The sequence below is a fragment of the Drosophila simulans genome, chromosome 3R, assembly GCF_016746395.2.
Source record: "Drosophila simulans strain w501 chromosome 3R, Prin_Dsim_3.1, whole genome shotgun sequence".
NCBI classification, from domain to species: domain Eukaryota; kingdom Metazoa; phylum Arthropoda; class Insecta; order Diptera; family Drosophilidae; genus Drosophila; species Drosophila simulans.
Window position 1 is genome coordinate 928,899 of NC_052523.2, and position 467,172 is coordinate 1,396,070.

Genomic DNA, 467,172 nt, shown 5'->3' on the forward strand with positions numbered 1-467,172 from the left:
CCGACTTTTTGTTTTGCCTAGTGCACAACCTGTTAAAGAAGGAAAGAAGCAGTTATTTGTCATACACGATATTTGAAATTTACCCTAACATAGTATGTACGTATATGTAAGTATGTACATGCTTTGGGGGTACTATACCTAAATAACGGATTCTTTTATGCCGGAACGATCCCGCTGGCAATTTAAAACTTTTGGAAAACCAAATGTTATAACATTATAAAAAGTTTAAAATATTTGAATTAATTGATTTTTCTTTACCACAATTCCAATTATTCCATTTCAATTGCACCCTAGAAATGTCGACTATGGGATGTATCATTATTTTCACGTTGTGACATTGTGCATAGACAAGCACTATAAAAACACAAAAAAAACCAATTATCAGTTCCAAAGATTTTCCCAAAACAAGATTTTTGAATAACTGTTTTTTTTTAATTTGCATAATCAAAACCATACGCCTACTTTAATAATTTAGCATACAGCAATTTAAAGTTATAACAAAAAAGCCCGATGATTTTGTGGCAAAGAACTTCATTGACTTAGAGCAACCAAAAAGAGCAGCAACAAAGGATTCTTCTCCGGTATGCGTCATAGATGCATGGATGCTATTCCAGTTCGTTATTCTCGTTTTGCCGCCTCAGCGTCGTGTCATGATCCTCCGCATCATCTTCCTCAAAGCCCGACATAAGACGATTGAATATGTCACCAAACATTCCGCCCAACCCGGGCGGACCAGAATGAGCAGCCTCCGGCTGCTCATCGAAATACAGCACCCCAATCTTGGCTATGTACTTCAGAAAAGACGTGTCGCGCTTTAGGGATGGATCGTACAGCTTACGTAAGGCCCGAAACCCAGCCACACGCTTCGCGTCAATAAGGCGAAAGAGGAAGTACAAGAAGTTGACCAGCGGTTCCTTATAGGGGAACTCATGCTTGAGCAGCTTGGCGTGGTAGCGTGTGTACTCGGTGAACGTGTCCTCTGCAGTTTTCCGATCCTTAAGGGATAGCTGCTGCAGCACCGCTTGTACCAGGAACAAGTCCACCTCGCCCTGGAAGCCCCTGCTCTGGCTGATTTCAATTAGCACTCGCCCGCATAGGCTGCCATCCTGACAGAGTAGATAGTGGTGACGAGCCGACTCAATGTTGCCCTCGGTCCAAAACACGTGTGCAATTAACTTATGCAGCACTGGGTGGCCATACTGGCCATGCAGGGCCGTGCTCCACTTAATGGTCCGTTGCTAAAGGGAAAAATATCTCATTACCGGGATAAGTCGCGTTTAATAACGTCAGAGACTCACAATAAGGGTTTCGCGCTCCACAGTCGCGGCATTAAGTCCGCGGATCAAAGCCCCTAGGCGTGGAACCCACAGGAAGTTGTCGGTATCCTCCGCCTGTGGTCCTCGCTTCTCTAACGTGTCCAGCAGAAGGAGACATAGGTCCGCGGCGCTGCTTTCCTGCTCCTTGGCAATAAGTTGCTGTGCTCCATCAAAGAGCAGGTCCAGGCAGTCCTGATAGCGTTTCTGCGCCGTGTACCTAAGGAATCGAATTTCATATTGGATTGCATTTCCTTGCGCGGATTATACAAATAGTCTACCGAAAATACAGCGTCCTATACATCATGTGCGCTTCATAGAATTCTCCTCCTGCCAGAGACTGGGACAACTTGGCAAGTACTCGGCTGACACCGCGCTGTCCAGTGGACACCGCACTGCCGCTGGCTATTGGACCTGTCTCGGCGGCAGACATTTGATTGTTTGCTGTGTTAATTCGTACGCTTTAAGCGACCTTCCCAATTATGTGGAAGCCGATTTTTATAATTTATTTTGTATTTACATATACCAGCTTCCCGATGACGAACTATCGGTGTCGATTGCCAAATATAACACTCTTTGCACAGGCGTCCAGTGTCAAAAGAAAAGTGGAGGGTTTACACTTCTAACCAATCAATTGATAATTTAAGATGCATTCGTAAAACACGTTTTCAGGTTTTAATAGTTCTCTGCTTGGCTATTGCATACAAATATTGATATTTTCTTATGCTTACCCACATCAGAAAATTTGTTCTTTATAATTCATTTTGCTTTTTGTATACCAATGTGGTCGTTATATGAATATTACATTACAAATATAAATTTGTTTTGCAGCTAATAGGCAGTAATAAGATAAGACATGTCCAGTTTTCTGATATTTGTTGATTTGAGCTATTTCTTCACTTCGTTTAAGTTAACTAACAATTATTAGCTAAATTGACCAAATGCTCATGGTTCACACAACTACTAAATATAACGCTGCTGCTGTTGCGACCCTGTGTGAACAGCCCTAATCGACGACTTCAATGGAATGACGGGGGAAGAACGGGAAGATAAAGCAGCTGAGAATTGCCAGGCATTGTGGAATTTTTTTAAACTTTCAAATCAAATGAATAGTGATCTGAAGGAGAGTGGTTCCGGAGCCAGAAAAGACGTGGCCGCACCGGCAGCCGGCGATTTCGTCGCCGCTAGCGGATTCGCTCCCAATCGTTGGGTCAAACTGAATGTGGGTGGACAAATCTACGCCACCACCATCGACACTCTGGTGGGCAGAGAACCGGATTCAATGCTTGCTAGGATGTTCCTGCAAGATGGAAGCATGATGCCCAGCGAGCGTGACGAGCAAGGAGCATACCTGATTGATCGAAGTCCTCGCTATTTTGAGCCGATCATCAACTACCTTCGCCACGGACAGTTCGTCTGCGATTCGAACATCAGTGTGATGGGCGTTTTGGAGGAGGCGCGGTTCTTCGGAATCTTTTCGCTTGTCACCCATTTGGAGGAACGCCTGGGACAGCAGGAGACGCCGCTGGGGGACAGGCCATTGACGCGCAACGACGTCATCAAGGCCATCATTCAGACCTCTGTGATAACGGAGTTGCGCTTTCAGGGCGTTAATCTGTCTGGGGCCGATCTACGAAAGCTAGATTTTCGCAACATTAACTTTAAGGTGTGCGCAAAAGAATTTCATTTTAAGGCACTGCAAGAAGTGTATTTTCTAAATTGTGTCAAACGAAATTTTAAGTCTTTCCAACGCCGTATCACGACTGCATATCATTGTAGTTTGCTACACACTAAAGAAAATATTTTTGTCCACAAAAAAAAAATAAATAGGAAAATGATTGGTGGAGATCTATCAAGTTGAAGCCATTAATTATACTAAAGACTATCCTTTTTGCTCCACAGTATGCCAACATGTCTCACTGCAATTTGTCCCACACCAATCTTAACTACTGCTGCCTTGAACGCGCGGATCTTCAGTACGCGAACTTGGAATGCGCCCAACTAGTGTCAGTGCGGGGACTTTGTGCCAATATGGTAAGCTATTAAATAATCACATCATTTGTGAAACTAGTAGTAACAGATTTACGCCATCCAACTAAGCTAGGAAACTAATCTGCCTAATCTTTCAGGAAGGTGCCAACTTGCGAGGGTGTAATTTTGAAGACCCAACAGGAGTTCGAACTAATCTAGAGGGCGTTAACCTCAAAGGAGCATGTTTGGAAAGCAGCAACATGGCCGGTGTTAACTTACGTGTGGCAAATTTGAAGAACGCAAATATGAAGAACTGTAATTTGCGAGCTGCGGTCTTAGCAGGTGCCGACTTGGAAAAATGCAATCTTTCAGGAAGCGACTTGCAGGAGGCAAATTTGCGGGGGGCAAATTTAAAGGACGCGGAGCTTACCCTAATGGTGACCCCCTTGCACATGTCACAGGCCATACGATGATTTCTGGGTTGGCACCTATCACTAATATTAATATTATGGACTGTACATACTTAAAAGTTTAATCGTAGGTTTTAAAATAAACAGTATTAGGATTGTATTTCTAATGTCGTTTTTATTATTCTTGTTTTTATACCCGCTACTCGTAGAGTAAAAGGGTATACTAGATTCGTTGAAAAGTATGTAAATGACCGATGGAAGCGTTTCAACTTCCGACAAAATATAAATCAATCGACTTTGTATGTCCGTTTGTCCGTATGAACTTCGATATCTCAGGAACTATAAAATCTAGAAGGTTGAGTTTAAGCATACGGATTCTAGAGACGAAGACGCAGCTCACGGTTGTTGACTGATTTTGCCATGCCTATGGTTCTAACGCCAACAAACCGCACAAAACTGTGACGTCCACACTTTTGAAAAATGTGTTGATATTTTTTTACTTTTTTATTAATTTTGTAAGTTTCTATCGATTTGCAAAAAAAACTTTCTCCACGCCCACACTAACGCCCTAAAACCGGCCAAAACTGCCATGCACACATTTTTAAACAGTTTTTGGATATTTTTTATAAGTTTATATTTATTATTATTATTAATATTATTTATTTTGATATTTTATAAGTCTTGTAAATTTCCATCGATTTGCTAAAAAAATTTTTGCCACGCCCACTCTAACGCCCTTAAGCCGGCAAACCGGTCTTGCCACACTTTTAGGAAATTTTAAAATATGTTTTCATTATATTTCCCAATTTTTATCGATATCCCAGAAAAATTATGAAATTTCGCGTTCGCATTCACATTAGCTGAGTAACAGGTATCTGATAGTCGGGGAACTCCGACTATATCATTCCCTTTTGCTTTTTTTTGATATATAGCCTTAGTGATGCGACAACCTTAAATATTATTTTATATTTTTCTATAAAACATTCCTTGACCTTCTTGATTTCACCAGGGTCTGTATTAAATTTGTGAAGAGTCAGAAGAGTTATAGTTAGAAAACCCTAAGCCAGGACAGGAGCCTGTGGTAATTTTAGTTTATCGTTCGATTCATTTATTTACAAGAAACATAAATAAATAAGAAATATATAAAATCAATCTATTTTTAGTTTTTAATACCTTACCTTCATAGAACATATCTGGGTGGTACTCGATTTTTATTAAAATAATATATAACAATTGAAGCGGAAAAAGATGATGGACTTGCATGTAGATCCAATGTAGATTGTCGGTAGCGTGTATAAACTCAGATGTATAACTTGTATTTTATTTTTAGCTAGAACCATCGCAAGCAACCCTATACGAAATGTATCGATGTATCGCCTCGGCGATGTTTTTTTACGTCACCAGAGAAACGTCAATTTTCAAACGTGGTTTGTTGGAAGCCAGCGGAGAACGGTAGACGTTGCTTGTGAACTGTGAACTGTGTAGCCGTAGCCTGAGCCGGTAAAAAATTGTGAGCAGAACTAAAACACAATTGGCGAGCGATTCGATGGAGGACCAAAGCAACGCAGCTCCCGCTGTCGCCGCGGAGAACGGCGCAAACACCGCGCAGGAGGTGTCTTCGACAAGTAAGTGGCCTGCCCTGCTACCCCGCCCGCCCGGTCGACAAAAATTGCATGTAATTCTCGCGAGTGCTGGTGATTCCATAAATGTTTTGCGCGGCGCCGCGCCTCGCTAGCCTTTGTGCTGGGCATCCAAGGTGAATACTCATGTTCCAGCGGGACAGGTGCCCGATTCGGCCATTTTCTAGGTTCGAGTGTAGAAGCAGATTGTCAAATTCCGCCATATTTATTTCTATGAGGCCCTAGCTGTAAATAAGAGTTGCCGAAACACCGAAGTTGCTTGTTGTTGACACTAATTACGTCATCTTTGCGCGCATTCTGCCCACAATTACAAAAAGTGAAATGAATCATTTTCGGTGCTCTTGGCCGATTTCGATTTCGAGATTCTGTGCTCGCAGTGTCAATTCACCCGCCCGCTTGTGCCCCCCGCTGCCCGACACCACTACACGCGCGCGGCACTTCTCATACGCATACATATTAATTGAGAAATTCGCGACTCGATGCGCTCATCGCCGAGAAATGTGTGCGTGCGAGTGTGTGCGTGTCGAAGCGTTGCCAACTTATTGGTCATGCGTTAATATCGGGATATGGGTTCTCAATTTGTATTTTTCGTCGAAGCCGCCAAGGAAGACGGCCGAAATAGTTTTAGAGGCCAATTCATACTTCAATTTATATTCGACAAGCGCACACACATGCATGTTGACGTGTGTTCTTTAACTAGCACAGGTGGCAACCCTGCCGACTAAATTTTGCATGCAGATTTTTGTTTTCAATGATACGGGCCGGCGTTTGCTGGTGTATGTTTGGGCCAATTTCACATCTGATTGCTGGGCGTGGAAACCGGTATATCAGCCGCGGTATCACCTTTAGTCCAGCGCCAACTGGCGTGATAACACGCGTTCATTACAGACGATAAGGGCAGCGGCTGTGTGCGATTCAGCACATTTGATTTGCACTTTTACAGTCAACCTCCCCTAAGAAGAACCAACATGTGCGAGAAGTTGGGGAATCGCTTGGGTCCGCGCGTTTTCTTACCTACAGACCAGCTCTGGAATGGAGCATGGAATGCTTGAAGATTGGGGCATGATTTAATGAAGGCTAGCTATCACTCACACAAATGCAGCACATCTTGTCATCGTATTGTGAGCTCACCGCTGCAATAAACTAAACTATGTTTCTTTTAGTCATCTGTTTATTTTATGTTCGCTAAAGATATTATTGTAACAACCATGTCGTTACAGCTCAGCCCATAGAGCCCACAAAGCGCTCGCTGCGCGTGCAGACCTGGAAAAAGATCCAAGAGGGCAAGGTTGGCATTGGATTCAACAACATATTTAACCGAATTCCCTCGTTCGTGGGTGCCGATAAGGCTGCTGCCTTGTTTGCCAATGAAGAGGAGTTCAAGAAAGCACGTAAGGGAGGACCACAGCCCCGTTTTTAGTGCACCAATTATCACTCTTTCCCGTATTGCAGAGCACATCAAGGTGAACATCGATCGTGTCTTGCATGAGTTCAAGGAACTGGCGTTGCTGGCCGGCAAGTCCGTATACTTGCCCAGCACCCGTGAATCTTCTGCACTGTGCCTAAAGGTAGATGTGCCGGCCGATGCCACCGAGGAGCAGAAAAAGGAGGCTCTGCGCGTTCAAGACATCCAGAAGTTTCGCTCGGAAATTGGATTGGACAGCGGTTTGAAGCTGGACATCGTGGTTATTGGCTCTGTTGTAGTGTCACGCGAGGGTTACCGCATTGGACGCGGAAATGGGTTCGCTGATCTGGACATCGGCCTTCTTATTGAATTGGGAGCCATTACACCGGAGACAGTTATTGTCACAATCGTGCACGACATGCAGGTGGTGGACTCACTGCCCTCGAATCTATTCCAGAAGTACGATTCGCCAGTTGATATCATTGCAACACCCACAGAAATAATCAGGGTGCCAAAGCGCCTGTCCTTCCCCAATGGCGTTTACTGGGAGCTGCTGTCCGAGCGCCGTCTAAAAATATTGCCCGTGCTGCAGCAGCTTAAGGAAAGGGAGGAGAAGGCGGGAAAATCGATATCCCTCAAGGAGGAAGACACCGATGTGGAGCAGCATCAAAACAACAGACGCCGCCGTGGGCCTGTGCGCCGTCGCCTCCAACGAGGCAACCCAGGACGCACTACTTCGCAGACTGACAACGAACAGCCGCAGGGCGTAAGTTGAATCCGCCACACTGTTTGTAACTATTGAGTAACGTTTAACTCATAATTTTTAGGAGACTACTCAGAAACGCGCTCCACGGCGCAAAGGTCGTTTCGTCAATCGCCGCAGACGTACAACTAAGGTCAGTAGCTTAAATATGGTAGTTAGCCGAAGCCTAATCTTCGTAATTTTAGTCTGAGGGCGATCAGTCTGGTGTTGAAGGAGGTGCTAAAACTGATGATCGCAAGTTACCAGAGGCTGGCACTGATGAGCGTCGTTCAAAGAAGAACAAGAACAGTGATTTTTGCATTAAGTTGACAAATCTGTCTCGTGATATTCGCGTCAAGGACTTAAAGTCGGAGCTCCGCAAACGCGAATGCACTCCGATGTCAATTTCTTGGAAGGGTATGTCACTTATATTTGGTTTAAAAGCTCTACGCTAACTATACCAACTCGTTAGGACACTTTGGAAAGTGTTTCCTGCACTTTGGGAACCGCAAGGGGGTTCCCAGTACCCAGGACGACATGGACAAGGTGTTGAAGTCCCTCAACGATCTCTCGCTCACCATTACCACTGGCGGCGAGACAGCCCCAGCTGCCGCCGCAGGGGAGGGCGATGAGAAAGCGGAGTCAGCTGAGACTGCAACGCCTGTGCAGACCAAGACTATTCTCGTCAACGTAGAACTGATTCAATTTGGCGAGAAGAAAAGTGCCAGCTCCACTGGTGCCAATGCCGGTGCAGGCGAGGACGGAAAAGCAGACGCGAAAAACGGAGGGGAGGCCGTGACTTTGGCAGGAGGCGACGTGGGTGGTGCGCGCATCGAAGCTGTCGACACCACCACAGTATAGTATGACTTTGCGCTAGGCGCAGCCAATGAACGGTCGCGGCGGACTTCCGCCGGCAGCGCAATGTTTGGAGTTCAACGAAAAAAAGTAACATTTTGTTTAAAAAAAATCGGGAAATACCAAACAAAAAACAAATAGAAATCGAACTCCAAACACCGAACAAACACAAAGTACACTCAACATACACACTCACTAAATACACGCAGGCAGTTACACTTGTGCATACACTGAATACCATGTTTTGCAGCTTGTAGTTTCTTCTTCTCCGTCATTATTCTAACAAACAAGAAGATCAAACGCAACTTTTTCTAACGAGAACACAAATCATTGACGCTTTTTTTAAACAATTGCATTTGTTTTTTGCCTAAGAAAATTAAAACGATTGCAGAAATACTCGTTCCACAAATGCAAAGTGGAACACCATTTCTTCTAAATAATCCTTTTACTAACTTCTTGTGACTCGTTACAATTCTGAGTTAGAGCTCTTCTGAATATTTGTTAATTTGATTTCACACCTCAGCAATAAGATCGTTAAGCAGTTGAGCTGCTAGTAATAGGGCTTGAAGTTGAGTGCGAAGTTGTTCTAAAATGTAATACTAATAGGAATGCCCAATAAATGAGAAATCCCGCGAGTAAGAAAAAATGAATTAACAAACTATTTACACGTTGCATTTGGTTAGTCTTTCCCAACTTTCACCGCAAACATCAATAAATTTAATAATATTTTTAACAAGAGAACAAGAAATGTGTGAAAGCAAGAATTATACAATGCAGAACATAATTATACAAGGCAGAACATAATTATACAATGCAGAACATAATTATTTACTCTTTTTTTATACACAAAAGGCATTACAAAAAAAATATGAAACATGAATGAAATATAACTTGAAATAAAAATTAAAAAAATCGTAAAAATAAACTTGAACGGAAATTACCCGTTTATTTTGCTTTTGGACTTACATCTAACAATATGTACAAAGTAGCTTAGACCTATTTGATTTAAAAGCTATACCCTAAAAGATATAAAATGTCATAGTTCTGTATATAATATGAGCATGTACAAAAATGAAGTTCAGACGAGTTCGAAAAATAGGTTCTGGTCTTTATGGATGGATGGCTGACAAGTCATCGTTGCGCAAGTGGGTCTGGTTCTTGTGCAGTTTGAAACCTGTTGCTTATCAACCGCGTCCTAGGTTTTATTTTTGAAACGGACTCGGCGGCATGTCAAGCGTGCTGCCAGCCGATTCTTTAATCTGCGGTGAAGGAGTGCGATCAATGAACTCAATACTGTCACCCTTTAGCTGGGCGGCTGCGGATGATGCGTTCGCACAGTCGCCGTCGTGCGCAATGGCGGCGGCGGGCTTCTCTTGGATGGGGGCCAAGCTGTTCACGATGGAGTTGGCCATGGCCAGTTCCAGTTCGCGCTGCCAGTCGTTTTCCTTTTGTTCCATGGCTTTGCGCTTCAACTCCTTGTAGCGGTTGTAAACGATGAACTCTTTGACCAGCGCAGTCTCTGGATCGCTGTCCCGTTGTGCTGACCTCTGCTTGGCCAGGCGCTTCTTCTTTTTATGCAAGGGCCGCGATTCCACAATCATTTCCTCCAGCTCTAGGCAGGGATCACAGTTGAGGTGGTCTTCGGGAGGTTTATAGATGGGTTTGATCTTCTTCTCGAGCACCCTCTGGAAGTCAATGTTGCGCAGCATCGGCGTTTGATGCAGCTCCTGCCTTGTACTGATCCTGGCACCCGGATAGGTGGAGAGTAACTGCAATAGTCATAAAGTGTGTATTAGCCAAAGCCTCTTAAAATAGTGTGATCCAACCCACCTTCTGCAGCAGATCGACAAAGTTGCTGCTCCAGTAGCGGGGATAGTGCACTGGCGTGTTCAATATATTCTTGATCTCCGCCAGAGGGGTGTTCGAGTGCACCACGAAGGGTCGGATGTTTCCCCGCATTTCGTAGGCGACGACGCCAAGTGACCACCAGTCTACCGGATAGCTATAGCCAGCTGAAATTAGATGGAGACAAAAGAGTACTCTATAGACGAGGGCAGCCTTGGGTTTTCGCTAGGCGATGGTCACTGATGTTGTCATATTGTCGTAATGAAGTATTTTATGGAATGAAATTAATGGGAGTGCATTTACCCACGTAAACTAAATGTTCATTACATCGGTACGATTATAATACTCGCCGATCAAATATACGTAATGTATAGTTATAGACCAATTTACTCACCCACTTCGTCCAGGGCACACAGGAACACCTCGGGTGCCATGTAGGGCTTGGTCCCCGACATACTGCAGGCCAAGGCATTTTTTTGCAAACGCGTGGCAATATTAAAATCAGTCAAATGAGCATGTCCTAGAAATAATGTGCATATCAATATACATATCTCGGTCGAAAGAGTTTTGTATATTTTGAACGAATACGTATATTTCGAAAGGGATTAAGTAGCTAGGACAGAATGATGATCTAATTAGTTTCCAAAGGTTAATAATTAATCCAAAATTAGCTTGTAAATACTAAAATTTGCCAAAACTTGTGGTCCTTCTTCTCCTTAAGATTTCAATTTCCACTATCATATCAGCTGTTCCAGCGCTTCCAGTTGCCTGGTTTTTCCACTGTGCACAGACTTACCCGCATCATCCAATAAAATGTTGTCAGGCTTGATGTCCCTGTGAACCACTCGATGCGCCTGCAGGTACTCCAATGCACTGCCGAGCTCGCACACTAATAAGGCCACACTCTGCTCGGAGAATTCCACCTGGGAATGGAATGGGGAGTACGTACACAAGGATGAACAGGTGGGGGAGTTGTCATGGGGTAACTCACTCGGTTCTGTAAATGATATCTTAAGTCCCCGCCAGTCAACAGGTCGCAGACCATAAACAAATCCTCCTCATCTGTAAAAGGGCAGGAGAATTGGGGGATATGAGTGCTCTGTGGCCCGGCTTCAAAAGAAATGCTGTAAGTTAATTTGCATTTTGATTGGCAATCAGCAAAAGACAGATAGCAGAATCAGGCGAGAGCGGTGCCTTCAAAAAACGCTAGGAGCCGCTAAGCTGGACCAGCCTTGGCGAAGGTAGCAGCACCTACCTACTTTCATATGCTTGTTCTTGGCTTGAATATGGAAATAAGTACATACGTTGCGGGGCAAGAAGTAGAACAAAGTTGGCTCGCTAGGAACAGTTATTTTGTTATTTCCTTCTTGGGGCTTCGCAGGAACACAACAATGTTCGCGTTGCTGTACCCCTTACACATAGAGTATAACGGTATTTTAGTTTCGTTTACAGGTGAAACATTGAAGCTCTTACAGTTTCAAAAACTATGTCAATAAGATATTTACAAGAATCTATCTATCTAAGAAAACAAGAGAGAATGTTATAGTGGAGTTTCCCGACTGTCAGATACCCGTTACTCAGTTACTCAGTTGGAAGTGTGAACGAGAAATTTCAATATTTTTTGGAATATATGTGGTAGTTTTGGGCGGTTTAAGGCAACTCGATGGAAATTCGAAATACTAATAGAAAAATTAACAAATTTCAAAATAACTTTTAAAAATGTGGGCGTGGCAACATGGGTCAACAATTCTATGTCTCTAGAATCTGTAAGCTTATTCTAAATCTGCTGGCTTTTATAGTTACTGAGATCTAGAGGTTTATACGGACGGACAGACAAACGGACAGGGCCAGATCGACTCGGCTATTGATCCTTATCAAGAATAGGGTATATACTTTATATGGTCGGAAACGCTTCCTTCTGCCTCTTACTTATTTTTCAACGAATATAGTATACCCTTTTACTCTACGAGCAACAACTAAGTTGGAATCCTCGGATTACATGTTTCCTCGTTTGGATACTCGATTGTGTTCATATGCTCGAGAATTGTGCCTGTGAAGACTTACCCTGAAAAGAGAACCATAAATTGACGAGAAACGGGTGCTCCAACGACGATAGCAGTTCCACCTCCTTGATGACGCCACCAAGAGCTCCGCGCATTTCGCAAGCGGAGCGACTAACATATTTCATTGCGTACAGGATGCCGCTATCCCGCTTTTGGACAATGCACACCTGCGAAAATTCTTGTGAAGGCGAGGGTTTTTCCTTAAAATGACCAAAAAGTGCTCATACCTTTCCGAAACTGCCCTTGCCAATGGCGCGGAGTATTTGGAAATGGTCAAAATTGACTGAAACGTAAGATAGGGGAAGTGAGTATGAGTATTTAGGTAACAATGAGTGAGGACTGCCTATTGGTCCACAGAGCATAAATATCCTTAACGAATCTATATATGAACTTTTATTTGCACACACCCGATGGCTTCTAACTCGGAATTTGGCTCTGGCAGTCTACGCACAGCATGTGGCCCATTGCGAGCGAGTGATCCTCGGGATCGAATTTCGGGATAATCTGAATCAACTGAAGTCTTTGCCGTGGGCACAGGAAAAACGGGGGTAGAACATCCACTTGGAGAAGCCACAAATTGGGAAAACAGTGCATGATGAGCGCCTGGAAGTGCTCCCTGCCTAAATAGCTGATCCTCAGCTCAAGCAGCTGCTGGCAGGCGCTAGCCAAGAGGAACCTGAAGTCATCTCCCAGAAGGGGTATCTCGAGCAGGTTTAGAGAGATCCTGGTCAGCCGGTGACGCCATATACTTCCCAGCAGGGGACGACAGCGCTCGTAGCTCTGCATCATAGCAATCTGATCGGGCAGTTCCAGGAGTCCTAATATCCTCTCCAGGCACAGGTCGTCTACAAACTCCATTGCCTCCGGTTCGCCCCGGGTGTAGGTGCTCCACAAACTTGGCAGTAGATGTTAAAGCCCTAAGCCCACTGCGTTATTCGATCACATTGTGAAAAACTATTAGACGATTTTTGCGCACATTTTCAGAAAATTTATTTAATTTGTGGGCCATTTCAATTTGACAGCACTTGTTTAAACTATTCAGTTAGAATAAAAAGCGGAGAGCTTTAATAAAAAAATCAAAGTTATGATTTTGTAGCTTCATTAAGCTCTTATTGCTCGACGCGTAGTAGGTATATTGTTATATATATAATATATATATTATATTAATTGGCAAGGGTCAAGAGACCTCCTTTCAGTACTTACCATCGTCATCGGCGAGCAGACTCGCGTCGGATCTGCTCGATGTATTGGCGCCCATGGTGCTACATCAATGGGTTGAATCGAAGTCGATAATGGGCTCCTCCCTAAGCTCGCTCTTGCTTAAATAGGATCAAATTGGTTTCTGATTTTGTTGCCGGGTAGGTCCTCCAGTTATTTACTTTGGAGTCGAATTCGCAGTGTTCCTAATTGACTAGATGAGAGGAAGTATGGTTAGAAAACACTTGATACTAAATTCAATAGGTATGCTTAGATTTCATTGGTGATAAGATTCAAAGCAAACAAAAATTTATCACGGCTTTTATTATTGTGGTATTTGGTAACGTCAACGCTAGTACAGAAATTAAGCTTAGTAATTGGTTAATAGTAATTCATTTCATACTATTGTAAGCTTATACCTATTATACATATATCTGAAAGTAACAGAAATATCCGTCATGAGGGTCTAATGTGTAACAAGGTGAAGAGCGAATGAAGTAGGCTCCTTTCCTCAGTTGTTGTTTAGCTCTTGTTGTTTCCGAGATCTCGACCCTTATACGGACAGATAGACGAACGGACAGATCTGCAGCTAGTGAAGATGGAGTGTGCAACATATAACAGATCTAACAGATACGCTTTAGTGACACAAAATTACTTTATATAATTTGGCTATTGGCCATTGCCCACCTACTACAAACCATATTTTATTATTTGCTTTGTTAAATGTCCGAGATCTCAAAGGTTCTACTCCCAGCCGGACAGACATACGGACATGGTTACATCATCGTAGAATGGCGTCCACACTGATACACTTTTAGTATTCAAAAGCGAATCTGACATTTCACACAGAATATGTTAAATTCTGACTAGCTGTCGACGTATACAAATACTCTCGGTGCGAATGTCATTTTTATTTTATACAAGTCTTTAGAAAACTATAGAAAACACTCTTGGCTCTGGACCTATTTACAAATCGTGCACAGCGCTAAAGGATGGGCCCCGAAGGGTCCATAGACATCTGCGCGAAGGGCAGCGGTCGGGTGGAAACCGTCACCCTGCGCCAGAACGAACAGATCCGGAACCTGCGCGTCCTGGTGGCAGTGCGCTTTGAGCAGGCTATTTCTCGGATCATCCTGGTCTTCGCGGGCCAGGTGCTGAGTGACGAGGGGACCATCGACAGTAGGGGGATCGTCTCCGGCGTCACTGTGCACGTGGTTTGCCGGGCGGAAGTAACAAGCTCTCCATCGCCGACGCCGATCACGGCCACAAAGCGTTCCAAGCCGAGCGAGCGCCTCATGAGATCCTGGCAGTCGGCCCACATAGCCTATCTGCAACAAGCGCCCGATGTGCTGAGAAGCCTGCTACAGGCTGATCCGCGAATCCGGAGTCTGCTCGATGAGAATGCGGCCATGCGCCACTACTTGAACAGCGACCAGAACCTACGGGAGATGCTTTCGTTGGCCTTCAGCCCGGCCAAGCAAGAGCTGGGACGCCGCCGCGACCTCCACATATCACGCATGGAGTTTGTGCCTGGCGGGTACAAGGTCTTGAGCCGACTGAACTACTGCATGCTACAGGCCTACGAAGACAACGTGGCCATGTCCTTTCAGCAGGCGTCACAAGGCGCTAAGACGTCCTCGAACCCCCAGCGAGGTCTCGAGGTGAAGGACCCGCTCCCAAACCCATGGCTTCGCATGCCGCGCAGCCGAAACCCGAGGACATGTGCTCTGCCAAGACGTGTCAACAAGGGACGATCTTCTGTTAAGCAGAGCGACCCTGATGCCGATTGCAGGCAGAAGAGCTCATCGAAGGTGACGACTTCTACTGCAACACAGACCATGTGCAAGGGCCGTCGATCCGGTGGTGAGGGACACTGCCAGCACTGCTACCAGACCCAGGTGGAGCAGTTGGCTCAGATGGGCTACAGCAACCGCAGTCGAAACAAACGCGCTCTGCTCATATCTCTGGGCAATGTTGATTGCGCTGTAAGACTACTGGACCACTGGAATCGGTTTTTGGAGGACTGAACTCCATTTGTACTGCTTTTGATTTGTTTCGTTTTTGGCTGAGGTTATCTGACGCCTATTGATATGCACAATAAATATGCACAAAAAAATGAAACCAATCGGTGCGTGATGTAATACCCGTTATTCGTATCTGTCAGTATGCACTGGAACTATAAAAGCTAGAAAGCTGAGAGTAAGCTCGCAGATTCTAAAAACGTAATGTTGCCACTCTAACGCCCACAAACTGGCACGTCCACACTTTCGAAAAATTGTTTTTAAATCTTTTCCTACACGTTTGAAAAATATTCTAATCTTTTACTTATGTTTATTGGTCTTGTAAATTTCTATCGAGCTGATAAAACCACAAACCTCCCATTTTTTCATTATATTCTCCAATATAAAAAAATATAACATTTCGGGTTGGCGTTTAGATGAGAAACAACGGGTATCAGATAGTCGGAGAAGTCGACTATAGCATTCCCTCTTGTTTAATATGCAAGTTAAATAAAGTAAAGTTCGTTGAAATAAGTTACAATAAGTTAATTAATATCACAAAATAAGTGGCTAGTTCGGGAATTAAAGCAATTAATGCAAATTTTTACTACCCCTATGATACATATACAGCTGCGGTTAAAATAATAGCACTACTGCAGGTGAAAAGTTGATTTCCTAAAAAAAGGTATTGAATGTTTATTTTTTTTAAAGTCCGATTGCATGAATAATAAGTACCATATGTTGTACATAAGTAAATATCCACACTAATTCTGAGTTTATTATGGCACAAGAAGGAACACGATAGTAGAGTGCGGATGCGGATTTTCCCTGGATCCGTTGGTGCTAAAATTTTGTAGCAGTTCCTGTTCACGGTATTGAGGTGGTAAATATGGCGTGTTTTTACAATTCACATCGAATTTTCCATCTTTTTGACCTTATCGATAAATGAATGAATTCTTTTTACAGGACAACGTTTTTATCAACATTAATCGAAGAAATCGAACAAAAGTGTAGTAAGCACCATGCGGAACTTGAAAATAATTTCATTTTTATTATTAGACTATATCCTGGCACATAGCAACGCTCCTATTGAATAAATTTTGGGAAGAAACCTCCTTCGACCGTTACTGGCTTAAATATGTTATGCATTGCAGACATGGAATTGCAAGCTCTTTGTTTTCAACATTCTCCCGATTCTCCGCCCAATCAGTTTCTAAAAAAAACGGATGACATCATATTACGCTCTGGCGCGGAGAAAAAATCTATAAATTGAAGCGACTTGATGGAGCCGCGATTCATATTGCCGGGGTGTGTGCGGCACCACTGAATTTGTGTATATCCAGAGATTGCAAGTAAAGGCCGGTGATGTCTCAATATGCCCAACTGCTTTGCATAATCCAAATCAAAATGTCAGTTGGTGTCGCATTAGCATAGATAAGTCATTGTTGAAGTAGCTTGTAGCTTGTAACCGCAAAAGGGACGGCAGAAGACACCCCAAAACCCTTGGAAATCAAGTTGACGGCCAATCCAATGCGACGAGAGTGAAATGGGCTTCTAGGGTTCATCGACATTCCCCGTCCGTTCTTTCAATCCAGCTGCTCGATGGGACACCAAAATAATAGTGGACAGACACATACATATCTACAGGCATGTGTATGTACATACATACACACCACGACCGAGTAGCCCCGAAATACCTGCTTCTCTGTTGGCAGAATCCTCGCAACGCTTATCTGGAGGACGTCAGAGGTTACCACTTCGCTTCCTTTGAATTTATCGATTGGCTTGGCTCGCGTCGAGATGTTGGTTTTGCTCATACCTGCATGCACGGCTCATTTGAATTGGACTCGCTTTCAGTGGTCCAAAGTGCTGGCACGAACATGCCCCACTCGCCCCACCAAGGCGAAGGTGGCTTACTCCGCACAGGTACGTGTGTGTGCCTGTTCTGAGCCTGTGTTGGTGCAGTGAGCTGTTGCTGTTGCTCCCTTGATTCCTGGCAGTATGTACGCACACGTACACGGACACGGAGCTGGCGATGGCGAAAAGTCACGCCATTGTCACAACACCCACACAGCGAAATGCAATGGACACTGTAGCCGTTACCACCGCCGTCGGCAATTATTCACGTTTTCGGCCCAGCGAGTCCTTCTTATCCTGCTTGGCCGTCGAGCCACCGCGTTCAGCCGCCGCGTAGTTGGGACTGAAACTGTTTTGTTTATAAAGCGGCGCTCTGCTCTGTCATGCTGCAAACATCTCTCTTCCTTGCTCTCCCTCTCTTTCCGGAGATCCTGCGCAGGTGCGAGTCGTGCGGAGAGCGAAGAGGGCACAGGAGACACAAAAGGCAAATCGCCGAGCCTTATGAATGAACGCCAATTAGCCAAGTTGGCTAGGTGCACTGCCTATATTAATGTGCTTACTTTTGCTCCGATTATGACTGGTAAGACCCTATTTACAATGCCCTCCTTTTCGAGGCGCCAAAAGGCGCATCACTTGAGCGTAAAATGATTGCGCACATGTTTCACAATTACCGGGTCCATCCATCTGACTGATGGATGAGCCGACATCCGGTCGGGTGTCCGGATCAGACTGGCATTACGACGACTTCCCATTCCCTTAAAGCCTCCACTTTTATCCCTTTCGCCTCAGAGGCACCGAAATTATGTGGATGAAGTGGATTGATGTGTACGTATAAAGCTCTTTACCTGTCTTATTAATAATATAAATATGTAAATAAGTTCAAACTAAGCACAAAGAAATTAAAATGAATAAGAATAGTTGGGAAAAATGATAATTTGGCAAAAAGAAATTGATTATTTAATTTAAGTAAAGTTAAGTAAAGAATTATACATTTTCTTTTTTCAAATTTAACTTTATACAGAAATTTGCGCAACTGATGAGATAGAATGATCAACAAGTAAAAGAAATTTAAAACAAGAGGAAACGCTATAGTGGAGTTTCTCGACTATCAGATACCCGTTATTTAGCAAATAAAAGTGTATCCTGCAAAGAGTTTAAAAAACTATTAACTAAACGGATAAAGCACAGCCACACTGTTTCTTGAATCAGTTCAGAAGCAGAACAAAAACATCTTCTTTAGGGTCACAATAATTGGGGATATTAACAACCGTTTGTGCCTGGTACAAGGTGCCGAAGCTTATCATAACTTAAGCAATAATAATCCTCCGCCATTTTGGCACGGCATTAAGATTTATAATAAAGCCGAAATGTGAAATGTGTTGTTTTGCCGCCTTGTTTCGCTTGTTTCCTTCAAACGCTTGTTGTTTTTCCCAGTTTAATTGCCAGTATATCCACATGCATGTTGGCTCATTTTCCTTTTGAGAGGGGAGGATTCTTGTGGATTAGGTCACATGCCTTCCAAGGAGTCGTTTAAGGTGAACTAATAAATGTAGCAACCAAAATAAGTGGAACGAATATATATGCATATACTTTGTATAGTCGTAAATGTTTCCTTTGCCGCCTTGCAAATACGACTATACTACTATATAGACTGAATTAAATCAACCCTTTAAAAAGTTATACAAACAAATCAAAACATGTGCGAACATGACAGTCTTTAAGAATTTGAACTGGCTGGAGAGTTAGATGCTTACAAGGCCTTAAGAGTTTGATGGTTGGTAAAACGATTTGAAATGGAGCTTAAGCTTATGTGCGAAATTGTGATTATTTCTGATGCGATTTGACGGTCGATCTGAACCCAACTCCGGTCGAAAATAACTATTGAAAATACGTTTTTATACGTATGTATGTGTACTATATTTTTCTGAATGTACCAGTAACTTGTTAAACGGGCTCAAAGTGCTTAACTAACCGCCACAATCAAGTGTTGAAAAGCGGACAGCGATTTGCTTGCATGACCAGACTTCAAGAGGCCACGCTAGTCAGCCTTGAACCGCTGAGTAAATCCGTTTAAAATGCTAATTTCCCTTTGCGAGGTATTTCAATAACAATATCCTGCTTTTGGATCCGCAAACGACAAATCGCAGTCAAGCCAAAAATATTTAATTTGACGACGGGAAATGAGTTTTTCATTCTTCTTCGCCCTTTAGGCAAAACAATAGTCACGAATCATTACACCAGAACGAGCACAGACTTTGCCGAAACACGCTTGGTTCAGGGTATAAGCTCGTTTATCAGTCTCTTATATTATTATTATTTTAGTATCACTATGAGGTAGTCCACGTAGTGACGAAGCGCTCTTGGAAAATGTGTGAAGGAGACTAGCATACAACATGTGTACGTGTTCATGACGACTTGTAAATCTGCTGTCGTAATCCTAGCATCGGATTACAACTGAGATGCAACAAGTGCAACAACTAAGATGGTTTAGAAGAAAGAGAGTTTAAGTAAAAGTATTAAAAAAAATGCGGATCAAAATGCGGATTGATAGCCAACTTAGACTTTTCAAAAAGCACATTTTTTCAGTCGGTTCGGCTTATGGACAATAAGTTTAGTTTACACAATCATAGCCTAACCTGGCGAAGCTTATTAAAAAAAATGCTTTTTTGAACTTATTTGTATATGGGATTTATGCATTCCGGGATATTTTATGAATTTTTCCTCCCAATTTTAAGGACGCTTATAAATTTTTTAATTTAATCACATCCAGACTTGAAATGGACTGCACAAAACGATAGCCGTGAAATAGGCAAATACCTCATTAACAGGCAAACAGGTCGAGTATTAATTACTCCTCAAATGGCAAAACTTTTTATTTTAAAAAGGCAAGACAAATTTTGTAAAATACTGATTGGAGTAAAATGTATCTGATCGATACTCTGGAGGATTTCGTAGAGTCTTGGCTTGCCAGAGTACTTACATTACATCATCTTACTTTATCTTTCAATTAATAAACAATGTTTCACTTCATTTCGGTTTGTTTTCGAACTAAAAATCATTTATTAAATTATCCAAGAGTACAAAAGTATATAAAAAACAAGAGATGGCTGTTCCTAAAAACACAACGTTTCGGCCATAGTTTTTTAACTATTAATTTTCGAAGTCTTGTTTGGCAAATTGTTTCCAAAAACTAAATATATTATTTTAATTGCATAATTTTAATTTAATAATCCAATGAAATCGTAACAGTGATACACATGCTGCTTTCAAAGTCAGTGCTCGGATTTACAATTGTTAGAATTTACGGAATAAAATTTGAAAAGAGAAACAAGCCTAACTAATAATTTCAAAGCTATATTTTGATGTATTTATAATAGCTTTAGTGGAGCTTCTGTATTTGATGTAATTGCTATTCAAAAATTACGGAGTAAATTAAAAGTACGTACAAAATATGCTCTTTACAAACTAATATCAAAGTTTAGTTATCAACAGTTTAATTCGTGGCCGACGCATGCTGCATGCGCGTTCCTTGCTCTTTCTCAAAATACATAGTTCTTATACACATTTTATAGTTTTAATGAATTTGAGTTGTTATTATTGTTGTGGCGGCTGGTTGTTTTAGGTTCCAGTGGTTTGGTTGTTACATAGATTATTACAAAGCTTTTATGAGTGGATTTATTTCTATTGATCTTCTTTTAACCTACGTGCTTTAAATGACTTTGTATGCATTACGCGGTTATCACAATTTCATTTTCTTTTCAATTCTTGTTGTTAGGTTTCCTTCACGGTAATTACAATTATCCTAATGTACATTGCAATAATTTTATTGCTTGCATTGTATAGCTCTGTCAACTATTTTAAGATAAATTAAGAATTGTAATCAGGCTTTTCAGGTTTATAGATAGAAACTTCGGAAATTGGTCTACACATGTGCAGGGATAGTGGTAGAATGCTCGTAACATACTTCAAATTCTCAAAAAATTAAAAATTAAAAATACGAAATTAAGCCGGTTTCTGCCAAAATGTCACATCTGACTGTGGCCCTGTGGTACAGCATCTGTAGCTGCTGGTGCCTCCACCGTAGACTTGCCCGCGTTTAACTTTGCTTTTACCTTAAGCAACAAAGCTTCGAAAGAGTCATCGGCTACTTTCGGTGCTGGTGCTTCATTGGGAAACACATACGAGTTGTAATTATTAATGCCAGCATTATCTATAACAGACACATTAGATAAAATTAGATCGTACATAAAAACGTGTAAAAAGTATTAAACTCACCCAAGTCAGCGTAAGATGAACGACAGAAGGCACGTCTCCCTCCAAAACTTATGTCATACATGTTTATTTGCGAGTCTCTATGACTCGTGTCAATGGCCGTGAATGCGTCCTGCGCTCTTTCGTACGTAACGAACCCGTACTTCATTCTAAAATAAAATAAAAAAATGTTAAGTGCCTATTTTAAATAGCTTTACAGCCTTTCTTTTCCTACCCATTTTCCTTGTAGTGTATTGTTATTTGTTTAATGCTTCCATAGGGCAGAAATTTACGACGCAGAATTTCCTTGGTGGTTTCTTGCTCAATGCGCCCGACGTAGACGATTCGCCGCTCCTCAACAGCCGGTTGCGACACGTTACGATCAAAGAATCCTCGCCGGTTGTTGTTATTGGAGGAGGAGTTGTTGTTAGGGTAGCGTGTATCAGACTTTGAGCGCGACCGGGACCGCGAGTGGCGCAATTTTCTGTGTGGGCTGCGGCTACGTTCGCGATCGCTTTTTTCGGAGCCCGAGCATGACGAGGAAGTACTGCCCCGCTTTTGGTTTCTAGATCTACGCTTGTTGTAACTCGTGCGGCGCTGCCTGCGCCTGTACTGACCATTCTCTGAGTAAGATGAAGAGCTCACCGAGCTGCGATGGCGTTGAGTGCTACGAGAAGAATAACCGCCGTTTCCAATACTGCCTCCTCCACACGTTGCTGCTACATCTGAGTTACGCAGCTGATCAGTCGAATCGTATCGTGAGCGAGATCTGTGCGACACCACGCTGCTGCAGTCGGAGGAAAAGTCACTCGAAGAAGTGGACATATTTGAGCCCGAGCCTTGCGTCCGTCGCTTGCGATAATTTCGTCGCGTACGCTCTCGAGACTGTCGCTTTGGGGGCAGCGTCAATAGGGGAAATTCGGGTTGCAGATCAGTTTGGGTAGCAATGCTCACTAGAGTTTTGCGCACCCGATCCTTGGGTAAGTGCATGATGACCATGTCCTCGCCATGCTGACAATTCTTATCAGCCGAAGACATATCTTTTGTTGCGTTGGACTGTATCGCCGAGAGAGTAGTGTTACTCGTTTGCCTGACGACCTCGCTTTGGATGCTGGCTATTAGGGAGTTGCTCATGTTCTTATTGGCATCCTGACCGTTTGAGATGTTGTACAGCAAAACGGATGACTTTAGGAGGGAGCGAGGGGAGGCCTTGCTTAATTGATTGGGCGGTATTGTTATGTCTGTATTGCAACTAGCTGAAACTATTATAATCTCCTCATAGTCCGGGTGGAGTTTGTTGCTGAGTGGCGCTATCTCTTTGCTGGGGTCCTCAGTTTCCATGCAGTAGGTGTCCTTTACAATATCCTTAAGTGGCGGCAGCTTGGTTACGCGTGGAACCTTGGCTGATACTCGGGAATCGATTATTTTTAGCTGTTGGGCACGCTTCATCTCTAACATACGCAGCACCTTGTTCTTGGCCATGGTAATGGGATCCATGGGCAAAGCAGATTGTTCTGCCTGAGGGCATTTGAGGCTGTTTACAATATTGACTATTTCCGCTTTTTTGGGTGATGGTGTTGGCTTTGAAACCGGGGCAGGAGCAATGCGTTTGGTGGCAACCTCTACTTTCGCCTGCTTGGGCGGAGTTGGTTTATAATTCACAGCGCCCACACCGCCACAACGACGCTGTTTGTATTCCTCTAGATTTAGCTTTCGCTTTGCTGGCGGTGCCAATGTCGGCGTTGTTGTCGGATGGGCTGGAGGTGCTACAGGTTTGGGCGCACACGCCGATACTGCACACGCCGGTACTGCACACGCCGATACTGCGGCGTCTCTCTCCTGCTTCAGAAGCGAAAGATTTTTTCCACCCAAACCGAGACCCGTGCATTGAGTATTTTTTACTGACGGCTGCTTGTTGCTCATAGACTCAGTCACTTTTTTTGTTGTCGCCTTAGTTGGCTTGGAGGAAGCTCCAACCTTACGTTTAAGGAAATCGCACTGTTTCTTATTAGGCACCAGGCAAATATTCGTATGCTTCGGTTTGCTTAAGGCTGGGACCGCGAGCTGATGGGTTCCCAGTTGTTCCGGCTTATTCTGTTTTGAGTATGATAGTTACTATTATAAACAATTTCTAAACTAGTATGTGGTCATAGGACTTACCTCTTTGATAGTAGATGTGGCCTTTTTCGCGGACCTCGGACTCCAGGAGGGATCGGCCTTTACATTGTCCACATAGCGTAATTCATCGGGAGTTTGGCCCACTTTTGCCTTCTTATCTATTGGCCAGATATTGGCCATATTCATATCCATCATATCGACAGTTTCAACGTCGATAATCGAGTCAGAGTCATAATCAGAATCCCCAGGTTTAGAGGATGGGACCACGTGTTTTCCCACAATTGTGGCAACGGGTGGATTAAGAAGTATGGGAACTTCTGCTAAAGTATTAGACTTAATTTGCGCCTGTGCTTGCAGAGATTCCTTTATGCGACAGGCGTTTAAATTCTCAGCAAAATCGTCTTTGGTAATAAAATCAGCTAGGTCAAAGTTATTAACATCAATATTTAGCCCCAATGCGTCTACTTCGGAGATAATAGTGTTAGTACTGAGCGTCCGTCCCTTGCGCAGGAGCTCACAGGAGCTCTGCGAGTTGGCGATATTGTTATGGACAACGGGCAGCCTTGGACTTTTTTCTTCGTTGACAATGTCATATTCATCATCGTAGTCGCTAGAGTGCGATTCATAATCACCAATCGAAGAGCTGTCTGTGCGGGTGCGAAATGTGGACTGGCTTTGTATGTCCTCCTCCTCCGTAAGGCCATCGAGTTTAATATCTTCTTGGTCGTACTCCATAATGGCGCTGATCTGGCGTTGCTGCTCATAGGCAACCTCGACCTCGCTCTCGGCGATGACCCGATAGACCTGGGCATTTAGCTCATTGGCGTCATGGTCGCTGAGGTCGTGTTTCACAAAGTCATTGTAGATCATCTATTCAAAGAGTTAATCGAATTAATACTGAAATGTTATTCACTTTTATGCCACTCGAGCCAAAACCTACCAGATTCTTTCTGTTTTGCAGATCTTCCTCCCGGTCATGGTTGAGCAGTGACTCGTCTGTGGGCGCGATGGGTAGGATGCCGCTAAGTGTATCTGTCAGTTGCAGTCTGAAAGTGTTTGCATTAGTTTTTAGTACATTTTTCTGATGACAATCACTCACTCATCATTAGATGACCAGAAATTCGGCTCTGACTCGTATTTGGTATAATTTCCCTCAAAGGTATCTTCTTGGAATACATTTAGCATTTGTGAATCCATTTTGCGTCAATTGTAAAGTAACTGCAAAAAAATAAACTCCGATTAAATAGGGAACTCGAGCAATCATAGTTGCCTTTCAATGCCTATCAATCCACAATCGACAGGGAACAATCATATCGAAAAATCAAGTTTACAAAATCATTTCCCGTAAACCAGATAATAAAAGAAAACGAAATGCCAAAAAAGGTGATCACAAGGCGTCAACGCAAAGCTGCAGAGTCCCGGCTAAAGGCCACAAAGGAAGCAAGTCAGGAGGATGGTCTCATAATCTTAGAGAACATACTGGTTCCCCCAATGTCGACTAATTTAATTAGCTCAGAAGAAACATACTTAAAGAAGAAAGATATAGATATGATGTCTCAGACGACTTTGGATGGAAAGAACGAGAAGGCCAAATCTCCGTCTTCGGAACAGTCAACCAAAGAATCCGAAAAGAACATTCAGCTGTGTGATGCTCTGCAAAAAATTCGATTAACTAGTCACAAGAAAACCTTCTTGTCGGAGGTAAGAAAGAAGGCTTTTGAGGCGGAACAATTCCGAAATACCACTTCATCCGGATATGATAAGGACAATAAATTCATTGCACTGCTTCCAAGGAACACCAATAAGGGGGCCAATAAAACTCCAAGCTCCGGCGTGCCATTGATGTCCAAATTTTGCGAACAAATTAAGTCGCATTTCAACTCCGTCTTGCCGACACGAAACCCAGTCGGTTCAAAATCCCAAATTCCGATTAAAATTGAACCTGAGCACGGTGCAGATGGCAACAGCACGCCACGAAAAGTTTTCAGTAGCTCGCAGAATGAAGTTAAAACTGATGGAGACAACTACCCCAAAATCAATAGCTTCAAGCCTTCTGAGCTAGCTAGGCATCCAAGACCACCTATTAGGATTTTTGGCTTGACAGGCTTCTTTTCCCTAACTGGCAACAATGCTCAGTTGTCTTTTCACATCGGCCAACTTGCGATCAGAGGCGTTTATGTCCAATCATGTATACATCTGCCACCCGAATTGATGGATACGGTGGAGGAACAGCTCGCTAAACTCGCTATGGACCGCAAAATAATCCTCAACAAAATGAAGAACAAGCATGCAACACTTGCACAACGACGAGCTCGGCAAGAGACACGGCAGGGTAAAAATTAAACATAACATAAGCATTAACATAAAACAAATACAGAAACCTGAATAAAGATGAAGCTTCTGCAAACCTAAAACACGTGTCATAAATTATTTAAATTAATCATTTAAACTAGATTTCTCCAAAACTAGTTCACAAAATGTTATGGTAAATGCTGCACAAGTATCCTTTAATTTAACTACATCTTTTGCATTACATATATTTCTAAAAAATTCAAAAAGTTTTGGACAGATAGTTGTTGCTTAAAACTATATTGATGTGAATACTGTGGCCGCAATATTGAAAGTTTGCTTCGGTGGTTTGATCACGCCGTTTTTATGTTGATCGAAAGGTGCTCTTTCAAACTAGAGACAAAGTTTTCCGAAAGACGAGTGGGGAAGTGAAATGTTAAAATTAACATTTCGAATATTGGAGCTGTTGGGGCTTCCCATACAGCTTAACGCCATCGACGACACTTCTCTACGATTAATAATACAATTTTCTTAAAATCTGTAGTTACCAATCTTACAAGAGCAGAAATCTAAACAACGAAAACTAATGAATATATATTTTGTAAATATTTATAAATAGTCGTCTCAATATCTGACCTCAAAAATGTTGGTTGGATTTATGAATTGGTATACTTATAGGAATTAAATTTGGGATAAATCAAACAGGAAACCCACTTTTACGTGGGCATGCCTAAACTGACACATTAACATTTATCCTCAAACAGTGAAAAACAAATGATCGAAATATATTTTAGAAGTGTGGCCGCGATGTTTTGTCAGTATAGTTCGCATTCTAGACGGACATTCGGCTGGAGATTCCGATCACAAATTTATACACATACTTCATAGGATCGGAAACGCTTCATTTTACCTGTCACATACCCTCTACTGTATAATTTTAATCAATCTTCAGGGCGTCTGCATCAGCTACACCTGGACCTGGGACTCAAAACACAATAGTTTTATCCAACGACAACAATAACAAACATGACCACACAACTACGATGGTGGAAAGAAGAAGAAGAAGCAGCAGCAGCAGCAGCACATGTTTGCCCCAACCACGTGTGTGTGTATGTGAGCCGCGATGGGCGCGTGTGCGTGTAAATGCCGCCACGCCATGTGCTTTTGATACTGCACTCCTCGGCGAAAAGCAGTCGAATTGAATGAATACGTTTTGCAGGTCTTGCCTATCACCTTTCACATCTTAGCACTTTGGTTTGGAAAGCCTTTCTCCTCAAAGCTCAGCGGATTCGCTATCGCCTTCGCGATGCCCAATCTGCGGCAGGCGTCGAGCAATGTTACCTTCTGAGCTTCCGTTGTGGTTCCGGATCACCTATTCCACTCGAAAAAGGGCTTCCCCAGCCGAACGCTTGTTCGGATTGTTGCCGCCGTCTGTTTGTCCGTCTGCTTTAACCTCACATGTTGAGCGCCGCGTCTGCAGCACTAACACACAAGCACAAGTCCGGTGCCCAAGAGGGCCTTATTCCTGCGACAGTCCAACTGCGTCTTTCTGTTCCGCCCGAAGATCACGATCACCCGCGGTTCAAGGTGGGCCAACGTCAGTGCACTCCAAAGCAACCCGCAATCACTTTATCTCATGAGTACCGAATAGCACATTGCCCAAAATTTGTTCACGTGGACCGAGATTCGCGGCAGCGGCACAGACAGTGTGACCAGGGTCGCGCACCGCGGAGGAACCGCGAGGCCATGGCATTAGTGCCAAGCGTTCGCAAGAAAATACTAGTTGAGTGTGCAAAGAAGGCGCGGGTTCAAATTATCGCGGCTAATTTTCAAAGCCACAATATTTTTGTTTTGCATTTTTTGCTTTTGTTTATTTACTCGAATTTATTCCCAACGAATATGGTTTTACCTATTTTTATTTTTTTTTTAAAATAAAGTCAAACGTATGATATTATACAATTTACAATAATTTTGAATGCGTTTTTTATTTATGGGCACTTGATGAAGAAAGAATTTCGATTTTTGAATTAAATCAGTAATAACCACTTTGCAAACCAATTTTAGTTAATTTCTTTGATTCCCAAGGTTCTCGTTCGGAAAATTGCACTAAAAAAGCATGATATTAGGAAAAAGAAGTTTGATTTGTTGGAACATAGTTATTTTATTCGAAAGTACTTCAATCAGTATCGGTCCTACAACCATCTCAATTTTAACTATCTGGCACAAGCTTTGGATAGATATAATGTACCGGCCGACTGAGCTCTATACCAATAAAGTACAAGTCGGATAAAATAAAAACTTATTAAGAATATTATGCTGGGTATATACGATGATGAAAATAATAATTAACGACGCTTAACGCTGGTCCACTCGCCATCATCGCCAGCTTTGTTCTCTGAAAGATGTAACGCATTGATAAGAATGACAATTAGGTTTGCTGCTGAGATTACTTACCCTTTTCCTGGGCTTGATCGCGCTTAGCTGCTGGCTTTTCCTCACGGGTCGCAGGCGCATTACGCCAGTTGCCGCCTCCTCCGCCACTGGCTGCCTCCTTAGGAGCAGAGCCGCGCTGATCGCCACGAGTCTCGCGCACATCTCGGTCGCGCCTCTCACCAGCTGGGCGACGGTTTTCCCGATCAGCGTGGCGTGGAGCGTCGCGCCAGTTTCCTCCAGTTTCCCGCTGAGGCTCGTCGGTACGACGAGGCCCGTCGTTGCGACGGAATCCACCGCGCTCATCGTCTCGATCCCGGCGAGGACCATCGTCACGGTCACGGCGAGGCCCATCATCCCTGTCGCGGCGAGCCCCATCATTGCGGAAATCGCGGTCACGTTCTCCGCCACGCCGCCACTTGTCATCGCGCGATTGCGGAGCGCCACTGTCTTTGGGAGCAGCAGCACGCTGTGTATCTGGTTCTCGGCGCACACGCCAAGAGGAGTCCGCTCCCTCGTTGTCCTTGCGGTCGCGGTCACCGCCTCGTTCAATGCGTTCTCCACCACGCTCGATCCGTTCTCCTCCACGTTCGACACGGTCTCCTCCGCGATCAACACGTTCTCCTCCGCGCTCCATACGGTCGCCTCCGCGCTCGATACGCTCGCCACCACGGTCGTTGCGTTCACTGACCGCAGGTGCAGCACGACGCCACTCGCTGGATCCGCCGGCAGATGCGCTTGGACGGTCACCGCCTCGAGGACGCCATGTGTCACGCTCCTTTTCAGTGCGTTCGCGCTCCGAGGCCAACTCCCTGGACAGGCGGTCTCGATCTTCCTTGATTTTGCGCTCAGCTTCCTCCTCCTTGGCACGCTGCTTTTCGTATTGGGCACGACGCTTTTCGTCCTCAGCCTCACGCTCCAAGCGGCGGGCTTCTGCTGCGGCGCGCTCTTCGGCAGCCTGCGCCAAGCGAATCTCTTCCTCCTTGCGAAGACGCTCCTCCTCCTTCTCGCGAAGGAAGGCCTGTCGACGCTCCTCGCGGCGTCGAACAATGCGGTCGGCCAAGCGCTTTTTGCGCTCTGCCTCCAGAGCAGCCTCAAACTTTTTGAGCTTTTCGACGTAGAGGGAGGCACGTTCTTTTTTAAGGGCCTCAAGGAATTCATCCCGGTCCGGATACATGCGCTTGAGACGCTCCTGCTGGGCGACGGCATCCTTCCGTTCGGCAATGGCATTCTCGATGCGTGTCTTCTCGGTTGCTTCCCAGAACTCCTTGTCCTTAACCTGCTTTTCGGCCAAGTATTTTTCGAATAGCGGAATCTCCTCCAGGCGCTTGGCGCGTTCGAAGTAGTCGATTTTCTTCTCCTGCGATTTGAGTTTTGACTGCAGTTCCTTGGCCTCGCGCTGAAGTTCCTCGCTTTCCCGCTTGGCGATCTGCTCGGCGTCCAACTTCTTAATGCCTTCCTCATCCAGCTTGGAAAGCATCTTCTTACCATGAGCCGTCTGCGAGATTTGCTGAACCTTCTCCTTGAGACTCTTCTCCCGGATAGCTTGAATTTCGTTCTGATGACGCTTGCGCTCTCGTTCTTCTTGCTCCTGCTCGAGGCGCTTCTGTTCGGCCAGTTTGGCCTTCCGCGATTCCTCCTCCTGACGCCGCGCCTCTTCCTCTTCACGAGCATTATTCTGCTTCTCGATGTACTCCTTTCTGTCCTCGATGATCTTCTGTCGCTGAAGAATACGCTGGTGCTCGCGATCCTTGATCTCATGGTATTGGCTTACCATCTGGTTGCGGAGCTTGGCACGCTGGTCACGTTCACGGTTCGGGTAGACGATGGAAACTGCCCGTGTCAGAACAGTAGACATATTAACCAACTGAGAGCGGATCTGTTCCGAGGGCATCGATTGCAAAGCGGGTCCGTCGGGGCGGTACTCGCGTTGACTCTCGGTCAGATCAGTGCCGAAATAGATACTGTTCTTCTGGTGGTCGATACGAATCTGCATGTCATTGTGACGCACGGACTCGACCAGCAGTTTTTCCAATTCAAAAATGTTGCAAAAGCTGGCCAGCTGCAAAAGACGCTGGAACTTAATACTCTCATAAACCTGAGAGATCTGACGAATCAGACGCATTATAGTCACGTCCTTCAGCGATTGAATGTAAGGAGTGAGCAAAGCGTTTTCGGGCCCGTTCTCAATGAAGTCCACGATAGACTGAATGCGCTTGCACAGATTCAGTGGGTTGAAATCCACCTCCAACCAGTTGTATAGATTGCGAAAGTCCTCAGATACGAGTTGAGGAACATTCAAGCGCACCTGTGATGATGTTTATTAATTAGTCGTAAGCCATTACTATATTGAGTGATACTTACCACTTCACGAATAAGCGAAACGCGAGTAGGCGGCTGGGGCAGGCCCAAAAGCACGGCCAACTTCTGGGCCTTTTCCAGGGGGCTTTTGTCCGCCTCGATAAACCTGTCGAACTCTGGATGGGCCGAAGGCAACGGAATAGAAAGGGTGGCCAGGAGAACGTGGGCAGCCATACGTTGCAGGTCGTCCTTTGTCAGGTTCTTCTTCAGCTCGCGCGTCAGCTGGAAGAGCTTCAGCAGCGCTGCAGCGTGAAACAACTGGTTGCCGGCCTTGCTGAAAACCATGGCTAATTTTTGGTAGTAGTTGGCCATGGTTTTGGGCACAGGTGTCTTCTTGGACAGAGCCATCAGGCCATGGATATCCTCGATTGCCTTGTAGGCCTCTTGCCACAGCTCCATCTGGATAGCCGAGTCAAGAAGGTACAACCTGGTGTCCAAGCAGAGCTGCTGCGTTTCCACCTTGTTGATCGAGACACCGGTGGTCTGGTTGCTGCTCTTGCAAATGTCCTCCAAGTGTTTGCGCAGCTTGTCGCACAAGCGGCGAAACTCACTCTTGCGGTTGTACTTAAGGCAGAACTGGAAGGCCATGCGAGCGATATCGTGGTACAGCGCCTCGCAATGGGTGTTTACGCGCAGCAGCTCTAGACACTGGCAGTAGGACTCCCACAGAAACTTGACCCACGGGAGCAGGATAGTGCGGTCGGAGCGGTCCTGAGCGTCCTCGCCACACACTGCGCTCATTAGGATGCTCTCTGGCGTGGCAATGTTGTCCAGGTCATCCAGCTCCAGAACAGCAACGGCCGCCGAGGACTGGGCTTGGGCGGCCTCCGTGTGCTCTTCGGCCATCTTCAGATAGCCGCGGATTACATTTTCCAGAGAGTTCACGTTCACCAGCTGGAACATGTTCCGGTACTGGAAGAGTCCCTCCTTGGCGATGTGCGACTTCTTGAGTTCCACGCAAAGGTACAGGTACTTGAACATGAGCGGTTCGATGACCGTCTCCGAGTAGGCGTAGTTCCATCGCTTGTTGCGGAAAACTTCCTGCAGCGTGTCCAGCGCCCTTAGCGGCTTTCCCACCTCGATGAACTCTGTGACGAAGAGAGCGGTGTCGAGTTAAGAGAGCGCATGATTCGCGAAGCCGAAAGTTTCTCTTCAGACACCGCATGGAAAATTTTCAGCACACTCACCATTGGCCCTTTTGAGGGCGTTTTCCGGACGTTGCGTGTAGCGGGCCATTTCCGATCGCTTTACTTACTTGCGGCAGCACTTTAAGTTGATTTTGATAGCAGGTCTGGAGCGTTCTGAGACCTGGGGCTGCTGAAAATTGTAAAAATCTTCGGCTCGCCTACGTGTGGCTGCAAGATTTATGCAAAATGGCCGAGTCGACGGCACTCAGGGCTGCACCAGGCTGTGTTATCGATAGTTCAGGCCGATAGTTGCCGATGGTCAGCTAATCGCAGTGCAACTCCGCTAGCTCACAGCAATAACACGAGGAGTAATGAAGTCGCCCTAAAATATAAATAAACAATTCTTTAATTAAAATTGCGACATGGGCAACTGGAGAAAGTTTATCTTGTGGTTCGCCCAGGAGCATGTCGATTTTCGAGTTCAAGAGTTTGAGTCTCTGATCAAAATGTTTGGACTTCAGGCCCGCCGGCTTACAGAACAGACCAGGGTAAAGTGATTAAGTACCAGAATTTTGAAAGTACATTTTCATATATACTTATAATATTAATATTAAAAAAAAAACACAAAAACACAAGATTAACAAATTCCACCGTCCCTTTAAAATCATAAGCCTGTGTCTTATAAGTCTTTCTAAACTTGGCGTTTTATTAACAATGTTTAATATTTTGAACGTAAATAAAATTGTATATGTACTTGTAAGAGGAAGAAAAAGGGTAAACTAGATTTTCAAAAATGTATTCAACAGGTAAAAAATGTGCGTTACTGGCTATAAATTATATACGATTATAAAGCCTATACGATCGTCGAGATCTCAGGAACTACAAAACCTAAAAGGTTTCGATAGGATACCTGATACCTGGCATATGTATATATATATATAGGATATATATAAATTCTATATAAATTCTTTTGTATAAAAGCACCAGCATAAATAGTTATATTTATATCTAATTTCGTTATTACAGAAACCATTTTGGGTGGTCGAATTTCGGGACACGGATTCTGCGTTGCTATACGCATCCAGGTCCATTTCTTTGCGTGCCATGATCGAGCTCTACGCCCACTCCCACAAATTACCCGAGTTTCACCAGAGGCTACGGAATCATGTTACCACGAACTGGAACTCGCTTGCGGAATACTTTCGGGTGGAGGCCAGTTTTAAAATCGTTGTGGAGACCTACAACAAGCACTTCAGCCAAAGGGAAAAGGTCGAGAAAATCGAGTCCATGGATTACCTGCCAATAGAGGGAGCGGTCAACCTGAAGAAACCCGAGGTGGAGTGGTGGTACATCGAGTTTTGGGGCTTGGATCCAACGGCCGTGCCTCCTGAGCCGGAGGACATTCTGTTTGGTCGGCTGGTGGCCCATGGTCAGCGGCATTTGATCAAGGAGCTTTCGCTGAAGCATCGAAAGTTCATCGGCAACACCAGCATGGACGCCCAGCTTAGCCTGCTAATGGCCAACCAGGCGATGGTACGCGAAGGGGATCTGGTCTTCGATCCGTTTGTGGGGACGGGCTCGCTTCTGGTAAGCGCCGCCAAGTGGGGCGGGTATGTCCTGGGAGCGGACATAGACTACATGATGGTGCATGCCCGCTGCCGGCCGAGCCGGATAACCCAAAAAGTGCGTGAGAAGGACGAGAGCATCCGGGCCAATTTGAAGCAGTACGGCTGCGCTGATCGCTACATGGATGTGGTGGTGGCCGACTTCTCAAACCCGGTGTGGCACCCTCGCATCTCGTTCGACTGCATAATTACAGATCGTAAGTGTATTCATTTTTATACCCGACTTAAATTGTTCATCTGGCCGGTTTCTTTGGTTATTTAAGCTCCGTATGGAATAAGAGAGGCTACGGAAAAAGTGGAGAAAAAGGCTAGCGTAAAGGCTAACACTAGAAGTGAGAGCATGGTGCATTACCCATCAACGTCGCACTATTCCTTGCAGAGTCTCTATGGGGACCTTCTCGAGTTCTCTGCGAAGCACCTAAGACTGGGAGGACGTCTTGTCTGCTGGATACCCTTTCACAGCGAGGACTACGACCCCAAGATGCTGCCACAGCATAAGCATCTGAACCTGGTAGCTAACTCTGAGCAGCAATTGACTGGAAATACTGCTAGGCGGCTACTCACATATGAAAAGTGCTTCGAGTATAGTCCAACAGAACCCTTATTGGGCGGCATAACACAGGTGCCAACGCCCTCGCAGGACTTCAGGGATCGGTACTTTAACAATGCTCTGGAGTCACGCAAAGAGCGTCGAATGCGGAAGGCAGAGTTGCGGGAACAGGCTCGTGTGGAGATGAATGCACGGGGAAAGATTCCCACGGATGGGCGCTCCAAAAAGTGTGACCTGAATAAGGCTCGATTTGTGTGATCTCCGTTGAAGTGTAATTTATAGTCTTATCTTTGATTCCGATTTGGAAAAAAAGAAAATAGATAAATACGATTGACAATGGGACCTTATATGTATATAGTAATATTATTATTTTAATATTTTATGCAATAATTGAATCTAGTTTACACATTTCCATTTCGTTAAGGTTGAGGTAACACAAGGCCAGGAAATATGTATTTATGCGTTCTTAATTTATAAATGTTGAAATTACCTTGGCGGTGCTTTATACATAATATGTATCAAAATAACCATATTAACCGATTTCAGCAGCACTTGCTGGAATTGTGGCCTGTTCCTGAAGTCGGCATTCGAAAACTTTAGCGAAACTATTGAGGAGTGCGCCACTGGCCTCCTCGACAGGGAAATGTCTGCCCAGCTCTTTGCTGAGCGAGGTGACCCCCTTGCCTTCGATTCCGCAGGGCACAATGTGCTCGAACCACTGCAGATCCGTGCAGCAATTGAGGCCGATTCCATGCGTGGTGACGTAACGCGAGCCGTGGATACCGATGGCACAGATCTTGTTGTCACCCACCCAGATACCGGTGTCCTTGGTCGCCTTGGCACTGGGAATGCCCATCTGGTGGCAGGCCTCGACAACCATCCGCTCCAACGTCGCCACGTACCAGCGGATGCTCGGCATGAACTGGCCCAGGTGCAGAATGGGATAAGCCACCAACTGGCCGGGGCCGTGAAATGTGATTAAGCCACCGCGATCTGTGCGATGGAAGTCTGCTCCTAGCCGGCGAAGTCGGTCTTCATCCTGCGCCGTATAGTCCTTTGTCCTCAGTCCGACTGTGTAGACCGGGTCGTGCTCCTGAAGCACCAGGTAGTTTCGGAACTCCGCTGGCGGATGCAGGATCTGGTTGGACCTAGCCAGACGTTGCTGTAGCTGTAGTCCTGCTGAATAGCTATGCCGCCCGGCCCGCACCACAGTCACCAGCGGTCGGACAGAAGGCATTTTTTGATTGTTTAAAAATCATTTGACTGCAATGTTTAAAACAACAAATATAAACCAGGGTTGCATGATCAGCGGATTCATCGATATATGTATCTCCAAAAATGGTTAATGGGTGGCAATGGACAAGTTTGAAGAATTTTGTTTTTTGATTTGAGAAAATGTCGATTAATAATCCAACAGTTTGAAAACAATTCGGAAATAACGTTGGTAAGAAATCTTTCGATAGCTTACTACCAGGGCTGGTCGAGGGCAGTTAGGAAAATGGAATTCCACCCATCTGGCAACACTACATTTGACGTTTGCAATAAAAAGATATAAAACACTTACACACGGACGCTCCGCGAATTATTTGGAGTTTGGAGTGAAAAAGTGGGCTAGAGCCACAGATAACCGACTACCTGTCAGCTGCGATTGCAGCACATCCGTGACAGACTCGCTGCGGTGAACACATGGAGCACGCTTGAAATTCCAATAGGCGAGCGGAGCTGGTGCGCAAAAAGCATAGGCCCCATCGCAGGACATGGCGACTCGTCAGGACGACGAGATTGGAGGGGGCGGCTCTGAGTCGGCACCCTTTCGCGTCCTGCCCCACACTGACGACGTGGGCAACTACCTGGCCCACCAACAGCAGCAGCAGCATCAGCATCAAACCCAAAACTATCTGATCCACCAGCAGCAGCATGGACAAGCACCTGTCCCACTGATGTGGCCACCTCCGCCACCGCACCTAGCCGGCCCCAATTTTGCGCCCCATCTTCAGCAGCAGCAGCCACAACCGCACATGTACAATGAGTATCTCTTCAATCTGTCCTACTCCGGTCAGCCTGGCCAGCCAGAGACCTACTCCGTGCTGCCTGTGGGACCCGGAAACTTCCTTAAAGTGTACCACTGCCCGGACAACCAGGTCAGCGAAGCCGGCGCCCCGCTCTTCACGCATATCAACATGGCCTCGATTAATCACCATCAGCTGCAGCACCAACACCAGGCCGCTCCGCCGACACCTCCGCAGCCGACTCCACTGTATGAACTGTTTGCCACGAATCCTTTGACTTTACCGCATGCACAGCAGCAAGACGCCCAGCATCGACAGCCCCAACAGACGCAGACTCAGGCCCCAACAGTGCCCCAAGTCAATCACTCGTCGAGCAGTGCTAACCTGCTCATTAACAACCTGGTAAACAACTGGTCGCCCAATTTGACTGGTGGAAGCTACATTCAATTTGATGGCGAGGCCAACGAGAACGACGTCCACCATGGCGAGCCTTCGGTAGCCCAACATCCACAGGTTCCTAATCAGATCCTGCAGCAGCCTGAGCCACTGTCGCAAACCGTCAATACACTGCCAGCGGCTTCCAAGCCAGCCAAGCCTCTGAAAATGCCTTTGGCCACTGCCACCGTTTCACCAACTGCCATCAACAAGTCGAGCGTCGCCGTGCCTGGCCAACCCGAGGGCAAGAAGCGAATCGTGGCCGAGGTAAAGCCCATGCCCATGTCGTACTCCGATGTGCTCAGCAAAGGCACAAAACCGAGTGGTGCAGGGGGAGATATGCGCGCAGACAACGGTGGGGACTACAGTACACAACCGCAGAGGCGTCCGGAGAAGGAGGATGGATATGGAAATCGCGAGATGCGCACGTCAAAACGTTCACCGCTGCATGATGCCAAGGAGACGGGTTCGTTTGTGGCCGGTGTTGGTCATGCGCATGCCAGCCGAGGCAAGAAGCGAAGTCAAGTCAACCAGACCGCGCCGCTCAAGGTGCAACAGTCTCAGTCTCTGGCACAGCCAACTCTACAGCCGCAGACTAAATCAAACAAACAGAATAATCCGGAAAAGAAGCGGCCACTGCAACCGAAGAACGTAAATAGCAACGCCGCCAAAGTTTCGGAGCAAAAGACCACTCCGGCATCGGTGCCCGCCAACAGCAGCTTGCAGAACCACGGCAATGGTATCAATTTTACTCCGGCAACTAATTCTAGCACTTCATCACGCAAATCAGGGAGTAACAAAATCAACTCCAACGCGAGTCACTCGAATCACACTGGCGCAAACACAAATGCGGGAAGCAGCAGTAGCAGTAGCAGCGTAAATTACTCCAGCAATAACAATGTTAGTTCCTCTTCGGCCAAGCGGTATTCCTCCTCGAATCTTAACCCGAATAACAGTTCCGGCTACTCCTACTCATCGAAGCGCAATCGAAGCAATGCCTACTCGTCGACAAACTCGCCCACCCATGGGAATAGCTTTTCCAGCAACCGCAACTACGAGTTGGCCAAACGTATTCTGCACACCTGGTGGATTTACACCCTGAAACTTTTAACGTGGCTGTTTTATTTGGTGTACGATATCGTGGTTCTGGGCTTCAGCATGGGGTACGAGCGGATGACGTTGGCCTACGTGGCTGCATTGGCTTATGCGCGGCAGCTGCAAAAGGAACTGAAGCAGAACTCTGGCAAGCCAAGCATATGGTGGCGAAGTTATTGGCGGCGATTCGACGCTCGCTTTGCGAAGAACTCGCGCCTGGCCGTATGGCGACGTTTCTACAAACGCAAGCCGCCAGAAACCACTTCCGAGCAATTCAAAACTGGTCGTCTGCCACAAACGGGTGAAGAAGCAATGTACTCTCTGCTTAATTGCAAGGGAAAGGATGCATACAGGTGAGCTCTGCTCAACTACCATTGAACGTGTGCAACAGTTCTTACTCCTCCTTCTAGCATACTTGGGGTCCCGCCAGACAGCTCCCAGGAGCAGATCCGTAAGCACTACAAAAAGATTGCCGTGCTCGTGCATCCCGATAAAAACAAACAAGCCGGTGCTGAGGAGGCTTTTAAGGTGCTGCAGCGCGCCTTTGAGTTAATCGGAGAACCGGTAGAGCATTGTCACTTATGATGAATGATCAATGGCTATCTCAAAAGTTTCTTTTTGCAGGAGAATCGTCTCATTTACGACCAAAGCATTGCCGAGACTCTGCACACCGAGAAGGCGTGGACGGAGTTGCACGACCTGCTTTCCCAACTTCAAACCAAAATGGCTGAGGCGGCCAATACCATTAGGTGCGTATTTACCCCACGCGTCTCCATAGATAGCGAATCACTAACCGTTCTGGTTGCCGCTTCAAACAGGTGCAGCACTTGTGCCCAGCGTCATCCTCGCAAGCTTACCGAACGCCCTCACTATGCGGCGCGTGAGTGCGCCTCCTGCAAAATACGGCACTCCGCCAAAGATGTAAGGGTGCAGAGATCCACAGTTGGCCATACTCATGTCTGTAAAATGTGTTTTTGTTTTCGCAATAGGGTGACATTTGGGCCGAGACGAGCATGATGGGCTTGCGGTGGAAATACTTGGCGCTAATGGACGGCAAGGTCTATGACATAACCGAGTGGGCCAACTGCCAAAAAGGAGCTCTGTCACATTTGGAACCAAACTCGCACATGGTGCAGTACCGCATCGTGCGCGGTGCTCAGCAGCAGCAGCAGCAACAACAGCAGCAGCAGCAGCAGCAACAACAACACCACCACCAGCACCCGCAGCAGCCACATCACGATCGGGGTGCACATCATCCTGGTGGAGGAGTGAGCGGCGTTAGGTAAGGCCGAACTCCCTCGAGCATTATGCAAAACACGAAATGAAACAATCTCACTTTGCAGCGAGGCTACATTGCATGAGTTCTTGGACAACTTGTACAGCGGCCAGCATCCGGGGGCGCACAACGCCTTTGCAGGAAATGCTCGTCGGCGAACGCGACGTAACTAAGCGGTCCTCGCGGTCATAGTCTTAAGTGTTTTAAAATCTCTAATATACAGTTATAATCTATCCAATGTGTCGCCGTCGGCTGATTGGCCTTTACTCACTTCCAAACAGCACCTGTCCATCCACATTTCCTACTCTAACCGCAAGGACCTACAAGCGCCCGAGGTCTAATGTTGCTTAGTTCAAAAGCCATATCAACTCTCGAAGCTGGTTTGATAACATTTTGATTTTGGAAAGGTCGCGACGATTTTTTTGACTTGACACATTGAATTGTAAAATTGCCTCCCACTTAGACTACATCTATGTTTTAATATTTTGTTTTCGCTCCCTCTTCGACGGCCAGCTTGTCACACGTAGTTCTTAGCAAAAGCTTTAGTTCTAAGTTCTAACTTTACTATTTCCGTCAATTTTTAAGCGAATGCGACGGCACACGTGTATAATTTAACACATTCAAATTAAACCAACAATAATGTTAATAAAATAATAATTAACGCAACGTATTAAATGATTTGAAAATGCGGTTTCTCCGAAATCGAAATGGTTGGCTGGCTAAATGAATTAAGGATGTAGTAGTTAATTTTAGTGATTTTATTGAAAAAATGCTCCACTCCATTTTCACCTAATTTTCTACATATTTTTGTTTTGTTTGCTTTTGTATTTGTATAATATTAATTACATAGGTAATGTTTGCACAAAAATGGCTATTACGCATACAAAACGTATTGCAATTGCATACCTAGAGTGTGGGACTTACAGTCTATTTTGTTTTTTGATTCCAACAATTTACTAATTAATGCTCGCTTTGAAGTGGATCGATCTTATGGTTAGTCCCTCGTGTGTTTTCAATCTGCATTTGATATTGTTGCTGTGTGGTTGTTGTTAAAGACCAAAAGATGCGCGAGTTCATCTCGCGTTTCGGATTTATGTAGCTTAGCGGCATAATTGATTCGTAATAAATTAATGAAACTTTTTATGGGTAATTAGATAGGCTGTGATTTCTTAATGGTTTCGTACATTACTTTTTATTTTGTATACTGTTAGAAGTTTCACAATCGTAATTGTCGAATACTCGCGTTTGCTTGTTTCTCTGATTAACGTAAATAGTCGGCTATTTTTGAATGACTTTTATTTTTAACAATTATTGTGCCTAATTTTAAATTACACTTGCTTTTGCTCTATACATTTACAAAACTTGCCGTAGGCTGCTGCTGCTGATTTCATATACTTCGATAATATATATGTATGCATATATACACATATATAAATTAAATTCTAGGCTTAAATAGTTGAATGCTCTGCTCACACACAAACATACAATCCAAGTGCGTTGGCATTAGTTTTAGTTTTAAATTGATTTTGCTGGGCTTCCGTTAGCGTTTTCGATTAGTTGAAATCTTGGTTTGCGACATTTGTTCTTGTATTATACAATCCGCTGGGATACTTATGATAAGTAAGCTTTGTACAACTAAAAAAGAAAAAGAAGCAACAAAACGTATTTAAAAAGTAGGCTAGAGAATGGGTGCATATGCATTCGCAATGCCTATACATTTGCATACGCCTCAATGGGTGTGGTGCACCCATGGGGTGGTGGTATGCTAGCGACCATTCGCATATTTCTATGTTCAGGTGTATGGATTTGGGTCTGTGGGGGAAGCCGCCTCGCAATGCCCTCGACAGTAGTCGGGATTAACAGTGTGTTCCCGCGCTTACTTAGCATATTTCCCCGGCTGCCCAAGGACGTGGGACCCGGCTTGGAATTTCGAAAGTGGATGGTCTGCGATGTGGAGTAGTAGTTGTGAGTTAAATGAAGTGTGTGTGTGTGCCTATGGAAATGACTCTGGGAGCTCCGCTCCTCTCCAGGAAGCTCCTGGCGCTACTGGCCCTCGCCGTGTCCTAAGCTCTGTGCTGGCGCCGCCCCTCCTTGCCCCGATATTATTTCGGCGTCTTCCGCTGTTTCAGCTCGTGGGAGGCGTCGTCCAGCAGCTTGGTGGCATACCCGTTGCTCAGTCCTCCGTTGGCCCCCTTGTGCGCGCTGCCGTTGGCCACCTGCTTGTAGACGTTCTCCACCCCATTGGCATGTCCATTGCTCAGCGGGGTGCTGCTCCCGTTGGCCTTGGAAGCGGGCGTCGCTGTCGCTGTCGCCTCCGTGGTCTGCGGCATGGCCAGATCGTCATGGGCGTTGATGCTCTTGCAGTAGCCATTGGGCTTGGCGTGTCCGTTGGCCAGGGCTCCGTTCTTTTTCTGAAAGGAGAACACAAGTAAAGCACATTAATTCGATTTCTCAGTAAAATGGAGTTCTCTAAAGCCATAGAAGTGACAAAATCCTAATTTAGTAATAATCTTCTAAAGTAAAAGAGAGAATCAGGAGACTAGCTTAACACTAAACACTGCTCCCTTTGGCTGACTAATGGGTATTTTGATGGTCATGGAATTCGACAATTGCATTCTCTACAGTTTTATAGTTCCATCGGAGATTTTCTTATGGCAGATTTCTTCGAGCCACGGCTTGAAAACACCGCAATGATGCAACACTCGAAGTCGTAGGTCCGTAAGTCTGGCTTTGTCTCCCTTTCGCTGCCGCTGAATGCGAAGCTGTGGATGTGGCCTTTCCGCCAAACTTTCACTCGTGCGACGAGTCTCAGCGAATGCTGGGTGCCGAAACGAAGCCGGTTAACGATATGTACCACCGCCCAGTGCTGGAGTCGCTAGAGACCTACTTGACGAAATCTCGTTAATGAATTTGGACCACATCATCTTGCGCATTTGTAATCGGCAGGCCGCAAGGTGCAGTGCAGCCATGATGATATAATCACGTTTGCCTCACAGCTCCGAATCGCGTCGCGTCGTTTCGGTTAGGTATTCGTTTTTCATTTTCATTAACACAGACCGGAATCTGGAAACCTCCGGGGCAACGTGGGAATCTCAGATTGATAATAATCGAGCGGTCACATCGACGCTATTTGCTGATCTCGGTCAGCGATTTAAGGACTGACTGTGGCTTAGAGGAGCACTAGGGCCCATTTCCGGGGCGAACTCACCATCATGCGGCTCCTGTAGGCTGCCTTGTAGAACTCGTTGAACAGGAAGAAGAACATGACCGCATGCATGCCGATCCACCAGACGAACGCCTTCGGGTAGTTGCAGTCGATGAAGAGCAGCTGGAAGGCGTGCACCATGATCAAGATGAACTGGACCTGTGGGAGCAGAGGATTAGGCTAGGAACACGGCTCACTTCCATGCAGCTTACCATCTGCAGAGTGGTCAGGTACTTCTTCCACCAGAGGTACTTCTGGTACTGCGGACCCATGGCGGAGAACATGTAGTAGGTGTACATCACGATGTGGACGAAGGTGTTGAGCAGGCCGAAGAAGGTGCTGTGACCACCTGTAGGGGTGTAGGGAGAATCCGGATGGTCAGAGGATGGGCTCGTCTTGCACATACCCCCACAGCAACTCACCCGGTGTGAACTTGACGCCGAACCAGACCGACATGGGCATGCAGCCGTGATGGATGACGTGCAGTGTGGTAACTTGGCTCGACTTCTTGCGCAACACGAAGAAAATCTGTGGCAAGGCGCATCAGGTTGATAAATGAAACAATTACCCAATTACCGAGCGCGGGCTCTTTGATCCCTTGATCTGTCACTCACCGTATCCATGAACTCTGTGAACTTCGAGAAGTAGTACCACCAGCAGGCATGAACCATCTGATTCAGGGACAAGGGAGAGAGAGGTGTTTGTATTAGAACTACTATATGTAGGTGTGGTGGGACGTGTTTTTAACATTCGCTTGGACTTGGTGCTGCGCATCCCTATTCAATCCAGTGAATGAGCACAGCTAGGTGCCAGCAAGGATTTGAGTCTCGCAGTCTTCACAGATGGAATAGGGAGTGCAGTCGTGTCGATTCAACCGGCAACAGGTCTCATCATTGACTCTTTCATGAGTACTATTGAAAAATAATAAATTGATTTAAACACATATGCACAGGCATTCGAGATTCAGTCGGGTTAATATGGCTTTCCAAGAAGGGTCAACATTCAATTAGGAGTAACGTAATTTAGATGGAATGCGAATAGATTGATCGTTAGGGAACAGATAGTCTTAACTCTGAATCTCGAGAGTTAAGTTTGGGGATAGTGGAAGAGAAGGCAGTTATGTACGGCTTATACATGCTAAATCTGTGATAACATCCCATGGGCTCAGAGCTCCCAAGGAGTAGTTTGGTTCAGGACGCAAGCAATGCTCCCCAACCCACAACACCGTAGACTAGAGTTTGTGTCATAATGGCCCATCTCCTTAGGTACTACCATGTGTATGTGTGTGTGTGAGTAAATGTGCGTGTATGATTATCTATAACTATTCGTGCACTCACACCAAAACGGAAATAAAACGTAACCAAAATGCTTATCGTTATTCGTTATCTAGATCGTTATCTTACTGCGTGTGGCGGTTAACACATACCCTTAACGTTCTAGGATTATTACTATAGTCGACTGGCTGACATCGGAAGCTATAATGTCCAGTTAGCCAACCGGAAATGCCTATCTGGAAATGTAGAGCACAAAAGGTAACTTATATATCTTCGCTTGGCTCTCGATTTCTTGGATGATTCGTGAGAGATATACTGGTACAGGTGTTGGCATCGTCACCGGATATGGCAGAAAGACGTCGCTTTCAGGTGGTCGCTTACTCAGCCGTCGGCTATTTGTTTGGCGGTGTGCAAGTTTGGCGGTGCGGGGGTTAGTGTGAGTATACAGCACTTAGATGGTATCAACTTAGGCTTAAACGCGATAATTCCATTAATTGAAGCAAATTATCCACCGGTCTTATCTGTAGCTGTAGCACTGGTGCTTCTTTCACTAGCATTTATATACAAAACAGAGCAGCAGCGGGTCAGAACAGGACAAGTGCGTCCTGCACATGAGGTGCGTTAGGGTACACTAGGAGGTCGGTATTAGTCAAAGCCGGGCGCCCGAAGCTGGCGCTGGCGTCTCTGGTAGTCGGGGTTTATTTGGGTACAATACGCAGTTAATACAATGAAACGACTACAAGGCGAGGCGTGGCTGGTTAGCACTCCAAAAAGCGTTGGCTAGGTCAGTGGCCAGTGGATCAATAACAATATACTAGGATTAGATTAAGCAGAAGCCGCGCCGGATTGCCTGAACTGCAGATATAGAATGGGGCGCGAATAACTGCGGTATTAGCTATTTATCTGAAGTGGTCGGGGCAAAATCGGATCGGATCAGCACACACTTATAGGTACGCTAGCGCAAGGCCGCTTGCCAGGGACACTTACTCTCCGGGATGTGGGACTATCTGTGTAGTCCACCGGCTGGCACCGGAAGCTGTACGAGCCCCACCAGCCGCCCATCAAGCACTAGAACAGAGACATTAGCAGCAAAAATAGGTTAAATTCGGTTGGAAAGCACGGTCCTCCGCGGTCCGCAGAAGCGTGGACTGGTCCAGCGACGATGCCACGCGATGAAGAGCTGCTGGGATGATGGGGAAGTGGTGGTGGGGTGGGGGTGTGGGTGGGATGGGATGGGTGGTTCGGGAATACCTACCTCATAAAACAGCCATGCGCTAAATACAACCTGTATGGCATTGTACATGACTAGAGTGTTTTGCAGATTCAGAGGCTTTCGGTTCTCCATTAATCGGGGTCCCAGCACCTGTGGACGGTAGTTGGTATCAACTCTATGTTATAGCCGGCCGAGGAAGTGGTATTTAATTTTACCCCGTTTTATTATCACGCAGTTGATAAGTTTATTGTGTGAAACACTACACAGAAGTCATAAACCGACCTACAATCGATCTAGTCAGACCACCTTCCTTCTTATCACTCAACTACTACCAAGAAGCCCAAATTGGGTAGGCAGCCACTTGGAATTTCGTGCTCGGTACACTCACCTTGACCAGATAGACATATGTGAGGCAAACGGCCAGTGTGGGGAATGGGGACGACATCATGGGCCAGCCCTTTGTCCTCGAGTCTGTGCGAAAGGAAACCACATAATTATTGGAGTCGTTGTTGATTCGCGGATGCACTCTACCACTACTACGAACTACTATATATTGTCAAGATCGGAAGTTACAAGCATCTTCGAGATAAGCGAATGGCGTGTTCTTATCACCGCCGCACACTGCCATTGACCCTGATCTTGGCAAACATTTAGATAGATATAGATAGCAACCACATGCACGCATAGTGATCTCTGTACTGCACTTCAATTCGCATTCCCATCACAGATTGATTTATTTTTTATTTTTTTATCTTTATTTTTGAAAGGCATACATTCCCATTTCCGATCAGTCAGCGCACGTCATTATAATCTCAAATATATAAAATATATGTACCCATATTACCTGATAAAAAGTTATAATTAACAATTTCGAATTTTCAATGCAAATGAAAAGGAATGCGAAACACAAATATGAGTAACTGCACATAACTCTCTCTCGGATTTGGATCTGAATAATTAGATGGTATGTAAGCATCTGAAACTTTATGCAGTAGATTTACCTATGTAGTCATAGTTATCTTATGAGCTTTATATATATTTGGGTACACTCTTGACAAACAAACACGATTGACAAAACCTGAATGAATACTCGTTTAGGCAAATAAACAGTGTCGAAACATAATTTTAGCATGTTTTTCGTAGTCAGTTTGACGCGGCCTAGCATGTATAAAAACATTATGCTTTAAATATAATAAATATATTATATTATAAATATATTTGCTCGGATATATGCATTTGTATCCGGTCTCAGTGTGTCAATAAAATAATATCAGTTCTCGAGAGAAATTGAGGCGGAGAGCTTGGCGACTGGAGCAGTCATTTTTACCAGTTCTACCAACCTCTCTTGCCAATTAGAGAACTGGTGTCAAAAATGATTTATCCCCCGTTTTTCGGAGAGGAACGTGAGGAAGGGCAGCGACATTGAGTTGTTCCCCATGCTGCGGTAGCTGGTTACACCGAAAGCCACCCAAATCAAGGTTGGCCAAATTAGCGAATACTCCGGCGGCACCCGATGGGTCTGGTACTTACCACTATGTGAGTCCATGTATCTGCTTATGCTGTCGATGTATTTCATAATTAAGGCCATTGTGTTGTTGAGTAGTGGTTGGTGTTTGTCGCCGACTGCGGAGTCCTGCTATCCGTTTGGTTTGTAGTTCGTGTTCCTTGTGGATTGTTGATTGTACAATTGGTGGAGGTGGTTCAAGTCTTGGTTTCGAGGAATGGCGGTCTGCTTCTGGTCTGGTTAATTTTAGTGCTCGGGACTTAGTGCATTTGATGCGGTGCCAAGCGGGTTTTCGAACTGCAAGTATAGATGGTATAATTCGCTATTACAATATGCTAGTTTGTTTGTATCTCGCAAAAGTCTCGCGCACAATCGCAAAAGTCAACCCACATCAGACGGCCCTTATCAGACCCATTTAACACCCTGCACCTTTCGTATCGCAGCCCATATGCCCACCCAAAAAGAGCGGCCGTCGAAATGAGGTCAATAAACTAAATCCAAAAACAGCTCGGTCAGCACTCGATCGGCACATTTACATCTCGTTTATAATTGAACATTCTCGTTTTGAGCCGCGCCTTTTGTTCTATTTTTCATTTTCGTTTTATGCACAGCGCGGAATTTGTACATACACCTTATCTGTATCTGTATCTGTTGCGACCAGTTATCGCAAATCGATAAACTAAGCGAAAGCAACGGCCAAAAACAGGGAGCATCAGCACTGGAGAACGTGGCGGAGTACAGTGCTCCTCTATATGTATGCTGGATCAGCATCAGGATCTGGCCATCGGAAACTATTGAAGCTATTGCAGTATATTTCGAATATTCGAATATTTCGAATATATTTCCCATAATGAGTTCTCAAGGGTTAAGTGCTTAAGATGAAGATTATCATCGCCTCGATCTGCGTTGTGGGTCTGAACGAGTAGCTTTTCATATACAATGTTTCTAACATATCGAGTGTTTAACTCGCTGGGTGCATTACTCATTCGCCGCGTTGTACGTCACGCAAGAGTTTCGTAAATGATTAATAATAAAGCTTTTTGGAATGCGATAACTGGAAATGGGGGCTGTAGGCAGGAGATTGGCAAGCATGAGAAATGCCAATAGTGTTCTTTTCCATCTGGAAGCGCCACTTGTATCTAGGTGTAGAGCAATTAACTTCCCAATTTAATGTTATATATGTATCTATATCTATCTACGATATGAATTTCAAACTTCGAACTGCTATGAGGGTGGGGTCATCCAAGCAACAAGCGGAGCAAACAAACACCTGTGGCAAAAAAAGGCGACAAGAAAGCAAATTAAGCCACTGCCACCGAAAAGCCAAATTGATACTTATTCAAAGTCAAAACAAGGCAATGCAAAGAGCACACGGCTACGGGCGAAAAGTGCTGTCAGCACAGAAAACAGAAGAAACTGAAGAAACGGGCTTAGTGGGCGGTGGGTGCTGGGTGGTGGGTGGTGTGCAAGGTCTTGCCTTCGCCTGATTTAAAAGGGTTGAGAGTGGTCGCCCACCTCTGGAAACCTGCTGAAGAAGCGGCAAGTGAAAAGCGATGCCAGCAGCAGCAGCAGCAGCAGCAGTGCCGACTTAAAGCCATGCCAAATATTGCTATTTCATTGACCTGGTTTTGGTGCTTTCAGCTGCTTCTGCTCGACACAAGCCCACACCAGACCAGAGCCGTTCCGGAAAGCATGGGCATGGAGCAACACCGCACACATGGGCATCCAAGGCGACACCCCATGCCCACTCCGCCCGCCGCAGCTGGCCCATTCAACAGCAACACGCCGCTAAACCGGCGACAGCCAAGGCGCCACGTTGTTCCAATCTCATCACGTGATGCCACTAGGGTTTCTCTTTGCTCTGGCTTTGCCCTTCGCTCGTGCGCAGTGGCTCGCAGCGCGTTTCTTGAATGAAAAAGGGGGCACGAGAGCAGGCCACCCGATGCCAGGTGGGTGGTGGGAATGGTGCGGGGTGCCTGGTGCCTGGTGTCTGGTGTCGCGTGACTCACCCGACGCACCTCCGACTTCTCGGCCTGGCCAAGAAAGCCGCCACAAATAAGTCGCCGAGTAAAAGGCGCTTAATGCCTGCCAAACACGCCATGAGTGACGCCGAAAAGGCGCGTGGCGCTCGCTACTCGCTGCTTGCCGCTTGCCACAGTTGTTGACACAAAATATTTGGCCGTACTTGGGCGGTGGAAGGGTGGATAGGTGCCCCATCATATCTACCCGCTCGAGCTGCGAAGGTGTCGCGAGGCTCGGAGGACATCCTCCGGCCCGCTCCCGCATTCATTGACTATTGATTTTCGTGCTTTGCGCACAGCTCAGTCTCCTGACTTGGCTGAAGTGCTGCAAGACGGGCCCGATTGATTGGCCAATTGGCCAAGAGAGGGATGGCAAATGGGCACATAAGTAATTGATACCATCGGTCAAGTGATTTTGACCCCAGGCTGTTTGTTGCCAGCAATAACAAGCTTTGACATTTGTTTATCGTTCTTCGGCAGGCACGAGTACTGCTCCTTCAAGCAGTCGCGTGTGAGGCACTGCATCGATGCAGACGGTACTGCAAAGCCAGTACATGGCACTGCGTCGAATCTTCGAAAGACTCATTTGTATGCGCCTTCAACAGCCGCCAAAAATTCCATTCCGTTAAGAGGTTCAATCACTTTGGCGCAAACGAATCGAAACACGTCGCATATGTGCATATAATCAAAAAGATATAACTGATACTTATGTTCACAATTCGCTCGATGAGACCACCAGGAGTGGCCAAAGGATAAGGATACTCTGGCGGGGATTGGATGACGCTTAGTCAATCCATTCCAAATGGCACACAATCGACAGATCATTAGGCTGAATCGATCCGTGAATTTACCTTTTTTTATGCTGCACTGATGGGCAGGCCTACCAAAAAGTCAGCGAGTAAACTATAGGTGATTACCGGGCGATAGTCCGGTAGTTCGGTTTCTAAGTAGACCGTATAGGCTGGCGCTCAACAATTATTGCTCTAATTGTTGCAGACCCGCGCCCACTGCTACTACTCGACCTATTGGGCCTGGCATGCCGTGCTCGAATTAGTGTTTAAAAGGGAGTCCTTGGAAACGCGGCCGTAGATCGGATTGGACTTGTTTTCGAGACTCGGTATTCGAGACTTCGATACGCGGCGGGAGAGGCGGGAACGGGCGGCGAGCAACACAGAAAACAGCGAACCGTCGACATCGACTAGCGGAGCACGACTAACTGGCTGCCACACTGACTGACGAACTAAGGCCGCTGCAGCTCAGCCGCAGTCGCGGTCGCAGTCGAACCCTACGCCGCAGCCGCAGTCGCTGCCTCGGTTGGAGTTGTTGGAGTCCAAGCCGCCGGAGTCCAAGTCCAAGTCGCAGACACCACTCGGCGGCCGGAGCTTGCAAGCGGGCAGAGGCGATGGCGTTGGCGTTGACGCTGGTGGGCCATAACGAATTAATTCACATTTCTTCGCATAGATTGCCTTTGTGAACGGGACAGAGGGATGGCTCTTGATTGCGCTGTGTGCACATGCACATGTTTGTGCATGTATGTTTAGATTCCGTCACTGGAATTCGCAGTGCGTAGACCCAAACTCCGACTCCCAGTCCAACGCCCGGTTGTGGAATTGGGATGTGCCGTGGGACTGGGATTGGGAAAGCCAGCCAGCCTTCCGATCGAAAAGCAGCCAACAGGTGCGCTGTCGCAAGAACGGAGCGGATTTGGATGAGGCAAGGGCCGCCGCTTGATCATGATCGATTTCAGTGGCAGGTGATGGCTTGCATACAAATCAAAGCTCCGCACTCGTCGATCAATTAATTATTACGGCATTTCACACATACTCGCAGCGGGACGGACTGGGTTTTTTATGGCTTTCGGGTTTTCATTTCACGTTTCGCTTTTTTGTTGGCTCTTAGCTCTTAGCTTTTGCCTTTTGGCTTTTGGTTTTTGTTTTTGGGACTTTTGCGCTCAAAATCGAATTCATGGTCAAACTGTTTACGAATGTGTGTCGCCAAAAAGAAGCCACAGCAGCGAGCAGCGAGCAGCGCGGTAACGAAAGGCGGCGAACAACAACAGGTTGACCTGATGAAATGGAAATTGAAACGCGTTTTGCGTCTTGACGCAATAATCTATTTCGGCCTTTGTTGTTTATTGGGTCACCCAACGGAGAAAAATGCCATTTCGTAATCGGAGCCCTCTGCTTTCTAAGGGCGGCCCACACAGCCCGCGCAAATATTCAAACGGACAGTGGGACCTCCGTAACCGAATCTTTTCCTACTTTCCACCTCCAACCAGAGAAGGTTGCCGCCACAGTTAGCCAAGCTTCCAAGCTCAATTCAAAAGCACTCGCCTGAGCCAGATGAATGCAACCTATTGTGACTAATTGGACTGATTCGATGAGTGAATGTTTGGAACCCGAAAGATCCATCTCAATAGAAGCAACTTGGGCAAGCACATACATTATTTTTGTTGGATTTCGGTTGTCGGACGACAGCAGCAAGGGCAATAAAGTGGCAAAACAAACAATACAAAATATAGCAAATGCAAAGCGGCGAAATATAAACAAATAAAACTTGGCATCGCGCAAATCCGTGCTACCTATGTAAGTACATATCATATCATTTACGATCATATTTGTGTACCTTTCGCTGTTTTCTTATTGCTAACGCGCTACAAAAATTCCCTATCGAAACGCCCTTAAAACAAATTTCAAAACAATATGGCTCATCAATTCGAAATGCCTCGAATCCAGTGGGCGTTATGTTAGTTAGTTATGACGGTTCCAACATAGATCGCTTGCACTGCAGATGCTCGTGGGCGCGCATTTCACGAGGGAGGCGGTGGGAGGTGGGCGGCGCTGGCAGTGGGCGGGACGCGTGTTTCCGCTTAACTAATGGATTAGAAGGCGGGTGGACGCAGCGGCGGTGACTTGTTGAGGGGTCACTTTCTCTGCTGCTCTCTGCACTTTTGCAACCGCTCTCTTCCGATGCCTCTCCGACTAAGAGAGAGTGGGAGAGTGGGAGAGACGGCTGTTGGATGCGAGTGCGAGCGGAACGTCTCGGAATTATGTCATATCTTTACACACATGCGTTACAACAACGTGACGAACTCGGCGGCTCGGACTTTCCGTATGTGGTATCTGATAGTTTCTGGTTTCGGTTCTGGCCGGGTGCTTCCTAATCTGGGATGGTCTCTTATCGCACTTGATTAGTTGATTAGATGGCCGTGCCTGCGGAAAATGCAGACGGGTTCGCAGGTAAAGGTAACTGATAACCGGAAGAGGGGGCAACACGTTGGTTTTTTTATTTTCCAGTGGAGGCACTCGGCACAGTGTGGCCCATAGCATTTGAAAGTCCGGTCGGCGGACTTATTGGGAGCACGGAAAGCGGGGAGGGAGGCTTTAACTAACTCCGCCTGATTCCACGGCTGATTTATCAAGGCGGGCGGGAACAGGCACGGCCAGCTTTTCGGGGTGGAAGACGATACTCGGCGACGTTACGTGGGTCCCACAGCGCGATACCGACGCGACAGGCAAGGACACAAGGAACTGGGCGCACCAAAAAACACTTCACTAGAAAACCAAAGACAGGCACTCCAAATCGAATCGATTCGAATCACAATCTATATCGGAATAACACTTTACTTTGAGTTCGTTTTGCAGTGGTAGTATCTCGGCAGCAGACTAGGAATTTTGTGTGGAAATCGCTCTGGCCTGACCCAAAAAGCGAACCAGACGAGGAGGCACAACCCAAAGCGAAATGCGAACTGAGGCCCGCTACTCTGGCGAAGAGCGAGAGAACCCCCAAACGGCACGGCAGCCGTGCGAAGAGAGCCAAAGAGAGCGGCACTGGGCAGTGAGCACTGAGCGCTGTGTATCTGTATCTGGTGGATGCGGTGTGGCTGGCAAGCGGCAAGAAGCAGACCGCCGGGGAATGGCAAGGCGGGCAAGAAGAAGCACCAGCTGTCGCAGGGGTACTCACTCTCGATGTTGCGTCACGCGCTGTTCGCCAGAAGCTAAAAAGCACTGCTATCCCGCAACCGCTCTCTTTTGTTATGTGCGCCAGATACATTGTACTTAATTGCTTGGCGCAAAATACCGGCTGCTTTTGCCACACACTTTTCTCTTAAACAACTGATAACGGAGGCGCGAGCCTCTCTTCGGCGTCGGCCAGGGTTGCCACGGCTTGCTCACGCGAAAGCCAGCTGCCGCCAAATAAGCAAATGCCGTGAATGAGGCACGGCTTGAAAAGAACAACACACAACATACGTTGTGTATGTGTGTAGGTGACGGCATTATGTCATCGCGAGCGGGAGAGCTCAACCACCACCCCCCTCATCAAACACAGCGTTGTTGTCATTGCCTCGGTCTCGCAGTTTGTTTTAGTTTTCGGGCTTCGCTAGGTCTCGATTTGTTTCGAGCCACCCCTTAACTACGCAACACATTCGCAGAGGACCACCAACACAGCGAAGCGAAGGGAACGCGGGTCAAGGTGTTCAGTTCGGTTGGGTCCTTTTATGCAAGGAAATGAACCGGAAATGATGTTGCCCCTTCAGCACATGTCCTCCGAACGGGCGAACCAAAACAACAGTTTTTTGAACTTGGCTCATCGAGCGACCGACAATCCATTCGATGCGAGTTGGCTAGGTGTGAATCGGTCTGCAAAATAATTATAACTTTCATTTATTTTTGACAGAACAAATAAAGATATTTTTTGAATCAAAAATAAACCTGGAAACCCATGTACATAACTAGCGGATGTTAAGCTAGATTAACTTACATTTGTAGTGGTCTTTTAACTCTAAGAAAATCATATACATATCTGACAAGAACTATAAAAATATCTGCTCGTTTTAGATCTCTTCTTAGATCTTAAATCAGCACAATTTCATTTATTTCCCCCTTAATAATCCTTGTTTGAGGATAGTTTTCATGTTTCTCATTTGTAAATGGATTTGCAGTTAAGAGCGTTGTTGGAAATATTGTACTTTCACTTATAAAGGTTTTGGGGAATGTAAGCTTTGTTATTGTTATGTAAGATCATCTGATTCTTATTTTTACCAATTTTCCAATGTGTTGTTTGGTTTAGCAGCCTGGAGTTTTCTTTAATCATGGTGCTTATGCTCCTGATCGCAATGAAAGTACTTTTATGTATGCAAATACAAGTTTCTCTAAAGTATTTATGTTATTATAGTTAAACAGTTTCTGTTCATCATCTAACATTGTATAAAATGTTTTGGAAACGAAGATTAAGGAATGCGTCATTGGGCGCTTTTTAAGATGGAATTGGTCTGATAAAGCTGCTGGTAAGGCCTACTTCACATCTTGAACATTAGCTAATAAATTCGTTCGTATACTTGTTGTTAACTTTTTCCTGCTTAAAAATATTAATTGGGTTAGTTATAGTGTCTTCCTACTTTTGTAACTCCACAAACTTGATGTTGGCGCATTACGCATCCTAATATCGCTATTTCCATTTCTTATTTCAAAAATAGTCTGCAGGGTTTTGGGATTTGCTTTTACGAGAATTTCAGTTTCCATTCCACGTTCGCATAGAACCCAAGAATCGAATTATGGTTCAAATCATTAATCGAGCTAATTTATGGAAGGGGTAATTGCGGGCATTTGCATATCGAAAGCATATCTCGAATTCTTGGTAAGGATGCGATCCCTCTGCTCCCTGGCAGTTGGAAGATGTATGTTGTGGGCACGTGCAAATCATAGCTGCCCGCCCAAAGAAGTCCAAAAAGCTTCTCTACGTGATGGGCCTGCTCAAAACTCACAATGGCCAGCGACGCCTGCGCCCTTGACTCACTTGTGCTGGCCTGGCCAAAACCATGAGCGGAATACATATGGCCATTGAGCAGTCGGTGGCCATTGGAGCTGCGCCATCGCCCACAGATCGCTGGTTCAATTCGACATCTAACGGGTCATAGATAGTTTTAATGGCCGTCTTTGTGCCCCGGATGATGGAGATGATGATGATGGCGATGATGGTGATGACGATGCTGGAGCAACCGACGGAGTTGTGCAGGCGGCAGCGCAATATCTGGCTGCGATTTCGCCGTCGAAGTTACTACAGTTGCTCTGCTGTGGCAACGCAGTAGCCACCACTGGCATTTCATTTACGAAACTTATTAATCGATTTATATGCGCCAGAGTGCCAGTAGGCGAAGCGACCCAGGCCAGGCAACGCCAACGGATTGGAATTGGAATTGGGATGGCGATGGCGATTGGGATTCGGTGGTGGATGCGGGCGCCATGTGAGGTGTGGACTTGTCGTCTTGTAGCTTAACTATCGGTCTTGCCCTGGCGGCGTCCCAAGTAGGGATCTAAATGTATGACAGCACCTCAAAGATTCAAAAGGTTATTCAAATCAAGATCATATATGTATGTATATGTCCCATTGTTTTATTTTGATCGGGGTATTACGTCTGATATGACTGGTTCGGTTTGATTTGGAAAAGGATAATTGACCACCCACAATGAAATCTCTGAGAATTTACCTGTGCCATTTCATTTTATTTAATTCGTAATTTGATCAGCAGTTTTGAAATACTAGGGAGATCTTCAATAGACCCAAATGGGCAGGGTTAGTGGGCGTGAGCTTGACCCATTTTCATTTGACATTGCCAAACCGAAGCCCAAAGAATCGTGGCCCAGCGATCAAATTGAGCCCATTTAAGCGTGCAAAAGCTTTTGCATTCGTAGATTCGGCGATAGGCGTCTTCTGCCGCCTCTATTTTTGAAGCTTTTCTTCGGTCGGTTATGACCGACTATTTGTTTATATCTACTGGCTATTTTATTAGCACAAAAATGCAATAATAATTGGGGTTCATATGGCTTGGTTTGCACTACATCTAGATTCAGAGTGTAAGCTATCCGCTTAAAATAATGACTAAGCCAAGTCAGTAATGTTCGTAAATTATACTTAAGTTAATCTAATAACTTGCATTTTTATCTACACTGTGACACCAATCTGACCCAGCAAATTTGCTTGATTACGATGCACACATCAAAGCAAGCATTCCGAGATATGAGATATCCAATCTAAGGGCAAGATTTTCATTAGCGTTCTTTAATGATAGTGGAATGTGCTTAATTATATGCTGTAGTTGCAGACACAACGACGTGCAGGGGTGCATCAATTTAAAAGTTCTAATGACTAAGTGCGCTAGCATTGACTTTATGTATAAAACATTGGAAATGGCTTTTTGCAAGTGTTAACCTTTTTAGATCTAACTGAAATCCACTCAACACTCGAGCCACTTAAATGTCGCATTTTAAAAAGCTGTGCTCGAGTTCTCAGCCAAAAGCAATAATACGTCGCAGTATCAAGCAGAAAATGATTAAAAATGATGCAGAGATACCAAAGTTACGAGCTCAAAGACAATGGCAGCGGCAGCCGGGGAAAAAAGAAATCTATTTAAATTGGACTTAAGTTCGGGCCGAATTTTTGGGGAATGTTGGCGAGGGGAGCGTTGGGCACTTTGCCCATTGCACAATGGAAACGTCACCGCAACACTCAAAGCACAAAGCCACCTTTCAAATTGAAGGCTTAGTTAGCTAATGTGTGGTAATGATAATGATTATGGTTGGCAAATACCCCAAACGCCAAATATGAATCGTCAACGGCCTCGTCGGATCCCAGACCGAAACGCAGACTCTTGGCTTCGCCATCGCCTCCGAAAGTGACAGTTGGGGACGGAGATGGCCCTTACAATGACTTTCTCGACGTTCCACGTCGCTGGCGGTTCTACTGGCCATAAAATCTGCGGCTGCACTGAACGATGAGCCATTTTGGACCCTGAGAATCCCATGAAATCGGCCTGAAATCGCGTCGACTGATAATGGTCCGTTCATATAGCCACCGCCGACTTCCGCGACCACGCCCACCACATTGGGGATCGGTGGTGCTGTCTGGCTAATGGCGGATGAGGCAGCTAGTACGATCTGGCTGGAAATAAAACTCAGTCAGGCGTTACGCTCTCGCAATCGGCGTGCAAACACAAAAGGCGTATGGAAATCGTCGAAAGAGTACTACAGTACCACGGTACGGCGAGGTGACAGCCATGTCGGAGGTGGCTTCTTGGCCCTTTTCTCAGGTCCATTGCTGCACACACCCAGGTGGGGGCTCGCACGGGAATCGTGCGACTCGGCTTGGCTGACATGATCTTCTGCTGTTTGCCCAGATCGGGAGCTGTACACCTGTGCCATCACGGCTCCCAAGCCCCATTATTTGCCTCAAACACACCCAGCAAAGCCAATAAAGCCCAACCAGCGTTTCGAGAGGCTGTTGAGGGCATTCGCCGCCTGATCGGGATGAAGTACTTATCTCTGGTTTTGGCCTCTAACTCTGGGAGTGTAAGAATGTAATCGAAAGTTGTTTTCGCCGGAGGCCGCGCTTGGCGCAATTTGTAGCTTGTTTGCCTCTGGAAGCCCATAGCGCGCAAGCAAAGTTTACCCTGCTCCAAAGTTCAACGGTCCACGTTGGCCGGACCACTCGAGCCTTCCAAACAAAATATTGGATCAGCGTCCAACATCCGACTTCGAGCGCAAGCCTCCGTAAGTCAAATATTCGATGCTCCACCTGGGGGCGGGGCAAAGGGTCGGGCTGAAGTGCACTCTGGCCCCACTGCGACTGCGGCAGGGGGGGGGGGGGGGGGATGGGCGAGCTGTGGATAATCAGCAGTTAAACCTGGGGGCGGGGGCTTTAATTATTCGAGTAGCCGTAAAATGCAGTTTCATGATGGCACTCACCAGGCAATTACCCGATGATGGGCGTGAATTAGGAAGGAACCGCCTGACACCTGCACTCCGCAGGCATATCATCACCATTCACCATTCACCAACGGCGACTTTGTCGCCTACGGAGCCTGAGAAGCTACTGCTTTAGTGGCAATAAAACGGTTTAACATTCGCCACCCCAAGGTCTCCTCTTGGGATCGCATCTAACTTCGTAATTCCCTAGTAGCATTCCGCAGCTAATTACCGAGTGCTATTATCGGCATTACTGGGCGGGAATCACCCCATGACACCTGTAAGGCCAACCAATCTCGTCCAGCTTCGATCGATCGATAGAACCCACTTCCGATGTCCCATGAAACGCGACTAGGCCGTCGCGAGCTCAAGGCCTCCTCTTGGACACATTTCCCAGCTCGTCCAGCCCAAGGTAACTCTGCTAATAGCCACTAATCTCTGTTCAAACTCACACTAGTTTCGGCCCATGTAGCCACTTCCACGCTTCCACATGTGCGTGTGCTCATCTCGCGGCGCATAAACCGCAAATGAGCGATTACAGGCTCTCGAGATTGGCCGGAATGGAGCAGGCCCTCGGCCAAGACAATGGTCCGAACTGGGAGTGGCGGGATGGGGTGGTGTCTCACCATTTCGGAACTGCTCAAGCTCGACAGCTCAATCAGCGCCGCTTGGCGGGGTCTTCAACGCCATCGCCATCGCCATCGCCATCGGCGTCGGCGTCTTCATCTTCAATGTCAAAATCCTCAAGTGAAAAGTCAGTGCTTTGTTGACAGATTTATTGCGAGTAAAGTCTCCGCGCCAGTGCGCAAAATGTTCATTAAAACGAGCAGCGCAAATGCGTCGTATCCGAGTACAATTGCCTTTTGTTTTGGACATATTAGTCAGTAATTTGGGCAGGTCTGATCACTCATATTTTCGCCATGTCAAGGCAAAGCCCGATCTCAATGCTAACCGCTGGCTGGATCGGCCTTTTCCGCCCTATTGGCTGCTTGCTTCCGGGACAACTTGGATTTCGCCTAATTAATGCATTCCGAATTATTTGCATGCAACGCGACTGCAATTCCACGCGGAAATAATTACCATGTGAAAAGCTGTCGACTCTACTAAGGTAGCCACGGAAAGCCTGAAATCAATCGAACAATTCTAGCATTAAGTGCCCAACCTGTTTGCTGAGTGTAACGAGGTGTTAGCATATTCTAAACATTTTCTATTGATCTGGCTTGAATTGCATTTACACGAAGTGTATTAACTAACTTGTTTCTATTAAACCATATTGACTGATATTCATTTCCCTCAATTTGGTAAAAAAACAATGCTTTCAGCAATTTATATACACATCGAGTTCCTGACTATCAGATACCTATTACCCAGCTAAAGGAAGTGCAGATGAACATGTGATGGTTAGAATATATGTACACACGTACAAAACTTTTGCAAAAAAGCTACACATTTTTGAAAAGTTATTGGACGTTTTATAGTTTCTGAAATCTGATACAAGAACAGATTATTTGTAGGGTCGAGGAGTCTTCCTGCTTTCTGTTACATACATTTCAAAAAGACGTATACCAATCTACTCTACAAGCATCGTGTATAATAAATAATATAAATGATTTATTCGGAATATACTCTAGTCTTGCAAACTATGGGAATACTGTACGTGGTTTATATTTCCGAAACGGAAGTTTTTTGTAACCATCTTATTATTCTTTTCGTTATTTTCCCGGGGACTCAAAGACTGCTACTGTTTCTAGACCGTGGTAAACTGACTGTGCATTAAGTACTCTAGTTACTCCAGTTACTCCAGTTGGTCGCATCGAATCGGGGAAGTTGGAGCTCGAAGCAGAACTAAGGTAATGCAAAACGAAGTGCAAGCTAGCTGATTTCTCAACCCGTTTTAGTGTCATGAACAAGTTGTCAGTATCTTCCGTCTAAAGTGCGGAGATGTGGCTGATAGTGTTGTTGCTTCTGGAATATTTTTAATGCCGTACACGTCGCAGACATAGGCGGACGAAATTCTGTTAATTGTTTTCATTAGTCACTGCAAAGCGCTGTCTTCCAATTGACATTATAAGTAGCTACGTGTGCTTATCCCAAGTAAAGTCCCCTAACATCACCGTGGATGGCAGTTTACGTAGTGACGAAGAGCACCGAGAGTCTGATCAGAGCCAATTACATATATCTTGATCGAAAGGGCTTTTGCTGCTTTAAATCTCTTATGATGCATAGCTCAGAAGAAGGGGCAGTAATTCTAATTATAATTCTTATATTTAAAAAACAAGATTTGAATATCATTTTCCGAAAGAATCTGTGTTACAGTTGTTTGTGTGTTTGCCTGGAAATTTAACTAATTTATATTTCTGGACTTAAAGGTGTGTGCCATCGTCACTTTAAACCCAAATATTTCGAGGTGTTTTTTTATAATGCTTGTGTTTGGAATACCTATTGTACAATCAGTTTCGAAGAAGTTGTACTCTGGGATTGCTACCAGAAATTAGATCTGAAATCTTGCCTTAATCCGGGAATAATACGATTTTACGTGAAATCGGATATTGTTATTTTCGTTTAACTGTAATGTTGTCATTGTTTAAAATATTCTACAACTACGCCAGACATTTTGGTATTCAAGCGGCGGCCTATCTATTGCTTAGTGGCTTTTATGATCGGTTGAATCTCTAGACAATCTCTGTAAGCAACTCTTTAAACTAATAAATCTATAAAAAGTGCATGCCCTTCTATTTTGTATCAATATATTCAGACAGTTTGTAATCCATTCAACAGCATCTTTTCATGTATGTATACCTTCACGTAAATGTAAACGTTTACGGCTTTTTTCCTAACACTTGGCTTCCGCAAATCGCAGTTGTTAGCACGCCCCATTGGCTATAGCCATTCGACGTGGAAGCGAGATCCTGTTCTGGACAAACAGACTGTTGTGTTTGAATTATTTATATGTGGATAGTAAGCGGTGTGAGCCACGCCGGCGAGCGTTAAGCGATTTAATGTTTGGGTAAGTTTTAGCTGGCAAGCCAGGCTTCTTGAGGCTTCTGGAGAGTCGGGCCTCAGATCTCGGATCTGCGATCTGAGGGGATTGGCGTGTAGCCTGTAAATTCGCTGGAAACGCGGCTACGTGCGTGGCATTCGAAGAACGGCGAGCGCGAAGAAACCCAGATGGTTTGCATATGTAAATACGGAAAGCGAAAACCCAGCTTACGGTTTGGAAGTATTTGTCACCTCAGTGGCATCTGCCGAGGAGCGACTGAGTGGCTCCGGTCCGGGTCAGAACAATGAGCAGCCCTTCTGGGCGATTCCATTTATGATGTCCAATTACAGCCAACGCGGAAGCGATCGTCGACCTAGAGGCATTCACTACCATTATCCCATTATCGATCTCAGTCAGTCACAAGACCTCGAAAGTCGCTCCCAAAAGCGGTTTTCGACCACCTCGCCTGACGGGGAAACACTCAAGGGAACTTTTTGCCCCGATCAGGATGCCCTGCGACAAGTCCAAGGCCAGAATCGGGTCATCGCAGATCCGGTTTGGCGCGAATCGTTTCCGCACTTGTTTCGAATCGTTTTGGATTACCATTTATATGTATTTTTAGCACAAGAAAAACTCTGCCAATTATTCGCCAAGGGCACGCTAATTGCGCTTCTGCTACTTTGGACCCAATGTCAACGGTGAAAAACTTTACGATGCTGGCTAATTCTTATGCATTATCTCGAGGGGCACAACAAAACCTATCGGTATATTGGGAGCCAGAACAGCTGCTCAAACGGCATGCAAATCCCATCAGCTGATCGGGATCTCAAGCTGCGCTGCCCATCAAGCCTGGGCTTAATCCCGCCTGCGACCACACTTCGAGGATTCACCAAAGGTCTTCGGGATCAATTCCTCGCTGGGAATAAATAGAACCCCCCCTCCCCCCCCCCCCACTAAGCTGAGCTTGTGCAAGCGCCAAATGGCAGGGTTGCCACACCGGATCGAACGGACCGATCGGCCAGTCAAATCGATTAGCCGGGCAGAGTGGCCAGAGCGGGGAGGTGTTTTGGCGTGGAGAGCGCCGTCCCGTCCGTCCAGTCCACCAAAATGGTTATTGTGAACGGACACCAAGCGGCGCGCAGTTGCAAAAGAGCGAAAAACGAAAATCACATGTGCGAACAACTTACAGCTTACCACTTGCAAACAGCTAGAAATCCGCAACCGAAGGCGGCCAGCAGCAGCTCGGTTGGTAAATCGCTGGCAGCCGAAATCTGAAAACTGTAAACTGAAAACTGCAAAAACCACAACACACAAATTGCGCGGCCCGAACTATTTCACAAAGTGTTGCCAAAGAACTTTGTAAAATGATTACTTTCGCAATGGCTGTTGGCTCTTGGCTCTTGGCTTTCGGCGTTCGCACACGAGAGCGTTGACTGCGTCTGCGATTAGCGCGCGCTTGACTTCTGAATGAAAACTGAGCCGCGATCGCGCCGCGCGGCTGATTAAACGCGGATCGCGCGACGCCGCCGAAGCGGAGGCGCAGGCGCAGGCGCAGGCGCAACCGCGAGCGCCGGCGCAGGGAAGAACGCCAGTGGCAGCGCAGCGACTGCGGTGGAAACTTTACGGTCAGCGGCAAGCTCCGACCGAGTGCAGTGCGAAAACTTTCCGCCGCCGAGCGTCGAGTGCAGTGCACGAAGATGGCAAATAGCCTGATTGGCCCTTGGCTATTCCCGGCCACCGGGAATGATGCGACTCGATTCCGATCCGGAGATCCCGACCCAAGACCCAAATCTGAACCCGAACCTGGTTTTTTTTTGGTCTGATGTCAGCGGCGCAGGCAAGGTTCAAGTGCGGCTGCCGTCGCAATAGCAATCGCACATTGCCAGCGAGTAAATATTACATGGAGTGAACTTCCGAACAGCCCCGATACCTGGCCTTTCACAACCTTAAATCATCCGTGTTAATTACGCGGCTACGATTCCTGCCCGTGTAGGTGATCTGGCTCACAAACATGCATTCCCACAGATATACGGATTTATTCGAACCTCTGGCCTGTGGAACTTTTCACAAATAACCGTATGACCAACAATTAAGAATTGCTTGGAATAGCCCACACGCCTTTTAATGGAAATGTTTCGCAAAATATGGGGTGACTTAAGATCTATTGTCTAATTATCCTACAATTATATGTTCCAAATCAATAGTATTTAAGACAATATGGGTTTTATTTTTATAGCGGTGGTCCCTCGCAGCTTTAGCCGGAATTACTAGTTTTTGCCAACAGTTTATTTGTAAATTCTCCAAAGTTCATTCCTTGTAAACGAAATTCGAATAGTTGGTAGTATTAATACAATAGATAGTTGATCAGGGTTCAGTGCTTGACCACATCACATCAAAGGGCGCGTGCCAAAGTGAGCTGGGAAATACATAGTTGTTATTATCTAACGCTAGCACTAGCCCAAAGTGCCGGTAATCTCCGTTGCAGCTCCAGCTCCAAATACCCAGGTGCATTACGATGCATTAAGTTATGTCAACTTGGCTAACATCGCGCCCTGTCCGGCTGATGCGGCAAGGGTCGAGAGCCGACAAGGTCAAGAGGGGCTTAAATATTAGCCTGTACAGCCCAGCTGTCGCCGCCTGTTAGCGGATTTGTTTGCCCAAAATTAGTACGCGTCTATTAAGTAGTGGCCCATTTCTGTGTTAAGTCAGTGGCAACTGCATTGTTTTTTTGATCTTTTCGAGTGTTTGGTACGCCGCTTCTGCACTTTTGCACCATCGAAAAACAAACAAAATAATAATATAACTCTTGATTTCAATGTTTTGGCTCCGCAGCAGTTATTGTTTCTAATAAGTGTCCGTAAAAGAAATTAACAAATCTCCTCTTGACCAAGTAAATACAAGTGCATTCGCATCCTAACAATCAAAAATCATATATTGACTGTATAGTCTTGAATCTTTTGCTACGCTTTAAAAAATATTTACTTACTTTCGCCTACATTTTATTAGGGCCAAAAGTAGTCACAATAGATGAGAATATATAATTCTATCGTTTTCGAAAAATCCACAACACAGTTAAAAAACAAGCGCCGTCTTGTGAGCGCTAGAAATTTCGAATACAAGTACTAAAACGAACAAAATATCATAACAGGGCAAAAAGTTGTTTGGCAAATATAATAAAGAAATTCACAAAATCAAAACAGTTTTCATAAGTGTGTGCCTTGAAGTTGTGGGAGTTAGAGTGGGCGTGGCCTAATTGTTGGCATACCTATTGATCCTTTTACTCTACAGGTAAACAATTGTGAAAAGCTAAAAATAATTTGGAAATGCGTTTTCAACGACATGTAGCACCCTATAATTTGTGCTATTTACCCGCTAAAAGTATTTCAAAAGGGGTAGAAGCACCAAAAAATGTTTTAAGGGACAAATAAGACTTCAAAAATGTTCAATTTGAAGAAATCCCAAATATATCGTTTTGGAAATATCTTTTGAATTTTTAAATATATCTGGTCACTCATATTTTTTACCTCTCTCAAAGTCTTGGTATGTAATCCTCTGAGCTCTTACGCCAAGATCGGACAACCATAACCGATATATATACCCTATAATCTATATACCCTTTAATTCTAAAAATTAAGTCTTAGTACTGCAAACGTATACAAGGTTCGGGTTGCAAGGCTAACTTCCTTTCTTGTTGCGGTTTAAGCTATAAAGCAAGGGGTTCTTAAATTAAAGTTAGCCCCTAAACATATCCTATTATATAGTTTTATTTGTATAATAAATATAATATAGTTTTATTTGGAATGTTCATGTAAGTCATAAAATATTCATGATTTGGTTCACTAGTCGAGTTGATTGCATCAAGTGGGAAAATGTGAAAGGTGATTCCTGCTCAGCGTAATTCGTAATCCGATTATTTCAATATTTCTTTTTTGTAAGAAGTTGAAAAGGTACATCATGTGTTAAATCGTTAGAATTTGTAAATTAATATGGGACTTGTAAATAAAATATTACCGGTAACCCATTCTCGGAAATTTTGTTAAGTAAGCAACAGGCATGTGATAGTAAAGGCATTATATTCAAGCCTTTATTATTTCTTGATTTTCGTGGCTGACAAGATGCCTTGTAAATCTCTGAAACAATGTCCAATCTCATTAGGGGATAGGCCACATGGGTCAATTGCCACACCCCCAGAGGCTCTAAGGCCACTAATTATCAGTTATAAGTGGGAATACACTTAATGTGTTCGTTTATTAACAATTACCGTGTACACCGTGTAAATAAAGTTAAGTATAAATTGGGAATTTTAACGACAATGGCCCCAGGGAATCACTACCCGCCATGTAAGTTATACACACGTACAAAATATGCGTTAATACAATCGAAATAGTTTCTTGAACAGTTTTAATATAAATTAATAAGCTTTATTTAGGTTTACTATAGTTTTTGAACTTGTCAGCTTAAGCCACATAACCTAACAACGAAACCATACGCACGGGTTAACAGACAGAATTACACTTACAAATAATTTGTCACCAATACTTCTCACTTCGCTGAAAAACCGTTTAACAACTTCAAACCAAAAATGGAAACAAGCGGATATTGAATAGGTAGGTAGTAATAAAGTAATATATACGAGCCACACCAAAAAGAGGTTCAATGCAATGTGAAAATAGTTGAAAACGTTCGTTAAGATTCATCTACATTGGTCGGCAACCAACGAATAAACTGATTGTCTTCGTCCTTAAGCCGGTTTGCACTTACAGTATAAAAGCTTTAACTCCATGATCTGTGTCACCCTTTCTTGTCTGACTATAGTGACTATAGTTCTTCGGTCCGGTCGTCCGTTTAGTTGTCACATTGCCCAGGAGGGCGAAGGGGAGGTCTGGGTCGTGTTGCATTTTGCAATTGGCTAGCTAGCTACAATGTATAAATAAGTTTAACTATTGGACCTTTACAAAGTATTGCAACAAACTGCCGTTCTCTCAATATACAAAACAAGCTACAAATAGTATAACGTGTTCTTTAAGTTTAGAGCAGACTTAAGAGAGCATGTATAGCTTTCATCTATCATAGGGTCGCCCGCCGCAACATCTCAATTTGTTATCAAAAATGTTCATACAAAATTGTACACCTAGTGAGTATGTATGTATGTCTTAGTAGGTGTTTGTATGCGGTGAGCTACACTAATATTGGTAATTGGTATCTGCAGCTGGCTTAAACAGGCTTTATGGCTCTATAAATATCGTTCAAAAAATAACTTTTCTCTGCGCACCAGAGGTGTATCTGTGCTTCAAGCGGGACGTTCATACTGGTGCCGTGGGACATGTTTGTAAAAATGGTTGGATTATATCTTAGTTAGTTTGTGCTGCCGCTTCTCTTCCTACTTAGCTTTAGTTAATGACGGTTCGGGTGGGTGGGCATAGGTGGCGTTTGTTCGGTAAGTTTCGGCTCATCCGAATGACGTTTGCCATAACTGATTTTATGTATTGTACGTATTTAAAATATAAATTATCAAAAACAATCCATAAACCGAGCTCTCTTAATTTTGCGCTGCTGTGGTGCCAGTCGTCTTCTGCTACTTCTGCCAAGTTTCTTGTTTGTCTTGTTCTTCAATCTGGTTCAGTTACACGCTAATCACTTAACATAAACATAATGAATATCATCGTAGTACACCTAATCAGCAGTTATTTGACTTTGCGCTGGTGCAGACTAGAACTACTGCTGTCCGGGTTGAAGATGGCATCGTTGTTGGATAACACGCCCTCCTTGAAAAAGCCGTCCTTGTAGGCACCATTGGATTGCCCCTTGCTCTTGACGTACTCGTCCTCCATCACCGGCTGAAAAGAAAACACAGAGTGCTCAATGAGTTCAATGGGTTCAGACTCCACTGGACGGAGGCACGATGGCACGTGTGCCGCCAGCGAATGCTCAATTGTGTGCTTTTCTAATGGGCGGCAGATTGGGGCTGGGACTGGGCTTGGGCCTTCGCATCCGGCTTCACATGTGAGCGCTAATTGAAACGTCCCCCGCCTGTGCTGAGAGTTCGCAAGTGCTGTTTGCCTAACTCAGCTAGTTAGAATTTTAAGTTGATCAACAAAATTATGATGATATAACTGCCCACGCCGGCTCGCCCCTCCCGCACCAGACTCTCACCTTGGTGGGGTCGGGGCGTCAGGGCCTTGGGTATGTAAAGAAAATATGTGTGCTCAGTCCCCACTTTTATCGCTCAGGGGCCGACCTTGTGTCCCCCCCCCCCCCCCCCCCCCAATTAGCCACAGATTAGGTGAGCGGTGGCACTAAGACCTACCATGCAAGCCCCAGTATTGCTGCCGTTTGCAACCAGGGCGTCACCCTCTCCAAGATGCTTGCTGTGCCCATTCGAAGCCGAGCCGTTGGCATAGCCATTGGCCTTGACCGCCTGCCGGCGACGTCGGGCTGCGTTGAGATATTTCGCTTTGTAAAAGTCGGAGAACAGGAACAGGAACATAACGCCGTGCAATCCGATCCAGACCATGAAGCCCTTGGGGTAATCACATTCGCGGAACAGAAGCTGGAACTGGTGGGTGAAAATGGCCACGAATTGAACCTGCAATCAGAGGAAATCCTTTAGAAATCTCGCCAACGAAGGTGACCTTTTTTACTACCATTTGGAAGGTGGTCAGGTACTTCTTCCACCAGATGTACTTCTGGTACTTTGGACCCATGGCGGCGATCATGTAGTAGAAGTACATCACAATGTGCACAAACGAGTTGAGAAGGGCAAAGAAGGTGCTATGACCGCCTGTGAACGGGAGAATTAACGAGCTGTAAATTTTCGATCCTTAAAATCGCGATTACTAAATATATGTACGTACCTGGTGCAAACTTGAGACCCATCCAGACGGAGAACGGCATGCAGCCGTGATGGATGACGTGGAGTGTGGAGACGTGCTCGTTCTTTTTTCGCAGAATGAAGAAGAGTGTGTCGAAGAACTCGGTGAACTTAGATATGTAGTACCACCAGCAAATGTTGACCATCTAGACGGTGGAATAGAGTTTTAGTTTACGTTCGCAGGAGTAGCCCTGGGCCAATTTACCCGCATGGCCAAGCCAGTGGTGCTATAGTCAACGGGCTGACACTTGAAGCTGTAGTGGCCCCACCATCCGCTCATTAAGTACTGCAATGGGAAAAGGGGAATACAGATTAAGTTGATGGGCAGATAAGGATGGCCAGGAGTCACTCACCTCATAAAAGATCCACGCGCTAAATATTGTTTGTATCGCGTTATATACAACTAAAACCGATCGCAGCTCCATCGGTTTCCGTTTGGCCATCAGCCTGGGCCCCAGGGATTTGCTGAAGTAGGCATAGAATATGCACATGCAAAGTGTGGGCAGTGGCGAGGATAGCAGAAAGAAGTCGTTAACGCGAGGATCTGCAAATTAAAGACGCATTCAGGGAATGACCAACAAGTGACTTCTGGTTCAGACATACCGCTCTTATTGTCCATTAGGTCCCGATACCACTCCTGGGCTTCTTGCAGTATGATTGCCATTTTGCTGTCGCGTCTGTTTGTGGTTTCTGTGTTGCAAGTAATGGGATCGGTCCTGTATTTGGTGTGTAAGCCGAGCTGCAATGGAACGGAAGGTGTTGTTGACTATAGTGTGTACATATTTTAATGGGAATGTAGGGAACTGCCAGCCAGAGCTGTATTTAAATCAGAGCCAACTTATGACCCCGCCAGGGGGTTTGGAATTGATATTGACGTGAATCGCCAAACGGCAGACTCTGCGCATCGGTTTTCATGTGCATGCCTATATCTTAGTACGCTTAGCACAGACACTGTAATTGGCAATGCATTAGAGGCAAAACACATTCAAAAGCAAGATTCATGCAATTAACAATTCGCCCGTGTATCAACACTTTAGATCAGGAAATTATAGACAGTCCCAGTTGAAGCGGTAATGAGGGGCGTGACTTGGCCACTTGCACAATGCGAGCTGCTATTTCTGGCCAGAGCAATTAAGATGCCGCTAACTGGACAAAGACTGCACTTTGTACCGGCCGAGCGGAATCCAGGTTCCACATTCCAGCACAGTGGGCTCGGGCCATTCCAATTCTGATCTGATCGCGGGTTCAGAAAGTTCAAGCGATACGCCGCCGCGGGTAATACAGGTTCTCGCCACACGGTCTTATGAATATCAATTGATAGCCGGACGGGGCATCGAACGAAATCCAGCGAAAGCAGATACACTCGCGCCGTCTTGCTTTTTTCATTCAGAGTCGAGCTCATTAATGGAAAAGGATAAGGTTTCTCATTGAATACGTTATGTGCGAGCTTAGAAACGTGGTGGAAAAAGGTTAATACGAAATTCGTGGGTATTGAGGAAGAAGGGTAAGCTCTAAAGTATCTTAAATATATGTACATATATCTGTTTAACTCGTAGAAAACCGGCTGTAAATACAATGATTTCTATTGTAGATTGAAAGATTACGATCGGTTGAAGAATTCACCCTTTCGTTGGCTGTTCCTTTCTCTAAAGAATTTGCGCTTATAAAGAGCGAAGAAAGTTCGGGGGAAATGTTGCACATTGCTAACCCATGAAACATTGAAGAGTTCCGATCTATGTTACATGCATCGAATACATAAACAACTTTCCAGATACTTCCCAGCACTAACCAAAGCCATCTGAACAGGTGAGTTACGGCAGTTCAGGTTGCTTTTTGAATGTCATGGGCAATAAACTGGCCATGGCGATGGTGATGGCGATGGCGATGCCGATGGACACGTAAGACTTGGGCAACTGGCTCAATAAGCGTTGACAAAAATGTGCCGCTTTATGGTCGCTGCCATTGCCTCAGCCAGCGTGAAATTCGCTGCTGTCGCAACCGGTGAGTGGTGCTCGTAGTTCGCTGTGTGGGTCAGTGGCACGCTTTCCGCGTTGGCCTCGCCCGGAGGCACAGCATCCGCGAGGTGTGGCGGCCGCACCGGGCGGTTGACTTGCGATTTCGCTGTTTGATTTGCATAATATACAAAACGCTTGCGATGACGCTTCCGCAGGGGATGGCCACCAGCCAACACCACCACCTAGCTCGGCATAGGAGATCCACTTATGTAAGCGGCTCGACGGGGCAGAGTGGTCGGAAGAAGATGCAAGATACGGGAAACACAAGCCGGCAAGCAAACGAGGTGACAACTCGTGCTCGAGCAGACGTCCTACCGGAGTGTCGACCAGGTTTGGTGCTGAGCCAACACCGATGCTCTCGTTGCTCTTCCGGTCCCCTGCTCCTGCGCTGGGGCCGTTCTATCAGATTGGGTTCATAATCGCCTCCGTAAGGGGCTCGGGGTGCCTGCACGCTATTGTTTACACGGCTGGGTTCTGCAGCGGCTTGCATTTTTGAAATCAATTAGAGCGGCTACGCCCGCAAGCCAGGGCACAAGCGTTCTAGCCAGAGCAGAACCGAATAGCAAAAACGGCGTAAATAGTTTGATGAGCTTGCTGATTTTATCGCACTCACCCCAGGGGCGGGTGTGTATGTAGATTACACGGCGGTGACCGGGTTTTCCGTGGCAATCGCTCGCTTAGAAAACCTAATTAAGTGGAAAATCGATGACAGCGGACCAAGAGCTCCACGGCGGAAGCGCGGATGACGCATTCTTGGGTGATAAGCGCGTGCCCATGATGATCCAAATATTGAAAGCGACAAGTGAGTCACGGACTTGGGATTTAATCTACAGCAATATGGGGCCAATTTTTTTAAAAATATGCCCCTTGCGATAGCCAGCAATCAGAGGTTGGTTGCGTTGGCCAGCTGTCCCCTTATCAGCGAACCCCATTGGACGCATCCGACGGGGCAATCGGCTAATTGGATTCGACGATAAGCCGGCTATCCACCTGTGTCTTCAAACCGGTGGAAGTCCCGTCACGTTTCGGGGCGATTATACAATGCGCTTGGCCAAGAGCTGAGTGCGTTAGCTTGGACCACGCACCTGCCTACTTTTTGTTCAATATTTAACCGTCTGCCCCACTCGTATATTTACGTATTTTGGTTTTGGTTCGAGTTTCGCCCATGGGGCAGTACTTGCTGTTTGGGTTTCTAATTAGGAGGGTGTTTGTTATCTAATCACAGTCACTCGGCAAGGCCACGCACACACTCGGACACTCACTTGGTCAATCAGCACGGGTCTCGCCTTCTTGGCCCGTCGGAATCACTCGAATCGGAATTGAAGTCGAATTTGCAGTCGGCTAATCGGTCATTTGGCAACTGCGGCGGACGATCGGTTGTTCCGTTTACGCGATGCTCCACCTCGCACGCTTTTAAGCCAACTGACGACTGGTCGGATGTGCGTCTGAACCTTATCAGGCAGCGGTGGCGACAACCGTCAACATCGAAACCTCAACCTCGGCGACTCGACTCGACGAAGTTGAATCGATCAGTGCGCTCACGAGTACAACGATTATACGGCTTAACTGTGAATCACGCCAAGTACCTACTGGGCGGTTATGGTATCTGGTATCTGGTATCGGGTATTGTGTATTGGGTGTTGGGTATCGGGTATCCACCATTCACAGGGCTTATCACAGGCAAAAAGTCAAAAGCGGCGCGAGAGTGGTCGAGAGCCCAGAGGCAGACACAAGCCGCTACGTGAACCGTTGTCCAGCGAGCCAGAAATGCAACTGACGCGGCGCTCCACTCCGGCGATCAAAGATGGCCTGGTCCGTCTTCGTACGGCTCATGTTTGTGGCCGAGCCGCGCTTACATTGCAAATTATGTATTTATGCACAGCGCCGGCGAAGAAACTAGCACCACGCTGCACCGACATTCAAAGGGAGATGGTATTCATGTAGGAGCTTAACGGAGCAAGAGGCGCAGTATGGCTCAATATAGTTATTGCGGCATAGCTCGGAAATCTTGAGCCCCTAACTATGGAAAATCTGAAAGTCGAGAGTTCTCGTACCTTGTATAAGCCGAAGTCAGAATTAATATATATACTTATTCGAGACTATACACTAACTAAGGTGTTTCCTAAATGAATTCAAAGAAAGATATATTTTGACTTTAGATTTTAGAAAGGGTTAAATAAATATGTGTATAATAAAAAACTATTTAAAGCCACGAAACCAACTAAACTCAAGTAGTACACTTCACAGAATAAAATGTATATTTATCGGCATTGTCATGTCAAAATCTCGTTGCATGTATGTAGCAAAATATTTGAAATATGAAAAAATCAGCACGAATTGGGAATTAGAGTGAGCTGAATAAAAATAGAAACGTACATACATGTCTGTTGGAAACCCCTTTACTTTTTCTTGCTTAAAATCTTAAAAGCCATGCTAATTTCGTTATTATACTAAATGGGAGGATCCTATTATTTTTCATTCCAGTTAACTTTAATATAACCTATAAATGAAACCGCATTTGGAATGCCATGGTTTCTTGACCGCTGGTGTATGCCAGTGGAGCCGAGCGAGAGAAAACCACGCAGGGAGATTAAAGCGGCGGTTTCTGTGCCTGCTTTTCTGCTCTCCGTGGCAAGTCGCCATCTTCTGCGGCACAGTTGGCTTTCTGATGTAACAGCGGTTGACGCGTCAGCTCGTTGACCAGTTGGCAATTTCCATTTCCATCCATGGCTGCGATTTGGCTAGCTGGCTAGCTGGCCAGTTGGCTGTGGGCCACTAGAGCGCCGTCGAAACCACTTTCGCTTTCGGAGCCTCTCTATGCTGGCGGTTGCGTCGATGGCTTCGCTGGCCGTGATGGCCACCCTTGTTTACGGGGTTGCAGACGCCTGGCAGACGATTGGCGGCAGACACCTTGCCGACCGACGGGTGCATTTGCCGCTTGCGAAATGGGACCGCATGCAACAAGTGCGCGGAAATCCCCGGCCAACCGAACGGAAACGAGAAAAACCCCGATCGGTGCACAGATAGAGATAGATAGATAGAGAGAGAGAGAGAGAGAGAGGGAGAGTGAGAAAGAACGGCTCGGAGTCGGTAAACCGTTACCTGCATGCTCGAGGCCTAATTTCTGGACTGGTCAGTCAACCAGCCAGTCTGCCCCAAAACTTGGCCAACTGGAAATACGATTTTATATTCTCCGCGCTCGCTACTTTCTTTTCGTTCGATTTCTGTTCTACACAGCCAAATGCAAATCTGACCCCTTGTCGGCCATCAGTGTCTCATCAGCCCCCTTTGGGGGCGTGGTGTGGGCGGCGCTGGGTGTTTGCTCTTTCCCGATTCTCGGTTTTCGATGGGTTCAATGTCCGGCACGTGTCGGTCGAATGAACCTCTGTTTGAGCAGAGTAATTAGTGACAAAGTCCGTTACAAGGGTCAGGTTTGCTTCACAGTTTGATGCTTCTAAAACTGAAAACATCATTTCGAAAATGCCATTTATACAATAATCCTTATCTTATAAATAGCTCCTTTCATGTAAACTAAAGGGCACAATAAATACCTCGAAAGAAAGAAGGGCCGATCCTGTCTCAAGTTTGGTTCAACTCGTTGTCACACCTTATACGTGTTTACAAAAATGGTCAGTATCTAAAAATATTCCATTCGTGCAATGAGAAACCCTTTGAAACTTAAGTAAATGCACATATATGGTAAGGAGCCAATTGCATACTGCATTCTAAATAATTAGATTGCTGCTTGGGCTGAGTAAGGGGTATCAAATAGTTGTTGACCCCTCTTCTCTTCAATTTCTATCCCCGCTGTTTCTTTGTTTCAAATGCCTCATCGGACCATTACGAGCGATCGAAGTCTCTAGAATGCACAAACATGTAACTTAAACCTGAATATTTCGGCGCGAAACCGCGTATGCAAATACGCAAATAAAGAGCGGACCGAAAAGCAAACATATTACCTACTAATCGGGTCAAAGTCAGATACTGGTATCGAGGGTCTTGAAGATTACTTGTATTTGTTACAGCAATCATCGTTCAAAAACAACGCAAATTAACCCGCTTACAAAACGGAAATAGCAACACGTAATCCGAAATGGAATTCATGGTCAAGTTGCGTAGTACCGAAGACCCATATCGTTGATAGATCGGCGGCAGACGCAGTGCAGCTCCACAGGTCCCGCAAGTCGAGGGTATTATATGCACCAAACGATGATCCATGTCCAGAAGTACGGATCCCTCGAGTTCATTCTACATTTTGAATTTATGAATGAGTGTGCACACACCTGTATACTTTCGTGCATGTACACGAATATGAACACACTTGTGCTCATCTATTTGGGCGAGATAGTAACGCTCCATGAATTAACAATGTCGTTACTATTACATAAATAATGGCAAAAGAAATTACAAGTTAATTATTCAACGACTGTTGTACCTTTGACTTAATAATAAGTAACTTATGATTGTACATCGCCACTTAAATCGCTATATCTTGGATATCTAAAATCAAGTCAAGTCATCATCAACTAAGTCCACTTGATGATAAAACGCATCAAAAAATCCGACTACTAGAACAAATTAAAATTTTATTGGCTGTTCGATCATGACAACACCATAATTGAAAAAACTTTTGACTTTCGAACGTTGAACATAAAATATTTCTGATTTTAACTTCTGTGATTATTTTACCACTCGACATTACTTAAAAAACTAAATTAATAATCTTTGTAAAGAGCTTAGAAAAGGTAAAATTTGTATAATATACTTATTTTGTCAAATGTAAAATCTTCCTTTTGACAAATACTTTCTTCGTAACATTCGTTTAGCACTTCTTCGTGGAGTAAAAGTGCATACGAGATTTGTTTAATAAAAAATAGAACATAGAACGGATTTCTATCGACATGCCAAAAACTTTTTAAAACTGAATCATCGAGATTTGTGAATGGATTTGAAATTGTTTGATATTTGTCTTCCCAATTGCTTACTAATATCTAAATAAAACCTAATCAAAATTATGGGGTTAAAGGGAGAAATGAAGAAAGTCGTAACACTATTAGTGAGCTGCCTTAAAAGCGGTCGGCTGAAGCCAAAGAGTGCTATCGGCATTAATTGATTAGGGGTTAAAGTCCTTCCAGATTGTGCGGAGATAGATTAGGATATCTGTTTCGTATTGCGAATTTGTTGAGGTCTTTTCTTAGATATTTGCCTGGGTTTCGTTGTTTTGTATGTAATATTGTATTTCGTAATATTGTATTTGCGAAGGTGTTATTATCTGCCGTCCTCGTTGTTAAAAAATAAATATTAATTTATTTAAATGACGAAATTTCGAAAATCGCGGCGATACTTTTCGTTTTGTGTGAGTGCCCGTTTTGAAAATATCGAGCCGAGCCACACAAGATACTTGGAATTCCGATCTCCTCGCAAGCAAATAAAGGCGGCGGCCCTCGATCACGGCTTGGATCGCCAGAAGCGTGGTCGGATATATTGAAACGAAAGCGCAAGTGAATCGCGCGGACCGCTCCCACCTGACGACTTCAGGTCGGCCGGCCGATTTGTGTATGTATGCACATGTAATTTGTTTGGCTGCTCGGGAAGGTCAGACCCCACGGAAAACCGACCGAGCTGCTGAAACACACGATGAAAGTTTCCATCGCAGGCCCGCGCTGCGTTAATCGTATTTAAATGCATCGATGTGTAATTATGCACATGCATAGTTCCCGATGCACAGGTTACTGGTGTCAGGAATGGAGGCTTTGTTTATTGTTTTATTGCGACTCTGCTGCGGGCATTCTAAATTGCGGAGAAGCCGCTGGGACCGAGGGCTCGACTTACATAACACTGGCGTGGTAAGTTTGCCAAAAATACATAAAACCCGTCCGGATTACGACAAAAACAATGAAAGTAAGAAACCCAAAAACGCACAAAGAAAGGCTGGGGAAAAATGAGAGAGAGAGAGAGGGACAACAGCAAGCGACAGAGAACAACAGTACGAGTCTTTGGGGGAAAATGATATTAATGTGCGAAATTTATATGAGTAGGTCCCGTCAATGTCAAAAAAAGAAACGGGAAAGAAAGCTGGCTTCGACTAGCCGAAGTTTGTGTACCCTGCAGACGGTCAATGGGAGACCAAGCAGATCAATCGATAATATGAAATATTAATCATTAATTATGATATTTATAGTTTTATAATTCCTTATAGCGCGTAAAAAGGAACATATACAATGGTTACATTTACCTAAAGATAGCAGAGTGCTCTTATATTTAGAAAAATCGTATGCATTGCATCTCTTCTATTTTGTTTACCTATAACTAAGGGGTTTAACCATTTTGAGGTAAACATTCCATATTGGTTGCTTAGTGTACATTTATGTGAACGGAAGTGCCATTATACCCATTACTCGTAGAGTATACCCTACTAAATTCGTTAAGAAGTATGTAACACTGTCTTGCCAACTTCTATCGATATGCCAAGATAATGTTGAAGTTTCTCGCATACTTCCACTAACTGACTAATAGGCCTCTGATAGTCGAGGAACTCGACCATACAGTTCTCTTTTGTTATTTTAATATAATTCATAAGAGACCATTATTAGGCGAAAGCTGTATAAGCTAATAACTGTAAAAGTAATACTTTTAATATTAAGTACTGGTTGGATTGGATGTGAAGTCTCAGTCACTAAAGTCAACTTCTCTCGTTGGAATTATTATCCTTATATGGGCGTATTATGATCACGATATACATATTTCAAGATATGTTATATCGACCGCTTTATCAAATATATTGGTACTCCAGTGTTCTGGAGCATAAGTATGCCAAAAAAAAAAATTTAATATTCGAAACTTTTACCATAGACTTGTCTACTAATCGAACTATAGCTGTATACCGACACTAGCTCCTTTCGACGGAGAAGTCGCTGGATTCGCATTACCATCATGAATTGGATCTGTTCATCTCACCGCAGATAACGGCATATTTGTCTTTATAGCACCGCAACAGGTGGTGAGGCTAGTTCTCTTGACTCTGACGATGCTGTCACTGTCCATCGCATGTGGAAACCCCGAATGGTGCTGGGATCGTGGCCAAGCATCTCAGTCTCAGACGAGGCCAGAGAACCCGTACGATATCATTGTTCTTTTCTTTCCCCATAGGACAAACCGGTTAAAGAACTTTCAGCATAATAGCAGTGCCCAAAAGTGCTTATTAAGCATGCGCTGCCGAAAGACATATTAGCGAGCACCTACATATAAACCAGAGGACTAACAACACATGCGATCTCTATAGCCAAGTTCTCTTGGACTTTGGCCGAATTTTTGTGTTGGCCCGAATAATTTGAGAGTGCTTGTGGGTGTGACCCATACAGCCAGCCGATTGTGTATCTCCTCTCCTCTCTTCTGAGAAAATCGGAGCCCGGCAATGAGACGCAATCTTGAGATCTGCCGTGTAAACGCGGATGAATATTTGGATTCGATGTGTTTTCTGAGCAATCTAAGCAGATAATGTGTTTGCTGAGCTCTAGCCAGTCGCGCCAGCCAAATACCTCGCGAGGGCCAAAGTGCAAAGCGATCAATTAGCACTTTAGCACTGCATTGTTGCAATCTATTTGCGAAAGCCCTTGACTCTTTACGTAGCTCCAGGTTCGCTTTTCTGACCACCGGCCAGCGGTAATTGATGTCACACCACATTCTCCAGGTGGTACATACACACACATGTGTACATGTCTGATCGAAGTATTTAGCGCACTCGTTGGCTGACCCTAAAAACCTGAAAAAATGCGAATGCAACTACATTTCTCGACGTTTCCGCATTCGCCGGACAGGTGAAACTTTTTGATTGACTGACATAGGCGACACACCACTGCACTCCTAACCCAACAAAGGTACACAGTAGGCGCAAGGAAGACGGCTACTTAATACTATTAAATACTATTAACACTTTTAAAAGGGAACCAGCTGCTTTAGGAATTGCCTAAGCTGCTGATAAGAAAACGAGTAAGATCGATGATAAAATACTTCTTATACGGTAGATGGTGTACCACTAAAAATAGGAAATATTCTATATATTCGAAGTAGCATAGATGTTCTTACTGCTAATACCCGCATTACTCAAATAATCCTTGTTTTCTCAATCGAGAATCAATGGTCGAAAATATAATTTCCATTGTTATTAACAAAATTTCTTGAATAAGTGATTCATGAATTACAGTTGTAGACCAAAAGGGTCAATTGTTTGTTACACTTCATGGAACCAGATTAAGCCAATAAATAATATTTAATTCATTTAAGTACGAACAATAGGTTACCATAGAATCTATAAAAACAAGTCTGGAATAATTGCTTTAGAGTATTCATCCCTCTCACGAAGGGCACCCACGTCCCTGTGCGCTCTCTCTTAGGCGCCGACACGTGTGAGCTCTTCTGCTCTCTTAGTTGGCTGTTGCTTCGCGGCGGCTCTCTTCGGCACCGCCTGCTGACGCTGCCGCTGCGAATGGGCGCGGCGGGAAGCAGAGCAAGAAACAGTGGACTACCGCCACTTTTTTAATTAAACCATGAACCCACAGGCAATGGCGGTGATGACTAATATCGCCGAATCGCAGGGCGAGGGTGGGGAGCAGCAGGAAAATGCCTCCGCGGCTGTGGCGATACTCACCTGCGAGGTAGGGTGCGGAAGGCGGGGGCGAGCGCAATTGGAATGGAAGAGGAATTCCGAGTGCACACACACGAATGCACTCGTGCACGGTCACAAATACGCACTCGCGAAGGAGAACGAACGCAAGTGTAAAGGGCCCGCGCTTTTGGGAATTGAACAATCGACTAGTTTCGGCTTGGGCTGGCTGCCGATACTTTCGATACTGAAACTTCGATACCGCGGGCTGGGATGCCGATGGCTATGGCGATGGCAACAAACAACAGCAACGCCAACAAAAGGCACTTTTTCACTCTAAATTAGCTCGACACACACACGCACCGCGTCGGATCTCACCGCACATAAAATATATCCGACAACATATCGTAACGGATTCACCATGCAGAAAATGCGATCTAGCCCAAAAAAAACTATTTGCGCTTCCTAAAAAAATATATTAATATCGAATTACTTCTTAGTCAACTAGCCATATCTTTCGGATTTTTTGGAAACGACAACGCGAGTGAAATCGTTCAGCAACAAAGAGCGCGTTTTGCCAGTCGCTTAAATATATTTTTGTACAAACGTTCTCGCCACTTCGAACATGTTCGATTGGGTTGGCAGCAGCTAAGCAGCGTGTTGGCACGAGTGTTGCCGTTTTAGCATTTTTAAAGCTCGACTCAGGATATTTGGTAACGGAAAATTGTGTTAGAGATTACAGATTAAATAGGTATTCTTAGTTAATAGGTCTGTTCTATGGTGCGTAAAATCTTTGTCATTTGATAACTTGAAAATTGACAATACCCGTTACTCAGCCAAATGAAGTGCAAAAGTATAAAAGACTAATATATATATAAATATATAAAGACTAATCAAAGAGATTGCTAACGAGGGGATTACCTTTCACTAGTTTCTAGTGGCAGGATTTTAATATTTGGCACGAATACTTCTACACTAAATTAAGTATTTGATTCATTTAATTTATTTACCAAATAATTTAAGCAAGACATAATATAGTCCTAGCCGTTCCGCTTTAATAAATTTAAAATCTAGCTATGGAAAATCCAAAATGGCTGCTCTGAACTGAGGCGAGGCAAAATGTTCTTTGTGGATTCTGTTCCGGAAAGAGTGACCGACTTTCGAGAATTCGGTACTGATCGATATTAAATGGCGGAACTCAATATTTAGAATTATTATCATAAAAACGATATTTAAGAATGTGAAACATATTAAAAAAATGGTAGAATGTAATTGTTATTAAAACAAGAGCGAGCGTTACAGTCAAATTTCCCTACTATAAAGTACCCGTTACTTAGGTAGACTAAAATAAACTATTTAACTATTTAAACTGATATTTTAAACAGTATACCCGTTACTGAGGCTGAGCGAGATGTTGTAAAATGGTATATCTATAGAAATTCGCCAGGCAAATAGAAAAAATAAATCATAACAAAATCAAAATACTTTTTAATTGTGGCCGTGGAAGTCTCGTGCGGATTTAGGGCGTTAAAGAGGGCGTGGAGAAAATGTTTGGAATTAGGATCAAAAAGTATGGTCGTCGTTGTTTTGGGCGGCTGGTCGGCCTGTTCAATAATATTATATTTTATAGGGTCGCAAAAGCCTTTTTTATCTGTTCAACCTGTTTATTGAATCTAGTAAACCTTTTATCACAATTACCCCTCTATTCTGATAAAAGTGACTTGATTAATAAAATATGAAAAACCAACAAAAGAAGCTTGAAATTGAAATTAAAGATTGTTCCAAAACTACGTTTTCGAACTCTAGTTATTTCTAGTTATGAAAAAATAATGACGCTAGGATTTATTTTCCACTAATAAGTTAGTCAAATGAAATTTTGTCAAAATTTAAACAATGTAGAATGTAGAATAATTCGGTATATTAAAGGACCAATTTTTACATTATATTGATATATTACAATACAATATTCTATTGTTATTCTATTGCTATATCGACTCGGCAGTTTATACTAATCCAGAATGTATAAAAGTTTATATGGTCGCAAATGCGATGCAAACACCTTACTGAAGTCAATTTATTAATTTTATGAATTTTATAAAATCGATTTGTTTGGTTTAATTTGACTAAACAGCAATAATTAATGATTGGGCTTTGTAAGAATCAACAAATACACTGCTTTGAAAGGAACGCCACTTTCTCATTTAAATCCACCTTCACAATATATTTCATATGGATCCGGAGAACTTAGAGGTGGGACAAAATTATGATGGTTCCCAGGAATCCGATGAGAGCAGCACCAGCTCACTTAGCAACAAGGGTCCCGATGGCACTCAATTCAAGCGTGAGGCTGAGAAAGCCATTTGCATCATGCCGCCCCGACCGGGAACTACTATGATGAACTACCAGGAGCTATATATTCCGCGGAATCAGCTTACGGATGTATATTACCCCATTCAGGAGGCCCAACGATGGCTCACTCTGATGGACAAGATGGGCAAGGCACACCGTTTTCCGTTGCCCACGATCCTGCCGAAGGTGATCCAGACCCGCTACGTGCCAAAGCGGCATCTTCCAAAGGACGTCGAAGTGGATCGGAGGCGTCGTCAGTACCAGAAGATTAACTTGGTGAACGAGCTGGCCAAGGCGGGCCTCACTGACGACGTGCTGCAGCCCACCGAGGAGCAGTACAATGTGATGTCCGAGTTCGCCTTCCCACACAAGTTTCCCCTGAGCTACTTCGACGACAGCAACTTTGACATCAACTCTCCGGCGGCCTGGTTTGAGCTGGGAGTGGTCGGAGATGCGCACTACCCGCTGCCGGCGAAGGCGTACCTGCCCTACAACCAAAGCCTGCTGAACTGCCAGTGGGGCATGGCAGCTGTTACCGCGCACCACGAGGACTCCGACCTCTGGACGCTTCTGTCGCTGGAGGACGGATGCACCTACACGGTACCCAAGCTTCAGTTCATGTTCATGGCAGAGGACCCACACAAGTACATCAAGCGACTGCAGGCTGCTGTTCACGAGCGGCACAAGGGGGAGCAGCTTATGTTGATGGAGCTGATCGTGGATTGCGTCCTGCACGAGGACATTGAGTCCACCGTGTTTTATAGCTTTAAGCCCATCGAATTGGTCCTGCAGGCGGCTAAGGTGTCCGAGCAGTGCAAGAGACGACTACGCTCCGAGGTGAACTTGGTGTTCGAGCGCCTGATGGCCCTATACGAGCTGGAGCAGTTTATCCTTAAGATGCCCAAGGAATTTCCCCAGTTTCGGAACATCAACCTCAAGGAATTTCTGCCCCGGTCTTTCGCGGTGGAAGTCTCCGGGAAGGAGCGTCTGGAACTGCAGGCCCTTGGCATAACCATGCAGGAGAAGCGGTACGACTTCCTGAAGGCCAGTCTGTTTTATTGCGGCGGCGGCATCGAGGCCATGGCCGGAGTGGCCATCGAGTGCCAGTACATCGAAACACTTTCGATCTTCATCTGCAACTTTAGCAAGCCCCTGGCACTGGTGGACTTCCTGCAGGCGCAGGAGGCGCATAGCGACAACGTGGCCACGTTCCTTAAGGTCTATTGGCCGCAACAGCTGACAACGGTCATCACCGTGGTCCTCCGAGCCCTGGGCAAGGGCTGGCTGGACATCTCCCTCAACACCTGGACGGTCTATCTCATGTGCAAGATCTCGCGGTTTATACTGCAGGTCAAGTTCCGTATGCAAGAGTCAATGGAGGTGCTGCTCGAGACGTCGCTGATGAACTTCTCGCACTTCGTTTGCGACCCCTGCCTGCAATTCCTTGAGCTGAAGTCCAACTACAAGTGGACCAATAACTACATCGACACCGAGTTCCCCTTTCAGAAACCTGTGTTCGCCATGACCCTTGGCATCAGCGAGGATCGCAGGGTGTTTTACTCCACTGACCCGGATGAGTTCCAGCCGGGGCTGGTCGAGATCTTTAAGAAGTGCCTGGAGAAATCGTCTGGAGTAAGATGCATCGATGGGTCCGTCATGAGTTTTTTGAAGTTCGCCCCTAACCTGTATATCCTGACGGTGGAGCTCATCGAGGACAGGTTCCTGCGGGAGAACGAGCTTCTGAAGAACTGCTACGCCAAGGCGGTGCTGCCCCTCAGGGCGTACGCCCGACTCTACGAGAGATTCATCGACTTCTACCTTCTCAATGTGAACACCTATATGCAGGCATATGCGCAGGCCCACAAGCCGTCCTCGGAGGTAAAGCGGGACATTCTGGAGAACAAGCGATTGAAGGAGGAACTGCGCGAGATCCTGCCTGCCTATATTACCATTGGACCGTTTTACATAAACGTGGATACACTGAAGCAGTTCATGATAAAGAAGCGCATCGAAGTCGTGAGACGCATATTCGAGTACTACGTTGACCGGATGTATGAGACGAATGAGCTATTGCTGGACCGTTGCCTGGAGATGTTCCGCAGAATCGCGGAGCGTCCGATTAGCATTGAACACCTGTACGAGATTCGCGACTTTGCGCAGACTGTTCCGGACTTAGTGGATGAGCTAAAGGCTGACATTCAGGTCATGTGGCTGGAGTACGACCTGCTGGACAGCTTCTTTTACAACCTGAGTGACCACCAGTTCGCCATGAAGTGGAACGTGTATGCCTGGCCGCACCAGATAATGGTGCGGTTATCCACCTTGAAAGACGAGCAGAAGGTGGACATCGAGGACTTTCTCCGCCTGCACGCCAGCGAGTGCCAAGCGTTCGAGGAGCGACTGGAGTCCCTCAACGACGAGGTGCAGGCCTACTCACTGGCGTTTAATACGAACCGCGCCCAGGAGACGTCCGTGGACATTAAGAAGACGTGGGCTCTGATAAAGGAGCTCGAGAAGGTCAGCCAAACTCTGCAATTCCGGCAGGAGCTATTCGAGCTGGAGCCACTCTCTGTTGAGTTCCTGGAGAGCATAATCGCGAGCTTCACTCCCTACAAGAACCTGTGGTACGGCTGCGCCAACTTCCTGAAGCTCGAGGACGCTACCCTGGGCAACCCGATAGCGCAGCTGGACTTGGAGGATGTGTGGAATAACCTGATGAGGCTGCGCGACGAACTCACCGAGTCAATGCAAATATTTCATGAAAAAATCGAGATTATGGATGTGGCCAAAACGTTCATTGCAAAGATCGACGATTTCGTTCCGGTTTACAACAGCATTAGGGATATCCGAAATGAGAACTGGATGTACATTCACTGGCAGGAACTAAGCGCGATAACTGGCCAGGAGATTAAGTACTCAGTGGCGATGAACTACCAGTACCTCATGCGTAAGGGCATCTTGGACTTCCTGCCCGAAGTCCACATCATCTCAGAGAAGGCCAACAACGAGGCGGAGGAAATTCGGCGCGCCATCGAGGAGGAAGAGAGGCGAAAGCAGGCCGAATTGGATGCTCTGCTGCTGCGCAAACAGCTCCGCAAGTGTCGCCGGGATATACTGTAGCTTGTTGTTGAAATCGTTCCAATGCACTACAAGTTAGTTCCTGCCTGGAACATTTCTGGGCAGGCTCAGGGCGTGGCTCGCCGCGGTCTTGGATAGTGATCTGTGTTGCCCTTCTTACATATGTATACCCGTTACTCGGAGAGTAAAATGTTATACTAGAGTTGTTGTAACAGACGGAAGGAAGCGTTGCCTACCATAAAAAGTATATGTACTCCTTATCAGAATCAATCGATCTATCCCTGTCCGTATGGACGCCTCGAACTCAGGACATAAAAAACATAAAACATGAAGTGTGCAGCTTCCAGAGAGCGCAAGCTTGTTTACAAATGCTGCCACGCCCATAAAACGCCCAAAACTGCCACACCCACACTTTTGAGAAATGTTTTGATATTTTTTGTTACATTTTTATTAGTCTTGTAAATTTCTATTAATTTGCATAAAAACCTTTGCCACGCCTACTCTAACTTCCGAAATTGCCACACCCACACTTAAAAAATGTTTTGATATTTCTTCATATTTTTTTTAGTCTTCACTTCACTTCACACTCCCACACTTATGAAAAATGTTTTAATATTTCTTCGCTATATTGTTGGTCTTGCCATTTCTATCCCGCTCATCGACTGAGGCGCGCTGACGATACGCGATAAATTTTGTTAAATGTTAATAAAGTCAGTATGGATTGGTTTAAGGGCGGCAGAGAGTCAAGATTAGAGATAATAGGATTATGTTTATTATAGTCACAGCAAAATATTCTGCAGGTGTAATGCAATTCATGGTTAGATGTACAATGATTTAAGATTAGGGGTATGTAGTTTCAAGTGAATCTGCTTGGAACACAGAAATAATGTATATTATAGTGAGGAAAAACATTCCTAGCACACGTTGGAACATTGATCATGGGCATTCGATTTTTCCCACATGAATTAAAAAACGACCATTTCCGCACAAAAATAATTTGAACACGTCTTGTTGAAACAAGAAATTATTCGGTTTCCGCCCAAGTTTTGAAACACTGGTAATCAAGTTTAATCAATACATATCCATAGACTTATTCATTTACATTTCTATTAAGAACACTTCCAACTTCACGCACACCGTTACAAAATGAAAATCTTCTTTAAATCTATGTATATCTGCAAAGCATGATGGTGGGAAAAGAAGCCACAAATAAGTAAGTTATACGGCGACGTTTACTCCATTTGGCGAGTATCTAAAACGTAAGTTTCAAACAAAAGTTTTAATATTTAATTCCTCTGAAAACTTCTATATGTTCTATCGTACATATCTTTAAACACTTCATTAAAATTTTCGACTCTCGGATTTTGAACTATAAAATCTAAAAAAAAACGATATGCATTTTTTAATTTTCAAGTTTTTTTCGGCCTTAATTAGAAATATTTGTTTCCGTATAGGGGGCATCAAAAATTAATTTAAAAGAATTGTATTTTTATTGAAACAGTATTATAGTATTTACTTACTGGGCGACTGGTATTTTTTTTATGTATCGGAATGGTTACACTGCCGCGTTGTGTTTCTTGTAAAAATTTTGTCCATCGCAATAGCTGCTGCTTATTCCTGCATTTTTAAGAAACTACAATGGCAGATGACACAAATGAGGACAGCTGGCTGTATGGCACCTCGAATCCTGACTCGACGACCGGCGAGTTGGGCAACGGCGGGGATTCTCTCACGGCGGAGCACGAGTCGGCGGCGGCTGAGGCTCAGGCATTGGCCGAATTGGTGGCCGGCGAAAAGCCGGGCGCTTCGGCCGGAACTAATTCCGCTGAAGACTGGCCGTGCTGTCCAAAGGAAGAGGTGCCCGAGTACTCGGAGTTCGACGATCCCGCGCAGGAAATGGAGGAGGACGAGGATGCATTGCCCAACACGGACAGCAGGAGCAGAAGGGAGCGCGACCGAGAACGGGATCGTGGTCGGTGCGCGGACAGGGTCGACGCCCGATCATCGCCAGACCCAGAGGACGACGAGATGAGCGATGGTCCTGCCGCGAGGAGAGAAAGGAACGGCTCAGGGTCCGATGATGATGAAGACGACGACTCGGACGACGATATCAACGTGGTTATTGGAGACATTAAACAGGCCCCTAGCACCTACAACATCAAGCAGCGACCCAACCTGCTGGCTGGAGGCACTGGTGCTGCCGGAGACAAAGCCAAGCCGGCTGGTCAGGCGGGGAAGTTTAGCATCGAGGACTTTGAAGGTGCCGGTACCATCAACGGAGTGGCCGTGCACGAGTTCAGTATCGATTCGCTGGAGGAGAAGCCGTGGCGGAAGCCGGGAGCGGATATTACCGACTACTTCAACTACGGCTTTAACGAAGAGACGTGGCGCGCCTATTGCGAGCGCCAGAAACGCTTTCGGGTGGCGGAGAGCGGTGTCGGACTGGCCAGCCTCACTCAGAATGTGAATCAGAATGCCCCCATTGGAATCCTCACAGATGGCGGCATGGGCATGGGCCCTCCAGGAATGCACAGTATCCAGTCGATGGTGGGAATGGGCGGTGAAAGCGGCATGCAAATGCCCCCGCCGGGAATGCCGCCGCCTATGATGCAACACCAGTCGCGATCGGGGATGGGATTGATGCAGCGCCCGCCAAGACCCATCTCAACCACAGGCGGCGATAGGGGAGGTGACAGGGAGAGAGCCGTTAAGGAGAACGCCATTCAGGTGATGACCGCCGAGTGCCGGGAGTATTCTCGGGGTGGATTGGGACCCATGGCGCCAAACTTTCCGCTACCCGGCGCCTCTGAGGAACCCTTCTTTCACGAGCCAGAACCCTTTGACTACGGCTATGAGCCCACCCAGGAGTCGCAGTGGAATAATGACAATGCCGGATGGGTACCCAGCGGGATTAAAGAGCTAACTCCAGGTCATGCTCATATGCAACAGCCTCCACCTGGCATGCCGCCTCCTGGGATGAATGTGCCTCCGCCGCAGATGGGCGGTCCACCACCCAATTTGCGCGGCATTATGCCACCCAATATGCGCATGCCGCCAAATATGAGTACGTTCAGCATATTTTGATTTATCGTGTCCTAGACCCGGCTTACCTATGTTTATCTTGTAGACATGGGACCGCCACCAGGAATGATGATGGGAGGAAATGCCCCGCCACAGATGCGAATGGGTATGGCACCGCCACAGAGATTGGCGATGGGCGGTAAGAACGCAACTAAAATATTTAAGCTACTCTTACGCTTGACTCTAGCAATTAGTTTGTTAAGCTAAATGGTAATCTTACAATCCCAACGCAGTCCTTTATAATGAAAATGCCTTTTTCCCCATGCGTTTCAGATCGTGGCGCCTACGACGACGATCGTGAGCGCAGGAGGCGCGAGAAGGAAAAACTGTTAAAGAAGGATCAGGTATGTGTTATACGTAAATATCAAGTCATGGAGTTGTAATCTCCTTTTTTACAGCTAAGAAAGGACTTCCTTGACATGCTGCGGGAGCGACATGACATCGAGAGGCACACCAGGTGGTACGATATTAAGAAAAAGTTTGAGGCGGATCCAAGGTACCGAGCCCTGGACTCGTCCTATCGTGAGGAGTACTTCGAAGACTATTTGCACCTGCTGAAGGAAGAAAAGCGCAAGGAACGTGACCTAAAGGAACGTGAACGACATCGCGACAAAGAGCGGTCTCGTGACAAGGACAAGGATAAAGATAAAGATAAGGAGAAGGACAAAGATAAGGATAAGGATAAGGACAAGGACAAAGACAAGGAGAAGGAAAAGGAAAAGGATAAAGAGAGCTCGCGTCGGGAACGCTCTCGATCTCGTGAAAAGTCCAGCCGTCGCAAGTCCAAGTCCAGGGAGAAAGATCGAAGCGAACGAAGCAGCAAGAGTAGCAGCAGCAATACCGGAGGATCCTCCAGTCGTAGCGAAAAGAAAAAATCGCATCGCAAGGACAAAGAAGAGGACGACTAGCATTTGTTTAGGTACTTTATGAAAGTGAAGCAAGAAGAAACCCACTAAGTTGTAGAACATATTAATAAAAAACAAAAAAAAATCAAACTAAGTTGTTGTTGTGGAGGTAGAATATACTTTTGGTTTTTAATAATTCAATGTGAATAAGCCCTTAATTTTAGTAAAGGTGACATTTGGGATCATAACGTATATGCATATGTATATTCTTGATCCGTGTCATCAGGCAAATCGAAAGATGTTTGTTTTCATTAAATCAAATTCAAACTTTCCAACCCTCTTCTATTTCTATCGGGTTGAATGGGTCAACTATATAATAAAGTTGCCACAGAAATAATTGAAAAACAAGACCTCGGCTATCACATACCATTCCCGAGATATCGACGTTTGTACGGACAGAGAAAGGGACGTGGCTAGATTGACTCTTATTTGCATTTTAAATACTGAAATTGGGTCATTAACATAAATAAAGAAATTACGAAATAACATCTTTATAAATTCAATGGTATATTAAGAGAATTAGAAATTCAAAGCAACTATTAATAAAAAATAGTACGCGTGATGAGGAAATTTTTATTTTTGTAAATTTAAAGATATGTATATGGGGATACTCTACATTAATCTTTCCTTTTTAATACCCGTGCAGAGTGTATGTATGTATGTATAGGTAATGTTTAAAGTTTAAACTAAGAGCGACTGAGCAGGTTCATCGTCTCCATCTACTTTATTGTCGTGCAAACCGTGTGTATCGTCAATTCGAAATTCCTCAGTAATGGTCAAATTTCAACTTCTGCATAGTATATGCACCTATGTCCGCCAAAACAAAATGACCGTTGATAATGCTGGATAAGAATTCTCTGGCACTGGAAATTAGGAAATATAACAGATGTAGAAATTGTACTTACCATGTCGTTCAAACTATAATAACCATTTATGTTAAAGAAAACACAGTAATTGTTTACAGGCTTCTGACTAATAATATAAGTTCCATTCAAACAGGCAACTATTCTTGGCAGTTGATATCTTTGACGGAAGTAATCGGAAGATCTCTTCATTTGTTGCCTAGAAATTTGGACGGATATAGTATAGTAGTAAGAACGGAATAAATATATTCAGAGCCAGGAGATGATGATCTCATAATGGTTAAGTAGTTAATTATTATTTATATCAGTGTTATTTAATTGTATTTTATATCATTGTTATTGTTATAGCTAACCTTTTATTAATTAATATTTTTTATTAATTAATAGAGACAGAGACAGGTCACAAAGGAGATCTCAGCTAGCCCGTATGCCTTAATAAAATTAAAAAAAAGATTTACATGAAGATCCCTGGCCATTGAAAGCTGATTATAGCAGCCAGTAGCAACAGAAAATTGGAATGAGTGTGTAGTTACTTGCAAAAGGGGCTTGACTGCATCCACAACCTTTTTGAAGGTATGTTAATCAATCCTATAGAAATTATCAAAGCTGCAAAATGTGATTTACCACCTTTCGTCAGTTCTATCCGAAACCCATGTATTGCATTTTAGATGCCTAGATTTTCTCAAGTCCAGCAATTTCTGCCTTCTCCTGGCTTAAAAACAAGCAATTGCAAATATATGTTTATGTGTGTATTTATTTTTTTGGATATCCATTAATGTGTTGATTTCGGCGAAGACTACAAATCAGACTACATTTACAGTTACATAAACGGTAAAAGTCTCAATTAACTTGAAATGTTTGTTGTTTTAATGATAAACAAGAGAGTATGCTATAGTCGATTCCTCGACTATCAGTTATCTGTTACTCAGCTAATCAGAGGGCTAGGAAAATTTGAAAAGATTTATTCCCATACAAAAACAATGACAAAATGAAAAAAAATTAACAAAAACTCAATAAACTTTACAAAAGTGTGACCGTAACAGTTTTAGACGGTTTGTGGGCAAAACGGTGGGCGTGGCAATGTCTTAATAAATAATAAAATAAAAAATTAATTTCTAATCTGAACTTTTTATCTTCTATAGTTCCGGAGATTACGACGTTCACACGGACGGACAGACGGACAGAGAGATGGACATGGCTAGATCGTCTCGGCATGTGGTCCTGACCAAGAATATATATACTGTACAGGATCGGATGCGCTTCCTTCTATCTGTTGCATTCTTATCAACGAATACTCTACGGGTTCCGACTTTAAAAATTTTTCAAGGCAGTATGCACTTAATTATGTTTCAGAGCACTTAATTCCCATTTCTCGCAGAGACAACGGGTATACTAGATTTGTTGAAAAGTAAGTAAAATATAGGAAAGCGTTCCGATCATATAAAGTCGTGTATTCTTGATTAAAATTACCTGTGGAGCCAGCATTTTGGGAACTATGAAGCTAGCACTTAGAGATAAAGCACTCCGATTCTGTGACTACGCTCTTATAAAATATTGTTTTATGTTCTAACTCATTATTTGCAAGTTTATATCGATATTTTTTATTATACGTCCATTCTAGAATCAAGGATACCGTTTCTTTCCGAATGGCATAGCTCCATCTCCCAAGTTCACTCATTATCTGAATAAACGGTATCTGGAAGTCGATGATGAACTGGGTACCATAGTCTCTTCGTTATATATTATCTGCCTTAATTGACATAGGAATTGTTGTAAATTTGATCAGCCATTTATGACAAAACCAAAATGTTCTGGGAAAATTATATATTTGTTTAAAGCAGTCTGTGTGAACTGTTTTAGTTGGCTTTTAATTACACTCTGTTAAAATAACATAGAGACTACAGACCAGGGCTGTGATCCAGTAACCAAGCCCTGATGTTTTTCGGGAATGAACTGGATCTGAACCGAATCGCGTTCGGTTCCAGAAAGAATAAAACTTATTTTGCAGTGTTGAAAAATGTCAATATTTTGGGTGCTGTATAATTTGTAATAACATTGAGATAGATAGTTTTTGCCAGGCATTTAGGAAACCACGTCACGGATTGACGAACCGCTTTGCCAACTGCAACCATATCAGTCGTTCAGCCTCCAACCCCTAACCGAACCAATGTCAAAAGGAAGGATATGGGATCACAGCCCTGATATAGACTATATGTACGTAGAATAGAAGTGTTAGGATGAGGTCAATTTTTCTATGCGAATTCTATTATTTATTTTCGACACATACGCATGGGATAGATGGAGATTACAATACATCTAGGTTACAAAATATAAAATATATTATGACACGGAGACAAACCCTTCTCGATCACATGGGGACTAATAATATTTTTCTACCTTTTGTTTTTCTTTAAAGTAACAACGATTGTCTTTAGAAAACTAAATTCACGTATGCGACGCTTATTTCATAGATATTTTTTAATGTCCACTATATTCATTAATATTCCCAATTAATCTAATTTGTTATTTGTTATTATAAAAGGAACTTCATGTACCCATAGTTATAAGTAGGTATACATATGTATATATTTGAACATGCACACGAGTGAAACAAAAGAACAGCCAGCATTTTTAGATCCGATATTTAGTATGCAGACATTTTGATTACAAGTTTATTTGTTAGTTTGGTTTGAATTTATGTAGAAAAGTTTACAATGGTTCCTTTTTCTGTTACCTGTCACGCTTCAAATCATATATGAAGTTTTCAAATGATTACTAAGTTCACATAATTGGGTTACGTGTAGGTTACGTAAATTGGAAAGAATTAATCGAATACATTTAATTTGCCATTCAGTTATTGCATTTTCATCATCAAACTAGTAAATAATAATATTTTACTAAGATCAGCAACCTCGTAATGTCGTCAGCCATCTAATATGAACACGAACACTGGGTAAAACTAAATGCTCAAGGACCTGTTTTCCTAGAAGTAAACAGATTCCGGAAAGTCTACGTTCTATATTTGAGAAACGCAGATCTTTGCTAATGACAATGGACTGCGGACTAGGTTGCTAGTCACACCTTGAACTAAATTGTACTTTCAATTGCAGCTGGATCAAGCTGCCCTGGATCGAGGTACTTTGCTTTCACATCACAACATTTTCAAATTGATATCATTCACATACTCACACTCTGGGACTGGGAGGAATCGTTGGGGAAATGTTGTCCGAGGATGAGTTTTCACCAAATTGGGCTGGACTTTTCCAAGTTTGGAATACATACTTGGAAGTATTCATTCATTTGTGCTTAAATAGTACATTTATAGGCTATCCCCATTTTGAATGCCACTAAGTATGCTAAGTGTTGCAAAAAACCAAAATATCTGGAGCTTTAAGAATCAATTATTACTTAAGAACGTTTAAACGTAGAGGCCAAGGGTTATTTTACTTTTTAAAAATAAAGGATATAGTTGGACAGAAAGCTTCATTTTAGCTTGTACTGGTTTATTGATTAGTTCCACTGGCACATTCAACTCCACACGAGCCGAAACCCAATTTTCAAGGCATCTTTTATGAAAATATATAAAAAGTGTGCGTCGGTGAAACATGGGTGTTGGACAACATTTCTCCAGCTTGACCTCCCCCCCATCACACACTCGCACACTCAAACTCGGTTCGGATGAGACCTAAAGCTTTGTTCGGCGCCCTGTCTGGGGGCCTTAGATTGTGCCCTATCTGCTCAGCAGCTGCTCTGCATTAAGGGTCAGCTCTGGGCCGGGATGGGTGCCATTATTGTTGTTGGCCGCTCCATTGGAGCTGGCACTATTGCTGTTGTGGGCATAGATCCCGTTCAAAGTCCTGGACGGGGCCGGCGATGTGGGGGCGGAAAGCTGGGGCGGACTCATGGGCGGCAGCGGCGGCGACTGCGCCTCCAGCGTTGATGGCGGACTGCGGTTTAGGTTGCTGTCCAGGCTACTGTGGTGCTGCGAGGAGGCCGGCGACAGCGGGATCTCCTCGATCTTCTCCAGATCCTGGGTGATCGAGGCGGAGTTCTGCTTGTGGGACCGCGTTAGCGTTCCCTTGGGACTGCGAGTAGTGTCGTGCAAGAGAGGTATGTCCAGCATGGAGCTCTTGACACCCCCACCACAACCGCCCACCAGGCCCGAGTAGGTGTTTGCCTGCAGGGAGTGCTGGTGGTGCTGCTGCTCTCCCTTCGCCTGCTGGTCGTCGCGATCCAAGCTGAACTGCCGACGCAGGAGGCGACTGGAGCCGGGCTTGCTGTCGAACCGAGAGGCTCCTCCCCCACACCCACTGCCGCTCAAGGCTATCGAGGGGCAGGCGCCTCCGCCCGCTTGTCCACCACCCGCTCCGCCCGCCGCACTGCCGTAGAGGTATTTCCCGTCGTAGAACTGAGTGAGGTTGCTCTCGCTGGGACTGAGGCATTTGTAGTGGTTGTACGGCGAGCTGAGGTCCATCATCTCCTCGATCTTTTTGTACAGCCTGGAGCTGGATCCTCCTGTGGAGCTCGGCAGCCGGTTGAAGCTGTTTGGGTTGAGTAGATTATCTGGAGTCAGTTCGGAGAGCTTCCGCGACTGTGGGCTGGTACTGCTGGGGGTTGTCTTGCCCGGAAACTCCGGACAAAGGGTGGCGTTGGGGCTAATTGTGTTGGTGGAATTGGAGTCCAGGGAGTATGAGTTGGGGAGATTGGCCCCGGAAGCCAAGTCTGCGTTGGTCGGCGGTGTTATCTCGACCTTCACCTCGACGGATTCCCCAGCCAGCGAGGAGCTCTGCGAAGAGGAGGGATTTGTGCTCGTCCGAGACTTGTTGGCCTGCGCCTTCAGCGTAATTGAGTTGCGTATAAGGGACTCATCCAAGCTGCGGAATACCAATAAATAGTGTTACTAAAAGCAGTCGAGATAAGCGATCTTCAACATACCCGTGAGATTCTCTAGTGGAATTTTAGGAATGCATATGTCCGAAGGTAAATATTTCATTAATCATACATTATATTGTTTAGTTCGAAATGTAATGTCATAAAAAGGGTTTTGTTTGGCCAAATTATGATGTGGGTAAAACAAATTAATTAAAAAAAAATAATAAACCTGTTTATTACTGTGATAATAAACGAAAGGGGATTCTTCGAATTCCGTTTGATTGTCCAACTGTTATTTGTATTGACATATTCTCACCCAATAGGCGGCGGTGCAGGCAGCGGCTTGTCGAATCCTTTTTTTCCCAGCAGCCAGAAGGTGTTCATCATGCCCTTTCCCTTGATGTCGATGAGACCCCTTGGCTCGATGGCATAGCCACCCCGAGCATCCAGGCGATCCCGCGTCTCCTGGGACATATGGATGCGCCAGGAGGATCCTTAAATGCACATATCGTTAGTTAAATGTGTGGCGACTTAAAAAGCTGCATCTGCGATTACCGGTCGACTCCATTCTCGATGCCGTGTTCACTGTGTCCCCAAAAAGACAGTACCTGGGCATCGTGAGCCCCACCACTCCGGCGCAACACGGACCCGTGTGGAGGCCGATTCTCAGTTGGAGTGGAACTCCGGGAAGATGCTTCACATTGAAACGACCACTTTGATGCAGAAGATCCAAGGCCATGGTAGCTATCTGCTCAGCATGGTCGGGTATTTTCACAGGTAGTCCGCTAACCACCATATACGCATCGCCGATTGTCTCCACCTGACCAAAGAAGTGGAAGATTATTCAAAAAACTAACAATATCGTTCTACTTTTAACTTGCAAAGCAAAAGAAAGTAATTCAGTGAACTATAAGAATCGTGATATTCGGACTACCATAAGTGAGCAGTCACTTTAATTGAAAGTAACTGGTGATCAAGAATTGTTATCGAAAATGTATCATGTCATTCTCAAGCATTATTCAATTTCGATTTCATATCTTTACATTATATAAGTATTATTAGTATTATTATACTAAAGTAACGAAAATAGTTGAAATCGACCATAAAGGTAATTGATACCTTACCTTGTACACGTTGTAGGCGTTAATTGTGGCATCGAAGATCGTATAGAGATCGTTGAGCAAGTCCACAACTTGAACAGGACTGCAATGGGCGGCGATTGTTGTAAAACCAACAATGTCACTGAAGTATATGGTTACGTCAGAAAATTCTTCCGGGTCGACGGCCAAGCCCATCTTTAGTTTTTCAGCAACCGAGCTTTAACAAGGGTATAACAGGGTATATAACATATATATCGTTGGACCTATATATTGATTGATGGTGTCCTACCTTGGTAACATGCGATTCAGCAGCTGTTCAGTCTTCTTTCGTTCAATGTCCAGTTGTTCAGTGCGCTCCCGAATCAACTCCTCCAAGTTATTCGAGTACTTCTCGAGCATTTGGAACATCGTGTCCACAAAGTTTACCTTGCGTCCATGGTTAAGCATCTTGAAGCGCTCATACACCCTAAGATATGCAAATAAAGAAGATACAGCCATGACACATATAGGAAATAAAAGGAAACAACTGAGGCTTATATACCCTTGCAATGGTATTATATAATCAAGAAGAACAAAGTTCAAGCTATATTTTATAGTGTTGGAAACGCTTCCTGCTACCTTCTAAATTCTTTTCAACTTATCTAGTATCTTTTGTGATTCCTTCTATTTGGACACGCTGTTAAAGGAAATGCCCTCGTAAGGAAACAATCCAACATTATCTACATTTCCTGTAGAACTAATATTAGATTAGGATTGCGAAACGTGTGCCTTTCGAACTGTCCACTACTGTCCCACTTCTGTGGGTGGTACTTACGAGTTGAAGTCGGGACGCATGTCAGGCTGTTCGGCCCAGCACTGACGCATGATATTGATGGCCTCCGGGGGAGCGGCTCCCTTGGAAACGGACGGCCGTATCAGAGGCGGGGGCTTTTTAATTTTGACTATTATTTCCTCCGGCGAGAGGGAGAGCATGCAGTAGGGCTCTCCCCTGACCACCACCTCCTGCATAATGATTCCGAAGGAATATACGTCTCCGAGTTGCGTTCCCAACTGAATCCGGCCGTGCTGATGGTGATGGTGGTGCTGATGCTGGTGGAGCTTCATGTTTCGAAGGAGCTCTGGAGCTGTCCACAACAGCTCTTTGGCACTCCTGGGTCTTGGCGGAAGGCCCTGCGATTCATAAAAGGAATTCAACCCATAATCGGTGATTTTCAGGACCCATCGGGCATCCACTACGCAGTTTCTCGAGGTCAATGCCCCGTGGACTCTCAAAGGCGAGGTGTGAAGGTATCGCATGCCCCTGACCAGATCCGTAAGCAAGCTCAGCCGAAACGACCAGTCTAGCTTGATCTCATCCATGATAAGCACATCTTGCAGCGATCCTCTGGAGCAGTAATCAAAGACCATGGCCGTGCGGTTGGGATCAGATAGCCAGCCAATTAAGGGGTTTATATTTTCGTGCCTCAGCCCATGGGCCATTACGAGTAGATCCATTGCCTTGGTGCGCAGCTCCGCAGATCCGTTTATATTCACCTCCTTGAGCTGCACGAGATCTCCATTATACCGAGCTCTCATGTCCAGATGGGCGGGGTTGTGCCTGGCTAAGCTGCCAGTGGCGGAGGAGCCGCTTTTCCCGTTCACCGTGGCTGTGATGGCTCCAGCCGAACCCGGCGCGGCTGCACCGGGAATCACGAAACCTAGATTCTTCAGGGAGCCAATGGAACCCTTAAGAAGATCCGGCTTGTCTACTTCGGGGCCTCCAAACTCCTGCAACTGCTGCAGCCAACAGCATAGCATGGCCTCTATGCCCTCATCGACCTGAAATCGAAAAATATGGACATGTTATAAAAAAAGTGGGGCGATGATATAGAAATTGGGATCGGGTGCTTACCCTTCGGGAATCCACTGGGAAAACAAAATCGCTGGCAGAAAGGACTATTTTGTTGGGCCCCTTGGAGAGACGCTTACGTAAGAAGTAGTTCCTGTGCGGGATTGAATGATGAATTTTAAAATTCTTAAGACATCTTATATTTGCTTATTTAAGTATGTAGCCTATTTTCTCCAGGTTCTGTACAATAGATAATAACGGTAGAAATAGGGACTAATAATGATAAAATATAATAATAATAATAATTTAAATGTTTTCTCACATATGAATAGAAATTAGAAAGACATCAAATTAATAAAAATAAAACAGCGTAGAGAATATTAGAATCTAAATCTTAAATTTGTTAACGATATCACAATTTAAATACAGACAAACGGATATGGCCAGATCAACTCTGCTAGTGATGCTGATCAAGAATATATATATCCCCATCGTTTTACCTGTTAGATAATTTTCTAGGAATCGGAAATCTAGGTATCTTTTCTGTACAAGTGGGTATGAAATCTAATGTATAGCAGCTAAGGACACCTTATTATTCCACGGTATACGGCCCTTCTTGAACGGTTAAATTTTTATTGAATATAAACGAACCTATAATCATTTTTACTATTTTTAAATATTTCGCACCAAATGATACCCATTTTTTAAATATGGTTCAAAAGCTGAGGAACCAGTTTTCATAAAAACCTATATATCGCTATATCGACTCGGCTGTTGAAACTGATGAATATATATATATAAAATGGTCGAAGCAAAGTTGCGAACTTCTTACGTCAAATTGAAGTTGCTTTGGCCGGTAAAGCATAATAGTTTACCCTCATATTCCTGAAAATTCGCATTCAGTAGTTGTTTTCAGTGTTATTTTAAATTTGTGTATGATTTTGCTAAAATTTGGGCTAATTTGTAATCAATTTATTTCTTAAACCTTCCATATCAATAAATAAAATTTTAAAAATATCTAACACACATTTTTTATTGAATTGAAGAGTGTTAAGTATAAAAAAAGAATAAAGTAAAGGAGTTTCTTAAACATAAGAATATGTAATGCAGAATATCTAATTGCACTTAAAACAAATTCGGTCCCTCACGCTAAGTAAATAAAGTAAATAAATTTGAATAAAGATCTTTAAGCATAAGCTCCTTTTAAATTAGTTACGATAAGCTTAAACAAATTATATCTTAATAATAATCAATAGTCAAATTATGACATTATTAATTGGCAGGAAACTTACCTCATGGCGATTCCCCCGGCTACTATGCCCGCTATCATGATGACCAACAGGCCCACACAGATCGCCGCGATGGTCCAGCAGATGGCACCGCATTGCCACAGGAGGACACTGCTGACCAGCAACCACTCGTCGTATCCAGGGTGTATGGAGTGGGAGATGTAAGAGCCACTCCCTTCCACCTCCGACCCACCTCCTCGACTTCCTGGGTCGCTCTCCAGAATGAGCAGTGGTCGCCACTTGTAGGTGGCGACCGGGGCGTCCCTAACGATGTCCAGCACCACAAAATCATATTGGGCACTGGTTTCTGAAGTGTCCGATTGGGTAGTGGTGGTCACAATCGTATCGTAGAGCGGGAGGAGATTGCGGTACGGGTACAGCTTGTGCAGGCTGGCATTGCGATGGCCGGAGGGTGGTGGATCCTTGTGGTTGCCGTTGAGGGGCGCGCGAAAGTTCTGCATTGTTGCCATCAGTCCGGCCGCATTCAGAAAGAGTCGATGTCTGTCGTTTAGCAGAGTCAGCACCAACAGATTGCTGCTGACCATTTCAGCCGGAGAACCCGTGTTGCGTGCGGAGGCGTCACTCTGTGACCCACCCATTCGAGCCAAATATTTGTAGAACCCATGCTGGGTGTCCAATGAGCTGGCCGCCATGTCGATGAGCAGGATTTTGGTGTGCTGCCTCCTGGGCCTCGACCCCTGGCCGTCCTTCCTCGCCTGCTCCGTCCAGTCCAACTCGATGGTGGACAACAGGAGGGTGGTGCTCGCATCGCTCAGCGGGGCTGTGATAATAATTGCTGAAAACCGAAACCGAATGCAATGAGTTTTCAGCACGGGAACAAAACAAGTATAAATAACTGCAATTTTACAAGGTTAATGCAATTAAGATCAAAGATTGCTCTTTCAAAGATATATAACTCGTGTTATATTATCATTATCATTATAATTTGGTATCTTTTCAAGTCTATATTAATACATCTAGGAATTCAAGACTAGGACTTCTTAAAATGCATTACTATCTTTTATTTGATAAACTTTATCAAGAACATGAAATATGGATGTAATTATAGTAGATAACAATAGTAGATTTCAATCTTAAACTCCACTTTTAAGAGTTGCTTGTGGCTCAGTGCAGCAGGCCCAGTGACCAGCAGATGCGATACTCACCTTTGCCCGGCTTATCCTGCGAATGCAGGTCACGTATTGTCCTGCCAATTTCGATGCGATACGGCACATGCAAGTTGGCGGCGATGGCCAGTCCTAGGCCCCAATTGTCGTCTGAAAAACACGGAGTGATAGACAGAGGGTGTGAGACGAATAAGGCAGTGATGTAGAAATTAAATTGCGTTTTTGTGGCACGTAAAGTACTGGTGTCATGTGTGTCCTGGCTGTTGCACGATGCACCCCCTTCGAGCACCCACACCCACCCACCGTTGCGTTTATAATGAGCGCTTTCATTGGGGTCTTGCATGCGGTTGGGGGTCCATGCAGTGCTATCCAATAGTCACAGAAAGTGGATTTGAAACCAGCTATAGTCCAAATATATAGTATGACAGCTCTTGGCAATGTAAGTCTGTAATATCATGGGTTTATGTAATGGTTGCAAGTACGCGTATATCGTAGTAACTTGCAGTTACTGAAACTATTTACTATTTGAAAACTAAAATATATACTTCATATCTTAATTTATTGAAGGACGATTCCCTAGCAACTAGTTGTAGTTGAGAGTATAGGAGAAAAAATAACACATTAAATGTTTAGTATTTGATGTCTAAAACCGACTATCAGATACCCGTTACTCAGCTACTGGAAATGCTATCGCGAAATTTTATACTTTCAGACAAAATTAAACATTTTTCAAAAGTGTGGACAAGGCAGTTTTTGCCGGTTTGTGATTGATAGAAATTTACAAGACGAATAAAAATATGAAAAAAATATTTAAACTTTTTTCAAAAGTATGGGCGCGGCAGTTTTGGGCGGCTTGTGGGCGTTCATATGGACATTCAAACGGACGTTCAGACTTACAGGGTCAGATCGACTCGGCTTTTGATCCTGATCAAGAATATATATACTTTATATGGTCGGAAACGCTTCCTTCTACCTGTTACATACTTTTCGACGATCTAGTATACCCTTTTAACCTATGAGTAACGGGTATTAAAATCGAGCGGTAAAATATATTTATTTAACTGAATTATAATTTATTTTAAGTTGCTTGTAAAACAATACCATCAAAACAAAAACTAATAGAATTTACAGCGGCAATTTCGAAAGGCGGATTTCTGTGGCTTTTGGGCCGTGTCAATCGTGGCTGCTTCCACACGGTTCTTGGCTCCCTCGGGAGGTACATCCTGGTTACCCAGACTAGCCATGAAGCCGCAATGCTTTCTGGCTTCTCTTGGGCAAGGACATTTGTCCACACTGGCACCGGCAACTCTGGCATTGAAATCTTGCTCGGTGGCCGGAGGTCTGGGGATGTACTTGTTGGGATTACAGGCCATAACCCGCCAGTTTGGATGCGGGGCGAGGTAATCAATACCATTTTCCAAGATCTCCTTAGCTAGTCTTTTGCAAAGGACGGGGTCATCGACAGCGGCCATAAGGCGACTATCAAATCTTTGCTCTTCCTCCGCTTGGATACGCTTCATCTCCTTTATTTGTGCATCCAGGTCTGCTTTGTGCTGGATCTGGCGGCACACAATCATTTCATGAGTGACCTCCGGATGAACGAATCGATTCTCCATCATTTTGTTCTCCCGGAGTTCAGCATCAGAACGGATTTTGCGTTCGTAGTCCTCGCACATCTGCTTCCGGAGGATCACGTGGCACTTCTCTGCAGCCTCCCGCTTCACCCGTACCCTTTCTGTGATGTTGACCTTGGTGCACATGTCCAGCTGGTAGAGATCGGCGATGCGCTCGTCCATCATCTTCTCGATTCCCAATTCAAGAGATTGCATGCGGCGAAGGTAGGCCAGGTATTCCAGAGTAGCTCGGTTAAGGTCCTTCTTAGACTGAGCGATCTTGGCCAGAGCTTCGGCTTCTAACCGTTGCGTTTCCCGGCAGAAGGCCATGTGGTCCGCCTTCTCCGCCTCCCACTCCGCCAGGCGGGCGCATCTCTTGCGCTCGATCTCCTTCAGTAGCTCGGCCTGGTAGGCTAGTTGGTCCACTGGCGCAGCTTGGTGCTCTTTCTCAAACTCCTCCAAACGAATCTCCTCCAGAAGAGAATTAATTAACCGCTCGTCTTCCATCCTTTCTGCTAGTTCCTCCTTGCGCTTCTCCTCGTGCTCAGCTACTTGGACGGCCAGGACATGATTCACTTGCTGTTGCATCTGGTGGCGCCTCTGGTTTTCCTCAGCTTGGTTGCAGTCGAACTGGGCCCACCGACGGCGATTCAGCTCCAGCCAATAGTTATCCTGCTGGCACTCGCGCCGCTTCTTCCGTTGGTTCTCCAGAATTTGCTCCTCCTGGACTATCTTCGTCTCCACAAGGTCCTGATGCCGAAGAGCCTCGCGGATCTCGTAGCAGTCGAGCATGACCTGCTGTATGTGCTTCTCCTCGAGGAACTTCTTCTGCTGCTTGGCAACCTGCTCCTTGATGGCGTGGAGGTGCTCCTTTCGTTCCTTGATGTCCTGGTCGATCCGGTTCTTCACCGTGTTCGAAAACTCCTCCTCGTACCGCTTGTCCTCCTCATCCAGCATGTTCTTCAGCCTTCTGCTCCGTTCGTGCAGCTCCGCTGCGGTCACTTCCTTCGCCTTGGTCACCAGCAAACCGATTTGGGTGTGCAGACTTTTGCGGTCCGTCCGCGTGATGAAGTTGAAGTGGTCTGCACCTCGTCCGGAGTTCTGCATTTTGTCGGGATTAATAAAATATACTAACCAAAAATGTGTACAAGTCGGGTAGTGAAAATCTAATAATTTGAAAGGCGTACTTAGGTTCCGCTTGAGGGAATTTCGTGACGGGAAAGTCAATCGTTGAATTTATTAAAATGAAGTTTGATTTAATTTAAAGTGTATAGATACGAGCGTGTGCGAAAACAAAGAAGTGAGAATACATAGTCGACATAATAACAATTTATACATGTAAAGTATATATATTCTTGATCAGGATCAGTAGCCGAGTCGAACTGGCCATGTCCGCCTGTCCGCGTCGAGATCTCAGGAACTAAAAACTAGAAATTTTAGATTAGGCATACAGATTCTAGAGACGCAGCACAAGTTTGTTGTTCCGTTTTTCCACGCCCACTCTAACGCCCACTGCCACGCACAGAATTTTGAAAAATATGTTGAATATTTTTCATTTTATCATTTGTCTTTACAATTTCTTAATATGACTATTAATTAATATGCCAAAAAATTTTGAAAGTTCTACTTCACACTGTCTCTAGCTGAGTAAAGGGTATGTTCCTTGGGGAACAGGACTCTCTCTTGTTCTTCTTTTAATTTTTTAATTTTTCTGGCCAATTTGTATCGGTCTTTGGCCACGCCCACTTTAACCTCCACCAGGTTGCACTGGTGAGCATTCTCGAAATCAGAGTTTTCATTTTCGCATATTAGCATCACCCTCGCAGTCCCACTAACTGAGTTAAGGGTATCTGATAGTCGAGAAACTTGTTTTTATTTTGTTGTTATGGATTTCCTAAGACTTTAATATCTTCTGCCAGTGTTGTAAGCAACTTTAGTGCTGAGATGGGAGCCCGGCGCGAAGGTCCTTCTCCTGCGATTGGCAAGTTCATGTTTGCCCAAGTGCAAAATTGTGCAATTACGCGGCGCAGCAGAAACTGGCAGGACCAAGATATTGCCGGGGTTGGAGGCGGAGGGACGATTCAGGCTGGAGTGAAGCCTTAGCCGTATGCACTCCTACTGAGATTTGCTTGTTGTTTCCATTCCGACAAAGTTATGTGGTTAAATTTGCAGGCAATTTGCGTAGTTCCCCTAGAACAATAACAAATGTCATAACTGCGTGATAAGCAGCTGCAGCTGTTCGGTTGTTAAACTTTGAAACCCTAGGGAAACCCGTCTTGCTGATATGTGTAATTTTCTTTGAACGCAATGGTAGACACGCTGAGTTAAAATAAAATTAGTATTAACTGGCGACTGCTTAATTTCTGCCCATTTTTCCTGAAGGCCAAGCAATAAAACCCACACGCTGTTTGGAAAAAGCGCCCACTTACGCCAACTGTCTGCTGCATTCACGTGCACATTCAGTAGCAAAAGGCACTCTCTTGCGCAGATGAGTGCTCTTCTTGCTCGGGAATTTGCATTTGTGCATTTTCATTTTATGTATCTTAATATTCATGCGCTTGACTCAAAATTTAAATTGCGCGGCGTTCACTCGTATCTGCATGCTGCTCTATATATATGCATCTGCGCTCTTCCACTCACATTCCTTCCGAGTAATGACGATCAAGCTAATCGGCTAGTTACTATCTAAAAATGTGATTTCCGTATAAAAAAGATTTACAAAAATAAGCCTCGATGAAAATTCTTAGAAACAGTAGATACCAATACATAGAAAAGCAACGGAGATAGCTATATCGGATACCTGTTACTGCGCATGGAAGGAAATTGAAAATACGTTTTTTCAATTCATTTTCGAACTGTCCCTATGGCAGCTCGATTATATAATAGCCCATTTTCTATTAAATTAAAAACGAAATTTTATATTGCTGGATACCTAGAATTATAACCTTTAAAGCTCAAAAGAAAACTTTCTTGTATATCCGTTACTCGTAGAGTAAAAGGGTATACTAGATTAGTTGAAAAGTATGTAACAGGCAGAAGGAAGCGTTTCCGCACATTTTAGGTATATATATTCTTGTTCAGGATCAATAGCCGAGTCGATCTGGCCCTGTCCGTTTGTCCATATGAACGTCGAGGTCTCAGAAACTATGAAAAATATAATGTTGCGATCAGGCATGCAGATTTCAGATGCTGCCTCGCCTTTTTTTTTTAGGAAACTACTAAAATTAGAAAAATTAAGGCTAGAGTTTTAATGAGTATAGGGACACAAAAATCCAGCGCGATGCTAAAAATCAAGTTTTTGGCAGACCATCAAAATGAATGTGGTTTAATGAGTTTTAGTTTTAAGTAGGTTAGAAAAGTATTTCATTTACTTGTTTTCCCGTTGTTTCCGGTAAAAGAGGAAAATAAAAACCGAAACTTATGGCTGAAATGTAAATAAATTGACGAGCTATATGGAGTGGGAGAATTAATTGTAGGAGATTATGGATGCTTTCTGCAGCCGCATCCATTTATCTAAGTTTCGCAAGGGGCGTTGCTCCCCTGAAATACAATTAACACATGATACACGTGGCGTAAACTACATATATCATTTGCATAGACCTACGCCTGAGGATGATGTCAACGGTTCCAGAGCTCAAGTTACTGCAAACCACGAGCTGGATGGGGGAATGTTTAGAGTCCAGTGAAAATGAGGGAAAGTGAGATAGGCAGGAGCACTGGTCGTTTAATGATCCTCATAAACTTGTTCGTCCATCCAAAACAAATTTGGGTTCACACATGGCCATCAAGCGGTCCTCAAAGTCAGACCGGCGTGACCAAACCTTTTGGCTTAAATAACTCGAAACATTTCCACATTTACTCGCAGAAGGGATGTTAAATATTAAACCATAATTACTCTGTGAACCTGCTCATGTTTAAATGGGAAGTACTGTGTGCTATCAGCACAGAGTCAGCTCCCATGAAACACTTCCTGCTTCAGAATTAAGATTTCATTCGTGCGCAGATTTGAGGAAAAACCATGGGGTATACTTTGTAGCTGCACTGTCGGCAATTTTCATTGTTGATGGAGGTGGCGTGGTAATTAGTAATTCGTTGCTAATTACAATCATTACCATCTTTGAGAAGAAATATATTCGAATATTCGGCCAGTTCCTTCGACCATGAGTCACGGTCTTCAGCACCAGTTTATTTCGCACCAGGAGCACAAAGATCCAAACAAGGATAACTCGAATTGGCAAAAATGAAAGTCTGGCCGAAGTTACAGTGAGAGTGAGGCCAATCAGCGCAGAAGCCGGGCCAATAAATCGCCGGCATATGGCCGCGACTCGGTCCACCTTTCATGGTCTTCGACTCCATTATCTTTTATTCGGGCAAGATAAATCATAAAAAGCCAGCTCCCACTAATTAGCTTTCATAAAACCAAATGCTGATGGACAGTGCACTAAAATACATCAAGTTAATTGGTTAACGCTTGATATTTATGTCCTTTCAAGTCCAGCAGCATCCGGCCTTTATGGGCCATTTAAAGACAAAGACGTTACAGCGTTGTTAATGAAAATGTTTCTGTGCTAGTAGGACACCTATTGGAATAAGTGGTCAAGTGCGTGGATATCTTGGATATCCCGTCGCTTTCCCCGTCACTTCCTCACCGAAGATCGTCCCTTAATGCGGCCAAATTATGTGCGTGTTCTCCTAATAAATCTGCATTTCTGCGAGCGTGAGTTACAGATTCATTAAAGTATTAATTTAATTAAAGTAATTTGTTAGTGTCTTCCTATAGTATAGCACTCTCAGATTATAAAAGCAATGCTAACGATTTTCTCGTCCTGCCTCCAAGCTCTCTTGGATTTGTATTCAAAAGCCAGAGAGAAAGCTCACGAGACAGCCAGAGTTTATATTGGTCATTGGCATCACTGCACACGACAGTCCGCGTAGTGAAGAAACGCACCTGGAGAATGCGAATGAAAATTTGCTTCAGAAATCGAAAGGTAGCGCAAAAACTAAATATGCTTCATCCCAAGACATTAAAGAAATATACGCTTCAGGAACAACGGTGTGAAAGCGAAAATTTAAGAAAGTTGTTCATATGGAACTTTTTTTGAGTGGTTTGGTTAATGATCCGTAAGTGTCGTGGAACTATTAGGCAACCCTCGTATACGTGGAAATTGACAAGGACTTAAAGCTGGAAAGATGTGTAGGTTAATTTTAATTTCATTTAGAAAATCTTTGATGTGTTGGCAAGCGTTTATGTTTTCGTGTTTTAAGAAATGATAGATGTAGATTGTAGATGTTGCTGAAAAGTGTTGCCTTACATTGTTGTACTTGGGACAGCAAAATAAGATGTGGGATGTGAGCTATCGAAAACGTCACATTGGTCACATATGTTATTGTTTGCAACGTGTATTTCTTTTTAAGTGTAATTGTCTAATGCGTTATTGCTAAGAAGTCTGTTTATTATTTTGATATCTGCAGGTTCAAGATTACAATTGGTTTTTAACCAAGACTTTTTAACGTTCGTGGGAAAAGTGTGGAGTAGCCCCGCTGTTTCTTTGCAGCTAATTCTGCAAACTCCTTTTCCAAGTCCTGTTTTATGATTCTGTGTATTCTAGACTTGTATGCTCCAAAATTCTACGGTAGAAATTTCTTACATTTTTGGCTCCCAGGTCCAGGAGATCATTTAGTGGAATACCGGATGTACTAGGTATGTGATTAATTTCTATGTGCTAAGCGAGGATTATTAATTATTTAATTATTTCTTCTGTATGATTTTAGCTAGAAAGAATGTGCTGGATTGATGGACGGAAACTGAGCCATCACTTACGATTATCTCGAATCCCCTGCTTCTGAGATAGGGGACACTTTTTATATAGGTTTTTAGAATGCTACTTTGGTCTAAAGCAACTTTGTTTTCGGCAGTTCCTAGACGGCAGGTAAAAGAAATTCGAGTCTACCTTAATTTTGCCACTTAAGTCGTCTTAGAACTTGGAATACCTAGTGTTGATATCATTACTGTCTATTAATATTTCGTTGGCTGGTACTGCATGGGCAAACCCTTTCCTTTGCCGTATGCATTTGATAAGAGTTATACTTAATTAGCATAACTCTGACGCTTTGATTAATGTTACTTTTATTTTATTTATGGCTGTTTTGGATAGACCATTGAGGAGGAACATGCATATTCTAGCTTACTTCTTAGAAATGTCTTGTGAAAATGCACTCCTTTCGTGGGATTTGCCGTCAATCCCAGGTGCAACCACTTAATAATCTTAGGAATGCGCACGTTTTGTTGGCTGACGAGATCGCTCGATCGATATGGGCACTTGGGGGGTTATTCGCGGCTATAATTCTTCCTAGATATTTTATTTTTCCACTACGGTAATTGTAGTGTCATTGTGAGTAGTTTGTAGCGTTGCCCTAGCAGATTGAAGTGAATTACGCTCGATTTGGCAGGGTTAAAGGAGAGGCTTAGTTCTCCACGTTCGATTTCAAATTCTACGATTTTTGCCAAAAGCTTTCCCGTGCGCCGGAAAAGGTTGAGCTAATTAGGGAAAAATCTTCTATATTTTGGAATGCAGCTTCGCAGTTATCATCCTTCAGATTACTGCCGTATATGCACAAGCGGACATAAACACTTACACTCCAACAGTTGACACTCCGTGTCAACTATCTTTTTGCTGATAAGAAAGTATTTAGACATCATATTTAAATAAGTCGCATTGATCTGTTCGACGATTCAAGTTTGTGACAAACTTTGGAATAATTGAACATTTGTTCTTGATTACTACCTACTTGTTACTATCTGCTTGTATTTCATTCATAAATGTATGAAAACTAAATATAAATCTGGTATTTCGGTTTAAAATATCATTGATTTGTACAAAATTCCCCTGTGGTAATAAATTGTTTGCAAGTCCTGCATACTCCAGTATAAGACCAAACGGATTACGCAGTTTCTGAAAGATGTTTGCCTAAACACATTGTATTGGCAACTGGTCATATATGTAGGAATCGGAAATAAGCCCGAAGAGATGCCGAGAGACGCGAAGTGGTCTTCGGTTCTCATAACGCCACAAGAGAGCGTGAGAGAATCGAAAGAAGAGAGATGAATCAAATTGACGAGCAGTCGGTGCCGAGATCTCAAGCGTAATGCATTGTACCGGCCATTTTTGTAAACCCATTAATGTTTAACATCACACACACATGTTTTGCTAAATATTAGTAAAATAATAAATAACAATTGTAATAATACAACGTCGTCTTAGGAGGTTTTGGTCATTAAACAGAACCCTGAGCTCACATTAATATACCAAAACAAAAAAAAAATTGGTTATCTATAATAACTTCTCCCGTATTATAGCAGAAGCTTTGAAATTTCATCACATTTATGGGGAATAGACACGATATGCATATATAAATAATTCTTAAGTTTTTTATTAATGTGAGATCAATACCAGTAACTTCCGCGAAAATCGTTGGTGCATTAAATGCTTCACGAACCGAATTGCTATCAATCGTGCTCCCGAATACCCCGGTTTTTGGCTTGTCTAATTCTAATGAATTTATCAAAAAATAATTTTGAAATATTTGTTTCCTTTCCTTAATTTTTTTTAATCTTCATCATTAGTTATGCTCCATTTCTTAAAAATGATTTTATAGATTGCCTTAACAATGAGTTCAAAGAAACGAATCCAACAATAAAGTGGACTCAAGCCATACTTCAAATGATCCTGAAGTGGTAAAAATTATTCACTCTTGAAAAGAAAGTCGAACGATTTCGCGTTCGTACTATCCGGTACCAATCCTTTTTAGTATTCCGGAAGCTTGGACCACGCTTTCGCGGCCTTTAAAATTAATTCTTGCGGCTTCAAGCCACAGTGCTTTTTGCGGTAAGAACGCACGAAATTGAAATAGCCATCATTCGTTACCGGTCCTTGATTGGTGCCCTTTTTATTGGTGTCACACCGACCCCTGACCTTGGACAGGTGAGTGCCCTTTTGGCAGTTACCTTAAGTATACCTGCAGGTATAAGATATATGCTTTGTTTTTACCATTTAACTTTTTAAGAAAATTAGCCGAGTTCCCGTTGTCCTCGGCCCAAATATATGCTTTAATGGACTAATCTTATTATTTGCCTTTCCAATTTCTATTAATGTTAGGAATCGGAAACAAGCCAGAACAGCAAATAGGCGGAAACGCGAAGTGGTCGTCAGTTCTAATAACGCCACAAGAGAGCGTGAAAATAGAAAGAAGTGAGTTCAATCAAAGACACTAGAATAACAAGATGCGTAACGGCCATACAAATTTTTGGCACGCGATTTTTTGGCCGTGGCTCTAGAGGTGGCTCCAGGCTCTCTTGAGTTTTTGTTCGAGAGAGAAAGAGCGGAGAGCGCTACAGCAAACAGCTCTTTTCTACGCATACAGTGATAGCATACAACTGTATGTGTGCATACGTGTGCTCATGCATTGTAAATTTGACCAAATATGCCCTTCACCTTAGAAGTTCGTTGACTTTAAATCTATATTATTTTTGATTAATTGGCTCCATGCGAAAAATTCTTGTTTTGTCTTGCCTTAACGTTATTATTATTTAAATAAAGCTTAGAAATAGTAATAGCCGAATCTATGTACATCACAAAATAAATTTCGAAAATGACTTTATATTAGAATACTTGTCATTAGGGTATTCAGCTTGCGGCGTGAGAAAAATTAATATGGCATTGATTGTTGAGTGCTTGTGTCCGCACTTCGTGCCTGACGATATGACTTTTGCAACGAACTGTTTTCATATTTTTATTTATTTTATTAATTTTTAGTTTCTACTACGTATTATTATTTTTTATGAATTATTATTATGAAATATTATTTTTATTATTTATGAATAAAATTATTATTTTTTTATGAAATTAAAAAATAATTATTATTTTTATGAAATATTTATTTCATATTTATTTATTTATAATATAAATAAAATAAAAATAAAATATAAATATGTAAACGGTAGCTAATTCGAGCGGCGATTTTAACAAACGAATTTAAAAAAATTTTAAAATTATAATAGTCAGGGAATTTTTATTTTATTTCATCATATGACTACGAAATTGGCCACAACTCCAAATATGTAAATTCGTTTCTTCGATCAGAATTGATTTCGGCCCGAAAATCGTCTTCTAGCACAACACGCAACATATACGCATTCTCGTCTCTTGTTTTTACTCACACAAGCAAGCTAATTCTATTATTAGATTTCTTACGCTCTCAGCGTGAGCGAGCGGAAAGAGAGCAAATTTGGCCTTCACCAAAAAAGTGGCTGCATAGTGCCAAACGAATGTATGGCCGTTACGCATCTTGTTATTCTAGTGTCTTTGGTTCAATCAAATTGACGAGCAGTCGGTGCCGAGATCTCAAGCGTAACACATTGATGTGCACATTTTTGTAAACTCATTAATGTTTAACAGCACACACCAGGGAGGATATATTTTTTATAAATTTGTTATAGTTTTTTAGGTTAGTTTTAGTTTTACCCGTTACTCGTAGAGTAAAAAGGGTATACTAGATTCGTTGAAATGTGTGTAAAAGGCAGAAGGAAGATTTTCCGACTATTCCACTATTCCACTATTCGAGAACTTTTTGTTTTTCCCTTTTCGTCCATTCACTTTTGATGTACGCTAAATTTTGGCGGGCTCACGATTCCGAGAAAGTGCAGCTTCTTTTCCTCCGCTTTTTCAACAGTCTAATATATATAATATAGTATATATATATAGTATAATATATATATAATTATGCCTGTAATTGAGTGAATGACCCATCAACGGAACTTCCTTACGTCTGTGGCCTCTTGCCAATAAGGAAATCGAAAACTATCAAAAGAATCTTCACTAAATTTTGAATTAGAATATCGGTTTGAAGCTGTGGCTTCTTGGGAACTGGTTCAATCCCTTCCAATGGTTTGGAGAACACAACCTGCTCCTATGAATGCTTATTGATTTGCTTTATGGGACTGTTGAAAGATAACTTTCTCTAAAAAAAATATATAAAATTGGTTTGTTAATAAATATTAAACATAATTTTGGGGACCCTTCTTATTTAACATGTCGTGTTGTTTGTCTGTAGAATCGATCAGCTTATTTTAAATTCCTTAAATTCTTTCTTTAAAGAATTTTAATTCTTTTGGAAATTTAGTAATACTATTTTTAGGAAAAACATGGTGGCTATCAGCATTTTGTATAGATACAACAGATTAAACACTATGTCCAATTTGTTTAAACGCATCTAACAATTTCATTTAAAAAACAATATTCGATAAATAACGCACTTCTGTAAAACTTCACCTTTAAAAACTAAAATCAAAACAGCCACTTTGAGCATGACTCTTGTATGATCCGAATGATTTGTATACCTGAATATGAAATCCCCTGACTTGTTCAATAGTGCTATCGAGCACTATATCGATAGGAAACTTAAGTTATACTACTTTTGAGAAATATCAAGAATAAGAATATCAAATTGTTAGGATCTGTATTTATCAAGTCAAGATAAAATTTATATTTAAAGTATAGTGGAACATGCAAAATTTGGTATAATATGTAAAAGGTGCGTCATCTGTTATTACTTGACCAAAATAAGAAATAGTAAAACAAGATTAAAATTTTGTCAATAACAGGACCAAGAATCGGATTAAACTAATAAATGGGTATATAATAGTCGAGGAACTCGACTATAGCGTTATCTCGTGTTTTTTCTTTGTTTCTGAATTGCGCCTTAGAAATTTAATGGCTGTCTGCCCGATTTTATTAGCTGGCATTTGATTTTCCTGCTCCATTTTCTTTGGTCGGAATGTCCTTTGTTTTTTTAGCAGCGATGACATCTTAATTTGAGTAAGGTTTCGGAATTTTTTCTCGTTGAACTTACAACTTGTCTCATGCCATAAGCTCTGTGGCATGCGTTGGTTTTTATTTTATAACTTTGTTTTTATGCCATTTCTCAGTTGCTTAGCTGCCGTCACATAATTTGCACTTTTTACTTTCTTTTTATTTCTTCTACTACTGCTAAGTAAAGGAAATAGATAGGTCAACAAACTTGGCAAGCTGAGAACATCTCGGCACTTGAAGTGCAAGTTTTATAAAACTGCTTAGAAAAACGACTCAACAAATCTTATGTAGAATTTTGTTTGGCTTTAATTTAAAAGATATATTGCCTTTGTATGTTTGACTCAGCTACTCAACAATGAATAGTGTAATTAAACAAATATTTTATTTATGTTATATGTTCCTATTTTAAATGGGTAGAACAAATATTTTTCATAATTATCGATTTTTACTGTAAACGGTATATTTAGCAAGGTAGTGTTTGAATTCTTACAAGAATAATTTACTTTAATCATTACATTTGTCAAGGAAACTTAAAAACGTTTGCTTTGCGGCTGGTTCGGCTTTCGATTAATCCGAAATTGATGTCCATCGGCTTCGTTTAATTGCCACTTTTGCTAATTAGGTAATATGACGTCACTGACTGGCGGTTCGCCTGATTAGCGCAGCCACCTAATTAAATTTCATATGCAGATGTGTCAACTTAATGGTGCTCTGTTTGCTCTTCCCCGGCCCCTACATACATATATGTATACCCCCTCATTCCGTGGACTTCGCTATCTTTCTGCGCCTGTCAGCGTTTGTGCAAACACTCAGCGAGCAGCGTTAATCATAATAATGTCGCCACTAATTGCATTGCGTATACGCACACGTGTACTAAGAGTTGGCTACAAGCTGCCACTTCCTCCACCCCCTTCTAACTCCATAATTTGGCATTACGTGGGCGCGCCTCCTGCCACAGCCACGCCCACCTACTGCCCACAACCATCGCTCTTTGAGCTCTCGGCAAATGTGTTTATTTAACATTTAGGCAACCAGCATTCGCCCCCAGCCATAAAATGAGGTTACGGATTAATCAACCTTAGTCTAGAATCACATATGATGATATGGGATATAAATAGGTAGGGTAGACAGGTCCTCTGTTCAAAGTGGACCTGAGACATTATTTATAGCAGTGGACGCATATCGAGGTATTATATATTTTTCAGTTATTATTGATTATCCCTACGGCAGCTGTAGGCTATAGTGGTCCGATTCAGGATGTTTCCCCATATATACTACCTACAATAGAAGGAGGTGGCAGCTTCAACTGTCGATACTGGTAAAGAATACCTTCTCTTTATGCGGTAGCAAATATCTCCTTTAGTGAGTTGCCTACTTTTGACTGAAATCATTTCAACCATTGCAGCGAGGGTGCAAAAACGAAAGGTACTTACCGCCAATATAGATATCAACTTGCGACCAGTTCAACTTGGTGGAAATGCTTTGTACAGCTAGGGAAATTGCTTCGAATGACGGCAGAAAATTGCTGGAGATCTGTGAAAACGAAATGGTTTAAAGTTAGACCAAAGATTTTCTGCCCAGTGGTATATGTGGTGGTATTAACTAGGGGCCCACACCCTGGTCCCATTAACATAACTCTTCACCGCCTTCAACCCAGATTCCCGTAGCTTTTACTCTTTTTTCGGCTCCCTTGCCTCTCTTTTTCCTTTCTCCACCCCCAATCCACGCAATCACCTTTTGTCTCTGTGTGCTGCAAATAGAAAACCTAAACACGAACTCCAGTGCTCAGCTGACTTGTTTGTAAAAGTGAAACAAATTGAAAGCTCAAGCAATTAAAGAAAGGCTGGGAAAGCGTTGAACACGTAGGGGTGTTTCAACTTGGCAGTCGACAATGGGAAATTGCGTGTGGATTGAGTATGTTAAAGTTAGGCATACTCGTGTAATCGAGGATATATAAAAATGTGTGTAGTGCAATATTATACGATTATATAACAATCTAGAGGTCTTATCACTCTGCATTACCCTTAAGTGAATCACAAAATACGATTACGAATTAACAAATAAATTTATTTTGTTACATTTTTTTCACTCTTCCGATCAATAATACAAGAGATTATTATTAACAATTAACAATTTGAATATTGAAGAAGTTTAATTGAATTGAATATCATTGAATGACACCATATCCTATACTCCCATAAAAAGATATTCGAAAAACAATGTTTACAAGACCTTTGGGAAATGAAAGCGTTTGTTCTTTTTTGTGTTTGGCTGTAACATTACATTTTCTTGGCATAATTTGTATAGATTTATATCATTTTGCATTTTATTTTTCATTTTCAATTTGTCTTCTGACTTCAAAGCGAACGGTCTGGTATTTTTACACGCTCCTAATTATATTTGTCGAAGCCAGCGGTGGTTTATAATAAATTCTTTAATACTTATATTGGTATATGTATGTACATATTTATTAAAACCTCGTACGTTTTGCGAGTTAAACAAATTTAAGTAATCTTTAAAGTTTCTTGGTTTTTTGCTTTGTCTTTTGTTCACATCAAGTGCATTGTGTGGTGTTTGTGTGCACACTAACTGCACTGTGCACACGCTCTCTCGCTCTCCCACACAAAATGGAAAGTTCTAAGCGTGCAGACTGCGCTCTTGCGGTATTTTGATTCTGAACAGTGAGTGGTCCGAAATAAAAACATTATGGAAACAAATGTTGTCTCCTTCCAAAAAACCAAAAGCACCCAAAAATGACTTGTTGGCTGGTGGACAAAATGGTGTACGTACACAAGTTGCGCTGGTTTCAGCGGCAAAACAAGTAATGTTGCCCAGGATTTACGATCGAGATGAAATCGCTCTTGCGCCAAACTAAGGTGACTTACGGGACTGATCTAGCTATATATAGTTTTCTCGTTTCCGCGCTAGATCCGCAGCTTAATAACCGTAAGCAATTAGAGGAGTCTCCAAGGTCACTGGTAATTCTTTGGCTCATTAGGTTTGTGAATTTTAAAAAATCGGAAACATGAATTCTAGGGGTCAGACAATTCAATCACGTCTAATCAGGGCATTTCAGTGAAGCATTCACAACAACAGACTTTAATCAATACTCGTGGCCGAATCCCACATTGCCCCCGTCTCCTTTGTGACCCCTCCATCATCGTAATCGTCGAGCACAAAAGGTCCTTACTCGTTGGGGGTTGGACAAAAAATTCGATTTTCGATTGGCATTGATAAGGGGCACTTCTGCTGGTTTGGGGGTTGTCGATTGAGGCAGGGGCTGCCTCGGACTTAACTTTAAGTTGTACCTTTTTCTCGGCCGGCGTCTTGTAAGCTTGTTATACCCTAGCAGAGGGTATATCAATTTCAATGTGAAGTGTGTTTGGCGTTGGAGTTTGCAAATGTCTCGATCATACATGGAAAAGAAATCCTAGCTTCTTCTTTGCACCGATCATTATGCCTTCTTGTTAGGCGTATAGCAATAAAATAATAGTTTCGCATCATTCTGTTTTTTGTTTAATATAATATTAATTCAAGGGTATACTAGATACGGATTGCCAGAGCTAGCTACCTTTTTTTGTTTATACATATATTGCAGGACAGCTGCCTTTTCGATGGTCGTTTGACTACTTCATTATTTTGGCAGACGCAATAAATGAAAAAATCGTTTCAGAAAATACGTGTCGTGTAGGCAGCTTGAGCACATAATCTTATTATTATTTTTAGAAAATATTAACACACATTTTTACAAAAAAAAAAAATAATAACAAAAGAGAAATATCATTATGATTATTGGGAATGATATTAAATTGAAAGGAATACATATGCCTTTCAGTTCTTAAAATTTTTTACCGTCGTAATAATTCAAAAGGTGATTTTTTATTGATTTTTAGGGTATTTAGACCAAATTGTTTTATAATCTTATAATTATTAAAACCAACAAGTCGAAAAAAGTTTATTTGCTGAGGCAACATGATCATTTAAATTGTGGAGGTGTCACGTTTCATTTAGTGTACGCTGTATTGGGACCACGTTTTCGACCAGTTCTATTTATGTAAAATGGTACCCTAGATTCGTTGAAATGTATTTACCAGTTAGAAGAAGGCGTTTCCGACCATATAAAGCAAAGTGTATAAGGCCATGTGCGTCTGTCCGTATGAACTGTAGGAACTATACATTAAAGCTAGAGAATTGAGCTTGGACATGAAGACTCCAGATACCACAAAAAACGCATTGTCTCTTGTTTAAATTTATAAAATGCCTTAGCTTTTAAACTTCACTTTACACAGTTTCGCGATGTTTTGTATAACTAATTTGTTCGTTTGTTTTGCCATTTCACAAATTAAAGTGCTTAATTTTCCTTTTTACTAAGCTGTGAACAGTTAGCTTAAGCTCTAATTTACAGATACAATACAATGTATTTTCATTGTGCAAACAATTTCTAGACAAACTGTACATGTAAGCTAGATTCTCTCTTTCTTATAACAGATAAAAGACTAACCTTGAATTTGCACTGTGTAAGTTATTATGGCGGTAAATATGTTTATTTATTTATGTTTTATTCTTCTCTTTCTAACGCTGTTCAGGCGCCCATAATTTCTTATTTCTCTTTTCATTGGTGTGAATCGATGAAAAAGCACCTCTGAACATTTCGGATCTGATGACCTGAAGGACAGTATGCAACGAGATCTAGATCGAAAAGGATTTTGGTTTGAAATGGTTTCGGAAATAATAATTTCGAGGGCTGCAAGTCCTAAGTTGTTTATATTATCACCAAATAAAACCTAATTTGACCTTTTTATAAATTTTTATCGATTTTCCAAAAAAGTTTTTGCCGCATTCCTCATTATATTCTCCAAAAAAATTATGAAATTTCGGGTTCTCACTTCCACTAGCTGAGTATCGGGTATCTGAAAGTTGGGGATTCATTCTCTCTTACTCTTGTTAGTTTCTAATGTAATTCAAATTATATCAAGGAACCTTTATTCGCACTTGATTACCAGTTTTACTTTCTATACACATATAGAAATGTGGGCGTGAGAAATCATCATCATTTCAGTCTTTTCCCCCTCCAAAAAATCGAAGAACAAAGATTGTTTAGCTTGAGCTGGTTAAAAAATTAGAGTTGTTTCAGAAATCTAAAGCGAAGATTTCATATAGAACGACAGACAGACTTTCAAACAATTGGAATGCGTTCTTTTTTAACAGAAAGTTAAAATCTTGCCTTTTAAATAATCTTTGAAGGGACTATGAGAGTAGTATAATGAAGGTGTTAGTCGCGTATTCTAGCTGGGCAAGCACAATACATTTATAAATTGCTTTTTCCTAACTTTCACTCGAATTTCTCAGGAACTAATGAAATGTAGTACAAGTGCGCATCACACCCTCGGTATTATCGTCACTATTTGGACTGCCGTTCACAGAGTTGATTGAGTAATCTACAGCTTCTCCTAATAAAAGATTTAAAATTCTTACTTATTCATAGTCCGCCAGTGAAAATAAACATTAGTTTGCCAAAGATTACTTCCGTGTTTGAGAGCATTGACTGCATTCGTTAATAGAGGATTATATTGTTTATACGTAAAATGAAAAATTTTTCATGTTTAAAATTGAGTACTTTGTGAATGTTCTTGATAATAATAATGTTCATACCAATATTGATATTAATTATTTTAAATGGGATTATTCCCTGTAGGATAATTGAATAGTGCCTAAATGAGCAGAAAAGTGCTTGCCCTTAAATGGCATTGTTTACAAGTGTTGGTTTTGGCCAACCTGCTCTCTTGGCCAACAATAAGCAGTGCCAAAGTTCAAAAACTTTCTCATTCGGGTCCATGGGTAGTTGACGGTCGAAGGGGCTCTTGGGGGGATGGGCAATGCACCGAAGTGCTTAAACAATTGCAACAATTTGGCTTCGAATTGCATTTCGTACTTCTATTGACACAACGTGACCAGCCATCGCACACGTAGCATTGTCTGGAAGTACACCCTTTTGTATGGCCCCCGTTGGCATGACCCTGGTGCTACTCCCTCGCAACTTTCCACCCTAAGCCCCTGGCAGCTCAGTGTAGTTGAGAAATTAAAGGGAACTGGGGAGAAGTGGGACTTCATTATAGTTTCAATGCTCAGGCTTTGTTTTATGGCCTGTGCAAATTGTTAAACAACAAATTGTTGTCCAATCAATTAAATTCATTTTCCAAGCAGAGGGAAATACACCTGCCTTATATATTACTTTTGTCAAGGAGGCGGAAAATTGTTTTTTTTTTGTTGAGCTTTTCCCTTTCCGTTTCCTTGATTTATTTTGTTCATGGCATTTACTCACAGGTGAATTGCTGTTAGCCCTCAGCCAAAATGTTATGCAAAGGAGCCAAGAGCCAAAAAAGAATCAACATTAATCACAGCTCAGCAAATATTTGACATTTACCAGCCTCTTTTGCAGATTTTGGAGCAAGAAGAAGGGGTGGCACCTCCACCTCGCCGATGCTTGGCTTATCCCCATTCAACTCAAGCGCCGTCTTTTGTTGTCGTATTTTATATTTTTCAATGCACACATCTTGCTGCTTTAAAATTCGCTACCTAACACTACGTTGAAACGTATTCACATGTTAATAATTTAGTTAGGGGCGTGTGCATATCAATTGGACTTTTGTGGTGACCTCTACTTGTGCGTGGCGCGCCTTTGTGATTATTTATGTGGGCTTATTTAAAGTGGCCCTGTTTAAGGGTTGATAATGCGATAGCAACGATAAGAGGACATAAGAACCGTCTTATAGGAAAGTAAAGTAGTAAAGTTTTCCATGCTCCCCAGCCAAATTTCATAAATACTTCTCGCCGTAAGTGAAAAGGAGAAACTTCCTCAATACAAATTTGTACAGAAAGGTTTTTTGGCTGTTTTTCAGCGACAGCTGGCAAGCTTCGGATGTTTATTCATTTTCAATAAGAAATAGCCGACAGCTGGCCTTGCGAGATAAAAATTAATGGGGGAAATTACATCTTTTTGTAGCCGTCATTATTATCAATATACAATAAAAGAAAGGCCAAACTTTGGAGACCGGCACTTAATTTGCTGTCATTTAACCGAGGATAAATGGGCAGGACATGCGGCTGCACCAAACCCATTAAGACGCAGAAGGAGAAGACCAACGATGAAGTTTTGGCCTACATGGGAAAGCTCTCTTTCAGCCCAGAGTGGTTGCCCCATCGGGTGGCGAAGGGGCAACAAGCATGAAGGTGCTATAGAGTTACACAACCAAAGTAGCGACGGTATCCCTGACAGACTGTTCAAAGTGGCTGCCATCTTGGCAGACACACACACTTGCACTGGCACGCACACAGATGCAAATCACACGCGAACGTGATGCCATTGCCAAATTGTTTTCAGCCTCGCCTAAGCACACGCCAAATTTCTGCAGTTTGCCAGTTTTGATCCCTTCAGCTGTCTTGGGACAAATTGAATGCGATTTGAATTGCGGATGCCTGATGGATTTTTTGTCTCGTGATATTTTTGTATACTTTATTTCCCCCGAAGAAGGAAATTGCCTTTTAATGCCGTCAACTATATTCTCCATAATTACCATATGTGCATATCTACAGCCTTGCTCACAAAAAAATTATAGTTTCCCTGCTCAGGCTTTGTTGTATGGCCAGGACCAGGACAAGTAGCTCAACAACAAGTTGTTGTCCAATCCGTTTAATTCATTTTCCAAGCAGAAGGCACTACACCTATATAATTTATAATTTTTTCCGTCTGCACGCCTGCTTGTCCTTAACTAAAAACTAAAAAGGCTAGAAAGTTCAGATGACGTATGCAGATTCCAGTTTCACACGGTGTGCACGGGGATTTCAGAATTGCCGAGCACACACTTTTGAGAAATATTTCCTAGGATAAAACAAAAACGTGTTAACCACGCTTAAAATTTTTTGATTAATTGTGTTCTTACTTCTATAGATAATTGAAAATAATTTTAATATTTATTTTACTGCACTACCCGAGTAACGGGTATCTGAAAGTCCAGGAAATCGATTGGATTTTGAGTTTTTGGTGTATTTTCTTATTAAGTGGAACTCTGGCTTTCAAAAATTAAATTATTGCGGCTGCTGAAGACAGTTCATAATATTTTACGACCATGATGACAGCAAAGACGGATGGGTGGCAGATTCTGGAGGGTATTGCTCTACCTGATGGAGTCATATAAAGTGATTTGACTGCTTGCAAAACGATTTAATTTCTGATGGTCCTCTGCCCCCTGGAGCTCTCTTCCTGACCATTAAGCCCTCGCTTTTCGGCTTTTGGGGCACGTGTGTGCAGTGCTTTGTTGGGCCAACTTTATGAATAATTGAGCGGTGCCTAAGTGGCAACCTCTTTGGGCCGCCAGCCTTTTTATGGGCGGCTCTTCCGGCAAAATAAAGGCTGAAAATGTCGGAGAAAACGTGTGAAGAAAACGAGAGGGTTTCTTGCAAAATAAGCATCATTGAATTTATTATGATTTTTATGCAAATTGCTGCATCCCCAAAGGACGGACGATGAAAGCAATTAATGTGGAAAGCGACGCAAAAACGTTTTATGTCCCTGCCACTTAGCCTAACGAAGGGCTGTTACCAGATTGTCTGAAAGGTCACCTTCAGGTTTCCCCGATTTCCCCCTATATAATTCTTACCCACTAACTGCGACCTCCCTTCCGAAAGATAGTCCACGGATATAATTTAGTCAGCTGCCAAAAGCTGTGGCTTAATGAAATCAGCAGCGATTTAAATAAAGGAAATTTAAAAAAAATCAGAATCAGGCATTAAATAATAAATTGCAAATAACGCAGAGGGCAAAATAATTATTTATTAAATAATCCATACTATGCTCGAACTTTGGTCTCTGACAAAGCTAAAAAGGCTCAACAATTAAATTGTTTTAAAAAATGTGATTAAGAATGTGAGTAAGTGGCAACGCAGGGATGAAACCATTGTTACTAAAGCAATAACAAAATGGACGTGAACTACTATAATTAATAACTTATCAATTTAAAAGTACTCCTCTAGCTATTCTGATCAAGAAAATATATCGCAAGTATTTGACTAAATGATCGGATGAGCTTCCTTCTAAATGTTACATGCAGTCCAAGGAATCCAGTACACCCTTCCAGTCTACGAGTAACGGGTATTAAAAGTGCGACCCCCGTAAGAAATGGTGCTAAAAATAGGTTATTTTTGTAAGGTCCTGCAGCAGAATTAATCATTTTTATAATTTTTAATATTAATATATTGCAGAATGTAAGCTTTATTACAAGCAAGATATATATACTAAATGAATCAAATTTATTCAAAAAATACGGCATAAATTAAATCTATATTTGAAAAAATAAAGTATACAATTAATAACATTTTCTCTAACTTCTCTTGGTCTTGATACGTATTTTTATATATTTTTTTTACTGAATTTTATTATTTTACTGCGGACAAATTGCAAATACGTAAAGACATTTGTTGCACCTTTTTATTTAATTTTAAGAAGTTCCATGGAAATAACTAAACAAACTACAGTTCTTCGAATCAATTGTACAGAAAACAAGTTTCAAAGAAAAACTCCAAATATTGTGTTTGGTCTATATACCACCACTGTGAATTGCGTTTTTGCCACATGTGAAAAGACTAGAGTTAGAGTATGTTGTTGAAAAGGTATTCAGAAATGATATGAACCCCATCATAACTTTTTCTTGTAAACTAACATTACTTAAAAATGATCACAATATTGGGGTACACTTAAACAGACTACGAGGAATTAGTTTTCTATTATCTGTTATCAAACACAAAACTCAACTGTACGGGATAAAAAACTAGTAACGATCGATCCTTCAGCATAGAGTAGTTTTAATTTTTTGTAACTTTAAATGATTCTGCAATTGAGTAATAATATAATATAACTGAGTGAACTAATACATATAAGTATATAATATAACATGCCATACAAGAAATTTCGTTATCCCTGCTCCTTTCGATTCGTCAGTTGGGGAATGTTGATGTTTGATTTATGTTTTTAGGCAAAAACTATATCGAGGGAAGTGCTAAAATTTTGTGTTGGCACTTGGATAAATCCGGCTTTCGCTTGGGAAATTTTGGAATTTGATTTCTCATAGTTTGCATGGAGCGAATCATAGATTTCAAAGTAAAGTAATTTATTGAAAACAGAAAATCTTGAAGATCGGAAAAGCTCACACTCTCCTATAGTCAGCTAATAAAATGTTAAGCTGTTTTCCACGATGGCGCTTTCCATTTCACAGTCCTGCGAACGGAAACTCCGTCGTGAGTCAACAGTTACAAGCACAATAATTTGCTCCGTCCTGTATCCTTTTTCTTTGTTTGATGTTTTCATGTTCAGCAAAGCTTGCAGAACATCTGTCAGCATGTCCCGAAAAACTCTCCCTCCTGCAACTTGCCAACTCATTGCAGTTTTCTAAAAGCTTCGCTTTTCCATTACGACGTATACGTAATATTTCGCTGTAAATTATAACGAAAATTGAGCTTTGTTTGCCTGCATCATCATCAACAGCAGCTTCATAAGCTCGCTAGATGGCGGACGAGCAGAATTGGCTTTTTTATTATGATGTTGCCATGATAAGGTCAATGCTCCGGCTGATGTGGCACGTCCCCTTGTAATTCGCCACATGTGGAGGATAAGAAAAGTGTAACAACAGGATGGGAAATATGGGGATAATTGATATATTCCCTACACTTTAAATTGGAATATATCTTACAAATAAAACCGCTTTTTAGTATTTTTTGAAATGACTTCTACTACTTACTTTATTTTTATTAACCAATCTGCCTCCAATTGGATATTCTCATATTTATTTATTTTTCACAATCATAGACACCCACTCATCGTTCTCAATCCCAGTGGTAGTCAGAACGGATGTCATCGTTATCAGTGATGCAGCTTTCAGTTGGCTTTGCTATTGTTGTCAATTGTCAAGCTGATTGAGTGAAAGGCAAATGCTTTGTGGGACAGCAGAAGGATAGGGTTTGGGTGAATAGCATTCAGAGTACTGGAATCCACACTTCGGCCTTGATAAACAGCTGACGGTCTGAATGAGTGGAGTGACTCACTGCATGAATGAGTGACTGACTGACGGACTGGGTCGACTGACTGAGATAAATGGTAAAGTCGTCCCAGATTGGCAATGCATCGATGCCGAGAAGGGCTTCTTTTAACGATTAGAGTTGTCTCTCTGGGATTTCACCCGCCAAGAACCGCATTCAATTGAAATGCAGCATTAATCTTCATTAACTTGTTTTCTAGCTATGCATGCGGGTTTGGAGAATTGGTAAGCTATAACAATGATGCGCAGTGTCAAAGTAGAGATTCTACCATAGTGCAAAGATAACCGATTGAAATGGACAAGAAAAATAATGAAGTGAACAAATATTAAAACGTGTTTCAAAAGTGTGGGCGTGGCAGTTTTGGGCGGCTTCTCATTGGCAAACAAACTTTCCCTGCGACTATGACTCTGGAATCTGTGTGCTTAATATCAACTATCTTGTACTTAAAGATCCTGATAGCATTTGGAAAAGCTTTTTTAGCTGGTTTTTCCAAAAGTGTTAGAACTAAAGTTTCTCCAGTGTTACATAGATCCTAAAGAATGGATAAAATGGAGTTTTTAAATATTTTTAAGCTATTACAATCCATTTCTCCAGAAAAAAACCAAATCGAATATAATAATACAAACGCTTTTGAATTTTAAATCGCCATTTAACTTTAATGGGTACCCAAAGCGCATCAATGGCAACTCATTGTGCGACAATTGTGTCGCTTATTTAAGGGCGACTCCACCGGCGGCAACGTTGGTGGCATTATTTTGTTGCAGTTGCTGCGCATAAATATTGCACACTTAATTGCACGTTTTGAAACTTTGTCGCTATTTTCTTGTCCCTGTTGGATGCTGAGTATGGAGCTGGTCTCCTATCGTGTTGGCGCTATCCCTTATTGCACAGAGAAAGAAACTATTGGGATTGTTTATTCGATTCTCCTAAAACCATCAAGAATGGGATCGCGAAATGTTTTTGGGTAAAAATGTTACACAAGGATATATTCATATTTAATTACCATAGACCAATCTTTGATTACTTAAGGGAAAGGAAGATGGAGAATCCAAACAATGTAGGTGGACTCTTTTAAAATGTTTCAAAAAGGGGTTTGTTGAACTCCCTTGAATGGTGACCAATGGGATTTGGACTGACAAAAATTTGAGGTCAATATAATTTCTGAAAAATGGGAGTGACAGTTTAGGTGGTTTTTAGACGTTAGTGCCGAATTCAAAACGACTACATTATACAGCTGTCCTAGGTACAGAACGTGAAGTAATAATTCATTGTGTTTGATTCTTAGTCGGTAAACACCTTCTCGTTAATATATACTTACGTCAAATGCCTACATCCTTTCCAGCCTTTTTTCAACATAACGATTTGTTAACATTTATATTCCTTTTAGATTACTCGTGTTCTAGATTTGTTAAAAAGTAAATAATATAATGTATGTATATATATTCTTAATTAGGTTAATACGCCGATTTCTATTTGTTGGTCTGACCATTCATCTACGAAAGTTAAGAAGGTGTTTACCGACTAAGAATCAAACACAATGAATTATTACTTCACGTTCTGTACCTAGGACAGCTGTATAATGTAGTCGTATTTTGACCAAAAAAAAAAAAACGAAATTATTAATTGCCAAAAGACTATTGTACGTCAGGTTAAAACACTATGTTTAAAAATATGGAAATACATTTTATAAGCGGGCAAGGCTATATCGACTGATAGTGATAATGAATATGTGTATATACATTGCAAACTTGTGACTGAAAGCAGTTAATCTTCCCAAAATCCATGGAAGTCAAATGCAAAAAATTCGAATAACCAAATAAATTAGTTTTGTATGAAAATTATGCTTTAATTGAATGTGTTTATGATTGTCCGGTGATGGATCCTCCGAAAGTACAGGACGAAAAAGGCCGAGGAGGCTTAATTAGGCAGCAACATTCGTTGAGTGGTTTTTATGCCTGTCAGCAGAACCCAGGATGTTGGCCACCAAGAGTATGGAACTATGAATACTGAGACCCGTCATTAACACTAATTATTTGCATAACACTTCGCAGATGCTATTTCTCAGTCCAGTATACTGCTATTCGGCCACTGCCCTGTGACAGAGAGGAACCACGCCCTTCCATTTGTCCATCATTTTGGCTCAGTTTGTCAGGGCTTTTGGGGCACACAGATTTTCATTAATAACTTTGCTGACAATCTCAACAAGTTACCAAACTTTCGGAAGCACTTCGCTCAGCACTTGTCAATCAATTGTCAACAAAAAAATCGTCCGGCACGCTGGCGGGCTCATAAAAATATGCAAAAGTAACGGGCAGAACTTTACGTTGCACGATTTGTGTGACAGTTGGCCAAGTAGAAGAATGCGAGGGCTCCCAGCCGATTAGGCCGGATATTCTTCAGGGCACTTGTTGTGCATCTAAGCCGGCAGGTGAAGGTGTGCTGGAGTTGGGCGGAGGGTGAGCCAAGGGCAACACTTGCCACTAAAAGTAATTTCATGCCAGCGTCGACTTTCATCAGGCAATTTCGCAGCATATTTTGGATAGTTCCCGCCACACCGCCGCACCTAACCACCTCCGAAAAGCATCTTCCCTTAGCCTTTGGCTCGGTATTCCATTTCCTGTTTGCTGCATCCCCGAGCACACAGCACGGACTTGACTTGGTGCACGTTTGCGGTGCGAGGAGGAGCTGTCTCCTTTTTCTGTTTGGAGATTGTTTTGCAAATTGCAAATTGCTACTGCAAAATACCTGTGGCTCTTTCGGGCCAGGATCGTAGTTATTTTGCCTAAATTTCTCCTTAATTAACACTCCAAATTTTGCTGGCAGGGTTGCATTCATATTAGTGTGGCCGACGGCAACTTAGTGACGAAAGGCACAGTGGTCTATGTACATCACACATTAAAGAAATATGTACGATTAACCTTTCAGATTTTAATTCTTAGGTACTGTAATACGGTACTTAAGTATTTGTTTTTCAAAATAAGAAAGCCTATTAAAAATTTAATTTCCGTTGTACTAAGAACGGATACCCATACCCCAGTGACCCTTTAAAGCAAAGCTAAGAATGGAGCTTAAGCTATCCATTTTCGATTATTTCTCCCATTTAAAGTGCGTCCATTGAAGCTTTCGCCGTACATAGTTCCCCTTTCATGATTCCATCAAAGATATTCCTTTGTGAGTCAGCAATCTTAAACTAAGGACGTACTCACTTTCATTCGCGGGCAGGGCCACAGGACGACGGTCTTATTGAAATCGAGGGCCAGTTGCTCAGCCAGCTGATGACAGTGACCCGAGAAGCTGCGGGCGTCGTTCCAATGATTTTCCCCGGTCTCGCCGGATGAATGGGATTCCTCCTCGCCCGCTGGAAACTGTTTTGCTTTGGAGTCCTGATGATGATGACGATGTGGCTCCTGCTCCTGCTTTGAATGCAGCCGATGTTGCTGACGTGGCTGGCTGGGCGTGCCAATGTCCATATTGGAATTTTGGTCCACGTCCACGTGGCTGTCTACCATAATGCCCGCATTTAAAGTCTTTATAACGCTCGTGTACTTGGGCAGCTCGAGTAATTTAATGAAGCCGCTTAAGTCTGGGCGCCGTCGTCGACATCGTTGTTTTCATCATCGGACAGGAAAAAGAAAGAGAAACATTTTATGTGGCGTATAAAAAGGCTGTGAATTATTTAGCTTTTCTGCCAGTGTATATGAGTATGTGCTTAAGCAGTGTAGTTACTGTAACTGCTGATGCTGGCATCCAAGCAAAATCTGTTTGCAACGGCAGCAGTTATAGCTTCTCGCCGCTAGCCAGTGATGCCAGTATCAGATCCATTTAAAATAAAACGAGTGAGAAGAAACAATACTCATGGCAAATAAGAACTGGAATATTTTAAACAAATATATTTATTTAAGCCTTAAGTATCAATACCGACATGTTATTTGCTTTGTGGGCGGACAGACATGCAGATGCCATGGAAAATGTGGAAAAGAGAAAGTACCATTGCTCTTTTTGCTTATTAAGAGGTCTAGTTCGGTATATGTACACCAGTTTATTGGCAATAAAATGCTGGTTTTAATTTGATCGAAATCGGACTAATACACCAACCAGCAGTTGATATATTAAATTCGTTGTATTCCATGAGTGTTATAAGCCGGTATACCGCAATTCCTTCTATATGTGTATATAATTAATGCAAGGCTATATAAACTTCAACTCGTCGAAGCCATTTGGCTTTCTTGTTAAAAAGCGTCTACAAAATAGCTAAAACAACATCGCATCCTGCTGTGTGCCGAGCTCTTCAAGTGGTCTTCTGTGGATTCTCAGCATGGTCTGCTTGCCAAGTATCCAGAAAGTGGACAGGGTTATGAACGCCAGTGATTTACATGCCTTTGAACCTGAGATTCTGCACTGGGAACAAACTTCGGGAGTTTCTACTAACGCAACTGATTTCTTTTTTCGATCCTGTGGCGTATGAAGAGGTATAGGAATATGATATAGGGGTCCGATCCGAATCCAACTAAACACCACCTCAAATACAAAGAAGAATTTTAGGTGGCGATGAAGTGATGAATAAATAAATAAGGGTCGCTTTACTGCTGTACTTCGTTGGACACTTCTGATACAATGTTATAACAAGAGAGAACGAGTTCCCCGACTATCAGGTACTCGTTACTCGCTAGTGAAAGTGCTAGCGAGAATATCCATATTGGCATATATGTAGATAGAAATTGGGAAATCATAAGGACGGACAAAAGGACAAATCGACTTCTACATTGATTCTGATTACTTTATATGGTCCAAAACGCTTTTTTCTACCTGCTACATCATTTTATAGAAATTTAATAGATTAATAGAAAAGGAATATCTTATACCTCTTTAATAGCAACTACACCCATTTAAATGCGTTTGTACAAAGATCGCTTTAAGCTGAAAGTGAATCCAGACCCTCGACGGCACTTCCATTGAAAAGTTTGCTGCGTCCGGCTATTGGCCCAATTATATAAGTTTTTATTCCTTTTCAGTTATTTTCAGAGTAAACACGAGCGTCGACACATGGCCAACTTTGTCGCTCACTTATTTGGCGCCAAAGTTTTTGCCGACTTCAGCAATTTCGCTGTTGTTCAGAGGGCGAGCAGATCAAGATTGATATATTTAATTTGGGGGGTGCCTCGAAGGTGTCATAAATAACAGGTTAAACTTGGTTGCTCCCACAGCCGTCTAAATTTATTTAAGTGCCCGACAACGAAATTCAATTTGCAAACCAAACTGACGTAACGATTCCATTCCGTACAAATAAATTCCATTTGCCGCAATTTAACCTGACTGTCTTGCTGCGCTGCAGGTTTTTATGTTTTGCAAAATATTGAAATGGATTCTAGTTGCATGCGGCTCCCTTCTGCCCCAGTTGCAATTTATGTCCGAAGAAATGTCTGCGAGTTTATTTGCTGACCATCGTTGGCAACGGCACAAAAGCGGCCGCAGAGATCCATATACTGCTCTTTACCTCCGGACGAAATGAAAAGGGGAGTTTTCCCAGGAAAATAGTTGCGTAACCCACTACATATATGTATATTATATAAAGAGCTCACAAAAGGTGTGGATTGATTGGTTACTTCACATGTTGCTGTTGTGCAACGCAAGCAAATGGACAGACATCCTGCTGCATTTGCCGTTCGCCATGTTGTCCACTTATTCTGCAATTTATATCCCTGCAGAGACAGCTGCTAATCCTAGCTGCTTCTTTATGGTTTCGAAACTAACACAAGTCTTAACATGGTCTTAAAAAATGAATAGCTCTGGACCGGAAATTGTAAGCTGTCAGCAGCAGGGAAAACATCCCTCTGATGCGAGTGACCGACCAGAAAAACTTAGAGTAGGGAAAAAGGACGCATAATTAAAGTTATAACTTCTGCTGGAAAATGTCGGGAAGCTGGATGGGGACCTTCGTTCAAACTAAAGAAAAGTCAAAGGCAGGACGTGCTTGAATTAGTTTAAATTTGCTTGCGAAATGAGGGTTATTTATGTGGGCGGAAAAGGCAGAGTAAGAGCGAAAAGAAATCAAGGCGTAATGCATGCAAATTGAGTTCTCAGAGGTCGGAGCCCCTCGTCTTCTAAAAAAGACTGCTAATGCTAAGGCATCCCGCCTGCAGAGACTTCAATCTGAAGATTAGGCTGGAGAGTCAGATAACTTTAACTTCAATTAATGCGCTTGATTTGAACCGCCCCATCCGTTGGCACTATGTTTCCTGCCAGCAAACATTTAGCCCCAGCAAACAGACGGCCAATTCATCTTCATAAAGTGCCACCTTCAGCCTACGACTCGTGTGGAAATCTTCGAGCAGGAGCGGAAAACAGAGGGAAACTTGAGCATCGGGCGCACACAAATCATCGATAAAACACGATGTCTAAATGCATGTCGGCAAGGATTTTCAGGGCTGGGGCAACAAACAAGGCAAACAAGGATGCTTGGCCTGGTCCTGATGGGTTTGTTTTTCGGCTTGTGTGTACTCACCCACATCACGTAGAAAATCGACGGTGACATTAAATAAATGCAGTTGGAAAAAGTCGAGGAAATTCTGAAAGCCCTGTTGCACATGCGTCAAATCAACGTGCAGCGAAGCAGGTATCAAAACGCCCACTCGTTGAGTCTGATGTTGCACTTGCTGCTGCTGTCGCTTTTGCTGCGGGGGATTAATGCGCTGTTGCTGCTGCTGCTGCTGCAGTGGTTGCTGCTGGATTGCGGGCTGTTGCATTTGACGTTTGTGACGTCCAGCTTCACGCGCATTACGCGGACTTTTTGTTTGTATAGCTGTCGGCCAAATTGACTTGCTGCCAAGTGTTGTTGCTGCCGCTGTCGCTGGCACGGGCCGCGTAGCCGCATCTGCGTTTGTTGCAAAGGCTCTGGCTGGCTTGGCCGCTCGCAGGACGAGTACATCCGAGCGGAGGGGTCTTTCTGACTGGAAGTGGGAGGACGAGGACGGGGACGAGGACAAGGAGCTGGAGGCGGAGGCGGAGGCGAAGGTGGGACTCAAACCGAAGGATAATGAGGCTGCGCTGGGAGAATTGAGGAAGAAGAAGGCTGTCAACAGCGGAAATAATTTAGCAATTTGACAGGTTGTTAACTTCATTTATGTTGCGTATTTTGTTTGGTGTCCTGATGCTGCTGCTGTTGTGATTGCTCTTGCTGTCGATTGTTGCGGTTCAGTGGTATTGCTGTTGCTGTTGCCGTTGCCGTTCACCGTTGCCCACTGCCAAGCTGAGTGGGCCCTTTTCAGTTCCACGCCCTGGCCCAATTACATTTTGTGGGGCCTGCGGATGCCGTTGTTGCAGCAGCATTTGTTGTTATTACAACATTGATTGTTGATGTTAACGAACTTTGACACAGCCTTTTTCGAATTTGGCATAATTGTGTTTCTAATGCTTGCCATTTACAGTGCCTTCCTGCAAGAAAAGAGACAAAAGAATGTAATTTATCATTTAAAATTTGTTGAGCAAAGTTTGCAAACGGCTGAATGTAGTAATAAGAAAAGTAATACGCCTGTTTATCACGAAGACATTTATCAATTTTGGAAAATTACCCAACACTTTTGGGGTCTTAATTTTTGGCACTGTTGCAGAGAGTTTATTAATATGCCAGATGTTGGCAACGCAGTAAAATAGATATTTACATAGCCGAGACAATTATAGTATTTCTATCTCTACGCCAACAAACTGTTCAAATTCTCCCGTGATCCCACTAGAGTATTATAAGGTATCAGATAGTCGGGGATATCGACTATAGCATTCTCTGTTTCTTAAACAAGGATTTACTGATAACCTACGGTAGCAGAGAAACTGTAGCCTCGGGAAATCTAGATTTCTTAGCCTGACTGCCCAGAAAGTTGTGGTACAACTACGAAATCGATGATACACAGTCAAAGCTTATAACTTAATCGAGCAATCAAGAAACTATAAAAAATGGTAGTATCCAGTTTCCAAAAGCATCAAATTCCACAAAGGCTCTGCACGGACTGAGCGTAGCAGATTTCCATATAACGGTTACACTTTGGGTGCCCATCGTCACTACGTGGACTGCCGTCCAAAGTTACAAGGAGAAATCGGAAATGACAACCTGGGCATACCTAAGGGCTGAATTTTTTGCTTTGCCAGCCGTTATAAAAATGGAAGAGTCAACGAATTGATTTGCCAAAATAAACATTTCGTAGGCTTACATATCGAATTTCCCGTACTCCCTCCCCTAGTTGGGCTTTCTTTGCATTGTTTACTTTATTTGATAAGGCATTCCACCCACATAAATATAACCTCCACCTTGGAGCAATTTAAAGCATAAAGTTCAGGCCATGCTCTATTTATTCCTTCCGGCTCAGCCCCCGCAAATTTGACGGTTGATTACCTGCGTGACGCATTGGTGCGGTAATATTTTCATTCATCAACATGACATTGTAAACTTTCACTTATGTATGTATGTATTAAAATCTGCTTTGTGGCCGCGTCCTTTAGGCTCTAAGCATTGTCATCCGATTGCCCGGAAATGATTGATTCGCCTGTTTTGTTGTCGTTAGGCGTAATTAAATAATCTACCCGGAAATCTGTAAGAGTGCGATTCAACTCAAAAAGCCTCAAAATGACAGTGTAAATAATACGATTGGTGTTGGATTATTCCAATGGAGCCTCAAAACGGCACCGATGCACACATGTTGGTCACTGAAAGCTTTTCCTAATGATGGATGGTGTTTGTATATTAAATGTATTCTATATTGAATGTATTTTACATGTGCAGATAGAGAGAGTAAACTATATACTCAGACATACAAACACCGAGTCCGAGCGCATTAGTGCAAGTCCGACCGCAAAATTCAACATATTAAAATAAATTAAAAATATAATAAAATAAGCCCAATACTTTTTAAACTCCAGTACGAGTAATAGATGCGACCACTATGGCATGTGCTGTGCTTTTCTATGGTATGTGACATCTTGTCGTAGTTTTACGAAGATACTGATTTCTTTCAACGCTGCTCATCAAGGGCTCGTAGCGTGGGCTCTTCTTTTCACAGTCATGGGACTTCTTGGGGATGTTGAACGAAGACTTAAATACCGTATATTTCACGAATTGGCTGTTCACGCTCATAACAAAAGTGTACATCCTGTTTCGGTTTCCCAATTGGCGGAGGCAAAAAAGCGGATTATTGCTGCCGAGAAAGAACCTGAATTGAAGACCATGGAACACATTCAAAAGAACCTCTTGGATATCTGTGACTTGATCAAAGAAAACCCTTGCGATCTCAGGAGGGCCGAGACCTGTCCCTCTTGGAGGCCAGGGTGTTACAACCGTCCGACGTCACATTGTCCCCCTTGGATACCGGGATGCAATGTTCCCATCCCGCCAAAAAAGTGTTGGTTCAAGCCAGGCCAGCGTTGTCCACACCCTTTAGGAGCTTATTGCCATGGAGGTGGTTGGTGTAAGCCAGGCAGCAAGTGCCCCGGTGACCCATTACCAGAGGAAAAACCAGAGTCACCACAAACGGAGGGAAATTCAGATCAATTAGCAGAGAGTCTAAAAACAACTTATCCGATAACAACGTCTCCCAGAACAACTACAACAACAACAACAACTACTACAACAACACCAACTACAACAACACCAACCACAACGACACCAACTACAACAACAACAACTACAACAACGCCAACTACAACGACACCAACTACAACAACAATAACAACTACTACAACAACACCAACTACAACAACACCAACCACAACGACACCAACTACAACTACAACAACGCCAACTACAACGACATCAACTACGACAACACCAACTACAACAACTACAACTACAACAACACCAACAACAACAACTACAACAACACCAACACCAACTACAACAACGACAACTACAACAACGACAGCTACAACAACACCAACTACAACAACGCCAACTACAACAACACCAACTACAACGACACCAACTACAACAACACCAACAACTACAACAACACCAACTACAACAACCACAACTTATACAATAACAACGTTTTCTAGAACATCAACAATTCCGACTTCGATAGGCCTAAGTACAACTTTACCATCAGCAAAAACATTTACTACATCTTCAATAAGTCTAACATCTTCAATCACAACATCTTCCCCGAAAAAAGATATACCAAGCACATCAATGTCAACTCTGAGTTCACATTTTTCTTCGCCAATTCATGCAAGTTCTTCAACTTCTTCTGGGCTAGGCGTATGCGGAAGGCCGGGGGCTCCAGGTGGACCAAATGGTCCAGGAGGTCCCATGGGTCCAGGTGGCCCTGGTGGTCCAGGTGGCCCTGGTGGTCCAGATGGACCTGGTGGTCCAGGGGGACCCGGCATGCCTTGGGGTCCCGGAGGACCTGGAGGACCCGGTGGTCCAAATGGACCTGGAGGCCCTGGTGGTCCCGGAGGACCTGGAGGTCCTGGTGGTCCAGGAGGACCTTGCGGTCCGGGATGTGAAAAGTCGAGAAGGACAACTCGGAAGCGAAAATGTTGCTCAAGAGCTAAGCATTGGACCCCAAACCATACACATCAACCCAATGGAGACCCCATCACCTTACCAATTGGTCCACCTGAAATAAAACAGTTTAGAATGCGGCCAATAGAGGCGGATAAATTAATTCCAAATGATAAATTTAAAATATCGATTATAAGCCCAAGTAATTTTCCAATGTTCAGAAGTCAATCCAAAAAAAATTGCATTGTCGCACATATTCTGAACTCTTTCAATGAGGAAGAAAATAAAAAGAGTGGATAGCATTCGTAAAAGACTATTATATTGTAGTTAGATTGATTGCATTGGCGGTAAGCTGATTATTTTTTGGTCACGTCTCCGATTTTTGATATTCGGGGAGTATAAACATAAGAACGGAACAGAATGGTGTGCACCACTATATCATATAGTTGCCAAATGAATATTTGATAAAAAGCTTCCTCATCGCTTTTGACCATATAGGAACATTTTATTGCTGTACATAATTTCGATGTACATAATTAAATGTATATCATGGAGTAGAATTGGGCTTGCCTTTCTTGTTAAGCCTGATTTCTTAAGCCAATCTTATAATCTTTTAAAAGTTGCCTGGCCTGCTTAACTAACTAACTAACCTCTTTAGTGAATAAACAACAACTTCAATAAAGTGTGTCCTTAAACTTGCATAAAGCATTAAAATATACATTTATCCCAGGCGCTTACAAGCAAATTGATTTGTTGACCTTTCAAACTATCTTAAAGGAAACTTCAGTGGAATTCAACTGTAGTGGAACCCTTTTAACGAAACGAGCGCCGGACGAAAGTTAAAAATTGTATTTAATTTTAAAGATTGTATAAGTAATAAAGCTGCAAGCTTGTATAGGACAACCCCCCGTACTGAAAGTGGGTGGGAAAGCTTTGAGGGACAAGAATGGGAGAAAAGCGTAAATAATAAACAACAACAGCAGCAGTAATAAACAACATTTATGGCACAACGGTGGTTCTGCGTTTATATAAATAAATATATTAAGAACTTTTAAGGATGCATGTTATAAAGCGGACCGATGAGTTGGGTGTGTAAAACGAGCTTTAATTCTGAATCGAAGTGGATAGATCTTCTGTGACGGCGATTTTTTTCTCCATCGCACGCTTCATTAGTTCCAGATACTCTCATCTCATCTTTCCGATGTTTACGTTTATGTGTGTTATTATGCCTGTGCGGTGGGCATATTGATTTCAGTTAGATGTTTGCAAAGCAGTGAAAAAGACATATATATGCCGCCATAAAAAGTGTTTATATTCCTAACCAGTATCAACAGCTGCGTCAATCCGTTTCTATGGTCTTAGTTTAGATATCAGTATCTCAAAAGTTGTATTTCTATTGAAGGTTGTGAATGTCGGAACGGCTCGGATTGGATTACTATATTATGCAGCTGCCACTAAAACCAATGTAAAAATATGAAATAGAACTGTGTCCTCTATGTTTTTGATCATAAGGGAATGGCTAAGTTAACGCTAATGCTTCCCTTCTTCCGCGACTCGAGATATATATAATTAGGGTAGACCCACATACAGACTTCTTGAGCATGGGTTTGCGTATGGGTTATTTTTGGTTGGCGGCTTTTGTCGTCGATGGTGCAGACAGATACTCAATGTTGTATACTTCCCGCTTATTTACATACATATAAGCACAGACCAAACGACAGTTAGAGCTGTATCTGTGTGTGGCTGCCTGTGTACATATCTGGAGCATCCTTAATACGCATATATATACATATGTATGGATATGCATAGGGTCGTGACTTGGGGTCGTAGTTCAGCGCTAGAGTCGTCGATGTCGTCTCCGCCAAACTAACAATGTGCGGAGTGTATTGGGGGAGGAGAAGTGTAGCAGGGAGGTGGCACTTAGGACCAACACTCGGAGGCACACACGCATTCATCAAAAGGACCTTTGGTGTCTGGGCTGTGTGTTTCACTTACTTATCATATTCTCAGGGATATGAACATACATATTCTGTTTGGTCTACACTGAGAATCGACAAATAACCGACAGGGTTATTTGAAAGAAAATGTATTCTGCAGCCCTTAAAAGGTAATGGAATTCCCTTGGTAATCATATTGCCTTTTATACCCGTTACCCAAATAGTACAAGGGTATACTAGATTCGTTGAAAGGTATGTAACGGGTCTTGTTCGCTATCACTGGCCATATTCGCCCGTCTGTCTGCCCGACCATATTAACTCAGAGATCTCAGGAGCTATGAAAGCTGGAACATTCAAACTAGGCCAGCATTCGATAGACATAGACGCCAGCTTTAACGCCCAAAACTGACGCCCAGACTTTAGGAAACTTTTAAAGTTTTCTGTTTGCTTATTTCTATCGATATGATAAAAGAATTTTAAAATTTCTCTTTCGCACTTTTCGGTATCTGATAGTCGGGGAACTCGACTATAGCGTTCTCTCTTGTTAATTTAGCTTTAATTTTTTTAGCACTTGGCACGTGTTTTTTGGTCATTAAAAACTAGTTTGTTTTAAAAATTAAAAGATTGACGTCTTGTAAATGTATATATATTTAATTTGCTTTAAATGTTAACACAACAAATTTTAAATACTGTGTACTTAAAACGAAAACGAAAAAGAAAGCTAGCTTCGGCAAGTCGAAGCTTATATACCCTTGAAGTAATTGTATATTATATATAATTAATCCGAACAAAAACTATTTTTTAGCAAATACTATAAACGTTTTTTTTTGGGACAGACATACATACATATCCTTTAGCAGTCTCGTTTTTTAGGTTGCAAAATTCTGCAATCAATATACCGTCCGCCGGATATAAGAAAAGTGAGCACTTTCAGGTTGCGCTATTAAACAGTCTCGAAGAGCATTTTCTCCTATATTTAATCTCCTTTGCACCTTCACCTCCGAGGTAACGGGTATCTGTTAGTCGAGATACGAACTACAGAGTTCCCCCTCTCGTTTTTAAGTTCCATGCGGCGCAACTTACATAAGAGTCCACCCGGAGGGATCCGCGGATCCAACTTCTGTGCGCCGCTCACGAATCCTGATTTAGCTGTCGCATGGGCTCGCTTTTTCGTTGGTTCTCTATTTTTTCTGTACCGCCGGCAGTCATTCAAGTCTGCCTTCACGGACAACGGGTTGCGGGAAAGGGGGCGGCTTGAGCTGGGCGTGTGACACATGTAACGCTTGCAGCGTCGCGCAAAAATGTGCGACATTAGGGCTCTTTTACCTCCCACCAGGCGATTTTGCAATTCATTTTTTTTCGTGTGTATTCCTTTGTGGTCTTTTTCACTTGGTTAGAGAAGAATACTTTGCTTTATTTGAAAAAGGAGATACAAAAAATGTTACCAAAATGCTGTTTTTCCTTTTTTCGATTGTTTTGAACACTTTCCTAAGCGTATTCTTTTTAGATAAAATGCGTGTATTCTGAAATGATAATATTTTCTTCAGCAGCTCAACAATGCGTTTTTCTGTATCATTCCATTTCAATACGAAATATATATTCCCCTATTAAGCCCTAGTATGTCTGCTATACCATATGCATCATACCATACCAAATATTTTAGATATTTTTTCCCGCGCAGACTCTTTGTCTGTCTAAGGAAGAAAAGTGTAGTCTTTGAGTTTCTTTTAAGTAAGACATCGTAATTAACGAACATTTAATGACTTTAGTTACGTAATTCTTCATTTCATTGAGTTAACTAATAGTCACAGCTCTTCATTACACTACATTTTTAGGATAGATATCGTGCGCGAGAGAGTTGGAAGGCAATCGTAATAATTGAAGTAATATAATTTATAAAATAATTAATATTTCTCGTTTCAGCTGTTGGTCGTGTGTGTGAGTGGGAAATCCTTTGTGTGGGCCATTTTCCTTCTCTGTCGCTTGTTTGTGCAAAAATTAGTCGCGGCGCAAAGCAAAAACAACCTTGGGGGCGTCTGCAGAAAATTCGCTACACGAACGAATGTCGCTTCGCATTTGAGCCGGAAAAGTTGATTTCCCTGCGTTCTATCGTTGTTATTTTTGTTGTTATCTTTGAGTGCCATAATTGTAGGCAACAGGAAAAGTTTTCATGTTGGTCGGTTAGTGCTTTCTTTTTGCCAATATCGTAGCTTTTGTGGTTGATTGCCTAAATGTCAATTGACATTAATGAGTATTGTTCGCATAACCTTGGCCTAAATCAATTGCCAGCACGTGGATAGTGTTGTCAAGTTATAATATTATTTTGACAGCTCGTGAACATATATGTGTGGCGGAAGGAGGAGCCTCCCTGGCCAACTCTGAAGGAAGGGAGTGCGATCTGCCTTAACACCTTGCTCATCGAAGTCATACGTAAGGGTAAGGTCCAAGGGTAACTGCATGAAGTCAAATCTCCGCCAGCTACGATCTCCAGGGACATGGAACAGGTCAAAGGTGAGAGAACTTTTAACGAAACTTTGGCGATCGAGCGGTAGTATTACTACTCCAGGTGGCACCTACTCAAGTGAAAATCGACCCATCCTGGCGAGGTGTTGGAAGGCTTGGCTGTCTCGGCACAGAATGCAATAAGCAAAAACGAGAAAGCAACAAACAACTTGGGAGCTTTCCTAAGCAAGGACTCCTGTGCCACAACACCTAGGCTTGCCCAGACTTGCCGAGCTGATTGAGGGATAGGACACGCCAAAGCGGAAAGGGGACGCATTCGGCGGAAAACATAACCAGAGGAGACGAATGCCGATAACGCAGCTTTTATGCGCTGATAAGCTGGTGAAAATCGGCCTGGTCCTGGATCAGCGAATACTCCAAACCAACGTCGAGGAGGTGCTGAACATTAACGTCCAGATGAAAGCAATGGTCTCAAAGTTTAAATTCCAGAGAATTTGTTGACTGTTGTCGCCTCCCCATATCATTCACGCCCACACATTTAAAAAGTGTTCATATATTTTTTATTTTTTTAGTGTTGTAAAAAAAGTACCGTCTACTTGGTTTAGTAAGGGGCATCTAATAGTCGGGAAACTCTACTATAGCGTTCTCTCTTGTTAAATTTAATAACGGAATTTTATAGTTTAAGGGTGCTGTATGGTAAACCTGATATTTACATCCTTCCTTCACTTCACTTACCCTCCAAAATGTCCTATATATTTTTATCATGGTTAAGCACAAACAAAAAAAGAAAACAAGGGAGAGCGCTATAGTCGAGTTTCCCGACTATCAGACACCCGTTACTCAGCTAGTATGAATGCGAAATCAAAATTTCATAATTTTTTTGGGATATCGATAAATAGGAAATAAAATGAGAAATAAAAAAAGAAAAAAGCAAGTCGATAGAAATTTACAAGACTTATAAAAATGTGAAAAAATATCAACACATTTATTAAAAGTGTGGGCGTGGCAGTTCTGTGCAGTTTGTTGGCGTGGCAAAATGGGTCAACAAACTTGTCTGCGTCTTATCTCTAGAATCTGTACGCTGAATCTCAACCTTCTAGCTTTTATAGTTCCTGAGATCTCGATGTTCTTACGGACAGACGGACATGGCTAAATCGATTCGGCTATTGATCCCGATCAAGAATTTATATATATAGTCGATACCGCTTCCTTCTGCCTGTTACATACTTTTCAGCGAATTTAGTTACCCTTTTACTCGCGGAGTAAAGGATATAAAAAGTCTTTTACTCGCTACCACTGAACGGTTTGATTGCAATTCATTCTTACCCACATTCGTATGTATGTGTGTATATACTAAGTGTGTTTCTAAAAATTTCCCCGAGGGGCTTCACGTATTAGAATTAAAGAGAATCAACGTTAAAAGCTATTTGTATTTTGACGAAAATGGCAAAAACGCTTCTCGCTTCCAAACATTTTTATTCGCTTTTTTATTTGGTTTTGGTGCTTCTCGCTGATTTTGCTCCTTCTATATTGAGTATATTTCACATCCCCTTTTGCTGGCTTATCTAAGTCACCAACTTGTGGAAACAGACAACAGAGAGTCCTGCACTTAAGGTGAGCAAAGGCAATAAAAGAGGAAAATCAGTTGGATTCGTTATTCGAGTCGCTTTTACATTTCCACGAATCGACATGTTCATGCCATAATAAATTAAATGAAACTTCGTTTCGAGACCTTGTCCAATTAAACCACATCAAATAAATGTAATCTTCTAGCAAAAGTGTAGCTCTAAAGAATAATGTGATTATATTAGTCTTTGGTATAAGGGTTACTGAATAAGTTTAAACGTAGGTAAAAGGCTTAAACATCCCCCTGCCTCAATTCTTACAATGCTAATTGCTTTAATAGACTTCAAAAAAAGATTCTTAGCAATCCGATAAATCTCCAGTAGAGAAAGTGCAGCTTGGATCCGCTGGAAATTCTGATTTTTAAAGGGTAAAGAAAGGGACAATTTCATTAAGGTATGAAAATTTTTACTAAATAAACATTCTTCTTTTAAGATATTGTTCGAAACAGGCTATTTTCAAGCTTCTGATCAGCTAAAAAGGAGTTCAGATCTGATATTATGGTGGTAAAGGAGTTTGAAGCTCTTGGTCCGAAGCTTATATGTTATGGTTATACGTGGACCAAAGATATTAAATCTGATAACCTTCTTACTACACAACAACACGACTCTATTAGCGTTTTGCTTGTGATATCGTCGTCGCATATCATCCTGAAAATGCGTTCCTCTCTACGGTAACACCACTTGCTCAACTCAAAGAATGTTACCATCCTATTTTCAAGATGACTATCGACACAGTTACAGTGATAGGAGAAAACCCTGAGAAGTCAACTAAACGAGTACTGGTAAACTTATAAGTTGGGCAACGACTAGAACACAAAATATTGGACGAGTGCCTGATAATTTATGCAGCCAAAATTGTTTGTTTGTCTGTGGAGCGTGGCCTGTGCATAAATTTCCAGTGGATAGAGCCGAGGCCCCCTTTTCCTTCCTTCGAAAACAGTTTGCTATTTCATTTGGGCTCCGCAAAATGTTCTCGCATTCCCACTAGCTGTCGGAAAATGTAATTATGCGCACGCAACAAATTGTTTTTCCTTCTTCAGCTGTTTCCCAATTTCTTCGTTTTTTTTTGCGCTTCTTGTCTCTTTTCCATCTGCTAAAATGTTTCCCTTTTTTCCGTTTTTCCGTTGTTTTATTGCAATTTTGCGTTTTTCCGCCGATCTAATCATCATTTTTTGTGTGAGAACGCAACCCTTTTCGGTAGGGTTTCCTAAGCCGTTTTAAATGCATTGTGCTCTGCGTTGAATTCCTCTTTTTTTTAGATATGACGGTTATGTATGACGCGGAAGTTTCTTTGCCTTCGCCCTCCGTCAATTGGGCTAATTGAATTTTCATTTGAGCTGAACACTGGATTACTTTCCCTCTGGCTCCTTATTTCTTCATCACTCCGTTCGCTTTTCTCAATTTACTGGCCAGGAACTTCTCCGGTTTTCTTCAGAAATGGCTTACTGCGACAATCTGGCTGTCAACTAATTTCATTTAGCTGGCTTGCGTGTGCGTTTGAGTCCTGGCTGTGGGCCATTACATGCGGATAATGCCACTAGGACATATGGGACAGTTCTCGGTCATGTTTTGAGGTCTTCTGGGCGTGTGCAAATGTTCAAGGATTTTATAAAATAGAGAAAGTATCTTGGTGCCAGAATAATTGGCGTACATTGCATAACGTTTTGCAGTTTTGAAGCTGACCTCAAGAAATTGTTATCTTTGAGAGAATTTGATGCCAAGAACTTTTAAAAACTAAAACTAAAAACGCATAGCCCCATATAAACACAAATATGTTCATACTTTTCGTTGAAATGCTCCGATTTTCAAATTGTTTGCTGTATTTAACAACAATTCATTATGAGTAAAAAAGTAGAGAAATATGCTGATATTTTCTTTAAGTTGTTAGGTCAGTTGCTGTTGCCATGAATCACCCGCCTCGTCGTCTAATTGAAATAGCACCAAACTTTTCGAAAAACTCGTTAAGTAATGTTTGTTGAGAACCTGCTAAAAGAAAACAGCGCCGGGTAAACCCGAAATGTTTGCCTCTGTAGTTTGCAGTCGCCGCTGCCAACTCATTTAGGCCACGTCCAGCTGGCTCATTTGCATCCTGAATGGAAATGGGAAAACTGTCGCACATTTCCGGGCTACGTGTGAAAACTTTAATTCCGGTGCAAGGCATAATCACGTGAAATGCGATTTAATGAATTAATTTGAGGGCGACATTGACAAATTACAGGCGATTATAAATGGTCAAGAGCGTGTGGTTTATGTGTCTGAGGGATAAGATTGCGGCCGGATAACAAGGCCAAGTGTTTTCCCAGTGGCGGGTTTCAATTTGGCAAATGCTTTTTTGGGGGAAATCAGCTCGCTCTTGCATGGCAACTGGCCAAGTGAAAGGGCTGGGAAATGAGAAGATACTAACGGATACACAGGGACTAGGCGGATTCCGAGATACTCCACCGACCAAGTGTGTGACACGTTTATGACTTTAAGTCCACGACATCACAAGGAGCAGGAGATCAGGAGGACCCCCCTCGCTTCCAACTCGTATATCATAAGCCGACGCCCTGTTAATATTCCTCTACTCAACATGTCCAATATTTTTAATGAGTTCATTGAACCCGCGTGCGTGACTTTAATTGTGCGGCGAATGGTTTATGGTTGTGATATGGTTGGCCTAATTTAAGCAAAGTTGGTAACTAGTTCGGTTTGTGATTATCAGTGTGCCAGCTGTATACTTTATAAGAGCGTATTGTTTAGAGGGTTCAAAGTGATAAGTGAAGTAAGAGTGTAGGACCCCTTGTTCCCAAGCCCATCGGTTGTTCTTATTTTGCCGTTAAATAACTTTAGTCAGTGATGACCTCGCCTTTCCCATTCGCATCCCCCACATATCACTTTCAAGTTGGCCCGCCTAAGCCAACCCGACTAGGAAATCCCTTTTCGGCACTTCGCAGGCCAAAGTGCTACGGTCTCTAGCCAGACAAGTTTCCCATTTAACCCTCTCACTCTCGGCTAGCAGGCATTCTGGGTCTGCCCTTGTCAGCCAAAAATGAATTTTCGCCAGCTAGAAAGGGGGCGAAAAACAAACAAAGGAAAAGTGATTTTGGGAAAGGGCCTAGCCGGTGGTGGGATGTTATAAAGACTGATTCTGGTTCTAGCCCACGGCTTGGGGAAAGTAAACACTTTGGCTTCGTGCTTTCCCTGATCCTAGCCAGCTCCTTTGCATCGCTCCCCGATCAACCCAATGTTGGCAACTGCAATTTTGATTTGGTGAAAGTTTGGAATTACAACCAACGACAAGTATTGTTTATTTGCTTTGATTTGCAGAGCAGCAGCGTAAGCATGACAACTGGGGCCATCTGCTAATTAGGCGCATTTAATGTCATTGTCGGCAGCACGTCATATTTGATTTATAAATACACCTTTTGCATAACAAGTTCTATTGCAATTTCCCCAGCTGTATATACTTATGTACAATTAGATGGCAGCTGGATGCCAGGCACCTGGCGAGACTGCATAATTCACAGACGGGACTCCATTAATTTATTCTTTGCTTTTACACTAATTTCGCTGAAGGTTGGGAATTGCTCCAGGTTGGAACGAGAAAATTACAGGACGGCGCCTTCTGGCCATTGGCAGTCATAATAATTATCAGTGCTCATTTAATCAAAGCATGGTCACAGCTAATATTCTGGAATTGAAGTTATTAGTCGGCTGGTGCATAGTATATTTAAGCCATGATTTTATAGATTTTTTAAATGTATGGAAAATTAAATTGGACTGTTTCCAGAGCAAACAGAAGGTTTTATTAAAGAGACCAAATATTTTCGTTTAATTTGAAAACATAACCATCCATCAAGGCCAGACCAATGCATTTTCAATGAAAGCGGTTCCCGGACATAATTAACATTTGAATGCATATTTGACTTAATTACGGCAATTGAATTCAGTGAAATTTAAATGCATAATGGATTAACTTTTCGCTCATCAATTGTGCACAACTATACACACATACTATATTCATATATACATGCACATGCCACCGGCAGTGAGGTTCAGTGCAGTTCCGTTCATTTATTTTCATCAGTGAATCATCACTCAGTATTCATCTCGAGCGTTTAATCACTGTTTACTTTATATGAAAACTAGCGATGATTTTAACATTGGCATATCCTAAGACAAGCCATCACAAAAACAACACTAAACAAGATAGAATGATATAGTCCAGTTTCCCGACTATCAGATAGCCGTTACTCAGCCAGTGTGAATTGATATCGATAGATATTGGGAAATAAAAAAAAATTAAAAATTTTTTACAAGTGTAGGCGAGAATGTTTTGAGCGTTTTATAGATGAAAGGAGGGGAGTGGTCACACTGTTTTTGGTATACAGATAAAAGAAAACCAAGAAAAATCTAAACATTTTTCAAGTGTGGGCGAGGCAGTTTTGGGCGTAGCAAATGGTTTCTTGGAAAATCGATAGAAATTTACAAGACTAATATAATAATATAAAAATAACTAAATATTGTTTAAAAATCTATGTCTCTGGAAACTGTATGCTTAATCTCTAGCTTTCATAGTTCCTGAGATCTCGACGTTCATGCGGACAGACGGACATGGCTAGGCTATTGATAATGATCAAGAATATATATGCTTTATATGGTCGGAAACGCTTTCTTCTTCCTGTTACATACTTTTCAATGAATCTAGTATACCCTTTAACGCTACGAGTAACGGGTATAAAGAGCGCAAAACGTCAATTATTATCACCGCTGTTAATGCACTTTTTAACTGGCAAAAACTCGCTCAATTTATCAAAGCAATTCAATCACTAAGCTCCCGCTAATTTTGTAGGAGATAAAAGTTTCCTTTACGGTTTCATAGCCTTTCAATAATCAATCAATAATAAACGTATTTCATCAATATTTTATCATTAAGAGTTTATTTTTGTTTAATTTGACTAAATTTGCATAATACTTAAATTCAAGCTTACAAAGCTTCGAAGTCTCTGGGGTCTTGTCCTACGGACTTAGGGCTAGCTCTTTTCAGACCACTTGTCCAACTATCCTTAAAATAAAAAAAAAGTATAACAAAGAAAAACGAAGAAAAATTTAGCAATTAGCGAAATAAAAAAAGCTTTTTTCCGAAGCTACTATTAGCGGATTAAGCTGTATTTATTTGTGGCATAAATGGCATATGCCATTTACTAAGTAAATGGGAATATCGGATGAGGAAGTGGCTGAGCTGCAGCCACAGACACTAGTCTTTTGACTGTTGCTGTGGAAATTTCGCATACTTTTCAGTTCGCCCTAAAGGGTTCTGTGCAAGTGGGCGTGGCAAGGCATTAAATCATATTTGACATGATAAATTAGCACTGGTACCGAGGAGAAACAACGAGTGCCGACAAACAAGTTTGCCTCCCGAAATGAAAGCACAAAGAAACAGAGATGGCTCTGTCCTCGAATTTATATCTTTTCTGCAACCCTACGCATTTCCGATTTCCAGTTTTAAAAATTACTCCATTTGAATTTGAAGCTTATTTTGATTTGTTCTGTCTGCTTACAGTTATCTCAGTTTTCCGCTCTTCTTCTGCTGATGCTTTCACATCCACATCCCTCTTTTCCCGTTTTCCCATTTCAATCCCATAGTATGCCTTTACCAACCAAAATAATGTGCCTGGCAATACAGTGCGTGCCAGCGAATTAGATGCAGTTTGGTGTTGAATATGAAACGTATATGTTATAGGTTATAGGTCAAAATCAGCAAACTGTTTTCGATTTTTTCCCGCTCTGTGACTGGAAAAGTCAACATTTTAGTAAAACGAAACGAGGATCCAAAGCCCATACAAAACCCTTAGCAGCAGATGGGTTAAAATATGAAAGTTGAAGAAAATATCCCATGCAGTAGATGGACTTCTAAAAGAAATACAATAAAATATCTACATTTATGTACGTGCGTGTAGGCTAATCAACGGGTTATCAATTCATTTATTGTTGGTTCATAACGCCCACAAACCGCTCGAAACTTGTTGGAATATAATACAATTCTAATAAGGCACCCAAATGGTAAATGACGTATAAAGTATACATATACAGCATACAATATGCTTTACAAAATCTAAAAACAAACATGGCGACCGATTGTTGTGCGTGACACTCAGTTCCTCTTTGACAGTTTTTCCTTATTCTTCCGCCACAAATAGGTGAGTTTGTTAACCTTTTCGTAGTACCGTTGCAATGATGATGATCCATCGTTGTGTATAATAATTACAATAGCGTGTTTAAATAAAACTAGTTCCTCACATCATGCCAAGGCATTAATCGTTAATAATATATTTTAAACTAACTTACTAAAACTATTAATAATCGATTTAAAAATCCACCAAAATATGTCAATTTTTGTCACTGTTTTTAACTGTAGCATCTCGGGATCTTGTTGCATACTTTGGGAAGCAAATATGCGAAATTTGTAATCCAAGCCACAAGGCGGAAGTTGTAAGGACTGTGAGCACAAACGTCGCACTTGGCTTTTTAACAGCCTCTCGTAAAACGCTCAAACTTTAGGACCCCACAGAAATTCCTCAAAACAAACTGTCCTTCCCAAGAACTTTTTGTCTCGGATAGGCCTTGTGTACATACTTATAGCTAAGTATTTGTGTATATGCTCGGATTTATGTCGCGTATGCGACAACTTGCTAAGTTTGAAAACAAGTAGACAGCACGCAGGCGGCACTACATTCAACGGCAGCTTAAGTTTTCCTAAGAACTTGGGCGAACTTGAGAAGAGCCACAGGGCGAAATTAGAATGAATTTGCACCAAGTTGTTGTCCTTGCGAAATGTTGCCGGGCTAATAGATAATGCTTAACTGATTTGTGAAACGAATTCCTCCAAGGCATTATTTCAAAGGAAATGTGGTTCGCGGTTTCTTAAAGGTTATTAAATAGCTAGAAACAATTCAAGCATATGTAAGCATAGTTTATGATGTCCTGTCCAGGTTTTAATTTCATTTTAGGACTTTCCCATTCACAGACATTAGCATTCTTTACTAACTGCCAAGTGACATGGAAATTTCAGACATTTTGTCCTCAGAAAGATTACACTCTGTTGTCACAAGTCTCTGGCCAAGGTTTGTCCTTTTGGAAAAAAGTTTATCGAACTAATCAGGCCCGAGGAAATCACATTTGTTATTTCTAACAAATGTGTCTGCCTGACTTTTGTGTGACTTTGACGCTTCAATTTGCGCTCGTAGCCTGGCTTTATCGATTTTTTATTTTTTCATATTTGTCACAGAGCAGCAATCGCTTCACGAACGCGAGTACATGGACATCGAGGATGCCGAAGAACATCACCACAGTCAGATGCCTTTGAAGTGTAGGTGAGTTTTGTCTGCTAATGAATATTTAAATAATAAATATTTCGTTGTTATATGCACGATCATCTTTTACTTAAACTTTAAATTTTACACATAAAATATCTGGTGTATACCGAACTAAACAACAACAAATTTTTACAAATTGTACAAAAAAACTCTCTAATGGAGTTCCTCGACTATCAGATACCGATTACTCAGCAAGTGGAGTTGCGAACAAGAAATTTCACATTTGTTTTTTGCCAAATCGATAGAAATGGGGGGAAAAAAAAATTAAAAATGAATTTAAAAATGTTCTAAAGAGTGGACTTTGCCATTTTGTGGGGCTTGTGGGCGTTAGAATGGGAGTGGTCAAATACAAAATACAGTGTTTGTATTGTGATAGAAATTGGAAGGACTAATAATGAAACAAACGAATATCAGAACGCTTCTCTGGAGCCGCGACCATGTCTGTTGAATCGGTGTGCGTAATATCAACTTTCTAGCTTTAGAGTTCCTGGGATATCGACGTTCATACGGACAAACGGACATACGGACATGGCCAGATCGACTCGGCATTTGATCTTGATAAAGAATATACATTTTATGTGGTCGGTAACGTTTCCTTCTATCTGCTACATACTTTTCGACAGATCTTGTTTACTTTACGAGTTTCGGGAATAAAAACAAGTGACAATGTTATGACAAAAAATTCGGTTTTTAAGAAGTCCTAGAATTAATGTTTCTTAAATTAATTTGATTTAATTAATTAAAATGGCACCACGAGCCTAAAATAATGGAGCTGATACAAATTCATTGCTAATATCTCTTATTAATTGGGAAGTGATAGTTTCTGTTTATAAACAAATTAAAAGCGCGCAGTTTTACCGAATCGGGTTTTTGAGAGCCGTCAGAAATTGAGCTATTTATAACGGTTTTGCCGCCAAAAACGATTTTACCAATAATTGTTAGAAACCTAAAAAATTTAAATGACGTTTGTGTGTTTTGGTATATACTACATTTCATTCCATTCTTTATGAGTTTTATTCCTTTGTGTAAATTTAGAAGTGACCTTGGCACAGTCTTCTGATACGTTTCGTCACTACCTGGACTGCCGTCCACAGAGATTTGTAAACGCAATGAACCCTTGACTCTGGATATAAGATAAAAGTCAAACAAGAACCCTTTCTGCGGCGTTAGGCATATATGTAAGTATGTACGTAAGCTAGAAGCCTACAATTTCAAAGTATACTCACCAACATTGCCCAAATGTACGGAAGTGCCTATGCTTGGCCTAGACGCCTCGTTCGTCTTACTGTAACTCTAAGCCGCTTTGATGACTGTCGACAACCGAAAAGCCTTGTCTGGCCGGAGATTGTTCTGTTTCAGGTCCTTAGCCCGACTGCGAGAAAAGCGCACTTCGCCCGAACGCACACACACGCACTTTAAGAGAGCGGAAAATGACTTCAACCGGGGGCAATTAAAGCGCTTCGACCACTTGACTTCCTGCGCTTTGGTAATTTTAAGCTACTAGGCTCGTATATCCCTGGCTGTCGCGAGGTTCACTGAAAAATTTAAGCGATTTTTCACTTTTCCGGCAAATTTAATGAACGCCTTCACTGCGCCGAACACAAATATTCGGCAATTAAGCCCAGCGGGTGGAACAGCGCTTGGTCGGCGCACGGTGCGTATGAGCGATGGCGAGCGAGGGGAATTGATACCGGAATGCCTACAGAGTACTCGTAATATAAGCAGGCGTCAGCCGGCTGGCATGTGTCATCTTGGATGGCGGCCATGGCGACGATAATGTTTAAAAGGCATGGAAAGGTATTTCCCTCCTTTTTAAGATTCTGGTTGCTGACGGAGTTGCGGTTTGTTGTGTGATCAGATCACGTAGGGACACATTCTCAAATAAATATTTCGCTTTTGGGTCTGGAGAGCTTTTATAATCTTTTGTAGTTACTATTAAGCTGATTCAAACAAGTCCAGCACGTGAGTTGAATACAAGCATCCTGTGATAGGTATTGTGAGCTGAAACAAGAGGTGTTTTCTTTCTTTAAATTCCACTGAACTAGCTTATCATTTAAAATTGGCGCGGAATGTAATGGTCGTCATCTGCCCTGAGCTATCAGCTAAATTCTCTATATTTTTCTTGAGTGTTCTAAAACAACTGCTTTAGTGAAATTTGCTTGTAAACAAGAATAAATTTTATTCCATTGAGATAGCAGAGTGGTTAGTCCTCCAAGCTTTCCCTCCGCGTATATACATATTATATCTGTATTCCCTATCCATTGCCAAGCAGCCATTGGGATGCGTTATTCCTGAAGCGCGCTGTGCATTTATTTCGCTGGGTGTGCTCATTAATTCCAATCGAAGGACCATTCTAAGGCCTGGCACGCCCAAACTTCCACATCGCGCGCTCATCGCCCAAAATTAACACAACCCGCTGCCGACCGAGCGATTCATTCATAAAAAACTTTCGGCCCAGCAATTTAAAGCTTTAACACTGATACCCACGACTTGAGTGGGAACTTCTTGCACAGACCACGTTGCCTGCTTTTCGGGGCAGCAGCAGCCGTAACACAAATCGAAGTCAGCGCGGAATTTTGGATGAACTTCCTGCGGACACACAACCTGACGCCTCTAGATTTGCACGGGGACTGAAACCGAATACGAAAAGGAACGAGTCTGATTGGGTCGCAGCAGCCGCCAAATGGAAGAAGCTGAGCAACTTCGTCGGCAGCGAAAGTGAAACGTAACGCATACGCAGCGTTGACCCGCTTCCCCACATGGCCAGCCGAAAGCTTTAGCCCTCGCGAGCTTTCAGAGAGCAAGGACACCGAACAGCTGACTTGTGTTATTAAATCCGCCGCCTTGCCGGGCGGCCTCCATAATTGTTGTTGTCATGGGTCCGCCTTTTCTATCGCCAAGCAGTTTTGTTTATGCAAAGTTTTGCTGAGGGGTTATTAAGTAATTGATTGCATTCGCCAGCGATTTTAACTGCTCTTGACACCGAAGGTCACGCTAATCCTATTCGGCGAATACATGAAAAACTTATCCGGCAGACATTTGATGTCCGATGTGTTTACTAGCATCTTAACTTATATTATACACAATTAACGAATGGGCTCTTGAAAGGGAATAAGATAATTACATTCTATAAGAACATCAAATTATAGTTCAATTTGGAAAGTAGAATGGAATGTTATATATGAAGTAATTCATATCAAGAAGGATTACATCTTATCACTAAACTATTGAAAGTATTTAAAAATGATTCAAACCTGAAACCGGAATGTTCTTTAGACTCCCAAGCAATAAGTCCTCTAAAAGCTTTTTTGGACTCCCTCGTATCAAAACCTAGTTATATACATATGAACAATCCGTATATGAACGCCTGAATATGGCTATAAAGCCTTACTGTCTTCCTTCCCGTTCGGTTCCTGTCATTACGTTGATAATTTGATTTTCATTGTCACGCTCACATCGCATTGTGCGTTTCATTAGCAGCAGCCCTAAAATGCCTGTATACTCAACTTCGTCTTGTCGGGCCCTTTAGTTAATGGGAAAATTAAATATGTGTATGTGGCACGAAAATATTTCTTTTTTCTTGTTTGTGTATATTGTAATTGTGATTGTTAGTGTGATATTTTATGAACGACTTGTCAGATTAGGATAGCGTACAATAAAGTATGCAGTTGGGCTATTATGCTCCACTGGTTCAAACGACAAATAATAATAGTTTTTGAATTTCCCCTTTAAAAAATACAAAAGCGCATTTCGATCAAAACATAAATCAAATCAATCAGACTGTCGTAGCAGATTTTCGATTTTACGCCTCTTCCTAGCAAAATCCCTTAACACATTTTCGGTGCGCATCGTCACTAGTTGAACTGCTCTTCATTGAGATATCCAAAAGCTAAGCTTACTACAAAAGCTTATGAATAGTTATCCTAAATTAGAAAGTTCCGCACATAACTTAAACTTTGTAAGGGATAGTGGTTAAGTTTTTAGTGGAGACCGAAACCTTTAAAAGGTAAAATGTAAACGAATTTTGGCACAAAGCGACAAAACTTTTTTAGTCTTAGAGAAGCTTTTACAACTGCATAGCCAAATGTATAATTTGTTTTCCTTTTTTATTATCTTCATAATCTGTAATCGCATTATGCAGATTTGATATATTTCTTGTTTCCTTTTTATTCAGAGCAAAATGTACTTATATACAAACAGTTTCGAAAATTTATCTAAGATGATTTTTTATGAGGAAACCGCAATAGAACGCTATAGACTGCTTTCTCGCATATCAGATATCAGTTACTCATTCGTTACTCATTCATTGATGTGAAAACCCAAAATGGAAGAATTATGTGAAAAGCGTTTAAATACCTGAAATAACTTAATAGCAGTAAAGTAGTGAAGCAATATCATAAACAAATATCCAAAAATATTGTGTTCGCTGAAATAGCAGTGCTATGAAAAAATAGTAACAATATTCAACATTCCTAAGATCGCACGAGGGTGGTTGAGAATACAAGAGTTTGATGTGGAGGCTATTCATCGAGCTGGAACGCGCTAAGTTAAGGTCCACGCGAAACATATACAGCATGCCTTAAAGTATCCAAAGCCATCATAGACGAGGCTGATTGGTTATTTTGCAGCAGCAACTGCAGGATGAGAAAATCCAGACGATTGTCGCTGACATGAATTATCCTAAGATACCATTTCGAATACATCAATCCGATATACACATTGGGACAATGTTATTACATTTAAACGCGAATAAAAAGCGTTGGGATGAACAAATACTCTCGATTCAGTGGAATATAACCACAATGATAAATAGTACCACTAAATGTGGTAAATGTGGTAACCACTAACAGAACTTAATAATATCCTAAAGATGCTAACGGATGTTGATCTGACTAAACTGAGAACAGATTCCGCCAACGATCATCGAACTGTTGCCAAGCTGTTGCTGTTGTTATTGCGAGTGTGATGCCAAGCGATAGATATCTAGTAGAAGATGACCCCGATGGAGATACCCGGAGTCTCGCGAGGAGGCAGAAATTTGTCACTAGAGGACGACTGTAACCTAATACTGTAGCAGTGCTGGAGAAACCACTGTGATTAATCGTCAATCAGAATCTATGAAAAACCCCGATAGTTCTGGACACTCAAGCATCAGAAAAAGACCAAAGGAGCAAGAAGACAAGATGTATCAGAACAAATGAGTGGTTTCTTAAGTTATCTTATCTTGCTTATTAAAGGGAACTCTTTTAGCAGATAGTTTCTTGTTCTAATTTAGTATTAGTAAAATATTGAATAAAAATATTTGAAACTTTATCGAAATAGCCAGTCAAAATATTAGTAGTGCCAGATAAATCAGCAATAATAATCAAATTTATGCACTTTTAAGCAAGGTTTTGTGGTTGTGTTCATAGACAGTTCCTAGCATTTTTAAAATCTTTCTTGACATTTAGTCCTGACTAAATGGGGCGTCGCATATTACCGGGAGGCTGAGGCTAGATCTGATAAATAACAGATTTCTGCTATAAGAAGACTTATGTTGAAGTGCAAAATAGTGCACTTCTACTACGGTTAAAAACGCGACTAAACATGAGCCAGCAAAACCAACTCGTCGTTGGCCAATATTTTTGTCAAAAGTTGCTGCATCGCAGAAATATCCAAGCATCTAACCTCGCATTTCTTTTTTGTCTAAGCGTTTTGCTGTTCGTTCTGCAATGAAGTCTTTCCCTTTCAAAAGTCTTTCCCTTCATATTCTTTCCCTTTCATATGCGCATCGATGCCAAATTCCGTTCTAACAAACTAAAAAAAAATATATCCATTCGAAATCGCTACATAAATCGTCGTCTCATCTTTTAAAAATAGCTAATAACCAGAGAGAATACTGTAGTCGAATACTATAGTAGTTCCCCGACCATCAGATACCCGTTACTCAGCTAGTGTCAATTCGAAAGCGAAATTTTATCGTTTTTCTGGGATATCGCATTAATTGGGAATTAAATGAGAAAAAGTTTCAAAATTGTTCAAAAGTGTGGGGGTGACCGGTTTGACGGCTTTAGGGCGTTAGAGTGGGAGTGGCAAAAAGTAGAAAAAGCCTGTGAGATTTGTTTTTGTTTTTGAACACTCGCGAGGAAAATTCCTGGCAAGTAATCATGGCCCTTGGCTTGAGGGCTGTTTTTTTTTGTAAACGATTTTCTAAAATGCAGAACATTTGTTCAATGAGTTAAGAATTACAGTTCCTTGTTTCAATATTCAACAGAATTCTTGATTTTGGATACTTTCCGGCGAGCATACTATACTATAATGATCCCAAAGCCCGAGAAACTACCAACAGACATTGACTCTTACATGCACATCAGTCTACTCCCACCCCTGGGAAAAATTATGGAGAGGCTTGCCAGGATGTTACCAAAGCGATCTCGAAATTCCAGTTTGGCTTCCGCTTGCAACACGGTAACCTTGAGTAACTAGCAAAGTTTACTACTCTACTTTGCTCCAGAGGCAGAGATTTCTGTTAAAATGCAATGAAGAATGTTTTGCCGAACATTTGTCAAAAATTGGCAGGTGCAAAACGACGACTATGGATATAAAGGTATCCACTACGGTTGCCATCTTGGGGCGGAGGTATCAAATGCCGTTTGCCCAAAGGGAGATGATGAACACTATAATTGGCGACTTACTGTAGTACGGGATAATTGAAAGAAGCACGTCAACAATTTTGGTGCCAAAGGCAAACGGAGAAACAAAGTCTATGCGTGGACTATCGGGCTTTAAACGCAGATACCATAAAGAAGCGCTATCCGATGCTAATCGTAGAGGAGCAATTGGCAAAGCCATCCAGAAACATACTTCACGACGCTGCATATGACCTCTGGTTACTACCAGCTACCGATGGACGAGAAAAGTAAGCATTTAACGGCGGAGATCATACGAGAACTGAAACACCAACGGAGTATTCTCAATTATGTGGAAGAGGTAATAATTGCATCTAAGACTAATTACATAACAGGAATTATTTTGATACTGTAAGGTTGGCGGGGCCCATCCAAATGCTATGTTATGAAAACGAATTTGACTTTTTTTGGGCACGTTATCACGGGCAAAGGGATTCAGCCAGGCAACGAGAAGACTGAATGCATCAACGAATATCAAAGGCCATGTAAAGAAACAGAAGCACGCAGATTTCTGTGAATTTCAGGATTCTTCCGAAAATTGGTCAAGGAGTACAGTATAATTATCCATTAAGCAAATTATTGAAAAAGGATGTGGAGCTTGTATAGGGGGGGAGGATAAGGAACAGGCGTTTTATTGACTAAAAGCAGCCCGATTGAACTTGGAATAGCATTAATTATGTTCCAACGAGACGAAGACGGAACGAAGCCTGTTATTTATTATAGTCGGCTATCAAGCACTTCGCTAGAAATATTAGCAATAGATAGATGGATAGATTCCGTATATATTTACTGGTGATCTCCATTTCTGGTGGCGCCAATAGCAAGATGGAGGCTCGAACTACAAGAGTTTGATTTTACTTGTAAACATCGACCAGGAGCGGATATGCCACACGTAGATGGCATGAGAAATATCTCACACAGTAGTAGACAATGTATTAGCGATTGTACCAACTGATGAAGATTGGGTGTATGCGCTATGTGAAGTCGTACATTTCTTCGAGTCCAGAGTGCTGTAAATACAAAGTAAGAGGAGGCAAGCCTGAAGGGTCACTGCATGTAAACGACACGGTACCTATACCATTCCGTACAATAAAAATGTATCACATAGGCCCGTTCCCAAAGATCAAAAGTGGAAATATTCACATTTAAAATGTCTCAAGAAATCGAGTCCCACATCTCTTACTACTTACTTTTTATGCAGAAATGTTTATTTGTGGCTCATTTCAAAGCTTTCTTTTCATTAGCCATAAAATATTTTCCATGGGGCTTAGATCTCGACTATTTGATGGCCAATCTTATATTGCAGCCAATTTTTGGTCCTGTTGGCTCTGTGCGAAGATGCTCCGTCCTTCTGAAGAGTTCATTTACCACAAGTGACACGCTTTTGAAAATTTTTTAAACATTTTCTCATTTTATTCACCCATGTCTATCGAGAAAAATTAGATAGTGGCTAATCAGAATGAATTTTCAAAACTGTTTACAATTTATTCTTATTTGCATCTAAACATTATAAAAACAACAGTATGCTTAGATATATTATTAAAGAGTCCTATATACGGATTATAAAATAAAATCGATAGGACAAAGTTGGATGTACTGCTACAGGAAGAGAGCAGCTAAATCGAACGGTTAAGAGGATGTAAAAAGAATCCGCTTTAATATTTTCCGCAAACATTTTCTCCTTATGTAGACATTTCTAACACCGCAATAAAGCAATAAGGAAATAAAATAAAGGTTTCACCACGTTACATTTAATTAAAAATTCCCAAAACCGAAAATTCAAAAAATTAGCCAAGCGTCTAGCCTAAGGAATATACCTTACATGTTTTTTGGCTTTTAACCTTAAATGGATTTTTGAGATCGTCGATCGCCTATCTTTAAGTACTCGTCTTGGCTTTCGATAATTCGGCATACTGCTTGGCGAATACGAATCGGTGATACTGTCTGGCCAAGTTAGAGCACTGAAGGGGTTCGTTTGGAAACCGTTGATAGCAGTAAACCAGCTCTTCCTCGAATTTTTCGATCTCGCCCTCGCAGTCCTTGGCCCATTTTACAGGCGTACCGAATAGTTCTTGAACCAATTTCAAGGATTTTCCGAACTCTTTTTCCTCGACTTCCAGAGAACGCTTCTTCCAGGACTTGGCCACCGGAACAGGATGCAAGGCGCGCTCATTATGCTGCTTATGTTCCATCGTAGTAGGCATATCGGAACACGGTTCTTTTACTGTTTTTTGCTTACACGCTTCACAGGTGGTAGATACGAGTTCAGTACTTATGACGGTGGCATGCTTTATTCTATCTACCACATCCCGAGTAATCTCAAATGCCGTTGGATTCTCAATCTGCACCGTTTGCGGCTTACTGTTCCTGGCTCCCATGTCTGAGAGTATTGCCTTATTTATTTTAGTTTGTTCTTCGTTTTGGAGTGACGGATAATTTAAAATATTTGACCACAAAAGCAAAGATAGCTAACAAATTACTTTGTAGAAGAAAAGGGTATACAAGATTAGTCATAAAGGAAGTGGTTCGGTGTCCTTCTGAGCTATAAAACTATAAAAGAAATTCTACATTGGGCATGCAGATTCTATGACGCCTACGTTACCACTTCTATTCATTTCGAACATGTTTTGACATTTTTTCAATTTGTGTTTGGATTGCTAGTCTCTATAGGTATGCATAAGCCGCAAAAAGCAGTCACGCCCACAATTTTGAAAACGTTCTGTTATTTTTTTGATTTCACTATTTTCCCTGCCAGTGCCAACAACAAATTTGAAATAACTTCCAAGAAGAAACTTTGGTTTCAACACTTTTTGGAAAATCCCTCTAAACTAACGGCAAATCAGTTATAAATAGATAGATTTATTTCTTCCATAAACTTTCACTTGAGTCTTTGGCGGCTACTCGCTCGGCACGTATGTATCATTTATTTATATGTTTATTTAAATAGCGTGATAAAAATCGTATATAAAAATTAGTCAGATCGGACTACTCTTTCATATAGCTGCCAAAGAGCGATCGGTCATGAATGTTTTGTATGGAAATGTTATAATATTTCGTTTACTTATACAAATAAAATTATAAAAGAATACAAATAAAAGTAGTAGGAATGTAGGAAAAATGTATGCCCACATCAGACCAATGTATTGCAACAGCAAGAAACGTTCCAAGAAAAAATCATATTTAATGTTCCTTATAGGTTATATCAAGCACAAAAGTTAAATAACGTAATTAATAATAATAATAATATTATAAATTCAAATGAGTATAGATATGGTGAATTATTCTAGTAGGCTTATAGTTGATTTTAAGAGTTTTGACTTTTGCTAACATGGGAGTTGTCTGTTGGGGGCGGAGCTTAAAAATATACTATGTTTGTTAAAAAAAATTTTCGTATGCTTCAGCCTAAACATTTTTATGTCTTTATCTCTGTATTCTGCAGCTTCTTCAAAAAGTTATCCGATTGACACTAAACAATTTCTAATAATTGAAGGAGCGTGAATTAATATTGCACAGAAGGGGAAAGGCATGGATATTTTTGAACAAGTCCTTTGGCAGTTTCCTAATTTTTCTGGTTTTTAAAATGTGCTGTTGATCCTGAAAATTAATTCTTTGTCAAGGCAGACAAATCCAGGAAGAAAAAGCAGACAAATCTGGATTACTAAACAATTTTCCTGCCTGGTTCCCGTCGTTAGATTTTTCACTATAAGCCCCTTTTTACGACGAAACTCAGACTGAATAAATTTTAATTATGCTTATTAAAAACTGTTTTTTTTTTTTGCTTCCTCAGAACAAATTTGGCAAATTTTAAGATCCTCATATATATGCATTTAACGGTGAGAGCCAAAACTCAAATCGTTCTTTTATACTTTTCTAAAAGAGCATTTCTTCAAATTATTCATCTGAGTTGGGATTGCTTCGCATATGTAAAACCTTGCTGATGATGTTTCGGTTAGTTAGTTCCTGAGATCTAGAGGTTCATACGGACAGACGGACATCCTGATCAAGAATATATATACTTTAAATAGGAAACGCTCCTTCCTCCTGCCTGTTACATACTTTTCAGCGAATCTAGTACACACTTTTACTATGCGAGTAACTGGTATAAAAAGGTAATACATAATTGAATAATTCTTTCTGAAATATATGTGTATGAGTAAAATGTCCTATAGAGCAAAATGGTTTATATTTATTTTTTAACGTATCTCAATACCTACAAAAACTTTTTTAACTATCGTTTGAATAGGGCGTAGTGTGGCAACTCTGCCCTGAACTCAAGCGCCACATTTTACGTATCATATGTAATTATATCACAACGTAACAAAATATCGCATAACGTAAGACCAGGGCTGCAGCTACGAAATGAATAACGAGAGGCAATAAGTTGGACAAATCAAATAATAAATTAATGTTTATTTAAAAAAGTAAGTTCGTATCATCCAGTACTAATCCTTTTTTGTATTCCGGAAGCAAGGACATCGCTTTCACGGCCTTTAAAATTAATTCTTGCGGCTTCAAGCCACAGTGCAATTTCCGGCACGAAATTTAAATAGCCATTATTCGTGACCGGTCCATGATTGGTGAACTTCTTATTGGAGGCACACCGACCCTCGAAGCGGGACGCAGTATTAACTTGGGTCTATCGCTAGTCCTCACAGCCGCTCGTCTTGGTACACCATCTTCTCCGCTGAACACTTCCTCGGCGATGCCTCTTTTCCAGTCCCTGCGTGGTGTGGGTGGCTCGCAGATGTATACTAGATCTCCGCGACACATTTGCTGGTCACGCTGACACCTCTTCTCCCTGCGAACGATTGTGGGCAGGTACTCATGCGCCCATCGTTTCCAGAACCGAGCCCTCATCATTCGAGCAATCCGCCATTGCTTTCTTGTGGCACATGCCCTGGAAGCCGGTCAGTCGTCTCCTGGAAGACTTGGTACATCGGATACACCTTTCAGTAGATCTTTAGGTGTCAAAGTGGCCTCCTGGTCTGCTGATATTGGCAAGTCTGTGAGAGGTCGAGAATTCACTATGATCTCTTCCTCGGTCAGCATGTTCTCCAGCACGTGCTCCTTGTGCGCGAGCTTCTTCATTGTGTGCGCTTACACCTTCTTTACACACTGGACCATTCGTTCCCTTGCTCCACCCTCAGCTGGCTTCGCTGGACAGTTGAATATCCACTCTATTCCTTTAGACGACAGCTCGCCTGGATCTTTACTGACGAAGTTCTTTCCATTGTCGCTTCTTATTCTGACCACCGGTCCATGGCGGCATATGAAATTTCTCATAGAGATAATGCATGAATCTGTTGACAAATCATGGGCCATCTCCCAATGGATTGCTTTGGTTGTTAGGCATGTGAATAACCCCCATCTCTTCTTTGTACGTCGCCCAATTGTCACATGCAATGGTCCGAAGTAATCGAGGCCAGTATACTTAATGGGCCATCCATTTGCCTCAAGTCGATTCTCCGGCAGGGCTTATCTCAGGCTGCGTCAATCGCGCCATCCGCAACTTGCAGACGTTGCATTTAGTCACCAACTTCTGTAGCAGTCTCCTTATGTTCGTTATCTAGTAATTGCGACGAATCTCGCGCATTCATTCGATGTGAGTCCGACACCGTCGAATAAACCGTACGACCCATGCTGTCGTCCTTACCAGTCGGTTGAATCCCGAAAATCCACGAAAACGGTCAGCTGCAATGTCCGCACACGTCCAGCGCACTATGGGGCATTTGGCCTGTTTTTTTTACAATAATGTGTTTTTCACAAGTATGCAAATTTGAAGTATTTTAGTATTAATAGATTGGAAATACGTTAAACTGTTTTGTTATAGCCCGCAAAAGTTAATTTAACAGTGCACCGTTATTATAACAGCTGTTAAAGTCGGCTGTTGCGAGCTTATACCACGTGGCTGCATTGAGTCAAAATTTAGCTTAACTTTCAAAGTGTTAAAATATAAAAAGAAGAAGAAGATGTGTATAATTTGAAATGGATAATCAATCTTTAGGTTTTTATTATGTGTTGCTATTAATATATTGTTTATTGTGTGCGTCTCTTTTTAATATTTTGTACATTTAGCAAGTGGTGTCAACATGTAGTTGTTTGAAACAAATTTCAACTTTGAATAGAGCTACAATAATTTGTTCAAATTTGTTCAGTAAGTGTTTATATACATGTTGTAGTGTGTTCAACTCCGAACTCATATCAGGTAGTCCCTATGTGCGTTTTTTTCGGGTTTTTGACAAATTTCATTTTTTAGGGAACAACATCTCGATTGCCAATGGTGCCCTGCTGGAAGTGTGGCGAAAGCAAAAGGGTGTTCGTCAAAAGGAAAATGCTATTTTCACTTTTATCAGTGGTCATTTTTCTGATAGCAAGCTAGACTTTAATGAACGATTAACGAATAATAGTAATAACGAATGTTTTCAGTCAATCTTTTGCGAAATTGGAGAAAATGCGATCGAAAAATAAATGAATTTTCGAAAGTTTATTCAAAGTGGTTAAAAGAACATCCAATCCTTATCCTGAAGGAAAAAAAAATAATAAAAAGGAAAGGAAATTAGCTGGACGCCCGAAAACGTCATATTATTTAAAAAGTTTGAGTGGCCGAAGACAGCAAGCAGATGATCATCAATAAATTTAAAGAGGCGCGTTCGAAAACATAAGCGGCTCTCTTCCACTAGAAGTCATTCTAATTTTAGCTTGCGAATTAGAACCTGACACTGATTCTTCATTGTAAAGAGGAAGACGATTATGAATTTTTAAACAATATGGAAATTAAAAATGAACTTTAAAAATATATTAAAAAAAAAAAAAATTGGGCCGGAGTTGGGACACGCCCACTTTTCCAAAATATTCCTGGGGGCATGTGCAACACATAAAAAAAATGCATCCAAATATCTCCCATAGTTTAGGAGTTATAATTTTTTTATATAAAAAAACAGGCCAAACGCCCCACAGTGCACTGTCGTATATGGTTGTTTCGTAGCCGCATGCCTTGCCCAATCCAGAGATTGACTGCACAGTCAATTCTACAGTCCGCTATTGCTTGTCGTAAGAGGCGACTAATATAGCGATAGGTTCCTCTAACCATGCTTGTCGGGGCAAAAGGAGGAGGCCCACCGAGCCTCTCTTTCGGTACCACGGGTTGTGCAGCTATCCAAGACTGCACATTGAGGTAGGCCCCCTGGTGGGAGTATCGTGGTGGCTGTGGTTGGTACCCATATCGCGGGCAGAGCCTTCGTGTTCGACGTTTGAGTTACGGTGCTGGTGGCGCAAAACTCGGGTGCTGTGACCCAGGGATCAGTAGAGATTTTAGGTAGATCTCGCTCCTCAGCAAGGGGGAGTGCTTGCCCGGCAAGCAAGTACTCAAATTGCTACCGGGGTGGTCGCTATGTACACAGCTATAGCTTCTAGTCCGGGACGCTTGTCTGGCGTATCCAGACACATGCACCATATGCTCACTTGTGGGTGTATAGGGTGTCGTGGTTGTAATCCCTTCAGTGTGGAACACGCCACGTAAAACAAGTTCGGAGGGATCCGAAAAGTCGTCATTGCACATCTCGCACGCTCTCCAGTTCGCTGCGGATCAGTTGCTCGGCGCAACTGTTGATCCATAACTGCTTGCACGTTGTTCGGGTGGATGAGCAGCGCCTTCAGTGCTTCTCGGGCCTCATCCTTTAAGGCCTTTATTATCCGTTGTTTATTCTCCAGCTGTACACTAATAAGCTGGCGTTGTTTCCACAAACGCGCACTGAAATATTGGCCATTCCTCGAGCTGACCTCCGAACTCTGAGGATCAGGCAGTTTACGTGGTGTCCATCAATTTACCATACTCGCCGGTGCCGTTCCGTAAGTCACGGCTGCGGGCGCAGTTACCATAAGGCTGCTTTGTTGATATATGTATATACCCTAGTTCTGGTTGCGTTGTGGCCGTAACGTAACAAGGCGGCGTTAGGTTTACGTTGCATAGTTGCTGTTCCGTGTGACAAATACAAAATGGCTGTCTTGCGCTGGCGCCAAATTTGCACTTAATTCTGGCGGCACAATTCTACTCAGTTGTGAGGGCAATGGTTCATTTAATGATGGCGTCACTTCAGGTTGCCGGTGGGAACATTCTCACTCAATGTCTGTGTCGTTGCTCCGCTTACTGCTGGCAGCAATTCATTTAAATTGCTCACGCTCGGGTTTCCTTGCGGCCTCTGCTTCCCTTTCATTTGCCCTTGACTTGGTTAGTTCCTTTTCAAAGGTTGCGATCCTTTCCATTAGTGTCGCCACCTCTCCAGTCGTGGAATTGGTAGTCTGATCTAGGTTTTGTTCTATAAGTAAATCGGTTTACAATCGTTTAAATGTTCTTATTTTACGTACCGCAATATACTCTCCCTCTCTCTTGGATAGTGCAAGTCATATTCACTTTGCCCACCAAGCTTAATATTTCTAAAGGTAAGACCAGACACGACATACATTAGAATACATACAATAAATACTAAGTGTGACTTCCTTATGATATCGATCCAAATTATCGGCAATATCGATGGAGGGTTAATTCGTTCCGCGACAAACATCTAATATTATTTTTTTCTAGACAACTTTGTAAGCAGCGGCTCAATTATACAATTGTATACAATTATATACAATGGCGATGGAAAGAAAGTTGATATGCAAAAACATTTCTTATCTAAGGATAGGAGTAAGAGTAAGAGTTAAAACATTCACACCATTATTCCCCCTTCTCGGCTATGGTGGCGATATAAATATGTAGCTCATCATTCTGCAAATCGTAATAATAATATTGAAATCCATCAGGGCCATCTAAATTGAAACGTAAATTAAAGTAAAGATAACTGAACGCCAATCATTTAGTCGAGTGAATATGTGTTTTGTCCTGGGTTAGTGTATTTCTTATATGATACCAAAAATTGTGGTCGTGGCACCTTCCCTTATATTTAATTAACCAATTTTGTATAGGGATTTCTCTAATTTCGTCTGCTTTTCGTGGTTCGTGGTAGTGTTTGCATATTAAATTAGTTTACAAATAATTTCCCATTTTTTCATCAAATGCTGCTGAAAAACAATTTGTTTTTTTTTTTCAATAAACAAAAGTTTACACTTGTGCACGCAATAAGAAGACATTTAAGATGCGTCCAATTCAATGACCATAATTAAAATTTAACGCCCTTTTCTTTGGGCGGTCGACCCTTAGGTTGTCAGCTCATAAACCGCGATGTATGGAGTCTTCAGCTCATCATATGGGAGTTCGACAGCTCATCTCATTCGGAATGGCTAGACAATCATATTTATTCGTCATTAGCTAGGAACCACTTACTATGCCCGAATGGGAGCACAATATTACCGGGTGCCTTCGTCACCGCCAGCGATTAAAATCTGCAAATTTAAATGTAAATGGAAATATATGTACATAAGAATTTGAAGAAATACTTCTCCTCCTCCTCCTCCTCAGCCACCAACTGAGTTCTTGGCCAAACTGGGATCCGCAGTCTTGGCCACACTTCTGGCATTGGAGCAGGCTCTTCCTAAGCCGCCATGCGTTGTTCAGCGACTGCTTTTGACGGTGCCTTCGTCATCGTGCTCGTCCTGGTTTCGTTGGTGTCTGGTGGCGGGGGTGGACACAGGTAGCTGCTGCTCCTGGCGGCGGGACGCAACGTTAAATTTTCTCTCCTCATTCTGCACTCACGCCAAGATTTGACTGGCTATCGCTTTAAAGCGGGAAGATGAAGGAAAACTTCTTGGTGCCACATGTAATTTTACGGCCTAAATTCCATTAGTTGGATAAATGGCTAACAAACATTTTAACGTTTTCAAGAATAGCCAATTTCTGTGCCTACTTTTGGGCAGAGATCATGGTAAGAAACAAGTGACTCGCACCTTAACGTGCTTAATAATACTTTATAAACGATTAAGTGAATGCACTAAGTAAAGTTTACATATTATGAACACACACTTTCAAATTATGCTGAAGACAGAAGATTCAATTAATTGTGCACAACCTTCACTAAATTCAATCAATTCAATTAAGACAGGCCATTAAGCCCTCAGGAGAGCCCTTTGTCAACCAAAGTAATTGTGTGTCATAATTCCTAACAAACGCCACCCACAGAAATTCTGGCTTTGTTACAGACAGGGTGAGGAATTACCTGGACTGAGGTCAATGTGTTCGTCATATCAAACCGAAAACACTTGAAATTGTAGTGTTTAAGGAACATTATGTAAGGCTGGGAGACCGCTCCCAACTTCCTTCTGACTGGCCAAGTGTGAAAATATGCAATTCAAATAAAAATCAATGTTAAATGCCTTAAATTAAATGAAGGTAACAAGCGCTTTCGCAGCAGTTAAAGGAAGTCAGGTCAAAAGAATCTCAGTTTTCCTTCATAATTAGGCCAGAGACAATTAGCTGGCTTTCAGAGCACCTACAAACATAATTAAAAATCTTGCCAGTCCAGCGGTGGTTGGCACCAACCAACCGAAGTTACAGATCGCTGTGCATGATAAACAGGATTCGGTTTCCGATCCAATCTCCGGGCCTCGGGGGAACAAGTAGACGCCATAATTGCGGACCATACCATTGAAAGCGATTCAATTACTTGCCGAATTGCAATGTCTTGTGTGTGACGGGGCTTTACTTAATTGCGTTGGTGGACAGACGTTTCACGTTGCGTATGCGTAATAAACCGAATTATCGGATCGTAATAGGTCTGTTACGGAGAGGTGGCCGCAGGGCCACCAGTTATTACGTATCCGCAATGTATTGCAAGTAGAGATGCGCTCAAAGCATTTGCTTGTCAGTTTGTATTTACAATAATCTCCTTTTCCACCGGTAACCTGTAAATTATGGAAGTCATTATTGTATCGACACGGTTTCCAGCCAGACGCTTTTATTATTTCTGGCAATATTTATTTTCAGATTACAATATTATGCAAAATGATTTTTAAATTTACAACAAATGAAGATTCGGGAATTCAAAGCCATTACACCCCAGCAGTAATTACGAATTACTCTTCAAAGACATCGAAACTGATTTTTTTCTATTATTGTAAAGTAAAACACAGTAAAGGAGACATTGCGACAATAGAGAATATAGGACAGTATTTTGCATATATGTACTTTTTAAATTTACATATACTTCATGAGTAAAAAACATTGTCCTCCTAATTCCTGTTCCATTATCTAACGGCAATTCGATGTGCTGTTTTCGACCTTTCAAGTAACGAATGCCAACACTCTCGTCGTTGTGATTTTTCCTTTCAGAGATTGCTAAGTGAGTTTGCGAAAACGTTAATTGTCAAATAAACTAAAATGCCAAATAAAAATAAACATTTGTCCCTTAGGAACAAATATTTTCGTCCTCCGACTTAAGACAGGGAAGAACGTTTTAGTAGAGATACTCGACTATCTGATACCCATTAGTCAGTAAGTGTGAGTGTGAGTGTGAGGGCGCGGAAACGGCCAGGCTAGTGAGAGAATAATTATACCTCCAAAAACACTTCGTTCAACCTGTTACGTACTCTTTAACGAGTCTAGTGTACCCTTTTAGTCAACGAGTATTAGTCCCGACAGCAAAAATATGTCCATGCCACAAAAAGGGTTTCGGGTAATTGGTCAACAATAAATATTTACATACTCATTAAACTTTTCACATTAAAGTAATACGGTGACAGCGGAGTGGACTCGGGAAAATCTGGACCTCGTACTAAACAGCAAAACTACACCCAAAACAAACAAGAACTGCAGTAGCACGCTTAAAACTTTTTCTCATCACAAAAGTTTGCACAGCTGCCTATCTCATAACTTTTTAATGAATGTACGTACCAATTCGTAAAATTGTCGGTAGGTGGATTATGAAAATTGTATTTGCACTTTTAGCAAGAGAGAACACTATAGTGAAGTTTTTCGACTATCTGATACCCGTTACTCAATTAGTACGATCCAAACAAGAAATTTCAATAATTTTGTTGGCGAATTGCATAAAACATGAAACGAAAAAATGCGGTCGTTTGGCTGTTAGAGTGGGCGTAAAAAAGTTTTTAAGCAATTTGATAAAAATGTACAAGACTAATAAGATAATAAAAAAAATTCAAATAATTTTTTAAAAGTGTGGGTTTGTTGAATATTTTTTCAACATTTTTTTAGTCAAAGTTCTATCGATATGCCAAAAAACCAAAACTACTTTGTAACAATTTTTCCTCATTTTATTCCTCAATATCTATCGATATTCCAGAAAAATTATGATGAAAAATGAATTTTGTGTTCGCTTTCACAATAGCTGAGTAACGGGTATCCGATAGTCGGGGAACTGGAATATAGCATTCTCTCTTGTTTTATTTTAATTGAACTTGATAGTTTCAAAGTAAACGGAGTGGCATGGACTTTTTTTTTAATTTGATAGGTGTATTCTGTGGTGTGTTCTGTTATCTGTATTCTGATAAGCATATGGGAGTCGGAAAAGGTTTTTTTATTTTTATTTATTGGATGCAACCAATTTATTGGAATACAACCATACTAAAGCTAGAGATATTCTAATGTCTATTGATCGTCTATGATTTGCATTTAAATAAATGTCAGTAAAAACTTGCCAATAGATTCGCATTAAGGGTGGCCAAAGCGAGGTATACTGGGACCTTGTCCCAGTAATTGCTATTAATTGCAATTAATTTCGTTTAATGTTGTTTTCAAATGTTTAATATTGCTTATCCACAGTTCATCTTTACTAAAGCTTTATATTTGTGCTGTTCTTTATCTTAGATTCGCAAAAATTGGTAGAAGGAAGCCTTTCCGACCCTGTAGAGTATATGTCTATATATTTTTGAATGGTATTACTAGCTGAGTGGACCTGGCCCTCCACATTCTGTAATTGTTAAGCTTTCGCTACCTCAACACAAGCGACTTAATCTGATCCATTGCAATCATTTGCCATCATGTGATGACAAATTAATCTGTAAGTTGGTATAGGCAACTAAGGTAACAGGAAAATGTAAGTGCAGTATTTTAACTACAAAAATCGACATAGTTTATAAACAGAAACAATTTCTTGAATAAAAGAAAGGAACAAACATATTACAAAAACCAAATGTGCAGGCTTTTTTCATGCGGCAGCTTATTTCGTGCAGTTTTTATACCCGTTACTAGTAGAGTAACAGGGTATACTAGATTCGCTCCTCCTTAAAAGCAAGATCGGCTCTTCTCGACACCGAGATCGGCGCGACTCGATAGCAAGAATATTATTATTATTAATATTATCCGAATATTATTATTATTAATATTATCCGAATATTATTATTATTATTATTACAAAAATCAATATTCATTAGCCAACTGAGAATGATTCAATTTTGATCTGAATATGCTGAGATAGATTTTGAGATCGATACTTCTTAAATCGAGATTGTTGAATTTAGAAGCGAATGATAGGCGTAAATACGGTTTAAGCTAATTTCTAATTGTACATTATTGTGAGCTTTATTGGTTTGTCGCGTTTATTTGGATAGGTTGTGCGCCTTTTCTTCATCTAAAATGTTAGAAATGTTAATAAATTCTATATTCAAGAAATGCTTTAGTGTAAATTTGTTCAGATAAATAGGGTTTTATGTGGCGAATTTCATTAAACAAAGTAGAAGGAAACAAGATCGCCAGACGAGTCAATCTGGCCTTGTGCGTCTGTCCGTATGAGCGCCTCGAGACTAAGCAATTTCCATTGATAAGCCAAAAAATGTGGAACTTTCTCCTTCAAGCTCAAACAGGTATCTGATAGTCGAGAGGCTCAATGTGGCGTTTACAATGCAAAAACTGAGAATAAAATTCATCACCTTTTCCCACCGTAAGTCAAAAGCCTTACACGCTGGTTCCCTAAAATGGTGCTTTCACACAGCAGGCGATGTCAACTACAAATTTCTCAGGCTCTTTTAGCAGCACTTTTCTTTATTTTGGAATGCTTTTAGAGGTTTTTATTGGGTACTTTCTGGACCGCTGGCAACTATGTGGGGTGCGACATGTTTTCCTTTTTGCGGCTTCCCCTTTTGCTGTTTATACCTTATTCATTGTTCCAAGAACAACAATGTGGCAGTGGGACGAAAAACGTTTTCATGTTTGCGTGATTTTTGTGTACCGCTGCGCCACATGACGTATGAGTGATTGATGTCCCAGCGGCCGTACTGAAAATGAAAATGGTCATTTAATTGCTCGAGCATATCCTTGCGGACTTTAGAGAGGGAATTGGATACGATGTTCCGATCAAAATTCTCTATTCTGTTCCGATTTTAATTCTCTTTTAAACTGAATCATGTGTACTCCACTAAAAAGATATAAAAAGATAAGATTTTTAACCTTTCCCTTTATTCTACTTAATAGTAAAAATATAAACAAAAATGGAAACTAGATTCGGGAAAGATTTAATAGCCCGTTACTCGTAAAAGGGAATACTTGATTCGTTGAAAAGTATGTAACAGGCGTTTCCGACTATATAAAGTATATATATTCTTGATCAGGATCAATAGCCTAGTCGATCTAGCCGTGTCCGTCCGTCCGTATGAACGTCGAGATCTCAGGAACCATAAAAGCTGAAAGGTTCAGATTCAGCATACAGATTCAAGAGACAAATACGCAGCGCAAGTTTGTTGACCCATGTTTCCACGACCACTCTAACGCCCACAGGCCACACAAAACTGTCTTTGCAAGACTTTTAAAAACGGTGTTGATAATTTTTCACATTTTTATAAGTCTCGCTAATTTATAAAGAAAACTGCCACGCCCACATTTTTGAAAAAAAGTTTGATATATTTTCATAATTTTATTAGTGTAGTTTAAGTTCTATTGATATAGCGACTATAGCATTCTCTCTTGTATTTTATATTAATTTTATTTCTGTGACCGAATAAAAAATTAAGTTTTTAGTGAGTGCCCATGAATAAATTATTATTATTATTTATTTCAACGAGTCAGAAAATGTAAACGGGAAAAGAAGCATAAGCAAGAACCATAGCACATGCAAAATTGTATGGGAGAGAGAGCTTTTCAAACCCTGCTTTATAGGGTTATTTTGTATCGAAATCTGCATATTTATTGGCTAGTTCAGTATCTAAATGGATAAATACCTGAGGGTGTTATTGCTCTGGGCGCACCCAAAAAGAAGAATTTCTTTTAAAACTCACTGGAATTTAAAGGAATTAACCTGTGTTAAGTATCTCGAGTCGAAACGTTAGGCTAGATGCTTTAACAATTTTTAATCTCCTAGTCCAAACGACTGAAAGCCAATTTTTGTTCCACCTTTGTCAGCCAGGTCATGGCGTTGCGGATTTCCGTCAAAATGGCTGTCAGTCAGCAGTCGCAACCGCAACACAAATACCCTTTTCCACATTTCCTCCCCACCTCGACGAGTAAATGATTTATGTAAATTTCATAGCAATGCACCTCGCCAGCCATAATGGTGATGACATTGTTAAATGATTGAACAAATTTTAAATGGTGCGGCGCACATTTATATATAATTAATTTGGTACATGCACGACACCCTCTACCACTAAGACTTAAACATTCCGTTTGAAACATTCGGATTTTCCCCGAATGCTGGATGGCAGTGTGTCGCCTTCCCACGTCATTCTTTGTTTTCCCTTTGATGGCACAATGATGTGTGTTGCAGAAGAATGCTAACGGCTGCGTCCCCAAACAGCGGTTTGTTGTGCCGACACTACTCTACTTTAATCAGTGTAAGAACTATAATCCAATAGTCGAGTCGCTCGTCTATCGGTTACCCGTTACGAAGCTTATGGTAGTCCGAGATTCTTTCCCATGTTTGCCACTTGCCCCACATATCATCACATTGCTCACTACTCTCGACAGCCATTACCATAACACGCACTTATGAAAGTCGTAATTTAGCCAATTCCACTGGTAATGAGTTTTCTCCAGATGTTGAATATATAATTATTTTCCAGCAAGAAGAATTCTGTACCGTCCGTCCGTCTAGTATACCCTTTTACCAAAGACACTAAGATTATTCTAATGTCTTTGGTTTTACTCTACGAATAACGGGTATAAAATCATTGAGAAATCTCAATGTTCAAACTCGGCACTTGATCCTGATCAAGTTCTTCATTGATTCCTTCTGCATTCTTTTCAGCGAATAAAAATTTTTTAAGCATAAGCAAAAAGCTCTTCCGAAACATTGCTGTAGTGTTTTGTACCGAGTTAGTGCTGGACTCTAATGTAATATTCTAAGGTATTGACTTCAGTACTAAGCATCTTAGATTCGATTTAATTGTAAATATGAGCAAATTAAATTATAGAAAATGGTTTTGTCGGAAACTTTTACAGTCCCCAGTCCCCTCTGCTTCCCAGCGGAAGGTGGCAATCAAAGCGGCGGTCCCAGCTCCTCACCCCCTCGACTACCACTGCAATAAATTGTAGCAATACATAAAATATATACATATGTTTCCAAACATTTCGAGTGTGTTTGTGTTGGTTACCGTTGTCCTTCGACCCGTATGAGGATGCCACGTTTGCGGATTTCGTGCCTCATATCAGCTTTTAATTTTACGCGCAACTGCTGAGCTGCAGTGTCAGCGGCTTTCGTGGAGTCATGGGACAGCGGAATTATCCTGCCAGGCTGCATGGTTTTTGCGATTATGCAAATAAACGTATATCTTTACATTTTGCCGATTTAAAAACGAGCAGATGCTGATATTAATTCATTCAGGACGCAAGGTGGCCTTATTTGCTTAGAGCCTTGTCCCAGTAAATCTACTTTAGCGCCACGGGAAATCAGAACGAATGCCGCACAACAATGAGCGACATGGCATGAACTGCCGCCGGTTAATTTTATTACCTGGCAAGTATCTGGCAAGTACACAATCAACCAATATGACTCTTCCTCACAGGTATACATGTATGTATGTATGTTTGTATGTATGTATGTATGTATAAAGCGTTTTAAGCTGGAAATAACGCACAGTGATTCAATTTGTGGCATTTTACTTTCATTATCGTTCCTGACAAGCAAATTACTCAACTGTGTTATAAAGTATTAAGCTAATAGTTAGCTATTAATTTTTCGAAACTTTTATTTTATCTTCTGCCTTTCAACAATAGGTTTACTTACATAAGACTTGATAAACAAGAATGTTTGGCTGCGATAGTAGCCTTGCGAAAATACGTAAAAGACCATGAATTCAAGATTGTAACTCGTGTAATCACGGAACTTAAGGAAAAATACCATAGCAAGCTTTACACGCACCCCAACCACCTAGCGCGAGGTCTAATCCAGCTCAGCAGCCGTTCCCGTCTCCGGCGAAAGGACCTACCAACCCAGCGAATAAATTATTAGGGCCGTTTAATCATAGAACAGTTGGAAAAATAATACAACTGTTCAAAAAATACTTGTTATAGTTAAGATTTTTAAACTTATTGTTAGTTCTTATACAAGAAGATTCAATAAATAAAAAAAACCATTTAAAAAAAAAAAAAAAAAAAAAAATTGTAACTGATAATGTCTCTTTGATATGGCTCATGTCCAATCATGATCTCTGCTCACGATTATATCGATGGTCGTTGGCTCGTCAAAGGTATCGTTTTAAAGTCGAACATCGTAAGGGCATTCTAAACGTTGTTCCGGATATCGAAGATGAAATAGCAGCTGTAGATCTGCAAGAAGGTTTGCTCGTTGATTTCCATTCTCAGGAACTTAAGTCCGCGGTTTACCAGGATTTTGTAGCAAAGGTTATTGCGAATACAAAAAACTTTCCGGATCTTAGAACTGAAGATGGTTTTGTGTATAGAAAAGCAGAATATCTATCTGGAGAGGAAAAGCATGAAAGCTTTGGATACCCAACGAATTAGTATCTAAATTGATATTTCAAGGGCACAATAGTCCGTTAGCTTCCCACGGTGGAATACATAAGACTATAGAGTGAGTGCGAAGATACTATTTTTGTCCTTGACTAGTAACTGACATGAAAGCTTGCATTAATCATGTTCATAGGCCACCATAAAGAAGAGCACCAGAAACTGTGTGACTTTTCACCGAATTTTCATTGATTTTCGTAAACCTTATCCATGTTCTAGAAGTGGCCATATAGGAATATTTATTGTTCTCGACTACTTTTAAAAGTTTGTCTTCTTAAAACCATTTAAAAAGATAAATGCTCCTACCGTGGTGTCAGATAACGGGTCCCAATTTCGTTTTGAAGCGTTATAAAAATTAATGCGGCAATACGAAAATCGCATACTTTAATTGCTGTCTATTCAGCTGAAGCCAAAGCTTCCAAGCGAGTGAATCGTTCGGTTATCGCTGGTATAAGGGTGTATCTTCGTCCAGATCAAAAGGACTGGAACGAATACCTCAATAAAATATGTTGTGCCTTAAGGAGAAGAACATATGGCCTTATACATAAATATGTATATGGCTATGTTACGAACTGCTTTCTTTTCTTAGTGGCAGTGCCGCTATCTCATGCTTTTCTCAGGGGAGAGTTTTCCCTGTGCCACACAGCTCGCGACATAAACATCGGTAACTATCGACGTCTCACGACTTTATCTCTAACGAACGAATTAATTTTACAAAAACGACATAATTTTAAAGTTCTTGTGGTCGCAGATGTTATGACCATGCGCACTCTCCCTACCTTGATGCCCGAAGATTTTTGCGGACATCACCCATGATCCATACTTCGGCTCCAGACGACTAGGATTCTTACATCCTTGCATTCTTTCCTTACATTCTTTCATTATCTCTTAGTCCCTCATCAGGCAGCGATCCTCTTGATCGTCGACTAATTTTGAAATGGTCAAGAAAATGTTCGGGATTCCTTAAATTCCTACAAACCACCACGGAAACTTGCCCCGCAATTGGCGGTGATTGAAAGGGCACTTATTGAGGTATTCACATGTAGGATCACCTAACCCTGTGGAACTCCGCGGGATCAGATGGGACGAGCAACTAAACGTAGATGTGTGTTGTTTCCCCTGTCAGGCTAACCAACTTTTCGCGACCCAAAGTTGAACGGCACGACGACGACTCGCGATTGACTACGGATTGAGTGACAAATTCAGGTAAGCGTTACAAAATAATTTACACAATAACTAAGCCTAACTGAATATGATATGCTAGCACCAGAGGTTGACCGCCTTTATAAACAATGGTGGCGATCGACGTCTTCGGACTGTCCAAGAAATCTACTGGAGTCAATGGAGGTTGCCATGAAGACTCCTACTCCGAGGAACGCGGCGCTCTCTGCGCTCGGCTATTCGAAGGTTTGGAACTGACTCACCGGCGGCATCGGATTCGCCTCGGGGCAGATGGGGACTCCGTAGTGTAGTGGACAAGCAAGTTTCCAAAAAATATAGGTGAATTTTAATAATTTCACACGCAGATATTTAATTTAAAATTGCCTTGGCGGTTATCTGGCGCATCGGTATGGCTGCGATTGAGCAATCCTCTCCCGCCTTGGGCCATCGGACCATTTAAGAGTAGCGAACCGGGATAATTCAAACGGCCAGATCGCCCGACAGGAGGGTGCACCCAAAATCTTTGCCCTATCGCGTCAAGGCCCTATCATCGACTCCAACTGCAACAGCTATATGGCCTTTGGTCAACATATGGTAACAGGTTTTACCTATTCCTTGCGGTATCGCTCCATGCGGTATCGTATCAGACTAGGGTACTAAGTATAAATACCCTAGTCTGATTGTGGCAGGGAGTTTTGTAGCATCGCCTGTAGCGACTGCAAAGCTATTATATTGGTTAAAATGCCTAACTCAGCTTAAGATTAGAATGAGTATTTACCACGTTAGTTCGGTCAGATTTTGTCTGTTTGTATTTTATCTAGACCTACACCGATATTGATCAACATATGAAATTTAAACACTGAGAATGGCGTTGTCAGATATACCACGGACTAGTGTGGCCATATCGAGATGCCACCATTAAGGAGCTTAAAAGCGTTGTCGTACCGATAAGAATATCGATAGCTTTGACAGCAGTCATGTACGAACGCTTTGCCATCGCTGTTGTACAGTTGTGCACAAGCAAAGTTTAAAAAGTAGACCTGGAAAACCATCGATGGTTGGCACTATCGATGGTTTTCTAAGAAAATGTCGATAGTATCGATAATTTAAAAAAAAAATGAACTATAATTTAACGTGAACCGAAGTTTATATACCCTTGCAGAATAAAAAAAATATATTACGTAGCAAAGGAATTAAAATTCATTTTTTAAACAAAGACAAAAACGTTTTATTTGCTTCAATGCAAACTATTATTTAAATTAACACAGTATTCAAAATATTTAGTAATAACAAAATAATGTTTTTTTATATTCATAATAAGACAACAAGAGATCATTGTTTCTGGTGTTTGTTCACAAAAAGTAGCATGTCTACTACTTTTGGTCTAAGCGATGCTCTGCGGTCAAGGTCTGCGGAAGGTTCTTTCAGATTCGGTTGAACTGGCCGGAATGCACAGGTACTTTTACAAAGTTTGGTTATTGGCTTCAGACTCTCACTGTTTGCCTGAAAAGGGATAAATTCGTGAATATTTAATTTAAAAAGTAAAAATGATATTCTTACCATTTAATAAGCAAGGGGATCCTTATCCTCCGGCTCATTAGGTCTCACAAAATACGTCCTCAAGGGCATTATTGAGACTGCTCTGTTCGTTAAAAAAAGTAAAGAAACTCGTTTTTTTCCTTGTGGAGTGTCTGGTGGTGTTGAAATATCAGGTGTGGAAGGAACTCGGGACAAACTTTAAAATACCTCCAAGTCCAACTGAGTTCGATGTAAACAAAAAACCCTCCTCTTTAAATCTGGGATCCAGTAATGTAGCAATTCTATTAACAGTCCGAGTTTTGTAATGCGAGAAACGCAATAGTTTTTTTACGGCCTCGCAAATATCAAGCGCAGGCTGTGATTTTACTTGGCTGTATACTTTGCCTGATCTTTGGTGCAACTCATAGATAAGAGGTATTATTAAGGAAATCGAAACCGTTTTGTTTGTCGATATATGCACTGTGAAACGGAGCTAGAACTTGACATATCTCATCCAGAACGAACATTTCGTCCGCTGATAATGGTCTTGGAGCTTTGGTTGAGTTTAGAAGCACTGCAGAAATCGAGTCATTTACTAAAATAATCCGTTGAATCATATAGTACGCGCTATTCCAACGCATTGGAACTTCTTATATAAGTCCATTGCGTGATTCAGAAGTTTGTGCAATTTTAAGTTTCTCTGTTGCGATTGAACTCGATTTGAAAAACGATACGATTCTCTTACACTTTGCTAGTAAGGGCACTATAGAATCTATTTTCAGGAGATCTTGCACTAATAGATTAATAGTATGCGAGACACATGGTAAATGTTTCATTTTCAATAATTCGCACGCTTTTTCCATAGACGCGTCGTTGTCTGTTACAATCGTTACCACCTTATTTAATAGGTTCCACTCATTCAAAACGGCGCTGAGTGAGTTCGCAATATTACTAGCGCAGTGGTTAGTTGCATCTACAAGTTTTTGCATTGACAAAACTGCTGATATAAGTTCATAGCATTCGTTAATGAAGTGGCACGTTATAGTGAGATACGCCTCATTAGCACGCGAGGTCCACGCCATTGTCAACGTAACTTAAATCCCCCTGCAACTTCAATTTTAAACCTTCATATTCACGTGGAAGAACAACATTCCTGAGATGGGTTTTACTGGGTAGCTTGTACCTCGGGTCTAGTTTTCGAATCAAATCGCAGAATCCCCTATCTTCAACAATAGAAAAGGGTTGGACATCCAGCGCGATCATACGCATTACTGCCTTGTCCAACTCCGTCTTTTTTGCACACCCATTTTTATAAGTGAGGTCTGTTTTTAGGAACCGTTCCAAACTAGTGGAAGGAGCCACCTTTTCAGCCTCCAGATATTCAATATGTGCACGTTTTTAATGATCCAATAAATTGGATGTGTTCCCAGAAGTTTTATAGAGCTTACCACATCTGTTGCAAACCGCTCCCTGAGCATCCTTAGTTTTATAGTTGCATCCTTTATTCGTCTCCAACCTCTTCTAACACCACCAATCTTCTCAAAATATTTCTTTTCTATAATCTGAAAAAGAAAACTATAATTTCCATTCCGTATAAAATTTACCAAATTACATGTCTCTCTCGCTGTATCAAAGTGTGCCAGTGCGGAAAAAACAATCGATTGTTTTCGAGAGGCATCTATGGTTTGAAAAAACTTAACTTAATCGAAAGTATCGATAGTGCCATCGAAGGTTTTCCAGCTCTATGTTGTACAGTTGTGAACAAAGTGTGAAAAGCGGTATATGTGCTATAAATTTATTCACGTGTTAGAATCGGTCTTTATTTGGTGGGGAGCAACTGCCAAAGCTTGTTTTCACACGGTGAGTGTTCGTGTACGCAGTTTTCGGGTTTTTATTTAACTTTACACAACCTGCAGATCGCAAAACTCGTGATTGGTCGACCTTGCCGCAGTCCAAACGGGACTTATCATTGCCGTTGCTGACGCCAAAGATTGAACAGCAACCAGTGATTTGGATCAGTGGAGAATCCAATAGGAAACTCGCAGTATTTCGAATATCGAGGCACAGGTACACCAGAGTTGCTACTAACGCGACGCGGCTATTAATTAGTTCGTTTTCACAGATTGCGCCCTACGTAGTCGACTCGTGAGGATTTAAAGATTCTCAGCAAGAAGAATAAGAAAAGTAAAATGTAATATATCATATCGGCCATAACCCCACTTTTGCATTTCCGTGCTTTGCCATGATCGACCAACTATAACCTTAGTTCTGTTCCATTTCACGGTGATCAATTCCAACCTCATCTATCGAAGAAATTGAGATTCGAGTGAATTAATTATCTAAAGAAAAATAATTTGTTTTAGGCCAAGAAGAGAAATTTAATGGAGAATTAGTTTTATTGTGAATAAAATGCGTTCGCTTTAATCTAGATTATTATTTCGGCTGAACTCTTACCAATGCTCTAATGACTCGAAATGAAACCTGGTGAATCTTAAAATGTCAAACTGTTCGTTATCCCTATGAAGTCTGTCTTGATTGTATGATTTGCAAACAATTATTATTTGGTAACCGAATTATTATTTGGATAAGCCCTAAAAAAAACCCAACAATGCAATGCATTGCACCATTGCAATGGTACGTGCTTTATGTTTGCAACAGCTGACATTACAGCTGTTAATTTTTAACATTTCTTTCTCTTAAGAGATTTTTCCGAAAGCCACCAACACAAATCTTACAACAAATTTATAGAAAGATTGTTGAGGATGGTGGAATTCGAGAGGACAATGATCCTGTAAAGTTCGAAGTTAGTGTTTTGAAGTTGAAGGGATGTGCGCTTTGGATTAAAGGCCAGATTGAAGTAGATTTTTTTGAAGGGGAAACAGAAGGAATTTTTATTTTAGGTAGGAGAATTTTAGATATTCGTAGCTTTTTTAATGCGCCTGTATCCTCTTTAGCTCGAGGTATTTGACTAGAATATAGCACTCGATTTAAAAAGATTTAAAGTTACTAATATCGTTAGGAAAGCGGTAGCAATGCCATAAAGGCTAAATAGTGTTAGTTCCTTATATACATTTTTCGTAGGATCCACAATCTCCCATAGTTTATTTTATTTTATTATTTTTGGAGGTGTTTAGCCCGTAGGCGTATTTTTCAATATGAATCGGCGTTTTATGTATCCTTAGAAGATTCTGCCTCGGCTCAATGACCGAAAAAAATCGTATTTTATTGAAGTTTGACTAGAAAAACAGATATATAATATCATTTTTTACAGCTATTTTTAAAAACGTCTAAGGAGCCTACAACTAGCACAAAGCTCAGCCAAGTAGTTTTCTCCCTTGAGGGTAAATGAATTTAAATTGTTTTCATTTTTAAATAAATACCCTTTTTATTTAATAGAATAAGAATATATTATGGAAAACAGTGAACTGGAAAAAGCGAGTGCAGTGAACGACCAATTGGCCGAGTTAAGGCAACAGGTTCAGGCTCTTGAAAACAGAGTGAAGAAGTATGCGAGGCAGCTGGCGGATATTTCGGACCAGGTTGAACAGATTGCGGCCTTGTTACGTTCGCATCGGAGAGGACCTTCTAGCTTTAGAGCTCAAAATAAGCTTAGGCCCTAGAGAACGCTACGTAAGTAAAATATTTATAGTTTAAGTAATCGTGAAATTGATTTTGTGCTTTTACTTTTTTCTTGCAGTGCGCCTACAACATAGACGGCCGTAACGGGAAAAAGTCCTTAAAATCATTTCCCAATATCTTTTCCGTTATGATTGTATGTATTATTATTATTATTATTTTATAATAATACCGATATTGTTAACCGCAAGAAGGCTTTTTTTATTTCCTTGAATACATGTCATGTCATATTGTTGGCACCAACTGGACAGCTACTTTCCTCGTCTGTTTGCCAACACATTTCCTCTCTTGGCATATAGTGATATTCGGTGTAAAAAAGAATACCCAAAACAACTTTTGCTCAACTACAATGGGTTATTTTGCATCTAAATCTTTAATCATTTCCTTTTTGTTTTCCAAGTGAGAGCTAGTGGTGTATTTTTTTAAACTATTTATTTTCTCCTTTACAAACGCTACTGTAAAATAATTATATCTCACCTGGCATAGATAGATAGAGAGTAAGCATACAGATTCTAGAGACATAGACCAAATACATTAGAATAACTCTCTGGCTTTTGAACAAAAATTCGAGAGAGCCAGCTCTAGAGCCCATATCCAAAAATCGTGCCCAAAAAATTGAATGGCGTTCCGCATCTTGTTGTTATAATGTCCCTCGCCCACTTTAACGTCCACAATTTTGAACATTTTTTGGTTTTTCTTCGTTATATTGTTTGCCTCGCCCATTTCAATCGGTATGGTTTACCGACATTTTGGCCCGCCCCTCATTACACCAACACAACGCCAAAAACGGTCACGCCCACACTTTTTAACAATATCTAACTTTGATCTCATTGTATTCCCCAACATCTATTAATATCCCAAAAAAGTAGTAGTCGGGGATCTCGACTAAAGCATTCTCTCTTGTTTTTGTATAAATTTATGTTCAGCTATGTGTTTAAAGTGATCAGTTTCGGTGTTAAGTTGTTTTCAAGAAGAATGATTACTTTTCTTAAATTTTTGGTCGTTAAACATTTTTCTTTCTTAATTTTCCCTTAGCTAAAGTACAAGCCACAATATAGAGAAAATAAAGTCGAACGGATTCGCGTTGCAGCTTTTTACGTAAATTCGTTGAGATATTTTTCCCATTTCTTTACGACACGCAAGATTTTATGCTTAAATCAAAATCGACTTCTTACTCTTAAATGTTGGTTATCTTTTATCAAATTTTATTACATTTTATAAGTATTGAAATACTAAAATATTATGTATGTTAATTTGGCAACAACTATATACTGAAAGTTGGTCACACTGATCTGAATAAGTTCTTTTTTTCTGGAAACTTCATTCTTCTTGTGTTAACTTCCATACGACTCACAACGATGTCACGCTTATGTCAAATAAAACAGTTATTAAACTTTAACTAAATCGCCTCGCGTTTTACTCCACCATTTCCAAATAGGTTATGGGCCCAGGAGTAGTAAAGACTTTAATAATTGTGTGTGATCAAGAGGAAAATAATGTGTTGTGAAAGATCGTGGTTCGCGGACATTAAAGAGCATAAAGAGATAATATTACTTGAAGGAGAAAACTATATATTTTCGGATGGCGTCGGTACGGTGTCCGTTAAAACAAAGAATGGTTCCGTTAATTTGAAAAATGTGCTTTACGTAAAAAGCTTGCAAAGTAATTTCATATCGGTAGCGAAAGCCATTGAAAAAGGGTATAAAGTTATTTTTCACAAGCAAAGTGCGTATATAAAGGACGGTCGAAATGAAGAAGTGTTACAGGCAAGAAAAGCTGGAAATCTTTTTGTTGTTGATACTTCGAACAATCGGTGCGTGTACTTGTGTGCAAATGATGAATGAAACCTGTGCTAAAGGTAAAATCTGTGTGAATCCATTCCCAAAAATGGCAGAAAATCGTGCGGACAAAGTGCTACGGCTAGTGCATTCGGACTGCATTCGGGCCAATGAACAAAGTATCTGCCGGTGGAGCAAGATATTTCGTAACATTTATTGATGACTATTCGCGTTATATGTTCGTATATTTTTTGAAGACCCGTGATGAATTGCTTCCCACGTTTAAAAACTTTGTCACGTTTGCAGAAAAACAGACCGGTGAAAAACTTAAAGCGATTCGCAGTGATAACGGTCGCGAATATATAAGCCACGAGTTTCAGAAGTTCCTATCTGAAAACGGTATCAAGCGGCAATTGCGATAATCAGAGTGCTTTATGTTTAGCTTAGAATCCAGTATTACATAATAGAAGTAAGCATATCGACATAAAGTACCACTATGTTAGGGAACTTTATTCCAAAAAGGAAATTGATGTAAAATATATATGTACAAACGACATGTTATCAGATATTTTAACAAAAAAAACCTACAGAAAAACAAGCACTTAAAATGTATAACTGAAATGAATTGTTTCTGAATATGTTGTTGAGAAGGAGTATTGAAATACTAAAATATTATGTATGTTAATTTGAATAGAATAAAGAATAATATTTATAATCGAATCCACTTATACTCTCTAAATATGTGTTTAGACATGATAAGTTGGCAAACTATAAATATGTTCTATTTATGGGCTGCAGTAAACATGTCACAGGACAGCATAAGTGGCAACTACAGATAAGTACGCTGGCAGCGACCTATTGCCGAAGTGTCAAGAGGTGAAGAGGTGATTATCGCGGTCACAGGCCTCAAACATAGATTTAAGAACAAAACTCAGCTGCATTTACCAACGCAGACTGCGGCGTCTTACAAGCGCTGCATTATATAATTAGATGATAAGAACCTATGTAAGAATGAATAAAAGGCGAAGCCCTCGCAGCAGCGAGTCAGTTAGATTCAAACACCCGAATTGAACTCATCAACATATACAAAAATGTACCCTTTACCACAATTCAAATCCATTTCAACTTTTTGTAACGTATGTATTTTCCATCTCAGCGGCTTTGTTTCCATTTACACATGTTCTGCGATGCGCTTTGTTGTTTATAGTTACAAAGAAGAGGAAATGTATCTTTAACAGTCATATAAGGTTCCAGCTTCAGTCACGTGCCCATTCCAGTTTCCCCTTCGGCTCCACCTCACGTAACATTGATTGCTGCTGTCAATAACTAAAAATATTTTAAATAAAATAAAATTAAATAAATAATTTGCGATGGTCAGACGGAAGTACGGAAAATCGTAATGGGAAATGAGTAAGCTAAGTGAGCACAATGAGGATGACAAATCATGCAAAGTTGCTAAGAGGTCGTACTAACGGAATAATATTTATTGATTGTTGATACTGATTGCTCGTGAGCAATTTGTACAGCGGCCAATTAAATGATATGTCGATTAGAGGGAGGGAGGGAGTTTTCAAACGCCCGTTTGGCATAAGAATGTTTCAGCAATTGCTCAAAGTCAACGGGCTAAACAATTAATTACAGGCGTCAGCACATCGATCGAATGGATGGATGAGGCCCAGTGAACTTATTGTTTTCGGAATCTCTGCCTTAACAAAATATTTACTTTAAACCACTTTCAAGATGGAGCACTTTTACAGGAGGCCCAATTTAGAGATATTTTTGTATTCGATAGCTTGGCTCTTTTTTAATTAAAATAGCGAAGCTTTGTTACTTTCATCGCACCATATATTTTTCCTTATTCACTATCCTTCCAATAGCTTAATTTTAAATTAATTAGGTAAACTGGTTAACAAATGGCACGACACTAGATCTTTAACAACGTATTCTGCAGTTAAAGTAAACGAATGCCAAAATAAATTGAAAGCTAATTGAATTCAGAAATTTAAAATTGTTTGTGCATGAGGAAATCTATTAATCTATAAATCTGTAGGAGGACATAAATTGAGAATAGTATTAGGTATGCGGGGGTAAATGATATAGCTTTTTCTGTTTATTTTTATTACTTGCCGCACGCTAGACAAAGATCGAGAGGTCAAAATATTCTAATATTCTAGCCTTTTGATGCCCAAACAATATATAGATTGTGATGACTGAGTATTTTAATGTATATAGATGCAGATCAATTGCTAGATCTCATATTCAGAAAAAAATCCATCAATATTAAATTTTGCACATATGTTTCTGTTTTCTCATCGAACTAGAAATAAGCTTTATTCATTTAATCTTCGTACACCAATAACCAAAAATATGCGAATTGAGAGAAGAAAAAGTGTTGTAAATATTACAGATTTATGTATAGTGAGACCCTACCATAAATTAACTAAAGCTAAAGTGACAATAGAGTTTTCCCATTTGTGGTTCGTCACAGGCACTGGCAATGTCCTTGAAATGGATGTCGAAACACCTTACAGTTTCCTAGCTATGTTTATGGCTAACACTCTTGTCGAAAGTGTCACAACTTCACCGCCTGTTGCTGACAGACAGACCCTCGATTTTGGCTTAAACCAACCAGGAGGCGTTTAATACCTCGAGGTAATCAGCGTTTGTGTTTGTGTTTCCTCGGTCCACTTAACTTTTACAGTCTGTCCACTTCACTTTCGTGAAAGTGTATGTCTACGCACCGCACAGAAAACGACAGAAATTACTTCATCTTAATGACAGCTGGTCTGACAGCAGGATTCGGCCTAAGGCTGGCATAATGCCGATTTCACCTTAATGTCTCATTAAAACTTGGAAATCAAGTTTAGTGTTGCCAAAAAAGCTAAATTGTTTACTTCCTTGGTCAGGAGCCCAACCCTAAAAAGGAACCAAGGCAAACAAAAACATTTCCTTTTGTGTTGGTTGGTAATAAATTTTATTTTTCTGCCGAAATGTGAGTAATCGGGTTGAGGTTTGGCAAAATCCCAGACTCAAAGGCGAGAAACCGGAAAAAATGGGTTGATTTAAGTTTATTTTTTGCTGTTTCCCAGATTCAAGAGAATTTGATTTTCTTGTTATACATACCTTTGCAGTGGATTTCAGAAAATTTTCCAAAATTACCAGATCATGCAGGATGTGTCAATTTTAAAATTAACGTGACAAAAGAAAAGAAAAGATTTTTCGAAAGTGTGGACGTTATAGTATATGTCGTTCTGCTTCTACGTCCCTTAAATATGCACGCTATTCTTTGTCTAGAATTTGTAGTTTAATAGTTAGTTTAATTGCTCCAAACTATGTGTTTTAATAACATGTTTGTACCTCTTTTGATTCTCTAGTCGGTGCCGTACAAAACGTAATTAGTTTCCTTCCTGATATTTAAATTTTTTTATTGGGATGACTCAATATTTCAGACTTTAAATTTCCAATGAGCTGGAACTGCATAAATATAGAACTTCACTTCAATTGCTGCCATACCTTTAACACTTTGCACTCGTTTGAAAAAGGCAGAGGTATTTTTTAATTTTTTAAATTTTTTTTTACGCTTTTCCCTTTTTATTTATTAGCTTTAATGTCGGTATTGCACTTGACATCTGTTGTTCCGAAGTCAACATCACCAAACCAGTCCTTTCCGCAGTATATTTTAATTTATTTCTGACCTAGTGAAGAGAACGCATCGCGGCGAAATTTCAAAACAAACTGATTGACTCGGAAAAGCAGCAGTCGGCAAATCATAGGTTCTCTCCCTGAGTTTCACTCTCCGCGATGTAAAACGCTCTCTTGTGCGAAATAGTGGGAAATTTTCTGCCTTTTGTTTAGGAAATTTTCGTAGAAATGCAGGGTAAGAGAAGTTTTTCCACGTGCTTTGCCATTTTTACGAATAAATGAGTCATTTGACTGCAGAAATCTGGAGTTGAGGCTTCCACCGATCACTGTAGTATCACCTCTATGCTATGCTTCCCAGTTTTCCATTAATCAAAAAGACATTAAAAAAAAACTATTGTAAAATCGATCTACTGACTTGGGTCTTTAAAATTTGTTTGAATATATGGAAAGCGCCTTATTAATTTAATTTATCTTCAGTTGTAATTTGTATTCCTGAATTCCATTTCCGTTTTTTTTTTAATGCTGTTCTTAATTAAAACCGACTTCTCACTTTGACACTTAATTACCAGAACATAATTAAGAATTTCAAAGGTTCAAACACACAAGTACATACAACTATTAATTTATTCTTTAAAATATTAAAAAATGTTGTGGTACCTTAGTTCAGCTTAACAAAATATTTATTAAATAATAACAATTTCATATTAAAAAAAATTCATTGTCTTCGTAATTCATGCCATTAAACATATAATAAAATACTGCAAGAAGAAAATTGTATGGCAAATTTTAGTGATGTCGATTTTGATGGTGTACTTAATTAATATTCTTAAGTTACATTATAGCACAAGATACATTAAGTAACAATGGCACCAACAACTTCAAAAATTTCCTATATCAAATTGCTTATATCCGTTACTAGTATAAAGTATTTTTTTTTTGAGTTGGATCAATTTAGTATTAAAATTCTGGTATTTAAAATAGGTATACTATATTCGATGAAAATTACCTCAATATAAATATTCTTCATCAGCATCACTAAAAATACTACACAAGATCCGACAAAATGGATTTGGGTAGATATATGTACAACTTTTTATATATTGTATGCCTTTTCTATTTAGACATTAGCTTTTAATTAAACCGGTGTCTGTATTATATTGAACCATTTAACTTCTGATATAAATTTGGATACCTAATGGTTTATCATTTAAATTAATTATTCATACCGCGCATCCGTGTGTCCTGAACGTGTGTAATTAATCTCATACGTGGATAATGTATTTCGTTTTGTTGTCATTGCAAATTAAATTTCAAAAATGAGATAATTGGCACAGAAGCGAGTGCCGCTTACTCTGCGATTGTATTCGCTTTTCATTAAGAGCTTAAGCGGAATTGTGCTGAAATACAGTCTGAGAAAGTCTCGGTTTACAAATCAGAATTTATAAAGTCATTTCAAATTGTATGTCAAGCCTTAAGTAAACCTATTGTTGAAAGGAAGAATATAAAATAAAAGTTTTGAAAAATAAAAAGTACTGTTAATTTGCTTGTCAGGAACGATAATGAAAGTAACATGCCACAAATTGAATCACTGTGCGTTATTTCCGGCTTAAAACGCTTTATACATACATGCATACATACATGTATACCTGTGAGGAAGAGTCATGTTGGTTGATTGTGTAAGTATCTGCCAGGTAATAAAATTAACCGGCGGCAGTTCATGTCATGTCGCTCATTGTTGTGCGGCATTCGTTCTGATTTCCCGTGGCGCTAAAGTAGATTTACTGGGACAAGGCTCTAAGCAAATAAGGCCACCTTGCGTCCTGAATGAATTAATATCAGCATCTGCTCGTTTTTAAATCGGCAAAATGTAAAGATATGCGTTTATTTGCATAATCGCAAAAACCATGCAGCCTGGCAGGATAATTCCGCTGTCCCATGACTCCACGAAAGCCGCTGACACTGCAGCTCAGCAGTTGCGCGTAAAATTAAAAGCTGATACGAGGCACGAAATCCGCAAACGTGGCATCCTCATACGGGTCAAAGGACAACGGTAACCAACACTCACTCGAAATGTTTGGAAACATATATATTGTGTCGCTACAATGTATTGCAGGGGAAGTCGAGGGGGTGAGGAGCTGGAAACAAGAGCCGCTTTTGATTGCCGCCCGCCACTTGATATCAACGTATGTCGGATGATTCGACAGAGAAGTACCCTGTGCTCTGAAATCGAATATTTGATTTTGCTACGATTTTTATTCAAAACATACTCGTAGATGTATCGTCCACATAACGTATATGTAGATATTATTTCACTAACCGAGTTTATCTGGTCATGGGCGTGTCTCGGGAGCTATAAACGCTAGAAATGCTTGTGATGAAGCACTCAGATCTTAGTGGTACCAACGTCATATCTTCCCGGAGCCGACCAGGTAGGTAGGTATGTATCGAGTATCGATAAAGTTATTTATAAGACCCGCGTTCACCGTGAACACCCGACCAGTAAGGGGTATGGACTCAACGGAGGTAGGGGAATGCTCTCGCGTGCTGCTGTGTGCTATTATTCCCACGGGTCCTTAGACAATATTTGCCTAGCACACACACCTGGCTTCCTCTGCTGCTCCTGGGACGAGTCTCACAGCAGAGGTAAGGCACATGGCTTCGTATTAAGTATCGGCATGCCGCCCCAGCTCTGCGCGGGAAGTCGAGTTATTTAGTTACGGGATTGCAAATGAATGTTCTTTTTGTGTTCATATCGATATATCATATATGTATATGAACTCGCGCGTGTGTGATGACATCTCACTCACTTATTAAATGGGTATTGACATTGACATTTTCCCGCGATGAAATGAATTCAATTCGATTGTGGTGCAGGAAACAAGAAAAGGTCAACCGTAAAATTTCCGAAAATATTCATAGCAATCTGGTAAGGCTAGACGACTGTGTGTACGTACATGTAAGAGATCTGGTTTAAATTGAAAAGAGAAATAAAAAAGATATGCATGTTTCGGATTATTTGACAATTTTGCAAAAGTTTTCGATACAAATGTTGAGATTTCCTGGAAATCTGTACAAATGAATTTATATCCACGTTTTTATGGAAAAAAAGTGAATGAATTCGATAGTCGATATATTACCATTTTATAAATGAAATAAATTTGTTATCACTCATATAAAATTATATTATAAACACTCTTTGATATTTATGCCCATTACTCGTAGAGTAATAGGGTGTACTAGATTCGTTAAAACTATGTAACAGGTACAGGGAAACGGTTTCGACCATATAAAGTATATCCTTAATCGGGATCAATTCCCGAGCTGGTACTAACGCCAAAAAGTGAGATTAAGCATGCTGATTCCAGATACATGGACGCAGCGCGAGTATATGAAACTGCACTTATTTTGTATCTGAAGGATTTATCTTCTTTATGTGTACGATTTAAAACTGCCAATGAAGCCGAAACTAATGGGTGCTACGCACGATTAATGACTCGCACCTTTCTCTGCTAATATAATTACACTCTTCACCTGTCCCATCGCGATGGCATCTGTGACTAAAATCTTGCCACAGCTCTGTGTTGGCTTCAACTCAATCTCTGTAAATAAGTTGCTAAGGGCTGATGATTGGGGTGCACATGTTGCCGCTGGAGGCAACTGGCTGACAGGCTGAAATTTATTACATGGGTTTGCTGCCTAACTCTAATAGCCCAGGGCTTTGTTATTGTTTGAGATGCTTAGGATAATGCCGGGAAATCCAAGGCGAGTCCTGAGAGGGCAGCAGCTGCTCATCGGAATTTATTCTGCAGAACAATGTGCCGGCGCACTTGGCCACTTAGCGGTACTGTTCCTAGCTGGGTATTAATTAAATTTGCATTGACTTTAAGACGCCCTTGAGGGTGACGATAAGAGTCGATAAGGAAGGAAGCCTCAACTCGCAATTAGGAAAAGGATCCTTTTGCTTGACTGACAACCGGTTTTGTTCATCATCTTCGCATCATCCTGCTATTGTCTGGCTGGCTTTGTCAAAGTTGTTCCCTTCTGGCCGAAATCCAATCACGTTTTGTGTGAGCCGCGAATCGAATTCCATTAACGAAATTTCGTCAAACATTTAAGAACGCATACCAACAGTACCCCGCTCAAATGCTCCGTATGCTGTGTCTGCATCTTTATTTTCATAATTTTGCATGTTGCCACATGTGACGATGGATTCGCACTCGCACTCGTATTGCTGAAAGTTCAATCTATGCAAATTTCTGTAGCTGAAGATGTGGCGCCGACATCACAACTGAAATATAAAAATCCAGAGAGAACGATAAAGTCTCTAAAAATCACTTGAAATATCGATTCATATTGGCGAAAATAAAAACCAAACATATTCGAATTGGAAATTCTGGGATAGACTGCGTGTGGAGTATCTGATGTATCTGAGTAACGGGTATCTGATAGTCGATGAAATCGTTCTATCTTGTTCTCTTCCGTTTCTGTGTCAGCTTTATAAAGTGGTTCGATTTTAATTAATTTTAACGTTTTGATTCGTTTTTGACCTCAAGTTTAATGTTACTATTGCTTGCCAAATCGTTAAATTTCTGCTTGCTCCTCCATGCCCATTGCATATCTGCACCTTTTAAAATTTCCATTACACGAGTGTATTTGCTTTAAACTAGGCTATACTATAGACTATAGTTTCCCATGGCAGGAGAAAACCTTATGAATTTAAAAGTCTTCAGAAATAGTGCAATCCGTGAATCAAATTGTATTGTTAATGTAAAAACCAAAGAGAACGCTATAGTAAAGTTCCAGACTATCAGATTCCCCTTACTCAGGTAGTGGAAGTGCGAAAAAGATCTTCAACATTTTTCTGGCCTGTTCATAGAAGTTTAAAAGAGAAATAAAAATATGAAAATATATCAAAACATATATCAAACATAAGCGTGGCAGTTTTGGGGGGTTGTTGGTCGTAGGACTGGGCGTGGCAAAAAATTTGTTGGCAAATCAATAAAAATTTACATATATGAAAAAATATCAAAAATTTTTAAAAAAGTGTGGGCGTGGCTACTTTTGGCGGTTTGTGGGCGTTAGAGGGCGTGGCGGCATCTATGTGTCCGGAAGCTGCATCTTAATTTCAAAATTCTAGACAGACAGGCAGACTCACAGGACAGATCGACTCGCTTATTGATTGTGATCAAGAAAATGTATAACTTCTATGGTCGGAAGAGCTTACATACTTTTCAACGAATCTAGTATACCCTTTAAATCTACTAGTAACGGATATAAAAAAAACTGATCTATATTAAACACTTTTTGTAAACATTTTAATAAATACGAACACTTATATGTACTTATGCTATCCTGCTATCCTGCTCACGAGTAAGTACATATACATATACTGTATGCGGTCCGAAAATGTTCATTTTCCCTATTGCACTCTTTTCAGCAAAACTTTGCTAGTTAAAGGTATAAAGAGTCTTCAGGCCGATTAGAGTTCCCAAATCACAGATAATAGAAATAAATGTTAGTCTTGTGGCCCACGGATCAATTTTTATTCATATTTGACAAAATCTTAATTAAACTTTTGAAAAATTTGCCAATACTTCTGCATTTAGGCCGCTTTCCAAACACATGCTTTCATATATAGCATATTTTAAACTCTGTATACTTTATTTAAAGCCGGTAAAGCTCAATTTGAACCTGCTATGAATTATTTTGACCAGTTTGTTTTGGTCTACGTTTGAAATAGAGAAATGCGGGTAACTGCGGTTTTCATTCGGAAATAGAAATGGAATCGGATCTGCATAATCAAATGCAATTACGCATCGATACTAAAACAAGAGGGACCATAATGGGGGTTGAAATAGTGGGAAATCATTGTTAAAATTTAAAATCAACAAATGCGTCGATTAAAATATTTTGCAAGTGCATTTTCAACGCTTGACTATATTTGGTGATATTTTTAAACTCATTGACTTAAAATATTTGCCTAAAGAATTTTGAATTTAATTTATAAGCAGACCAAGTGTGGTGTCAGTCCCTCGTTTTATCTTATTCAATATACATACTTTAAATTTACGCGCTATCGTGACTTAAATGTCCTCGTCCGAAGAATTTGCCAATGTCTTTAAGGGATTCAAGAAACTGGGTTTACAGAAAAAGAAGAGAGAACGCTTCGAGTTCCCCGACAATCAGATACCCGGTACTCAGCTAGTGGAATAAGAAATTGCAAACTTATTGTGGCTTATGTCGAATCATTGCCATAAAAATGTTTGAAATCTTCTCCCTTGCACTCCCGTCCCATTAATCATCTAGTAACGGGTAACTGATAGTCGAGGTACTCGACAATAGCGTTCTCTTTTGTTTTAACTCAGAGTATAGGCGGTTTAGCAACGCGTAGTTTGGAATTGGGGCCGCAGCCATTAGCATTCTTGGGCATCACACATAAAATGCACTTAATTGTCCTTGGCCATCAACGGGCTGTGTGGCACGTAAGAAGGGTGTGTGTCCTTCGTGGAGGGAAAACAATGAATGATGTGGGAAGGCGCCAGATAGCAACACAGCATTCGGGGCACAGCCGGCAGAGCTTTAAATGTTTCAAGCCCCCGGAATGGTTTAGCTTTAAAGGTGCAGTGCATCTAGCAAATTAAATGTTATATGATACTTACATTAAATACGTTCATACGGACGGACATAGTCATATCAAATCGTCTATTTATCATGATCAATTCCTTTTCCTTCTACCTGTCACACTTGTCTGCTAATGAAACTATTTAAGTGTAGCCAAAAAACTTATCTTTTTCAATTTTAAAAAGTCGTAGTTAATGCATAGCTGATTTGCTGCGAATAGATTCAAATTTGGACCGATGTAAAATTAGGTACCAGGATTAAGCGTTGCAGAACTCTAAACTTCTATCTCAAAAACAACAAATATTTGCTGCATTTACCGAGCTTCAGCATAAGGCCACTTTTTCTTGGAAAGAAATGTTAATAATGGTACTGGGTCAACTTTGGTGATCGGTAGATCGAAAACTTGTAAGTTTGCTTACTCGTTTTTACTGAAGACATATCCATTACTCTCTGTAATTGTGATTCAGTTAGTTTCGTGGCGTGTCTGAACTACGTTACGTGTGGTTCTTATGAGAAACTTTCAACCGACTGTCCAGAAACAAGACAAACAAGTGCAAACTTTCCGGTAAGTTGAACATAACACAATTTACTTACTCTTTCACGCTGTTAAAAGCCCAATCGCACACCCACATCTTGCCGCAATAAACATTGACATGCACTTAAAAACTTTGTCCACAAATGACTGTCTCTTGTTCCTTTGTAACTGAAATGCACAAGTAAGCCGCAGTGCTTACGACTATGTGTGTATGGTAATGCAACTAAAAAGTCTTTCGAAAAAGTGGTTGTCGATTACAAATTGCTACTGTTGGCATTGGCAGGGCGGAATTTGCAACGTCAAAAATGGATACTAAAATACTTAAAAGAAAGAAAGTGTAATTCTTGTATTTACTTGGAAATTGCACTTTATACAAAACACGAAACCTGTTCATCTTGCACAGCGAATTGAAACTTTGGTTAGTTGGTTGGTCTAACAAGATTTGTAATGACTTAAAAGTGCCCTGAAAGCCAACTAATCGACTACTATTGGTCTTTTCACGAAGAAAGACGAGTGAGCTTACATTCTTTAACTGTGAATTCGAAAGGCTATTTTTTGAACAAACATTTAAGATCCCTTAAGATATTCCATGCAATCCAAGTAACTTTACCTTCATGTTAAACGTTGATCTTATTTTAAAGGCTCGGTGAAATATATGTAAAATGTATAAGGAGGCCTTTTCGACCCAATGAAGCATATAAAATAATGAGCAGGTCGAGACAATCTGGCCTTGTCCGTCTGTCCATTTTAACGTCAAGATCTTTGGTACTATGAACGCTAGAATGTTCAGATTATGCCTGCAGGTAATAGTGACCTAAGCCGCGCAAGATTTTTTTGAACGTTGACATACCCTAACGTCCATCAGCCGCCCAAATCAGTTCTTATTTTAATATTTGTTTTGCCAACATCCCACAAACATACATTTTAAATTAAATTTTCTTGTTACTCGCCAATTTGAAAACAAAATGTTATGTATATGTTGTATTATGTTAGGTTCAGATAGAACCACATCGTGTCACTAACGGAACAGGAAGTTTGCAGATTTCTTAGGAATTATTGCACACTTTAGTTTTTGGTGTCAAAGGACTTCTCGGACTCCCAGATATCAGATAATTTAATTTTGGGTAAATTCTTTCAAGTAAGCGAACTTTTCTTACCATAGTTCATCACGTTCATGCGTTTGTGTTGCGTAGTATTCATCACAAGACTCTTCCTTCCAAAACTTTCACAGAAACAAATTCGATAATTAACTGGGATATTTATCGGGCATGAACAGTGACAGGCCCAGCTTGTTAGGATAATAAACCAGGATACGGACTTCAACGGCGTACCCGACTATGGCCACATATGCCATCACAACGATGTCACAACTGTCCCTTGGAAATCCGTTGAATAGTGCAAAAAATGCCTTTCCATTGAGGTACAATTACGAAAATTTTGAAGTGTGCGCAGGCAGGAGAATAGCTGGCAATGCACTGAATAATGCATGCGTGGGTGGTGCCTGTGCTTTCTCTTCCCCAATTTCTGCCACCCCACGTGAACACGCTTTTATGCACAAATTACCTGTCACTTGTGCTTACGTGGGTGTAGTTGTTAGTTGTGTATGCCACGCGAGTCCACACTATCACACACTCTCGCGCGCTTCTGCGAATGGGCCGAAATCCGGCTCGGAGGACCAAAGGGCTCATGGGCTGGAGGAACGGAAGTGGCAAAAGGGAGGACCAAGGACAGACTTTTGTGACAGCTGCTCGGCCATAAATCTGCACTCTCGAAGAGGGAAAAATGTATGTTCCGCATTTGCCTGCTGATGCTCTTTAACACCCTCTTCCTGCCACACGGCAACTCTCTCTTTTCCATTATAACGAATGTGCAACTGTGCGTGCAATCGTTTAATTAACACGCAATCATCGAACTGCCAGCATCGATGTGGCCAAGTGCACTTAGAAAAGTGCACCTACTAAAACAAGTAATAAGTTAAGTATTTAGGGAAGTTAGGTATTTTTCACAATATCTGGTGGACTGATGAAAAGAACATTACCTCATGAATTTTCTTACCCTAAAGAACGTCACCCAGACCTTTAGAGTATACATAGAAACAGGAGGTATGTATTTTAGTTTTGCCACATACATTTCCCCAGTGTGACATAGTTCGGAATGTACATAGGTGAAAATCCATATATATAATCCAATTTAGTTGACAGGAGTGTGCGGCAAATAGTTCACCAATCCGACCAATCAGTAATGAATGGCAATGACCCTGGGCCACATCTTAGGTATTTGTCGCAGTCGAAATATGGCTGTTCGTTTCTGCCACAAATATCACCGAATCAAGCGCCTGAAAGACCAATTAAAAGTGCTAAGTGCGGATCAATAAATAATTAATGTCCATAGCTGTTGACCGCTGAATGTGACCAAAGTCTATTAAATTGCTGTTTTATTAATCCGGCAAATACAAGTTCCTAGGTGGATAATGGTTGGGCATCACATATCCATCTTGTTTGGTTACGAGGAAAGGCCTTATTTAACATATGTATACATTATCTTGGTTGGGTTTTTAAACTTTAATGCATTTTTAACCGCACAGATGAAGGTCTTCACTCGGGCATTTCATCGTGCCCTACTTTTAAATCAATGAATATTCTTCTGCATTTTCCCTGAAACTTTGGCAGCGAGCAGTGCTGTAAGGTTGAGTTAAATGCAATTATAACTATAGTTAAATTAATAAGGTTGACAACATAATAGGGTTGCAAGAATCTGAAAAAGTCAATGAATGTTTTAATTAAACGTTACTCATAATAGGATGACTGAGCAAACAGCAAAGAGAAAAGTGCAGAAAAATAAAAAGTACGTAAACTATGAAGACTTTTGTTGTCCCGAATCGGAAACAATATTGATCGCAAATAGCCAGAAATTTCTGGGCCGCGGTGACGTGCATTTTGCACTATGGTCCACCCGAATGCGATTGTGTTGATGACAAATCTTTGCGAGCCTCGATTTGAATGCAAAACCTTTGTATAAATCACTGCCTGGAATCGATCCATAAACGTCAACAGTAAATCCGTTGACCTTTTAGGTTGGACCAAAAACAAGGTTGAGGCATGCTGTACGCCGTCATTGTCATCAGCGATTTCAATTCGCCTAAAAGCAAAGAAAATCCCTTGAGGAATCACAAGTAGAAGACCGTATCAACGTCTGCTCTTGAACTTTTCTATTTTGTTTCTAGATGACAAGACTTTTATCAAGTTTTTGCCTTCCACTCTTTCTTTGTGCCTGCGACTTGGAATTGGCGTAATGAAAGGGTTCTGAAAGGAAAATATGTCCGGCTATTGAAAATAAACCAAAGAAATTTTAATAGCAAAAAACGGGTCACGAATGCAATCAGCAAAGTGACTATGATAACTTGATGACCTGACCAAATGCTACCACCGCCACCAGAAGTCCTAGAGTTTAGCCTGCACACTCGGTGGCCTCCATTCCGACGTCTTCAGCAGAGTCCAGATGGTTTGGCAACACAGATAGAAACACACGGTGCATTCAAATACGATGCAGTGCATTTGTTGCGCATTTATTTCACGGTTTTTATAATCAAATCATGTCAAGCGGTATCGCTTGATACCTTGCGGCTTGGCTAGGACTCGACTATCAGATACCGTACCGATACTCACATTGTTCGAATCTGTTTTCGAACCTAAAGTAAGCGATCCAACTCTATTTACTCATGTTTATTATTGCGATGTTAGCTCAGGAAGAATCTATGTTCTGTTCAAAAGATGTCAATGTTAATAAATATCTACCTTTATTGTTACAGTAGTCACCACTAACTTGACATATTTCCTTAAAATGAAATTTCTTCTTCCTTCAATTCTTTTGTCTTCATACCACCGATTAAAAAAAAATTTTAAAAACGATGTCCCCAGCTCTTTGTATTCTGTGCCGCTCAACTGAATAGGTTCGAAAAACCTATTTTACATTTTTTCATCTCACATTGCATCAAATCACTTTTCTTTTGTTCTTAAAAAATGAAACGCAAAAAAGCATCGAAACGATAATTCAGCATTTTGCGTTTATAGTAATATTTTATAAAAGTGACCTCCATTCTAACTTTTCTGAATAGGTTTTCCTCTTATGACTTCACCTTTTTTTTTTGACCGTATGATTAAAAGAGTTAATGCGGCCGATTGCCAAAATGACGGAAAAAATATGCATCGCATGGACAACTTACGAACTAGGGAAGAAGGAAGTGTAAATTTAAATTTAAAAATTGTTTAAAAGTGTGGGCATGACCGTTTTTCGCGTTTTGTAGGTGTGAGAAGGGGCGTGACCAAAAGGTTATTATTATTCCGATAGAAATTGACAAGACAAACCATAAAACGAAATAAAATTTAAACATTTTTCAAAAATGTGGGCGTGGCAGTTCTCGGCGTTAGACTGGGCGAAGGACCATTACTAGTGGAGTAAAGATTATATTAGATTCGTTGAAAAGTATGAAACAGGCAGATGAAAGCGTTTCCGACCATATGAAGTATATATATATTCTTGATCAGTATCCATAGCCAAGTCGATCAGGCCATGACCGTCTGTCGAGATCTCAGAAAGAGAGAAACATTAAATTATCTGCCTACTGTTGCCACGCCCGCTCTAACACCCACAAAACGCCCAAAACTGCCACACCGACACTTGTAAATAATTAAACATTTTTATATATCTATTTTTTTCAAATTTCTCTCGATATGCCGACCAATTTTAAAGTTTCTTCGTTTAACTTTCACTAGCTGAGAAACGGGTATCTGATAGTCGACTATATTGTACGCTCTTGTTAAATTATTTTTCTGTTTTTTACTCACCTACATATATGCAAATACAATACAATCTCCCTTATCCTTTTTCTTTTATACGTAATTTTATTTTCCAAAGACTTATTATCATTAAGGTAGGCCGATTGGGTTATCAGCGTAAAATATAAAGGTTTTACATTGTTGCAATGAAGTTTCAGTTCCTAAATTAACTACAAGTCACGTAGCGAATGCTGAAGTGGGAAAACCTCTCACACAACAACAAACGCACACATAAAAAAAACAAAATAGAGGGGGCAAACAGAAGCTTTTCCACGACGAATTTTCAAAACAAAAGCAGGAAAATTTCCCACTATTTCGCGCAAGAGAGAGAAACTCAGAGAGAGAACTGTGTGATGCCGCTGCTGCTGTTTTCCACTTGCTTTTTCTGACTGAATGGACCAGTTTGGAAAATCGACACAATCAGTTTGTTTTGAAATTTCGCCGTGATGCGTTCGCTTTCAGAGCGCTCTCTCCACTCTTCCAGAAATAATTAAACACGATAAATACACTAAAAAAATATATATAGAAAATGGATACGAAAGTTAATAGTTAAAGATATTACGGAATGCATTAAAACGTTTTTAACAACTGAAATGGGTAAAAGGTACTGCAAAAAGTACTGGTTGAATACGCAAGAACAGTTGTCAGGTGCAGTAAAAGTGTGAAAAAAAAGGAAAAAAGTGTTAAAGGGAAACAATCAAATGTGCAAATAACTAAAATATACATATATGTGTATGTGTTGCCAAACGACTGCAAAATGTGGGTCTTAGGATAAAGTTTTTACAAAGTCAGTGACTTTGTATACGTACGCATTTAAAGCTTATTATAATTTTAAAATGTGTATTAATAAAGAAACAAATCGAAGAAGGGTAGCTAATTGGACAGCTAATTGCGTTTAGTACAAAAGGTAAGTAAAACAAACCTCTTTCTAAGGGAAAACAAAATTAAGAAACATTTTTAGAGGCATATATTTTTCCACCTATATTATCCTGTTTCTCGCCTTTGTATCTGGGATCCAACCAAACCCCCACATGATTACTCACATGTCAGCAGAAAAATAAGATTTATTACCAACGAACACAATCCCAAATGTGGCCATTTCTTTTTGTCTTGGTTACCTTTTGTTTTACCTTTCTACTGGATGCCTTACCCTTTTTTAGGGCTTAGGTTTCTGGCTGAGGAATTCAACTGTTTAGCTTTTTTGCCACCGCTGCAGTTGATGTCCGTAAAGTTTTAATGAGGCATAGAGGTGAAATCGGCATTATGCCAGCCTTAGGCCGAATCCTGCTGTCAGACCAGCTGTCATTAAGATGAAGTAATTTCTGTCGTTTTCTGTGCGGTGCGTAGACATACACTTTCACGAAAGTGAAGTGGACAGACTGTAAAAGTTAAGTGGACCGAGGAAACACAAACACAAACGCTGATTACCTCGAGGTATTAAACGCCTCCTGGTTGGTTTAAGCCAAAATCGAGGGTCTGTCTGTCAGCAACAGGCGGTGAAGTTGTGACACTTTCGACAAGAGTGTTAGCCATAAACATAGCTAGGAAACTGTAAGGTGTTTCGACATCCATTTCAAGGACATTGCCAGTGCCTGTGACGAACCACAAATGGGAAAACTCTATTGTCACTTTAGCTTTAGTTAATTTATGGTAGGGTCTCACTATACATAAATCTGTAATATTTACAACACTTTTTCTTCTCTCAATTCGCATATTTTTGGTTATTGGTGTACGAAGATTAAATGAATAAAGCTTATTTCTAGTTCGATGAGAAAACAGAAACATATGTGCAAAATTTAATATTGATGGATTTTTTTCTGAATTTGAGATATAGCAATTGATCTGCATCTATATACATTAAAATACTCAGTCATCACAATCTATATATTGTTTGGGCATCAAAAGGCTAGAATATTAGAATATTTTGACCTCTCGATCTTTGTCTAGCGTGCGGCAAGTAATAAAAATAAACAGAAAAAGCTATATCTTTTACCCCCGCATACCTAATACTATTTTCAATTTATGTGCTCCTACAGATTTATAGATTAATAGATTTCCTCATGCACAAACAATTTTAAATTTCTGAATTCAATTAGCTTTCAATTTATTTTGGCATTCGTTTACTTTAACTGCAGAATACGTTGTTAAAGATCTAGTGTCGTGCCATTTGTTAACCAGTTTACCTAATTAATTTAAAATTAAGCTATTGGAAGGATAGTGAATAAGGAAAAATATATGGTGCGATGAAAGTAACAAAGCTTCGCTATTTTAATTAAAAAAGAGCCAAGCTATCGAATACAAAAATATCTCTAAATTGGGCCTCCTGTAAAAGTGCTCCATCTTGAAAGTGGTTTAAAGTAAATATTTTGTTAAGGCAGAGATTCCGAAAACAATAAGTTCACTGGGCCTCATCCATCCATTCGATCGATGTGCTGACGCCTGTAATTAATTGTTTAGCCCGTTGACTTTGAGCAATTGCTGAAACATTCTTATGCCAAACGGGCATTTGAAAACTCCCTCCCTCCCTCTAATCGACATATCATTTAATTGGCCGCTGTACAAATTGCTCACGAGCAATCAGTATCAACAATCAATAAATATTATTCCGTTAGTACGACCTCTTAGCAACTTTGCATGATTTGTCATCCTCATTGTGCTCACTTAGCTTACTCATTTCCCAATACGATTTTCCGTACTTCCGTCTGACCATCGAAAATGATTTATTTTATTTGTTTTAAAGTATTTGAATTAAGTGTGTTGAATCAGTGTAAATATGCAAATTAATTGACAGTAGCAATCGTAACATTGATTGAGGTAAAGTGGAAGGGGATCCTGCAACATCATATTATTGCTATGTAACATAAAGCCATTTGGGAGATATGATTTCTAGATTGTGTTAATGGGTATTTAATTTTAATATACCCACCCCATTAACATATTTCATTCCCATTTCTCGTATCAAGAGCGATCGATAAAGTAATAAAATATAAAAATATAAAAGTGACAGTTTTGGACCGTTTGTGGATGTTAAAGGGGGCGTTGCGTAAATGTTTTTGGTATACCAAAGGAAATTGACAATTAATAAAATAAAAAAATATCAACATTTGGATACAAACTTGAATTGCATCTTTAATAGTTCTTGAGATCGAGGCATTCATACGGATATGGCCAGATCGGCTTGTCTGGTGATCATGATCAAGAATATATATACTTTATACAGTCGGAGAAGCTGCCTTCTACCTGTAACATACTTTCTAACGAAACCAGTATACCCCTATTCTTTCCAATTAAGGGGTATAATTAAATTAGAGATCAGAAATTAGTCAGGCAGATTCTGTGCTACTCCCCTTTTAAAATTTATATCAGGAAATTAAGTAAGTAGAAAGAAGAAATGGTTTTACACACCAAAAAATGGATATTATTAATAGTGTTATTATTATAAACGCACAAAATAAAACGATGTTTATAAGTTCCCAAGTTAATGGACTGTAAACCTCATTAGGATCCAATGCACAATTTCTTAAAGGTCGAGGAAAAGGAATTCGAAAAATGCATGCAAAGGTCTTAATAGGTATTCGGTAATTGCGAGATCTTAAAGTATCAAATAATTAAGATTAGCCAACCAGCAAATGGAAATAAATTAGTTGGCAAAACGCTGCTTTGTCTTGCTGTTTTACTAGAAAGGCTGATGGCCAGAGAACAAATGTCGCCAAACAAATGAACGACAAGTTGTATAACACGAAAGCCAGCAAGTAAAACATGAATAAATAAAAAACAAACACGCTTCAAATGTTTTCCCCATCGTGCACGTGCTCATCCTCCTCGATGTTTGTTTGTGGATAAATAAGTCTCTGCACAACGTGACGTATACGCGATGTGTTTCTCGCAGTCTTACATACATAAATACACTGGCCTGGCCCGCCTTCCATTATGAACGCATCGCAGGTGAAAATACTCTGCTAAGTGAGTAGCAAGGGTCGGTGTGAAATGCAGGGTGCTTGTGGGCTGCCAAATCTCTTAAGGTGGAGAAAACCAACACAACACTTACTAGGACCACCTACGACTGACTGCCTTGAACTACTTCGCACCGCAATGCCTATCTCAATGTGCATTAGTGGAACTTACACTTGCCGACCGAAAATGTCGCGGTTAAGGCAACATGAACCTTATAGCTTTTACGTGTTGCACACACATTGGGAAAAAATATAGCTGAGATAGAAAGATTTTTGTACTATACTCGTTTATTTTTGTACTCTACTCGTTTATTTTTTATCGGTATAACCAAGTTTTTAAGAACAGCAAGGGTATGCACGCTTCGGCTTGCCGAAACCAGCTTCCTTTCTGTTTTTTTTAGAGTGTGCAAGACTTTTAGGTGCAGGAGCATTCCATTAGTAAAAAACTACACATGCAATGGTACGTACTAAACAAAATAGATACGTAGAGTAAGGAGTGCAATAGATCCGTTGAAAAGTATATAACAGGTAGAAGGAAGCGTTTCCGACCATACAAGATACCCATACGGGTATCTGATAGTCGAGGAGCTCGGCTATAGCGTTCTCTCTTGATTTATTTTCAACTCGCTCATGCGGTAGTGCGGTCTCGCTTATTTAACCATAAATCTGCCCAGTACATTTTCCCACGGACCGAGCAAGGAAGATAACTTGCCAAATGGCAGAAGTAGTTGTTTTCATAGGAAATTGGATTTTGAAGATTGAGTTAGTCTCGCACCTAAAGTCACCAGAGAGTTTCCCAATTATTTATGCAAATTCAATTTAAACGAAGAGCAACAACTACAGATGGAAACATCCTCACATTTATGTTTGCTGCTGGTCAAGTGCAATAGTTATTACTTTTACAATGTTAAATGTGTTGGTAAGATCTGACGATAGTTGATTCGTAATTGATGTAGGCTACATATTCAATAAACAAACCGGCTAGTTAAGAGCTGTCAAAGACAATGCAATTCTCATGTACAGCACATTCGTACAATCGACTACGAGACGCACTAATACTCACTGTTTTTTTATCCGTGCAAACGATAGGTGATGCATCACCTACATCACCTATCGTTTGCACGGATATTCCCAAATAGACACCAAACCAGGCCAACAACCTGTATATCCCGAGATACCTATTAGTCCATTTGTCGATAACATAAGTCCACAGCCAAATATACAAGTTATTGAAATCAATATGACATAAACATTTCAACATTGAACCCAGTCGTGAGCATAAAAGCTTTGACCAATCCAAATTAATAAAGCAATGATTCAGCCTGCAAACCTATTCATCAAGCCAAAGTTTTGACCAATCGATATCTTGTGATCAATATAAATTATGCAATAATAAGAATAATGCATTTTTTAATTCAGTTTCACATTGAAATTCTCAATAAAAAAACCTTTCCCTTAAAAATCCGCTAAGCTACATTAAATACAAAAATCGTATTGTTTTTATTTTATATCCGAAGGAAAAAGAAAACTTATATATACATATATGTATGTATTCTTCACTTCTATAGTCAATTTAGCCATGTCCGTCGGTTTATACACAACAAATTTTTCAGTTTCGATGAAACTTTTTCCTTTCCTTCGTATTGCAGACAGTATACAATCCTCAAGGCGATTGGACCACTATATACTATAGGAATAATTGGAAAAACTATGTAACTTATGTAACTATATAACTTCGATGTTATGATTTCGTTTAATTTAATTTATCAAATAGAAGACTTACATGAAACGAAGGGAAAATTATTCTAAGATAAGAAAAAATAAATAATTTCGTTGGTTGATCAATAAGCACTATCACTGAAACTAGCAGCCATCGCAGTCAAAACAACATTTATGTATCTCAATTACCTCGATCTTGATTATATCTGATTTCCGCATGGGTATATTAGCTTCGCAATGCCTTTAAGAAAATCATGTTACATTATTTCTATGAGGACAATATGCAGTTTGGTAGAGACTTATTGGGAAAGACGAATTGAAATTATTTAATTTTTAAATTAAATTGAAAATATTTTCAAAAACCTGCTTAAATATTACTAATATTGCTGGATTTTTCTCTCTATTAGACAAATTCTAGAAAAGCCTTAGTTATCAGTAATCGCCACCCAAGCATGCGAAAAATGCAACGACAATTTGTCATGGGACAGTATCCCTGAATTGGACACCACACAGTTCAATGCACAGTGCACTTTTTAAATGTATATAAATATATATTCATATATATAATCCCCACGTTATTTGTCTCGGTTTCGCGTTCATTTGTTTCGGCGTGCAACGTGCTTAGAAAGTTTTCTATCTGAACTAAGGGAATGACGAATTTCTCGGAGCAAGTGGTCTCCTTCAGTTCGTTTACATTTTGGGACAGTCACTTTTATGACCAGGCATACATCTTCTCCCTATGTTTTTCGTGGAGGCCGAAAGGTCGTATTCTCCATTATTCCATGTCTAATGGCGGCCATTATTGGAAAAATGCGTGAGTGGCGGTGTGGTCACAAGTTATACCCCGAAATACGAGGAAATATAATAAACGAGTTAGCGCCAAAAACCGCCAAAAAGCGGTCAACAGCATCCACAAAGGGAGTCTTTTGGCTTTGAACGATTTAATGAACTGCCACGCCCTAATTTTAAGAAAGGGTTTCGCTATTTTTCAATTTAATATATTATTTGCCAATTCCCTCAACCTCTTTTTATATCGAGTTTAAAAATAACCGCAAATTACAGGTGATAGGGAATGGAAAGTCGGTCCCGACTTATGCAAATTCCAAACTGGCGAACAACAACGGTTTTTTCAACAGTGTTGCTCATGCAAGTAATATTCAAGGATCTTATTGTGTGCGCGGTATCAGGTTATCTGTTATAAAGTTGAATTGAAACCTATACGACACGGCTGCATGAATATGCCCGGCCAAGTTCGAGAACAACTGGTGTAATACGCATCAAATGTTGGCTATAAGCACGTGGAAATTGAAACATGGAAATAGCCAGAGGTATGGCGAATTGCAAAATGAATCGCCTCGCTTATAACCAATTGTACAATGAACCGCAAATTAAGCCACACCCGAGTGAAGACAGCAGCGACCACTGAAACTGACACTGGAAATAAAAAAAAAAGCATTGTTAACACAGTTGGTTTCCCGGAGAAATAAATAAGATACATCCATATATAACTTGAACAAGTTGGATCTCACTTTTGAGAGAGATCGACTTGCTCGCATGACTGATTGGACGCATAATCGAAGTATTGAATTTCAATCAAATAATATATTTCCTGATTTGTCTATCGCTTTTCTTTTATGCAATTATGCCACAAACATTACTGTAGAAATAAAAGAAAACTGGATCAATAATAATATCAGAACATTGTTATTCCTTAATTTTATTTTTTATTTTATTTTTTTTTTTTTTGTGTTGCCATTTTATTGATATACAAAAACATTATAAAAACATTATATGTTATATATATAACACCACTTATAAATTTATAATAAATTAAGATTTTAAGGCGTACCGAGTCGTAACCAATAAATGGGACTCGCTCTGAACAAATGTATCTCCTAGCCTCCCCACAGTACTCATTTCGAAACAAAGGCGTTGTGAGTGATTCAAGTGAGTCCCCTTCAGGCCTTGACTTTAAATTGCAGGCGCATCTAGCCTCTCGTTACGAGGACATACATACATACATATGTGGATGTTTTGGCCACGTCGCCACTCAAATTAAGTTGGCAAAGTGCACTGTCAAAGCGCATTTCATATGCATAAGGGACCCCCCTTGCATCTTCCGCCCATCACCTTGCCGTGTTTATCATAGTCCAAGTCCAGTGTGTGGTTAGCCCGCTTCTGGAAACTATGGGGGTTAGCTTCACCCAGGCCACCTGCATTTCAGGTTGCACACAACAAAGCTCGAGCCACAGAATAGTTTGTAATTTAATGAAAATTCCATAACTCGAACTTTCCCAGCAGTTAGTCTTTTTAAGTTAATAAATAGAGATTGTAAAGAATCTAATGAAAAAGATATTAAGTGAATGAAGCTGCACCAGCAAAATACCAGAAAAACTTTGTTGTTTGTATTTACTCGTTGAGTAAAGCGTATACTAGATTCGGTGGAAAGTAACGAATAGATGCGAAGATCCGAGGACAAGGATTACTAGCTGAGTCGATCTAGCCTGTCCATTCGTCTGTTCGTCAATCCGCTCTAAAATTTAGATTAGTCAGGCAGATTCTAGTGACGCTGGGATAGTTTTTTATTTAGAACGTTGTCACACCCACTCTACGTCCACAAAAGGCGAAAACTTTCACGCCCACCCTTCTGAAAAATGTCTTGCCTTTTTATTTTATTATTTGTCTTGTCAGTTTCTATGGACGTGGCAAAAATATTTGGCCACACCAAATCGAAAACCCAGATCCTAAGCCTATGATTTTTTCTATCAATTAGCTTATATTTTTCCATCTTTTCCCTTTGCAACTATGTGATGTAGTCATCGGAAATTTCCAATCCAAATTATATATGGTCAAAAAATGATTTATTTCACTATCTTCACTATGAAAAACAACGAAGATTCCTAGAAATTACATGGAGCGAAAACCTTTGCTATGCTGTAAAATTCCTAAATTGCAACTGTTACATAGAAGCACTTGCATAAATCTAATTGCTTGTGCGCCATTTTTAATTAACTGTGAATACCTAAATACATACATATGTTTGCACAAAGACTCGTTATCAGTGGCGACAATTTGTGCGAGTGCCTAATAATAACAGAAAGAATCCTAATCAAACAAGGGGATCGCTATAGTCCAATTTCTCGAATATCAGATACCCGTTACTCAGCTAGTGGGATTGCGAACAAAATATTTGTTTCAAATCGATAGAAGTTTGTAAGCGTTAAGTGGGCGTGGCACATCAGTATACAAACTCTTTCTTTGGAATCTGTATGCCTAATCTTAATCTTAATGTTAATCTTGACGTTCATGCAGACGGACAGACAGTTAGACGGACATGGCCAGGTCGACACGGCTAGTGATCCTGATTAAGAATTTATACTTTATATATAACTATATAAAAAGCTTTCTTTTGCCTATTACATACTTTTCAACAGATCGAGTATACCCTTTTACTCTACGAGTAACGGGTATAAAAAGATGAAAATACGAACCACATTTTAAATGCAATGGCTCACGACAGTGCTGCCGTTTTGGCTCTGTTTTGAATAAATCTTTTCTTTTCTAAACGTTAAAGTCGGAAAAAAATTAAAACTAAAGGCACTTTTAAGCAATACCTTACATTTTCATGGTTTCGTAATCAGTTTCGACTATCCACGGTGTTCATCATGCAAAACTTTGGATTTCTCAACGGCATCGTTCATATAATTCTAACTTTAGCTTATTCCTGTCCGATATTTTGTACATTTTGATCTGTTTTTTCGGCCGCTCTGTCCGTTCTTAACTGACTGCTGGCAGCACTGTCTGACAGCCTTATTTGGAACTGACGCAAGCACAAAAGCCGCATTCAAGGCTGTTAGAAGGGGAATGGATGGATGAATGTTTGGCAAAAGGTCAAAGGGAGCGTGGGATCCTTTGTTGGCCGCGTCATTTAATTCAAATCGAGTCGCCAGCTCTTGTTGACACTGCCATCGTCATCGCGTTATCGACATCAACATCATTATCATCTGATGCATCCCACCGGGCTCAACTCTTCAGCTGTCATTCTTTGAGAGGAGCACACAAACACATATCGGAAATATGGCAGCTATGTAGCAGCTATTTGCCATTGCCTTTAATGAACATAGAATGCGAAAAGGCCGCGTTATACCATAAATTCCATTAATTGGTCTAAAGCAATCTCCAGGTCTTAAAATATCTTTACTGTCATAGAAAATGTCAGTTCACGTAGTGACGAAGCAAACTGGGAATTTTTTGCTGGGAAAGTGTTTTTTACTGGGTGCGGCATCGAATAAACTTGAAGAGAAGAGCTGATTTCTGTGCATCAGTTATATTTATTGAATTTTGTATTTTATTTTTTAATATGCACTAAGTGCATAATAAATCAAATAAGGGGCTGCCTTAATTAATTGATTTTTTCGAATAAACTTGAAGAGAAGAGCTGATTTCTGTGCATCAGTTATATTTATTGAATTTTGTATTTTATTTTTTAATATGCACTAAGTGCATAATAAATCAAATAAGGGGCTGCCTTAATTAATTGATTTTTTCGGTTAAATCGCGTTCTGTCTGCTCATTTCATGATTTTTCTTTGATGGAAATATTAGTTATGTAAGGATATCTTAATATCTTAAGAATTATGGGTTTTGTTCCCGATTTAAGTGAGAAAAGATTCAGATGCAAAAATTATTTACCATTATTTGTATGCATTTTTTTTTTGGAATGTGAAGTGATTCCACAAAAAGAAGTATAGTTGGGGCTGCCTTTGCGGTTACTTGACATTCGTTGTAAAATGAATATCCTTCATTAATTAAATGGGCAGTAAATAAAATCGAAATGCATGCTTTTCTTTCAGCAAACCTTCTTTGTACTGCTCTGTACAACAGACACTTCTGCGAGAAGGAAGCCCCACAGCTTTAGAATGAAATGGAGATGCAAAGCTACTCTGGTCATGGACCATCGACAGGCACATCAGAAACAGCAACAGCAACAGCAGCAGTTGCATCTGCATCAGACACAGCAGCAACATTCACACGGCGACACTTCAATTGTCGGCTGGAAGAGGCGGATTGGCCTGGGGTTCGCCAGCCGTTTATTGACTGCGACAGCAGCCACACCAACAGCACATCCTACACCCCCAGCAGCAGCAACAACCACTTCCTGCCCACCGACAACATCCTCATCGAGGGACGCAACGACACATTCCAGTGTGCACGGCAAGCTATCGACGAAGCGGAGCACAGCGCATTCTATAGCTGCGATGGGGAAAGCCCATTGTCTGAAAACTGCACATTGAAGCTGCAAGCGCGACTGTTGCGATGGCCGTACGAGGCGTATGAGCACTTTCGACTGGCAATCAACGGGGCCCTCAGTGATTATGCTAGTGATACACTTAGTGATAGTTCGAGCTGCGATGCGGGAGGCATGGTGTTGCAATGTGAGCTGGGCCAGGCCCAGGAACTATTGCTTTGTCATTTGCAAGAGCTCGAGAGGGAGCCACTTCGGGAGGTGGAAAGCGCGGAGGAGAGCTTCTCCAACGACAGCCTTCTGCAGGCCTTTCAAATCGAGCTGGGCACAGAGCGCGATGGGCTCTGGTCCTTCCTTAATCTAAGCGAGCTAATGGAGCCCGATCACGACTTCCTGGGCATCATGAATGTCACCAACACCAGCTTAGATATGATTTTGCCGAACCTAACAGCCCTGAACACTACCACCTCCACTGCAGACTTGGCCACCGAGCTCGCGGTAACAAAGAGCTTTCTGGACTACAGTCCCCACGGCTACGATTGGCTATTCCTGTTCGTAGTGTTCTTTATCTTCGCCGGTGGCCTGGGTAATATCCTTGTGTGCCTAGCCGTGGCCTTGGACCGGAAGCTGCAGAATGTGACTAACTACTTCCTGTTTTCCCTGGCTATAGCCGATCTCCTGGTCAGTTTGTTTGTGATGCCCATGGGCGCGATACCAGCTTTTTTGGGTAAGTGCGTGCTCGCCTTTGAATACTTTGAATTGGCAACTAAAATATTGTACCTAAAATAATTTGCTTAGATCTGAGAAATAGTTTAAACTAGATGCGTATCATTAATGTATCAAAAAATGCGACTAATACGCATGAATTCTTTTGACGCCACTTTCTCTACACATAGTCTGCCGGCCTGGTCCATTGTAATGGACAAACTTGTTAGCCTTGTTGGCTAGCTGCTTCCCCTTGGGCTCAATTACACTCTTAGCGAAAAGAGAGTTGCACTGAGAAAAGTATACTTAAGCATAAATTATGGCAGTAAAAATAATATTTATTGTAAAATTTTTGTATTCGATAATCCATTCTTTGGTGTGCTTCTGTGCACCCATGCAGAGGGTATATTGATTTTAGTCAGCAGTCTGTCACACAAGTAAAAAGTGCCACGTGATCATAAAAAAAAGAAAACAAAAAGGTTTTCCCATTTGTAATAGGTTTACTAATGAGTGGTATATGTAGGTTTAATAATTGGGTGAATTAAGTTGGATAGACCAAAGACACTACAATATTCTATTGTCTAGACTTACTTGATCTAACTGGGCGAAACGTTTCCGACCCTATAGAGCAATAGTCGCCCACTCTCCCTATGACATGCTGTTGTTTTCCTGCCCAACACTGACCAAAAGCCTTTAAAAAAATTTAATTAGTTATATTTTTCTTATTAAGAATTTAAAATTGTGCGTTTCAATTTTCTTTTTTGTAAAGAAACTCACTCTTCATAAAAAATAATTTTTCTCAGTGCGCATATGAATAGTGCAGCATAATGGCAATTTTTTGCTAAATAGCATCTGACTCCAGCTTTCTGCTGCAGTGAAAAAAAAGAGCGCCAAAAACGAAATGAAGACGGATGCAAATGCAGCGAAACTTTAACGCTCTTCGTATTCCCGTAGAGAAGGGGCAGGGCAATTTTGTACGCCCTCTTGTTCAGTAGACTTTTTCGCAAAAGACACACTTCGTCCTCATTGGATTAAATAGGAAGTTCCAAACTTTCGCTTGCTTTTTATTTGTGGGGTAGCTTGTTATCTACGCATAAAGAGGTTTCCAACTATTGCCAAGGACCAACATAATCTCTCAGATGCATATCGGCAGTTACTCCAAGAGTAATAGATAAAAGGGATCGTTTTCAACCATATACATTACATATAGACATATACAGTTCGTTCATCCGTAACTCAAACATAAATATTTTTGATAGCCAAAATATCTAATCCAAACCGAGAAAAAATGCATAAGCCCAATACTGTGTCTATCAAATGTTGGTTAAGCTCACACCCAGCCTTGGATAAAGAGAGACCTTTGGCGTTGGATAGAGAATCTCGACAGCAACATGTGCCATGGCTTATGTCTAATGAAATATACTTACCTAACACTCTTATCTAAATCAATACCAAGATATTGCTCACATGATATGTTACGCCGTTCCTTGCTGAAATGCCTCAAAACGTTCGTGCGATCCTAACTATCTGGAAGGATAAGGATATTGGAGAACTTGCCAAGATTGCAGACGAGATGCTAGAAACCATGGATGCAGCCATCGCGCCATGAACCGCAATCTGGCGATCAACCAGTAGAGTGTTGCCCATATCATCACCGCATTGGAAATTAAGCTCCCAAGGGAAGGTCCCATGCTCCCTCGCGCACCTTTTAAACGTTTGCTGATCTTGCCTTCAGTGCTGGACAGTGAAAGAAAAACCAACTACAGCAAAGATCTTAAAAAAACGTTATCAGAAGACCACCTTCCCAGCATGGCTTTCGTATCGACTCTGGCTTTGTGGTCTCTGTTATTCCTCAAGCAATTCGATCTTAAATTGCAAGCGGAAAACTCACTTATACCGACGAAGACATGCTAGTTGACGTAAACTTTGGACTCCGATGTTGTCTTCTCTGGCCGTTCATCGTGACTGACACCAAGGTAACCATTATTGGAGCACAGTTTTTCCCATTATCATCTCCTTGTCGAGGTTAAAACGCAAAAAATTGATCGTTGCCACAATAGGTATATCGACACCAAACATCACCCTGTATCCACTATTGATTACAGATTCCAAAGCCTTTTACAAGAATTTGTGGTCGTTACTGTACCAACACCAAAGACAAATAATCGACACGATGTACAACACTACATCGAAACAACAGGAAGCCCAATCTCAAATCGCACGCTACGTTTCTCTGGTGACAAACTTTTAAAGAAAATTACTTTTTGCTCCAACAGGGCATTTCGAGTCCTTTAAAAAGGCAGGCCACATTTTTTGAAGCAGCTACACAGATATAAATGTCAGAATGTGATATTCCTAAAACCGCTGTTTAACACCACTTTCCCTTATGGGCTTCTCTACATTTTACAATATATTTCGAGGCATCACTTTCGTATTGATGATATCCTTATAATGTCAGACACGCCAGATGAACACGACTATCATCTTCGAACCGTTTTGGAGATTCTTCTCAAGAAATGTCGGCATTATTGACTATTATCGCAAATGCCGGCCCCGTTCGTCATATATCCAGCCACCCCTTTCAGAACTTTTTAAAAATGTAAGAGAAAACTAGCAACGCTAGATCGTATGGACACCAGATCGAATATCCTCCTACAATGCATGCAAGCGAAGTGTGGCAGCTGCGGCGCTACTGGCTGATCCATGACCTAAGGCACATCTGACTGATGCACAAGTGATTCTTCTGATGTGGCGATGGGAGCGGCATTAGAACAGTTGGTCTATGATCATTGGCAGCCACTTGGTTTTTCTTTGCATCAACACGGATCATGAACCGCACGGCCTGAACAAGCATCACCAAGGCAACTTGGTCAACTTAGATACATTTCGCAGTTTTCGTCCGCACTTTCCAGGCTATGTACAATCCCCAACGTCAACGTCAACAAAGCCAACGTCTGTCAGTCCAACGCAAATAAAGGAAACACAGGCAACTGACTACGAGCATTTAAACTTACTGCAAGGAACTACTACAAGTAAGCTTCAGCGAATCCGCTACCATGAGAATGCAACCCTATATTGTGACGTTTCAAGGATGATCTCAAATCTTGTGCAGCAGAGATATTCTACGGAACAATAATACGGTTACCAAACGAATTTGTTCAAGACATCAATACAAACGTAAATCGTAGAGTAAAAGGGTATACCACCAGAGGTGGAACGTCGGGATCGCCGGAACTATGAAAGATAGAATTTTAAGATTAGGCATGCAGATTCCAGATGCATAGGCCCAGCGCAAGTTTGTTAACTGATGCTAACCACGCCCACAATAACGTCCACAAACCGCCAAAAACTGCCACGCCCACACTTTTAATTTCCATTCGTATAACTATACCTATATACACATGAGCTCCACTTGGTGGCGGTTATATTATTACTAAAATTGAATGCCCGCTACTGAATTTTTTAAAAGCAAAGTGCAATATATTCGTTGATTATTTTGGTCTTTGGCAAAAGAGTACACTTGATTCGTTGAAATTATGTAACAGGTAGATTACACGGCTTCCAAGCCTATAAAGTAACTATTTTTTGCATCAGAGTCACTAGTCGAGCCGATTCGACTGTCATTAAGCACAATTTGTACTAATTAACTGAATTCGACTCGCGGCAGGAGTCATTTCGAGTCATTAGTGTTTTTTTCGATTAAGAGCGTTCGCTCGATGGAGTATCTTCTGTATATTGATGTCACTATTAACTGTCTTTTGTTAAGCAATTAATCCTAAAAAATATCAGTTCGAGTTAAAGCTGCATATGATAAAAACAACACACGTTTGGTAGATTAGAAAACTTTAGATCAATGTCGAAATTAGGGTATACCCAGTATATAACTTAGCAAATAAGATGAACTTTTATTGAGATTCACATATAACACTCATAAGTAGAAGTATCCGTATCTAAAGATCGAAATCATAATATCTATCTTACTTTTTATCGTCCTTTTCAGGCTATTGGCCACTTGGCTTTACCTGGTGCAACATTTATGTGACCTGTGACGTACTGGCCTGCTCATCCAGCATATTGCACATGTGCTTCATTAGCTTGGGACGTTATATGGGAATAAGAAATCCACTGGGCTCGAGGCATCGATCTACGAAACGATTGACTGGCATAAAGATAGCCATTGTCTGGGTGATGGCCATGATGGTATCCAGCTCAATAACAGTTCTTGGTAAGATACAGAAGGGAGGAATTGAAACGTTGCTACAAAAGCCTATTTCTTGTGCATTTAGGTCTGGTCAATGAGAAGAACATAATGCCCGAGCCTAACATATGCGTTATCAACAATCGCGCCTTTTTCGTGTTTGGATCTCTGGTGGCTTTTTATATTCCCATGCTGATGATGGTTACCACATACGCATTGACAATTCCCCTCCTCCGGAAGAAAGCGCGATTTGCCGCCGAGCATCCGGAAAGTGAACTTTTTCGCAGGTAAGAGTATAATGGCATACTCGTTATACGGCTTCCAGTTAATTCCTCAAAAAATCGTGATTGTAAACATACTGAAATAATATATAACGAGAATTGCGCGACTATCATATACCCATTACTTAGCCAAAAGTAAGCTGACTGTAGTTTACCGCTTGAAATTGGCAAGATAAAAATCTGCACACAATCGTTCTACTAAATTTCCGGTTAAGAACTCGCTCTTTCATCATCTCTCGCTTCCTTCTCTTTAAATACAGCAATTTGTCCCATTGATTGGCCAATCGAAACTCGACCAAGTGAACGAATTAGACGTTACTCAATCAAGCATTGAATTATCCCGTCATCCCTCTTGCTCTAAAAATCCCTACACTAAAGAATGTCACCAAAATTTCAAAAGCTATTAGCTATTAGTTTTTTCAGAAGGCGTTGTACACTTTTCTGAGTGCATCTTTGATGCTTTTACATTCATGTTTCCAGGTTGGGTGGACGCTTCACCCTAAGGCCGCAGCACAGCCAGCAGCAGTTGCAGATGTTCAGTAGCTTCTCTGGCGGCAACAACAAATTCCTATCAATGGGCGACAGCAATCGCAACTTCAACACTGCAGGAGAGATGGAGGCTGGAGTTCCTAGCAGAAGGAGGGGCGTAGAGCCCGCCGAACGACCTTTGATGCAACAGCGAACGGCGAGCAGCAGGAGCATGGGAACGGTTAGTTTCCGTAATGTCGTGAACGGGACTAGCGGAGCCGCAGGAAGTGGGCGCAGGACGACGGGCACTGCCCACAGCAGCTTCCGGTTCTCTGGCGGCGGCATCCTGCGGCACTCGTCGTCGTCTCCCGCCTCGAGCAGCCACTCCGCCAGCACTTCGCGTTCGAGCTCCTTCTGGCGCAAACACGGCGGCTATCCAAACCTAATGGACAGGTAATAGGAAAACACTTGAAAGCATAATTACGTGGTGGCGACTTACTGCAAATTATGATTGGATAATTCCCAAGGCGAGAGTCCACGATGGCACTGAGGGTGGCCGAAAGGTTTTTAACTCACGTAATATAATCCAAAAAATGCTTCAATATCATCTGTTGTGTAAGATTATGATTATGTAAGCTACCGAGAAATCCTGATTTCGGAAAATTAATCACAAAGGAATTCATAATCTTAATCACTCAATGTCACGTGAGATAGTAGTTCACAAGCCAGTACCAATTAGTTTCTGCCACATTGATGTGTTTGGGGCAAGAGGCACTCCACAAAATGGAAAGGAGGACCCACGACAGAGGAACACATGTCGCGTCCGTCATAGTTGCCTGCAGTCCAGAAATGGCGGAAAGTACCAAAAAAGCTTTCTTGGTTAGAGCAGAGTGCAATCAGAAATGCCTCAGAAGTTTGCAAACGACTGCCGTTTGCCAGCTGGTTGTCAGCAGCATTTTAGCATTAATAAAATAGAGCGATAAAATCACTCGACCCAAGGCAAGGACAAGGGGTAATGAACGAATAAAAGCTTCGCCGTTTTTTGACGTTTTTTGTATGTCGCACAAGTCTCCATAAAAGTGTATGAATTCCTAATGAGGAAGGAGTCCCCTGCAAAACCACCCATGGGAAATATGACAAGTTTTTCCCCAGTGCTACTCGTACAAAAAATAAAGGTGTTTTCTTTACAAATTATAAGTTGGACATTTCTCATACTTTGTTTCCTACCATTTCTCCAGGCGCCACTCAGAAATTGAAAAACTTTTGGCCATTGCGATTCGAGTATTACTTCTAAATAGTTTATCGCTGTTCCTGTTCCTAAGGGTCAGGTGTGGTCGCTTACTTGATGGTTTTTTAGAACCGGGCATTTGAAATATGCTTAACATACTTCACTGCAAAATAAACAATCATTTAGTAATTCAACTAACTAACGGCTTAAATAGTTGTATATAAAATTATACAAGTTATTGACTAAGCATGATTATTTTGGAACTTTTTACTATTTCTTCGCTTACGTTGGATACGTTACATATAGCCTCTTAGATAGGCGATCTTCCTTGTACTAATCAGGCCATTTCTCTCGCCATCCGCATTCAAAGCATTCGCTGAATTTCAGGCTCTGAGGTCCCCCATCCAAGAAATTTTATATCATTACATTTGGCTCCTGGAGGCACCGTACCCATCATTACATTAGAAATGTTATTAACTGACGTGTTTGTTACGTAATAGACACAGAAATCGAGTGCCTTAAGTTTAATATCTTACTTTCGCTCAGCAGTAAAAGCATCTACTTCTTAAACATAAGAAATAATTTAAAAGATTTGTTTATTTGTCTTTCATCGTAAAAATCTGTTGTTAGAATGGGAAGAGCTTTTCAAAAATATTTTTTTCAACAGAGAGGGAACACGAAATTTCATAATTTTTTTGGGATATCGATATATATTGGGGAACTGTTCAAAAGTGTGGCCGTTTTCGGCGTTTTGTAGGTGTAAGTAGGGCGTGGACAAAGTGTTTTTGATAGACCGATAGAAATTGGAAAGGCAACCAATAAAACGGAGAAAAATAAAAATTTTTTTCAATAGTATGGGCGTGTCTGTTTTGGCTGAGATCTCGGATCTATGGTCGAAAAAGCTTCCTTCTGCCTGTTACGTACTTTTCAACGAATCTAGTATACCCTTTTACCCTACGAGTAACGGGTATAAATAGTCACTGTTACAATCGTTCTAATCTTCTAACCAAATTATGATACCATCATTAAGTTGGAAAATTATTCGAAAGTGGTCTTTCTCAGCTTTGTAAATTACAATTTGAGTATCGATTTCAGACTGCCCATACATTTAACACTTTCTTTGGTACCACCCAACAGCCATCCAAATCGACGGGCCTCAGTGCGTGTCACCATCTCCCAGCCACAATTGGGTTACCCAACCAATGTAGGTGGAAATGGAGGTGGAGCTGCTGGAGCGACGGAGGTGGGGGCTGGTGGCAATGGCTCATCAGCCGGCAGAACGAGCAACTCATCTCCTGGAGGCACGGGCTTGATGAAAATCGCAACCATCCAGGGACCGACTCTGAACCAAAGTCAGGCGACTGGAGGCAATCACCTGGTGCAAAAGGTAAAGCCGACGGCTTTAAAACCGGAAGAACCACAGCGCAACAAAGTGAGGCCCTTTAAATTTGGCTTCAACCGCGTTGCCACGCCCACCCTCAATTTGCGGTAAGTAATGATGTCGACTGAGGATAACGTAGTAATAAGTTTTTACTCCAAGCGTAAATTGTTCTAGTGGTAAATCGCTTAACGGTTGAAGTGGTTTCGTTTGACCACTAATAAATAATACTTTCTATCTTATATTTTAATATTAAGTGGCGATCTATAAACAAGATCATATATTTATAATTGAATCGAATGAATCGAACACGATTTAACTAAGTATCATCATTTTTAACACATGTATTTATTCATTTAACCGATATCACTAGGTTACAAAATGATACATTGACGGGAAACAAAAATTAATGGATTATTAGCTCATATTACTCACCTACTAACAATAAACCCGAAGCAAGGATTCAGAAAACTAAAGATAGGCAAGCGGATAATGGGTTAATACATTTTCAAAAATTGTGGGCAAGTGTAACTTTTTATATTGTGTCTTTTTTTTTATTCGAAACAAAAACCCGTTTTAGGCCTTTTTTGACGTGCGACAGGCAAGCGGATCTTTTATTGGTCAATTTTTTAACATATTCCATTACCAAAGACACTAGAATTATTCTAGTGTCTTTGATCTAGCCATGTCCATCGAGCTTTTGGCATTATTTACATTAATAGTTTCATGGAACTAAACAGCGTTTGACTACTCCGAAGACAGTCGAGGAACTTTACTACAGCGTTCTCTCTTGTTCATTTTACTATAGGTATTCTCACTAGCTGAGTAAAGGGTATCTGATAGTGAAACAATAATCATCATGGCTTAACTTTATGGTTAATACTACCAATTTTCTTTTGGCTTACAGTTTTCTAAACAATCGCAGCAAACGAAACAGCTTGTCGGCCAATGCCGTTGCCACGGAGCAGAAGGCCACCAAGGTGCTCGGATTGGTGTTCTTCACCTTCGTTCTGTGCTGGTCGCCTTTCTTCATCTTGAACATTATATTCGCGGCCTGCCCCGAGTGCCAAGTGCCGGAGCACGTGGTGAACACCTGCCTTTGGCTTGGCTATGTCTCCTCGACGATCAATCCCATCATCTACACCATATTCAATCGCACGTTCCGGGCGGCCTTTATCCGCCTGCTCAAGTGCAACTGCGAACGGTGAGTAGTAGAGCACTTAAGTTAGGGAGAGTCACTGCAGCCCAGACGCGGACCCAGTGCCGCACTAAGAAGTCTCCTCCCCCAACCGACGAAGGCACCTCTAACTAAAATTCGTCGCTGCCGGGTGCAGTCAGACGGGGATGCAATTTATTGCTCTGGGAGTGCATTCTGCTGGGAATTAATGTGCAACGTGACGTATGATTGATTTTTGGGGATTTGTTTTACCAGAGGACTGCAGACAAGAGACGTTTGTGGCAGCGACTGAATAAGTAGCGATGGGAAATCCAGAGCTCTTCAAATATATTAAAGGAAGAATAAGTTCGATACTTTGAACTTAACAAGCAGAATGAATGGGAAACTTTGTAATACGACTGTTCTTTATTTTAAAGACTTACTAGAATTGCCACACATTGAAAGACATCAATTTCGTAAACATTAAAAGCAAACTATGTCGAATGGCAAATTTATTTCGAATTAAAAAAGTATTCAAAAGTATCGGACATTTACTGACTTCTTTCTGACTGAAACCCAATCGACTCGAAATGGCTTAAAATGGCACAGCCAATAACGCAGTTATTGCCATCCCATTGCAGTTCCGGCCGCCCGCTGCGCTATCGCTCTGTGACAGAAGGACGCGGCGCTCTCAGCCTGTGCGCCCCTTCCGCCCTCCCGCTGGCCATATCCTTCCAGGGGGCGCCTCTCATGACGCCATCCACGGCTAATGCGACGCCGATGAGCGAGTTCCGCGCCAGCTGCCGCACAGTCACAGACGACGAGTGCTGAGCCACGAGGAGCACCATCCTGCATCTGGGATGCATCGAATTTATGACGACGTAACTGTAATTAGCGGCTTTTCCTAGATAACTTCAGGGAGATCAATGCTAACCTTTCAATCACAATCAGTTTGATGAATTTTGTAGATGCTATAGAGAAAATACTTAACTTTAGTCTCATCGCATATCATTAGAAACAAAGGAAGGTTCAAAAATAGAGTGAGATAGTTGGCGGTACAACGCGGACAGTTTTTCACTTTCACGCCAACATTCTAGACTTAGTGATTGCTTTATTTCTAAGTCAAACACAAAATCATTAACAATAAGTACGATTAGTGCAAAATAAAATAAGAAAAAGTAAGTAAAAGTATTCGTTTTCTTACCCTTTAGTTTATACTGGGAGTAAGAGTCGTTCGTTGTATGTAAATTTATAAACAAATTTTAATCTTATCTTTTTGCAAATGAGCAAAATAAATAATTACAATAAGCGCTTTTTGCTAGCATCTGGATCTGCAAAAATTATACTTTCATACACTTTATCAGTAAAAACAGCCAGGTCGATATAGCCATCTTAGCCGTCTTAGTCCGGCTCTTAGTTTTAAAGCTATCTGCATGAAACTTTCAAATTGGTAGCACACTCGTAGAATCGGATGACTACATCATATATACAACTGCCATAGGAACGAATAACTGGAAAATAAATGTATCTTTGTAGTATAAAGCTGACATTTTTAACGCGCAAAAGGAAACTTTTGCGACCATACAAAGTATATATATTCTTGATCTTGATTATTTAAGGGCCCTATCAATTAGGAAACCCCGCTCCGGAATATCTCAATTCTAATCAAAACGTCCGTAAGTCATTTAGTAGGTAAACAGATGCTCTCAATGCGATTAGTGGCCAATCCGTCGCTCGTCACCATCCAAAAACACCCAACCACGTGGATACCTAGGCAATCCGCTAATTAACACAAAGTGGTCTTTATTTTGCCTGCCTCCTGCTCTTTCCAGGTGCTTTCCTCCTGGGATCCGCGTCATTAGCCCCTTGTCGCTTGTCAGCTGGGCGAAATCATTTAACAATTTATAAGCAATTAGAAGAGGTTGCTGTGTCGAAATAAATGCATGTGTCATCACAATGTGGCAAACTATTTGCGAGCAAACTGAATTGAGCTTCTCACCCCTTGGGTTTTCAAGGGCTGACCTATTTTTTTTTTGGATAGAACCATTTTTCGGTTAAAAAAACGTTTTATGACACACAAAGCTGATGTGGAAAAAAACGAAACCCCCACGAATAAAATTTAACGCCCAATACAGGATAGGGTAAAAACAGCCTTTGTGAATCCACTACCTCAATTTCGCAACAATCTAAGCCGAAAGTAAATTGGATCAAAATAAGAAAACTGGTGGCCTCCACAAGTTACAACAATGTGTCTATAAATGTTGACTACATTTTTCAGGAAGTAAATATGTAAATGGTGCCAGAAATGAAATGGTGGTTTACCACCAATAGCACCGCAAAGGAACTGAATCTCCTAGGAATAACACTTCTCTCGATATATAACAAAAACATATATATATTTAAAATCATTGCACAATACGCTAAACATAATTTGATGCCCATCAAACGGAAAGTACAATAGCCACACTCATACCAAGATTAAAATGGTTAAAAGCATTTTCAAATTAGATCCTACCTAAATGCGGAACTTCACCCAAATCACCATTAGAACCCATTAAATCCTAACTGAACTCAGCCCTACGGACAACATTAGGAGCATTTTCCTCGACACCCAAATACAACCTTTATCTATACGCCAATATTTAAACAATAGAAACCAGAAACACACCCTTCAGCTCGAAACATATACATCGCTTAACCGAATTATACAATGGATACCAATAGAAAAAGGAAGAACGATGTAGTTGAGTTTCTCGAATAGCTGATACCCGTTACTCAACTGTCACATAAGTTGTTTTTTCATATCGAATAAATTTAGAGAGAGAAAATGAAAACGAATTTTAAAAGTAATGGCGAGGCACTTTTTGCGTTTGCGACTCTTCCCTAATATCCCCAAAATTTATACTGAGTTGAGCATAGGTGACCGCACTTCGACCATACTAAGTTGAGTCCTTTTCAAAATCACCAGAATTCGCCTATAAAACACAAGATTGAAGTTTAAAGTCCGGTTCTCCCAACCAACAAAGAATCTATATCGATTATGCACCACCAAGTACATATACTCGTAGATTCCAAAATCCAAGCACAAAGATCAGAGAACCATGACCCATTAAGAAACCCCACATTTGAAACATTACAGCAAACTATTAGTTTTCATTTTACTGTCTTTCCTAATCTATAAGTTGAGTATTATCATGTGTTTAGTTAATTTTGTAATTTGGATAAATCCGTTTGACCGATTCATCCCTGTACCTTAAGTTTTAAACTAACGGCTACAGCGTATGAAAATATGATAATTAAATACAACATTTTAATCCACGTTAAGCAATTCAAACCAATAAACTCTATTTGGCCAATGCACTTTGTATGAGCGCAACTTAATGCTAAATATTTTTTACAATAACGAAATTAGAGTTACTGAAATCGGATATTTTTTGGAAATCAGACAAATTGTTCAAGCTTATGAAAGCCGATAAAGAAAAACGAGGAAAGAGACTATTTATGCATAGGCATAAATAGTTTCATTTCTTGAAAATCAAAAACATGTGTAGCAAACCTGATTTAAATTTTGTGACAAAGCTGCAGTTCAACAAATAAATTGTCATTGGTCGATTTTGAAGCACATCCAGAAATATAATAGCTTTATAACGAGAAAGACTTCAAGAGCTTGCAGAATATTTTTTTTTCTGGTCACGTCCATACTTAAAAACCCAAACTAACTGTACTAAACTAAGTATATTAGATGTTATGTTTAAAATAGAAAACCAAATTTAAAATCCACTTATGATTTTGAAGTCATTAGTTCCATTAGTGTTTCTCTATTTAAACCCGTTAGTCGTACAGTAAAAGATTCGTCTAAAAGTATGTAACAGGCAGAAGGAAGCGTTCCGACTATATAAAGTATATATGTATATTCTTGATTAGCCGAGTCGATCTAGCCATGTCCCTCTGTCCGTATGAACGGCCAGATCTTAGGAACTATGTATAAACTAGAAGGTTGAGATTCAGAATACAGATTCTAGAGACATAGACGCTGCGCAAGTTTGTTGACCCATGTAGCCACGCCCACTCTAACGACCACTAACCGTACAAAAGGGCCGCGCCCACACTTTTGAAAAACGTGTTAATATTTTCTCACATTTTTTTAGTCTTGTTAATTTCTATCGATTTGCCAAAAAACATTTTGCCATGCCTACTCTAACGCCCTAAAGCCGACCAACCGGTCACCCCATACTTACATACTTTTCAACGAATTCAGTATACCCTAGTATCTAGTATACTCTACACGGTCGAAAACTCTTCCTTCTGCGTGTTACATACTTTTGAAGGAATGACCAAGATTATGGAAATTTTTAATATTAGCTCGTCAGATATTACTGATGACGACATTTCTGATGCGATATTGCACAGTAATGATTCCCCTTAACCCCGGATTTGCAGGCCAATTGCAATTAGAAATATTGCAAAGCTTTTTGGAAGGATGGCTAGCAAAAAACTATCCTTCCTAATTCGTGCTTTTGTCGATCCCAATCAGTATGGATTTTTGCATGGACGCTCAAATACTAACAACCTAGCCATCTTCTCTAAACACTGACAAAGTTTTATTATTTCTTTGCGGTCCAAACTTTCCAGACTTGGCGAATGCCAATCTTCGAATGAGAAGAGTGAATACTCTTCCTTTTTAAATTGTATAACATCGTGAATCTCGAGATTAATGAAACTGTTTCACTGCTTTTCAATATTTTTATCAATTATATTTGTTCGTGCTTACAATTTTGTAATTACCTGCTTTACGCCGATGATCTCAAAATCTATATGACAGTTAACACTATTAGTGACAGTTTTTTACTTCACTAAAAATAATCAGCCCTTAAATATAAATAAATGCTTCTTTTTACTTCATAAATAAAGAATCGCTGTTATTGTTAAATAAGTTTTTGGAACTGGGAGTCCTTTTTGATAGGAAATTCCAGTATTCTGCGCCAGTGAATTATATTCCTCCAAAGGAGTATGCAATCATGATGCTTTTAAGGCGAAATAACATGTAGTTAGGATATCCGTACTCGCATACTCTGCATTCGTCCGTTCTAGGAATACGCTTCCATTATCTGGAGGCCATCTGACACCGTGCATATCAATAGACTCTAACGGCTTCAGTGGAGGATCGGCGTTTGATAGCTCTCTTTATTAATGATACATTGAAAGTTCTTCTCTTTTGGCATCGATTAATATTAATATTCCAGTAAGGAGTCTTCGCCCCATGGTCCCATTTAAAGAAGCCACTATCAGGACCAATCATGCCCGAAATGAACCGATCTTGAGGGCCTTGCGATTAGTTAACTCTCTTCCTGAAAGCATTCGCTTTAGTAAGGGAGCTGATAGGCTTAAGTTTAAAGAACTTTTAAATACGCCATTGCCGTAAATAAATAAATAAATTTCTGACGATGCTGACTGTTTCCCATCGCTTATTTTTCACCATTCATACCTGCGAACAGTCTCCTGATATTTTTATATTAAGTGCGCTTCAGCTCACAGTGGTAACTCGCATTCCATTAAATTAACTAACATCCATTAAAAACGAAATTCCTTGAGTTGAGCAATGAATAGTTTGTATTTCGGAAATGCGATTAACAATATCATTCATGAACTATACAAAACTCGACCATATTTACTTATATTAGAACTTGCCATATATACACGAGAACGTCTCTATGCCTAAGCGCTCTTTTTGGACGCTTTTAACATGGTTTAAAACTTAGAAATATTTTAGAACTAGGCGGTAACTTAGTGCAACGAGAGAAACATCTGACTTTAGCCGGTGGTTGTTACATTCTGTTCATTCAATTGTTCTTAATTCAATAGTTTGTGGTCCAATCTACTTGTGCTCACTTCAGCAAGTAGTCCATCTCCGACTTTGTGGTGGACATGTACTGATCCAGCTCCATGTCAAGATCCTCGCGTTTCACCTCAGGGCGCTGTGGTTTGCCTATTAAACAGAGAAAACATTTTAGGCAAGAGTCTAAGTAGGAATTAGAGACGAAAACACGTCAATTTTGAGTTTCAAGTGCCTATTTCCAGATCCAGTCCGGTTTGTCTCCTGGCCACTTGTCTCGCTTTTACCTGTTGGCTTACGACTACGACTGCGTCCCCGGCGAACCTGTTGCTGCGGGCCATTTTTGCCACCGTTCGTCGCCTTAACCTTCGCGTTTTTGTCGATTTTACCATTTCTGATGATGTTGCCCTTTGCAGCGCCTGCACTGCGTCCGCGTCTCTGGCGAGGATTAGCCCGGCCCTGAGCAGTAGCGGCGATAGCGGCAGCAGCGACGGCAGCAGCACGATTGCGCGAGCGTGAGCGTCGAGCAGGAGCAGGATTGTTAACTGCCCCACCGCTAGAAGCAGCGTTTCTTGCAACAGATCTGTAATAAAAATATGTATTCAGTATGCGGCAAATGATCATTGTTTTAATAATTATGCATTTTATACATATTGTATTTACTTAGAAACCCAAAGAAATGTAAGTCTTTTGGTTTAAGGCTGAGATCAGTTGAATTTGTAAGGCACGAAACATACCTTCTACGTGGTCGTCCTTGACGTCCGGCAATCGAGGCGGAAACTCCCTTCTTTTGGGAAATCTGAGCACTACGACGCTTCTCGACCCGTCCACCTGCCACACCTCGAATTTGGCTTGGTGCCCGGCGCTGCGGCGGGATCTTGGCTTGGTTGTTTCTCTGGCCGGTTCGCACGCCAAGGCGATGCTTGACCGAAAGCCGCTGTTTCACTGGAACACGGCCCTGGGCGGAGCGATCGCGATTGCGGCTCTGGGAACGCCCAATGCTGCGTCCACGGCTTTGGGAACGTGCCCTGTCCACACGCTGTGTTTGCGGGTGGCGCGAACGGGACCGAGAGCGGGAACGTCCTCGTGGGGCTTGCTGCTGCTGTCGCTGACGACGCTCAACGCGCTCGGCGGCACCGCCCACAGAAGGGCGGCGCTGTCCTAGCCGCTGCCGAAGTCCGCCTCCACCTCCGTTGGTGGCGGGGACATTGCGCATGCTGCTGCCGCTGCGGCGATTGCGTGCGGCATTGCCGCTTGCCACTAGATCGGCACGCATCCTGAGCGATTAACGAAGAAGTACAGAGATGTTGCAGTGGATTGATAGTTGAGCGCGATTATAGGCAAGATGCTTACGTTGCTACCCTGGTCACGTTGTTGGACCGTATGGGCTTCCCGTTGGGCGCCAGTCGCAGCGACTTGACGCCGGCGACGCGTTGTCCGCGTCCGCTGACGGCGGTGGTCCGTAAGCTTCTCTGTAAGGAGGCATAAGGTTGTGTGGAAGTTTTGGTGTCAGTACGCTGCTGCAGTGTTGGAGTTCAAGATCAAGGGATAGAGAGAGAGTCTGATAGTCTGAGAGTCTGTAGGGTTTTTGGGTAACACGCAGAAGGCGCACTTTTCTCGACAGCATAGTCCGACCCCTCTCCTCCGGGTAATCCAAGCCACTGCTGTCAGACATAAACCTGTCCTACGGATCAGGTCGCTTTCCGATGTCTGAGTGCATTATTCGGTTTTTGGGAAACACGTACGCGCTTCAGTTTGAGGGCCGTCTGAACGGTGTGGAGCCGCTTGAATTCCTTCAGCAGCCGGGAGTTGACCGCGGACATTCCTTGATTTCCGGCTCCGCTGTTCACAATGCGGCGACTCCTGCTCCTGGATCGGCTGCGACCACGTCCCTGTGGCGTCTGCTTCGGCTGCTTCGACTGCATCTGCGTGAAGCGCTCGTTTAAGGAGATTCCAGTGTTCATGATTGCTGCGGCTTTGCTTTTATAAATTGATCCTTATAATGTATGTTTTTTCACTGTTCTCTGCTTGACTCTTGGACCGTCGAGTGATTGTGTTTCTGCGCCGAAAACCGGTTTGCAACTGTAATGGAAAGGAAAAATGCATTGAGTTTTGTAGGCAGTCAGGTACGCCAGGGCGAAATGGTGACCCCCGGACAGGTAGTGCCAGCTGACACCCATAAACGCTAAGCTCACCCAGTTCTTTAAAATCCACCAATAAATCTGCAGCTGTTCGTATGTGGAAATGCCAACCGTTGGCCCTATTCCTTAAGCACCCACGTAAATACAACCGTGGCCATAGTTACAACACTAAGCATTTTAACAAATTTCCCATTTAAGAGCATTGATTCATTTCACATGCACATAGGGAATTATGGTTAGAAGAGTCGCGACTGTGAGATACCCAGTACTGAGCCAATACATTCATTTCATACGTTTCTGATAATCCTATTTGAACTATTATGACACTTGTATGAAACTTCGGTGTTATATGCCAATGTAGGCGTTGAATGAGGGCGTGGCAAGGTTTTGACGAAGGAGTAATCTAGAGGGACATGGTCAGATCGATCAATTCAGTGGTCCGGATCGAAGATACGTGTACATTGTAGGGTTGGAATTACTTTTTTCTACCAGTTACACACTGTACACTTTTTATTTTATAATACAGTTTTATTTAAAAATGATAACCCAAGGTAAAGCCCGATTTATTCTGAATTTAGCAGTACGAATTAGTGTGGCAAGCCAATCGATCAATTGAAATTGCGACTGTGGCTTGCGGACACAAGAGAGACTTACATTCGTAATTGCATTGAAATAATGAAGAAGCCTATCAAGAAACAATCTTTGGTTCTATTTGGACGGCAGCTGTGCTGTGCTGTATAGATAGATATGTACGTGTGTGTGTGTACATATGTATGCATCTGTATATATACATGTTGGGGTTGTATTCAAGCAGAGCACACTGTAATCTAATAATAGTTTCTTCGCCAACATGAACTTTTTGTGGATGATGATTAACCCGTCGAAATCGGGGCCATAATTGCATATATATTATGTTTCATATGCACTTAAATTACATAATTTTGTTAATACTTACATTTCTGACTTGTGCGTCGCTGCTTCGCTTGTAACTCAGCACAAAAATAGTTGCGGGGGCGTTCTGTCCACAGACAGAAATTGGTTTCACTCGTAGATTGCTCGTTTATTTAGCTTATTTAGCCGTAACTACGATGTTTTCAGTGGTTTGGTTCCGATTAGATATGTTTTCCAGACGAAATTCAAGTTTTTCCTCGCTGCTTTTCAGGCTGACAAAGAAATCAGGCATTGAGTGATTGTTCTCCACAGCGTTCGTCGTAGGTGTTTGAAAATACCGAATAAAATGCGCATCGCATTAGGGGTACTAAAAAAAATACTTAAGGCTACACACAATTGATGATAAATTATTATTATTATTATATCGGAAATTTTATATTTTTATATAAATTTTAATTGTTTTATTATGATTATTTATAGACACCATTCGTTCCATTCATGGTACATACACTCAGATTCGTTTAAACTTTCTCTGGTATTAAAGATTTTTTTGGTTAAAACACCCCAATTCAAATTTTTAACATCGAAACATTTTCAGGAATACGAAATAAAATATACTGAAAAGCAGTATTTTTACGAACAAAATTCGCGTTCTGGTGAGCTTGCAGCCCTGGCGGGGACAGAAGTAGGGTTGTCGCCGGCCATCAACAATCCAAATGAACTCCTACGGTTTGTAGACAATATTAAAAACTGAATTTAACTGCCTTCCCACAAGAAATCACCAACACAAAGGGAGCGACAACCCACCGCCTGCGCCCAGAAACCTGGTCGACTGTTTTCCCCAGTTTTCTTTTGACCCGCAACCTGCGTTTGCTCTGTGCAGCCATACATTTTATTTCATTAGCAAAGCGCATATTTTTATAATTTTACTTGTGTGTTTTGTTTGCCGCGACATTTCGTTTCCAATTCGATGGTGCACCAGAACACACAGCTCAGAACATCCACATAGCACACTGAAAGAAACCAAGAAACCAAGAACCCAACCCGACACCGAAACTGAATAGACGCAAGTACCGACCCAACGAGACCCTTTCCAAAGCCAAAGACCAGTCCAAAATGGCCAAAATGTACGGAAAGGGTAAGAGTAAGTACACGCCAATCCACACCCACTTTCGCATTGTAATCTAACACCTACTGACACCGCTTGGCATGCCGAATCCTCAGAGATCTAACGAAAGTGGTGCTGATTTGTCAGGGACTAATGCTCTCCAATCTATTCCGTAGCTGCTATCGAGTCGGAGGAGCTGCAGAAGCGACGCTGGCAGATCGAGCTGGAGTTCGTGCAGTGCCTGTCGAACCCGAACTATCTAAACTGTAAGAATAATATTACCTCGATAGGATAATTAACTAATTCACCATATGCGCGAACATATAAATAAACAATTACAATGCCTCCTGCCAGTCCTTGCACAGCGTGGATTTTTCAAGGACCAGTCGTTCATCAACTACCTGAAGTATCTGCAGTACTGGAAGGAGCCGGACTATGCGAAATACCTCATGTACCCAATGTGCCTCTACTTCCTCGATCTGCTGCAGTACGAACACTTCCGCCGGGAGATCGTCAACTCGCAGTGCTGCAAGTTCATAGACGACCAGGCCATTCTGCAGTGGCAGCACTACACTCGCAAGCGCATCAAACTGATCGAAAACGTTACGGCCGCCCAGCAGCAACAACAGCAGCTTCAGCAGCAACAGCAGCAGGCGAACGGCATGGAGGCAGCAACGGGAGGAGATTCAGCAGCACCTACCCCCAACGTGAACGGGTCAGCTTCCACGGCGGATGGCCAACAGACGTCTTCGGCCCTACAGCCTGTCCAAGCCCAGCCGGGAAATCCCCAGCAGCAGCAGCAGCAGCAAATCAATGGCCTGGCATCGGGTGCCAACATAAAACTAGAGTTAAACTAGCGCTGGCAACTGAAAGTTTACCAATAAAATAGTCTAAGAACCTGGAACAAGTTACTTTGCATTCCATTTACTATCTTCCTTTCCGGATAAGAAACTGCAACCGCTAAACACCTGCTGCGCATAAAAATAAGTGTTTAATTTAGCCAAACTAAAATTCTAAAATAATTTTATTTTTCATTTTATTTTAGAAAAGCTTGAAACCCTCATCTCATTACTTTGGTTAGGGTGTCGCCTCCTTTGTCGTTGGTTTTTGGTTGCAGACACAAAGCAAGTTGCATTAATCCATCTGTTGGTGAATTCACAGACCCACAGGACACAGGTTCTCAACAGGAGGAAACCGTCGCGCTAAAGGGCCACTTCTACGGCGTCTACTTGCTATGCAGCCAGAGCTTGGATCCTCGCTACCGGGGAAAGTGCTACGTGGGCTTCACCGTGAACCCCAAACGGCGGATACGCCAACACAATCTTGGTTGTGACTTCGGCGGCGCGAGGAAAACCAGCCGCAAGGGGCCGTGGCTGATGGTAATGATCGTGCACGGATTCCCGAATAATACAGTGGCACTCCAGTTTGAATGGGCTTGGCAACAGCCCTCGCTTTCAACCAGGCTTAAAATGTACCCTGAATTAAAACGAAAACTGCCCAGGGAGACGTTCTTTGACTACAACTTTAGGATCCTCAGTCATATGCTGGGGGTTGGCCCTTGGAATAGATTACCGCTCACCGTTCGCTGGCTAGAAACGGATTACGAGAGGCCATTTAGCAAGACACTGCCTAACCACATGGAAATTGTGAGTGGCAAGGTTTCCATTAGTGCCTCACAACGTAGGAGACCTGATGATGCAGTACCGCCTCCACCTGTGGCGTGGGCTTCCGAGTGCCACCTTTGTATGCAGCAAATCGAGCAGCCGGAGAAATCCCGCCTGGGATGCACAAATCAAATGTGTCGGCTGACATGCCATATGGTGTGCCTGGCCAATTACCTTCTGGGCGACGAGCCAGGTCATTACATCCCAGTTGGAGGAGAGTGTCCGCTGTGTGAGACCCGTCTCAGCTGGGCAGCCCTGCTGCAGCGCAAACGTCTGCTTATGGGCGTGCCTGAGGAACTGCAGGATCATGACGAGGATCTGAGCGACGACATTGATGTGGACAGCGATATTGAAGATGCCCAGGAGCTCAGCGATTAGTTGAAGACCCAATTGCTTTTATTTACAAATGCTAATGTATCGCATAAGCTAAAAGTATCTAATGCGATCTTAAAAGTAAACATTTTAACTAAATACTTAAGAAAATATAAAATAGAATAAATATTATTATTAAAAAGTCAATACTGAGTATAATTTCGATTTTTTTGATGTGTTTGAGGTTTAAACGAAAGAAGTTAAATGCAGCATTTTAAAATGTAACAAACTAATTAATATTTATCAGTTTTTATTCTCAAAGTATAATGAAATAAATTATTAGGGTTGTTTCCCATTCCGTTAGTTGCTTATTGCCTAAGAATACGTTCAGTAAATTGACAGAAGAACATGTATTACATTGATAAAGTTAAAGGTCGAGGTGGGAAACATGTGTCTTAATGCTTCTTAAAGCGTTTCTATAGTCTTGTAAAAGTTGAGCCATTTTCCGCTTTTCCTCCAAGTAATACTCCATGGACATTTGTACGTACTCCTGTCCCTTGAAGTTGAACACAGACACTTCAGTAGTATCTATATTGTCGGGTTCGGCTCTAACTCGGCCTGCATTCGATTTGGGTTCCGTTTTCACAGCTTCCTCTAGAGCAATGACAATGGAGGATTCCTTCGGGCGCTTCTGCGGTGGACTATCGTGGACTATGTCAACTGAAAACAAAGTTAAAGAAATTAATAAAGCATAAGTTGCAATACCAATGTGATGAATCCAGCCGGTTATATTTACTTACGATCCTTCTTAAGAGTTGTGGTAATTGAGGTGGTATCCACATTGTTGATGCTGAGCTCATCGTCGCTCAGGTTAATATAGTAGCTCTCATGCGAAGTGGAAGCCACTTGTTGGGGCTCCTCGTCCGGCTTGGTACTGCTTTCCTCATACGGATACGGCACTGCCTCGCCGACGAGGAGCGTTCTGTTCTTGGAGGAGGATATGAACTTGCGGTCAAAGTGAAGGGAGCACATAAAAAGCTGGCTATGGGGAATCTTTGGATGCACTTGGCCGTTTTCGTGCCAGATTCTCGCCCGGTGCGGTTGTTTGGGAAAGGCAAACAGGGTTCTTCCTTTGGTCAGCGCGTTTTCGTGGCCCACGTAATAGTATTCGCAGTCCTTGTACGCGCAAGACCTTGTCGTCATATTAATAAATTAAAATTTTTACACGAACTTAATAATTAAATAAACAGCGCAAATCGAGTACGATGCATTCGTTATCGATAACATATCGAGGCATATCGAGGATTTGGATTTTCAACTCGTTTCCACTTTTCTGCATTTTTATATATATTTATTTGCAGTTATAATTTTTAATAACACAGGTGAATGTGATAATAATTAATTGGGATAACGTGTCAACAAATACAATTTATAAAATTACAATCCAAACTTTTTTTGCAAGTTCACTCCAAATTTCCTATCAATATGGCAGGTCCGCCAAGAAACGGGAAAAATTCTTGTTTTGCCATTCGTCTTTCACGTTGATTTCGTATGCGATCCACATGGATTACTTGAAGCTATGCTTGTGCGCGTCAAGAATTGAATAGACACCATGACCATAACGGATTCCGAACTCGACAGCAGCAAGAGCATCGAATTGACATGCAGGAGGAGAAAGAAGGCAGGTTCCGTCGCCTGCGAAGGATTCATCACCACGTACCATGAATACTGCAGGAACACTTCCATACATGGTGTCCAATATCTTGGCGAGCAGGAGCGCCCCTTCCGCGAGCGCATCTTTTGGCTGTTCGTGTTCCTGATCTCGATCTACGGCTGCTCCACACTGATTCAAAGTGCCTACACCAAGTGGACCGAAACGGTGCGAGTCCCTAGTAAAAGCTACATACGTAGCATCAGTAAAAGCTATCTGAAATAATAGAATTTAAAGTACAGATCCTTCAAACTCGCAATGTTTCAATATATAATGCTTCCTAACTGTAATGTTTTCTAAATATAAAAACACTACAGTGTCTTTTGTAAAATGAAAACAGCTCTTGCTGCCTTCAGCTGACAAAGAACAATAATAATATTTTGTGTATTTTTAAAGCCTGTGATCGTTAGCTTCGCGGAAAAATCGACCCCCGTGTGGAACATCCCGTTTCCGGCGGTCACAGTTTGCTCTGAGACCAAAAGGGTGCTAAAGCAGAAAGGTTTGTTATTTGGGAAGCCTCTAGTTCTACTGACTATGAAGATTAACATGTAACATTTGCTTGATAGGAAAAGAGACCACTTATGCTGATCTTTACAGCCAGTTCAGGGAGGATATGCGAGCTTCGCGGGTGTTTAGGCCCGAAAACGTTAGCGCCCTTGAGATGGAGGAGTTCCGCACCCTGCTGCACGTATGCAGCACGCAGATCATTGAAGAGGACATTCCTTTGATTGCCGGCGACGACTTGGACTACTTTGATGTTCTGCAGCGGATGCTGCCCCAGTTTGATCGGTACTTCTTTTACTGCCGCTGGCTAAGTCGCTCCGGCGAGTGCGAGACCTTCTTCCGGAAGACTCTTACGGAGGAGGGCATCTGCTATACTTTCAATGGGCTGAGAGCCACTGAGATATATCGGGACGACACCTATCAGTACCAACACAGCGGGGAGCCCCTGGAAATGGAAAATATTAGCTCGCAGCACACGCCCTGGACTCTGGAAACAGGCTATGCGCTGGACAGCGATGTGGAGACCTTTCCGGCACGGGTTTTAAGTGCCGGAGCGCGATCTGGCATTTTCCTGGCCCTCCAAAGCTTTAAGCAGGAGGTGGACTACGCCTGTCGAGGACCAGTGCAGGGATTTAAGGTGGGAAAATTTGAAAAAGAGCTGTTTGCTTTTTTCTTGCTGCAATGTGTGTCTACAGTACTGCCAATCTACAGGTACTGCTCCATGCGCCCGATGACGTTCCGCAGGTTTCCAAACAGTTTGTGCGCATTCCCATGGGCAAGGAGGTGCTGATCGCAGTGAAGCCCAACATGATCACCATGTCGTCGGGCATAGCAGAGTACCATCCAGTTCGGAGGCAGTGCTTCCTCAGCCACGAGCGGTCGCTGCGATTTTTTAAGGTGTACACCGAATCCAATTGCCAACTGGAGTGCCTGGCCAACTTCACGCTGACCAAGTGCGGATGCGTTAAGTTCTCGATGCCCAGAAATATGGACATGCCCGTATGCGGAGAGGACAAGATCCACTGCTATAATCGGGCGGAAAGGGAGTTGTTAGTCAGGGAATTTAAAAGGGTAAATGCGCTAAACGCTGGACGAGAAAATTCGCGGGGCGTGGAATCTGCCTGTAACTGCATGCCAGCATGCACATCCCTCGTCTACAACACGGAGATTTCCCAGGCCAACTTCGATTTGGAAGAAATGCTAGTGGCTGAGGGCGACACTGAGTTCCTGAAGGAGTATCCCGGCTCCCAGATGTCCCGCTTGTCCATTTACTTCAAGCAGAGTCAGTTCATCACATCGAAGCGGTCGGAGCTTTACGGAATGACCGAGTTTCTGGCGAATTGCGGTGGCATTTTCGGTTTGTTCATGGGGTTCTCCATCTTGAGTCTTGTGGAGATGATCTACCACTTCACGTTGCGGCTCTTTACCAATCTGAAGCGCCTGGTTAAAGGATAACCCATTAGCACTATTTCGTAGGTGCGAACAATTCTTATTGTTCCAAAAATTGTTATTTGAACTAATTATATTCAATGGAAAATAGAATATTGTTTTAGGTTGTTATATTTAATTTATGCTTTATTTAATTTAATGCTAAGTCTAGCAGAAATTTGTCAATATATGAAATTGATCTATTATGAGCCATACTCCGCAATTTTAAAACATATCTGACATAAAAACCAAGGAGTCATTCTTCTCGAACAGATTCAACAGTGACTTCGATGTCAAATTGTCATATTTGATATAATATATCTTATAATCTACATCATAATCTCCAATTTCATTGGAGGTCCTTACTTTCGAATGATTGCCTTGAATCGAATTATAACAACCACATAGTGACCTCACAACTGCTCTTAAAAGCATTACTTCTCCGAAAAGTGTAAGGTTCGTAAATGATCGATTATTTAGAAGACCTGCACACAGATGACCTCAAAAGATATATTAGGCTATATATTATATTGACCTAGAAGAAATCGGTGAATGGTGCACTCGGAATAATCTGCCATTAGATTTAAATATTATATATATATAGATAATCGAAACAAAATGCAAACCATTTTAATCTAGACTGCAGGACTTTTTAATTTTAAATAGACACAATTCATTTAGTCATACGATCTTTAGAAATAGATTGTAATTTTCCGAAATACTTTGTATTTTCACACTTACATAGTTCTATTTCCGTTAAAAAAAGGTCATATTTAACTTTCAAACTTTAGCTAGAGTTTTGGACGGTTCTACAAACGCGCCAGCTATCGAGCATCACTAGTGCGTGCGGCCGCTTGCGCGCCAAAAGTAATCATGTGTTATCGATAACGGCGGAGCAGTATTGCCTTGGTGCTTTAGCGAGATTCCAGCGTGTCAACTAAATTGTGTAAAAAGTTGAATAAAAGAAAGTTGGATAGGCCGCACAGCAGCTGATTTAGCACCCACCAAAGACCAACCATCCCAAGATTCACGGCAACCGCGAAGAGTGACCAAGAGTGCAGTGCGCTAGTTTGCGACCATTGGCAACCCAGCCAGTTGTTCCGTTCTGCTCTTTTTAGGCGGCCGCCGTCGCGTGAGGACTGAAGTGAAGTGAAAATCGTGGTTTCCACGAGTTCCCGTGTTTCTATTCATTTGAACCAGACAGGATAAGATGGCAGCGGATCAGGCCCATTTCCAGCAGCTCCTGGCCTCCCTCTTGTCCACGGACAACGATGTGCGCCAGCAGGCGGAGGTGAGTCCCAATATTCTCGTTTACGGCGTGGCAGGGGATCTTGCAGAGCGTATTGCCGTCGCCTCGAAATTTCGATGCGCAATTCCCGCAATGGGTTGCAGATGAGCAAAAATATACGGCGGACTGCCATCTATAAGATCTTTTCCCGGCACATATATATGTATACACATGTGCAAACGTCGGTGTGCGAATCCTACAGCCGAAATTTCAGACGAATCTGATTCATCGTACAAAACGTGTTTTCGCCCTCCGCTTTGCCCCGACATTCGCATGTGTGCGAGGGAGAGGCCGACGGACAGACGGTGCGAAGCAGGCAAACAAAGCAAAATGGAAACGAATTGTGCAATTTGCATGGCCGCCACATGATTTTCCACTGGAATTCGTAGTAGACAATTCGGTTTACAGAGTGCCGCCGCAAACGGAAACAAAGAGCAGGTGCGAAATCCATGACACACGGTTCCAGCAATGCAATCTGTCGGTTGATAAGCCACTCGGATTCCGAAGTCTCGCTCCGGCGCCACATGGCACCGCCACGCCCACGCCACACCAGCCAGAAAACCCCACCCACTCTGCTGACCTTGGGCAGATGGCAAGCATGGTACCGCTTCCACCCAAAGTTCCACCTGGGTTGCTAAAAATACCTATTTAGTTTCCATGCCGGCTTCACTTATTTTTGAATTAGTTTAAGCAGATGATTTCAGAATTGGGACTGTGGTGTTCACCTGGGAGTTGGAAATAATCAAGATCCGTTTTAAATTGTTTCAGAGCCCAATGTTGTCAAAGTGCAATTTTATTACATATATTAAACATCGAATGCATATGCACATACAAAACCATTTCTAATTCCAGGAAACATACAACAATCTTTCACGAGAACTGAAGGTGACGCATCTCCTGGGCAACATCCAGAATGGGCAGCAGTCGGAGGAGGCTCGACAGATGGCCGCCGTGTTGCTGCGCCGCCTGTTTACCACCGAGTTCTTTGAGTTCTACAAAGGGGTAGGCAAAAAGCCGCACAGAGAATCCTCCTCTGAGCATCTTACTAATATTACCCAATTTTTAGCTTCCAGCTGAATCCCAAAACCAACTGCTTCAGCAGATCCTTTTGGCCGTGCAGCAGGAGGTGACGCCGCAGCTGCGGCGCAAGATTTGCGAGGTAGTTGCCGAGGTGGCCAGGAATCTGATCGACGAGGACGGCAACAACCAGTGGCCCGACATCTTGCAGTTTCTCTTCCAGTGCGCCAACTCGCCTACGCCGCAGCTGCAGGAGTCGGCACTGCGGATCTTCTCCAGTGTGCCTTCCATATTCGGAAACCAGGAAGCTCAGTACATTGATCTGATCAAGCAGATGCTGGCCAAAAGCATGGACGCTGGATCCGATCCGGAGGTCCGAGTACAGGCCGTGCGAGCCGTCGGAGCCTTCATCCTCTACCACGACAAGGAGAACGAGACGGCCATCCACAAGCACTTTGCTGATATGCTGCCCCGCATGATCCACATCACTGGCGAGACAATCGAGGCCCAGGATGATCAGAGTCTGCTGAAGCTCCTGATTGAGATGACCGAGAACTGCCCGAAGTTCCTGCGTCCCCAGCTGGAGTTCATTTTTGAGGTCTGCATGAAGGTTTTCAGCTCACAGGACTTTGAGGACAGCTGGCGTCACCTAGTGTTGGAAGTTATGGTGTCGCTCGCCGAGAACGCCCCGTCGATGATACGCAAGCGAGCGGACAAGTACATCGTGGCCCTGATCCCGCTGATTCTCCAGATGATGACCGATTTGGATGATGACGAGGACTGGTCCACCGCCGATGTGGTCGATGATGACGATCACAGCGACAACAACGTGATCGCCGAGTCCTCGCTGGATCGCCTCGCCTGTGGCTTGGGAGGCAAGGTTGTGCTTCCGCTCGTAATGAACGCTTTACCGGTTATGTTGGGTCATGCCGATTGGAAACATCGCTTCGCAGCCCTCATGGCCATCTCGGCCATCGGTGAGGGTTGTCACAAGCAGATGGAAGCAATCCTAGATGAGGTAATGTCCGGAGTCCTGAACTTCCTGAGCGATCCTCATCCCCGCGTTCGATACGCCGCTTGCAACGCCATTGGCCAAATGTCCACCGACTTTGCACAGACCTTTGAGAAGAAGTTCCACAGCCAGGTGAGTCTTGTCTTAATGATGCCAAAGTGAGTTCCTATGAACACACTATGCAATATACAGGGCTTTATCAACTAATAAGTAACTGAAATTAATTAAATGCTTAACCATTTTCCCTTCTTTCGCCAGGTGATTCCCGGTCTCTTGTCTCTTTTGGATGACGTGGAAAATCCGCGAGTGCAAGCACACGCAGGTGCCGCTCTGGTGAACTTCAGCGAGGACTGCCCGAAAAATATATTGACACGCTACCTGGACGGGATCATGGCCAAGCTGGAGACAATTCTGAACTCGAAGTTCAAGGAGCTTGTGGAGAAGGGAAACAAGCTGGTCCTGGAGCAGGTAGTGACTACAATTGCATCGGTTGCAGACACCTGCGAATCGGAATTTGTGGCCTACTACGATCGCCTAATGCCATGCCTTAAGTTCATCATCCAGAACGCAAACTCGGATGATCTCCGCATGCTTCGCGGCAAGACCATTGAGTGCGTGAGCTTGATAGGATTGGCGGTGGGGCGGGAGAAGTTTATTGGTGACGCCGGAGAAGTCATGGATATGCTGCTGGTCAATCACACCGAGGGAGGGGAACTAGCTGATGATGATCCGCAGACCTCCTATCTCATTACTGCCTGGGCACGCATGTGCAAAATCCTTGGCAAGCAATTTGAGCAATATCTGCCCCTCGTTATGGGACCAGTGATGCGAACGGCCACCATGAAGCCTGAGGTGGCGATGCTGGACAACGACGAGGTGGAGGACATCGACGGTGATGTGGACTGGTCTTTCATTAATCTTGGCGAGCAGCAGAACTTCGCCATTCGCACGGCTGGCATGGACGACAAGGCTTCGGCCTGTGAGATGCTGGTTTGTTATGCTAGGGAACTGAAGGAAGGATTTGCCGAATACGCTGAGGACGTGGTGCGTCAAATGCTGCCCATGCTTAAGTTCTACTTCCACGACGGTGTCCGCACAGCTGCTGCTGAGTCGCTGCCTTACCTTCTCGACTGCGCAAAGATTAAGGGTCCACAATATCTGGAGGGCATGTGGATGTTCATTTGTCCGGAGCTGCTCAAGGTAATCGTCACGGAACCGGAGCCAGACGTACAGTCGGAGCTGCTGAATTCGCTGGCCAAATGCATTGAGACATTGGGGCCGAATTGCCTTAACGATGATGCCATGAAACAAGTTCTGGAGATTATTAACAAGTATGTGCTAGAGCATTTCGAGCGTGCTGACAAGCGTTTGGCGGCTCGCAACGAGGAAGACTACGACGACGGTGTGGAGGAGGAGCTGGCCGAGCAGGACGATACGGATGTTTACATACTTTCCAAAATCGTGGACATTACACACGCCCTGTTCCAGACCAACAAGGCTCAGTTCTTACCCGCCTTTGAACAGGTGGCCCCGCACTTTGTCAAGCTATTGGAGCCCAGCCGACCTGTTGCTGATCGCCAGTGGGGCTTATGCGTGTTCGATGATCTGATCGGTGAGTTGGTTTTCTTAATTGAGTTGTGCAGTTCAATAGAACCGTCGATACCTTCAAACATAACTTTGTTGCATCAAATCATTTGTGCCTCCATTAAACTAACGACGTGTACCCTCATTTATCTACAGAATTTTGTGGCCCCGCTTGTGCTCCATACCAGCAGATCTTTACGCCAGCCCTCGTCCAGTACGTGTGCGATAAGGCCCCAGAAGTGCGTCAGGCGGCTGCCTACGGATGCGGAGTGCTCGGCCAGTTCGCTGGTGAGCAGTTTGCGCACACATGCGCCCAGATCATTCCACTGCTGGTGCAGGTCATCAACGATCCCAAAGCCCGCGAAATCGAGAACATCAATCCGACAGAGAATGCGATCTCGGCGTTTGCTAAGATCCTCAAGTACAACAACTCGGCGCTGACCAACGTGGACGAGCTGATCGGTGTTTGGTTCTCTTGGCTGCCGGTGTCCGAGGATTCGGAAGAAGCCGCCCACATCTATGGCTACCTATGCGATTTGATCGAAGGCAACCATCCGGTCATTCTGGGAGCAAACAACTGCAATCTGCCGCGCATTGTCTCCATCATCGCTGAATCCTTCTGCACCAAGGTGATTGAGGCGCAGAGCGCCACCGGCACACGTATGCTCACTATCGTCAAGCAAGTGGAATCGAATCCGGAGGTAATGGCCGCTTGTGCCAGCACCTTGAGCCCGGAACAGCAGCAGGCGCTGCAGGATGCCTACCGGGAGCTGGCAAACGTGGCTCCCGCCTAAGGAACTGCACCTCCAATCACTTCAGACCCAGTCCATTCATGGCGATCAAGCCAAGGAAGAAACGATGGACGCTTCAGCTACTCGTTATCATTATTTTTCATCTTACCGAAATTTTGAAGTATATGTTTAACACATAGATACCCATTTATACAGATATACATTTATGTGTACAATAGAGTTATCCGGGTATATAATTCTATACATATTGTGATTTTAATCAAAACTCTTCTCCCGAAGACAAAAGTCTGCCTCGTTAGAATTTGACATGTTGTATGGATGCGATCCAAATGCCATCCCAATCACACCCAAATTCCAATAGAATATTTTCGTTACTCAAATTTTCATATGTTTAATACATATGTGTGTATATACGGCCCGCACGGCCGCCTCTCCCTGCGGAAAACAGGATGTAAACGTTGTCCGAATCGAACGAAATATAATTTTGTGCATTCACACCAGGATCGACAAATATATTTAAAGGAATAACATTTATTGTATTTTAAACATGATAAAAACGAAATAAATAACAAGTAAATCGATATTTTAATTGCCACGAGCTTGTGTTTTAGTATTGCTTTTTATTATTAACCAGCCATGTGCATTCATTCATTCAATTTCAAATTCGATTCCCATCGAAAGATGTATTCCAAAAGTTGCAACTCTGTCTGTGGCCAACAAACGCTAGATGGCAGTGAGCGTGCAGAGGCCTCCTAAACAGCTGATTCAAATCGCAATGAAAATAAAACGAATCAAAACAAAGATGGAAAAACTCGGAACATTCCACAACTCGAATAGAAAACACGCATTCTAGCATGTTATTTACGAATTTAAGTGATATTAGACAAACGATATTATCAATTTAAAGATAACATGGTGTGCGACTAAACAGGAGCAGAAAATACTTCGTAGAATTAGTGAGAAAATAGCGAATAAGAGCGTTCCACTGTTTGTTTTCCAAATCACTTGGTGGGCAAAGTGCAGATTAAACGCTTCAGTTGCCGCAGCGAATCAGACCAAACCAAAACCCAAAGGTGAGTGCAACAGGTAGACGGTGAGTGCAGCGGAAGGGCGGAAGCGGTTTCGTTGGCCACAATTCAATTTAGAGAAGCTATCCCTCTCATTTTCTGGCAGGAGAAGATGAAAAAGCGCCTCATGCCCACTTTGGTGACGCATTTTGGCCACCCTTTTAGTTGGTATCGGTTGCCCGCCACGTCGGGATGAATCTCTGCCAGCAAGTGCGTTTTCAATATCTAAAACGTCTAGTTGTAATCTCTGTTTGCTTGTTAAGGTTAAGTCTCACGAATATCAACAAAATATGTAGTAATTTGCACTATAAGATTCACACAGAACTAAACTATAAAATAACCATAGTCATTGACTATAATAGATTTATAGTGGGCCTTCGTTTTTTGTATAGCATCTAATGTTTCTGTGCTGCTCCGTAGATATTCAAGGCCGTGATGGCGGAGGAGGAAAGCGAATTCCTGGAAGCCTATGCTGACATCAAAACAGCCTACAAAGCGGCCATGACTCAGGTGGACCTGGCCGTAAGTTACGAGGAGCAGGAATCCCCCGGCCAGGCCATTGAGGCCTACGAGCTGGCCATGCGTATGATAGAGGACACCTTTGGCATTCCAGTAGGTCTTCCCAACGAGATCGACACCGTGCAGGCGGAGTGGAACGACGCCTGTGCGCTGATCCAAAAGCTCAAGAGCGCTGAAACGGAATTGAGATATCGCCTCAAAGTTCTGCGATCCCAGAACCAATCCATTGATGATTCAGCCGTGGAGGCCACGGAGGAAAGTCGAGCAGAGGTGGATGCAAAGAGGCCGCCGTTGCTGGCGGAAAACCCCTCCACGCAATATGACATAGCCAATGCTAGCGGAGCACCAAAAACGTACAGAGAGCTCGCTGCCGGATTGCGGGAGCTCTTAGCCGTTCGGGACGCCCAAGTCCTGCTGGATGAGCTCTTCCGGGCACAGGTCAAAATGTACCGGATCGAAGCCAGTGGATCTGTTACCTCCATGAGCGGCTCGTCCACAATGTCATTGGTAATGTGCACCGTTGGTGGCAAATGGAAGTACCTCAGTGGCATCTACTTCATTCAGTGCTCCATGCCAAATGAGGGGGCTGCAGGGATTTGGCTTTACCCCCTGGTTCCCTCGATCACCAACTGCTACCGAACAGAGTACGGAGCCTTTATTTTTCCGGATATGGAGTGCCAGCAGCCGGGCAATGCGTTTGGTTTGATGCTAACGAAGGAGGGCCAGACTTCGCGCACGGAGGACGAACTAGAGGATCTTCAGCAGTTCTTTCTTGACCTATTGGAGGCCGTACTCGCTGGCACGGTGGAGCAGCTGAAATCTCCGACCTCCCAACGTGCTGGCCTCGCTTCAGATACCGTTTCCGGATCGGAACAGGTGTCCAGACACATTGTGAGTGCGGCTGATTTCATTGCTAGTAACCTGGTACGGGGTGCCGAGAAGACAGGAGGCTTTATGCTTAGGAGTACTCCGTATATTATTTCCAAGATGACGCCAGCCTCGGCGGATGCTCAGGTGCCCAGCTCCGTCCAAACTTCAGGTGAGTTAGTTCCAAGTAGGGAAGAGTTGTATTTATGGCGAAAGGATGGTAGCTTCCGAGGGAGCATGTAACGCTAAAATTAAAAGATTAGATTAGAAGTCAAAGATGCGATCGTCACTACATTTCCACCTCGATCGAAGGGGTTTGTGTTTGATAATCATGGTAATCAATGGCTTGGAACTATCTAGTAATTACTTATTCCGTAGTAACTACTTATTCTGCAGCAAACAGATAGATCTAATGCATCCAGTTCTACACTTGTGTTCTTTATAGTTGAGGTGGCCCAAAAGGTGACTCACGCCGCAGCCGGAGTGACAGGATGGATAGCTGGAAAGGTGGGCACGGCTTCAATGGCAGTCGGCCGCTACCTGGCTCCTCACATTCAGGAGCAAGGCTCTAAGCTGCTGCAGAAGGGATTCGGCTACGACACCAGCGAGGCTAATAGCACCATGGAGGGCGCCATGACCATCGCGGCAGGAGCCGTGGAAGGAGTGAGCACCGTGTTCGATGGCCTCGAGACTTCCGCCAAGATCCTGGGCTCCAGCCTCAGTGAAAACTCCGTCAAGATAATCGAACACAAGTGGGTTGGCTTTGGCTTCTTAATGCTTATTCAGTTTTGTAACATATTTCATTACGAATTTTCGTCCGAATTAAAAGTAATCACTAGGTTTCTTTCGCCTTCGAAAAAGAAAACTATATTTATATATTTATATATATTTTGAAACTACATTTCATATATTTACATACATTTATCTGCTATTTCAGATATGGCCAGCAGTCGGGGAATCTGGCTAGTGGCACCTTTGACACGGTGGGCAACGTTTTCGTGGTCAGTCAGAACGTGAACTACATAACTCCGAAGGGCATTGCCAAGAAAATGGTCAAACGAACCGGAGAAGCTGTGGTCAGCGACTACAAGCGAGACTTACGCAAATCGGAATCTCATTATATTAATGCCGGATCTCTCTATCCGGATCTTCGGGCTTTGAAGGAATAGCGGGAAAACCAAAGGAATTTATCACATATTATTATTATTATATTACATTGAAATATTGATATGACATTTATAGCTTCTAATCAAAAGAAAATATAAATAAATATTATGTTTCCTCTCAAACTCGGCAAACGAGCATTTAAAAAATATGTTTCGAAAGATTTTGCATCAAAACGTTATTTTAGTGTTCAAAAATGATTTACTTTTCAATAAGGCAGAGACTTGGCGTAAGTGTGGATAAACCGAAACTACAAAGTATTAAAAAGAAAAAGTTTAATTCAAGTTGTATATTTGTATAAACTAGATTCTAGCTACCTAGCACTCCAACCGCTATCTTTTGATTTTAAATTAAAATGTCCTGATTTTTGATACACAACTCAGTCCGCTTTTACTAATTTAAAAGGATTAACAATTTTAGCAAGGAATTTTGTATGAACGTACCATGTAAATTGTGAACAAATATTGATGTAGCATTAGTTTGACAATCAATAAAAAGCATTCTAATTAAACTTCTCGTAACTACTGAAATAGCTTCCGATCGCCTGAAGTTACAGACTCTATAGCTATCTGATTTCTTAATTTATTATTCATTAATAAATATTGCTGAAAAGGGCAAATAAACACTCTCATATGAGAGTTTGTTTTGAAATTAGGAATGGGTATAGCATACTTTTGGGACGCGCAATCAAAAATTAGTTTGAAATTGGTTTAGTTTTAAGCTTCGCCATATATTTTTATATAATATTATATATTATTTGATCCCAAAGCTTCAAAGATTGATCCTTTAGCATCTCGTTGATTTTTGTATGCAATACTTTACGTACTAAATACTTAACGTAACCGAATATGCAGATTAGTTGGCATATACTCTATGCCTTCTAAGAGCAAGGCAGCGGTGAAAAAATAATTGATTCTCATAAAAGGTTTTATCACTCACATCGTCCGATGGCTAAACTGGCTAAAACCGAGAAAGTTGTTAATCATTTTGAATCCTTTCCGCCGAACAACGTAACGAAAAACGTAAGAGCGATGCAGAGAGACCCTGCCTGCGGACAGATAAAAATACCGCACGTAGTCTGATTCGACCCACCTCAGCTGGCCACACTTCGCCCCATTTTTGAACCCACAAATTCCTACGCTCGGCAGTACGTTTTGAACTCGGCCAAAAGCAGGCGGCTAAGAGTTCAGCGCGGCGCGCAAGCACATAGTTCCCCGCTCGGACGTGATTTCGCCCCTTGGTACATGAATACATGTGAATGTGTACATATGTGCGCACGGTAAATAAGGCAGGAAAAGCCCAAAGCCACGGAGTTCGGATCCGAGAGTCTTGCGTTTTGTTTTGCGTAGCACTGCACCTGTGCAGTGGAAAATCGTGAATTCAGCCGCGGTGCAACTGCGGCGCTTGTGTGGGTGAGGGGAGTCTGCTTGCGGAAGTGTGTGCGTGTGTGTGGGTGTGGGTGGGTAGTGCCTTTTATTTCCGATTTTGACGGGAGTCGTCCAATCCACCAAGCTGAGTAGTTGCAATTACGGCGCGGCGGAAAACTGTTTTTCTCGCTCACAAATACATATGTACAACCTGTATAGGCAACTACCAGTGCAACAACAACAACGACTGCCGTAAACGGCCAACTGCGAACGCAGCAACAACAACAGTTCTAACAACAGTACACAGGCAAACACGTTTTCCGTTTTATTTTCTGGCCCGCGTTTGCTGGTGTGTGTGGGTGCGCCGCTGTGTGCGAGTGTGTGTGTGTGCGTGTGTACGTGTTGCTCGCTCGAGTATAGAAATTTCTAATGATTTTTGGCCTGATCCCGAAAAGCAGCTCCAAACAACAACAACAACTATTGGACTCTGCAGTGGCTGTTTCAATTGAATCGCCAGTCGCTTGAATTGTTTTTTTTTATATGTAATTGAATGCCGAAAAACAACTGTAGCCGCGGTCAAAACACAACTCTGTAAAAAAGCATCTGTGACAGCAACGAACAGAGCTTCGAATTTTGTTGGTGAGTGTTTTCAGTTTCTGCACAATAACTAAAGTAAATAATAAGTGAATTAGTGATTTCAAAATCTGCATTTCGAACCGTGAAAAGGGCTTGGTAGCCAATTTTCTTAGTAACGTGCTTTTTTATCCAAATCTGCAAGTAAACTACATTAGTTGGTTGTACCTGAAACCGAAGAAAATTTATTTGTAATTTGTTTATATTGAAATATTTATTCATTACTTTTTAACCGCAATAAATACGTTCATTAACAGCATCTAAGTGTGCTTCAAAAATAATTGTATCTAAAAAAGGTCCAAACGAAAAGTGATGACCAATATCTTTTCTAACGGGGCACACTGTTATGTCGCACTGTAATGGATATCAAAAAGTCGTATTTCCCTCGGAGATCTTTCTTCATTGAGCGGATCGGTTGGATCCATTCATCTGACGCAACAGTAGCAGCAAAATAATGTTGTGATGACCAGGACTAGGGATATGACCTCAAGCAGCATACTGGGACCTGGATCATGTTGGTCAGGCGGAACTTGTAGATGGAGGCTCGTGTTTTGGAGCAAGGCTTGTGAGCTTGCGTTGTACATTCTTGCGATCCATCCACCGATCTGCTGGCTTTCGCATCTCCAGTTCCCAGCTTTGATGTTCGACAAATGTGTCTCGAAAACATTTCGACACCCTCGACATGCGTTTCTGTGTTGGCTTTGATAGGTTTTTTCCCCAAAACATTTTCACTTTGCATGCCAATTTTCTCACCGCTCAAACTTGCAGCACTCGGGCGCCTAGTCATTTATTTGATATCATCATTATCGTCATCGCCCGAGCTACAGGCTACAGGTTTTTAGCTAATAAGGTAATGGCAAAAAGACGGGGAAAAACGGCTGAATTATAATCGAAAGAAAAAATCCATCATTGGAAAGTTGGTTTGATTGCATTTGCGGAATGCAGCTGCCAGGGTTGCCTAGTTGTGCGACAGGGCGACGCATTTTTCGCCAGCCGTGCACTTGGCTAATATTTCAGGCTTCATGCTTCATGCTTCATTTGCGTTTCGAGCAGCCCAAGTCGACTTTCGGAGCAAACCCGGCGGCAAGGGCGTTGGACTAGATTGGATCGGGTGAATTGAATGATAAAGGTGATGGGACAGGAGAAAGGCATTTGAAAGGGCTGGAGTGTGTTACACACTCGCCGGCGATATGGAGTTCATCGTCTTTCCGAACTTGGGTTTCAAAATCTGAAAAAATCTTCTAATAATGTATGTATGTACTTACACAACTCGAATTCCCAATTCCCAAGTTCTGGTGCCTGGAAAATGATTCTCAAAAAGGAAGAAAAGTTTTTTTTTGGTTTTCGAAGGTTTCCTTCACTCATAGCGTGCACTACCCACAAGAGGAGTAATAAATTCCTCCGGGTGACAGTGGTTGGCAATTTCTTGCCACGATTGGCAGGGCGATTGTGGGAGAGGGGCGTGCGGGTCGTTACACGTTACACAATTTTCCGGAGCACTTTCCCAAGCGAATGTGATTATTTCTGTGCCCTCACATGAAAATCAATTCAAAGCTGCGCCACCCACTCTCGTGCTTTTCAATATTTTCCTCTAAAATGCGATTGAATAGTATGATTAAGAAATCCTATTGTTTGCATACGGTTTTATAAATTGTTAGTTAAATATTTATTGGTTCAAACCATGTGCTATAAAAATGATAAATGTTTAAAAGTTGTTTTTACACAAAGTCCAAAATCGGATTACATTTTTGCTTCAAGTGTACTTTCCACTTCTCTCGACGGTGGGTATTTTCCTCACCGTCTGTTTTTCGACGAGCTTTTCCGCCGCTGCTGTTTTGTTTATGCTTTTCCCATCTTATTGTTTTTGCGCGCCTCGTGCGTCAATTTATGTGAGTTCAGTTTGCCTCAAAGACGGAAGCGGTCTTAATGGTACAAATAGGAGTAGCTGCAGCTAGGGAACCGAAGAAAAAGGGTGTCCCGCCAGCTTGTGCATTTTCCCCCGCCACTCCACTGAAAACTCGCCGTGGAAATTGGCGCCGCCGCAACTGCCCAAATGCCGCGGCTGCTCAAAACTTGTTTGCCGCATAATTTCCAAAGTTGCAATTTTCATTTTATGGCCATTTGTCTTCGAGTTGTTTTGTCTGCCCGTTGGGGCAGATTTGAAGCCCGGTTTTTCTTTTTTTTTTTCCTGGCTCATTTTGTTTGGTAATCAGAATTACATAGAGGGAAACATTTCATTTTCATTTGTTAACTAAGCTAGTCTCTCTTTCGGACTAATTTGCTCTACTTTAATCCAAACATACTCGCAATTGGTTAGTTAAAACGTAAACAAAGCGAGTATGAAACGTCTAGCAGTAAAAGCTAGAAAGATAGGATCAAATATAATGAGTATCTTTGAGTGTTGAAGAAAAGATCTAAATATTTGTCATGTAATTTCTTAAAACTAGAGTACCTTATCCAAATCAGAATGACTTGTTTTAAGCCATCTTGTGCTTGGCGCACACAGGCTCAACTCTTCCCTTCTGGGAGGTGCTATCTGGTATCCGATTTCGTAACCATTTCTGCTCGAGTCCGGCTCTTTCATAACAATAACCAAAAGCACTTGTCACTGCCATCTGCTGCCGTGGCCACCCATATGGGCCCAGTTTGGGCTCGTCGCCTACCTGTTTCACCGGGCAGTGCGAGTGACACTTGTGCAATTATTGTACAAACTGCTAGTGACCACTCTTGGAAGCCAGTGTGTGTGCGCAGAGTGGTAGAACCCCCGGACTCTCGGACAGGTTGTTCACAAAAATCGAATGGTTTTGTTCCACGCCGAACGCCTCTTGTCTGTCGTCGTCGGCGGAAATCTGAAACAATGGAGGTATTTAGAGAAAACGCTCTGAACGCATTGGTGGCACAGCCAGCTTATTAACTTACCTGCTATTTCAACCATTTCCATTTTCTCACGCACGCAGGCCTGGAAAATGGAAACTGCACTTGCCTGTGTCTGCCTCGCTCCTGGTTTTCTCAATGGGCAGAAATGCCGCGGCGGGTGATTTTAGGCGCACTGAAAGAAATTCTTCTATGTCTGAATAGAAATTTCTTTCTTGGAAAATTTATAATTATAAAGTTTATTAATTGCTGGTCTTTGAATAATTTATTGTGGCTAGATATAATTTTTTGAATTATAAATAAATTAGCACGCAATACCATTTTTTTCAGTGTTCTTTAGCCGGGGTTTTTGAACTAGGCATCTGAGACCCTACTGACTTTTGGGCGAAGTCTTTCCTATAAAATCCCAGTAAATTAATGGCGCCCGATGAGTATTTATTAGTTGGTATCCGTGATCTAGCCGTATAATTAAAATGCAACCGGATTGTTAAGTTGGGTCTACGTGGCCCGCTTATCATTAAAGAGCGATTAGTTTTCAAGTTCGTATTTTTAATTCGTTTTAAGGAGAAGATTTGATTTGCTCTTATTTATATACCCTTTGAACAACTTTGAAACGGAAACAAAGACCGATTTTGATGGCATCCGGATAATTTAATTGATTTTTAATGCTTACAACGGAGTGCAGTAATTGAAAACTTCAATTGCATAACCATACCTCATATCGGCGCCCCAATTCCCCAGGAATGAAAGTGAAACATGGGCGCTTTAGTTCCAGCAGCCACCCACTCAAAGGATACATTTCCATTTACATTGTATATAGCACATATAAATATGCGCGAGAACTGTATATAGCCATTTATGTACCAGCTTACATGGAATACTAACTGTTGACCTAGCTCCATGAGCACTGGCTGAATTCATTGCCACAGGCGTTTGTTGTGTGTACAACGCCCAGAAGTTGAAAGTTTGGTTTTGTTAACTTAAATATTTTGTATGGCAGCTGCTGATCGCGAAATGTTATGTTCGAAAATATAATACCCCGATGCACAATATTTTGTATTTCCTAAGACGTCTGCATGCCGCGAATCTTCAAAGTTGGTATGTTATGTTTTTCGGATGCGAAAAGCCACCCCTATTTCCAGCCAACCTATCCCAACCCCACCCCTGTTAGCCCCAACAGCTGCTGATAACTGTGCGATGGGGGTGGGGAAAAGCAGCTGTTCGCTGGTTTGGGGCCGTCGCTCCCGAACCGAAAAACGAGTGCAATGGAGTTATGTGCTCTCTTCGGCCCGCACACCCCTTACACCCTCACATCCGCACGGATTGCCATTGCAATGGAGTCGACAGCTTGTGACCTATATAGAATCGGATTCGTCGGTATTACAGTTAGGTAGAGCCGTGCATATATGTGTCTTTATGTATACCACAGATATGGCTCCTTTGGGGGCCCAACAAATGACCTAAGTTTGCATGGAAATTGCTTTCGATGTTCCCTTTCCCGTTCCTGTGCTCCGAACTTCAGCTCGGAAGTCTGTCGGCTGGTGCTCTTATCAGTTGGCCCGAATGTGGCTCACATCCTTTTGCGGACTTAACGCGTCAAGTTAACCTCAGGAATGAGTGTCGGTTGTGTTCGGGATAAATGGCGGAAAACGAGTGAATATTTAATACCTTAGGGTAGGCACCAAACCAGGTGGAAGCAAAAACAGGGCAAATAAATATGTGTGGATGTGGTACGTGAAGAAGCATAGGATAATGCGCCTTGATATCAAGTAAGCACTTGGATTTTCCTTGCCATTTCGTGTGTGGGCGAACATATACCTATCTTTACTCATCCTGCCTTTGGTTCTGCGATCCAATTTAAAAATGACACTATTCACACCTCGCAACCTTCAGGCGAGTCTTATCACCCGGCCGTTCTCCGCTTTGTCCAGCGACCCATTTATGCAAATAGCGAGCTCTGATTGCACCTAGAACTGCGCCGCAGTCGGATTATATTTGTATAAGCTAAGCGAGAGGGCGCTTGATTAGAGTCAACAGAGGGGACTCAGTCCATATATAATGCAGCGTCAACGTTTATCAGCAATTATCAGAGGAACGTCAAGTTGTCTATTTACTTAGCGGCACATCGCCCCACCAGCCCACCTCGCAGGTACAATAAAAGCAACTCTGTTTACATTCTTAAACCAATTAGGTTCCTATTTATTTTTTGACTTGGGCTTTTGTGTAGTAAGTCAATATGATGTGGAGAGCAGAGCGCAGAGAGCCAAAATTCAAAAGTATTTTAAAAAGTCTGTAATTTATTAAAAAACGTTTATTGGACTTGCTTAACGAGGTGAGATAAGAGTGACGATGACAAATAATTTAGTCATACATTTTTTCAACGACTACGGTAATATATTCCTAATGTTGTTGCAACTAAAAATATTGTTGTAGAAAGAGGTTTGTATATATAAAGTGCCAACGATAAGCTAACGCCATTCGTTTAACTATCTAAGAGTATATCGCCCAGTCATAACCAACAAAAATGTAGTTTATTGATAGGCCATTGCTGTGCTGTGTAGTGAAAAGTTCAGGAAAGGGGAACTACTTGAAATGTCCAGGAGTGCAATGAGAAAAGTGCCCAATTCGAGTAATCGATCAATTTGAACTCCATCCCCCTTGCCGCGCAATTAAAGCGTTGAATTGTGGCTTAAATGACCAGCCGTATGTACTACGCCTGCTGGTCTTTTCTTCTTTTCGGCTGTTGTGAAGGTCAAACTGGGGCGTGGGGTTGGGGGTCACATGTCAAAGTCGATTCGGGGGAACCGTAAAACCAGATCTTGCCAGAGACCTTCGCGTTCGGCTTTTTAGGGCGTCTTACTGGTATGGACTCCAGCTGCCATGATGATAATCGCATAACTTTAAGTTCTGTCGCATGCTTTTTGGTTTTACTTCGGTTGTTAATTTTTGATAAATGGTCTCGAATTACTTCACTGTTTCGACGAACAGTGACCGATCTGGAGGGTTCGGATTACCAACGTGGCATTGTTATTAAGTGCCTGACTAATTGTTTAACTATGTTCTTACGAGCGCAAACGAACACTTTCCTACTTAGCAGAGCTTCATTTCGCTTGAATGCAAAAATTTCTCTCGCTGGGAAAAGTTTCACTTTTATTTCTATAGAGCCAATTTACTATTAACTGTTGCAGTTGTTTTTGGCTCGGCTGTGGCACGAAGAGTCGAGCAACTCTAATAAATAAGAAAAAATAAAAGCCAGTTGAATTGTCTGCCACCAATGTGAATGTGCATGTTGCAGTTTCAACAGCAAAATTATCCGATGGGAGGTCATTTTGGATTGTTTTATGCATTAAACATCAAATTAAATGGTTTGTGTAGGTGAATCTTAAAAGGTTTAATTGTTTATAGCTTAAATTGCTGATTCTGTAATACATAAGATTACAAGATAGAACTAGAGTCGCGACTATCAGATACTCATTAATGTTAACACGGAAGGTATGCCGGCTGTAGCGAGTGAAAAGCAGTAAGGACCTGTTTTGTCACGTAGTTTGATATGCCAAATAGATTCCATCTGCTCAATTTCGAATACTTTAAGCATGTGTATTAAGTAACGTGTCAATTTTAAAAACAAACTTGTACGTGATACTTACTTACTTATACTTACTTACTTATACTTACTTACTAAGTAAGGTAGTACTTACTCTAGGAGTCAAAGGAATAACTATTTAAAGGATTTGATGTGCATTTCAGAAATCACAGAAATGCGCACTTTTTCGCCCAGCTGATGACCTAAAGCCATTTGCCAAAGATTCAGTACTTCGGGCTACGCAAATGCATTTCCTTCTTCCACGCGAAGGTGAGGCCCCCAAAGGGCAATGAAAATTTGCTTGGGGAAAATTTAAATGAAGTGTAGTTTAAGCGGAAAATGCACTCGGAGCTGAGTGGAGCCAAGGGCGATTGGGGCAGGGGGGAATGGTGCGGTTGCCTGGTTGGTCGGAGGGGTGGTGACGTGCTGGAAATGGGCATTATTGCAAATTCGTTATGGCCAAGAGCTGCGCTCTCGGTCGGCTCTTTGCTGAAAATTCCTCGCTGTGATGCGGGCCATGCAATTATGGTGACTTGACTTCGAGAAGCCCCAAAGAGTGGGGCTCGGATCGAGTTTTTTGCGGCCTTCACCTCGCGGGAAAACAGTGTTGCGAAGCGACAACTGCTCCAATGTGACGACAGATGTGCATGTGCTCCATAGTGGCTGCCAAGGAACTCGCGCAATTTGCTGCGGCAACATCAGCAGGCGCAGCAGCAGCAGCAGCAGCAGCAACATCACAGCATTAGCCGTCAACTGGGAGTGACTTACGCGAATGCTCGGCAACGAGTTTGTGGCGGTCGAAAATCGCTGGCTCCAATGTAAACAAACTTTTCTTTAACTCCCACTGCTCCTCCTTGCTTCTCCTTTCTCCCGCGGTACAGTCAAGACCCAATAAGTATATCAATAGTATTCGAGTACGCAAGTTCAGTTCGGAACAGTAATTTGCGTTTTTCCACACTATATATAGTCTATAGACCTTAAATATTCTAAATCCTGTGGTGTATTAATTATTATACCCGTTACTCGGAGAGAGAAGTATATATATCTTGTAGACTCCAGCTGTCCGTACGTCTGTTTGGGAATCTCTGAAAGTTCAGGAACTTGACTATAGCGTTCCTTCTTATTTTTAATAATACTTATAACCATTGACTGTTAATTAAGCGTTATCTCACCTCAAATACGGTATACAATTGTTTTTTAATTCTAAGAAATATTGTAAATTTATCTAATTTACGCTTCTAAGATTGGTGGTTCATAATGAATTCAACCATTTATTTTTCTTTCTGCACTTACACATTTCGATACGTGGAATTCGTGTGAGTTTTCACTGTACATTTTTCTCTGTTCGCGCCTCGCTGCGAAAGCCGGTTGTTTGTTATTAGTTGGCCCCCAGACAATCTTGGCCATGTGTGCGGGTCTTGGTATGCGTGCGTTTGTTGGCCTTTTGACGTCTCCCTTGCCTGCCTCCCTCCAGTTCTGCCTCATCCTGCTGCCGTTGTTGCAAGTTCAGTGACTGCAGCTGGCTGTCCGCTGAGGTTTTCACGGAGCTTGCAGCCTTCGATCACAATCAGTTTACGCTTTGCTTACAAAATTGAATGACCAGCCATTGATCAACATCGGCGTTCGGGAGCAAATGAAAGGGGGGAGGGGAGGGGAGGAGACCACACCACTCCCCAGCTTGCATTGGCCAACACTGTCAAAGGTCTTTGAGCCATGTTAACCAAATGGTCAATTTCCGCTAGTGCCCATCCGTAAACGCAACACTCATGGTTTATTTTTAGACCCTTAGGTGAAAGGGGAGGCCCCGTTTAGCTTATCAGTTGGTAGTCTTTGTGGAACTTGCCATAGTTTCCTACCAATCAGTCATTTCCGAGTGAATACTAAGTATTACTAACTGGTTGTCTTGACTGGTCACGAGTGCACTGAAATAGACGCTATTTAAGCGACAAATTCGCAGTGAACTGCGTTTTCATGGGTTTGCAATGCTAGTGAAATTATGTTATCTAAAGAACAAATATAGTGATTGTCCTAAAACTGATTATTTCCATTTTTATAGCACAAATAAGTACTAGAAGGCGATGAGATTAAATTGTAAGCCCCTTTTAAAAATGGAATCATACACGTAACTTGTGAACAAGGAGGGTATAGTGCTCTTTTGGTACATATAAATTCAATAAAGAACAATCACGTAGTTAGAAACATTACGTATAATTAATAAAACCGTTATTTTGCTTTCATTCTTGTGAAAAATTCAGCAAACTATATTTAGAGGTTGCTGGCTCAGAATGTGTATCATAAAATGGAAAAATCGACTATATAGCAGGTGTAACACCATTTCTTTTGTCTTTTCGTTGGCCTTGTGGCTCGTAAATACTCTAATGGCCAGGAACCATCTTATCGGCAGGGCAACTTTCAAAGCAAGCATTAATGGTGAAATGCAATTGTACAGCTGTAAATTATATCATGGAAAGCCACATCACACCGAAAAGAAAACATTTCCATCAAGTTAAAGCCAAAGCAATGGGCCAATGAGCCAAATGCACTTTACATGCAACGGTTCGCTGTTCTTGCAGCTTTTGTCTAGATGAGCTTGAAGTGTCTTAAATTTGTTTTGACTTAATGTTTTCTTTTTCTTGCAGGTCTATTAAGATCAAAAAATGCCACATAACAACTTTCTTTTTAACGTTTGGTCGCCTCTGTCGTCTAATTTACAAACAATTATAATTTTTGTCACGATGTTTTTCCCTGATTGTTGTAATTGCTTGCATTTTTATAAAGCCTACTTGGATGTATTTGTATGTCTGCCTTGGCACTCGGTTCATTGATTAGCTTTTTATAAAGACATTTGGGGGGATGGGGGATATAGCACGTACTATAGGTTTGTTCTGCCGCCATTCTTTTGGTGAAAATGTCTGGCTGGCTTTATGGATTTTTGATGAACGAAGAAAGTCTTTCGACGCCTGACCATATTGGCCAGGTTCCCCTGCCTCCTCCAGGTACGTGCTATTGAATTGGGGCTTAACTGGGTTTTTTGGCTAAAGAAAGTTCGTCGTTCTTCATTCTGTCAATTAACGAGGCGTAAAGTGTTCTAATAAACGAAGAGCACCATGTTTTACCATTTTAAATTTAACAGAACTTCGTAATACCAATATCGGATTGGACTTGTATTTATTTATTCCCTACTTACGAATATTTGCAGAGAACACTTTTGACAAAGTGCTAGTGCTAGTGTTTTTCCTAAGTTCTCACAAACGAATTCCTGAATGGGTTCATCTCTTAACCATCTGAAACAACAATTGAAAAATTTCGTACTTCGTAGGCACGCAATTGAATTTATATCCGCACGCCTCGTTTCCATTTTATGATCAATTTAGTAAATGATGTCAACCCTTTGGGCTCACGGCGTTTGATCTTCACCGAATGAATCTGCGAAATCATCGCCGTTTGGCTAACATTTTCTCAATTACTCTGCGTGCGTCGAGATGTTTCTTCTGTGCGTTTTAATTGCATATTTATTAGCAACTGGCACAAAGCACACGAATATTTGCCCGCTACTTGGTTCTTTCTTAATTTACACATCGGCGCTGCTCTTCCAGATACAAGATACATCTTTGCTTGGCGCCATGCGGGCAATAAAAATGTTTATTTTTGCACCCCGAAATGACGACAACCGAGTTCATTTTCGTTCATCTTAATTGAAAAGGCCTGGGAGAGTTGGCCCCAATAATCCAACGGAAACCGAAACCGCGAAGAACAATTTGTTTGCTGTACAAGTTGGAAGATTTGTCAAGAATATCACTATGACTGTGCTTAGCCTGCGGCATTTCTCGAATAAATGGGAATGATAGTCGTCAAATTTAATTGTTTGAGAATCAAGCAAACAACGCATTCAATCATTATTGATTCGCCGGTAGATGCCAATCTCGCCGATTCTTCGGTGTCTTCTCTCGCCTGCATAATTTTCTGTAATTCTTCACTTGATGTCGAGCTGTCAAATGAACAAAAAATCAACAAAAATAGCAACTATTTCGGTGCCTTTTCGCCCTGCCTGGCTGATCTTCAGGAATTTTGAGTTCTTGGCTGCGCAAAAATTAAAATATCGGCTGCCTAGCTGTCGAGGGTGTTACGCATTTTTGGTTGTGCAAATTATGCAGTCTGTAATAAATTTTTAGAATATTAAAAAGTATGATAAATGATATTATTCATTTGAGCGGAATGCTGAAATCGTACGATGCGCAAGCACCTATTAAATATATTAGTATTTCTTTTGCCTTTATAAACGCAGCCCAATTACTTCATCTTAATCTTAATCATTAATTTGTTCCATCTGTACTTTATTCCAATATAATTTATTCAATGTATCTCTCGATTGTATTATTTTCTTGCAGTTTTTAATTTAGACACCAGAGAATTCGAAGAAGGAAACCTAACTGCTTTGAAAGGTAAGTCATTCTTGTTTTGATTAAAATATGAAATGAAACATAAATAAATTGTAACATTTATAAATCAGTTTGCAATCGAAAGTTAACGAGCTCGGCCATAAAAATGTTCAACTTCTTCAATCAAGAAATAATTCAAATCTCCGTCTTTTATGTGATTATCATTCAAATAAGAGTTTCAACGATTTAGGTCTGTAGGTTTTTGATAATGCGGTGAAAAATCAGAAAACTTTGTAGAGCGTACAATTTAAAATAGTGAAATGGAAGAAGAGTAGAAGTTCAAGTTAAGGCTGCCCCCTAAACAATAAAATGGAAAAAGCTTTTATTTCGATTTTAATGTTTGCCAGACAAGCACAAACGAAAACAATGTACACAGAAATAGAGCAGGCCAAATAAAAAGCCATAAAAACTCGAAACCCGAAAAGAAGCCAAATAGATATATGTATGTAGGAGAAAAATGAAAATGCAATGAAAATTGAGTTATAGAAAGAAGAATACGACGACGAAAACAGCGCTAAAAATGCGCCTCACAAAAATAGAGCACGGCATGTGGATGGAAATGAAGGAAATTAGATGAAAATACGTTCCATATAAATATATCTGCGTATATGCAGCTATATATAAGCACAGGCATATCCGAGATATTTGTAGAGAGCTCCCTGTCTTAGCCAGACAGGAATTTTTCCCGTTTCTTCTGATTTTCGGTGTGAAAACGCCGAGAAAAGGCGTCTAAAAATCGAGAACTGCGTATTTGTATTCTGTTTTCGTATTTTCCTTTTGCTGCTGGGACAATTTGGGAAAACAGAATTTATGGGACAACAAAACTATCAGAATTTGCCAAAAACAAAAACTTCCAATTTACAATTTGAGCATTTGAGAAATCGGAAATATATGGCCATTATACCTGGAATATATTAGGGTATTTAACAAATCTCCAAATCTGTCTTTGGACTTTATTTTCTCGCCTTTGGTCGATGAGTCTTTTATGTCTTTTTCCAAAGTAAAATGCTCAGTAATTCAATAATTTCCCCGATTCCAGTCCCTTCGAGCAAACAAACTCAAAAGGCACTTTCTATTAAATTACGAGCTGAGCATTTATATGCTTTTTAAATTATTCATAAAATAAACGACAAGTTCACAGGTCCACTTTTATGTTACTTCGATGAATAATATGATATGCATAATAATAATTTTTAGATTTTGGTGACACGTGTTTTGAAAGTCAAATTTAAGTCAGGTATGAAAAAAAGTTTGATGGACGTGGGACTGATTTGAGAGGGCAACAAACGTATTGTTATCCATTTGTGTATATATCTTGATGTTTGAATAGACGCTCATCACAGTCATTTTGAAGTTCGTCTTTATTCGTTCAAATCTGTGGTTCTTAGCACTCTTTTATGATCCCTCTTTAGAATTAGTTTTTTGTATTTCAGACGTCGAAAGACTTGGAGTGTATTTTGTTTGCCGTCCAAAACAAATTTACTAAGTAAGCTTTGGTGAAAACAAAACAGATACTCTTTTCTTAGAACTTGTCGTTTGAAGTTGTCAAAGCCTTTCATATTTTAAGTTGGGCAAAACAAGCTGCGGAAGAGGTTATGCCCAAAAACAGGGTACTTCAAAACCCATTCGGAGATGGTCAGGACTTTGTTAAAGTTTGTAATGTAATGAAGGCAGACCTAAGACATTTATATTATATATTATATATAGATCTCTTTATTATCTTATATTATATTATAATTTTATTATCTCCCAGTAAGTGATGGTCCAGGAATCTCCTAATTGAAATATAAAAGATGCATGCCCGTGAAATACAATATTTCCAGGGCAAAATAATCGCAATGAGCCATGTGGCAACGGTAGTGATCAGTTGCAGGAATATTTGAGTGGGGTTATCTGGAGGTTTGTACCTCGGTGATGATGATGATGACGACCACAAACGCGCTGATGACTCCGCTACTCTCCAGTGGCCTGGCCTCTTCGGATCTTGGCTTTCTGGCAGAGCCACTTCAGGTGGTTCTTCACACTCACTTCGGGCCAAACAGTAGCAAAATGGTTAGACTTCATTTGTTTCCGCCAGAGATGGTTTTGTGTCTATTTTTCACCTTTCTCGTTATTATTATTATTATTATTGCCACTGCTTTTGCTTGCTTGTAAACAAGAAATTTTCTCAACTCAATTCCCACGCATATTTCTCGGCGTGGTTGAAATAAAAATAATAGTTTTTTTTTTGTGGTTGTACCAGTCATTTGTAGCGAGTTTGCTGGGGCTAGTGGATTATATAAGGAGATGTCGGAAAATCAAATGCGTTTTCTTGTAGATGTAATTGATAATTTGAAGTTTGGGAAAATGCTGCCCGATAAGTATCTCTGCAGGTAGGTGGCACTGTCTTGACAAGCGTTTTGGTCTCGTGATTCAGCCGATAGCAACGAAAGTTTCCCCTCATTACCACCGTCGCAGTTTTTGGTAGCATTAAATCGCTGTGAATTTGGTTTTCTTTCATTTAAATTAAGCCCCGTCGAATTGGGTCATTTTAAACCGCCATTCTTTCTGTACTCCAACTCCACTCTGGGTTTACGACTTTGGTTGAAAAGGTGACAAGACTCTGGTTTTTAAGAAAACATACAATATTTGCATAGCTTCACACAAAATCTTCCGAGATCTCGATGCTCATATGGCCAGAAGGACAGAAGGATGGACATGGCTAAGTCGACTCGTCGCCTCGCTACCTTTCAACGAATCTAGTATACAGACGAGTAACGGGTATAAACATGAGCGTGTAGTATCGATAAAATTTCATAAATTAGTGAATGCAAAAAAAAAGCGGCGAATGAACAGAGCAGTCAAAGAATATGGAAATGGACGTGCCGATTTCGCATGAATGATTTGCTTTAAATGAATGGACTGAACTGAATAATCTGCATGAAGGCGCATACGAAAGTCGGAACCAAACGTGCACCATTCTATAAATTCGGATTAAGGTACAGACGAAAAAACTTACACAAATTTGGGAACACTGGAATTCAAGATAATCATGTTAATTTTCAGTTTCAGATGTTTCATTGTTTGTGTTTGTTGGCATTTACCTTCTTTTTGGTTCTGATTCGTGAGCTTTTGTTTTTTGCTACGTCTCTTGCCATTTTCTTTCTGCCACTTTTCTGACTCGTTGTCGTTTTAATAAAATTATAAAAATAACCATTTGCTAATTTTTGGTATCGCTCTGCCAAATCTGTATCCGTATCTGATGATGACGCGAAGGTGACAATGATGTGTCGTTCTTGTGCGCTTGACGGCGACTGTGGGCTTCTTAACTTCTAGCTTGATTTCGCACTCCGCTTTCCGGACTTCCAACGAATTTCTCGAGATGATATATGATATCGTATATCGTATAGTTTTCATTGCGACGACCACGTAGCTCGCTTTCCTGTAGCCCAATTGTGTCTGTCCATCAAAGTGATGCTGGGTCGTCTCCCCTGTGCGCAAGTTCCGCATGCAAAGATCTTAGCGGCCATAACTCGAGCTGGCTGGTCGGATGAGTCACGAATCTCGGCTCATCATCCACATGCCGGACAAAACCAGTCTCCTTTTCTTTCCTTTAGGATGTGCTGATTAAAATTTACACACAAGGTCATTGCGGCTGTACGCCTTAAACTCCTTTAGACATGAAAATTAATGAATGACATAAATATTGCCCATCGAAAAAAAAGAGAAAGAGGAGAAGTTAGCGCGATCCTCAAGGCCCATTTTGCTAATCAACAACTGGTTGCTTCAGTTGCACGGAAAAAAAGATATTGGTTTTATATTTTAGCTATTGGAAACTAGTACTATGTATTCGAATATTCGAATGTCTTTGGTGGGCTTTGTAAATTTTAAAGTATATAAGATAGGAAGTTGCATCCTTTAAGTTTATGTGTTAATAAGTTTATAATTGCATATAGTTTTACGATTATTATATATATTCTTTTATTTGAATATCTTAAAATATATATTTTATATTATAAACAAAGAACTATTATTTTTTTCTAACTGAAATCAATTGAGAGGGTATTCACATATATGGATTAATTCTCCAACAACACTTATGTGGATACATAAAGAAAATGTTAGTTGTGATGAAAACACAAATCTTTAATAATCCTTAGGAATTAAACTATTTGTGCTTTCTGTGTGGTTCCTGGAAAGATGGTTCCTGGACAACCGGGGAACTTGAGCTGTGACTTTGACTCTGGATACGATCGGAGGTTCATGGCAAGAGAGCGAACGGCTTCAAATGTCTTTCTGGCACAGCTGCGCATAGAAAATGCTTTTCCAGCAACGACACATTTCTGTCATCATCAATAATGCCGCCATATAGACACTTCTTGTCGCTTGTCGGTCGTCGCTTTGTGGTTGCCTTTGCCCGCCGCAACAAAAGCAACAAGCAAATTGGCACAATTTCTCCTCCATATGCGTGTTATGTTGCAAGCACCGGGGCCTGGTCGTTGCTACCAACAGTCTCCCAGAGAAGTAAAGTAACCGCTGCAGCTGACACATCTTGCGGCCAAAACAGCATCCAGCATCCAGCATCCATGTGCAACTCTCTTTTCAGCTGCTTTGGCCGGCGCTGCTCTTGCAACATAAATTGTGCACAGCTGCCGCAAATCGCTTTGCATACCCTTTCCAAATAAATACGTACTTAGTTTAATACCCAAACGGACGCGGAAGAAGCACGATCGATCCTCTGTCCTCATCATCATATTCATTTTTTGCCAGAATTACTCCCAATTAACATAGCTTATCAGTAAGTAATAGAGTATGTTTCCCTGATATTTGGGATTGATAAATCATTGTTACTATAGAGTATTTGCAGTTCGTTGTCCTTTGAACTTTAAGAGGGAAGTGTTTGGCGACTGATCCCTAATCAAACAGTTAGCGGCGACGCTGGATTGACGCAGGCTTAATGGGCGATGCCGAACCTTTTCATCCCCATTACGCCCCCAGCGACTTCTTATCCCCAACTTCTGCTCCGCTTCTCTTGGCTTTTGGACGAATTGGAGCGCGTGGAGCGCGTGCTGCTCCATTTTTGCAATTGGCTTTGATCTTGCAAGGAGTTCAGGTTGCAATTTCTAATGCAGCTGTGTTGTGTTTTATGGCCATATGTGGTTGAGGGTGGGGCTAAAACGAGCACAGATTTCTAAAATGTCCCACACAATTGGAGAATGGCTAGATTCTTTTCCAGTGCGTTGGTGTAATGAATGAGTGTTTTGCGACGAAGATAAGTTTATTATATCTGAATAGCTCACGATCACATTTTCGAACTTCGGAAAATAAGTAGGAACTAATCTTGAGCTGGCCCAAAATTATTTTCGAGTTCTGTATTCATTCGTTGTTGCCTGGTGACCTGGGAAGCTACAGATCTTTTTACCTTCTACCGAAAATGAGTTTCCGAGTGTATGTGACTATTTCAGGCCAAGCTTCTGTCTTTTGTGGCTTTAATTAACGGTCAACGGAAACTTATGCGCTTTTGTCTACTACACGTCTTGGGTATTTTGCTGATTTTTTCTGCTTTCGCTTTACGTTGTCTAAGGTTACCGTCCAACCGAGTTCCGCTTTTGTGTGGAGAAAGGGTAAAAGGGGAGAAAGGGGCATTTTTAATGTGTGGTTTTTGCATATCGATATGCCTTTCCTTTCTGGCCCCGCCTCCATTTCCAACCATATGCATACTCGTATAGCTTTTTTCGCTGTGGCACGCTGCGATCTCACCCGATATGTCAATGTTCTATATGGCTGACTGATCTGCCTGAGCCAAGCTATAAAAACGAAAATTGCTGCTTTTGTGTATGCCATGGCTACCCAAACGAACCGTCAACTTTTGTAAACTTCCGGTTTTGGGTTCTGCTCGGCTCGTTGGTTTTTTGTACGTCTCCCAGTTTTTTGACGAGACAAAAACTGGACATTTAATAAGGGGGAGCTAGTTGAATACGGATTCTATAAAAATTAACTTTTAAAAGAAAAGGTTAGGATTAGCTACTGGTAGATACTAGATACGTTGAAGGGTTTGTAAAGGGTAGAAGGAATCGTTTCTGACCCTATAAACTTTGAGAACTACAAGAGCTAGAGGTAGTATGTATTTTAATTTGAGTATATGCTTTTGAGTAAATGCTTATGCTTATGAGTAAATATGTTTTTCTTACTACTTTTTGATTATGAGCTCCAATTTGCAAGTTTTTAATCAAATGCTTCAACATCATCGTTTTGCAAATTGACGCAAGTAAGACCAAGACTCGTAGCCAAAACCAAATGCGATCAGGATGAGCAAGCTAACAATGGAAACCATTAAGCTCCGGCTTCGCTTACGTTTCCCATCTGCTCCTCCCCTTCCCACTCCTCTCGCCGCTCTCAGTGATCATCTCGGCTTTAAACAATCACTTTTAGGAAAGGGTTCAATGCACCCGTCAGCATAATTCACTGGGTATCTCTGCGGAGGTTCGTGCTGCCACCGAACTGATGGGATGATGGTGATGATGATGATGGTCATAGTATAGCATTCAAAACAACCGAAAAGCAATGATGGCAGAAAATAAACAACCGACCATAATGACTGCGACTACAGAAACGACAATAACAATAACAACAGCAACTACAACAATGTTGCAGCACTCGACTTATCGGGCCTGTTGCCGCTTGCTGCAAAGTCATCGAAGAGCGGAGAGCGGAGAGCCGTAAACAAGGTTTGTTATGGTGACACTGGCCATATTTGTCTATTAGCCGATAGGGCCACACTCGTGTCTATCAAAACAGAACTCTATGGCTTCTAGCTGATCTCTTCCACTGAAAGTGCTAAGATGGCAACTTCCAGCTTATTTATACATTAATACCCTTAATAATTTCTTCGTGACCAAAGGGCCAAAGTGATAATAAACAAAAACTAAATGAATTCCAAGAAAACCAAATTTGATTACTTGATTTCGGCGAATACACAATCAAATCAAACTTCTCCAAAAGCAGAGATTGCGAACTTCAATGAATAGCTGGCTTATTGAATGCAGGAAACTAAACAACAAATAAAAAAGTGTAATTAAGAGAAAATTAGCAGCGAACCGAACAAAGCCAAAAATGCGCATAACCTGTGCGTGCGATTCGAGTGTTGCAATTGCAACCAACAATTGTTGCTTGCCTCCAATTATCATTTGTGCCGTGTGTGCGCGGATTTCACGGTTTTCTATTGTTTTGCATTTTGCAATATAATGCAGAAAATACATCAATAACGAAACAAGAATAGCGTTGTCTTCTTCTATTTGTGCCAGGGCCGCAGCAACAAGACATCGGTAGAGGCAGAGAACTAGAAAAATAAAATGAAATAAAATAAAACAAGCAGAAAAGTGTGGCCACATCTCGATTTGTTTTTAATCGAAAATCACCATTTAAATAGCTCGCTTATGTCATCGCCGGTTTATTGTTCCTGACTGCAAATGGTGCCTTGTGGCTAAAATTAAACAAACCATTGAAATGCTTAGAAGATGACAAAATACCGCAAATACTTTTGCTCATAATACACTGCAGCTGTTTACTGTCAGCCAAAACAATCCGCATTCATTGATTTCCCAGCTGAGCCAATGAAAAGAACAATCTGATTCATTGAGCACGAGAACATTGCCGAATTGCTAATGGCTTTTGCAGCGTATAGTTTACATGGGCTTTTGGAAATTTTGGGTAGCGAAATTGTCGACATTTGGCCTTTTATTATGCAATAAAGTTAATGTGCCCGAGCCGGTGCCTCAGCATAACCCGTTCTTTCCAGTCGGACAAATCCGAGCCCCTGCTATATTATACATATACATATAAAATGCTAATTGTGCTCAGTTCAGTAATCGGGTGAGTCTGCAGAGGAGACTATAGAATCACTATCCTGAAGAGACCTTGCCCTGGCTTATTATGCATGTGCATAAATTATCGAAACACGTAAATTAAATGGCCAAGTGGATGGATGGCAAGTTGTTAGCCTTTGAATTTGGCAAAATGAGTGTGAGCGTCAACTAGATTCATATTTTCCCCGAATAATTGTACTTTTATTTTTTGAACAACTTAAATTTTGTTGGCGAGATGTAAACAAAAGCTCGCACTTTTCAATTGGATAAAGTGTGCAATGTGCTCAACTTAATGTATGGATCGACGTATTAAGAATTGCGCCTCAGCATTTCGGAATGTAAACAATCCATGCGAAGGGAAAAACATAAACAAAATGTATTAATTAAACTCAAAAAGAAAACGAAAAGTGCGAAATTGTTTACTCAGACCAGAGAACGGAGACGAAAAAAGCCACGCCGAGGCCAGCTGCAAAAATACGAGCGGAATTATATTTACATTTTGGCCAATGAATGAAATACATTTTTCGTTGCCTCTCTTTTGGCGTGGCGTTTAGTTCACGGCCAAGGGGGCGTATGAGTAATAAAAGCAAATATAAACCGATAATGTGACACAAATCTGCCAAAAATAGGAAGAATTCAGAGAAAACACAATTTTAAATGGGGCACTTTTTAAAATCCAATAGTTTTGATATCACCTTGTGTAACAAAATGAAAAATGATTTAAAATTTAACTAATTAAGCACAGAATCTTAAATTTACTCATTCGATTCGAGTGCCGAGTGGGGGCGTGTAAAATAATTTGTCTTACTTTTATACCTTCCACGCATTTTTTATAATCCAGGCTAAACCAACCAACGCGTTGCAACGGTTGGTATGCAATCCTTTTAGTTTTTGCAATGTCATTTAATTTATGTAAGTTACTTTGTGTGATCTTTTTCATATTTTTTTATATATGTACAAATTATTTTGTACAAATACAAATGCAAATTCGAATTCTTCTGATGCGCTTGGTGTATATATACATATGTATATGCATACTTAATGGACAAAAGTCAACAAGAGTCCCAATGCCGCCTACATTTTCCACAAAAATATCGCTTTATTTCAAGGTCTAATCTGACAGAGTTCAAATATATAGAATGGCTTTTATATATATACAAAAATTTATTTAAAATATTTAAGTCAATTTTACAGTCGCAGAGACGTAATAATTAAAGACCACAAATTAGCATTATTTTCTATTATACAAAACATAAATTGTTTAAAGGTCTTAATGACCCATTCGCGCTGACAACGGTTTCGGTTTAGTCAATTTTAAGTTCAGACATAATCAATAATCATAATACATTGATTCCGATTTCATAATTTGTTGATTTTTCAGTATATATGTATGTAGGTTTGCATGGCGAATGATGATAAATGCCGATAATTTCAATGTTGTATAATCCATAATTATTAAAGTTTTTATTTTTTGAAAAAGTTTTTGAAACGTGCAAAGTGAAACTAATATAAATAGTGCACCTCTTAAATTGTGAACGTCAATTTAAGGCTGGGCATTTGGATTTAATTACACGTATTAGTAAAACTTTTAAATTCACGGCTAAGTGTGATTATTTTTACCGGTAATTTCTCAGCAAAGAACAAACACATTTTCTTTTTTTTTTTAGCAAACCAACGCTAAATTGTCATCATGTTGTGTGTTGGTCTGTTCTAAAGGGAACAGTTGTGTTAGCCCGGCTAATGACAATAAAGAAGAAGAGAATATCATTTAGGAACTTTGGAGAGGTTCTGTTTTTCAATAGATCTGCAAGTTGGAGTCTCACAAACAGAAGACCTTTAATAAAAATTTATATCAAATAAAAGATTATTAAAAAAAAGAAACTTTCTGGTGTCAATCAAAAAATGAATAAAATAAAACAAGAGAGAATGCTGTAGTCGAGTTCCCCGACTATCAGATACCCGTTACTCAGTTGAAGCGAAATTTTAAAATTGTTTTGGCATGTCAATGTAAGTTGGCAGAATAAATAATAAAAACAGAAATATTAAAACATTTTTACCCTTTACTCGAAGATTGAACGGCTATACTATACTGTGTAATTACAAGGAACAAATCTTTTCTGTGTAAAGGGTATTTTGAATTTTCTTAAAGAAAATGTTTTATGATTAACTATTTTCTTTTTCTTTTTGGTTGCATCTTTTTTATATTTTACCATTTTGCTTTGAAATTACTTTAAGCGATTAGAGCTTAATGGGTCGCTCATAGACATTTTTGGTGATCACTGACCCCATACGAAAGGGCGTCAAACTGCTGATCACGCCCATTAGCGCATAAAATTCTGGTCACAGTATCTTTTCAGGGAGAGTTATTATTTTGCAATAGTGTTTTCTATAATGTATGCTTTTATTTTTAGATACCAACGAGAAAAACATCGACCAATATCCCACTCAGTAAAGGAATTTCAAAGGGTAAGCTGCCCATATACCTACATACATAGATGTATTAGTGAATATCAAAATCACAATCCCCAAGCATCCACTCAATCGCACAAAATTGTTAGCCAAGGGTCGTTAATCAAAAGACATGAAAATAAAACGCACAGTTTGCCGTCTCACACGGCGCATTGCATCATTAACGTTGAATCAGCAGCTATGAGATACTCTGTGTACTATGCAGGCGCTGGGTTACCTGCCAGATACAGATACTTATAGATCAGAGCGTCGCTCGGCGAGTGCAGCGAGTAAAACAGCGTCAAATTGCATTTAAATTAAATAAAATTAATTTGACATGCAAGCTGTGTTGAGTCGCTGGCTGAACTCAACTCGAGACTTGTCTGCTTTCGACAAATCGTTATGCTTGCGAGTGCACACTAGGATGCAAAATATACCAGCTACGAGATACAAGATACAAACTGCAACTATATACAAGGCAGTGCACATGTCGGGCGAGATCAGAATGCCAGCCAGCCCATTTGAAGAGAAACTTATAAAGGGACAACAGTATAGAGTGCTGAGCTGCCAGGCGCGCAGAGATTCATAGGTGGATTCTGAACGCATTCGCCAGATACAATAGCTCAGGGCTTTGGTACCGTGTGTGGGTTTCATTTAAAAATAACTCTGTAAATGATCTATGTCTACCTGCCGGCTCCCCCTTTTCCCAAGCGAACTCCTGTTCCTGTACACAGAAAGAATAGCATTATAATAGAACACTTTAATTGTAAACTTCTAGGTTAATTGCCAGTTTATTCATACTATCTAGGTATTCTTAAGAGACTTCTTTGATTTGTATGTGTATGTGAAATTAGTTCTTTACAAATGTGAAGGAGCTTAAATTAATATACGAAAAGTGAAAATCTTTTGTTTTGTGTAGTCGGTATAAATCGGAATTTCCAGTTGCATTTTTTAGTGCCGGCTGAGATGATGGCGTGGGCGTTTCTCAGTTTTTGCATTTGGATTTCTTTTTTTGCAACACTTTGTTGCCAGCTTTTTCTTCCGTTAGCTTTTTGTAATTTCTCGCTCGGCTTTGCATTGCCCCGAGTCTTTGTCTTGGCGTCTTGTATGCAAGTAAGTTAGTGGCATCGATTCGATCGAGTTGTATGCAGCACTACGATATGTATCTGAGTGTTCAGCAATGAGTTCGGCAGGCAGCTAAATGAATAATTGCCTTATTCGATGTCATCTCTGGTCCCCGATCGCTTTGATCTCGACATTCGGTGTGGGATTGTCTGATAGAACGGTTTCGGGTGCCTGCAAGGTTAGTTCGCCAATAAAATATGGTTTGTTGTGTTTGGTTTGCTTGTTGGGGGTTTCGCACGATTTAATTGGGTGGATTGTGATCGATATGCTTCCATGCAGAGCGAAGATTGTTAATCGAAACTGAGATTATTTCTATTAATAAAACGGCGCATAAGTGGGCGGAATTGAAATGAGTGTTTTATTTAAGTTTTATGTATTCATTGCATACTTAACTAATAAATAATATGTATCGTAATATTTTGGCTGTTCACTGCCGTTCTTTTACAATAATTTAATTCAATTGCTTATCAATTTGCCGCCTACATATAACATTTTGCTCCTAAGTGGTCACATCAAGCAAACATTCCGTTGCATTTGCTTTGGACTGGCCAATTTTTCGGGTGCCCCTCGCCCCACCCAAATTCAACAGAAGTCATTATTTTGCAATTGGAATTTGCCGTTCTAGCATGGATTGTTTTCGCTCTTTGGAGCTTTGTGATTTGTTTAGTTTATGTGGATAATTTGCTGGGGCGCACAAATTGCAATCCTCGCAGCCCAATCATTATGCACGTTTAATTAACCATGAAGCTCGCAATTGAAGGCAAGGCGTAACCACAAAGGTGAATTTAGCTTAGAATCTAATACCAAAGTCTTAAGCCAGAGCCCGTCACCTGTCGGCTGTATAAGATTTATACTCGCCGCTGCAAACAAAAGCTCGGCCAACACGTGAGACGTGAGAGGGCGCGGCAGAGCCCCTGAGTCAACTGGGCATTCGCAAATTTGTGCGATGTATCTGCAGCTTTGTGTGCTAAGATATATGTGCGATTCTCCCCCGCCCCAGTATCGGCGCAATTCAAAACGCAAACGTAATTGTTACACCCTGATTACGCGACCGCAACGGACCGCAATTTAAAAAGCTAGATAAATACGCTACACAGAGAATGTATTTATGTATGTACTCGGATGGATTGACGAAGGTGTTGGAAAACCAACGATATGTTTCGAGATGTATATGGTAATTCCAATATTCGTTTTCGTAATCTTATGTAAGGCTAACAAATATTACTGATATATTTATTGCACTTACGAAGTTTGCTTTCTTTGGATAAGATCTACTGTAGCTCTAATATAATCAATAAAGTCACTGTCACACTATTCCTTCTCTGCAGAATTAAACGCTTACTGTATCTATGAGTTGTATCAGTTGAAGATGCGAAGATAAAGATACAATCCAACACATCTTGTTCACATGCACTGCGACTAACTTTGGCCGCCGACAGATGGCGCTCCCCGACAATTGTTGCCAAGTTCCCCCTTTTAGGGGCGTAGTGCGTGTGAATGAAGGGGATCGCGGCCAAGCTATAATTGAATGCTTCGTTGGGTCTCTCAAGGTATGAGAGCAAAGGTATTTTGCATGCCAACTGTGGGGGCAGCGGACGTGGGGAGTGAGCAGATACCTTTAGGTTGCAGTTAACTCATGTAATAATGGCACTGGTTGAGGATGAATGCAGTGCGAAGTTAAAGCAGTGTATTTCTCGGGTTACACGTTAACCACTTCTCTGTAAATCACTATCTACCAATCTTTTAATAATCTCAATTACTTACACGTCCTAGTATTATCAGCTTGGTTATCTTCACCAAATATATATATCTATAGCCAAATATAGCAACTAAATAGATAGAAACAACAGCCGAGACACCGTGTGGGATAAACATCTAATGTTTGTTATTTATTTGTTATTTTGCCTGTTAGTTAAACAACGATTTCATATAAACCGGCAAATATCGGTCGCACCACCAAACGCAAAAACGAAACAAAATTGTTCCACTTCAGTTGAAAAACACAGCAAGAAAAGCAACAACAGAAAGCCGAGAATGGAAGCTAGATTCTGCACGCCGAACTTTATATACTCTGCAGAAGTACATTTCATACAATGTATGTATATCTTAAATTAATTTTCCGACTGTTCTTATGTGAGCTCTGTGAGCAAAGTCCTCCGATTCTAATCAAAGTTAAATCGAAATTATATATTTTCAAAAACCTGTGCATATCAAACTAAAATGGCTTATGTTACGACCTTATAATAGAAAGAAGTTCCTTGGGACCGCTCCCTATATGGACTGTATGGTCTCAAACGTCTCATTTACACCGCTACAAGCTTCTGGCAGAAATCCATATACCCTGAGCAAGGGTATAACAAGAACTAGAGATCAACAACTGCACAAAAGTAGTTTAGAGGAAAATTAATTTTGCACGATCATTGTGCTGATTGTACTCATTGAATTGTACTTGTAATTGTGAAAAAAGGGGGAACACTAAACTATTCATTCGAACGAAATTGAAACTAAGTATTAATTGCAAACTGGAACAAGGGGAAGTGCGCGAGCAAATTTAGAAATTTACCTTAAATAATAACAAAAATCAATTCTACAATAGCCAGTGACTCTCAAACTGCGATGTGTTTTTATTTCCCTTAGTTAATCACACCTTTTTTGGCTATCCTGCGAACCAAATAATTTATCTGTATACATTGCCTGTGGAATGCTTAAATAAGAAAAGCCCATTTGTTTATCTGTTTATATTTCATTTTCGGATTTCGCTTTTTTTTGTTGCATTTCTTATTGTCTTGATGGATTGCCATGGGAAAATGATAATGATTTTTCCATAATTCTCAGCAGTGTGTGATTTAAGATTTCTGTGTAGATTCTGATTAGCCACTTGAATATTTATTTACTGTAAGTGGGCATTGCGAAAAAATCATCGCCACATTTTTCCACCTATGCCTCATGACTTTATAAAGTGCACATAATCTACACTTTGAGGCTTAAATTTGTTCTTAGTTTAAACTGAAAATTCAGGATTACCACATTTTTGCATTGATTCTTATTGGGGTTGTACAACGTGTTTGTTGTAATCACTCAAGTTAATGTATGTAAATTAGAGATGAGCTCGAGCTACGAATGGATTCGACCCAAACGGTAACCGAACCTACGACCAAGTTCAAGTGCGCCCCACACTCGGCGGTTTGGCAACGGCCATGACAACGTGGACATGACAACATCTGCTGGCAGATCAGCAATCAAGCTCAAGATGCGGTCACATTGAAGTTATGCCGGCCGGCCGAGAAGGGAGAACCTGAAATCAACTCTGCTTAGTCATCGAACTTGGCCTAATGCAAAACACAGGCAGTTGGCTGCCGACTTGGCGATGACTCAGCCCGGACTGGCAAAAAAACCAAACAAAACAAAGTGAAAGAAGGAAATGTGCTACCAGTTTAGCCCACAGAGCCAAGAGCCGAAGATCGCACACCGAACTGGCCCCATGCCTCTGCAGCTGCTGTCCTACTCCACTTCTTCATGGATCCGAGATTTCGAAGTGTAGTTGCTTGCTGGTAGCTAGTTGTTATGCCCAGTCATGGTTCTCGGCTCCGGCACAAAAGCCCGCCCTCATCAGGCTATAAGGTTTCTAATGAATTTGTTGCACTGCGAGAACGACACTGGTGCAGAGTGGAGAAATGCAGAATCATTTTGTAACCCTAACTGGAAATGGTATAGTATAGTTATTTCGCTAGTAGATCACCATCACTCGATTTAGTTAGACAAACGAATATAAACAGTCAGTAAATATAGCTATAATATATGAGCCGTAAGTTTCTCAGAGTGCATGGACACACATTCCTGCCTCGAATAGCTTTCGTACGTGTTGCGATGCACGGCCCTCAATTAGTTATTAATATAGCGTGCTGAGCAAAAATGTCAGAAATGTAAAATGATGACAAAATCCGCCCCCGCTCCGTGAGTTGATTAAGCCCGCATCCAGCCACACTGGCCACTTATGTCTGCGAGGGAAGCTCATCCTCAACCTTGCCTCCATCCGCATCCTCGGCAACCTCCAGCAACCCGAACAATGTTTGTCTGTCTGGGCTTTGACAAAACTTAGCATGTCATGTTGTCATTATGGTTCCTTGCCCTTTTTCCCTGCCTCGGAGGCCCGCTCCCCCATTACATGAGCGGATCCTTTGGCAGGCTTTGTTTGTCTACTACTTTGTGCTGTGGTTGCTCGTCGTGCCTGCCTGCAGCCGGATATTCATGGACGTTATAGACACTTATCATCGGTTAAGGCTTCACGCCTTTTGTCTCAGGCTCCGCCAAGATGGCTTCAGTCTCCTTTTTAGCACCTTATTCCTTTCGAGATCCGTCTCTGGTTATTCCAGCATATTAAAGTTGTCAAAAGCCCTTGGCCAACCTCCCTTCTACGCGTCTCAAAGTGTTGTACCACATTTGCGGAGAGCATACATAACCTTTTGGTTTATTTTACAACAACTAAAACTTCCCATAAGCTCCTATTATCGATTAGTTAGTGCTAATTATGCTTTAAGCCGCTATCTTAGAGGTGTTCTTAAATGCAAACGAAGCGTACATACTTTGACTTCATCAGGATCATTGCAGTATTATTGTCCATTTCATAGACTTACGCATATTTAGGTCGCGTTCAATCCTCGAGGTCTATATCAAGAGTTCAGACATTGTGCCCAATCACTGGCATATACGGGACTGGGAGCAATAAAACTTCATAAACTGCAAACTGTGTCAATGGAACACAAAGAGTCGTCTTTGTTTATGCCCAAGTTGGTAGTTCTCCCCCAACTCTTCAATAAAAATCGTAATAAACGTGAACAAAAATCGTTATTGATTTGAGTCTGCAATAATTTGATTTGATTTTCAGTTGATAATGCCAAGAGGCGGTAAAAACAGCTTGCGTAACCGTGGAACCCACAACACCTTGCAACATTTGACCACAACCAAACGTGTAATATCTCGACATTCGACAGAACTACAATAAGCTGTTTATTTACAAATCAGTTTGTGCTTAAACTTTGGCATTTCGCAGCTTTTATTGGATACGTATGGGCGAATTGGTTATGAAACGGTGTTGGCCAGTGCACACCCAAAAGTTCAAGTGTATGACGACACGTCGTTGGTTGCGCTCACTAGAACCGCCGTCTTGGATTGCCGCCTGCCTTGCCTAACTAGCGGAAAGCAAAAACATAACAGTAAAGTAAATTAAGTGAAGCCACACACCAGAAGCAGCCGCACCAGCAGCGGTCCGAATGCAATGCGGGCAGAATGAGAAACCGGACAGAGCCGGGTCTAAGACGAGAGTAAATGTTGGTCTGGACTCCAGAGAGTCAGAGAATGGAGAACACAGACATGGGGCTGGCTGACACATAGCCAAAGTGGCTGACCTCGAGAACTCCCGCTTACGCTAGAGGCCAAAGAGATCGCTCAAATGTATCTGTATCTAAATCTAATTCTGTGAGCGGTCGCTCGTCGGATTCTTGTTCCTTTTGCCATCGCTTTGGGCTTTTTTTTTACCTATGTCGAATCCATATGTCCAAAAGTGGTAGCTTGTCCACGAGTGGGCTCTTTTTGTTGGTGGCACGCAGTTGTTTTTGTTTATCTTTCTGCTGGCAGAATAGACTGACAATAGAATTTCCATGTATTATTAATCATTAAACTAATTATAGTATTGTTCTTTCTTTCAGACCTTATTTTTAAAAGTGACAATAACTTAACTATAACCAATCGGTAAGTTGCGTTCTTGAACAAATCTTTAAATCGCTCAATGCGTCTGTTATAATCGACTTAAAATCAAGTGTCGTGTAAACTTATTATATTGAAAATACCACAGACTATCTTATGTCATAGCGACTTTTTGATCGCATAAACAACAGCTTACTCTTTTTATTACAACAGTTAATTTACATCGATAAGAAGATTAAAATTTGCTGGGAGACATTTAATAAGATGAGAAGTTCTCCTCAAAGGCAAATCGTATGCCCGTCGATAGGAAAAGTGTCTTACCAATGTACCATTTTATCTGTATTAAGTATTCCCCAGTGGGGAGTGGCACCGGAATCTGTTCTCCTATGATGTGCAATCCCATTATATACACTGGACCCTGTAAAACAAATTCGTAATTAAATTTCCTGATATGCATTGTTCAAGAGTGCGCATACCATATAGGGACATGTGAAATTCAAATTAGAAAAGGATTTTAATAGATTAAAAACAATGATGACTGGCGGTTCATAGGGCTTTCGCAAAAATCGACAACCATCAAAGGAGATGTTGTAGAGCCACGGCTTAAAGCCATTGGCCCGCTTGAAAATTTGGCCATGGACTCGAAACTTTGAGACTTTTTTAAGCACCGTTCCATTAAAACTCAATGTCGTTGTGCCCCTTCGAATTGCCTTTAAACGACACTGATGCACGGCCAGCCAAGTTTCATTCACTGAATCACACACAAAGTTGGTAAACTTAAATCTGGAAGCATTCTAAACGAAACAAGTAATTTGGTAAACCAAATATTATTTTTATGAACCTACAATAGAACCAAGTTCGAGGGCAATACGGAAGAATAGGACTAAATATAAAACGTTTGAAACGGTCCCCATCTCGTCGACTACTAAACAAATCCAAATCATCGTTTTCCAATAACTCAATTTGTATACCCTTTAATTAAGAAGTATACTAAGTTCAATGAAAAGTGTGCAAGAGGTAGCAGAAAGCGTTTCCGACTCCATAAGTTATATATTCATGACCAGTCTGTTCGTATGAATGTTGAGATCTCGAAAACTGAATAAGTATGCCGATTGCAGAGCTGTAGATTCAGGACAAGTTTATTTCAGAAGATTGCTGCCCACCTTACGCCTACAAACCATTCCAAACTTTAACACCCACACTTCCGAAGATATTTTTTTTGACATTTATTTGACATTTGTTTTTATTTTATCATTGCTCTTCTTATTTTCTATCGATGGGACAAACAACTGTCGTTCTTTTTTCTAATATATTATTTTCCAAACGGATTTAAATATGTCCACCTTGCACTTCCACTAGCTAATTAACGGGTATCCAATAGTCGAGAATCTCGATTATAGTGTTCTCTCTTTTAATACGTGAATAATTATAACCATTACACATAGATTAAAATGCCTAATTATATTCATTTAATAATTAAAAACTGATTTAAGTGAGACCTATTAGCTCTAAAATCTAATCGAGTTCTCAATCGTTTCGGAAATGACCTCATACAGTTTGGAATATAGGCCAGGAATAATAATATCACTTTAATTTGGTTTGCTACAAACTAGTTTTCATTTTGCAGAGATAATTGCACCTAATGCATGCAAATGGTATTTCAGAGATAAATAATCCACATTATAGCCAAATGGGAACAACATCATAACATCAGTTTTAATTTAATAGCATAGAACTCCTTAGGAGGACTGGAAACTATTAATACATGCATTAGACCCTAAATTCGTTTGTACCAGTAGTTCGAGTAGTACAAATCGTGCTCCAAAAGATCCATTGGGATCTGTTGTATGTGCATTAAAATAAAATTTGATTTGGCTTTATGCAACACGTGCCTCGCACATGTGCAGCATAGCCATAGACAGATATTTTGGAGGCGAGGTTCCATAGTCTGAGTGGGGTGCGGATGTCCAACGAACTACCGGACATCCAAGCCTGAAACTACTGACAAAGCGTTAGTTTTGCTTTAAAGTAAATAAAATATAGGTTGGAATAATAGATAACGATATTTTATCAGGTTAGCGACTGTTATCGAAATTGCACATCTGTTGCTCACGACTCTCTGACGTCGTTAACCGTGGTACCCTTCGTCACTACGTGGACTGCTGTCCACAGTGATTAAGCATTCTGTCACGCCCTGGTACAAACTCAATTCTTAAAGCTGCTATCCATGTATGAAATTTTAATTTCAGCCAGAAAACGTTCTTGGCAACCTTTTTTCTGGGGCGTGTCCCATGGCTGCGGAGCTCCAACTTCGTGGGTGTGTACGAATGTAAATTTTTAACATGTAAGTAATTTTTAATGCAAAAAAGAATTTTAAACCTACTCTTGAGGCGAAACGCGAAATGGATCAGCCAGAAAAGTGACCGTGTTTCTGGTCGACGGATTAATTGAAACTGTATATCAACAAAGGTAGGGAGCCGTTCCAATCGAGCTTTAAAAATTGATTACTGTTTCTCGAAATGTTCGCCAAAGAAATTTCGTAAATTCGTCACAGATTGCAACATGACTTGCCTAAAAGGGAACGTATCTTACCGATGTACATACATTTTGTTTGGCTTTTCATTAATTTGCCTATTTCTCCACAGTTTTCAGAGAAGGACAGCAATAGTTGCCAATAGTAGTTGTCACAGTCGAGAAGATACAAATTGAATCTCGAAGCCAGAGGTATTTCTTCTTTGTACACGCTATCTTGCAGATACAGATGGCGATTGTTAGATGCAGATATAGCTATAATTTTACGATTTCAATTCACCGCTGATTTCATATCTGCGCAGCGAAAGTGCATGTCTGACTTATCGATACTAAAATTTTAATGAACTTATAATTTTGCGTGTCGAATTGTCAAACAGTTCGCGCTGGGCGTGCTTTCAAGATCTACGCTGAAATCACGGCAGCGTGATAATTGCCCGGTTATGTTCGATGTACTTGCATTCCGATATTGCCTTACTATGATTGGAAAGGCAACAACGAAAACCCATTCGAGACTTCAGTTCACACTTCACTTTCCATCTTATTGTTTTCTGACCACGCTTGAAAAATATTTCAATTAATGCAATCGAAAAACATGAGAGAACGCTGAAGTCGAGTTCTTGGGCTATCAGATACCCGTTACTGCGATAAAAGGCATGAAAATACATATCATTATAAGATCAGAAATGCTTTTTTCTTCCTCTTACATACTTTTCTTCTAATCTTGTTGATTGAAGAAAAGCAAATATTTATTTTTCAATTTTGAAAATTGCAAAAAAAAAAGAAAAAAGTAAATATTAGCATGAATATAAAAATCTACTTTTTCATTATTAAATTTTAATTTTTCATCGTTCCAGCTTAAAATATTTATTTTGATTCGAAATGCTTTTTTGTACCGTTTTTAGGTACATACATATAGTATGAATCTAAAATCTAGTATGAAGTGGGCCAAGTTAGTAATTGGTTTCGTGGCTATAAAAATAAATAAAAGAAAAAATGAGTTTCACTTTTTACCAATTCAATCAATGTTTCTTGAAATCTATAAAAATATTTTCAGTTTTTCATTTTGGCTTCAGATCTTGCGCCATAAATACATAAAGATTTGCACGCTATGCATTTGAAACGAGTTTATATATTAAATTGTAATTGCGGCTTGATCTTATTCCGAATTGTATTCTTTGTAAATAGTGTATTGAAGACGTTACGTTTTTGCCAAATGGATTACTGAACTGAACAACTTTATTCTTTACATTTTACTATAAAAGAGAATAAGATCGGACCTGATGATAGTCACTTTGTGCTAGCGATCAAATAATCTAGTTACCAATAGTTCAAATACCCTTGATTGGCTTCTATTAACCTCACACCGTTGCACAACTCCGGGCAAGTGAAATCGACAGTTGGAAGACGTGTACACGAAGTGCTTTGGCATGGCATGTCACATAGTGTGTTGGATATCTTGCGGATACATGTAACACGAAGAAAAAGCGTTCATTGGAGCGCATGGCGTGGCCATCGCCCCGATTTATGAGCCAACCCACGTCACAAGCTGCTGGGATGGGAGGCTGGTAGCTCGGGGATCCGGTGGATTGGACACGCTGAGCGATGGCTGCACATCAGCGCCCACAAAACAACCAGCGACACTTTCAATCGTGCCCCTCAAACTCGGATTCGGACTCAGATTCGTGCGCGGTCAGTAGATTAAAACGGGACAGGAAGATGCACAGTGGATAATACATAGATATTTGTCTAGTTTATTAAATGACACAACTTTATTTTACTGTGACTTACTTTAAAATTTGTTATTATTTTAAAAATAGGTTAAACGAGAAAGGAAGTTAACAGCGGCAATTCTTTATGATCAAATACAACGAAGATAAGTTTTTCGTTAACCAACACACATTTTCTTTTTGAAAAGTTTCCCAAAATCTTCTTTGGGGATTGGATAATGATTTTGACAAATGAGGTATCAATATATTATGTTTTGTTCTTTATGTCCACCAGTTCTATTAACACAAAATTCTTACATTTTTATTTTGACACTTTTACCAGTTTGTGTATCTGTATGATCGGAAAGCCTCAGCAGATTATGATTTTCAAGTGTCTTGCGCTTCGTCACTACTTGAGATAGTGTCTACATTGGTATTTTTCTGTTTAAGGTAAACTTTTTGACCAATCTACTCGTTGGACAAATTTTCTTGATTATAGAAGAAACTCGGTTGTATTTATTGAATTAAGACCGCAAACACTTCAATCATCTTATGTAAATATAAATCTCCCAGGGATGCATTTTAAGATTTTGTCTGCAATTGTCTTGTCAATTTCTATCAAACAGCATTTTGCCACGCCTACTCTAACGCCCACAAAAACGTTTTGAATTCAAAAGAATTTCGAAATGTCGCCGTAGCTGATTATTGGGTATAAAAGTATCCGAGTTCCTCGACTATCTCACTTTTGCGGATATTTCTTGATTCATTTGACACAACTTGACAATCTAAAAGTCATTAGTGTCAGTGAAAAGCGATTTTCGTACGGCGACTCACCCCACACACCATGTAATTTTATTTTTTTTTTTACAATTTTTAAAGTTGCCCACAATTTTAATTTAAAGTTTCGTTAAAGCGACTTTCTAGATGGTCAACCGCATCGCGGATAATCAAAAGTGTCGCCGGTTCCATTTAAGTGTGATTTTCCCTTCGTCATACCACAGATTTCTTTGGTAGCTTCTGGTATGTTGAGTACCACTGTTACTATTTGTTTTCTCCAGAGAAAAACACAAGCCTATCCATTGTTCTAAGGCAAAGAGCTGCGTAATCTTGATTTTACCGCCTGATAAGGGAATACGTTTGCCCCTCTCTAGATTGAAATCCCTGATAAATATTTAATTAGATATTTTGCTGTTACAATGGACCGGGCATTGTTTGTTTGATGTATTTTAAGTGAAAAGTAGACAACGATCGTCTTCTAAACCGCGCAGCTCTGTTTGCTTTTGCATTACTTGTTGGTAAACAAGAAGCAAAAAGCTTATAGCTATGATTGAGTGACTGGAATTATGGGGATTCAAATTAATCTGAAGGGAAGAGCTTATTCTTCTTAACATCGTTAATAAAATAGGTGAACTATCTATATTGGACTGAAAGACTTTTACTTTTCACTTTGTTATATAGTAAATAAAGTAAAATCCAGTTCTTACCTAAGCTGTGAATAATTTCTAGCAAAAGAAACATGCTCATTACTGTGCGGGTCTATTCGTTTCGTGACTAACGTGAAAATCGGGTTCGAATCAAGAAAAACTATAACTACCTTTTTCGTGTTGGTATAAAAGCACCAATTGGATACTCAAATTGACTTAAAACTTCTGTGCATTTGGTCAACATTTTTAATAAAAATGTAATTATTGTTTATTTAACAAAATTATATCTTTATTTTTAAAGCAGTGGATCGAACCGGAACCTGGTTTAAGTATGGCAACGAACCGGTTCGCAAACCGGAAAAAGCCCTGGTTCTAATCTTAAGCTAACATTTCTGCTTCCTAGTTCCTAAAAGCCTTCTCCTCGTTTGTCCCATACGCAAGTTCGTAAGGATCGGTGCTTTGAAGTATTCTTTGATGCAGCCAATCGCCACTTTGTAATACTGCGGTTAATTAGCTTTAATTGAGGCCCAAAGACAACAACAAGGACAATTGCGAGGAATTTACACTCCGTTCTTCGGAACAGAGAATATTCCCTCAATATAAAGACACTCTTTCATTTCACGACATCGCCTTTACTAATTAATTCTGCATTTCTAATCAAGAGGCGACTTAAAGGGGCCGCCTTGGCTTTGAGATGGGCGCCACTAAGATGGGATTTGATGCTGATCTTTCTTGAACCATATTTATCTAATTGCATTTTGTTCGCCTAATTATTATTGTTAATTCGTCGACACTGGCAAGCGAGGCAGCCTCGCGAGTGTTGGCGAGTCTCTTATGTAAAAGTTAAATTCCAGTCTTTTCCTCTCTGTTGAATTTTAATTATTGCAATTTGCTGCTGCCATCGTGGCCTGGTCATTAAAGTCACTGAAAATGTTGGCTGTTTGTGGCCGGTTTGTTGTGGTCGATAGACTATATTATCGACCGATCACCTTGCAGAAGTATATAGTTTAGATTTCCGAATATAAGGAGCATAGTCCAACTGCAAATTTCACAATTTTACGTTGCAAGCCGATATTTAAAAAAACTTGCATCCTTTATTTTCTACCCACAAGCGGAATTTTATTTTACATACTGCAATTCTGTTCTGTGTTTAAAGCTGCAGTTGCATTTGGTTAAAACCAACCAGCCGCTAATTATGAGTATTGTTTACATTTGCTTTAAGTTTGTTGTCTTCTTGTAGCAGTTACTCATTATATCAACCCGGGTTGATAGCCTCGTCAGTCTTTTCTTCTCCAGTATTCTGTGCGGAGAATTCTTGAAGCCGTGTCTTACGCTGAGTCTTCTAAATTGAGTGCTATAGCTCTGTCTGTCTGCAAGACTGGGGTGCTGAAGAAGTCCGCATATTGTACGTGCTGAACAGTTTCGATGAAAGTTCGCGACATAAAGAAAATTGGTAAACCAGATGATTCCAGATGATTGAAAAATATTTTTAACACATTTGACAAATGGGACATTACAAAGAACCCCTTGATTATCTGAGCGGCAGTTTTTATATGTTTGCTCTTCACGAAACGCGAAGCCTTGGGAGTTGAGTATTCAATACACCTGGCTAACAAGTAAGACAAATACAGACCCAGTAACTGTTCTTCCCGATGGCAAAAGCCCGCTCTTTTCGCAACCTTTTGAACCAAGTTTCTAAGAAAAACTCGAGGAATGCTGGGCTGCATTCATAAACAAGGTCGTTACACGACGGGAAAAGTAGAAGACCTAATAGTTATTAATTAGTAGGAGGGAATGAAAATCGTAGCAAAGCGATTTTCAAATACCGGGTCACATGGAGTTAATGGTGGGTAGAACTATGCGGATGACTACGTGGCTGGTGGGCTGGTGTATGTAAGATGTTAGCTGGGGCACGATGATTGCTGTGGCAGAAGTTTTTCAGATTGACCCGCATACCAGCGTGTGGGTCCCAGGCCAGAGCGGCATCCACTCAGAGAGACGGTCGGGGAATCAATTGCACTTTGATGACTGTTAATTAAACTTCGCAATGCACTTTTCGAGCATTGTTAGGCTATCGTCGTCCGTCGCTCGAGGAAATGCTTTCAAGTTTTTGTGCAGATCCATCACGGATGCCGTGCCAGGAATTAGCTCAGCTCACGATGACACCTGCCCACTTGAACAGCTCCTACCGGGGGTTAATGGTTCATAGATGAGGCCATCAATTCCCGACACCAGATTATCATGCTTTCATACTCAATATGGTTTTATTTGTCTTTCAGCTAATGAAATTGGACACATCCGAAGACCTCGCCCGATGTGCGTGGGAGCTGGCGCATCGCCTTTGAATCGAATTCAGAGACATGGTGAGTCATTGACCAGAGACCAAGAAACCCGCGTAGGAGTTCGCTGTCATGTGAGCAGAGATCAGTCAACAAACACAACATTCAACGGAGGGCGAAATTGCAGCATAGATCAGACGACACATATCCACAGACAGGTTGAACCATCGAGGAGCTCCAAATGGAGGCCACTGATCAGGAGGTCGTGCTGGAGGGCAGGGAAGACCTCATGTCCACATCGGCCACGTCGTCCACAAATGGCGGGGACACTAATGGTTGCGGCAAAAAATTGGTGAGTTTTCCCTTGCGCTTAAACCTGCCCACCATAACCATATGTATAACCATATGTATGTGCAGTTGTGGATGCTTTTCTTTCCCCTTTCATACATTTTTACTATCTAATAACTGAATATTAAGACATACACAGTTCGAAAATGTTTCAATTTTTAATGCGTTCGTTTGAGCAGAACTAAATGTATGAAAAAGTAGGGACTCGAGGTCTTACCCAGTATTACATAAGCTGCTGAATGCTTTTTGCAACTTAATACTAAAACACTCAAAATGATCAAGGACGGCAGCTTAATAAGCAATTCAATGGAATTTAATAATAATATGGAATAATATATGGAAGCAGTATCAATGACTCCACACCCTGGACATCTGTCCGCTGACATATGCATTTGACTCTCCCTTTTGATTTCCCGCCCCACACAACTCCGCTCAATTGAAGCAATTCATGCTAATTAGAAATTTTATTGCATTTACTGCACTTATTGTTAATTGTAGTCCGTAACCTCTCCGGATCCCACTCCGTACGTGACCAAGCAGCGAGTGACGCGGCCCACGCCTCCCGCTCCTTCGAAGAATCCGATGCAGTTCGTCCAGATCAAGCCCTGCAACCTCTACCAGACCGCGCAGGAGCAGCTGAAGAAGGCCGAGGAGGTCAAGAAGCTGAAGGAGGTGAAGAAGGAGGAGCCAGAGGAGTGGCAGAACGTAAGTCCATATCACATGTACAAATTAGCGGAATACGTCCGCTCGATAAATGGGCCGTGAATCGTAGCACTGATTAGTTGATAGGCCCTTAAAAAGGGCTAGACTAAGGCTAGACTGTTCAGACCTTTTACGAACATGCGATAGTGTGAATATTGTGAAAACAGTTAATTTATGCGTTAGTGTTTAAGGAAGTGCCTCATTAAGCTCATCAGGTCTACTAGAATTATTTATCTATCCTAATCGACAAAATTAATCGGGCCCTCTTGGTAAAAACGAATTCAAGAATCGGCTTCCGAAACTGGTCTTTCTCTTTTTTTATTGTTGGTTTTCGTTGGCTAGCCGTTGGAAACCTATCGCCCCGGATAAACTAAAGCGAAATCACTTGGGCATGGCACATAGCACATGGCTCGTTATGGTCGCTCCAGTTTCCAATGCACGTCGCCCGTTAGCGGACAAAAAGATATTGCATTGCATAATCACTATTACATTTTGTTGATAGTTTTTTCCTCGTCGCCTGCTTTTTGCCCACTTCTATTTTCCTTGCACAATGTTGTGTGTTACATGCAAATTTGCTGCTGCCATAACCCCGGCAAAGAGTTGCCTTTGACGTGACTGTACCTAACTAATTACCGAATCAGCCGTTTTGATGCAGCCGCTGCATTTAAAGTGCCTTTTGGCGCTTGATCAATGTTCCATGGGCATAAGGTTTTTCGAAATATCATAGGTTCCCAGGCGAAACTTTCAGTTACGGATGTGCGCCAAAAAGAAAAGGGGAAGAAATCCATTAAAATGCGTACGGCGTCTTGGAACTGGGCAACCAACTTTGTTTGCAAAGGAAGATCAAATGCCGCTTAGTCGCATTCGTGTATAAGTTGCTCTCTTTTCGCTTAATCGCCTAGTGTGAAAACCTTTTAAATTAAAATTTAGCAATCAGAATTGCAGATCTATCGAAATCATCGCGGTCGACCGGAAGCTTTTTAACTGTAAGTCAAACCAGGAAACCAGAGACAGCTTTTGTGATTAAAAATCTTTAATATAGTATCAAGAATATTTCCCAGATAAATTTAGCAAAAAAAAATCAGGTTTTTTAGACGTAGAATAAGATCTCTGTGTAATCTAAACAGTGGCACATCTCTCTGATTCATTAAAAATTGGATCGTAAATTCTTTACTGCGGTAACGACTGCCATGAAACTGAGCGAAGTTTACGCACGGTTCGGAAACATTTCACCTTTGTCACGTAGTTCCGCAGCCGCGTCAAAACTTTTTAATTGCCCTCAAAAGAAACTTACTCCGGCTCGTCCACTTCCCCAGTGCGAATAACACAATGGCAATTTACTCTTACACATTTCCCCTTTTCGTTTTCTATACAAACTTTCGCTGCCTTTCTGCCCAAAACAAAACATGGCCAACAAAACAACCCGGTGACAATCAACTAATAACAAATGGAAAATAAACAAACAGAACCTTGACAATTGGAAATCATCGAGACGAAAACGTGTCGAACACATCATCGATCGAGCGGTGGAGACCAAGAAACTCGAGCTGGAGGAGCATGATCGGTTGCGCCGAAAGTCGAAAACATTCACCGAAATGATGGAGGAGAGGCAAGTACAACTCCCAGTTTCCCACTAGCGTCCAACGTGTTGAAAGTGCCCCACAAAATCGAGTCCTGCCACGGACGACAAGTTCTTTTTAAATGCTTAAAAATATTATCCAAGTGAAAAAGACATTGCAGTGTTTCTTTGATGATTTTTATTGAGACAAATCACATAGTTCTTGCGAAAATCTCTATAAGATATCAGACTACAAGGTAGTCGTTACAAGGTTAGCCGCCCTAAACCACCCTAAACACAACTTTCAACACCTGTGATGCACCTCCTGAATGTATAACCATATTAAAACACTTAAATTCCCCCACAGGGCTGAGAGGGGCGGACCTCGGGGGCGTGCCAAGCTGGCTTCCCTGGCCGTATACAACGAGGATGAGACGAACGACCTGAGTGATTTGGGGATCGGAACCAGCAGTGCCAGCGGAAAGAGCAGCCTGTCCGGGGACTATGACAATAACAGTGTTATGGTGAGTTCCAACCAACGAAGCACATCGCCATAGTAGCATGGACCAATTTAGCACCAATTTCTAGTACCAGTTTCTCCGTCTTAATTTTATTGTCGTTATTAAGACTCATTTATGGTGTCACTGCGCTTAAAAGCTATTACAGTAAATGAACAATTAAATCTAATTTGTATTTTGCTGGCACTCAAGCTCAGACTTATTGGAAAGTGTTGCCAGCAAAGCGATGCGACACAAATAGGTTATTAATCAAATGCCCGCACATGTACCACCTTATTGTGGTTATCAAAACACCGATCATAAGTAATAATCAATGAACCACAAACAATCGAAAATGTGCAGACGGCAGATGCATATATTGCGCTTAAGATTGAAGCTGATCGAAATATGTAGCTTAGGATTGATTAGGATTAGGTGCGCTGGCCGCTGCACCACAATATGTTCAGTTCTGAACTGAAAAATTTATATTATTTTTTGGAAACGGGGATCCTTAAGATCTAAGGGGAAAATATTGGATAAGATCATTTTAGCAAAAATTTTTGTTTGTGAAAGGGAAAGAATTACAATCGATGGAGTGGCATGCAAAACACATTTACAGAACCTCCAAATATAGGATTATACTTAATCAATTATTCTTATCATCTCTTTTATATATTTTTAATGAAGAAGCTTTAAAGTGGTACACTACCCTATTTAAAAATCCCTTACAACTAGTGTGTTAGTGGGTCCTCTTATTTCTAATATCATTTAAGTATTTAACCGACATTTTAGATATCTAATTCTTCTTACTAATTCTATTACCTCCACAGAGCGACCATGCGGCGGAGCTGGATAAGGCGATTGGAGCAGCTAGCTCTGTAGCTGCTGGAGTAACAGCCCAAAACGTGGATGAGCAGCTGAATCACATAAACCGCAACGGTAGTAATGGGAACCACGGGAACGGAGTGGCCGTTGGCCAGTCGGGACCATCGAATTCCTCGAAGTCAGCAGGGCGGGAATACATCTCCTCGCCAGGATACGATACGTCCTCCAGTAACGCGCAAGCTAGTTCTCCGGATCTCTGTGAATACACCTACGAAGGAGCCATCCAGGACTACAAGCAAAGAGTTCAACGGGCCAGCAGCAATGGCAATGGAAATGCCAACGGCAAGGGGATCGGAGAACCTATTGCTTATCCCACGAGGCGAGGCTCTAAAATTGAGGATCGATTGAGTGGTTTTGAGGTGACATCGCCAAGCGACACGCAGGAGGGGGTAGAGAAGCAAAAGGTGGACGTGCCCAAGGTCGACATATCCAAACGCAAGGAGATCTTCGAGCAGGCCAAGGCGGAAGTCTCCAACGGTGGTGCTCCTGCTGCCCCAAAACTCGTACTTCGTGATGGTCTTACCAATGGAAATGCAGCTACCACTGCTCCCAAATCGGAGGTGAGGCGTCTTTCTGGTGACATCTCCAGCATTCGAGATCGCATGCAGAGTTTGGAACAACAGCGGAAAGCTTTCAGTTCCAGCAAGAGTGTGGATGTGCCGGTGCCGCCCCTTAAACAGCGGCTGAATAGTCTACAGCAGTCCGTTGCCAAAGAGGAGCAGAAGAAGCCACCGTTGGTGGCGCTCATCGATGCCAGACAACTGGAGATCATGAGGGGAGAAGAGGAACGTATGCGCCAGCAGCAGCAGCAACAGAAAGAGAAGCATCCACCAAGCCTAACCACTTTGTGTGCACCTACACCAGCTCCTCCTGCCCTTATTATTGAGGAACCGCCGGTGGCAGACACCAACGACGACAGCGGCATTCAGGAGGACACCACTGATGAACTGCAGCAGCAGCAGCAACTCAACGCAGCCATCGCCGCCTTGGCGCTCGAGGAGCGCCAGTTGGAGGAGGCAGCCAATGCGGTCAACCAAATTGAAGCGGAGTTCGATGAGCTGACTGATCTGTATCCCTCGCCATTGCCACCATCTCCAGCACTTCCGGCGGTTCAACAAAGCCTCCAACAACCAACAGTCGCTCAGGTTCCAGCACATGCGGTCAATCAGGCGGCTCCTCCTCCATTGCGGGACATGGAATTTAGTGTAAGTTGTACTAACAATTTTATCGAACCCGCTAAGATAAGTCCTTGTGATGTTGATGTAGTAGCTGCTTCAGCGGTGTCGGTGTCCAAATCTGGCCCCACTCCCAATCCCACATCCACTCCAAATACGGTATCCTCCTCTCCCAATTGTAACTTGCGTAGAAAGCCCTCCAATGAAATGGTCCATCATCGCAATTTGCTTAAAATGTTCAAGGAAACCTTTCAAAACGACGACGATCTGAAAGAGGTCTGCGAGGTAGTCACTTCGCCGGGTCAATTTACCCAGATCATTGACTTTACCAAGCGGCCAAGTAATCCCCCCATACCAATACCTACACCACCACCCTCTACTCCGATTCCCACCCAGATACCGCGACCACTGGGCAAGCCGCCCATGTCGCCCAAGGCTGTGAGGCTAGCGTCCAGTCCTAAGGGACATATAAGTCCTTTAAGTTCGCCCACGAACTCCGGGTTTTCACCACCCCAATTCAGTATCAATGGGCGTGTGGAGATTTTTAATTCACGGCAACTGGACAAGCCGCCCACGCCACCAGCTCCTCCCAAGAAAACTGTAAGGACTGAGCATCCTATTAAGGAAGCGGTTCCTTCGCCAGAAGTGGTGATGTGCGCTCCTCCTATGACCATCGTTGATCCCGACGAGCTGCCCAAGCCAAATACTGTGAAGGCCCTTTCAAATTGCTTCAGCCAGAGCGATTCCAATTCGCTTACATCACCCATAATGTCGCCGAAACCTTTGCCCAGGGGTCGCATTCCCCAGATCACACCACCTGCTTCTCCAAGGCCCCCGAAACGAGTTCAGCTTGACGAGGTGGATCGTAGCTCTGGGGACTATGCCCCAGTTGTTGGTCAAACCAAGGCAATTGTACACACGCCCCCTAGCAAAGTAAGCGCCCGGGCAAACCAAACTCTTGATCCCCTAGCACCCAACGACTCACTGTACCTGCACACATCTTCGCCCAGCGAGATACCTTCCTTGAAAGCCTGTTCCCCGAATGAATCCAGTTTGTTCAAGCTGGCTTCGTCACGACCCACCTCGCCTTCAGTAGATGTGGCTTTGTGTCAGCAATTTTTGGATAGAGAAGCACCAAGGGATATCCAACTGGCCGAAGAAGACCGCAGGAGAATGGATCAGTTTGCTGTGGAGGAGATGCCCTGTGATAAGATCGATGTGACCAAGTCACCCCAGCCCAATACTGGTTTCCAGATTGTGACCGAGGATCTGGTTAAGAAATGTGATGGCAAAAACAAATCCGAAGCGCCAAGGGAGCTAGACGTCCCACCCAGCCAGGAAGACATTGCCCTGTGTGCGGGACTGCTAGACTGCTTGGCTCCAGCTCAGGAGCCTATTTGTGACAGCATCGATGTGAGGAAAGGTCCAGTGCCGGCCACTGGATTTCAGGACATCAGTGAGGAGGAGGTGAAAAAGTGTGATAAGCATAATAAAAATGCTATTATCACAAACAGGCCAAGCTCACCCATTGGCAGTGTCAGGGCAGCTCACTCGAAGGCTTTGATGGACACTTGCGAGCAGATCATTGCAGAGGAGCGCAAAGCTAGCAGTCAGATGATGAAGACTTCGCTGCCTGAGTCGGTGGAGAAACCCTCGACACCCCTCCTAGGTCGCAAATCCAAGATTCCCATACCCAAACCTTGCTGTATTTCGGCATCTGGAACTGACTCTATAAGTAGAGCGGGCTACGCACCAACTGCACCCTCGCACCTCTCAGGAAGTGCTCAGCAGCCGTTAATAGCACGCACCCATGTGGTGGAAACAGAGATCAAGGTCAAGGAGATCTCCCCACCCAGTATCCCTAAGACACCGGAACAGACTCAGCACCATGCATCACCAACTAAGGAGAAGAAAGCCAAGAACATATTTGATTTCCTGCGCAGAAACTTTGGGCATCAGGAAGAGCCGCAGCATCATCCCACCCTGAATGAGACCCTTGAGAAAAAGGTGGTGCTCACCAGCACCAAGAGTGGAGTAGATGTGGTCAATGCCGATGAGTTTGTTCGGGTAGACAATTCAAAGTTCTATTTGGCAAGTGAGCTGGAGGACGAACCAGTGCCACCGCCTCTGCCCAAGACACCTGCTCCTGTCAACATTGAGATTCGAAAAAAGATCACTACAAATGAGATATTAGAGGAAAATACCACAGAACAGGCGCTAACCCAGGAAATAAGCGATATGCTAGACGACGAGATCATGAAACTGGAGAAATAACATCTCATAATCAATACGATTGGGTGTTTAGAATTCCTCAGATTTCGGAGTGGTATGTGATCTCTCCAGCGCTTTTGCGACACGAGAATAGCTCAGAAAATAACCGAGCTGTTCATCGACCTTAAATGGCTCTCTCAAATTAACATATTTATAGGTCGAATTGGTACTTGAACATTTTACAATGAAAATGATAATCAACGAATGATAATTTCATCGAATTTATTTTTACTATGGTGTCCGTACTTTTTTGACATTATTCAGTTTTTATTTACATTTCGTTATGGGCTCAAGCTACGTAAGCTACAGTTTTTCTTTATTTAATTACATACTAAACCCAAAAATGATGTACGAATAGAAAATTCGATTTTATATAAACAATTGTTAAACATATGTTTTATGGTTATATATTTTATACACAAACATACACACGAAAATAAAGGGAAAATCGAAAACTTTTCGCGCTAATACACAGAAAGGATTAATTTAAAATCGCAAAAGCATACCAAATAAATTAAAGTACTATACAAATTAATAATACAATCGAGATATAACTGTTGTTCTATTTTATTAATAAACTTCAACTAAAATCGAAATCAGTCTGAGAAAATTTCAGTATTGATAACTGAAAATTCATTTTTCTACATGCCGCTAATAAATTTACGTGTCGCATGAAATTCAACTGCTTTCACTGCTTGTCAGGTTAGTTTAGTCGCGGTGTAGAATGTAGATATCATTATGTAGATGCAAACGGTGTATCAAATACGCGTAGAAGTGAAATGATTATCTTGTGTAAAGTTAATTTTAGATGCTTATGCGTATATCATTAACGTCGGATCCGTCAAATGTTTTTAAATTTGCGCATGAGGTTTAAGCTTCAGAGAAAGTGAAAAAATTGGAAGTCGTCGACAGTCAACAATGGATGTGGACGAAGCAATGGATCCTGATTTTCCCCATGTCTACGTAATGCCGTCTCCCGATCCTATCCCTATGCCATAGGTTGAGGGTTCTTATTTAAGGCTTAATTCCAAATGCTATCTGATTCACCTTCTGACATAATTCGTGTGTACATATATTTCTCTTACATGCCTTGCGCTCATTTGTTGGCTAAATAATGTAAAATATGACCTATCTTTTAATGCAGTTACATAGTTTACATGCTTACTGCCAGCAAAAGTTGTTGCAAGTATACAATTTCCGAGGTAAGCGGTCTCTCAATCTCATATCCCCTGTTTTGTGCGTTTTGTGTTTTGCTGTTTGCACTCTTCCTTTTAATTTTCTACCTTTATTTCAGTCTGGTTGTCTCGCCTGTGTTCGTTCTAACGTTCTAAGTTGCATTGCATGTTGCGTTTTACCCACTTAGCACTTGTATAAAATGCCAAAAGTCACTCATCCGCCTAGTTGGGTTTCAGTTCAGCTTCAGTTCGGCGCTGCATACTTTGGGGGAACGCGCAGATGTATCCAACCCCCGCAGGCTTGCAGACCCATGTACCGCCTCCCTTGGTATCGAAACAAATAGTTGGGTCGATTTGACGCTGCAGCGCCTACGTTTAGTGTACCTTAAACCCTCGACGGTATTGGTTCTGGCGGGGCAGTTCCGTATATTCTCGGTCCCACACATGTGTCTGCAGCGCGTTATCTTTACGGCATACCGAACTAATAAAATCGCGAATTATTCGCATTGGACAGTATCTAAACTACGTCCCACAGATACCAACTAAACCGATTGCAGCGCTCCAGTTCGATGAATCGTGTCGATCATACACCAGGGGTAAGCGGCTGGTTTCCGTACTCAACGCACATATTTGCTCAAGTGCTTCCCCTGTTCATGTAATCGGTTCTTGGAATCTCAATTGGGCTTGTTAGGATCGGAAGGTGGTGATAAAATGTCAAGCATAAGTACACATACATATAAGACGGAAGAACAAAAGAATGTCCAAAATCTGTTCGTATTCTAGTTGCGAAAAAAGGAACGAGCCTCCTCCTTCTGAAATTGCGACTGCTTTGTAAAATTTTCAATAAATAACAGTAGTTATTCTATTTCAACTATTCAAAACCCGATAGTGCATCGTAAGGGATTAGCCATACTTATATGACTTTGCTGCAGTTCCAGATAATCGAGTTGGTAATCAATCAGGCAATATATATATAATTCCGGGAATTCCATCGGAATTGCGTTAAAATTGCATTGTTCTGTCTTCCCTTCGGCTTTTGTTTAATTAATTTCCGGTGCATAATTTAATTAAATTTGTTATCTTTATTTGTTTTTATTTTAATTAGCCAGCAGCCAATTTTTTAACTAACTTAAATTCATGCGATCCATGCGCATTTTTCTCTTTCTCTCTCTGTCATGCACGCTTTTGACGCTTTCTCGCTCGCTCGCTCGCTCGCCATGTCACGCCCACCTCATCCCACCCTACAGATCAACGAAGCTCTTGAATTGGCGCTGCAAGCTATTGATCGCGAGGCGACAACCAAGCCAATGGACAAGGCACAACATCCACAGAAGCGGGAAGAGAAGGAGGAGCTGGGAGGTCAGCCGGAGGAGAAAGAACCAATTTGCGAGGAGCAGCACGACGAGGAGTCCAACGAGCAGGGGGAATCACACAACGAGGGTGGGGAAATGCCAAATAAAACCGATAAGCAGATGCAGGGGGGACGAGAGCCCATCTATGAGAATGTCAGCTCGACTATATCTATGCATGAAGTAGATAATGAACAGATAGCAACGATGACGATAACCACACAGACCCAAGCGACGCGAATAAGTCACAGGAGAAGCATTCCAAACCAGCAAACCAGCAACAATAACGAGAATAATCAAAGCCCTAATCAAACCAACAACAGGAATCAAAAAGAGAGCAGCACAGCAGCAACATCGGCAGCGAACCCCGTGCCACCAACAACACCGGGGGAACAACCAGAGCCCTACTACCAAGTGCCGAAGGCCACGGAGCCCTACTACGATGCCCCCAAGCATTTGAGGCCGGTGCCGGTCTACGAAAATGTCGAGATCTTCTACTCGGGCCTGGAGATTAGTCAGGGATCTGTGGGAGCGCCAGTAGGACTGATGGAGCCACCGAAGGAGAAGCCGCCACCGCCGCCCACCGAGAGTCCGATTCCGCTGGACGAGGGCCATGACGACGAGCTGGATGGACTAGGCAGCAGTCTGGGCCACAACACAGACACCTGGTCATCGGACAACACCTACGAGACCATATCGAACGGCACTCGCCGGCACCTTCAAGGGCAACTGGAACCCGCCCAGCCCTCGCCGCCCATCAAGAGGATGAACTCGACCAAACGGATCAAGAAGGAGTTGCGCAACAAGCGCTCCAGTTTCCTGGGCATCGAAACCGACGGCGATCTCGACGACATGGAGACCTATCTCGAGCTAACAGTGGCCCCGCCTCCGGATATGGCGCAGCTCTTGCAGGAGGAGCGGCGACTGGAGAAGCAGCTGTACATCAAGGCGGGACTCTGCGACAGTTCCGATACAGGTGAGTCGATATAGGTTTTTGCATAGCCTGTAAGAGCAACGATGGGTGCTAAAGAAAACCGATACCAAAAGCCAACAATGCATAAAAACGAAAGACGAGAGTAATGAGCAAATCACCAGCGGGGAAAGACGGGGAAAGGGTGTCGACTGGGCCAGAGGGTATAGGGTGGCCCCCATCTGCCCCGCGAGGTTAAGTATAAATAATCCGTTTAGTGTGCGTGGCCCATGGAGCTGTCAAAGCTCTGACTGCAATGTTCTCCCAATTTTGTGTTGAAAGAACTAACGCAAACGAAACTGCTTGTTTTCGAACTCTTACCGATAAAATCGTAACAAAGGTATTTTATGAGATTATATGGCAAAATGAATACGTTTTATATACTCATAGATGGAAGTACATAAATTAATATTTTTCGAAGTATGAAAAGTTCAGTGGTATAAAAAACGTATAGTAGTATAGCTAACAAATGCGGGTACTAAACTTTACGTTTGTTAACCCAAATAAATATCTTTTTCATTGATTAGCCTCTTCCATTGCTCCTAAATATACATAGTTGACTTTTGGTGCCGATATCATAATTGAAACTAAAACCAATATTAACCACGCAATTTGTCTAATTCTATCGAAGGTGAAAGCCGCGATTCTGGAGTTTCTGAAAACCACTCGCGCCAGAGCAGTGAGCACTACACGAACTCCTCTGAGGAGAACGATACACAGTCAGAGGCCACACCGCCGCCATTGCCTCCACCACCGTCGACCGCCCAGGTGGGTGAAGTCATATACCAAAATGAGAGCCTCCTGGCTGCTCAGACGCCGCTTCTCCAGACGGTCAAGGGAAACTCCGCCGAGTCCTGGACCGAATCAGCGACGGCCGCAGCGGCGGCCACACAATCATTGAGCGAAGCCACAGCAACGGCCAATGCCAAAATGCAGTCCATCGAGGATAAGATCCGGGAGCAGGGAGAGATGTTGCGGGTGGAACGCGAGCTACTGCACTTCTCGGTAAGGAAGAGGTTCAAGTTTTAGGACCATAAAACTCAGTCATAAATCTGGTCACAAAAAACAATGATTAGCAAAGAAATAATAATCCATAACTCAAACTTTTCCTTCACAGCAAGAGGAACTGAAAAGGCAACGTGAAAATCTTGTGCTCCGAGAAAATATTGCTCGACGAGAGTTGCAACACGGAGCCAAGATGCTGATGTCGAACAACCGGCGCTCGCTGCAGGATCTGCACCACGGCCTAGGAATCGGAAACGGAATGCTGAGTGCCTTCCAGCCACCGCAACACCAACAGGTTCCAATGCCACCACAGCATCCGCAGCAGATTTACGCCAATGTGCCGCAGCAGCAGCAACAGGTGGCCCTGCATGCATATCACCAGATGGACACGGACTACCGCAAGTCCATGTCGGATCTAAACGAGTTCTCCAACTGCCTGATGCTGCCGCCAACGCCGCCCACAAAGCCATTGAGGGCTATGCAATTGAACGCCAATGGCCATGGCCTGGAGCCAGACTATGCTGTTAGCACGAGGCAGCGCCAACCACCGGCTCCTTACGGTGGCTCTCTGGTAAAGATTGCTGGAGCACCAATGCCGCCACGGCTCCCCGGTCAAGGATATCCCATTCAAGCGCCGACAGCGCCAGCATACCATCACCAGTCAGCCCAGAACTTAAGCAATATGTCCAGAAACACCTTGCTCGCTTTGAGTGCCACCCCCAAACCAAAATACGCGGACGGATGGGTGCAGGTGCAGCAGCGGAAGAGTTATGACAGCCAACAGACCAGCGATGCGGCTTGGCTGGCCGCCCAGCAGCAAAAGCGCAAATCCATGCCGGACTACGGCGGAGCACTCTACAATAACAACCACTGGCTGCTGCAGGAGGCGGAGCAGAGACGCATCGAGCAACTTAATCGCCGATCTATACCGGCCAGCAAATCGATGGGCAAACCGCTGCCCGATTCCATCATACAAACTCTGACGGAGCGCGTCCAGAGCAAAGGAATCGGCGATCGAAAGCGGTGAGTAGTAATATCTAGGTGACAAGGAAAACTCTACTTCACTATATACTACATCTTAGATAAATGATCTTTCTACATACCCCGTATTTAATGACATTTAATTCACCAACAGCTTCGATAGCAACGGAAACTATAGCCAGGTTAATGGCAACAACATCTACCAGCAGCAACAGCAGCAGAAGAATATGACGAATGGCAGCAGCATCAATGGCAACGCCAGCCAGGGACAGGAGAAGGTGCTCAGCGTCAGTGGCAAGAAGAAGTGCTCCCATTGCGGCGACGAATTAGGTAAACTTTGCTACTACGTTGGTTGTGAGTGTTGTGGTTGTTCTACTACTTTTAAACCCCATACCCCTCTACTCATCGTCCATTTTTGGGAGCATCTTCTAGGCTTGTTGTCACAGAGAGAGATCATGAGATCATGAATAGAACACACTTGGATTCACTAGTCTCATGGTTGGGTTTGGTCGATCATTTAATGCTTTATCCTTCCCATTGGTTTTGAACTCTTTATCAATAAGTTTCCATTCTCACTTACATGTCTGTGACAGATCTGGGCTGCACTCACGACAATTGTCGGCAGGTGCACAAAGCGCTCAAATATATTGTATGGGTGTAATTTTAAAAAGACTGCCTAACAGTTACAAATATTATAGGTATATTGATTAAATCCTGGAAGCGGAATATAATATCTAAGCCGTGGTGGTTATATTTGTATTCTACGTCACTTTTGTTGAAATTCTGTTGCAATTGTGCACTGATTATACAGAATTGAACAAGCTTATAATTTTAACTTTCGTTAACTTTGGATATTAGCCGCTTCAGTGACTCCTTTAATCCGGCAGCTAAGCTAAAAAATTCCTTAACTAATTCCACAGGTCGCGGCGCTGCCATGATCATCGAGTCGCTTCTGCTGTTCTACCACATCAACTGCTTCAAGTGTTGCGTCTGCCACGTCCAGCTGGGAGATGGCCTCAATGGAACCGATGTCCGGGTGCGAAACCACAAGCTGCATTGCCAAAACTGCTACTCCAGCGATGACGGCATTAAGTTCAGCTGCGTCTAACTGAGTCCTCGCCAAGGAAACGGAAGTGGATTATTGAATAGAACTGGGGTTGTTGTTGCTCTGTTGCTTTTGCAACATTGATTGTTGTTGTTGTACTAGTAATACATAGATATTAAATAGAGATGATAATTCGTACGTTCACATATATACAATACATATATCTACATATGTTGAGAACAAAGTCAAATCCAAAACGTTTCAGATTAGTGTTAATCGCTTCTATATGCAACCCTACGAAATTATGTAATGTTTTAACTCGGATTTAAAAATTTTATACAACGCATTCTACATGTTATAAATCAAACGCTATACATTTTACATGTTTAAATGCCAAGCTCTCTAAAATTTTACTCCATGTCTAAGTAAGATTGAAAATTCGATTGAAAAGTGTGTTGAAACTTAAAAGATAAAAAAAAGGAATAACTTCAAACGAACAGTGTTAAAATTTGGAATTGTTTTGTATTTATATTTACACCATATTCTACCATTTCTACCCGAGAATTCGCTTGTTTTTAAATCGAACTTTTTGTACACGCTACAGCCCACTTAAAATACCTAACGACGTATCCAATGTACCTAAAACTATATACAAACACCCATCCACACGCAACTCACTAACATAAGTGCATATTATTATATACATACCCTTAAACTTGCATGAGGTGAGCATATAACGCGAAAGATTTAATTTCTTATATCCGTTATTTTTATTTATTGTAATTACGCATAAAGTTGAAAATTTGTATATTCTATACACATCTTGGATTGTATGATTAATTTTTAAACATGATCGGTATATGAATAATTTTTCTGTATAAATACATCAAAGAAGATATATATACATTAGTTTCGTGTAGTTTTTTAATAAACTATTTCAATGAAGAACATTTTTTATTATTCTATGGTATTTTGGGGTTAATACGTCAATGACTAGGAGATACAGTCCTTCAATGTTGAAACAATCATTTTACGTTTCTGAACTTATCATTGTTAATTACATTTTCCTAAAATATATGACTTACCTTTCCTGTCGCATTTCCGAAAAATATGCTAACAAAATGGATGTCAGATAAGCATACGCAGTTCCACATGTTTAATAAAAACCTAAAACTGAGTTCATATATTTTTGGGAGGAACCAGTATCTGCTTATGCAACACAGTAACTAAAGTAAAAACTTCCGCATTCTGAGATTTAAATTTCGCCCAAAAGTATGCATTACGAATATATTTAAATATGTCGTACAAATTTTCGTATGAAAGTTTTATTCTTCACGAGGATCAAGGATCAGCCCAGACGATCTGGCCATGTCCGTCCGCATGAACGTCGAGGTCTCATGAACTATAAAAGCTTAAAGATTAAGCATGCAGATTGCACAGAAAAGTGTAGACGTAGCTCAAGTTTATCCTGGTAATACCAAACAATGATGCAAAGAAGTGCTGGTTATAAAATGTAGGAAACTAGTTTTCAATAGAGTGTGTAATCATATTTCGTCACAAAATTTGATATTACATTTGATATTATAATTTATTGTGTGCCGAAGTCACGATCATGAAGGTTTGAATTTTTAAGGAATATAAATATTTACTATTTTTACAGTAAAGGAAGGCCACCAAGGACTCTGAAACACAACATATTCTTTTACGCGCAGTTGGGTGCTATATTTTCAGTTCCGTATGTATTTATTTTGTTCCTGGGGATGAATACTGTTGTGTTTAAGAGTCTTCAGTAGAATCGAATGCTCCTACAAACGACACACGGTCGTTTAGTGTAGGTGTCACGGGATTCAATTCTTCAATTGAGTTATAAAGAAGATAATATAATTTTATAAATTTTTGTCTAGTATGGAATGTCATTCTGACCAGTTTAATCAATACAAGTTTTGGTTTTTTTTTGCGATCCGAGCACTTTATTACGTGGACCCATTCATAAAAAACACAATCCATTTACAATTCCACCCTTAGTAGATATCACCACTTCAACAACAGCCGTCGTTCTAGGCGGTGGGCAGGAAGGTGAGCTTCTCGTTAAGCTGCAGCTGTGTTTTGATGAGCTGGGAGAGCGTGATGACCAGCAGGAGGTTGCGCACGTTGGCGTTGAACATCTGGGTGAACTGCTCGTGGGTCATGTGCGGCACGGAGTGGATAAGGTCTAGCAGCTGGCGTCCGACGGCGTTGTCGGGGGTCACCTTGTGGGCGATCACGTCGTCAACGTACTTGAGAATAAGATCCAGCAGGGACTGCAGCTTCGTGGAGGCCTCCGAGATTTGGGCCAGGTCCAGCATTGGCGGCACGGTCTTGGGACGGTGGGCGGGCGAAACGCCGACGGTCTTCTGGAGCAGCTTGAGCCCAAATGTCTCCGGCTCGTAGCTGGTCAGCTCGACAGGAATGGGAGTAAACATGCAGCCGCTTTTGCCGCCGGGAACTCCCAGTTGAATGCAAACATAAGCACGCAGACCCATACGTCCGCCCTGCAGCGAAGTGTCCACGGTGAGGTGCACCGGGTTGTTGCATTCGCGGGCGTAATACTCGTGGATTACCGAACTGTGGTTGGTAACGTCGTTGCCGGTGGCCCACCAGCCTACCACGCTCTCGTTGGAGTTCACCTTGCGGTTGAGGTCGTACATGTCCAGGGCGTAGCTCAGCTCTGCCTCCACCTGGTCATCGTGCTCCTTGTGCGGCACACAGAAACAGTTGGTAACCTCCACCACACCTTTGTCCACAGAGCCGAGCAGGGTGCCGATGACGCGGTGCGAGTCCGCGTTCCGCCGCTCGAAGGCGTCCACCACCTGGAAGAGCACCACCGGGTGCACGCGCACGGTCAGATTGAGGGCCGACATGGTAATTTTCGCTGGCCAAGATTTGCAAGGAAAATTTCCGCAATAATTTCTATTCAGCCACGCTGCGCGTATGTTTTAGGGATGTAAGAAAAGGGCCTATCGATAGTGTGGGTGGGGGTTGGTGGCTTTTGGAGCTATCGGGGCAGTCGTGCGTGGGCCTATCGATATCTGCCATACGTCTTATCGATGTAAAATCGGTGGCCAGCGTTGGTTAATCGAATACTTTTCAAATTTGAATATATTTATTAACTACCTATAAACTATAAAGAACATTCGTAGGAGTACGCAGCTGAGTATATTTATTGTGGCCCACTATGTCATGAACCAAACTGTCTTGTGTTGTTTTTGCAGCCCCGTCAGTCCCCAAACTCTGCCAACAATAAATTTAATGTTCACTCATCTGAACGGTCATGGGCAAATCGACGCTAAAGTCGAGTTCCCCGATAAAATTGTGGCCGTTACAGTTTTAAGCATTATTACTATTGGATCTGTATCTTAACTTTCTAGCTTTTATAGTTTTTGAAAGACAGACCGACAGATAGACGAAAAGACATGGCCAAGACTATATATACTTTATATGGTCGGAAACGCTTCCTTCTACATGTTGCCTCTTCTTTAACGAATCTTTAAAACTCTTTTACGAGTAATGGGTATAATATATTTTAAGTTTACTATGAACACTCGAAACAACTTTTTAATAAAGAATGTTAGGTTTGTTAGAATGCCCTGGTCTGCAGCGGGCTGATTTAGCTCAACCATTTACTAAATATCGTTTTCTAATAACAATATTATTAAAAATTATCATTGTGTGCATTCCGCTCCAATGCGTTAGCTACACGGGGAATGAAAAAGTAACTAAAACACTGTTTAATATTTATTTTCAAAAATGGAAATAAAAATAATTCGAAATATGTATTCAATTATTATATATCAAGTTTGAACAAAAACTTACCATCAATTATACACAAATGCTTGGAATTCGAATTATGGCCTTGAAAATAAAATGTATCTTTAAAACTTTATGTCGATATTGTCGAAACGCGAGCGAAATACTTTCCACAATTGCTGATACTTTTATGACAGAAATAACCAAAGAATGTTAATGAAACCGCCCAGAAGTAAAGCTGTAATTATTTTAGGTGTGAAATACTCTAGACAAATCCAATTGATGACAAATATTACAAAAAGCGGTAAATATTGTCGAAATCCTTACATATAAACAAATTTTTATTTAATACGATTTTTGCTTAATGCGCACTTAGCATAAATTGTATGCGTATTCCCACTTGAGATTAGCAAATCGTGTCGCGGCGGACACAATACCCTGTAGTCACCGCCGGAGCAGGTCCTACCAAACCTCGCACTTTTGGACCGGATTCATGGGCGATCCCTCCGGACACTGGAAGTCCTTGGCGAAGTCCTTCATGTTGCTGAGCGACCCGAGGACTCGGAACTCGGATGGCGAATGCACGCCGGTAGTAATACGCATCTTGAGAGATTCTGAAAGAATAAATGCAGATTAGATTAGCATGGAGCTGATCAAAATAACACCGCAGCATAGTTGCTTCCCTGCGATAAATTCCCTGAGTAGGTAATACGTTTGCATAGCATGTTCTTACCTTTTCGGTACTTAGCACACCAAGTCTGTCCGGCTGCCACCCAGAACATCTGCTCCGGGGTGTAGTCCAATCCGGGCAGCTTTGCTTCCGGTCCGTGCTTCTCAGCCCATCTGCGGTAGGCGATGTATGACTCCTTGACGCCACCATTGTCGGCGATATTCTCCCCCTGGGTGTTGATGCCATTCAACTGCGGGAAAAGGAACACTGAGACCTGGTTCGCCCTACGGAGCAGAGTCACTTACGTTCAGTCCCGTGGCCCTTTCGGTGTAGTTGCCGTACTGCTCAATGATGCACTTCGCCTTGGCCAGATAGGCCTTCTGGGTGTCCGGGTGCCACCAGTCCCGCAGGTTGCCCTTCACGTCGAACTGGCGACCCTGGTCGTCGAAACCGTGGGTGATCTCGTGACCAATCACGTAGCCAATGGCGCCAAAGTTCATGTACTTCGGTCGTTGGGCGTTGAAGAAGTGTCCCTGCAGGATGCCGGCCGGGAATTCTATAAAAGGGAAAAATTAGTAGTGGGAAATTTTCGGTCTCGTTATTAGTTTTCAAAACTACAGAAACTTATTTGAAAAAGCGTTGCCGCATCGAAACTGGAGGTACACAAATCAAATATTTAAGTTGCGACTTTAAACATTTATATTTTAATTCAAAAACGCCTTGCTGTGGCGAATAAGAAGGTAGCTAGGCTAATTTTATCAGAATTCCTTCACCGAATTTATTTTAGAGTGGGACTTACGAATACTGTTCTCCAAGGAGGAGTAGAACGCGTTCACGATCGCCGGACGGGCGTGGCGAACCCAGTCCGTCTTGTTGACCGGCAAACGGAGCTTGTTGAAGGAGTAATCCGTGCCGAATATGTTCATGCCCAGGAACGACTCGAAGTACTTGTCGGGATCGATGTCGAGCTTGGCGTAGTAGGCGGCCAGCTTCTCGTTGTCGAGCATCTCGTCCGGATAGCCGATGTGGGTGGCCATGCTGTGCAGCTTGAGCTTGGCCTCCTTCTTCGTCTTGGCGTCCATCCAGTTGACCTCGTCCAGGATGTCGTTGAACACGCTGCGGATTTCGTTGACCATCTCGAGGGCGTTGGCCTTCGAATCCTTGTGGAAGTGCTTGCCCACGTAGAGCGATCCCACGGAAATGCCAAGACTGATAACCGATTGATTAGATGGCGCATGGTGGCGTTTCGATTCAATGTGATGTCGGATGTTGGAGATTGTTGATTCGAGGTGTGCAGTTTTTAAAATGGTGGATGTACACAACACAAATAACAATTAATATTAGGACAAAAGATCTGATTGGGTCTGATTGCATTTGGTTGCAATGCTGCGAGCACAGTGCACTTTTGAATAAAGTTAGGGACCTTGAGGGCAATTGAACCCAACGCGAAACAAAATGTGCACATTATTGCCTACGAAGCTCTACATATGAATCTAGGGTTTCGTCTTGTTATCACTTCTCTACCTGACTCTTTTATTAATTCTTTATATTCGCTAGATATCGCTTCCAAAAGCGCAACCAAAACAGGACAGTCGATAAATTACAATAAAATCAAATCATTTTTCCGAATCCTGGTGGGCTTTTTGTGATTAGAGTGGGCGTGGCGAAAATGTTTTAGGCATATCGACAGAAATTGGCAAGACAAATAATAAAACGAAAGAACTCGAACAGCTTTTAAAAGTGTGGGCGTGAAAGTTTTAGGCGGTTTGTGGGAGTGACCAAAATGGATAATGCATATCGATAGGAATTCGAGAGGCAAATAATAAAGTCAAAAAAAACCAATTTTCAAAAGTGTAGTCCTGTGGAAACGATCTAAAACAAACTTGCACAGCGTAGGCGTTACAAAATCCATGATCTTTCCTAATTTCTAGGCTTTTTTTGTTCTTGAAATACGTACGGACAGAAAAAAATGACATGTTTCCCACTAGTAATCCTTACGAAGAATACTTTTACCTTACTGGTTCAAAGCAGCATTCTTTTTATTTTTTTTGGGAATTTTAAAGGTTTTCAGTTTTAAGTTTAAGACTATGAGTTCTAAAAACCGATACCGATATACAGATCTAAAAAAAAAGGAAAGAGCAACCGGCTTTGGCATGCGAGTTCGGTTTAGAGTGTTCTTTGACAGTGCATGAAATGTGTGTTAATTGGTCTGTTTTTAAGAAAGCGATTAATGCAATTCTCTAAATAAGTACCTATCGAAATCATCTTCGCCTACTTCATCCATGCTGCAAATCACAAAGAAATCAAAAGAAGATACAGAAACAGGGCAGAGATTCGAGATTCGAAATACGAAATACGAAATAGAAGCACCCCCGACGACCTTGGCTCTGGGATGGGTGGTAAGAATACCCCACTCACCTGCTGGTGGCGATGTCGACGCACTCCTTCCATCTAGCCTCCTGTTCCTGGCGCCCCGAAAGGGCTGTGGCGTACTGCAGCTGCCGCTTGCGGAACTCCTCACTCAGGAATCCCACGGAGAAGCCGTGGATACGCCAGAACATATAGTTGGCGATGACACGCTTCGGCGTCTTGGCCAGCAGCTTGCCGAGGTCCTCGAAGAAGCTGGGCACCGACAGGTTGATCATCTCGTCCTCGGCCACGTTCAGTCCCTCCGGCAGCAGGGCGTTCATGTAGTCCACCCACTGCACGTAGGGATAGGCTGCCTGGAGTTGTGCTGGAGTCCTCAGATTGTACAGCTCAGAGGAGTTGCGACGCTTCTCGTTGGGCCAGGAGATCTGCGGAAGAAGGCTGCTGATACTGAACTCAATCTCTGCCAGGCACTTACATTGGCCAGCGCCATCTCGAACTCCAAAGAAGTCAGCAGCTCCGTCTTGGCCAAGTCCCTATTTGCTCCGAAAAGGACCGCGATGTCAACCATATACTCGTAGTAGGCCGTCACCAGCGTCTCATTGAATCCCTTCACGAGGTACTCGCGACTCAAGGCCAGGGAGGACTGGTCCAGCTAAAATGTAGGGAGATATCCTATTAAAATTCCTATTCCAATAAAGTTCCTATTACCTTCTACTTTTAAGCATATTAATAGAAATGATCAATACAAATGATTATGAAGAACATAAATTAAGCAAAAACATTTCTGTTTTCAGTTGTAGTCGATCCGTGGGCGTTAGAGTGGGCGTGGCCAGCAGAATGTTTTGGCATATCAGTAGCAATTTGCAAGACTTAGAAAAAGTTTACAAAAATCAAAACTCTGACCTCGGCAGTGTTCTAAAACAAACTTGCATGCATAATTTTCAGATTTTAAAATCTGGACATTCATACGGACAGGCAGACAGAAATGGCAAGATCTTTACTTTATAGGATCGAAACCGCATTTTTCAGATAGTATCAGTTGATATCAAAAACTTTTGGAGTTGAAACCCATTGTTACTTCTCGTTGCACCTCGTACGTTTTATTTTATTCTATACTCCAGACTGTAAAGCAATACACATAAACATACTCCAAATGAAGCACTCACATCTATAAGCCGCTTAGTGCTGTTCTGCAAATCCACTCCGATCGAAAAGTCGATGATGTAGTCCATGCTGAAACCGGCGGTGCGGAACTTCTTGACCTGCTCCTGCCAGGTCCAGCTGTCGTCCGCGTTCCAGGAGTCTCCCTTGATCAGCGGCCAGCCCCCCAGCCTCTCCGCCACGCGGGTTATGGGCTCGGGGCCCAGGGTCTCGATCAGAGCTGGGTAAAGAGGAAATATAGTATAGAAATAGCAGATGGTAGAGTAATCCCCATTCAGTGACTCACTTTTGTTCATGCAGGCCTTGTAGAGCAGGTTGGGCAGTCGGAAGTGCTTCGGCTCCGTTTCCGGTCGCTCCGCGGTGATGATGTCCTTCAACTGCTCCTGCAGTTTGTCGGAGATCACGGAGAAGGTGCTGATGGAGACCTTGTCGTCGGGGATGTTCTCCTCCTCGAGGTATGTGCCGCAGGCGAACTCATAGAAGTTGTCGCACGGCTCCACCTCGGGCTTCATCTTGCGCAAAACGGTGGAGGCCGTGTGGATGCACTCCTGGGTGAGGCACACGTCGCTCGAATCGCCCGACTTGCCCTTCGAGGCGGTGCCCGTTGGCACCTGGTTGATGGTGGTGCTGTCGCCGTGGAGGGCAGTGGCCTGGGGATTCGGCGGGGGACTCGCCCTCAGCACTTTGCCAATCCAGAGCCCGAACCCTGTGGCAAGCACCACGAACATGATGCCGAGCGCGACCAGCAGACTTTTTTCCAACTTGTTGCGGCGACGCCACCAGTTGGGGTTCCTGTGCGGTTCACAGAAATGATTCGGTTAATCAGGGCTAAGCACGAACGTTATATTAAATACAATATGCTGCTTTCCGCCCCACTGCACAGGTACTATCTACACTATGTAGCAGGGTTTTGGTGCAAATGTTAAATGTAGTCTTGAGGAATAAGGGATACGTTTAAGAGGATAGAGGATAGTGAGTTCACTTGAGACTCAAATGGAGTTCTTAGACCCAAAGCCTGCTACAAGGCAATTGTTGACCAACTTCCGATTCCCCCAGAGCCACCTGGCCGCTGCCAAATGGCAGTTGATTTGGCAATTTGAAGCTATGAATATTGTTGTTATTCCGCCGCTTAACTGGTTACATTTTGTACACACAAGTTTGAAAAGTCATTTTGGCCGTCGAACTCGTTACGACATTTCAGCGTTTGTGTTTGATGTGATTCGAGAGTGTTTCGCACACACGAAACCTCGGGCAGAATGATTTTCAAAGCCCACCCATTTCCGTGGTCAAAGAGGTAGCTCGGTGAAATCAGTAGCGAAGCGAAAAAAAGATACGCAAAAGCGATGAGTTTTTGCACGCTTCAATTATTGTGAAATGTTGTAACCTAGTACGCAACCCAAAAGGCGAGTACTTCGGATCAGGGCGAAGATGCGTTTAACAGGCGATTAAACCCGATCTCGCCGAGTATAGGTTTATGGATATACATATGTACATAGACCCCGCCCAGCGGAATCCGTCATAGCTGAGTATTCAGCCGAAACCCCGAAATACGCTCAAGTCACCGGCTTTAAATCAATCATCCGGTTTAATGTAGCTGAACGATTTGCCTAGCGCTAATGACAAAGAATCCCAAGCACCGAGCACCCAAAAAAGTTAATGACTGGACTCGTGATCAAAATGAGTGTTCTAGTGATTCTTCCGAGAACTCACATTTATTTGCACATGCACTTTGCCATCTTCCTACGTCGTATCTATGAGCATTTGTTGTACAGTAGTACATAAAGAGTTGTGTTTTGACCGCTGGCCATGTAATAAATTCACGCCGGCTGAAACTCGATCGAATTTCGAAATTCGACAAACCAGTTGCCTGAATGTTAGCCATTTTGGCCAGCGATTAATTGCTCGTAATGATACGGCGTTTACGGAGTTGAACGACACTGCAGACCGACCTCAAAGCGAAGTGCACTGTTCTGGGTTTCCTACCACAGATGCGAACAGTGCGATAAACTCGTAGAGATAATGATTCTACACTTATGTAACATGAACTGTTCCCAAAAACACAATTAAATATAACTTTTAAGACCTATCTCAGAATTGTAATTTATGTGCAAACTGAAGTGACAACAACCATAACTTATCGTAAGAATGCAGGCATACCTGACTCCATCGACTGTTCCTAGAAACTAAATTGAAATCTATGAAGTGAGGGAACACTTATTTGAAAATTAATTTGTGATGGTTCCAAAACAAGCCAGTCATGACTTCTGGAAATTGAGTTTCAAACAAAGACACATAATTGCAAAATGTATGTATAAGCTAATACTGCATCCTCTCTACTTTCCCCAGAAGCTCTTGTTAATAGTTCAATTATCTGAGAACATACTAATGCTAGGCTAAACTTTATATACTGCCAAACTTTTTAAATGAAATGGTAGAAAAAACTATATGGGGGAGAAACTACATCTGCCTGCTTCTTTACGTGGGAATAAACACGAATTCAACTTGATTGAATGCTGCTTACTAATTAGTAAGCTTGTAACTTTTCAGTCCGTTGCATAACCCTCTCGCAATCTCTGATCTGCCAAATATGAGATATGACTACTACTCAGCGCAATCCTGGTCAATTAGGTGAGCGTGGAGGCAGATCGTGCCCTTCCTTTGCCCGTTTTATCTTAGCCGGAGATCACGATCGCCGGATCACCGGAATCCCGGGTAGCTCCGCTCGTCGACTGACGCAATGTCGCACCACAGTCATCTCCCGGTTACCCTGTTCCGGTTCGAAATCGGAGTCCGACGGACGTGCTCAGCCCGTGCCGTCTTGGCTATCGCGGGGCACCCGCTTTCTCGGCCGTGAGTGCACAAGTGTTACCAACGTTATGTAATGGCCAAGTTGGCGGTGTGCGAAAGGCGTAGGGCTGGGCGCAGGGCGGTGAGCGGTGAGCGGAGGAGGGAGCGGGCGGGACTGTGGCCCGTGTCAATAGGGCGGCCAGTTTGAAGCCCGCCTTTGTCTGCGTTGCCCAATAAATGTGTCAAGTGCAGGCGGCGTGCCTCCGCCATTGACGTGGCCACCTATACGTCAGCCCCTCCTCGGAAAAGTGAATGAATAACATGAGAGGAACCCGGACCGGCAGACCGAAGTTAAGTTACCCTGGAAGTTAATAACAAACTAAAACTCAAAACTAAGAAAGCGAGTCATTTTCTTTCCATTTACTTCTCGATTATCCCTTTGGAAGCTGAACGATATAGTTGTCCGATCCGGTTCATTTTACCACCTACAATGGGAACAGCCGGACATGGAAAATATGATGGAATCAATATACTCTCTGCAAGGGTATGCAAGTAAAGCGCACACACCGGCGAAATATGCACACGTGAAGTCGCACATGTGTGCGTCGAGAGGTGTGAGTGACGTTTTGAAATTTTTAGGCTTCGGGTTTTATTGTTCAGCGTTTAATATGTTTTTGATAGTTTTGGGTGTCCCTCGGAGTTGTCTTCATTTAAATGCCAAGCCCTGATTGACAGCCACCCATTTAAAGTATCTTCAACCGCCTTCTTGGCCCAAAAAATGATATATATGGGCTCCCTTGAGCCCATTCGCCAATCGCCGAGCATTCACCTTGCCAGGGCTAATTGTCGATGATAGGGAGCATATGTACATTCCTCTGTCAAACTGGTTAAGGAATTGGGCTTGGGCTTGAAGCTAAGGAAGATAGCTAGTCGGGTAAACTACGTTTCAGATGAAAATACAGTTCGCAGAGGAACCCATTTTATTAACCCAGAAACCATAAGCCAGATGTTATGGCAAAAAAGTGGGAAACTAACCATCGAGTGGCCAATTTGGTCCAATCATTCTGGAAAACTGCTGTTCAAAGTGACTCAGATTAAAGTAAATCCGCGAAAACTCTATTCTATCAATTAGGAGACTGCTCCCTACACAGTGAAACCGCCTGGTTCGTAGTCACTACGACAAATTGCCTTTCATGTGTTAATTTGTGCCACAGACACAATTACCTAATACATTTTAATTTGAGCGAGCGATGCGATTGCGATGGCGGTGGCGACTAAGATTCAGGCGTCACTTACTTGCCCGAATTGTTGATGAGCGCTTTTAATTGCCCAAAGAAAATTTCAAACATCCACATAAGCGATTTCACTTAGCTGAGCCCCACTGTCCGCTTGTGTGTCTGTGTGCTCATTAGGCGGTCGCTGAGATATATTTAGTAAGTGGATCGATCTAAAGCTGTCAAGAACACTAGTTTCCTAATTTTGAATTCCAAAAGGAATCAGTTCCATACTAATGTCCATAATGATATAAATAGAAAGGAATCTGTCCTCCAATAGAACAGTCAGCATAACTTAGACTTAGGATCAAATAAAATCAAAAGATCTTGACTTAGAAACTCAGTCTCCACAAACCGCAGTGCAGTGGCAGCGCTCCAATAAATTTCAATAATCGCATTATCTCGCGGGCTTGAACTTGGCTGGCCTAAGTGGATTTGTTGCGGCACGGAGATGGATCTTGGCCAAGGCGACGGTGAGTCCCGGAACGGAGCAACAGCTGCAGCCTGCGACGACAAACCTTTGAAACCCACTTATTAGCAGGAAGAGGGCAATTTGCAGCAGGAAGAAAAAGCCAGCGACAATGCAATTTGCCCAGTGCCATGCCACTTAATTTTCTACCTTTAATGGGCTTGCGGGCAGGAAGGAAGGCGGAAGACCGGAAAAGCGGGAAAAGCGCCAGGCGCCACAGCCACAGACGAAGCCACATCCAAAGCCAAGGCAAACAAATCGCAGGACGCATATTGAGAGGAATGCGAGGAGCGCTGGGGTCACACTGGTGGGCGGACGGGTGCTTCAATTGGCCGCGTGCATACACTGGCAAGGCCGAATGCAGTGGTTTACTACGAACGGCGCCTTGCATGCCAAACAAAATGGAAATTTTCCAAGTCAGCATTGAATTGGCCCAAGTTCACTTACTTTATATGCGTCGACCGTTACGACCGTCGGCGAAATTTTCAACTCGCGATTTGACCTCAGGTATTGACTTATCAATAACAAAATTAAACACTTTTTAATGCAAATACGCAAGTAAGTGAAGAAAAGAATTTCGATTGCGCTCATTAACTGCATAATTATCAAGCGATGCCTCGTACTAACTGCCTGGCGGCACGTTCCCCCCGAATCCAAGCGGACAATTACGTCCCATTTCGTGAAGAACCGAAGTCGAAGTACTTTGGAGTCCCGGAGTTGCGACGATCAATCATCGGCGTGACAAGTACGCAAATTATTCTGATTTTATTATGTGCCAAATGACTAATAAGCCGCTTACAACATCAGCAACAATCAAAGCCAGAAGAACGAGAACGCCAAAGCGAAGAGAGCCGAATGAAATACCTGACCATTACGTGAGCTACACGCTCCACTGTCTTCCCGAATTACGGAGAACCTTTGCCTGAATTAAGACTGTCGTTGACCTGGTTTTCAGCGAGCAACGTACGTCTCATAAGGAAGCCAGAAGAATTACCCAGTACCAGGCAGACCCTCCCACTGGAGCGATAAATCACTGGCGATATGGCCAACAAACAACTGCTGGCGAAGAATACAACTGCGGAAGGAATCAGGATGAGTTGATTACCAAAACGTGCTAACGCACATAACAACAAAGGCTTTTCATTCTAAATCAAGTCTTTTAATCGGAATCTACAACAATCTAAAAATTTTATACACTGACTAAAGGCAATTCTTATTGAAATGCTAATCCTGAAAAGCAGAAACCGGGGGTCACATTCTCTTGTCAAGAAGATATTACCGCAATCTGAGTGGCAACTTCCCCAGAAGCTACTAAAGATAAACCTAAATATGTCTACAGATATCCACTCTCGAAAATTAGAATCAGCCTGCCAAATGAATTCCGCTTTCTCCAAAAGATTTTGATGGGCGTCGTTTTAAAATTCAAGCCCGAGAGAAAGTGCCCGCCAATCGTGTTTAGAATCAACTTGCTTCGATTTAAAGCCCATCCGGCTAGCTTGTGTCTAGAGAAGAACTGAGCTCGCGTAACCCACGGCTTTATTCGTCAGTTGAAGGGGGAAAGGTCAGTACATGCCGAAGGGGGATGGAGTATCTGTTAACCGCAGAAGTTACCTTCGGCGGAGAGCCAGCTAAACGAAACCGCAAGGCCAAGAAAACTGTGCTGACCAAAATTGGAGTTGCACTAAGGTCTGCGTGCAATTAATTATGCAATTTGAGCAAATAGCTGCCCAGCAGTAAAAAACATAAGCCCCAGACCGACAAGAGAATCAACAATTCTTGGCTCTTGCCAAAAACCCTGACCAAAAGTGAGGCATTCTGTATAAGTAAAATAATGGTAAAACCGGATAGGCACTTCCATCGGAGGTGCGATTTCGTTTAACTTTTCTATTTTTTAAGAGCATTACTTCTGCAACGCATTTCATAGACGTTTTGTCAATAATCCGACCGAAATTCATATGCGGGGGATCTGGCCATGGAGCATTTAAGGGCAGCAGCTTACAGCTTACAGCAGCAGGTTACGCAATGCTGACCTAGAAAGATTCGCATAAACAAAGAGAGCTAACTTTCGACTGCAGCTATTTGTTTACACTCGAAATAAAGATATGTACACAAGTAGAAAACGTGATCGGTCGAGAATCGGTGTGTTTATGTGTGTTATCTATTATCCAAAGTCTTCGGCCAGATCCGACATTTTAATTAACTTCTGAAAAAGGCTATCTTGGTTGCAATTTCCACTTGGAATTTCTTATCTATAGCAGATATTTGTGTTTGCTTCTTAAACAAAGCCATTGAACATGCTCGGTGCCATTAGCAATACAATGGCAATTTTTTAGGATTGTATCGTAAATGCCAAGAGTTTTCTACTCCACAGAGCAATGGGACGCGGGCAGTGGGAACCGGTAGTACATATGATGTGCCTAAACAGATTCCGGTTACACGTCCCTGCGCCAAAATACTAATGACAGGTAATTCACAGACATAATAAAATAGGAAGCGATTCGATTACGTTTTAATGACCGTGCGATTTAGTTCAACTGCAGAACACGCACCATCCCTTGCCACAAGCTTAGGTTTATCATTGCTTATCAAAATCATCGGGCTTCAAAACATTGTGTTGCCTAAATAACACTAATAATATCCCAGGCTCGTATGTGAAACTTCCGAAAGTCGTGGTTGACTGAACTCGCTTCACCCAAAAGTGAACAGTGAACCCCAGCCAACAGAAACCCGTTTTCAAATATTTATCGATGCACCCAAAGCCAAATGAAGATTTGCCGGGAGCTGGATTTAGTTTTATTTTTTTTTATTTTGTCATTGCCATTCCACAGTCGAAAGAAGATAGTTTTGGACCCGAGAGAGTAATGGAGCTCTCTGAATCTCTTAATTAAACTACATATTTATTTCAAGATGAGTAATCTTTAGTGAAAAATATTTTCCTATCACAGTAAATTTGAGTTTCAATTGTGGGGGAGCCAAAGACCCCGTACGATTAGATTTAGTATGGCATTTTCTCTCTGTGCTTTGTATTCGATTCGATGGGCCCAGTTCCAATGATAAGCCCCACAAAACGTGTTTTTAATAATCATGCGCAGCTTTCTTTTTACACATAACCACCTCGGATATGTGGCTGAATTCCAAATGGATGGGATGGACAGTAAAACCGCCTGTGCGACATTACTTTGGTTTTTGGTTTTGGATTCGGATTGGGAGTTCATGAGAGGCAGGAATCGAATTTTGGGCGAGGTGCCCATACTTACTGGATTACCGTCTGCATGTTGGCCAATTCGGCTTAGCTTCTGCCCGAACTTGGATTATATAATTTACTTGGTTTATTTGGAACCGTACTTTCAACGAGCGTTTGCCAAATAGTTAATATGATTTAAGTGCACTTAGCCAGCGGTCAATAGAAACTAAACGTTCGTTACAAGACAACAAGTGTCTTCAATTCAAAACTTTATGGTTTATTGACTTATGTTTGCCCCAGTATTTAGCGAGCTATTCATTTGCACAGCGCTCCAGCCTCCAGCAGCACGGAATTCGAATCAAACTGCCACACACCCGTTGCCTACTCCGCGGATCAGAGGTGGAATCGCGGTGAACTTAACACGGCAACGAACAAAAACAGACTGACGCTCCGGCGCTCCATCGCAATCCCTTATAAAAAAAAAAGAGATAAGCTCGCCGCCGGTTGGCTTAAGCTTGGATACTCTGCGGCGAGGCATTCGCACACGATTCTTTTCGTTTGAAACAATGATTGTACACAGGTGTAATGCGTTTAAATTGAATCGATTTTGGGATATCAAAAACTAGCGCACAACGGAATCCATTTAGGATGTATTTCAGGAAACGACGGTTCTGGTAACACTGTAAAAAAAAGAGAACGCTTTTGCATCGACTATCAGATGCCCGTTACTCTGTTAAATGTATTGAGATGGAGATGGAGATATTGCAGAAGCCGCCGTCGTTTTATACTCTCTCTCTCTTCGTTTCAACAAGATAGTTGTGGGCGACTTCTTCGCAGCCAAATACCGTTGTTGTTGTCGCCGCTATTGTAAGCGGAATTGCACAAGAACTTGTACTCTCACTCTTCGTTTCACCAATCATAGTTGTGGGCGACTTCGTCGCAGCCAAATACCGTTGTTGTTGTCGCCGCTATTCTAAGCGGTAATTCACAAGAAATAAAATCTATAACACTAAGGCTGAGTTTTAATTGGTGAGTATGGATAAGAGCGCACGCAAAATTATCCATTTAGGATGTATTACAGGAATTGATGGTTCTGGTAGAACTGTAAAAAAAGAGAACGCTTTTGCTTCGACTACCAGATGCCCGTTACTCTGTTAAACGTCTTGAGATGGAGATAGAGATATTGTAGAAGCGGCCCTCGTTATATACTCTCTTCGTTTCACCAATCATAGTTGTCGGCGACTTTTTCAGCAGAGATCACCCCGTACCGGGGTTCTAGAAAGCTGTAAGGCTGCGATAAGCAAGCAGTAATAATGATACTGACTTGGAAATTAATGTGAGTTTGGCACTGCAAGAGGGTGGTGTCTCTAGAATCATAAGAATCGGGAAACACGACAGACATTCATCGACATACATATGCCCCTTTAATATTTGTGCATATGTACGTATGAATGTATAAAACAGCAAACATTTACAAGCCCTAAAAAGAGAGAAACTATATCAATTTTATATTTGTAAGTTGAATGGAAGATTGCCGGGTGAACTTTGTCAATGAAATAGTTTATTTACTGAATGAATGCATCTCAATCAATCACCTTTACGTACACATACGTCACGTCACATGCTCAGCACATCGTAGTTCATATGTGCTGGGATGTTGTAATACTATTTGTGTTTTTACAGCGCATTGATATATAATCCATTCTTTTTCAAATGTCAAACTACAACAGTTATTCCGTTTTCTCGTCGAAAACTTTCCCTAAAAGCGCAAGTGTTTCTGGGTGTTTCATCTGAGGTTTCTACTTTAGAAAAATATATGTATGGTGTTATATATTATGAAGTAGCGTTTCTCAAATTACATGGACTGGGTACAAATTTGTATACAATTCTAGCTTGTTTTCTTCGCTTTCCACTTCGTGACAAACAAGTTTATGTTATTCTTAGATTACAATCATTTTCTTACTTGGAAGTACAATTTATAAAGACTTCTGTATGAGTTTACTGGGGTTGTGTTCTTACTATATGAAAAAAGCAAAGAATTTGTGTAGTTGGCTACCAGCTCCCATATTTAAATAGAAATTTTGACATTTCCGAATATCTTAGAATGTAAACTTTAGAAGCAATGAATTTGTCGAATAATCTAAAGGAGCACAACTCATGGATCATGTGGGGTCATAGCGCTTCGGTCTTATTTATTTGTTTGTAAACTTGTTGTTTTTGCTACGTAAGGCAACCTCTCACTATAATGCGCAAACTAATAATTACAAGTTGAACAAAGCAAACGAATGTGTTGTATTATGAATAAATTAATTTTTTTTCGTGTATTTAAAAGGATCCCTTTTTCTGTTTTTTACGCTTCCTTGTTTTAGTACTAGTATGTGTTACAGAGATATTTTTAGTACAACTATTACAAATTTTCAATTAAATAAACTAAGTGTAAACTTAAACATTTTATAAAAGCGCGCCTCAAGCTAACGCTGTTCCTTACAATTTGCAATTGACCGCTGGTTTAGCTTCCGCTGCACACTATCATTTTGCTTCTCTCGCAGATTGCTAAACCACAGTTTTCGGCACAGATCGCCGCCAAGTAATATCATAGAACATAAATCAGGATACAGATTCGATACGATAGAGAATTAGTAACATATGCCGGGCAACCAGACCCGTAAGGCGAGCGGGACTCAAACTCAATTGATCTGCCTGTGATTTGTGTAAGTGAGTGTTTTCGGGTCAACTAAAAATCTAGAAAAAGTATAATGTGTCGGAACGTTAGGTGTAAATCTTGAAATTCAACACAAGCGGATTTGGCAAATGATACAATTGTGCATATGCATTTTCTTAATCAGTAAAGAGCACGCAACCGAGCGGTTATTACACCATTACAGAAATGGAGATGACGACGATGGTGGCGCAGTTACAGATCTACGGACATGCTGCTTGCTAGAAAGGCTCCATATGCCAAATGAGTGTTGTGATGAGGGTGTGTGCGATTTTACAGCAACATATAAATTACATTCCGGACAATCCGCGAGTTGAGTTTAACTACTACCACCTTGTCCCTTGCCATAGATGAGCTCCTCGCAGATCTTGAGCAGATCAGCGTTTTCGCGTGACTTCTGTTGCAGCTGCTCAGTCATCGAGACCCGCGAGATCTCCTCCTTCTTAAGTAAAGCTTTAAGTTTTTTCGTCTCGTCAGCATGCTCCCTCGCGTAGGTGTCCAGCTTTTTGTTGGCACTAGGACAGGGAAAATAGTTGTCAGTTAGACACTTTAATTAGAAATCAATCGCTCACATTTCCAGCTGCTGCATGGCATGGTTCTTCATCTTGTCGTAGCGCTGTTCCTGCAACCGCAGATTGTCCATCATCTGCTTTCGCTCTGCCAGAAGCGATTCCTCGTTGCTTTTGAGCTGCGAGGTCATCTCTTTGCTTTTCTCGTATTTCCTACAACACAATACCACAACAGTAAGTTGGATGTCAAAACCAGTTTTAGTTACTATGTTCAGATATATCTTACACATGCAGATCGGAAAATGTCGTCTCCAACGACGTTAAGTGATGGTAATTTGCGTCCCGGTCTGCCTGGACTTCCTGCAACTGCCGTTCGTGAAGCTGTGCCTGCTGCTCCTTCTCACTGATAAGCTCTGCAATTGCTTTCTCATACGCCTCGATGACACCGCTGGAAAGAAGAAATGGGTTTTAAAATATTAATAAAGCTCTGTATGTGGAGTTTCTGAACACGTGCTATTTGTGTGCAAAAATTAAGAAAGAAATAATTAACATCAACCCAGTCTAAAATTCTCTGACGGTAAAAAAATTAAAAATTGCACAAAACTGTTTATTAAACATCGCAAAATTACAATTATCGTAATTGATCGCGTAATATTTTAAACAAATGCCCTTAATGCTTTTCTTAAGTGAGCAAAATATTGAACAACACAGAAAATGTCGGATTATTCTTCCCGTTACTCGTAGAGGGTACTAGAAGGATGCGTTTCCGACGTTCAGTCTGAACGTCGAGGTCTCAGGAACTATAAAAGCTAGAAGGTTCAGATTCAGTATAGAGATTCTAGACACAAAGACGCAGCGCAATTAAATTTCTATCGATTTGATTTCTATCGAAAGCCGCCGAACCGGTCACGGCCACACTTTTGAACAACATTTTTTTATATTATTCCCCAATATCTATGGATATCCCAGAAATTTCGCGTTCGCATTCATACTATCCAAGTAACGGGTATCTGATAGTCGGGGAACTCGACTATAGTATTCTCTCTTGTTTGCCATAAAATCGGTAATATTACGCCCCTATTTAAAAAGGCATACAAGGAAGGACCGCCATGTGGCGTGTGCCTTAACTATGGCATTTTCGTTTAAAAAATCAAAAAATTATAGCATCTGTTGTTATTACACCTGTTTAAATAGTAACCAGATATAAGATCTTTGCTATATTTGCAAATAAAATCAACTTAAGTTTTAAATTAAATTTAATTAAGTAAAAAATTAAAGCTTTCCTTTCTACTTGTTATATAGCCTACAAGCTATACCTCTAAGAGTTATAATACAGAGTTTGTTTCCTTGCTAATAAAACCGGTTACATCAGCGATCAACTAGTGGTGCTGATCCAGGTTACAGAAACTAAATACTACCCTGGCAGTAAAAACTAAAAGCAGTGAGGCTTACTTTAGTTTTGCATTTGTTTTGTCCTTTTCTGTAATACGCTTGATCAGAGCCTCCTCGCGCAGCTCTCCCTCTTTGAGCTTCTTTTCAATGTCTTCGGACCGCGTTCTAGAATGAAACACACTATTAGTTGGCACTAATTGGAAATGAGGCCTACTTACACTTCATTTTTGATTTTCTTCTCCAGCTCATCCATATCGTTGTAGTTGTGCGTCTTATCCTCCGTATTAGTGCTAAATGTAAAGATCGCATTAGTACCATGGCACAGACAATACTGATTCACTTTTTACTTACTTGGAATTATCGAAGGTTTTGTTGCAATCGTTATCAATGACGTCTACACTCATTTTAACATGCTTCTGTAAAAATAAATCGTAATTATTAGTCGTAATAATTGCATTTAACAATAAAGCTGCATTAATTTTGTGCCTGAAGAATTCACTGATAGCTTACTTTTGTTCTATCCACAGGTGGCTTAAAATCCCATTTCTTGGCTGTATCTTTGGCACTCGATATTAATCCAAAAGACTGGTTCCCGTCACTTGTTTCGTGCTCCTCCAATGTTGGGCTAAGGAGCCGGTTCTGGTGCTGGTTCGATCCCAGAATATTCTGCAGCGCCTGCTCCTGCTGATTCGGATGATTAACGGGAACAGGGGCTCCAAGGAGGGGATCAAACTTCAACAGCAGCGAACTGCGGTCGATAGGCGCACTATTGCTGCCTTTCGTGTACAAATAATCAAAATCTGATGAATTCAGTATCACTGTGGTTGGTGTTCGTTTTTTGTTGATGTTTATGGTAATGTTTAGGTGAGTGCATGCGCGTGCATTTGGTGTTTGGGTTTGATGAGAAAAGGAGAAAAAATAGAAAACATTTAGTAGTTAGTCACTTAATCGCCGGCTGTTTTTTTTTTTATTTATTATATTTAAATCAATGTCAACGTCAGGCGTCTTTTTGCTATATTCGGAAATCTACCATTATTAATCAAAGATTATGCCACATAAAAATATACAAAAAAAAGAGAGGTGGAGAAACGCCCTCTAAAACCGAGAAACTAAGCTAAATGATACAAAGGATTGGATATAACTTGATTTTTTCATCATCAAATTCACAACTTAAACTGAAATCGGTTCTATTTCTTCAATAGAATTGTTCTACAGTCATTAAAAGAGATTTGCCTCAACTCATATGCTAGGCTTAACTCAATAGCATCTTTTATCAATGATATATACTACTGTGAGCTTTTTTATATTAAAGAATCAAGTGTAATCATGATTCAGGCGATAGGTTAATGTTGACTTTTTAAGAAAATCAATGCATGAACCATTCATGAGGCTGTTCACTGCTTATCCATACACTTGTACAAAAAATTATACACTTCGACCTCTGCAGCCTTTAATAAAATTGTCTTTCGAAAATAATTTCTTTCTAACACTTTGAAAACACGAAAGGGTGAACGATGGCGAAACCAAAATAAGATATGGTATGACTCAAGTATCCGCCCCCATTCAACCCCCTGAGCACCAAACCCAGATTCTAAGGGGCACGAAATTGAGGTGTGTCTGTTTTGCATGGAAGCGGCATATCTACCTTAACGGTAGCCTCGAAGAAATTTTAATTTTCTAAGAAAGGTCCTTTATCGAAAAGTAAATCCCAACGTCCTGAAGTTAAGCCTTAAGCTTTCTTAGAGCCAACAAATCAACCAAACCTGAAAATGAACTGATTTCATTTTAAGTCACATCTTTAAATCCCAAATATAACAGTCACGAACCAAAATGAGACCCCTTTTCTCAGTGCATTTGGAAATGGAATGGGGGAACACATAAACAAATGCGAAGCACAGCGGTTTTAAGGCTTTAAATATAGAGAGAACCCCGGGCAGACCCAGATATAATGTTCAGGTCACCATATAGGCCGAATTGTGGATCGGGTTTGGACATTTCTCAGTTTTGAAAACACCGGACCAAAACAAAACAAAGGCAGCCGACGACTTGTGAGTCATTTTATGCAATCGACAATGGTTTCCGAAAGTGGGTTGAGTGAAGGAGAGCAGAAGCGGAAGCGCAGAGAGCGAAGAGAGAAAGAGCGGTTCCTCACTGCGCTGCATTTTAATTGCCTGTCTCTGACAAGGTTTGCACTTTTAAGATTCTACACAGTTTTCACATAATAATGTTAACGGTGACCACACAGCACCCGAAAAACACCCACACGTACATTTATGTACAACCGTACACGAATACGCTTAGCAAATCGCACAATGAAGTTTCACGCTCTCACTCTCACATACTATTTTTTTCTTAGCGATTTGGAGACCTGTCTTTTGGCTTTATTTATGCCTATTTGTTGTTTTTCTGCAGCCCAGCTGCTGATTACATTTCCGATTTCTAGTCATTCTTGCGGACAATTATCAAAATAGAACCTTGCGAGCCATGGTAAACAAACATAATTCTAGTTCTGCGCTTTTTAAAGATTAATTTTCGATTTAACAGCCTGGCAAGGACAAGATTTACAGCAGTACGGTACCGATGGATAAAGCGACGTCAGATGTTGGAAACTAACTGAAATGGAATTTCTTATTGCTTACATTTCTCTCCGCGAGTCCAATAAGAAAACCAGCGCACGCACGCGAGCGAACGAACGAGTCTGAATTCTGACTGGAGTGTGGGACAGTGGAACGTATTCAGCAGTCAGCAAGTGCGCAGAGAGAATAGGTGCGAGGGAGAGAGTGCTAGCGCTGTGTACACGTTGTCTGTTTGGAGTTGTGCTCATCCCCTCTACCCGTCACCATACATCGAACTGCCACCCACTGACTGTCTCTCTCGCTCTACTGCAACGTTTTGGGGCGGGAGCTGTGGTGCCCGGAGAGTTCTAAGCTGAATTCCTATGCGCTTGAGTGTTCGTCTGTGAGCAGTTTGAGATAGCAGATAACAGTAAGACGTCGATACTAAAAACTATTTCACGTGCTAACAGACATAATAGACTGGAATATTTGATTTCCTACTAATTGTTGCTTTTTAAATATAAAATTTTAAATTTTTATCCAACTTCACATTACAATAGAGAACGCCTTTATTTACATGTCGATAGAAATTGACAAAATGTGGGCATGAAAGTTTCAAGCGCACTATAATCCCAACACTAGATTACGGTAGAAAGGCCACGTAGTGACAAAGAGCATCAGGAGAGAATGCGGATAAGAATAGTGTCAGAGTACTAAAATTATAAACAGTTAATCTGATTACTAACAGTCTCTAAACACTTCCTATTATTTTCGCAAATATCCCAAAAAATATGCAGATATAGCAGTCATTGAAGCAAAATCCTCGAAATGTTTCTTTTAATTTTGCATTTGAATTCATAATTGTCTTTCAAATACATAGTATATTTAGCGAGTTAACACCGTACTGTGCTGCAGTTGCTGTGAATGACGAGAGCGAGAAAGAAAGTCTCTCGCCTAAGCTGTTGCTCATGTGTGGGGTTGTTTTAGCTTAGGAGATGGTTTTCCTAGTCAGCGATACCGATAAATATTTTAGGCGCCGTTGTTTTACCCATTTGAAATTGTAAACTGATCCAAAAACATTTTACTTAGAAAAATGAGGGAATCAGCTCTCGTGATTGACCAAAAATATCAACGCGCACAGACACATACATATGTATGTTTGGACTTTTGAGCTGATTAAAGACGATAATAAACTGGCAGTGGTTCTTCAATTAGAGAAAGTGACGTCACATATAAAGAAGTTCTTCTTCGTACATTCCGCTCTTGCAGATATGGGCGTCAGGAGAGACATAGATAGCCGCAGAAATAAGAGAGATGTCAAGAGAAAATAGAAAGTACCAATGGCGGTGAGCGGCGAAATAGGAAGAGAGAGCACACTGGGTTTTTTTTTTCATGAGAGAGCACCATAAAATGCATGTGCAGCAACAACAAACACAAAATAAAACAGGAAATGGGAACAAAACGTTAATACAAAAAAAGCAACAAATCAGTTTCTGAACTCCACCAAAAGCCATAAAAAAAAAAAAAATGATACCAACTGCATTGCATAGTTAACCCCTTTTGTTTGTTCCTTTCGCTCTTGCATTAACACCGAAACCCCAAAGGTTTTTTCTTTCACAAATCGAAGTTCAGGTTCATTGCCTTACATGTGTGGCTCCTTGGTTTATTTTTATACCCCCTATTCGTAGAAAAAAGGGTATACTAAACTAGAAGTAGAAAGAAGCAATTCCGTCTAAAAGCTAGAAAGTTAAGATTAGGCGTGCATGTTCCAGGGACGAGGACGCAGCGTTAAAAACTCGATAACAGTATAGACGATCAGATACCCCTTATTCAGCAAGCTGAAGAGCAAGGGATACAGTTTAAAATTAGTTTCACAAATAACATTTAACATGATTTAAACAAATAAAATCAAAGCATTTTCAAAATTTTGGAACTGATTTTGCCGTTTTAGGGCGTTGGAAAATGTGTTTAGCATTTTTATAGAAACTGACGGGAAAAATGTGAAATAAAAACAGGAGCCTTATTGCCTCGACTATCAAGTACCCTTCAATGAGAGTGCGGAGGAGAAATTTCGATATTCTTTTGGCAAATCGATAAATTGGGAAGACAAAAAATCGGTTATCCCGATATCCAAATATATCCAAATAATAACATATTATATAAAAAAAAAACAACGATACTATGCAAATGAAAGTAGACTTTTGGTAATGTTTCGTTCGAATAGCAATACAACTAAATTATTTAAACAAAAAAAGTTGTATTACCCACAAGGGTATAAACGTGTACATTTAATAACAGCCGGAAGAATCAACAACAGAATACCGCTTTGGTAAGAAAAGGGTGCTGGTACTAATTTTGACATTGACAACCAAATATATATGAATAAAAACTGCACGGCTTTAAAAGATTAAATAATGTTAAAAAACTTTTGAATGTAATTAAATGTAATGGAACATTCCTTACAAACGATGCTAGCGGTCATTGACTTACGGTTTTGGTTGTTGGCGCCATCATGGAATTCGGCATCGAAGATCGCTTCCTGCTCGCCAGCTGTACCACTTCTCTTCCTGATCATCGCAGAAGCGCCTTTGACTCCGGTTTCTTCATCAGCATTGACCCTAAACTTTGCTTGATTGTTCGAGCCGCTGCTGGTTTTGAACATGTCATCCGAAACTGGAGAAATGGCACCAAAGTGCTCCAAGAAAACATCGTCCTTCTCATCGCTGGCGCTCAGCGTGGCTTGCTCTTTAGCAGAGAGAGCCTGCTCCTCCAACACAACGGTGCCATTTCCCAATGGTGACACTGGAGAATTCGCCTCATGAATAGGGGGTCTTTTTAAATGTTGATGGGTAGGAATAGGTGGTGAATTTGAAATTGGTGCTTGGCGTTCCTTCCAAGTTTGCTGGGGCGACTTCATCACGGCTACTTCATCTGCCCTCATGGAGATATCTACATCCATGACTTCATCAGCCCCGGTATCTTCGGTGGCCTCCACCGCTGGAGAGGCATTCTGCTGCATGCAGAAGGTGCGGCGAGTGTTCTCCTTTTCCATACAGAAAGTCCGACGCGATTTGGCCTCCTCCTCTTCCTTCGTGGGCTGAACCAACGAGAAAGTGCGGCGCTGCTTATTATCGACCGATCCCAGACTTACGGCGAAGGTGGATGAAGGCTCAATATTCTCTGTACCCTTCTGAGATTTGTCCTCCGTAATGCTTCCGCTGTCAAAGGTCATATTTGACGGAGTGGGAGAAATTTCGCTCATGGGCAAGGTTTCGTTGAGGTGCTGCTTCTCAGGACTCGGTTGTGTTAACTGAAAGACTATTGGTGATTTCGCTATGACTCCGGCACCGAAATCGCTTTGCTTGCGATCTGAAGAACGTTCTACAACAGCCTCTTCCAAATAGGGCATGTCCTTTTGCTCGGGCTGAGCACGGGGTGAGCGTGGAAAGTGGGACTGTTTTTCAGCAGGTTCTTTGATGGGGAAACTGGGCGAAGTGGGTTCTGGAAGTCTTGCAGTGTTTGTATTTCCTTTCAGATCCAAGGAAAGTGGCGTTGGTGAGACTGCCACCACGGGTACGCGGCCGTGTGATAGCTGCTTAAATACCACCTTTTCCGCCGTGGGGTCATCATCGGGCAAGGGCAGCTCCCTCAGAGCCAGGAACTCTAGTTCCTCCGCTGTTTTTGGGCGATGTGTAGGTATGGGCGGAGAAAGGGGCAGTTCCATCATTTTTGCTTGAAGTGTGGGTATCGGCGGTGAGAGTGGTGCTGAAGGGACAGATTCCACAGGCAGCTCTATTTCAGTCATCTTCAATGGACTCTCTTTGCCTGCAGTTTTTTGATCCATTTTATTATTTTGAAAATCCGTATCATTTTCAACGCAGGGTTTTGAAAAAGATTTGCTTGAAACGGGAGAAAGAGCATGCATTTGCTCCTGCCGACATGAGTTAAGCACTGGGGCATCATCCACTCTCATGGATTCATCCACGTCCATGTGATCAAGCTCCTCCACAGTCCTGTCTTCAGTTGCCTCCATAGCTGGGGATGCACTTTGCTCAAGGCTGATGGCAGTACATGTTCTCTCCATTGATTCTACTGCCACCGAAAATTGCTTCTCTTGATTAGGGCATTCTAGATTATTTGCTAGTTTTGTGGACAGTTCTGAAGAAGCCTCTTTGAGATTTAAGGCCATTTTAGCTTCCTCAGGATTTTGTGCCTCCTTCATCTGCGCACTACTGACGGGATGGTGGTCCTCTTTCTGAAATACATCTTCTGTATCCGTTTGCTCTTCCTCATGATGCTTAGCTAAGTCTTTCGTAGAGTCCAAGGCAGATAAAGTGAGCTCCGGCTCAAGAAGTTGTGTACCAGACTCCTCAGACAATACTGATTCTACGAATGGTGGCTCCTTTGCATTACTATTGCGTTTAGAGTGTTTGGCTAACTGGTCTAGTTCAACCCCATTTTGTTCCTGATTTGGAAGGTGCACAGAATTATTCTCTGGTTTTGGCTGGGTTACGCTGAGAATATGCGTTTGCATAAAATGATGGTCTTCCGCATCCAAGGAGTCCTTTAACATTTCCATGGTTTCGTTTAGGTCATCATCCACATCCATGTCTTCATAGCTGACGTTGTTGTGCTGGCTAACCGCCAAAGGATCGTTGAATGCAGCTTCCAGTGTAGAAGCTGAGGTCATGGACAGCTGCTGCTCCAAAACATCATTGAGGGCACTTGAATAGGCCTCTAACTCCGATCGATCTCCGGTATAGCGCTCGCTATGAAGCGATAAACACTCGACAAAAACATCAGAATCCGAATGGTTGGTTTTCAGTTGAGCTAAGGGCGGAATGAAGGCGATGTATTAATTAATTAGTTATAGTAAAAATATCGGATACTTATATACATATAAGATAATTATTTATATAATTAATACAAAGAGATTTGTATGAAATGATTTCTTTTCCCCAGCTGGGAACTTTCCTTTGCATAAATGATGGTATTGAAATAGAAGAAATTACTTCGCTCTTCGGACGGGTTTCGTATGAAATTCTTTTGTGCATCAATATAAATTCTCCACCTTACGAGATTTCTGTGTTACACAAACTAGATTTACTCACTGTCCATATCGGTAGTTAAAGGAGCCAGTTCCGGTATTTGAGTCTCATCGAACTCGGGAAGACCTCCAAACTTTGGAACGAGGTCGTCGTCCAGCTTACGGCCACCGGGTACCGCCGTCTGATGGCCCAGCGCTGCCGCCATTGCCTTCTGTTGATCCATGCTCGTCGGCTTGGGACTGGGCTTCACCGCCAGCGGACTCAGCTGCCAAACAAGAGATGCAAAATTGTAAGAACATAGTTATCAAGATGTACATCGCGTTCGAATAGATTTAATTAAAAATAATTTTGGCGAGAAAACATAGGCATAATCCAAACAATTGGCAGATGAAAAGCGTAAACAACCGATGTTGGGAATGGGGTTTTAAATATGATCACGAGTAGCAGCTGGTTGGTCATTTAATTAGGAATTTTTGACACATTGCCTAAATGAAAAAAGGCAAGAGCCGCACCACAGTTGGCATAAATAAATCGCATTTGGGATGACTTTTCCCGCATTTAACCTTTGCCAAGAAATTAAACAAAGGCATACCATAGTAGGACCCCCATTTTTAGTTATTATCATATACAAAAGAATAAATTATTATGAAATTATTATCTCCATTTGAAAGACTTCAATCTCATCTAATTTAGCCCTTATTACAAAGCGAATATCTTAAATATCGAATGGCAAGCCAGATGCCTTCTATTCTCGCTTAAAAAAAACCATACATTTCAAATGTTTGTCGCAGTCGGTCAGTCAACAAAAGCAAATGTCACTAATTAAAAAGCCAGCCAAGACGTACAAATCGGGTATATGTGGCATATGTATGGGAGGGTGGCAACGAAACGGATTGAGGAGCAAAAGGTGGGGAGATGGACGTGGAACTGGGTCGGCGTCAGCTTTTGTGCAGTGCGAAATAAACATGCCGCGGATTCAATGCGGCCGTCCGCCATGTTTTATGTCTATTTAGGTTTGGGAGCATCGTTCTACACGCGGAATTTAATTAGAGCGCATTACAGTATAATGGGTGCTGCAAGGTTAAAGTCAGAAGAATAAGGCGGGTGGAGGCCGTCTTATGAGCGGGACACTAAAAATTGGGATAGTGTCAACAAATAAGTAGGACAGCAGCCCAATTTCTCCGTTTTGATTCCTTATAAGTAGTTTTAATTTTAATTTTTCGACAATGGGCTCAAATTTGAGGGGTCATGGCAATCAGATTCTAGCGGAATATTAGCCCAAGCTAATGTCTAGATACAACGCGATTTAAAATAATATTTTCTGCAACGCAATAAGTTGACGAACCAACCGCATAAATACTGGGAAAAATAAATGGGATATTAGAAAAATATTACAATTCATGCACTTTCCCTAATACTAGAATACCCCCCTCAGGGATGTACGTAAAAAGACAGTCCTAATCTTTGAGACATACCTCGCCACTCATGGCTTGCAAGTGCTCCATTTCGTTAGCACTAACTTGGTTCAGATTGAAGTTTATTTCGCTTAGAAATTTCTGTATTTCTTCTCTACTATCAGTGCTGTCCTCGGGGGCAGGGAGTGGTTTCGAGATGGATTCCATAAATAGATCACAGTGCTTTCCCTCCAGTCGCTGCAGCTCCTCAGAGGCGGACTCCAGTAACGTGTCCAGGTGCGCGGATACACGTGTAACTCCTCCCGTATCCCTCGGTGTAGAACATTCATCAGCGGGACTAGCAGCTTCTAGGGCTTCCATTGTCGTTGGCTGGTTGGTGCTGATGCCAGTGGTGGCGATGCTTTTGGGTCTTTTGATGATATTCGCGAGGAAATCCATGCCGCTCTACGCACGATTAACTCCTGAGACGCGATGCGGTTCACTTGGTTCCGAAAACCAATGGATCTATAGGGTTCCTTGGTTTGGTCTTCAGTATTTTTATTATTTGTTTTTTTTTGCCTTTTTCGGGGCTTCCGTTGTGACACAGATTTGGGCTCGCCTACTCGGTAAAATCTTTACTGTGATTTTCCGCTTCCATTTTAATGGGTAATACCGCCGGGTTTCTCACGGCCCGTTGTCGCGTGCAGTTCTCACTGCCTCCCGATCATGTCTGCCTTTAAAATCAATTTAAAAATATTTTCGTTTTCAATTTGCTCTGCTCTGTTCAGCGTCACACATGCACAAGTACTTTGAGCACGGCGAGAGTGCGGGGGATCGACGACCGAGTGAGAGAACGAATAGTTTGAATGGCATCCACATAACGATCCGGATGTGTTCGTATGTCTATATGTTTGGATCGTTTTGGCCCACATGGCGTTCTCCCCTTATCAGCACGGTCCTCTCTTCCTTTTATAATACTGCCTTATGTTTTTCAGATGTCAGACGGCGGCTACAGACACCTTTGTATATTCCAAATTATGGATTTCATTCCAAACTAAAACATTTATTAGGCACATCCCTAGTCTTGATATAGTTCCGATAAGCTATACTATGAATTTTGAAGCACTAATATTCCTAATGAAAATTTAATCAAAACAAGAGAGAACTCTAGTCGTTTTTCTCGACTACCCATTACTCAGCTATTGTAGCTACGAGGTATATACCTTTCAAAGATTTTATTAGCATATCAATAATATAAGTCTTCGTAGCCAGATAGACTTGGCTGGTGATTCTGAACATGAGGGGTTATCCTTTCTATGGTTGGAATAGTTACCCTTTTCTATTTCGAGTAAATATATTGGGTTTTAAGAAGCTAGAGGGCAACACACACTTGATCCATTCAAACACACTTCTCTTAGATATATGAAATAAATTTTGGAAACGGGTGAGGTCGTGGACAATATTTATAAAATGTTAATGCCAAAAGAGCGGGCGCAAGTTGACAACCTTTTTGACTGAACTGCAGTGAAAAACTGAAAAACTAGACAGACCTCAGACGAAATTCAGACTGAAAGGCAGCAGTGAAAATGGAAGACACCGCAAATAAGGCGAAACACTTAAAGAAGGGGGTAAATAAATGGGATACGAGAATAGGGCGACCGCCGACTGCTAATAAAGTCTTCTTTTACTGGAGGAACGCGGTGCAAATTCAACGCTTTGAAGACAGCATTAATTTGCACATTTTCCATACGATTTTTGAGAATAGTCTTATTTGAAAAATGATTTCGGTTAAAGATATACCAGTAGAGGCAGTGCTCCAAAATAATAAATCTGTTGGTTTGGCTCATCACATTGTTTCAAGTGTAGAGGCCTGGTGGGTGCCAGATGACATGCAATCCCACAGCCATTGTTGCGCATCATGGCGCACTATCTGCACGTCGAGACGATTCGAACCGAAGAAGTGCTCCACATTGCCCAACGGCTGACTTTGCATGTTTGGCGAGAAAATGTAAGCAATGAAACGGAATCCCACACGATGGGGCATGACGAGGTGGCAATAGTTAGATGTTGGCTCTAGCGTTATCCAAGCAGCGCGCGACAGGTGACAAGATATCACACGGTGCCCGGCTCAGGGAGAATTTAAAAACAATGTAGTTTGTTGAAGCATGTAAGCCTTGAGTGGAATTCAAGCAGTGGCCACAAAGTACACTGATTTCAGAAAACACAATAGATACAGTGTGGGTCCTAGGAACCTCACTGATATTATATTGATTAAATAAATCTGCAAGTTTGGTAAGAACAAGGGACTTCGTTAAGTGTATTTCAATACCTGCTGGCGCGAGTTCAGTTTACAATCCAGTTGTTGTTTATATTATCCGGAGCTTTATAGAAGTGGAATTTGAACCTTAAACTGAATTTCGAAAATAAAAGGAAACAAATATTGAGGAAGAGCCAACTATAAACTGATCTAAAATTAGGCAAATGTGGAAAAGGGTGGAAACCATCTGTAGATCCTCTCTAATGAGCATCTTCGGTGGCAAAAGGGGAGATGGAGTTGAATGACATTTAGTCGAACTCAAATCCTTAGATGGACGCTTTTTGCACTGTAAACTGCATTAGGCACTGCCATTTTGCAGCCGTTAGCCGCCAACAGATTTATTGGCATAATAGCGATCCACATTGGCATTTTTGATTGGAAAGTGCACCATCTGGAGAGTGGAAATTTCAAGAGGCAAAGGAAGAATAAGTAACTTTTGATTTTCCCTTGGCATACCCGATTCCCTCGTCCGTCGTCCGCCTGTATGGTAATTTTCCCGGACGAGGCCCTCGATTTCCGTGCCTTGCCCGGCTTATTGCCCATTCTCTCGATGGCTATGGCAGATCGGGGAATCTGGTCACCTGGGATGGACAATGTCCGGCGGACACCGATCAACTGGAGAGCTCTCGTCCGCGACAGCTGCCTCAGAGCTAATAGGAACAGCGAATAATGGCAATTCATATGTACATACATATGTTTTTACGATGAACAATTGCGAATAAAGAAAATAGCAGAACAGCCTGCGACGCAGCATACATACATATATGTACAAAGTACATAACCGAGCACACACATATGTACTTGTAGATGCGTGGGTTGTATTATGCCTCTGCCGAAAGTGGCTGCATTGGTACATCGCACATGGTCAGTAGGACGGAGCACGCCCCGAAGTCCAGCTATTGACTTACCTTAATGCCGCCATCGTTTTTGTTGATCTCCCGCAGAATGCCGCGACCGCCAAATTCCATTCCCAGGCCATTTTCTGCGCCGTCGAATTCCATGGCATATGTGTATCCCGGCAGGCAGCGCTCTTCTACAGGCCGATGACACAGTTTAGCTACACGGTTTGGGATAAAACTCTTATTTATCGCAATATGAAATGGGTGACGCGAATTTCCAACGTTGCTTTGGCGAAAATGCCGCTACAATTTGAAGAAGCATAAGTGACAGTGTGGCCGAACTGCCAGCGGAGAAAAATACCACTGGGCAAATGTCTAATAGCATGTAATTAATTACAATATTTAATTGCAATTACCAACATTTCGATCACGAGAAAACAATCTTATCATATACTAACAGTGCTCACATTATTTTTTATGGGTATCTATGCATGATTAAACAAAATCCAAGAAAATAATGTTAGTAATACTGCTCAAAAAGTACAAGTCAAAAATTAAAACAATGTATAAAACAGGTAGATCGCATATACATAAAAGTTCTCAAGTATTTTATTGTGACAAAAAATATTTTACATTTGACTTAGTTAATGCGCTCTTTTAAACATACATTTGACACACTGCAGTAAAATAATGATATTGGGCATGTTGGGCATGATGCCGAATGCTTAATTTTTTCATATAGTGAAATGTAAGTGGTTTGATATTATTTTTATAAAGAATAACTTATAATAACAATAACTTAAGAATAATTTTTTGAAAAGTGACCTTATAAAAGAACAATTTCGATGTATCGGATTGTACATATTTTCGGAGTCTGCCGTGTTATTAGCGCAGCAAGTCCAAATATTTAATATTAATATTAAATTATTAATATCGACGGCAAAAGTAAAAATCAAAGCCACTTCATTCTCTTAAATCCGTAAACGAGAGCACTTTTACTCGACGATTATGCCCCTCTTTATTAGCGCTGGCAACACCGTCACGCTTTTTTGTTACCTTCTAAGAATTGCAACGCACCCGCGTTGATTTTATTTATTTTCTTATTGGTTTTGTACATTTTTACCGATTTAACAACAAAAGCAACGCCCCTTCTAACGCCCACAATTGTACCAATTTTAAACTTCTTTTTGTTTTAATATTTTTTTTTTTCAATTTCTAGCGATATGCCAAAAAATGTTGAAATTTATTTTTTGCACTCCCATAGCTATGTAATAGATATCCCTCGTTTATTAAACAAAAAACGAGCAAGCCACGATAAAAAATAAGTCAATTCGTCTTTATGATGATGCTTTATTAGAAAAATATTGCTCTTTTGCCATGTATAACATTTCGTTTTATGTAGTAACCAATATCAGATAACATTCAACAAGTTGCTAAGCGTATTCACTAGGTGATGCAACTTTAAAAATATTATGTAATTTATGCCTTGTGTATTTATGTAGAGCCTGAAAACTACTAATTGATTTATATTAAATTAGCTTGGTAATTGATAATTACAATACGTAACGAAAGTAAATTATTCAAGGTGTAGGTTAATATTATTGTTGTTATAATCAATTAGTATTATAGATTAAGGTAATTAATAAAAGTTGTCCATAGTATATAATTATTGTGTAACTACTCGTATGTCTTTTCATGTAATTCTCTCCAGGTGTTTACAACACAATCACTTAATGTGGAACCACAGGCCTTTAGAAGGATCACCATTCAAGATGGCTTGTCTGTGCAGTGAGGTTCGATTCGGTACGTGTTTGATTTGGTTCAATAGTGACTGCTTAATACTGGGCTTATCCCCTTTTCTCAAGGTGTGCTCCACATCTGACTTACTTTCTTATGAGACTACTAATTATGGCTGCGCTGAAGCTTGTCCCAGACTCGAATGATTCACCGTCTGCTGGGGATAGGCTGAATGAACTAAGCCCTAAAATTAAAGGCAATGGAAAATATATGCATGGGTTTGGGTTTTGTCGGCGAGCTTATTTATCCATTTAAAATAATTTGCTCGAGGATTCTGTTCCACAGCTTTAGCTTAAGTGTTGCCTACTTAGAAATGTAATTTTGTTTTCAAGTGCGCGAGACTTTCTCACTTGAGCACTCCGATTTAGTTTAAAGTTGGTGTACGTACTACGTACTACTAAAGTGTGCGAAAATCCTAGGACTATATTGACTCTTCCTCCTAAAAAGGATAGCTAATGTGTCTTACAATAGGTGCGCCCATAAACTTATAAAGCGGGCCATAAGTACATATATACTGCTAACAAATTGTATAGACTATAGTTTACAAGTCACAGCACCACCAAAGTGAACCAGATCGCGGCGCTAGCTGTGAATCTAGCAATATCCTAACTTTTTGAACATCTGCTTCTTCCCCTTAGCATATGATTTACTATCATAGAGACTCCACTCCTGGGCTATAGAAATGCTTCTATATCTCAAGTCCAACCACACGGCTAATTTGTCAACGCTCGCTTTCTGAAAGCAGTTCACATGGGTGGGCCATCCTCGGTTATCTTGGTCGTCCAAATGCCGGGCATCAGTTGAGGAGGTAGATTCGATTGCGGCGTGCTTAGTTTCAAAATAGTGCTGTTCGAGTGGATGGTCTTCGCGGTGGGCGTGTAGCCCTTGTTGTCCATGCCGTCGATGATGGTGAACTGCGAGGCCATGTTCTGGGTTCCCTGTGCAGCAGGCGAGGAAGGTCTTGAGATGGGATGGGTCCTGGGACTGCTGATCAGGGAGGTGCACAGGCCACCGAGAATGGCCAGAGATGCGAAGGCCGTCTGGGGAATCAGCTGGCCGAAGACCACAGTGGATCCAATAAAGGGCGCTCCCAGCAGCCAGAAGCGGGCCCAGCAAATCGTGGAGAAGGAAGTGATCTTCTTCTTGTCATCTGAAACCAGCTCCACCGTGCAGGTAGTGAGTATACTGAGCGTAGTGGATATGGCCATCTTCGAGACCATGGCCGAGCACATCAGCAGGGCTACATTCGGATCCAGCCCAATCACGCTGGGCTTCGGAACCAGCCAGCCGCAGTAGGCAATGCATCCTGCCACGATGTTAAAGAGTCCCGTCCACAGCCACTTGCGGGTGGTCTTCAGAATCAGGAAGAGCCCGAAGAAAGTGCCCATCATCTCGCTGAAGCCCGCGATAAAGGTGTTAATGTACAGGTGGTCGCGACTGAAGGAGCGGATGTTGAGCAGCATGCCGTAGTAGACCACGATGTACAGCGACCAGGCCAGGTGCACACACACAATGTGTCGCACCGCTCGCTCTCCCTTCCACATCGACCACCAGCCACTCGGCGGAGGAGCGTCCATGGCGGTCTGCGCCTGCAGCTCCAGCTGCTGGTCGATGTCGTGCGGCAGGTTGTAGCCCGTCCCATTCACCTCCACGCACTCCAGCAAGATCTTCTTGGCCTCCTGAGTGCGTCCGCGGGCGATCAGCCATCGCGGCGAGTCGGGGATCCACCTGAAAAGGGGATGGAAGTGTCAGTATGGGCCACAAAATGTTGGTGCACATGAACGCTGCACAGCAGTTCCATTTTGGACTAGTAATCCTGATAATTAATGTACTGTTCTAAAACACTTCCATTGACCTAGTTACTTATAATACGGTGCTAATGCGAATCTAGATACGAATTTGCTATCAATATCTGTTTTTGATTACTCACTGCCACAGATAGATAAGTATCACAGTTGGCCACGAGATGGCCATGTAGAGGTGGGACCAGCTGGACCAGAAGCTGGCCACTCCGGGCAACATCATAACCCCAATAGACCAGAACTGCTCAAAGAGCGTGGAGACGCAAGTTCGGTACTTTCCCCCCGTTATGTCGGCCACTGCAAGGAGCAATCAATTGGGAATCCATTAGACATATCCATTTATATTTAAACTAAGTCTTGCCACTTACTGATTTGGCCTCCGGCCGTGTACATCTGGGCACAGCATACGGCGGAGAGGCAGCGGAAGAACACGTGGAGCTCGTAGGAGGCCACGTGCCCCGTGAGGTTGCCACAAAATATCTGCGTGATCATGCCGAAGAGCATCACATTTCGGGGACTGAAACTAAAAGTGGGAAACAGAGATATATGAACACAAATTATCTTTAATCTCTTCACCAAATTATTGTGGTTTAGATATTAACCAAGTGTACGCTAACTTACTATTTCAGCAGCTGATTAGCCAGGATGCCTCCGGTGAGCACGCCAAAGAGATGGAAGAACTGGGTGACGGATACGAGAATGTCCCGGGAGCAGACCAAGTCGTACTGCGTGACCACCGAGTGGTAGTCGGACTCGTGCTGGAACTCCGTGCAGGGAATCACGTTGGAGTTGCGGTGCAGAGGTTTCTCCCACACGCGCGGCTCCTGGTCACTGTTCTCGTAGTTGTAATAGTGATGGGCGTGCTCCTGGGCATCCTGGTAGACATTGCAGAAGTCGATGCTGAACTCCTGGTCGTCGCTCTCCTCCTTCTGCGGATGCGAGACCTTGATCCATTGCGTTTGGTTCTGGGCTCCGATTGTGTGGGGGGGCTTGCAGAAGAACTCGCCGTGCCTCGGTGCTGGGGCCGTGAAAATGATGCAGGCCATGAACCAGGACGATGGAATCTTGCACAGGAAGATCAGTAGCACCGTTCGCAGCTGCCACCTTCCCCACGGACCCGTGATCCGGCCCACCGCATCCACTTTGGTCTGCATCTTGGTGTTCGGCTTGGGGGCCCTGCCCTCCAGTTGAGCGAAGGTGTCGTTGGGATAGAGCTGATACTCGTGCTGGCGCCTATGGGTGCGAATGTCCTTGTAGAACGTACCCTCGTGGTTGGGCTTGTGATTGTGGTTGCTGCTGGTGCTGTTATTGTTGTTGGCCTCTCCTTCCGGACCCTCGCACTTGGCCTGCTCGTTGGACGGGGAGTTGTGTGGTGGCGTTGGGAGGTGCTTTGGCTCGAGGTCGCCAGCTGAGGTGCCGAAGTGGGGTGACCTACTGGCTGATATGTGCGAGGAACTGTGGACTTGAGGGGGCGATGGCTCGTCGTCCTTCAGGGGCAGCAAAGGGGACTCCGCCTGCGTGGGAATGAGGGGGAAATAAATATCAATTAGAATTTTAGAAGCTTAAATATGAATTAGGAAGTTAGGCGGGTGTAGGCTGCTGCTGTTGTTAGCTTTTTGGCTTAAGGTCTATTAACTCTGGCAAGGTTTTTTTTGTTTTGTAACATCATGAGTGATTTCCCCATTAAGTAGAAAGCTTTACAAATTACCATGGTTAAATTCATTTTAAATTGTATCTATTTGTGCCGCAGTTGCTATCAGTTCAAGATTTGTTATTCAGCTCAATAAGAAATGCCTTTAATGGCCCTGACACAGCTTGTGCCCTCATCCATTGAAATCCAGACCAATGATATCGAGAGCCGTCGTATCCGTGGCTAATAAGTCAATACAGCGGCATTCCCGGATAGAGCAGAGAGTGTCCTTCGGGAACTGGAGTGCAGCAATTGGTGGGCGTGAGTGTCTGGGTTCCACAGAATGCCCACACCCACTTTCTCACTCGACTGCAGTTGGGAATATAATGAACATAAATTGCAGCGCCAAGTGGATGTTCTCCACACAGTAATTTTATATGCCAAGAAAGGCACTGCGGCCTCCTGTGGGAATATATATATATAGGAGTACTCTTCCTAATCCATAAATTGTTCTAATTAAATTCCATGCTTTTTATTTATATTTATTTGATCGCAGCTGCCAGGCATTAATATCTCAGAGATGCGAACGCTTTTTCTCTTTTTGATTTTCAGTTAAAAAGGCTATAAATCAATTAACAGAAGACTGCTTAAATTGTCCTTAATCACGTAACTAGCATCTCCAAATCTCTAAAATGCCTTAAGAAACAACCAAAAGTTTTTTATTGAAACGTGAACTGAGCCTTTAAATTATCCAACTACATATTTTAGTGTAAATTTGTTTAAAAACATTATTCTTTTAAATTAGTATTCTCTCTAATTAAAAGTCGGCTTGTATCGTATTTTACCAGCAAGAAAAAATAAAGCACACCAAAGGAAAGTAAATGCTTGCTAACCATTTACTACATCCCATTTTGGGTTGACTTTTTAGGATGACAAATGTCGCCCAGACCAAAAAATGGCGCCCACGAATCCCAGCTAAACAACCCAAACCATCCAACTGGGTATGTTATTCAGATGTTTTTTCTGAACAATCCGTTGGGTTTTCGGCTTGTCTTCCCATTTTTTTGTACTAGCCGTCCGTTTTGTCGTCATTTAGTTTTGTTTTCGCGTTTTGTCATCCTTGAAAGGACCTTTTGTATTCATGGACTGTACCAAAGAAAGTATACAAATCGAAAGTCAGAAGGGTCCTCAAGCAATCATAAGATACTGTATCCTTCAGATGCTGAAATCCAGGCAGGTAAGGAAAGGATTTGGATTGCTGGAGGGTCGGATATTCGGATTATGCACTTTGCATATTTGTTTGAGTTTGTAAATCAACAGCCTTTTTAAGGAGTTCCTGAAAATCTGAAGAATTCGCTGAACCCACAAGTATGCAATCATTTATTAGTTTCAGGCTGCCAACGTCTGAGTCTAGTTTTAAGCTTCAATTTAATGAAGTCGTTTTGTATCTTTTCTTATTTTTTTCCTATTTTGGTTTATTTCTGTTTTTTGACTGCCAACAGCTGTGCAAATACCGCCAAGGTTAATGCCGATTTTTATCAGTATTCGAGGCAAGTTCAGTTTAATGCGTCACGTGACGAATGGTTCATCAGACTGCCAAGGTGATTCACTTATGTAATTGCCAAAATTGTTTACATTTGCAGCGCATCATTGGATGGAATTGGTCAAAGGATCCTTTCTTTAACACAGTACAAGTTCACTCATTCAAAAGATCATTCATATTGTAGAGTATCAGAGGGCGGTGCCCCAAAGCCGAATTTTCAATGAAGCACAAGGAACGAAATTCAGCAGACATACGGAGGGAATCTCCGCGGTTCGCGGTCCTTGCTAGATGACTAATGGAACACCCAAAGCTCGCCCAGATTGCCCACTCCCTCAGACATAATTAAGGAAATTTCCCGCAGCCATCATAAATCTGCCTCGTGCTGCACACACTTTGTTGCCCACACGATATCCCAATTATCTACTAGATGAGGAGCACTTAGATGCCCAACTAGTCGGCAAATTGTTTCCATTTCAGCCCAGAACCTGCACATATTAATACTTATTTTCAGTCCCACAGGGAGTTCCACCTCCTGAATGTTTCATTACTTATTTATTGCTCTTCCCCATTCAATTGACTACGCTGCCCTGCGAAATGGAGTTAGAATATGGGGGTATGAATATACTTGCATGAAATATGGATACATATGTATCTTTTGTTTGCCAGAAAGGAAATTTTGTAATTGAAACCGAAACGGCGAAGAGCTCGTTTGGCTTCGAGTCGGGAAACGTGAATTTCCATCAGTCGGTAATATAGGTAGAGGAATATTCAATAAAAACCAGAAAAAACAAAATTAGTTAAGTTAGCAAATGGGTAGAGCATTTGAACTTGAAGAGATGGTCAAGTTTGTTATGTTAGAATGGCATCTCTTCATCCTTTGTTCGTGTATCTTATACCCACTGGCCTTGACTAATGATTTCCTAATTGCTTGGCCTAAGAGTCTTCAGGAAACGAAAACAATCTGGCTGCCCCTCGCAACAATGCCCCACACACGTGGCCATTGTGTTGCAACTGTGCCCCTTTTTTCTGGCTGGCTGGCTGGTTGACAAGGAGGGGCGCCACAGTTAATTGGAGCACAGCCAGAGCAACAGTGTTTTCGCTGAGATTGCTGTTTTGTGCCTTCTGGCACTGGCAAACAGGTGGCACAATGACTAAGTGATGGATGGAGTGCCTGGGTGCCTGGGTGCCTTGGGAGATGTATTAATGCCTGCGATTCCTGTTAACAGAGAAATCAGTTGACATCCATCTGCTGCGTGATCCTGTTTCTGGCACTTCTTGTTTTCCAAATATTGTGTATGCATCGTTAGGTTCCCGCTGTGTCCGGGTAAGGATTAAAGTCTAATCAGGAATCAAGGCTGCTAAAGCAAAGAATATAACTACATCTTAGCTGAAAGCTTGACAGCTAATATTCGTTACATAACTAGCGGCTTGAAAATCCCAGCTCCGCGCCGTTGAAAACATGTAACTCAATGTCCCGAAAATAGATGCTCACTTAATAGAAGTGGCTAATCCAATTACCTTCTGGCTGTAGACATGCAACGGAGTTTCAGGGTTCCCGAACTTGTTGCTGCCATCGTGGTCATTAAAGTCAATATGAGCTGTTCGAGTTAGCGTCGTCACGATATCGTGACCAGACGCTCAGCCAGACGAAAGCTAGCATAAATATTTGATTAGTTTCACTGGCCTCGTCAACCGGCGAGTGTCCAGAATGGGCCATAACCTACAGAACCCAGAACCCAGGCCACATTACCAGGTTGGGGCTCTGTGTGGAGTATATTGATGGATTACGGCATCCCTTTCTGTCCCGTGCCGGGCACGTGTATGCTAATGTCTTCCATGGCGAGCTGTCGAAACAATTTGGCGCAACGTGGCGTATGCGTTATGTATTGCATATTGTTTTTATGCCCACATCCCAGGCGTGGGCACTGCTCGTAATGGCATATTGAAGGATTCGAGGAGCTCCCAAGGGCACTGGCCGCTGTGAGAGTGTGTATCCAACAAAGTTGTATCTGGGCTATAAATGGGAATATGCGTATATTTCAACACCACCCTTTGATTATCGGCTTAATTGCCTCGTTTATTGCCAGTCCATAAAGTGTTTTAATGTTATTTAAGTTGGCGTCGCCTTCTGTTTAGTCAAGTGCTTTGCAACTTCATTCATTGCCGAAGAATAGTGAGTCGCAAAGGTTGTGAGTGAGTAAATAAAAGGCGAAAACTTCAAGGCGACAAACCAAATTCGCGATTAAGCGATTGTATCTTATGGCACCTGAGAATATACTTCTTTCGGAAATGTATAACTCGAAGGATCAGCTCCTAACTTTAAAGAACATGAAAACCTTGATCCTGCTTCCTGCGAGACCACCAATTTCTGGCCACGATTTATGATTTGCTTCCTTTTCACTTTTGTCTCTGATTTATTGCCACCGGCAATTGAATCTGACAACTCTCTCCCACTGCCAACGCATGTGGGCCAGGTCGTCTTCCTTGAAAAGTCTGGCTTCCTCGGCACTGGGAGGAAAGTTGAATCCCATACATAAGAACCCTGAAATTATGGGCTTTGCCCCTGATTCACCCGAATTGCTCACATTCTTGGGGAGCTTAGATGAAGGATACGCATACATTTTGTGAGGCGCTGATTCCTTTTCCCACTTCCTCCTCCAATCCAGCAATGTTTCAATTGCTTTGAAAGCTTTCCACGGTTCGCCTCCGCATCTCTATGACTTGGTGACAGGGAAAATCAGATTTTGACAGACGAATAAACAGGATTCAGCTTTTAAAGTGTTCTTTTGAATGGACTTTTTAGGCATAAATAAATCGGGGTACTAAATTGTTTGCATGGGTAAGGTGTTTTGCCGGAATATTTTTTGATTGGATACAGAACTCATAAAAGGAAAATGACTACGGTGAAGGACAATATTGCAACTGTTACCCCTGCTTACTCCACTTATTTCCATTTTAGTTCGTAGTTTAATGTTAAATATATCTTACCAAATAACAAAAAAATCTAATAAATGCATTTTACGAGCTTGTATATAATATCTTACTCGTTTTTCCGACCAAGCAGGTAAATGAACCTATAGCTTTCACTTAAGGGCCACCACTAAGCTGCTTATGCTGGAAGGGAAAACTGTCATAAACGTAAATAGGCTTGGACCACTAAATTTAGTTGGCCTTGGCCAATGACTGGGCTGCCAGACAAGGCATCCAGAAAATCGAAATCGAAATCGGAAAAGGGAATCAGGCGGAGGTGGCTAAGGAAGAGATGAAAACCAACTTATGAGAGGATAGATGCGTTCTGATCCTGCGAAACAAGATGGCGTTGGCTGGGTCATTTGATTATAAAATTAAGTTATAAAGTAAGAAGAATCTAATAAACGAATACGTCACGGATGAGAACTCTGCATTCGCAATTAAAGTTAAACGATACCCTAAGGTTGGGATAACAAGCCTATATTGTGGGTTTTAAGGTATTTTTGTAGAATGCTATCTTTCTATTACTATATATAGTATCTACAGTAGATAATAGTGGAGTTGACATTTGCTCAACGCATCAGAAATGTATGCTACATAATTTATACATAGACATATCACTTTCCTTTTCCATTCAACTAAGAATTAGAGTTCTTTGCACACTCGGTCATTGCCGCCGTGAGGCACTTGCTCCTTCCGTTTCGGGACCCTAATATCCTAATTGTCTTGGGGAACGCCCCACTCATCAGGACAGCCCCCAATCAAACCCACTGGGCGGCTACTTCCTGGTTGTATTTACCCAACTGTCTTGTCTTTTGTTTTGTCTTGTTCCGGGTGCTCTTCTGGTTTCCGTTCCTGTGTTTTCCCGTAATGGTTGTAATTGCGTTGAATACTGTTCCGCAATTATTTGTTCTGTTCCGTCCACAAATAACACACAGGAAATCGTGCCGAAAGTAAAGGATTCTGAACCTCAGACGAACTCGGTTGTGAATCATTTTGTAATTGTTTTCATTTCAATCGCTTATGAATCCAGCTTCTGGGTCCCTGAAGCAGTTTATTGAGAATTTCAAATGGGAAAATAAATGTAAAAGTTCTCAAGATGAAATTGAAATTGAAAAGCAATTATCGCAACCTAGGCGACCGAAAAGTTGATGACCAGCCCTTGTTTACCTTGCCGGGAAGTTTTATGACACTTTTCAGCCAACTGCCCCTGGTTTAGAGGCGTTCAATGCCCTTGCCCAGGGAAATTGCCTTCCCAAGCCCACCCAGCCCCAATCTTTGGGTTTGCGCCGTACTTGGACACGAAGTTCAAGGCACCTTACCCGTGGAAATTGGGCGAGGTTAATAGGTCCTCGACTTTCGACTCCAAAGTCGCAGGCCAAACCCCAATTATAATCAGCTGAAGAAAAGCTCGTTTTAATAAATAATGAACTTTTTTGCAGATTTAAGAAGGCCGGCAGCCGAAAGTTTTTTGCGTACCCTTTGACCTTGGCGATTGCGGAACTCCCGGCATCCTAAGCGTGGAAAAAAAAGGTCCTGCAATTGCACCCAGACGTACCATAAACAGGATTCGAGTTTTTTATAACCAACCCCTTAAAGGGGTTTTCTTCCAATTTAAAAATGGACAGTCAAGTGGAATCAACACAACAGACCTCAACTAGCAAATGTGTCTAATATTAATGAATCATTTCAATCATATATAAAACCCTATATTAAAGCCAGGAATAAATCTTCATTTATATCCAGTTAAGTCGTTAATTTTACAAGCATCCTTGCATGCTGAGTGTCCTCTACATGAGGAGTTTTATTTGGGAAACCGGGAAACTAGAGAATGTGTACTTTTCTGGGACCCTTTGTGTAAAAGATGGCATATCGTATGTAAAATCACATTTCTAATTGATATGTAGAAAGTTCATTAGCTAGGAGGCCAGGCTATAAATGCAAATTAAGCATCTGGAAATTGGTTTGTTTACATGCGGCGGATTTCGAGCGATTGTTGAGTTGTATAAGCGATTGAGCAAGTTGAACCAGACGCAGCTGGGTTGGGAAAATGTGTCCAATCGAGACATGCGCCTTTGTGTTCGACCTTAAAAAACGAATTGTAAATTCAGCTAAACTTGCGTGTCTGTCTGGAGGAAATTACCTGGAGTATGGCTAATTGGAAAGGCTCGGAATCCCAAGTAAAACTGGGCAGGGGTGTCACAGAAATATTATCCAAGCAAAGAGAACCAGTTGGGCGAATAAGGATTTGCCATCTTACTAATGAACAGATGATCCTACAGCTTTATGCCATAGGATATAGACTTCTTTCTCTAAAGAAAAAATCAATTTGATTTCATGTCTTCGATGAGACAAAATGAAGCCTGCTAGGGCGAAATAAATAAATTTATCAACGTCTTTTCCTGTCCTGTAAGGACTAATTTGCATACGGCTAAGGAAAATAAACTTAGCCAGAGCAAATTTGCATAATCTGGCAGAATGTGGAATACACGGCTCTGACTTCCACGTTTATCGCATTCGCATGCTAAACAGCTTATCACACTTGCTTCCCGAACTCAATACGCACGTGTGGCAGAGTCACTAATGAGTGGAGCACCCCGGCGAAAGCCACCTGGAGGCCCATGATGAACCCGGTGGCAGGACTGAAAACTAGAGTTCCACCAGCCAGACTGTCTTATGTCACCGGTGGCTGATTTTAATTAAAGTCCTGCCACCGAAATCGCCGGGGAGCGACTCCCATAAATGTGAAATATCTGCTGATGGCGGCCCAAAGATATCTTATTCAGCGAAAACAAAGGAAACATTCGCAAGAAATTTATTAGCCAAAGAAAGGGCAGCCAAAATGGCCATTTGGTGCCTCATTTGGTTGGTGGTTTCGCAACCCTGATACCCTGGATACCCTGTATTTCTGTATTTCTCTTGAATATTTGAATGGATTTCGTCAATTGTTTGAATCGAGGCAGAAGAATGAGAAAGGATTGCTCCGACTTTCGAAAGAAGCTCAACTAATACATAGTATGCTTAATTATTTAATACGCAGACTGGGGTGTGTCATCTGCATGATTTGAGCAAATCGTGACCAGTCCCTTCACTGTGACCTATCCCAACTGGAGACCCTGCAAATTGCGCCCAGCTTATCGCTGTCACACGCATAATTTGCTCTTGGATTTGCGGCAGAGGGTTAATTATAAGCATAAAATTACGCATGCATATGCTGCCAAAACGCCCAGCGCAGCCCCAGTCGAGTGGGCTTCTCTATCTACCGTAGTTTCATCCTCATCCTCATCATCATCCTCATCGTCATCGTCATCATCCGCATCCTCGTCGGCATCCCCTTCGCCACTGCTCCGCCTTTGGGCATGGGCCTCGTCGCTGCGCGTTGCCAACTTCTCACTGCTCGCACTGCCAATTCCGCTGGAGGAGTCGCTCGAGTGGAGTCCGCTGACTAGGACATGACCATTGCCACTGTTGTGGCCACTGGGGCCATTTCCGTTACCGATTGCACTGCCTCCAATGTCTGTGAGCATAATGGGTCCGCGAAGCCGGTGAAATGTGCGAGGAGTTGCTCGCTGATTTTGGCCAGTCTTAGATCATTCCAGCATAGATTTGTTCACTTCTTTGCACACGATTTAGATTAAGTCTATATAATTTTGTTACTTCACTGCGATTTCGAATGAGTTCCGCTTTCAGTGACAATCAGCTTATAGAACAAGCAATTACAAGTGGGTTAAGGTTGGATAGTAAGCAAGAATATATATGTACATAATATTGTCGGGATGAGCAAAATTGTTTAAATCGGATTTAAAATAAGAAAAATAATAATCGTGTTGATTTGACTATCAATTTTAAATAATTAATATAATCCAAAGTAAAAGCTCCAATATTATCAGAAAATACATAAGTTTCAAGAAATCAGATGCAAATCTCGAGAAATGAAAATAGGCGAATAATTTTTTTTTCGAATACTAAAAACTGCGTCCGCGACACAAACGGAGTCGATTGGTGCTGGCGTTCGCCCAACGCGCAACTGATTTGCTGAAAAGCGGTGGAAAGCGGTGAAAAGCGGTGGAAAGCTCCCCGGGCTGGAGTTCGTTTTCGCGCGGCACGAAGTGAAAGTGAAAACGAAAGCGAAAGCTTTCTCCGATGCCGGCGCTCCGAACTTCAGGCGAAGCTCGTTCCCGAGCAGGACTCTAGTGGAGTCGGTCACGTGTGGGGCAATTTCACTTTCATTGTCCTGGAAACTGGAGCCAGGAGCTTACAGGGTGCCACTGGCCAATTTAGCCGAGCAGCTGTTGCTCCACTCCCCTGGCGGCTTACTCCCATCGCAAGGTTGAAAGCTGCCGCGGCAGGACTCGTGGACAGGACCCTCCTCAATGCGCCTATACCATACTATATTTGCACACACAGTCTAATTTCAGTTAGCTCAATGGGGAGGCAATAAACGCTCGACGAATTAAATATAAATATTCCACCAATTGACTCGATTAATTGGTGATTTCGGGGTCCTGTCAATGCGGGAATAAGCCCAACTGCTGACGCACGTGACACCGCGTGTCTGTCGCTATTGCCCCACAGTTGCCCCATAAAAGTGGCAATAAAAGCATTATATATGAAACTTGTTAGATGAGGATAAGGGAAATAGGCTGCCATATTGGGGCACATCTGATCGGATTAATGATGAAGCAGTTATGTCAACCATATAACCAAGTATATCCACTTCCAGCTGATGAGCGGAAGGAAGGGGCAGTGTATTATTAGGAGAGGTATATTCAGCAAGTTGCAAATTTCCTAGTTCTATTGATATTCTCCATTAGCAAGCTTTTGCTACCCAAGTACCCAGCTGCGAAATCGTTTACAGCCAGTACAATGGGACATGGAAGAGTAGCTATTGGTAGCAGTAACCCCATTGTACCGCTTTTGTTCTAACTTATTGGCCAAGTTAATAGCTGGTGTCATGCACTTGTGAGCTTTTACAGCGCTTGTTTGCTTACAAATTCAACGCGACAGAAGCCACCCCCTCGCCGCCCGCCTTGCGCTAATTTATTTTGCATAAACAATGGATTGTGGGGGGTGGAGGGGTGCACGCGTGCACCTTCGTTTTAAGGAAACTCTGCGAGTGGCACGAGCAGCCAACAAATTAGCCAGAAAGTTCGTTTCATTACGCATACGCCGTGTGGCACGAAAAACAGCGGCAATTCGAAAAGTTTTCGCTTTGCGCGCATGTGAACATTTTATTGAAAATATACGGAAAAATTAAGTGAGTTTGCAAGTTTGGGGGAGACGAGTTTTAAATAAAATTAGCAAGCTGCGGTTTTCTGACTATTACCTTGAAAGCGGCATATGCCTGAAAATTATATTATTAAACTGAAGTAGGTTGCTTCATTTTTATATATTGATATTCCCATACTAGCAATGGAAATTCTCAGAGATATATAATAATTTAAACAAATTAATATGCATTTAAGCTATTTAAATAGGGTATTGAGTGCTATTGCACTACTAGTAAATTAAAATCGAACTGAATTGGTTGAATCAGTTTGACTATCCCCTCAAATATTGCTTACATTTCATGTATTTTTAAGGGCACTTACTAACTTACTAGCTTACTAACTCACTAACTATTATGGTGAGATCGCTTATAAATCACCTGAACGTTAAGCATCACGATTTTAATCTCAAGCCGATCGATGAGAGGACTCCGGCGAGGCTCATCCTCCGGTTTCGATACAGAATCCTCCATGGAACTGGGTGGGTTCCCGTTGGATCCCATTAAACTAGCGTCGGGATGGATAAAGCTCATTTTAGCATTTTCTCGGCATCTGGTAATTCAGAAGGAACTATTCAGCTGCGATCTCATGCTGCTGCGTCGATTTAGTTGTGCAATTTCATTTTATATAATCACGGCACCGCCGAACAATGTCTGTCAATAAATCAAATCGACCGAGTACTCGACTTTTTTCGCGGGCAAACAATTGGGAATCGGAAAATCCCAAGTGCTGATTATTTATGGACTCTTATCCCAGCGGGTCGCAACCCGACGGGGCGACTCCGATCCGAATCGATAAGATCGGATGAGATCAGATCGAGCAGTGTTGTGTGTAGGTGGCAAGGGCCAAGTTGGAACTACGAAAGAATTCGCAGCGAAGAATCCGCTGGGTTGACTCGGATTCCGCTCAAACAGGAAGAAGAGCAGCGCGCGAGGGTATCTATTAATAGTCGGTGTGGTGTCCAAGTGGCACTACTCGCGCCGCTTCTCTGGCAACTGCACTGGTGTCCCCAACCCGTGAGATACGTTTCCTGGCTCTCACCAAAGTCAAGTTCAAGTTTAGCGGGGCGCCGAGAGTGCGGCCAGAATGAGTTCACTACACTCATTCATGTACTACAGCCCCATCCACAGCCACAGCCACATCCACATCCACGTCGTGCTACCAACGAAATCTTCGTACCATTGTACACTTGCCAAAAAGCAAGGCGGCCAAAAAGCACTCGTTCTACGCGTCACGCAGCAATTCATTTCGCCTCTGCTTTCGCCTTCGCTGGCTGCTCTATTTGCTTAAGTGTTTCTTTTCCCATTTCCTTTCCTTTCAATATCTCTGTCATATTATTTGCTTAATCGCTGTCTTACTTATTTTTGTTTTTAGCAGCCGAAACAGAAGTAGCGATATCATATATATCATATAAATGTATCTGATATGGATACAAATTACACAAGTAAGGTGCAGTTCACTTACTCACGTGACTGGTGACTGCTGTGCTATATGGTGTACCATTGTACAGCAATAGACATAAGTGTAAGTGTGGCACTTTTCTTGCACTGAAAACAAACACTTTTCATGTCCGCACTAATTTCCCACGAAAGCCTTTGCAACTACATAGTTGGAATTATCTTATTTGCATAGAAAAGAAGCATTATTATTAATATATGGGCATTATTATTATATATTCTACACAACGTGAGTGAAATGAGTTCTAAGCTCAGTACGGACTTGGCATTTATTGGATTGCATTTCAAATGCAGTGCAAATCTGTTGCACTTCAATGGGACTGACTGACTCATAATTTCAGTGACGTTGCGGGTTATTCTCATCTGTGATCCCACAAGTGGTCTCAATAATGTGCAATTAACTACAAGGTATTTATATTTGCTATTTTGGCTGCTTTCAAATACAATCTATAAATAGTTATATTGGTGAATTACCCCTCAAGAGATTATACTTTTCATACAACTTGCTATTTTCCTGGTAAAAGCGATCCCATTGTTCTGACAACCGATTGCATTAAGCTGATTTTTCCCAACGGCAGTCCACTGACCCCATGCATTGAAACACGTTTGAGCTCCAACTAATCGAGAGAATCTCACTTCCAGCTGCATTATGCATACTAAATCAAATTTCCAGGTCGGGCGACGTCGCCGATGATCGACTGCTTCACCTGAACTCCGTAATTTCCCACAGCAATTTCACGATTTTAATTACACGTGCCATCTATATGTGTATATATGAGGTCGAAAATGTTGAGTAGCGAAACAAAAACGATTTCCGAGGCGCCCACGAATCATTTATGACGTTTACGGATCACTCAATTATTTTGGAAACAGTTTGACTTGATATCATTTACTGATAAAATGATGTCCCTTGTTACTCATAAGAATAAAGATTATGTATCTAAATGGCACACTGACTGCTTTTAATGCATTAGTTTCTTCAAAATAATTTAGATTTATGGCTTATACTAAACCATAAACCATATCTTACTCAATTCACATTAATTTTCGTTGAACACGATGTGGGGATATTAAATAAAAATTTCCTTTGGCCAACACACGATGTTATCTTTTTAGCAGGACAGTAAAATATTTACAAGGCATAAAGACTTCATTTTCAGCCTTCACAAGCCTAATTATTTTACGATTGTGCTAAAATATTGAAATTGATCTTAAACTCACCTACGAGTATTGTAGATAAACGTCCAGTCAAAGGGGCTTCGCTATTCTGGTAATCATTATTCTCGAAGGATATTTGAGGATATCGCTGGATAACACCAATCTGGGGATCTCCTGGTCGCTGTGGCTCCCACTCGCTGTGAGTATTGAACGGATACTGAACTCATGGCAGATCCATCGCTCTCTTCACACTTCACTTAAAGTGCCAAAAACTCTAGTAGTTTCGACTCACACTCGCACAGACACATGTCACCAACTGGCAGGCAGCTATACTCGTATTAAATGAACATATATATTAAGCAAATATGTGTGCTAATAAACAATGTATCAAAAGAACGGCGAGCTGCGATCTGCGATCTGCTATCTCCGAACTGGGTGAACCTGCGAATGAAGCCCGAGCTGTTTGCCCAACCAATTTAGCGCTTGTTGCAAAATGAAAGCCGTTTTTCAAACTGAAGTCGCGCGCGCCACTCGATCCGGATTGAGATACGTCGCTCGGTCCGGATTGGATACGCCACTCGGATCCGCCCGATTCTTGGATGCTCGTCATGTCACGAAGCTCGGATATCGTAGTAACGAGCACGGAAACTTTTAACTCGGCACGCTGCGCATGCTCAATTGATTTGCAGCTCCGTGGCTTATTTTGGCCAAATTGAGTGGCCAGCTGATTTCACGTCCTAACTTAACTGGTTCGCCAGTTGGCTTTCCTCGCCATCATGTGATGCATTAATTAAACAATAATTACTAATTGACAGTAATTAATAATGCTGGCAAAAACAAAAGGCCAAAAGCGTGACACGTTTTTTCGGCAAACTCCTCGAAAGACCGATTGTTCGATGACGTAGGCAAAAGTAGTTCCCAAGCCTTTTAAAAAGATACCTATGACATAAGATATTTAAGGAATATAATATTCATTTAAAGTGGAATTTCTACTCATTACGGAAGATTGCAAAAGTCCTCTAAATTCTTGTATTCCCTAATAACTGCCGATTTGAATATAAAAGGAACGTTAATTTCCGAATTCAAATCTCAATTAGAGTATAAAGGCTTTAGTTCTTATTGATAGATAGTTAGTGATGAAGTAAAGTTATAATCGTGGTTTTAGTTTGAAATGCTGCAAAGACTTTCTTCAAATATAACCATTTTTATAAAATAAAATGCATATTCCATTGATAAGACATTTAAGTTAAATGTTTTTATACATCAAAAAGGAAACATTGTGCGGATATCAAATGGTACTCTTAAATCGATTCAGTTAAGCAACTTATTAATTAAATGTTAACTTTTAAACGTGTGGGAAATAAACTAGAAATTCTTCTTCAACTCATCCAAAACTTTCTGAACACCCCAATATCTATGCTCAGCGATGACAAATTTCCCGTGATTTCTTAATTTTCTACCTATGCTATGCGATCAATCAACGAATGTGTGCTAATTTCTTGTGACGATTATTTTGCAAAGTCGTCTCCGCGCTAATATCCGATGTAAATAAACCTATGAAAATCGCAAAGATCTATTCCTTTGCGCTTAACCTTGTTATTGAACTCCCGCCCGGATTTTCGCAGCTTCCAACTAAGTGATACCTTTTAAACAAACGCCACAACAAAACAGGTGACAATCAAATTTTGTCTACAAAAGAGAAGAGGGATAATATTTGCTGCTAATTCGATTTATTGTGCTTTGTGTTTATTTGCATTGGGAATCCGTGGAGCTGATACTGTTTACTTTGGCAATTTCCCAGTCATTATGGACACCCTTATATGGGCTATAATGTGATGTGCCAACAGGAAAATTTCACAGATTCCACTGGCTATATGTTCATGCTGGCGGTTGTTCCTCTCCAAATCCCGGGTGAGGCGGCGGAAGATCCTTATACCGCTTACTTACGTACTCACTGCTTATCATCTTATCAAAGAATTCGTTAGCTTTCACATAGTTTGGATTCCGAATGAATCTCTTCTGTCGACCTCGCGCTTTTGGCAATTTTCGGAGCTCTTCGCTACTGCTAGTTGGCTTAAGGCCTATATCTTTCTGATCCTTAATCATCCTGTTAGGTGATTCTCCTGCTGCCATGGGATCCACCAGCTTCATATATAATGGATCGGGCTCGTTTCCAAGTGGGTTTGCAGTTTCAGAAGACTCTGAGGTTCTAAGCGCCATTAAAATGAAAATAGCCAAAAGGAAACTAGACATGTTTCGTTACAGGCAGACACAGATTGGATATTATTGAAAAAAAGAAAATAAACAGCGATAATGATCTGTGACTTATTGGAAATTAGACGGCTTATGGCAAATGGGGCGATAAATTCGAAGAAACACTGAGAACATTTTTATATTCATCGAGAGAGAGAGTGCGTGAGCTTTTTATTATCAATTACTTTATATACACTAATCATTATTATTTTTTCAAATGTCTAGCAGACATTCGTAATCAGGATCGGATCCATTTTAAATAGAATTTTCTCGACTAACAGTAAAATCAAAAAGTATAAAAAAATACCAAACGTTTTTAAACGTTGCTTTGCAGCTTGTGGGCGTTATAGTGGGCATGGTCAAATTGGTTTTGACTAATTGATAAAAACTTGCAGGAACAAAAACTAGTTGATTATCTATCACGGCATCTCACATGCATCATCCATTTTTTTAGTTGTAGAATTGAAATTTTGAATAGATGTTGTGTCATAACTGCACAATGATGCGGATGTTGCTTTTGAGTCCCCGGAAATATAGTATTTTTTTACTGAAGGTATTATCGTACCGGTCAAGTACGGTCACACTGCCAAGCGCAGATTTGAGGATTTTTATATTTGGCCAATAAATGGACTAAAAACGCAACCAAACAGGGACTTAAGCTGAATTACCTGTTGGAAGCCACAATGCCACCCACGATCAACAATTCGGCGGTAAACAGTGCCGCCGAAAAGCGACCCCAGCGGCAAACGGAGCGCAAGTAAGTGAACAGATCCCCAAACAGACGCCAGATACTCAGACTAATGTGCAACCTTGCAGATCCGAGATCATCTGCCGCGTGAAGTATGGAAACAACCTGCCGGACATACCCTTCGATCTGAAGTTTCTGCAGTACCCCTTCGACAGCCACCGCTTCGTGCAGTACAACCCAACGTCCCTAGAGCGTAACTTCAAGTATGACGTGCTGACGGAACATGATTTGGGTGTCACGGTGGACCTGATTAACCGGGAGCTCTACCAGGCCGATTCCATGACGCTACTGGACCCCGCCGATGAAAAACTGCTGGAGGAGGAGACCCTGACGCCCACAGACTCTGTGCGTTCGCGCCAGCACTCGAGGACGGTGTCATGGTTGCGCAAATCCGAGTACATCTCCACCGAGCAGACGCGCTTCCAGCCCCAGAACCTGGAGAACATCGAGGCCAAGGTCGGTTATAACGTCAAGAAGTCGCTTCGGGAGGAGACTCTCTACCTGGACCGCGAAGCCCAGATCAAGGCCATCGAGAAGACCTTCAGCGACACAAAGAGCGAAATTACCAAGCACTATTCCAAGCCCAATGTGGTGCCAGTGGAGGTACTGCCTATCTTCCCCGACTTCACCAACTGGAAGTTCCCGTGCGCCCAGGTCATATTTGACAGTGATCCGGCTCCTGCGGGCAAGAACGTGCCCGCCCAGCTGGAGGAGATGTCGCAGGCCATGATTCGTGGTGTGATGGACGAGAGCGGCGAACAGTTTGTCGCCTACTTCCTGCCCACAGAGCAGACGCTGGAGAAACGCCGTACAGACTTCATCAATGGCGAGCTGTACAAGGAGGAGGAGGAGTACGAGTACAAGATCGCTCGAGAATACAACTGGAACGTGAAGACCAAAGCTTCCAAGGGCTACGAAGAAAACTACTTCTTCGTGATGCGGCAGGACGGCATCTACTACAACGAGCTGGAAACCCGTGTGCGCCTTAACAAGCGTCGCGTTAAGGTTGGCCAGCAACCCAACAACACCAAGCTGGTAAATATATTTTTGTACATTCATCTATGGCGATCTTTAACTTGTAATATTTCTTCCAGGTTGTCAAGCATCGTCCGTTGGACAGCATGGAGCATCGTATGCAGCGCTATCGCGAGCGCCAGCTAGAAGTTCCTGGCGAGGAGGAGGAGATTGTGGAGGAAGTGAGGGAAGAGGAGCAAATGCAAATCATAGGCGAGACGGAGAAGGCGAGTGAGGACGCAGCTGGTGGCGCACAGGCAGCATCTGGAGCGGACTCACCCGCCCAGGTAGCCCGCGATCGACAGTCCCGTTCTCGGAGTCGAACTCACAGCGGGTCCAGTTCAGGATCGGGATCTGGCTCCGGCTCTCGGGCCAGCAGCCGCTCAAAGTCTGGTTCTCGGTCTGGTAGCGGCTCCAGATCACGCACGAATTCGCCGGCAGGATCCCAGAAGTCCGGATCCAGATCGAGATCGGTATCGCGTTCCCGATCCCGTTCAAAGTCCGGCTCTCGGTCTCGTTCTCGGTCGCGATCCAAGTCCGGTTCCCGATCCCGTTCGGGCTCCAGATCTGGCTCTGGATCGCGATCGCCCAGCCGGTCTCGCAGTGGCTCGCCCTCGGGTTCAGGATCCAGTTCTGGAAGCGGCTCAGACGAATGAATAATTATAAAAAATGGCGTTCATAATAAATAAGTTTATAATCAACCAAGTACATTTGAGAACTGAATTAACTTGATTTAATATTATATTCGCCTCAATTCAGAGCTCATGTTCGTTGCCCAGAATAGTTTTAAATAAAAACGGCAGTTAAACATAATTTCTATTAGATGTTGATGTATTGCAACCAAGTCGGGTCCTTGCCGATTTACACTTGGCTGCACCATCTCATCACTAAACTGTCTGAGAAAACAACTAAGAACCAAATAATATCCTCACAAAAAGGTCTAATTAAGAGGTTTTTCTTAGGGAGTGCTTAGGAATTGATTAGATCGCCTTTGGTGAAGTGCGAACAATGTAAAATGATATAAAAGGGTATAAATTAAGTGGATATATGCATCTTCGTTCCAACTACGTGGCGTCCATCAAAAAGCGCTGGAAGACCTCGCCATCGGAACTGGGTAGCTCCGTTTGTTGTGGCGAGTAGATTCTCAAGTTCTGGAGTTGCTGCAGCGGAGAGCCGTTCCCGCTGAAGTGTACGACCGCAACCGGCTGTAGGGATATGAGCTGTCCCTCCTCCCGCGGCTCCACACCACAGATGCCCAGCTTCTGGCACTGCTCAACGACAATGTCGTCGATTGACTGCGAAAGCAGTGCCTCCTGCTCCGGATCCGCAATCGAGCTGCTGTTGATGGCAGCTATTTCGGCGCTCGCTGGTGAAGGCTGGGTGGGTGAGTCGTTGCCCTCCAGGAATGCCTTGATCAGCTGCTCCGGTGTCTGGGCCTCCTCGGTGGGACATCGATGGGTCCTTTGGCTGACCTTGTACCTGAACGTCTTCTGGCAGAGCTCGCACTTGTAGGGCATCACTCCCGTGTGGATGCGTGTGTGGACAAGGAAGGAGACTCGCTGCCGGAAACACTTGCCTGTGAACGAAATACGAAAAAGTTAGAGATAGAGTGACTCGGAAAAGAAGGTATTCCTCTCCTCCATTTAAAGCAGATAAGGCAAATCTATACTCACCGCAGACTTCGCACTTGAAGGGCTTTTCGCCGCTGTGGATCCTCTGGTGGTTATGCAGCGTAGACAGTTCCTTAAAGGCGCGTCCACAAACCCCGCAGACATGGGGCTTTACCTCGCTGTGGTAGAGCAAATGCTTGTGGTACGACTGCTGGAAGGTGAAGGTCCGGGCGCAGATCTCGCACGTGTACGGCATCTCGCCGGTGTGGAGCCGCTTGTGCTTCTTCAGAAAGTACTTGGTGGTGAAGGACTTGCTGCACACGTCGCACTCCCATAGCTTCGGTGTGGCCGTGCCCGACTCCGGCGAGCTGGGGGACTGCTGGAGCATGCTCAGCGCACCACTCAGCGCGTATGGCTGGGATGCGGTGCACGTGGAGTTGTTTCCGTTGCCAAGGGCTCCAGGCTCTGTGTGTCGAATGCGATCGCAAATGCTCAGCTTGGGCGAGGCACTAACTGCACTGGTGGTGGGAGCGGGTGTGGGACTGGGATTGGGATTGGAGCAGGGCACGCCCATCATGTGCACTACTTTCAGGTGGATGCGAAGGGAGCCCTTCATGCGGAACGTCTTGGAGCAGAGATGGCACTTGTAGGGCTCCTGATCCTGTATGAAGCAATAATCGGAATTTCACTTATAATTATCCATTCATCATATGTCCTTATGCCCCAATATTCCATTATATTACCGTCTGTCCCTCAGTCTTAAAGCTATGAAATTTATGCACAGAAATCTTGTTTCATTCACTATATCATCACAAAGTTACGGTTATAAACTGATCAAAAACAAATGTATATCTATCATATATTTACATAGTCATAGGAACAGTTGGAAAATTTATGGAAAATAATGGGAACGATATATGTACATATCTAACGATGTACATACATATGTATGTACATCAGTTGTTTTTAAAATATAAGAGTGTATAGCTTTCTTTTTTGTTGATGTTCATTTTAATTACGTCAAACTTTTGTTGAAGATACAATGTAAATGTTTGACCTTTTTAGGAATGATTTTTTTCGATGCCAGTGAGCAATAAAAACAGATTCTATGCAATATCGATATAAGAATATGCTAAAGTGCTCAATCTAACAGCATTACGAAACTCCTATATAGATAATAGCACTTAATATATGTATGTATGTATGTACATAGCTAATAGTTACCGGCTCCTTCTGTTGAGGCTCCTTTTGCTTGGGCTCTCCCTCCGCATTTTCGTGGACTAAGCGGACGTGCATGTCCCTCAGCTCGGTATTCCGGAAACTGAACTCGCAAATGTCGCAGTGGGCGGGCGGAGTGGGCGGCACAGGCGGTGGGGGTGGGACAGCGGGCTTGGACCTGGTTCGCTTGGCCCTCCGTTTGGGCTGAGCTGCGGCATGAAAGCCGCGGGACGAGGCGGCCTGGCCATTCGCTGGACTCTCGTTTCCCTCCTGAGCCATCAGACTGGTGTGCGAGAACAGGTGGATGGTGAGCTTGTCCAGCCCCAGGAAGAGCTCCTTGCAGTTGGCAAAGGGACAGGCCAGTGGGCCGTTGGCCGCCTTGATCAGCCTCTGCTGCAGTGCGTCAATACTGCCGAAACTGGGCACCGCGCAGAGCGGACACAGCACCGAGGTGGAACACATTTCGAAAGCGCGCTCGATCGAATCTTATGCAAATGCTTCACCTCCTATTGGGATAATCCTCCTGTTTGGTCGGCGATCATCTATTCAGGAGCAGTCCATTCCCAGACTGCCTAGTCTTTTTGCTTTCAGAATTTTCTAAAAATACCAGCAAGTGAAGATTTTTGAAAACTTTTGGGCCCAGCAATCTGAGTTCTCTCGGCACCGATGCCAGCTAACGAAATAATGAAAAATAATGAAATGCCCGGCGCGGATCGACGAATCGCCAAGAAGACTTTCGGGAACACTCGTAGCACCGAAAACCCATCTCTCGAACAAGGCGGTCTCTTCTCTCCCTGTCTCTGGGTAGCTCATTTCGAAATATAGCTCTGAGCACGGCTATATACTATATGTAGAATTATTTCTGGCCGATATATGTTGCACTGGCGGCCATATAGCCTTCGTTCTAGTCTTTGTAACGCACGATGCGCAGGGGCAATCCGCTGAGATGGCCACATGCGATTTGCGGGACTTATCTGGCTATCTATCATTATGGCCAGATTGGTTCTATAATTGGCTTTTCAGCCAATATCCAATTGGAAAATGGGTTACTGCAATTGTAGCTCCATTTTTTTAAGCACTCCATTACGAGTAAACTCACTAAAATCTACTCTTATTGGAGATTTCTTTCTATTTTAGTTTCGTTCCAGTAAAGATAATTAATTTCATTTTCGCAAATAAGAACTGAGAAAGTATTAATATAATATATATTTTTATTAGGAAAATACGAAGCTTAAGAATATTTAAGATTTAATAGCATATCCGCCTAAATCTTTATGCAGTAATGAACTTGCTTGAGATCTGATCAAAAGATGTCAGCTAATATATTTTGTGTAGTACCTTGGTAGAGTATTTGCTAGTCAGCTATCTGAACAAGCGGTCGCCTAGACACACATGTCTGTATGTGCACCGAGCTATACCCCCACTGAAGAATCGCTGTGAGCTATTTTTATGGCCGCAATGCTCTCTTGTTTTGACCCGCTTGGGCAACGCATTTTATTCGCTGTTTCGTTTAGATGGTCAATTTGTAAACACTGCGATGCCAACACGTGAAGACACGAGCATACGGGTTGAGATCATCGGATATCGAACGGAATGATAAATAAATATATTTTCGATTATTATTTTTTCTTCGGCAAGGGCAACTCAAGCGATATGATGCTCAGGCCGGAGTGGGAGGTTGTGGAGGAGGTGTCGTCCTTGAGGGAGCTCATGTCGGAGACGGAGGACCGGGCACTAGCCCCGTCGCAGGAGAACTTCTTGCCCTTGACATTGAGGTAGGAGGCGGTGTCCTGGCCCTGCGAGGACTTGGCGGAGGAGCTGCTGTTCCAGGACAAGCGGCTGCACGTGCGCTTCAGGTGCATCGGCAACTTGATTCCCTTTCGCAGGAGGATTCCAATTATATCCGTGCCGCTCTCGTCGCTGTTCGCCAGATCGGTGATCATGTTCAGCGCCTTGGTGTTACGCGCCTCCAGCTCCTGTAGAGTCAGATCCCGCTCGAACTGCGCCAGGTACTCCTCGCTAAAGGGTCGCGCCTTGATCTCCCGCAACTGCGTCCGGATCTCTCGATTGGCCCTGTCCAGCTTCATTCGCTGGTCATCCAGTTCGCGCTCGATCTTCTCCAGAACTGCGGAGTGCTCCGCCCGACTAGCCTTCGCCTTCTCTATTTTGGAAATCAGGTCATCCTCCTCCGCTCGCTGGGCTGCGTGCTTCTGCTGGTAGTGCTGTGCCTTGCACCTGAGAATCTTCAGTTTTTCCAGCTCGCGGCAGTAGGCCGCCTCAAGTTCCTTCAGCTCCAGTTCGGCCCGCTCGCGATCTGGAATTTAAAGGTATTATATATAGTATATATATAAATAGATACAGAAAGACGGACAGATGGATAGATGAACGGACGAACATGGCCAGATCGACTCAGATAGTGATCTTGATCAAGAATTTCTAGTCTTTAAGGGCCGGAAACCTTAACTTTACCTATTGAATATCTTCACCAGTCACGGAAATTCGACGTTTTAGTTAAAAGTAGTTAAAAAGTGTTATTGAACATCAAAATTGGAGCAATGTGGCTAATATGAATGGGTACTAGTAACCCTTTGAATGGTTGAAATTGAATGGTATTTATTACTCACCCTTCGAGTTTTCGTCCACAGATCGGAATGTTTTGCGGTAGTTATCGTTCGATTTGTCGAACTGGCGCAGTGTGTTCTCCAGGGCGACCACTTCCTTCTCAGCCTTGAGAACCTTCTTGTTGAGGGCGTCGCCCTCGTCGGCCAGCATCTGGCGCTCCTGGGCGCTCACCACCTTCAGCTGAGTGCTGGTCATGATGGAGCCGTCTTCGTTTTTGCCGAGCAATTGGGCGGTAAGTTCAAAGCGCGCCTTCATCGCCTCAATCTGCTTCTTCCGCTCCCCGAGGTCAGCTCGCAGGGTGCTGAGCTCCTCGTTAAGATGCTTCTTCTTGAGCAGGAGCACGTCCTCTTGGCTGCGAAGCTCGACGGTGCGGTCTTTGATGGCGCGACGGAAGGCGAGGCGGTGCTGCTCTAGGTCGTAGGTGCCCTGCTCGCAGCCCCCGATGCCAACCTCCAGGTCGCTGCAGCGCATCTTGACCATGTTGAGGTCGACTATGAGCTCGGAATTCTCGTAGCGAATCTGGCGCAGTCTCTTGACGGTGCCCTCGCAGTAGACCTGGGCCTCCTTGATCTTGAACCTGACCATTTCGAGCTCCTTCTCGTCGGCGTTGTACTGGACGACCAGGTTGTTCATGTTGTAGTTTAGCTTCTTGTTCTGCGCCTCCGTGGTGGCTATGAGGCGTTGCAACTTCTCAAACTCCTGCTCCAGGGTGTTAAGCCGGGCCATGTTAGTGGCCTCCACCTCGGGGTCATCTGCCAGACCCTTGATCTCGGCGAGACGCCGCTCCGCCTCCAAGCACTTAAAGGACAGGCTGTAGTGGATCTCCGTCTGCCGCTTCAGTTCGTGATTGACCTGCTGCTGATTGCGCTTGATGGCTGCCAGGTTGGAGTTGAGCGAGTCGTTCTGCACCTTCAGGACCTTCTCCTCGTCCTGCAGCTCGATGACCTGCCTCTGGGTGCGGTACAGCATCTCGTTGACCTTCTCCTGCTCCTTGTCCAGGTTTCGCAGAGCCGTCTCCTCCGCCTGCATCATCTCCTCCAGAATATGCAGCCGCTGCTCCGCATTGAGGGCCTTGTTCTGTACAGACTTCAGCCGAGCGTTAACCTTCTCCATCACCGAGGCGAAGTTCTCCAACTCCTTGGCCTTCTCATCGCGCTTTTTCATCTGACTGCGGTTTTCCATGCGCTGTAGGTGCACCCGGTTCGATAGGTTCTCCAGTTCCCGACGCAGTCCGTCGATCTCGCGCTCCTTCAGTAATGTGGCATCAATCAGGATCTGGATTTGGTTTTTCATGTCGGAGCTTTCCTCGTTGAGGGACTCGATCGTGAGCTCCACCTGGCGGTTGTTTTCGATGACCTCGGTTAGCTGGTTATCGTACTCCTTGTAGGTCTGAGCCGTCTGCTGGGCTTTCTGGGCGAGCTCCGCACACTCTATCTCGCTGCGCTGAATGTCGTGCTCTCGCTGGGTCATCTGGTTCACGGCGCTCTTCCACGTCTCCACCATCTGGCGGCGTTCCGCGTGGGCAGACCTGTACAGACAAGCGGTCCGCTCCAGATTCTTCTCCAGCGTCATTTGCTCGTCATAGAGGAGCACCACCTGCTTGCGCCGCTTGTCGATGTCCGCCTGCAAAAGCTGGCGCTTGATGTTCAGCTCCCGTGCCTTCTGCTGGTCATCCAGGTAGTACTTTTCGATTAGCTGGTAGCCCTTGTTTCCGTCTTCCATGGCCTCTGTCCACTCAACCAAGGTAGTCTTGGCCGACTTGATGCGGGAAGTCAGCTCATCGATCTCGCGCTTGCTCTGGCAAATCTTTCCTGGTCATGGGACAAACAAAAAGGAAATTGCACATGTATCATCAAATGATATATAATAGCTGGTTAGTTAGTAGACTTGGCATTACATAACTCTAGTGCGCATAATAACCAGCAAATTGGTTTAGTTTCCCATTTTGATTTCACTTACGCTCAGTGACTTTGACGTACTCAGTGTACTCCTCCAGCTCCTTGTTATTCTTCCGCAGATCCTCCTTGATCTTGTTGCGCTCCAAGATCACAAGCTGGACGTTGTGCGCCTCCTTGATAACATCATCCTTCAGGGAGCTGTACAGTGTCTAGGCGGTACGAAGAAATGACTGCCAGATCGAGCATATAGCCACATATATAGCATACCAGATTCTGCTGAATAGTGCCCTCAATGTTGCGCGTGTGTCGCTCCACTGCCCTCTCGCGCTCGTCCAGCGAGTTCATGTGCTGCTGCAGCTCCAGCTTCAGCGCCCGCAGAGCAGTCAGTTCCTTTAGGATGGCCAGGTTCTCGGCACTCGCCATTGGAATGTCCGAGTCCACCGCCCAGCCGACGGAAACCATCGCTTCCAGCTTGTAGTCGTTCAGCGAGGCATTCTTCATGTCGTCGGTGCGATTCATCGTGTTAGAGATTAGCCTCTCAGCTAGGCCGAACTAAATAGGAAAACTTCACAATTGCCACTGATGTTAAAGTGTAAAAACAACTCAGGGCACCCTAAGTCTTCATTTCCGTCTAAGTGACAACCAGAAAAGACCAGCTACCAATAACAACGTCGATTGAACGGCGTAACCATTCTGAAAATATCAATATCTGAATGCTTCTTTAGCACGAAAGTCATGGTAACTAAATAAATACGTTTGTTTATGAAAATATTACATGGCTTTGCAAAAGAAAATAAAACAAGCTGAATTTTTTATGCAATATAAAACATATGCAGCTACATGGGAAACCCGTTGAAAAATGAGAAAATAACTTTTTTCAGAAGTTAGGATGCCATACTCGCAATCGAGCTCCTTGACTTTTAGACACGCGTTTCTAAGATATTGGTATTGCGATGGAGATACAGATATGCAAGTATGCAAGGCAACTGCTTCTGAGATTGCGCACTAACAAAATTTTAATTTATTAAATTGAACAATCGAATTAACAACGATGCAAGAGCAAATATCGCGTTGAAAGAAGCTATATACAATTTCCACTTTATGGAGACCATCTATCCTTCAGATCAATTTCCACAAGAAACGTCGGTCATTAATTTTCATAACTTTCCAAAGGGTTGAAAAATTGGACCATCAAAAACTTGATGAGAATATTAATTTTATTAATATTAAGTTTGAATCATGGTAACCATCTCTCAATAACTTTACCCTATACTGCGCTGTTCAAAAAATTTACAACATCTGTCATTTTAAACTTTGCAACTTACCAGCATTATATCTACCTCCAAACAAATGAAGTTCACTGCTAAAGCTGATGAACTCATATTAACTTATTTGAAACAACACAAACTAAAAAAGATTTCTCAAAGCATTGTTAAACAACACTCCCCCCCTTAAATAATTTATTTATGTGGTCGAAAACGCACCCTTTCACTTATTTCACAAGTTTTAAGAAACTTATTCTAGCTGCATATGGGCAAACAGACGGAAGGACATGACATAATCCATTTGCTTATCAAGAATGTGGAACTTGAGATTCCGAAGTTGATACGGACAGACTAAACATTCTCGTCCAATGATAATTGATCAATGATCAACCAAAAACCAAGTGTCTTCGAAAACGCTTCTTTCCAGTTAATACTTACTTTTGAACGTGTTATGATGCAAAAACAGCATCATAAACTTCATTAAATCCCATGACTATTAATATTATAACACACAAGGACAAACTAAAAAAAGAAGTATACAATTTCTTTTCATATAATCTTTTTTATTTGTTTGCTTCTTGGTTGTCTTACTTTTTTGTCGTTATCGTAGAGCAAATGTGTTTGTTGATGTAACTACATAGTTATTACTTTTATTTGATAATTTAATTCTAGCGTTTTATATTTTAGCTTGGCCAGCATCTCGCGAGATGCCAATGCTTCCAGTTAAGTATAATTATATTATTTATATATATATATGATTTTAAAGTTATATGTATATATACCACATGTCTGTAATCAGTTTTTCAGTACTGCAAAGATTTGTATCTAGTTTAAATGTAAGATCGATTTCGCTTCTCGGTTTAAATGTTAATCAATTTTTATTTGATTTATTTACTAGCATTCTGTTCTCTGTCGTATGCGTATGCATCAAGTACAATAAAAGTAATGTAATGTTACAGTTTAAATATATTATATGTATATATATATATAAGTTTATATATATATCTATACATAAGCATAGATTATGTAAAGGGGATGTGTACTAAACACAAACTTCGTTTTGTCCGCTTTCCCTTAATCCATTTCTCATCCTTTAATTAAACATACACCCAATGATGGCATTTGTTTTTATTTGTTTCTTTATGTAACACAGCTTGCAAAATTTGCATTAAATTTTCTTTTAGACTTGCAAGATAGATAATTACGTTTTATATATTATTAAATCTTTATATGTAACTTTTAAGGGTGGGCGTTTTAATTTATTTAGATCATTTATTTTGGGAGTTATATGTAAAACTATGAATTCTTCCTTTTCCATATAAGTGCTACTCCTCACCTCCAATGCTTCAGTGTTTCCCCTTCATTGTATTTTCATTCACGTTTCTTTCTAATAAGCGTTTATGCACATTGTATTGTATGCTTACAAATTAATTAAACTCATAGTTAAACGCCAGAGAAATAGTTCAACATAACAAATAAAAACTTAATAAAATAATGGTTTGATTATAGTACGAATTAGAATTAGCATGAGAATAATAAGAATGGGAAAAGCAAACTAAACAAATTTAACTAGAACGAATGCAAAGCCTTAATCGACAAATAAACCGCCTTGTGCGTTTATGGGTGGACAAATGGTGTTTTATTGAATAATCGATGTTTACTATTCAATTTTTTTAAGGTAACATTTTGTGTGAGAGGTCCATCATTATTTTCTTTATCGATGTTATCCGTTTCCGTTTATCTTTTTTGCAAAACTTGGTAATAAAAAATATATTGTTCTTATATATTCATATTGAAATTTAGCATGACACGCGCTTGCCAAAATGAAAAATTTAAGGAGTTTGGGGAAACGCGCGCGGCGAAAATAACTTTCGAAAGAAAAAATGCAAATAGGACCCCCATCCAATTAATCCATCCGGAATATATCCTCCTTAATATATTCCATGTAGTATTTTTGTAGTGTCCGATTTGTGTTGCTGTAGATCTGGTTTTTTGTGGAAAGCGGGCTTGGGTTGGGTTTTGGTTTGTTGCTTGTTTATGAGAGGTGGAAAGACATGCTGCCCTCGTTAGCGGCCACTTTCAGCTTCTGCCTCATCACCTCGCGACTGGAGTAGTCGGGCAACTTCAGATAGTTGACACAGGTCATCACAGATGGTAAGTAATCGTTGGGGTTTTGGTTCTCATCCAACGTCTTGCGCACAATAGTCAATGGAGGCGTAAGGGCCTTGAATCCTCCAGTCGGAAGGCGTGGTGATCCAGTCACAAACTGCAAGAAGGCGCGCTGTTCGTCGCGGTTGTACGAGGCCAGGATTTCATACAGATATTGGATAGCTTGCGATTCCTGGTGGAATCCATGATCGGTGCGGCAGCTCTCCTGCAGCATCTTGGTTTCCCATCGCGACTGCTGTTGATCGCTGCCCGATCCGCAGAAAACGCACTCCAACTCCTCTGGATAGAACATTCGCAAGCGTTGAATTGGAAAAACGGAATCAAAACCTACGGGTGGTACAAGCAAACATTTTTTCAGTAAAGTTCCAGAGTCAGGAAATTGGTGAAGAAGCTCTTTAGATAGAGTGTTGAACTTTAACTTACCTTCACGCAAAGCCTCAAACTGTTTCTGGACACCCTCGATAAGGAACCAGTATGTGACCAGGGAGATGTACTGATGAAGGTTGTGCACAGTGACAGGTGTATCGCGACCGCCGCGGCACAACTCTATATTGGCATGTCCGGGCAATACGAAGTCCAAGCCTAGGTCAGCAATTGGGCAGCCATCCAAGTCTAGCTGTTCAATCTGAAAAAAATAGGTAATTTTATGAAATGTATAAAATACTAATTAAAAAAGGACTAAACTTAGTTCAAGATATTGAATTTGTTATTTGGTTAAAGCCCAACTTACCTTTTCAGTCTTTTCCATGGCATCGATGTTTGGATCGGATAGAATGTACTCACGCTGGCGAACCAAGTCTTGGAGTCGCACCAGAGTGTTTTGGACCTCCGGGGCCACACGCATCAGATCGGCCAGGCCAATTGAATGCTCTTCGCTGACTAACCAGCGATAGAATGGCAGAGAAAATGGCAAATCCAACTAAAAGAAAACAGAAAAGTCAATACAATTGAATTTAAAAATATTTTGCAAAATTATCCTACCATGCGACTGTCCATCACCGCCTTTGCCATGAACTTTCCCAAGAACTTGAATTTGGCCTTGGCCTTGGTCATCTGCGGAAGCTTTGAAGATTTACCCAGAGGCAAAGGGAACAGGCCATGCACCGCATGCACATAACTTGTTGTGGTTGTAGTCGTGATAATGCTCGAGTTATTCGTAGTGGTGTTCTGCTGTACAACCGTTGTTGCGGTAGTGGTGCTGCTGGGATTATCAATCGCTGCTGGGTTAGCAGTGTTTGTATCACTAAATTGCTGTGCTATAATCATATTTAAAGCATTCTCATTTGCGCCGGTGCTAGAGGAGCTGTGCTCCACCGGCTGTTGGCCAGCTCCGCTACGCAAGACGTGCGAACGACTGCTAGAGCGGGTGGGTGGATGCTGGTGTGATTGAGCGGTGGTTGTTGTAGTGGTGGTGGTGCTGCTCACAAGAGACGCTCCTGCTACTGCTGGACTGTTCTGGTCCATGGTGGTTGCCTCAAGAGCATCCTCGATGTGCAGCACAGCGCTGTTAGCCTTGACTACGTCTACAATGGTCACAGAGTTCTGTTTATAGCTATCACTGCCATTCCATAGGCCGAGATCGGTACGCTGCAGCTCTGCAGAAACCAACGCGTAGAATTCCAATGTAGGTCCCAGACCCGTTCCAACCTCATTCTCGTACTGAATTTCCAGCAGTGCCTTCGAATGCCCAAAGTCCTGCAGGATGTGCTCCGCCTGTTTGAGTATCTCTGTCCGGGAAATTGCGCGCTTGCGGCGATCAAGGCGAGGAGCAACGCGTTCTGAAGACTCCGCTGCATTAAGATCGGGGGTAGTGTCCAACAGACGCTGCAAAGCGCGATCCCGATCAAAGCTGGTTGCGTAGAAAAGCAGATGACGAGTCTCGAAGGGGAAAAGGAAGGGACAGGCCATGCCTATCTGGGGAAGCCACTGTGGTAGATTGCCCGTCATGATGACAAGCGGATCCTGCAGCTGGCGATTCGCTTTGGCCATAATCTTAGGATGTATAAAGTCTGACTGGGGGATAATGTTTTGGCGCACCACACAACCGTAGAGATGGTCCCAGTGACGGTTTAGAGCATGAATAACTCGCAGCATGCATAGTGCATCCAGTGAGGCGTCTTGTACGGTCACAACATCAGCTGGAAGAGAGCTGCTAAGGAAAGGCTTTAGAGCTGAAATCACTCCAGGCGCTATTCCTTCGTGCCAAAGCTCAGTCTTCTTGCGCATGAACTTGCTGCTAGATTTGTGAGCCTTCTTTGTTGACGACCCGCCACCGCTTGCCACTCCAGAAGATGAGGAGCACGAAGAGGTAGCGTTTACACAGCTGGATGCGGAGCTCGAAGTACTCTGCTGTTTTTGCACGCCACTGCTACACGAACTGCTGCTGGATGCTGCTCCCGCAGCCGCTCCCGAAGTCACTTCCTCCTCTACAGGACGATAGTGAATAGTATGCTGCTGCACCCATATACTAGCGTTTCCTAAAAGAGTCTCAGACTCGTTGTCCGTCTCAGGCTGTTCACTGACCAGTGGCGAGAACTGCTTGACCGCCTGATAAACCGTCATGTTATAGGGCAACACGTGATCCCCAATCGTAAACTGCAGCTTGTGTCTAAAGCTCGCCTGGCTCAACACCACTGCCGCCACATTGTCATCCATATCCTCTTCACTGTCGTCGTCGGATTCTGCACGGATGCCACCATAGCCGCGCACCACCAGGTAACGCTCGATGGCCTGGACCATGGCCAAGGGGTCGATCTTTACAGTGCCGCCCTTCCACTGACGTAGGTTATTGCACTGCGGATGCCGTTGCAGGTTGCACTAAGGAAAAAATTCAGTTTAATTATTAATCAACAAGTAAGATATTGCATCATTTTTTTTTTCAAATCATACAACATTTTGTTTACATCTACTATTACTAATTTCGTTGCAAAGAAAAATGTAATTACTATCAATTGCCTTCTACTTACCTTAAGCTGATGAGTGTTGAAGAAACGCAGAGCACTCTGATTGGACCTTCCACCAGGACCGGCAGGAAAGTCATGTACCTTAACGGGGAACTGTTCTAGTTGCGTGACACAACCATTTAACTTGGCCACAAAGGCTCCGAAGGCTATCGGCTCGATAGTTGGCATCTGGCCGACGTTTTGCAGCAGAGGCTCTAATGGAAGGCCAGCAAATACGTGCATAAAGCTGCGCAGGCGTGCATCGCGCTCAACCAGACCAGTCTCGCTAGTCATATAGTTGAGCATGGCTTTGATCAGGCCCGAATGATTTACCTCGAAGGGAGAGATGTCGCTCTCCAAAAGGATGGTCTTCAGCTCGAGGAGAGCATCTAAACAGTCGTGGTAGCTCCCGTTAAGCTTGAACAGAATGCTGGACAAACGCTCCAGGACATTGGTACTGCCCGCTGTGGACAATGGAGTATTGCCCGTAGACGATAATCCCACTCCACTACTTCCGCTCTGAGTGGCACCACTCTCGGATGCCGCCTTGCTCCTTTTGGCCTCCTGCTCAGTGTAACGCTTTACAAAATCCACAGCCTGTTCGCGGACCCACTGACGCGCTCTCTCTCTGTTGGCCGCCGCTAGGAGATTGGCGTGGGAAATGCTCTTGCTGATACTCGCCGCAACGGCTGCAGCGTTCAGTCCTCCGGCTCCACTACCAGCGCCATGTTGGCTCACCGTGTATGCTAAACCAGTTCCGGATCCGGAACCTGTTGAGTTCGAGTTGCCGGAATCTTTAGAAAGACCATGATGCTGCTGCTGAGACTGGTGATGATGATGATGGGTCGTTTGACGGCCCCAGCGAGCTGGATTGAGCGAAGCCAGGAACGAAGATTTGCTCGATCCGGCATTAGACGAGTTACCGGCGTTAAAGCGGGACTTGGAGCTCCCAGAGCCACCTCCCGAACTTGGCGTACTTCTGCCACCGTTGCCGCTACCAAGACCTGGAAGAGCAAGAGGATTGGTTAGACCAAAATCTATTTACATACGGTTCGTATCATTGGAAAATACACTTACTTGTGGCACGGCTGAGAAGTTCATGCATAGCTGAGCCGGACGAAGAAGGAGGTGCTCCCCCTGGTCCAGATCCCGCTGGTGCGACGGCTGCATCTTCTTGTCTAGATTTTGCCCTGCCACCGCTCTGCGATTTACGCTTCGGAGGAGCTTTTCGCTTTAGCATGTCCGTCATCTTGTGCTGCAGCGCAGACGCCGAGGACGAGGAGGACGAAGATGAGGACGCCGAGGCAGCGGCACTGCTGGTGGAGGCCAGCACTAAGTGTGCAGGCTGTTGATGATGTGGCTGGTAGATCACCTGAGGCACCTGCTGCCCTTGCTGCTGAACTCCCGTTGGTAACAGTTCCAACTGTGGTGGTGGTGGTGGAACGGCCGGCTGCTGAAAGTGCACGTACTGGCGCGGATCTCCCTGTTGGGTCACAAAGTAGGCAGCGGGTGCTCCGGAGGAAGAAGACGGTGCCGAGCTGCTGTAATTATAACCACCAGCTGTGGTAGATGAGCTTGTGGCGTCCAACGCTGCAGTAGGAGTTCCTTTGGCGCTGGCTGTTAGGGCGTTCATGGCATGCGAGAAGCTCTTCACGCTGTACGATTGATGCTTGCTACTGCTGGGAGTCGTGGAAGCACTCGACACACCCGGAGCACTATCCATGAAAAAGGGATTTACTTGCAGGCTGTTGGCGGAGGCAGGAGCCGATTGTGATCCGCCTGCATTGGCGGTGGGCGTGGCTGTTGTGCTAAGCGGTTTCGGCGAGGGATTCGCGCATATCGGATTGTTTGGATCAGTGAGCTGAGTGAACTGGTAGATAACTCCCTCACGACGAAAGTGCGTGCCAAAGACATCGGGAAGTTGGCGCATTAAGATCTCAGCCATTTGAAGAGCTCCCACAACGATGCGCAAATCATTGCTTCCCAGCATGCCAGCAATGTGGCTAGAGACGAGCTGATACTTGAGCACCTGGCGCAACAGCTCCGGAGTGGCATAGTACACCATCCGCAGAAGGGCGCGCAGGCACTTGTAACGCACATTTGGTCCGGCAGAAGAACTGTACACTTCGTACAGTACGTTAAAGATGTGCTTGATAAAGTCCGCAGCCAGACCCCGCTCCTCCTACAAATGCATAAGATCAAAACGTTAGAATAAACTCAAAAAAAATTGTCAATAAAAAAAATCGTTATAATTAGGCAAATGATTTAATTTAAGAAAGTTACACTGTGCAATAAGTAAACAAAAAAAATTATTTCTCACCTTAAGGCATGCGATTCTAGCATCCAGAGATGGACGGCGCTTTACTTGATTGAGGTTGACACTGTTGCCTGGTGGATTATTATTATTGTTGTTATTGTTGTTGGAGGACGCTGCCGCGGCTGCAGCGGACGTGGACGCTCCTCCCGAGGCTGCTGATCCAGCAGATGTTGTAGTCAAGTCCTGGCCCGCAGACATGGGAGCCACATAGTTATGGTTAAGACGACGTTGAACGGGTCGTGTAGTGCCCGTGTCCTCATTTATTTGCTGCATGGCATGAAAATCGACAGTGTAGGTCCGTCCAAAGGTGCTCAGGCTTATCTCGTCCTCACTGCTTTGGTTGGCGGCCTCGATCAGGCGCGAATCAATTGTAGAATAGTTGTGCCACGAGCCACGATCATCGCGCCACTGCCAATGCACCTGGTCCTGGGTATTAAGCGTGGGTCTGTCCAGCAGTGAGTCCACAGCGAAGATTCCATCCAAAGGAAGGCGCGGCATTAGCTCCCCAATGAGGCAGGTAAGTTCGTACAGCTCTGAAGGCGAGCGTGAGATCAGCTCCACGTGGGTAGCACTGGCAGCAGCCGGCTCCGCATTTCCGGTGAGCAAATAAAGCAGGGTGGCCGCTATATCGTTCCTTAGTAAGGAAATTGCCAAGTCTGGACAGCTGCAACACATTAGACTTAGCATCCGAACGACGGCTGTGAAGGTTCCTGTATTCAGGATGGCTGGTGTTACCAGCAGTAATTGCTGGCAGTTCTTCAACAGGTCCGGACTAGCGATTTGCTGCAAGCGCTGGCCGTCGTGCTGGAAACTCTCCACTAGACGACAGAATGCAGAGCAAACGCTTTCAATGCATTTTTTATCCTGCTGGGAGAGCAAGCGAGCTAGTAGAGGCAAGCTTTCCGCCACAAAGTGGAATTCCTCCGGATGCATGTTTAGGCAGCAATTAGCCGCAATCGCCAAAGCTGCGCGCTGAGCCACAATCGAAAAGAAGTCCAAATAGGTGAGGCAGGCCGAAATTCCGTTTGCCTGCAAGATGGCCTTGTTGTGACGCCGTGACAGAATCTCCAAGGCGGACAAGCTTTGCTCAGCCACATCCATGCATTGGATGACCTGAAGTTTCTCTAGAAAGACTGGAACCGCCTCCACCACGGTGCCTGACGAGCGGGGCAAAGCTTCTAGCATGTATGCCAATGCCCTACAGGCATTGTTCATTATATCAAAGTTGTGCTCCATACGAAGGAGTTGTATTAGAGCAGGTACCACTTGCTTGATTGGAAAACCGGCTAGGGTGTCCTCGTTGCCCATCACGAGCATCTGGCACATTTCAATGGCAGCCTGCAGCTGCTGGGATTCGTCGTGGGATTGTAATCCTTGCAGAAGTTGATTGGCCTTGGAACTGCTGCTGTTACCAATGGTTCGGTGGAGAATATGTGTCATCCTTGGGCCAAGGGCACCGAATAAATGGGGCGGCAGTCCGCGAGCTTCGAGCAAAGCCTGTAGACGACCGACCTCACTGTCATCGCTTTCCGAATCAGCGGCTGCAGCTGCCCCCGATCCACTGCCATGCTGAGTGCCACTGGTCGTCCCGGTACTTGTAGGTCCTCCGCCAGGAGCCGACCCCGATCCTGTTGCAGTCACATTGTTGCTGTTGCTGCTGCTGGCTGCTTGGCCGGCACTGCTGTTGCTGCTGCTCGACGCGCCCACTGCGCTGGTGTTTCCTACGGATGAAGCCGATGCTCCAGTAGCTGGCGTTGCGCCTCCCGCTGATCCTCCTCCGCCGGTTCCTCCTCCGACGTCACGAGCGGCACTCAGAGCGGCCGCTACAATGCTTAGATTGGCAGAGTTTGCACCTAGAGCAGCATCACGAAGAAAGTCACAAAACTCGTCATCAATATTATAATCCGGCATAGCTTTTGAAAACAATTGATTCAGCGATTGAATGATTAAGTAAAGACATAGAAACAAATAGTCAAAAAGAAAAGCAGACTTGACACTAAAAGCTTAGACAAATTAAAAAATATTCGGAAGCTAAACAAAAATCGTATGGTAATATTAAAATCTATTTCAGTTTTTGTTTGCGATTTAAGTAGTAAGACCATTCAAGAAAGTAACATTATCATTTTTTTTAGCGTTGGTAGATAGCTTTAAAACTGATAGATTAGTTTGCGTAGATACGGACATACGGACATTGTTATATCCATTCGGATGGTGAGATACTGCTCAAGAATATATAAACTTTATATGTCGTTATTACTGCGTTTGCTAGCTTCTGATACTATTGTTAAGGGTTAGTGGCGATAAATTATAAAGTGTTAAGGTCAAAACTAAAAAAGTATGGCTGGTGGGTAAATAATTTTAAAGTACACATGTAATAAATAACTAAATCAAAACTAAAACAGCAAATCTAAGTAGTAATGTAAGAGGTCTAGGTTTCAATAAGGTCAAGTGTTGGGCAAAAGATCAAAAATGGAGTGCTGCCACCTGAGATGCATTTGGATGGTGGACGCAGGAGTGTTTGGCGCGGGGTGAAATAAAATCAATGCAAATGAAAAGCTTTATATGTATGTGGATATAGACTGGAATTGGTGCGAGTATGTACATATACTGATCGATTGGGTTTCACGTTTACCTGGCGTTATTTGCTGTCCACCTGCATGCGGCGGTCCACTTGGCGGTTGTTGTGCCATCAAACTATATGTTAAAGCATCCGAAGCTGCTAATCAGACAAAGAGACGAAGACGGAGACGGAGACGAAGGCAGAGATCGGGAGGTAGAGAAAGCAGAGCAAAACAATGTTAAGTTTTTTATTATTTTGGTTCAGTTCGGTTCAGTTCAATTCAGTTATGGAAATTAATCGGCAGACACCGCGAGCAAAGCAACGCAGGAATGAGCGAGCGAGGGACGAAGAAAGATGTAAAGAAGGTTGGAGTATTTTGGGGTGTGTAGTTTTGTTTCAGTGCAGTATGGGTTATATTATCACCTAGACTACGACCAGCACCAATAATAAAGAGTGGATCCAATTGCCAACAATTTGTACAGTGTACTCACGATCAGGGTCGTTTTGAGTTCCACATAAAATGATTTCGTGTTACCCTACTGTTTTGTAAATCACATTAGAATTTGTTCTTCCCTAGACGGGGACGTCTTAAGCGGACCACATTTAACCCTGTTCCTATAGAGCGTGTGTGTGCTAACAATTCCTTTAAGGCCAGACTATCTCCTATTTAAACAAGACTCTCGCGAAAACCTACAAGTTGGGAGTAGTACGGTCGTCAGGCAACAACATTTCCTCACATCTCTGTGGTTTTCAATGGTTGTCTGGTGTTGTCTGCACCCCCGTTAAAAGTTCTCCTCTGCTTTTAGCCTTATCATGAAAATGATTGAGGAGCCCCTGGATTTTGATTTGCTTGCGGTCTCTTGTCCTTTCATCCTTATTTTGCTCTTCATCTTCCTTCATCTTCTTACCACTGCTATGCGTCACTTTGGGGCCCTGATGTATTTGCTGCGCTGGTTGCTGTTGCTGCTGGGGTTGATTGCTGCGATAGCTGAACAAGAATCCCGGCTGCACGAGCGTGGCACGCTGCTGTTGCTGATGCTGATGATGTAAAGCCAATTGCTGCTGTTGTTGCTGCTGCTGCTGCTGTTGCAGCTGTTGCTGATGACGCACGGCAACTACAACGGTATTGCCGCCCACCTGTTGGTATTGATAGGTACCAGGCGGTGGCAGCAATTGCTGCTGTACAGCAGCAGCAGCGGAGCTATGTTGCTGCTGCTGCTGATGGTGCTGCTGCTGTGCTGCCGCTGCCGAACTCACACAAGAACCCGTCTTGCCACGTGAACTGCGTCGCAGTGAAGAGTGCTGCTGCTGCTGCTGTTGCGGGTTGTAGACAACCTGTTGCTGCTGCGGAGGCACAAACGTAGCCGCTGTTGTAGCTGTTGCTGGCGTGTAGCGGGTTAGCTGCGGCGGTGGCTGCTGCTGAAAGAGTGCTGGCGGTGGTCCTGCCCCTGTGGAGGTAAAATGGTGCGGTGGAGGTTGATGCAACACAGCCACTGAACTATGGTAATAGTGCGGCTGCGGTGGCTGCGCCTGCTGCACGTGTTGTTGTTGCTGATGCTGATGTTGATGCTGATGGTGTTGCTGCTGTGCAAAGTAAGCGGCAGCAGCAGAAGCTGGGGGATAGTGGGCCGCCGCTGCTGCTGCTGCTGCCGCTGCTGTCGGTGTCACAAAGGACGACAAGTGTGCAAACTGATGTGTGGGCAGCAATTGAGGTGGCTGTTGTTGTTGGTGTACTTGTTGTTGCTGATGCGACGGAGGTTGTGGCGGTTGTTGTTGTTGTTGTTGGTGCTGTTGCGGTGTCAAGGCATATGGTGTGGTTGTTGCGCCCGTTGTGAGGTGCGGCATGATGCTGTAGTCAACAACGTTGTTGCTGGAGTTGCTGTTGCCGCTGCGCGTGGCACGCGGACCGCTCCCTCCAGCGCCTGGCCCCGCCCCCTGTCCATGGGGGGCGGCACGTTGCTGATAGCCGGACGACGTTGTTGCTGTTGTTGTCGCCTTGATAGTGCTTGCTGCTGCTACCGCCGGTGTGTTGTTCTTGGTTTTTTTTGCGTTGTTGATGGCACGTTGAGGTTGTTGTCGTTCTCCTTCAGGAGTCAAGTGTGAGTGGGATGTGTGTGTAGAGAGAATGGGTTTACGGGAGTAGAGGGAGGGGAAGAGAGAGAGAGAGAGAGAGAGAGTATTGGGAGACAACAGTTAACAGCTTTATTTTTTGAAAATTTTGCAAACTTTTTTTGGGGACTTGTTATTTTCTTGCAGCTACACTACTTGAGTTAGTTAACTGGTTCTTTTTCATTGTTTAATGTAACGCAAAGGATATTATTTTGAGCGCAGTGTGTGTTTGGCTTTCAAAGGGTAATGGCAAGGGGAAATCAGGAGAGGAGACTGAACGACCTTCTGTCGCTGACAATGATGATGTTGCTGCTGTCGCTTCTGATGTTGCTGCAGATCCCTCACACTAATCTAAGCACACGCACACACACGCACCCGTCCGTCCGTGTTCTCCGAGTTCTTGATTTCTCGTATTCTGTTGGATTAATTAACTCCCCTTTGATTAATGTTTATGCTGCACTTTGTTTTTGTTGTTGCTGTTGCCGCCTCTGTTGCTGCCGCTGTCTTGCTCTCTCATCTCCCTGTCTCTCTTTTCTGCGCCTTTGCTGACACCACAATCCTTTTGCACCTTCACACGTCGGTTTATTGTTCTTGCACAAAAACAACAACATCATCATCATCATCATCAACAACATAAGCATCAGCAATTTACATAGGTATGCTTTTACTCAGAAATCATATGATAAGAAGTTTTATATTTAATCACTTTGCTTTTGATTAAAACGATCAATTTTAGGCTTAATTTAATTAAGGGAAAATACAATTGCAACAACAACAACGTGCAAAATAAATATTTATGTTGTGCGATCAAAAGGGGTTTTTGAATTCCGAAAAAAAAAACTTCGAAAGCAGTACTGTCTCTGGCCCACGTAAAATAATAAGGAGTAGAAAACACTGTTCCTAGATAATAAATCAATAAATCGGGTCTTTCGTAGCACAAATACAAAATGATTCACATATGAGTAAAAATAATAATGTGGGCGTTTCTTTGCGTTTAGATATATGTAGTATAAGCGTAAATCAAATGAAGCACTTTAAATGAATGACTCTCTGGGATGGGTAAAAGGCAGGGCTAAATGGGAATGGCGATGGTAATGGTATTGGCGGCAAGGTGGCCACAGGCGACAGCACAGCCGAAGTTCTGAACACTTTCCCTGAATCAAAGCTTCTTTAGACCTTAAGTTATAGTTGTAAGTTACACACATGCAATGCAATGAAAGAAGCAAGTAGTAGGGTACTTTTAACTACATTCCACTTTTAATCAGCGCATTTCCCTACACACATACAGTAGTATATAGTATACACGGTATTATATACGAACTTATTCCTGTTCCAGACGGCGCAATACACGATTTTTGACTGCCAGTCGATCGTTTGCCGCTGGCATATTTGAGTGCGTTGGCATTGCGAACAGCTCGCCGCCTTTTATCAAAATCACAAAAACACTACAGTGGGCATTGGGGAATAGCGACAAGGCGATGGCACTACGCAAAATGAATGCTTCGTCAATGTATATATATATATATATATATATATATATATGCAAGTATGCGCGTTTTCGCTACTGATAACGAATCCGCAAGACAATGAAAATCACATTTTGCCGACTGCTTTATAAGAAAGCGCAATTCATTTTGTCTAACCAAACTGAAATCGCCAAACGGGCTCTCGCCTCTGAACATGTAAAGTTCGAAATTTATATTTTATTACAGCTTTCATAGCTGAGAACTATATAATTATTGAAATTAAGCTTACAAACGCTCTAATCAGGACTTTAAGCCAAGTGAATATTCAGTTTAACTAGATCAAATAGCTATTATAACCTTTCGGGTTGAAAAATATGTTAATGTAATTTCACTAATGTTAGTGGAAAGCATACCCAATATTAAGGATTAATAAATGTTAATATAGAAAAAGTATACTTCTAATTGTGATATTTTACAAACGGTTAAAATTAAAAGAACTACACTACATTTAACGTGAATATTACAAAGGACTTTACATACAATACGGATAAATGGAAGATGGGTGTTATCCACTGAATTAATAATCCAAAGAAACTCACCACCAAGTTCACCAATAAGTTGCTGGGCGAATTCGCTTTCCGAGAGGTCTTCTTCCTCGAGTTCGTCGTCGTCCTCGTCGTCAACTTCCTCCTCCGTTGTGATCTCGTCCTCCTCGGCAACGATTTGTGTGTCTTCCTCGTATGACGAGCCCGCAGAGTTTACAATCCCGTAGAAGCCCACCTCCTCTTCCTCCTCTTCTTCCTCTTCCTCGTCGTCCTCCTCGTCGTCTTCGTCCTGCTCCACGGTCTGGCAATCCGCCTCCAATTGACTCTGGTTGTGGACTCCTGATGCCTCTGATTGATTAGGACCAGCTTCAGGGGTCGGCAGATGGTCGATCACGTCCAGATTTCCGTGCTCTGACTGCTTCTGCTGTTCACCTCCAGTTTCAGCACCAGCACTTTCTACTTCTGCCGCCTCTGTATCCAGCAGGTTCTGCTGTGAATGACGCAGGCTCTTCCTGTTCTTAGGTATCCCACCTGACTTGCTACTGGATCCAGATCCGGCTGATCCGTTCCGGTTGGCCGTCGTTTCCTCCGCTGGTATAGGCTGCTTTTCCAACTTTTGGGAGGAGCGTGTGTGGCTAACCTTGCGCGTTTTTCTATAGTAGTTTAGCAGGTTACCGCTGCGTCCGGCGCGAGCAGCTGCTGTTCCTCTATGCGGAGTGGTCTCGACCGCAGCTAACGATCCTCCAATACTGGCCTTGCGTTTGTTTCGATGGATGCTTGAGAAGCTGGTAGAGCTGGCACTGAGGCGAATCTGCTGATGGCGTGCTGCCGCAGCGCTGCTTGTGCTTGGCAACTCCTCCGGCGAAATGGTCTTAGATCGAGTGCGCTGTGCAACACAGTCTCCGGATGCCTGACGAGGAGTGTGGTCAAAGCTTGCTGCACCTAAGTCGATTTCTACCGCTCCCTCGCCGATACCGGGTCCCAAAGACTGCTGCAAGCGGCGTTTTTTTAGGGGCGCGCAAACCAGCTGATCTCCCCCGGGTGCCGCTGAAAAAGGCATTGGAAATGAAATTCGGATTAGCTCTTTAATTCGGTTTGTAAATATTTGTTTTTTCTGAAGCCGATTGAACGATTGAATGGTTTTAAAATTTTGACAAATAACCAAATGCACTTTAACAAATTTCGATGTGTGAAAAAGTTTATACCAAAATACTGTTTTTCAATACTTTGGTATATCGTGTAAATGATATCTAATTCAAATATTTGTATAAACATAAATTATTTAAATATTTTATACAATATACAGATTGTATCGCTAACGAAACAAAACAAAATCTAAATATGTGTATTTTTAATAACAGACAATTCGGACAACGGTTATTACATACGTTTGCTGTGCCTTTGCTAATCGTAAACTGACTTTATAAAAGCCAACTTTAAAAATAGTACTTCCACAACAAAGTAGGAGAAAGGATTTGCAACTAATGATTTTGTCTGATAAGAAAAGTTAGGTAATACAACTCACATTGTTGGCTACTGCTGGCTCTGTTGTTACTGTTGTTATGCTGGTTAAGCTGACGCTTACGACTGCCGGGCGATAGCGATTGATCGCTGACGACTGGGATGTAGTTGAATGCTGGCGAAGATGGGGAGCGGGTGGCTCCCACGGAGCGCTTGGAGATTTGTGACTCCTTGCTGCTGCGGGCTACGGAGGAGGAGTGGCGACCTTGACTGCGAGACCGACGGGTGGAGGTTGCAGATGCAATCGAGGTGGCGGGTACTACGTCGACGGAGGAGCTTACAGCTGGCCCTGATGAAGCCGGTGTGTTGCGTTTCTTGTTCTTGTGGTGGCTCTTGTTTCTGTTGCTGTTTGTGTTGTTGTTGCGTCGCCTCTGCGACGAGTGATTGGATGAACTTGGGGTGTTGGTCCCACTGGTTTTATTAGCCAATGTCGCTGATGTTGCTGTTGAACCACCGTCGTCGTGCTGCCCCTCCGTCAATGCAGAGAGCGATTGACTTTTAACGGATTCGGCCATAGACGACACTTAACCGCACCGGCATCGAACACACTTAACATGCCAACACAACCAATAATGGAATATTGATCTCGAAATGTTTGCTCGTAATCGGTTAGTTGTCTTGAGGATGGTAATAGTCTATAACTAAGCAGCTTTGAATTCAATTTGCTGTCGTTTTCTCATTAACAACACTATTTCATAAGCTGTGATTTTGACTCTTTCACTTCACTTGTCACAGTTTTCCGTGCTGATTTCTCATTCGCGTGCTTCGTTGGACAGATTGGTAGTGCTGCAATAAAGGAGACAAGATGCAAATGGATGATAAGACAATGTGAAACAAAATAGCAATATCGAAGGCATTTTATGGTCACGTTGCAATGACAACAGTGACAGGAATGTGAGAGCTAGGGAAATATTAACAATAGACCCCTAAAGAATTTTCCAGATTTCAAAGGCGTTGAAAATATATTTGGCATTCTCATGAAAAGTATTAACTGGTTAATAAGATGATTCCATCACAAGTTGGATCGATCTGGACTGACAACTAGCGCGAAATAGCTGGGAAACAGAAGACGGGGCTTTGTGGCTTTAAAAATAGCCACAAAGGAGATGGAACACTATCTGGCTCCGTCTCCTTTGTGCCTCACCCCAGGAGCTCGAATAGGCACAACTCAGATGTGGAGAGAGCCGGCAGCCATGCGGAGTGATCGGGCCATAGACAGGAAATGCTGAAACGCTAACTTCTGACAATTCGAGAGATATATAGGAAATGCCCGAATAGGGGAGAGAGGAGGGTCTGGAATCGAGAACTAGTAGTACCAAAAACACACAAGAGATAAGGGGAATACGAAACATGGCACTCGGGGGGAATCAAGTGAATGTGAAAAACCGGCTCGACTAAAACCAGGGGTGGAGATAGAGAGAAATAGAGAGGCAGGAGAGAGCACGGATATTGCTTGAAGTCAAATGAACAAAGGCCCTGCGTTTCAGGACAGGTACTCGCAGGCAGACAATGAAAAATGCCTCAGTTTGAGTGGTGCCAACTATTGATTTAGCAAATTTAACGATACCAATTTAACTATAGCTTATACATACATCAATTCTGCGACCAGCAGGATAAATTATATATCTTCAGAGTGTACATAAATGTCGGTCAGTTTTATGGAAAACGATGCGTTTGACACAACAAGGTAGAGGTGATTGTGAAAAATGTTTGTGGGGTTGAAAAAAGGGTAATACTACTTGTACATTACATTACATTAAAAAACAAATATACTTCTGCTCTCCTAAAATACTTCAATAAACACTTTTAGGTTTTTATATACATGTTTACTCGAAAAACCGTCAAATATGAAGAAGAAAACTCGTTTAAAATATCTTCTACTCACACAAATTCTTTGTTTTTAAGACTTTAATATTTAACGGGAAAATTCCATGTTGCCACCACAAAAGGGCAATGGAAACTAGGCACAATGAACAATGAAGAATTTACACCACCTAGGAAAATGGACACAGCCACTCGAAAACACACTCTTGAGCATTTGTCAGCATATGAAAACTGTAAATAAGTTAACAGCTGTTTGCCAGCAGCCACCAACACGTGCACGCGAGCGAGGCAGAAAGTAAAAGAGAGACAGAGAGCGAGAGAACACGGAGAGGGAATGTTTTGAGTGGAAACATGAGCGCTGGCTCACTCACACTCACAAACACTCGCGCACAGCTGTGTTAATCAGCTGTTCTCGGCCGTTTTGTTTATGTTCGGTCTTTCGTAATGCCCAGCGTGTCCGTGCATGTGTGAGTTGGCTATCTGCCCCTTCTTCCTATGTGTGTGCGAGCGAGAAACAAGTTCTGCGAGGGTGTGTGCGTGAGTTGCCATGCTCGTTTCGAAGAAGATGGAATGGAAGCAAATCGAGCAAAGCACAGACTTTCTGCTTTTGCCTCCACCAACCCAAAAAAGATGAGATTTGAGATTCGTCCGTTCTGCGCCCTTTTCGAGCACATAATGTACTCGAAAACCCCCGCCTACCGACCGATTTTGCACCCAAAAAAAGTGCGTAGTTTCAACACTTCTGTCATTTTACGATCTGGTTTCTGTTTCAACTTGCCTATCGAAGGGATCCACTCAAATTTGACAGGCAAACAAGATAAAGTAACAATACATACAAACAAAACGTCAAACATTTGCCAAAGTGACCCAGCAAGCAAAAAACCAATACAAAAATACGAATACAACAAATTCGGTTCAAGGCCATCGAAATGAAGCCAGCAGCCCAAACAAAAAAAAACGACGTCGGCGGTTTTGGTTTGGTGAAAAATTAGACGTATTCGGCATTTCAATTGTAGACACAATTTTTTGTTGGCTAGAGATGTCATCGTGTCACGAAATATGCCACTTCTTACAGGTAAATTAGTAAATGCGAATAGTTTTTCTGTACTTCAATTTTAAAGGTCTTAAAATCTTAAAAGATAATTTCTGAGATCGAATTTTAATTTCCGTGAGCATAAGCAAAACAACAGGGTGAAATCGGTTAGGAATGCTCGTCTTGAATTCATGTACGAATGTAGATCCTATCATTTAGAGCACATTTGCCGAAATCGGCAAGTGCCTACACCACGATAGTCAGTGCGCTAGTTCCAAACACCCAACCCAGAAAATACAATCTATCTACACTTATTAGTCTCTACTCGTATCTCTGCCCCACAAGTTTTTCACACCGAAAAGCGCAGACGAGAAAAATAATAAGCGAGGCCACAAATGGCAGCGCCTTCATGCACGCGTGTGGATGTGCGAGTATTCTGTGCATGTGTGTGTGCCAAGCGTTTTGCTTTGCGTGTGGCAGCTCCAACATATGGCGATTGCTGTGTGGTTTCTGGCATCGGTTGTTGTTGTCTTTTATTAGAAGTAAAAACGTGAAACGTTAAGGGTCTTAAACAGGGCAGACTCAACAACTTTAGTGCAGTTAAATTACACTTCACATCCCCAATTTTTAACGAGTATACAAATGCAAATTCCTTTTCTATGGATATGCAACATATTTGCCCAGACCTATCCAAATCGATAACTATATCCGCAACACACGTACAGAGTTTGTGTGAAACAGATAGGTGCCATTGTTGAATCCAAACAAACTCAATTGCTCCAAATTCAGTTGAGGAAATATTTAGAAATCAATTTTGTAACGAAGTTGGGACAGCACAGGTTTTATTAACGAAAGAAGTAAAAGTATTCCCCGAACTTAATAAAATGGAGACCAAATGTATTAGTTTGATTAAAAATATGATTTAAGGCTGCGCTAAAAGTCAATTGCCGCTGAGGGCAACCCTGCCAAACGCTTATGTACAGTACATACACATGTCTGTCAACTACACGACAGTATGACAACCCTGCCCCAGCATAATTGATAACAACTCGTGTGCTTATGTGGCTGTGTTAGCTGTGCCCTACCTCCCCCTCTACAACCCTTCTTAATTTCCCCTGTTCGTTATGCATTGTGCGTGCTGTGCTGTTGGCATTGTTTGTAACTTATTTAAATATCGTTGGAAAGAAGCAGTCGAGCGCATATCGAAGCTGGTCCCAATAGTGCTGCCCTAGCAAGTTTTCTGTATTCCCCATTTTCCGTTCCAGCGTCAGGTCGACATTTATTTTTGTCTCTTTCCAACGTGTTACGAAACCTGCCTACGCACAGCTGAGTGTGCGAGGGAGATGGCCCAAGATTCACGACACACAGTGGTTAAAAATCGAATATAAAAGTAACTTTTCATGTGTTTGATATGTTTCCGAACTTGTAGCCCATTTTATAGTCCCTAGCATTCCTCTACAATTTTTGATTTGCAGAAAATATTTAAGTTTTGAAAAATTGTAAATATTTTTTAATGAAGAATAAGAGATGTTTAATTTTGCGCAGTTTCTAACTCAGTAAACGACTTTCTCCGAATCCAATAAAGTAACAATTACGTAGTTGAATAAACGGACATAAGAACGCAATAGGAACGCCACCTGGCAACCCTATCGAGTGGGTGTTGGTGGAACTAGGCATGCAACAATTTAACTCCGAAGGTTTTTTTAGCCACATGGGAAATACTTGAGTTTCTAGAGGCAAGGTCAGCATAAAGCATTGTTGCCAGAGGGGGGATAACTTCAACGGAAAGCCAAGTAAATTATACCACATATTTTACAACGCCTTATATGCACAAAGCAGCATATACACACGTTTAGGCACATGTGCACGGTTTTTATATACAGTTATACACACACTTTGATGCACTTTTCACTGCGGAAAACGGAAGTGAAAATTGTTGGGTTAACTGTATATTCTGCATTTTATTCGACTTGATTTCGTAGACTAAGAGCGATATTAGGATCGACTAAAAATGAAAAGTCGATTGAGGAATAGGACGAAAAGAAAAGAAACACGCAAAAGGGAGCACACGGCGCTGCATGTGCGCGAAAGAGAGAGAACGAGGGCAAGCGCATGACGACGTACACACTCACACACACAAAGGCTTACCGAAGAAGGAAGAGACGGAGGTGAAGAACAAATAAGTCTCAGTATGTACAACAATATAACAAAATCAAAGCGATGAGCAAAACTTAATGCATACACAATTTGAGCGATTTGCATGCCCTGGCCACCGAGTAATCCGATTTCTTTCAATTTCGGTCCAACGCAGCGTGATAATATTCGAAATTATATAAACAGCAGCACCTTTTCAATTTGTATGTACCAGTGGCCCCGAGTATATAGAAAATACAGCCGTTTGCATTATTTTACTTTTCAGCTGTGCACGCACTCAAATCCAACACACGAATGGAACAGAAGCAGCAACGGCAGAAAGTCAGCGCACGGCGAAAAATGGCGACTGAGAGCCAATGAGTGAAAGAGAGTAAAAGCGCCACTTGAGTGTAAGAGAGCACAACTGCTCTCAAGCCAATATTGATATAGGCAGTGCGCTTAGGAATGGTTTGTGTGAAGCATATAAACACCACAATTCAGTTATAATAAACAGTCTAATTTAAATTAAGCTACCTGGACACTGGGAACAAATCACTCAAACTCCTCGAAAACAGGTCACTCAACCCCCGAGAATGAGGTCAACAAACCGCTCTCCCTCTCTCTTGGAGGCTTTGTCTTAGCCCATCACCTTACATGTGTGTCATTGTGCTATCCTAACTGATTTAATCTCAAGAATATACAAGTAAATTGAAATTCATTATTTGCTTCTCAAAATGGCCGAGTGTCCATATGAAATTGAGTGGTGCTCATTGCTTATCTATTTCAGGTGCCTCTTTCCCACTATTCGCCATCTCCCCTTTATTCCTCTCTTTATTGTGGTATACCTGTGTCTCGTCTCGGCTTTCATCACCCCCCTGCGATCAGCTGATCGTGCGCATGAGAACGGAGAGGGGAGAAAATGTATGAGGTAGTTACAATTACGATTCTAATAGGGTCGCTCGCTTTACCAAAAGCGCTCAGCTGACCTCCTCGAACCAAATATGTAGGTATGTACATGTATACATGTTATATGTGTACGAAAAACGAAGCAAAGAGGAAAATCTCAAACCCGAATAAAAAAAACCTTATAGGCGGATTTTTGTGCGATAATATAATGCAATAAATATTTAATATTTAATATGAGGATTGTTTTATTCTAAAAGTGGCAAATCGAACAATTTTAACCAATCATTATCAATCACTAGAATATCATATCCCTTCTAAAAATAACAAAGATTTTGTCTCAAAACTTCCGAAATCATTTGTTCAATTATTCGATTTTATAGGATCAAATTTGTGAATGGCAAATGGTGTGTGGGTCAGAAAGGGTATTGACTTCCGTAGTCGACTCCTTGTACACTATATCGGTGTAGATATTCTTTTTAAACTTTCTGATACGTCCATTTGCCAATAATCCCAACATAAATCTAAAAAGACACATGTGTATTTTTATAGGTAGATATGTTTGTTTACTTATGTACAAATGTACCATATGGAGTGGAATCAACAGTAAATGCAAGTGAACTGCAGTTGTGTGCATGTGCATGTTTTCGAAATAAAATTAAAAACCAGTAACGCTAAATAATAAATATGCATGGACACACGCTCTCTCGGCCACACATACACACACATGCAAGTGCAGTGGCAATGCAGCTGAGCGAGTCTGAGAGAGCCTCTGAGAGAGAACGCGAAATGAGGCCACGGCTGCTGACGAATTTGGGACAGGCAGCGGAGAGCAACGATAAAAAGAGCCGCCCCAACTTTCGTTCACCGATAAGGCCCGATATCGTTTAGGCAAACATTACTACTTGCAAACGACCTGAAAGGTTGCTTCACTCCAAGAATTATTTTTTACATTCAAATCTGTATTGAAGATTTTTACTCAACATTCAAATAATGAATCATTTGCCAAAAGAAGGATCCTAACGATATAAATTTAAAAAAAATTACATATGCATTTTGAAACAGATAGCGCCGCTAATATAATTTTATATATGTTTAGAAATAATCAGATTTTAATAGTTTTAGCCAAATAATTATTCTTTTGGCAACGTCAAAAATAGGGGTAATATTCTAGGGTAAGGATGTTCTTGTAAAAGTAGTATGTCTTAACCATTATAAGGCACGAGCACAAACAAATAGTACATAAATACAAACTCATGTATAACCCACAGAATAGAACGTGTTCAATCCTGCTAGATTTACTGACAAGAAAAATGCTGCATTAGTTGTAAAAGAGATAATTGTTCCAGCGATAACGCTTGATAATGCAGATAAGGTCGCAAAAAGATAATTTCAATTAACATCGATGATTTTGTCATGAAACGAATTTAGCGTTAAAAACTTTTATTACACCTCAATACATCAAGTGGCATTTATTACAGGTAAGCTATGCAAACCTAAGAACTACATACAAACAGCTGGCAGAATAGAGTGCAGAACAACATCCTGTCGTACATCGATCTGCAGATGGATGGAATGCTCACGGTCAATCCCAATAGTCAGTTCCTCGTTAGGGAGTTGAAGTGCTCCGAAGAAGGCAGAGGCTTTTCTTGAATCCACGGAGCAGGACGCTTCCTGCTGGGATCCTGCCACAGTTCGAATTAGTAATTTTTGGAATCGACTAGTCACAGTGGACATTTCAGAGGTGGCTATGACATTGAGCTCTCCGTCCAAGTTGGCCTGAAACTCAAGGCTGGGTGATATATTCTTCAGCTTGTCAATGAGACTTTTGAGCAATCTTAGGCTTGGTAGACCCAAGGCCAACTGCGAGTTTGGAACTCTCGGTACAACGTAGGCAGACCAATCGCTGCCCGGGATTATGGTCACTGGAACATCGTGCACCACTTCACGGGCTTCTGTTGAAGACGACGTAAGCACCGAGGCTATTACTGAAATGCACGGAAACTGAATTCTCTGCAGCTTTAGTTTGCAGCTGTTTACGCCTCCACCGCGAAGCACTGATAAAGCTCTTCCGAGGTTCGCCGAAGACACGCCTAGAACTATGTACTCCTGATCCGGGTGAGCAGCCTCCATGCGATACTCCGGGAAATACTCCTCAGCTGCAATTCCTGCCCAAACCAAGGGCGATGCAGCGGAGCTCTGATCCTCGTTCACGATAAAATGCATCTGTCGAGAGCCCAGAATCATCACGCAATCTTTCGCCAGCTTGGTCAAAGTGGCCACAATGGCCTGGAACTCTTTCATGTACAGCGGATCCTGCATCAGTGCGCGGAACTTCATCTTGTCAGCAAAGAACTGTACAAGATCAGGGCAGGATCGTAATGATCAGGAAATAAAGCGAGAAAAAAGAACAAAAAACAGAGTCAAGCCGGGCTACCATAAACTAAAAAGGCATCAAAATCTACGCAAATCTTCCAAATCGTTAAAATGTAATAACGCATAACGCTCAATGCAATATTTCAGTATATGGTACATCCTAATTGAATTCAAAGGCATTGCATTGAATGCCATTTGTTAGCACCAATCCATCCTATTTGAGACGACACAATCAGTCAGTTGATATTTCGAATAAACTGTTTTGACATCCTCGTAAAATTTCATTCTTAAAATTACACGCAATATTTATTTTTTGATCGGAGTCATTTGCGACCTACTCACTTAACATTTTAGGTTAGTCTGGGATGGACGACATCTCGGTCAGCAGACGAAAGCAACCTGATCGAAGGGTTCTGGGTTGGGATAGAGACGACGAATCCGAGACTTCGGACCCCTTTTCGGGGGGTTAATGAGGTGTGTGGACTACGGCACGAGAGGGAGGGAGAAGGTCGGGCATCCGACTTGTTCTCCACTCGCTCTCACTCTTTTCTTTTCTTCTCGAGTTCGAATTTTTGAGTTCAATGTACAAAGGCGAACACACACACGCGGACGCCAGCGAACCCTCACACACAGCACACTCGCTCGTTCATCGCACATACACACGGCGAGTGATGAAAACACGGGAGGGGAGGGGGAGGGGGAGGAGGAAGGGGAAGAAGAGCCAGGCAAACAAAGCGCAGAGCGAGTTCCGAGTTGTGTTTTGGCTCTTCTTTTCATTTATTTATTTGTGTTTTTGTTGGTGGGCGAAGCGGTGAGCAAAGAGCAGGCTAAACGAAACGGAGCTCGACGAAATGAAGCACGCAGCCAGATACAAAAACTGCCTCGTTCTCCTTGCACACAAAGTCATCAAACGACAGACAGGATTTGTACGGCTCAAGTGTAGGGGCGGCTCCAGGGGTGGCTCCCGGGGCGGAAATCAAATTATAGCCCGTCTAGGGGGTCAAAATATTTCCCTTCGCAGTTCAATCAACCTTCAAGGTTGTCCTATCAGCCGCTCCATTGCAATTGATAATGAAAATGAGCTCAGACGTTTATGCGTGGCAGAGTGCTCAGTGGATAAGAAATTTGGCAGTACCTCAGCGATTATCCATTTGCTTTTTAGAGTTTTTTCAGAAATGAACTGGTAATTACTGTATTTTGTTCTTTCAATATACATGGGTTAACATGGGTGCTGTATAAGTTGTCGAAGCTAGTATACATACTTTTTGGCATTAAGCATTGAGGAAGAACACAAAAACTGATGTAACATTCCATAAAAATCAGAAAAAGTACGTGGCTGAGTTCTCCGGGTTGAGTTTTGTTCACTGCACTGAGGGCTATTTTATGACATTTTGGTAGGCCCCGCATACAGGGCAACTCTAGCTCGAATGACAGTGCTGCCCATTTGGCAAACAGCTGTTTATTTTTTTTTTAATTGACCTATGACGTCACAGCAGCATAGCGAATTTCACAAAGAAGCGAAAAAAATAAAGGCTACATATCTGAAAGTGTGCTTCCACGACATGATTTTAATGATTAGTGGTGTTTCTTGCTGAAACCCTCGTGTCATTGAAACGTGCACATGCATGCATTCGTATCTATGTACATATGTACGTATACAACTAAATATTAAAATTAAAACAAATGCTGGGAGAGGGGAAGAAAGAACACTAAAGCGCTGACAAGAGGCCAAAAATTAATCAGAAAATAAAAATGCTGAGAATAAGAAACGTGATTGCCTTGCAGTCTCACTCACTAACTCACACACACTCACTCTACATACATACATACATGCTAGCATGTAGATGGAGCACCACCCGCTGAAGTTTGCAGCATAAATAAAAGAGAAAGTAAACTAAACAAGATGCGCTCGACCCCCACCCACCCCTTATCTGAATAAAAGAAAATACCAATTCGAATAGAATAAAAACACACACACACGTACTCATCAGTGGATACCCTACACGAAAGGCGATTAAAATTGATTTGCGAGAAAACTCTATTCGTAAATTTATCAACTATTTAGAAAACCATTCAATTGGTTGTAATCACCTATGCACTCTGGAGGTATATAAGCTTTTCTGTGCACATTTTCATGGAAAATGAATGAGACTCCTCGGCAGCCATTGTAAAAATCAATACCGCGAGATTGCCCTCAGAAAAAAGAGCACTTAAACCCAGCTGTCACTCAATTGAAAACTTCTAATGGGTAAAGCACAAATTTACCACGCTTTTCCGAGCCTTCGAAGGGCATAAACCTTCACACATCGGTCGGAAAAAGTAATGCAGGAAAATACAATTCGGTCGACATTTTGTTTTCAGTCTCGCTGGTGCCTATTTGAAACGTAAGCGTGTGTATGTGTGCGTATGTGTATCTCGTCTGAGCTCGGAGCCCCAAAAAATCCGTGGTCAAATTACTTCTTCGTATCGCCCTAGGCCCGCCTTTTGCAAAGTTCTTTGGTCTCGATGGCGTTTACAGCAGTCGCACTTACCTTTCAACCAAATGCAGAAGTTTTCTCTAAGTTTGCACAGTTTTTATACACTCAGCAATTTTCACACGCGACGGAAAACAATGTGCACCAGTGTGACCGCGTCTAGCAAACGACGACGAACGACTATCGACATCGAAATCCGATACCGATGGGGGAATTCTTATCGTGTGGAACGATTTTTTTATTTTATTGTGAACGATGCATTTGGGGGCTTCTGTTATTTTCCCCGCAGAGCGCATTTGGCTTGTATGCGATATGCAAAGTAATTATAATGATAGTGAATTAATTAATTACAATTATAATTGAGTGATGAATGCAGTAGTATATATTATACATTAACTTACATTGAGTTGCGACTTCGCATTTCAAGAAGAAGTATTGCGGAACGGTTAAGTAAATTACACAACATTTTAGGATTTTCTTTTTGATATATTTAGAAATTAAGGGAATAGCCAAAATGGCAATGCCTTATAAAACCTTAAAAACCATCAAATTGTTTTGCTCTTTACATTTTCTCGGGCATGCTCCTGTAATCCAATTCGAAAGAATATTTTGAATTTTAAAACGGGAACTTTTTTCTTCCCGAAATGTAAAGTAAATGCTTTTTTATATCACATCAAATCTTAGTAACTCAGGGAAAAACTAGAAAAACTAGTAAACTATTTACTCCGTGGTCTATTGATGTTTATTCCACATCACCACAAGATCATTTTGTCACTTAGTTATATAATAACAAACTTATTTCTGACCCCACCTCAAATTTAAATAACAAAATTTTGCCTTCGGCAATAATAAGTTTCGATTTGGCAAGAGTTCATACGTACGTCGACAAAAACTATTGGGAAGACTGGCATACTATTGTTAAAACGAAACAGGCAGGTATAAATGCTTACAAAATATAAAAGAAAAACTTAATTACTTTAAAGAAGGGGCAAAAGTGCTGTTAGTAAATAATAGTATGTAATTTAATGACATAACTGGTCAACTTGCAGTGCGAACATCGGAATTAAAACTGTAAAAAAGTTGGCCGCTCTATTGTCTGTTTACTGTGCACGGAACAATCCAATAGCAAACATTTCGTGAAAACCGAAGCACCTAAAACGAAATCAAAAGATTTTGCTCAAATCGCAATGGGAAAAAAATTACGATTATACATATTAAGATTAAAATACATACATACAGATTAAAATCAAACTGAAAAGTATTTTTAAAGATTCTACAATTTAACAAGAAAATAATGCTCTTTAACCATTTTTGTTATTACAAAATATTTAATCAAGTTTAATAATATTTGCGTAAAATGTTCGGTGGAATCCGGCTATCAGCGCTACTGCGAGTGGGACGAAGCGTATTCATCGCCATCTTCCGATAGTGTAATAACAACTTGGCCAGCTCGGTTTTTATTTACTTTTTTGTGCGGCGAGTTTACTTATAAAACAAATGATAATAAAATAAACAAAGACCATATTAAATGTTCAATGACAAGATCGATATTCCGAAGCCTTGAAAACGTCCATCTACAACTATCAGAAACTCTTATTGGAGTTTTGGGACAGGCAAGTGCACCCAACTAGAGGCACAAAGGTTCTTATCACGAAAAAAGACAATCCCAAAAACAACAACAAGGAAATAGATAGCGCAACAAGGTGAGTAAACTATAAACTAAACACAGCCAACTGAGTTACTCACTCGCCTTCGTCGATTACAGTTGTTGGACCGCTGAAACGGAATCTCGCTGTACGGAGAAAGTCTCGAGAACTTTGAGGTGTGACGTGTCGCTCGCTTACGGACGATCGAAACCGGGGAACGAAACGGGGCGGAATCGGAAAAGTGATGTGTGGAAATCCAGCTGTGGGAAACGGGATGAGGGCGTTGATTCTGGTCGGTGGTTATGGGACCCGGCTGCGACCCCTGACCCTCAGCACGCCCAAGCCACTGGTGGAGTTCGCCAATAAGCCGATTCTTCTCCACCAACTGGAGGCACTCGTCGATGCGGGATGTCGTCAGGTATATCCAGTTCTTAGACTAATGACGCCAAAACTGCCCCATTGCTTAGGAGAATGGAAATTTGGCATATCATACATAAAAACAATGTTCTTTTAATACCTTTGGATGTTTAGAAAACAGTTGATCTTGTTACATATTGTTAGCTTTGTCCAAGTTTATGGAAGACGGTTACATAACACGCTAAGAAACAACTCAACTTCCACTAAAAGAGTGTACTCTTTTGGGTTGTATGTTATATATTCCCAAAATAATGCATACTTCCTTCTTGCAGGTTATTTTAGCCGTCAGCTATCGAGCCGAGCAAATGGAAAAGGAGCTTAAAGTCGAAGCCAAGAAACTGGGCGTGGAATTGATCTTCTCCCACGAGACGGAACCCCTGGGAACAGCTGGACCTCTGGCCCTAGCGAAAACGATTTTAGCAGCCAGCTCAGAGCCATTTTTCGTGCTCAATTCGGACGTTATCTGCGATTTTCCATTTAAGCAACTAGTGCAATTCCATCGTAATCACGGAAAAGAAGGCACAATTGTGGTCACAAAGGTCGAAGAACCATCAAAATACGGAGTTGTGCTGTACGATGAGAACGGCTGCATAAAGAACTTTATTGAAAAGCCACAAGAGTTCGTTAGCAATAAGATCAATGCCGGCATTTACATCTTCAATCCCTCCGTCCTTGACCGGATCGAAGTTAAGCCCACATCAATAGAGAAGGAGGTGTTCCCTGCAATGGCGCAGCAACAGGAGTTGTACGCAATGGACTTAACTGGATTCTGGATGGACATCGGACAGCCAAAAGACTTCCTAACCGGTACGACAGACTGAATCACTCGCTTGCTCGCTCAATCTTGATTGCCTAATTGGTCTTATCGCTTTGAAAGCAAATGTGGATGTCGTTCTTAATTGTGCTGTGCCTTTTTACCCACCCGGCTTTTGGCTTTATCTATTATTGAGTTTCCTGGAACTATAGCTAATGTTTGATAGAGCGATTTCTGTTTAAATGAAGTGAGGCTCATTAGGCTGATAGTGAGTGGGAGATGGGAGAAACCGAGTAGAAGAGTAAATAGTTTGTTGCGTTCATGCGGATGCGATTCACGACTTATGAATATATGTGAAGGCCATTGAATGGGCTGGAACACTCCGACTTTATCGCTTAACTTATGGCACCATTCTATTCCCTTTCAGGCATGTGTCTCTATCTAAGCTCGCTGCGCCAGAAGCAATCCCCCAAGCTGTACACAGGGCCTGGAGTGGTGGGCAACGTGTTGGTGGATCCCACGGCCAAGATCGGCGAGGGTTGTCGCATCGGGCCTAATGTAACCATTGGACCGGACGTGGTCATCGAGGATGGCGTGTGCATTAAGCGCTCGACCATCCTCAAAGGCGCCATCGTTCGCTCACACTCATGGCTGGACTCCTGCATCGTCGGTTGGAGTTCCACGGTTGGCCGTTGGGTTCGCATCGAAGGCATCACCGTGCTAGGCGAGGATGTAATCGTGAAGGATGAGCTCTACATTAACGGAGGCCAGGTCTTGCCCCATAAAAGCATTGCGGCCAGTGTCCCAGAACCGCAGATCATAATGTGAGGCGGTGGCCCAAATCAGAAAGTGTAAATACAATCTATTTTTGTTCAGTTGCGCCGTTTCGGTATTCTATAAGGTGCCTTTTGCTTAACTGCTCTCACCTACGATTTGCAATATTGACACTATGAAAAAAAAGAACATTTCCAGCAGTTAGCGTTGCTAACTATTTATAAACTCCAGCTCTTTCTCCTTCCCTGGCGAAGGGGGAAAAGCTGACTTATGGTTTAAGCATAAACGCGTTAGTTGAACGTTTTTGTACTTTGATAAGCGAAGCATTAGTTATACTCCTAAAATTCTGTACGTTAGTCAAATATAATACATACGTATTTAAAAAATTAAAAGATTGGGCTTTTATTAAAAACGGAAAATAAAGTTAAAGGTTGACTGGTCTCTTCCTATGGTAGGATGTAAAATTGAAATGAAGGTTGGTAGTTTTCGTGTATTTCATGGTAGTTGGTTTAGGCATTGGTTCCTGGACTACACAGGTTGCCTAGCAACCGTTTTACCAGTGGATTAATACCCCAACAAAGACGTTAGTTGTCTCGGAAAAAATGTTAAAGTCGCTAGCTCCGATCGAAGGAAACCAACAGCCGTTGCTGCAGTTGCTCTGGGAGGACAAGGAGGTCAAATTTGATGTGCCCCAACTGTAAGTAGACTCATATTCAATTGGATTCTGGGCCCTCGATTGGATAGATTCGTTTCAGGCACAAGAACCTGCGGAGCGGAGAGCGAGTGCTCGACTACATTTACCACATCGAAGACAGCAAAGGAAATCCGGGGGACACGGGTCGCCTGATGGTAACCAATTTGCGGATTATATGGCACTCGCTGGTCCACAAGAAGTACAATCTGTGTAAGTGCTTGCAGTTCTGCTTACCGTCCAATGAACTAGAAATTGATTTTCCCAAGAAGCCATTGGCTATGCTCGGATTGGCAACACCAACACTCGGGTAGTTCATATGCACTCCAAAGCCAGGATAGCCAGCCAGGCCCTCTACATCCTGGCGGTAAGCAACGAGACTCGCTTTGAGTTCCTTTTCACCGACGTATCTGGGGAAACGTCGCGTCGCGATCAGCCGATCTTCGCCAGCGTGTTCGACGTATATCAGTGAGGAAATCCAGATCAGTTCAATACAAAAATGTGCCTAAAATTGATGTTTTACTCAGCCTGTATCAGCGTACTTATCTCTACCGCGACCTGAAGCTGCGCGGAGCCATCGTCCAAGCGGGTCAACTGGTTATCCTACCAGATGAGCAGGTCTTCAGCCATGTGCAGGGCGTGTGGAATTTGTCCAGCGACCAGGGCAACCTGGGCAGCTTCGTGGTAACCAATATTCGACTGGTGTGGTTTGCAGATGCCAACGAGACCTTCAACATCAGTTTGCCATATCTACAGATTGAGAGCGTAATCTATCTAGACCGAAAAAGGATACTATTTTCGACCATTCCATTATAAACTCACAGGCAAATTGTCATTACAGCTCCGCGTTCGGGAGTCCAAGTACGGACCCGCTTTGGTAATCCAAACAGCGGAAACGGGAGGAGGATATGTACTCGGATTCCGCGTCGATCCCGCCGAGCGGCTAAACGAGTTGTTCAAGGAGCTCAGCTCGCTGCACACCATTTATGGCGAGCAGCCCAACTTTGGCATCCAATACAATGCGAATGACGCGCGGCGGCGATTGGAGGCGGCCGCCGAGGAAGCTGCGCAGGCCTCCCAGTTCAAGGTGGACAACTTCGAGGAGCTGGACGAGCGGCAGGAGCGGGAGATCAACACCAAGCTCAACAGCTACCTCGCCGAGGGCTGTTTGGGCAAGGTGCCCAGTCAGGGCGAGAGAGCCCCGGTTTACTGCAAGGAACTGGGCTTTGCCATGGAGCCCATTAGGGATGGCTACAAATTGCAAGACCTGTGGAACGTTATGCCCACCAAAATGGAAACGATGGAATGAATATGTTATACCCGAGAATGTTGATTCATAGTCATTGCAATAAAATATGAAATTGTGAATCAAACGAATTGGACTGGGGTTCGTTTCCATTTGCTTCCATTGCGATGGTGATTCAGTAAGAACAAATCAAAATATTTTACAGTCCATGTAAGCGAATAAATTTTTGGATGGACTTAAGGATTTATAGCTTGGAAAATTGAGGATTTACATATACGTATGTTAGCGGATGGCTCAGTTCCATAACATCCTTTAAACAATAAATTACCAATTTAATTAATTTGTAGTTACTCGTAATTTTTATTGACGCATACAACTCGCTGTGTGTTTAAGTAATTTTGCTTTCGTTTGGAATCGCTCGAAATTGTCCTTAGCTTAGGGCGCATTTCTAAACATTTTGGAGTTCCGCAAATTTAGATTTTCCAACTTCTACTTCTTAAGGATATAAAGGGCTTAATTGGGTTGAGTTTTTCGGTGTTGTCTGAGTCAAGCAGATAAATTTAAGGAGCTTTTGCTCGTCTTTTGCTTGGATTTATAAATTAGTTCATATCACAACACACAGTTGATTTGACCGGCATGTTTTATATATAAAGTTTTCTATATTTTTATGTCATTGCTGTTCTTAAAGATAAGTCGTATGCTTAGATAAAGTTAGAATTACATGTATGTTTTTATACTTGTGTGTGTGAATTGATTACGTTGTATCTGCGCCATACATAAATTGTAACAAACTTAACTAAAGTAGGAAAAATAATTGTAGTTGTGGCGTTTTTTCATCCTGTCCATCCTGTTCTTTCCATACATCCTTACTAACCTGCCTCAAAGGCAAGCACATAAACTAAACGAACCGAAAACGTTGAACTTTGTTTGTACATTCATTGAAAGAAAAGGGTCAAAACTAACATATCCATATGTTGACAAACAGTTTTGGTTGAAACATTATTATCAGGAATGACTTAAATGAACTAGTTTCTTTATACATTTAATACTTTTCGCTTAATGAGGGTTAAATTTCTTTTGCATATATCATTTTGTATCATATTTTATTCGTAGCGGATGCTTTTTGTTATATCAGTCTTGAAGACCAAGCCAGAATTCTGTAATATGTGTACCCAAACAAATTATAGTTGCTTGTTGAAACTCAAGTAGTCATTTTATCTCCCGAATAATACGAAACGAGTTGAACACTACGTGTACTTTACATGATTGATTACTGGCTTATCTTACATTTCCACCTACTTCAAAGGAAAGATGTAATACGTACACATAAACAGTAACTAGAACCCAAAGACTCAGAACTTAGCGAATCTCTTACGCGACTCTTTCCTATTGTTGTTTTGTTTTTCTAGCTTTTGCCATATTGGCTTACGTTCCAATGAGCGAGCATCCAAGATTTCTAGACCTTAGGTGCTGGCGGAGATCTGCTGACGAGCCCGCTGACGTGTCATTGGCGGGGAAGGACGCACAGACAAGGCTGCGGAACCACGACTACGCTTGGCGACTTTTTCATTAGCAGCCTTGCGCTTGGTTGCGGTTTTACTGATTGAATCTGCTGAAGTGGCGGAAGTCGCTGTGAGAACAGTGGCATTCTGCGCAACAGCTACACGACTACGTTTAGCAGCTTCACTTCTAGAGGTTGATTTGCTCTTGGTCGGCGCTTTAATTGCTACTGGAGATTTGATTGGGTCCGCTGGCGTGGGAGCCGTGATCGATTCTCCACGACTGCGCTTGGATCCTCCGCGTGCTGTCGTCGCTTTGCGCACGGCAGGAGCTTTGTCTTCAGTTCCTCCGTCTGCTGAATTTGTTAGTTTCGTATCCAGCGCCTTGCGTCGTCTTTTGGCCGTGAGCATGGGAGCGCGACGACGACGCTTTGGCTTGGTTATGGCCTGGGCAGAGCCTGAGGTGAGTGTGTTGAGGGAGCGGGATCTGCTCCTGCTGTTAGTGGTGGTGGTTGCGTTAATGGCGGTGTTGGTGGTTTCTATATAGGGCATCGGAACGAAGGCCGAGTCCGCATTTGTTGGCAATGTCAAGTTGCTAAGCGAAGAAAGCAGTCATTAGACATAAACTTGAATGTTTAACTGGACACTTACCTGGGCTTTGGCTTGCGGACCACCTCATCTTCATCGTCGTCGTCCTCATCTTCTTCGCTGTCTGGATTTGCAGCGGGGACAAATTTTGGTTTCTTCAGTTCAAAGCCGCGGAACTTGTGGCTATCAACGATACAACAAATATAAGTAAATTGTTTTTTATATGATTTGACTCGATTCGTAATGGAAAATGTGAGTTTAAAACTTAAAAATTAATTTTAAAAGTACAAACGCATTAGGAGGCGGTGATAGTGCCAAGTTTTATGACAAAAAAGATCAAATCTCAGCTGGAATCTTACACCAGTTGGATAAGCCAAATAAATCAAGAGGATAAACATGCAAATGGCAACTAAGACAATCCAAAGGTCTCCAAGAACCCATGTATTTTATAAACATCATATCATGTAGCGAAATTGGATAGCTATTATCAAGTTTTCTACTGGAAATCTTCTAAGTATGAGTTTCTCAAATGGAATCGGTTTCGAATATCGGAGAGTACTCACATTTTTATTGGCGTTATGGGCATGGGCCGAATGGGCTTAAAGAGGCACAGGTCCATAAGCAGGCTGTCGGTGCTGGGATTCCGTTTGCGAGCGGCGGCAGATCGATGGAGTGCCGTGGGAGCCACCGTGTAGGTGCGCAGAAAGGCAGCTGTGGGCACTTGACTGGGCAAAGGAATCACCTGTGACGAGGCCCCCTGGCTGGTCACGGCATAGTGATGACTTCTCGAGCTGCTGGCGATAGATGAGGTCATACTGCCCATGCTGCTGCAGCCCATCAGCCCGCCAGCGCCGCTTAGCTTTCGCTTTAGGCTGTGGTCCACGATCTTGGGCGCAGGAGCTGTAGCTGGGGCCACAGGCGTAGGAGCGGACATGACCAGGGCCTTATGAACGGTGTCCTTAATAAACTCGGTGCCTCGATGCAGGCGCACAGACAGGGTCTTCATCAGGGCACTAGCGGCACTAGGACGCGACGAGGACGCCGTGGGTGTACCCACTCCGCCGGAGCCCACGTTGCTGGAGCCGGATCCGGCATTGCTGGACAGCTTAGCGGCGTCGTAGGCCGGCAGACCGGCTGCGGCCAGCAGCATTACGGGATCGGGATCGGAATCGGGATGTGGCCGTATTACTGCCCCGCTAGCCTAGAGTCCCTCAACTTCTCCGGTTGGATGCACTGCCTCCAGCACCGGGAAGAGGTGATGGCTCATCAGCGATCGCACCTTACATTTACGCACTCTTCGCGGCCGGGTTTCCAGCCGAAGCCTCGAGCACAAACTAGATTTCTTTTTGTTTTCCCCGTCGCCTCAACACTCGTCGTACTACTACTACACGCACTCGCCCACTACTACAACCACGCACACAAACGCCCGCACTCTCGCACACACAGACACACTATAGCTCCATTGTGTGCCGGTGGGAAGGACGAACGACTCGAATTTATCCTGGCCGGGTTAGCTTGGGCCTACTGGCCTCTTCTCTCATCCGCTTGTGTATGGGTCCACCGACCTGTGATTCTGCAGGACGGGCGGCAATGTTTTTTCGCGAATTTGTTTTACGATTCGATTTTACGCTTTTTTCATTCACAAGCAGCTGTGGCTAATCGATGTTTCGATACGTGGTGCCAGTCGGGGTATCGATAGGCGTGCCTGTATTTTTAGAGTTACCAGAGGGCGCTAAGAAAATAACGAAACAAACGAGTACCGATATCTTATGCGACAAATAAGTGCTTTCGATTACTTTTTTAAAGCTTTTGCCCGCAAAATTTTAATTCAAAAAATAGCAGAAAAGCTTCCAATTAAAATTTTCAACTGAAAGCAGTCTGTTAAATCATTAGATTACGGCTGTTTTATTTGACTGTCTTTTCCACAGTTTTGCATTTTGTTATTTTAAACAAGATTACAATAGAGCGAACTTTTTATTAGTAGCATTTAAATCCTGCAAGCATCGTTTTTCCGTAATAAATATATATGTTTTCTGAGAAAGTTATTCCGCATAACATAATTGGAAAGCGCAATTGAATCTATGCTATTGTTGTTGGTAATAGTGTAAAAAGGTAGTTAACAGAGTAAATGGGTTTAAATAGAAGTATTCCGAACCACGTCCACCAAAACGCATCAGTAAGCGTACCCCAGGAATGTTTCCGTTTGTGTTGAAGCGCTCCCCAGGATTACATGAAACTGGTTGTCTTAGAAAATCATATTTCATATGTTTTGTTTATATCTAAAAACCATTAAGATTAATGTCCGTCAGAGTAGGTAAATAAATAAGTAATATCCGTTAAAATGATTCCCTTGTTTTTGTACAAGAGATAAATATTAAAGCTACCGCTCGGAGAAAGGCATACATATGTCAAGAAGAGCGTTAACATAAGTAAATAATAATTTTACGGAAAACAAAATAATTAAATATTATAGCTGAAGCTCAGAGAAAGGAAACATCGAACTAACTTGATTAGCACAACTGATGAGAAGTAAAGCCGCTTTAATCGCTGCGGCTGTTAAAGCCTGTAGTAAAATTGAAATTAAATAGCCGAATTGCTTTTCTGCTACTGTGCGCCATTTGTGTTGGCAATCGAAGATAAGAGCATCGCCGTATCGGGTTTATGGCAGCAAAGTAATGGCCGCGGCGCATGCGGCGCTGAGTTTGCACTTTTCTGTCGAAGGAAGCGAACAAATTAAAAATTGTTATTAGAGGCTGATAAAAACTATTCCATGTTGAGCAAATGCCATTAATTCGTGTATTATTTAAAGTCTTGGACTTTTAATGAAACTACTTGTTAATTGAATGACTTATTTTAAGCTCATTTTAATTTTTGCTTTTAAGCTCACAGGATATTTGACTTGAATTAATAATTTTGTAAGTCCGAATAATTATTTCCAGTGCGGTTGAAGGGGCAGGGGGAAGGCACGCTTCTGTGGTCGCCACCTCCTGCGGACTGGATGCGATGCTCTCCAGTGGCCACTGCTGCTGTGACAGAAGTGTTTTTTGGCATGTCAAATGCCCGTTGGTGCCCACTTCCTCCTCGCTGCGTTCTTTCGCTTAAAAACATTTCAAGAACAGTGTTTTACAGCTCATTATGAGGCAGAAAGGGAACGAAGAGGTGATGGCGGTTGATAGCGAAATAATTTGATTACCCCTTACTGGATTGTGATTTACTGATTTATAAAATAGTCTTAATAATTAAATACAAATGTACGAACATAACTATTTTGGTAGTATATTTCTTTGGATGATTTTGATCAGCAAGAAATACTTACGATATGCAGCATTCTTTTACTTCGTTCGCTTACACTGACCGAAATAGTCGGACATTTTCGACAGCATGTACCCTGTACCCTGTACTTTGCTACCCTGCTGGAACTGCGTCCAGTGCACGAAATGAATGAGAGTATTCAGATCTTCGGCTGTGTAACCCGAGGCCTCCTCTTATTTGCGCTGGCTGTTTGCTGCCTGCCAGCTTTGAGTCAGGTCCTTGCCGCAATGACTCGGCTGGAGGTCACCTCGTCGTCGGCGTCGTCGAGAACGATCGCCCCCCATTGCGCCTCACCATGCGCCCGAACCACGCGCTTTTGGGCTTCTGCGCAGCCGCAGCCAGGCTTTTAGAGCAAACAAAGGCCAGGAGCAGAGCGGCATTCGGTGCTCTGGATTCGCGATGTGGCAGGCGTCGCACTCGGGGCTCAAAGCTATAATTTTCCAATATGCAGATGTGATGGTGCCACAAAATGGCGCTGCAAGCCGCTCATTAGAGAGAGGGAGAGGCAGAGTGGAGTGGAGTGGCGTGGCGTGCCACCGCCATTGACAATTATGCAATTTTGCAGCACGACTAAGCAAATTATTTTCACTAAATTAAATTTTAACTCGTGCTGGGCGCACTTCTCGAGAATCGAACCGCACTGCGAAAACCACCGGATCCGCCCAAAAACACCACACACAATCCGGTGACTCCAAGTGCACCCGTGGATTGACGTGCGGCAGGACGACGGAAAGCTCTGGAGATGAGGCCGCGTCCTTGGAGAAGCACAGCTGCCACCAAGAGGGGTTCCATGTGGAGAGCGAGTGGAAGGACACAAAAGTTGGGAACACAATCAAGTCGGGCTTCTTCGAAACTAATTGATTGATCGGAAGTCATTGCAACGACAGCGGCCGAAGCTTTGTGTTCAACTCCGCATTCAGTTTGATTACTTGCTCACTGGGTTCTGGTAATTGGAGTTACGAGGAGTTTGGGTAGCCCTTCTATCTTTAAGTCAGCCGATGCTATTCCACACTACATATGCACATATATATGTACATAAGCCGCATGGCGAAAGCCACCAACCTTTAACATACAATTTTTCAAATCTATTTATTTTTCAAAAATTTTGAAAATTCAATTTTTTTCTCAAAATATATTTGCAGACACACCTATCCGAAGTCTAAATCATCATGTCCACCAGATGGGTGTTGGATGGGGTTTTCAGTGGCCTTTCTAAATCAGGGTCTAATTGGGGTTGGAGTTTACGCAATGAAATCTTCGAAATATTAAATAATGATATCCTGAAAAACTCTTTGTTGTTGGCCTAAAATCATGATATTATCCAATGGATAAACAGTTCTCCTTTTTGGACTGTTTCCGACCCTTCAACTATCGAAAGTTACTTGGTGAGCTTGGTAGAGTTTATTGTAAAAAGACTGTTTTTAATTGCAGACTATACCATTTTTGCCTAGGGAATTCTGAGCAAAATATATACCCAACCATAGGTGGCGCCTGCGTGCAATCTGAAAACTATGTCTGTCACTCCATTTAGTTTTTTTATTTTAGTTGATTTGAGATTTGATATCCAATATTTCCTGTTCTACTAACCGTTTAAACTGTGCTAAACTCAATGCTTTCTTGGTATTTATCCGTGTATCCAAGGTTCTGGAGAAGTGTTTGTACCAGATTTGAAAAACATATTGTGCTTAAAGTGCCGGGACATTTGAATCTTTGTATTTGGTATTCACGCTTCACTATACTATACATATAAGCTCCCACTTGGCGGAGCAAAATCTATTGCAGAATCTATCTTAAAATCGTATTTTATACAACATACGCATCTACGGATGGAATCTAATTTCTGTCCATAATGAAGCTCATTTCGGCAGTGACGAGAATTTATGATCTCGGCACGCTGGTGTTTATAATCGAGGCGATCCGATAAGATAAATGATTATTGAAATGCGCAACGCAAATGAATCGGGCGGTAAAGCAAAATCGAAATTTGTAAGCAACAAATTCCACGCATTGTTTTCAACAATTTGTTCAATTGCCGATTCCCCGGCTGTCTCTCGGGAAAAATTGAAAATCGATTTAGCTGCTCGGAAAATACGTATGTACATGCCGGACTCTTGCTGGCGATTCCAAATCATTTCAATTACATTTAATTTGGCCTCAACATACTTTCCACAGGTGTGAAGAGGTTTTTCGGTAATGAAAAGACCATAAATCATTTCACAAATGAAGTTGAACTCGATGTTTTCGTGGCCCTTCGCTTTTTGTTTCCCTCCCTTTTATTGTTGTAAAGTGTAACATTGATTAAGCATTATTAGCGTTTATTGTTGTTGCGGCTCACTCGATTCTGAGGCACTCAATGCTCCGTAGCCCTTTGTATCTGGGTCTTCTTTCTATCTTCTCCCCGATGTTTTTGTTATTCCCTCTCTCCCATTACGGACGTTGTTTTGTGGCGGCCCAGTGGGACACTTTCCATCATCAACACTCTGCCGGCTGATGGCTGATGGGTGATGGAACGTTTCGCCTTCCAGCTCCGGCATCAGCCCCCAAAGGGGATTCTCCACTCGAGCGCTTTTCCCGGTGAGGGGGTGGAGGAGGGAGAAATGGGGAATCCAGGGGAAAGCCGCTATGGGGGCGATCGCATTGATATATGTTGGTGCTCGGAGTAAATCAAAATTGATTTGCCGAGCTAGACGCTTTGGGTAATGAAGTTTTTAATGAACTGGCTTGGGCAGTCGAGAATTTGTAACGTCCCAGTGGACAACAAATGAAAATGGAGGCACTTCTCGATCCTATCGACTTTTTATAAAAAAACAAGCACAGATATTATTGAACACACTTATGTAGATCCTAAATAGTTCACCATCTCATGTAAGTGTTTAGATTGAATCTAAGATATTATATACACAGGATTATCAAATTATGAGTCGAAAAGGGTAATTCAACAAAAAACAACTTGTATCCAATAAATATAATATATGTATGAGATAATCTCAATTCAAATCGACAGGTGGCTATACTTATATCTTTGCAGCGGTTATATTGATTTTAGTCAGAATATTGCTTATAAACAGTATATTTATTCTTGATCGGAATCATCGGCCAAGTCGATATTGCAATGTCTATCTAAGCAACCCGAATGGTTACGTCCCAAAAGTCTTCTTTCTATTACAGTTATTATATAACTATTCCATATTATATATGGAATATATATAGGAAAAAAATTAAGAAATTTAGATTCGTTGGTCTTGGTCAAAAGCGTTCTAAATGGATATAGTCTTACGACAATATTTGAACTGATCGAAGTCGGACGTCTGTATCATATAGCTGGCATAGGAATATGTCGGTTTTATTCATAAGAATAGTATATAATAAAAAAGAAATGATAGTTTCGTTCTTGTTAGCTCTAAATGGTTATAATTCAGTTTAAATATAAATTCCTGAAAGGGAATTTTTCTTGAATAACAGAAGGCAAGGAAAAACTCATGGGAAAGGGGCATAAGCACTTCGAAACCTAACTTACCTATACACCACAGAAGTAATCTAAACCGAGACTCAGTCGAGGATGCCACTGGCAAGTCCACAAACACGGAGCCAAAACGGAAATTTCAAGGGGAGTCTGGTCCAAAAACAAGACCGGCCAGAACGGCATGAAATGCGAGGGGCAAGGAGGAGCGGCAGAGGGGCGGCGGCCATTACTTGGGCTCCTGCCTTGGCCAATAAAATGAGCGGAGAAATGGGCAGCAGCACAGCTGCGGGATTGTGGGACTGGCCCTGAACGAGTCGCAATCGCGGGTTGGGGCGCCTCCGGAAAGTCCAAAACAAAGGCTAAATAAAGTTGGGGTCGAAATTGATTTTGCGGTAGCCCAGGCAATAAATGCCGTCCAACTCAACTGTTAAATACGAGATGGCCAATAGAAGAGGGCAAGGGCAGGACGAGGAAGGGGTTTGTGCACAGAGAGATATTAGTTAGTTCTAATACCAGTTTTTGTAAGAGGTTTGTAGTAGGCTTACTTTCCAAACCTTGTACTTTGAAGATCAGAGCAATCAAGTATAAGTAACCAGATAAATTAAAAACAACTTGTATCGAAAGGATTCTGTTTGCCAACTTGTCTTACACACTTTTCGCTCAGTGTTGCAATGCAATTGCGTTGCGGCCTTGCGCAGTGCACAAAAGGTTTGACAAAGTGAGAAATATGCATGGCAAACAAGGAGCACCAGCATGCCACCACCCCTCCGCTCCCCGCTCCCCGCGCCCCCTGCCCGACCACTCCCCTTTCGTCCCTTCAACTGCAACGAGGAAATATGATGACATATCGCGTCATAGTTCAAACGGCGGGGACTCCACTGATCAATTTTGTACGCAGCACGGCGCCATCTTTTTGGCCCTTGCATGGGAGCAGGACCTTCCTTTTTTCGAGGATTTACTGTGCACTGCGATTCGGGGCGTTGCGGGGCTGGGTGGAACGAGAAGTAGGAGGGAGGGGGAGGGGTTTCTTGGCCTGGTCAGTGGCGCACAGAGTATTCGGGTTTTCGGTTGCTTTCGCTTCGTTTCGAGTGAGCCAAATCGCAGGCCATAATTTTTTATTATGCCGGGCGCAGGGAAAACGAGAGGGCCAAGTCGTCGGCTGGTGGCTTCCGTTGGTGCAGTTGGCTCTCGGCCCGGAGTAGCCATAAAAATAATTAATTGGCTTTTATGTGGCAGGAGCCGTTGAAATTTCGCTTGTTTTCCAACTCTTTCCGCTCCCCTTACCCTGTCAGTGCAATTTCTGAATTGCATTTGCCTGTTTAATTAGCCGTATTAATTATCTCCATAATCAGCATCTGTTCTGTGGTCACACACACACACACACACACACACACTCACGCGGGCAAAGCTCATTTCCGCTTCAGCCGACGGCCATTTTGTTTTTATCCGTGGCTGTTTTGGCGTTGTAATTAGTTTTTGCGGTTTCCCATTGGCCATTCGACCGCAAATCCAATTGTTATTTCGTTTGGCATCTCCCTGCAAAATTAGAGTAAAACTTTATTGCATTTCTATTTCTCAGCCAGAAGATAGTCAGTTATGTCACGTCGATTATAATCCTATTATAAAGTGAAGTTCATCCTTATCGAAATTGGTGCTACGTTTTAATGCGACATGTTGTCTCTATGTCACATAACAAAAACGACACTAATCATGTAAAATTTGATGTCAGCTCGTTTGCAGCATACGGTTTGTTACCAGTAGACACGTTTTAATAGTCTTGAGTTTTAAAAGGTATTTATTTTTTAGCAGCTAAAAAAGAAACCGTAAATTCCTTTTATTTTTCCTCGCTTTAAGATCAATCTCGACTGTTGGCGTGGAAAACACACAACTCACTTGATTAGCCAACGAACTTTTGCTCTTGCCCATTTGCACATGATTTCCATTATATTTTTCCCATTCCAAGTCATGCCACTTACTTAATGTTGTACCATACATTTCCCAGCCCTTTCTTTCAGCTAGCTTCATTCCACTCCGTATGAAACCATCATCATGAACATTATTCTGTTCCATTAATTTATGCGCAGAAAACTGCAGCACAGTATGAAGCATTTTCCTCGGTTCTTGCTGCTTGAAAATGTGAAGAAATGTTCTCCGTGGCATAAATGAACAAAAATGATTCGAAACTAGAATGTTGTTGAAAACATACGAGGCGAATGTCGAAGCGATGCGGGAATGAAGGGGAAACTCGCGCAAAATTAATTGGGTATAATAAACGGAGAAAATATATGGTTATTAAACAGAGAGCGATCCATAAGTAACCGAATAATTGGATTATTCAATTTTATTCATTTCACTAGAAAGTTACTGTAGAAATTCATCGACAGTATAGTAAATGAAAGCAATTGATGTATCGATACAAGTACAGTATCGCGTTCTTCAATAACTTCGCATCGATAAATATGTAAATAAACCGTTCTCAACTATCTCGATTTTCGATCTCAAAATCTAGCCTAGATCGACTTGTGCTCGCTCGGTTTACTCAGATCGAGATCAAACTATTCTCAGGTTGCAATTGACTATCGATAACTTGTATCGATTTTAAGAAAATGCGACACAGTTTCCTAGACAGCTTAAAGGCTTAAGGTGTTTTTAGGCGTAAGAAAATAAATATATCTAAAATCAACACTGACACTTTTCATTGATCGCAAAGTGTACAAAAAAGTTTGCTTAGCAAACAAAAGCCCTTAAAACCGAAATAATGGACGGTAAGTTAAAAAAAGACGAGCTTAAATGCGCAATTCGCTGTGGGCAAGCGAAAACGCCCCTTAGCAATACGTTTATTTTCGCATTTTTCGCGCCAAAAGGGAAACACAAAGGATTTGACTAAAAAGCCACCAAGAACACACAATAAAGCTGATCTCCAAAGCCAGATTTCCGCGCAATTAGGCGCAATGAGCCGGAAATGCAAATAAAGAGTATGTACAACTGCACACAAAAATATCCACGGGCCTTGAGTCGGGCAAGGCCAATTGTTCACTTACCCGTCCCTGATGACGATTACGGAAAACTTTAGCGACGGAGATGATGACGATGATGACGATAATGACGATGATGACGGCTCTCGTTTAGTATGTATGATCCATTGTTCTACGGGGCTGACATTTCCCCGGGGGAAGTCCAATCAAAAGCTGAAATGGCTGAGGCGAAGGTTTCTGGGATGCTGCGCTTTTGTTTTTACGGAGCCTACGTCGCAAGCGCAAGGACAACAGGATAACAATAAACACTATACAATAAAGGCCTATTGACATAGCCGAAAATCGATTCCAAGAACGAATGCGGTTGGGTATCGCAGTTGATTGCGCACCAATGGAATCAAATGTTGTTTTTTATTTTTAACAGCTTGGTACTTTTATAGGGGTCAAAATCACTATTTGCCTGTAATTGAACCGAAACACGATACGAACTTGTAATGTATATTGTATATAAGGATGTAAGGTATTTCCATACCCATATTTGATCATATGTATATTCAGATCAACTTGAGATGTACCAAAACTTATTCAGCATATAATGACAATATTGGTAATGGCAAACGGTTTAATGGTAACATTAAACCAAAAAGAATTCAACATTCTAACTGTGTTTATTGGCGCATCATCATAGGGAGTTCCTTGTACTGCGATTGCATAGTTGTACTCGTACATTTACAGTTGTTTGGCTTAGCAATTTTGACAGAGTTTACCCTTCTATTGGCAGGTTGGATATTATGAGTGTGTGTTTTACTGGTTTTTGGGCTGGCTCTCCAATAGCTTGCGGTTCTGCTCCTCACGCCGCTGCTTGGCCATCTCGAAGGCCGTGATCTGTTTCCGGGCACGAGGTCCGGCCTTGCTCCGGAATCGCTGTTGACGCACATAGAGGGGCCTGCGCTGGTTGATCCACCAGCCGAAGTCCGCCGGAATCCTGCCGAACTTGCTGACCATGTTGCGGTGCCTCTGGATCTCCTCGCGCCTCTCCAGCCACTTCCTCCCGTACTCCCAGCCGAGCAGCCATCCCATCACCGGCCTTTCCTCGCACAGCTCCGGAATGGGTTCGGGCCGATCTGCCGGCGGAAGGATCGCTGACCCGTGATCCCTGGCCGGAATCATCGGCGAGCGGCTCCAGATCTTGATCTTTGAAATCATTCTCGATTGGAATTGTATGCTTGTCGTGTCGGTGTTGTGTTATTTGATACGGAGTCTGTCTGGGACTGAATCTTTGTGTCTGTTGGGTGGGTCAGTAGCTACTTGGTTATCAAAAATATTCCAATATTGTTGGTTGTGGTGATACAAACAATTGTACATTCAAATTTCAACTTAGTTGATTAGGAGCGCTAAGATTAAGCGCAATTAAAAGACTACACCGCTTTCTAAGAAATTGTGAGATTTAGATTAGATTTATAAGGCCACCAAAATCCATCAGCAGCTTTCCCTTCACTCCAACAGATGTCGCACCATGCAGATATATCTTCAAATTTATTTTTTACCTATTATTATTATTATTATGTTTAAAATCTATACATTACATACTATTTTTTTTATTATTTTCATACATTTAGATACAAATTTTATAAAGAAAGCCAGAACGTGACCATTAATTAATAAACAATTTTTACAAAAGTTCATATTCAAAAACTGGACAACTTAATCAACACAAATAAAACATCAAGATCTGAGCAGCTGTTGCTTAGTCCTTTTGGGCCTCCGCTTCTCAAGCCAACTGGTATAGTTGGGTGGAATGAATTTGACCTCCTTCATCATCTTCACCTTGGTCTCCTTCTTGTGCATATCACGCTCCTCCACCCACTGGCGACCGTAGTGCCAGGATAGAAGCAGTGCCATTTGGGGCTCCTCCTGCTCGTAAGTCGGTTTAAATGACCGGTGCCAGATATTTATTTTCGACTTCTCGATTTCCGGGCGGAAAGCCTTTGCGGGCTCCCAGTATATTTTGTTCGACATTTTGTTGATTTATTTTTGTTGCTGTATTTCTTGCTTACAAAATATATCATTTCTACATAATAATATCAATCAGATTTCGATGAAACATATTAAAGGTGAAGGAAATATCAAGTATGGCATGATTCAGTTCAATTTCAGCGCGCTTTGACTCTTTTGTAAACCTTCCATTAAAAATTTCTATCGATTAGCCAAAAAACTTTTTACCACGATCACTCTTAAGCTCTCAAATACAACAATTTAAAGGATTATATAATTTTATTCACCAATATCTATCGATATCTTAGAAAAATTATAACATTTCTCGTTCTCATTTTCACTAGCTGAGTAACGGGTATCTGATAGTCATATATGTGTTATAGTGGTTCAATCCGTCCTGTTCCGACTTATAAACGAAAGGACAGACATACGGACATTGTTATATTAAGTCGGCCATTAATGCTCAATATATATATTTATGTACATATATAAAAAACGATATTAGAAATATTTAGGTCTTAATTGTCGTCCTCCTGGTGTATAAGAAAGTGTGTCGTTTAACTTAGATGTCTAAGAACTAAAACAATTTGGTTGCATGTAATTATTGAAGTATTTCTTCGTTATGATGTGAAAACTACATATTTATGAAATTGCCAACTGCTAATTGAACAAAAACCCGACAAAAATGCTGCTAATGGAGAGAACACCCATAACACAAATGGCACAGACAACGGACAACAAACCGCCCATCGACAAGGGTCGCAAATTGGGAGGAAAATACAAACAGATGGAAATCTGAGCGTAAAACCCGAGCAACCCGAAGTGGAGAAACTGGAAATGTGAAAAGCGCGGCATGCGGCCCAAGTCAGCGGGGGCGACCAATAGGTCAAGTACGAACTGCATTGGCTCGCTGTAGTTTTAGCGGCTCCGGAAGTGAAACAGTTGGATGGAGCCCTAAGGTGGCCAGAACTACGCGTGCCAAAAGGTGCAAAGAGGCCTTAGGCGGAATTCGGAAGACAGCTGGTTTTCATTCACAATTCACAATTTACAATACGCAATTATGCAATAAAAGCTGGCGAACTTAAATGCAACCTGGTATTCTAGACATAATGCTGGGAAAACAATGACCACGTGGTCGCAGCATGGGTCAAATGTTGGCTAAAATTCATCACCTCTGGTTTTTGGTAACAGGAAAGTGATGGCATTATTCACTGGCCAAATTCAACGAAATCCATTATGAAGATACATGTAAGTCACAAGCCCCATATATGGCCTTTGGAAAATGCTCTCATATACTTCATTTACATGCATATGTATATTGCAAAGTAAGTATAATACTTAACCTTAACCGTTACCCAAATTTTCAGATACTATTCACCGATACGATTAACCAATACTTACCTTCTCTGCACACCGTACGAAATGAGCTGAGTTGGCAGCACTGGTTGTAAGTCGCCCTCCCGCTCGCACACCGCTCGGCTGTCTCCGTCCCTGTCTGACATTCACCACGGCGCTCCTCCGCCCGCCTGTAGTCATTTCTCATCGCCACCGGGTTGTTTCCTTGTAATTTGTCACCGCTGGAGCCCATTTCTGCGGCGTAATTTGTTTGCAACTCATTTCGGGATTCATTTCCATGGCTGGGCTGTCTCTTTGTTTGCTTGCCTTTGTTTTGGTCAACTGCCTTGGTCTCGGTGCATTTAATTAAAATTATTATTGCTTGTAATTGGGGAGCGGAGGCTGTTTCAAAGGGGTTATTCAGAGGAAGGCGGGTCAAGCAAACTGACCGACTTGCATTACAACGTTGTACGGAATGAAGTGCAAATGTAATCCAACCGAGAAATTGAAAGCTTTGTCTTGGAGTAAGTTTGAGGCCGTTTTATAACCTTTAAGGAATGGGTGGTGATACACAAAGTATTTCATATCCTAAGTTTAAGCAATAAAGGACAGGGTGTGGTTAATAGTTTGAAACCGATCAATGCTTCTCCATTGAGCCCAAAAGCCTTTGTGGAATGTACTTGTTGAAATGCAACTTGGCCTGTGGCCATCTTGCACATAAGGAAACATTTTGAAATACTTTTAATTTCATTCACCTTTCCCTCTTTCATTTTAGGCCCCCCACAACCTAAACTCTTTCAAAATATCTTTCCACTCACTTCATTACCAACTGAGGCATATCAATTTGGCCTATCCACACAAAGTAATAACAGCCACTTCAGAAAACTAATTTTTGAGCATTAGAAAGGTCTGGGCCCATACATATGTACACATGTATGTATGTACCTATATGAATGTAGTTCCCCGGCTATTGTGATCCAGCATGACTTTGCTTTCAAAACATATTTGCAACGGCGAAAAGCCGACAACAATAGAGTAACACTCACGGCATAAAGCAGAAATATAAAAAATTCTCAAGTACACGCACTTTTGAACGCAATTACGTTGAACTTTGGCTCATGGCACATGGGGCAGGGGCATTGGGCGGTTAGCAGGGTGCAGGGGGTAGGGGCACAGGATTGTTGAAACGAACTTTACAATAATATGCGTTTGTAAGTAGAATGCGCCTTTACGATGGCACCAAAGTAGAGTTTTTTTTGCCTAGGGGCGAAACTTGAATCGGATTTGCACTCTATTGACTTCTGTGCCGCTCCTCCACTTACTGATTCTGCGTCTCGTGGTTGCACAATCCAGAACGCCCCAGGTAGAAAAAGAAGATCCATTCAAACGTTCTCGGAGGATCGCATACCCTGTAAAAATTGATTTACTATATAAGTATTGTAAGTGCAATATGAATAGTACGAGTATTGATCCAATGAAATTATCACATATGTATGTATGTATGTACCATTGAAGTGGTCATTTGCGCGAGTAAAATTAAAGTAATCGAAGATTCCATTAGGATTGCTTTAGTATCTAAACTATGATTTAAAATTACCGAGTCCTATCAACCGAATGAAACAACAACAACGACGACAACTGGAATGCATCACCATCAACACATCGTCGCAGCTCACCACACTATCGCCATCTCGCTTTTCCATCGCCATTGGGGGTTCGGCATTGAGAATGCGCCTATGCGTGCGTCCCGCTTGCTCTCCCGTCCGCATTCGCACCCTAGAGCCCTCGCTGTCTCACTCCCAACAACGCATTCATCCTGAGACCCTTTGCGAGCGGATTTGGCTTTATTAGTTTGTCTAATTGCTTTTTGCAACAATTATTACGGCATTTTCCGTTGTCGTCGCCGGTGTGTTGTTGGTTCTCGCAGCAGAAAAGTATCACAGATGTGTGAGCCCCGCGCTGACCCCCCGCGGATTTGCCGGGCTTTGATTTGACTCCTCGCATGTTTTGTTGTTATTGCACATAGCGCTCGTACTCGATTTTCAATTTTGGGTGTGCTTTGGTTACCATGTTCTGTTATGGCATAGAGCGCGCGATTCATCTCTCTGGGCTACTACTTTTGTAATACTTTTTAATAAATTCTGTTAAAGAAGGCGTGAAACATTTCACTGTTTCAGCATTTCCGTTTCTAGGTACCACCCGCTGCGTGCACGGGGAGGGAGAGGTGTAAAGGGTCAAGAGGGGGGTGGTCGGGAGGGTTGGGGGCTGGCCAGGGAAAAAGTGCCTTTCATTAAATTTTAAATTCCACATTATTTAATTCGGTTTGCTGTCACTTCGAGGGCGGAGAGAGCAGATGGCTCAAACCAAATGAATTTTTGTTGCATAGCACTGGGCGTGTGTTAGAGTGGTTCAACAAAGGGATTTATCATTTTCAACTTCTTTGTTCGATTTAATATTTTGATGGTAATTTTGAAATATCTGTTTCAGCATAAATAGTTGGAATATCTATCATTTATTTCTATATTAGGTATATTAAAAACTTAAAAAAAATCATTTTTAGAACTGTAAGGAGTATATGGTTTCAATGTAAAAAGTTTCAGGCAATGTCTGTTCAATGTTTTAGTTAATTTGTTATCAATTGAATTTATGATATTACATTTGGAAACAACTTACACATATAGAAAAAAGGATAGAACATTGTAGAGTGTCGAATACCAGTTCCTCAGCTGAAGGGGTAAAGACATGTAAGAGTAGGTGTTACTAGAATTTGCATATAGAGACCCAACTCTGTACCAAAACCTAAAAAACTATGAAAAACATTGACTTGTCTGGTGTTACCAATCGAAAATATAAATACATTATGCAGTCGGAAACAATTGATTCTCCTGTTACATACTTTCTACAAACTAAATCCTAAATCCATTTCTGTGTAACATTGTATTAAGGGTTAAAACCATTTAACGTTATTACGAATCAAAAGCCGGTTAAAAAAGTGGTTTTAAATTTAATAGAGTCTTAAAGATACAAAATAACCTTCAATTATCTATATTCCTTCCTCCATATAGTTCTAGACAATATTTCTACCGCCTGAACCTATCCCAAGGATCTCCGTCCATTCCCATTTGAACTCAGTTTGTATGAGCCACAGCAGTTGGGTCGCACAACTCCCGAAAGGAGCACATTGGCAATATCTCCGTGGTTTTTATACCTTTCTTCGATTTGAGTTGTGTTATTTATCATTGTGGCCTGCAATTTTTCATTCGTCGAACTTTCAGTGCCACACGCACCAGAAGACCAATTTCACGGGGCAAGAAAACATTTTGCTTTGCTTTTTGACATTTATTTCTCTCAAAAAAGGACGCAAAGAAAGCGGGAGGGCGAAACAATAAAAAACTTTAGCAACAAAAAGCACTAAAGTGCGATATTATTAATTTTACTTTATTTGTGTAGCGTGGCATTCCTTGGGGGCGCAGAAGAGCGGCGAAAGAAGTCCGAAGCCACCGTCACGCTCATCCGTCGAATCCGTGGCATATTCCAGATATATGTACATACACCCTTGTGTGTACATATGTGCCATACATATGGGGGCAGGTGGAGGAGGAGCAGCTTTGGCCACCTTTGCGTGTCCATTGGCTATAACTCAAGCTGCATTGGAAGAATGGTCAGACCACTGCACGTTGAAATAAATATAAATGTCAAAACTGAGTGGAGCATTTCAGGGCGAGCTCATATATCAGCGCGTATATATATTTACGGCCGGGAGTGTGTGCAGATATACTCGTACATGTGTTACGTGAAATCGTTGCACTTTGGTTTGTTTACAAATGAATCATCGCGAGGTTTGAGATGCGTGAGAAATCACAAAATATTCGGGAGTGAGTTATTACGGTTTCGTTAAGGAAATTAAAACAATAAACAATATCAGGACGCTTTTATGATTAGTGGCTAAATTGCTTTACTGTCACATAATTTTGTTAATATTTCAATTTAGTTCTGTAAAAGCATCAATTGACATCATAACAAATATACTTTTTGGAAATACTTAACCTAAATTATTTAAAAGCGGATAATATATAAACATGTAACAGACTATTCTCATGTCGTAAAGGAATTAAGATAATCATATGTGGGATTAATGTCAATCGTCGCAAACTCCTCATTTCACTAAACTCAATTAATCATTGGGCATTACTGGAGATCATTTATGGCCTGCTACGAAGTCTTTGACTTTAAAGTGTTCCATTCTACAACATGAAAGTAATTCCTCCCAAAATCCTAAGAAAATAACTCATTTGACGGAGTCAAAGGGCGCTATGTAGCGCCGACTATCATAAATAATGAAAACACCCAGTCAGACCAGAAAAAATGAAGTCAAATGTTGAATTTTATTAATGACAAAAAGGTATACTTTGCTTATACCCTTGCAGTGGGTATATTCACTTCAGTCAGAAGTTGGCATCGCAGTACAGGAGACTGCAATCATGTGAAGTACATGTATTCTTGATCTGCATAAACGGCGACCCGATCTGGCTATGTCCGTCCGCCCATTTGTCCGTCCGTCCGTATAAATGCTGGGAAGTTGAGATTCAACATGCAGATTCTAGTGACGACTTCTGTTAGTATTTGACTTGCCTATTTCAATCGATATATTACATTAAAAATATTTTCAAATTTGTTTCCGACTAACGTGAATCTAAAAGTCTTTTCTGGCAGGGTATAGCAGCTTCGGCTTGCCGAGGCTAGCTGTATTCTTGTTTAAGTTGCATTAAAAACGTTATAACCAAAAAACATTAATTCATTCATAAGATGAGAAGTTGATCAAAGCACTTGACTGCTGACTTGGTTGTTCGGGAGGGAGGTATACTTCAAACAGCGATTTTTATCGTTTTGTCTCCATGGAGATGTTGAAAATTTTAAGCGCCATCATTTATTATGTAGAACTCGTTATTGTTGTTGCATTTGTGCACAAATTTATGTGATTTTTATGCGTAGACATAATTATAAAAGTCGCTTATGCTGGAGGATCCCAACGAGCCACAATGGAAAAGACGAAAAGCAACCCAAGCCCAACGATCTTCAGACTTCATTTACTGGCCACTTTTTTGTTCGGCATCCAGAGGTTGGGGCTGGAGTTCGAGCTTGGGTTGGAGATGGAGATGGAGATGGAGTGGAGTGGAGTCGGCGCTCCAGCTACACCTCATATTGTCATAAATTATAAAATTTTATGCGTAAATTAATGACCACATTTTCTCTCTGCTCTTCGTTCGTTCGTAGGTCAGTCGATTGGAATTTTTGCCTCATATTTTGGGGATGCAGGGCATATTATTTTTTATTTAGTTTAGAGTTAAACATGGTCTTAATAAATCACAAGAGCATCTCAGTACACATTTCTATTTACATAACAAAGTGTCATCACCTGATCCTTTAAGTGTTTAATAAAATAATTCAGGGGCTTTTAAGATTTATATGTGAGTACAGTGAGAAGCGTTAGTTCCTTGAAGTAATAAGAATTCAAGTCAACAAATCAACATCTACCCATATAAACGTTGCTCGCAGATTAAAATGACATACTAAATTCCTTTATAAGTATCCAATAGATAAAAGAAAGTGATTCCAAATCTATAAACAAAACTATTTAAGTTGATCAAGCCATTTCTGTCTATAAGAGCGTCTAGATCTGTACCACTTATAGTTTATTTCAAAACATTTTACGCCCACAATCGGTAGAATTGTTTTTGATTTCATGATTTCAATAGCGTCCAAATCTGAATGGTGGTCGCATTTTTTCGCCGGATTTTTCCTTTTACCCATACTTATTCGCATGCCCTGAATGATTTGAGTCTGTTCGCTTACTACAAAAGCTATAAGAAATGATGTACCATGATCCATCCATCTTCGTTTGAGAGTTCTGTTAACTGGTATCTGATAGTCCAGATATCGACTACAGTGGTCTCTCCTATTTTTCGTAATATAGCTAAAAATTAGATTGTTTTATTCGAGACTCGATAAAAGCACAAACAAACAACAGTAATATGATGAAAATAAACAACACATGTAATCACTGAATTCCACAATTGCCTTTGATTAAACAAAAGAACAGCCTATCTGCCTTTCCCTTTCTCCAGCTGGCTCATAAACAAATTCAAATAAATTAGTCAAAATGAGGGTGGCCTGATTGTTCCATGGTTACCGGGGTTATGGGGGATAACCGCAAAGTGCGCAAAAAGTTAACTGGCAGAAATCTGGTCATGTTAGCTATAGAATACTCTACTCCGTGGTTGGAAGGTTATCCGGAAATCTACTCTAAACAATTGTTGAAGCTAAAAACAGAGGCTGATTTCAGAAAATAAATATAATGTTAAATATAATGTTAGTTATACTAGTTGTATCGAGGATATAACCTAAAGGTATTACATCAAGTAAAAACTATAAATATGTAGAGTTACAAGTCAATAACCAAAATGTTATACTCGCATAACAGCGAATCCCTCTCACAAAATACAGTTCCTAAATCACCAAGATCATTACTTCCCCTATCATTTCAAGTACTTCCCGCCCGAATCCCCCAAAGAAAGGGGACGACGACTGGTCAAGTGGTCTGCGCAACCAATTTAGAGAAACGCAAAAGAGTGAGGAGCCACCAAACTTTGAGCGCGCTACTCAGTCACAATTTGTCATCGGCTTTGGCCACTCAATCATCCGGGCAGCGAATAAAAGAACAAATTCAAAATTGGCCAAGCTCTATAAGTCTTCCCGGGGACGACTGCAGTATTACCATTATCATTAGGCTTTTTATCGTGAGGAGGCACGAGGCAAAGGCTCCGGCTGGAAGGCTCGCATGACGTCTTGTAATACGTCAATGACGACGGGGATGCCTAATAGATGGTTTATTTCTGCTTCGTTTTTCGTTATGATGAATTAAGCATTTGGCCGTGTAGTAAGCATACCAAGTAAATAGGTTCCTCCATAAGGTCCCTTCGTATGGAAGTTGGCTCTGAGCTGAGGGCCATAAATTTTCACACGAAGGTGTCGCATTACAATCGAGTCCAAGTCAGAAATCCCAAACTGGAAATGGAAATGGAACCGGAACCTCCCTCTCCGTTCCGCCCTTCCCTCTTCCCTCTCGAGCACTCCCAATCGTTCCGACTCGCCCAGGTAATTTGTCGCCTTATCTTGTCAACATTTTATTTTCAAAAGTGTCGGGAAGTGAGTGTGCCGCTCATGTGGGTAGCAATTAGTCGATAACTGAGCTGTAATAAGATAAAAGCAGCTACAGAATGCGTTTCGGGGGTAGCTGAGATAGAGGTATCTGCGGTTTCAAGCATACATTCAACTATTTCAATTGGAATTTAATTGATAATAAAAGTCAACTAGTAAACCTTTGTTATACCAGTGAGAAAGTTAAAAGATACCCTTGACTTTCCACATAAGTTTGTAACTTGTGGGAATTCGAGGGAGCTTAGTTTAATGCGGTTAAATGAGAGTTAAATTTAGTTTCTAGACGTTTAAGTATTTCGCAACTTTCGATTGTCATTCGTCGTCACCTGTTGGCAAACGGACAGACAGACGAATATGTGATACGGATACTGATCTAGAACATATATACTTGACGGGTCGGCAACGCGTCCTTCTACCCGTTGCATACATACAAATATATACGATAATTATAATATTGGGTATCAGAAATAAAATACGAAAATTGGGCATATTGATTTTTTAAAGAAAATCACTTCTAACTTTGAAATAAAATAATTGCATACTAGCAAAGGTGTCACTTCCTATCACAAAATGCCTAGGAAATATTTTTTTTAAATTTAAAATTAAAGTGCCAAGAAGGCGACTGTTTATCCTTTTAGCCAACTTTATGACTGCTCCCCACATCCCACCAAACTAACTTAACTATACATCCGTAATTTATTGCTCAGTGTAAAGTGTGCTTCTTGGCAACACTTCTTGATTCCACTCGGTGGTTTAATAAAGCCACTAAATGCAGGGCGAGCTGTCCGCCTCCGTTTAGCGCTTTCAGCCTCCTTCTTAATCTCGTAACATCCATCAGGCACGAGGGTTGGGGGCGTGGCCGGGGGCTTCGCTTGATTAATTGGGTTTAAAATATGGCCCACCATTTAAAAACGCAAACAAATGCGCACATCGCGTCCAAGGGCGGCTCTCGACGATTCGACGATCCCACTTCTGGCCGGCTCTGCTCCTTTTGGCCAAATTAATTAGCAGACATCACTCGGGCTCACAGACGAGAGGGCTCACCAACTGACTGACTGCCACTCGCACCGCGTTTTGAAAAATGTTTGTTTTCGCTGACCGAACATGGTCTTCGATGGGCCGACATTTATCAGGAATTGTGTGAGGCTATCTGTACAGGCAAACACCTGTTCTGGTAACCATTAAATTTATTGTGCTAGGGTGTCGGAGGCGGTTCGTCGTCGGGTTTTGTTTGTATAATGGTTTTTTGGCACTCGGGGCACATACATTTTTGAGGTCAATTTAACTTCATATTTGTAATCGTTAGGGCAGACGCGATTCATTGGAATATACCTGCCTAAATTGATTTTGTTTGGGAGCACATTAATCAAATAATTTAATTGTATTTTACTTCATGAATTCGGAGATGTAATGAAACATCCAGTTTATCCTACATTAGTAGCATAAGCACATAGTTCTACTAATACGCCTTACGATTACCCCAGCTATTTAGTCAATTGTTTTAAAAAAAGTCAATTCAAATCGTATTGCATTTAATCAGAGGAATGTCCCTTAATTCTTAATTAAAACGTCTTCTATATTATTTCGTTTGTGAACTGAGGCTAAGGCATTATTAGCAAATCAATATTTGTGTTCCTAGTTTAGTTATTGCATTTTATGAGTCACTTCATTTACTTGGGAAACAAACATCGAAATACCCCATCAATTGGCAATTACCCATATTAATATTACGTTACATACGCGCCCCTCCCCATCAGCCTCATAAATTAATAATAAAACCGCATAATCATATTGTGTCATATGTGTAATCGTTAAAGTATCGGGCCCACGACTTAATTGCCCCGACCACAAAAGTAACACATTTGTATGTTTGTACATATATGTGCCATAGCTATTAGCAGGATCTTGATGGACTGGGAGCGAGGGTGGCTGAGCATATGGCATTTGGATGATTTTTATTGTGGCAGCGACAAAAACAAGGAAACGACGAACAAACCCCAAAATTGCCCTTTTTGGCGTTGATGGAGGCCCAAGGGATCGGGGGGCGGGGCAGCACTTAAGAGCAAAAGAACAACACTTTGTGTTCACCAGAGGGTGCAAATCCACCCTCTCGATTGGGGATAGCAGGAGCAGGAGCAGAAGCAGGCTAAAATGGCAATGAATCGAAATTGATACACCCCCAAAATTTAACGCCGCATTGAGAGACTCCGCGGGGAGCAGGAGCTGCGAACGCATCGCACATCCTGTCGGATGTCGGCGACTGCCGAGCGCCAGGACGAAGCAAATACGACACGCTCACGCGGCTGGCAATTGGTTGGCTCAGGTCCGCAGGAATCGATGGGGCGAGGGCTCTGGGGCCAGGACCCCCACCAGGACCTAGGCGTCAGCATCATCATTGGCGACATTTAAGCCAGCACATCCCTGCACAGGAAGAAAGGATTGGTCGAGTTCTTCGTGAAAGCGGACAAAGCCTCTTGTTGGCAGAAAAGGTTAACCTTTGCTTTTGGGCTTTATAATAAAAATAAAAGTGGATAAAAGTGCAAAAATCCTGTTTGAGCCCAATATTTTTCCAATTACTTTGCGGTTTTCTCTGTGCAGCTTTTGCCACGTCCCTAATTCAATCAAATCCATTTGGTGTCCCCCTCTCGACGAAGTGCGTCATCGTCATCGCCTTGATCCAATTCGGCTCCACGGGAAATTTAATTACCCACGTCCATGGTTGTTTTCGTTGTCGTGTTGGCGTGGCGACAGCAGCATAGTCCTTTTTAAAATCCAATAAAGTGTCACACAATTAAGTGACACGGATATCCTGCCGAGCCCAGTCCAACCGGATTGGCAATTCGCTTCATTCCGATTCCTGTCTGTGTTTAAGTTCCGGCTTTGTCTTCCCTTTGACTTAGAGCCCTCTGTTCTAATCTGTTTGTTTTTCGGCTTCTGTCGCATTATGGCAACTCAATTAGTCGGAATGTGTTTTTAATCAGCTAAAGGGGGTGTGCAATAAAACCTTAATCTTATTCATCAACGGTGGATGTACATTTTTGTGTTTTGCAGTCGTTTGTAACACTACATTGATTCGCCTCCACTCTCATTAACATAAATTCTTCCTGACATTTAAATAATCATTTACTTTATCTTATCTTATCTTGTGCTACGTCGGCGTCATACCTTTCTAGCTTTTGTAGTTCCCAAAATTTATGAGATCATCTTGGCTAGTGGTCCTAACCAGAATATATACTATAGTTACTTACATTTTAACGAATCTAGTTTACCCTCGTGCAGATTCTAGCTACACATACAGTGTAAAAGTTTGTTTCACAGCGCTTCTTTTTTGGGTAGGGTATACCAGATTCGTTGAAAAGTATACAACAGGTTGAAGGAAGCGTTTCCGACCATCTAAAGTGTATAAATACTTAACCAGGGTCAATAGACGAGTCGATCTGGCACTGTCCGTCTGTCTGTCCGTCCGTATGTCCAGATCTCAGGATCTATAAAAGCTAGAATGTTGAGTTTAGACATGCAGATTCCAGACACATAGACGGAAGTTTTATTCCTGATGTTGCCACGCCCACTCTAACGACCATACCCCGCCCAAAACTGCCCAAAACAGCGCAAAACTACAACCCCCACTATTTTAGGTAAGGTTTTGACTTTTTTTCATTTTATAATTTTTTTTTCCAATTTTTATTGGTAAGGGTTCACACTCCCATTAGCTGAGTAATGGGTATGTAATAGTCGAGGAACTAAATTATACCGTTTTTAAATATTTTCAAGACATTGGAAGTTTCTGATAGGTTACAGTTAGCGTGTATTAACTTTAAGTATGGTATTTAAATATTTGGTACATTAGTTATTTAATGTTAGTTTATAAGCTATCCTTCCGTTGGCTGACAAAAGTTAACCTTCAACTTCAGGGAATTTATTTCGGCACCATTGGCTTCAGTTCCAGGCGAAGGAACTCAAGGGACTCTTGAATCCACTCTGAAGAAGTGAAGTACTTGACGATTGTAACTCCTTTTATTTCCCTCGGCCAAGGACCAACACTTGAGCGAAAAGTGTTGAAGGCAGGAGCCAAACGGTTGTCAGTCAGCCAGAAGAGCGAGTAGAAAAGCCCAACGACTTCCACTTGAACACTTTTCAATGAAAATCCACCACAAGAAATGTGCAACCGAATGCGCATTTGCAACTGAGCAAAAACCAGAGCTGCCAAAAAGCATAGTCCGTTTCATTCGTGTAATTACTAACTGCAGGACTACAGGACTGCAGGACTGCAGAGCCCGACTTCCGGAAGTTGTCAAATGGAGCGTGAGAAAGTTTCTGGCGCGCTTTTCGGGAAGGCTGGATGTAGGAAGCCAAGGAAGTCAAAACGGCAACGCAAAAGCCGAATAAAATTGCACACCTTCCTCTATTCTTGAGAAGTAGGAGTTCCAAGACCTCGACTAAGGGGAGAACTTAGAGGTCGACCCCCATTACGAAGTCGGGCCAATTGTCCAACTTCCGGGCGTATCAGATTACCAGATTCCGCGCATTTAAAGTCAAGTAAATGTCAGCGTCCTTGTGGCCCGACCCCGAACTTCTTTGGACTTTCCTCCAGCCTCCAGTCACCAGTCAGCAATTATTTCGCCGACTCGACCCGGAGCCGACCCTCCCAACCGATCCACCCCATCCTCGAGCACACATTCCCTCACCGTTCCCGCACCTTTCCTTCCATAATTGCTCAGTCAGTCGACACGCCCCTCCAAGGGGGCGGGGATGGGAGTGCCAGAGTCCTTTGTTCCGCTTTCTTCGGCCCACAGGGTCCTTGTTCTTTTGCTCAGCTCTTGCACTAATGAGGGTCCTTGGCAGCCCCTTCTCCCGCCATTGACACATTGCCCTCGCCCCGTTTCCTTTGTGTTTCCTCAAATATTTGCGAGCGACTTTAGGCCTTTAGGCCTTCCAAGACGTCGAGCGTTTTCAAAAGCGCATAAATATTTATGCAATGAAGCAAAAACTTCAAAAAGTTCAGAGGGTAGATCGATCCGATACCATTTTTTTCCTTGCTGAGCATAAAAAGCCTTTGCTGAATTTATATGATTGTGCGAAAAGTTTATGTAACTAAATCTGGAACTTTTCAGATGTTTTGCTCCTGGCTTAAGAGATTTTTAAAATGTATTCAGGAGAACAGCTACAAGTTCATTTGTGACATGGGCACTCTACTAGATCTCTACTAATTGTATTTAAATTAACATTTTCATAGTTGTATGCAGTAAGTGTAATTGTTTCTTGAATAAAAAGCAAAGCGAATACATTCAATTTTCCTTTCATATTTCGAAATATACATCATTCTGCCTCTTTGGACAGCAAAGGCATCCTCAACTTGGCCAATTTCATGGAACATTTCAATCTTCAAGGAGCATCTGTCAATGGTACCTCCTTGGCCATCGCAACTAATGACTGGAAAGTGCTGACCTCATCACACCTACGCGATGGAGAACTACTGACCCAGGTAGTTCGGGATGCGGCATGTCGAGTAGCGGGAAATCAATTTAATCCTATTTTAAAATCAAACAAGGAACTGCCATTTGCAGAGGTCCTTCTGCACACGCCCCCTTAAGTCCTTTGAGCGAAAGGACGAAATTGAGAGGCCGGCCTGAGGGCCAAAACAGGTCGAATGCTAACAAGTGCCGTTAAAACTTAATTAGCTCGGTTTTCGTGAGGAAGAGGGTCCAGGTCAGTGGGTTTCAGTCACCTACTGCGTGTGCCGCAGGACAATCGCCCCGAGGGACCTTCTCGATGTCCTTCCAGGCTTCATGTTGCCTTTCTCCCCGTTCGCCAACAGGCCCACGTGTTTACACTTGCCGCTGATTGTGGTCGAAGTCTTGGGTTCTGTTTTGGTTTCGATTCAATTGGATTTGGATACTGTTCGATGCGGACCGATGCATGCCGCTATCTCAAAGGGCTGATCTCCTGGCGTCGCCTGGGGACCAACTTAATTTGATTTTATTGATAACAAATTATGCCTCGCGGCACTGCAGCGAAGCGGCATTAGTATCAATGTCAGTTTATCAGTCTAACAATTTTATTAGCCAAGAATCGATGCTGACTCGGAGCAATGTGGTTCCCTAGCTGGGATACACTACTCACACAACATATAGTTATTTCATTATTTGAAGGTTAAGACTATTTAACAAACATATAAGTGTGGGTAGGTTTATCTAAAATGAGTTATTGTAAATAATTTGCCATATTCCATTAAATGTGGATTTACAGGCGATTGTGATGGCAACAATAAAAAGTAAGGGCATCCACTAGTCGCCATGACTCTGGACTCCTCCATTCTGATAGCCCGATTAATTATATGTTTTGTGGCGGGCTGGTCTTGCGCCTGTCTCGCCTGGGATCCGCATCGTCTGGCTTAGTTAACAATTATTAATCGGCCGTAACATTTATCATAACCCTTTTAGGGCTCACTCTCTGGACGAATATATGCAAATGGCCTCTTGACATTTGTTTGTTGTGGGCTGGCAGAACGTTTTCCAAACTCCGCTTAGCAGACGAAACGAGATAACTTTTGACTGGGGCCGATCTCCGGGCAGATAACTTGATATGGGAGATGAAAAATCGAAGATAACCTCTCCCCGGGACGATTTACAGGCTGAGCGGCGGAAATGAAAACGGAAAATGTCGGAAAATTATTCAAAAAAATCAATATGCTGATGGGGAGCTTTGGTGGCTCTTGCCTTTTGCGCCGCCTGTCGGCAAGGACAATGGGCTGCGATGTCCTGGCCAGTTCCAAGATGAAATGAGCTGGACAATTTGTGAAGCATTGTATTCGGGCCCGTGTCAAAGGTCCTTTTCACCGGGTTTTCCTGACCATCCTCCCGCTGCGAGGATGCAATTTGCCTTCGGCCAAGCCAGCTGGAGGTCCTCGATTTTGGAACGAGCCTGTTCCGACCGAACTGCTCCGTCTCCTCGTAGGTGTTCAACCCAAATTAGTGGCTTGTGCTATCAAATAGTTGTGCCCTGTCATTGAGGCAGCTGCACTCCGCTTCCAGTTGCGATCTCATTTGGCCAACCCAGCTCCATCTCAATCTGCATCTCCATCTTCAGCTCCATCTGCAGCTCCATCTTTACCTCCAGCTCCAGCACCAGGCGCAGCTCCTTCCTTCTCTTCAGCGGCTCTTTGGCCGCTCATTAGTTATGATTTAGTGTGCGCATAAACAAAGTTATTAAATTTCCATCCACGCTCCGCCAAACTACTAAATTGTCTGCCCCGAAGTTGTGTAGTCATAAAAATTAAAACCATAAATTAAATGAATATTTATTTACTGCGCCCCGGCATCTCCCCGCCCACCCGCTCTTTTGGCCAGGCCAAAAGATGCTTGCCAGGAGAGCCAAAAGGCAAACAGAAATTTAATTAACGCTTCTGTGTACATGTAACTACGCTCAGCGGGGTGGGAGGGAGTTGGTGGCGTCGGCGGAACTGGCGTTGCGCATCCGGGGGCGGCAGTTGGGCGGCGGATGGGCGGGTGATGGGGGCGTGGCACCACTCTCCGTTCGCAAGAGCGCCGTTTTCCATGAGCCATAATTAACGATTAATTAAAAGTGCCGACTGAGCAACCCGCAAGCAGCGAAAATAAAACGAGTTTGTTGCAATCACAACCTTGTACGGCCATAAATTTTAATGTTGGGTTCCAAAATGGAGCATTCTCCGAAAGAGAAAATAGGAGAGGTGTACCAATTAAAACTTTGAGGTCCTTTTCCGCATAATTAACGAATGTAATTCATAGCTGGAAAGGAGGAAGAAAAGGCTCAAAAGGATCAATAAATGTTTTTATATTTTACTATGTTTATATTCTTAAGTGAATACATTTGACACAGTTAAATCTATCAAAATAAACAATGAACTTTGTACATGGTTGAAAGATGTACAACATCCATGAAATTACTTAAACAAGATAGATAACCGCCATAAAATAGCATGAAAACAAATCCTTTCACTTTAAGTTTGTTGTATTCCTCCCACTAAACGAAAACAGCGATTAGCCATGCCTCCCTCGATTTCCAGGACATGTCGGGCAAAACAATGCGGCTCACCCCGAAAAACTCTTTCCCAATCCTTTTCCTTTTTTAACAACAAAGTCAGGACATGAGCCCTAATGAAAACTAAACCATTTAACCAGAAGTGGTCACCGTAATTGGCTCAAAAGAGTTAAGGCTTGGGAAACTGTAACGCCTACCTAAATCGGAATTCCATAGAGAAAGATAGGCACACCAATACGGATTCCAAGCCGAACCAAGCCCGTATCCTGGCCAGGTAGGACGAGATGCTTGTGCAGGACCAACGCCCACCATAACAACTTGACTCGGGCAACGGCATAATTTATGCCGGCGAAAAGTGGCCGATGGCCGAGAAAACCTCGGACAAACAGGGACAATCGCAGTCACAATTCGAATGAAAATCCATCCCGGGATGGCTAACAGCTCGTAAATCACAGATTCCGGGCCGGGAAGTTGACTGACTGCTTGACTTGACTTACCTGCGAATGCAAACTGCGAGCAGCAACTGATCATAAATTTCGTTCAAGGTCTCCTGGTTTCCGATCGCCTTTGTTTTTTGCTCTTCAATGGAAAACGCATTGCGGAAAAAGGATGTGAGCCAGGATGGCCAAGATTGTCAGGATTGCCAGGATTGCCAGGATGGCCGGACCCTCACCTTGGTGTTTATGGCATGTAAATATTTATGGTTGACATGACCTTGTCAGTCCGTGTCCTCCGATCAGCACTTCTCCCGTCACGCACTTTTTTTATGATTCGTCCGAAGCAAAACTGCCGTGTCCGCTCTCCGGCGAAATATTTATGGGGCATATAATTTTCCACGATTTCCATTTTCCCTCTATCTGGAGAATCTCGAGGCGATGTGTGGGCTGGATGTGCTGCCTTGTTCCGGTGTCTTCATGGCATGGTCGTAAAAAAATTGACTTTCCTAAGCTGTCTCGATTCCCTAATCCTTGTACTACCTTCCAGGCATCGCCAGTTTATCACGCCCCGGGATTAAGCATTCTGATTCTGATGTCCTCGCCTTTTTCGAGATTCGCGAATTGCCTTTTAGGATTTGGCCAAGGCCTTCCTACCTGTCTGCTTTGTTGGTTGTGCAACGGGAAGCGGGTGGTTGAGGTTTCGGGTGGAGCGTGCTCACCACGTGCTGAAGTGAAAATGAGGCCCACGTAGATCGTTCGTAGTTTTGGAAACTCTTTCCAAATAATAACCTCACATTAAATGGCATACTCGTAAAAGGCATTTCTTGCAATTAACTAAAGATTGCTAGATTTTATTCAATTTTAAGCATTTGTTTTCTACGCAATTAACAAGAGTATATACTTCACAACGTGCCAAACAATTCTTGTACTCACTTTAATATTTCCCTGAACATTTTCCACCTTTACTTCCATTTGTTGAGGCACATTAATAGGCATAGAAGCAATGAAAGGAAATCGCGAGGAAACCAGTTGGACAGGAAACTCCCACGCTTCCACTTCACTCCGTTGACACCCCTCCCTGCCTCCTCGCTCCGTGGGTATTCACTCTGTGGGCCCGGCACGGAACTCTCCAGCCCGAACTGGAACTGGAATCTAGAGTCTCGGCTCTGGAATCCCGGGTCTCATGCGAACCCCAGGCAAAAGACCAGTACAGTGCTCACCGCTGTGATCGCGGCATGTGCCAAAGGCGTCCACGCCAGGTTACGGTTTTATTTTGATTTCGGCTCTGACTCTGATGAGTCCGTGCCCATGCCACGCGGCCATGTCCCCAGGCCGACGCCCACCGGTTGGTTGCCCACTTGGTTGTGGCCAAACTGATTAAGCACAGCCGAGGGTTGAGTCCGCTGCTTTTGGGGGTGAAATCGACACCAAAATATGAATACTTCTACTAACACGACGGATTGCAAATACTTGGGGTTTAATCGAATATAAAACATATGGCTATGGCTATGATGGAAGAACTTAATTAAAATATCTCAAAAGCTACAAGATTTTTGATGTTAGTTTGATCTTTGATCTTCAGAGCTCTTATTGAACGTGATTGACTAGGTTTTTAAACTATTTTTCTGCATTGGAAAATGGATATTCGGAAAAGTCCAAAATGGACCTCTTGAATAGCAGACATCAACAGAAGCTGCAACCTGCTGGGCCAACTTGCATTTTGTTTATCTGGGCATTTTAAATTTATAATTTCTTGTTCGCTAGCCCCTGAGATTGTTTTTCTTTCCCCGCTCCTTTTTTGTTATTAAGAGTTTATTGCATTTTGCGCTTCCATTTTCAAGTGGCTCGTACGGCATTATTTATGGGAGTGGTTCTTTGGCAGTGCGCTAGAAATCCACTTCAGCCGACTGCTCCGTTTGCAGCCCATCATCTGCTCCACCCCGGCGACTCCGTCCCCATCCTCCATCCTCGATATGGAGCAATGGCTTCATTTCGAGTGACACTTGTCGCTGGAGCTCTGCGGGACTGGGTGCCTGCCAGCTCGGTGCGCTTTCCGCTGCTTTATGGTCTTACCCGCCTCCCAAAATGGCATTGGGGTCGGCATGACATTCGGACGACTGTGGACTGTCGATTGCCGTTCGCTGATTGCTGATTGCTGATTGCCGCCGAGTTGTTTTGACAATTTAATAGCCGAACGCTTGGCGGTGACGCTTTATGTCACAATTTGCCCCAATGCTTTAATTCATTGCGGAAATCAAGGTAATTAGCAAGGAATCACATGGTCTTTGCTTGTTCTCATTCTCATTTAAACTTTACCTGGAAATATTGTTTTCTCAAACGATAAATTCAGGGCAATATATTCAATTAGAAAATGCTATGTTTACATGTGATTACTCAATATATATCCAAATTCCATTTTATTTTCATTATTATTGTTTTAAATGCTGAAGTAATTTTTAATTCATCCTTAAATAATCTACATATGAGGACTAGTTCGAAACACAAATGCTAATCGAAGACAATTTTGATGTTAAAAACCTTCCTTTTGCATCGCTCAGTTTTGGGATTGTAGATAGAAAAAATCATATATTTTTGGGTGAGCATCTAACAATATGCCTATGGACCAGCATAATGTTATACCATATTATCACAAAACAAATGTTTTGTATGAAAATAGATTTATACATTTTCTCCCCATCCAGGCGAAGTATCACTTCACAGTCTGCCCCAAAAGCCGCTTTGCCGGGGCACTTAACACTCAGCAGAATCCAATCAAGTCGATTGATACAAGATTATGTATTGACTCGACTACTGCTTATTGAAAATTCCATAAATTAGCAAATGAAAAACAGAGCGTTCGGCGCTAATGAAATCTCGTACGTCTTTATGGCGCAACCTAAACAAAACGGCTGGAAATCTCCGATGTCCGAGCGCGGAATGTGCTTAATATCATTAAAATCAATAAAATAAACAACTAATTTGATAAGCTGACAGCTGGGCGATCCGAAGTGGCGGGCCATTCGTCCGCCGTGACAATGAGGAACGGGCTGGAAAATGCATCCCCGCGAGCTTTCAATTGGCTGCCCGTCGGCCCAATCAGCATTTGGGCCCCCTGCACAGGCGCACGCAGCACGCAGTCGGCCCACCACCCACTGCACTATGGTCCAGAATTCGTTTTTTTTGGCATAAAGTCTAAATTTTTATGTCAATATATCGTCCTCTAGCAATTATTTTCTAATAGAAAATTGATCATATAAATAAAAACCAAAAACAAAATTGACCGAAAGCTTCACTAAATCGTTTTATGAGCTTTTAAAGTTGAAGTGTTAAAAAGCTGATTGAGAGAATGCAATTTCCGAAAAATTACTTGCTTACTTTTGCATGTGGTATGATCGTTAATACGCATCCAAAAATTATAGTAAAATATGGAAAATAAATGCCAAGGTATGATGTTTTTAACTTATTTAGGTAATATATGTATAGTTGTACTGTTTTTATGTTGTGTGACATCCAATTTATGTGTATTTTAACAGAAAATTCTAACGTGTCCCCTGTGTTTCGTGGAGTATAACTAATTTTCTGACAATTTCTGACAAAAGTTAAAAACGTCAGTTTGTACCTTTAACTATTGTCTTTCACGGTAAAGTAATATCTTTTGCCCATTTTTGCTCGTTTTCTTAAAAATTTGATTTTATATAGGCAATTTTGAGTTCAGACATAGCGACCTCCTGGACATTTGGAGGCGTAACAATAGGCAAATAAGTTATGTTTCAGATTACGTTTATTCCGCAATCAACAACAATAATCAGGAATCGAAACAGACAGAAGATATTGACAAAAAAATAGTAAATTTTGAATTATTTATTAAAAAAAAACTGCCCGAGTGTAACAGACAACCACACCGATTTATTTCCAAACATACCAAGTGGATGGCGTCTAAGATAATGATTCTTGTTAGTGATTTTGAAAACTCCAAGACACCCCAGCAAATTGGACGCCGAAACTTATCTTACCAAAATGCAGGAGAAAGATTAAAAAGGAAACTGAAAATACGAGTGAAGCCCGGAATAAGCTTTACAAAAGGGATCGACTATCACATGCAAGGAAAAATAGTCGGATCAATAGGATGAGTGATATTTTCCACAGAGCGATTGATAACTCGGACCCACTATTATCAACAATTAGTTTAAAAGAAAGAGAGAGAAAAAATAGGAAAAACCACTTCCGAAGGCAGTAATAAGTCTTTTGGAAATACAGTATAATTTTAAACCTGATCCATGAGACAAAATATTGGATTCACAATCTGATTCTGATTCGAGTTCAGATTCGGAAATTTAAAATGTAGAACTAGAAAAAGAAGAGGGCGATTATTTTTAAAACAACAATATACACGACTTTAAAAAAAAAAAAAAAAAAATGATATTTCGTTGACTCCTGAGTCATACCAGTAGTTAATATGGGAGGCAAGAGAGGGCGTGGTCGCACAGACTTCAAATTTTCTGTGCAAACTATTTGTGATTTAACAACAAAATGTACAAAGTTTCAAGTCTGTAGCTCAATTTTTAGACTTTATGCCAAAAAAATCGAATTCTGGACCACAGTGCACTGGCCAACCGCAGTGGGTGTTAATTTCTGCGAAACCAGTTTGCTGAGCGAGAGGGCGCTATGCTCGGACGGGTTCCAATTGGACTGAGTGCGCAGCCTCTGTGCTCTTCTATTCGACTCTCGAGCATGCAAGGAGGCGGCCATTTTCTTAGAGCTGTCACACTCGCACTCATTGCCCAGGCCTATCCGACAGAGTGGTGGCTTGTTCGGAATACACCATGGCAAGCGCAACTCACCACAGGCAGGTCATACGCCTGGTCTGCTCGCACTCACGCTTTCGTTACCCTCTAGCCATTTTACGATGTGCATACATCGGTCCCACTCGCACACATGTGATCGTCGGCAGATATTTTCACGAGGCAACACAGCAGCGAGTTAGAATTTCAGGAGCATTTCAGTCCTGCTGCGCATCTTGAAACGTCAAGTCTTGGCATTCGGTTAGCGTCAAGTCTTGCTGCGATTCGAACGCCCCAGAAACGCATCGCGCGCGAGTGCATTACGTAAATAAGTATCAAGTCGCATGAGAAATATCTAAGAGCGAAACAAGCGCACAGTATATACAGCTAAGTGAGGTGACCTCAGTGCGTGATGGGCTCATTGGCCTAGCAAAGTGAGAATCGAAAACTTGTAGATCAGTTCTTTCTGAATTAATACTAAAAACATATAAGCGAGCAAAAACACTGTAACCATGATGATGAACGCCTTCATTGAGCCGGCTCAGCACCACCTGGCCAGCTATGGGCTGCGAATGTCGCCCAACACCACCGCCAGCAACAGCAACGCGCAGCAGCAACAGCAGCAGCAACTCGAAATGACCCAACAGCAGCAGCAACAACAGCAACAGCAACAACAGCAGCAGCAACAGCACCAGGATCAGGAATCCGCGGCGGCCACTGCTGCAGCCTACCAGAACTCCGGATACGGGCACTTTAACAGCTACGCCTCCCGGGACTTTCTGCTGGGCAGGAGGGAGGCCGAGTACGGAGTCGCGGGATCCGCCGGACAGGCCTCCGCCGCAGCGGACTCCATGCTCTTCTCCGGCTTTCCCGCTCAGGCCGCGGAGCTGGGCTCCGGGTTCGGACAACACCCCTTCCACAGCCACCATCACCACCACCAGATGCGAATGGGCATGGCGGATGCCTACGCCGCCGGCCACCCGTACAACCACCACGGCAACTTCCCGACGGCGGCAGTGCACCACCCGGTCGTGCACCACCCGTCCCACCACGCCATGTCCGCGATGCACCCGGCCGGAGCCGGGGCCTTCCTTCGCTACATGCGCCATCAGCCGGCCTCGTCCGCCTCCAGCGTGAAGCAGGAGATGCAGTGCCTATGGATAGACCCCGACCAGCCTGGCCTGGTGCCCCCGGGCGGCAGGAAGACCTGCAACAAGGTCTTCCACTCGATGCACGAGATCGTCACCCACCTGACCGTGGAGCACGTGGGCGGACCGGAGTGCACCACCCACGCCTGCTTCTGGGTGGGCTGCTCCCGCAACGGACGCCCTTTCAAGGCCAAGTACAAGCTGGTCAACCACATCCGCGTCCACACCGGCGAGAAGCCTTTCGCCTGCCCGCACCCGGGTTGCGGCAAGGTCTTCGCCCGGAGCGAGAACCTCAAGATCCACAAGCGGACGCATACGGGTAAGTGTGGCGGTGCATTCCGCCTTCTATTAATAACGAACGGGGTACACCATCTATTGAAATGTAATCTGCGGTTGAGATGGAACGAAACCACATTCTTCAAACACCAAGTTTCAATTGTTTTTTTGCAAGCTTGAAGTTCAGAATTAATGCTTTTATTTGTAATTATTCCCATTTTATAAAGAACCAAACACTAATAGAAAGTCAAAGCCTTGTGCAGATTTTAATCACTTATATTCAGAATAGCACATGCTAGGTCTGGAATCTCTTGGTATTCACCTTGCGTGGGCATAACCCTTGCCCGCCTGAGCAAATCCCGCACGTTGTCGAGGTGGGCGTGTTGCCGACGGCAAAAGTCGGTGCAACGCCCACTACCTGGCTTAACCCGCCACTGGCCGGGCGGGTCATCTTTTATGACACCTGTAAAACCTGCGTCCAAAGCCCTTCCGCGCCCAGAAAATCCCGCAAAGATGTTGTCCTTACGGCTAGGATTACTCTACGGCTTTAGGTTGACTTCGACTTTTGCTCCTAGTATTTCCCTAAGCCTGCGAACAGCTCTTGACTTTGGATTTTGACTGGCACGTATTTAACTACGTTTGGAAACTTGGTCAAATTTATAAAAGGAACTGAAAAATGCAGTTTAGAAACTCCTTTGTTTTTTATACTTTAAGCCTGGTTGTCGGCTTCAAATTTTTTCTTAACTAATAAATGCGTATCAGGCTTACCATTACTTTGATAGCCAATCTCTCTATGCGAATTCTCAATATAATTATTTTTTCTTAAATCCATCATTAATCATGCCCATTTCAAGCATTTCTCTTTCAATTGTCTTTCAAAAATAAATTAATATCGCTTTGCAGCCTGAACACTTCAAAAAAAAAGATAGTCCGAAACAAATGCCCGTGCTCTAGCACTTTTTGTCAGAGGCATTAAAATACAATTTATGCGGTATAGTCGTGATCTATGAGAAGTCGAACTATAAAGCCAGAAACGGAGCTTAACGCAAATTAATGACTTTGATTCCAGTGGCTGTTGAACTTGTTCCATTGAAATTTATGGCTGAGCATGTAGGGCTCATTAGAAGCGGCGAAACACAGCCATTAAAATCAATTAACAAATGGAAGTTGGGAAAGCGGACATGGAATGCGAAAACACAGAACAAAGTTTCGCATAATTGGTGAAAAGCGCGCCACTCAGTTTAATAAACTTTCCAATAAATATCGCTGGGTCCTGGATTATCCTTGATTGGCCTCAGCCTTGGCGTAAAAAACTGGAAATTCGAGGAGAGGAACGAAAATATGGGCAACAATATTCCGCAATATCCAGAATATTTATATTTTGTTGCTTTAATGTTGGTTTCTGGCCTTTTTTGTTGCCTCTTCATTTTTATGATTTTGTTTTGCGTGGGCTTTAACCGCATTTTCTAGGGATCATTTGGCCTCATACCTCAAAATTGAATTAAAATAAGACGTCGGGCTTCATTATAGCCTCATCTTGTAGTTACCGCGATTATAAACTCTCGGAGAGATTCATAAATCACTGAATTAGCCGCACAAAAAAGCTATTTCTGTAAATCTGTTCGGACAACAGTATTTTCTTTTGCACACTCATCGAAAGGTAATTAAAATGTTTCGATTTGATTTCGAGACGCCGCCATATTGTGTTCGATTTTGGAACAATCATGTGGCATTATAATGAGTTGCTTGCTGTATGATGATACTTTTGACTAATTTCATATTTCTTTTCTCCGCCGTGATGCAGCAGAAAAGTGCGTTCTGCTGACTGATTTGTGTGTGCCTATGATTGGTTGACCTGGCTACAATTGCCGGAGATAGCCAACATATTGATTGGCTTTCAAGTGGCCGGCGCACAACTTCATTACGGATCGGGATCGAGCTGGGATCGGTCTGGTGTCTGGCTGGGAGCGGGGCCTTTAACCTTTCCGTGCGACTCGGGCACTTGAAGTAGCATCCTCCGCAGCGCATAAATCAAAAATTCAATCAGCATCGCTGGCTGGGCTAAATGTCCCTTGGCACTGGTGTTTGTTTTTATTGCATTGACACCGCCAACCCAGGGCAAACAAACACACTCGCACACACTGTGTTGACACGTGTCAAAACTTCCGTTTGAAATGGCTCGGAAATGCTTCCGAGGCACTCCGTGCTGGCCCTCTCAAAAAAGCCATCGAAACCGAAATTGGGGTAACACTCGCCGGATTACTGGACGCATTCGCACATTCGCATTCCACTCCTCTAGCTTTATTTTATTTGCGCTGCGATTGTTTCTGCGCTGTTCTGTTTGGGTTACCCGCCATGCTACATTAAGCTTTTGATTTAGATTATGCAAAGGTTATTTACGACCTGGTTTCCACTCCTCGCCGATGGGACGGGTGAGGGGTCGAGTTTGATAAGTGGGTGAGTAAACCGGAGCAGGGCAGTCAAGTACGTGTTTATGGATCCAGTCGATATAGATCTGCCCCAAGTGGTGCCACTGTAGCAGCTCGAAATGATCGAAGGGGTCAATACACCGCGGCGGTAGTTGGCTCTAAGATTCGAGTGTGGAACGAGAGTGGGAGGTTATAGTTGTGAAATAACTCGTTACGTCAAATTCAGTTTATTTGTTCATATATAGTGTGTTTCTTTCGGCTTGAAAATTATGTTTTCTTTCTCTTTTATTTAAAACAAAGATTATAAAACAAATTCGATTCAAATGAGACTATGAGTAGTCTCACCACCATAAAAGTCCTTTCAGAATCTAGAACCCAAACTCACACAAACCTTCACGTGTCTATGTCTCTTTTTGTTTCTTTCCCACCGTTCCGTCCGGTCACTGCGTTGTGTTAACTTTTGCACTTGTCGCCGTCACCATCTGCAATTTCGTCCAGCCTCCTGTCCATCCTGTCCGTCCTGTAAACCCTCCCAGCACCAGACTCCGCCCCTGAAACTCGGCAAAAAACCCGGCAAACAATCAAGGTTTGTCTGCTCTGTGGCCGTTGTTTTTTGTTGTTTGGGGCTCTCTGTTGACCGGCCCGAGAGTCTGTGTGTCTGGATAGATGGCGTTTATCACGCTGTGCGGTTTGCACACACATAGCCATCTTTTACACGATTCTTTGCACTCCACTCCACTCCGCTCCGCTCCGCCCGGCGGACCACAAACAACTTTATTCATTAACACCTACAACGGCCACAGGATCCGACTGCCACAAGAGCATTCAACAACTTTGTGGTTAGTTTTTATTCGTGGCCCCCCATCCGCTCCTTCCAAGCTCATTAAGCTGCTGCGAACCAGCTCCCAGCTACCCCCTCCAACCTCCCACCACCCAAAGCCCACCACCTCTGGTTTTCCCCGCTTTTCAAGTGCAACCTCTCACTTTCCGCTTCCCCAGGCGCCTTGTTGTTGTGCAATTATGCTGCGGGGCAAAGTTTAGCATTCAACATTGTCCTGGCAGCTGCGACCCTTGTTTGATTAGCTCCCCCTCTCGCCAGGATGCCCCTTTCGGCCCCAACTCGGCTCCATTTAATTGAGTGCAAGTGTTTTTTTAATGAGTCTTTTATGGACTTGTTCAGCTCTGAACGATGAAGTGAATTATGCAATTATTTACACTTTTAGAAAGCTTTGGGGTAACTGAGGTTCATTGTACACGTGGAAAGTTATATGTAAGAGAAGTAGCTACAGGTTAGTCAGATTGTCTATTCGAATCTTCAGAAATCAAGGTTGTTTTCAGGACCAAACCCCAGATAATTATAGAACTTCAAAACAATTTGCACTGCTCACTTCTCAATGCATTTTTTGCTCGCTCGGCGCCAATTCAATAATTTTTCAAAACACAAAATTCAACAAAGCCAAAACGCTGGCAAATGTCAATGATTGATGACTTTATTGCGGGTTCAATGGTTTTCACAAAAACACACACCGAACAGCCTCAGATACGGATACAGCTACATCGAATACAACGAAGCGAGAGACAAAATCACTTTTTATTTTGCGGATAAACTGTGTGTTTGTCTTCTCAGAATTTGACTCTTGCCAGAACAATGGCCAGCAGACGAGGAAGAGTCAGCGGGAGGAGGCGGTGGAAAAAACCTGCGATGTGCTCGAGCTGATTACCTTAGCTTCACTACCTGGTCGCAGTTTCGGGCCAGGATCTCCTGCCTCCACCCTCCCGCTGGTCGAGCAACTGACGACTGAAAATCAATTAGCTACGCTCTCTAGGAGCAATTCTCGGGTCTGCTCACCTAATGACGAATGCATTTCGAGGCCAGAACGGCCAGCGAGGGAAATTCGTCATTTAATTAGCAGCACCCCCGCCGGAGACCCTTCTCGCTATCCCTAACAACTGAAGCCATCTACGAGGACACCATGTTTGCATTCGTTTCGCTCAATTTGAAGTGTCAAATACCAACAAACATGACACACGATCGCAATCTGCTAAAAGTTTGACAAGCTGAAAAGTTCGCTCCTCGCCTTTTGGGGATTTATGTGCCAGAAGTAAAAGTGTATAAATTTCTGGTGTGGTCCAAGCCTTTGACAGCTGAATGTAAGCAAAGTTGGTAGATTTATTGACTGGACAGACTAGAGCGAAACTTTTTTGTGCTAAGTAAATTTATGGGCCCTAACATTTAGTGCCGAATTCTAACCCGACTTTATATCTGTGCACTTTTGAACTGTTCATTTGAAATGTATCCTCGAATGCTTTTGCTACGTATTTGGAACGGTGGGAATGAAACAACGTGATTGAGTTGTACTGCTCCGTGGAAAATTGCATATAGAAGGCCTCGTTACTATTTAATGGAAAAGTAATTCTTTTTCAAGGCTCCTTATGTGATCTATATTGTAGTACCAATGCCAGTGCTCGCCGCCCATAAAGCTTTACACATCCATGGTAATTGAGCATACGCACCCATTCTAATTAGTGACAACCCCCGATTCGGAACCCTTTGTGGCACCCTAACAAGGAACTAACAATGCCAGTCGATCCACATCCACCCGTCACGCTCCTGAGCAGGAGGGGTTGCTTTGCATCCTCTCTATTTTCCATGCATTTTCCAAATGTCAAAACAGTTTTGTACATATGTATGTATGCTTGAATATTCGGGTATAGGTGTGTATCCTTCTTAACCCCCGACTGCCCCAGAGCAGGAATTATAATTTCATTTACCAAAAAGCGAGAGACGTAAAAAACGCGCGCTTTGGCGCGGCAGGGGTTTGTCCTGTGCTCGCAACCCTTTGGCAGTGTCATTGTTTCGGTCTTCCATTCGAGTCTATTAGTTAAGTAGCCATTTTGTTGGGCTGTTGCATAATATCTGAATTTCTGAGCGGCGGAGCTAGCCCTCGGATGTTTCACTTTCGTGGCTGGCCGGACGTAAGCTGCTTACCCGGCTAGTTAATAAATGAGGCTTAGCTTTGATAAATTCCTTCCCTCGGTTCCCTTTCATTTTGGCAAGTTTTCGTTCCAATTCCTAAGCCCTGGTCACGCCCACTTTGTCATTAGAAGTCGCGCTCAAATTAATTAAATTCCTCACCCGAAAGGAGCCAAAAGTAGCCACGTACCAGACTCCATTCGCATTCCAGCGGATCCCCGAAAGAGAGGCCCTCAGAGGTCCCAGATAGAGACGGAGCCCGACTCCGAATAAGAATACAATTTCAACGCATAAAGAACTGATCAGCAGCAGACAAACCATAAAATTAAACTGTCATCTTGCATATTTTTTATATCTGCACACGTTCGGGCTGGGGCACAGGTAGGAGATGGAGCTCGGGACTGGAACTGGGTCTCGGATATGGGACTGGCACCCGGGACCAGAGAACAGAGACACGGGACCCGGGACTCGGTATTCGGTGTTCTGCGATTCTGTGTCTGTTTCTGATTCTGATGCTGATGCTGCCTTTCGAGAATTATGGAAAAGTAAGGCCTGACTAATCCTCTAAATCGCGCCAAGGGCCCCGCGCGCAATGCCCCACTTGTATAAATTAGCTGATGGGAAAAACGAAATCATTATTCATATGGGCAAAAATGTTAAACAGCCAAAAAGAACAGAGACAGCGAGGCAACTGGTCAGCAAAACCAGGTATTTTTGTGTGGACCTGGGTATGCTCTTGCCAAAACCGTGTGCTTATGACTTGGGAATGCGTGGCATGCTCGAAAAGCAGGGTTTTGTCTATTTTTACTCTGAATTGGGAATGATATAATACTCGTAGAAGTATTTCGACCACTAACCAACCAATAATAAATAGATAGAATAGCAGGCATATGTACTCTTTGCGAACAGAGTATATTTCCAAGGTATAATTCCCATTATTTACGCTTAGAAAAAACAATATAGTAAAAATTGCGATCGCTGAATAAACCGCTATAAGCGTGCTTGTCAAATCAGCTTAGGTCGACATTTATGCATATTTGTTGCCTTTGGGACATTTTCGGATCGTTTGTCGCTTTCGTTCAGCCGAATTTGTACCACTCGAACGCCTCCAAGTTGTCTGGGGCACAGAATGTGATTGTTTAACCCAAAAAGCCGCAGGCAGCGGAACAGCCTCGCCGGGCACGCAATTTGTTGTAAAAACATTGTCAGTTGTAATTAGAGGCTGAACTTACGCAGAGTTTGTGTGACAACCGCCTGTCAGACAGACAGTCCGAGCGGCAGCGGCCTGAGTTCTTGGCTAATATTACAACCGCCGACGCCAAAAATATCTAATGGCATAATGGATCCATGGACTCCATGACGCACTGCCGACGGCTACTGTGAAAATGGCTGTACTGCGGTCTACTTCGCCAATTCAGGGCACTCGGATTTGCGTTCGTTCCCGTTCTCAGCATGATCGAATTTCCTTGCAGCCCTGCAGGAGGACTCAGCCGAGTGTAAGCCACCGGGATGTGGGATGTGGGCCACTGCGATGTGATACTTCTCCCCTCGGCTTTCAGTGTTCGGCGATCAATGCGAACTCGCTTGCCCCGAAATATGGATGTGTTTCGTTACTCGAGTGTTGCGAACACAAATGCAATTCTAGTTGATGTTTTGATGTGTTCATTAGGCAGTATCGATAAGATACACTCGAACGAAGGTGCTGAAGTGCGAAGGGTCTCGTTGAAGGTGTGAGAGAACGTGAGATTGAAATGTTTATGATGTGGGGAGAACGTTTTAAATAAGTATCACATATCTAGTTCGATACATAGGAGGGTTAATATCTAATCGAACTTCTTAGCCAACTCTCATTCCGATCACTCGCCCCAAATATTTGTCGCCTGATGTCATTGATTGGCCTTATCGCCACACGGATCTTGTTTGAATTGACAACATTTAAACTTGAACAAGCCATTTAAGATAAGGAATCCGAATCGAATCGAATCGAATCGAATCCGAAACCAAACCGAACCGACGGCTCATCCTCCTTCAGTTGCCGGAGTTGTCACATCGCATATCCATATCCCAGCGATGACAATCTTGATGACATTTTAATTTCTGACAAACAGCCGAAGAGATTTTCTACTTGATGGAACCCGAAAAAACAAACAAACAAACAAACAGGCAAACAGAAGGGGATCAGAGTGCGGGGAGAAGGGTGAGTGGGCTGAGAAGATTAAGATCTTAAAGAGCGCTAAGCAGCAAAAATCAGGCCGAGGAGATAGATACCGAACAGATACAGACACCGATTCACCGTGACCGAGTCGGGACAAAGCGACACCTCTCATCCTTGAGAGCGTCGGCCAGGCCGCCCTTTCTTGCGGATTTGGTCCTTCACTCCACTTCCTCTGCTTTCTTTTTGCAGCGTTTTCACCGCGTAAGCAGTTCATTCATGAGGCGGTTGGGACATCAGCTGCTCCGTGGGCTAATCCCGGCCCGATGCCTCTTTGTCAACCGGTGCGACTAGAGTTACCATTTTCACCAAGGCACTCATTTGCACTAGGGCACTTCCCATTGCAGCTATGCCCCTGTTTGTACGCAGTTTGGGTTCAGACAATGGGCTTAGTGCTACTTTTGCTTATTGTCTTCGCTCCGTTCCTCATTCGAGTGTTGTTCGAGCCCTGGAATCCAAGAAGATACTTGACTACATAGAAACCGAACCGAACAGTCAATTATGTTTGTCCTAGGTGGTTAGTCTAAACGTGCTTTAAAATAAGCTGGCCATTAAAGGAGAACTTTCGCACAGTATCAACTGGGTAAGCAGTTCCTAAATCTCGGAAATAAAGAAATAAAGAAAGCCCGCTTTCCAAGGCTTATTGCCCGTTGAAGTGGCATTGCAAATGAATCAACCATTTAAGTCCACCCATTCCAAACCTTGCCCTAACTTTCGCTCCAATTGGCGACCACAGAACACAGAACACACCCTGGCATGTACACAAACTATATGAATTCAATCCGCAGATAGACAACTAGCAAGCTATTAGTAAAACAATGACAGCAACAGCCTTGCTGAACACGAGTACAAGACCAAACATGGCCAGTTCGTCTGGCTCTGACTTGGGTTTCTCCTTCTGCGACTCAGCTTTTTTGTGGCCCAGCAGCCAATGGAGCAAATTTTCGACAAGTTTGCCATGCAACTAACGCCTCTAACGCTTTCGAGGTGTGTGTGTGTGTGTGCGCAGCGAGGTATATGCAAATGCAAATGCCAGACTGTGAGTGTGTGCTCCTTCCGGCCGCCTGCATGGGAGTGCGGCTTGCATCTAATGCATTCAAGCTGCACATTCGACTGGGGCAGCCAGAAAAACTTTTCCAGACCCGGCTGACTAAGACGTGTGTGCGTCTGGCGTCTGCATGTGGCAGCCTTGTGTAATAACAAAAATTTGTTCACAAAACACAATTTTCGAGTCGAGCTCTGAACATGTGATTTTATGCTGGATGGCAAGGGAGGGAAAGTTTTCATGCTCTTTATTCATTGAAAATTTGTAGGACTAATGTAAAAAGCTAAAGATTCGAAAGACAGGCGAGTTGTGGTTATACCCGTAGTTGTTGAAGGCTGAGCCTCCCTTGCAGTTCCTTGTACACATGCCTCCTCTTCCTCAGTCTTCCCAATGTAATATCCTCTCATTTCCTCATTAGGCACAGGCCGCCAACGAAGTGGAAAATTCAGTGTGTTTTTGTTTCGGAACAGTTTCCGAAAGTATCTGGGGAAGTGCGGAGAAAAACCGCAGGAAAACCCAGAGGCTGCGAGTCCAGCCACTGACCCCTGTGTCAATTATTAACGTATCACTTGACAGCAAACGGCAAAGCTGCAAACAAATAGCGAAAATTATGTGAGGACCGAGCTGCTTAGCGGAGGAAACCGGGGAGGACGGGGTCTTCATAGGCATTGCTGTCGTCGGGGAGGGACGCAGAAATCATAAATCATGACCGAATTCACTCAACGATGGTTTTTGTCAAACAAGCAAACAATGGACCGACTGTGTGGCAGACCAGACCCATAGGTAACTTCCCTGGCCGAGGGGTGCGCATCATCCTCATCCACGACGATGATAATGATAATACTCGCCCCGATGATGAGCCCGAGGATTTTGCATTTGGCCGTTGACAAGCGGCATTCATTGCACTTAAATTATGATTTTATTATTATTATTATGGAATGGAGCGGAATTGCTGGCCATTAATTTGGTCATCAGATGCAGGCAACTGTTATAAATATTCAAAGTAAGCGGCGTGTGGGAAAATGCGATTGGGATGGATGATTAGGCAGCAGGGAAATGTGGATTCCCAGACAGCGTTGGGATATGCCAACTCCTGCCGACCACGAGCTACTCTCAAAGGCCACCTGCTTATATGGGTAAGGAACCCCCCTTAACATCCTTGGATCCTCGCGATGTTCCCAACAATATGCTCATCATCAATACTCGTACTCACTGCTCCCTAGCAACGCTACTGAAAAAGTGAGACAAAAGGGGGGAGCGACGGAAAATTGCCCATTGAAATGTAAACCGCCAGGAAATCGGGGTTTGGCTTTTCCGGCTTTAGCCGTAGGAACAAAAGGAGCAAAGCGGCGAAAAAAAGAAGCGACAGCAGCGGAAAAAATGGGCTGCAAACAAACAAACAAACAGATACAGATACAACACAAACACTGATATAGATACAGATACAGATACACAATGGGCTCAGGATTCTCAAATCCGAGGAGTGTCAACAACCCAGGCGGAGGTGCAGGGAAGAAAGGGATGGCGACCAGAGAGCGGCAGGCAAAAAGTAGCAGTTTTGTTATTGTATTGTTAGATAATAATAATCATATCGCATTGCATGCTGTTGACACATGAGCGATGATGATGCTCATCCCTCGGATTCTCTGGCCCTAGATCCCAGCTCCCTCCCTTTCTGGCGCACTCGTTGTTACGTAAAAGAGGGCGATGGCGTCGGCCAGGATCTCTATTGTTCCCATTGAGGACGAGTGCTGAGAGGTCCTTAAGCAGGCAATAAATATTTACCAGGGCAATTATTTAGCGGCAATTAAGACAGAGGTGCGCGATGGAATCGGTCTGGAATTGCTCTGTTTAGCGTTTTTTGCTCATCGCTTTTAATTAATTCCAGTGCGAAATGCCTTTAATATGCGACTGTCACTCTGACGTCCGGAAAATATGTTTTACTTGAGCTGTGTATTTTTAATTTCATCTGTTGTTTGTTGCTGCAAATTAAAAACCTGATTCACTCCAATTAATCAACGACTGTCAATGATGCTTAATTTGCATCGCCTGGTTAGCGGCGATCACGACCAGAGCCAGGGTATTGTACGGGTATACACGCTCGTATGTATGTACGTGTGTATGTATGTACAGAGGGCGGGGGCGGGCGAATCCAGATCTCCTGTTGCTTCCTCATGACAGGTCTGGGTATTTCTGGACTTCGTTGCACTTACGGTATATGCTGGCGATAAATAAATAACGAGTTGAGCATCCGACTTGGTAGACTCTTCAGGCAACGTAGAATGGTTAGTTTAAAGGATATATGTATCTAATTTCTTATGTACATTTACGATTATTACATTCTATTGTTGGTGCTCAGTAGCTTTTGCGCCTTTAGATGTACCTATTGTATCAATAGTCTGTCAACTTTTGGAGCCATGACTCAAATCCACCCATTTCCCAGGCCCAACACGAAAAACATATTGCTGTCTTCACCATCCAAACATATTTTAATAACATCCAAGCAAATCTTCGAGCCCAAATGGAATCATTTTGGCCAAACTCATTTCTGTTTTTCCTCTTCTGCGCTGACTACGGCCCGAAACATCAGAGAGCCCCATTACCCGACGAAAAAGAAACAACGCCCCATAATAGCCACAACAAAAACAATTTCAGACGGAAGCGTGGGTGGGTGGGTGAGAGGGCGGGGGAAAATGGGGAAATGGAGGAGGGGGGAGGGGGAGGGGGGAAAGGCCGTCGGCTCGGCACTCGTCTGCAAATGACAGCCAGCTTTGCAGCAGTTACATAAAGCCAAAACATGTGCCATATACACCGACAAACAATGCGGTACATATATTTTAATATACACACACATACATATACTTGGCCATGTACAACTTTCTTGGCTTAACCCACGCACACACTGACACGACCGTACTGACACACACACACACACATCCGCAGGGAGGAGATTACAAAGCAACCCCAAAAATATAAGAACCACCCCAAAAAACAAGCAAACAACTCTGCAGCTGTACACAAAACGCCATGACAGGCAGTCTGTGCCGATTCCAATCGTTCCGACCGCGAGGAGCGCCAGCTTTTTCCCGTTTTTTTTTTTAAGGAAATTAACCATTTTGGGGCTTTCCGCGGAAAAGAAAAGGAGAACAGCAGCTCCCGCTAAATATGCAAATCACAAGGCAGCCGGCCTATTTCGCAGCTACGCCTACATTAAATGCCCGGAGACTTTGCCATCGGATTTACTTTATTGAAATATTTAAATAAGTTTGTCGATTCGCACAGCCTAAGTGGGATTTGCCGGCGGAAGGAGGGCGTTCCGGGCGGGGGCCCACTGTACTTATGGCGCCTTGCCAGGACCGAAAAGGGTGCGCCAAGAAGATGTCTTTCATGTCGCTCCGTCGGAAGGGAAGTCGGAAAACGTCGCCTGAAATTGACATTTTATAAATGGGCGACGATATTTCGGTTATTTTGCCCCGGACCGAGCCATCGGACCCCGAAACTTAAAGCAATAAAACATATTTAAATTCCACTTTTAATGCCCGCCAGTTCGCAGTGGAATGTGAAAATTATGCGTATCCTGCGCTGCACTTAGCCGGGACCCGAACCCTTTAATGTCCTTGGCCGCAGCGCGTGCCGCATTCAGCCGTCTCCCCCGCTGAGTTTAGACCGCAGCGCTCCAGGAGATGGATATGTGGATATGTGGATATGCGGACGTGTTCTGCTTTCTGCGCTCTCCGTTCCGCGTTCAGTCGGTATATGGGCTATGGGCTATGGCCTCAGTCGGGCACCGATGCGCCGCTGGGTTCCCCGAAAATAAGGTGATAAGACTGATAACACGGATATGAGGAGCCCAGCGGGTTGGCGGAACCGAGTCAGCTGCCTGTCCCATTTATGACTAATTAGCGTTCGCAGATAGCATTTCCCACAGCCACCTGATAGTCGTGCGTGATGATCGAGGAGAGCAAAAGTGTAGGGCATTTAAAGGGATGTACCCCAAGCGAGTTCTTATCAGTTAACGTTAAGTTTTACACTCTGTGAGTATCTTCGGGATACAAGACTCCCATTCCTTTATCTTCATAACCTTTGGATATCATGATTTGAGAGTTTAAAATCGAGCACTTCTTGATGTGATTCATCTGGCGCCACATTCCGTTCGAACTCAATCAAAAAGCACATCGAAGTGCATTCGTCACGCGTGTTCTGCCTTAAGACCCTTGGGACCTGTCAAAATACATGACTGAGTTCCCGATGGCACTTTCGTAATGCTTATTTATGAGTTTCACATTTTGACAAATTAATAGAAAAGACAATGCCAATCACAATGCGACACGCCATTCAAATCGAAGAGCGTTTGTCCGATTTCTGTTTATTTACACACAAGTGTGTGTCTCTGACTTATTACGGCCCCAAAATAAAAAGCGTATTCAAATGCGGATAATAAAGCACATAAATTAGTATTAAATTACACAAAACGAAAACGAAATGAAGGCGAAAAAAGAGCTGAAACTTGTTGAGCCCGAGCTGGCTGCGAAGTCGCCGCTGGATGTCTTCTGAAAGGCGTGCTGCTCACAAAGCCCTACCCCGAAACCCCACCTGGAGCCCAGCTGGCAGCTTTTCTTTAACCCACTGCTGCCCCCGCCCCACAGCGATTGTCCGCTTTAAGCTCGAGGTGTGAAAATGTTCGATTATTGTCATCGTCGGCGGATCCGCGTGGGTTTATTTGCGGGCGGGGGCGAGCGGGGGGCGCTGAGCCGCTTAGCTGCAATTGTCATAAAGCTTGTGGTGCATGTAATGGCCGCTTATCTGCGACATAAATGCCATATGCTAAGTGGACTTAGCCGGAGATACTTCTGTACGTAATTCACTCGGCTTGTTTATGGCCTTCGGATGGCGCTTAATGTGGCAAGTGATTGAAGCTGTTGATAGGACAGGGAGGGCAGGCAGGCAATTATTAAAAACTAAAAATATATTTAGATTTAGATTTAGGTTGCATCGATAATTTCCCTAAAATCCCCTCCGCCAATTATAGGCTAACCCATATTATTTATGTTTAGTCCTGATTTTATCTCTCTCCCTCGCCGTCGAGATTCCGACTGCCCCACCGCCGTCAAAAATAATTTTCTAATAAGCTATAAAATATCACTTCGGGTCAAAGGGCGAACTGCAGTGTGTCTTCGATTGAAAAGGTGTTGCGCACAGCAATCAAATAATAACGATAACCTTGTGACCGTTCCCTTTACCCTTGCCGCTTTGTTCGTGTGCATCCAAAGGGACAAACGGACGGAGGGACGCAGGGTCGCATTACAAAAAGGACAATCGGCATCGGCACAGGTGAAATTGGTGGACAGGGTCGCAGGGTCGGGATCCCTCGAACAATGGGCCCCTTGATCCCGCATAATTTATATGATTTTTTCCCCAGTTGTATATCTTGTGTTTTGTTATTGTTTTCCCTGTAAATAAGCTGGACACTCGGCTTTTCCCACCTTTATTAAATTGTGTGTGTGTGCGTGTGTGTTTGTGTGTGCAGGACAGTTCATAAAAATTGTGAGCCCATAAATGGTCATCGTCTGTTCGATGTTGTGCTCGCTGGTGCCATTATTTATTTTATGCGTGTCACATAAATAATGAAATTTATTGCTACAGAACAACAAGTCTATATAGTTTAAGAGCCGCATTCTTACCCACTGAAACTGATTGAACCCCTTTTTTCCTGCCTACTTTCAGGCGAGAAGCCCTTCAAGTGCGAGCACGAGGGCTGTGATCGCCGGTTCGCCAACTCCTCGGACCGCAAGAAGCACTCCCACGTCCACACGTCGGACAAGCCCTACAATTGCCGGATCAATGGCTGTGATAAGTCCTACACGCATCCCTCTTCGCTGCGGAAGCACATGAAGGTAAGTTGAGCTCTACTGAAACACACTTGAGGACTCGACTCCTAGTTTTCAAGATCATACAAACTTTGCAACGCATAACTGTGTCCCGCTCACTTGTTGACTTCGACTAACTCCCGCCTGTTTCATCGCTTTCCTCAGGTGCATGGCAATGTGGACGAGAAGAGCCCATCCCACGGCTACGACAGCGAGGGCGAGGAGAGCTCCAGCTCGAGCATCATCACCGGCGGAGCCCAGACGCCGCCCTCGACCCGCCTGGATGGAAGTGCTGGCAGCAGCAGCGGCGTGAGCAGCCTGAGCGGCGGAAGCGGCATCAAGTCATCTCCGCACTCGATCAAGTCGGAGCCCAATCCGATGCACAGTGTCCACCTGGGAGCCTCGAGCAGCGGCAGCAGCAGCACGGCCAGCAGCAGTGCCTCCCACTTGCTGCAGCAGCAGCAGCAGCACCAGCAGCAGCAACAACAGCAGCAGCACCAGCAGGCACAGCAGCAGCAACAGCTGACTGCCCATCCCAGCGACCCGAAGTCCTCGCCCGCCCTCCAACTGATGGCCGCTTCTGCCTCCGCCTACCTGCCACCACCGCTGGGACCGCCGCCGTCGCACCACCACCACCCACATCACCACCAGGCGGCGCCCTCTCCGGGGGCAGCGGCCGCCTCCGCCTCGATGCTGCACCACAACCACCACCTACTGTACCACCCGGCGGCCCAGCACCACCCACCCAGCGACTGGTATCACACGACGGCGCCGAGCGGCAGTGCGGAGGCCATGAACCCGCTGAACCACTTCGGGCACCACCACCACCACCACCACCTGATGCATCCCGGCGCAGCGACGGCGTATTGAGAGTGGGAGAACTGGTGGCCCGAGGAGGCGCCACCGCCGCCGCCGCCGCCCGCCCAACCGGTGGCCACGCCCACCACCATTGCTGGGGGAACTGGACCAGCCCAAGGAAGTGTGGAGGAGTCGGCCTCCTCGCTGGACTGGATCTGCTGCCAGCGGCTGCAGAATCTGGCCCTTGTGGCGCAATGTGAAAACCAAATATTTCTGAAAGTTGAAGAAAGCACTTTGAACTTTTTACCTGATAATTGAAAATTTGCTGTTGAACGAAAGTCGGAAGCTCTCATTTTGATTCGTCTTTGAACATGACTATTAAGTATTTTAAATATTACTATTCAACAAAAAGATGTACGATCGAAAAATTGACTAATTTTTTGCTATTTAACTGTTATGTAAACTTAAACGTAGTTCTCTAGTTGCAAAACAAAACAAACTAAAAGTAACGAACTTCGACGTAAACTTACTGTAAATGTATAAAATATGAGTTAATTATCGCATAAATGTAAAAACGCACCCGTAACCTTAACTTTAAACGGAGTTACTTAAGCATATTGACTACCTAGCCGTTAAGACTTAGCTAATTTTTTGTCGGAGCAGCTTTCATTCTCGTCATCCCCTCCCATCCGCCAGCTTTCTAGTACAAAATCGCTAACTAATACACTGTAAAAACATCGAAGGGATTGGAAGCTTCGTCGCATATACGTACATACACTTTCGGCCTTAGATTTCCTCAAGCTTAAGTACGCAGAATAAATTTAAAAGTTATCACAAAAACCTACAAACAAAATCCCACAAAAACAAACATGCAAAATAAACTGAAAAAGCCCTATAAACAAAAGTGTTGAAATTATTGTTGGAAAGACGAAGTGACTTCAGAGATTATTTGTAGGACTGTTTCCTATGGTATGGATATATCTGCATTGACTGAGTATTTTATGGAAATTTAGTGAAACTTCCAGGCAATCTTATCGGCAATGCAATACCGATTAGTTTGACAAAACTAACTGTGATTGCTAAAAAATCGCATTGATCCTTGAAAACACCCTGATTACCCCAAAATATATCTGTGAAATAGAACACATTATTTTGAAATTCCGATGCTCTGAGTTCCAACCAAAGCCATCGAATGCGTCGTTTGTTCAACACTTTATTTAGATAAATTCGATTTCCTGCTCCGATTGGAAACCAATTCGAAACCTTGGACTGATTTCCGTCCCAATCGATATGGTTCCCACACGGTCTAAGCTGACTGTTCCATTCCGCTCGTTCCGCTTTGACTGAAATGCAAATTAAGTTCGCAGATTTTTGATCTTTTAATTAAACGCATTTTTCACGGACCCTCCAGCCGATTGGCATTGTATCTGGAACTTTGTCATGAATATTTACAACTAAAGTTTGTTAATTCGTTTTGATTGGTTCAGCGGAGGCTGGCAAACAAAATTTAAGTGTCTGATGGGCAGATCAAGTTTCCAGGGGCTAAAAGTCATCAAAACACCTTAATGGCCAACAATTTGCTTGGCTAAGCGATTTAGTTTGCATTATCAAAACAGAGGGCTGCTAAAATTAAAAATTATGGGCAGTAAGGCAGTGGGAAAAAGTGTCTAAAGTGAAATTATTTCTGGCGAAAAGAGCGTGATTTATTTCCCAACATTTCTTTAGCGCGGGGAACTTTGACTGATTTCAGTTGATGAAAGGGCCGTCAAATACCTGCCACGGTTATTTAGCCGCCGAGGGGCGCAGTGAGTGTGGATAAAGAATAAAACGATTTATGTTTTTTTAATTAACCCAACGATTTGTTACGTGCCTCAAACGAACACTCGCTCGCACATACTACACACATCTGCGGAGTGTCTAGGCTAGTCGAGGGGTCGGAGCCGTAACGAATTCATATTTTGATTTATTGAATAGAAATCGATTGGATTAATCGAAAGAAATTATATTGCAGCGGCCGGCTGTCGGCGAAATTTGCTCTGCCTGTTGCGGCTTTCTACGGCCTCTGCCGCCTCTACCGCCTCTACCGCCTCTGCCAACCTCTCCTCCTGTCAGCAAAAGCCGCTGAGGCTTACCTGTGTGGAATTGAAATTAAAGGATGAAATCAGCCAGAAAAATGTTGTGGCGTGCAATTAAATTCTTACCTGGATTCCGCCGTCCAAAGTTGGCCATAAACGAGTTTGGCTTGCTTTGATTTCGGCTGGATTACGGCCAGAACATGCGGGCTTTTGATTGGGAGATTGGAAGAAATAGCCAAGGAAATGGCAGCCAGAGTTAATTGGCAGTGCCTGGAGTTCCAATTGAGATACCCTGATAAGTTCTCGTCTTATATAACTGAAATGATTTTTGGTTGGCAATTAAAGGCAATTATGAACTAGACTATGTTAAGCTGTTAGCAATATGAAACAAGGCGGTTGTACATACTACGTTTGATTAGACATCAAAAATAACAGCCTACATGTACGTACATATAACGCGCAACTGCTATTGTGATTCTAGCCAACCTTATCCGGAAAACACATCGAAACATTGGCAAACTCCCCGTTCCCATGACCACCGGCCGATTGAGCCAAGCGATGCCCAGAACCAGAAACCTTTAAACAAATCAAGCCACGACCACACAGCCGCCAAACGACGTCAACAACTGACACAAAACAACAGAGCCGAAAGTACAAAAATGGCCAAGAGCGAGACAGGGAGAGGGCCAAACTTGTTGACACGGCCCAAACGCAAAGCTAAAGCCAAAGCCAAAGCATGGCCATGTCATCCAGTCTCTTTCTGGCCAAGAGCGCCCCTCTCGCTCGCGCAAATGGTGCGCTCACTTTCTGTGTCGGTACAATTTAAGTTTCAATAGGCGACTATTTGTTGCAATTTAAGCTGAACGCGTTTATAAATTGACGGCGGAAACTGCCGTCGACTGCGACGCGACTCATAGACAGCCTGGTGGAAGCCCCGGGCGGGAAAGGGGGCTGCCAGGGGGCGGGCCACTGCATCCAACTGGGAAATGGGCAGGTAGAGACCCAACGAGTGACAGGGCCCCCGGACGTTTAAATTGGACCAACGAACGTACATACGTACACAGTTCGCAATGCAAAGTCTAATTTTCGGTTTTTGCACAACTGCAAATTCGGGCTGACACTTAAATTACTTAAATTAATTTATACTAGCCTCATGGCTAGGAACCATTCCTATATGATTTGTGCGCTCTTTTTGTTTGTTTGCATTCGCGGTACAGTTACCTGATTTTTTATTACCCTTTTTCGGCTTGGCCTGCCGGATTTTGTGGCCAACTAATGTTTGCGGTTGTCATTTTTTAATTGAATTATTTTCATAGCAAACTGGCCAACTGTTTTGCGGTCGATAATGAGAGTAAAAGTCGGCTGAAGTGCATTTTTGAAGCCTGTCTGAAATAAATAATGTTTAGTTATTATAGAGCCGTCAATAAATAGAAAGGAAATAAGTGGATTCTGGTTTTGTCAATAATTTATAAGTTACAAAAGTTTTATAAGTCTTGGGATAATACAAATGCTTCTAGCATGTTAATCATTTGTTTGACAATCAAAATTAAATCTTAGAGTATAAAACATCATATAGTATATTCTCTTATTAACTCTCCTTCTTCGTACGCATTTTTTCTTATAACAGCTAGATCCTTTATTACAATTCTATTCATTTAATTACTTTGATCGATGCGCCGAAATAATACAAAAGATATTGAAAAGACTTGCTAACAAAAGGGGAAAAGGTAAAAATTCTGATTGCACAAAAATGTGATGCCACCATGAGCTATTCATAAAAATCGAATAGCAATTTAAGATACAACTGTTAGATATTTTTCTTAAAAAATTAAAAAAAATAGAAAAATCAAGTTAGTGAGAAGTGTATTTCCGAAAGGCCACATTGCGTTGGTGAAACAACAATAGGTAGGAAAAGAGCGATAAATGAAAATATTGGAACAGCTTGGACGCGGCACAGACGCATTGGCACCTCCACGCGGCGCATTAACGATAATTTGTTCACTTGGCTAATAGTGTTTTAATCAAAATTTAACGCCACACTCGACTCACAATAGTTTTGGAGGCAGCCCACGGCCTGGGTATGCCGCATTCCCCAGCCACCCGACCACACGCGAGCTGGGAGAAACCTTAATTAGTTTTCGAAGTGCAACCAAAGATGATAAATTGTTGGGCTGGGAAAGCCAGGCAGATACCAGACTGGCTGTCTGGAGCGATCGCGACTGGCCGGGCTTATTGAGTTACGATGTCAGCGGAGGATCATTAAAATTACAGACAGTACCGGCCAGAAACTGGGTTCCCAAGAAACTCAATGGAGGGACCAACTGGACCCTCTCCGCTCGAATCCCCTCCCCCACTCGTATTAAAAAGTTTGTAATTTTTCAATATTCGCACACAAAACGAAATTAGCTCGTCGGAGCATCGGGATCGCAGTTTGGATTGGCATTGGGATAGGGATAGGGATCGGGATAGGGATCGCGATCGGGAGCGGAATGGGGATCGAGATGGGGATCGGGGTGGAATCGGTATCGGTATCGCAGTCGCAACGCATGCAAATTTCACAGGAATCAAAGGCAAAAGATGAGGCAAATACAAATAATAATAAAAAGGCTTATGCCGAGCTGAAAGTCGTTGTGGCGTTGTGACTTATGGCTGAGCTCTTTTTATGCCCTGGACACTGTTGCTTTCGTCTCGCTGCTGCACTGCGAGAAAAGAGTCGGTATCAAAATAACCTAATGCCAATTTCATTGGACTTAACCATCAAACACAAAGTGTTGTGTCCGAGAACGGACAAGTACCAAAGATTGATCAATGGCCATTTATATGGTAGCCATAATATCAATCAATGTATTGGGATACAAGCCCTACTAGGTCTGAACATATTCCTCACTCATTTCTCCCGATGCAGTTTCACCTCTGTGGTGTGCCTCGTTTCGTTTGGGGCATGTGCAGACAGTTGTGAAATTATATTTGCGCACCGTCATGGCCATTGTGTTGCTGCAGCAGGATTGGACTGGATCCGAGGACTGGGCACTGGAGCCAGATTCCCGCCAGACTCCCAGAGCCCGCGACTCAACCGCGACTCAACTCTCGATTTGTCAGGGCAGACGGATAGCTTAACTGTTGGCCAGGAGGAGCAGGTTGTTGCCGAGCCGATCGCCGGATCGAGGGGTTGGGGCAGGGCCATGGGAGCTAGCCGCGCATCATCGTCATCGTGCTATTCAAACAAATGATTTACAAAATGTTAAATGAATTATGCATTTTGCATATAAGCCTTTGCAGCATCGTGCAATTTTTCATATCCAATAGGCATGGACCCCGTGAGCCAGGCCATCCAGCCAGCCAGTCAGCCAGTCAGCCAGTTAGCCATCCAGCCGGACGAGGAGAACCAACCTGTGCCGCTTGGCCAATCTTTCCCTTGTGTTGGCTTTAATAAATTGGCGTGGGGTGCGCCTCGAGCAGTCCATCCCCCAGCTCACCATCGCCATAGCCTTCGCCGTCACCGTCATCCAATCCTCTGGGTGTTGTTGTCGCAGGCTTGTCCGTGTCCAAGCCAATGTCATGGATCTGTGCGGCATGCGGCGACTTGAGCAAACACAGCCGTTCGACAGCCACTCGCAAGAGGAAGGCAAATATAATCAAGTCATATAAATTGAGTGCATTTTTCACAATAAATTGTCTAAATTGTCTAAATTATGCCGTGTGCGCTCACCTGATGACCACGAAAAGTCACGTGGGCCCATCGGTTGCCGTGGGCAGTGCGTGTGGGAAATTGGCTGGGAGTCGGTAGGATTGGATGGCCGGTGGATTAAATTCGATTAGATTAGAATCAGAAATCACTACCGCTCTATTATCATATTTCGTAATATACCATGGAGCAGGATTAATTATTTTAAACTGTTTATAATTTTATATTAACCGAATAAGCACATTTGGCAAGATGAATGGTGTTGAGCACATTTGTAGATGTTATTAATATTTTTAGAATCGCAACGAAAGCGAGTTTGAAAAGGTGTAAAATGCTTGCAGGAGTTTCGTCACGCGGCCAGTCGTGCCTCCCATTCCACGATTCCACAACCACAAACAAGCTGTGCACAGAATCGTAAATTATAAACATATCCAGCGCACCTCGTTATAAGGAAAAGTGGGGAATGAACACAGAAGCACTTTCCCAAAATACACACCCACCCGATTCGGCCCAATCCATCCAGCAGTTCGTGGATCAGGCATTAGCAGGTGAAATACGTTGATGTGCCTTAAAACAATATTTGCGCGCCTGCAGTTGTGTGTTTGGTTAGCAATTAGGTGCATCCCGAGCATGCAGGCGAGCATAAGCCAGGGATGGAGATCCGATCCCTGATCGATCATGTAAACAACTCCAGCCTATTTAGTATGTGTCAGGAAAATGAATGGCCGGCCCGAGGGGCAAGGTGGCGAGGAGGCGAGGCGGTGTGGCAAGTGCGCGACTAGACTCACAGTAGCCACGGGCTAATTATGCTCGGGAAAAGCGGAGCAGCTCCTGCACCCCACCCCACTCCTGCAACTGCAAGCCCCACTCGATGGCTGCGCCCTTCAGCAAGACACTTGGCCAGCACTGAACTTGATTTATGCACCTCGGCATAGGACCAGGGCCATCCGAAGAACACACCGAGCCAGCAGACTGCCAGGCGGCCTCGCCGTCCCGCTGAAAGTTTCAAGTAGTTTCCACAGCCGACTCAGATTCAGAGCTATTCGAAACGGGGAAAATGCTTGCCAGGAGGAAGAATTATGAACTGAGCTCGTTGAAAAATATAATTTTGTAAAATCGCACACCCTGTGAATTGGAAAGACATGGTCTCGTTACCTGCAAAATAGAAAGTAAATTATGTTCAGAACTTTCATAGGCGGTCAACGAACTCCGCTATGTATTTTCTGACACGGAATTGCAAATAGAAAATATAAGTTCCAAGGAAGTTCACTGGAAACTCTCTACAATCACTTTGAGCTGACGTTGCAGCTTCCTGTTGAATTCCACGGACAGCAGCTGACGGTCCCCGCAAAGTGGAGTATCGCCTCCGCTTTTGGTGACCCCATTCTCGTTGAACAATTGCGAAATAGAGTCTGCAGAGGTCACCTCCTGTTCAGAGGGTTTCCATCCATAATCATTAGTGGCAGATTCGCTGAAGCTTTGCAGGAATTTCTCCGCAAGCAGGGCAACGCGATCGTTCGGACGAGGAGCATAGTTATCTTCGATCACCTCCGATCGACGAGTGAAGATAACATTGGGCTTATAGCTCAGACTAATCGGCTCTGTGGGCGGACGGTTCCTAAGACTGCTGCTATTGGGGCTGATGGAGGAGGTACTCTTTCTGGTAGTGAGTGCCGCTGCCATCAACTTGGCGCGAATCTTCTCCTCGTCGTCGGTCAGTGTGATGTCCAAGAAGTCGGCATCATCATCTAGAACTATGGCAGGGCCCTCGAAGTCCTCTGGGATTTCCATCAGGGCTTCGTCAGCGTCGTATATCTTAAGGGTGAGGAAGCTTTTCGACTTGGCTACTTCACTCGAAGATGCATCTGACCCACCTCCGTGGCTCATCTCTTGCTTATCTATTACATAGTCCTGAGGACCATAGTTAAAAACAAACAAGAAAGGAAGATATCTTCGGCAAGCCGAAGCTTATATACTCTTACTCTTACTTCCTGATCGATATGATAGCCTTCCTTACTTGATACCCTAGGATCAGAGTCATCGGAAACGAATTCGTTATTGTTGCTTATCTCGGGTTCGTAGCTATACTCATAATCATAAGCATATTGTTCACTTTCGTCATGAGTCTCGAGAGCAACGGGATTACTTAGCTCACTATCGATCATATCTTGATCTGGATCTTCGTGGTGTTCAGATGCAACCTCGGTAATGACGCTAAGATGCTTCTTCATGGAAAATGATCCAAGTGAATCAGGTAAGTCGACATCCTTAGCATGTGTATCCCTTAGCGTTATTGGACGTTGCTCATCAGATATATCCCTTTTGTTTTCTGATGATCTCGAGCAATTGCCATTACGACTTTTGAGCTGTGGGTCACCATGCGTTGTATCTGGAGTCCAATCAGTCCAATCTGCGGTATCGTCCTGACTGGGATATTGCACCCCAATGGAGGCACTTGATCTGCAGACCTGAACCGCCTTCGCTTTCTCGCTGCCAAATGCGGAGTGAGGTTCCTGGTAGTCGTGCGTCCTGCGCCTCGTCTTGATGTTAATGGGACTATTTCCACGATCTTGATACGTCTTTGGCACACTCCTCTGGCGATGATAATGAGGATGATGACGATGGCGTGTGCTGCAGCTCGAAAGATAATCTCTTTGTGAGCGAAATTGCGATGTCGCAGTGGTAGGAATGTCACTTCTGCAGTCTGCAGGGTAATCGGGTCCATCAGTCACCTCTGCGTCGTAGCGCTCGGAATGGCGCTTTCTTGATCTGGAGTGGGCAGTGCAAAGGCTACAGGCCGAGGACTCCTGGGCGCAGACGCATGATCTTGCTCTGTGCCTGGTAACTGACGAACCTTTTGAAATCCTACTTTCCAATGGACATGAATACGAGTGGCTGGCTTCTTGAGTTTTGCGGTAACTGCGCCTTTCTTTTATTTCTGTTTTATATGACTCTACCTTGAACTGTTTTGGTCTAGTCCACTTATCTATATTTGCCACTGGCTTAAGTGGTTCTTCCAAGCAGCCGAAGGACTCACGAGTTTTTAGAACTGGATCTCGCGAAGGGTCTGTCGAAGGACTGTCGTAGTCGTGGTAGCCTGCTCCCGATTTACTTGAATACTCCGAGGCCAAGCTGCTCCCACTTCCCGGACCCCTGGACAAGGATTGTTGATGCGACCTACGCAGCTTGGATCTGTTTATATGGTAGACCCGAAAAGCGCGCTCAGCCTTCTCTTGTCGCTCCTTAGACTCTTCCAAGATTTCGCTACATATCTGACTATAGCTTTTGGAACGATCACTGGATAGCAGGCTTTCCTGAGACCAGGACTGCGAGTCATCGGGATCACTTGAAATGTACTCTGTATCCTTGGGCATACCTCCCAACTCATTTCCCGAATGGAGATCATCTTTTGAATGCTTGCTGTATTTTCCCCTGCATCCTGGAGCTTCCTGGACGTTCCGTCCGTGGCCCACCGTCTTGGGAACTAAGTTTCGGTCGTTACTCTTACGATCTCCTCCCGATTCAGGATCGTCCAGGTCCTTTGTCGACACGCTTCTGGCGCTTATGTAGTGCTGACCATGACGGGACTTGGGGTGGTTTTACAATAGCGGCCAAAGCAAATTGAGCAGCCTACTTACCATTTCTAATCTTCTTGGGTGTAGCTGCGGGGAAATGGGGTCCCGAACTGAATTCCTGGCATCTAGTGCCGGGCAACCCCGATCTCTAGAGCTTGCAGGCTTTCCCAGTGAAAGGGCCTTGCTTTCAGCAGGCCCATTAATTACCGGGCCAACTCAACTTGGCAGCCACAAGGGAGCCAAGTGGCCATATGGACCGCTGGCCCGAAAAACAGAACTCAATTAGCTAAACCAACGAAAACTCACTCACCATCTCACCATCGAGAACTTCACATTGCCCACACACAACGAGCCGCCGACAAATGGAAGTGCATCAAGTTCTGGAGAGGCACACGAAGATGGGCGGGAACGAGGCGGATTTTAGGGGCATGCAACTGCGGCCCATTAGTGTCACTTAGCAGCTAATTATGCTGCGCCCGAGAATTACTTTTTAGTTTGTTGCTCTGTGCCCCGTACCAAAATAAATAAACGCGCGCGCCAAGAACTTCAAGTGGTTTTCGGGCAGGAGGAGCAGAGGGCAGCCACCGAAACTCAAGTGGCAAATTTTTCCACAGCAGTTTTGGCAGCCAGCTTGGCTGCCTTGATTCCTGTCCTCGGTTCTCGGTTCTCCATTCGCCGACCTGGTCTTTTGACTCCCGATCCCGCTCCCGTTCCCTATCCGTTTCCCAATTCCTATCCCTACTTTTTCTGCCGGCACGTGCTGTGGGCGTTCACCTTAATTTGCTCGCTGCCTAAGGGCTCGCATCCTCGGATCCCTCGAAACGTGGACGCTGTGGAATTCTGGTGGCAAAATGGGCGTGTGCCGAAACAGAAATTATGTTGCTCCACCAAGGCCCCTGGAAGAGGCTTTGCCCAAAGGGCAACTTTTTGCCAACTTTAACCAATAACCATTTCCTGCACATACTTCTCCGAAGGAGTCTAGGGCTCCATAAGCGAAGTTAGTTTAATGGAGAGAATCATGGCAGGACTGAGTGTTGGACAAAAGCTATAGCCACGCTAATATCTTCAGGGAGTTCATTCGGTATACTTAATATCCTGCAAATAGTCCTGCGATCCGTGAAGCATGTTTACCTTTTGATCTTCACGCCTTCGGTGGCACACGACGCCAGTCGCTTTCGCCGTGTTCCAAGTGTTAATTAGACAAAAACTAATTAAACATTTTGCGCACACACGCTCCAAATGAGGAGAAGGAGTTGGATTGGTCAGCCGACAACGGCGCCACATGGCCAGGCAGAAAGTCGCCCGGTGGAGGCATCGGCGAGGTAGGGAGCAGAGGTACTGCGAAGGATCCCCAGATACTGGGTCCAAAAGCGGCCAACACACATTTATTAAAGCCGCTCGGGGCATAAATCGTTGAGTGACATGCGACAAACGTCCGAGTTACATTCTGTGCGGTGCGATTGATACGACAATCGAGCGATGGGTGCTTGGGTTGGACGGATGGATGGATGGATGGATGATGATGATGATGGGTAATTAAAAATTGATCACGTTTAACAAACTGCTACCGAAACAATATATCACAAATGATCAGTCGAGCAGGAGGAGGAGGACTTGACAAAGTCGCCAAAGTTGAGCGGTTTCGGTGGAGCGGCTGTATGGACATATCGATCTGGTTGAGATGCCACATTAAGTCAAAGCTCTGGTTACATTTCAGCTCTCGGCGCAGATCCATATGCGTTTTTGTGTGTGATTTGTGATTTCCCCTGCCCTTTCGCCGATCGGTCCATCAATAATTCATTTCGCCTGAGTGATCTATTCAGGGAAGGATCCAATCCACCGACCGATCCATCCACCGATCGATCGTTTGTTCGGAGCGATCGCGAGAAAAAAGATATTCCGCCTGTCAGTCGGGCCCTGGGCACAAGTGTTTCTTTTGTTCCCTCCCTTCGAGGGTAAAAATGTGCCATAAATATAATGAATACATATTTGGAGGCGCGGAGGGGCCCAGAACAATGGAACCGCTGAGGTTCCGCTCATTATTAGCCACGAATTGAAGGACCATTCGGCCGGAGTGTTGGTTTTTGTGCAATCGCTGGCGACTTTTGATGGAACACCGCCGCAGACGGTTATTGATGAACGATGCCCTGCAATGCGGTAGGGCAATGGATCACTGATCGGGCGCCGCAACGACCCCACATCCACCACATCCTCCACCTAGCCGAACCTACCCCTCCCCACCCGAACCCCTACACTGGGGGCTGCGAGGCATACGCAAACTTTAACCCCTGGGAGATTTGCGCCAAGGTGTTGGATAAAACATAAAGTTCGTGTGAATGCCGACACGTTGTGACAATTGTTTGACAACAACGGCCGCAGAACGAGCACAAAAGACATGGAGAACTATGAAAAGGTCGTCAAGCGACTGGGCCGCATGACTCGCCCACACAATCATCGATAAAGTTTTCCGCCGCGTTTTCCCCGCGGTTTTCTGCAAAACGTGCCACGAGTCGCCCGCGAACATTCAAAATATGCAAATGCCACAAGGTAAACAAACAGACACAAACAGATACTGCCTGCGACTTGGAATCCGACCAGTCCAACAGTCCAATCCTATCCCCTCATCTGGAGTCGGTCGTCGTTGGGTCTGTGCTCGTGGCATAGATTCCCGCTTTCCTCTGTTCCGCGAAATCGCGCTGAAATTATAAGAGCACAAATGTAATCTGTTTAATGATAGTGACGGGCGAGACAGATTCTGACAAATTTCGAGCCACATTCTTTTGCCATTAGTTGGCCAATTGGATTAGGAGACAACTCATAAGGCAGTTGTACAAACAAAAGATATATGCCATATCTACATATGGCTTAAATTCAACTTGACTGCGCCAGGTATTGCATAATGAGTATGAAGATTACTTGATCTCTAAACTGAATCTTCACCAAACCATCAATACAATTGCATGTTGCTGATTGGCACTACCAGGAAGCAGCGTTCCAGGGTACAATATAGTTAAAAAAACAGTTTATTTAGTAGACCCACTGAAACATAGAAACATACTCCCCCTCCCATAGTACCCCCACCTGCCCCGTGGACATGGGAATGATCTGCGCCAGTTGCTCCTCCAGCGCGGTTCTTGTTGCTCGGCCTGGAACAACACCAGAGCTTATTGATATCGTGCTCATTGATCTTGTTTGGCGATAAGTCTGCGCTCAAATACTTATATATATAAATATTTTCATCGTCGGGCTTAGGCTCCCACTTCCAGGGAAGTGGATCGCATAAAGGCGGAGAGGCCAGAAACAAAGACTCCAGCTTTGCGAAGGCATTAGAGGCGATCTTCGGACTTGGCCAGTAGTTGGATTGGATTGGATTGGATTCGGTTAAATGTGTTTTTTTGCAGTTGAACCCGGGGTTGCGGCCGAGATCAGGACGATGCTTTGCAGGAGGACGCGGATGCAGATGAGGACTGGGGCACATGTGGCCCAAACATTCTCACACGACCAGCTGTGGAATGGCGAGGAGAACCTCGGGCTCCGGCTCGGGCTCGACCTGAACTAAAACTGGGACTCAACGATTGGGGTCTTTTTTGCCTAGGCCGCAACTATAAATTTCATAAACAGCTTTGCCTTTGGCTGAAGGCCTTTGCAGTTCCGCGAATTAATATTCGTGTGATTTTTTATCGTTATTTGATTTCGGCCAAATTTACTGACCGTCCGAAGCGAAGTCGCAGTCGAAGTTGTGGTCGTGCAATTGCAGGTGGCGAGAGCCATCGATCCCTTTTAAGGCCAACGAAGTGTGATACCATAATAAAGGGCAACTACTTACTTGGTAGTACTTGTGTTGTACTGGTATTGTACAAAAAACTGACCGAAATATTAAAAAAATACATAACATCACATTGTTTTAATGCAATTTAAATATGTGAGATGCAGCATAATGTTGAACATTATTGCATGACTAACAAGGCATTATTGCTTTATTGTTAGGAACCATATTGAAACCAGATAGAAAGTTATTTCAATTACTTCTTGAGCATCCCATAATCAACCTAGGATGTCCTGTAAGCTCCTCGCTCCATTTGCCCCATGAAGATGCCTGCAAACATGTGTCAACCCATTGCCATAAATGTCCGAACAATTAACAAGCGCCCCAAGTGGCAAGGCCGCATATGCCCAAGTGGCCCCAGGATAGTCATTAAGCGACTGAGCCTCAACTTTAACCTTTTTAATGGCAGGCCGCATCATAAAAACCCTCGGCACCCCGGCGCCCCCTCCTGGAATACCTGGCAAATTAGCCAGAGTCGTAAACTGTGGAAGAGCCGGGTGTAATTATGCAAAACATACTGCCTATAGCGATACGGGCAGATGGATTGGGCATCAAGGGGCGTTTGCAGAAATTAACTTATTAATTCTGCAAGTCGGAATTTCAATTTGGCCGATTCGTGGATCGATTTCGCCTGCCCTTTTTATGGGCTGCAACGTTTTAGTTATTAATTTCATTCGCGAACCAAGCCAAACACACTCGGCGTATGCGGAATGTCTCAGTGCCTAATGAGCAGGACGAGTGCGGGAGGGGTGCTGGGGGGTGGGCGGTGGCGCGGTGGAGCGGTCCAGGGGACACGGGTGATCGCAAACAGCAGCTCGTAATTTAATATTTCATGGCGCCAGCAGCACTATAAAAAACGCAGCAGCCTGGAGTCCAGCTCCAAGCTCCAAAATGAAATGACTTAAGCTGCACCATTCATTATGACAACACGACGTTGGCCGAGGACCTCGAAACGCCGAAGATGCACTGAAAGAAACGGGTCAATTCACTCTTGTTGCTCCACCAAGTATTTCTGCAATGAAAATAAATGAGCTTTCAAGTTGAAAACAACCTTTTGTCGGAAAAGTCTACTAATTGTAAGATCGTTATTAAGTGCTATGTTTAGTTCTCCACAGCGTTTGTAATGAATAATGATCTAAAAAGTCTTAAATATTAAGCACATATTGGCAGTAATTAATTTCTTCATGTGTAGCCAAGAACCTGGCGCAAACCCAGCAGACAGGCGCGGGCGGGGGGTCACACATTCCCCGAGCTTTTTGCAGATTTGCTGCTGCTTCATCTTCATCATCTTTTGGTTATCCTCGCGGGTCCCTTGGCACAGTAAAAAAATGTCTACGCCAAACACAAATTTTGCGTTGAGATTGCGATCATTTCGCTGATATGCCCCGCCCCTGCGACCAGCTCCTGTCCCCCGCCCACAAAGGTGCCTTATTTCGCATTCAGGCGTGTGCGCAGCCGCAATCCGCGAATCGATTCACCCAGTCCTTCTCCTTCACCTTGCGATCCAAACCCCTGCCCCACCTACAAGCAGCCGAACAACAAAAACCGAGGTGGAACAACGCGTGACGCGAAAATACCAAACACATAACATTTGACTGTTGCCTGTTGTTCTGGTTGCCCTTTATGCCACTGGCGTACACTGAGCGAAATAGGTTCGTTAGCGGTTAAAGAAAAGTGTTCAAGCCAACATCGGCAGAAAAAAGTGAATTATGTGTGCCATATTTGGGCAAAATACTGGTGGATATTAATTTATATTACTATGATACGTGCCATTGAAAGTCTGTTTAAGTCGCTAAGTAGCTACAAAGATACTCTGGGACTCAAATAATATCTATAATCTGTATAAATATTCGAGGGCTGCGATTATTAGTTAGTCGTTGCGCAGCCATGGGCTTTCAGATCTCGACGTTCATACGCACGGACTGACGAACGGACAGACAGCTAGACATACGGACGGACGGACATGACCATATATTCCACGAGTCACAGAACAATGTGTAAGACATTCAATTAACTGGAAACTGGCTCATTTTAATAATTTTAATAAGTGTTTATGATTTTCCCAACCATGGACAACTAGCCTATCTTTACGCAAGTAAAGAAGTATGCGATATTCTATAGAGTTCCCCTAACCCTGATTGGAATTAAATGAGCATTCCATACCTCGCTTAACGAACAGCAGACAGACGATGAAATCGCATTATGTCGAATTCTGAATGAATGATATTTTATGCCTTACTTGCAAATCTGTGGGCTTCTCGATGATTGTTTTTGTTTGTTGATTTTATATATATTTTTTAGCTCCTTTGCCTCGGTTCGCCCAATGCCCATAAACGTAATGTGTACGAAATTGTGAACATGTGGGAACTTTTTCGCGTTTCAGTTTCGGTTTGGGTTTGGGTTTGGAGATTGCTTTTATTTTGAGTTCGTCTGATATGCTGGTTGGCTGGTCGCTCGGCAGTTTGCTTGTTTGGCTGGCTGCATTGGACAACTTCGATGACTGCGATTGCGTCTGCCACTCCGATCCTCCCCCACATCCCCACTCCCAGTTCCCAGATCCCCGAACACCACCACCACCACCACCATCTCCAACTCCATCTGGGCCTGGTCGCAGCTTTTTGGTGTTGTTATGTCGTACTCATTTCGCTTTTGATTTATGCAGCATACCCTTTCTAAATAATAAATAAAATATGAAATATGTCGTACTTCTCCCGTGCTACCTTCCTTCCCGCGCAGCTCGACGATGTGAAGATCTTCGGTTTCGGGAACCCCACCTGAAGGTTTCCGCGGGGCGGTCCCGGGCACCAGTTGGTGTCGTTTTGTTAAGTGTCCATCAAAATCTGTTTTGTGTCTCCACAACTCTCAAAATGTATACATCAAATGTCCTGTTCTGCTTCTTTTTTCGGTTAGCTCATAAATTATATTTCTGCCAGTCATGGGCCGTTTGTGGGATACTTTTTTGGGTGTGTTTTGGCTTTTATTCGGCCAAAGAAACAGAAAGTTAGACTTCGCCCCAGACTGACAAGTGATCTTGGGGCTATACGATCCCTTTTGCATTGTCCTGCTGTCCATCCTGGACATCCTGGGTCCGGCGCTAGTTGCCTGTCAAATTAGTTCGGTTTCACGGTGACCGATCCGCCGGGTGACTCAGTTCGCATGCGTGTGGGATGTATATTTAGTCAGATACAAAAATATCTTTTTTAATATGAGGTACATTCTTGATCGCTCGCTGAAGAAATTTCTTTTGCCCGCCAATGCTCTATACCGTTTAAAACCCACATGATAAAAAGTACAAATTCAGTTAAATTCCAAGTAAATGTTGTTTTAGATAAGTCCCACACATTACCCCCACCCAACTACCAGTTACCGTTACATAATTCAAAGGAATTCGCATCGCTTCTTTTTATTGAATGTCCTTTTTTGTTCCGAAATGAGATTGAGCGTCAGCCGGATGAGCATAAAAATAGGCATTAAAATAAATACACTCAACCGGATTTGCAACAAGCCAAGTTGTGTGCTCAGCCGCCCACGCTCACGACGACTTACACCTCCGTATCCGCATCCGCATCGGCATCCGCGTCCGCATCCGCATCCGCTTATATGACGCATTTCCTTTGGCCCACAACAACAAGGGACTGGAAGTGAAGTTTCCCTGTTTGAAGACCCACCATTATCCTTTCACACGCAGTCCTTACTTTCGAGGGAAAGCGAGCGCTTTTGGAAAAAGTCAATTAAAAAAGTTAAATAAATCATAAACTTGGCAGATGATTTGATTGCGGCGCAGGATTCGTAGCTCAGCCATTGGACCGCAATGCGTCTGTGTATTCTCACTTTTCTTACCCAGGGGTGATTTTTACACAGGAAATAAATTTCAGTTTTTCTGGCGAAGTGAGTAATAATGGTGGAGGAGTATCTGACAAATAGTATCTGAGTATCTGATCATCTGCGTTGAATGTAAGCTATAGCTTGATAGTTGGCTTGAGTAATCCGATTCTATCATTCCCCTCATGCATCCAGGATTTTCTCTCTGTGTAACTGCGTCTGTTTGAATGGTTCAGAGGCTTACATCCGTCGAAGGGAAAACTCTCTTCCTTCGGCATCCGTGTGTTTACTTTGTTGCGGTTTTCTTTTTTCGAGGCTTAGCGCCGGACGCCGGGCGGAGGGCTGGATGGGCGGACATCCGACGGGCGGGTCGTCCCCCAGTTGACTTTCGGGCAATCATAACTGTAACTGTAAATGCTCGGGAGCCGCCGGCGAGGGAAAATTTATGAAGTGTGGCGTGTGCAAGCACACGTGTGCCGAGTCCTGCATTTGAGTTCTGGGCGTGCTCTGGGGATTTCCATTATTAAACATTTGGGGCGCTCTTCGGCAACTGCAAGTGATTTGCTTTGATTTTCTTGTCTGGCATTTATCATTCCCCTCCCTTGCCCCTCGTCTCTTGGCAGTAAATGAATTTTAATCAAATATGTTTTGCATAATTTATGATATTCATGGGTATTTGTCGCATCGTTCCAACTACTTTGCATTTCCACATTTATATATCTACATATTTGGCAGGCGCTTTTAGCTTGTCCGCACCCGCATCCGTTTCCGCAGTCCCAAACAAGGATATATGTACGCTAAACGAGGTCCATGAATGCGATATACCCTAAACTGATTTTTCTTCAGCAAATGTAAAAACAGTGCCCCGTTCGAAGGGTGGATGTTGGTCAACAATTTTCAAAGAAATAAATGGGCATAATAAAATTGCTTTGCAGTCTATATTTAAAGACTCGCGGTATCAGATCCATTTGTAATTTTCTCAACACAAATCTCTCAGGCTCGACCATGGAGTTTCCCGACACATTTCCCGAACTTCCTTCTCCTCTTCTGTCTGGCAGCCATTGCGAACTTCACTGCGCCAATACGTTTCCGTTTTCCTGTCTGCCTGACACTTGCAGCACGTTGCCTGTCATTATCCTTGGCTCCTTTCTGCTTCCGCGCTTATATTTTCTTTTTTTTGCGTATATTTTCGGGGGCACTGCGAAATGATTTAATGACAGCGAATGAAAAATTTATTGTGCGTGAAGTTTCTTTTCGCTGAAGGGTCGCCGGATAAATTGGTAACGACATTTCGACGCTATTAGCCAGCAGAGGCCTTCTTTTTGCAACCCTCGCTTAAATATATATGTACATGTTCTTCTGGGAGGTGGGAAGGAGGCGGGTAGAGATGGGTTGGACAGATAGCAGGTCCTGTCAATGTCATAACTATGTGGGCGTGCCCCATTTGCCGTTGTGTGGCGATCCATAATTATGTTGTCAATTGCAAATCGTCCCCGATTTTCGCCCAGTTCCAAGTTCAAACTGATGAGGGCTTGACTCAAATTACATGCCGATTTGGCGATTGTAAAAAGCCCTAACCTAGAATTTTTGAGAAGCGCGTAGAAGGGGTCGTGATATTCCACACGATGCTGATATACAGAAATTGTTGAGACTAAAAGATAAATATTTTATTGTCTTTTTCTATTTAACACTTTATTAACTTTTTATTAATAAAAAAATTCAAAATAGACAGAAATAGAAGAAATTATTTTATTATCATTCCACAGTTTCATGTTCTGCATAATTAAATGCAGCTTATTCAGAAAAACTTCTTTCCCGATTACGTAATTACTAATTTAAAATGCATTTTAAGCTTAATGAACATACTCCAACAAAGTTTCTATAACGAAAGATTGTGAATTGATATTTTAGGCTACATTGGAATTCCTGCTTAAGTGAATATTAACAAATATTAGTGGAATATCTTTAGTAAGGCCTTCCTTCTCCGAATGACCAGGGATAATCATGCAGACCCGGCTTAAATAAATGTTCATTCACGCCTGCCACAGACGTCGTTCTTAAAGGTTTTTCTGCCTCTGTTGAGCTGCGCCAGCCCCAAAGCCATTGAAACCGTCGACTGGGCGACTGGCGACTGGCCCGGACCATTAAAATTTCAATGGCTTTCCCCGCGGACGCGGAGTTCTTTCTCCTCGCGCCCGACCAATCGTTTGCCGTCTTGTCTCTTGTCAATATCGGACAATTCATGCGCATTGCGTAAACATCCGTTAAAACTTTATTTTATGGCCGCCATTTTACGGACGTTTTGGTGTAAATACATTTCCGTCGAGCGACATCGGACATCGGACATTGGACACCGGACGGACAGACAGCGGAGCAGTAGCCAGAAAAGAACCGCACCCAAATCGGGAATCGGGGCCGGGAAAGGGAACGTATTCTGGCTCAGGAAGCGAAAAAAATGGCGACTCCAACGGACGGCAGTGGCCAACCGAGGCAGATAAGCGGAGGAGACCGGGAGTACGAGGACCGGGCATAAATTATGCACTGCAAAATAAACGACGAGGCACATAATAAAAATCGGGAAAAAACTGTGTACGCAATCAAAAGATGAAATGGCAACGAACAAATCGCCGAGGAAGCAGCAAGTCGAAACGAAGATACCCTCTCCCATCATATTAATAAACCCATGACTACCTAAACTGATATCATTAGTCGTATTTATATAAAATATTTAAAAAGTCCTTGAAAATATGTGTGGGATTGGTATATATTCAATTTAAACACATGAAATAAGTGTAATTGAAACGTTTCTTGAATTCTTAACCCAAACTGCAATGGATACATTTAATTTTGAGAATTCACCCAACTTTCCTTTATTGGTAGAGTATATACTAAGCCATACATGAGGCATTTGAGAAAAATTGTTTTTGCTGCCACACAAGAAAGCAATTTAGAGAAGCCATGGGACAGGGGCCAACGAAAATAAAAGAAAATCTGACAATTTTAATGAAAATCTTGCAGATGAAGTGGAGGAGGAGAAAGGGAGTGCCACCGGTGGTGGGGGGAGTATTTTTGTGACAAGCATGTGACCCAATTATGTGCAATCATGGCAACAAGTTAGAGGAATCATAACAACATTTCGCATTCAGTGGGGATCTGGACCTGGATCTGGATCTGGTGCACAAAAGGCGAAGTGTCACCGCCACAAGACACGAGCCGGGTCTCCCCGACTCCTCCCCAGTCTCCCCGCATCACCCGGCCTCGCAACAATTTCAATTTCAATGCGCCTGACAGCGCCAGTCCGTCATCAGCTACTCCATTGCGACCCACTCCCCCACGATTTTATCGCCCGAAAATCCCCGGCTCCTAGCCGAGCAACACAAATCAGCAGAAGAAGACAACGTGGATGATGGCGATGTAAGGATGATGACGACAATCAGCGGCAAACAAACAAGTCAATGTTCAAGGAGGGGGTGTACACTGCGAGGAAAAGTTGCGTTTTATGTGGCAAAGCTGTGACCACGCCATTTTTGAGGCATTTTAACGTTTAGTGACGAATGTAAGCTCGATGAAATCTTGCAAACTTTCAACGTAAGACTTTGTAAGTCTCCCAAGAATTCGCGTACGAATTCCAAATACTTTTATTGGATGTATATCCAAGTGCTGGGAAATTTGCTGCCCATTGTGTGTGTCCTAGAAGCCAAGGGGCTTTTGTCCTAGCAAGTGGCCACAATTGAATAAATGAATGCACAAACGAGTGGGCCGCCGACAATGGGCGTCTGAGCGACAGTGGGCCGCAGGACGTCCGAGCTGCACAGTGGGCATGTTTCAGGTGAATGCGGCGCTCATTACGCTTTTCAACGCTATCCGGATTGCAGGACCTTCCTCCTACGCCGAACCCCCCCTTCTAGATCGCTCTTTGTTTGTTCGCTGCAATTTGCGCTCTTTGTCCGCCGCTTTCGGGGCTATGCAAATAATTGCTTTATGTCCTTGTTCGGTCCGGTCGTTATAAGCTGTCCCCCTTCCCATTCTCCGCTTGATGACGGAAGGACGACTCCTGACGCAACTTAATGAGCTTTCACTCGATTGGCGAGCGCTTTCACCGCAAACTAAGTAAAGTGGATTTCTGCGGCTTGCCAAAAACATAATTGAACATCAATTGCGGCATTTGTTTGCTGGCCGAGAGAAAGGAGATGCGTTTAATGGGGTTTTCTATGCATCGCATTAAGTGTGTTTATTACGAGTAATACGGCATTGCAGCCTTAGATTGTCGTTTGTGTTCAGCACAACTACAAAGAACTATAGATAAGTGAACCATCAAGGTTACGTGCGTTCTAAGGAATACTCGTACTTTTATATTTCTGGTTAGGAAACGAACGTCTGTCTATTAGGCTCTTCACTCGGAAGAATATGTTTAGTGCCTTCTTGGATATTGGATTGAGTTTTAAGAAGATTTGATAGTACTTGTGCCATGTACCCCTGCACACACCCTCACCCAGTTCGGAACTCGATAAGCGGGAAATCTCCCACGTTCCACTATTCCACTTAGGAACCCAACGAAACCGAACCAGCAATTACACAGCGAATTAAGTCAAGTCAACTGGGAGCCAGAAACATTGAACTCTTCTCCCCGCTGCCTCATTAGGCATTCAAGAAGCGTCGGCCAAGAGCCATTGATAAGACCCATACCCCGAATCCAGGGGCGGACCGTCTCCAAACAAAACAATTTACGTATAAATTAATTTACTTTCATTAATTAGAGGGGGCATTAGGCGATGGAGCCACCTCGCTGGGGTGACTGGGGTGAGTGGAAGACCCAAAGGTAAAAGTTTCGTCTCGCTTTTTGTTCTTTGGCTTGTTCATTTTGGGAAGTGGAAATTTGCATAGCAATTCAGTAATCATCCCATACTTTCGTTGGCAGAGGAGAATCTCTTTTCTATTATTTGCATGGCAAATTAATGGGAAAACGGAAAATGAAACCAATTTGCACTATTGGGGTCACGCCCCAAAGCAACAATCACTCGGAGAAAGTTTTTGTGTTTTACTCAAGTTGAAAACTCCCTGAAATTGAATCTTTACTTGCATTATGTTTCTTCCTTCTAAACTAATTTACAACACTGGCAACAACGACTTTTCGCAAATAATACTTATCGATGATTTGGAAAATGAAATTTTTGGGATTACTTAAGAATTCAATTTCAATATTGATCGCTATTGATGAGATCCCGCCTTTGATGATATGGGTACTGTAATCAGAGACCCACCTTCCAAAAAGATATGTGACTGTTTCGAGATGAGATGAGAAGACTGCGCTTGGAGCAACGTCAACTGGGCTATAAAAATGCTGATGTGTGTAAACCATAAAAATGTGATTTGCTTGCAGGCAAAGGCTTGGAAAACTATTGTCCCTCTAGAACTAAAGCGCATGCGCCACAGAAACCGAAAAAAGCATTTAAAATGCACATAAATTAAGTCGCAGTGGAATTGGAAATAAAGGAATGGAAAACCTAAAAAAGTGATGGACTAAAAATCCGTAGGTGTTGCCATTGTCACAGTCTGTTTTCCATTGGAGGGGGATAAACTGAACGAATCCGGCATTAGAAGACCAATAAAAGTCAGTCAAACATGCTATCAAATTTATAATTTCATTAAAAATGGCGCCAGTCTCGGTAAATATTAAAAAATTCATTTGCCCATCATTAGGAGGAAATAATAAGACGAAAGCAAATAAACCGATGGCATGGCGTTATTAGTGGTCATTACTTGGCCATTAAATCGAGTACATAAATCGAGAACATTATTGAATTTGCGCACATAACCAATGCAAATTTCCAATGGCTTAAGATTTTTCTCTTTAATGCCTGCGATGAAAGTAATATATTTTTATACGATCCAGTTTATGGCTATTTAATGTTAAGACATCAAAATATTTGCGGTGCCAGGAAGGAGTGGTTTTACAGATATAGTATAATTGACCACTTTATACTATCTTTACGAATTAGCCTCCCTTCCACGCATGTACATAAGTTCCTTAACCTCCACATCATCCATTTTAGTATACAGATGAGCACCAACATACCACATTAAGTTCATCTCTCGTTAATGCTACTATTTCATAATTTTAAAATAAGCCGGACTGAGGAGGAACAAACTGAAGACCGATTCCAGTGCCACAAAGAAACCAAATTTATAACCCAACAACAGCAAGTGGGACTGGAAGGGAGTCCGTCCGAAAGGCACAGAAAGTCGTGTAAGGGAAATGAAAAGTTGAAAACCTATAAAAATTTAAATTGATTGTTCAATTAATCTTCTGAGAACTTGACAACAACGGGGCAAGTATGTACGTTTGTTTTACTCATTTGTTTTTCAGGGGGAATCTGAACTTACGAGTCAGTTTAAATATTTTATATAGTAAGCTTTACATTTGTTGTTCAGAAGTGATCATCTAAGATGCTGACAAATTTGGTAAGATCTCTCAGCTATCGTTTAAACAAATACCAGCTGCACAATGCAACACGCATTCAGAATGCCGCCAGGAACAAAGGCCTCCAGACAAGTTACATAAAACCAGTTACATAAAGGAACCCAAAACGGGGAAGAAGAATCAGAAGAGGGCCCATAAAGAAGAAACCCCCCCCCTCGCTCAGACAATGCAATAATATTTTTCATAATTTTTCCCAGTCTCCTCGTCCATTTTTTCGTTGGTTGTTAACCTACAGTCAATTAATGTCCCATAATTTCGATTCCAGCTTCGTATGCGAACGATCGCAGGATGGAGCAACCCCGGCTCCCCGAACTTGTCATAAGGTTTTCGACTTTTCGACTTTTAATTGCTAATAGGTATTTTGATCGGTGACCGTTCTGGCCGCGCGAGGGTTCAGTTGTTTAATCAGTGTGGAAATGCCGCCTCGGCGGAGCGCGTCAAATGAAAACCGATACCGATGATACCGATGATACCGATGTGGCGAATGGCGATGGGCTAAGGGCGAAGTGGCAATGATCCTTGGCGTTCGTTTAACGATCGATCGATCGATCGAGCGATCTGCCAGATTTTGTGCCCTGGCAATCGGCAGCTAATTTCCATGTCTGAGTTTCGGATCCGTCGTTGTTGGATGCTTCGCGGGCCCCTTTTACGGCCGCCTCCGCTGCGGCGTCATTAGCATTTCGAGATTTAATCATCAAACATGGCGCAGCCTCGGATCTTCAGCGCGGCTCAGTTTGGATCGCGATCGGCCGATCCGGCGGTGGTAATGATGGCATGTTCTGTCCTTTGTTTGGCTGCTTGTCATACATGCGCTTTTATCGGCATTTAAAGTAATCTATAAACGGTCGAGGAGCACGGCGACCGCCAGGTGGTGGGAGATTCCATCAACCTGGGGCGCCATTCGGCAAATCGGCTTAGAACAGTTCGGTGGCAATACGGTAAGCGGATACATCCTGATCGTAAATGCCTCCAAAATCGCGGTGTTACATGAAAAGCCAGTGGTCGTGTATGAAAACTCTCCTTAAAACGGACGTACATACTTGTATAATTTGCAGGTCTGTTTTCGATAATGCTGCATCACATACTAAGCTATACTTAGTTTCGCTATTTACCATAAAATCATAAGCAGAATTTAAGAAAATTGAACAACTATCTTCTGAGCACGTCGCCAACCCATTGACCCGCAGTCTAAAACTATTTCACTAAAGTCAGTTAAAGCCAGATGAGCGAAGCGCTGTCTGCTCCTTCGTACAAGGAAACCCTCGATAAGCCCTGCCCAAGAAATACAGCATTTTCATTGATTTCAATTTGCCCGCCTTGCGACGCCATATTTCAATTTCTGACCGACGCACAATTTACAAGCCATAGCATGTGTCTCCAACTCTGTGTCCCCAGCCATTCATGCGACCATCTCTTTCTCCGGCGCTGTCTCCCTCTCTTTCTCACTGGGCTGGCTGACTGGATGACTGGCTGACTGGCTGACTGGGAGGGAATGGTGTCGGGCGATGGTCGATGTGCGATGGGCGATGGGCGATGGGCGGAGGACACTGGACAGACAGCTTAATTGATGAACAAAGGCGTTCGGGCCAAAAGTTTTGCGTTTGCTTAAGAGATAGCCCAGTCCAACGTCTGGGTCCTGGACAGTCTTTTTGCCGAGCTCGAAGTCGAGGACTTGCAGAAGTCGTACAAAATATTTAACACCCGCTGAGCGTATTTATGGGAGAATGAACCTGTGTGTCCTGTCCCACTCTCCTCGTCATCGCAGCCATCCCATTCCCAGCCCTCCGCCCCGATCCCAACCTCTTTGTCATCGACCATGACTTGGCTCCACCATTTTGTCTTAGACGGGGCCAGTGTGTGTGCCCAGGAGCGCTACGGGATTTATGATATTCAAAGTATGAGATTGGTTTACTTTTAGCTTGTAGAAATTTTGAAATTGTTGAGATAATGTAAAGGTGTCCTATTTTAAGGATCTGTTAACCCCTTGCCCTTTGGACCCGCCACTGATCTTCGGAATTCTCGTGGAAGCTGCTTTCCCACATGGACATGTGTACCTGTCTCGCTCCCACTCCCGCAAGATTTGCAATTCCAATTGGCGCGACGTCTGCTCCTGCTGCTGATGATTAGTTGTTGGCTCTGGGAGCGCCGCGCTCCATCGCGCCCTCTCGCTCTGCGGACGCACTCGTATGGCCCTCTCTGTCTAGTCTGCAGCGTGGCTTTCTATGCTGCGTTCGCGTTTAACCTTCTTTTTATTGCACACACGATGCAATTATTTGTTTTATTAACTGTTGAACATGTTTTCTCCGCACACATTGCGCCGTGTTTTCCCACTGATATATAAGTCGCTTCCAAATTGTAAATTGCAAATTTTATTAATTTCTGCCCATGGCAAACTCGTTCTCTGTGTGGGCTTCTGCTCGATTCGGATGCGGATTCGGACTCGGATTGGGCTTGGACTTGGCTCCACTCCTTCGGGATGATGAACAGTGTCCAGCACAACCTAATAGGGTTTCTGTGTGCTGGGAAGAAGTTGATGGTAATTGTCGAACAAGTCGTTTTGGTTGCTGTGAACTTGGCCAAATCCATTTATACCACAGCTATTTAATTCTCCACCAAAAAACAGCGCTCACAGGCAAAGGAAGTGGCCATTTTTCATTGGCTAAGCCTGGAAGAGGTTGATTTGCATATAAAGCCAAGCCAACAACTAATTCTCCCACCCACTCAGTGAAGTGAAATCAACAACCTCAAAATGACTTCGCTAAAAGATTAGTCAGCTAAGCAAGCACAATAAAAGGCTAAGCGGCATTTTGCGACATTTTGATAAATATCGAATCAAAATAATGCGTTAAAGTAATTAATCATGATTAAGGGTGCCAGCGGCGGGGGAGGGGCGGGGGAATTAGCCAGTGTTAATGATCAATAAATGAGGCAGCAGGGCGGAGCGGCAGAACAAGTGCTGGCCATCACACGCCATTCTCGAATTAGTGGCCAGCAAGAAGAAGAAGTAACACGCCTGATTTCACCCCTTCCAATCCCCCACCCATTCAGATCCTGGCTTAAACCTTCTCGCAAAAAAAAACCGAAAAAGTCACATAATCGCAGAGGTCAAATGCAAATGTATTGGATCCGTGCGAACGGGGGTGAGTTTGCGCCACCCCGATTTGTATTTATTTACTGCCACGCATAAGTTAAGGTCCTGCCAAAGTCAATTTATATTCAGGACCTTCGCTCAGTTCCCGTGTGTGGGAACCTTACCATGCGGTCCAGCATCAGTCAGGATCAGTCAGCTGGGCGGAGAAAGCGAATCCTTTTTCGCTCTTTTCCTCCTTTTCCAATAGAAAAGAGTTGCAGTTGATTTTCTAGTATTTTATCAATAATATATTTAATAGAAATAAATATATCAGAATCCACAAAAAATGGTAAGAGATTTGTAGACATTTTTTACTTTCATTAAACAGCATTTCTTTCTTAACCCTCTTCCGCAGGATTGTTTGTTTATGTGAAATTTAATCAAAATCGGTGTTAAGCCGTGTTTATTCACATAGGCCCCAAGGGTGACATTCGGCTTCGTTCAGCACGTGCAACCGCCGCCAGCAAGGTCGTTGGGTGGGAGGGTGTCGGAGGAGTGGGTGGCTCGGCCGCAACCCTTAATTGCGCGTGTAATCAGTTGGCTAAGGGGTTTGCCCACCGCCGCGAAACAGGGGAAATTGGAGGAGGGCATCTAATGCCCTGTAAATGCAACTAAACAGCTTGTGCGAAGCATTATGACAAAGGGTGCCGGGGGATTTGACTTCGGGGCGATGTAAAGTGGCGTTGATTATGTGATTCCGATTTGATTTGATTTGATTAGATTGCGTTGCATTAGCGGAAGATTGATGGGGCATATGTCAAATAACATGTTAAATGAAAAGGCATGTTGGCATTAGTTGCATCTCCGCTTTGACATTTATTGTAAAGTGCAATTTGCTGACTAACAAGCTTTGCATTTTTTCACCATGTTTTTCAGGGGTAACGTTTATCGTATCCCCAGTTTGATTGTTACCTTAAAACGGACATGAACTCTAAAAGGTTTCGAGGATGTGTGTATTTAAGGCAGAGATAGCCGTTACTAGATTCACCTGCTCAAGCTATTATAACTCCCAATATCTGGACCTTAAAACCCACGGAAATGTTACTTTACTTCTTTAGTTGCCGGACGTCGAACTTGAACGATTTTTATTTCAGTGTAACCAGCAATATGAATGAACTTCAAATGTATGAACTTTATTTCTTAAATCCTTTCTGGAATGATCTAAGAAAATGTCTCATAAAGATATAGATGAAAATTCGAGATATTTTCAAAGCAAAAGTATCCAGCTCGAAACCTTTGACAAAAATTTATTATATTTCGCATTAAATTCTACTCTGTTCAAACTACAAATATGAATTAAGAGTGAAAATAAAATATTTTTCTAAACCAACAATCTTGTGCTTGTATCTGAAATCTATATGCTGAATCTCAACCTTCTAGCTTTTATAGTTCCTGAAATCTCGATGTTCACACGGACAGACGTGGTCAAATCGAATAGTTTATTGATCCTGATCAAGAATATAAAGACCCTTTGCCAAATAAAAAATTATTGTTCGTTAAAAAAAGTAAGCTTCTACCGTCCGGTAGCAACGCTTTTTTGTATTCCGGAATCTTGGACCATGCTTTCGCTGCCTTTGATATGAGCTGTTGCAGATTTTACAATGGTTTTTACGGAAGTCCCTTACGAAATTTAAATAGCCTTTATTCGTGACGGTTCCCTGTTTGGTGCACTTTGTATTGGAGGCACACCGACCCTTGACTTTGGACAGGTGAGTGTCCTGTTGGCAGGTACCTTAAGTATACCTGAATGTGTAAATATAATGCTTAGTTTATACCATTTAACTTTATCCAAAATGAGCCGAGTTCCCATTGACTTCGCCCCTTATACGAGTCACTTTGCTTTAATGGACTAATCGCAAACTGGCTGGAAGTTCCTACTCCGGTATCAATCCTTTTTGGCGGCTTCTCGGCCCAAGTACACACATAATGCTAGGTATTAGCCACTTGTAATACTAATGACATGAAATGTTATTTTTTCTAGACTACTTTGTAAGCAGCGGCTCAATTATACAAATATAGAACATATTCATACTGTAAAAAAAAAATAAATCCAAAACCTTTTAATGCCGTCTTCCAATTGAACGCATTTTAGTAAAAGCAAGAGAGATACCCGACTATCAGATACCCGTTACTCAGCTGGTGTGAATGAGAACGCGAAATTTCATAATTTATCTGGGACATTGATATTGGGGAATAAAATAAGAAAAAAATTAAAAAACAGGTTAGAATTGGCAAGGCACACAATAAAACGAATTAAACTAAAGAGTTTTCAAAAGTGGGCGTGGCAGTTTTGTTCGGCTTTATTGCGGCAAATCGATAAAAATTTCAAAAATATAAACTATGAAAAGTTATCCAACAATTTGTAAAAATGTGGGCGTGGCAGTTCTTCCTTCTGCCTGGTACGAATCTAGTATACCCTCTTATTCCTCGAGTAATGGGTATAAATCAACATTGTTGAAAATACGAGTATAAAGGGTAAAATCAAAGACGTAGGCAGTTGGAAGGTATTTTAATTTGAGCTATATAATGGTATTTTAAGCGTGACAGAGAAATTATTAATTATTTCATATATCAACGCTTCTTTCCATTCCTTAAGTCGCCTTATTTACGGCACCCAATTGTGACAAGTCTGTGTACAAATGTACGTTGTACAAACTGTCTAAAATAAAAAATAAAAAAAAATTTGAGCGCTCCTTTTTTAAAATTTAACAGTCTCTCTAATTTCTATCAAAGACAAGAACCTTATATCAGGAGGTTGCATTCACTAAATACAAATATACATATATGTGGGGGATGTGTCCGCTGAAGGTGTATTCGCTAAATACATCGAAAATCGCATGTGATATGATTTGTAGATCAACACTTGACGTAAAAAAGTTGTGAAATCAACATTCATTTAAATAAAATCACTGTAATATTAAGTCTTTCTAAACTACCTCCACAACAATCAATGGTTTAATTTAAGTAAATATGTTCAAAGGACAAAACATTATAAAATGGTTTACGGAA

At 42.6% G+C, this 467,172-nt stretch overlaps 46 protein-coding genes and 8 long non-coding RNA genes across 110 annotated transcripts; 25 read left to right on the forward strand and 29 right to left on the reverse strand.

The window, feature by feature from the left end:
- Positions 1-410: 410 nt before the first annotated feature.
- Positions 411-1,880, reverse strand: LOC6726685 (Golgi to ER traffic protein 4 homolog). Its single transcript, XM_002102060.4, has 3 exons — positions 1,595-1,880; positions 1,299-1,533; positions 411-1,238 (listed from the first exon to the last, which is right to left on the reverse strand). Exons 1-3 carry the CDS (start codon positions 1,744-1,746, stop codon positions 606-608), a joined length of 1,020 nt encoding a protein of 339 aa, XP_002102096.1. The 5' UTR covers positions 1,747-1,880; the 3' UTR covers positions 411-605.
- Positions 1,881-2,303: 423 nt separating this feature from the next.
- Positions 2,304-3,854, forward strand: LOC6726686 (BTB/POZ domain-containing protein KCTD9). Its single transcript, XM_002102061.3, has 3 exons — positions 2,304-2,979; positions 3,216-3,347; positions 3,443-3,854. Exons 1-3 carry the CDS (start codon positions 2,341-2,343, stop codon positions 3,755-3,757), a joined length of 1,086 nt encoding a protein of 361 aa, XP_002102097.2. The 5' UTR covers positions 2,304-2,340; the 3' UTR covers positions 3,758-3,854.
- A 1,202-nt stretch (positions 3,855-5,056) lies between these two features.
- LOC6726687 (methenyltetrahydrofolate synthase domain-containing protein) lies at positions 5,057-9,297 on the forward strand. The gene is made up of 6 exons (XM_002102062.4): positions 5,057-5,319; positions 6,555-6,725; positions 6,787-7,505; positions 7,567-7,635; positions 7,688-7,898; positions 7,954-9,297. The coding sequence occupies exons 1-6, from the start codon at positions 5,241-5,243 to the stop codon at positions 8,340-8,342; spliced, it is 1,638 nt and encodes a 545-aa protein (XP_002102098.1). The 5' UTR covers positions 5,057-5,240; the 3' UTR covers positions 8,343-9,297.
- On the reverse strand, positions 8,483-17,729 carry LOC6726688 (serine/threonine-protein kinase 32A). Of its 3 annotated transcripts, XM_016176040.3 has the most exons (9): positions 17,139-17,729; positions 13,448-13,655; positions 12,472-12,527; positions 12,246-12,411; positions 11,173-11,243; positions 10,978-11,104; positions 10,576-10,701; positions 10,167-10,348; positions 8,483-10,105 (listed from the first exon to the last, which is right to left on the reverse strand). In XM_016176040.3, the coding sequence occupies exons 2-9, from the start codon at positions 13,500-13,502 to the stop codon at positions 9,539-9,541; spliced, it is 1,350 nt and encodes a 449-aa protein (XP_016033178.1). In that variant the 5' UTR covers positions 13,503-13,655; positions 17,139-17,729; the 3' UTR covers positions 8,483-9,538. The 3 variants fall into 3 exon arrangements, with proteins under 3 accessions (XP_016033178.1, XP_002102099.1, XP_044779367.1); XM_002102063.4 differs by lacking the exons at positions 13,448-13,655; positions 17,139-17,729 and adding an exon at positions 12,667-13,373; XM_044923432.1 differs by lacking the exons at positions 13,448-13,655; positions 17,139-17,729 and having other exon boundaries at positions 12,472-12,736.
- LOC6726689 (ubiquilin-4) lies at positions 14,279-15,562 on the forward strand. The gene has a single exon (XM_002102064.4). The coding sequence runs from the start codon at positions 14,434-14,436 to the stop codon at positions 15,466-15,468; it is 1,035 nt and encodes a 344-aa protein (XP_002102100.1). The 5' UTR covers positions 14,279-14,433; the 3' UTR covers positions 15,469-15,562.
- Positions 17,730-20,324: 2,595 nt separating the features above from the next.
- Positions 20,325-27,707, reverse strand: LOC6726691. Its single transcript, XM_016176039.3, has 7 exons — positions 27,298-27,707; positions 24,767-24,885; positions 24,608-24,713; positions 23,710-24,537; positions 21,785-23,643; positions 21,574-21,719; positions 20,325-21,508 (listed from the first exon to the last, which is right to left on the reverse strand). Exons 2-7 carry the CDS (start codon positions 24,862-24,864, stop codon positions 21,324-21,326), a joined length of 3,222 nt encoding a protein of 1,073 aa, XP_016033180.1. The 5' UTR covers positions 24,865-24,885; positions 27,298-27,707; the 3' UTR covers positions 20,325-21,323.
- LOC6726692 lies at positions 24,922-26,081 on the forward strand. Its single transcript, XM_002102067.3, has one exon. The coding sequence runs from the start codon at positions 25,039-25,041 to the stop codon at positions 26,008-26,010; it is 972 nt and encodes a 323-aa protein (XP_002102103.1). The 5' UTR covers positions 24,922-25,038; the 3' UTR covers positions 26,011-26,081.
- Positions 27,708-28,097: 390 nt separating the features above from the next.
- LOC6726693 (eukaryotic translation initiation factor 3 subunit A) lies at positions 28,098-32,077 on the reverse strand. Its single transcript, XM_016176038.3, has 4 exons — positions 31,935-32,077; positions 30,751-31,835; positions 28,411-30,694; positions 28,098-28,351 (listed from the first exon to the last, which is right to left on the reverse strand). Exons 1-4 carry the CDS (start codon positions 31,981-31,983, stop codon positions 28,302-28,304), a joined length of 3,468 nt encoding a protein of 1,155 aa, XP_016033181.1. The 5' UTR covers positions 31,984-32,077; the 3' UTR covers positions 28,098-28,301.
- On the reverse strand, positions 32,003-35,363 carry LOC6726695 (putative lipoyltransferase 2, mitochondrial). Its single transcript, XM_002102070.4, has one exon. The coding sequence runs from the start codon at positions 35,284-35,286 to the stop codon at positions 34,582-34,584; it is 705 nt and encodes a 234-aa protein (XP_002102106.1). The 5' UTR covers positions 35,287-35,363; the 3' UTR covers positions 32,003-34,581.
- Positions 32,291-34,396, forward strand: LOC6726694 (tRNA (guanine(10)-N2)-methyltransferase homolog). The gene is made up of 3 exons (XM_002102069.4): positions 32,291-32,422; positions 32,901-33,696; positions 33,763-34,396. The coding sequence occupies exons 1-3, from the start codon at positions 32,297-32,299 to the stop codon at positions 34,305-34,307; spliced, it is 1,467 nt and encodes a 488-aa protein (XP_002102105.1). The 5' UTR covers positions 32,291-32,296; the 3' UTR covers positions 34,308-34,396.
- Positions 35,364-35,531: 168 nt separating the features above from the next.
- On the forward strand, positions 35,532-39,530 carry LOC6726696. Its single transcript, XM_002102071.4, has 6 exons — positions 35,532-37,941; positions 37,999-38,152; positions 38,213-38,337; positions 38,407-38,509; positions 38,578-38,870; positions 38,932-39,530. The coding sequence occupies exons 1-6, from the start codon at positions 35,807-35,809 to the stop codon at positions 39,035-39,037; spliced, it is 2,916 nt and encodes a 971-aa protein (XP_002102107.1). The 5' UTR covers positions 35,532-35,806; the 3' UTR covers positions 39,038-39,530.
- A 613-nt stretch (positions 39,531-40,143) lies between these two features.
- On the reverse strand, positions 40,144-61,291 carry LOC6726697 (elongation of very long chain fatty acids protein AAEL008004). 6 transcript variants are annotated; one of them, XM_039295649.2, is made up of 11 exons: positions 60,997-61,291; positions 46,087-46,357; positions 44,945-45,027; positions 44,599-44,706; positions 44,331-44,411; positions 43,496-43,579; positions 42,684-42,740; positions 42,492-42,597; positions 42,282-42,418; positions 42,073-42,228; positions 40,144-41,275 (listed from the first exon to the last, which is right to left on the reverse strand). In XM_039295649.2, the coding sequence occupies exons 2-11, from the start codon at positions 46,142-46,144 to the stop codon at positions 40,967-40,969; spliced, it is 1,179 nt and encodes a 392-aa protein (XP_039151583.1). In that variant the 5' UTR covers positions 46,145-46,357; positions 60,997-61,291; the 3' UTR covers positions 40,144-40,966. The 6 variants fall into 6 exon arrangements, with proteins under 6 accessions (XP_039151583.1, XP_039151581.1, XP_039151580.1 ...); XM_039295647.2 differs by having other exon boundaries at positions 60,990-61,291; XM_039295646.2 differs by lacking the exon at positions 60,997-61,291 and adding an exon at positions 51,708-51,859.
- A 2,895-nt stretch (positions 61,292-64,186) lies between these two features.
- On the reverse strand, positions 64,187-70,458 carry LOC6726699 (elongation of very long chain fatty acids protein). Its single transcript, XM_039295651.1, has 8 exons — positions 69,951-70,458; positions 67,277-67,412; positions 67,027-67,217; positions 66,879-66,959; positions 66,657-66,819; positions 66,447-66,583; positions 66,110-66,388; positions 64,187-65,639 (listed from the first exon to the last, which is right to left on the reverse strand). Exons 2-8 carry the CDS (start codon positions 67,335-67,337, stop codon positions 65,487-65,489), a joined length of 1,065 nt encoding a protein of 354 aa, XP_039151585.1. The 5' UTR covers positions 67,338-67,412; positions 69,951-70,458; the 3' UTR covers positions 64,187-65,486.
- Positions 70,459-79,385: 8,927 nt separating this feature from the next.
- LOC6726701 (dynein axonemal heavy chain 1) lies at positions 79,386-83,277 on the forward strand. The gene has a single exon (XM_002102076.4). The coding sequence runs from the start codon at positions 79,520-79,522 to the stop codon at positions 82,757-82,759; it is 3,240 nt and encodes a 1,079-aa protein (XP_002102112.1). The 5' UTR covers positions 79,386-79,519; the 3' UTR covers positions 82,760-83,277.
- A 957-nt stretch (positions 83,278-84,234) lies between these two features.
- Positions 84,235-86,978, forward strand: LOC6726702 (pre-mRNA 3'-end-processing factor FIP1). The gene is made up of 4 exons (XM_016176096.3): positions 84,235-85,781; positions 85,845-85,937; positions 86,072-86,142; positions 86,197-86,978. Exons 1-4 carry the CDS (start codon positions 84,356-84,358, stop codon positions 86,704-86,706), a joined length of 2,100 nt encoding a protein of 699 aa, XP_016033186.1. The 5' UTR covers positions 84,235-84,355; the 3' UTR covers positions 86,707-86,978.
- Positions 86,979-88,300: 1,322 nt separating this feature from the next.
- LOC6726703 lies at positions 88,301-147,883 on the reverse strand. Of its 2 annotated transcripts, none has more exons than XM_039295643.2 (15): positions 147,736-147,883; positions 146,447-146,755; positions 127,854-128,782; positions 124,558-124,934; positions 111,697-111,796; positions 97,822-97,932; positions 96,659-97,451; positions 95,430-95,520; positions 94,353-95,356; positions 93,828-94,004; positions 93,563-93,755; positions 92,994-93,258; positions 92,755-92,932; positions 92,502-92,513; positions 88,301-92,440 (listed from the first exon to the last, which is right to left on the reverse strand). In XM_039295643.2, exons 3-15 carry the CDS (start codon positions 128,467-128,469, stop codon positions 91,297-91,299), a joined length of 5,061 nt encoding a protein of 1,686 aa, XP_039151577.1. In that variant the 5' UTR covers positions 128,470-128,782; positions 146,447-146,755; positions 147,736-147,883; the 3' UTR covers positions 88,301-91,296. The 2 variants fall into 2 exon arrangements, with proteins under 2 accessions (XP_039151577.1, XP_039151578.1); XM_039295644.2 differs by having other exon boundaries at positions 147,708-147,876.
- LOC27207617 (vicilin-like seed storage protein At2g18540) lies at positions 98,833-100,600 on the reverse strand. The gene has a single exon (XM_016183298.3). The coding sequence runs from the start codon at positions 100,500-100,502 to the stop codon at positions 98,898-98,900; it is 1,605 nt and encodes a 534-aa protein (XP_016033188.1). The 5' UTR covers positions 100,503-100,600; the 3' UTR covers positions 98,833-98,897.
- LOC120285057 (nuclear pore complex protein DDB_G0274915) lies at positions 130,197-132,153 on the forward strand. The gene is made up of 2 exons (XM_039295645.2): positions 130,197-130,306; positions 130,369-132,153. The coding sequence occupies exons 1-2, from the start codon at positions 130,282-130,284 to the stop codon at positions 132,135-132,137; spliced, it is 1,794 nt and encodes a 597-aa protein (XP_039151579.1). The 5' UTR covers positions 130,197-130,281; the 3' UTR covers positions 132,138-132,153.
- A 5,735-nt stretch (positions 147,884-153,618) lies between the features above and the next one.
- On the reverse strand, positions 153,619-181,562 carry LOC27208589. 10 transcript variants are annotated; one of them, XM_039295660.2, is made up of 8 exons: positions 181,187-181,562; positions 180,953-181,119; positions 178,934-179,155; positions 162,317-162,724; positions 161,324-161,530; positions 161,238-161,269; positions 160,253-161,167; positions 153,619-160,186 (listed from the first exon to the last, which is right to left on the reverse strand). In XM_039295660.2, the coding sequence occupies exon 8, from the start codon at positions 154,264-154,266 to the stop codon at positions 153,766-153,768; it is 501 nt and encodes a 166-aa protein (XP_039151594.1). In that variant the 5' UTR covers positions 154,267-160,186; positions 160,253-161,167; positions 161,238-161,269; positions 161,324-161,530; positions 162,317-162,724; positions 178,934-179,155; positions 180,953-181,119; positions 181,187-181,562; the 3' UTR covers positions 153,619-153,765. The 10 variants fall into 10 exon arrangements, with proteins under 10 accessions (XP_039151594.1, XP_039151593.1, XP_039151590.1 ...); XM_039295659.2 differs by having other exon boundaries at positions 153,619-160,191; XM_039295656.2 differs by having other exon boundaries at positions 153,619-160,203.
- On the forward strand, positions 174,015-176,266 carry LOC6726712. Of its 4 annotated transcripts, none has more exons than XR_001599921.3 (6): positions 174,015-174,275; positions 174,332-174,482; positions 174,538-174,599; positions 175,687-175,756; positions 175,812-176,045; positions 176,113-176,266. It is a non-coding gene; the product is annotated as an uncharacterized LOC6726712 (long non-coding RNA). The 4 variants fall into 4 exon arrangements; XR_001599919.3 differs by having other exon boundaries at positions 174,025-174,275; positions 174,538-174,606; XR_001599920.3 differs by lacking the exon at positions 175,687-175,756 and having other exon boundaries at positions 174,026-174,275.
- Positions 181,563-182,090: 528 nt separating the features above from the next.
- Positions 182,091-190,562, reverse strand: LOC120285060. Its single transcript, XR_005544314.2, has 3 exons — positions 189,785-190,562; positions 184,279-185,759; positions 182,091-184,160 (listed from the first exon to the last, which is right to left on the reverse strand). It is a non-coding gene; the product is annotated as an uncharacterized LOC120285060 (long non-coding RNA).
- Positions 190,563-193,882: 3,320 nt separating this feature from the next.
- On the forward strand, positions 193,883-214,980 carry LOC6726713 (5-hydroxytryptamine receptor 2B). Its single transcript, XM_016176098.2, has 8 exons — positions 193,883-194,369; positions 203,987-205,105; positions 209,084-209,308; positions 209,370-209,568; positions 210,043-210,483; positions 212,396-212,746; positions 213,544-213,840; positions 214,434-214,980. Exons 2-8 carry the CDS (start codon positions 204,058-204,060, stop codon positions 214,621-214,623), a joined length of 2,751 nt encoding a protein of 916 aa, XP_016033191.1. The 5' UTR covers positions 193,883-194,369; positions 203,987-204,057; the 3' UTR covers positions 214,624-214,980.
- Positions 214,981-219,379: 4,399 nt separating this feature from the next.
- LOC6726715 (serine/arginine repetitive matrix protein 2) lies at positions 219,380-222,999 on the reverse strand. Its single transcript, XM_016176032.3, has 6 exons — positions 222,722-222,999; positions 221,371-221,707; positions 220,979-221,097; positions 220,363-220,902; positions 219,913-220,208; positions 219,380-219,778 (listed from the first exon to the last, which is right to left on the reverse strand). Exons 2-6 carry the CDS (start codon positions 221,587-221,589, stop codon positions 219,678-219,680), a joined length of 1,275 nt encoding a protein of 424 aa, XP_016033194.2. The 5' UTR covers positions 221,590-221,707; positions 222,722-222,999; the 3' UTR covers positions 219,380-219,677.
- Positions 223,000-223,268: 269 nt separating this feature from the next.
- On the forward strand, positions 223,269-224,669 carry LOC6726716 (mediator of RNA polymerase II transcription subunit 31). Of its 3 annotated transcripts, XM_016176101.3 has the most exons (4): positions 223,269-223,386; positions 223,640-223,801; positions 223,942-224,031; positions 224,120-224,669. In XM_016176101.3, the coding sequence occupies exons 2-4, from the start codon at positions 223,774-223,776 to the stop codon at positions 224,620-224,622; spliced, it is 621 nt and encodes a 206-aa protein (XP_016033195.1). In that variant the 5' UTR covers positions 223,269-223,386; positions 223,640-223,773; the 3' UTR covers positions 224,623-224,669. The 3 variants fall into 3 exon arrangements, with proteins under 3 accessions (XP_016033195.1, XP_016033197.1, XP_002102127.1); XM_016176103.3 differs by lacking the exon at positions 223,640-223,801 and having other exon boundaries at positions 223,277-223,386; XM_002102091.4 differs by having other exon boundaries at positions 223,380-223,801.
- LOC27206414 (structure-specific endonuclease subunit SLX1 homolog) lies at positions 223,308-225,948 on the forward strand. The gene is made up of 2 exons (XM_016174432.2): positions 223,308-223,386; positions 224,927-225,948. Exons 1-2 carry the CDS (start codon positions 223,374-223,376, stop codon positions 225,805-225,807), a joined length of 894 nt encoding a protein of 297 aa, XP_016033198.1. The 5' UTR covers positions 223,308-223,373; the 3' UTR covers positions 225,808-225,948.
- An 86-nt stretch (positions 225,949-226,034) lies between these two features.
- Positions 226,035-227,056, reverse strand: LOC6726718. Of its 2 annotated transcripts, none has more exons than XM_002102093.4 (2): positions 226,542-227,055; positions 226,035-226,461 (listed from the first exon to the last, which is right to left on the reverse strand). In XM_002102093.4, the coding sequence occupies exons 1-2, from the start codon at positions 226,942-226,944 to the stop codon at positions 226,169-226,171; spliced, it is 696 nt and encodes a 231-aa protein (XP_002102129.1). In that variant the 5' UTR covers positions 226,945-227,055; the 3' UTR covers positions 226,035-226,168. The 2 variants fall into 2 exon arrangements, with proteins under 2 accessions (XP_002102129.1, XP_016033199.1); XM_016176031.3 differs by having other exon boundaries at positions 226,335-226,461; positions 226,538-227,056.
- A 177-nt stretch (positions 227,057-227,233) lies between these two features.
- On the forward strand, positions 227,234-229,599 carry LOC6726719 (pickpocket protein 28). The gene is made up of 4 exons (XM_002102094.4): positions 227,234-227,620; positions 227,849-227,951; positions 228,019-228,593; positions 228,668-229,599. Exons 1-4 carry the CDS (start codon positions 227,354-227,356, stop codon positions 229,409-229,411), a joined length of 1,689 nt encoding a protein of 562 aa, XP_002102130.1. The 5' UTR covers positions 227,234-227,353; the 3' UTR covers positions 229,412-229,599.
- A 634-nt stretch (positions 229,600-230,233) lies between these two features.
- On the forward strand, positions 230,234-235,280 carry LOC6726720 (importin-5). The gene is made up of 5 exons (XM_002102095.4): positions 230,234-230,675; positions 231,525-231,674; positions 231,739-232,833; positions 232,960-234,313; positions 234,442-235,280. Exons 1-5 carry the CDS (start codon positions 230,595-230,597, stop codon positions 235,077-235,079), a joined length of 3,318 nt encoding a protein of 1,105 aa, XP_002102131.2. The 5' UTR covers positions 230,234-230,594; the 3' UTR covers positions 235,080-235,280.
- Positions 235,281-235,794: 514 nt separating this feature from the next.
- Positions 235,795-238,779, forward strand: LOC6726721 (protein spartin). Of its 2 annotated transcripts, none has more exons than XM_016176105.3 (4): positions 235,795-236,110; positions 236,525-237,662; positions 237,936-238,242; positions 238,428-238,779. In XM_016176105.3, exons 2-4 carry the CDS (start codon positions 236,540-236,542, stop codon positions 238,657-238,659), a joined length of 1,662 nt encoding a protein of 553 aa, XP_016033201.1. In that variant the 5' UTR covers positions 235,795-236,110; positions 236,525-236,539; the 3' UTR covers positions 238,660-238,779. The 2 variants fall into 2 exon arrangements, with proteins under 2 accessions (XP_016033201.1, XP_016033200.1); XM_016176104.3 differs by lacking the exon at positions 235,795-236,110 and adding an exon at positions 236,188-236,314.
- LOC27208960 lies at positions 237,339-237,939 on the reverse strand. The gene is made up of 2 exons (XR_005544405.2): positions 237,792-237,939; positions 237,339-237,735 (listed from the first exon to the last, which is right to left on the reverse strand). It is a non-coding gene; the product is annotated as an uncharacterized LOC27208960 (long non-coding RNA).
- A 983-nt stretch (positions 238,780-239,762) lies between the features above and the next one.
- Positions 239,763-291,517, forward strand: LOC6726723 (uncharacterized protein CG43427). Of its 10 annotated transcripts, none has more exons than XM_016176110.3 (16): positions 239,764-239,933; positions 240,480-240,660; positions 251,500-251,553; positions 261,806-261,860; positions 268,673-268,715; positions 276,612-276,963; positions 277,458-277,664; positions 279,128-279,270; positions 279,587-279,743; positions 280,547-281,806; positions 286,470-287,547; positions 288,173-288,546; positions 288,659-289,569; positions 289,682-289,881; positions 290,121-290,225; positions 290,448-290,589. In XM_016176110.3, exons 6-15 carry the CDS (start codon positions 276,853-276,855, stop codon positions 290,186-290,188), a joined length of 4,509 nt encoding a protein of 1,502 aa, XP_016033206.1. In that variant the 5' UTR covers positions 239,764-239,933; positions 240,480-240,660; positions 251,500-251,553; positions 261,806-261,860; positions 268,673-268,715; positions 276,612-276,852; the 3' UTR covers positions 290,189-290,225; positions 290,448-290,589. The 10 variants fall into 10 exon arrangements, with proteins under 10 accessions (XP_039151960.1, XP_016033206.1, XP_039151962.1 ...); XM_039296028.2 differs by having other exon boundaries at positions 289,682-289,857; XM_039296026.2 differs by lacking the exon at positions 290,121-290,225 and having other exon boundaries at positions 239,763-239,894; positions 289,682-289,857; positions 290,448-291,517.
- Positions 268,830-269,584, reverse strand: LOC6726722. The gene is made up of 3 exons (XM_002102097.3): positions 269,516-269,584; positions 269,147-269,464; positions 268,830-269,088 (listed from the first exon to the last, which is right to left on the reverse strand). The coding sequence occupies exons 1-3, from the start codon at positions 269,582-269,584 to the stop codon at positions 268,927-268,929; spliced, it is 549 nt and encodes a 182-aa protein (XP_002102133.3). The 3' UTR covers positions 268,830-268,926.
- Positions 291,518-292,519: 1,002 nt separating the features above from the next.
- On the reverse strand, positions 292,520-293,583 carry LOC6726724 (eukaryotic translation initiation factor 3 subunit F-1). Its single transcript, XM_002102099.4, has one exon. The coding sequence runs from the start codon at positions 293,470-293,472 to the stop codon at positions 292,630-292,632; it is 843 nt and encodes a 280-aa protein (XP_002102135.1). The 5' UTR covers positions 293,473-293,583; the 3' UTR covers positions 292,520-292,629.
- Positions 293,584-294,667: 1,084 nt separating this feature from the next.
- LOC6726725 (neprilysin-2) lies at positions 294,668-306,721 on the reverse strand. 2 transcript variants are annotated; one of them, XM_016176030.3, is made up of 10 exons: positions 306,347-306,721; positions 298,846-299,351; positions 298,565-298,779; positions 297,874-298,050; positions 297,447-297,823; positions 297,281-297,313; positions 295,828-296,237; positions 295,334-295,584; positions 295,092-295,278; positions 294,668-294,972 (listed from the first exon to the last, which is right to left on the reverse strand). In XM_016176030.3, exons 1-10 carry the CDS (start codon positions 306,361-306,363, stop codon positions 294,821-294,823), a joined length of 2,325 nt encoding a protein of 774 aa, XP_016033212.1. In that variant the 5' UTR covers positions 306,364-306,721; the 3' UTR covers positions 294,668-294,820. The 2 variants fall into 2 exon arrangements, with proteins under 2 accessions (XP_016033212.1, XP_016033211.1); XM_016176029.3 differs by lacking the exon at positions 297,281-297,313 and having other exon boundaries at positions 306,347-306,720.
- A 100-nt stretch (positions 306,722-306,821) lies between these two features.
- Positions 306,822-309,024, forward strand: LOC27208116. Its single transcript, XR_001600708.3, has 2 exons — positions 306,822-307,302; positions 307,355-309,024. It is a non-coding gene; the product is annotated as an uncharacterized LOC27208116 (long non-coding RNA).
- LOC6726726 (transforming acidic coiled-coil-containing protein 3) lies at positions 307,813-323,390 on the reverse strand. Of its 9 annotated transcripts, XM_016176026.3 has the most exons (11): positions 319,972-320,650; positions 318,560-318,761; positions 315,939-318,278; positions 311,404-311,711; positions 311,245-311,309; positions 311,112-311,183; positions 310,954-311,058; positions 309,788-309,949; positions 309,565-309,714; positions 309,326-309,507; positions 307,813-309,015 (listed from the first exon to the last, which is right to left on the reverse strand). In XM_016176026.3, the coding sequence occupies exons 1-11, from the start codon at positions 320,347-320,349 to the stop codon at positions 309,008-309,010; spliced, it is 3,972 nt and encodes a 1,323-aa protein (XP_016033220.1). In that variant the 5' UTR covers positions 320,350-320,650; the 3' UTR covers positions 307,813-309,007. The 9 variants fall into 9 exon arrangements, with proteins under 9 accessions (XP_016033220.1, XP_016033222.1, XP_016033213.1 ...); XM_016176028.3 differs by lacking the exon at positions 319,972-320,650 and adding an exon at positions 323,116-323,390 and having other exon boundaries at positions 307,813-309,507; positions 311,404-311,669; XM_016176019.3 differs by lacking the exon at positions 319,972-320,650 and adding an exon at positions 323,116-323,390 and having other exon boundaries at positions 307,813-309,507.
- LOC120285093 lies at positions 313,156-315,331 on the forward strand. Its single transcript, XR_005544408.1, has 2 exons — positions 313,156-313,380; positions 313,438-315,331. It is a non-coding gene; the product is annotated as an uncharacterized LOC120285093 (long non-coding RNA).
- Positions 323,391-324,379: 989 nt separating the features above from the next.
- LOC6726727 (solute carrier family 22 member 4) lies at positions 324,380-338,900 on the reverse strand. Of its 4 annotated transcripts, none has more exons than XM_016176018.3 (6): positions 336,755-336,831; positions 335,992-336,488; positions 327,267-328,159; positions 327,014-327,168; positions 326,774-326,942; positions 324,380-326,571 (listed from the first exon to the last, which is right to left on the reverse strand). In XM_016176018.3, the coding sequence occupies exons 2-6, from the start codon at positions 336,313-336,315 to the stop codon at positions 325,590-325,592; spliced, it is 2,523 nt and encodes an 840-aa protein (XP_016033228.1). In that variant the 5' UTR covers positions 336,316-336,488; positions 336,755-336,831; the 3' UTR covers positions 324,380-325,589. The 4 variants fall into 4 exon arrangements, with proteins under 4 accessions (XP_016033228.1, XP_044779075.1, XP_016033223.1 ...); XM_044923140.1 differs by having other exon boundaries at positions 336,780-336,794; XM_016176013.3 differs by lacking the exons at positions 335,992-336,488; positions 336,755-336,831 and adding an exon at positions 338,436-338,900.
- Positions 338,901-342,386: 3,486 nt separating this feature from the next.
- LOC6726730 lies at positions 342,387-342,960 on the reverse strand. Its single transcript, XM_002102105.4, has one exon. The coding sequence runs from the start codon at positions 342,921-342,923 to the stop codon at positions 342,549-342,551; it is 375 nt and encodes a 124-aa protein (XP_002102141.2). The 5' UTR covers positions 342,924-342,960; the 3' UTR covers positions 342,387-342,548.
- A 504-nt stretch (positions 342,961-343,464) lies between these two features.
- Positions 343,465-345,390, forward strand: LOC6726731 (RNA polymerase II-associated factor 1 homolog). Its single transcript, XM_002102106.4, has 3 exons — positions 343,465-343,680; positions 343,740-344,706; positions 344,766-345,390. The coding sequence occupies exons 1-3, from the start codon at positions 343,607-343,609 to the stop codon at positions 345,339-345,341; spliced, it is 1,617 nt and encodes a 538-aa protein (XP_002102142.1). The 5' UTR covers positions 343,465-343,606; the 3' UTR covers positions 345,342-345,390.
- A 244-nt stretch (positions 345,391-345,634) lies between these two features.
- On the reverse strand, positions 345,635-348,283 carry LOC6726732 (zinc finger protein 628). The gene is made up of 3 exons (XM_002102107.4): positions 347,520-348,283; positions 346,359-346,956; positions 345,635-346,261 (listed from the first exon to the last, which is right to left on the reverse strand). Exons 1-3 carry the CDS (start codon positions 347,973-347,975, stop codon positions 345,750-345,752), a joined length of 1,566 nt encoding a protein of 521 aa, XP_002102143.1. The 5' UTR covers positions 347,976-348,283; the 3' UTR covers positions 345,635-345,749.
- Positions 348,284-348,706: 423 nt separating this feature from the next.
- On the reverse strand, positions 348,707-352,644 carry LOC6726733 (coiled-coil domain-containing protein 39). The gene is made up of 4 exons (XM_002102108.4): positions 352,301-352,644; positions 352,095-352,242; positions 350,138-351,946; positions 348,707-349,827 (listed from the first exon to the last, which is right to left on the reverse strand). Exons 1-4 carry the CDS (start codon positions 352,550-352,552, stop codon positions 349,133-349,135), a joined length of 2,904 nt encoding a protein of 967 aa, XP_002102144.1. The 5' UTR covers positions 352,553-352,644; the 3' UTR covers positions 348,707-349,132.
- A 1,196-nt stretch (positions 352,645-353,840) lies between these two features.
- LOC6726734 (E3 ubiquitin-protein ligase TRIP12) lies at positions 353,841-379,851 on the reverse strand. Of its 9 annotated transcripts, none has more exons than XM_039295386.2 (12): positions 379,728-379,851; positions 368,932-369,713; positions 367,461-368,453; positions 364,195-364,734; positions 363,359-363,442; positions 360,730-362,579; positions 359,487-360,591; positions 358,434-359,413; positions 356,449-358,284; positions 356,198-356,386; positions 355,891-356,092; positions 353,841-355,794 (listed from the first exon to the last, which is right to left on the reverse strand). In XM_039295386.2, the coding sequence occupies exons 2-12, from the start codon at positions 369,440-369,442 to the stop codon at positions 355,334-355,336; spliced, it is 8,751 nt and encodes a 2,916-aa protein (XP_039151320.1). In that variant the 5' UTR covers positions 369,443-369,713; positions 379,728-379,851; the 3' UTR covers positions 353,841-355,333. The 9 variants fall into 9 exon arrangements, with proteins under 9 accessions (XP_039151320.1, XP_039151319.1, XP_039151318.1 ...); XM_039295385.2 differs by having other exon boundaries at positions 363,359-363,445; XM_039295384.2 differs by having other exon boundaries at positions 364,195-365,370.
- Positions 371,523-375,114, forward strand: LOC120285038. The gene is made up of 4 exons (XR_006541951.1): positions 371,523-371,826; positions 373,767-374,385; positions 374,448-374,620; positions 374,705-375,114. It is a non-coding gene; the product is annotated as an uncharacterized LOC120285038 (long non-coding RNA).
- Positions 376,236-379,844, reverse strand: LOC27206455 (checkpoint protein HUS1). 2 transcript variants are annotated; one of them, XM_039295391.2, is made up of 2 exons: positions 379,728-379,844; positions 376,236-377,175 (listed from the first exon to the last, which is right to left on the reverse strand). In XM_039295391.2, exon 2 carries the CDS (start codon positions 377,158-377,160, stop codon positions 376,324-376,326), a length of 837 nt encoding a protein of 278 aa, XP_039151325.1. In that variant the 5' UTR covers positions 377,161-377,175; positions 379,728-379,844; the 3' UTR covers positions 376,236-376,323. The 2 variants fall into 2 exon arrangements, with proteins under 2 accessions (XP_039151325.1, XP_039151326.1); XM_039295392.2 differs by lacking the exon at positions 379,728-379,844 and adding an exon at positions 377,539-377,645.
- A 1,215-nt stretch (positions 379,852-381,066) lies between the features above and the next one.
- LOC6726738 (mannose-1-phosphate guanyltransferase beta) lies at positions 381,067-383,653 on the forward strand. Its single transcript, XM_016176115.2, has 4 exons — positions 381,067-381,373; positions 381,436-381,734; positions 382,006-382,540; positions 382,915-383,653. The coding sequence occupies exons 2-4, from the start codon at positions 381,561-381,563 to the stop codon at positions 383,313-383,315; spliced, it is 1,110 nt and encodes a 369-aa protein (XP_016033232.1). The 5' UTR covers positions 381,067-381,373; positions 381,436-381,560; the 3' UTR covers positions 383,316-383,653.
- A 149-nt stretch (positions 383,654-383,802) lies between these two features.
- Positions 383,803-385,329, forward strand: LOC6726740 (Bardet-Biedl syndrome 5 protein homolog). Its single transcript, XM_002102115.4, has 5 exons — positions 383,803-383,958; positions 384,017-384,165; positions 384,225-384,420; positions 384,480-384,717; positions 384,794-385,329. The coding sequence occupies exons 1-5, from the start codon at positions 383,864-383,866 to the stop codon at positions 385,259-385,261; spliced, it is 1,146 nt and encodes a 381-aa protein (XP_002102151.1). The 5' UTR covers positions 383,803-383,863; the 3' UTR covers positions 385,262-385,329.
- Positions 385,330-385,534: 205 nt separating this feature from the next.
- On the reverse strand, positions 385,535-389,005 carry LOC6726741 (nucleolar protein dao-5). Its single transcript, XM_002102116.4, has 3 exons — positions 387,849-389,005; positions 387,349-387,468; positions 385,535-387,292 (listed from the first exon to the last, which is right to left on the reverse strand). The coding sequence occupies exons 1-3, from the start codon at positions 388,433-388,435 to the stop codon at positions 386,662-386,664; spliced, it is 1,338 nt and encodes a 445-aa protein (XP_002102152.2). The 5' UTR covers positions 388,436-389,005; the 3' UTR covers positions 385,535-386,661.
- An 8,679-nt stretch (positions 389,006-397,684) lies between these two features.
- On the reverse strand, positions 397,685-398,315 carry LOC6726743. The gene has a single exon (XM_002102118.4). The coding sequence runs from the start codon at positions 398,239-398,241 to the stop codon at positions 397,840-397,842; it is 402 nt and encodes a 133-aa protein (XP_002102154.1). The 5' UTR covers positions 398,242-398,315; the 3' UTR covers positions 397,685-397,839.
- Positions 398,316-398,635: 320 nt separating this feature from the next.
- LOC6726744 lies at positions 398,636-402,016 on the reverse strand. The gene is made up of 3 exons (XM_016176009.3): positions 401,873-402,016; positions 400,432-401,774; positions 398,636-399,106 (listed from the first exon to the last, which is right to left on the reverse strand). Exon 3 carries the CDS (start codon positions 399,052-399,054, stop codon positions 398,761-398,763), a length of 294 nt encoding a protein of 97 aa, XP_016033233.1. The 5' UTR covers positions 399,055-399,106; positions 400,432-401,774; positions 401,873-402,016; the 3' UTR covers positions 398,636-398,760.
- Positions 402,017-406,820: 4,804 nt separating this feature from the next.
- Positions 406,821-412,865, forward strand: LOC123327281. Its single transcript, XR_006541903.1, has 2 exons — positions 406,821-407,520; positions 411,495-412,865. It is a non-coding gene; the product is annotated as an uncharacterized LOC123327281 (long non-coding RNA).
- An 8,133-nt stretch (positions 412,866-420,998) lies between these two features.
- On the forward strand, positions 420,999-438,409 carry LOC6726746 (pair-rule protein odd-paired). Its single transcript, XM_002102121.3, has 3 exons — positions 420,999-422,287; positions 436,629-436,798; positions 436,937-438,409. Exons 1-3 carry the CDS (start codon positions 421,333-421,335, stop codon positions 437,639-437,641), a joined length of 1,830 nt encoding a protein of 609 aa, XP_002102157.1. The 5' UTR covers positions 420,999-421,332; the 3' UTR covers positions 437,642-438,409.
- Positions 438,410-438,661: 252 nt separating this feature from the next.
- On the reverse strand, positions 438,662-440,621 carry LOC120284961. Of its 2 annotated transcripts, none has more exons than XR_005544184.2 (3): positions 440,051-440,621; positions 439,771-439,960; positions 438,662-439,701 (listed from the first exon to the last, which is right to left on the reverse strand). It is a non-coding gene; the product is annotated as an uncharacterized LOC120284961 (long non-coding RNA). The 2 variants fall into 2 exon arrangements; XR_005544183.2 differs by having other exon boundaries at positions 438,670-439,701; positions 440,095-440,561.
- A 3,785-nt stretch (positions 440,622-444,406) lies between these two features.
- LOC6726747 lies at positions 444,407-447,114 on the reverse strand. 2 transcript variants are annotated; one of them, XM_016176008.3, is made up of 3 exons: positions 446,968-447,114; positions 445,312-446,916; positions 444,407-445,240 (listed from the first exon to the last, which is right to left on the reverse strand). In XM_016176008.3, exons 1-3 carry the CDS (start codon positions 446,968-446,970, stop codon positions 444,596-444,598), a joined length of 2,253 nt encoding a protein of 750 aa, XP_016033234.1. In that variant the 5' UTR covers positions 446,971-447,114; the 3' UTR covers positions 444,407-444,595. The 2 variants fall into 2 exon arrangements, with proteins under 2 accessions (XP_016033234.1, XP_002102158.1); XM_002102122.4 differs by having other exon boundaries at positions 445,318-446,916; positions 446,968-447,088.
- Positions 447,115-467,172: the final 20,058 nt, after the last annotated feature.

Bases quoted from the DNA above. Each gene is read 5' to 3' on its own strand.
- LOC6726685 (XM_002102060.4), bottom strand. From the start codon at position 1,746: ATGTCTGCCGCCGAGACAGGTCCAATAGCCAGCGGCAGTGCGGTGTCC. The intron at 1,534-1,594 runs GTAGACTATTTG...TCGATTCCTTAG, and splicing joins TATAGGACGCTGTATTTTCG to GTACACGGCGCAGAAACGCT. The intron at 1,239-1,298 runs GTGAGTCTCTGA...TTTTCCCTTTAG, and splicing joins TGGAGCGCGAAACCCTTATT to CAACGGACCATTAAGTGGAG.
- LOC6726686 (XM_002102061.3), top strand. From the start codon at position 2,341: ATGACGGGGGAAGAACGGGAAGATAAAGCAGCTGAGAATTGCCAGGCA. The intron at 2,980-3,215 runs GTGTGCGCAAAA...TTTGCTCCACAG, and splicing joins TTCGCAACATTAACTTTAAG to TATGCCAACATGTCTCACTG. The intron at 3,348-3,442 runs GTAAGCTATTAA...CTAATCTTTCAG, and splicing joins GGGGACTTTGTGCCAATATG to GAAGGTGCCAACTTGCGAGG.
- LOC6726687 (XM_002102062.4), top strand. From the start codon at position 5,241: ATGGAGGACCAAAGCAACGCAGCTCCCGCTGTCGCCGCGGAGAACGGC. The intron at 6,726-6,786 runs GTAAGGGAGGAC...CCCGTATTGCAG, and splicing joins AGAGGAGTTCAAGAAAGCAC to AGCACATCAAGGTGAACATC. The intron at 7,899-7,953 runs GTATGTCACTTA...CCAACTCGTTAG, and splicing joins GATGTCAATTTCTTGGAAGG to GACACTTTGGAAAGTGTTTC.
- LOC6726688 (XM_002102063.4), bottom strand. From the start codon at position 13,102: ATGGAGTTTGTAGACGACCTGTGCCTGGAGAGGATATTAGGACTCCTG. The intron at 10,349-10,575 runs GTGAGTAAATTG...ATCTAATTTCAG, and splicing joins GTGTGCCCTGGACGAAGTGG to CTGGCTATAGCTATCCGGTA. The intron at 10,106-10,166 runs GTGGGTTGGATC...TGACTATTGCAG, and splicing joins TTGTCGATCTGCTGCAGAAG to TTACTCTCCACCTATCCGGG.
- LOC6726689 (XM_002102064.4), top strand. From the start codon at position 14,434: ATGGGCCCCGAAGGGTCCATAGACATCTGCGCGAAGGGCAGCGGTCGG.
- LOC6726691 (XM_016176039.3), bottom strand. From the start codon at position 24,864: ATGGATTCACAAATGCTAAATGTATTCCAAGAAGATACCTTTGAGGGA. The intron at 23,644-23,709 runs GTAAGTCCTATG...TACTCAAAACAG, and splicing joins CCACATCTACTATCAAAGAG to AATAAGCCGGAACAACTGGG. The intron at 21,509-21,573 runs GTGAGTTTAATA...TGTCTGTTATAG, and splicing joins TTCATCTTACGCTGACTTGG to ATAATGCTGGCATTAATAAT.
- LOC6726692 (XM_002102067.3), top strand. From the start codon at position 25,039: ATGCCAAAAAAGGTGATCACAAGGCGTCAACGCAAAGCTGCAGAGTCC.
- LOC6726693 (XM_016176038.3), bottom strand. From the start codon at position 31,983: ATGGCCCGCTACACGCAACGTCCGGAAAACGCCCTCAAAAGGGCCAAT. The intron at 30,695-30,750 runs GTAAGTATCACT...ACATCATCACAG, and splicing joins TTTCGCTTATTCGTGAAGTG to GTGCGCTTGAATGTTCCTCA. The intron at 28,352-28,410 runs GTAAGTAATCTC...TACATCTTTCAG, and splicing joins CGATCAAGCCCAGGAAAAGG to AGAACAAAGCTGGCGATGAT.
- LOC6726694 (XM_002102069.4), top strand. From the start codon at position 32,297: ATGGGCAACTGGAGAAAGTTTATCTTGTGGTTCGCCCAGGAGCATGTC. The intron at 32,423-32,900 runs GTAAAGTGATTA...TCGTTATTACAG, and splicing joins GGCTTACAGAACAGACCAGG to AAACCATTTTGGGTGGTCGA. The intron at 33,697-33,762 runs GTAAGTGTATTC...TGGTTATTTAAG, and splicing joins CGACTGCATAATTACAGATC to CTCCGTATGGAATAAGAGAG.
- LOC6726695 (XM_002102070.4), bottom strand. From the start codon at position 35,286: ATGCCTTCTGTCCGACCGCTGGTGACTGTGGTGCGGGCCGGGCGGCAT.
- LOC6726696 (XM_002102071.4), top strand. From the start codon at position 35,807: ATGGCGACTCGTCAGGACGACGAGATTGGAGGGGGCGGCTCTGAGTCG. The intron at 38,338-38,406 runs GTGCGTATTTAC...CGCTTCAAACAG, and splicing joins GAGGCGGCCAATACCATTAG to GTGCAGCACTTGTGCCCAGC. The intron at 38,510-38,577 runs GTAAGGGTGCAG...TTTTCGCAATAG, and splicing joins TACGGCACTCCGCCAAAGAT to GGTGACATTTGGGCCGAGAC.
- LOC6726697 (XM_039295649.2), bottom strand. From the start codon at position 46,144: ATGGCCTTAATTATGAAATACATCGACAGCATAAGCAGATACATGGAC. The intron at 43,580-44,330 runs GTAAGTGTCCCT...CTACATTTCCAG, and splicing joins ATAGTCCCACATCCCGGAGA to ATAGGCATTTCCGGTTGGCT. The intron at 41,276-42,072 runs GTGAGTTCGCCC...TTCTCCTTTCAG, and splicing joins CCTACAGGAGCCGCATGATG to AAAAAGAACGGAGCCCTGGC.
- LOC6726699 (XM_039295651.1), bottom strand. From the start codon at position 67,337: ATGGCAATCATACTGCAAGAAGCCCAGGAGTGGTATCGGGACCTAATG. The intron at 67,218-67,276 runs GTATGTCTGAAC...TTTAATTTGCAG, and splicing joins CCTAATGGACAATAAGAGCG to ATCCTCGCGTTAACGACTTC. The intron at 66,584-66,656 runs GTACGTACATAT...TCCCGTTCACAG, and splicing joins GGGTCTCAAGTTTGCACCAG to GCGGTCATAGCACCTTCTTT.
- LOC6726701 (XM_002102076.4), top strand. From the start codon at position 79,520: ATGGATCCGGAGAACTTAGAGGTGGGACAAAATTATGATGGTTCCCAG.
- LOC6726702 (XM_016176096.3), top strand. From the start codon at position 84,356: ATGGCAGATGACACAAATGAGGACAGCTGGCTGTATGGCACCTCGAAT. The intron at 85,938-86,071 runs GTAAGAACGCAA...CATGCGTTTCAG, and splicing joins ACAGAGATTGGCGATGGGCG to ATCGTGGCGCCTACGACGAC. The intron at 86,143-86,196 runs GTATGTGTTATA...CCTTTTTTACAG, and splicing joins AACTGTTAAAGAAGGATCAG to CTAAGAAAGGACTTCCTTGA.
- LOC27207617 (XM_016183298.3), bottom strand. From the start codon at position 100,502: ATGCAGAACTCCGGACGAGGTGCAGACCACTTCAACTTCATCACGCGG.
- LOC6726703 (XM_039295643.2), bottom strand. From the start codon at position 128,469: ATGAAGTTAACAACCTGTCAAATTGCTAAATTATTTCCGCTGTTGACA. The intron at 97,933-111,696 runs GTAAGTACCTTT...CGTGTTTTTCAG, and splicing joins AGTTGATATCTATATTGGCG to ACGACAATTGGGGCCTAGGA. The intron at 93,756-93,827 runs GTAGGACACCAT...CCCTTGTTAAAG, and splicing joins CTGAATCGCATGTTACCAAG to CTCGGTTGCTGAAAAACTAA.
- LOC120285057 (XM_039295645.2), top strand. From the start codon at position 130,282: ATGGCATGTGCTGTGCTTTTCTATG. The intron at 130,307-130,368 runs GTATGTGACATC...CTGCTCATCAAG, and splicing joins ATGTGCTGTGCTTTTCTATG to GGCTCGTAGCGTGGGCTCTT.
- LOC27208589 (XM_039295662.2), bottom strand. From the start codon at position 154,266: ATGGGAGCCAGGAACAGTAAGCCGCAAACGGTGCAGATTGAGAATCCA.
- LOC6726713 (XM_016176098.2), top strand. From the start codon at position 204,058: ATGGAGATGCAAAGCTACTCTGGTCATGGACCATCGACAGGCACATCA. The intron at 212,747-213,543 runs GTAAGTAATGAT...TTTGGCTTACAG, and splicing joins ACGCCCACCCTCAATTTGCG to TTTTCTAAACAATCGCAGCA. The intron at 213,841-214,433 runs GTGAGTAGTAGA...ATCCCATTGCAG, and splicing joins CTCAAGTGCAACTGCGAACG to TTCCGGCCGCCCGCTGCGCT.
- LOC6726715 (XM_016176032.3), bottom strand. From the start codon at position 221,589: ATGAACACTGGAATCTCCTTAAACGAGCGCTTCACGCAGATGCAGTCG. The intron at 221,098-221,370 runs GTACGTGTTTCC...GCCTCCTTACAG, and splicing joins CGGCCCTCAAACTGAAGCGC to AGAAGCTTACGGACCACCGC. The intron at 219,779-219,912 runs GTAAAAGCGAGA...TCTGTTTAATAG, and splicing joins TCGTAGTCGTAAGCCAACAG to GCAAACCACAGCGCCCTGAG.
- LOC6726716 (XM_016176101.3), top strand. From the start codon at position 223,774: ATGGCCAAAATGTACGGAAAGGGTAAGA. The intron at 223,802-223,941 runs GTAAGTACACGC...TCTATTCCGTAG, and splicing joins AATGTACGGAAAGGGTAAGA to CTGCTATCGAGTCGGAGGAG. The intron at 224,032-224,119 runs GTAAGAATAATA...GCCTCCTGCCAG, and splicing joins GAACCCGAACTATCTAAACT to TCCTTGCACAGCGTGGATTT.
- LOC6726718 (XM_002102093.4), bottom strand. From the start codon at position 226,944: ATGACGACAAGGTCTTGCGCGTACAAGGACTGCGAATACTATTACGTG. The intron at 226,462-226,541 runs GTAAGTAAATAT...CTTTGTTTTCAG, and splicing joins CACAACTCTTAAGAAGGATC to TTGACATAGTCCACGATAGT.
- LOC6726719 (XM_002102094.4), top strand. From the start codon at position 227,354: ATGACCATAACGGATTCCGAACTCGACAGCAGCAAGAGCATCGAATTG. The intron at 227,621-227,848 runs GTGCGAGTCCCT...GTATTTTTAAAG, and splicing joins ACACCAAGTGGACCGAAACG to CCTGTGATCGTTAGCTTCGC. The intron at 227,952-228,018 runs GTTTGTTATTTG...TTTGCTTGATAG, and splicing joins AAGGGTGCTAAAGCAGAAAG to GAAAAGAGACCACTTATGCT.
- LOC6726720 (XM_002102095.4), top strand. From the start codon at position 230,595: ATGGCAGCGGATCAGGCCCATTTCCAGCAGCTCCTGGCCTCCCTCTTG. The intron at 230,676-231,524 runs GTGAGTCCCAAT...TTCTAATTCCAG, and splicing joins ATGTGCGCCAGCAGGCGGAG to GAAACATACAACAATCTTTC. The intron at 231,675-231,738 runs GTAGGCAAAAAG...CCCAATTTTTAG, and splicing joins TCTTTGAGTTCTACAAAGGG to CTTCCAGCTGAATCCCAAAA.
- LOC6726721 (XM_016176104.3), top strand. The intron at 237,663-237,935 runs GTGAGTTAGTTC...TGTTCTTTATAG, and splicing joins CAGCTCCGTCCAAACTTCAG to TTGAGGTGGCCCAAAAGGTG. The intron at 238,243-238,427 runs GTGGGTTGGCTT...CTGCTATTTCAG, and splicing joins GTCAAGATAATCGAACACAA to ATATGGCCAGCAGTCGGGGA.
- LOC6726722 (XM_002102097.3), bottom strand. From the start codon at position 269,584: ATGGGGACCGTTTCAAACGTTTTATATTTAGTCCTATTCTTCCGTATT. The intron at 269,465-269,515 runs GTAGGTTCATAA...TGTTTCGTTTAG, and splicing joins CCCTCGAACTTGGTTCTATT to AATGCTTCCAGATTTAAGTT. The intron at 269,089-269,146 runs GTATGCGCACTC...TTTGTTTTACAG, and splicing joins ATTTCACATGTCCCTATATG to GGTCCAGTGTATATAATGGG.
- LOC6726723 (XM_039296026.2), top strand. From the start codon at position 276,853: ATGGAGGCCACTGATCAGGAGGTCGTGCTGGAGGGCAGGGAAGACCTC. The intron at 279,271-279,586 runs GCAAGTACAACT...ATTCCCCCACAG, and splicing joins ACCGAAATGATGGAGGAGAG to GGCTGAGAGGGGCGGACCTC. The intron at 288,547-288,658 runs GTAAGGAAGAGG...TTTCCTTCACAG, and splicing joins GCGAGCTACTGCACTTCTCG to CAAGAGGAACTGAAAAGGCA.
- LOC6726724 (XM_002102099.4), bottom strand. From the start codon at position 293,472: ATGTCGGCCCTCAATCTGACCGTGCGCGTGCACCCGGTGGTGCTCTTC.
- LOC6726725 (XM_016176030.3), bottom strand. The intron at 298,051-298,564 runs GTGAGTGCTTCA...CCTACATTTTAG, and splicing joins GCACTAAGCGGCTTATAGAT to CTGGACCAGTCCTCCCTGGC. The intron at 295,279-295,333 runs GTAAGTGACTCT...CTTTTCCCGCAG, and splicing joins AAAGGGCCACGGGACTGAAC to TTGAATGGCATCAACACCCA.
- LOC6726726 (XM_016176020.3), bottom strand. From the start codon at position 320,349: ATGGATTTCCTCGCGAATATCATCAAAAGACCCAAAAGCATCGCCACC. The intron at 318,762-319,971 runs GTATGTCTCAAA...CTTGTTTGGCAG, and splicing joins TGCAAGCCATGAGTGGCGAG to CTGAGTCCGCTGGCGGTGAA. The intron at 311,310-311,403 runs GTAAGCTATCAG...TTATTTTTACAG, and splicing joins CACCTGTGGATAGAACAAAA to AAGCATGTTAAAATGAGTGT.
- LOC6726727 (XM_016176018.3), bottom strand. From the start codon at position 336,315: ATGCTCACAGACATTGGAGGCAGTGCAATCGGTAACGGAAATGGCCCC. The intron at 328,160-335,991 runs GTAATTTTATGC...ATTCCCACGCAG, and splicing joins TTTTGGCAGCATATGCATGC to GCGGAGTCCCCTTTGCTGCC. The intron at 326,572-326,773 runs GTGAGTAATCAA...TCCCCTTTTCAG, and splicing joins ATACTTATCTATCTGTGGCA to GTGGATCCCCGACTCGCCGC.
- LOC6726730 (XM_002102105.4), bottom strand. From the start codon at position 342,923: ATGTCTAGTTTCCTTTTGGCTATTTTCATTTTAATGGCGCTTAGAACC.
- LOC6726731 (XM_002102106.4), top strand. From the start codon at position 343,607: ATGCCACCCACGATCAACAATTCGGCGGTAAACAGTGCCGCCGAAAAG. The intron at 343,681-343,739 runs GTAAGTGAACAG...GCAACCTTGCAG, and splicing joins CAGCGGCAAACGGAGCGCAA to ATCCGAGATCATCTGCCGCG. The intron at 344,707-344,765 runs GTAAATATATTT...TATTTCTTCCAG, and splicing joins AACCCAACAACACCAAGCTG to GTTGTCAAGCATCGTCCGTT.
- LOC6726732 (XM_002102107.4), bottom strand. From the start codon at position 347,975: ATGTGTTCCACCTCGGTGCTGTGTCCGCTCTGCGCGGTGCCCAGTTTC. The intron at 346,957-347,519 runs GTAACTATTAGC...TGCTTCATACAG, and splicing joins AGCCTCAACAGAAGGAGCCG to GATCAGGAGCCCTACAAGTG. The intron at 346,262-346,358 runs GTGAGTATAGAT...TTTCGTTCACAG, and splicing joins CTTCAAGTGCGAAGTCTGCG to GCAAGTGTTTCCGGCAGCGA.
- LOC6726733 (XM_002102108.4), bottom strand. From the start codon at position 352,552: ATGAATCGCACCGACGACATGAAGAATGCCTCGCTGAACGACTACAAG. The intron at 352,243-352,300 runs GTATGCTATATA...CGTACCGCCTAG, and splicing joins GCACTATTCAGCAGAATCTG to ACACTGTACAGCTCCCTGAA. The intron at 351,947-352,094 runs GTAAGTGAAATC...TCCCATGACCAG, and splicing joins GTACGTCAAAGTCACTGAGC to GAAAGATTTGCCAGAGCAAG.
- LOC6726734 (XM_016176011.3), bottom strand. From the start codon at position 369,442: ATGGCCGAATCCGTTAAAAGTCAATCGCTCTCTGCATTGACGGAGGGG. The intron at 365,371-367,460 runs GTGAGTTTCTTT...TGACTCCTGAAG, and splicing joins ACTTATTGGTGAACTTGGTG to GAGAACGACAACAACCTCAA. The intron at 356,093-356,197 runs GTAAGTTGGGCT...TATTTTTTTCAG, and splicing joins CCATGGAAAAGACTGAAAAG to ATTGAACAGCTAGACTTGGA.
- LOC27206455 (XM_039295391.2), bottom strand. From the start codon at position 377,160: ATGAAGTTCCGCGCACTGATGCAGGATCCGCTGTACATGAAAGAGTTC.
- LOC6726738 (XM_016176115.2), top strand. From the start codon at position 381,561: ATGTGTGGAAATCCAGCTGTGGGAAACGGGATGAGGGCGTTGATTCTG. The intron at 381,735-382,005 runs GTATATCCAGTT...TCCTTCTTGCAG, and splicing joins TCGATGCGGGATGTCGTCAG to GTTATTTTAGCCGTCAGCTA. The intron at 382,541-382,914 runs GTACGACAGACT...ATTCCCTTTCAG, and splicing joins GCCAAAAGACTTCCTAACCG to GCATGTGTCTCTATCTAAGC.
- LOC6726740 (XM_002102115.4), top strand. From the start codon at position 383,864: ATGTTAAAGTCGCTAGCTCCGATCGAAGGAAACCAACAGCCGTTGCTG. The intron at 383,959-384,016 runs GTAAGTAGACTC...GATTCGTTTCAG, and splicing joins AAATTTGATGTGCCCCAACT to GCACAAGAACCTGCGGAGCG. The intron at 384,166-384,224 runs GTAAGTGCTTGC...TTTCCCAAGAAG, and splicing joins CCACAAGAAGTACAATCTGT to CCATTGGCTATGCTCGGATT.
- LOC6726741 (XM_002102116.4), bottom strand. From the start codon at position 388,435: ATGCTGCTGGCCGCAGCCGGTCTGCCGGCCTACGACGCCGCTAAGCTG. The intron at 387,469-387,848 runs GTGAGTACTCTC...TATCGTTGATAG, and splicing joins CCCATAACGCCAATAAAAAT to CCACAAGTTCCGCGGCTTTG. The intron at 387,293-387,348 runs GTAAGTGTCCAG...TTCTTCGCTTAG, and splicing joins GTCCGCAAGCCAAAGCCCAG to CAACTTGACATTGCCAACAA.
- LOC6726743 (XM_002102118.4), bottom strand. From the start codon at position 398,241: ATGATTTCAAAGATCAAGATCTGGAGCCGCTCGCCGATGATTCCGGCC.
- LOC6726744 (XM_016176009.3), bottom strand. From the start codon at position 399,054: ATGTCGAACAAAATATACTGGGAGCCCGCAAAGGCTTTCCGCCCGGAA.
- LOC6726746 (XM_002102121.3), top strand. From the start codon at position 421,333: ATGATGATGAACGCCTTCATTGAGCCGGCTCAGCACCACCTGGCCAGC. The intron at 422,288-436,628 runs GTAAGTGTGGCG...GCCTACTTTCAG, and splicing joins CCACAAGCGGACGCATACGG to GCGAGAAGCCCTTCAAGTGC. The intron at 436,799-436,936 runs GTAAGTTGAGCT...CGCTTTCCTCAG, and splicing joins CGCTGCGGAAGCACATGAAG to GTGCATGGCAATGTGGACGA.
- LOC6726747 (XM_016176008.3), bottom strand. The intron at 445,241-445,311 runs GTAAGAGTATAT...TATGGTCCTCAG, and splicing joins ATATCGATCAGGAAGTAAGA to GACTATGTAATAGATAAGCA.